Below are 511706 nucleotides of genomic sequence, written 5' to 3' on the forward strand. Positions count from 1 at the left end.
CATGACGCTCCATACTGTATAATGGCCACACATGACGCTCCATACTGTATAATGGCCACACATGACGCTTCATACTGTATAATGGCCACACATGACGCTCCATTCTGTATAATGGCCACACATGACACTCCATACTGTACAATAGCCATTGGCCACATTATTCTCCATACTGTATAATGGCCCCACATGATGCTGCGTACAGTATACTTGCCCCACGTGATGGTCCATACAGTATTATGGCGCCACATGATGCTTTGTACAGTATAATGGCCCCACACGATGCTGGGTATAGTATAATGGCCACACATAATGCTGGGTACAGTATAATGGCCCCTCACGATGCTCCATACAGTATAATGGCCCCACACAATGCTGGGTGCAGTATAATGGCAACACATGGTTACCCCACCCCCATCATTGCCTTCTCCATCACTACACACAGACACCTTTCACCGCGCTCCCTCGCAGCAGCCGGCAGCTTCCACTCCCACGGCGCTGAATGGTGTCATCCAGCTGCGCCGCTGACTGCTCATGTCGCTGTAGCTGTGATACACCACTGATAAAGACCTCAGTGTCTCCTGTGCCAGTCAGTGTCAGAGCGAGGAGCAATATCTGCTCCGATCCGACACAGCCAGCGTCCGCTCCGTACACCTCGTACACATGCGACTCCGCTCCGTACACCTCGTACACACACGACTCCGCTCCATACACCTTGCACATGCGGCTCCGCTCCGTACACACACGGCTCCGCTCCGTACACCTCATACACACACGACTGCGCTCCATACACCTTGCACATGCGGCTCCGCTCCGTACACCTCGTACACACGACTGCGCTCCATACACCTTGCACATGCGGCTCCGCTCCGTACACCTTATACACACACGGCTCCGCTCCGTACACCTCGCACACACATGGCTCCGCTCCGTACACCTTGTACACACACGGCTCCGCTCCATACACATTGCACATGCTTCTCCACTCCGTATACCTTGTACACACATGGCTCTGCTCCGCACACCTCGTACACACGCTGCTCCGCTCCGTACACCTCGTACACATGGCTCCGTACATGTCTTACACACACGACTCTGCTCCATACACCTTTCACACGCTGCTCCGATCCATACACCTTGTACACACACGGCTATGCTACATTAGTGTCAGACTGTCACAGGGGCTTTGGCTTAGCCCTTTTTATGCGTGGGGAAATAGCAGCCACAATAGCGTCGTGTCGTCACTCTCTCCCAGGGAGCTGCAGCTGCTCCTCCTCAAATGCACTGACTGGAGACAGACGTGTCAGTGAGTCATCGATCTGTGACATCGACTACTCACTCACACTGGGCGCTCTGCAATAAGATAACACAGCAGTGAGCACTGAGCAGCCGAGGCAAACAGAGGGAGGCTGTGTGTCCATCCCTCCCTGCTCAGCCCCACTCACGATTACTAGACAGGCATTATAATTAGCAGCTCCAGTCCACTCACACTGGTCTGCTGCTTACATTGCCGCCGGCACCCAGGCTGTGTTCGGCTGTTACGTACCTCAGGCTCAAACTAGAAGTGAGTCCCCTCTCTCTCCCTCTCTGAACAGTGAAGCTGGGAGACTCAGGAACATGGGGAAGGGGCGTGGCCTAACAAAAGGGGGCGTTACGGAAGCTTCTACTGCTGTCTCCCGGGATCAGAGCCTCCTGCGCTGGACAGCAGGGCAAAGAATCAAATCCGGGACAATCCCGCACAATGAGGGACGGTTGGGAGCTATGAAGTAGTGACGTTTTAAAATGCAGACTTAGATGGAATGGTCTGCGGGCTTCATGTTGCATTTGCAGAGCTCCTAAACAGTAGAAACCCCCCACAAGTGACCCCATTTTGGAAACTAGAACCCCCAAAGAGCTTATCTAGATGTGTGGTGAGCACTATGAACCCCCAACTGCTTCACAGAAGTTTATAATGTAGAGCCATGAAAATAAAAAATAATATTTTTTCCACAAAAATGATCTTTTCACCCCCAAATTTTTACTTTCACAAGGGTAACAGGAGAAATTGGACACCAAAATTTATTGGGCAATTTATCCTGAGTACGCTGACAGCCCATATGTGGGGGGGGACCACTGTTTGGGAGCATGGCAGAGCTCTAAAGGGAAGGAGTGCCGTTTTGGAATGCAGACTTTGATAGAATGGTCTGCGGGCGTTATGTTGCGTTTGCAGAGCCCCTGATGTACCTAAACAGTAGAAACCCCCCACAAGTGACCCCATTTTGGAAACTAGACCCCCCCAAGGAGCTTATCTAGATGTGTGGTGAGTACTTTGAACACCCAAGTGCTTCACAGAAGTTTATAATGCAGAGTCGTGAAAATAAAAAATATTTTTTTTCCACAAAAATGATTTTTTTAGCCCCCAATTTTTTATTTTCCCAAGGGTAACAGGAGAAATTGGACCCCAAAAATTGTTGTCCAATTTGTCCTGAGTACGCTGATACCCCATGTGTGGGGGAAACCACTGTTTGGGCACACATCGGGGCTCGGAAGGGAAGTAGTGACTTTTTAAAATGCTGACTTTGATGGAATGGTCTGCGGGCGTCATGTTGCATTTGCAGAGCTCCTGATGTACCTAAACAGTAGAAGCCCCCCACAAGTGACCCCATTTTGCAAACTAGACCCCCCAAGGAACTTATCTAGATGTGTGGTGAGCATTTTGAACAGCCAAGTGTTTAACAGAAGTTTGACGCAGAGCCGTGAAAATAAAATATCATTTTTTTTCCACAAAAATGATTTTTTTAGCCCCCAATCTTTTTTTCTATTTTCGCAAGCGTAACAGGAGAAACTGGACCCCAAAAGTTGTTGTCCAACTAGTACTTAGTACGCTGATGCCCCATATGTGGGAGTAAACCACTGGGTGCACGGGAGAGCTCAGAAGGCGGGGAGCACCATTTCACCTTTTGAGCGCAAAATTGGCTGTCTCTTTTGGAGACCCCCTGATGTACCTAAACAGTTGAAACCCCCCAATTCTAACCAACCCTAACCCCAACACACCCCTAACCCTAATCCCAACCCGATCCATAATCCTAATCACAACCCAAACCATAAGCCTAATCACAACCCTAACCCCAAAACACCCCTAACCCTAATCCCAACCCTAACCATAACCCTAATCAAAACCCTAAGCCCAACACACCCCTAATCCTAATCTCAACCCTAACCTCAAACTTAACCCTATTCCCAATACACCCCTAATCCCAACCCTAACCTTAACCCTAATCCCAAACCTAACCCTAATCTCAAACGCAACCCTAATGCCAACCCTAACACTAATGCCAACCCTAACCCTAATCCAAACCCTAATCCCAACCCTAACCCTAATCCCAACTCTAACCCTAACTTTAGCCCCAACCCTAGCCCCAACCCTAACTTTAGCCCCAACCCTAACCCTAGCCCCAACCCTAACCCTAACTTTAGCCCCAACCCTAACCCTAGCCCTAACCCTAGCACTAACCCTAGCCCTAACCCTAGCCCTAACCCTAACCCTAGCCCTAATTGGAAAATAGAAATACATACATTTTTTTTATTTTATTATTTTTTCCTAACTAAGGGGGTGATAATGGGGGGGTTCTTTGCTATTTTTTTATTTTGATCACTGTGATAGTATCTCACAGTGACCAAAATAAAAAAGAGGAAGAAATCTTTCTCTGCTGGCTGGCAGATCACGGCGGGCGCACTGCGCATGCACCCGCCATTTTCTTACGAAGCAAGAAGTCAGCGGCCAGGAGAGGAAGCAGGAGGACCCAGGGACACCGGTAAGTGTAACAGGGTCCCCGATCCCCCTATTTCTCTGTCCTCTGATGTGCGATTACACATATTTTTTTTTTTTGCAGTCGCCTGTAAACGGTTGTTTACCGGCAAACACAAAACAAGGGTCGGTAAAATCCGATCCCTATCATGTTCTTTGGGGTCTCGGCTACCCCCGACAGACCAGACCCCAAAGACCTTTCGGGTGCCGGCCGGCAGGCGCATTTTTTTTGCCGGAAGAAGATGGCGGCGCCCATGGGGAACCACGAGGAGCATCGGGGAAGAAGGGTGAGTATCAGGTGGTGATCGGTGACCCCATTTCTCTGTCCTCTGATTTGCAATCACATCGGAGGACAGAGAAATTAAATGGGAAATACCATTTTTTTTTGCGACCCCTGGTAAACGGTTAATTACCGGCAATCACAACTCGGGAGTCGTAAAAACCTACCCGAATCATGTTCTCTGGGGTCTCGGCTACCCCCAGCAACCGAGACCCCAGAGAAAATCCGACTCTGGGGGGCGCTATACACTTTTTCCACAGCGCCGTTAATTAAATGCGCTGTGGTTTAAGTACCCTTAACTGCCGCCGATAAAAGGCGTATCGGCGGTCGTTAAGGGGTTAAGATACATCCTTTGCAGGTTAATGACTTGCCTGTAAGGCCAAATTATTAACCCCAGACTGAAATGTTCCTCCCGTTTTTGAAGCGTTTTTCAACTTTTACATTGCTTTCAACCACTACAAATGCATTCACTGTGAAATGTCATTGTAACATTTAACAACCCTAGCTGGCCATGTGGTGTGTGACACATAAGGCCTCTTTCACACTTCCGTCATTGGCTGTGCGTCATAGTGCAGTGAAATGACGTGTCGATGGACGTTGTGAAAAGAGAGGAAAACGTGTGTGACGCATCCAGTATTATGACTGATGCGTCGAATGAGTTCCTGAGAGAGAGAGAGAGAGAGAGATACTTTTTCCCTGACTGGAACATCCTTCCGGGCATGCTCAGAGTGAAAAAATGGGATACGTCGCAGGATTCCTGTGTTTGACGGTCAGCGACGGATCCTGCATCATTAGGCTTCCATTATAGCCCACGACGGACAGCGCAGGACCTGCCGCTGAGCGATTTTCCGACGTGCAGAAAAAACGTTCCAGAAAAACTTGCAGGATCCTGTTTTTTCAAAACTCGACGGATTTCGACGTGAGACAAAAGACGGAAGTGTGAAAGAGTCCTAAGCAGACTCATCTTGTTTCATTTATGAAGGAGGGACTCTTAAAGTCACAGAGCCTATTTTTACTGGTGCATCAGGCGGCATTAATCTTCTTAAAGGGCCATTATTAAACAGTGGGTCTCCTAAGCTGTTGTAGCCTATGCTGTGAGTGGATGGGCTGCCAAGAATTACGAAGCACCACAATACCCCTTTCATAAGACGTCCAGGGGGGACTCCTGAAACTATGTTGCATTGAATTCAAGGCCTGCCATGCTACCAATTCATATGCACCCCAATAGGCCTTTGAACCCACATACTGGATGGGCCCAGGAAAATCCAGTTCACAATATGCTTTTGGTGCTCCGTACTAGGGTTGAGCGAAACGGGTCGATCATTTTCAAAAGTCGCCGACTTTTGGCTAAGTCGGCGTCTCATGAAACCCGATCCGACCCCTGTGCTTGTCGGCCATGCGGTACGCGACTTTCGCGCCAAAGTCGCGTTTCAATGACGCGAAAAGCGCCATTTCTCAGCCAATGAAGGTGAACGCAGAGTGTGGGCAGCGTGATGACATAGATCCTGGTCCCCACCATCTTAGAGAAGGGCATTGCAGTGATTGGCTTGCTGTCTGCGGCGTCACAGGGGCTATAAAGGGGCGTTCCCGCCGACCGCCATCTTACTGCTGCTGATCTGAGCTTAGGGACAGGTTGCTGCCGCTTCGTCAGAAGCAGGGAGAGCGTTAGGCAGGGTCCACTAACCACCAAACCGCTTGTGCTGCAGCGATTTCCACTGTCCAACACCACCTTCGGTGTGCAGGGACTGTGGAAGCTATTTTATTTTTTTTTTCCCCTCAGCGCTGTAGCTCATTGGGCTGCCCTAGAAGGCTCCGTGATAGCTGTATTGCTGTGTGTACGCCACTGTGGAAACCAACTGCTTTTTTCAAAGCACATATCCTCTTGTTCCTTCCTTTCTGCACAGCTATCTTTTTTGTTTGTCCACACTTTTTATTTAATTTGTGCATCAGTCCACTCCTATTGCTGCCTGCCATACCTGGCTTACATTACTGCAGGGAGATAGTAATTGTAGGACAGTCCCTGTTTTTTTTTTGTTTTTTTTGTGGGAGATTAAGATTGGCATTTCTGCTACAGTGCCATCCCTGTGTGTGCCATCTCTCACTGAGTGGGCCATAGAAAGCCTATTTATTTTTTCCGTGATTTGTGTTCTAAATTCTACCTCAACACAAAAACACTACATCAATCAGTGGGAGAAAAATATTGGCCTCAGTCAGGGCTTGTGTGCCACTGCTGTGTGTGCTATCTCTCATTCAGTGGGCTATAGCAAGCCTATTTTTTTTTTTTTTTTTTTTTTATATTATTTGGTTTCTAAAGTCTCCCTGAAAAAAAAAAAAATACCTAAAAAAACAGTGGGAGAGTAATATTGCCCTTTCAGCTTGTGTGCCAGTCTTGACTCCTGGGTGTGCCACCTCTCTCCCTCTCATTCAGTGGGCCATAGAAAGCCTATTTATTTTTTTTTTAAATATTATTGGGTTTCTAAAGTCTCCCTTAAAAAACAAAAAATACATAAAAAAACAGTGGGAGAGTAATATTGCCCTTTCAGCTTGTGTGCCAGGCTTGACTCCTGGGTGTGCCACCTCTCTCCCTCTCATTCAGTGGGCCATAGAAAGCCTATTTATTTTTTTTTTTAAATATTATTGGGTTTCTAAAGTCTCCCTTAAAAAACAAAAAATACATAAAAAAACAGTGGGAGAGTAATATTGCCCTTTCAGCTTGTGTGCCAGTCTTGACTCCTGGGTGTGCCACCTCTCTCCCTCTCATTCAGTGGGCCATAGAAAGCCTATTTATTTTTTTTTTAAATATTATTGGGTTTCTAAAGTCTCCCTTAAAAAACAAAAAATACATAAAAAAACAGTGGGAGAGTAATATTGCCCTTTCAGCTTGTGTGCCAGTCTTGACTCCTGGGTGTGCCACCTCTCTCTCATTCAGTGGGCCATAGAAAGCATTTTTTTTTTTTTTTCCTTGATATGTGTTCTAAAATCTACCTCAACACAAAAACACTACATCAATCAGTGGGAGAAAAATATTGGCCTCAGTCAGGGCTTGTGTGCCACTGCTGTGTGTGCTATCTCTCATTCAGTGGGCTATAGAAAGCCTATTTTTTTTTTTTTTTTTTTAATATTATTTGGTTTCTAAAGTCTCCCTGAAAAAAAAAAAATACCTAAAAAAAAAAACAGTGGGAGAGTAATATTGCCCTTTCAGCTTGTGTGCCAGTCTTGACTCCTGGGTGTGCCACCTCTCTCCCTCTCATTCAGTGGGCCATAGAAAGCCTATTTATTTATTTTTTTAAATATTATTGGGTTTCTAAAGTCTCCCTTAAAAAACAAAAAATACATAAAAAAACAGTGGGAGAGTAATATTGCCCTTTCAGCTTGTGTGCCAGGCTTGACTCCTGGGTGTGCCACCTCTCTCCCTCTCATTCAGTGGGCCATAGAAAGCCTATTTATTTATTTTTTTAAATATTATTGGGTTTCTAAAGTCTCCCTTAAAAAACAAAAAATACATAAAAAAACAGTGGGAGAGTAATATTGCCCTTTCAGCTTGTGTGCCAGTCTTGACTCCTGGGTGTGCCACCTCTCTCCCTCTCATTCAGTGGGCCATAGAAAGCCTATTTATTTTTTTAAAAAATATTATTGGGTTTCTAAAGTCTCCCTTAAAAAACAAAAAATACATAAAAAAACAGTGGGAGAGTAATATTGCCCTTTCAGCTTGTGTGCCAGTCTTGACTCCTGGGTGTGCCACCTCTCTCTCATTCAGTGGGCCATAGAAAGCATTTTTTTTTTTTTTCCTTGATTTGTGTTCTAAAATCTACCTCAACACAAAAACACTACATCAATCAGTGGGAGAAAAATATTGGCCTCAGTCAGGGCTTGTGTGCCACTGCTGTGTGTGCTATCTCTCATTCAGTGGGCTATAGAAAGCCTATTTTTTTTTTTTTTTTTTTAATATTATTTGGTTTCTAAAGTCTCCCTGAAAAAAAAAAAAATACCTAAAAAAAAAAAACAGTGGGAGAGTAATATTGCCCTTTCAGCTTGTGTGCCAGTCTTGACTCCTGGGTGTGCCACCTCTCTCCCTCTCATTCAGTGGGCCATAGAAAGCCTATTTATTTATTTTTTTAAATATTATTGGGTTTCTAAAGTCTCCCTTAAAAAACAAAAAATACATAAAAAAACAGTGGGAGAGTAATATTGCCCTTTCAGCTTGTGTGCCAGGCTTGACTCCTGGGTGTGCCACCTCTCTCCCTCTCATTCAGTGGGCCATAGAAAGCCTATTTATTTTTTTTTTTAAATATTATTGGGTTTCTAAAGTCTCCCTTAAAAAACAAAAAATACATAAAAAAACAGTGGGAGAGTAATATTGCCCTTTCAGCTTGTGTGCCAGTCTTGACTCCTGGGTGTGCCACCTCTCTCTCTCATTCAGTGGGCCATAGAAAGGCTATTTTTTTTTTTTGTTTTTTTAATATTATTTGGTTTCTAAAGTCTCCCTGAAAAAAAAAAAAAAAACATAAAAAAACAGTGGGAGAGTAATATTGCCCTTTCAGCTTGTGTGCCAGTCTTGACTCCTGGGTGTGCCACCTCTCTCCCTCTCATTCAGTGGGCCATAGAAAGCCTATTTATTTTTTTTTAAAAATATTATTGGGTTTCTAAAGTCTCCCTTAAAAAACAAAAAATACATAAAAAAACAGTGGGAGAGTAATATTGCCCTTTCAGCTTGTGTGCCAGTCTTGACTCCTGGGTGTGCCACCTCTCTCCCTCTCATTCAGTGGGCCATAGAAAGCCTATTTATTTTTTTTTTTAAATATTATTGGGTTTCTAAAGTCTCCCTTAAAAAAAAAAAAATACATAAAAAAACAGTGGGAGAGTAATATTGCCCTTTCAGCTTGTGTGCCAGTCTTGACTCCTGGGTGTGCCACCTCTCTCTCTCATTCAGTGGGCCATAGAAAGGCTATTTTTTTTGGTTTTTTTAATATTATTTGGTTTCTAAAGTCTCCCTGAAAAAAAAAAAAAAAACATAAAAAAACAGTGGGAGAGTAATATTGCCCTTTCAGCTTGTGTGCCAGTCTTGACTCCTGGGTGTGCCACCTCTCTCTCTCATTCAGTGGGCCATAGAAAGGCTATTTTTTTTTTTGGTTTTTTTAATATTATTTGGTTTCTAAAGTCTCCCTGAAAAAAAAAAAAAAAACATAAAAAAACAGTGGGAGAGTAATATTGCCCTTTCAGCTTGTGTGCCAGTCTTGACTCCTGGGTGTGCCACCTCTCTCTCTCATTCAGTGGGCCATAGAAAGCCTATTTATTTTTTAAAAAAAATATTATTGGGTTTCTAAAGTCTCCCTTAAAAAACAAAAAAAACATAAAAAAACAGTGGGAGAGTAATATTGCCCTTTCAGCTTGTGCGCCAGTCTTGACTCCTGGGCGTGCCACCTCTCTCTCTCTAATTGTGGGCCATAGAAAGCCTTTTTTTTTTTTTTTTTTTTAATATTATTTGGTTTCTAAAGTCTCCCTGAGAAAAAAAAAAAATAAATTAGGTGGGAGATTAATATTGACATTAGTGCTTGAGTGACAGTCCTGCGTGTGTGTCATCTCTGTGATTTTGTGCCACAGAAAACAGAGTGTGTAACATTGTGCCTGATTTTCCTTGTGGTCTCACCAACCTGTTAAGGGATATTGAAATCATACTGAAGTTATAGCTCACCGTGTAAGTTGTTTGACAGCAACAAATAAAGTTACTTTGGTTAAGATTTTAAAACAATGAGGAAGTCTGGTGCAAGAGGTCGTCGTGGGCGTTCATTGTCAGCTGGTAATGATGGTAGTGGTAGTGGAGCATCAGGTGGTCGTGGGGATAAAAATATTCCACCTAAGTCTGGAGCTGTGGAGCCAGTTTCGTCGTCAGGCTACACAAGGCCTCGAACGCTCTCTTTTCTGGGAGTAGGAAAACCGCTTTTAAAGGCGGAGCAGCAACAGCAAGTTTTGGCTTACATTGCAGACTCAGCCTCTAGCTCTTTTGCCTCCTCTTCCGAAACTGGTAAATGTAAAAGCAGCGCGTCGCTTGTGGATGTTCACGGTCAGGGACAAGTCGCTTCCTTGTCCTCCTCAGCAAAAACTACAACAAGAGAGAAGGATGCAGCAGGCGACACAACGGGTCACTCCATGGAGCTCTTTACACATACCGTCCCTGGCTTAGAAAGTGAAACATTTAACAGGCCATGCCCATTACAAGTATATTCTGACATGGAGTGCACTGATGCACAGCCACAGCCAGAGTACTATGCTGCTCCTTTGACTCAGACCACCACATTGCCCTCTCAGGGTACAGATCCACAATCAGACCCTGATGAGACTATGTTGCCCCGCCACGAACGCTATACCACCGACCGACACAGTGACACAGACGAAGTTGCACACGAGCTCGAAGAGGAGGTAATAGATGACCCAGTTATTGACCCCGATTGGCAGCCATTGGGGGAACAGGGTGCAGGCGGCAGTAGTTCAGAAGCGGAGGTGGAGGAGGGGCCGCAGCAGGCATCAACATCGCAACAGGTTCCATCTGCCGGGCCCGTATCTGGCCCAAAACGCGTGTCAAAGCCAAAACCTGTTGGAGGACAGCGTGGCCATCCGGTTAAAGCTCAGTCTGCAATCCCTGAAAAGGGATCCGAGTCTAGGAAGAGTGCAGTCTGGCATTTTTTTAAACAACATCCAACTGATCAGCGCAAAGTCATCTGTCAAAAATGTTCAACTAGCTTAAGCAGAGGTCAGAATCTGAAAAGTCTAAATACTAGTTGCATGCATAGACACTTAACCACCATGCATTTTCAAGCCTGGACTAACTACCAAACGTCCCTTAAGGTTGTAGCACCCTCGGCCAATGAAGCTTGTCAGCAACGCAACATCCCTTCCGTCACTGTAAGGCCACCATTTTCCGCACCACCGGCAGTATCTGTGCAGGTTTCTTTGCCAGCCAAAAGCAGTCAGGGTCAGGGAACCACCAGTTTTGTAGGAGGAAATATTGCATCTAGGGCACCGGCGGAAACAATACCGTCTCCAACCGTCTCTCAGTCTGCCATGTACACCGGCACACCCGAAAGTTCCACGATCTCCAGCTCTCCAGTCCAGCTCACCCTACATGAGACTCTGGTTAGAAAAAGGAAGTACTTATCCTCGCATCCGCGTACACAGGGTTTTAACGCCCACATAGCTAGACTAATCTCGTTAGAGATGATGCCCTACCGGTTAGTTGAAAGCGAAGCTTTCAAAGCCCTGATGGAGTACGCTGAACCACGATACGAGCTACCCAGTCGACACTTTTTTTCCAGAAAAGCCATCCCAGCCCTGCACCAGCATGTTAAACAGCGCATCGTCCATGCACTCAGGCAATCTGTGAGTACAAAGGTGCACCTGACTACAGATGCATGGACCAGTAGGCATGGCCAGGGACGTTATGTGTCCATCACGGCACACTGGGTGAATGTGGTGGATGCAGGGTCCACAGGCGACATCAATTTAGGGACAGTTGTGCCTAGCCCACGGTCTAGGAAACAGTTGGCTGTAGGCGTTCGCACCCCCTCCTCCTCCTCCTCCTCGTCCTCCTGCAGAAGCTACAGCTCTTCCACAGAACGCAGTCTGCCAACCACTCCATCGGCAGATGACACTGTTGCACACCAGTTGTCCCATTATGGGCCAGCTACTGCCAAGCGTCAGCAGGCTGTATTGGCTATGAAGTGTTTGGGCGACAACAGACACACCGCGGAAGTTCTGTCCGAGTTCTTGCAACAAGAAACGCAGTCGTGGCTGGGCACAGTAGATCTTGAGGCAGGCAAGGTAGTGAGTGATAACGGAAGGAATTTCATGGCTGCCATCTCCCTTTCCCAACTGAAACACATTCCTTGCCTGGCTCACACCTTAAACCTGGTGGTGCAGTGCTTATTGAAAACTTATCCTGGGTTCTCCGACCTGCTCCTCAAAGTGCGTGCACTTTGCTCACATATCCGACGTTCGCCTGTACACGCCAGCCGTATGCAGACCTATCAGCGGTCTTTGAACCTTCCCCAGCATCGCCTCATCATAGACGTTGCAACAAGGTGGAACTCAACACTGCACATGCTTCAGAGACTGTGCGAACAGAGGCGTGCTGTTATTTATTTGTGGGAGGATACACGGGCAGGCAGTAGGATGGCAGACATGGAGTTGTCAGGTGTGCAGTGGTCTAAGATACAAGACATGTGTCAAGTCCTTCAGTGTTTTGAGGAATGCACACGGCTGGTTAGTGCAGACAACGCCGTAATAAGCATGAGCATCCCCCTAATGCGTCTGCTGATGCAAAGTTTGACGCACATAAAGGAGCAGGCGTCTGCACCAGAGGAAGAGGAAAGCCTTGATGACAGTCAGCCATTGTCTGGTCAGGGCAGTGTACAGGACGAGGTAGCGGGCGAAGAGGAGGTGGAGGACGAGGAGGATGATGGGGATGAGTATATTTTTAATGCCGAACCTTTCCCGGGGGCACAGGAAATTGGTTGCGTGTCACGGCCGGGTTCTGGTTTTTTGAGGGACACAAGTGACGTAGATTTGCCTGCAACTGCCCCTCAACCAATCACAACCGGAGATTTGACAACTGGAACTTTGGCCCACATGGCGGATTATGCCTTACGTATCCTAAAAAGGGACACACGCATTACGAAAATGATGAACGATGACGATTACTGGTTGGCCTGCCTCCTTGATCCACGCTATAAAGGCAAATTGCAAAATATTATGCCACATGAGAACTTGGAACTAATATTAGCAACCAAACAATCAACTCTTGTTGACCGTTTGCTTCAGGCATTCCCAGCACACAGCGCACATGATCGTTCTCACACGAGCTCCAGGGGGCAGCAGACTAGGAGTGTTAGGGGTGCACACATCAGAAGTGGCGTTGGACAGAGGGGTTTTCTGACCAGGTTGTGGAGTGATTTTGCTATGACCGCAGACAGGACAGGTACTGCTGCATCAATTGAAAGTGACAGGAGACAACATTTGTCCAGTATGGTTACTAACTATTTTTCATCCCTTATCGATGTTCTCCCTCAACCGTCATTCCCATTTGATTACTGGGCCTCCAAATTAGACACCTGGCCAGAATTGGCAGAATATGCATTGCAGGAGCTTGCTTGCCCGGCAGCAAGTGTCCTATCAGAAAGAGTATTCAGTGCTGCAGGTTCAATATTAACCGAAAAAAGGACTCGTCTGGCTACCCAAAATGTTGACGATCTAACATTCATTAAAATGAACCACAACTGGATTTCGAAATCTTTTGCCCCACCTTGCCCAGCCGACACCTAGCTTTCCTATGAAAAGCTCTTGCCTGTGAATTACTTTTCTAATGTCTAATTTGCTGCAGCTGATTGTACAGCATACGACATGTTTACACCTCCCTAAATGGCAAAACTCCCCACACGGGGCCGTGGTATCGCGACTTGGCGCAAGCACCCGTGAGACTGCTGTTTGTCTGAAGAGGTGGGTGTGCTCGCTTTTGGTTGACGGCATTGCTACTGGGTCCCTCATAGTACAATGTAGTGTCTCTGGCGGTGGTGGTGCGCACCCAACGTCAGACACACCGTTGTAACATGAGGGGCCCTGGGGCGGTCCCGCCGGCCTCAAGAGAGTTCCCCCCTACCCCAGCTCAAAATGTGCTCTACCACGTGCAAAATTATGTCGCACAGCTCCACCAATCTTTAGTCTATTCGCTGACATCATTCAATGTCTGGCACTGACAATACAAATTTGTAGACATCTATGATGCAACTTAAAGTAGTCTGTGTCTGTGTCCTATATTGGCACCATTAAATAGTTACTGCCAAATTACTATGTCAGAAACTCAGTAGATGAGCCCACCCCTGTACCTAAGTATGCCACCTTTTTTTTTGTTTTGGTTGTTTTGCGAGACATTAACATCTATTTATATTTTGGGAGTACTGGGACAGACACTCCTTGCACTACTCCTCCACTCACCACCAAGCTGCCTGTGTATCCATGTAACCGCTGTAAAGCTGCCATGAGCCTATTGTTTGTTATTTTAGGCCTTTGATAGCCTGTCTGCGGTCCCTACTTTAAATACTCCTCCACTCACCACCAAGCTGCCTGTGTATCCATGTAACCGCTGTAAAGCTGCCATGAGCCTATTGTTTGTTATTTTAGGCCTTTGATAGCCTGTCTGCGGTCCCTACTTTAAATACTCCTCCACTCACCACCAAGCTGCCTGTGTATCCATGTAACCGCTGTAAAGCTGCCATGAGCCTATTGTTTGTTATTTTAGGCCTTTGATAGCCTGTCTGCGGTCCCTACTTTAAATACTCCTCCACTCACCACCAAGCTGCCTGCCCGTGTATCCATGTAACCGCTGTAAAACTGCCATGAGCCTATTGTTTGTTATTTTAGGCCTTTGATAGCCTGTCTGCGGTCCCTACTTTAAATACTCCTCCACTCATCACCAAGCTGCCTGTGTATCCATGTAACCGCTGTAAAGCTGCCATGAGCCTATTGTTTGTTATTTTAGGCCTTTGATAGCCTGTCTGCGGTCCCTACTTTAAATACTCCTCCACTCACCACCAAGCTGCCTGTGTATCCATGTAACCGCTGTAAAGCTGCCATGAGCCTATTGTTTGTTATTTTAGGCCTTTGATAGCCTGTCTGCGGTCCCTACTTTAAATACTCCTCCACTCACCACCAAGCTGCCTGTGTATCCATGTAACCGCTGTAAAGCTGCCATGAGCCTATTGTTTGTTATTTTAGGCCTCTGAAGCCTGTCTGCGGTCCCTCCTTCCACTAGTCCTCCACTGACCAGACCACTGCTGCCCGTGTACCCCTGGAACCAATTATAAAGTGCCTACAGCCAGCCCATTTTCTTATGTTAGGCCTTTGAAGCCTGTCTGCGGTCCCTACTTTAAATACTCCTCCACTGACCACCAAGCTGCCTGCCCGTGTATCCATGTAACCGCTGTAAAACTGCCATGAGCCTATTGTTTGTTATTTTAGGCCTTTGAAGCCTGTCTGCGGTCCCTCCTTCCACTAGTCCTCCACTGACCAGACCACTGCTGCCCGTGTACCCCTGGAACCAATTATAAAGTGCCTACAGCCAGCCCATTTTTTTATGTTAGGCCTTTGAAGCCTGTCTGCGGTCCCGCCTTCCACTAGTCCTCCACTGGCCAGACCACTGCTGCCCGTGTACCCCTGGAACCAATTATAAAGTGCCTACAGCCAGCCCATTTTTTTATGTTAGGCCTTTGAAGCCTGTCTGCGGTCCCTCCTTCCACTAGTCCTCCACTGACCAGACCACTGCTGCCCGTGTACCCCTGGAACCAATTATAAAGTGCCTACAGCCAGCCCATTTTCTTATGTTAGGCCTTTGAAGCCTGTCTGCGGTCCCTCCTTCCACTAGTCCTCCACTGGCCAGACCACTGCTGCCCGTGTACCCCTGGAACCAATTATAAAGTGCCTACAGCCAGCCCATTTTCTTATGTTAGGCCTTTGAAGCCTGTCTGCGGTCCCTACTTTAAATACTCCTCCACTGACCACCAAGCTGCCTGCCCGTGTATCCATGTAACCGCTGTAAAACTGCCATGAGCCTATTGTTTGTTATGTTAGGCCTTTGAAGCCTGTCTGCGGTCCCTACTTTAAATACTCCTCCACTGACCACCAAGCTGCCTGCCCGTGTATCCATGTAACCGCTGTAAAACTGCCATGAGCCTATTGTTTGTTATTTTAGGCCTTTGAAGCCTGTCTGCGGTCCCTCCTTCCACTAGTCCTCCACTGACCAGACCACTGCTGCCCGTGTACCCCTGGAACCAATTATAAAGTGCCTACAGCCAGCCCATTTTCTTATGTTAGGCCTTTGAAGCCTGTCTGCGGTCCCTACTTTAAATACTCCTCCACTGACCACCAAGCTGCCTGCCCGTGTATCCATGTAACCGCTGTAAAACTGCAATGAGCCTATTGTTTGTTATTTTAGGCCTTTGATAGCCTGTCTGCGGCCCCTACTTGCAATACTCCTCCACTGACCACAATGCTGCCTGGAGTGCCTGCCTGTGTATCCATGTAACCGATGTAAAACTGCCATGACTGCCTACTGTTTGTTATTTTAGGCCTTTGATAGCCTGTCTGCAGCCCCTACTTGCAATACTCCTCCACTGACCACACCAATGCTGCCCGTGTACCCCTGGAACCTATTTAAAAGTTCATAGAGCCTAGTTATATATTTTATTTACTATTAATAAGGCCATGATGGACTACGCTGTACCACGCTACAAGCTAACCAGTCGACACTTCTTTTGCGAGAAAAGCCATCCCAACCCTCCACCAGCATGTAGAAGACCGCATTGTCCATGCACTCTGGCAATCTGTGAGTACAAAGGTGCACCTGACAACAGACGCATGGACCTGTAGGCATGGCCACGGAAGATTACGTGTCCATTACGGCGCAATGGGTTAATGTGGTGGATGCATGGTCCACAGGGGACAGCCTACTAAGTCTGTCTGCAGTCCCTAATTCAAATTGTCCTCCACTGTCTAAATCGGAGCTTCCACCTTCTGGCTTTCGGCCTATAGTATCAGAAATTAAACTGCATTTGGCCTTCAACTTTGGTTAGGGCCTACTAACGGCTTCTGCCCCTCCCTGGTGTTGCCCTCAACTAAATAAAGCTGAGCTTCAACCTTCCGGCTCTCATTAAGTGGTTTTAAAAAAAAAAAATGGTGGTTAGGGCCTACTAACGGCTTCTGCCCCTCCCTGGTGTTGCCCTCAACTAAATAAAGCTGAGCTTCAACCTTCTGCTCCAAATTACCATTTTAAAAAATGCAATAGGCTTTTCCGGCCTACTAAAGGTGTCTGTCTGTGTGCCCCTGCCTGGTGTTGCCCTCAACTAAATAAAGCTGAGCTTCAACCTTCTGCTCCAAATTACCATTTTAAAAAATGCAATAGGCTTTTCCGGCCTACTAAAGGTGTCTGTCTGTGTGCCCCTGCCTGGTGTTGTCCTCAACTAAATAAAGCTGAGCTTCAACCTTCCGGCTCTCATTAAGTGGTTTTAAAAAAAAAAAAGGGTGGTTAGGGCCTACTAACGGCTTCTGCCCCTCCCTGGTGTTGCCCTAAACTAAATAAAGCTGAGCTTCAACCTTCTGCTCCAAATTACCATTTTAAAAAATGCAATAGGCTTTTCCGGCCTACTAAAGGTGTCTGTCTGTGTGCCCCTGCCTGGTGTTGTCCTCAACTAAATAAAGCTGAGCTTCAACCTTCCGGCTCTCATTAAGTGGTTTTAAAAAAACAAAATGGTGGTTAGGGCCTACTAACGGCTTCTGCCCCTCCCTGGTGTTGCCCTCAACTAAATAAAGCTGAGCTTCAACCTTCTGCTCCAAATTACCATTTTAAAAAATGCAATAGGCTTTTCCGGCCTACTAAAGGTGTCTGTCTGTGTGCCCCTGCCTGGTGTTGCCCTCAACTAAATAAAGCTGAGCTTCAACCTTCTGCTCCAAATTACCATTTTAAAAAATGCAATAGGCTTTTCCGGCCTACTAAAGGTGTCTGTCTGTGTGCCCCTGCCTGGTGTTGTCCTCAACTAAATAAAGCTGAGCTTCAACCTTCCGGCTCTCATTAAGTGGTTTTTAAAAAAAAAAATGGTGGTTAGGGCCTACTAACGGCTTCTGCCCCTCCCTGGTGTTGCCCTCAACTAAATAAAGCTGAGCTTCAACCTTCTGCTCCAAATTACCATTTTAAAAAATGCAATAGGCTTTTCCGGCCTACTAAAGGTGTCTGTCTGTGTGCCCCTGCCTGGTGTTGTCCTCAACTAAATAAAGCTGAGCTTCAACCTTCCGGCTCTCATTAAGTGGTTTTAAAAAAAAAAAAGGGTGGTTAGGGCCTACTAACGGCTTCTGCCCCTCCCTGGTGTTGCCCTAAACTAAATAAAGCTGAGCTTCAACCTTCTGCTCCAAATTACCATTTTAAAAAATGCAATAGGCTTTTCCGGCCTACTAAAGGTGTCTGTCTGTGTGCCCCTGCCTGGTGTTGTCCTCAACTAAATAAAGCTGAGCTTCAACCTTCCGGCTCTCATTAAGTGGTTTTAAAAAAAAAAAATGGTGGTTAGGGCCTACTAACGGCTTCTGCCCCTCCCTGGTGTTGCCCTCAACTAAATAAAGCTGAGCTTCAACCTTCTGCTCCAAATTACCATTTTAAAAAATGCAATAGGCTTTTCCGGCCTACTAAAGGTGTCTGTCTGTGTGCTCCTGCCTGGTGTTGTCCTCAACTAAATAAAGCTGAGCTTCAACCTTCCGGCTCTCATTAAGTGGTTTTAAAAAAAAAAAAGGGTGGTTAAGGCCTACTAACGGCTTCTGCCCCTCCCTGGTGTTGCCCTCAACTAAATAAAGCTGAGCTTCAACCTTCTGCTCCAAATTACCATTTTAAAAAATGCAATAGGCTTTTCCGGCCTACTAAAGGTGTCTGTCTGTGTGCCCCTGCCTGGTGTTGTCCTCAACTAAATAAAGCTGAGCTTCAACCTTCTGCTCCAAATTACCATTTTAAAAAATGCAATAGGCTTTTCCGGCCTACTAAAGGTGTCTGTCTGTGTGCCCCTGCCTGGTGTTGTCCTCAACTAAATAAAGCTGAGCTTCAACCTTCCGGCTCTCATTAAGTGGTTTTAAAAAAAAAAAAGGGTGGTTAGGGCCTACTAACGGCTTCTGCCCCTCCCTGGTGTTGCCCTAAACTAAATAAAGCTGAGCTTCAACCTTCTGCTCCAAATTACCATTTTAAAAAATGCAATAGGCTTTTCCGGCCTACTAAAGGTGTCTGTCTGTGTGCCCCTGCCTGGTGTTGTCCTCAACTAAATAAAGCTGAGCTTCAACCTTCCGGCTCTCATTAAGTGGTTTTAAAAAAAAAAAATGGTGGTTAGGGCCTACTAACGGCTTCTGCCCCTCCCTGGTGTTGCCCTCAACTAAATAAAGCTGAGCTTCAACCTTCTGCTCCAAATTACCATTTTAAAAAATGCAATAGGCTTTTCCGGCCTACTAAAGGTGTCTGTCTGTGTGCCCCTGCCTGGTGTTGTCCTCAACTAAATAAAGCTGAGCTTCAACCTTCCGGCTCTCATTAAGTGGTTTTAAAAAAAAAAAAGGGTGGTTAGGGCCTACTAACGGCTTCTGCCCCTCCCTGGTGTTGCCCTCAACTAAATAAAGCTGAGCTTCAACCTTCTGCTCCAAATTACCATTTTAAAAAATGCAATAGGCTTTTCCGGCCTACTAAAGGTGTCTGTCTGTGTGCCCCTGCCTGGTGTTGTCCTCAACTAAATAAAGCTGAGCTTCAACCTTCTGCTCCAAATTACCATTTTAAAAAATGCAATAGGCTTTTCCGGCCTACTAAAGGTGTCTGTCTGTGTGCCCCTGCCTGGTGTTGTCCTCAACTAAATAAAGCTGAGCTTCAACCTTCCGGCTCTCATTAAGTGGTTTTAAAAAAAAAAAAATGGTGGTTAGGGCCTACTAACGGCTTCTGCCCCTCCCTGGTGTTGCCCTCAACTAAATAAAGCTGAGCTTCAACCTTCTGCTCCAAATTACCATTTTAAAAAATGCAATAGGCTTTTCCGGCCTACTAAAGGTGTCTGTCTGTGTGCCCCTGCCTGGTGTTGTCCTCAACTAAATAAAGCTGAGCTTCAACCTTCCGGCTCTCATTAAGTGGTTTTAAAAAAAAAAGGGTGGTTAGGGCCTACTAACGGCTTCTGCCCCTCCCTGGTGTTGCCCTCAACTAAATAAAGCTGAGCTTCAACCTTCTGCTCCAAATTACCATTTTAAAAAATGCAATAGGCTTTTCCGGCCTACTAAAGGTGTCTGTCTGTGTGCCCCTGCCTGGTGTTGTCCTCAACTAAATAAAGCTGAGCTTCAACCTTCTGCTCCAAATTACCATTTTAAAAAATGCAATAGGCTTTTCCGGCCTACTAAAGGTGTCTGTCTGTGTGCCCCTGCCTGGTGTTGTCCTCAACTAAATAAAGCTGAGCTTCAACCTTCTGCTCCAAATTACCATTTTAAAAAATGCAATAGGCTTTTCCGGCCTACTAAAGGTGTCTGTCTGTGTGCCCCTGCCTGGTGTTGTCCTCAACTAAATAAAGCTGAGCTTCAACCTTCCGGCTCTCATTAAGTGGTTTTAAAAAAAAAAAATGGTGGTTAGGGCCTACTAACGGCTTCTGCCCCTCCCTGGTGTTGCCCTCAACTAAATAAAGCTGAGCTTCAACCTTCTGCTCCAAATTACCATTTTAAAAAATGCAATAGGCTTTTCCGGCCTACTAAAGGTGTCTGCCCCTCCCTGGTGTTGTCCTCAACTGAACAAAGCTGAGCTTCCACATTCTGGCTTTCTCCCTATACTATCAGATATTAAACTGCATTTGGCCTACTAGTGTGGTTAGGCCCTTGAAACAGTGTCTGCTGCTCTTGGGTTTGCTACTCCACTGAACAAAGCAATGCCGCCTGTTTAGTCCTGTTACCAATTTTGAACTGCATGTAGCCTACTTTATTCTTTGGCCCTATATCTGTTTCCTCCTCATCCTGCCCATTGCCCAGCCACTGCTAAATGAGTCTGCTGGTACATTGACCTAGACCACTACATTCCCCTTGTACTCTACACAGCCAGAATCTGACCCTGCTGAAAGTAAGGTTCCCCTTCCCGCATGTTATACCACCTTACACAGGGACAAAGAGGAAGGTGCAGATGAAAGTGCAGGTTCCTTCATCAGGTGGGGGGGCATACTCGTTGGCGACGTCACTGGCACAGGGCCCCTCAGAGTACGCAAAAGTGTCGCTGCTGGTGGGAGGCGCCCCCGCCATGCAAACACACCGCCGTACTTTGAGGGGCCCTGTGCCAGTGGCAATGCGAACGAGTGGGCCCCCCCCTGCTTGCTCAGGATCACAGCACTTGCAACTTTTAAATACTTACCTTTCCCTGCAACACCGCCGTGACGTAGTCCGCATTTCCTGGGCCCACGAAAAACTTGAGCCAGCCCTACTCCCCCCACAACTTTCCCCCAATTCCCTATGCCCAACTATTATTATACAGTTAATTAAGATTGGCAAGCTTCAGAAACAAGAATGGATGTTTTTGGCATTAAAATGGGCACTGTAGGTGTTTTCCTGGCCTCCACTCACTGCCGACTATGCTTCCCCATTGACTTGCATTGGGTTTCGTGTTTCGGTCGATCCCCGACTTTTAGCGATAATCGGCCGACTGCACTCGACTCGACTCTGGACAAAATCGGGTTTCCCAAAACCCTACTCGATCTTAAAAAAATGAAAGTCGCTCAACCCTACTCCGTACTCCTTTGTTTTACACATTGGCAGCAAGGCCAGCCCTGCTGCATAGTCAGTCATATGCACGCCAATAAGCCTTTGAACCCACATACTGGATGAGCCCATGAAAATCCACTTAACAATATGCATTTTGTACTCCCGTACTCCTTTGTTTACACAGTGACAGCAATGTCTGCCCTGCTGCATAGTCATATGCACCCCATTACACCTTGGAACCCACATACTGGATGGACCCATGAAAATCCAATTGTATTTTTCAATGGTATGATGGTTCCCTTCTTTACAGAATTACTTACAGGAGAATTTGGCAATTTTATTTGCCAGGTTTTTAACACTAAGGTTCAGATACGGCTTTAAAGAAGGCTAATACTTGCAATACAACTCAATTTTATTGCAAAGTACAAAATGCAAGGAATAGTATGATTGAATAGTATGAGTGCGTACACTTTTGTATATGTTAACATACAAAGGTTAAGTATATATAATGATTACATACATATAATGATTAAGTATATAAAGATTAAGTACATACAGTATACTTACATCATCACTAAGAGGCTTTTAAACTTCATCCGTCTGGAATATCGGAGAAGCAACACCAAGACTGAGAACCCCACAAGGATTTAGATCAAACCACCACAGGCAGAGTTTCAGTAAACCTTAATGTTTTGCAATGACAAACAGCTAACATATAGAGGCTTAGAACTGTTTGTGAAGTGAATAAACAAACATTTCTCAAGATTGTGTCACTATGAGCACTGTCTGTCACATCTGTAAATGTTTTACAAGAAATGCAGCTATGTAATTGTCTGAATGCATTCGGTATACAGTATTTCAATCTGGATTCCAAATCGCCATTTGTATATTTTCCATTTGTACATTTGATGCAGCCCAAGTTATGGCTCTCAAGGAGAGAAACTAATATAGTGGAGAAATAAATATTTGTAATGAACTACTGAGCCAAACTAACAACATTGCTTTATCAAATTTATATGAAGTGTTTTGTGTCCAATGTGAGCAACCAGGCAACACAAAAAGGAGCTTTTCAAGTGAGCTCTTTAAGGTACACAAATGTTATGAAGTCTTTGCCAACAAGGATGTGGTTTCACCAATGGGGGGGTACCTTCTTAAAAAATATACTATTGCCGTCACAGTCCCCTTTGCCCAAAATTCTGTGGCGTATAACAGTACAGAACACGTTCACCCAGGTCATGTAGTCAGAGGTAAGGAAGAGACATTGCAGGAAAAAGAGATAAGAAGTAGTCCAATGTAGGGGTGTGGGTCTCTGAGACTTGTAATGGAGTGACTGGCCTAACAAGCATTTGCTTGTGGGGGGTAAATTTTTAAAAAATATTTCATGTGGATCATAGACACCCTTTCCAAAAAAATGACTGTCTGTAGCAGCACGGAACACGTAAAACACTGGTGATCTAGTGGTGGAGAATGGTGGAGGGTCAGGAGGGGTTTACAGTGTGGATGTAGCAGAGCCGTGTGTGTATGAGGTGCACGGAGCGGAGCTGAATGTGTATGAGGTGAGTGGAGCAGAGCCGTGTGTGTATGAGGTGTATGGAGCAGAGCCGTGTGTGTATGAGGTGTACGGAGCAGAGCCGGGTGTTTATGAGGTGTACGGAGCAGAGCCGGGTGTGTATGAGGTGTACGGAGCGGAGCTGCGTGTGTATGAGGTGCACGGAACGGAGCCGCGTGTGTACGGGGTGTACAGAGTGGAGCCGTGTGTGTACGAGGTGTACGGAGCGGAGCCGCATGTGTACGAGGTGTACAGAGCAGAGCCGGGTGTGTATTAGGAGTACGGAGCAGAGCTGGGTGTATATTAGGTGTACAGAGCGGAGCTGCATGTGTATGAGTTGTACGGAGCAGAGCTGGGTGTGTATGAGTTGTATGGAGCGGAACCGCATGTGTACGGAGCGGAGCTGTGTGTGCAAGGTGTACGGAGCGCAGCTGCGTGTGTAGGAGTAACTATATGTGGCCATTATACGCAGTATCATGTGCAGCGATTATACAGTATTGAGCACTGTGTGTGGCCATTATACAGTATGGAGCATCATGTGTGGCCATTATACAGTATGGAGCATCATGTGGGGCCATTATACAGTATGGAGCATCATGTGTGGCCATTATACAGTATGGAGCATCATGTGTGGCCATTATACAGTATGGAGCACTATGTGTGGCCAATATAAAGTATGGAGCATCATGTGTGGCCATTATACAGTATGGAGCATCATGAACGGGCAATATACAGTATGGAGCACTATGTGTGGCCAATATACAGTATGGAGCATCATGTGTGGCCATTATACAGTATGGCGCATCATGTGTGGCCATTATACAGTATGGAGCATCATGTGTGGCCATTATACAGTATGGCGCATCATGTGTGGCCATTACACAGTATGGAGCATCATGTGGGGCCATTATACAGTATGGAGCATCATGTGGGGCCATTATACGGTATGGAGCATCATGTGGGGCCATTATACAGTGTGGAGCATCTTGTGGGGCCATTATACAGTATGCAGCATCATGTGTGGCCGTTATACAGTATGGAGCATCATGTGGGGCCATTATACAGTATTGAGCACTGTGTGTGGCCATTATACAGTATGGAGCATCATGTGTGGCCATTATACAGTATGGAGCATCATGTGGGGCCATTATACAGTATGGAGCATCATGTGGGGCCATTATACAGTATGGAGCATCATGTGTGGTCATTATAAAGTATGGAGCATCATGTGTGGCCATTATACAGTATGGAGCATCATGTGTGGCCATTATACTGTGTGGAGCAATATATGGGGCTCATTATTCTGTATGGAGCACTGTAGTGCCCAGAATACTGTATATAGGACTATACTGTCTGATTTATGACCTATTGTAGAATGTACAATAGTTATCACTCATGTAATGTATGAAGGGGACTGTATATGAGATGGGAGCCCTATAGGGGGGGCTGTACTGTATATGTGTTTGGTGGGGCGCCGTTTTGACGTTCACCTCAGGCAGCAGTGTGGCTAGGTTCACCCCTAGATACATTTATTAAAAACATACTATGGGCATCCTAGACACCCTTGCCAAAAAATTGACTGACTGTAGCAGCACAGAAGCCGATAAGCCTGGTGATCTAGTGGTGGAGAATCAGGAGACATAAAGCTAAGTCATAATTAAATAAAACAAATAAAAAATGTGAATCCACCGATGAAAGTAAATTACAAAAGGGAGTGGCAAACACAGGATCATAGATTTGAAGCCAAGCCTGAATGTGTCCAACGAGATATGTTTGTCCCTAGCAACTGCTCAGAGACAGGACTATGAATAAAAATATAATATAAAAGTCTTTGAATAATTTTCTATTGTAGAGGTATGCACTACCTCATAACAGGACTGTCCAGAGATTGGGAAAAAAGGAAAATATAAGAATAAATGGGAATAATAGACGTACATCTCTTTTTTATGACATTTCCCCCTGTGTGAGTAACATTTCTTTGGGTTTCCAATTAGTTACGGGCATAATAGTTACACCCTTGCAAAAATACAGTTGTGACTTTGGCATCACAGAATCTGTTCACTCTGGTGCTCTACTGGTTGTGGATGATGGGGATGAGGATAAGGAGGAGGATAGCAACAAGCAGACCAAATCTGGAAACGTATGCCCATGTGCGGTTGTGAAGAGGTGCATGAGAATACAGCTCCCCAAAACAGAGAATGTATTTGAGGTTATGTTTCGCTGTTTTCACTTGGTGGTGTACAGAAGTCTTTCCCAATCCAGCCCTTGTTCATTTTTATAAGAGTCAGCCTGTCAGCATTTTCAGTTGACAGGCGGATGCCCTTATGTGTTATAATTCCACCAGCGGCACTAAAAACCTGCTCTGACAGAACGCTAGCAGCAGGGAAGGCCAGGACCTCCAAGGCGTAGAGAGCCAGTTCATGCCACGTGTCCAGCTTGGATACCCAATAATTAAAAGGGACAGAGGAATCCCGGAGGACGTTTGTATGATCTGCAAGGTACTCCCTCAGCATCTTCCCAAACATTGCACTTCTTGTGACAGCACGCCTTGCCTCTGTCGAGGGACGATGGGAGGGTCTGAGAAAACTCCCAGAATTTTGCCATTGTTCCCCTGCCTGAGTTGGATTGTACTTCGGTCTCTCTCGCTTGGACTCCTTGGTTGTACAACAAACTCTGATGTCTGCTGCCAGCGTTCTCACATGGGAACTTTCTAAGTAATTCTGCTACAAGGGCCCTCTGGTACTGCAACATTTTAGTACACCTCTCTGCCTCTGGCAGAAGAGATTGAAAGTTCTTGTAGCATGGGTCTAGAAGTGTCACCAACCAGTAATAAGTGTCACCCAAAATTTGTATAATGCAAGGGTCACGTGAAATTTAGCGCAACATAAAGTCAGCCATGCGTGCCAGACTGCTAACAGGCAAGACTTCCTTGTCCTCACCAACAGGACGACTGACCACGCTGTCCTCATCCTCCTACTCCCTGTCCTCAGGCCATCCCTGCTGAACAGATGGTATGACAGCTGTGTTTGTAGTACCGTCTATAGCACATGAAAGTAGCTCTTGTTCTTCCTCCTCATTGACTACCAATCCACGTTGAGAAGAGATGAGGCTGGGCTGAGTGTAATCCCCCTGTATGGTTCCTTGCTCCATGTCCTCATTCTCTGCCTGCAATGCATCCTCTTTAATTGTGAGTAGAGAGGTTTTCAGAATGCTGAGAAGCGGGATGGTGACGCTAATTATGGCGAGTTCTAGCCCGTGGGGACATCACACACCAGTCGGTGAGCTGGATGCTGCAAATGCTGCTGAAGCATGGCAAGGGCGGCTGAAGCTGTAGCTGACTTTCTAAAATGGGCAGACAGATGGCATACTTTCACTAGCAGATCCGGCAGCTCCAGGTATCTTTTCAGAAAACGTTGAACCACGAGGTTATGCACAAGGGCCAAGCAAGGTACGTGTGTGAGCTCACCTTGCCTCAGAGCCACCACCAGGTTCTGACCATTGTGACACACGGCCATGCCTGGCTGTAGGTTCAGCGGTGTCATCCAAATATCTGACTGCTCTTTCAGTGCTGTCCACAACTCTTCTGCATTGTGCGGTTTGTCACCTATGCAGATTAGCTTCAGCACAGCCTGTTGCTGCTTGGCTGAGGCAGTGCTACAGTGCTTCCAGCTTCTGACTGATGTGTTGATTTCAGAGATGGAGAATGAGAGGAGGAGGTGCAGGAGCTATAGACTGTGGGGGCAACCCTGATTGACATAGGGTCAGCAATCCTCGGCGTGGGGAGGATGTGTTCCATCCCAAGGTCCGACTGGGTCCCGGCTTCCACTATGTTAACCCAGTGTGCCATCAGTGAGATGTACCTTCCCTGCCCACAAGCACTGGTCCACGTGTCCGTGGTTAGGTGGATTTTCCCTGTAACAGCATTGTTGAGGGCACGAGTAATGTTGTGGGACACATGCTGGTGTAATGTCGGTATGGCCCGCCGGGAGAAATAGTGGCGACTGGGGACCGAGTACCTTAGGACGGCCGCCATCAGGTTGCGGAAAGCTTCCATCTCAATGAGCCTAAAATGCAACATTTCTAGTGCAAGCAGAAGAGAAATGTTAGAATTTAGGACTGTGGCCTGTGGGGCATCGGCTGTGTATTTCCGCTTGCATTCCAAAGACTGGGGTTTAGATAACTGAAGGCTGTGCTGGGACAAGGAGGTGGACGGGCTTGCTGATGGTGCTGCTTGACTGTGGGCAACAACAGGTGCAGGGCTAGAGGCATCTTCACATGCACAGTGTACTGGGGATTGGCTTCGCCTTCTAAGCAAAACAGTGAAAGAAGTGGTGCACCTGCTGCCATGTGCCTGATCATGCTGGTGGTGGTCAAGGCTGGTTTTTTTGCTACCCCTGCTGATGCGGGCATGGCATGTGCTGCAAATGGCCTGTTTGGGGTTATCGGCCGTGTCTTTAAAAAATAACCGTACTCGGGAAAATCTAACAGTTGGAATGGCAACTTCCCTCATGTTGGTGTTACGGGGAATGGATGCATGCCTTCTGTCTGTGGCCACCACACTACTTCTTCCTGCCTTTTGTGGGGATATGCCTCCTTCCCCATGTGTGCTGCTGACCTCGCTCTGCATGTCCTCTTGCCAGGTTGGGTCAGTCACTATGTCATCCACCACCTTGTCTTCCACATCCACACCCTGCTCCTCCTGACTTTCTGGCAATTGTGTCTCATCATCGTCCACCTATTGTAACACTTTCCCACCATCGCCTTCATGTGACCATGGCTGGTCAAAGCTTTGGGCATTGCTACATGCGATCTCATCTGGCCCACTTCAAGTTGACCGGCCGAGAATCCGGAATCTTGAAATGGAAAACTGAACAGCTCTTCAGAGTGTCCAAGTGTTTGATCAGTTGGCTCATGGCACTTGGCATGGTGGGAGGAAGGAGGATCAGAGTGAGGAATATCCGGGCCACACTCACGGCAACTCAGACTTGACCGTGTGGAAGACATGCTAGTAGTGGTGGCTAAGTGACTGGAAGCATTATCCGCTATCCAACAAACAACCGTTTCACACTGCTCTGGCTTCAAAAGTGGTGTGCTGCGGTCCCCTAGAAACTATGACAGGAAGGTCGAGCGAGAAGATGTGGGTCTTTATTTTAGCCCACTTTCATCTTGGCCACGGCCTCGTCCTCTGCATGCACCAACAGCATCACGTCCACTTCCCCGCCCCTTGCCTTGCCCATTTTAAATGGACTACTGCACTATTTAGGAAGCTCAACACAAATGTATTTATTTGGAGCTAAATTATATCTGATCAGTATGACTTCAAAGCTACGATTTTTCAAACACAAACACCAGGTCTCAGCCTGACATAACAGACTGTATTAAATTTTGTTGGGGAGTTTTGTAGAATTTTTTTAAGTGCAAAATAGTGCTGTATATACGTAAGTAGAGTAACAGACTGCAAAAACAGTGGGAAACCGGCCTACAATGCCCAAACTTGGAGCACGCAGATATATGATGCCTGTCACGGAAATACCACACTGCCAAATATGTGGCCTATATTTTTATTTGGACTCCCATGACAGCACCACGAGAGAGGGGATTCTCCCTTCAGGAACAGGAAACTTACAGATACAAAAAGGGCAGCACCTCTCCCACATATCAGATAAGTTATTACATATTCAACAACAGGTGTTAAAGGCGATCGATAGACCCTCCATGACCCTTAGGCAGGCTATGTCCCTGTTAGGATCCCTGGCTTCTTGTATCCCAGCTGTCCGATTGGCTCAATTTCACACTAGACCTTTACAATCAGAGGTGCTGGTTAATGATAGAGCCTTGGAAGGGTCCTTGCTGGGTCAGATAATATTTAGTCCATTAACCCTTGCGTCTCTTAGATGGTGGCTAAATAAAGACAACTTATCTGCATGTGTTCCCTAGGTGACAGACGTGACTCGTGTAATAACCACAGACGCTAGTCCCTCAGGGTGGGGGGCCCATATGGGTGACATTGTGGTTCAGGGGCAATGGGACTCCCAGGCAACAGCTTCATCCAATCAGTGGGAGTTTATGGCAATTGAACTTTCAGTTAAAAATCTCATATATCTACAGGGTCACCATGTCAAGATCCTCTCGGACAACCAAATGGCAGTGGCTTATGTAAATCACCAAGGTGGAACGCATTCCGAGACTCTGAAGCAAGTGGCTGATCGCCTATTCCAAACAGCAGAAGAACCTTTTCAATCTTTAACTGCACTTCATATCAGAGGGAAGGAAAACATAAAGGCAGACTTTCTGAGCCACAATACCCTAAGACAAGGAGAATGGTCTCTGAACAGAGACATCTTCGATCACATTTTCCACAAATGGGGTCAACCAAAGGAGGACCTCTTTGCCACCAGAGACAACAGAAAAGTGAGAAAATTATATTCCCTAAATCCCAGGGAGAATCCTCTGGTAGTGAACGCCTTCTTGATAAGATGGGATTTTTCTTTGGCTAACGCGTTCCCACCATTAACCCTGTTGCCTCTTGTGGTGAGGAAAATCAGGGAGGATCGGGCAAGAGTCATACTAATTGCCCCGTTCTGGCCCAGGAGGGCCTGGTTCACATGGCTCAGGACTATGTCGGTAGGTGACCCCTGGGTGCTTCCAGACATTCCGGACTTGCTCTACCAGGGACTGATCAGCCATCCACAAGTGAAAGGACTCCATTTAACGGCATGGAGTTTGAAAGGTCATTGCTAAAAGACAGAGGCTTCTCCCCAAATTTAGTAGATACCCTTCTGAAGAGTAGAAACCAAATGACAACAAAAATCTACTCTAGAACTTGGAAGAAGTTCCTGGCCTCTTCAGATTTTAATGTTGAAGAAGGGGTGCCGATACGTCAGATCTTAGAATTTCTGCAGAAGGGTTTGGAGTTGAATCTTTCCACAAGTACACTAAAAGTACAGGTCTCAGCCCTGGGTGCCCTGTTCTCTTGTAACATTGCCAATAACTATTGAGTTTTTAGGTTTATTAAGGCAGCTGGTAAAGCTAGACCCATACACAAAAATAAAACCATACCATGGGATCTTAACCTAGTCCTTTCAACCTTGACAAAGGAACTGTTTGAACCCTTACATTCAGCCTCAATTAAGAAGTCCCTTACAACAGCTTTCCTGGTAGCAATAACATCTACTCGTAGAGTAGTAGACATCCAGGCACTTTCTAGACTTTCCCCTTGTACAGAGTTCTTACTGGATAGAGTAGTCCTCAAGCTGGACCCAGCCTACTTGCCAAAAGTAGCATCCCATTTCCACAGGTCACAGGAGACAGTTCTACCATTATTTCTCCCTAATCCTTCTAACCCTAAGGAAGAAAGACTCCATATATTAGACGTTAGAAGATGCCTGCTAGAATATATCTCAGTCACTGAGAAAATCTATAACTCACTGAAATCGCTAGGATCTAAACCCAACGAGATGCAAGGAATGGGTTTCTCCGTAAGCGGGTCACATATCTACGCCGTGTTTATACTTAAATGAACTCCCATGATGTAATGAGCATCATGATCATGGTGTGGTTCTTTTACTAGTGTCCTACAGCGAGTTATGTATAGAAATGGCGTGTCATAACTAAGTAAGGGGAGTATTCAGCCTCTGAGTGAGGTCACAACAGGGGGAGTGCCTTGGTTCTGGGCACAGAGATAAGTGAGTGAGCCATGAGTCTTCATGGTTCTTTTATCCTGGGTCCAGCTGCGAGACAGATCTGTAATGCATATGGATGTATGCCCATCCCCCACAGCACATGGTCTGCCATGATATGAAATAACATAACGAACTGTAAGTGTTTTTCAACTTTAATCCCATTTTATTTGTCATTGTACTGTACATACGATACTTGTCTACTTTTATAATATATTTTCATACTTTTGTAAACACTGCCTATCTTTTGGAGTAAAATATATAAAATTACTTGCTTCGTTTCTCCTTGCTCTATAGCGCACTGTGACGTCCTCTGAAGGAATTACGCTACTAATTTGGGTTGGCTCCGGACCCGTTAATAATTAAGAAATCAGAGCTGGTGGCAGCGGATTTGTCCTGTGCGTTTGGGAGACTTTGTATCGACAGACGGCGTTCATAATTATTGCTCCTGCCTGAGTGGGAGTAGTTATATCGCTCTCGCTGCAGTGTGCCCATTAGCCAGTACAAAGTAAGGCAGTCTTTCTGGTGACTAATTATCCTAGGTGCAGTACCCTGTCTGACCTGAGGGTAAGGGGGCGCCAAAGAGCTGCAGGTTCTAAACCGGAACTGGGAAGTGGGATACAGATAAATCCTCTTCAGAAAAGAACTGGGCAAACAAACAACCCCGGTTCATTGCATATTAGTGTGAGCGGTGGGGATGATAAAGGTATCCTCCCCATGATCTCTGTTTGAAGTGTGTTTTGTGTTGGCATAACAATGTGTAGACTCTGAAAATAAACATATCATCTATCTCGTCAGAACACCACAAAACACTCGTATTGTTTACGCTTTTTACTCAAAACATGTTATTTTTAAACAATCAACCATATTTCCATTATATGGCATATTTGGCCTATGAAACTGGGCCTATAATAAAGTAAAAAATACAAACAACATAAAATAAAGGGCCATCCCCAATGAACCATATAGGTTCTTGTAGGTTGGGGGTTGTGATGGCAGGAGGGCACCTTGTGGGGGTTGCATTGGTTGTTGTGCAACCTCAATTTCACCCGGTGGATTGCCATATGCTGAGCCATGATGTAGTACCATGGAATGATACTGTGGTGGAGGATAGTAGTGGCCAGTTGGGTACTGAAATGGATACTCCTGGATAGATGCATGCCCAATTGTGTCTAAAACCCCCAATATGGCCATGTCGACCATACCCATTTTGGGACCAGCCTCCAACAGTGGGTCTGATCAAGTGGCCATATTGGGCAGGTGCAGTATGGTCATAATATTGGGCCTGGACAAATAGTCCAACACCCCACTGTCGACTTGCCTCCTGATGCCTGTGGTTGTTTGCTTTCTCCTGCGCCGGCCATGGTGTGTGATGACAGGAGCCTGGGGTGATGTATCCAGAGCCAAGGTTGGGCTGCTACTGTTGCCCTGGTCCTCTGGATTTGCCTCTTGTATTGCAGATGCCGCTGGTGATGGTGGTGGTTGGGTGCAGCTTGAAGGTGCAGAAGATAGGCCAGCCACTTCTTTACCTTCCCCCACTGGATCTACAGTATATTGACCTCAGAGTCTGATGCTATCTCCCTCTCCGTAAGGTTTGACTCAGTTCTGTTTTTTAAAATAAAGAAGATTTAAATAACCTATACAGATTTGTCCGTAACAGCATATGTAAAATACTTCACTGTTTTGGCAACCAGCATTAAATGATCCCAAATAAAGTGGTACTTGGTATAAAATTAATTTTTTATTATTAACAAAATAGTTAAAAGACATACAGTAAGAAAAAAGTGCTAGATCCAAATAAAGAGGGACTTAAATGACATGGGATGTTCCAATCCAGTAGCCATATATAGAATGAACACATATGAAAAAGTGCAATGATAATTCATTTCAGAGGCCTATTCACAAAAATAGCACTAAAGCATAACATAAGGAGAAATTCCCAATCATGCCCCATTTGTTTTAACTAAATATTGGCTGCATTAGCATACTTGTCCTTGCTGGGAAAACAATCTATGGGAAATAAACCCCTAACACAAATGTCGGATCAACATGGGTTTGGTGATACCTCAAAAGAATTAAGTGTGAATGGCACATTACCTAATGTTGGCCGCGTGGAGACGACTCCCGAAGAAGCATTGTGAAACTTGCATCAAGGCAGAGGGACGCCAGGGATCTCCAGTCGGTTCACACTTTTTTGTTAAGTATATAATTCCACATGTATTAATTCATAGTTTTGATGCCTTCAGTGTGAATGTATAATTTTCATAGTCATGAAAATACAGAAAAATCTTTAAATGAGAAGGTGTGTCCAAACTTTTGGTCTGTACTGTATAGATTTATATACTGCATTTTTTGGATTATAAAACGCTCCGGATTATAAGACCCACTCCAAGTTTTAAGGAGAAAAACAGGATTTTTTTTTAAATAAAATGGTGACGCTTATAATCCATGCGTCTTATGGCTCACCGGGGTGGGGGGGTGGCTGCAGTGAAGCGGGGTCCCAGGGTCACTGCTGGAGGAGTGGGGTGATGCTGCAGGCCGCAGGGTGGGATGAGGAGGTGTTCCGATGTGCGGCGTGCCGTTGCTGGTGTCCGCTGCTGCTGCGGGTGTCCGGTGCTGCGGGGGTGTCTGGCGCTGCATGGGGTATCCGGCAATGCTGTGGGGGTGTGCAGTGCTGCTGTGGGTGTCTCTGGTGCTGCGAGGGCTCTGCTGACATTTTGTGTTTGGTTTCCTATGCGGTGGACGCGGGGAAAATGGCCGCCAGGGGGCAGCGCATGCGCAGATGGATATCTCGGCACCAAGATCTCTGGAGATGAGATCTCAGTGCTGAGTTCTCAGCTCCCGAGATCTTGTTGCCGAGATCTCCATCTGCGCATGTGACGCTCCCCCGTCGGCCATTTTCAAGGAGTTCACCGCTAAGGAAATCATGGAACTGCGGGGGCTCTGGCCTTTGACAAAATGTCAACAGAGCCCCTGCAGCACCAGAGACACCCACAGCATTGCTGGACACCCCCTCATCCCAGCCTGCGACCTGCAGCAACAGTACTGGTAAGGTATATCTGTATTATAAGACACACACCCATTTTCCTCCAAAATTTTTTGGGAAAAAAGTGCATCTTATAATCCTAAAAATGCGATAGCTTATTCTCTACTTTTCTGAACATAATTTGCCATCAAACTCAACCATACCCAAAAGGCTCACGCCGCCTTTATCTACTCCCCATTTTCTCAAGATGGTTGTACCATCATTGTAAATAAACACCTGTAATTGGTGTCACCCTCACCTCGTTGTAGATTATTAGCTCTGAAGATCAGGGTCGTCGTTATTTTTGCATTAATTGTTTGATTATCTTAAACGTATTAACTTTTGACTGTTTTATATGAACTGTCTCATAAATGTGTTTGTGATATATAAATAGAGGTTATTATTATTAGTAGATTGAAGATTGTGAAATTCAAGCTGTTAACTTTGCCATGAGTAGAAGTAAAGAATCTTTTGCATAGGCACAACTGCACAAACGAGGGTTTGCTACTGTGCTGACACAAGGTGGGGTAGGGTGAACACGACAAGCTGCTGGACTGTGAGAGAGGTGCAAGCGGAAATGTTATGGTCGGTTGAGAAAGATGGGGTGTTCTTGGTATGTAAGATCAGTCAAAAATAGTAGGCATGTCCAACTCTGTATCAGCTGACAGGCTCTTAATCACCCCAACTGTAGGAGGTAAACAAGTGGAGGTTATCCAGCCAGAGACCTGTGTTACAACACTTGCCACTGTGAGGGAGGAGGAAGAATCAGAAGATGCAGGTGATGGGGTGGATGGTGATTGGTGAGACCCGCTAGTCTGCATTTTAGCACAGTAACATTCCCAGATTAACGCATGTTGATTGAGCATGTTCCAGCTCATGCATGTAGTTCTGAAATTATTTCATTTTTTCACTCTACTAGGTTGTTTTTAAAAAAAGTTGACAGATAACATGATTTTTTAGATTTTTGCAGGTCTGAAAAAAGACCCAAGATAGCCAACTGCAGAACCATGAATGCTGCTGTCCACTGCCAGAGTTGGGCCTCAGGATTCATTGGTTGTTGTGGTTGCATAACTCTGTGTCTACATAACTTCCTCATCTTCCTCCTCTGCTGAGCTGCTCAGCTGCATGCCTCTGGGTTTACACCAAGCGTGATCTACTACCTCATTGTCATCCTCTCTGTTCTCCCACTCCTCGCCCTGAGAGTCACCCTCCTCTTCCTGCCTTGACAGCACAGTGCAGTCCGCGGGCACCTCAAATATCGGAGTCTCGACACAAATGGATCACCTTCACCCAATCAGGTTAACGTCATTGGGTTTGGTTTGTGCTTCGACAAAACTTTGTCCGACCATGGATCAAAGTGAGAAAAAATTTGACCATCAGTGCAGATGATTTCCTCCTCTTGACTCTATGAATCTTTTGAGTACAGTTCCTATGCCCATGGCATGCAATGTGTAAATAGATCTGCAGACTCAGCCATCTGTGGTTCCCAACAGTCAGTTGGGAACCACAGATGGTTGGAGAGTTGTGATGTGGGGGAAAAAAGGATAAATGGGGTGCCACCACTGAGGACTGTACTGTGTGTGATGTTAAGGTGGAAGAAGAAGAGCAGAGGCCACTTGATGCAGTGCTTGCCATCTACTGGAGCACATGTTCTTTCTGGCCCTCATCTACAAAGCATACCGTTGTACAACTGCCAAAGAAAGGGAGCGGAGTTGCCCGTCCAATAACAGAAGTTGTAAAAATGCTGCACAAATTCTGACTGAAGCAAAACAAACCGACTTCTCATCCCTCATATCATACCTGTCTCACAACCGTAAACAACTAGTCAGTGCTTTCAATTCTTTCCTGGGTCCACTAGTACCCCCTCCCTCTCTTCTCATCTCAGCTAAGTACTTTGCTTCACCACCTGTAAACTTGACACAATAATGTCCCACCTTATTCCAAACTTTACCACAGTCTTCATGACAAGACTAACCCACCTCTTCAGCCTGTCACTATCAAGTGGTGTCTTCCATCCTGATTGAAACATACCTTGATCACACCCAACCTCAAGAAGCCCACCCTTGACCCATCCTCTGTGTCTACCTATCACCCCCCACCATATCATTTCTCCCCTATGCCTCCAAACTACTGGAACAACACGTCCATTTTGAACTGTCCTCCCTCCTCTCCTTTTGCTCCCTCTTTAACAGCTTACAATCTGACTTAACACTGCACAATTCTACTGAAACTGCCCTGACTAAAGTCACCAACGATCTACTAACCACCAAATGAAAGTGACACGAGTTTGTCCTCCTCCTTCCCCTGGACCTGGCATCTGTCTTTGACACTTTCTGATCTGTTGACATTACAGACTTGGCCCTTTGTTGGATCTCTTCATACTTAACAGACAGGACATTCAGTGTCTCCCTCTCACATACCCACCTCCTCATCTCTCCCCCTGTGTGTCTATGTCCACCAAGGTTCAGTTGTAGGCCCGGGAACTATACTTAGAGGGTGCACGCTTGCGCTCTGTCCCTCTTAAAAGGACCGCTCACATCAACCTAAGGTATTCCCAATCTATAGCTGGGTGACACCTTCTATTTAAGGCTTCTCCACCATTTGCTTTAACCTGTCTGTGCCCGTCTGCTCAAACCTGTCTGTGCTCTTCTGTCCATCAGCCAGTCTAGATCGCACCTGCCAATTCCCATCTGTCTAACACCCGGTCCAGCCCACAACTGCTTGTGCTTTTCTGTTCCTCATCCGGTCCCATCTGTACCTGTGGTTCCAGAGTGCCTACAGTGCCTGCTTGCATTTTTAATTCCTCCTTTGGGTTGTAGCAGCTTACCCGCTGTAGGTGGTCAGCTGCCTCCTTTTGTAGGTCAGTCATGGAGTAGCACCTGGTGCCAACTCTTTGTACCTTCTTGGGTTGCAGTTTTCGCCTGCTGACGCTCGTCCCAGTAGGGATTTGGTAGGCCACCTGGTTCCAGGCTTTCAGAGGGATATGGAACATTTCCTTGGAGTCAACTACCTGTGATACTATCCTTAGATTTTTTTGACAATAGTAGTCTATGAAATTTATATGATACTTGTGCCACCTGACTGTGGCTGAGTATGAAAACAGGTAGAGGTGTTGCATTTGGTATCAGAGTTCCCAGCAAAGGGGCCCTACACTGATCCCTCACCCACCTCGTCTCACTGTGACATTCAATTGAAAGCTGTAAATGCTGTCCCAGACTACGATACCTCATGCCTGGCTGATTGCTGCAGTTCCAAGCTGCAATTTGCATTGTGGGTGAATTGAGGCCACTTTCCTGGTGTCTGCCCTTCATTTGATGTGTTTTGGCAGGATTTGGGGCCGTTATAAGGTTTCGTGCATGTGTTTGTTTTTGCCTCCCATTGACCTGAATGGCGTTCGGTTATGTTTGGTGAATATTCGATGAATTAATCCGTGAATATTGCAAATTCGGCAATCATAATCTGACTGGAACATTGAAATATTTGCTCATCTCTAGTTCTAATGTAACAAAGTAGGTAAAAAGCCAAGGGGAGTAAATACTTTCGCAATCCACTGTAGGAGTGAGCGCCTCTACTATGTCCTCTCAACTTTTAGTAATAAATTGTAGTCAAATATTAATTCATTAATTGGATACACTCCATTTGTGTAAAAAAAAGATTTTCCTGTGCATTTATTCTGTCATTGAAATCAGTCATTAAAAAAAATGTAAACACTTTTATTGGTTTCAGGTCATACAATGAGCACAGATTATCATCCATTTTAGAAGCATTTAATTAAAATCACATTTAGTAGAAAAAGTTAAAACATCCAATTGCTTGTTATGTTGAAATGTTACATTCTGTTCATTAATACATTCACGGAATAAAAGATCTGCTATGGCAAACAATTGACCCTCATTCACGTGACACAACAATAAATTGGAAATGTTAGTCCCCCAAATTCTTTTCTATTTCTACAAAATATTAGGTGTCTTAAGTATAGAAAGTACGGTACATTAAGAACTTGCTGCAAATCTTTTGCAAAATCAAATCAGGTAATCTGACGGTTCCATTCATTGCTCAATGTATTTTAATGAGTTGTTCCCAAAATAACAAGTTATCCCTTATCTATATAATAGGTGATAACTTACTAAGTTACTGGGGGTAGCTGCTAGGACCCCATGTGATAATGAGAATGGGTCTCTTCCGCACCCTCTTCTAAAGAGTGAAGGCACTTATCCTTTAGCTGTTGGCAAGTTATTCCCCTTGTTATTTTGGGAATAACCCTTTAATAGAACTGACTGTTAGTGTGGTTACTCCTTAGGCAATGCACTTATGCATCATAGTTTCCATTTAGATATAATCTGCATATTTTTAAGGTACTCTGCAAAAACTTTATCTTATCAACATAAAGATATTAAATGTATATAATGTTTCCATATAATATAGTCCATTTATATTAACAAGTGCAATGTGGGTTCAGTAAGGGCCCTTTCACACTGTGCTTTGTCCTACGTTCAGTGGTCCATTCGGGGATAATGTCCAAACCCACTGCAAAATGGATTTCGGGGGTATGCGTCGATTGGGCTAATGACTATAATGGTGCCGAAAGAGTCAACATGGGCTCTGATGTGCATCATTTTTGGGTGTATGCGCCTACTGGAGGTGGACACGCAGACGCAGTCTGCATACACCCAAATCCTATTTTGTGGGCGTATTCGGCATTTATTCATCAGACAACTATCTCTCCTGACTCCCGAAATTTGAACTGCCTAATCCTTACCTCTCCCACAACATTATTTGTTGGTGGAGAACCAGGAAGCCCTCATGTGCATCACAAGGTTGACCAGTCTCGCCAAAATTGGCAGGTTCGACAAACTTACATCTACAATGTTCTGGGGCCATATGATTGGCCAATCATACAGAATTATGCTGACATGAGATGCACAAAATTTATTATAAGGTGCATGCTCAATAATTATCTAGGCGCATCACTGTCTGTGCACCAGGAAATTCAATCTAGGTTTAAATCAGTAAGCAAAAAGTCACAAATTATTACAAAATTGCCAGGTGCACCATAATTTCTAACTTTTTTATGCCATTTTGTAGCATAAACTGTTTGAATTCTCTTACTCACGCTTGTTCACTGTCAGTTCAGAGCAGGTCCTGCAGAATAGTGTTCTGGAAGTTTACTCTTTATCCAGACACATTACAGTAACCCATAGAAATGTTTGAGGTTTAAATGACATAGGTTTCTCCAAAATCCTTTGTGTTTGTCCAAATGGGACATAAATTTGAGTGGGAAAAAAATCTGTGACTAATTATAATACCTGCATGAATTACAGTATATACAGATTTGTTGCACATTTTGTTACTGATGAATTGTATACCGCAGTTCAATTTCCTAACCCACTTTGCTGATACTGTAATAAGCTAAGTATTTTTTTCTGAAAGAGTCTATGGTGTGTATATATATATATATATATATATATATATATATATATATATATGCAGCGCCCCAGAGTCCTGGTCGTTGCAGTACTGTGGCTCCGCCACTATGGGGAGCTACGGTGCGTCCGATGGCACTGAAGGAGCTCATCTGATCAGGTATCACAGTCACCAATACATTTCACAGCAGGGCCTCCGGGGGGAGCTAAGGGTGCTATTCATTAGGCCACTCCCCACCATAGTGGGTAAACTGGGGGTCAGGCAGGAAGTTAGATGAGAAAGCTGACTGGGTTGGAACCAGGCAACACCTTGTGGCAGAGGGTGTTGTGAGGGGAAGATACAGTAGGGTCTCTGTCAGGGGTGGGATCCTGACAGAGGCTTGGCATTGGAAAGAACGTAACGGGTCCGCGCCAGCTCCGGGAAGCGGCGGGGCCCAAGAAAGGACTAGAAGCAAGATAGATTGTGCTGAGTGAGAAACGAGATCAAGCGATAGGAGAATTCCAGTAGGGGTCGTGCTGTAAGACCGGAGCAACACCCTACTGAGGCGCAATACCGGTGGCCGGAACGCCGAGGGAGTAGAATAATATTCAGCTTCAAGCAATACTCCAAACCGCGGCAGGACAGTCAGTTTAAGGCGGGCTGTCTAACACATATCACCTATGCAGTCTTGGGAGGCAATTGCGGGAGAGGGGCGTCTCTAGGGTCCCGGAAGAACTCCAGGCCTACCCGACAAACGGGTGCCGTCCCAACCAGAACATCGGGGAAGGACGGAGGATTAGCAGAACATCATCTAATTCGAGTTGTGAGGGAACATCAGAAACAGACACAACAGTTGTGGGGTACTTTCCGTAAGCACAGCAGGGAAGGACTACAACACATAGCGCTAAGAAGGAAGGCACCGATTTCCACCTGTGAAGTGTACTCTGGAGGTGCCATTGGACCGGCCGGACTTGCGCAGCCTGGTGAACCGTATTCTGGACTGAGGACTCAGAGATCTCCAGTAAAGAGGTAAAGAGACTGCAACCTGGTGTCCTCGTTATTTACCGCGACCTGCACCCACAACTGCACCGTTACAACACCACTTATTGCACCGGACGTCCCCCACTGACGGACAGGGCCACGGACCGGGTCTAGCCACCGTGACAACCCCAGAACTGAGACCTAGAGGCCTGGCTCCGGGCACCCCTCGGCCCTGCGGCGGTGTGGGGGCGCTCCAAATCTTGGCGTCACGAACAGGATCTACTTAAGCCTGAAGAATCAGGTCATGTGTGCCTTGGAACTGTGATTTGTTGTGCTTGGACTGTACTTTATTGCAAAGACTGTGCTGCGCCATTTACCGCCAAAAGTTCCCGCCAAAAACCGCCGCCATTGCTACGCCAGAGAAGCAGGAGGGCGTGCCATGGGAGGAGACTACCAAAGTGGCGCCAGAAATGGTGATCGCCCCCTGCGCCTCTTGTTGCAAAGCGATGACCTGCCTCAAAGCAGAGAACCGCCCCCTGACTTGCGATGGCGGGAACGAGGTGAAGAAGGAGCCCGACCTCGGAGAAATGGCGGAGTCCGATGCATGCATTGCCGCCGATCAGCAGACCATGATGAAGAACAGCGAGTGCCGGAACGGGGAAGGAGCAGTCCCGGTTTGCCCTCGTTTACCGGAGGCGGACCTGTGTCCCCTGCAGCTGGGGGATCCGAAGCTCCTGGAACAGATAGCAGAGCTGAGTCCACCAATCCCGACCTCGGAGTCAGCGGAGGAGGAACCACAGCGAGCGGAGCAGCGTTCGGGGACCGCATTGGAGGAGCCGCGGTCCGAGCAGCAGCCGACTCCAGCGTTCTTGTCAGCGGACCGGTTCGACACCAGTGGAACCACATCAGGCCCAGGTACGACAGATACCCCTGCCCCCATGCTCGATCCCGCTCCCGCGACTGATCCTCCCCGCAGCAGTAATCCTTCATTCACCATCGAGCGGGTGGTCCTCGGCCCCAGCGCGATCGGGAAGTTGTTGCCGCCGCTACCAACCAGGTGGGGGGAGCCCATAGAGATGGGCCCGGACGGAGTGATGTTCCGGTGGGACACCCCCTGGGTTGAGCAGGATGGGGTTCCGGTGGATGGTCTCACCATCGCGATACTTACCTGGGACCAGTATAATCAATGTGTGCTCCAGCACTGGAAACAGCGAGGTGAAGTTGAACAACGGGAGACGCAACGCAAGAAGTTTGTACATGGTGGGAAGGACGTGGTAAGGCGGGGAATCGTGTCGGCCTTCCACCCCAGGAAAGGATGGGGCTCTATACAAGAATCGGGTCTATTGACTGGCGTCTTTGTTGCTAGTTACGACGTGGAAACTCCCTGCTGTGATCGGGATGGCGAACCATTACGGGAAGGGGATCAGGTGACGTACACCCGTCACCAGAACGCACAAGGATGGCGTGCCCGGAATGTGCAGCGATGTGAGCCTGAGAGAGTCTCACCTGTGGCCCCAATTATGGTTGATCCAAATTTGCCAGATCTCGTTACTGTCTCCACTGTGCGCTTTGTAGTAGCTCCCAAACTTGCCCGCCGGGTTAGTCTTCAAATCCAGACACCGAGTGACCTGGTGGCCCCTGCGGGGCTTGCCGCTGGAATCCGTGCCACAGTGGCCGGGGCCCAGGGGCCAAGGCCGCCTGAATAAGAATAAACCTCGGAAACCTGAAAATGTATATAGTTACTGTTTTCCTGTTTGTTGGCTGTTGCTAAACCCGTCCAGGGTTAACTCTTTATGGATCCCTCTGCTGATCCGGGATCCCTATTGTTTGTTTGTTTTTCCCAAAAGTTTTGCACAAGTTTTAAAAACGGTGAAATCATGAACTGTGCATGATCCGAACTCCTTTGTATATAGTTTGCACCTTATTAAAGGTGCTCCCTACTGGTTTTACTTAAACAAAGACTCTTTGCGAAGATACCGTACCGGAACCTTTGCTGAGCATGGGCTGGTAGTCTGAGAAGACGAACTACCTCAGAAAGACTTGATCCTCTCTTAAAGGGGATGTTCATTTGTTGCACGTAATTGGTGATATTGCTTTAAGACCGGTAGCAATAATGTCGATGGAAGAAAATGATGATAATATTGACATGTAGAAGTTATATGTATGCCATTAGTTAATTGTAAAGGAATGCTGATAATGTTTTCTGAAAGAAGAAAAGTAAAGGGAAGTAATGAGAAAGTTTAAAGTTGTGAAAAGAAGATAGTTGATAATGTTGATAAGAAAAGGGGGGGATAGAAGGTAAACCCCGCGTTCCCCATCGAAAGTTAGTCATGTGTTACTAAGGACAGAAAGTGAACCCGTAGGGGTTAGTGAGTGAGTCCTTATGGGAGCCAAGTAGAGCCGGCTCAGTGTTCTCAAACTGAAAGAAAAGTTATGTTCTATACTGTGTATAGTAGTTGAAAAGGCAGTAGGCCCTGGCTGAACGGGGCGGTCCTGTAACAGAAAGGAGAGGCAGTAGGTCTGGTGCCGATAGGACAGGCGGTCCTGCAGATCCAAAGTAGGAGAATGAAAAAGTTAAAATACCTTATAATGTGATTATAGGAAGGTCTTTAGCGGATTAAGAGTGTATATCCTTAAAGGCAAAGTTAAATTATTGGTCAATAATGTTTGCACTTAGTAGAATACCCGGTTGGGTAAGAAAAGCTAATTATAGCATGTTGCTATGATATTTAATTGTGTTTGTAACGTTCAAGTGTCCTCACCTCCCATAAAGGGAAGCCTGTTCAAGTATACTTATTGTTATTGCACTCAACAAAATTGTATGTCTTTTTGCTAACTTGTATTGTTGTTTTTCTTCCCAGTCCCGGAGTACTGTGTTTAACCAGGGGGGAGTGCAGCGCCCCAGAGTCCTGGTCGTTGCAGTACTGTGGCTCCGCCACTATGGGGAGCTACGGTGCGTCCGATGGCACTGAAGGAGCTCATCTGATCAGGTATCACAGTCACCAATACATTTCATAGCAGGGCCTCCGGGGGGAGCTAAGGGTGCTATTCATTAGGCCACTCCCCACCATAGTGGGTAAACTGGGGGTCAGGCAGGAAGTTAGATGAGAAAGCTGACTGGGTTGGAACCAGGCAACACCTTGTGGCAGAGGGTGTTGTGAGGGGAAGATACAGTAGGGTCTCTGTCAGGGGTGGGATCCTGACAGAGGCTTGGCATTGGAAAGAACGTAACGGGTCCGCGCCAGCTCCGGGAAGCGGCGGGGCCCAAGAAAGGACTAGAAGCGAGATAGATTGTGCTGAGTGAGAAACGAGATCAAGCGATAGGAGAATTCCAGTAGGGGTCGTGCTGTAAGACCGGAGCAACACCCTACTGAGGCGCAATACCGGTGGCTGGAACGCCGAGGGAGTAGAATAATATTCAGCTTCAAGCAATACTCCAAACCGCGGCAGGACAGTCAGTTTAAGGCGGGCTGTCTAACACATATCACCTATGCAGTCTTGGGAGGCAATTGCGGGAGAGGGGCGTCTCTAGGGTCCCGGAAGAACTCCAGGCCTACCCGACAAACGGGTGCCGTCCCAACCAGAACATCGGGGAAGGACGGAGGATTAGCAGAACATCATCTAATTCGAGTTGTGAGGGAACATCAGAAACAGACACAACAGTTGTGGGGTACTTTCCGTAAGCACAGCAGGGAAGGACTACAACACATAGCGCTAAGAAGGAAGGCACCGATTTCCACCTGTGAAGTGTACTCTGGAGGTGCCATTGGACCAGCCGGACTTGCGCAGCCTGGTGAACCGTATTCTGGACTGAGGACTCAGAGATCTCCAGTAAAGAGGTAAAGAGACTGCAACCTGGTGTCCTCGTTATTTACCGCGACCTGCACCCACAACTGCACCGTTACAACACCACTTATTGCACCGGACGTCCCCCACTGACGGACAGGGCCACAGACCGGGTCTAGCCACCGTGACAACCCCAGAACTGAGACCTAGAGGCCCGGCTCCGGGCACCCCTCGGCCCTGCGGCGGTGTGGGGGCGCTCCATATATATATATATATATATATATATATATATATATATATATATATATATATACTTTTCCTAGCAGTCTTCTCCTCTGCCTAAATTCTGTATAGAGGTGGTGAATGACATTCTTAAAGACAACCTATCACTAGTGATGAGCGAGTATACTCGTTGCTCGGGTTTTCCCGAGCATGCTCGGGTGACCTCCGAGTATTTGTTATTGCTCGGAGATATAGTTTTCATTGCCTCAGTTGCATGATTTACGGCTTCCAGATGCGCTGAATACATGTGGGAATTCCCTAACAAACAGGCATTCCTCACATGTATTCAGCGTATCTGGAAGCCGTAAATCATGCAACTGAGGCGATGAAAACTATATCTCCGAGCAATAACAAATACTCGGAGGTCACCCGAGCGTGCTTGGGAAAACCCGAGCAACGAGTACACTCGCTCATCACTAGCTATCACCAAAAATTCAATTAAATTTAAAAAAATAAAAAATAAAATTATATGTGTGTGTGTTTAGTTATTTTAGATAGATTACTGCTTAAAAATGTATTTTTTGTAACTCTTTTTCAATAGAAGCACCCAGCGGCTTCTCACCGATCCCTCTGCACCATACATGCTTCTTACTCCCATGCAGAGAGACCAGAAGCGAGCTGCTCCAGGATCCATACTACTACTTTATTAGGTTTATCTCTGCTTGCCTGCTGATTCACTATCTTCCATTGTCACTCTGGTCTGTGCTCTGATCAGAGTGGAAACCCTGCAATCATAGCAAAAACCAATGTGATGCTGATTGACAGAGAAGCAGCTGACAGGCAGGGACAACTGTAATAATATACTTACCACTGGTGGAGCATCGTTGATCGATTTCCTCAGAAAGTGCAGTGGTGTCCCCGATGGCAGCGTATAGGAACTCTTCTTGGTCTCTCTCCTCGCTAAGCAGTGAGATCTTGCAAGTGGGATCTCACCCTACAGTGGGAAGGGAGCCCAAGAAGTGTTCCCATACACGGCTCCCGGGGATACCGCTGCACTTTCTGAGAAGATCGATCACCGATACTCCAACTTGAGTAAATGTATATTATTATAGTTGTCCTTGCCTATAAGCAGCTTCTTTGTCTATAACTATCACACTGGTCTTTGTTATGATTGGAGTGATTTCACTTCTAGCTGCAAGACCACGCTACTGAGAGCATTAACGTCAATTCTGTGCTGCGGAGTGAGGTAGCACCACTCGGCGTCATAGGAAATGGCGGTGACTTCTTACTTCTAGTTGGATTAGCATATCATTTGCATTTTTTCACCACATTAAGTCCTTTCCTCGCTGACTTTTTAGTGACTTATATTTAGAATTTGGTTTCTTTTTTAACTAGTAATATATTAAAATAACAAAAGGCAGAGACTTTTTTTCGGTGATAGGTCCCCTGTAAGTTTACAGTTTCTGTGCTCTGACTTTACTGCTGTCAGTTCCAGGCACTACTGACTGAATGAAGACAGATCCATGTTCAGTACCCAAATATGTAGCGTGATAAGTGCAATAAAGCTTAAATAATATAATACATTTAGAAAATATATGTTTATAATATATGTTTGTATAATTATTTTTTCTTTGCGAATGACTTAAGCATATTGTCTAAATTAAAAGCAAATACATGTGCAATACATGGCGCAAAACTACAGGGTAAAAAAGCAAGCACTTAGCGAGCATGTAAGAAGCTATTGTAAACTATATGCGCTAGAGACTGATAATGTAAAGAGTAACTCTGCTAATATAGTACTGGTGGTAACCATTCACACATTCCGAGAATTTCAGAAATGCTGTTCCCATATGTATAAGCACCCAATCGGCAGATATATTTTTCTAGAATAAAACTCTGTAGGTGCCGAACACATTCTTTACTCTAAGCTTCCCTGATAAATGTGAAAAAATAAGAAAAATAAGAAAATGCGCTCTATCCACCCTCCCTGGGAGCAGCTTTGAGACTGCAGCGCTAACATCCTGTCGACAGTACAGCAGACAACAATTGAGCTTAGCAGATCTGCCTCTTGGTACCAATCATTGATCATTTGTGACTCATCGGATTACCTTTCTTTCACCCATTATGGCATTTAGCCTGGACAAGAACAGCAACTTTTGACCATATCTGCATTGTCTGATTAGATTAGAATAATACCTAATAAAATGGCAGCAGCATGTAGGTTTTGTAGTACCTAATAAATATAGTGTTTTATACAAATGCTTACAAATTATTACACAATGCATAAAAACATATTATACAAAACTTACAAGAAACAAAATAAACATAAACCCTGCTGTAACTAAATAAGTAAAAAGCAAAAGTGCATTTAAATAACACAGGGTTTTAGTAATACTGTTTTTGATAAAAAATAGCATAGAAGACATCCCACCGTCGACAAAGTGAGCCTGATCGGAACGATCCTACACTGTCTAATATTAAAAACCCTACCATCTGTCAGAGTTGACCTCAGTGTGTGAATAAGGGCAAACAAAAGGACTGGGTCCCAACCTGTGGACACCAGTCTGGGGAAGCCTTTAAATGTAATTTCCAGCTCAGGAGAGGGAGGCCACACCACGGCTTGCACAGAATGCAAAAATACAGAGGAAAAAAGCACAAAAATTGAGCTCTTTTTAAGTTCGTATACATGCAGCACATAAACACATGGTCCCATTGGCCATAAAGCATACAAAACCTACAAGAAGCAAAATGAGCAAAAACCTTGCTGTAAAAACATATTAGCAGAGTTGGGGGGGGGGGTTTCACCAGCGGAAGAATGGGTAGATGTCCACATTCAACTATAATGGGTTTGGTATCAGAAACATTCTACCTAACAGTCTAACCTTAATCTCCAACCAGTGATAGATCTTTTAACAAAGTAGACTGTAATATAAAGGTAAAAACAATATATGAATGTACTGTGTGGTCTAATAAAATCTAAAAAACGATCAAGAAGTCGATTTGAAGCTCTGTAGAGATATATAGATCACCAGATAATAAAGGCAGTCTGTTCTTCAAAGGTTGATTACAAAAGATGAGTTGTCGATGGCATCACTTCAAAGAATGATACAAATCTAACAATAAAAAAATCATTAGAGAGAGATGGGATCCATTCATGTGTTGTCACAGTTACATATTTACAAAGTTCCAATCTGTATACCAGTTTTTTTTTAGTAGGTTTTTTTTTAGTAGATACTCTGTCTTTTGTGACTTAAAATGAGAAATAATAAAGTGCATGGCAAAAATTGAAAATACAGCTATTGTCAGGAGTATTGGCATCTATCTCAGCCCCAAAGTCTTAGGGCCAATTCAGAGAAGCTGATCAATGTTAATAAATAACCACCAATCTATAATATGTAAGCCCATCAATGGTCATTTAAAATGTGGTTTTTAGGTAGGCCAAAAATATTTTTGTGTGCTCAGAAAGAGCATTAATACAATCTTTCGGTGTACATGGAACATCATGTTCTTGGCAGCACATAAACTGTTTACATGGGGCCATACGCAGCGGAGAACAATGATTTTTAAACTTATTTAAAATCTGATGAATGAGCATATTGCTTTTACATTGACTAATTGCTTGGCTGTTTAGACAGACCGATAATGAGCGATCTTAAAAATGCTAGTTCCCAATTATCGGCCTGACTTTATGGGCCTTTACTCACGTGGTCCCACTAACAACCAATCAGAAGATCCACTGGTGTTTTGTTGCAGGCCACTTCATGCTACCTGTAACCTGACCACTCAGGTCCTGGGCACTGTCATAACCCAACCTGGGGATAGCTTGCGCACATTTGTGGGAACCCTGTAGGTGAGACATTGGAGCTGGTATGGGCACCTCCTCTCTGTGCAGTAGATCCATTTTCAGTTTTTGCCCAGAGTTTTACTCTGTATTATCATGATATATTTCTGTTACACTAAAGTTGTTTTTTTCTGATTACTAGGTTTCATATACTCCACTTCTTGTTCTTTGTTATTAATAAACCTGCAAGAGAAGAAAGAACCGTAATTAATGTTAATCTACATTTAACTTATCGCAGGATGATGAGTTAAATTGACTCTATACGATAGTTTGATGGTACATTTTGGTGTCTCAATAGAAGAACAGTAGGACCATAAAGCCTTATTTTAAAATGAATATTATTTATTTTATTCTCAACCATCTATACACATTACTCCATAATATTAAAGCATAAATGTATGCACATTTATTAAAATCAGAAATATGATATGTGCATAAGCATGTTAATATACTTATTTTACCGTAATTAAAATTTAAGATTTTTCTACAATTTGATTTACATCCACTTATGATTAATCCAATTGAATAGACATGATCTGGAAAGGTGCATGGTCCTGTCTAAAGTCAGTCGGACACAGAGGTTTTGTCAGGATTTCTGACAAAGAATGGCGAAACGCGCGTAGGGGCGGCAGGCCGCGATCCAGGTTCTTATTTCTAATGTAAGTTTTAGTTTGGCACATGTATTATTTGGGGATTATCCCTGTTTATTTGCACTATTGGCACTTTACAACGATTTTTTTTGTACTTGAGATCTCCTGCATTTGCAGATTACGTTCTACAAGGTATAATTAGAGTTCAGGAAAATTGCTCCTATACCTTTTATGGTCTGTATGCTGTCTTTCTTACATAGTCTTTATTTATGGATTATTAGCTAGATATAATTGGTTATTATATTATGTACAGCACTATTGCACTTTATATTCACTTAGTATTGAGGCTTCTCATCTGTATTGATATATGATGGTCTATAAAATAATTTAAATTTATAATTAATTGAAGTCCTTTCACTTATTGATACGATTGTTTATGGCTTTTTACCATACTTATTCATAGACTGTTATCCATACACCTGGTTTTAATTCTCCCTTTAGTCCTTTTGTTATAATTAATAAGATATTTGATTTTGTTAAAAAAAACTCTTGACCTCATTTTGTCCTTTGACACTATTAGGGGTGGTTTTGTGGTGATGATCTGGAAAGGTGCACGGTCCTGTCTAAAGTCAGTCAGACACAGAGGTTTTGTCAGGATTGGCCAATCTTCTAATTTGTTTGGGGGTCGCTCAATTGTCCCTTGACAGATTATGTTAGTCGACATAAGAATCGGGCAGTTGGAATTCAATGACTCGATCATTCGTTTGGCTATGAGTTAAGCCACTGCCAGATGATTCTCGCAGCATTTCTCTCATAGAAAACATAGGAACACTCACTCGGTGGAGCACAACATTCATGTGTATGGGGAAAGCGGGAGAGATACAGTAGCTGTCAGTTGAACAATAATTAAACTGACTGCTGACTAATTATATTGCCACCTCAATAGTGATCAATTCATGTCACAGTAAAACAAACATATGAAATTGAAGAAAATGTCCACAAACCTTCAAGAAAATAATGTGTCGAAGAACATATTTGGAGAACATTACAAACAAAAATAGCTGCACCATGGAAAGCCTTGAAGAAGAAAGCAGCCTCCATTAATTTTACATTTCTTTTGGAGTGATCAAACTATTTAATTTCTGACCATTAGAGCAGAAGAATGAGATGAACACCATACCTCAGTAATAGATACATGCCTATTTGGAGTTTGCCTAAAACTGTTTTTGATACTGTTTGATAAAACCAACATGACATATGTTTGCTTTATTGCAGATGTTATGTCTGGAGGAAACAAGTCAGCACTCACCTGGCCAAAACCATCTCTATGGCAAAGCATGGTGATGGTGTTTTGGGTATACTTTTTGTCATGGTTTCATCACTCACTGTGGCCTATGGATGTCATGAGGGACAACTCAGTCACCCTACAGGATCTGGAGTGTGCTGGACTATCAAAGTTGTGAGTGATAGCCAAGTCATCCAATCTGAGGCTGGGGAGTTCTGGGCTGTTAGCATTTTGGTTGACAGCCCTGCTGTTCAATCTGTCTCAGCCTGCGGGCTTTCCACTAGGTATTTCCCATTTGTGTTAATTTGCTAGCTATTTAGTTGAGCAGATCATTGTCAGCTGTAGCTTTGCTCAGTAATATGTGTGCTTTGCTCTGTGTCTGATTTCCTGATCTTGTTGCTGGACTTTGCATTCGTTTTCACTGTTCATGTGCTATCCCTTTTGCTCTTAACACTCTTTGAACTCAGATACCTGACCCGGGACTAGGCCTTTGACTATGTTTTTCTTATCCCCTTATCTTCTCCTAATCCTGGCATTTGACCCTGGACTGTTACTTGAACATGCCTTTGTCTAGCCCCTTTGTACTGTCAGCCGTTCTGGTATCTGACCTCGGATCTTCTGACTACCCTGTCTCACAGCTTTCTTTTGGAGCACAGTATGTGAAATTTCCACTTGCAGACCAACTAGGCATTTCATCGGAGTCTTCTCTGGGAGGCATGCACTTTCACACCTCCTATCGGTGCTTGGCAGCATCTTCAAGGCAGAGGTTAATGTGGACACCCCAGAGAAAATTCTGCTTGCAGACCAACAAGGCATTTCTTCAGATATATCACATACAGTGGGGAAAAAAAGGATTTAGTCATGCACCAATTGTGCAAGTTCTCCCACTTAAAAAGATGAGATAGGCTTGTAATTGACATCATAGGTAGACCATAACTATGAGAGTCAAAATCGGATAATAAATCCAGAAAATCACCTTGTCTGATTTGGCAAGACTTATTTTGCAAATTATGGTGAAAAATAAGCATTTGGTCACCTAAAAACATGCAAGATTTCTGGCTCTCACAGATCTGTACCTTCTTCTTTAAGAGACTCCTCTGTCCTCCACTCATTACCTGTAGCAATGGCACCTATTTGAACTTGTTATCAGTATAAAAGACACATGTCCACAACCTCAAACAGTCACACTCCAAACTCCACTATAGTGAAGGCCAAAGAGCTGTCGAAGGACACCAGAATCAAAATTGTAGCCCTGCACCAGGCTGGGAAGACTGAATCTGCAGTAGGCAAGCAGCTTGGTGTGATTAAATCAACTGTGGGAACAATAATAAGTAAAAGGAAGAAATACAAGACCACTGATAATCTCCCTTGATCTGGAGCTCCATGCAAGATCTCACCCTGTGGGGTCAAAATGATCACAAGAACAGTAAGCGAAAATTCCAAAACCACACGGGGGGACCTAGTGAATGACCTGCATAGAGCTGGGACCATCGTAACAAAGGGTACCATCAGCAACACACTACGCCACCAGAGACTCAGATCCTGCAGTGTCAGACGTGTCCCCCTGCTTAAGCCAGTACATATTAGGGCCTGTCTGAAGTTTACTAGAGAGCATTTGGATTATATAGAAGAGTATTGGGAGAATGTCCTATGGTCTGATTAAACCAAAGTAGAACTGTTTGGTAGAAACAAAATCGTTGTGTTTGGAGGAGACAGAATGCTGAGTTGCATCCAAAGAACACCATACCTACTATGAAGCATGGGGGTGGCAACATCATGCTTTGGGGCTGTTTTTCTGCAAAGGGACCAGAACAACTGATCCATGTTCATGAAGGAATTAGTTGGACCATGTATCGTGAAATTTTGAGTGCAAACCTCCTTCTACCAGCAAGGGCATTGAAGATGAAATGTGGATGGGTCTTTCAGCATGATAATGATCCCAGGCACACCGCCAGGGCAATGAAAGAGTGGTTTCGTAAGAAGCATATAAAGGTCCTGGAGTGGCCCAACCAGTCTCCAGATCTCAACCCTATAGAAAACCTTTGGAGGGAGTTAAAAGTCTGTGTTGCCCAGGGACAGGCCTAAAACATCACTGCTCTAGAGGAGATCTGCATGGAGGAATGGGCCAACATACCACCAACAGTGTGTGCCAACCTTGTGAAGACTTGCAAAAAACATTTGACATCTGTCATTGCCAACAAAGGATATATAACAAAATATTGAGATGAACTTTTGTTAATGACCAAATACTTATTTTCCACCATAATTTGCAAAATAAATCTTACCAAATCAGACAAGGTGATTTTCTGGATTTGTTTTCTCATTTTGACTCTCATAGTTGTTGTCTACTTAGGATGTCATTTGCAGGCTTCTTTCATCTTTTTAAGTGGGAGAACTTGCACAATTGGTGGCTGACTAAATTCATTTTTTTCCCCACTGTACTACTCTCCAAAAGCAACAAATGTGAATATTTCTGAAACGGAGTGATGCTGCGCAAAATGGAAATGAGCGGCAGAATAACTTTTGCAAGGTATTTAATTTAATTTTTATTAGCAACTGGCAGGTCTTCTTTAAGACTTGAAATGCTGTCTCAACAAATTGATGTGTTCAGATATAGCAAACTTATGTAAATGTGACATTTTAGAGTTTTTAGTTTTAATATATTATCTATTTTATTGCATAAAATATACCATCACCATTACATTACATATACCATCTCGGCCATTATAGGTGATTTAGTCTGATTAAGAAAAGTGTATAATCCATTTTAGGGTATGGCTGCAATATGATGATTCAGTCAGGTCTCCACCAGTTCTACTGCTTCTCCTACTCTTCACTAGGCTGTGTGTTGTGCACAGGTTTGTTTCACTATATTCTCTTTACTATCATTATACTTTCCCTAAGACATGCCTGAGGCCTGTGTACACATATTTCTCGGCCATAATGTTATATACCTCATGCTGAGCAGAGGTTACCTTAGTTTGTATGTAAAAAGATCTATTGCTGTCTTAGGATGTTTTATTCAGAAGTACAAATGCTTTTATATTATGTTTAATCTTTTCATGCCTTATTTTATATTTTTTTATCTTATACTATTCGGTTTATGCAGTCCGTAGCCACACTTTCTCTTCATTATACAGGATTTATTGTCTGACTTGATACTATACAGTATGTTTAATGCATATTATAAGCACCAAGATTTTCATGTCCCAGGTTACATTGCCTATTTTTTACATGACACAAACACAGCACAGACACTTTTACATAGCCCAGTATGGTTTATCTACCCTATGTTTATTCTTCAATTCCATAGGCGACAGCATTTTCTAAGACCTCGCATTCCTGCTTGTGGCAGAAGGTCCGCTGCCTATCACGAGGCAATATTACGATTCCAATGTGTCAGTTTAATATCTCTTTGTACCTTACTTTACTGTATCACTATTTTTTGACCATACATTTTTGCTTGTGTTACAGCTTGACAAAGGGCTTTATTAGCCCAAATGGTTACAGAAGAACGTCACTGTTATAGTTATGCACAATTATTGCATCAATTTACGTTTGTGCTGTTTGTGAGGCAGTGTCTGGTGATACATGTGAGGGTCGCTGTATGTTCCCCCAGGATGCGCACGGATGCGTATTGAGGCCATGGGAGTGCATTGCTGTCACAGGTGTTGGTGTGATTGCAATGCGGAATAAAAGTAAGTGTCAGCCTTGGGCAAACTATATGTCTAATGCAGATTTAAGAAAACCTTCTCTGGGCTTTTATGTTTTGAAAGAGACTACAGGATAGTAGTGGTGCAGTCCGTGGCAGCCCTGGTTAGGGGCGATCAGCGGTGTAAACAGGAGGCTCCTAAGGTGAGGGGCAAGCAGCAGTGTAAAAAAGAGACCCCTAAGGTAAGGGGCGATCAGAGGGTATACCAGTTGTCCTTTGCAGAGACTCGTCTCGCCAGGTATCAGCCTTATGACTTATTGCAATTAGTGGAGGAATGGCTCCAGCTTGAGACTTTGACTCTGGCCCAGATGGTAGAGAGAGTGGTGGTCGACTGACTCGTGAGAGCTCTGCTGGCTGCCCTGCAGCATTGGGTGGGGCAAGAGGACCTGGACACTCTGGACCAGCTGATAAGTTGGATTGAGCAGTATACAGCCACTTAGGATTTTGTACAGGAGCTTGTGAAAAGTCCACAAACCACTGTTGGGGCTAACAGGACCAAACCCTTGATGAGGGGGTAACTCAGAGTGAGGGTGACAAAAGGTCTGTTTCTCCTAAAGTGGCTCCAAGGAATAGCCGTGCCATATCGATTAAGTGTTGGCGATGCCGGGGACCAGAACATGTGGCTGCCAACTGCCCCCTGGTAGCTGAACTCATGGACTGCAGGTATGGTCGCTGGGTGTCTATGTATGCCCAGCCAGTCTGTTCTCCCGACAGAAAGCCCCAGCTGTGTCAGGTACTCGTGAACGGGTACCAAACAGAGGCTCTACTGGACTCGGGGAGCAGAGTGACTTTGGTCCATTGGTCCCTTGTTGCTGGGGACTACCCCAAAGGATGGGAAGTAGAGGTGATGGGTATCCACCAGGAAATCCAAGAACACCCGGCTGCAGAGGTTCATTTTTTTCCATCATGTGGGGACATTAAACATGTGGTGAAGACCCTTCCATATGGGACTGTGTTGGGAAGAGACTTGCCCCTGTTCTGGTCCCTGTGGTAGATCAGGGTCAACCCTCTCAAGGTAAATGTTGTTCTGGGCATAGAACCTGAAGATCCCAAGTCAGGGATACCTCCCATAGGGGTTGCCAACCTTGGGACAGAGTGTAACTTCGATAGGTTCCCCCTAGAAGTATTGGTAGGAGAAGCTGAGGATGTTTTTCCGGGTGCAGAACCCGAAGATCCCGAGTCAGGGATACCTGCCATAGGCGTCGCCAACCAAGGGACAGAGTGTAACCCCGATAGGTTTCCCCTAGAGGTTGTGGCAGGAGAGGTCGTGGAGACCCCACTGAACCCCGAGCTGGAAATGTCCCCTGGTAAATTGAGGACAGCTCAGTTCCAGGGTCCCACACAGAGATGCAGGTATAAAAAATGCACGTATAAGAACAGAGCCTGGAGGAATCGGGAAGGTGTGGTCATGGAGGCGACTAGGGACGTATGTATGAGGAACCCTCTGGCACCATCCAAGGATGTGGCCGGGGATCATTGTAAATTTGATAGAGCTCTCGCTAGACAGCAGCATCAGGAGGGTCAGGTTTGGGTGCGACGTGGTATGGATGTATGCCCGGAGTTACTGGGGCACACTGTGGCATTTCGGTGGGACATAGTCACCGAGGCATGGGTAAGGGTACAGAGGAAACGGTACCAAGTGACTGAAGGCAAGTACTTAGGTCACAGGATGAGCAGCAGGCTTAGTAAGCCACAAATAAACAAGGTCGAAACCACCCAAAACTGGCCCAAATCTAAGGAATGTAGGCGTGTCTTCTGCAATGGAGAACGGGGAGGTGGGTGGTCATGTAACAAAGTATGGAGGAGAAACGCAAAGGAGAGGGATGCTTTAATCAACCGATGGTTCCAGTCCCTACTTTGGTTTCTCAGTACAGTGTTGGGAGGGGGTGTCACCAGGTCATGCGGAAGCCCTGTCACGCGCCCATGTGGGGAGACAAGTGTTCAACCCCACAGGTTTGAACAGAGGGAGGGGGTATGTGAGGCAGTGACTGGTGTTACATGTGAGGGTCGCTGTGTGATCCCCCCAGTATGCGCACAGAGGCGTATTGAGGCCATGGGAGTGCATTGCAGTCACAAGTGTTGCAATGCAGAATAAAAGTAAGTGTCAGCCTTGGGCAAACTATTTGTCTAAGGCAGATTTAAGAAAACCTGCTCTGGGCTTTTGTGGTTTGAAACAGACTACAGGATAGTAGTGGTGCAGTAGTAGTCCATTAATTCCTGGCTGGGTTTTCCATGTGGCTGAAGGTCACAAGTTGCTTGTAAAAACCCCTGAAGCAAGGGTTTGGGTGTGTCAGGTTCAGTGTCGGTGTCAGTCTGGTGTTTGCAGGAGTAGAGAGCAGAAGGCTCTGCAGAGCTCCACCTGTGTGAGCCAACACAGGCAAATGGAGCAAAACAGCCAAGGCAGCTCAAAGGCTTGGCACCCACAGCGCACACAGTGGTGTAGTCACCCACTGCAACTGGTCTCGGAGGTGTACTGGCATGTTTATCAGGTGTACTGTGTATTCCTGTGAGTTGAACATTAAAGAGACATTGTACACAGCGGTGCAGTCGCCCACGGAAACTGGTCTTGGAGGTGAGCTTGCAGAAAATATGGTTCCCAGCTGAGATCCGGAGGATATTGTGTACTGTGTATTGCTGTGAGTTGAGCATTAAAGAGACTTTTGCTTTGAACTTTTCTGGGTCACTGCCTCATCACTGCATAGGGTGCTATCGCTGCACTATGTGTTATACATGTTAAATTGTGGACTATTTCTGGGCTCAAGCCAGTGGGACCCCTTGGAATTGCACTATATATACAACAGTGCTAATTGAGAAGGTGCTGCTCGTTTCTACAAGCAAATCACTGGTTGCCCAGATGTTAAACTTATTCTGTACTATGCTTTTGATTTCCCTGACACCTGTTTATATTGCAGATTGGAAACTGCAACCAGGGAAAATCTATGTAGGAAAAGAGTCAATAATTCCTTAATTGTCTTCTCCCCTATCTGTCCCTAAACAAAATCCAATAGTGACATTCGCCATCATGTGGCAGTGGGCTTCATACATTCTGATCACAACATTAACTAATTGTCATGGTTTGTCTGGGTCGGTTCTTCTAGAGTTAATTCCTGTAGCCTCACACTGATCCTGGGTGGACTTTTTATAGCCTCTATCTGGGAGTTTCCTTTGTCAGTGATACTTCTGCCCTTGGCTAAGTGTGTTGACCCCTGAGTGTGTTTTGTGCTGTGTGCTGGTTTGCCTGATTCCGTGGTTTTTGACTCGGTCTGTTTTCTGGATACTGTTTTGTGGATTCCATCTCTGTACTTTCTCTGTCCATTTGGTATTGACCTCTGCTTGGCCCCTACTATCCTTTCTGTCTAGTCCCTTGGTACCGTCACTTTATCCCGTGCTTTGACCCCGGCCTGATCTGATTTGTGTCTGTCTGTGACACTTGGTAGCTCTGTCCTTTAGTTACCTTTCTAGCAGTTTTCCTTCAGCTCCTAGCTCCCTGGAGCTTAGGCCACGCCCCCCAGCAGTCAGGTGATTCAGGTCCTGTCAGGCCTGAAGCAATCTCTCTCCAGTCTCGCTTGCCCCGCATTCCTGGGAGCCTGTGGCTCTCTGCAGGTCCTGTCTTCCCAGGAGATTGCATTGGTGAGTGTCACTTACAACTCCCGTCGTGATACTAATAGCCTCAAGTTCAGTTTCATTTTTTTTCTTAGCTACAATAGATCATTGTATAAGGTTTGGATGTGTGGTCCATATATGCAGGCTCAGACTGGCCCACGGTTTAACCTTAAAATCCTCTGGTAGGCACCTATGAAGGAGTACTAATCAGTTGTGCCATTACACTTGATTCACAATTTGCAGAAAAAGGTATAAACTAATTCATTTAACAAGCTATCTCAATTAGTATTAAATAGAAGCAAAAGTAAATTTTTGAACTAGTGTCAGGATATTTTTCCATGTAGCAAAGAGTGGGCCCCAAGAATCAATGCTACTGGTGGGCCTTTGCAACCCCAGTCCCACACTGCGTATATTTATTTTTCTACATTTATGTTGTAAAATCCAGTAGTGACCCAGCGATTCATTGCAGTCTTTACAATATACTCACCGCTTTCCTTAGTAAAAGTTGTAGCTGTAATTGACAGGAAATCATCTTCTGGGTATTTACAGTAGTCTACCAATAAAGCTGTTGGATCTTGTGTAAGCGCATCATTACTATTAGGTAATGGGTTGTACTTTCTTGTATTAAAAAATATGATCGCATCTTCTGAGCTGTGCAGTTTGTATAAGACTGAAGAACAGCGAGAAATCACTGATGAGCAGGTTGACTTAAAAAGAGGTAGGAATCCTGGTTTACACGCATCCTTAGAGGATGGAATCTTCTTTGGAGGCAATCTTGATGTTCTCACTAGGTATTGTTGGCTACTAATCGAGTCATCATTGATTTCTTTCTTAAATAGGCTGTTTGCCTGGAGTGGCTCATGGCTAGCCATTATCATATTTTTCTTATTTACTTGATTATACGTTGATTTTTCTACAGATTTCTTGATATTTTGGGCAATTTCATATGGGCGCATTATTTTACTCCTGCTATATAATACATATTCATTGCCAAACAATATATGCAATGGTGGGACATCAGTGCTTTTCTCTAGCATGTCAGCTAACCATCTATTATTTTCAAGTATAGAATATGTAGGACATTGAAAATCCAAGAGCTGTAAAGAATTTAGATGGTTAACAAGAGGAGGGACATTTGTTATATTTTGATTTGGCCTCAAAACCACTGTAGCTAAAGTATTAGCATCTGATTTGGATAACTCTAATTGGTCCTTATATTCATTAATTTTATTTAAGATATTTTGCTTTGGTGATGGTTCATATAAGACTAAACGTGTTACCAATGTAGAGTTATTTTCAAGTTTGCTCTCATCTGAAACTATTGTAGATTTTGGTATTTCAGCACATGTGTAGGACACAATATCGAAATTTCCTGTGCTGCTATTGGCACGATCTGTTTGTTCTGTTTTGACATATTCCCAATGTGATATTGTCTTTTCCTCGTCGTCTCCAGTGGCTTCTTCAGCTTTATAGACTTTCTCATACATCGTTTCTGCCGGCTTCTCTAAGTTACAAGTGATATTTTCATCATCAAGCTCTTTCTCTGTAATCCTTCCTGTGTTTTTTAACCAGTTAACCATTCCAATAGTTAAAGACAACTCTGTGTCACATAGTTTTAATAAACAATCTCTACCTTTCCATGCATTCTCAGGATTGTCATCTCCATCAAGGCCTAGTGCCGGTTGAGACGCCATATTTTCCTCAGACCCTACACAAAAGCTATATACAGATGTAGGATTGTCTTGATTGTTATCGGGGGCAGACACACAGTCCTGGACAGTCCAAAGCTTCTTTTCACATGAGTCAGAAAATAACTCATAAAGAGCATCTCCACTGTAACTATCCCTTGGAAATGGTCGAGCATTGCCAACCTCATTATTACTTTCTTCCACTGCCGGAGAATATGAGTCATAATACCCCTCATCACTTGTGGACATGGGAGATTCAGCATCATGAATATTTTCATTCAAAGACATTAGATCATTGAAAGATAGATTGGAAACTTGATCGCTTGACAAGTTGCCATTACCTTCTACCTTATTGATATCCTGACAAACTGGTAACCTTTCGATTTCAGATAGGACATTTGAACACAGACTTTTTGCAGATGCTTTCAGGTGACCACGTAGTCTGGAGAAGTCAATAGACTCAGATTTGGCTGGGGAGGCAAGTTTCTCAACTCCTCCTTGAAAACTAGCAGCTTGCGAACTTGGCTTAGATATAAAGGTGACTCGGCTGTTGTCGATATCAATAAAAGAGGCACTTTCATCTGCAAAGATTTCCCCGCAGCCAGTGAGAGAGTCAAAACTTTTTAATGACGCAACATCCTCACATAGCGCTTTAAATGAGTCAACAGCATCAATGTACATGTCGTAATCCGGGCAGTTGTGAAGAAGGAACTCATCAGAAGGCATCTCGCCAATACTTAGTTGATATTGTCTTTCACCTGCTTTACTTTCCTTCATCTTAAACACCATTGGCTGGCTCTCATCCTCTGATATGACATCTTGTTGCTTATTCTTCTTTAAATTGAATATATTTTTTAAACTCTTTTTGGACTTTGTAAGAGAAATTCTTTTTCTTGGCAGCGATTTCGCAACAGATGGTACAAAAGGCATCTGAGGCACAAAATTTCTATAGTCTATCATATTTTGTTTATATGCTGCTTGTGTGTTGGCGTCTATGTCATTTCTTTTTCCATCTTGATCTTCTACAAGGCCTGGGGAACTGAGACTGTTTGGTATCTGGTATTGTACTATTTGACTGGTAATTTTCCCTGGTTTATCCTCTCTTATAACACAGTCATATGTTTTACTTTTTCTTATAAACCTTGGACATCGGACATTTTCAGTTTCCTTTGTGTAAATACCATTAGACATTCTTTGTGTCTGTGCAGAATTTCTTTTGCTATTACATTCACTAAGGTTCTTCTCAGGCTTTACATTCTTCATTACTTTATATGTGACTGTTGGTACCTTTTCTTGAGGGTTTTGGGTAAAAGTTTTTATAAAGGTCTTGCCTCGAATTTCACAATCATTAATTTTTTTTCCAAGTTCAACATTCTTTTTTCCTTTGTACATTACAGTTGGTATCTTTTTTGTTGGGTGTTGAGCATAACTTTTTATAAAAGTCTTACCACGAATCAGTTCCATTTTCAAAATAAATATCTGAAAAAAAAGTTACATTTTTAATATTGGTATCAAAATTTTGATATTTTTAGTAGGAGTGTCTTTTTTATCACATTGATCATAAATACCCACAAAACACCATAAATTGTACAAGTTGCTGTAAAGCTGGGAATGTACAAAAGATAAATGTGGGCCGAAGCCTCCAATTTCAACAGTTTCAGTCAATGATCTTAGGGTATGTGTAAGGGGGTATCTCATATGACATAAGAGTTTAGAGATATACCGTAGGCATTGGCCATGATGGATTTCAAAGAAGTTATTTCATATGTATGGCCAGAAGAAGGGATGGCTGAAAACAGTTTGTGATCTCATGCAATAAATCTCAAGACTCTTTTACCACATACAGTAAATGTATATTTCCCCATAAAAGTACTAAAATATAACAATTACTGGATATACATTAAGCATATACCCTCCACAATGAGAGCACAAATAAAAAGCTGGTATATATATATAAATTATAGGTGTATGAGTAGAAAAGATAATAGTAATATATCCTAATATATATATATATATATATATATATATATATATATATATATATATATATAACATTTTCCTAGACAGGCTCAGACTGGCTCACAATAGGTGAATCTCCCGGTGGGCTCCTGGAGTAGGCCCCCAGCTTACCATCTTGTACATCAGCAGTGCATGGCACAGTAGAATTGATGCACTATATACAGGCAATCATCTTGCATGGGTAGGAAAATTAGTTTCTGGGTTGACTTTTCACATCGTAGAGATGACATCAAGTAGTAAGCATGATATTAAAATAAATAACTTTCGTGAACCAGAAATGCTCCAAAACAGTTTGTGCCTATTGATGTGTAAATTGTGCAACTAATGAAAATGAAAAATTCTATATATTCCAAGATTCCGGTATTTTCATGAAGAGCTTCCTGTAATAACAGTGTAATAGAAATGTGGTGGTCGGTGCTCATAGAAAGTCAGCAATTCTACTACATAGAGGCGATCTGACCATCGCCTCTATGCAGCAGAGCCAATTGAGTTGTGCCAACTTCTAATCTCTTATGGAGACTATTGAAGCATACCAAAAGTAAAAAAAAATATGTTTAAATATATATAAAAAAATAAATATATATAACTGTTCAAATCACCCTCACTTCGCCCCATTCAAAATAAAACAATAAAAATGAAATCAAACATACACATATTTGGTATTGCCAAGTTGAGAATCACCTGATTGATAAAAAAAAAGGATTCACCTGATTGCTAAATGGCATAGAGAGTAAAAAAGTCAAAACGCCATAATTGCGTTACTTTGGTCACTGCAACATTGCATTAAAATGCAATAACGGGTGATCAAAAGATCGTATCTGCACCAAAATGGTATCATTAAAAATGTCAGCTCGGCACACAATAAATAAGCTCTCCCTCAACCAGAGATCACGAAAAATGGAGACGCTACGGGTATCGGAAAATGACGCATTTTTATTTTTTTTTGCAAATTTTGGAATTTTTTTCACCACTTAGATAAAAAAGCCAAACAAAAAACAAGTATGGGGCTACGGGGCTGCACTTTTTTTTGCAATTTCACTGCAATTGGAATTATTTTCCCACTTTCTAGCACGCAACATGGTAAAACCAATGGTGTCGTTCAAAAGTACAACTCGTCCCGCATAAAATAAGCCCTCACATGGCCATATTGACGATAAAATAACAAAGTTATGGCTCTGGGAAGGAGGGGAGCGGAAAAAGAAAACGCAAAACCGAAAAAAGCACCGGTCATGAAAGGGTTAACGACTGACAATAAAAAATTCCAAACCAATGATAAATTGCATTTTACAGGAAAAAAAAGTTAAACATTTTTCCTGTATAATGACCTTCGAATAGTCTATGGATGAGAAATGCACCCAAGACGATGTAATACCCTATGAATAAGCAATATAATACAGATACATTTTGAATGTTTTTTTTGAGGGTCATGTACCAAAAATGTACTCCAGACTACAGAATAGTCTTTGTGTGATCAATATAACTATAAAATTTTGAAAACTTTTTTGGAGGGTTATATACCGACAAAATGTACCCAAGAACACGTAATACTGTATGGCTGAGAATGTAACCCAGCAACATTTTTTTACTTTTTTTTGAGTCTTGTATGTCACAAATATGTATCCCAGAACGCGGACTAGTGTATGGGTAAGAAATGTGAAGAAACTAGCAACATTTGCAAATGCTTTTTTTCTACTAGTATATACCACAAAAATGTGACATAAAGCACGTAATACTATATGGATAAGTAGTCTAATCCTCAACTATTTTTCTACATTTTTTGTACATTTTATATACCACTGTAATGCAACAATAACTGTATTACACTGTATGGATGAATCTTTGAATCCACAACAACATTTCAAACAAAAATATTTTGAAAGTGTAGTTGATGTACTTATACAGTCATGAAGGCTTGGCAGAAAGTGCAAAGCTAGATGGAAAATATTATTAGGGTCATCCATAGACCCCTGAAAGGCAATAACTGACGGGTTCATTAAAATATTGAATATTACAAACACTTTATGTGCTGCTGACATCTGGTTGTGTGGAAAAGTGTGGGCTAATCCAGGCTATGTTCATTTTTATGTGAGTGAGCCTGTCTGTATTCTCTGTTAACAGGCAAAAGTGCCTGTTTGTTATGACCCCCGGCAACACTAAAAACCTGCTCAGACAAGATGATAGCGACAGGGCAGCACAACACCTCCTAGGCATAGAAGGACAGCTCTTGACAGGTATCCAGCTTTGAGACCCAATATTTGAAAGTTGCAGCAGAATTAGGGATTACGCTGGTTTGGTCAGCCAGGTATTGCTTGACCACATTTAAAAACTTTTCCCTCCTTGTCAAAAATACCCAGTAATCAGGCCCTAGGCACTGGGCTGGTGTAATGAAATTGGCCTACACCTTTGATAGTGTATCCCCTGCCTCTGTTGTGTGTCTCCCTGGCCCCTCCTCCTTGGTTGGGCAAGGAAAGATTGCCCCCTGCCACTAGCGTAGTCTGATGGGAATGTTTTCAGCATATTTTCCACAATGGCCTTATGGTAGAACACTATTTTAGAAGACCTCTCCACCTAAGGAAGTTCTCCATTGTGTGGGTCTAGCAGAGTGAACAATCAGTACTCTTTTTTGGCCAAGATGAATGCAGCCCGAGGGACATGGGAAATGCAGTAATACATAAAGTCAGCCATAGGTGCCATGCTCCATACAGCCAACACTTCTGTGTCTCAACTATGATGACAACTCTCCATCTGCACCTCCCTCTCCTCCTCCTCATTCCCACGCTCAGGCCATCCACGTAGGAGAAACAGGATGGTGGTTGTGTTGGTACTACTGACTATTGTGCACTCCACCAGCTTCTGTTCCTCCTCTTTCTCCTCCTCGGCGTTCACTTCCTTATTGTTACCCAATCAGCACTGAGCAGATAAGATGACGCTGGGCTGGCTACAATCTCTCTGTTATGTCTTTCTCCATCCCCGCCTGGTCCGTGAGCAAAACTTCATGCTTATTTGTGAGCAGCGACTGTTTAAGTAAGCACAGACGCAGGATAGTTGTGCTGACTATGGCATCATCTTTGTGGAGTCCTCAAAGTCTTGGAGAAGCAAACAAATGTCAGACATCCATGTCCACTCTTCAGTTGTTATATGCAGATCCTGACCAGAATTCTGATGGGTGTGTTGAAGCTGGTACTCAATTACTGGCCTCTTCTGCTCACAAAGCCTTGCCAGCATGTGCAGTGTGGAGTTACAGCATGTGGTAACATCGCACACAAGTCGCAGAGCTGACACTTGTATGTGCTGCTACAGCAGTGCCAGAGCGGCGGCAGCTGTAGCCGACTTGCGGAAATGGCCGCTGACGAAGCATACCTTGACCAGAAGCTCTGTCAAATCTGGGCATGTTTTCAGAAACTGTTGAACTACCAAGTTGAGCACATGTGCCAAACATAGTACATGTGTGATCTTGCCAAGCTTCACAGCCGCCACCAGGTTACAGCCATTACCACACACGACCATGCCTGGTTAGATGCTCAGCAGCAAAAAACATAGATCTGTCTGGCCCTTTATTTCTTTAAGTAACTGCTGCAGTATGCGGTTTGTGTCCTAGACAAATTAGATTCAGCAGAGCCTGTTACCACTTCATTGAGGCATGGCTGCAGAGCTTCCAGCTTCTGGTTGATGTGGACAATGTGCTCTGAGATAGCACATTGGAGATGGAGGATGAGGAGGAATAGGAGGGGGTGCAGGACCTGCTGTAGGAGGTGGAGGTAACCCTGATAGGAGTAGGGCCAGCATTCCTCAGCATCAGAAGCATATGCGCCATGCCAGGGTGTCACTTGGCCCCAGCCGTCACAATGTTCACCCAGTGTGCCGTCAGGGAAAAGAAGCATCCCTGGCCACGAGCACTTGTCCACATGTCAGTCGTTAAGTGGACAATGCCAGTAAGTGCGTTGGTAAGGGCAAAGTTCCTGTACATGTGCTGGTACAAGGCAGGGACGCCACATCAGTACAAAAAGTGGTGGCTGGGGACCGAGGGACGCTGCTGCCATAAGTCGGCGGAAATCCTCCATATCTATCAGCCTATATGGCAACATTACCACTGCAAGCAACCTGGAAATGTGCCTGTTTAGCATTTGGACCTGTGGGTGGGTGGCTGGGTGGCTGGGAACTTTTCTTTTTTGTTTCATAGGCCTGGGGTAGGGACAACTGAATGCTGAGCTGGGGCAAGGAAGTCCCTGATGATGGTAAGTCAGAATGTGCAAGAATATGTGTAAGGCAGGAGATATCAGCACTAGTGTGTTGGAGAGGGGATTGGGAAGCACCTTGCACAGGATAAGAGGCAGTGGTGTCACTCGATGGCACCGTTCGTGGACCCAGGCGTTGTGCCCACCGAATCAGGTGCTTAGATAACATGTGCCTGATCATGCTTGGTGGTGGTTAGGTTCTTAGTGGTCAAGTCCCTGTTGATCTTTACATGGCACAGGTTGCAAATGACCACTTTGTTTGTCTGGAACTCACTTTAAAAATAATCCCAGACTGGGGAACACCTAACTCTTTGACGGAGAAATCTAGGACTGACGGTGCTCTGCAGAATAGTTTCCCACCTTCTGCCTCTGGTCACCCCACCGCCTCTGCCTGTCTGTTTTGGTGCTGCTGATCTCTCCCCCTCTACTTAGCGGCAACTGTGTCTCATCATCATCTTCCTCCTCCTTATCCCAAATTTGCCCGCGGTAATGTTCTTGTGGCCGTGTCTGCTCTACATTTTGTGCGTAACTTAACACCATGTTGTCCTGTTCTTCTTGGAGCATGCAGGTTGAGCGGCCACAATAAAGAAATGTTGTGGTAAAAATTCCTCGGACTGTGCTAGTGTGGAACAGGAACCTATGTATGGGCGTGTTTCTTGTGCTGCAACAACAGGCGTAGTTGCACCTGCACCACTTCCTCAGCATCTGCATGCACCATCATCAGCACTTCCACTTCCCCATCGCTTAAGGTACGCTTTACTCATTTTGTAATTGCTAGGTCTCTTGAAACCAAGTTTATTTTTAACAATAATTTAATAAAACAAATTGGTAACCTGCAGCAATCAAAGCTGTTTTTGTGAGTTTACTAAACCGGAATGTAACAAAAAGAACGCAAAAAGTGTATGGAAGACAATCAAATTCAATCCAGAAAATGTTTCAATGCTTTTTCTCAGTTTTAGAGATCACCAAAATGTTCACAGACCACATAACACTGTATATCTGAGAAATGGAAGCCTACAAAATTTTTAAAAGCTTTTTTGCAATTTTACAGAACACAGATATGTTCACGGACCATGTAAAACCATATACTTGTATGTGAGAAATGGAAGCCTACAAAAGTTTGAAAAGCTTTTGTTCAATTTTAGAGATCACAGAAATGTTCACAGACCACGTAACACTGTATGTCTGAGAACAGGAGGCCTACAAAATTTTTAAAAGCAGTTTTACAGATCACAAAAATGCTTACAGACCACATAACACTGTATCTCTGATAAATGACAGCCTACAACATTTTTTAAAGCTTTTGTTCACTTTTGGAGATCACAGAAATATTCACGGACAAAGTAACACTCTATGTCTGCTAAATGGAAGCTTACAAAACTTTTGAAAAGCTTTTCACTTTTAGAGATCACAGAAATATTCACAGATCACATAACACTGAATGTCTGAGAAATGGAGGCCTAAATTTTTTTTAAAAACTCCACACTACGGAATATTGGAGGCCTAATCGCAGTCTACAGACTGGATTCTGTCTCACTTCCTGCTCCTGTGAATCTCTCCCTCCTTAGGCTAAATGCAGATTGTATGTGCTGCAAACAATTAGCCCTTAGAAGGACTGTTAGTATGATGGCTCAGCGTCAGCACCAGTATCAACACTACAGCCCTCTGATTCATTGCACTGCGCACACAAGACTTAACAAGCACTCTCTCCCTCCAAAATGAAGTGTCACAGACCTGTGCAATGGCGTTAGTTTGCTGAAGCGGACGGCGCCTGTCTTTTATAACCTCTGATCATGTCACAAGGCCTGCCAATCACAGTAATGCCACAACCAAGGCGGCTGCGGCATTATACACTGTGTGCAGAATTATTAGGCAAGTTGTGTTTTGATCACATGATACTTTTTATACATGCTGTCCTACTCCAAGCTGTTCAGGCTTGAGAGCCAACTACCAATTAAGTAAATCAGGTGATGTGCATCTCTGTAATGAGGAGGGGTGTTGTCTAATGACATCAAAACCCTATATAAGTTGTGCTTAATTATTAGGCAACTTCCTTTCCTTTGGCAAAATGGGTCAAAAGAGAGATTTGAAGGGCTCTGAAAAGTCCAAAATTGTGAGATGTCTTGCTGAGGGATACAGCAGTCTTGAAATTGGCAAACTTTTGGAGCGTGATCACCGAACAATCAAGCGTTTAATGGCAAATAGCCAACAGGGTTGCAAGAAGCGTGTTGGGCAAATTAAAGGCGCAAAATAACTGCCCATGAATTGAGGAAAATCAAGCATGAAGCTGCCAAGATGCCATTTGCTACCAGTTTTGCCATATTTCAGAGCTGAAACTTTACTGGAGTAACAAAAAGCACAAGATGTGCGATACTCAGGGACATGGCCAAGGTAAGGAAGGCTGAAAAACGACCACCTTTGAACAAGAAACATAACATAAAACGTCAAGACTGGGCCAAGAAATATCTTAAGACTGACTTTTCAAAGGTTTTATGGACTGATGAAATGAGAGTGACTCTTGATGGGCCAGATGGATGGGCCAAAGGCTGGATCAGTAAAGAGCAGAGAGCTCCACTTCGACTCAGACGCCAGCAAGGTGGAGGTGGGGTACTGGTATGGGCTGGTATTATCAAAGATGAACTTGTGGGACCTTTTCGGTTTGGGGATGGAGTGAAGCTCAACTCCCAGACCTACTGCCAGTTTCTGGAAGACAACTTCTTCAAGCAGTGGTACAGGAAGAAGTTGGTATCGTTCAAGAAAAACATGATTTTCATGCAGGACAATGCTCCATCACATGCCTCCAACTACTCCACAGCGTGGCTGGCCAGTAAAGGTCTCAAAGAAGAAAAAATAATGACATGGCCCCCTTGTTCACCTGATCTGAACCCCTTAGAGAACTTGTGGTCCCTCATAAAATGTGAGATCTACAGGGAGGGAAAACAGTCCACCTCTCGGAACAGTGTCTGGGAGGCTGTGATGGCTGCTGCACGCAATGTTGATCGTAAACAGATCAAACAACTGACAGAATCTATGGATGGAAGGCTGCTGAGTGTCATCATAAAGAAAGGTGGCTATGTTGGTCACAAATTTTTTGGGGCTTTGTTTTTGCATGTCAGAAATGTTTATTTCTAAATTTTGTGAAGTTATATTGGTTTACCTGGTGAAAATAAACAAGTGAGATGGGAATATATTTGGTTTTTTATTAAGTTGCCTAATAATTCTGCACAGTAATAGTTACCTGCACAAACAGATATCCTCCTAAGATAGCCAAATCTAAAAAAAAAAAAAAAAAAAGAAACCACTCCAACTTCCAAAAATATTAAGCTTTGATATTTATAAATCTTTTGGGTTGATTGAGAACATAGTTGTTGATCAATAATAAAAATAATCCTCTGAAATACAACTTGCCTAATAATTCTGCACACAGTGTAGTGACTCACAGGCAATCCCCACAGCATGCTTATTGGCTGTGTAACAGGAGCCAAAGATGCGGGGCAGAGATCCGAGTAACGAGCACATCCGGGCACGGTGATACGCAAGTGATAACCAAAAAATACTATCTTGTCTCCAGAATGGAGAGAATTTTTATTGTATTCTTTAAAGGGATTCTGTCATCCCAAAAACTTAAATTAAACCACTGATATAGTCATTTAGGGGACCCTATAAAAATCATACCTCTAGTATAGTTTGTACTATTTTGTTTTATACAAAAAAGTTTTACTACATATGTCCCTCCGCACTTATTCCTTAGCTCTATTGACAGTGCTCGCTTCGAGCGCTACCTGAATGTAACTCTTGGCCCTCCAAATTTCCTCTGCCACTTCAGGAGCACAGAAAGTGCGCACACACAGTATCATTGCATGTGGGTATGCTCTCATTACCTCTGTCCTGTCTGCAAAGGCCACTCGCTGCTCACAGAATCACAAAGTAGTGGGCAACCAGGAGAAAGGGACAAGAGCTTGAGTGCACAGCGTATCCCTAGGCTTCTGTGGTGTCAGTGCGGTCATGTCGGGCCACCAATTCAATTCACTCAATGCTCGAAGTGTACGCCATTAATTGTGATAAGGGCAGAGGATGCTGATTGAGAGTGCGGAATGGCCTCTAATTAGTAGATGTAAAACAACACTTTCTATTTAAAAGTACAGTAGTGAGATGTGCACTACGGGTATGATTTTTACATGGACTAAGCCCTATTTATGATTGTATGAGTGGTCTAATTAGGGCTTTGGGATTGTAATGCTCATTGCCTAGGTTATCGCCCACCTCTACAGTCAATCAGCAGTGGCTGGTCTCATAGGCAAGGAGCAAAGTGCTTACAAGCTCTTTGCTATGGAGATTGCAAGTGCTGTTCTGCTGCATTTTTGGATCCAGACAGCTTTACAGCCCCTGCTCTTACAGTATCGGAAGGCGCATAGTTTGGGCCTTTGGGGTAACCTATGAGAGATTTCTCACTGTGACCAAGCTAACTCAAATGGGGTATTCCCATCTCCAAGCTTAGATATCCATAGTTACGACCACTCCTATAGCGACAGTTAGTTAGTTAGCTGTGAGTAGTCATAACCATGGACACCTAAGCTACTGCAATGCCCTGAATATGGGGTAAGCAACATAGCGAATCAGATGAACTACACTACATTTCTAATTGGAGGTATTTACTAATATTATTATTATTACACCTACTACATATTGGGATAGGATCTTGGACATGAGAAAACCCCTTTCAAGTTATACTTCTTGTAGAAACCACACTGTATATGTGAATACAAGAGTAAAGTGATTTTATAATACACATTTAGAAAAGACAAAAGCTACGTGACAGCTGTACCACAGAAATTTCAATGGACAATTAGAATGATATTTTCACTTTTTGGATAATCCTTACAGAATCTGTACCAGAATAAGTGGGAGATTACAGTAATTCATGCATTGAATACATATGCCCGCGCCCGTTTATAGGAAATTATTAGACAGATTTCCATAGGTCACCAGATTACAGGCTATGCTGTTAGTGAAAACATTGCCATACACTATTCCTGATATATTGACATCAGATCTCACCCATCATCAAGATCTATACGTCTTTCACGGAACGCCATAGTATAATGGTTCCTGCTGTATATTATATGCTCTGCAGTAATAAATGCAGAATCTCAGTAAGTGAATAGTGAATATACAGCACTCCAGGCTCTGAGCACCAGAAACAAAGCGCTGATCTCTTCATAGGGAAAAGAGAAGCATTAAATCTCACACAGAACCCACCATTGCATCATTGATCTGTGCTCGTAAATGAGAAACGTGTCCATCATGAACACACGGAAGCTGCTGAAAATGGGAGACGTTCGCTAGGGAAAGCCGTCCTTCTGCATCTCTCCTGTTTGCCTGGTTACTCATGTGAACTGTATGGATAATTATAGGCTCCCGCTGCTGTATGGCAGGGAAGGAGACGCAGGCGGCATACAGGAATGTGAGATGGAGATGGAAAGATCCTTCTGCTATTAAATACCATAGGATCATACATTAATAAGACATCCATTGCAAAACATAAAACAAACAGAATTTTTTTTTTCAATGGTTCACAACAGTATATATAGCATAAAAAGACATCGATCACATGGTTAGATTAATACAGGGTCTGGGGAAATATATTACATGGTCTTGGAAACAGATCATGATGTTTACCTGGAGGCAACAGATTCTGCTCTGTCTTCTAGATATACCCCCTCCTCCTCATCACCCAGCAAAATCTGCCTTATAAAGAATGAAGAGAGATTCTGTACTCACCGATAAGGCTGCTATATCCTGGGTTTAGAGCATTTTTTATTTTATGGATTACTGCGATTTTTCCCAAGAGGTGATGATGTGGGAAACAAGTGCTGCTTGTGGAGGCTGCTCTTCTCCTGTGCAAAATGTGGTACCCACCCTACTCCCATCTGATAATGTCTCAGCACATGTATTTCCTGTAGCCTCTGCAATGGGAGACATACTGCAAGAGATGCATGGCCGTCTCACCCAATAGTCAGTCCGCCTCAACGGTGCTATGTCACACCAGCTTAGATCATCATCACTGAGGTTATTGTAATGATGAAATATTGTGCCATATGTTTGCATGCATGAAAATGAGGGATTTTCTGCTTACATTTATTCATCTATGCAGAAAATGCCTCACTTTCTTATATACTACATAGACAAAAGAATTGGGACATATACACATTACATGTACAGGAGATTTTATGACCTCCCATTTTAAATCTGTTGGCATTAATATTGAGTTGGTTCTCTTTGTAGCTATAACAGCTTCCACTCATCAGGGAAGACTTTCTACAAGATTTTGGACCTTTTTTTTGGCAATTGTTGCCAAAAAAGAAGAGCATTTGTGAGGTCAGACACTTACACTGATGTTGGAGAGGAGGGGCCAGGCTCACAATTTTGATTCTCGTTCATTCCAAAGGTGTTGGATAGGTTTGAGGTCTGGGCTCTGTGCAGCCAATCATTTTCTTCCATACTAAGCTCATCCAACCATACCTTTCATGAACCCCCGTAGACATAGCCCATACACCCAGCCAGGACACCCATCTTCATGTACTACCAATCCTGCAACACCGTTACAACAGCATTATTTCTCCTCCACCAAACTTTACAGTTGGCACAATGCAGTCAAACAGGTAACGTCCTTCTGGAATTCACCAAACCCAGACTCATCCATCAGACTGCCATTTAGAGAATTGAGATTCATCACCATGTTTCTATTGCTCCAGAGTCTAGCTTAAAATCACTCCATCAAACATTTGATATTGTGCTTGGTGATTTAAGAGTTCATTTCTATGGACTCATCAGTGGCACGATACGATTAGAGATGAGCGAACTTGTTCGGAAATCGTTCGTCAATCTCAAATTCGGCACAAACGTAGCTCATTCGAATTCATATTCGGATTCCCAAGCATTTTCCCTCAAAGCCGGGCACAGTTTGGTAAATGATTGCATTTCCACTAATGTTTTTTGTTAGGACTTTGGCTAGGATAGTGGTGCTGTATGATGAGTGAGGGGAACGTGCTTTTTGAGGGGAGGGGGCGGGGAGAGGTCAGAGGAGCGACAGAGTGTTATTTATTTTTTTAATTAACTTAATGTGTGTAGATTTCGACATGTCCATCTATGTATAAAAAGGGGATATGATGTTTGGGTGGCACCAATTTGTCAGTGTAACTGTGCAGAGAGGCTGCTCTTACTGCTGCTGCAAGTTGTCATATAGTTAGATAGGATCCTGTCCTATGTGAAATTTACCTTCCAGCATCTAACTAGTTTGTGCGGTTAGTTTTGTGCAGTCAGAAGGTCAAATTTCCTAATCAAAATCATTTGTGCTGGTATTGTTGTGCAGGCTCCAGGCCACATTCCCTAATCAAAATAGTTTGGGATATTATTGGAGTGAAAGCACCAGGCCACATTCCCTAATCAAAATTGTTTGGGCTAATATTGCTGTGCAGGTACCAGGCCACATTTCCTAATCAAAATCATTAAGGCTAATATTGGTGTGCAGGCACCAGGCCACATATCCTTATCAAAGTTACTTGGGATCAGAATGGGGTGCAGGCAGGAGGCCACATTTCCTAATCAAAATAATTTGGGCTAATATTGTTGTGCAGGCACCAGGCCCCATTTCCTAATCAAAATTGTTTGGGCTAATATTGTTGTGCAAGAACACTATCTCAGCAAATAAATGCTCATTATTAATTTAGTGACAGGTGACTTACAGGTTTGGGCCTAGGGTTGTAAAACCGCTGGTTAAAAGAGAGGACGTGCATATCCACCATGAGTGGAAAAAAAAGAGGTTGTGGTGGAAGAGGGAATTGGTGGTTGACATGTATGTGGGTTAGCTGGTAATGTTATCGAAAGGTCTACTGAACAAACACCATCTCGTCCTATCTAAAGACAACTGACAACATCTGTTACTGGACAGGCTACTCACTCCCTTTCTTTTTAAGCTGCACAGTGGTACATCTTGTAGATGAGGGAGAAAGAGCATATGTGCAGCGCCCCAGAGTCCTGGTCGTTGCAGTAATGTGATTCTTCCACCAGGGGGAGTGATGTTACGTCTGAAGGCAATAAAGGAGATCACTTTACCAGGTATCACAAACCATACAACACACTTCACACTCCAGTCAAGCCAGGGGGAGCTGTGCTCCTATCTATTAGGGCACTCTTCACAATTAGGTAAAACTGGTGGGCTGGATAGGAAGTGAGGCAAAAGTGAGCTGGGCTTCACCCAGTGAGCTGCTATCTGGGCTCCGCTCAGGTAGTGGGTCCCTGACAGGGGTGGGATCCTGTCAGAGGCCTAGACAGAAGGCCACGGAACTGCGCCTGCCCGACGTGCGGCAGCATCCTAGGAAAGAGACATTGAAGGGATTTGCGTTGCAGAGAGTGAGAAACGAAGTCATAGCAAAAGGAGAGGAAACCAGAAGGAGTTCTGCCCTGTAATAGGCTGCCTCCTTTCTGAGGTGCAGGATCCGGTAGCCGGAACACCGAGAGAGTCATCGTCTCCAAGTCTGGCTCCAGAGACCGGCAGGACAGCTAGTTCCATATTAGTTGCTCGACCTTATACCCAGGAGGCACAGTGGCAACTGTGGAGGCCGGGGTGTGATAGAGTCTCTGTAAAAAGGCTCAGGCCATCAGTCATACGGGTTTGTCCTATCCTATCCATCAGAGGGACAGAGAGAAAGAGACATAACATCTAGAATACCGACATCAGTTGTGAGGACCTTACCGAGAAGCTCAGCAGGAAGGGACTACAACACTCAGGCACTAGGGGAAGGCTATTGAATTCTACCTGGATAAGGGGACTCTGGATTTGCCTTCAGACCGGCCGGAATCTGCCTACCCTGTGGTCTGTACCCTAGACTGTGGATGCTGAAGCCTTCAGTAAAGGTAAAGAGACTGCAACCTTGTGTCCTCGTTCTTCACTGCGCCTCACACCATTCACCATCTACACTCTGGGAAGCCCTGGGGATACACTTCACCTGTGGGAAGGTATACCATCTAGCTGCCATTACATCACCCCAGTGGACCCCTAAGCAGCGTCGGTCACCCTGACCGAGTACCACAGGTGGCGTCATGAACACTTTCCCTTTAAAGACCTTTCCCCAATTTATAACGGACATCCCTAGGGCCACGGACCGGGTCAGCCACCGTGACATCCCCATGGAGAACTGAAGGGCCCGGTACAGAGTACCCCACGGCCCCATGGGGGCGATTCATATGCTCCAGTGGATGGCAAGAGCTGTGGCCTCTCATCCTCTTCCTCCTCCTTAACATCACACACAGGATATCCTCAGAGGTGGCACCCTAATTACCCTTGTTTCTCCCGCATCACAACTCTCTTTTTTTAAGCACCTAATATTCCTCCTATTACTCCTCCTTTGCTTCCTCCTGAGTCATGACAAGCCAATTTTTTGGTAAATGAAGACTCTTATTCCGGTCTCCTTGTTGTGTGTTGCCTATAGAGGCATTGGTCTCCGAGCACCGTTATACTATTTCTACTCTGGTGAAATTGATGCCTTTTTACTGTTGTGTGCCAATAATTTTTTGAAATTTGGAGACTCCAAGTTGGGTCTCCATCTGGCGGGTTGCCCGTAGTGGAAGGGGTCTCTGAGCGCCATTATACTATTTCTACTCTGGGAAAATTGATGCCACTTTAGTGGTGTGTGCCAATAATTTTTGGAAATGTGGAGACTCCAAGTTAGATCTCTATCTGGTGGGTTGCCTGTAGTGGAAGGGGTGTCAGAGGCAAATTATACTATTTCTGCTCTGTGCAAATTCATGCCACTTTAGTGTTGTGTGGCAATAATTTTTGGAAATATTTGGACTCCAAGTTGGGTCTCCTTCATGTGTGTTGCTTGTAGCAGTAGGACTCCCAGCAAAGCAGACTTACATCGGTCCCTCACCCCACCTCGTTTTAATTTAAACCTAAATTGAAAACCATAAGTGCTAGTCCAGACCCTGATACCTCATGCATGGCCCATGGGTGACTGCTGCTGGGCCATTCTAAACTTTCTAGTGTGGTTGAATTGATCAGTCAACTACCTGTGTTACTATCCAAGGATAGTATCCTTGTGATATTTGTGCCACCTGAGTGACGCTAAGCAAAAAAGCAGTTTGAGCTGTTGCATGAGGTATCAGGGCTACCAGGAAATCAGGATTACACCGGTCCCTCACCCACCTAGTCTTAATTGAAACTTAAATTTAAAACTTTTAATGCTGGCCCAGACCCATATACCTCATGAATGGCTCATGGCTTACTACTGCTGTGCCATTATCAAATTTTTACTGTGGTTCAATTGAAGCCACTTTTCCTCTTGACTGCCCCTAATTTTTGGAAATGTTTGGACTCCAAGTTTTGTCTCCTTCATGTGTGTTGCCCGAATTTGGTAGGATTCTCAGAGCACCAGGCCAACACCTCTCATTCATCCACCTGTTACTGATTACTATTATTTTTATTTATTTATATAGCACCATTGATTCTATGGTGCTGTACATGAGAAGGGGTTACATACAAGCAGGGGCTGGCTGGCAATTTTCAGCCTGGGGGGCAATCACAAGGCAGTGGCCCTCGAGTTGCGGTGGCCCTCCTTTTCCCTGCTTATATCTGGCCACTGCATTAGGGTATGTGCACACGTCAGGATTTCTTGCAGAAATTTCCTGAAGAAAACCGGAAATTTTCTGCAAGAAATCCGCATTTTTTTTTTTTGCGTTTTTTTCCCGTTTTTTTTGCGTCTTTTTTAGCATTTTGCAAGCGTAATTAGCTTGCAGAATGCTAAAGTTTTCCAAGCGATCTGTAGCATCACTTGGAAAACTGACTGACAGGTTGGTCACACTTGTCAAACATAGTGTTTGACAAGTGTGACCAACTTTTTACTATAGATGCAGCTTATGCAGCATCAATAGTAAAAGATAGAATGTTTAAAAATAATAAAAAAAATTAAAAATGGTTATACTCACCCTCTGCAGACAGCCGATATCCTCAGCGGCGTCCGTTCCTAGATGGTGTGGTTCAGGACCTTCAATGACGTCGCGGTCACGTGAGCGGTCACATGACTGGTCTCGCGACCAATCACAAGACAACGACGTCATCGCAGGTCCTGAACCACACCATCTATAGGAACCAAAGCGGCAGCATGCAGCGGTGAGAGGCGGGAACACTCCGGGGGCCATCGAAGGTGAGTATATGACTATTTTTTACTTTAATTCTTTTTTTTTGACCAATTATATGGTGCCCAGTCCGTGGAGGAGAGTCTCCTCTCCTCCACCCTGGGTACCAACTGCATATAATCTGCTTACTTCCCGCATGGTGTGCACAGCCCTGTGCGGGAAGTAAGCAGATCAATGCACTCCTAGGTGTGCGGAATCCCCGCAATTCCGCATTTTTAATGAACATGTTTTTTTCCGCAATGCGATTTTTTTCGCGGAAAAAAATGCAACATTTGCACAAAAAATGCGGAATACACTGTAAATAATAGGAGGCATATGTTAGCGTTTTTTTCGCGTTTTTATCACGTTTTTATAGCGAAAAAAACGCGAAAAAAACGCGAAAAATACTGAACGTGTGCACATGGCCTTAAAGTAGCAGAGATAACAGGCTTTAAAAACAAGCTGGTACACAGATATGGGAACTGAACGGAGCTTGCAGCATAGATATAGGAGCAGAATCGAGCTTACTCCAGAGATATGGGAACAGAACAGAGCTTACTACAGAGATATGTGAGCAGAACAGAGCTTACTACAGAGATATGGGAGCAGAACAGAGCTTACTATAGAGATATGGGAGCAGAACCGAACTTACTAGATTCAGAGGTATGGGAGCCGAACCGAGCTTACTGCAAAGATATGGGAGCAGAACCGAGCTTACTAGAGAGATATGGGAGCAGAACCGAGCTTACTGCAAGGATATGGGAGCAGAACCGAGCTTACTGCAGAGATATGGGAGCAGAACAGGGCTTACTACAGAGATATGGCAGCAGAAACGAGCTTACTACAGAGATAAGGGAGCAGAACCAAGCTTACTACAGAGATAGGGGAACAGAACCGAGCTTACTACAGAGATATGGGAGCAGAACCGAGCTTAGTGCAGAGAAATGGGAGCAGAACCAAGCTTGCTGCAGAGATATGGGAACAGAATCGAGCTTACTACAGAGATATGGGAGCAGAACCAAACTTACTACAGAGATATGGGAGCAGAACCTAGCATACTACAGAGATAAGGGAGCAGAACCGAGCTTACTAGAGAGATAAGGGATCAGAACCGAGCTTACTACAGAGATATGGGAGCAGAACCGAGCTTACTGCAGAGATATGGGAGCAGAACCGAGCTTACTACAGAGATAAGGTAGCAGAACCGAGCTTAATATGTCTACTACATGGAACCAAGTCTGCTACATAGAAACTGGAGCAGAACTGAGATTATGACATACATACAGTACCATAATCTAGATTACTACATTGATAGAGTACCAGAACCAAGCTTACTGCTCAGATATGGTGCCATAACGGAGCTTACTTACAAACATACACACAACAATACAGCTACACAGTGCCTAGTGTTATGATCTGGTGGCTTAAGAGCAGCATGGGACGTACTCTGGAGAAGGTGGTACCTGTACTGACCGCAGACCCTGAACCTAACACCGCAACTAGAAGTAGCCGTGGAATGTACCTAGCGCTCCCTAGACATCTCGACACAGCCGGAGGACTAATTACCCCTAGAGATAGAAAAGGGAAAACTATCTTGCCTCAGAGAATATCCCCAAAGAACAGGCAGCCCCCCACAAATATTGACTGTGAGAGGAGAGGGAAAAAACATACACAGACTGAAATGAGAATTTAGCAAAGGAGGCCACTTCTAGCTAAATAGAAAGGACAGGACAGAGTACTATGCGGTCAGTATTAAAACACTAGAAAATATCCACCACAGAAAATACAAAAACTCCACAGCTAACTAAAGACATGGAGGGTATATCTGCATCTCCAGAGATACCAGCTTGGCTAAACAAATCCTTATACAGACCAAGCTGGACAAGACAAAACATGGAAAATAACTGAACAATAAAGACCACAGCATGTGGACAGCAAAATCAAGGCCAGAACTTATCTTTGTTGAAAAGAACTGCAAAGCAGAAGAGACCAGGCAGGGATGTGAATCCTCCAGGAACAATGGACAACTGGCACTGACTAAAGGGTGAAGCAAGACTAAATAGCCCTGTCCAAATTGCAAAAAGTGAAAACACCTGATAAATGCTGTGATTCAGAGACAGCAGCGCTACCACTTACAACCACCGGAGGGAGCCCAAGAGCAGAATTCACAACAGCCTAGTACTATCACCACTACACAGAGAATGCATAATATTATAATATCACCATTACCTCTACATGAAACTACACTCTATACAAAGACCAATGATGCCACCATACACTCCCTGACACAAGTTATGTCGCTTATTCATGTTATGTAAATAAAAGCTTATAACCTGACGTTAAATTCATCCATTGGTTGTATAAGTTATTCTTTTGAAAGCTGAAACCCTCCAAAATGTGGTTTAGGTTAAGAAAATAAATTGTTATTAAAGCAGAAATATTGATCAGTTAATGGACACAGAATGGTCAGATTTTGGCAAGACAAAATTTTTGTTGCCCACAGACAAATAATTAACTTAAAATACAAATATATGTTGCATAACATTGGTGAATGAAGTTGTGGTGCTCCTCTAGATTCTTTGGTTTTGTCTTCCAAGCTTCCTCTTTCATCCTACCCCAAACATGCTCAATGATGTTCATGTCTGGTGACTGGGCTGGCCAGTCCTTGAGCACCTTGATCTTTTTTGCCTGGAGGAACTTTGTTGTAGAGATGGATGTATGAGATGGAGCACCATCCTGCTGCAGAATGACCTCTTTTATGATTTGGAATATAAGAGGTAGCTAATACTTCTTGATATTTTAGGCTATTGATATTGCCTTCCACCTTGCAAATGTTTCGCACACCCCTATACTGAATGTAACCCCAGACCATGATCTTTCCACCACCAAATTTAACTGTCTTCTGGGTGTATTTTGGATCCATACTGGCTCCAGTAGGTCTCCTGCAGTGTTTGTGGCAGCTGTGGTGTAATTCTACTGAAGAGAAATCCACCTTCTGCCACTTTTCCAGTGTCCATCTATTTAGCAGGCTGTGGGAGTTTGCAGATGCCACATGGTTTTTTATTTGCCTTTTGTTTAGTGCTGGCTTCTGGGCACTGATTCGACCATGGAGGCCATTTTGAGACAGAATCCTAGAAACTGTTCTAGTTGACACAGGGACTTGAGGTGACCAGACCTGTTGGAGCTCTGCTGCTGTGGAAGAGGGGCTTGCTTTGGATTTTCTAACCAACAAACATTCCTCCTGAGCAGTTGTCTTGCGGGGTCTGCCGGACCTGGGCTAGTCAAACACATCTCCAGTCTCTTCAAATCTTTTTTTTAATTCTTTGTACTTGACGCTGAGACACATTAAAGGTGCCCGCCACCTCTGCAGTGGATCTGGTCTTCAGCCTCTTGATAATCCAGGCTTTGGTCGCAGGGTGGATTTTTGGCATGTTGTCAGAGCTTAAGTTGCAGTTCAAGTGAAGGTCTGGGGAGCGGGGTTTCTTTTTATACACACACACTAAATAACCGATCATTTACTGAGCACAGGTGAGGATGTAAACTAGGATTGGGTGCATTATATGACCAGGCGACAAAACTTTTGTCTTGCTAAAATCTGACCATTCTGTGTCCATTAACTAATCAATATTTCTGCATTGATGTCAATTTATTTTCTTAACCTAAACCACATTTTGGAAGGTTTCAGCTTTCAAAAGAATAATTTATACAACCAATGGATGAATTTAACATCAGGTTATAAGCTTTTATTTACATAACATGGATAAGCGACATTACTTCTGTCAGGGAGTGTACACCTTTCACTACTTGTATACTACAATACTGATCATTAATTTTAAAAAAGCACAATACTAAGTGCCATTGTATACAGGAACTCTGTATTTACGGTCAGTGTAAAGATACTACAGTGATCACTGGTGACATTATACACAGGAGATCTGTATAAGGTGTCAGTGTACAGGTAATACAGTGATCACCACTGCCAGTGACATTATACACAGGAGCTTTGTATATAGTATACAGTGTATAGTGTCAGTGTACAGGTAATACACTGACTCACTAGTGACGTCTCTAGCTGAAGTCCTTCATCTTTGCTTTTCATTTTCATCCAGCACAGACTGCCATCACTTCTTCCAGCCAGGACTCATCTCTGCATAAAATAACACAGTTACCTAGGCCTCCAGACCACATTCCCCACTTTTTCTTCTACACCATGTTCCAAATTATTATGCAAATTATATTTTTCTCGGATTTTCCTAAATGGTCGGTGCAAATGACAGTCAGTCTAATAAAAGTCATCACCCGTTAGATTATACATCAAATTTTATTGAAGAAACCTCCCAATGATAACAGTATAATCTCCAAAATGAATAAAAACTTAAAACGCACTGTTCCAAATTATTAGGCACAGTAGAATTTCTAAACATTTGATCTGTTTTAAAGAACTGAAAATGCTCATTTGTGGAATTTGCAGCATTAGGAGGTCACATTCACTGAACAAAAAAAAGCTATTTAACGCCAAAACATCCTAACAGGCCAAGTCACATGTTACCATAGGAACCCTTCTTTGTTATCACCTTCACAGTTCTCGCCTCCATTGAACTTGTGAGTATTTGGAGAGTTTCTGCTTGTATTTCTTTGCATGAAGTCAGAATAGCCTCCCAGAGCTGCTGTTTTGATGTGAACTGCCTCCCACCCTCATAGATCTTTTGCTTGATGATACTCCAAAGGTTCTGTATAGGGTTGAGGTCAGGGGAAGATGGTGGCAATACCATGAGTTTATCTCCTTTTATGCCCATAGCAGCCAATGACTCAGAGATATTCTTTGCAGCATGAGATGGTGCATTGACATGCATGAAGATGATTTTGCTCCTGAAGGCACAATTCTGATTTTTATACCATGGAAGAAAGTTGTCAGTCAGAAACTCTATATACTTTGCCGAGGTCATTTTCACACCTTCAGGAACCTTAAAGGGCCCTACAAGCTGTTTCCCCATGATTCTGGCCCAAAACATGACTCCTCCATCTCCTTGCTGACGTTGCAGCCTTGTTGGGACATGGTGGCCATCCACCAACCATCCACTACTCCATCCATCTGGACCACCCAGGGTTGCTCGACACTCATCAGTAAACAAGACTGTTTGGAAATCAGTCTTCATGTGTGTCTGGGCCCACTGCAACCGTTTCTGCTTGTGAACACTGTTTAGGGGTGGCCGAATAGTAGGCTTATGCACCACAGCAAGCCTTTGAAGGATCCTACACCTTGAGGTTCGAGGGACTCTAGAGGCACCAGCAGCTTCAAATAACTGTTTGCTGCTTTGTAATGGTATTTTGGCAGCTGCTCTCTTTATCCAATGAATTTGTCTGGCAGAAACCTTCCTCATTATGCCTTTATCTGCATGAACTCTGTCTGTGCTCTGTTTCAGTCACAAATCTCTTCACAGTATGATGATCACTCTTAAGTTTTCGTGAAATATCTAATGTTTTCATACCTTGACCAAGGCATTGCACTATTTAATGCTTTTCAGCAGCAGAGAGATCCTTTTTATTTCCCATATTGCTTGAAACCTGTGGTCTGCTTAATAATGTGGAACATCATTTTTAAGTAGTTTTCCTTTAATTAGAATCACCTGGAAAACTAATGATCACATGTGTTTAAGATTGATTTTAGTGATCCATTGAGCCCTGAGACACAATACCATCCACGAGTTTATTTGAAAAACAAAACAATAAAATCTTTATGACACTTAAATCCAATTTGCATAATAATTTGGAACATGGTGTACACTAGACAACCTCATAGATTGTAAGCTTGCGAGCAGGGCCCTCATTCCTTTTGGTATCTGTTGATCTATGTGTTTATTGTTGTGCTTAATGTCCATTGTCTGTACAAGTCCCCTCTAAAATGTAAAGTGTTGGCACTATAGAAATAAAATTATTATAATTATTATTATTAACCGACCATTCCAAATATAAATTATAATCCACCACTGTGCACCCACTAACTATAAATAGCCACTTTCCCCATTTAATATATAAATTAATTAGCACCTGTACTCTTTCCCCCAATTCATTACCAGTCACTTCATCCTCAACGCCCCCCACTATGTACCTACCATTCTAACCCTAACTCCGATTCATTATAGTTACATGCCCCTCCCACCCCAATCCATTGTCATGTCTTTCTCTCTCACCCTCTATTCATTATCAACTGCTCTACCTCACATTCAATACATCATTTACTCCCCCACCCTTAAAATTAATTATTTGTTCTTCCCCTAGATCATCATTTGCTCTCCCCACCCCCTCTTCAATTGATCATTTGCTCTCCTCACCCCCACCTTCAATTAAATTGCTGTCCCCTGTCCCTCACACTGAATTTATCATTTTGCAGTCCCCCCACTTTAATTTGAAGTCCCCTTACTTCATTCATTGCAGTCCCCTATCACCCCCTCACTTAATCTGCAGCGCCCCTTCATCATTTGCAGCCCCCTATCCCCCTTCCATTTCATCATGAGCAGTCCCACATCAGACACACTTCATCATGTGCAGTCCTGCAGTCCCGTTCTCCCACTTCATCATGTGCAGTCCCCTTACCCCCCACTTCATCATGTGCAGTCACCCTTACCCCCACTTCATGTGCAGTCCATCTTACACTCCACTTTATCATGTGCAGTCCCCATTACCCCCCACTTCATGTGCAGATCACCTTACCCCCCACTTCATCATGTGCAGTCCCCTTTAACCCCCACTTCATCATGTGCAGTCCCCCTTACCCCCCACTTCATCATGTGCAGTCCCCCTTACCCCCCACTTCATCATGTGCAGTTCCCCTTACCCCCCACTTCATGTGCAGCCCCACTCCCCCTTCATCATGCACAATCCCCCTTACCCCCACATCATCATGTGCAGCCCCATTCCATCATACAGCCCCACTCTCCCCACTTCATCATGTGCAGTCTCCTTTATCCACTAAACTATCATGTGCAGCCCCACTCCATCATGTACAGCCCCACTCAACCTTCATCATGTGCAGCCCCACTTACCCCCTTACTCCATCATGTGCAGTCTCCTTTAACCCCCAAATTCCACAAATTCCATCATGTGCAGTCTCCTTACACCTCCCACTTCATCACTTGGAGTTACCCACCATTAAATTTATTTTATAAAGAAAACAAAAAAGTTCTTCATACTTACCTCACCAGTCGCTCCCCTGCAGTGCCTCTCTGCTTCTAGCATCCGGGTCATGTCGGCGCGTGCGTGAGGATGCCATCGCGCATGCTCAACACCTAACCTGGAAGTATAGAGAACATGAAGGGAGCATTAGCTGTGCAGCCGTCAAGGTGACAGCCAAGCAAAGCTCCTGGCCCCAGGAGGGGGCAAAGCTCCTGTAGCCACCACCAGGCAGCCGGCCCTGAACAGCAGCTGGGGGAGCGGCCCGGGGGGCATTTGCCTCTTTGCCACCTGGGCCAGTCAGCCCCTGCATACAAGTTACAGATATCACTTACAGTAAACAAACTAACAATGACAGACTGATACAGAGGGGCTTAAGGCCCCGTCTCACATAGCGAGATCGCTAGCGAGATCGCTGCTGAGTCACAAGTTTTGTGACGCAACAGCGACCTCAGTAGCGATCTCGCTATGTGTGACACGTACCAGCGATCAGGCCCCTGCTGTGAGATCGCTGGTCGTGTCGGAATGGCCTGGACCTTTTTTTGGTCGTTGAGGTCCCGCTGACATCGCTGAATCGGTGTGTGTGACACTGATCCAGCGATGTCTTCACTGGTAACCAGGGTAAACATCGGGTTACTAAGCGCAGGGCCGCGCTTAGTAACCCGATGTTTACCCTGGTTACCAGCGTAACACTACATACTCACCATCTGATGTCCGTCAGGTCCCTTGCCGTCTGCTTCCTGCTCTGACTGCCGCCGGAAAGTGAGAGCACAGCAGTGACGTCACCGCTGCGCTCTGCTCTCACTGTACGGCGGCTCAGTCAGAGCAGGAAGCAGATGGCAAGGGACCTGACGGGCATCAGATAGTGAGTATGTACTGTTTGTTTTTTTTGGTAACCAGGGTAAACATCGGGTTACTAAGCGCGGCCCTGCGCTTAGTAACCCGATGTTTACCCTGGTTACCCGGGTGCTGCAGGGGGACTTCGGCATCGTTGAAGACAGTTTCAACGATGCCGAAGTCGTTCCCCTGATCGTTGGTCGCTGGAGAGAGCTGTCTGTGTGACAGCTCCCCAGCGACCACACAGCGAGTTACCAACGATCACGGCCAGGTCGTATCGCTGGTCGTGATCGTTGGTAAATCGCTATGTGAGACGGGGCCTTTACATTCTACAGGATTATGGGGAAGGAGACAATAGGTTGAGGTTTGCAGGAACTCCGGTGTTGGTGAGGCGGTAGCTTCGGTAGTGGTCAGGAGGCAGCGGGGTCAGTGCAGGCTGTAGGTTTTCCTGAAGAGATGGGTTTTCAGGTTTCGTCTGAAGGATCCGAATGTGGTTGATAGTCGGACGTGTTGGGGCAGAGAATTCCAGAGGATGGGGGATATTCTGGAGAAGTCTTGGAGGCGGTTGGATGAGGAGCGAATAAGTGTGGAGGAGAGAAGGAGGTCTTGGGAGGACCGGAGATTACGTGAGGGAAGATATCTGGAGATTAGATTAGAGATATATGGAGGAGACAGGTTATGGATGGCTGAGGGAATGGGAGCCAGTGAAGAGATTTGCAGAGGGGGAAAGCGGAGGAGTAGCGAGGAGAGAGATGAATTAATTGGGCAGCAGAGTTAAGGATGGACTGAGGAGGTGCAAGGGTGTTAGCAGGGAGGCCACAGATCAATGTTTCAGCTGGAAATGCTGGTACAAGCCCTGTCCATGCATCTGGTTTGCAGCTGTCCTGACGGTTTCTGCTGTGCCTCCTAGAGTCCGACACAGCCTCGGTCTTCCGGCTACTGGAATCTGCGCTCTGCAGGGAGGTAGCCCAGACACAGCTATCCTCCCCAGTTGTCACTCTCCTGTGCTTCACTCTCCTGCATGCTCACTACAAATCTGTTCTTCCTTCTCAGTTTCTCTTTCCTCAGGAGCTGCAGCAACTCTGGCTGCACGGCTCCTTCAGTCCTTCTGACACTCACTGTATGACTGCTCTCTTCTCTGTCCTTCTGACAGACTACTTCTCTCTCGGTCTCCCTGGACCGACTGACTCCTTTCCTTTCAAGCCAGAATATATTAATAGGGGAGTTCCCCTGAAAACCAGATTCAGAGCTCCCCCTTCTGGCCTGGAGTGTGAACATGTTGTGCCCTTTGTGGTTACCTGATAGAAGAGATCTTCCCTTGCTTCCAAGCGTGATATCACTCTCCCCATGAGAAAAGCAACGCCATTGTAACAACCAGGACCCTGGAGTGTTACAAATCCATGCTGTGCAATTATACTATTTTTACTCTGGGTCAATTGATGCCACTTTTCCTGGTGCCTGCCCCTAATTTGAGCTGTTTGGGAAACTTTTTGGCTCTCCTTAAGGTGTGGTCTCTGTGTTTGTTTTTGCCTGCCATTGCATTCAATGGGGTTGGGGTATGTTTGATGAACTATTTGGCAAGCTGTTGTGGATTCTGTTTGTGGGCTCCCTCTGGTGGTTACTGCTGGTACTGGGTGACTTTGGTGGGTTGCGGCCTTTGGTTTCCACCTGTCCATCAGAGGCTGGGTGTTTCCTATTTTACCTGGCCTTTCTGTCATTCCCTTGCCGGCTATCAATGTATTCAGATGTGCTCTGTTTGGTTCCTGCCTACCTGCTCCCAGATCTTTCAGGATAAGCTAAGTGCTGATTTTTAGTTGTTTGGTTTTTTGTCCAGCTTGCTTATTATGTCTCTATGCTAGCTGGTAGCTCTAGTGGACTGAGGTTCTCCCCATGTGCCATGAGTTGGCACATGGGTTCTTGTAATCTCAGGATGGTTTTTTTGATTAGGGTTTTTTGCTGACCGCTCAGTCCCCTTTTGTATCGTTCTGCTTTCTAGTTTACAGCGGGCCTCAATTTGCTAAAACTATATATATCATCTCTATGTGTGTGCCTTCCTCTCATTTCACCGTCTATACATGTGAGGGGGCAACTATATCTTTTGGGGTTCATTCCTCTGGAGGCAAGTGAGGTCTTTATTTTCTCTGCAGTACTAGTTAGCTCTTAGGCTGGTGCGTGGCGTCTAGAACCAACGTAGGCACGCTCCCTGGCTATCTCTAGTTGCGTTTGTCAGGCGTAGGGCAGCGGTCAGCCCAGGTTCCATCACCCTAGAGCTCGTCCGTTATCTATTTGTACTTTGCTTGTCCTGTGCTATCCCTAGCCATTGGGGATTCATGACAGTATAGCCGGCCCACAAAGTGTTAATTGTTTGGGCTGAAGCAGGAGAAAAAGAAGTGTTTAAGGGAAATTTTTTTTTTTTTTTCCCCTTCAGAGTTTTGCTGCCTAGCCCTTAATTGCTGTCTAGCTGCTTCTTACCTCCTCTTAACCCTTGAATGGCTCTGATCTTAGCTGTTTAACATGGATGTCCAGAGTTTGGCTTCCAGCCTGAGTAATCTCGCGGCAAAAGTTCAAAACATACAGGATTTTGTTGTTCACACTCCCATGTCTGAACCTAGAATTCCTATTCCAGAGTTCTTTTCTGGATATAGATCTACCTTCCTGAATTTCAGGAACAATTGTAAATTGTTTCTTTCTTTAAAATCTCGCTCCTCTGGAGACCCTGCTCAACAGGTCAAGATTGTAATATCTTTCCTGCGGGGCGACCCTCAGAATTGGGCATTTGCATTGGCACCAGGGGATCCTGCATTGCTCAGTGTGGATGCGTTTTTTCTGGCATTGGGATTGCTCTATGAGGAACCTAACCTAGAGATTCAGGCTGAAAAGGCTTTATTAGCCCTCTCTCAGGGGCATGATGAAGCGGAAATATATTGTCAAAAATTTCGGAAATGGTCGGTGCTTACTCAGTGGAATGAGTGCGCCCTGGCTGCAAACTTCAGAAATGGTCTTTCTGAGGCCATTAAGGATATTATGGTGGGGTTCCCTACGCCTACAGGTCTGAATGAGTCTATGGCTATGGCCATTCAGATTGATCGGCGTTTACGGGAGCGCAAACCCGTGCACCAGTTGGCGGTGTCTTCTGAACAGGCACCTGAGACTATGCAATGTGATAGAATTCAGTCCAGAAGTGAACGGCAAAATTATAGGCGGAAAAATGGATTGTGTTTTTATTGTGGTGATTCAGCTCATGTTATATCAGCATGCTCTAAACGCACAAAAAGGGTTGATAAATCTTTTGCCATTGGTACTCTGCAGCCTAAGTTCATTTTGTCTGTGACTCTGATTTTTTCACTGTCTTCCATTTCCGTCGATGCCTATGTGGATTCGGGCGCTGCCCTGAGTCTTATGGATTGGTCATTTGCTAAACGCTGCGGTTTTAGTCTGGAGCCTCTGGAAGTTCCTATTCCTCTGAAGGGAATTGACTCTACACCATTGGCTATGAATAAACCGCAGTATTGGACACAAGTGACCATGCGCATGACTCCCGTTCATCAGGAGGTGATTCGCTTCCTTGTACTGTATAATTTACATGATGTACTAGTGCTTGGTCTGCCATGGTTACAAACTCATAATCCTGTCCTGGACTGGAAAACAATGTCTGTGTTAAGCTGGGGATGTCAGGGGGTTCATGATGATGCACCTCCGATTTCAATCGCTTCATCTACTCCTTCTGAGATCCCTGCGTTTTTGTCTGACTATAGGGATGTTTTTGAGGAACCTAAACTCAATTCGCTCCCTCCTCATAGAGAGTGTGACTGTGCTATAGAATTGATTCCTGGCAGTAAGTTCCCTAAGGGTCGTTTATTTAATCTGTCACTGCCAGAGCATACTGCTATGCGGAATTATATTAAGGAGTCCTTGGAAAAGGGACATATTCGTCCATCTTCGTCCCCTCTGGGAGCAGGTTTCTTTTTCGTGGCAAAAAAAGATGGTTCCCTGAGGCCTTGTATAGATTATCGCCTTCTGAATAAGATTACAGTCAAATACCAGTATCCATTGCCATTATTAACTGATTTGTTTGCTCGCATTAAGGGGGCTAGGTGGTTCACTAAGATAGATCTTCGCGGTGCGTATAATCTGGTGCGGATAAAACAGGGTGATGAGTGGAAAACCGCATTTAATACGCCTGAGGGCCATTTTGAGTATTTGGTAATGCCTTTTGGACTCTCCAATGCTCCGTCAGTCTTTCAGTCCTTTATGCACAATATTTTCCGTGAATATCTGGATAAGTTTATGATTGTGTATTTGGATGATATTTTGGTGTTTTCTGATGACTGGGAGTCTCATGTTCTACAGGTCAGGAAGGTGTTTCAGGTTCTGCGGGCCAATTCTCTGTTTGTGAAGGGTTCAAAGTGTCTCTTCGGAGTCCAGAAGATTTCTTTTTTGGGGTACATTTTTTCTCCTTCTACTATTGAGATGGATCCCGTCAAGGTTCAGGCTATTTGTGACTGGACACAACCTACATCTGTTAAGAGCCTTCAGAAGTTCTTGGGGTTTGCTAATTTTTATCGTCGGTTCATTGCTAATTTTTCCAGTATTGTCAAACCTTTGACTGATTTGACTAAAAAGGGTGCTGATGTTGCTGATTGGTCTCCTGCGGCCGTGGAGGCCTTTCAGGAACTTAAGCGCCGGTTTTCTTCTGCTCCTGTGTTGTGTCAACCAGATGTTTCACTTCCTTTTCAGGTTGAGGTTGATGCTTCTGAGATTGGAGCGGGGGCGGTTTTGTCACAGAGAAGTTCTAATGGCTCGGTGATGAAGCCATGTGCATTCTTCTCTAGAAAATTCTCGCCCGCCGAGCGCAATTATGATGTGGGTAATCGGGAGCTTTTGGCCATTAAGTGGGCATTTGAGGAGTGGCGTCATTGGCTTGAGGGTGCTAAACATCGTGTGGTGGTATTGACTGATCACAAGAATCTCATTTACCTTGAGTCTGCCAGGCGTTTGAATCCTAGACAGGCTCGTTGGTCGTTGTTTTTTTCTCGTTTCAATTTCGTGGTTTCATACCTGCCAGGTTCAAAGAATGTGAAGGCAGATGCTCTTTCCAGGAGTTTTGTGCCTGACTCTCCTGGAGACTCTGGGCCTACTGGTATCCTTAGGGATGGGGTAATATTGTCCGCCGTATCCCCAGACTTGCGACGTGCATTGCAGGAGTTTCAGGTGGATAAACCGGATCGTTGTCCACCAGAAAGACTGTTTGTTCCGGATGATTGGACCAGTAGAGTCATCTCCGAGGTCCATTCTTCTGTGTTGGCTGGTCATCCTGGAATATTTGGTACTAGAGACTTGGTGGCCAGGTCTTTTTGGTGGCCTTCCTTGTCTAGGGATGTGTGTACCTTTGTGCAGTCTTGTGAAGTGTGTGCTCGAGCTAAGCCTTGCTGTTCTCGGGCCAGTGGGTTGTTGTTATCCTTGCCCATCCCGAAGAGGCCTTGGACGCACATTTCCATGGATTTTATTTCTGATCTTCCGGTTTCACAGAAAATGTCCGTTATCTGGGTTGTGTGTGACCGCTTTTCTAAGATGGTTCATTTGGTGCCTTTGCCTAAGTTGCCCTCCTCCTCTGAGTTGGTCCCTTTATTTTTTCAGAACGTGGTCCGTTTGCATGGGATTCCGGAGAATATCGTTTCTGACAGGGGATCCCAGTTTGTGTCTAGATTTTGGCGGACGTTTTGTGCCAAGATGGGCATTGATTTGTCTTTCTCGTCTGCATTCCATCCTCAGACGAATGGCCAGACGGAGCGAACTAATCAGACCTTGGAAACTTATTTGAGGTGTTTTGTTTCTGCTGATCAAGATGACTGGGTTGCTTTTTTGCCACTGGCCGAATTTGCTCTTAATAATCGGGCTAGTTCTGCCACGTTGGTCTCTCCTTTTTTTTGTAATTCGGGGTTTCATCCTCGTTTTTCCTCTGGTCAGGTGGAGTCTTCGGATTGTCCTGGAGTGGACGTGGTGGTGGACAGGCTACATCAGATTTGGAATCAGGTGGTGGACAATTTGAAGTTATCTCAGGAGAAGACTCAGCAGTTTGCTAATCGCCGTCGCCGCGTGGGTCCCCGACTTCTTGTTGGGGATTTGGTGTGGTTGTCTTCTCGTTTTGTCCCTATGAAGGTCTCTTCTCCTAAGTTCAAGCCTCGGTTCATCGGTCCTTATAGGATCTCGGAGATTCTTAACCCTGTATCTTTTCGTTTGGATCTCCCAGCATCGTTTGCTATTCATAATGTGTTCCATCGGTCATTGTTGCGGAGGTATGAGGTGCCCGTTGTTCCTTCGGTTGAGCCTCCTGCTCCGGTGCTGGTGGAGGGAGAATTGGAGTATGTTGTTGAGAAGATCTTGGATTCTCGTGTTTCCAGACGCAAACTCCAGTATTTGGTTAAGTGGAAGGGTTATGGTCAGGAGGATAATTCCTGGGTGGTCGCCTCCGATGTTCATGCGACTGATTTGGTCCGCGCCTTCCATAGAGCTCACCCTGATCGCCCTGGGGGTTCTCGTGAGGGTTCGGTGACCCCTCCTCAAGGGGGGGGTACTGTTGTGGATTCTGTTTGTGGGCTCCCTCTGGTGGTTACTGCTGGTACTGGGTGACTTTGGTGGGTTACGGCCTTTGGTTTCCACCTGTCCATCAGAGGCTGGGTGTTTCCTATTTTACCTGGCCTTTCTGTCATTCCCTTGCCGGCTATCAATGTATTCAGATGTGCTCTGTTTGGTTCCTGCCTACCTGCTCCCAGATCTTTCAGGATAAGCTAAGTGCTGATTTTTAGTTGTTTGGTTTTTTGTCCAGCTTGCTTATTATGTCTCTATGCTAGCTGGTAGCTCTAGTGGACTGAGGTTCTCCCCATGTGCCATGAGTTGGCACATGGGTTCTTGTAATCTCAGGATGGTTTTTTTGATTAGGGTTTTTTGCTGACCGCTCAGTCCCCTTTTGTATCGTTCTGCTTTCTAGTTTACAGCGGGCCTCAATTTGCTAAAACTATATATATCATCTCTATGTGTGTGCCTTCCTCTCATTTCACCGTCTATACATGTGAGGGGGCAACTATATCTTTTGGGGTTCATTCCTCTGGAGGCAAGTGAGGTCTTTATTTTCTCTGCAGTACTAGTTAGCTCTTAGGCTGGTGCGTGGCGTCTAGAACCAACGTAGGCACGCTCCCTGGCTATCTCTAGTTGCGTTTGTCAGGCGTAGGGCAGCGGTCAGCCCAGGTTCCATCACCCTAGAGCTCGTCCGTTATCTATTTGTACTTTGCTTGTCCTGTGCTATCCCTAGCCATTGGGGATTCATGACAGCAAGCATCGGGACATTCGCCAAACTAAACCTTGAAAGGTTCACTCATCTTTAGATAGGACTGCTGATTGGTAAACCTTTACTAATTGGCAGTTGATTAATGGCCTACTTGCACAGGCAGACAAAAGTTAAGAATGTGTATGGAATGATCTACAGGAGACCGCTCAATGCACATAGGCTGCCATTGTTCTTGGCAGCACAAATTCTTTTTACTCAAGTTGATGCCGAGAATGATGGTCTTTAGAGCTTCAAAAATGATTATTTCAAATGATGAATGGGTGTTTTCCTCGTTCATTGGGTGATTAGCAGACAGTTTACACAGCAAGATAACCATGAAATGAGTAGTTTTAAAGGGAACCTGTATGCAGGATTGTGCTCAGTAGCCTACAGACAGTGTAAAATGATACATTGGTTGATGAAATTCATCTTGTGGTTGTTATTTAATCTTTATTTTCAGTTTTGAGTTAATGATATGCCCATGCTCCGGGGTTGGCTTGTGGAGGGGGCCTTCATGTGGTGCTCTGCTTAGGTATTCATACTGATGGCTTCTGACAGGTCAGTGATCCCTCAGTGACCTGCCCCCTAGTTTAAATGATGAATATTATACAGTATATATTGGATTTAAAAAAATCCCCTTCTGCAGGCAGGCGCCGGCGGTGGCACCTGCACCGAAGCCTGAACGTATATGTAATGTGTACTAAACCAAGCAATAGATACATAGTATCATAACACACCACTCAGAGAGAAAGAGTAAAAAAGTAACAAATTTTATTAAAGTGCAGTTATTACAAAATTTATAACAGAATACAAAGTAAGAGGAAAGGATTTTTACCCAAGTATGGTGCACAAAAATAGGATAGAGGCAGTAAGTAGCTCAGGCTCAGGGATTATGTTGGCATATAAAGCCATCAACGTGGTAACATGCAAAGAAAAATAACCATATCTCTAAAGTGCAAAGTGCAAATGCATAAAGAGTTAATACAGCAGCCAACACATACCCATGTATACGCCTGTCCTCAATCACAAAGAGCCCCGACACGAGTTTTGCGTTCCGCTTTATCAAAGGGGATAAAAAATCCTCCTGCCTGCACAGTACCAACTATCGGCAATCAAGGACGAGGACATTTTTTTCTTCTCTACAGAGATGGTGCCGCCGGCGCCTGCACAGTAGCAGCTATCAGGTCACCGATAGCTGCTACTACGTAGGCGCATTCGGTGCCATTTTCAAACAGATTTTTTTAAATGAATTTCAGGAAAACCTCAAACAAATGAAACACATACATATTACACATGTGTTCAGGCATATAATATTCAGTATGTAAACTAGGGGGCAGGTTAATGAGTGACTTGTCATAAGCCATACTGATGAATATGTAAGCAGAGCACCACATTAAGACCCCCCCACAGGCTGCCCCAGAGCATGAGCATATCATTAAGTGAAAACTGAAAATAAAGCTTAAACAACAACCAGAAGACAAATTTCATCACCCCAGGTATCATTTTAATCAGTATAATGGCGCCAACCTGGCACTGTCTGTAGGTTACTGAGCACAATTCTGATGACAGGTTCCTTTTAAGAACACTCGCTCATGATTATCTTGAAATGTAACTGCAACTTAAGGCTTGCAAACAACATCTTAGCCATGGAAACCCATGACATGAAGCTCCTTGCAGGAGCACAGTCTTGGTGCTGATGTTAATTCCAGAGAATGAGTAGACAGTTAGAGACTCAGCAGAGCACTTGTGACTTTTATGCGCTATGCACCTCTACAATCTGTGACTCCGCAGACTTTGGCTGAGCTGGTCAAAACTGGTGTGAAAACGCTAAAAGTTGCAAAAGTTTTATGCTTTTTTGAGTTGCACAAACAACTGATGTGAGAATATAGCCAAAGAAATACAACCAAACATTGTCCCTAGTAACCAGGCTCCGCCACAGAAATAGACATTTGCTTTAAAGTACATTAAACTGGCAGTGCAGTCACAACATATTGAAGTCCTATCCATATGATATCAGATTTGTGGTATGCACCACACACACACACTGTATACGCCGTACGCACCACTCACACACACACACTGTATACGCCTTATGCAGCCTCTTGCGTGGTACCACCAGCGGAACAGCATCACGAACACGCCGCCGGGATCAGCCGAATGATTCACTGATCGCCAGCCATCTTTGTACAGGAGGAGCGCATGCGCAGTTTTAATGTGCCCACTGCTGTCTGCACAAATATTGCGGCTGTCTGATTTACTGCGCCTGCGCGAATTCTGCACAGACGCAGTGAATCATTCGGCTGTTCCCGGCAGCAGATGCGCGACGTGTCTACAGGCAGAGGAAGCCGGTCACATTAAAGGGGTTTTCTCACAAGCAAAAGTTAATTTTAAAAATTGTCTATGTCTGACCGTGTACGGAGCATACCACATCTCCTGGCAGGGGAGGACGCAAAACACAATACTGACATTACAGCAGTGGATCACAGAGGATTTCTTTTGTCAGGTAAAATGTTTCACTGACTGTTTTTCAACAATATTTTACCTCACAAAATGTATCCTCTGCGGCACATGGGGTAGACAGGTCTGAATGAGGACCTAACCCCGAAGTCCACGTGGCCCATACTGATCATCAGGCTCCGAATCCTTCCTGTCCGTGACTTCACTCCCATATCCCCATCCAGCAAAAGAAAAATGTGCAATAGGCACAACAAAACAATAAAAACAGTATTTAAATAGTCACTCACTTAGCTTTGGCATCTTTTGTTCCAGGGGGAAAAGAAACAATCCCTTTTTGTTTCAACAGCAACCATCTACAAGAGTCCAGGTTTCTGGATAGAGGGGTACTGCCCCTAATGTAGATAAGCTGCAAACTAGCAAGTTCATCAGCTTTTTCTCCAACTTTACTTTAATAGCAACCGGTCATCCAATCAACTGGTCAAGACTTGACCCTGGCCTTCCTCCTCTCCTCCATGAAGCCAGCCCAAGTCGTAGGGGATGGTGGTCTCTTCCACCTCCAGGGCAGGTTCGGGACCTTTACTGGACCAGGATCTACCTCTGCTGCGGCTGCATTCCCGCAGCCCACTTTGAAGTTATGATTCACTTGCATGGTAGTGCAGCGCCCCAGAGTCCTGGTTGCTGCAGTAATGTCATTCTTCCACCAGGGGGAGTGATATTACGTCTGATGGCACTAAAGGAGTTCATCTTTCCAGGTATCTCGGCATCACAACACACTTCACACTCCAGACCACCAGGGGGAGCCATGCTCCTATCTAGTAGGGCACTCCTCACAAAATGGTAAAACTGGTGGGTTGGATAGGAAGTTAGAGAGAAGTTGACTGGGCTTTGCCCAGGCAACACCTGTCAGGCAGACAGGGGGAAAGGAGGAACATCTGAGCTGCAGACAGAGGGTCCCTGTCAGGGGTTGGATTCTGGCAGAGGCCTAGCACAAGATAGAAAGCTACGGAGCTGCGCCTGCCCCACGTGCAGCAGTATCCTAAGAAAGGACACGAAGAGAAGTGTATTGTAGAGAGTGAGAAACGAAGTCACAGCACAAGGAGAAAACACCGGGAGGAGTTCTGCCCCGAGACAGGCAGCCTCCTTCTGAGGCGCGTAGCCAGTGGCCGGAACACCGAGGGAGTAATTGACTCTACGCATTACTTCAGAGACCGGCAGGACAGTCAATTCCAAGTTGGCTGCCCGACCTTAATACGTAAGAAGACACGGTGGCAAATTGTGGGGGTCGGGGCATCTCTAGGGTCCCTATAAACAAGCCTCAGGCCATCCCAGTCATATGGGTTTGTCCTATCCATACCATCTGGGGGACAGAGAGAGAGAACATCAGAAACATCCACGAAAGTTGTGAGAACTATCCCGTGGTGCTCAGCAGGGCAGTACTACAACACCCAGGCGCTAGTAGGAAGGCTACTGATTTCCACCTGGTTAAGAGAACTCTGGATATGCCTTCGGACCAGCTGGACTCTGCCTGCCCTGTGAACGGTACTCTGGACTGTGGACACTGAAGTCTTCAGTAAAAGGTAAAGAGACTGCAACCTTTGTGTCCTCGTTATTCATTGCGCCTTACATCGTCCGCCATCAACACCTACACATCTGGGAAGCCCTTGGGACATACTTCACCTGTGGCAAGGTATACCATCTAGCTGCCATTCCATCACCCCAGCGGACCCCTAAGCAGCGTCGGTCACCCTGACCGAACACCACAGTGGCGTCACGAACACCTTACAAACTACACCTTTAATTTGGACTTCCCTCACAAGGGCCACGGACCGGGTCGGGCCACCGTGACATCCCCAGAACCGAGACAGAGGGTCCCGGTACCGAGTACCCCATTGCCCTTAAAGTGGGGGCGCTCCAGTAGCAGCTCCAGTCCCGACCTTGGACTTCGGAGACAATGAAGTTAGCTAATTCACTGACCTATGAGGCAAGTCTGCAGCCTGTGTTTTCAGGATGGGTCCCCATCCTCCGGCCAGCCATTCTCCAGTCACTGGCTTCCTATCAGGTAGGTCCGGCTCTACCTCCTTAGAGCCGAATGTGCTGCCTCCTGCAATGGGTCTGAGCCCTTGTGGGGCCTCCCTGGCCCATTTTTGTTGGTCACTTCAGCCTCCCTGGCCTTCTTCTGTAGGGCCTTCGCTGGGCCCTTTGGGCAAATACCTCTCGATCCTTTCTAAGGTGTCCTCCTACCTATACAGCTGCTCCACCACTGCGGCATACCACCCCTTCTGGCACTCATATTTTACAAAGTAAAAAATCTCCCCTGGTTACAGGCTGTGCAGATATGAGGGCAGATAGTTCCTTTTTACCGCATCACGTCAGATGTAGACCCGATCAGTGGTAAACTCTTCCTCTAAGAATCCATATCCCTCCTTAATATGGAACTCCAGGACCCAGCTGTTGTGAATTTACCTTTTTGGCTCCCTCTAGTGGTTACTAGTGATTTGACTCTGGGAATGTCTGCCATCCCTTGTATGCTCACCTGGGTCGTTAGGTCAGGGGTGTTGCTATATAAGCTCCCTGGACCTTCAGTTCAATGCCTGGCAACGTTGTAATCAGAGCTAATCTGTTGTGCTCTTGTCTACTGATCCTGGTTCCTGCTAGATTAAGCTAAGTCTGCTTTCTTGCTTTTTGCTATTTGTTTTTGTTTGCATTTTTGTCCAGCTTGTACATAATCTGTATCCTTACCTTGCTGGAAGCTCTAGGGAGGCTGGAGTTCTCCCCCCGGGCCGTTAGACGGTTCGGGGGTTCTTGAATTTCCAGTGTGGATTTTTGATAGGGTTTTTGTTGACCATATAAGTTATCTTACTACATTCTGCTATTAGTAAGTGGGCCTCTCTTTGCTAGACCTAGTTCATCTCTGTGTTTGTCATTTCCTCTTACCTCACCGTTATTATTTGTGGGGGGCTTGTATCCAACTTTTGGGGTCTATTCTCTGGAGGCAAGAGAGGTCTTTGTTTTCCTCTTCTAGGGGTAGTTAGTCCTCCGGCTGGCGCGAGACATCTAGCGACCAACGTAGGCATGTTCCCCGGCTACTTCTAGTGTTGGCGTTAGGAGTAGATATATGGTCAACCCAGTTACCACTGCCCTATGAGCTGGATTTTTGTACTTCGCAGACTTACTTGTTCCTCTGAGACCCTCGCCATTGGGGTCATAACAGTTTGCCAGGCCAGTATTAAATGTTAAATGCATTGCAGAAGCGGGATTATAAGAAAGAAAATTCTGAGTTTTTTTTTTTTCTCTTTCTCATTTTTTTTTTCTTTTCCCCTTTATCTCTGAGTGGCTTGTGTTTGCTGCAGACATGAATGTCCAGACCTTGATTACAGGTGTGGACCAGCTTACTGCTTGTGTGCAGGGCATACAAGATTATGTTATCAGAAATCCTATGTCAGAACCTAAGATACCGATTCCTGAACTGTTTTCCGGAGACCGATTTAAATTTAGAAATTTCAGGAATAATTGTAAATTGTTTTTGTCCCTGAGACCCTGTTCATCTGGAGACTCCGCTCAGCAAGTGAAAATTGTTATTTATTTTTTACGGGGCGACCCTCAGGATTGGGCCTTCTCGCTGGCGCCAGGAGATCCGGCATTGGCTGATATTGATGCGTTTTTTCTGGCGCTCGGTTTGTTTTATGAGGAACCCAATCTTGAGATTCAGGCAGAAAAAGCCTTGCTGGCTATGTCTCAGGGCCAGGACGAGGCTGAAGTGTATTGCCAAAAATTTTGGAAATGGTCCGTGCTGACCCAGTGGAACGAGTGTGCATTGGCTGCAAATTTCAGAAATGGCCTTTCTGAAGCCATTAAGAATGTGATGGTGGGTTTTCCCATTCCCACAGGTCTGAATGATTCCATGGCCCTGGCAATTCAAATCGACCGGCGGTTGCGGGAGCGCAAAACCGCAAATTCCCTCATGGTGTTGTCTGAACAGGCACCTAATTTAATGCAATGTGATAGAATCCTGACTAGAAATGAGCGGAAAATTCATAGACGCCAGAATGGCTTGTGTTACTACTGTGGTGATTCTACACATGTTATCTCAGCATGCTCTAAACGTCTTACTAGGGTTGTTAGTCCTGTCGCCATTGGTAATTTGCAACCTAAATTTATTCTATCTGTAACTTTGATTTGCTCACTGTCATCGTATCCTGTCATGGCGTTTGTAGACTCAGGTGCTGCCCTGAGTCTGATGGATCTGTCATTTGCCAAGCGCTGCGGTTTTGTTCTGGAGCCATTAGAAAATCCTATCCCTCTTAGGGGTATTGATGCTACGCCTTTGGCAAAAAATAAACCGCAGTTTTGGACACAGGTTACCATGTGCATGACTCCCGAACATCGGGAGGTGATACGTTTTCTTGTTCTACATAAGATGCATGATTTGGTTGTTTTGGGTTTGCCATGGTTACAGACCCATAATCCAGTCTTGGACTGGAAGGCAATGTCGGTGTCAAGTTGGGGCTGCCATGGAATTCATGGAGATTCCCTGCCCTTGTCTATTGCTTCTTCTACGCCCTCGGAAGTTCCGGCGTATTTGTCTGATTATCAGGATGTCTTCAGCGAGTCTAAGTCCAGTGCACTGCCTCCTCATAGGGAATGTGACTGTGCAATAGATTTGATTCCTGGCAGTAAGTTTCCTAAGGGGAGACTGTTTAATTTGTCGGTACCTGAACATACCGCGATGCGTTCATATATCAAGGAGTCTCTTGAGAAGGGGCATATCCGTCCTTCTTCTTCCCCTCTTGGTGCGGGATTCTTTTTTGTGGCCAAAAAGGACGGATCTTTGAGGCCTTGTATTGACTATCGGCTTTTAAACAAGATCACTGTCAAATTTCAGTATCCTTTGCCGCTGTTGTCAGACTTGTTTGCCCGGATTAAAGGTGCCAAGTGGTTCACCAAGATAGACCTTCGTGGTGCGTACAACCTTGTGCGCATTAAGCAAGGCGATGAATGGAAAACCGCATTCAATACGCCCGAAGGTCATTTTGAGTACTTGGTGATGCCATTTGGGCTCTCTAATGCACCTTCAGTTTTTCAGTCCTTCATGCATGACATTTTCCGGAAGTATCTGGATAAATTTTTGATTGTTTATCTGGATGATATTCTGGTTTTTTCTGATGATTGGGACTCGCATGTGGAGCAGGTCAGGATGGTTTTTAAGATTTTGCGTGAAAATTCTTTGTTTGTTAAAGGCTCAAAGTGTCTCTTTGGTGTACAGAGGGTTCCCTTTTTGGGGTTCATTTTTTCCCCTTCTGCTGTGGAAATGGACCCAGTCAAGGTCCGAGCTATTCATGATTGGACTCAACCCTCGTCAGTTAAGAGTCTTCAGAAGTTCTTGGGTTTTGCTAACTTCTACCGTCGTTTTATCGCAAATTTTTCTAGCGTTGTTAAACCATTGACGGATATGACCAAGAAAGGCTCTGATGTAGCTAACTGGGCTCCTGCTGCCGTGGAGGCTTTCCAGGAGTTGAAACGCCGGTTTACTTCGGCGCCTGTTTTGTGCCAACCTGACACCTCACTTCCCTTTCAGGTGGAGGTGGATGCTTCGGAGATTGGGGCAGGGGCCGTTTTGTCACAGAGAGGCCCTGGTTGCTCTACTATGAGACCTTGTGCCTTTTTCTCCAGGAAGTTTTCGCCGGCAGAGCGAAATTATGATGTGGGCAATCGGGAGTTGTTGGCCATGAAGTGGGCATTTGAGGAGTGGCGTCATTGGCTCGAGGGTGATAAGCATCGTGTGGTGGTCTTGACTGATCACAAAAATCTGATGTATCTCGAGTCTGCTAAACGCCTGAATCCCAGACAGGCCCGCTGGTCATTGTTTTTCTCCCGTTTTGACTTTGTGGTCTCGTATTTACCAGGTTCTAAGAATGTGAAGGCCGATGCTCTGTCTAGGAGCTTTGTGCCTGATGCTCCTGGAGTCGCTGAACCTGTGGGTATTCTTAAGGAAGGAGTTATCTTGTCAGCTATTTCTCCTGATCTGCGGCGTGTGTTGCAGAGATTTCAGGCTGGTAGGCCTGACTCTTGTCCATCTGACAGATTGTTTGTGCCTGCTAAATGGACCAGCAGAGTCATTTCCGAGGTTCATTCCTCAGTGTTGGCAGGGCACCCGGGAATTTTTGGCACCAGAGATCTGGTGGCCAGGTCCTTTTGGTGGCCTTCCTTGTCAAGGGATGTGCGGTCATTTGTGCAGTCCTGTGGAACTTGTGCTCGAGCTAAGCCTTGCTGTTCTCGTGCCAGCGGGTTGCTCTTGCCCTTGCCTGTCCCGAAGAGACCTTGGACACACATCTCTATGGATTTCATTTCTGATCTTCCGGTGTCTCAGGGCATGTCTGTCATCTGGGTGATATGTGATCGTTTCTCCAAGATGGTCCATTTGGTTCCTTTGCCTAAGCTGCCCTCCTCTTCTGATCTGGTTCCTGTGTTCTTCCAGAACGTGGTTCGTTTGCACGGCATTCCTGCGAATATTGTGTCGGACAGAGGATCCCAGTTTGTTTCCAGGTTCTGGCGATCCTTTTGTGGTAGGATGGGCATTGATTTGTCGTTTTCGTCCGCTTTTCATCCCCAGACTAACGGACAAACGGAGCGAACTAATCAGACTCTGGAGGCTTATTTGAGGTGTTTTGTCTCTTCTGATCAGGATGATTGGGTGACCTTCTTGCCGTTGGCTGAATTTGCCCTTAATAATCGGGCTAGTTCCGCCACCTTGGTTTTGCCATTTTTCTGCAACTCTGGTTTCCATCCTCGTTTTTCCTCGGGCCATGTGGAGCCTTCTGACTGTCCAGGGGTGGATTCTGTGGTGGATAGGTTGCAGCGGATCTGGAGTCATGTGGTGGACAACTTGAAGTTGTCACAGTAGAAGGCTTAGCGTTTTGCCAACCGCCGCCGCGGTGTGGGTCCCCGACTTCGCGTTGGGGATTTGGTATGGCTGTCTTCTCGATTTGTTCCTATGAAGGTCTCCTCTCCCAAATTTAAGCCTCGCTTCATTGGTCCTTACAAGATATTGGAAATCCTTAATCCTGTATCCTTTCGCCTGGATCTTCCAGTGTCGTTTGCCATTCACAACGTATTTCATAGGTCCTTGTTGCGGCGGTACGTTGTGCCTGTGGTCCCTTCTGCTGAGCCTCCTGCTCCGGTGTTGGTTGAGGGCGAGTTGGAGTACGTGGTGGAGAAGATCTTAGATTCTCGTCTCTCCAGGCGGAGGCTTCAGTACCTGGTCAAGTGGAAGGGCTATGGTCAGGAGGATAATTCCTGGGTGGTCGCCTCTGATGTGCATGCGGCCGATTTGGTTCGTGCCTTTCACACCGCTCATCCTGATCGCCCTGGTGGTCTTGGTGAGGGTTCGATGACCCCTCACTAAGGGGGGGGGGTACTGTTGTGAATTTACCTTTTTGGCTCCCTCTAGTGGTTACTAGTGATTTGACTCTGGGAATGTCTGCCATCCCTTGTATGCTCACCTGGGTCGTTAGGTCAGGGGTGTTGTTATATAAGCTCCCTGGACCTTCAGTTCAATGCCTGGCAACGTTGTAATCAGAGCTAATCTGTTGTGCTCTTGTCTACTGATCCTGGTTCCTGCTAGATTAAGCTAAGTCTGCTTTCTTGCTTTTTGCTATTTGTTTTTTGATTGCATTTTTGTCCAGCTTGTACATAATCTGTATCCTTACCTTGCTGGAAGCTCTAGGGAGGCTGGAGTTCTCCCCCCGGGCCGTTAGACGGTTCGGGGGTTCTTGAATTTCCAGTGTGGATTTTTGATAGGGTTTTTGTTGACCATATAAGTTATCTTACTACATTCTGCTATTAGTAAGTGGGCCTCTCTTTGCTAGACCTAGTTCATCTCTGTGTTTGTCATTTCCTCTTACCTCACCGTTATTATTTGTGGGGGGCTTGTATCCAACTTTTGGGGTCTATTCTCTGGAGGCAAGAGAGGTCTTTGTTTTCCTCTTCTAGGGGTAGTTAGTCCTCCGGCTGGCGTGAGACATCTAGCGACCAACGTAGGCATGTTCCCCGGCTACTTCTAGTGTTGGCGTTAGGAGTAGATATATGGTCAACCCAGTTACCACTGCCCTATGAGCTGGATTTTTGTACTTCGCAGACTTACTTGTTCCTCTGAGACCCTCGCCATTGGGGTCATAACACCCAGCCCCTGGTTTGGGAATCCTGGACTGACTCCCATCTGCCCACGTGGGATCCTTCCAACAACCCACTCAGGAAGGTGTCTGTAAATTTCCTCTCCTTCTTCGGGTCCCGGGCTGGGTATTCTGCCAGCATTCACTTTGGTTTATGCTATGAGAGAGGTTCGGGATATGTAGATGAGTATTGTGCAGCGCCCCAGAGTCCTGGCTGCTGCAGTGGTATTGTTCCTCCACCAGGGGGGCAATATTACGTCTGATGGCAATAAAGGAGATGTATGGTCCAGGTATCACAGCCACACACAGCACACTACACACACCAGTCCACCAGGGGGAGCAAAGGTTCTATCTACTAGGCCACTCCTCACAGATAGGTAAAACTGGTGGGTTGGTTAGGAAGTTAGGGAGTTCCTGGCTGGAGGCTGAGAGAGAAAGGTCTCCAGACCAAGCTGGCTGGAGTGGGTTCCAGCCAGATCCAGACTGCGGTCTGTGGAAGACGAGGGTCCACGGAGCTGCGCCTGCTCCACGTGCGGCAGCATCCATAGAGAGAGACATTGAAAGGAAGTGTGTTGCAGTGAGTGAGAAACGAAGGCATAGCAACAAGTGGATACCAGAGAGGATAGTGACCGAATAGAAGCGGCATCCTTCTGGTGCGCATTCCGGTAGCCAGAATACCGAGGGAGTAAAGTGCTCTATGCCATTGCTTCAGAGACTGGCAGGACAGTCAATTCCAAGTTGGCTGCCCGACCTTAATACCTAAGAAGACAGGTGGCAACTTGTGGGGGTCTCGGCGTCTCTAGGGTCCCTATAAACAAGCCTCAGGCCATCAGTTATACGGGTTTTGTTCTATCCGACCACAGGGAACAGAGAGAGAAGAAGTAATAACAGTGAGGACTTCATTAGAGCTTAAGCAAGTGAGGACCTACTGATGTGTTACTGTGCGCATAGGAAGGCTATTGCATTTCACCTGGATAAGGAGACTCTGGATTTGCCTTCAGACCAGCCGGACTCTGCCTACCCTGTGATCCGGCACCCAGGACTGTGGACAATGAAACCTTCAGTAAAAGGTAAATAGACTGCAACCTTGTGTCCTCATTCTTTACTGCACCTCGCACCACCCTCCATCTACACTCTGGGAAGCCCTGGGGATACACTTCACCTGTGGGAAGGTATACCATCTAGCTGCCATAACATCACCCCAGCGGACCCCTAAGCAGCGTCGGTCACCCTGACTGAATACCACAGGTGGCGTCACAAACACTATCCCTTTAAAGACCTTTCCCTTTCAATATGGACGCCCCTAGGGCCACGGACCGGGTCAGCCACCGTGACATCCCCGCTGAGAACCGAAGGGCCTGGTGCCGAGTACCCCACGGCCCTACTGGGGGCGATCCAACTTGGCGTCACGAACAGGATGTACTTAAGCCTGAAGAATCGGGTCATATGTGCCTAAGGACTGTGTTAGAACTGTGATTTGCTTAAGAACTGTGTATCGCGATTACCGCAAAAAATTCCCGCCAAAATTGCCGCCATTATAGCGCCACGAGGAGCGCAGGAGAAGAAGAAGGGCGTGCCATCGTGGGTGGGTCCAGCAGAACGGCGCGAGAGATGCCCGCCCCCTGCCAAGACTGTGATGTGAGGAAGAAGGAGGTGCCAAAAACCAACATGGCGGAGGGAGGTAAGCGGACCCCGGAGCATTGGATGGAGCATGAGGACTCTCTCAGCCAGGGACTGCAAGAACTGCACCCTTCACCGACGATGAATCCGGACCTCCTGCGGAAAGAAGAGGAAGAACGCAACTGTCAGCTCGTGCACCAGGAGCTGGAAGCTGTGGCCGGATGGAAGAAGACCTTCATCGGGAGCCTCACCAGACGTCTGTCGGCAGCCTCATCTGGTCCAGAGTAAGAAAGAAGTTCCAGCGCTCCGAAGCCAGAAAGCAAGGCCCTGCCGGAAAGCGAGATGCTACAAACAGAGATGACAACGCCGCAGCACAAGGCCCTACAACCAGCGTTCCTGACCCCAGCGGAGACGGAGCAGACCGGCACCGGAGGGACCGCATCTGAAGCAGGTATGAAGAACGACCCTGCCCTGATGACCGACACCACTCCAGCGACTGCTCGTGCCACCGCTACTGACCCCGTTCCAGTGACTGATCTTGCAGCATCCGCTACCTCTGCTGCAGCAGATGCCCATACTCAAGCTACGCAGACCTCCATCGCTGCGCATGACTTAACAATCCATGAAAGACAAACCAATGGTGTTTATCCAGCACCGGGTGTAACCCTGGACCTCACCCTTCCCAGGCCAAGAAGGGTTATGTGCCAGGTAAAGCCCTGGAAACCATCCAAATAAACCTCGAAACCCTGAAGAAGGAATGTAAATAGTTCTCTTTTAAAACTTTTTCCTGTTTCTTTGCTGCTAAAACCCGTCCTGGGTTAACTCTTAAAGGGATCCCTTTGTTTACCCGGGATCCCTGTTGTTTCAAGTTTTGCACAAGTTTTCTACTTTTATCAAAGAACTGCGGAATCATGAACTGTGCATGATCACAAACTGCTCCTGTACATAGTTTGCACCTTCTTAAAGGTGCTCTCTACTGGTTTTACAAGAAAGAGCTTTTTGAAGAAACTGTTCCTGATAACAGCGTGAAAGTTCTTGCTGCTTTACTATTAATAACTGACTTGCATTTTGATTGTTTGCACTACCTCAGAAAAGACTGGAGATTTCCTCTTAAAGGGAATGTTTACTAGTTGTTGCACTTTCTCTAAGAATAATAATGTTGCCTTAAATAGTTAGATAGTGATAAAATGTTTGATAATGTTGAGAATAAAATGCTAGTGATATACTTTGAATAAAATTGACGTTAAAGTAAATGTAGCTTTTATAGGAGTAAACTGAAGAAAGATGCAGTGAGCCCATAGGGGTAGACAGATAGTCCTGCATATGTGAAAGTGAAGGAAGAATAAGGAAATGTTAATTTACACTTTAAAGTTTTATAGTACACCCTTATAGGGTATTTGCACTTGAATAAAGATAGTATACCTGTACGGGTAATTATAGTTCATAGTTAGTTAACTTAATAATTGTTATTTAAAGTCGTACGCACAATGCAAATATGTTCTTGTTTGCAACGTTCAAGTGTTCTCACCTCCCATAAAGGGAAGCATTGTTATATTAATTTGTTTTATAGCATTTCAAAAATTTTGTATGTCTTTTTGCTAATGCATTGATGTTTTCTTTTCCCAGCCCGGGAGTGCTGGATTTAAAGGGGGGGGGGGGGTTTGGGGGAGTGCAGCGCCCCAGAGTCCTGGTTGCTGCAGTAGTATTGTTCCTCCACCAGGGGGGGCAATATTATGTCTGATGGCAATAAAGGAGATCTTCTGTCCAGGTATCACAGCCACACACAGCACACTACACACACCAGTCCACCAGGGGGAGCAAAGGTTCTATCTACTAGGCCACTCCTCACAGATAGGTAAAACTGGTGGGTTGGTTAGGAAGTTAGGGAGTTCCTGGCTGGAGGCCGAGAGGGAAAGGTCTCCAGACCAAGCTGGCTGGAGTGGGTTCCAGCCAGATCCAGACTGTGGTCTGTGGAAGACGAGGGTCCACGGAGCTGCGCCTGCCCCACGTGCGGCAGCATCCATAGAGAGAGACATTGAAAGAAAGTGTGTTGCAGTGAGTGAGAAACGAAGGCATAGCAACAAGTGGATACCAGAGAGGATAGTGACCGAATAGAAGCGGCATCCTTCTGGTGCGCATTCCGGTAGCCAGAATACCGAGGGAGCAAAGTGCTCTACGCCATTTGTTCAGAGACTGGCAGGACAGTCAATTCCAAGTTGGCTGCCCGACCTTAATACCTAAGAAGACAGGTGACAACTTGTGAGGGTCGGGGCGTCTCTAGGGTCCCTATAAACAAGCCTCAGGCCATCAGTCATACGGGTTTTGTTCTATCCGACCACGAGGAACAGAGAGAAGAAGTAATAACAGTGAGGACTTCATTAGAGCTTAAGCAAGTGAGGACCTACTGTATTGCTGTGCGCATAGGAAGGCTATTGCGTTCCACCTGGATAAGGAGACTCTGGATTTGCCTTCAGACCAGCCAGACTCTGCCTACCCTGTGATCCGGCACCCAGGACTGTGGACACTGAAGCCTTCAGTAAAAGGTAAAGAGACTGCAACCTTGTGTCCTCATTCTTTACTGAGCCTCGCACCATCCTCCATCTACACTCTGGGAAGCCCTGGGGATACACTTCACCTGTGGGAAGGTATACCATCTAGCTGCCATAACATCACCCCAGCGGACCCCTAAGCAGCGTCGGTCACCCTGACCGAATACCACATGTGGCGTCACGAACACTATCCCTTTAAAGACCTTTCCCTTTCAATACGGACGCCCCTAGGGCCACGGACCGGGTCAGCCACCGTGACATCCCCGCTGAGAACCGAAGGACCCAGTGCCGAGTACCCCGCGGCCCTACTGGGGGCGATCCATATTGCGTCAGCACCAATGGTGGTTTGCATTGAGAAGGGGGGTCAGGATCTCTAGGCGCATGCTGCACTGACACCCACCGCGGCTTGGGCTTGGAGAGGATGTCCATGACCAGCGGATCTCTCATTGGAATGGGCTTAACCCACCTTGGATCAGCTTGTCCAGCTTCCTCCTCTGCTTCCATTCCAGGTCCTGATACGCTGTCACCCTTGGAGGCCTTTGACTCCTCCATTAAGACCGACTCCTGGACAAGTGGCATATCTAGGGGGGGGCAGCCGGGGCATGTGCCCCGGGCGCAGTCAGGCCGCCTAATTCGGCGGTCCGCAGTGTCTCCCCCGGCGGCTGCATTCTGCCGCCCCCGGTCTGGGAGTCAGCTGTTCTCTGTGCCGACTGTCAAGCTGACAGCCGCCACAGAGAAGCTGTAGAGTGCCGGCTCCCAATGTATGCAGAGGTGGAGGGGAGCCCCTGCAGGGTGGCTGCGGCAGGCAGGGAGAAATCCCTGCAGCTCCGCTGCCCAGCGATCTGTCTTCCTGCTTCCTCTCACACAGATGTGCTGCTGGATGACGTCATCATTCAGCAGCCGGCTGTGTTAGAGGAAGGCAATGGAGATGCTGTGGCAGAGCGCGAGGAGAGGTGAGAGGTGTGTGTGAATGTGTGTGTATGTGAGTGTGTGTGAATGTGTGTATGTGTGTATATGTGAATGTGTGTGTATGTGAGTGTGTGTGAATGTGTGTATGTGTGTGTGAATGTGTGTGTGAATGTGTGTGTGTGTGAATGTGTATGTGTGTGTGTGTATGTGAGTGTGTATATGTGTGTGTGTGTATGTGTGTGTGAATGTGTGTATGTGTGTGTGTGAATGTGTGTGTGGCTCAGTATTGGGTGTGTGTGTGTGTGTGTGTATCGCGCTGCAGGGGAATGTGCAGAGAAGTGAATGGTGTGTGTGTGGGGGGAGGGGAGGGCAATGATGGGGCTGACGGGGGGCATATGTCCTTGGGGGGGTGTTGTGAATTCTGCTCTTGGGCTCCCTCCGGTGGTTATAAGTGGTAGTGCTGCTGTCTCTGGATCGCAGCATTCATCAGGTGTGTCAAGTTTTTGCAATCCTGACTTGGCTATTTAGCCTTGCTTGACCCTTTAGTCAGTGCCAGTTGTCCATTGTTCCTGGAGGATTCACATCCTTGCCTGCTCTCTCCTGCTTTGCTGTTCCTTTCAACAAAGATAAGTTCTGGCCTTGATTTTTGCTGTCCACATGCTGTGGCCTTATTGTTCAGTTCTTTTCCATGTTTTTGTCTTGTCCAGCTTGGTCTAAATAAGGATTTGTTTAGCCAAGCTGGTATCTCTGGAGATGCAGATATACCCTCCATATCTTTAGTTAGCTGTGGAGATTTTTGTATTTTCTGTGGTGGATATGTTCTAGTGTTTTAATACTGACCGCATAGTACTCTGTCCTATCCTTTCTATTTAGCTAGAAGTGGCCTCCTTTGCTAAATTCTGATTTCAGTCTGTGTATGTTTTTTCCCTCTCCTCTCACAGTCAATATTTGTGGGGGGCTGGCTATCCTTTGGGAATTTTCTCTGAGGCAAGATAGTTTTCCTTTTCTATCTCTAGGGGTAATTAGTCCTCCGGCTGTGTCGAGATGTCTAGGGAGTGATAGTTACATTCCACGGCTACTTCTAGTTGCGGTGTTAAGTTCAGGGTCTGCGGTCAGTACAGGTACCACCTTCTCCAGAGTAAGTCTCATGCTGCTCTTAGGCCTCCAGATCATAACAGTACAACTGGCCAACAATGAGTTAACCGCATCTCAGAAGAAGGGAAGGAAAGTGCTGAGCCATTTTTTTTCTGTAGTCTGTTGTGTTTTTTTTTTCCCTCTTTACCTCTGGGTGGCTCAGGAGTTCGGCGCTGGTATGGATGTTCAGGGATTGGCTTCTCGTGTGGATCAACTTGCTGCTAGAGTACAGGGTATTTCCGATTATATCGTTCAGACTCCGGTTTTAGAGCCTAGAATTCCAACTCCTGATTTGTTTCTTGGGGACAGGTCCAAATTTTTGAGCTTTAAAAATAACTGTAAACTGATTTTTGCTCTGAAACCCCGTTCCTCTGGTGATCCCATCCAGCAGGTTAAAATTGTTATATCTCTGCTGCGTGGTGACCCCCAGGATTGGGCATTTGCCCTGGAACCTGGGAATCCGGCGTTGCTTAATGTAGACACCTTTTTTCAGGCGCTTGGGTTATTGTATGATGAACCTAATTCAGTGGATCATACTGAGAAGACCTTGTTGGCCCTGTGTCAGGGTCAAGAAGCGGCAGAATCATATTGCCAGAAATTTAGAAAATGGTCTGTACTGACTAAATGGAATGAGGATGCCTTGGCGGCAATTTTCAGAAAGGGTCTTTCTGAATCTGTTAAAGATGTTATGGTGGTCTGAGTGATTCTATGTCTCTGGCCATTCAGATTGATCGGCGCTTGCGCGAGCGCAGAGTTGTGCACACTATGGCATTGTCTTCCGAGCGGAGTCCTGAGCCTATGCAGTGTGATAGGATTGTGTGTAGAGCTGAACGACAAGGATTCAGACGTCAGAATAGGTTGTGTTTTTACTGCGGCGATTCTGCTCATGTTATTTCTGATTGCCCTAAGCGTACCAAGAGAATCGCTAGTTCTGTTACCATCAGTACTGTACAACCTAAATTTCTGTTATCTGTGACCCTGATCTGCTCATTATCGTCATTTTCTGTCATGGCATTTGTGGATTCAGGCGCCGCTCTAAACCTAATGGACTTAGAATTTGCCAGACGTTGTGGTTTCCCCTTGCAGCCTTTGCAGAGTCCTATTCCTTTGAGGGGCATTGATGCTACACCGTTGGCTAAAAATAAACCTCAGTTTTGGACACAGCTGACCATGTGCATGGCGCCAGCCCATCAGGAAGATTGTCGTTTTCTGGTGTTGCATAATTTGCATGATGCTATTGTGCTGGGTTTCCCATGGTTACAGGTGCATAATCCGGTGTTAGATTGGAAATCTATGTCTGTGACTAGTTGGGGTTGTCAGGGGGTTCATGGTGACGTTCCTTTGATGTCAATTGCCTCCTCCCCCTCTTCTGAAATTCCTGAGTTTTTGTCAGATTTCCAGGATGTATTCAATGAGCCCAAGTCCAGTTCCCTTCCACCGCATAGGGACTGTGATTGTGCTATTGACTTGATTCCAGGCTGTAAGTTCCCTAAGGGCCGACTGTTCAACCTGTCTGTGCCAGAACATACCGCCATGCGGAGCTATGTTAAGGAGTCCTTGGAGAAGGGGCATATTCGGCCATCTTCTTCACCGTTGGGAGCAGGGTTTTTTTTGTTGCCAAAAAAGATGGCTCCTTGAGACCCTGTATTGATTATCGCCTCTTGAATAAGATCACGGTCAAATTCCAATACCCTTTGCCTTTGCTTTCTGATCTGTTTGCTAGGATTAAGGGGGCTAGTTGGTTTACTAAGTTTGACCTTCGAGGGGCATATAATCTTGTTCGTATTAAGCAGGATGACGAATGGAAAACTGCGTTTAATACGCCCGAAGGTCATTTTGAATACCTTGTGATGCCATTCGGACTCTCTAATGCTCCATCTGTGTTTCAGTCCTTCATGCATGATATATTTCGGAATTATCTTGATAAATTCATGATTGTATATTTGGATGATATTTTGATTTTTTCAGATGATTGGGAGTCTCATGTGAAACAGGTCAGGATGGTATTTCAGATCCTTCGTGATAATGCCTTGTTTGTGAAGGGGTCTAAGTGCCTCTTTGGAGTAAAGAAGATTTCTTTTTTGGGCTTCATTTTTTCTCCCTCATCTATAGAAATGGATCCGGTTAAGGTTCAGGCCATTCATGATTGGATCCAGCCCACATCCGTGAAGAGCCTTCAGAAATTTTTGGGCTTTGCTAATTTTTATCGCCGTTTCATTGCCAACTTCTCCAGTGTGGTTAAATCCCTGACCGATTTGACGAAGAAAGGCGCTGATGTGACGAATTGGCCCTCTGCGGCTGTTTCTGCCTTTCAGGAGCTTAAACGCCGATTTACTTCTGCCCCTGTGTTGCGTCAGCCGGATGTTTCTCTTCCTTTTCAGGTTGAGGTTGACGCTTCTGAGATTGGGGCAGGGGCCGTTTTGTCTCAGAGGAATTCTGATGGTTCCTTGATGAAACCGTGTGCCTTCTTTTCCCGTAAGTTTTCGCCTGCTGAATGCAATTATGATGTCGGCAATCGGGAGTTGTTGGCTATGAAGTGGGCGTTTGAGGAATGGCGACATTGGCTTGAGGGAGCCAAGCACCGTATTGTGGTCTTGACCGATCATAAAAATCTGATTTACCTCGAGTCTGCCAAACGGCTGAATCCTAGACAGGCCCGATGGTCCCTGTTTTTCTCCCGTTTTGATTTTGTGGTCTCGTATCTTCCGGGTTCTAAGAATGTTAAGGCTGATGCCCTCTCTAGGAGCTTTTTGCCTGATTCTCCTGGGGTCCTTGAGCCGGTCGGTATTCTGAAAGAAGGGGTGATTCTTTCTGCCATCTCCCCTGATTTACGACGGGTTCTTCAGGAATTTCAGGCTGATAAACCTGACCGCTGTCCAGTGGGGAAACTGTTTGTTCCTGACAGATGGACTAGTAAAGTGATTTCGGAGGTTCATTGTTCTGTGTTGGCTGGTCATCGTGGGATTTTTGGTACCAGAGATTTGGTTGGTAGGTCCTTTTGGTGGCCTTCTTTGTCACGGGATGTGCGTTCTTTTGTGCAGTCCTGTGGCACTTGTGCGCGGGCCAAGCCTTGCTGTTCCCGCGCTAGTGGGTTGCTTTTGCTTTTCACAGTAAAAGAATAAATGCTTGGGAAAATTGAACTATTCTCACAGAAAACAACCCAAAAGCTAGTATACAAATATTAAAAATTAACCTTTATTTCAAATATTAAAAATGTGCACTTGACAAAACCATCACCAGTAGATGCAAGCGTACTACAGGAAAGGCCGGAACAGTGCCAAGCCCTATACTCTCTAGGTGCCCCCTACCTGCCTGCGGAGGTTGGCACCCTATTAACCTACGCCGTGGCGCCCCCGCTCCTCGTCGGCTCTCCCTACTATCCCTGTCAGACCCTAACGGGATAGGGGACGAAATGCTCACATATGCAATGTATGAAAATGGATAGCTTGAAGGGACAAAAATATCAGTAAAAATATCTAGCTAGGACTAAAATTCTCAACTAGCTTGGTAAGCTGTGTCCCTTTACTCTGTAGTTCATCTTGTCCTAACATATCCATTCATGGCAGATAGGAATGCCTAATTAGAGATAAGGTAAACCACATATATATGATATTGGTCCGTTCTGCTCTTATAAATATAATAGGGTCTCAAGATGCCAATACCCTAATAGGGAGATGTATCTGCTGTGACATCAGGCATATCCCATACCACACTTCAGCCTTTAAATACCACACTGCAATATTTCAATTTATGATAGGGGCCTAAAACAGCCAATGGTATATTTATATATTTTTTGTTATTATTACCCTAATACAGACCAAAACAAACCTACACCACATTATATCTTATATTTATCATGCAGAGAATCATTCCCTTTTAGACTCAACGCGTTTCTCCCCTTCTAATTCAAAGGGGTTCATCAGGAGTACATCCAGATAACAAAAAGGGTTACTTAGCTTATATATAGCATGTTAGCAGTTCAGATAGCTGCACCACCGGGCCGGTCCCCTATCCATGTAGCGCTACATGGATAGGGGACCGGCCCGGTGGTGCAGCTATCTGAACTGCTAACATGCTATATATAAGCTAAGTAACCCTTTTTGTTATCTGGATGTACTCCTGATGAACCCCTTTGAATTAGAAGGGGAGAAACGCGTTGAGTCTAAAAGGGAATGATTCTCTGCATGATAAATATAAGATATAATGTGGTGTAGGTTTGTTTTGGTCTGTATTAGGGTAATAATAACAAAAAATATATAAATATACCATTGGCTGTTTTAGGCCCCTATCATAAATTGAAATATTGCAGTGTGGTATTTAAAGGCTGAAGTGTGGTATGGGATATGCCTGATGTCACAGCAGATACATCTCCCTATTAGGGTATTGGCATCTTGAGACCCTATTATATTTATAAGAGCAGAACGGACCAATATCATATATATGTGGTTTACCTTATCTCTAATTAGGCATTCCTATCTGCCATGAATGGATATGTTAGGACAAGATGAACTACAGAGTAAAGGGACACAGCTTACCAAGCTAGTTGAGAATTTTAGTCCTAGCTAGATATTTTTACTGATATTTTTGTCCCTTCAAGCTATCCATTTTCATACATTGCATATGTGAGCATTTCGTCCCCTATCCCGTTAGGGTCTGACAGGGATAGTAGGGAGAGCCGACGAGGAGCGGGGGCGCCACGGCGTAGGTTAATAGGGTGCCAACCTCCGCAGGCAGGTAGGGGGCACCTAGAGAGTATAGGGCTTGGCACTGTTCCGGCCTTTCCTGTAGTACGCTTGCATCTACTGGTGATGGTTTTGTCAAGTGCACATTTTTAATATTTGAAATAAAGGTTAATTTTTAATATTTGTATACTAGCTTTTGGGTTGTTTTCTGTGAGAATGGGTTGCTTTTGCCTTTGCCGGTCCCTGAGAGGCCTTGGACGCATATTTCTATGGATTTTATTTCGGATCTTCCGGTTTCCCAGAGGATGTCGGTTATCTGGGTGGTTTGTGACCGGTTTTCTAAGATGGTTCATTTGGTACCTTTGCCTAAGTTGCCTTCCTCTTCTGATTTGGTTCCGTTGTTTTTTCAGCATGTGGTTCGTTTGCATGGCATTCCGGAGAATATTGTGTCCGATAGAGGTTCCCAGTTTGTTTCTAGGTTTTGGCGGGCCTTTTGTGCTAGGCTGGGCATTGATTTGTCTTTTTCTTCCGCGTTTCATCCTCAGACAAATGGCCAAACCGAGCGAACTAACCAGACTTTGGAAACTTATTTGAGATGCTTTGTGTCTGCTGATCAGGATGATTGGGTGGCTTTCTTGCCATTGGCCAAGTTTGCCCTTAATAATCGGGTCAGTTCTGCTACCTTGGTTTCACCCTTCTTTTGTAACTCTGGTTTTCATCCTCGTTTTTCTTCGGGGCAGGTTGAGCCTTTTGATTGTCCTGGGGTGGACTCTGTGGTTGACAGGTTGCAGCAAATTTGGGCTCATGTTGTTGACAATTTGGTGTTGTCTCAGGAGGGGGCTCAGCGTTTTGCTAACCGTCGTCGGTGTGTTGGTTCCCGGCTTCGGGTTGGGGATTTGGTCTGGTTGTCTTCCAGTCATGTTCCTATGAAGGTTTCTTCCCCTAAGTTTAAGCCTCGGTTTATTGGCCCTTATAGGATTTCTGAGATTATCAATCCAGTGTCTTTTCGTTTGGCCCTTCCAGCCTCTTTTTCCATCCATAATGTTTTTCATAGATCTTTGTTGCGGAAATATGTGGTGCCCGTTGTTCCCTCTGTTGATCCTCCTGCCCAGGTGTTGATTGATGGGGAGTTGGGGTATGTGGTTGAGAAGATTTTGGATTCTCGTTTTTCGAGGCGGAAGCTTCAGTATCTTGTCAAATGGAAGGGTTATGGCCAGGAGGATAATTTTTGGGTTGTTGCCTCCGATGTTCATGCTGAGGATTTGGTTCGTGCCTTTCATTTGGCTCGTCCGGATCGGCCTGGGGGCTCTGGTGAGGGTTCGGTGACCCCTCCTCAAGGGGGGGTACTGTTGTGAATTCTGCTCTTGGGCTCCCTCCGGTGGTTATAAGTGGTAGTGCTGCTGTCTCTGGATCGCAGCATTCATCAGGTGTGTCAAGTTTTTGCAATCCTGACTGGGCTATTTAGCCTTGCTTGACCCTTTAGTCAGTGCCAGTTGTCCATTGTTCCTGGAGGATTCACATCCTTGCCTGCTCTCTCCTGCTTTGCTGTTCCTTTCAACAAAGATAAGTTCTGGCCTTGATTTTTGCTGTCCACATGCTGTGGCCTTATTGTTCAGTTCTTTTCCATGTTTTTGTCTTGTCCAGCTTGGTCTGAATAAGGATTTGTTTAGCCAAGCTGGTATCTCTGGAGATGCAGATATACCCTCCATATCTTTAGTTAGCTGTGGAGATTTTTGTATTTTCTGTGGTGGATATGTTCTAGTGTTTTAATACTGACCGCATAGTACTCTGTCCTATCCTTTCTATTTAGCTAGAAGTGGCCTCCTTTGCTAAATTCTGATTTCAGTCTGTGTATGTTTTTTCCCTCTCCTCTCACAGTCAATATTTGTGGGGGGCTGGTTATCCTTTGGGAATTTTCTCTGAGGCAAGATAGTTTTCCTTTTCTATCTCTAGGGGTAATTAGTCCTCCGGCTGTGTCAAGATGTCTAGGGAGTGATAGTTACATTCCACGGCTACTTCTAGTTGCGGTGTTAAGTTCAGGGTCTGCGGTCAGTACAGGTACCACCTTCTCCAGAGTACGTCTCATGCTGCTCTTAGGCCACCAGATCATAACATGGGGGGCGCCAAAATGAATCCTTGCCCCGGGTGGCAGAAAAGCTAGATACACCTCTGTCCTGGACATCCTGTGCCGGAGCTGTAGCATCATTCGCTGCGGCGAGGACCGTTAACACACCCCCTGAGGATTCCTCTGCTCCTGCTGCAGAGACCTCTCCTGATGGTATCTGGCTCCAGCACATTATTTGCAGCTGGTGCATCAACAGTCCCACATTCAGCTGTGGCAACACCGACCATTGAAGCAGTACCGGTGGTGGCAGCACTGGTTCTGGAACATTTCTTTGAGAGAGGAATACCCCCTCTGTAATTGTTCTTCATCCCAGGATGTAGGATTAGATTCCGAGGTTGCTGTTTGGGTTTTTCTTATGCTCCATATCTCTCCTCTAATTTCTCTCATCTACTGCGGTAAGTTACCCTGGGGTAAGGGATTCGATTCCAGGGTAGCAGCAAAGGCTTCTTTATGCTCCTTAGTTCTGCTCTAATTTCTCATATTTCCTGCTGTAATTGACGGGCCCAGTCTGATTCATCATCAAGTGCAGCGCCCCAGAGTCCTGGTCATTGCAGTAATGTCGCTCTTCCACCAGGGGGAGTGATATTACGTCTGATGGTACTGAAGGAGTTCATCTTTCCAGGTATCACAAAACAGACACCACACTTCACACTCCAGTCCACCAGGGGGAGCCTTGTTTCTATCTATTAAGACACTCCTCACATTAGGGTAAAACTGGTGGGTTGGATAGAAAGTCAGAGAGAAGCAGACTGGGCTTCGCCCAGGTAAAATCTAGTCAGTGAGAAGCTGACTGGGCTCGGCCCAGGCAACACCTGTCAGGCAGACAGGGGGAAAGGAGGAACATCTGAGCTGCAGACAGAGGGTCCCTGTCAGGGGTGGGATCCTGACAGAGGCCTAGCACGAGACAGAAAGACACGGAGCTGCGCCTGCCCCACGTGCGGCAGCATCCTAAGAAAGGACAAGAAAGAAATTGTGTTGCAGGGAGTAAGAAACAAAGTCACAGCACAAGGAGACAACACCAGAAGGAGTTCTGTCCTGTAAGAGGCTGCCTCCTTCTGAGGCGTGTAGCCGGTGGCCGGAACACCGAGGGGGTAATTGACTCCACGCTTTACTTCAAAGACCGGCAGGACAGTCAATTCCAAGTTGTCTGCCCGACCTTAAAACCTAAGAAGACACAGTGGCAAATTGTGGGGTTCGGGGCGTCTCTAGGGTCCCTATAAACAAGCCTCAGGCCATCAGTCATATGGGTATGTCCTATCCATACCACCTGGGGGACAGAGAGGAAGAAATAACATCTAGAACATCTACAAAGGTTGTGAGGACTATCCCGTGGTGCTCAGCAGGGAGGTACTACAACACACAGGCGCTAGTAGGAAGGCTACTGATTTCCACCTGGATAAGAGAACTCTGGATTTTGCCTTCGGACCGGCCGGACTCTGCCTGCCCTGTGATCTGTACTCTGGACTGTGGACGCTGAAGTCTTCAGTAAAAGGTAAAGAGACTGCAACCTTGTGTCCTCGTTATTCACTGCGCTTTACTTCGTCCACCATCCCCACCTACATTTCTGGGAAGCCCTGGGGGTACACTTCACCTGTGGGAAGGTATACCATCTAGCTGCCATTCCATCACCCCAGCGGACCCCTAAGCAGCGTCGGTCGCCCTGACCGAGTACAACAGGTGGCGTCACGAACACTAGACAAACTTCACCTTTAATTGGATGCCCCCCCAAAGGGCCACGGACCGGGTCAAGCCACCGTGACATCCCCCAAACCGTAGGACCCAGTGCCGAGTACCCCATTGCCCTGCTCTGGGGGCGATCCACAAGCATCCCCAATGCAGTTACTTCTTGGCTTCATACCATATCAGCCACAGTCGTGGCCTGTTGTTCTTGGACTCTAGCTTCTGCTCCAACCTCAAGGAAGCCCATGTTGGGATTATATAGCAGGCATTCTTTCAGGGCTTGTCTCAGGTAAGTGTCTCTCAGGCCTGCAACCAACTGATTTCGCAATACTTCTTCCAAGGCACCATGGAGATTCTTGTGCTTTGAGGTGGCCTGTGGGGGGGCTTCATGTGGTGCTCTGCTTAGGTTTTCATAAAGCAGCCTAGTGACATGTCACTGATCCATAAGTGACCTCCTCCCTAGTTTACATAATGAATATATGTACAGTATATACTGCAAAAAAAAAATCCTGGCACCTGTGCTGCAGCATAATTGCATGTTTAAAGTGTAGTTAATAAATGTGCTTGAGGTTTTCCTGAGGCACGAGAATCTCATTAACTCAAAACTGAAAATAAAGATTAAACAACAACTACAAGATGGATTTAATCAACAAAGGTATAATTTTAATCAATATAACGGTGCTGACCTGACTCTGTCTGTAGGTTACTGTGCCCAATCCTGCTGAAAGGTTCCCTTTAAATAGAGCTTATTGCTGGGATTTATCCTTTTATGCACTTTTTGCAGCTGTTCCCACATTTATTTTGCAGTTTCACATTTATATGCAATACAGACCAAAAGTTTGGACACAACTTCTCATTTGAAGATTTTTCTGTATTTTCATGACTAAGAACATTGTTCATTCACACTGAAGGCATCAAAACTATGAATTAACACATGGAATTATATACTTAACAAAAAAAGTGTGAAACAACTGAAATTATGTCTTATATTCTAGGTTCTTCAAAGTTTGCTTTGATGACTGCTTTGCACACTCTTGGCATTCTCTTGATGAATTTGATCATCATCTATACTGAGGGAGTAAGTGCTTTGTGCCTTCTCTACCCAGTCTTGGTAGTGGGTCAGGTCTAGACTCCTGTGTGTATTTCCACATACCTTCTCTTATCAGCAACAACTTTACATTGAATTTCTATGATTGGTAGTTCTGGTTAATTAGATTTGGCACTGTGAACTCCACAGAGTTGCTGCTGGTGGCCATATTTGCTTCTTCTTTTTCTTAGTACACTGTTTTTCTCTATTATGGGTTGTACAATGGGTCTTTGGGTTATTGGGTCCCTGGATCTTTGAGCCCTTAACCTGTTGGCAGCAGACTAATCTCTGTATGTTTCAGGCCTTCAACAGTGAATGCATATTTATTCAGGAACAAACATTACACAGTTACATCTGGTAGTTCCTTATAGCTTAGGATCTTAGCATCTTGGCTGTCTGCTTGCAAAGGGAAAGTAAAACTGTGATCCAACTATACACACAGTGAACAGGAACTTCCTGTTGTTCTTTTTTTTTTAACAGTGCATTGTTGCCAATATAACACTATTGCTGGAGGCAGAAATTTGTGCACTAATAAACAGTAGTATATAGCAGTTGTTGCAATATATACAATAATAAGCATTATTCCAAAAATTATACTTGTCAAAAGGGAGTTGATAACGTTACACAAAAGGAAAAACCTAGTGGTTGGTACCTTAGACTGTTTTTTTAGGGGTAAAACAACATAAAGTTTAAATAGACAATCTGCAAATCACTTTATCTATCATATCAAGTTGTCTGAAAGCACAGTGGTTGTATGAAGACATCTAATATATAAAGCTGAATGTGTGTATGTATGTATGTGTGTGTGTATGTCCGGGATTGGCATCTCAACCGTCGCAGCTACAGCCACAAAATTTTGCACAGTCACACGTCTGGACCCCGAGAGCGTCATAGGCTATGTTGTGAGGTGAAATTTTAACCCCGCGCTTTCCAATTCACCAAACAATTTTGCCCCTATCTACATAATGGGCAAAAAATGAAAGGAAAAGTGTTGGAGGCAAATTAACAGCTGCCAGATGTGAACAAGGGGGACTTAAAGAATGAGAGCGATGGCGCCAAAGAGTATATACTGTACAGTTGCTAAGGTGGGGCCCCGACATGGGATAATCACCACACCACCACGGGGATATAAACACGCACACAAAATGCGCCACACACTACCACGTGCTCGAACACATATACCACCCTCAGCGCACATTTCACCACACATACACCGACCTCGCCACATAAAAGTCGAAACACAAAAGTCGCCGCTCAAAACTCACCACGCGCAAAACTCTCCACATGCAAAACTCGCCACACGTGCAAAACTCGCCACACGCAAAACTTGCACATGCGGAAAAATTGCTACATGCACAAAAGTTGCAACACATGCAAAAGTTGCCTCACACAAAACTTGCACATACTCAAAAGGCACCACACATAAAACTCGCCACGCGCAAAACTCGCCATGCGCAAAACTTGCTGCACACAACTTGCTACACTAACCTGTCACATGCAACTCGACACACAAAAAGTTGCTACACGCATGTCGCCACACAAAACTCATCTCACAAAAGTTGCTACATGCATGTCGCCACACGCAACTCAACACACACAACTTGACACACGAAACTCACCCTAAAACACACACAAGTCTGGTATTATCCTTCAAAAATAAAAATCTGATTAATAAGCAGACAAACTACAAGAGCAACAAATGTACCATATAGGAATCCGGCAGCTGTCAGTCACATGACCAGTTTATTATGTGTATGTGTAAGCTAATATATACTGCCAGGGGGTGGGCTTCCTGTAGGCTGGGGATTTATCAGGCTGCCAATTTAGCTTACAAATACTGAGGTAAAAATACTGACCAAATAACGTGTGAACGAGGTCTAATACAGGAGGAGATGACATACAGATATATACTATATACAGGAGGAGATGACATACAGGTATATACTATATGGAGGAGATGACACACAGGTATATACTATATACAGGAGGAGATGACACACAGATATATACTATATACAGGAGAGATGACACAGGTATATACTATATACAGGGGAGATGACACACAGGCATATACTATATATAGGAGAGATGACACACAGGTATAAAGTATATACAGGAGGAGATGACATACAGGTATATACTATATACAGGAGGAGATGACACACAGGTATATACTATTTACAGGGGAGATGACACACAGGTATATACTATATACAGGAGGAGATGACACACAGATATATACTATATACAGGAGAGATGACACACAGGTATATACTATATAGAGGAGGAGATGACATACAGGTACATACTACATACAGGAGGAGATGACATACAGGTATATACTATATACAGGAGGAGATGACACACAGGTATATACTATATACAGGAGCAGATTACCTACAGGTATATAGTATATACAGGAGGAGATGACATACAGGTATATGCTATGTATAGGAGGAGATGACATACAGGTATATACTATATACAGGAGGAGATGACACACAGATATATACTATATATAGGTGAGATGACACTCAGGTATATACTATATACAGGAGATTACATCCAGGTATATCTAATATATAAAGCTAAATGTGTGTATGTATGTATGTGTGTATGTCCGGGATTGGCATCTGCACTGTCGCAGCTACAGCCACAAAATATGGCACAGTCACACGTCTGGACCCCGAGAGCGTCATAGGCTATGTTGTGAGGTGAAATTTTAACCCCGCGCGTTCCAATTCACCAAACAATTTTGCCCCTATCTACATAATGGGGAAAAAGTGAAGGGAAAAGTGTTGGAGGAAAATTGACAGCTGCCAGATGTGAACAATGGGGACTTAAAGAATGAGAGCGATGGCGCCAAAGAGTATATACCATACAGTTGCTAAGGTGGGGCCCCGACATGGGATACTCACCACACACGGGGATATGAACACACACAAAATGCGCCACACACTACCACGTGCTTGAACACATATACCACCCTCAGCACACATTTCACCACACACACACCAACCTCGCCACATAAAAGTCGAAACACAAAAGTCACCACTCAAAACTCACCACGCGCAAAACTCACTACATGCAAAACTCGCCATATGCAAAACTAGGCTCACGCAAAACTCGCCACACGTGCAAAACTCACCTCATGGAAAACTCACCTCATGCAAAACTTGCACACACAGAAAAATTGCCACATGTACAAAAGTTGCACCACATGCAAAAGTTGCCTCACACAAAACTTGCACATACTCAAAACGCACCACACATAAAACTCGCCACGCGCAAAACTCGCCATGCACAAATCTTGCTGCACACAACTTGCTACACTAACCTGTTACATGCAACTCGACACACAAAAAGTTGCTACACGCATGTCACCACACAAAACTCATCTCACAAAAGTCGCTACATGCATGTCGCCACACGCAACTCAACACACACAACTTGACATATGAAACTCGCCCTAAAACACACAGAAGTCTGGTATTATCCTTCAAAAATAAAAATCTGATTAATAAGCAGACAAACTACAAAAGCAACAAATGTACCATATAGGAAATACGGCAGCTGTCAGTCACATGACCTGTATATTATGTGTATGTGTGAGCTAATATATACTGCCAGGGGGAGGGCTTCCTGTTGGCTGGGGATTTATCAGGCTGCCAATAGCAACCAATCACAGCTCAGCTTCTATTTTGCTACAGTTAATTAATCTGAGCTCTGATTGGTTAATATAGGCAACAAACACATTCTCAGTATAACAAAGCTAATATATGTTAAGAAATGCTTCTATTAGCTTAGTTTTTGCCTTTTAATAATTACATTTCTATCTATTTGTTTTGTGGTTTTTGTGTGCAGAATACATTTTTGTTAACACATTCTATTTTGCTAACAGCAGTCATTAACCCGGGCGAAGCCGGGTAGTACAGCTAGTTCTTTATATTTTTGATTTCCAGGGAACCATGATTTAATGACTAAAAAACCTTTTGCTCATACATAAGGTACATAGTCATATATATGAGGAAAAATAGCAATATATTGTAGTCCTGAACATATCCTGATGAGGTCTCTGAAAAAAGCTCTTCTTTCTGAATTATGTCATGCAATATTGGGTTATAACACACGTGTGCCCAACTGATCAAGGTGACTATAAATTCCCAAAATAGCCTTGTAAAACCTTAATGCATGAGCATAAACAGATTTATAAGGTTTAAAGCTTTTTTTTATGCAGTACAATTAGTCATCTGGATGTGTGGGTGGGGATTATACTATTAATATGCCTGACATAATGCATTTCGGTGTACCTGCTTTCTCAGTTTGGCTCACATATATTCAGTGCAGCTGCCAATTCTGCTGTTTAAAATTAGCAAGAAGTGATTTATTTAATCGTATAAACATATATTTTAACATAATATAAGAATAAATAACAAACAATAAACAGTGATTGAAAAGAACAAAGGAACAGAAATAGGAGTTGGATATCAAGGTTTTCTATGTATGCAATAACATTGTCATTTCCAGTATAGAAATCATTCTTGTCACCAGTAAAAGATCTGAGGGGACATTCCTCGACATTGTGCTGAATTGTTTGACGGTCAGCTCCACAATCACAGGCAGGAGAGTCAGATTTTCCCCACTTATGCACAAGATCTGCACATAAAAATATTTAGAATTGAGAGTCCTCAGTGGTTGATACGTTTTAATGGCTAACTGAAAAGATGGTAACAAATTGCAAGCTTTCGAGACTACTCAGGTCTCTTCATCAGGCATAGACTAAAAGAAATTCTGAAGAATCACATATTTATGCACAACACAGCACAGAAAAACGCCATAGATAAGACAGGTGACATGAAGCAGAATTACCATTACGTGAGTGACAAACAGTTATGTCCATAAATATTGGAAGAGTTCATACATAAGGAATGTTTTATTGTCCTCTGATTGGGGTCTGGTTCTGTTATGATGACCTCACATGGTCTGAGGAGCAAATTCCTTAGTTAATGTAAAAAGACATAAATCTATGCGACACATTCATTCCTGCACTGAGAGTGTCAAAGGTCATCATCAGCTTATATTCACATACTCTTCTGTCTCTCTGAGATTTGAAGTTACCTTTTAACCCCTTTACCCCCAAGGGTGGTTTGCACGTTAATGACCGGGCCGATTTTTACAATTCTGACCACTGTCCCTTTATGAGGTTATAACTCTGGAACGCTTCAACGTATCCCGATGATTCTGACCTTGTTTTCTTGTGACATATTGTACATCATGATAGTGCTAAAATTTATTTGATATTACTTGTGTTTATTTGTGAAAAAATGGAAATTTGGCAAAAATTTTGAAAATTTCACAATTTTTCAAATTTGAATTTTCATGCCCTTAAATGATAGAGATATGTTACACAAAATACTTAATAAGTAACATTTTATATATCGCCCCCAATTTTTTATTTTCCCAAGAGTAACAGGAGAAATTGGACCACAAATGTTGTTGTGTTGTTGTACAATTTGTCCTGAATACGCTGATACCCCACATGTGGGGGTAAACCACTGTTTGGGCACATGGCAGTGCTCGGAAGGGAAGGAGCACTGTTTGACTTTTTCAACGCAGAATTGGCTGGAATTGAAATCAGACGCCATGTCGCATTTGGAGAGCACCTGATGTGCCTAAACAGTGGAAACTCCCCACAAGTGACCCCATTTTGGAAAGTAGACCACCTAAGGAACTTATCTAGATGTGTGGTGTGCACTTTGATCCCCCAATTGTTTCACTAAAGTTTATAATATAGAGCCGTGAAAATTAAATAATAATTTTTTTCCCACAAAAATAATTTTTTTAGCCCCAAAGTTTTTATTTTTCCAAGGGTGGCAGGAGAAATTGGACAGCAAAAGTTGTTGTCCAGTTTGTCCTGAGTATGCTGACACTCCATATGTGGGGGTAAACCACTATTTGGGCTCACAGCAGAGCTCGGAAGGGAAGGAGCACCGTTTTACTTTTTTAAAGCAGAATTGGATGGAATTGAGATCGGACGTCATGTTGCGTTTGCTGAGCCACTGATGTACCTAAACAGTGGAAACCCCCCAATTCTAACTCCAACACTAACCCCAATACACCCCTAACCCTAATCCCAACCCTAACCACACCCCTAACCTTAATCCCAACCCTAACCACAACCCTAACCCCAACACACCCCTAACCCTAATACTAACCCACTCCTTACCCCAACACACCCCTAACCCTAATCCCAACCCTAACCATAACCCTAACCACACCCCTAACCCTGACACACCCCTAACCCAACCGTTAACGTAATCCAAACCCTAACCCCAACTCTAGCCCCAACCCTAACTTTAGCCCCAACCCTAACTTTAGCCCCAACCCTAACCCTAACCCTAATGGGAAAATGGAAATAAATACTTTTTTTATTTTATTATTTTCCTTAACTAAGGCGGTAATAAAGGGGGTTTTATTTACTATTTATAGCGGGTTTTTATAGCGGGTTTTTATGTTTTCCAGCTGTCACACACTAAAAGACGCTTTTTATTGCAAAAAATGTGAGGTCCTGTTTTTTGCGGGATGAGTTGACGTTTTTATTGGTACCATCTTTGGGCACATGACATTTTTTGATCGCTTTTTATTCCAATTTTTGTTAGGCAGAGTGAACAAAAACCAGCAATTCGTGAATTTCTTTTGGGAGAGGTGTTTATACCATTCCGCGTTTGGTAACATTGATAAAGCAGTTTTATTCTTTGGGTCAGTACGATTACAGCGATACTTTATTTATATTTTTTTTATGTTTTGGCGCTTTTATACAATAAAAACTATTTTATAGAAAAAATAATTATTTTTGCATCGCTTTATTCTGAGGGCTATAACTTTTTTATTTTTTCGTTGATGATGTTGTGTCATGGCTCATTTTTTGTGGGACAAGATGACGTTTTCAGCGGTATCATGTTTATTTATATCTGTCTTTTTGATCGCGTGTTATTCCACTTTTTGTTCGGCGGCATGATGATAAAGCATAGTTTTTTGCCACTTTTTTTTTTTTTTATTTTTTTTTTATTTTTAGGTGTTCACTGAAGGGTAATTGCGGTTCGGATGGGTGGATGTCTTGATTTCAGTCGCTGTATTTGAACATCTTGGATATTTTGATGTATTGGTAGCTTTTCATTATTCACTACTTTGTTGTATTCTTTAAGTAAGAGCTTTTGTCTTCTCAGATTTGCAGGTGCAATATGGCTCAAATCTGAGAAGCAAAAAGTGAACTAAAGTGGCATGTAAAAGTTTGGGCACCCCTGGTCAAAATTACTGTTATTGGGAACAGGTAAGCAAGTAGATGATGAAATGATCTCTAAAAGGCCTTAAGTTAAAGGGAACCTATTACCAGGTTTGTCCCTTATTACAGAAGACCACCACCTTTCAGCCCTCATATGCAGCATTATAATATGCAATATATATGCCCCCGATCCAGCCTGCAACAAAAGAAATACCCCTTTTATTATACTCACCAGCAGGGTGGTCGAGACACAGATTTTCAATGATGTTTAGATCAAAGGACTGTGGGGACCATTTTAAAACCTTCAGCTTGAGTCTTTTGAGTAGTCTATTGTGGGTTTTGACGTGTCTTTAGGCTCATTATCCATTTTGTAGAAGCCATCTGTGGAGACACGAGGGTCAGCGGTTGCTCTAGACTGCATGGACCAGGGATCATAATACTACTATGGGCATAATACTACTCAGACAACACGGGGTAAAACAGTGTGGCAATACTTTATTGAACCACAAAACAGGCAAATAACACATAGAACAGTCCCTTTCAAAATACCCAAGATGGTACAGAATTACAGAGTCTCCCACTTTTGCTGACTCGCTGGAATTAAAGGGAATCTGTCACCCCCAAAATCGATGATGAGATAAGCTCACCGTCATCAGGGGCTTATCTACAGCATTCTGTAATGCTGTAGATAAGCCCCCGATGTTACCTGAAAGAGTAGGAAAAGAGATTAGATTATACTCACCCAGGGGTGGTCCCACTGCGGTCCGGTCCAATGGGTGTCTCAGGTCCGCTCAGGCGCCTCCTATCTTCATTCCATGACGTCCTCTTCTGGTCTTCACGCCGCGGCTCCGGCGCAGGCGTACTTTGTCTGCCCTGTTGAGGGCAGAGCATAGTACTGCAGTGCGCAGGCGCAGGGCCTCTCTGACCTTTCTGGCGCCTGCGCACTGCAGTACTTTGCTCTGCCCTCAACAGGGCAGACAAAGGACACCTGCGCCGGAGCCGCAGCGTGAAGACCAGAAGAGGACGTCATGGAATGAAGATGGGAGACGCCGGAGCGGACCTGAGACGTCCATCAGAGCGGGACCGCCCCTGGGTGAGTATAATCTAATGTCTTTTTTTCCTCTTTCAGGTAACATCGGCGGCTTATCTACAGCATTACAGAATGCTGTAGATAAGCCCCTGATGACGGTGAGCTTACCTCACCATCGATTTTGGGGGTGACAGGTTCCCTTTAAAACCAGCTATGACTTCCACAACCGACTACCCACACTTGTGGCACACACAGAGAGGAGTCTGGCTTTCAGAAGCATATCTATGGGGCTCAAGTGACCGGTGGGTCCAAATCCTGTCTACTCCAAACATAACCAGGAGTTCAGGTGACTGGTGAGTCCAAACCCCAAATGTATGGGTTCAATAAGGATCAATGGAACAGATGTGTATTATTTCAGCTGTGGGTTGTGGTCCCCTAAACTAGCATCCTGTAGAATGTCAAAACTGTGTCCCTCGTGATGAAGCCATGATGTTCTGGCAGCTGTCTTGTAGAGTGTTCCTGACTGTGGTTTGGTAAAGAATCTTTGGTTCTTTGGAACTATGGCTCTCTTGGATATGTTGTTACAGAGGCAATATCCCCTTAATCATAACATGTCATAGCAATATGGTCATCAGGTCAGGTTTTTTGTTTGGGACAGCCGTCGAGGAGCGGGGGCGCCATTCTCATCATTTTCCAAATTAGGGTGCCAACCTCCGCTGTGAGGTAGGGACAGGGTAGGGTCAGGATAAGCATTGGTCCCTTACCTTGATTTGGACCATTCCTGTTCCCTCCTCTGAGGTCTCATATTTGATAATTATAAATAAGGATTTTTCTTACCCTATCCCTACAGGGGCAATAAGGGATAGAAGGGACAGTTGACAGTGAACGGGGATTCCATTGCACAGGATTAAGAGTGCCAACCTCCGCAGTCAGGTAGGGTTTGTTGAGGCTTAGAGTAGGGCCAGGCACCATCCTCGGCCTTTTATATTTTAATATTTTTTTTATTTCTTGGTGATGGTATTGAGTTGTGTGTGCACCAGTATTTTATATTAATAAAGTTAACATAATTTTATTGAGCAATTGCGTTTTTTTCTGTGAGCTAGACAAACATCATGTCCCTTTAACAGCTCACCTGCTGTCCATTCTCTACACAGGCCGATCTTCGGTTCTGCTCCAGACGGACTCCTCAGGTCCCTTGGGGAATAACCGAGACACAGTCCAAGCTTAACTTCAAACACAATAGTTTACTTTTGTTTTCTCGCAGCTCATCCAGTTCCATTATCACAGTTACATTAGGTTTTACAGCATATGTCACTCATCTTTCCCTTTCTTCCTTTCCTCCTCACACAATTCCAGCTTGGGTCCTACCGTCTCATACGGCATTTCAGTGTCCTCCCTGTCCAGATTCCTTGCCTCATATGGGGGATCCCTCAACAGCTCCTTCGCCCCAGCTCCAAGGACATCAGCCCACGCAATCATCTGCAACATGGGGAGTGACCTGCCCGTCTTTCCTGCCGTTTCCACTGTTAAATATAGCCTTTGTCCAGTAGCTTCTGATGCTGACATGTTTCTTAACAGGCTGGTAATGAAGGTGCTGGATGGCTGGGCATTAAACTTAAGCACCAACATTGCGGGGTATTTATCCAGCTCCTGGGCATATAAGCCTTTCTGCACTTTACGGGTGCCCAGGCTCTTCTGACTACAACCAGGGAGCTCTCTTCCTCTAACCAAAGTGACCCGTCTTGCCGTTAACTATTTACACCACTGTTAAAGCTTAATCCTATATTATGCTCACTATCTCCGTCTAATGGTCCAGTACTCATTCTACACTTTCCCTGTACATACTATGCAACACCTTAGGAATATATATATATACTAGCTGAAGAGCCCAGCGTTGCCTGGGCATAGTAAATATCTGTGGTTAGTTATAGCACCTCACTTCTCTTATTTTCCCATCACGCCTCTCATTTTCCCCATCACATCTTTCATTTCCCCCTCACATCTCTCATTTTCTCCCTCACACTTCTCATTTTCCCCCTCACTCCTCTTATTTTCCCCCTATATGTCATCTCCTCCTATATATAGTATATACCTGTATGTAATCTCCTCCTGTATATAGTATATACCTGTGTGTCATCTCACCTATATATAGTATATATCTGTGTGTCATCTCCTCCTGTATATAGTATATACCTGTATGTCATCTCTTCCTATACATAGCATATACCTGTATGTCATCTCCTCCTGTATATACTATATACCTGTAGGTAATCTGCTCCTGTATATAGTATATACCTGTGTGTCATCTCCTCCTGTATATAGTATATACCTGTATGTCATCTCCTGCTGTATGTAGTATGTACCTGTATGTCATCTCCTCCTGTATATAGTATATACCTGTGTGTCATCTCTCCTGTATATAGTATATATCTGTGTGTCATCTCCTGCAGCTTATGCAGCATCTATAGTAAAAGAGAGAATGTTTAAAAATAATTAAAAAATTAAAAAATGCTTATACTTACCCAGACGATCTCCTCAGCGACGTCCGTTCCTCTTCCTATAGCTGGTGTGTGCGCGCAGGACCTTCCATGACGTCGCGGTCACGTGAGCGGTCACATGACCGCTCACGACCAATCACAAGACAGTGACGTCCTTCACCGCACACCAGCTACGAAACCGAAGCGGCAGCATGTAGCGGAGAGGCGGGAAGACATTGAGGGTGAGTATAGGACTATTTTTTATTTTAATTCTTATTTTTTGACCAATTATATGGTGCCCAGTCCGTGGAGGAGAGTCTCCTCTCCTCCACCCTGGGTACCAACCGCACACAATCTGCTTACTTCCTGCATGGTGTGCACAGCCCCGTGCGGGAAGTAAGCAGATCAATGGACTCCTAGGTGTGCGGAATCCCCTGCAATTCCGCATTTTAATGAACATGTTGCTTTTTTTTCCGCGATGCGATTTTTTCGCGGAAAAAAAGGCTACATTTGCACAAAAAATGCGGAATACACTGAAAATAATGGGAGGCATATGTTAGCTTTTTTTCGCGTTTTTATCATGTTTTTATAGCGAAAAACGCGAAAAAAACGCGAAAAATACTGAACGTGTGCACATGGCCTTACAGTGCAGAGAGGCTGCTCCTGCTGTAAGTAGTCAGATAGGGCGTTTATTGTCAGCTAGTTCAGCTAGATAGGATACTGTGTGTTATACTATTGTAGGAACTCAAGGATTCTGATAGCAATGGGGCAATGAACAGATAGAGACGGTTTTTTTTAGTGCAAATAGTGTATTTGTACAACAGCAATAACACCCAAAACAATATACTGATAACCCACAGTGTCCTGGAATGAAACAAGTCCTTGAAACATATACAGCAAATCGGCAGAGTTCTTAAGGTAGAGTCCTCAGTAAGGTGCTCAAAAGGTGAGTGTGACAGGTGACGTGGTGCAGATCCAAACACTGTCGGTGCAGAAAGAGTCAAATCCAGGAATGAAGTAAACACAGGGAAGTCCAGAACAAGTCCACAAGTTCATCCCAGGTGTGGCATGAACACGGGTAAGTCCAGAAACTAGTTCACAAGTTGATCCCAGATGTGGCATAAACACGGGTAAGTTCAGACACTAGTTCACAAGTTGATCCCATATGTGGCATGAACACGGGTAAGTTCAGAAACAGGTTCACATAAGTATTTTACTGGTGTTGTTTCCAACAGCTCCCATCGGGGGGAGTAAATGAAGGATTAAGTAGCAACACACAGCAGGGGCGGACACAGACAGCTTGGGGCCCCTGTGCAGGAAATGTGTCTGGGCCCCCCTCCTTTTAAGGCAACAAAGCTATATATATATATATATATATATATATATATATATATATATATATATATATATATATATATATATATATATATATATATATATACACTCACTGGCCACTTTATTAGGTACACCTGTCCAACTTCTTGTTAACACTTAATTTCTAATCAGCCAATCACATGGCGGCAACTCAGTGCATTTAGGCATGTAGACATGGTCAAGACAATCTCCTGCAGTTCAAACTGAGCATCAGTATGGGGAAGAAAGGTGATTTGAGTGCCTTTGAACGTGGCATGGTTGTTGGTGCCAGAAGGGCTGGTCTGAGTATTTCAGAAACTGCTGATCTACTGGAATTTTCACGCACAACCATCTCTAGGGTTTACAGAGAATGGTCCGAAAAAGAAAAAAAATCCAGTGAGCGGCAGTTCTGTGGGCGGAAATGCCTTGTTGATGCCAGAGGTCAGAGGAGAATGGGCAGACTGGTTCGAGCTGATAGAAAGGCAACAGTGACTCAAATCGCCACCCGTTACAACCAAGGTAGGCCTAAGAGCATCTCTGAACGCACAGTGCGTCGAACTTTGAGGCAGATGGGCTACAGCAGCAGAAGACCACACCGGGTACCACTCCTTTCAGCTAAGAACAGGAAACTGAGGCTACAATTTGTACAAGCTCATCGAAATTGGACAGTAGAAGATTGGAAAAACGTTGCTTGGTCTGATGAGTCTCGATTTCTGCTGCGACATTCGGATGGTAGGGTCAGAATTTGGCGTAAACAACATGAAAGCATGGATCCATCCTGCCTTGTATGGAGCATCTTTGGGATGTGCAGCCGACAAATCAGCGGCAACTGTGTGATGCCATCATGTCAATATGGACCAAAATCTCTGAGGAATGCTTCCAGCACCTTGTTGAATCTATGCCACGAAGAATTGAGGCAGTTCTGAAGGCAAAAGGGGGTCCAACACGTTACTAGCATGGTGTACCTAATAAAGTGGCCGGTGAGTGTATATATATATATATATATGTCACACACACTAAGGGACTGTGCTATACATAAGTGAGTACACTTTATAGTAAGGGACTGTGTTAGACATAATAGTCGACAATAACGTTTCCTCCACCTTTCCCTGTTCCTAAATCCATTATAAATCCCCCTTCCTTCCATCCCAATCCCCCACACCTCCTCCCCCCAGCATCCCATTATTGCCCTCTCCCCCACCTCCATGATTGCCCTCTTCACGACCTCCATTATTGCTTTCTCCCCACCACCCAATTATTGCCCATTCCACCAGCTCCATCATTGCCTCCTCCCCATCACCCCATCATTGTCCTTTCCACTGCCACCATCATTGCCTTCTCCCCCACCACCCCATCATTACCCATTCCACCACCTCCATCATTTCCTCCTCCCCCTCCACCCCATTATTGCCCATTCACCACCTCCATCATTTCCTCCTCCCCACCACCCATCATTGCCCTCTTCATCAATCCAATCCTTGCTTTCCGCCCCATCATCCCCATCATTGCTCTCTCTGTCAACCCAATCATTGCCTTCTGCCCCATCACTGCCCTCTCTGTCATCCCAATCATTGCCTTCTGCCCCATCACCCCCATCATTGCCCTCTCTGTCAACCCAATCAATGCTTTCTTCCCCATCATTGCCCTCTCTGTCAACCCAATCATTGCCTTCTGCCCCATCACCACCTCATTGCCCTCTCCTCCACCTACACACACAGCACAATTCACCTCTCTGCATATACACACATACACAGCACCATTCACTTCTCTGCATACACACACACACACTGCACCATTCACCTCTCTGCATACACACACACACAGCACCATTCACCTCTCTGCATACACACACAGCACCATTCACCTCTCTGCCTACACACACACACACACACACAGAGACACACAGCACCATTCACCTCTCTGCACACACACACACACACAGCACCATTCACCTCTCTGCATACACACACACACACACAGAGACACACAGCACCATTCACCTCTCTGCATACACATACACACACACAGCACCATTCACCTCTCTGCCTACACACACACACACACACACACACACACACAGACACACAGCACCATTCACCTCTCTGCATACACACACACACACAGCACCATTCACCTCTCTGCATACACACACACACACACACACAGAGACACACAGCACCATTCACCTCTCTGCATACACACACACACACAGCACAATTCACCTCTCTGCATACACACACACACAGCACCATTCACCTCTCTGCATACACAGACACACCTCACCTCACCTCTGCACAAGGTATTCTGAAGTGCACCATCGCTGGAAGCTTCCTGTCTCACACAGCTGCGGCGCTGAATGATGATGTCATTCAGCCACTGCTGTGTGAGCCATAACAGCTCCAGATCCAGGCTGGCGGGCATGCTGGGACTTCTGCTCCCTCGGGTATATGGTGCCAGTATATGCTCTGTCCCCCCAGTTATACAGCAGATGTCTTGTCCTCGTTGCTTCATATCTGAACACCCCCCACCTCAGGGACGGACACTCGCTCTTTACATGCACCGGACTGCGCGGCTGGCACCAGGGGGCCCCGGTTGTGCTTGTGGTTGCCATGGTGTCGGGAGCAGCCGTGCAAAAGGGCCTCTGAATTTCCCGGGATCTTGTGGCCCTGCCCTCCACAATGCGTGGAGGATTGTAGAAGGATAGTTCAGTCAGCACTCGCACTGCAGCAAGAAAAGGTGAGAAGTGAGAGCGAGACAGATCCATCCCCTGCAGCTCTGCTCCCATTCTCTGTTGCAAGTAGCAGAGCTGCAGGGATTGCTCTCTGCCCGCCACACATGAGGGCGATCTGGCTAGGGGCCCCCGGAGCCTTGGGGCCGGATAAACTGGCCAGATAGCCCTCATTAATAGCTGCCCTGCAGGGGCCCCCCGGAGCCTCTGGGCCCCGGTGCAGTTGCACCGGTTGAACCGGCGGTATGTCCGCCCATGACACACAGTCCAGAAACAAAGTCCATAAACATAGTTCAAAAACACAGTTCTTACCAGGAGGAATGAACCAAGGGTTAAGTTCCAAGTCAGCAGTCTAATGATAACATAGAGAGTGTAGCTTACATATGCAGGGAATGTCCAGAGCCAGAGGTAGACACACTCAGAACCAGCAGCTGAGCTGAAGGAGAACAGAATCAGAATACTCCAGCAAAGAGGCTGACACCTGACCCGGGTATTAAACAAACGAACAGGAAGTAGGGCAGACAAAAACAGCAAACTCCATCTTAACAAAGGGCAAAATCATTCACAAGGTGACTTGGAAAACCTGGAATACTGACACTGTGCGACCTTCGAACATCTAATTTGTTTGTGCTAATAGTGTGATACAGGCACCAGGCCACATTTCCTAATCTAACTTGTTTGTGCTAATATTGTGGTGGAATTATGAGGCCACATTTCCTAATCTAAATTGTTTTGGCTAATACTGTGGTGCAGGCACCAGGCCACATTACCTAATCTAAATCATTTGTGTGAATACTGTTGTGTAGGCACCAGGCCACATTTCCTAATCTAAATCATTTGTGCTAATATTGTGATGCAAGCAGGAGGCCACATTTTCTAGTCTAACTCGTTTGTGCTAATATTGTGGTGCATATTTTAGAAAAAGTTTCTGAGTTAGCTGTTGACCAAAATACACCTACATGAGTGCCAAGTGTCTCTATATTACAGTTGACGGATTTGGTTATTCTACTTGTGCACTACTATATTTCCAGAAGTGCCTTGTTTTCTTCTCATGCTATATTGTGGTCTAGGCAGGAGGCCACACTTGCTAATCTTATGCGTTTGTGCTAATACTGTGGTGCAGGCAGGAGGGCACATTTCTTAATCTGACTAGTTTCTGCTAATATTGTGGTGCAGACAGGAGTCAACATTTCCAAATTTACATCGCTTGTGCTAATATTGTGGTGCAGGCAGGAGGCCACATCTCCTAATATAAATACTTTGTGCTAATATTGTGGTGTAAGCAGGAAGTTATATTTCCTAATGTAACTCGTTTGTGCTAATATTGCGGTGTAGGCATGAGGCCATGTTTCTTAATCTAAATCGCTTGTGCTAATACCACGATGCAGACAGGAAGTCACGTTTCAGAATCTAAATCCTTTCTGCTAATCGTGTGGTCCAAACACCAGCCTACATTTTTGAATCTGAAACCTTTCTGTAAATAGTGTGGTCCAGAAATGCAATCTTCGCAAAAAAAACAAAACGTATTGTTAATTTAGTGACAGGTGACTAACAGGTCTGGACCTAGGGTTGTGAAATAGCTGGTTAAAGGAGGGGAAGGGTGCATCCAACATGATAGGAAAGAAGCCAGGTCATGGTGGAAGGGGGAGTAGGCTCGCTGTTCAACGTGTACATGGGTTGAGTGGTAATGTTACTGAAAGCTCTACTGAACAAACACTATCTTGTTCTATCCAAAGTCAACTGACATCATCTGTTACTGGATGGGCTACTCGACTTCCTGTTTTTGGGAACTGCACAGCAGTACGCCTTGTAGATGAAGGCCGGGGGTGGAGAAGATCCTGATGAGATGCATATACTTTAGGAGCACACAGACTGTACTGTGCTGTCAGGACATGAAAAGGAGGAGGGTGACTCTCAGAGTGAGGAGAGGGAGAACAAAGAGGATGAAGATGAGGTTGTAGATCCCACTTGGTATGAAACCAGAGGCATGCAGCTGAGCAGCTCAGCAGAGGAGGTGGAGGAGGAGGCTGATGATGAGGTTATTTTGTGACTTGCAGCACAGACACAGAGTTATGCAACCACGACAAGCACTGCATCCTCAGTCACAACTCTGGCTGTGGCCAGCAGTGGTCAGGGGTCTGCAGATCACAGGGGCAGCAAGTGTTACTTAGCCTGGGCCTTTATCACATTATCTGCCAACTTTGCAAAAAATGGCTCAGTAGAGGTAAAAATTGCAATAATTTGACTGCTACTTGCATGAACCAGCACATGTATGATCAACATGCGTTAGCCTGGGAATCTCACTGTGCTACAATGTGAACTAGTGGGCCCTGTCAACCACCATCAAATGCATCTGCTGCTTCTTCCTCCTCCATCACCATGGCAAGTATTCTCACACAAGTCTCCAGCCGCAGAAACTCAACTTGTTTACCCCCTACAGTTGAGGTGAGTGAGAGCCCTTCAGCTGTTACAGTACTGGACATGCCTGCTGTTTTTATTTCACCAAGCACAACACATATTTCTCAATCCACCATAACATCTCTGCCTGACCCTCACTCACAGTCCAGCAGTGTGTCCTGTTCATCCCACTCTCCCTTCTCTCAGCACAGCAGCCAGCTCTCAGTCCCGCAGTTGTGGTCACGTAAAAGAATGGTTCCTCCTACACATGTTAAAGATAAGAGCTTGAACTCCACCACCTCCAATCTGCTGGCAACAGAAATGCTGCCTTTCTGCCTGGTGGATACAGACGGTTTCCGAAAGCTGATTTCAGTCACAGTCCCCCAGTACCAGTTGCCCAGTCATCATTACTTCTCTAAGAAAGCTGTGCCTGTGCTACACAAACATGTCACAGACAACATCACCCGTTCCCTGAAAAAAAACTATGTCTCCCAGGGGGCATTTCATCACTGACATCTGGACAAGCAAACATTGCCAGGGGCGTTAAATTTCGCTGTCTGGGCACTGGGTGACTCTGGGGCTTTACGGGCAGGCAGTCAAGCGACTGCTTCACAAGTCTTGGAATCCCCAAGGCTTATGGCACCAACCTCTGTATCTTAACAATTCTGTCTCTGATTCTGCCACCTCAACCTTCTCTCGGGCCTTCACCTGCACTTTCAATCTCTCTCTAAATGAGACACACATTCCAACAGTGCAGAGAGAATCACCCCAACCTCTGTATTACGGAGCCAGAGCTCACTGCAATCAGGTGGAATTTAAATTAATAAGCCTTGAAAATCACAGTCACACAGCTCAAGAATTGTGGACAGCTAACCAGGCCGAGTTTGAGAAATGTCTATCTCCACTGAACCTGGAGCCAGGGAAGGCTGTGTGCGATAATGCGAAGCTGGTGGCGGTCCGACGGCAGGGGTAACTTCACACATGTGCCTTGCATGGCTCATGTCCTCAACCTGGTGGTACAGCAATTTCTCCGCCACTATTCTGGCTTGGATGCATTGCTGCAGAAAGCACGGTCGCTCTGTACTTACTTTCCCGGGCATGGCAAGTCATCAACGCAAATCATTAGCAGCAGCAGTGTAAGTGGCAGAAGCAATTTCTGTATGTTGTTTCACATATTTTAGACTAGCCTGTGCACAAGCAGTATGGAACACAACAACTGGAGAGGATGGTGCAGTATCTCGAGCTCAATATCAATGCCATCAGGAGGAATTTAGACTCTTTTGCATTTTGGTTTTAATAGAAGAGTGGTCTGAGCTCGCCTGTCATGCCTTGAAGGTTCTGTCATGCTCGGCAGCGACCATTCTCTCAAAATGTGTCTTCAGCACTGCTGGTGGTGTCCTGATGGATTACCGAATCCTGCTGTCCCCTGAAAGTGTAGACTGCCTATCTTTCATCAAGATGAACAAGTCATGGATCTCCAAGGACTGTTGCACCCCAATCACAAACTGAGCAGACTAGGTGATGGTGTCATTTTTGAGTGTGCTACATTGATATCGCATTACTGCAGTCTGTGACACCTTTGTCATGGCTTCTGTGCCTGCTGTAGCTACTGCTGCTGATGTTACAAAAAATGTTTTGAAATGTGGAGACTCCAAGTTGGGTCTCCATCTGGTGGGTTGCCTGTATGTATTGGAAAGGGTATCAGAGCCCCATTAAACTATTTCTACTCTTGGGAAATCGATGCCACTTTAGTGGTGTGTGACAATAATTTTTGGAAATGTTTGGACTCCAAGTTGGGTCTCCTTCATGTGTGTTGTCTGTAACAGTAGTGCTCCCTCCCTATCGGCAGGCCTGCACATACTTTCAGTCAAGTACCTGTGTTACTATCCTTACATTTTTCTAACATTAGTGGTCTGCCAAGCTGATATTTGTGCCACCTGAGTGTGGCTGAGCAAAAAAAACAAAAACAATTTGTGCATGAGGTATAAGGGCTCCCAGCAAAGCAGGCTTACCCCAGTCCTTCACCCACGTAGTCTTAATTTAAACTTAAATTCAAAGCTCTAAAACTCTACACCCTCTCAGCGGCTCCTCTTTCTATCACTATGGACCCTTGGATCTACAGCTTGGGTCCCTCACTAGTCCCACAGTCTCAGTTCTCTTTAGGACCGTACCTTCGGCGTTTATCAAGATCAGGGTTTCTCGTGAGATGTCATCCTATCCAAGTACCCCTTTAAGGTAGAAGGTCATTCTGTCTTTTCTGTCAGTTCCTACTCACGTTACCTCATTGTCCCGTCATCTCCTTTGCTGTAGTGTATCCAAACGGCAGCACTGCGCACTTGTCACTTCTTCAGACTCTAGCTCCTCTCTCACTAACTTCAGGAATCAGGTCACTTACCCTAGCACTAATCCTTCCCACTATGGGCTGGTCCCAACATTAACTCTCTCCCTGACCCTGCAGTCTGTTGCTGGGGAAAAGTACCCTTTCACCTACATTCTATGCAGACACTACCTTATGTCCTAAGTCATAACCTACAGTATGTCTTTCATGCTTCACATCAGTATATTTGATAATACTTTGCGTTATCACATGACATAGGCAAATATCTTACACTTCAAATGACACAAGATGTACTCAAGGCACAGGACATTATTCAGATTATACATCACATTATACACAGCACTGAAGTCTTCAAGGAGGAACAGGGCAACATGTGTTTACACATGTTTCTTGGCACAGTGATGTTTAGCATACACTCACCGGCCACTTTATTAGGTACACCATGCTAGTAACGGGTTGGACCCCTTTTGCCTTCAGAACTGCCTCAATTCTTCGTGGCATAGATTCAACAAGGTGCTGGAAGCATTCCTCAGAGATTTTGGTCCATATTGACATGATGGCATCACACAGTTGCCGCAGATTTGTCGGCTGCACATCCCAAAGATGCTCCATACAAGGCAGGATGGATCCATGCTTTCATGTTGTTTACGCCAAATTCTGACCCTACCATCCGAATGTCGCAGCAGAAATCGAGACTCATCAGACCAAGCAACGTTTTTCCAATCTTCTACTGTCCAATTTCGATGAGCTTGTGCAAATTGTAGCCTCAGTTTCCTGTTCTTAGCTGAAAGGAGTGGTACCCGGTGTGGTCTTCTGCTGCTGTAGCCCATCTGCCTCAAAGTTCGACGCACTGTGCGTTCAGAGATGCTCTTAGGCCTACCTTGGTTGTAACGGGTGGCGATTGGAGTCACTGTTGCCTTTCTATCAGCTCGAACCAGTCTGCCCATTCTCCTCTGACCTCTGGCATCAACAAGGCATTTCCGCCCACAGAACTGCCGCTCACTGGATTTTTTTTCTTTTTCGGGCCACTCTCTGTAAACCCTAGAGATGGTTGTGCGTGAAAATCCCAGTAGATCAGCAGTTTCTGAAATACTCAGACCAGCCCTTCTGGCACCAACAACCATGCCACGTTCAAAGGCACTCAAATCACCTTTCTTCCCCATACTGATGCTCGGTTTGAACTGCAGGAGATTGTCTTGACCATGTCTACATGCCTAAATGCACTGAGTTGCTGCCATGTGATTGGCTGATTAGAAATTAAGTGTTAACAAGAAGTTGGACAGGTGTACCTAATAAAGTGGCCAGTGAGTGTATAGGTATGGTGATGCTTAGCATATAGGTATGGTGATGTTTAGCATATACGTACGGTGATGTTTAGCATATAGGCACGGAGATGTTTAGCACATAGGCACGGAGATGTTTAACATATAGGTACAGTGATGTTTAGCATATAGGCACGGTAATGTTTAGCATATAGGCATGTTGGATGTTTAGCACATCGGCGCGGACACGTTTAGCACATGAGTAAGCTGGGTGTTTAGTACATTGGTAATGAATATTTGATAACACTTTATTTGTAATATTTGCTAAATCTAACAAGAACGAAATCAACACTTGTTTTTTATTTGTTTGCCAGATGTCTCTGTCTCAAACCACCACATTAAATATGGATTTTATTTATCTTAATTTTTATTAGAGTGACTTGCTAAGTGGAAGAACCTGGCATGCTAAAAACCTGCTGTTTCTCTTATCAGCACTGATATTGTAAATGTGTTTTTCTTTGCCATTACAGTGAATTGCAATTGGATTTTGGCAGTGAAGTGCAAACATGATGTACTGTATGTTAAATGGATTTGTGCTGTATGTGACAAATCTTGAGATTATTAGTGAATGAACAATATGCAGAGGTGCTGAAAGCTTCTAAGCACTAGGACTCGAAATCTCATATCCTTCTATATAGTTCTCCTAGTTATTGCCTATCTCCCAGAAACAGTTCAATGGAGTGACGTCTAAAGAGTTAAATGAGTTCTAGGAGATTATCTCTGACAATGGTCTTGAATGTTCTGTGCAGAACAGACAGTTATTGTGACTTTCTTGAAGACAGACTATAAAGAGCTGTTATACCTGATTTCATATTGTTATTTCCATTAGCTGCAAAATTATTCTTACTATAGAATATACTAATCCTTTGCTTGGATGATCCAATATTTTTCCATTTTTTTTTATTATGCAAAGACATATATTACTATATACACTACTCCAAAAAATAAAGAGAACACTAAAATCCCACATCCTAGATATCACTGAATGAAATATTCCAGTTGTAATTCTTTATTCATTACATAGTGGAATGTGTTGAGAACAATAAAACCTAAAAATGATCAACGTAAATCACAACTAATATCCCACGGAGGTCTGGAGTTGGAATGATGCTCAAAATCAAAGTGGAAAATAAAGTTACAGGCTAATCCAACTTCAGCGGAAACGTCTCAAGACAAGGAAATGATGCTTAGTTGTGTGTGTGGCCTCCACATGCCTGAATGACCTCCCTACAATGCCTGGGCATGCTCCTGATGAGGCGTCGGATAGTCTCCTGAGGGATCTCCAACCAGACCTGGACTAAAGCGTCCGCCAACTCCTGGACAGTCTGTGGTGCAACGTGATGGTGGATGGTGCCAGACATGATTTTCCAGATGTGTTCAATTGGATTCAGGTCTGGGGAACGGGTGGGCCAGTCCATAGCTTCAATGCCTTCATCTTGTAGGAACTGCTGACACACTCCAGCCACATGAGGTCTGGCATTGTCCTGCATTAGGAGGAACGCAGGGCCAACCGCACCAGCATATGGTCTCACAAAGGGTCTGAGGATCTCATCTCAGTACCTAATGGCAATCAGGCTACCTCTGGCGAGCACATGGAGGGCTGTGTGGCCCTCCCAAATGCTACCCCACACCATTACTGACCCACTGCCAAACCGGTCATGCTGAAGGATGTGGCAGACAACATATCGCTCTCCACGGCGTCTCCAGACTCTGTCACGTCTGTCACATGTGCTCAGTGTGAACCTGCTGTCTTCTATGAAGAGCACAGGGAACCAGTGGTGAATTTGCCAATCCTGGTGTACTGTGGCAAATGCCAAGCGGACTGCATGGTGTTGGGCTGTGAGCACAACCCTCATATGTGGACGTCGGGCACTTAGACCATCCTCATGGAGTCGGTTTCTAACCATTTGTGGAGACACATGCACATTTGTCCAAAGATGAGTAAAGAACCAGCGCTCCATCCGGGTGTAGTGTTCCAAAGAAGAAATTTATTAAGCCATGTCACAGCAACGTTTCGACCAAAAGGTCTTTCTCAAGCATAACAAACCATGTCAGGGGTCAGCTTAAATAGCGTCAATGCCACATAGTGCACCAATCGCAGTCAAGCCACCTCCCAAATGTTGTTGGATTGGAGGAACAATTAAAAACTCAGCTGACAGCACAGGATTGGGGCCCCTTGGAGGCTAAGATGGATGAGAATCTATCTAAATTTAGGAATGATATTGAAATCACCAAGAGAACTAAGTGGTTTCGGGATGCTGATGATTACAAACTGGGTCATGTATTCTCCTGGCAGTCAGGTCCCAACCAACATTTCAATAATGGAAAAAAGAGATTCATGACATCAAGGAGATGGAAGAAACCACAGGACAGGAAACAATCAAACTTTGGCTTCACTACGGCTGATTCTGAATCTACAGATGACTCCAGCATAGGAGGGGCCAAGAAGGATCATCGTCATTTTTTGGAGAAAGAAAGAATAGACAAAACAACCCCAGGAGGCGCAGCCAGAGGGTGGCAGTAAACACAGGAAGTGGCAACACATCACGGGGACAACAGGTGGGGCGGAATACCATAATGTGGACGAGGAACATGAAGGACAATTAGCAACTAGTAAGGAGTTGGTTGTTAATATTTCATCTGTTGCTCTATCGGATATTGAACTCAAAGTTTTGTCTAAGGGTCTCTCCTTTTGTCCATCAAATAACCCAGATTGGTTTGGTCTGGAGGTTGATTTGCAAGCTTTTTTTAGGAGACTGAGGCTGTCATCTTATTTTTCTGACAAGGTGGATAGTTGTAATAGAAATGGTGAGAGTTCAACACAGGGCTTTACTTTACGTGAAGTAGGTTTATATAATAAGAGTACGTTTCAACCACTGAATAAGAATCATTTTGTAGAGTCCTATATTGAATTGGTGCAAAAGGATGTTGATAAAATAAGAAATGACTTTAGACCTACAACAGTTCACAACCTAACATATATGGAGAGACAAACTTTGGATGCTTTGGCTGGGAGTTCACCAATAACCATCAAACCGGCCGATAAAGGCGGGGCGGTGGTAGTGATGGACAGCTCAAAGTATAGGTCTGAGATATTGCGACAATTGGATGATGATTCTATATATAAAAAACTGTCTTGTAATCTAACTCTAAGGTTCCAGAGAGAGTTACAGCTTGTGGTCAGTGACTCCCTGGCGATGGGACTCATTGACCACAAGCTGTCTGAATTTTTGATAGTTGATTCCCCTGTTACACCAGTTATATATGTGTTGCCTAAAATACACAAGAGTTTGAGTGATCCCCCGGGTCGCCTGATAGTTTCGGGGCGCGGCTCTCTATTTAATAAGACAGCCATTTTTTTGGATCGTGTACTGCGGCCTTTTGCAACCTCGGCACGGTCGTATATAAGGGACACAAATGACTTTCTTGATAAGATTGAGGATGTAAATATCTCTGAGACAACTGTCCTAGCATCCTTTGATGTTGTGTCTTTGTACACTTCTATTGAGCACGAGAAAGGTTTGAATGTGGTCTCGTGCATGCTATCAGGCTCTGACGTGGCCCCGGAGTGTGTACGGCTTGTCCTCACACTGCTGGAATTCGTCCTCAGGAGGAATTTTTTCCTTTTTGGGGACAATTATTTCTTGCATTTAAGGGGCACCGCCATGGGGTCCAATGTGGCCCCAACTTATGCTAACATCTACATGGCGGTGCTCGAGGACAGGTTCGTGTACAATTCCAGCCTCTGGTGCCACGTCAGAGCCTGGTGGCAATATATAGATGACATTTTTGTAATATGGGAAGGTAGTCTGGAGGAGCTGCATGATTTCCAGTCTTTCTTGAATCAGATATACCCAGAGCTACAATTTACTCTAAAGGTACCTTCACACTAAGCGACTAAGCGACGCGACGATGTTTACCCTGGTTACCAGTGAAGACATCGCTGGATCGGTGTCATAAACACCGATCCAGCGATGTCTACGGGAGATCCAGCGACGAAATAAAGTTCTGGACTTTCTTCTCCGACCAACGATGGCACAGCAGGATCCTGATCGCTGCTGCCTGTCAAACACAACGATATCGCTAGCCAGGACGCTGCAACGTCACGGATCGCTAGCGATATCGTTTAGTGTGAAGGTACCTTAACGCACTCAATGACACAAATACAGTTCCTTGATACCCTGGTGTATAAAGATGGGGATATGTTAAGAACTGATATCTTTGTTAAAGAAACAGATAGGAACAGTTTGTTGATGTTTGATAGTAACCATCCAAGGAGAATGGTGAATTCTTTGCCGTGGAGTCAACTGTTGAGGGTTCGGAGGATAGTATCCGATGAGGGGAAGGTTGATCAACGTTTGGAGGAGATGTGCTCTACTCTAAGTTCTTGGCGAGGGGGTATCCTGGTAAGGAGGTGGTAAGATATAAAGAAAAGACTTTGAGTTGCTCTCGTGAGAGCATCCGTAACAAAACACGTGCTAAACGGACTTGTGATTGTATTCCATTTGTGACAACATACAATCCAGCGAGTAACCAAATTGGTAGAGTGATAAGGAAACACTGGGCTCTTTTACAACGAGGTCTGCCATCGATTCCTAGTTTTGGGGCATATCCATTGATGTCCTTCAGAAGGGGACGAAATCTGAGGGACAGATTAGTTCGCTCTGATATTGGAATATCAAAAATCTCAATACAAAAGACTCTGAGCACAGTTAGATATGGTAATTTTCCATGTCTGGGCTGTGCGTGTTGTAACAACATGTTGAAAGGGGAATTTTTTTGCCATCCCCATACTGGTAAGAAGATTTTCCTAAAAGAGAGGTATACTTGTGCGTCGAGTTACGTTGTGTACATGATTGTGTGCCCTTGTGGGCTCACCTATGTGGGTGAGACGACCATGGAGGTTAGGGCTCGCATCAGTAAGCATAAGAGTACCGTGAGGACGGGGCTTACTGAGCTACCAGTACCAAAACACTTCCTTGAACACAAGCATTCAGTGAATCAGTTGAGATTTAGGGTTATTAACAGTGTTCCGGTGTTCCGGTTCTTAGGAGGGGAGGTGACAGACTGCAGCTGCTGAAGAAAAAGGAACTAAAGTGGATTTATATGTTGGGATCCTTGCAACCGAGGGGTCTCAACCTAGATTTTAATTTGCAGACCTGTGTGGTATAGTTTCATCACATTGATGGGATCTAGGTAATGCACATCGGTATTATTGTTTTTAATTTTTTCTACTCCGCGGTTTAGTACTTGTATACTCACCCTAATTTTGTTTTATAGGGTGTTATATGTATACAGATGACTGGGGGACTGGATTCACTGAAGATGATGGGTGTCGGGGTCAGATTGTTATTGAGTCATATGTGATTAAAAAATTATCTTCGGATCCGCTCCCTATATACTCCGATTCCCCCATAATATGATAAGATATGGGCTATATGCTCTGACTTTCGGTTTTTGATGTGTGGTTGTGGTGTGCTTTGATCTCCGTAGTATAGCGCCCTATTGTAGAATAATAATAGTACCGTGGTTTCTGTTTATTGGTATCACCTAGGTAACCCTTCCTGGCCGCGGTCATGTGATGCTGCCGCTGTGTGTGAGGGCGGGTGCTCCTGCCGGCTGGGTTTCGCTGCTTATAGGCGGCGTTCTCTCCCAGCTGGATGTGTGCGTGCGCACTCTTGTGGTGACGTCTGCATGACTGGAAGCGGATGTGAGATTGCGTTTAATGATGTAGTCAGAGTGTTTCTGTTTATTGGTATCACCTAGGTAACCCTTCCTGGCCGCGGTCATGTGATGCTGCCACTGTGTGTGTGGGCGGGTGCTCCTGCCGGCTGGGTTTCACTGCTTGAAGGCGGTGTTCTCTCCCGGCTGGTTGTGCGCATGCGCACTCTTGCGGGGACGTCTACATGACTGGAGGCAGATGTGAGACTGCGTTGGATGACGTAGCCGGAGTGCAGGGATATGACGTGAGTGGTGAGTTATGAGATGCTGTGGTTCATTGGTAGGGATGTGAACCTTTTGTTGAAATGTGACTTTTGATAGGTATCAGGTACATTTAGGCGCCGTTTTCGGAGGTACCCAATTGGTTTAATCCATCATATAAGATAGTACATGGCTTTCTCTGGATTGGGCTATTGTTCTCATGGTAACGACTGACACATTATGTTGATTGGCTAGTAGAAATGTAAACAACCTATGAAACTTTAAGTATATATATATGTTTTCTACACTTTGTATGTGGTGATTATATCTGCGGTGGTGGATTTTTATTATATGTATATTTGATGTTTGTTTTTGTATTTTAATTGTGATATACTGTATGGTGGGAGGTGACTTGATTGCGATTGGTGCACTATGTGGCATTGACGCTATTTAAGCTGACCCCTGACATGGTTTGTTATGCTTGAGAAAGACCTTTTGGTCGAAACGTTGCTGTGACTTGGCTTAATAAATTTCTTCTTTGGAATACAACACCCGGATGGAGTGCTGGTTCTTTTTTCATCTTTGGACTATGTGGAATATCCAGCAAGGTTCTCTGGATTTGGACCGGGCGCCCCAATAAGTGAGTGCTGTCAGTCTTTTTCTTTTTCTTGACATGCACATTTGTGGCCTGCTGGAGGTCATTTTGCAGGGCTCTGGCAGTGCTCCTGTCCCTCCTTTCACAAAGGCTGAGGTAGCAGTCCTGCTGCTGGGTTGTTGCCCTCCTACGGCCCCCTCCACATCTCCTGGTGTACTGGCCTTTCTCCTGGTAGTGCCTCCAGCCTCTGGACACTACTCTGACAGACACAGCAAACTTTCTTGATGTGCCATCCTGGATGAGCTGCACTACCTGAGCCACTTGTGTGGGTTGTAGAGTCCGTCTCATGCTACCATTAGTGTGAAAGCACAACCAACATTCAAAAGTGACCAAAACATCAGCCAGAAAGCTTTGGTACTGAAATATGGTCTGTGGTCCCCACTTGCAGAACCAATCCTTTATTGAGTGTGTCTTGATAATTGCAAATAATTTCCATCTGTTGTCTATTCCATTTGCACAACAGCATGTGAAATTGATTGTCAAACAGTGATGCTTCCTAAGTGGACAGTTTCATTTTGCAGAAGTTTGATTTACTTGGAGCTATATTCTGTTGTTTAAGTGTTCCCTTTATTTTTTTGAGCAGTGTACTATAATTGGTAGATGGGTTGGTGCCTCATAACAATCAATATAAAATATTTTTTAGTATAAATTTAATTTTGGTTAACTACGAAAACACCTTTTGTTGTGCCCTAATAATGTATAGACACATAATGGGGACTAACTATCATCAGCTCTTACTCCCACTCATCCTAATTATGTTGTAAATGGTTAGCCATTCATTGAATACCTTGTATGACTAGCTGCAACATCACTCAGTAATAAAAAGTGATTTTTGAGGCTGCCTACATTAAAAAAAATGGGAGCCTCAGGAGAAAACTCATTTAAAAAGGATCTGTCGCTTAAATAATTGAGCTAAATATCTAGTAAAAATCCCTAAACTCCCCTGATTGTGCAGCTCTCTTCCATTTTGCGTTGTATCACTCCATTGTAGAGATATTCAATTTTCTTGTTTCAGGTGTGCAGTATGTGAAATTTCCACTTGCAGTTCAAGTTGGTATTACTTTAGAGTCTTTTCTGGGAGATGCTGTCATGCCTCAGGATTCAATCCACTAGTACTGGTGAGATCCATGGTCAGTGTCCGTGTGTGCGTATATGACATCTGTGTGCAATACGTGTGTCATCCGTGTGTCCGTGGTTGCTATCCATATGTCTGTTTGTTCGTGTGTTACATCCGTGTGCCATCCATGTGTCTCTGTGATAAGTGCCAGAGCCAGGGAAGAAGCGGTACAGTTCACGCTGTTCCCTGGCGCCAGCCAACTGATCTCAGGAGATAATGATGGAAGTTGTATTCAGCACCTGCTGTGTACCTCCTGTGTAAAATAAATAATGAAATTAAAAAAACGACGTGGGCTCCCACGCAATTTTCATAACCAGCAAGCAGAGAGAAAGCCCACTGCTAGGGGCTGATGTTAATAACCTCGGACAAAAGGGTAATACTTGATAAGGTTCTCAGGCTATTAAAGGGAACCTGTCAGCAGGATTTTGCACAGTAACCTACAGACAGTGTCAGGTTGGCGCCGTTATGCTGATTAAAATTATACTTTGGTTGATGAAATCCATCTTTTGGTTGTTTTTTAATCTTTATTTTCAGTTTTGTGTTAATGCCCATGCTGCATGGCGGCCTGTGGGGGGAAGGTCTTCATGTGGTGCTCTGATTAGGTATTCATAATGCAGAGTTCTGACAGGTCACTGATCCCTCAGTGACCTGCCCCCTACTTTGAATAATGAATACCTAACATACTGAAAAAAAAAACAAAAAACGTTTCTGCAGGCAGGTGCCAGCCGTGGCACCTGCACTGCAGCATAAACGTGTAAAGAGTGTACTGGGATCGTGTAATACTCCACTCCCTTCCCTTGTGTTGATACGGTTCTAATTATTGTGAAGTATGTGTTCGATGTTTCCCCCTACTGTGAGTGTTTAACAATGCTGCTGTGAACCTAATGTAATGTATATATTTGCTTTTTGTGTGATATTTGTGTGTACCTGTTAAATAGGGAAAGCATAGTACTCGTTTCCGGCCACTAGATAGGGCATTATAATAGAAGTAATATAGTACAGTGAAACCAGTTACAGAACAATTAAATACAGGAGGGGTCAGCTGCAGCTAAGTGAGGGAGAACTTCCTCATTTGAGTTAGAAGGGCCAGGGTGCCCGGACAATCCACATAGGCTTAAGTGCATGGAATGTTAGCAGAGACCACATAATGTTCTATCAAGGGGGAAGCCCAGCCATCCGCAGCACCAGGCCTGAACAGCAGTGGGCCAGTACAGCAGCAGTAAATGAGACTTGAGACAGAAGCAGTGACACTACGGGGACTCAAATGGCTCCATGATGTGACATCTTATGGCATGAGCTGATGCCCTCAGATCCAGTTCGGAATAGCTGAGGGAACCCTCAGATGCAGTGAGTAATCACCAGGAATATGCTGTGCCATCACACAGTACAGTACAGATGGGCAGGTCGCTCGACAAGTGGCAAATGACTTCGGAGGCTGATACTCTCCCGTCTGGGGCAAAACAGGCTTGAAAAGGACGGAGGACAGAGAGGACGCTGAGGAACCGTGTGGTACGGTTCGACCTGGGTATGGGCTGTGTGACAGAAAAGGAGGTGCAGGGAAAGAGGAAGCGATATGCAATGTGAAACCTGTTGTAAACGCTGTAAAGAATATGGATGTGATGCGTAAAGAAAATAGTAAAGTTGTTTATATGAAAGTTGAAATGGACTGTGTCTCAATATGTGGAAGCGTGGGAGCCTACAGCAGAGCAGAGGGGACCCCGACAGTGCAGAAAGTGTGACCTAAAGTATGAGAGCCATGACTGGGCTGTTAACTTGCAGGGTTATAGTCTGTTCAGAAATGACTGAACGGATAAGCGAGGGGGAGGGGTGTGTCTGTATGTAAAATCATCCTTAAAACCCATCCGGTGTGATAATATAGGTGAATTTAATGAAAATGTAGTGTCCCTGTGGGTGGAGACAAGGGGAGGGGGAAAAATAATAAATTACTGATAGGGGTTTGTTATAAATCTCCAAAAATAATGGAAGCAATGGAGAATATCCTCGTAAAGCAAATAGATGAAGCTGCGACTCAAGGAGAAGTCATTATTATGGGGGACTTCAACTACCCTGAAATAGATTGGGGAACAGAAACCTGCAGTTCCAGTAAAGGTAATCGGTTTTTGACAACTATGAGAGACAATTACCTTTCACAACTGGTTCAGGACCCAACAAGGAGGGGGGCACTGCTAGACCTAATATTAACCAACAGGCCAGACCGCATATCAAATATAAGGGTTGGGGGTCACTTGGGGAATAGTGATCACAAAATAACAAGTTTTCATGTCTCCTTTAATAAGATGTGTAGTAGAGGGGTGACAAGGACACTAAACTTCAGGAGGGCAAATTTCCAACGGATGAGAGAGGATCTTGGTGCAATTAACTGGGACGATATCCTGAGGCATAAAAGTACACAAAGAAAATGGGAGACATTTATTAGCATCCTGGATAGGACCTGTGCACAGTATATACCGTATGGGAATAAACATACTAGAAATAGGAGGAAACCAATATGGCTAAATAGAGCTGTAAGGGGCGCAATAAGGGACAAAAAGAAAGCATTTAGAGAATTAAAGGAAGTAGGTAGTGAGGAGGCATTAAATAAATACAGAAAATTAAATAAATTCTGTAAAAAGCAAATCAAGGCAGCAAAGATTGAGACAGAGAGACTCATTGCCAGAGAGAGCAAAAATAATCCCAAAATATTCTTTAACTACATAAATAGTAAGAAACTAAAAAATGATAGTGTTGGCCCCCTTAAAAATAGTCTGGGTGAAATGGTGGATGAGGATGAGGAAAAAGCCAATATGCTAAATTACTTTTTTTCATCAGTATTTACAAAAGAAAATCCCATGGCAGCCAATATGACTAGTGATAAAAATTCCCAATTAAAGGTTATTGACTTAGCTGTGGTATAATCCTCAAAAAAAAATTCTACAGAAGCACTGGCAAATTTTGTGTATGGACCCAGACATAAAGGATACTGTCAGCCTTACACCCCAAATTACATTCTGAAAAGGAAAATCCATAAAAGACAGACTTGTCCATAGCCACTACCAAGGTCCGAAAAGTTACTTGTGGCTTGGTACGCAACCAGTAGGCTGCTATAAATGCGGCAAATGTAAAGCGTGTGCCTCTTTACAGAAAAGTAAGACATTTGTCAGCAACAATACAGGCAGGATATATCAGATTAGGCATTTTATCAACTGCCAAACAAAGGGCATAGTGTACAAAGCTACATGTGAGTGCGGCATTGAATATGTGGGGAAGACGAAGAGAAATTTCTGTAGAAGAATAGGAGAACATATACGTGACATCAAGAATAAGAGGGATACAGCTATATCTAATCACATCAATAGGCAACATGAGGGTAATGAAAAGAAGATCAAATTTATTGGCATTGACAGGGTCTAACCCCCTACGAGAGGAGGCAATTGGGATCAAATCATCTTACAGAGAGAATGTAAATGGATTTTCTGGTTAAATACGGTTCATCCATTCGGTCTTAATGACCAGCTCTCCTTTGCTTCCTTCCTCTGATGTAGGGTGAGCCAGGGTGTGTAGTTAGGTACAGCCGCCGACGAGTGGGGGCGCCGCTGCGTAGGTCTTAGGGTGCCAACCTCCGCGTTAGGCAGGGGACAGCAAGAATAGGGCACCCTAGATCGTTAATAGGCTTTCCTTTATGGTCCTTTTTTCTTATCCTTTCCTGTAATTTCTAGCCGTTGATCTCTTGGGGTTTTCCTCATCGTTGTCCGTAATACACACAACATTTATGTCAATATAATCTGGCTAAAAATCTAACGTTTTATGTGGGTATATCTTTCTGTATTTTTCAATACTGTCAGTTTTAGTCTCCGTTTTTGAGCTTATTGAGATGTCTTACTAAAAGATTGTGAACCTGCACAGAATAGTGGTAAAAAGTGGGGACATATGGATATATTTGCTTTTGATTTAGTAGCAATAAAGCCATGCGCCCAATGTGGGGAGAGACGCACTAAACTATAGGTCAGAATTCTGGATAACTGATAATGTGTCTCTGAATCCCCTCTTACTAGTCCATTGTAGAGCGCAGGCGCAGTGTAAGCCACGGCGCTCCAGTGGAGGTTTAGCATACGGCAGGCCGAGGCTTCGGTCAGCTGATGTGCTACCATTAGCTCACTTCCGGTCACGTGGATGACGGAGCGTGTCACCCGGACCGGATGTAGGCACGCCAGGCGCGATTTCAAAAAGAGCAAACTTACCGCGCACAGATATGGCAGCGTCGGCTGGACGCTAGGTATGAGCTAACCCCAACGCTATCCCCTGATGAGAAGTATCGAAACGCGTCGGGAAGAGGAGGGGAGGAGGTCCACCGCAAGGAGGAGAGCTGAAAGAAAGTGACTGATACAGCTCCGGGTGAGACCGTTCCTTGTATATGTCCCAGCCTTATTTATGGGTATATGATGACGCTATGCAGTATTTAACTCCTGTGGGCTAGACGCTATGTGATATGGCAGGAGAATATTCATTGTATTAACCCCAGTGTTGTTTCCCATTAAGGGGCCCTATGAAGGATTTAGTACCGATACCCCTATAGAGGTGTTAATGAACCTGGGAGCGTATACTGGCGCATTTAAGTACATTACATATGCTAGGCTGTGGTTCAAGTGGTGAACATACATATACCTGGCTACAGTATGAGTACTTTGGTGGATGGAATGCTATGACTTTTGAGGCAATACTATAGCCTTTGTCCGAGAGCGCCACCCACGCTGTGTTTGTTTGTTTATCTTTTTTGCACTTTTATTAAATATAGTATTTTATGTGAATCCAGTAAAAGTTATATTTTAATCCTATTATTTGTATACCAATTAAAGGTTACCTGCTTAACCCAGCAGGAAGTACGGCGGCGTCTAAAAATCACTAAAATTGACAAATCTCCGGGCTTTTTATTTTATTAAAATGCTTTATTCTGGCTGTGTCTTTATTTCACATGTAACAACTATACAATTAGTATTGGATAAGTGTCTTATTGACACCTCTCCATTACTAAGCCAGGCTTGATGTCACCTTGCAATACAAAGGTGACATTAACCCCAAAACTATTACCACACTTGCCACCGCTACAGGGCAAGTGGGTTAGTACGTGGCTAAGTGCCAGAATTGGTGCATCTTAGAGATGCACCTTTTCTGGGGCGGCTGAGTGCTGATGTTTTTAGCCGGGGGACCAATATCCATGGCCCCTTCCTAGGCTATTAATATCAGCCCGCAACTGTCTGCATAGCCTTTGCTGGTTATTAATTATGGGGGAACCCCAAAGGCTAAGTATACAGCTGTGAGCTGATATTAATAGCCTGGGAAGCTCCATGGGTATTACCCCCTTCCCAGGCTATAAACATCTGCCCCCAGTCACTGGCTTGCTCTGCTGGTTTTGAAAATTGTGCGGGAGCCCACACCATTTTTTTCCGTAAAATAATCTTTCATTAATTAAATACATGTCCAGTAATTTGCACACACACTGTACCATATTATGAGTGTCAGGTCTGAGCATTCCTACATGAACAGTTTCTTGGAAAATGGATTGGTCATTGTGGGCCAGTTGAATGGCCACCAAGGTCTCCCGATCTGAACCCCTTAGACTTTTATCTTTGGTGTCATCTGAAGGCAATTGTCTATGCTGTGAAGATACGAGATGTGCAGCATCTGAAACAACAGATACTGGAAGCCTGAGCTAGCATTTCTTCTGCGGTGTTGCTATTAGTGTGTCAAGAGTGGGAGAAGAGGATTGCATTGACAATCCAACACAATGGGCAACACTTTGAACACATTTTATAAGTGGTCATAAACTTGTAAATAACTCATGAAAGAACAAAGTTACGATAAAACTAAGCACACTATTGTTTTTTCTTGTGAAATTCTCAATACGTTTGAGGTGTCACATGACCTTCTTTCCATTGGAAAAAATAAAGTTGTATCCAAAATGGCTGAATTCAAAATGACCACCATGGTCACCCATCTTGAAAAGATTTCCCCCTCCCATATACTAATGTGCCACAAACAGGAAGTTGATATCACCAATCATTCCCATTTTATTTAGGTATATCCACATAAATCACTCACTCTATCTATCTATCTATCTATCTATCTATCTATCTATCTAATGTGAGATAGTGCTCCCTGAGTGTGTTGGGGGACACTCGCTTGGCAATGGGATTAAAGCACTCAGGCATGGTTTGTGAAAAAACAGTCTATTCCGGTTTATTTAGACTCATAAACTGTGTCACAAACAGTTCATTATATATATATCAATGGAACACAATAATCACCGACAGTCTGTTCCAATGGCAGATACTTCTCTGCCCGTAACCCCCTTTATCTGGAGTTACCTTACAGGAGCTCCTGCTCCACACACTGACTCCTGTCAATCCTGGTTCCCAGGGAAGCTGCCTAACTGGGATCACCGTCCTTGTGACCAGGGTACTTCAGATAGTCCAGACCCACAGAAGGAAAGGTAGCTTCCCCAACGCAGTGCCGTCACAGACTCTGCACATACGGCCTCTCCATGTGTTGTTCAGGAAGACCCAGGCCCAGGAACTTCCAACACACAGGCCTTCAGTCCATGGTCTCACCATGTGCTTCCAGGAATCCAGTCCACTCCAGGACATTCCAACACACAGGCCATCCAGGACTTTACACACTGACCATTCAGGTCCATAAACTCTGAACATGTGACCCAAACCCTGGTCACATTATGTATCTTTAGCCACCCCCATAGGTGGGAGATGTATGTGTGGTTAGTCTGTCCTGCCCAGCTCTCCATCTAACCCTGTGCCCCCTTATAACAAAACAAACACTTGTGGAACTACAAGTCCCAGAACAACAACATTTCGGGCTTACAGCGCAGAAGACAACCTCTGTCTCTGCGACACATACTGGCCATTCACAATGACGCCAGTCACTGTGTCACAATATATATACCGTATAAAACAAAAGTTTGGAAACACCGTCTCATTTAAAGAATTTTCTGTATTTTCATGACTATGAAAATTGTAAATTCACACTGAAGGCATCAAAACTATGAATTAACACATGTGGAATTATATACTTAACAAAAAAGTGTGAAATAACTGAAAATATGTCTTATATTCTAGGTTCTTCAAAATAGCCACCTTTTGCTTTGATGACTGCTTTGCACACTCTTTGCATTCTCTTGATGAGCTTCAAGAGGTGGTCACCAGAAATGGATTTCACTTCACAGGTGTGCCCTGTCAGGTTTAAAAAAAGTGGGATTTCTTGCCTTATAAATGGGGTTGGGACCATCAGTTGTGTTGAGCAGAAGTCTGGTGGATACACAGCTGATAGTCCTACTGAATTGACTGTTAGATTTTGTAATATGGCAAAAAAAAACAGCTAAGTAAAGAAAAACGAGTGACCATCATTACTTTAAGAAATGAAGGTCAGTCAGTCTGAAAAATTGGGAAAACTTTGAAAGTGTCCTCAAGTGCAGTTGCAAAAACCATCAAGCGCTACAAAGAAACTGGCTCACATGAGGACCGCCTCAGGAAAGGAAGACCAAGAGTCACCTCTGCTTCTGAAGATAAGTTTATCCGAGTCACCAGCCTCAGAAATCGCAGGTTAAAAGCAGCTCAGATTAGAGACCAGGTCAATGCCACACAGAGTTCTAGCAGCAGACACATCTCTACAACAACTGTTAAGAGGAGACTTTGTGCAGCAGGCCTTCATGGTAAAATAGATGCTAGGAAACCACTGCTAAGGACAGGCAACAAGCAGAAGAGACTTGTTTGGGCTAAAGAACACAAGGAATGGACATTAGACCAGTGGAAATCTGTGCTTTGGTCTGATGAGTCCAAATTTGAGATCTTTGGTTCCAACCATCGTGTGTTTGTGCAACGCAGAAAAGGTGAACGGATGGACTCTACATGCTTGGTTCCCACCGTGAAGCATGGAGGAGGAGGTGTGATGGTGTGGGGGTGCTTTGCTGGTGACACTGTTGGGGATTTATTCAAAATTGAAGGCATACTGAACCAGCATGGCTACCACAGCATCTTGCAGCGGCCTGCTATTCCATCCTGTTTGCATTTAGTTGGACCATCATTTATTTTTCAACAGGACAATGACCCCAAACACACCTCCAGGCTGTGTAAGGGCTATTTGACCAAGAGGAAGAGTGATGGGGTGCTATGCCAGATGACCTGGCCTCCACAGTCACCCGACCTGAACCAAATCGAGATGGTTTGGGGTGAGTTGGACCGCAGAGTGAAGGCAAGAGGGCCAACAACTGCTAAGCATCTCTGGGAACTCCTTCAAGATTGTTGGAGGACCATTTCCGTTGACTACCTCTTGAAGCTCATCATCAAGAGAATGCTAAGAGTGTGCAAAGCAGTCATCAAAACAAAAGGTGGTTACTTTGAAGAACCTAGAATATAACACATTTTCAGTTGTTTCACACTTTTTTAAGTATATAATTCTACATGTCTTAATTCATAGTTTTGATGACTTCAGTGCAAATTTACAATTTTCATAGTCATGAAAATACAGAAAAATCTTTAAATGAGAAGGTGTGTCCAAACTTTTGGTCTGTACTGTACATATGTTTGTGTTTTGAAGAATATTTAGTTTGAAAACGATGTGTAAATGACATAGAGAATTGCTGTATGTAAAAGCTCATGCTAAAATCGCATTGCAATCAGATAGCAATCACACTGCATTTTGACGTAAATCAGATGCTAAGTGTGAAAAATCGGATTGTACTCGCATAGAAAACACATGACACTGACATGAAAATTGCATTGCAGTCGTCCGACTCTCCTGCTTCAAAATCGGACCGATTTTTAAATCACTAGTGTGTCTCCAGACTTATACAAGCGATCAGCCTACAAAAAAATCATAGTCCCATAGTGGGACAAGGTAAAATGGTTTAAAAAAAGTTTTAAAAAGTTTTTTAAAAATTGTAAAAATATCACTTCAAATATATGTATATATTGTATCCATAAAGAAATGTTTTTTAAGAAAAAATATATAAACAAAAAAAGTACACGTTTGGTAACGCCCTGTCTGCCATAACCCGACCTATGAAACTGCCTTACTAGTTAGCCCCTTTAGTGAACGCCATAAAAAATAAATAAATAACAAGGCAAAAAACAGTGCTTTATCATCATACCGCTGGATAAAAAGTGGAATAGAATGCGATTAAAAAGACAAACATAAATAAACTTGGTATCCCTGAAAACATTATCTTGTCCCGCAAAAAACAAGCCTTCATACAGCTCCATCAGCTGAAAAATAAAAACAAAGTTATACCTTTCAGAATAAAGAGATGCAAAAATAATTATTTTCTCTATAAAATAGTTTTTATTGTGTAAAAGTGCCATAACATAAAAAACTATATTACTGTGGTATCTCTGTAATCATACTGACCCAAAGAATAAAGCTGTCTTATCAATTTTACCACAAGCGGAATAACATAAAACCTTGCTCCAAAAAAATTCCTGAATTGATGATTTTGGTTCATTCAGCCTCACAAAAATTGGAATAAAAAGCGATCAAAAAATCTTGTGTCTGAAAATGCTACCAATAAGAACATCAACTTGTCTCGCAAACAAAAAGCCCTCACATGACTCTGTCAGCCAAAATATGGAAAAATTATAACTTTCATAACTAGTTTTTAGTGTGTGACAGCAGCCAAACATAAAAACCCGACATAAATCTGGTATCGCTGTAATCAAACCGATCCAAAGAATAAAGTCACCATATCACTTATACCGCACGAGTAATGGTGTAAAAAGAAAATAAAAACAATTCTTCACTTCTGTTTTGTTCATTCTGCCTCCCAAATATTGCAGTAATGCTTGGCGCACATTTATCCTGTGCTCTGAGTTGAGTGCTTACACTGGGGCTTCCTTCTAAATCTATGAAATACGTGATTCAGACAGAACCTCAGGCAGAAGATTCCCTACAATGAGGCAGATGGAGGCACTGTGAACGCCTATAATTCGGTGATGTCCATCTTTTTCGGTTTGCATAAAAGTGGAAATTGAAGGACACCATTGAGCAGAGGCCAGACGGAGTCCAGAGTAATTCTGCTGCCTCATTATAGTGAATGGATCCCTCGGGGTTTCATCTTAATCACATCACTCAGAGATTTAGATGCAAACCCCAAAGTAAATGCTCAGCGTAGGCTGTGGGGTAGGCCGTGGGGTACTCGGTATCGGGTCTGGTACTTAAAGGGGATGTGTCACGGCGGCAGTGACCCGGTCCGTGGCCCTGGGCACCCAAGTAAAAGGGACAGTCTTTAAAGGGATTTGAATAAAGTTTGTAGAAATATGAAATGTTCTTGACGCCACCTGTAGTACTCGGTCAGGGGTGACTGATGCTGCTTAAAGGGGTCTTCTGGGGGTGATAGTACTGCAGCAAAGATGGTATCACTTCCCACAGGTGAAGCTGGGTCCCCAGGGCTCCCGGTGTGTTTGGGCAAAGATGGTGTGGTGCCAGAAACAAAACGGAGGACACAGGGCTGCAGTCTGTTTACCTGGTTTACTGTTGGTAGGCAGTCTCAGTCCAGGGTACCAGCAACATGTGACGGTGGAGTCCAGGCAGCCTGGAAACTAATTGAACCCCATTGGTCAGGTCAGATTGGGAGCCTTCCACTATGTGCTGAATATTAGTCCCTTGCTGCCTGTGGATTCCTGACAAGGTCCTCTTTTCTCCTGTCCTGGGACAGTACCTGCATGGTAGGCCACTCGAGTCGTTTCCTTGGGGTCTCTATCCACGGTGACTCCGGGCTCTAGATGTTGCTGTACCTCAGGTGTAATGTGGACAAGTCACTTCCAATTTCCTGCCCTCCAGTTCTGCCGTGGGACTTGTAGTTCCACGCAGCCTCGGGCTCCTGGTGCCCGGTTTCTGTGCTCTAGCTTAGAGGGAGCCCACTCGCAGCTCTTCTCTAGCTTCTGACTTATCCTGTGCTCCTTCTCTGTTCTTTGTCTGCACCAGACTAACTAACGCCTCCTCTAGACCAGAATGTATATTATCTAGGGAAGCTCCCCTGAAAACCGGGTACAGAGCTCCCCCCTTCTGGCCTGGAGTCAGAAAGTGTTGCATGTAAGATTACCTTATTTGAACAAGAACACCACACCAATTGCAGGTGAAAAAGAGGCGTAGGCAAATTTATAAAAAATTTATATATACTTTATTAAACATGAATAAAAAACAAGACTAGGAAATTCATTAAAATACTGAAGGCATACAGAACAGGAAATAAATATAGCTGCAAAAATTGCACATGCCCCTATCTGAGGAAGCCATGATGGCGAAACGGCGCTGTCGGGGTTACTGACAGACATCCAGAGCAGGATACACATTTATGTGAGTAATACTGATTTTCAGCTGGTAGTCTTATGCCTACACCAGCGGATTTGCCTGCATGCCGTATTTTGTACATGATATAATACCATTCCGGATTATGTGAGCCTTATAGGATTCTAGTTGGTATAGGATTATTTTTCCATCAATTCTGCAGTATATATATATATGGACTATCCTCTTAATTAAATTATAGCCCACTGCTAGAGGTTGGAATCTTATCTATCCAGTGGTATGCCCTACATTTATAGACCAGTTAGTGCCATAATGTGGGTTGTTTAATACTTATTGTGGATAGTATTAAGATGGTGCAATTTTTGCAGCTATATTTATTTCCTGTTCTGTATGCCTTCAGTATTTTAATGAATTTCCTAGTCTTGTTGTTTATTCTTGTTTTTTATTCATGTTTAATAAAGTATATATACATTTTTTATAAATTTGCCTATGCCTCTTTTTCACCTGCAATTGGTGTGGTGTTCTTGTTCAAATATTGCTTTTGGAGGTGGCTAGTCCACAGGTGGATTTTTGTAATGTATGTAAGATTACCTGTCAAAAGGATCCTCCTCGTTTCCAGGCATGGCATCACCCTCCCTGAGAGGAAGGCAATACCACTGTAGTACCCAAACTCCTGGGGTGCCACATTATGCACATCTGTGAAGCACCTGGGGGTTCAAGGTGCTCACCACACATCTAAATACATTCCTTGAGGGGTCTAGTTACCAAAAACTGGGTCCCTTGTTGGGGTTTTTCACTGTTTAGGAACATTTGGTTTATCTGGGAGGGTAGTTTGAATGATTTACAAAAATTCATGGCTGAGTTGAATGATAAGAAGATGAATATAACACCTACAAACACGGCAGGCAACTTGACCTTTTAGACATCATGATCAGCTCTTTGGACAATGGTAGAATTATCACAGATGTACATCGAAAATCCACAGCAGGCAATTCTCTCCTCCATGCAGGATCTTCCCATCTTCAGTCTACAATACGAGACATTCCTACAGGTCAGTTTACGAGAATCAAAAGAATTTGTTCAACAGATGGAGCCTTTGAAGCACAATCTCAGGATTTAACTACAAGATTCCAAGCAAGAGGCTGCAGCAATAGGATTATCAAAAAAGGTTACAGAAAGGTCAAAAATCTGCCTATGAATTCTCAACAGCAAAACCAAGGATACAACTCAGGTACGCTTTATCACCACATTCAGTAACCAGTGGAATGAGACAAGACAAATCATCCAAAAGAATTGGGGCATCCTCATGAGTGATCCTTTGCTTAAGAAAAATTTGCTTCAAGAACCTCCCATGATGGCAAGGAGAAATAAGAATTTACGAGACTTATTGGTATATAGCCACTATATCCCTCCTCCAACTATTTTTTTAGACTAAATGTCCATCATGGAAAAGTTTCCCTTGTGGATCATGCAAAGCATGTCCAAATTTGCAGTGCACAAGCAAATTTAATAATGTAGGCCATTCCAAGATTTACATTATCAGACATCACATATTCTGTACCACAAAAATTGACATCTACCATGCAGAGTATCCATGTGGATTGGTATACACCGGCATGACCACAAGGGAACTAATAGTTAGAATTCAAGAGCATGTTAGGGACATAGAGAATTAAGGATTCACCATTGAATCACTCTGTTTAACTTGTGGGCGTCTTGTGGGGAAAATCTGTTACAGTACCACTCTCATATTGTGTTACTATTGGACTATTGATTTATCTGTAAGGTCTTTCTACCTGTTCAAGCCTTGATAAAGCAGTATGTAGCCAATTATCCATGATCCATGTGGGTTGTCCTTATAGTACTGTATTATTTATCTTACTTTTGCACATCTTAGCATTTATAATGTCATCTTTGAGTCTTATTAATATCACATATTATGTTTATTTTACACTTAATCTTACCTTGGATAATTTTAATCTCTTTTTTAAAATTATTAGACTCTCTTTTTACAGCTTGTATCACCACAGTTTTAAGTATTCACTCCTTCCCCCCTATTCCTTTCTTTTTTCTTTTATCCATTTTGGGGTCTCATAAATATAGGCCCTTGTAGCACCTTCTCATCTCTAATTCTCGTATATTTCTTTCAGCATTTATTGTCATAAAATGTTTTACTTACCTTGATTCCCAAGATGCCTTTTGCACTTGTCATACACTTTAGACATAAAGTCGTTAGTCAATTTCAGTACACCGCTTAGACACAGGTGCATTGTATAAGGCATTAGTATACTATTGCTTCCCTATTATTTGTTCCATTATCCCCCCTTTTATTCACTCCACTGTTCTCCGTGTGCGTGTTCCATGTCTCGCTCCCGTCCCGTCCACGACGCTTCCAGCACCGTGCTGGTGAGATATGGTCCAAAGGATGGTTAGTGAATCATGCATGCGCCGCCACCCCGGTCTTCAATGGTATGACCTTATCTTTCCTTGCGCTCCAAGCCTCATTTTAGGACGCCACAGTCCTTCACATCCAACCACGCAAGTGCAGTAATGACAACTTCTACAAAATGCATTCTCTGCGCCTCATACCTCATTTTCAACACTGCGATCTTATGCGGCTTCATGTCTATGCACTGCAGTGCCATAATCTATCTTTATGCAATTTGAGTTACACTCCATAGTTTTTTTTACCTATACCTTTATACCTTTAGCACTTTTCAATTACACTTGTATATAGGAGATAGTAGGACAGCCCCCCTACTCCGCCCTCTTAAGGTTATTCTCTCCCCTTTCATATAGAACTATGCAACGAGGGTTCACACTCCAACTTTTATTTTTCACTACTCAAATTTCCATTGGTCATTTCAATATGACACTCCCCCAACTGTATTGTTAACATATCACCATTAAATGGGGCAATGTAAGTAGGTTTTTCATTGGTCCAGTTTCTATTTTTCATTTAACACTTGAAATCTAGTTGGTCAATGCATTTGTGATATGGTATAATTCATTGGTGCATTCCTCCCCCTCATTATGTCCACCACGATTATTGGTTTTCCCTCATTCCCTTCTACTATATACAGTGGGTAAAAAAAGTATTTAGTCAGTCACCAATTGTGCAAGATCTCACACTTAAAAAGATGAGAGAAGCCTGTAATTGACATCATAGGTAGACCACAACTATGAGAGTCAAAATGAGAAAAAAATTCCAGAAAATCACCTTGTCTGATTTGGCAAGATTTATTTAGCAAATTATGGTGGAAAATAAGTATTTGGTCACCTAAAAACATGCAAGATTTCTGGCTCTCACAGACCTGTAACTTCTTGTTTAAGAGGCTCCTCTGTCCTCCACTCATTACCTGTGGTAATGGCACCTGTTTGAACTTGTTATCAGTATAAAAGACACCTGTCCACAACCTCAAACAGTCACACTCCAAACTCCACTATGGTGAAGACCAAAGAGCTGTCGAAGGACACCAGAAACAAAATTGTAGCCCTGCACCAGGCTGGGAAGACTGAATCTGCAATAGGCAAGCAGCTTGGTGTGATGAAATCAACTGTGGGAGCAATAATAAGAAAATGGAAGACATACAAGACCACTGAAAATCTCCCTCGATCTGGGGCTCCATGCAAGATCTCACCCCGTGGGGTTAAAATGATCCCAAGAACGGTGAGCAAAAATCCCAGAACTACACGGGGGACCTAGTGAATGACCTGTATAGAGCTGGGACCACCATAAAAAAGGCTACCATCAGTAACACACTACGCCGCCAGGGACTCAGATCCTGCAGTGCCAGATGTGTCCCCCTGTTTAAGCCAGTACATGTCTGGGCCCATCTGAAGTTTGCTAGAGAGCATACGAATTATCCAGAAGAGTATTGGGAGAATGTCATATGGTTTCATGAAGGAGAACTGTTTGGTAGAAACAAAACTCGTCGTGTTTGGAGGAGACAGAATGGTGACTTGCATCCAGAGAGCACCATACCTACTGTGAAGCATGGAGGTGGCATGCTTTGGGGCTGTTTCTCTGCAAAGGGACCAGGACAACTGATCCGTGTACATGAAAGAATGAATGGGGTCATGTATCATGAGATTTTGAGTGCAAACATCCTTCCATCAGCAAGGGCATTGAAGATGAAACATGGATGGGTCTTTCATGATAATGATCCCAAGCTCACCACCAGGGCAACGAAGGAGTGGCTTCGTAAGAAGCATATGAAGGTACCAGAGTGGCCTAGGCAGTCTCCAGATCTCAACCCCATAGAAAACCTTCAAAGGGAGTTGAAAGTCTGTGTTGCCCAGCGAAAGGTCCAAAACATCACTGCTCTAGAGGAGATCTGCATGGAGGAATGGGCCAACATACCACCAACAGTGTGTGCCAACCTTGTGAAGACTTACAGAAAACGTTTGACCTATGTGTAAGTATTCAACAAATTGTATGGTGCAATTTCTCCTGTTACCCTTATGAAAATGCAAAGTTTGGGACTAAAAAACATTTTTGTGGTGAAAATGTGATTTAGGCACATCAGGGGCTCTCCAAACGTGACATGGCATCTGCCAATTGTTCCAGCAAATTGTGCATTCAAAAACTCAAATGGTGCTCCTTCCCTTCCAAGCTCTGCCGTGCACCCAAACAGTGGTTTTTCCCCACATATGGGGTATTGGCATGCTCTGGAGAAATTGCACAACAAATTTTGGGATCAAATTTTCCTGGTACCCTAGTGAAAATAAAAAAATGGATTTAAAGTAATTTTTTTGTGAAAAAAAGTTAAATGTTCATTTTTTTTCCATATTCCAAAAATTCCTGTGAAGCACCTGAAGGGTTAATAAACTTCTTGAATGTGGTTTTGAGCAGCTTGAGGGGTGAAGTTTTTAGAATGGTGTCACTTTTGGGTATTTTCATGATATAGACCCCTCAAAATCGCTCCAAATATGAGGTGATCCCTAAATAAATGGTTTTGTTAATTTTATTGGAAAAATGAGAAATCGCTTGTCAACTTTTAACCCTTATAACTTCCTAACAAAAAAAATTGTTTCAAAAATTGTACTGATGTAAAGTAGACATGTGGGAAATGTTATTTATTAACTATTTTGTGTGACACATCACTCTGATTTAAGGGCATTAGAAACCAAATTTTTGCCAAATTTCTGTTGTTTTTTTTTTCACAAATGAATGCAAGTTATAGCGAAGAAATGTTACCCCTATCATGAAGTACAGTATATCAGAAGAATACAATCTCAGAATCAGTGGGATTTGTGGAAGCGTTCCAGAGTTATGACCTCATAAATTGACTCGGGTCAGAATTGCAAAAATTGATCTGGTCATTAACATGCAAACCACCTTTGGGGATAAAGGGGTTAAAATTCTAATTCTACAGATTCCCTGAATTTTACAAAACAATCTCAATTCTGCAAAGCCTCTAATTGCTCAGAAAATATATTTATAACACTTTTAGGTTTCAGAATTGTTCTTTAGTAGCATAATTAGAACAGAGTAGTAAGAGAACTTGTCATGTTTTTTAAAAAAGTGTCTGATCTGAAGGCAGGATGTTGTAGAGCAAGAGGAGCTGATCAGACTGAAATACATTTTTGTTCTCTAAAAAGTTTTGATAAACCTAGCATTTTATTCATTAAAATCCTTAGTGTCTGCATGCATAATAGTCCAGTGGGCGTTTCTATTCAGTGACTTACATTTTTCTTGTATGACTGTGCATGCAGAGATAGCTGTCAATCACAGAGTAGACCGCCTACTGGAAAGCGATGTATACAGATGCCAGTAATTTCAATGAGTAAAATACAAGTTATACTGCACTACAAACCTATGTATCATTCTGCTCAACTTCTCCTTCTCAGTACCATGATGTCCACGGGATTTGGATGTTTCTCCCCCAGCAGTTCGCCCCCAGCAGTTCACCCCCAGCAGTTCACCTCCAGCAGTTCACCCCCGGGTACATTTCACCCTTGTACTCTGTTTTACCCCAGAATTTTGTGTCTGGATGTTTCGCTAGTTTGTCCTTGTGGTTCATGAATTCCCGTCCGTCATCAATCCACATGTCACAAAAGTACTGTACAGAGTGGTGCACTTTTGTGACATGTTAAATCAACTGTTTTCATCTGACGTCACGGGGAACCGCTAGACTGCACTCCGTGACCCAAGGAGTTGCAGCTGCAACAGGTAAGTATCATCCTGTGGGCCAAATGCTGGGGACGAAATGTGCGTGGGCGAAATGTACCCGGGGCGAACTGCTGGGAGCGAAACATCCTATAACCCAGAGGTCCCCAACGTTTCTGACCTTGAGAGCCACATTCAGCTCTGAGAGAGGGTCGCGAGCCACATCCAGCCTTGAGAGAGGGTCGCGAGCCACAATCAGCTCCCACCCCCCTCACAATAATGGTAACCAAAGATTTTCCACAAAAATCAATCACCCCAAAGCAGTATACAAAGATCCATGGGTTCCTACAATACCCCCATTCAGTATCCTCCTATAAAGCGCTCTCAAGACACTGTCACATCCAGCTTCAAACACCTCCTCTTAAATCATCTCAAAACCCTTAAGACCAGTATATGTGCATCCAGATCTGCTCTTTTGTGCAGGGCTGCTCACAAGATTCACCATTTTCAGATGTGCTCTTCATACCTGTTTGCAACAACTGGAGCTAATGCACCAAGCTAACAGACAGCCGCGAGCCACAATTCATGGGACCGCGAGCCACATGTGGCTCCCGAGTTACAGGTTGGGGACCCCTGCTATAACCGATGTCCACAGATCTAACTGCATGTGCAACATGACAGGTTCCCTTTAATCTAATCTCCTTGTTTGCAGTGTGAGAAAAATGTAAAAAACTGTTGTCAAGGTGTAATGTACTGAAGTTTATCACAGATCCATCAGTTCACTGACTCGGCAGGTACTGCTCCTCCCTACCACTAAAATTTTGGATTATTATTCACAAATGGAGACACAGATGGAGACTAGCACTCCCATTTTTAATGTTCTTCAGCACTGCAGTAGTGGACCACAATCAAAGGTAGTCTTTTTCCTTTCCCTATGTGTAATGGGTTGTGCGCTCTGACTTCCTAGGCTACTTTTATAGCATGATCTAACTGTGATAGTCCCCCAGAATGACTGCAATAGCATCTGATGTCGTTAGGCCGCTCTCTGGCTGCTGCAGTCTTCAGCAGTATGTCAAATGATGCCAGGCAATTTTTTTTTTTTGCAATCCTCGCGAATCAAATTTAAAATTGTTGGATTTCTTGGAGACCGGAGAATTTCATGAAATTCAGCTCATAGTTCATCTGCAGCAGATCGATCTGCATATATCTAATGCATGTTTATTTCAATGAAGAAAAGTGAATAAGCTAAAAATCGTTGGCCGCAGATCCTGAAAAAACGAAATCTTCTGAAATATTGAAATCCAACATGCCAGTAGATTTTTCCACTGACTGTAGATATTGGGTAATGTCAGGATGTCCACATAGTAGATTGATCCATGAAGAGATCATATTTTTCCACCATTCCGGCCATTTTATCATCTTATCCTAATAAAAAAGTTTCTTACTCAAAATATAGCAAAAAAACAAAACAACAAACGTCAAGAACTGTTGCAATGAATCAGGTTCTGTGATATCCAACTCCAAATGTATCCACTATTTCAAGTGTAGAAAGAAAAACGGAGTTGCCTTGATGTTTTGTTGCTAATATACCAATGGTCCCTTTCCAGTAGTAACACATTCACCCATCCAATATTAGGACTATTATAGTACTAATTATAGTGGTGCTTTAAAGATTGTGAACCCTTCTTCAATTTGCATATTCCTTAGTAAATTTGCCCAGAAAATACATTAGGAAGTCCTAAAAATTGATAAAGAAAACCAAATGAGTCAACAATATTAGACTGTGTCATTTTTTCATGGCGGAAAATGATTAATTATCAGTCACATGTCTGAGTAGCTAATGTATTTGCAACTTTCTTTCAGTATCTTTTGTGACTCCCTTATGCAGCAATAGCTGTAGTTAAATATTACTGGTAATAAGATCAGTCCTACACATCAGCTTGAAGGAATTTTAGCCCATTCCTCCCTACAAAACAGCTTCAACTCTGTAATGTTGTTGAGTTTTTTTTCCCATGAACAACTTTTTCAGATCCTTGCACATCATTTCTATAGGATTAATGCCCTGACTTTGACTTTGCCATGCCAAGCTTTAACTTTATTCTTGTTTAAGGTGAACGGGTCACCCAGCATAAAAAAATTGTGCTGTCCAATTCGAAGGGTGTCTCTGTATCACACTCGACACCTCCTTGCTGCCTACTACACTGTTTATTTTTTTAGCTGAACTTTTTACGAACAGAGTTGTTATCGGTGACTACAAGTTGGCCTATAGGGAGTATAGGGTAGTCTGAGACACACAACCTGTCTTATCATTGGTTCAGTATGCTACTCTCTTCTGTAACTCTGCTATTTCCGATTGGCTGTTATATATCACAGGCTCATCAGGAAGATAGTGCAGAATTTGTCACTAAATCACCAGTAATAAAAAGATGAACAATGGGCCATTTTCAAACATATAAGTACATTTAGCGAATTGAGCTTTGGTAGCCTGGGTAGTCAATTTGGCATACAGAAGAACAAGGAAAATAATATACGGTACATAATTCTCTTTCCTCTGATGGTCAACATCTATATGATAACAGCTTTAAAAATAAAAAAAATATGTGTTAATTAACTTTATAAATTGGTTTCTTATTTACCAAAACTACCTTCAGTTGATCAGAATTCTGTAATATTCCTATAACATGAAAATATGTTTGTGTAACAACTGAGAGAATTTATCAAAGCCTGTACTTTTGTTGCTTAAAAAATTGCACATTTTGGGGCCTCCTATGGCAAATATGTCATAAGTTATGGCAAAAATGTAATTCAATTATAGGTATGGGATGTATAGTAGGTATAGTGATGGGAGGTATGTATCACAGAGGTGGTTGTCCTCAGTGATGTAAACCTGGATTTTTGCTCTACTATAAGAAGTACTGAGAGGCTTGTTTTGTGCATGTGGGCCAAGTTTTATGGGCAGCCTGAGAGGTGGGTGGATCTGGTTGCCCACATACTCACCAGGTGTGGTTCACAAGGTAAAATGGTGTCATTTGTTTGACACATATTTCTGTATCTGGAGGTGACAAGACCTCCTCTGTGATGTCTCCAGACTGAGCCGGTATGCTGGATGTTATACAGCCTGTGTGTCCTAGCCTTTCGCTAAAGTGATTTTGTTAACAACTGTTTACTTTGTTTTGCCTGCACTGAAAGGCCATTTATTTTTCTTTGCTTCTGGCATGGTTTATAAAGCATCAATAAACCAGCATGGATATTTAGATGGGAACAATATCTGTAATACCTCACCCCACACCCAAGTGAGTAGCATTCTCACAATTTGCTTACTCATAGCTGTAGTAGATTTAGTATTCTGGTGCATGGGCAACAAAAAGATGTAGCCCAAAATTTGGCAGACTTTAACGGTAGGTTAAGTTTAGTATAAGAACTTAGTAAATATCTCCCCAAGTGTTCTCTTATATCATTATGTTCTTTTCTTATTGGAAAGTACATAGACAATTATTGAATGTTCTTTTAGAGGCGCCATGATGATATCACACCAAAGAACAAATATTATGTTCCTTGTATGCCAGAATCTATTATCATTCATTGCCCAGTTAGTCCTTAGAGGAAAGCTAAATGTAATATTGATTATATTGAATGGAGCCGATATATGCTGCTTTCTGCTACAATTAAGAGAGACGATATGATGGCTTGTGTGACATGGTGCACATGGAATGTTCTGTTTTATTGCACATGTGTGTAATCAGCGAGCAATCCCATCTGTTTCTTTATTATTATAGTGGAGAAACTAGAGACTCAACTTTCAGAGGACGGACAATGCTTCAGACACACAACTCGGAGATGTTTCATCACATATCCCTGGAAGATACTATATTCTAGGACATTTATAGGAGAAAAGAAAAATTGGAAATGACGCTGCCTTGAAAAAACAACCTCATATACAACAGTGTTTGTTAGAGCATGAAAAGAACTAAGGAATGAGATTTTTGGGAAACATTTAGCCTAACAGGACGGCTTGACGGCTTGAAGAACCATGAACACATCAGAATGCAGCCTGACAAAATTGCTCAATGCTTCAATCATGCTGCAAAGAGAGATGCATCAGAATGACACCTTTAAAATTGACCCACCATCACAATACATGATACGGGAGTGGATAATTTACCCATCTCCCTCACAAATGAACTTGTTTCTTATACCAACAGTCTTTTGCTGTGTCATAGCACTCTTCTTCACTCCTTTTATAATATTCTCCATTTGCTCCAACATCAACATGCGTCATGAAACAAGATTTCTACTACTTGGAAATATACTGCTCTTTGACTTGATATACCTCATCCTGTATACTGCTACGGCAGTATGTAACATGATGAACTGGAAGATCTCAAGGCATATTTGCACTCTGATTCTCTTTTTGCTGGCTGTTGCCTACTGGGGTGGTGTCCTCACCACAGCTTCAATGGTGGTGGACACTTACTTGGCAGTTCTATGGCCTCTTCATTATATGTCGTTGCTTCCTGCACAAAGAACTAAGAAATTGTTAATACTGCTTTGGTTCTCATCCTTTTTCTTTCCAGCAGTGGTCTTTTTAGCCTTGTATTTTACTCAAAAACTTGGACCATGTCCTCTCGAGCTGTGTTCCCTACCAGTGATTCTACTCATGGCTTTACACGGAGATGACGCTCTAAAACTGAGTTATATCCTGTTTGTCATTATTTTTCTTTTATGCTTCTCTTTAATCTTCTGCTGTTATATTGTTTTATACTATAAAACAAGGGAAACTGGAATCTGGAAAAGTGTGTATTCAAGAGCAAGCGTAACTTTTTTTTTGCACCACACCATACTGTTCTTCTATCTGAGCCCACTTCTCCTGCTGTTGTCAGATGTGTTGCTCTATATGGGTAAGGTAATTGGTTTAAGAACAGGATTATGGATAACACTGACAATCTGCAATGTATTAATTATCTTGCCAAAAGCTGCATCGCCATGTTTGTATGGGCTTCGGTATAGGGAAATATATAAGTCAATGAAGATCTTTTACAGATTGAGAAAACACCGACATGTTGCACCGATTATATATGAAAGGTGAGATATTTGGTCATTTTGGACAACAGAAGTTTGCAGAAACAAGTGACTTCCAATATCCACATTTAAGCAGTTTCCTCACAATTATGGCCAATTACATAAGAGCTTGGCGAATGAATGAATGAAGCACAAAAACCTGAGGACCACCAATAATTAGCACTTGTGAGTATGTTAGAAAATATAATATCTACAGTTTGGATATCTACCATCACAGTCTTTGTGCTGAAGGATCAGTACTAATATTTTCCTCTGTGTGTGGTCAGATGAAGAATCAGACTTTTATTGGTTTTGGACTGAGCAGCAGAATAACTTTTTTATAAAGATAATTGAATTCACACAATGTTTGCCTTGTTGGTGTGTTTTTAGTAAACCTTCAAAGTCGCAGAAGTGAAGTAACATCATGAACAAACTTTTTGTATGTCTTCTTTTGATTGAATTATCCATAAGAAGTCATCGTATTATAGACTATAGATAACTGCATAATACTCTTTATGTATATTGGTCTACAAGAAAAAAAAATGAAGAAATAAAAAATGTACATAAATTATTCTGTTTTAAAGAATCAATCATGTCAATGTTTATCCCGGCTTGGTTCTTACCATCTCATTGTGTATATAGATATATTTTCTGTATGTATTGGATTGATTATTTTACCATGCTACCATCTATTGCAGATATGTTGTAAAGCTAATGTTAGAGGAAGAGTTATATTGTAATTATTACAATGGCATTGCGCCTGTATAAAGCACAGAGAAACAGGTTATATATTGTTCAACAACATGGCAAAATAATATACGGTACATTGTTATTTTTTCATCATATTATTATTCCTATAGGTTCTGAAATAATTTCCTTGTCTACAGCTTCTACTACGCAGAATAATTTGCTTTTCATAGACGCAGACCACCCACAAACACGTATTTGTGTAGTCAGACTCTATAGTCTTACTCCCTTACACCTGTCCTGTACTCCAAATGTATGTTAGTAAAGAAAGTAAAGTATTAATACTGCAAGATCAGATTACACAAAGTTGGTGATCTGTTGCTGTGGGGAATACAATTTCTGCATAGGCAGTGTATTAAAACATATGCACATTTTTAGATGCACTTGGAATAATAAACAATTATTAGGATAAATGATCATTATGTAAAACATTTCTTTGCACTGACTATCTGGACTTTTATTTAGAAAAAAGTACAACACTGATTGTATGAGGGACATATGCATATATAAGATATTGTATTTTATTCCTTCTTACCTTTTTAATACTGAACAATCAAATGGAATAACATTTCCAGCAGAGCATTGCTGTATGCTATCTAAAGTTCCCATTGCACTATATGAAGGGCTGTGGGAGCCATTATACTGTGTGGGGGATATTATACTGTTTGGAGGATTGTATAGAGGCCATTATACTGTGTAGAGGGGAGTGGGGACCATTATGTTGTGTGGGGGCAATTATACTGTGTGGAGGGCTGTGTGGGTGCCATACTCTGTGGAGGGTTGTATAGGGGCCATTATACTGTGTAGAGGGGAATGGTGACCATTATACTACGTGGGTGCCTTCTACTGTGTAGAGGACTGTGTGAGAGCCATTATTCTGTGTGTGGGCCAATATTTTGTGTGGAGAGCTATATGTGGGATATTTTACTGTGAGGATGGCGCTATAGGGACCATTATATTTTTGTGGAGGCCATTATACTGTGTGAAGGGTTTTGTGGAGGTCATTATACTATGTGGAGAACTGTGTGGGGACCATTATTCTGTTAGGTTGCCATTATGTTGTGTGGAGGGCTGTGAGGAAGCCATTATACAAGATAGAGGCCATTATTCTCTGTGGAGGGATGTGCGGGGGCCATTATACTGTCTAGATAGCTATGCAGGTAATTATGCTATGTGCAGAGCTGTGGGGCCTCATACTGTGCTGTGGTACTGTGGAGCCATCACACTGTGTGGTGGGACTGTGGGGGCCCACCATACTTTTCTGTGGGACTGTGTGGGCTATCATACTGTGTTGTAGAATTTTGGGGCCATCATACTGTGTTGTGTAACTGTTGGGGCCATCAGATTGTGTTTTGGGACTGTGGAAAATATTAAACTATTTTGGTGGACTGTGTTTGCCATTACACTGTTTTGGGACTGTGAGGAGAGATCTTATTGTTTTGTGGGACTGTGGGGCCCTATAATGTGTTGTGACACTGTGGGGTTCGTAATTCTGTGTTGTGAGACCGTGGGCCTCCATACTGTGTTGTTTGACTGAAATGACACTATGTTGGGGGCACTCTGGGGGAATCATACTGTGTTTAGAGTTCTGTGGGGGCATCATAATGCATGTGGAGAGTACTGTGGAGGAATTCACTGTGGGGATATCATACTGCATTTAGGGAGACATTTTTGCTGGCATCACACCCTATGGGGGTCAAGAAAGGATTATTGTAGAGGGCCATAACATTAAGGGGCTTCAATAGGGGAAAATTACTTTGTAAGTACCACAATACTTGTCTCATTCTTTGTCTTTAAAAGTTTGAAAATATGCCCTTCTGTGACTATGTCTATGTGCCATGATCACACCCACTCCACCAAATTTTCTTTTGAAGGAGGGGGGAGCAAATAGGATTTCTGCTATGGGGCCATATGCATAATATTTACTTCGGGGCGGTGGACATTTGCTGGTTGACCCAACGAGAGAGAGTAGAATTTGTTTTTTATAACAAACTTTAACCAGGGTAGAAATTTATTTGAAAGGAAACAATCTCTTTAAGTTTAAAGTAGAAAATACAAGCTACATACTACATATTGTTAAATAGAACCTAGTGTATCTTCTTTCAAAATTAATGTAAAAAAGGTATATAATCCTAATTAATTAAATAAGCATTTATAAGTCCTATTGTAATGAATCTCCACCCAGCATGGCTGACAGTTGCAGCTTGTACTGAGCATTGCAAGATCTCACAGCAGGGAGGAGGAACTTTGAGGCATTGTTAGTCAGACAAGTTGGTTATACTGTAGATTTCGGTTAAGTTTTCAAAAAGGCTTTATACAGTCATATCTTATCAAGTCTAAGAGATCTATTTGGTAATGTATGACTGAATTGGATGAGCAGTCATTTCATTATCTTTAGATAATGGAGGATTCAATTATAGCTTCATTTAACTTTTATAGATCTAGATAAGGCAGGTTGGTAACAACATACACTGATAAGGCTGCATTTACATCTTCTCTGTTACTGCATGATACACCATTGCTTCCTGGAGATTTCAAACACAATATAGAACAAACACCCCGCAACACTGTCAATGAAAGTAGGAAGTCTGTGTTTCAAATATAGATGTCCTAGTAAAGTTTAAAAATAAAATGAAAACTAGGTACAAAGGTACAACATATATACAATATTATAGACAGTTAAAATGAAAATAGGTAACAAAATAATACCATAAATGCATAACAAACACAATAGAATAAAACTTAGGTACAACATTTAAAAGAAACAGAAAACACAATTCAATGCATCGGACATTCCCTGCATACATTTGCGGATAAATGCAAATAATAAATATTTTGTGGTGCAGAAAGTGTCTGAGACTAGGAGGCTGCCTATAACACAAAATGGAAATATAGAGTTTAATAAGTTATGATTATTTTTAACAAAAAGTTAACTATTCAGCATCAATATTAACAGTATGATATACGCACTGCCGAAATGCACCACATATGTGTGTATGTGATGTGTGTATACATGTGTGTATGTGCTGAGTGTATAGATGCATTTGTGAAGTGCGTATATACATATTTTCACTGCGTGTGTGTGTGTGTACATGCATGTATTCACTATGTATATACATGTGTGCAACATAGCGAATGTATGTGCTGTGTATACATGTGTGTATATGCTGTGTATGCATATGTGTGTATGTGCTGTGTGTATATGTATCGCCCCGTCAGGGCAGCGGGGTACTCGGTACCGGGTCCTTCGGTTCACAGGGGGGATGTCACGGTGGCTGACCCGGTCCGTGGCCCTGGGACGTCCGTGTAAATTTACATTGTGGATCCACTTCTAGGAACAGTGCATTACTTTACTAACTATGAAATGCAAGTACCCTCTACGGGTATACTATCTATTAAGTGCAAAGGCAAACGTTCTATCTTTATTCAAGTGCAAAACAACATCTGATTACTTTTATTCTTCTTCAAGTGCAGTCTATCAACCCCCACGGGCTCGCTGCATTTTCCTCCAATTTATTCAAAAGTGCTCTATGATATCAGCTACATACTATCGGCTATGTAAAACACAATTCTAAATTTAAGTCTAATCTTGCAAAGTGCAATAATTCACATTCCCTTTAAGGGCGAACTCAAGTCTCTTTTCTGAGGTAGTGCAAAATATCAATACTCAAGTCAGTTAATAGCGTTGTAACTGCAGGAACGATGTGAGGGACCCGTCATTAACCCCCATGTTGGAGCCGGCTGGACCCGCGGGGAGGTGGCGCTGCTACGGGGCGTATCAACAGTCCCTTCATCACCGGGGCAGGGTCGGCGTTCTTACCTGCCGCAGTGGTGTCTTCGGCGCCGGTCGGTGCTGTTGGTGGCGGAGTCTGGAAGCGGTACTGGAAGCGGTACTGGTGGATCTTCCGCAGGCGCCGTCCAACACGTGGCCTTGGCGCCCAGCTGCACCCGCAGGAGCTGGTCTATGAGCTCCTCCACTCCGGCCTGCAAGATGTCAGGGCCAACGGCTGATGCCTGGCCGCGGTGTCTCTCCAGGTGGCTGGGGGAGTTCTCTGCTTCCACCCCACGTTCTGGTTCCAGGCGGCTGGCCATGGCGTCCTCCTCGTGGCTTGCTCCTTCCTGGTCTATTTCCCGCTCTCTCCTCCGGGGGCGATTTCTTTTTCTTTGTCTCCTCCCGCCATTTAGGATCAGGAGGCGGATCTCGGCTGCTGACGGACACATCCTCAAGGTACAGAGGTATTTGGACTGGGCAGCTATTATTTTTCGCGCTCTCAGTTAGTTCACGCCCACGATGACACACCCTTCTTCTTCAGCGCTCCTCGTGGCGCTGTAATGGAGGCGGTTTTGGCGGCAATTTTTGGCAGTCTTTAGCAATACACAGTCTTTCAACAAATCACAGCTCAAGCACAATTCTGGCACAGTTTCTAGACGCACATGACCCGATTTGCAGGCTTGAGTAGATCCTGTTCGTGATGCCAAAATTGGATCGCCCCGTCAGGGCAGCAGGGTACTCGGTACCGGGTCCTTCGGTTCACAGGGGGGATGTCATGGTGGCTGACCCGGTCCGTGGCCCTGGGACGTCCGTGTAAAAGGGAAAGGTCTTTAAGGAGAATGTTCATGATGCCACCTGTGGTATTTGGTCAGTGTGACCGACATTGCTTTAAGGGGTCCACTGGGGTGATGTTATGGCAGCTAGATGGTATACCTTCCCACAGGTGAAGTGTATCCCCAGGGCTTCCCAAAGTGTAGATGGTGGATGGTGTGAGGCGCAGTGAAGAATGAGGACACAAGGTTGCAGTCTCTTTACCTTTACTGAAGACTTCGACATCCACAGTCCTGAGCACCACACCACAAGGTAGACAGAGTCCGGCCGGTTTGGAGGCAAGTCCAGAGTCCCCTTGTCCAGGTGGAAATCAGTAGCCTTCCTCTAGCACCGTGGTGTTGTAGTTCCTTACTGCCTAAGGCTTCACATAAGGTCTCACAGATGTAATCTCTCTCTCTCTCTGTCCCCCATACAGTTGTGGCCAAAAGTATTGACACCCCTACAATTCTGTCAGATAATACTCAGTTTCTTCCTGAAAAATGATTGCAATCACAAATTCTTTGGTATTATTATCTTCATTTAATTTGTCTTAAATGAAAAAACACAAAAGAGAATGAAGCAAAAAGCAAAACATTGATCATTTCACACAAAAGTCCAAAAATGGGCCATACAAAAGTATTGGCACCCTCAGCCTAATACTTGGTTGCAAAACCTTTAGCCAGAATAACTGCAACCAACCACTTCCGGTAACCATCAATGAGTTTCTTACAATGCTCTGCTGGAATTTTAGACCATTCTTCTTTGGCAAACTGCTCCAGGTCCCTGATATTTGAAGGGTGCTGTCATGGTTCCCAATGGCAAGGGAACGTCAGAGAACTTAAATAACAGACTAGCTCTTGGGTGATGGAATCTCGAGCTGACCGTGAGCTAATCCTACCACACAACTAACAGTGGCCGGGTGACGTGCCTACGTTTTATCCCTAGACGCCCAGCGCCAGCCGGAGAACTAACTAACCCTAATAGAGGAAAAAACAGACCTGGCTTACCTCTAGGGAAATTCCCCCAAAAAGGAGACAGAAGCCCCCCACATATATTGACGGTGAGTTCAGAGGAAAAGACATACGCAGTATGAAGGTAGGTTCAGCAAAGCGAGGTCCGCTTACTAGATAGTAAGAAGATACAAAAGGGAACTTCACGGTCAGCTGAAAACCCTATTAAAATACCATCCAGAAATTACTTTAAGACTCATGTGTCAACTCATGACACCGGAGTGGTAATTTCGGTCCACAAGAGCTTCCAGCTACAGAAACATAACATAACTGTGAACTGGAACAAAAATGCAAACAAACTTAGGACTAAGAGTCCAACTTAGCTGATAGTAGTCTAGAAGCAGGAACATGCAACAGAAAGGCTCTGGTTACATTGATGGCCGGCACTAGAATAACTGAGCAGCAAGGCTAAATAGGATACTCAAACATCCTGATGAAAACAGGTGAACAGAGAAAGTGAAGCACACAAGTCCAGTACACCCAGCGACCACCGGGGGAGCCCAAAAACCAAATTCACAACAGTACCCCCCCCCTCAAGGAGGGGGCACCGAACCCTCACAAGAACCACCAGGGCGATCAGGATGAGCCCTATGAAAGGCACGGACCAAATCAGAGGCATGAACATCAGAGGCAGTCACCCAAGAATTATCCTCCTGACCGTAGCCCTTCCACTTGACCAGATACTGAAGTTTCCGTCTGGAAACACGGGAGTCCAGGATCTTCTCCACAACGTACTCCAATTCACCCTCAACCAACACCGGAGCGGGAGGCTCAACGGAAGGTACAACCGGTACCTCATACCTGCGCAATAATGACCGATGGAAAACATTATGGATAGAAAAAGATGCCGGGAGGTCCAATCGAAAGGACACAGGGTTAAGAATCTCCAAAATCTTATACGGGCCGATGAACCGAGGCTTAAACTTAGGAGAAGAAACCCTCATAGGGACAAAACGAGAAGACAACCACACCAAGTCCCCAACACGAAGACGAGGACCAACACGACGACGGCGGTTGGCAAAATGCCGAGTCTTCTCCTGGGACAACTCCAAATTGTCCACCACCTGTCCCCAAATCCGATGCAACCTATCCACCACAGTATCCACTCCAGGACAATCCGAAGACTCCACCTGACCAGAAGAAAAGCGAGGATGAAACCCCGAATTGCAAAAAAAAGGAGAAACCAAAGTGGCAGAACTAGCCCGATTATTGAGGGCAAACTCCGCCAACGGCAAAAAGGCAACCCAGTCATCCTGATCCGCAGACACAAAACACCTCAAATAAGTCTCCAAGGTCTGATTAGTTCGCTCAGTCTGGCCATTAGTCTGAGGATGGAACGCAGACGAAAAAGACAAATCAATGCCCATCCTAGCACAGAACGCCCGCCAAAATCTAGACACGAACTGGGTCCCCCTGTCAGAAACGATATTCTCCGGAATACCATGCAAGAGAACCACATTTTGAAAAAACAGAGGAACCAACTCGGAAGAGGACGGCAACTTAGGCAAGGGCACCAAATGAACCATCTTTGAAAAACGGTCACACACCACCCAGATGACAGACATTTTCTGAGAAACAGGGAGATCAGAAATAAAATCCATAGAGATGTGAGTCCAAGGCCTCTTTGGAATAGGCAAAGATAACAACAATCCGCTAGCCCGAGAACAACAAGGTTTGGCCCGAGCACAAACATCACAAGACTGCACAAAAACTCGTACATCTCGAGACAGAGAAGGCCACCAGAAGGACCTAGCCACCAAATCCCTGGTACCAAAGATTCCGGGATGACCTGCCAATGCAGAAGAATGAACCTCCGAGATGACTCTACTGGTCCAATCATCAGGAACAAACAGTCTACCAGGCGGGCAACGATCCGGTCTATCCGCCTGAAACTCCTGCAAAGCCCGTCGCAGGTCTGGGGAAACAGCAGATAATATCACCCCATCCTTAAGGATACCTGTAGGTTCAGAATCACCAGGGAAATCAGGCTCAAAACTCCTAGAAAGGGCATCCGCCTTCACATTTTTAGAACCTGGTAAGTATGAGACCACAAAATTAAACCGAGAGAAAAACAACGACCAGCGCGCCTGTCTAGGATTCAGGCGCCTGGCAGACTCAAGATAAATCAAATTCTTGTGATCGGTCAATACCACCACCTGATGTCTAGCCCCCTCAAGCCAATGACGCCACTCCTCAAAAGCCCAAAAATTTCTGAAGGCTCTTAAGCGAAGAAGGTTGCGTCCAATCACAAATAGCCCGAACCTTGACAGGATCCATCTCAATGGAAGAGGGGGAAAAAATGTACCCCAAAAAAGAAATCTTTTGAACCCCAAAAATACACTTAGAACCCTTCACACACAAGGAATTAGCCCGCAAAACCTGAAAAACCCTCCTGACCTGTTGGACATGAGAATCCCAGTCATCCGAAAAAATCAAAACATCATCCAGATACACGATCATGAATTTATCCAAATATTCCCGGAAAATGTCATGCATAAAGGACTGAAAGACTGAAGGGGCATTTGAAAGACCAAAAGGCATTACTAAATACTCAAAATGGCCCTCGGGCGTATTAAATGCGGTCTTCCACTCATCCCCCTGCTTAATTCGCACCAAATTATACGCCCCACAGAGATCAATCTTAGAGAACCACTTAGCCCCTTTTATTCGAGCAAACAAATCAGTCAGCAGTGGCAGAGGATACTGATATCTGACTGTAATTTTATTCAAGAGTCGATAATCAATACACGGCCTCAAAGAGCCATCTTTTTTAGATACAAAGAAAAAACCGGCTCCTAAGGGAGATGAAGAAGGATGAATATGTCCCTTTTCCAGGGACTCCTTAATATATTCTCGCATAGCAGCATGTTCAGGTACAGACAGATTAAATAAACGACCCTTTGGAAATTTACTGCCCGGAATCAGATCTATGGTACAATCGCAATCTCTGTGAGGAGGTAGTGAACCAAGCTTAGGCTCCTCAAAAACATCACGATAATCAGATAAAAATTCCGGAATCTCAGAGGGAATAGATGACGAAATGGAAACCAAAGGTACGTCCCCATGAGCCCCCTGACATCCCCAGCTTAACACAGACATTGCTTTCCAGTCAAGAACTGGGTTATGAGATTGTAACCATGGCAATCCGAGCACCAAAACATCATGTAGATTGTACAACACAAGGAAGCGAATCGTCTCCTGATGGTCTGGATTCATACGCATAGTCACTTGTGTCCAGTATTGTGGTTTATTACTAGCCAATGGTGTAGAGTCAATACCCTTCAGAGGTATAGGAACTTCCAGAGGCTCTAGATCAAACCCACAGCGCCTGGCAAAGGACCAATCCATGAGACTCAAAGCGGCGCCAGAGTCGACATAGGCATCCGCGGTAATTGACGATAATGAACAAATCAAGGTCACAGACAAAATAAACTTAGACTGTAAAGTGCCAATTGAAATAGACTTATCAACCTTTTTTGTACGTTTAGAGCATGCTGATATAACATGAGTTGAATCACCACAATAGAAGCACAACCCATTTTTTCGCCTAAAATTCTGCCGTTCGCTTCTGGACAGAATTCTATCACATTGCATATTTTCTGGAGCCTTCTCAGAAGACACCGCCAAATGGTGCACAGGTTTGCGCTCCCGCAAACGCCGATCAATCTGAATAGCCATTGTCATGGACTCATTCAGACCTGTAGGTGCAGGGAACCCCACCATAACATCTTTAATGGCATCAGAGAGACCCTCTCTGAAATTCGCCGCCAGGGCGCACTCATTCCACTGAGTAAGCACAGACCATTTACGAAATTTTTGGCAGTATATTTCAACTTCATCTTGCCCTTGAGATAGGGCCATCAAGATCTTTTCAGCCTGAATCTCTAAATTAGGTTCCTCATAAAGCAACCCCAAAGCCAGAAAAAATGCATCCACATTGAGCAACGCAGGATCCCCGGGTGCCAATGCAAATGCCCAGTCTTGAGGGTCACCCCGCAGCAAGGAAATCACTATCCCAACCTGCTGTTCGGGATCTCCAGCGGAGCGAGATCTCAGGGAAAGAAATAATTTACAATTATATTTGAAATTCAGGAAACGAGATCTATCCCCGGAGAAAAATTCTGGTATAGGAATTCTAGGTTCAGATATAGGGGCATGCATAACAAAATCCTGTAAATTTTGAACCTTCGTAGCAAGATTATTCAAACCTGTAGCCAAACTCTGAGGATCCATTTTAATCAGGTGAGATCAGAGCCATTCAAGGATTAGAAGGAGAGAGAGAGGCAAAGGCTGCAATTAGAGCAGAAATGCAACTGAGTCAACAATAGAGCAAGCTCAGAAGAAAAAAAAAAAAAAAAAAAATCTGCAGACTTCTTTTTCTCTCCTTTCTTCTGCCAACGGTTTTAACCCTGGGCCGGCCATACTGTCATGGTTCCCAATGGCAAGGGAACGTCAGAGAACTTAAATAACAGACTAGCTCTTGGGTGATGGAATCTCGAGCTGACCGTGAGCTAATCCTACCACACAACTAACAGTGGCCGGGTGACGTGCCTACGTTTTATCCCTAGACGCCCAGCGCCAGCCGGAGAACTAACTAACCCTAATAGAGGAAAAAACAGACCTGGCTTACCTCTAGGGAAATTCCCCCAAAAAGGAGACAGAAGCCCCCCACATATATTGACGGTGAGTTCAGAGGAAAAGACATACGCAGTATGAAGGTAGGTTCAGCAAAGCGAGGTCCGCTTACTAGATAGTAAGAAGATACAAAAGGGAACTTCACGGTCAGCTGAAAACCCTATTAAAATACCATCCAGAAATTACTTTAAGACTCATGTGTCAACTCATGACACCGGAGTGGTAATTTCGGTCCACAAGAGCTTCCAGCTACAGAAACATAACATAACTGTGAACTGGAACAAAAATGCAAACAAACTTAGGACTAAGAGTCCAACTTAGCTGATAGTAGTCTAGAAGCAGGAACATGCAACAGAAAGGCTCTGGTTACATTGATGGCCGGCACTAGAATAACTGAGCAGCAAGGCTAAATAGGATACTCCCACATCCTGATGAAAACAGGTGAACAGAGAAAGTGAAGCACACAAGTCCAGTACACCCAGCGACCACCGGGGGAGCCCAAAAACCAAATTCACAACAGGGTGCCTTCTCCAAACTGCCATTTTTAGATCTCTCCACAGGTGTTCTATGGGATTCAGGTCTGGACTCATTGCTGGCCACCTTAGAAGTCTCCAGTGCTTTCTCTCAAACCATTTTCTAGTGCTTTTTGAAGTGTGTTTTGGGTCATTGTCCTGCTGGAAGACCCATGACCTGTGAAGGAGACCCAGCTTTCTCACACTGGGCCCTACATTATGCTGCAAAATTTGTTGGTAGTCTTCAGACTTCATAATGCCATGCACACGGTCAAACAGTCCAGTGCCAGAGGCAGCAAAGCAACCCCAAAACATCAGGGAACCTCCGCCATGTTTGACTGTAGGGACCGTGTTCTTTTCTTTGAATGCCTCTTTTTTTCTCCTGTAAACTCTATGTTGACTTTGCCCAAAAAGCTCTACTTTTGTCTCATCTGACCAGAGAACATTCTTCCAAAACGTTTTAGGCTTTTTCAGGTAAGTTTTGGCAAACTCCAGCCTGGCTTTTTTATGTCTCGGGGTAAGAAGTGGGGTCTTCCTGGGTCTCCTACCATACAGTCCCTTTTCATTCAGACGCCGACGGATAGTACGGGTTGACACTGTTGTACCCTCGGACTGCAGGGCAGCTTGAACTTGTTTGGATGATTTTTCCATCCTGAGAGTCAGAGCGATTTTTCAATACATTGACCTCCCTTGTGAGGCCGTCTGCTTGGCACTTCCGCTGCTGGATTTCTTACTCCCTGGAGACCACTTCTTTGGTCAGTTTCTCCAGCTCACTCTCTTTCATTATGATCAGATCGGGAGAGTGCGATTCTACATTCTGTAGAGCGGGGAGCTCATTTTTTTGGCCGTCCATGTATTTTTGGAGCTGGGCCTTAGCCTCCTGCTTGATCTTGAGCTCTCGGAGAACTTTATCCTGCTCCCCTACCAGGCAGGGACGCTCGTCCTCTCTCCAGAAAAGCTCCTGCTGATGCTTCTCATGGGCCTCTCTGATATAATCATTCTTCTCCTCCAGGTCTGCAGACAATTCCTGGAGGGCTTGTTCACTTTGTGTCCTCGCTTTTCGCATTGAACTTACTTTTAACTCCAAAGACGCGATTTCCTCAAATTTCTATTCTTCTAGACCCTTTAATTCAGCCTGTAAATCTGCCACTTTTTGTTTCTCACGGGAAAACTCTTTGGCAAGGTCCTGGAACTCCTGTGCTTTGTTGCAGCAGGTCATTTCCAGTTGAGACACGTGTTCTACATCTTCCTGCTGAACAGAACGCAGCTTCTCCTCGGTGGAGCGAATGGTATGAAGCAGCTTCTGCTCCTGCGCTTCCTACTCTCCGAGCTGAGTCTTGACTGCCGAGAGCTCGGACTCCAGGTGACACACCTGATCCAGCTGCGTGGAGTTGGCGACTTCCATACTCGACACCTTCAACCTCTCATTTGCTAGCTGTTGACAGACCTCATTGTGCTCTTTCTCCAAGCTTTGGACGTGTGCTTCCACCTGGCGGAAACTGTCGGCTTGCTCTTTCTATGCGCACATTTCCTTTGTCGGTTAGTCAATTTGATCCTCTTGTTGTCGGGTGGCAGCGGTTGATTCAGACAGCTTCCCCTGCAGCTAAAAAACTAAACCTGCCACCATAATGGATAAGCAACAGAATATATTGTTTAAAATATATATTTTACCAAATTCAATATTTTTTTACAAAAGTGATTGTAATCCTGCCTCCTATCTAAAACAGATCAAATATGGTTCCTAAATAACGAGTGACTTAGGTAATGTCCCTCATACCACTACTATAAGAATCATAAATAATATCCAAGACATAATATCCTCTGGAAAATCCAAAGCAAAGTGCTTGTGTGCATGTAAACATTACCAAGCATATAGGTATAACAAAGTGCTTATCTAAACATAATTACCGCAATGGGAAAAACACAAAGGACCTGCCTTCTACCCCAATGCGTGTTTCGATAAGTTCTTCTTCTGGGCGCGTATGTGTATATATACTGTGTGTATATACACTGCTCAAAAAATAAGGGGAACACTAAAATACACATCATAGATATCACTGAATGACATATTCCAGTCGCAAATCTCTATTCATTACATAGTGGAATGTGTTAAGATCAATAAAAAGTAAAAATGATCAATGTAAATCAAAAGTAATATCCCATGGAAGTCTGGATTTGGAATGATACTCAAAATCAAAGTGAAAAATCAAATTACAGGCTGATCCAACTCCAGTGGAAATGCCTCAAGACAAGGAAATGATGCTCAGTAGTGTGCATAGTCTCCACGTGCCAGTATTACGTCTCTACAACACCTCTGCATTCTCTTGATGAGGCGGTGGATGTTCTCCTGAAGGATCTTCTCCCAGACGTGGATTAAAGCATCAGTCAATGGGCAGGCTAGTCCATAGCATCAATGCCTTCATTATGCAGGAACCGCTGACACACTTCAGTCATATGAGGCCTACCAATCTCATGCATCAGAAGGAACCCAGGGCCCACTGCACCTTCATATGGTCTCACAATGGGTCTGAGGATCTGATCCTGATACCTAATGACAGTCAGGCTACCTCTGGCAAGCACACGGAGGGCTGTGCAGCCCTCCAAAGGAATGCCTCCGCACACTATTACTGACCCACTGCCAAACCGGTCTTGCTGGAGGATTTTGCAGGAAACAGAACATTCTCCACGGCATCTCCAGACTCTGTCACATCTGTCACATGTGCTCAGTGTGAACCTGCTCTCATCCGTGAATAGCACATGGCGCTAATGCCAAATCTGCATATCTTTCTGTTCTCTGGCAAATGCCGATAGCCCTGCACGTGTATTGGGCTGTAAGCACAACACCCATTTGGGACTTTCAGCACTCATACCACCCTTATGGAGTCTGTTTGTGACAGTTTGATCAGACCCATGGACGCTAGTGGCTTGCTGGAGATCATTTTGCAGAGCTCTGGCACTGCTCCCCTTGTTCCTCCTTGCACAAAGGAGTAGATAGGCGTCCTGATGCTTGGTTGTTGTGTTTCCCTCCTTTGGCCCCCTCCATGTCTCATGGTGTACTGGCCTGTGTCCTGGTATCTGCTCCATGCTCTGAACAATGTGCCGACAGACGCAGCTACCCTTCTTGCCACAGCTCGCATTGATGTGCAAGCTGTGGATGAGCTGCACTACCTGAGCAACTTCTGTGGGTTGTACCGCCTCATGCTACTGTTCAGTACCTCTAGGGTTGAGAGCAATGATTAACTGCAAAAGTAACAAAAACAACAGCCAAAAAGGTCACCCCCTGCAGAACCACACCCTTATAGGGGTTGTCTTGCTAGTTTCCCATCATTTCTACCTGTTGTCTTTCCATTTGCATACCAGCAGGAGAAATTGATTCACAATCAGTGTTGCTTCATAAATGGACCGGTTGATTTCACAGAAGTGTGACTGACTTGGAGTTTCATTATGTTGATTAAGTGTTCCATTTATTTTTTGAGCAGTGTACATGTGTGAACTATGTACAGTTGTTCTCAAAAGTTTACGTACCTCGGCAGAATTTTTGCTTTCTTGGCCTTTTTTCAGAGAATATGAATGATAACACCAAAACTTTTTCTCCACTCATGGTTAGTGGTTGTCAAACTACTGTGTTTTCTCTTTTTAAATCATAATGACAACCCAAAACATCCAAATGACCCTGATCAAAAGTTCACATACCCTATTTCTTAAAGCCGTGTATTGCCCCCTCTAGCATCAATGACAGTTAAAGTCTTTTGTGGCAGTTGTGGATGAAGTTCTTTATTTTCTCAGATGGTAATGCTGCCCACTCTTCTTGGCAAAAAGCCTCCAGTTCCTGTAAATTCCTAGGCTGTCTAGCATGAACTGCGCACTTGAGATCTCCCCAGAGTGGCTCAATGATATTGAGGTAAGGAGACTGAGATGGCTACTCCAGAACCTTCACTTTGTTCTGCTGCAGCCAATGACAGGTCGACTTGGCCTTGTGTTTTGGATCATTGTCATGTTGGAACGTCCAAGTGCGTCCCATGTGCAGCTTCCGGGCTGATGAGTGCAAATTTGCCTCCATTATTTGCTGATAACGTGCTGCATTCATCTTTCCTTCAAATTTGACAGTTTCCTGGAATTGGAGTGCTGGGGTTATTGGCTGTTGGGAGGAGTTGAAGAAGGGTCCAGGTGGAAGTGGATCCTTGGAGAAAGTCTGGATAGGATGGTGTGTCTGTTGTTGGTGACTCTGAGACACGTTGTTTGGCTTGACATCAGCCAACTTGGTGAGGACAACCTAGTACACAGCCTCTTGGGCTAGGCCACATGAAGCCTCTTCTCTAAGGACTTAGTGAATTTCTGCTTTGGAGAGAATGATATTCCCTAAGGCTGGTTTCACACTTGCGTTTTGATCTGCAGCGTTTTTTAAAAAACCGCATGTGGTGAAAAAACGCATGTAAACGCGGCAAAACGCCGCGATTTTTAGACGCATGCGTTTTTGCATGCAGAAAAAAATGCGGCGTTTTGCGGCGTTTACATGCGTTTTTTTCTGCGTTTGCGTTTTTTAAACGCATGCTGAGAAGTGTGTGACAGCTGCCAATCATCAAAATCAACTAGAAAACCCACTAAAAACAGAAATAGCTAGAGTTAGGGTTAGGGTTAGGATCCCTAGTAACCCTAGGGATCCTGTTATGATCCTTAGTGGCTGAGGATCACGAATAGACCAGCAAGTGAATAAACTAAGGACAAGCTCTAGGGAGATGGTAACTGGACTGATCGCAAATCTGAACCTATCCAACACAACTAGAGGTAGCTGGTGAACGTGCCTAAAAAATTCCTAGACGTCCCGAGCCAGCCTGAGGAACTAGCTACCCCTAAAGAGAAAGAAAGACCTCGCTTGCCTCCAGAGAAATAATCCCCAAAGATATAGAAGCCCCCAACAAATATTAACGGTGAAGTAAGAAGAAGGCACATACGTAGGGATGAAATCAGATTCAGCAAAAGAGGCCCACTAGTACTAGAAAGCAGAAAATAGAGCAGGGGTCTATGCGATCAATAAAAAACCCTTACAAAATATCCATCCTGAGATTTCAAGAACCCACGCACCAACTAATGGTGTGTGGGGAGAAACTCAGTCCACTAGAGCATCCAGCAAGCGAGGGAATCACATTTTAGCAAGCTGGACAAGAAAACATGATAAACACTGCTGATCAAAAAATGAGCAAGGAAAACTTAGCTTGTCCTGGATGGACTGGGAGCAAGGTAGTCAGAAGGAATCTGAGTAGCACTGATTACATCGACAGCCGGCAACAAGTGGAAGTAAAACAGAGCTATATAGGAACCTCCCAGAGGATAACGAACCAGCTGATAGCCAGAGACCAGCAGGATAACAAACAAAGCCACCAGGGGGAGCCCAAAGCAAAAGTCACACCATACCACCAGTGACCACAAGAGGGAGCCTGAAAACAGAGTTCACAACAGGATCCTAACCCTAACCCTACCCCTACCCCTAACCCTACCCCTACCCCTAACCCTAACCCTACCCCTAACCCTAACCCTACCCCTACCCCTACCCCTACCCCTACCCCTACCCCTAACCCTAACCCTAGGGATCCTAACCCTAACCCTAACCCTAACCCTAGGGATCCTAACCCTAACCCTAAGGGTTAGGATCGTAACCCTAACCCTAAGGGTTAGGGTTAGGATCCCTAGGGTTAGGGTTAGGATCCCTAGGGTTACTAGGGATCCTAACCTTAGGGTTAGGGTTAGGGTTAGGATCCCTAGTAACCCTAGGGTTAGGGTTTTCTTGTTTTTTCTTGTGTTTAGGGTTAGGGTTAGGGTTTTCTTGTTTTTTCTTGTGTTTAGGGTTAGGGTTAGGGTTAGGGTTTTCTTGTTTTTCCTTGTGTTTTGTGTTTTTCTAAAAAAACGCATGCGTTTTTAATGCAAGCAAACGCATGTGCTTAAAAATGCATGCGTTTACATAGACAACAATGCATTTTTTGCCGCGATTCCGCAAATAAACGCATGCTTTTTTTTGCGGCAAAAAAAACGCCGCTAGAAATTACTACATGTTGCATTTCTGCAAATGAACGCACGCGTCAAAAAACGCATGTGTTGCCGAAAACGCGTCAAAACTCACGCTAAAAAACGCATGCGTTTTTTAATGTTAAGTATAGAAAAAAAACGCATGCGTTTTTTAGCGCTAAAACGCTGCAGATCAAAACGCAAGTGTGAAACCAGCCTAAGAGCTTCAAGACAACATTTCTATCTCTAAGGACTTAGGGATGCCCTGTGTTGGAGAGATCGGCATTTCCTAAGAGCTTCAAGATGGCATTTCAGATTATTCAGGACCAGCAAAGACCCCTCTACTACAGTTTCAGGACGTACTGGTACCATCTCACATCTGAATATATATGAGCAACATTGAGCATCTATAAAGCCTTGTAGTGGTCCAGTTATTTAAGAGAAAAGGCCTCATCTGAAAGAGACACCTTGAAAACTGCTCAGAGTAAGCGATTACAAAAATACTGGCACAATACTGTTGTTTTATTGATTCATGCCTAGAAAAGGTTAATCGTGTTGTATTTTGCTCGCATATAATTGTTAATTCTGTTAAGTTTACCTGCGTATACTCTTAGTCGGTGTTATTGAGATTAACTGCGGTCAATGTATTTGTTACTTATACACTGTTTACCTACCATCCTTTCCTTTTTTTGATAAACTGATGAGTAAATATTCATATTATATTATCTAATCTTTGTGAGTGTTTGCTGATTGTTGCTGTACCCCTCACCCTGTGGTCACCCTGTGGTCACCCTTCGTCCACGTTTCATTAGTATCACAGCTTGCTATGTGCAGGACTTTGTAACTGCATATTGGTCAGAGCGGCCATATTTACTGCTGTTCACTGCTGAGGGGTATAAGGTAGACCTGCAGTATATTACGTTTTAATGTTATGGCTGAGTGATATATAATGTGTGAAGGCTGGTGAGGAATGCTTTATAGTCTGGTGCTGTGTGCCTGTATTTATGTGACTGAAATTGTAGTTTTTCAACATAACTGTAATATATATATATAATACAAGAGAACGGAGTAACAAAATCCCAAAACTCATGTTAAAAGTAGTATAAATTTTATTCAACCAATACTTACAACTCAAATAACAATACAAAACAGGCACATAGCCAAAAATAAGGTGTGGAGGAAACTAATGGTATGCATGAGGAATAGGAGGGAACAATCAAAAAATTAGCACCCTGGGTTGCTGAGCAAACATGTGCTAATCGTATTATGGGTGTGTGCCACAATCACACAGTCCCACATGACTCCATACAGAGTCCATTGTACCATCAGGACTATTGTACTTAAAAATCCAATATCTCAAACTCGTATGTGAAGGCACAATTGTTAATACAAGTGAATCAGCTTACCCATAATGGTGGATGGTTCCCTCCGGTTCCACAGGCGGCCCCCTGACGCACGTTTCGCGGTCTGCTTTCTCAAAAGGGGTATGTCTATTGGTCACTCATATGGGTTTAAATGGGGAAGAAACCGGAAGTGTATTTGGCATGTCAGCGCGTGCGCACTTGAGATCAGGCTCCTGTCTCCATAGCAGCCGTCATTGCCGTGTGCGCATAGGGCGGAAGTCCGCCTATCGACGTCATGTTTATATGCGCACACAGCTGTGTCAGATAGCCCCACAGGAGAGAGGAGAGATGTGGATCCGAAGCGCGCATGCGCACAGCCAGTGGCCATCTTGCCGAAGACCATACAAACCGCCATATTGCCAGGGAGATTTTTACAAGAGCGATATAAAGTAAAAACGCTATTATAAGGTAAGGTAATGAATTATACATAACAGCAAGTTACTACATCACACTATTGAACCACAATTAGTAAACAAATAATAAAAGAATCCCCCAGCTCATATACATAATCAGCGATCCTACTCTCATGACCGCAACAATAGTACTATCAACAAAATACGTGCCAAAATAACAAGGTGTTACACTGTAATATCTGATAGCGAAAGGGCAATACAGATTTGTGCAAATAAGACGTATATCTAAAAAAGTATACAGCATACATGATTAATAAAACATTTTCCCCCCATGGTGCTTATCCGTATACTACAACAACTAAAGTGTACAGATGCAATATATGTGTAAGAAAGTGCAAAAGTGCATAATATATAAAACATTTTTTCTAAAGGCAAAAATACACATAACACAAATGATAGTACAATATTAAAATATTGAAAAGAGGTCCATTTCATCCATAGGAGACATGTAGGATGTCAATCTCTGTAGTCCGGCGGTTGAAGACAAGACTAAAGGCCCGATATCATTAACCCCATATAGTCAGGATAGCTAAAAAGAAAGAACAATAAACATTAAAAACAAATTAAAACCAAAGAGGGAGGAGAAATATACAGGGGAAGAGGAGAAGTCATCATAAGTCAAAAAATGAGGACGAAAAGTCCCCACCAATATCGCAAAAAAATATATATATATATATATAGAGGACCAAGGAAGTGGTGGAACATAGTGGGAAGCCCCCCACCTACCACCCATCACAAGAAAGGAACAAAACTGAGTTGTTCATTTAATCCTTTGGGGGATACAGTATCAAGGGTGACAATCCACCTACACTCACGTTGTGCAAGTAATTGTTTTAGATTGCCACCCCTGATACCCCCATGGACTCTATCAATCCCTCGTACTTTTAAACCGCTAGGATCGGATCCGTGATGTGTATAGAAATGCCTTGGTATGGTCTTGAGTGTAGACACGTCCAAAACCTCTTTTGAAGCCACTATATCCCGAACGTGTTCGCGCGTCCTAACTTTCAATTCCCTAGAAGTGAGACCGACATAAATGAGGGAGCAGGGACAAGTGGCATAATACACCACGTATGTTGAGTTGCAGGAAATATACTCCCTAATCTTATATTCCCTGCTCCCATCAGATGACTTGAAGGTCCCACTTCTAAGGATGTTAGGACACGCGACACAGGATCCACACGGGAAGCAGCCTACTCTAGGGTTAGTTCTAGTGAGGAAGGTGTTATGCTTGGCCACATAATGACTGGCGACCAAGTTATCCTTCAAATTCTTCCCTCTACGTTGTACCATACAAGGGGAGGACGGCAGATGTTTTGCCAAGGCATTATCAGTGAGTAAAACAGACCAATGCTTGGTCATAATTTCACGGATCCGATCCCAGCGGCAATTAGCCGTAGAAACAAATCTGGTCACACTATCTCTTGAGGTGTCAACTTTCTTTAGTGATGGTAGCAGTAGGTCCTCCCTACGGGCCTGTTTGGCTCGTCTGTACCCAGCCCTAATGCACCGATTGCTGTACCCCCTGGCTCTAAACCTATTCATAAGGGTCATGGACTGTCCCTCGAAGCGGGCTTCTGTTGAGCAGATACGCCTATTCCTCAAGAACTGGCCAACTGGGATGGCCTTAATAGTTGAATAATTGTGTGCCGAGGAGGCATGCAGTAATGCATTAACTGCTGTCTCTTTGCGATAGAGATCTGTCTCAATAGATCCATCCTCGGCAACACAAATGGTAATATCCAAAAAATTAATCCGACTGTAATCATAAACATATGTAAATTTCAAATTAAAACAATTAGTGTTGAGGTACTGCATAAATTGGGTCAGGCTGGTCTCGTCACCGTTCCAGATCATAAGCACATCATCGATGTACCGAAACCAGCCCACCACTTGGTCCGCGGCATGTGCTCCGTCTCCCTGGAAGATGGTACGTTCCCAGTAGCCCAAAAATAAATTAGCATAAGACGGAGCACATGCCGCCCCCATGGCAGTACCCTGTATTTGTAAATAAAATTTATCTTTAAATACAAAAAAATTGTGCGTCAAAACAAATTCCAACAATTCCAAAATAAATTCAGAAAAATGTCCATCCCAGTTGGCTGTCTCGAGGAAGAAGCGTGCCGCCAACAGACCATCACAGTGCCTGATTGAAGTGTACAATGATTCTATATCAATCGTAACCAGGAGCATGCCCGCCTCAAGAGACAGGCCATTGACCCTTGTAAGTACATCAGTAGTATCCCTGACATAGGAGGGGAGTGTTTCTACAAGTGGTTTGAGATAGAAATCAATAAACTTACACACATTGTCACTCAACCCCCCTATGCCAGAGACTATAGGTCTGCCAGGGGGGTTAACAGCATCTTTGTGCACTTTGGGCAATAGGTAGAAAGTAGCAATTTTTGGTGATTTAGGTAAAAGACCATCCAAAACTTTTTTGGGAATCAACCCTGACTCATATGCATATGATAAGATGGATTCCAACTCCCTGGTGAAGCCCTGTAAGGGATTAGTCGTCAAGATCTGATATGTAGTTTTATTTCTCAGTTGACGGAACGCCTCTCTTTCGTATTTATCGGTAGGCCAGATGACCACATTCCCTCCCTTGTCCGCCGGTTTATATACCACTGAGTCCAAAGATTGTAGGTCCCTCAGGGCCTTCCTCTGTACACTTGTAAGATTGTCATTACATATGTATTTTGGTATTTTTTTAAGATCCTCTGTAACCAATCGACAAAAGATCTCTACCTGAGGGCAAAGGGACAAGGGAGGGAATGTGAGAGATCTGGGTACAACCGATGCAGGAAAATTACCTAAAGGTTCGGGTTCTTGTTCCCTCAATAGATCCTCCAGTGCATTTAACGCTTGACGTTCCACATCCGTAAGTGGGCCTAGGTCCGGCTCTCTCTTGCTATATAATTTCTTAAGTATCAGCTTACGACAAAAGAGATGTACATCTTTTAAGACTGTGAAGAAATCAAAATTATTGCAAGGTACAAAATTCAGACCCAGTTTTAACAATTCAATCTGTGTTTTAGAAAGAGCATGGGAGGATAGATTGATTACCTCCAAATTGGTATTTTTCACTTTACAATCATATTGCATTGGAGATGTAAATTTTCTTTTATGATTGTATCGTCCTTTTGCTGCTCTTCCAGGTTGAATTTTTCTATTTGTTGCTCTATCAGTGGATCTTGATTGATCAGATGCAGCACTCGATTCTTCAACCGAGGTCAGGGATGTGATGGAACCGGACCTAGGTTGTGATGGAGGGCGTGCCTTTTTGGAATGATTTCTCCACCGATAGACTTTATTGTCTTGATAATCAGTGTTATCCCTTTGTAGTTTTTTAGTCTTGACTGCACCTATTTCTTGCTCCCATTTAGTGAAATCCTTATCTAGATCACCATTGAGTTTCACCAGGGCTTCTGGTGTCAAATCTTCTTTGATTAATATCTGTAGAGTATCAATCTCTTTCTCAATATCATTCAATTTGGTTTCATCCAATCCCATTAACAGTTCTATGAAACCTCTAGAACATTGGGTGGCCAGCTCCTCCCACTTCCCTTTAAAGACCTCATCTTCAATTACAAATGACGGGAAGATTTGGATGCGCAAACCCCTGGGTATTAGATTACGGGCCAGATACTGACCCAAAGAGGCCCTGTTCCACCACAACCTCGTCCTCCTGTATAAGAGCGACTTTAAACGACTAATCCTCTCCCCTGAGTCTCCTCCGTCTAGTTAACCCCTGGCCACAAAACTATTGTAGGTTTTTTGAGTTTTCTGTTGAATGTAATATATATATGTAGAGTTTTAAAAAATATATCTGCATTTACTGCATAATACATATAATTTGTAATACCGTATATATATATATTATATGTATATAATTTGTATATTTAGATGACAAATTATTAGTATTATACAGTATATGCAGATTTTTTTTCAATCCTACATGCATCTGTGCTGTATCACACCCTCTCATTATATTTAATGGACGCAGCATATACTTTTTATTTCACATAAAAGCCACGTGAAGTATTGCCACACTCACACGTAGAAATTAGCCATATTTGTTATGCAATCAGTAATCCTGGTGTAAAAACTGAACAAGCACTAAAAAAACCACTCCATGCTATCCTGATGTGACAGTCAATATTCCTTCTTTTGCGACATTCACATATTGTAGCAACAGAGGGGGATTTTTGGACAATTGTGTAAAAACGGTGCATTTTTGCCTTGATTGTGAAAAAAAAGGAAACTTGACAGCATTGAGTCAATGCATCTTAAGGAACGGTTCATCACTCTTGGAAATTACATTCAATGAGACCATTTGTAACTTGTACTCAGGAGATAAAGAGAAAGAAATGACAGTGAATGACGGAACAAATGCAAAAGATGAGACCTTTAAACATGTTCGTTCTAAATTTTTCAAGCTAGATCAGCACTGTTATCAACCTCACATTACGCGCTTGATGTTTTGTTTTATTTTTTTTAACTTGGGACAATATACAAAAAAACCTTTGCTTCCTTTCCATACACTATACCAAGTATCAGATTCACTGTGGATTTCCACCTGGGGGCAGCAGATTCAGCTGGTTCCCCTTCAATTTCCTGCACAGCAGCATATGTGCTGAGTACATACTTTTATTCCTATTGTTCATTCATAAAAACTGCCCTAATTGTCAGATCCCACAGCAAAACTCAACTGACATTGCTATCAGCAATTTGGCATTCTGGGACCCTTGAAATTCTGCGTAGTACTGAGATTGGATTCCAGTATACATTACCAAACATTCTGCTTTTTATTAGGTGCCACTGCTTAATCACCCCAGGAACATCCACATTAAACAGCGCGCGCCTCTGCATGTGTGGCACTCCAGGAGTTCGGGTACCACAGTGGTGCTGCCTTCCTCTCGGGGAGGGTAATGCCATGGCTGGAGACAGGAGGGATCCTTTTGGCAGGTAATCTTACATGCAACACTTTCTGACTCCAGGCCAGAAGGGGGAGCTCTAAACCTGGTTTAAGGGGAACTTCCCTAGATAGATATACATTCTGGTCTGGAGGAGGAGTCAGACAGTTGGTAGCAGACGGTGAAGGAGCACAGAAGGACCTAAGAGCTAGAGGAGGACTGCGACTGGGCCTCTCTAAGCAGAGTGCAGAAACGGCATCGGGAGCTGGAGGCTGTGTGGAACTGCAAGTCCTACAGCAGAACTGGAGGGCAGGAAGCTAAAAGTGACTTGTCCACATAATACCTGAGGTTCATCAACAATTAGAGCCCGGAGTCACCGTGTACAGAGACCCCAAGGGAACGGCTCGAGTTGCCTACTGTGCAGGTACTGTCCCAGGACAGAGAGTAACCGAGGACCTTGTTAGGACACTACAGGCAGCAAGGGACTAGTAATTAGCGCAAAGCGGAAGGCTCCCAAACTGACCTGGCAAAGGGATTTCATCTTGTCTTCAGGCAGCCTGGACTCCATCAACACCTGTTGCCGGTACCCTGGACTGAGGCTGATTACAACATCAGTAAACCAGGTAAAGACTGCAACTCTGTGTCCTCCATTTATTTGCCGGCATTCTTCATCCCTGCAAACACAGCAGGAGCCCTGGGGACCTCGCTTCACCTGTGGGAAGCGTCACCATCTTTGCTGCAGTAACATCGCCCCAGAGGACCCCTTTAAGCAGCTTCTGTCCCCTCTGACCGAGGACCACAGGTGGCATCACAGACATAAACTTTATTCCTACAACTCCCTAAAAAAACCTTTCCCCTTTTACTTGGGTGCCCAGGGCCACGTACTGGGTCCCTGCCACCGTGACCACCCCTTTAATTGTAACCGGACCTAGTCCCGAGTACCCCAGGCCTTGGCAGGCGACTCACAAGCAGTACTAGTCTAGTGCTCCCATGGGGCCGTGGGGTACTCGGTACCGGGTCCTGTGGTTCACAGGGGGATGTCAAGGTGGCTGACCCGGTCTGTGGCCCTGGGACGTCCGTGTAAAAGGGAAAGGTCTTTAAAGGGAATGTTCATGATGCCACCTGTGGTATTCGGTCAGGGTGACCGACGCTGCTTTAAGGGGTCCACTGGGGTAATGTTATGGCAGGTAGATGGTATACCTTCCCACAGGTGAAGTGTATCCCCAGGGCTTCCCGGTGTGTAGATGGTGGATGGCGAGAGGCGCAGAGAAGAACGAGGACACAAGGTTGCAGTCTCTTTACCTTTACTGAAGACTTCAACATCCACAGTCCAGGGCACCAGATCACAGGGCAGGCAGAGTCTGGCCGGTTTGGAGGCAAGTCCAGAGTTCCCTTTGTCCAGGTGGAAATCAGTAGCCTTCCCTTGCGCTGCAGTGGTGTAGTCCCTTACTGCCTATGGCTTCACATAAGGTCCTCACAGATCTAGTGTCTTTCTCTCTGTCCCCCATATAGGATAGGACAAACCCGTATGACTGGTGGCTTGAGGCTGTTTATAGGGACTCTAGCAAGCCCCGGCCTCCATAGGTTGCCACTGTGCCTCCTGGGTGTAGGGCGGACAGGTAACTTGCAATTAGCTGTCCTGCCGGTCTCTGGAGCAAAGCATAAAGGTCGTTACTCCCTCGATGTTCTGGCTACCGGGATTCTGTGCCTCAGATGGAGGCAGCCTGTGCAGGGCTGGTCCCCTTCTGGTATCCTCTCCTTTGCTACGACTTCCTTCACGCTCGCTGCAATACAGTTCTACCTTCGATGTCTCTTCCCAGGAGCTGCAGCTCTGAGGGCATGCACAGCTCTGTGTCCTTTCTCCTTCATTCACTGACAGGATCCCACCCCTGTCAGGGACCAACTAACTGAGCTGAGCTCAGCCAGCAACTGACTAACTTTCCCTACAGGCGACCATTTTTACCTATGTGGGGAGTGACCTAATAAATAGGAGCAGGAGCTCCTCCTGGTGGCCTGGAGTGTGAAATGTGTTGCATGTTTGTGATACCTGGATGCAGTTATACTTCTTTGCCTCCAAACGTAGCATCACTCTCCCCGATAGGAAAGCAATACCACTGTGACGATTAGGACCCTGGGGTGCCGCACTAGGAAAAAAATTACCAGCATGAGGCAAACGTTCTAACTTCTATAGCGACACCATCGTGCCTGAGTTTTCGTTAGAATCATTTGCGGATATTAATCATTCGGGAGTGTGAAGGACTTACTACTTACAGGGAACCTGTCATTACTCATTAGATTTATGCTGCCTGGCCTGCGGGCAGCATGAATCAGAGTCTGGCTGGACAATTGCGGCCATGTATGTTTTACGCTGAAACGTTGCGGCGTTTCAGAGAACACAATTGGGAAAGTCGCCTGGTCACTATAAGGAGAGACCTTGAGGTCCCCGGCCAACTTTTCCCCACCCTTCTATAAGTGATTGACAAGTCTCTCCATTAATGTATGTAAGGAAAGATCTGTCAGTCAACTGGAGAGGGGCCGGGAGAATCTGGCTGGGCATCACACCAGACTTGCCTCTTCCAATAGTCTCAATCCGGCTTTTCTAAATTTTCAGAGTAAAATGTACAGGGCTACAATCGCACATCAAGGCTCTGATTCATGCTGCCTGTGGTTCAGACAGCGTGCACCTAATGACAGATTCCCTTTAAGGCCAGGGTCACATGACCGTATGTTCTCCATCCAAGAAAAATAGTCTGATTATGCTAATCACCCTCTGATTACATTCGAGTGCAGTCCGATTATTTTCACAGATCCATAAACTTAAATGACCAAGTCCGAGCCGATTATCAGAGGCAAACTGTGCATGCTGCGATGTTTTTCCGCGGAATAAATCGGACTTGTGCACGGCCTCATATTTTAATCGCATTCAGACCAAAACTACAGGCTTGTGCACGAGCCCAAAGACTAAGGGTACGTCTCACAGTGGCACTTTTGTCGCTACGACGGCACGATCCGTGACGTTCCAGCGATATCCATACGATATCGCTGTGTCTGACACGCAGCAGCGATCAGGGACCCTGCTGAGAATCGTACGTCGTAGCAGATCGTTTGGAACTTTATTTCATTGCTGGATCTCCCGCTGTCATCGCTGGATCGGTGTGTGTGACACCGATCCAGCGATGCGTTCGCTTGTAACCAGGGTAAACATCGGGTTACTAAGCGCAGGGCCGCGCTTAGTAACCCGATGTTTACCCTGGTTACCATCGTAAATGTAAAAAAAAAAAACCGTACATACTCACATTCCGGTGTCCGTCAGGTCCCTAGCCGTCTGCTTCCCGCACTGACTGACTGCCGGCCGGAAAGTAAAAGCAGAGCACAGCGGTGACGTCACCGCTGTGCTCTGCTTTCACTTTCCGGCCGGCACTCAGTCAGTGCGGGAAGCACTATAAATCCAATCTACCTTGATGAAATTGTGTGATGCTGCATTTTTGACTCAGCAAAAATCTGCAGCGTCAAAAGCGCACCAAAACTCCTTTTGGGAAACATATCCTAAGGGTATGTGCACACACTACGTATTTGTTGCAGACATTTCTGCATCAAAAATGTCTCTGGACAGGAAAAATGATGCTTTAAAAATACAATTTTGCTTGCGTTTTTTAATGCATTTTCTCCAATGATTAGATTGGGTAAAAACTCTCGGCAGAAATTCTGAAAAAATTTACATACTGACGATCTGACACTGCTGCAATTCTGCACGGTGAAAGAATAAGCAACATGTGCATGAGAAAATAATGCAATGTGTGCGTACCATAGGAATGCATCTACATTTCAATTCTTTTGTACATTGTGTCAGTAGAAATTATAGTGAAAACATTTTTTCCTTTTTTCCTTATGCACAGTATATATAGTTAGTCTTCATCATGATAACAGAAAAGTGAAGTCTCCAGACTGTGAATGCTATTCTGCAGCAGATAAGCGGGAGCCTCCACATGACCAAATGCGATGATTCACAACAGAACAAGCTAGAACATGGAAGTGGATAATTGATGGTAAACCGATGGAATTCTCTGCGCCTCTTATTCCGATGGGAAGGTGCTGCTGATTGTGTATAGAAGTCACCATATCTTGGAAATCAGTGCTTTCTAGCTGCCATGTTTCTTTGACAATTATGTAATATGTGTTTTATATATAGAGAAAGTTGTAAGATTCTTGTGCTTGTAACATACATATTGTAATGTATTCCAAAATTTGGTGATGGGATAAAACTTTACTCCTTTGCAAAATGATCCAACATACAGACTTGTGCAGCTTGAATTAATCATTTTACTTTATTGCCAGCTGAAGATACTACTGATATTATGTGCAGGACAAATAACACAGTTGTTCTGTTTGGCTTTTTTCCATAGGGTTATCAGATCACATATGGATCACCATGGATCCCGGTTCCCAATAAGTTTCTGTTGCATGATAATTGTATTAGGCTGGAGTCACACTAAACATATGGAAAATTGGTCTGAGTCTCCCTGCCGAGAGTCGCATGAGTGTTCTCTGTATGGTCAGCCTTGTAATATGTTTGCAATGAGATGATGCGATTTTCTCCCACCCATGTATCCATATGACATGCCTATGGCTTTACATTTCTCTCTGACTTTCCCCATTGAATTAAATAACTCAATGGGCGGAATTGAATAAAAACATAATCAAGGAGCCTATGTATTGGCACCTCAACAAGTTCCCTCCTCCAGTCTTTCAAATAGAGGCCCTGTTGGTGTATTCGTTTTGCAGGTTTGTGTCAAACATTTGTGACAGGCTAACATTCAACACAACTGAGCAGGTTCTTTTCCATTGGGTCTTGTCTCAATGTTTTGGGGAGCCTTACCCAGTGATTGTTGATCCGAAGAGGCGGAGACGAATGTGGGTACATCCTGTTTTGAGTCGATGGCTGGCGAAAGGACACTGACTGTTTGGTTCTCTATGCACCCATCCTTACAACTTCTATCAGTACCGTGTATGGGCGTTGCTGCATTTGACCTCCTTTCGGAGGCTGTGCGACCTGGCATAACCTTCAAGGACACAAAGATGCGCAAATGTATTTCGGCAGAGGAGCGCCTTTTACATACATTACAGTATGTATTCACTATATATTTGTGTGATCTTAAATGTCTTTGGCTTTTTCCAACCCGCTCTGGCCTTCCTTTTTGTCTAAATATTGTCTGTATGTTTCCCTCATCTTAACTTTAATTGCTTCATCACATTTTGTCATTTTCACTCCCTGATGTTTGCCATAATGATCTGTTCCTTAGCATGTAAGAGTGTTGTCTCTTGTTGAGCCAGGGCTTAGTCTCTATGTAGCTTACTTTTATGATGGCCTACACTGTTAAGATTATGCGTGGAGATGTCAATTTCTAAATTTCTGTTTGTTTCTTATTAATTTTAGATTTCTATCTACCGGTCTCTTCTCTTATGCGGCACTTCATCTAGAGTATTTGATTGGGAGATCCACCTTCATAATTCTGTAATGCCTGAGCCCAAAAAAACAGGACTGGCTGCGGATAGCCCGTGGCTTTGATGAAATGTGTGGGTTCCCCAACTGCATAGGGTCCCTGGATGGGAAGCACATCAGTGTTTGTAAGCCGCCAAACTCAGGGTCCCAATTTTACAATGAAAATATTTTTTTCTGTAGTGCTGTTAACCCTGGTCGACAGCACATACAGGTTTATAATTGTTGATATTGGGGCCTATGGAAGAACTGGAGACTCCAGAGTCTTCAATTCTTCCGTAATGGGTTGGCGGCTGCGAAATAATGATTTGGACATCCCACATCTCCCACCAGGGTAAAGTTTGGAGGTGGTTCCTTATGTCATGGTTGCTGAAGAGGTCTTTCAATTGAACTGCAATATCATGAGGCCATATCCATGGAGAGCCTTGGACCACCTGCACCGAATATTTAATTATGATGATTGGTGAAGTGCGCCTTCGGAATTCTCTGTGCAAAATGGTGGGTCCTGATGTCAGCCATACAACTAAGCAAAGCAAATGTAATTGTTGTAATTAAAGCTTGTGTCATACTTCACAACTTCACGAGGATCCATGACTGTCCTTCAAATTATTCTGATGATGGAGTCTTTGGAAATAATGGCATGGCCACAACACATGTTCATAATCCACGTCGTCAGCCCTCTGGCCTTAAAGTGTACAAACATTGGCATCTATTGGCTACCGCACATCCTGACATCTCTGAATTTCACAAACCCTTTATACCATGCTTCAGACGAGCACCCAACTTAAGAGATGCCCTGGTAACGGCAGGCATCGGGTCTAGCAATCCAACACAGCATCAGAGGTTGCTACAGAAACCAAAAACTGGCACATTTCCGTGCCTCCACTGCACACAGTGTAGTAATGTTCTTAAGGGTAACAGGTTCCAACACCCACAATCAAGTAAGAGTTTTAAGATCCAGGAATTCTTTACATGCAATAAATCATTTGTAATCTATCTCATCAAATGCCCGTGCAGTCTCCTTTATGTAGGAGAAACCATACAGCCAATACATGATAGAATATCCAAACACAAGTTGACAATTTGGTGCAAAAACCTCCTTCTACCCATTCCCCATCACTTCATTTCACACTCTTACGGGATCGTGCTACTGAAGTTCCAAGTGATAGAACAAGTACCACCGTCCAGACGGGGTGGTGACAGGATTGCTATGCTTAAGTGACGTGAAGCATACTGGATCCACACTCTGGAGACCTTACCCCAAATGGCTTAAATAGGGAATATAATTTAATGTCATTCATCTGATTATATTCTTTTGCGCATTATTTCTATTTTTTCAATTTTTTCTCCATTTATTCTTATCGTCATTATTATTTATTTGCTCATTTCTTTGCCTGTAAACAACTGTTGAAGTGTATATGTGATATGTTTAATATCATTATAACAATGATGTGACAAGTGGGCAACAATATTACCTCGTCCTCTATGACGTACTGTATTTCATAAATATAAAGAAACCCGGCACTCAACTTATAGTGAATCTTGTTAGATTTATTTAAAGCAAGAATCTTGCTTTAAATAAATCTAACAAGATTCACTATAAGTTGAGTGCCGGGTTTCTTTATATTTACATATGGTGTGGGATCCTACCCGGGCACCCTCACGGGATAGTGCATACGGTCTCCTCCTTTACATATATACCCTTACGTATAGCACATCCCACGGTCATGACTTCCACAGTCTTCTCTTATAACGCAGAGGAGACTTCCCAAATCATTGCACAATCCACCATCTCTAGTGACTTTCTTAAAATCCCCCCCAGGGAAACCAGGGGTAGAGATTTGGAGAGGGAAAAACGTCACTTTATTAACATAGAGTTGCATTGCGCAACATTAACAGAGTATTTACGGGTCCAGCGTATACCACGTGGATTGCGAGTCCCTTTACGCCCTACTCTCTTTAGTGACTCCACGGAGTATTGCTGTAAATTTGAAAAAATCCTCAATAAGTGCTCTTTCGATCTGATTACCTTAACTATAGAACACCTTCATAAAGAGATCGAATCCAGTGCAGCCCGGATCCAAAGCATCGAGACACAACTGGCCGCAGCCAGCACCACAGAAGAATTGAGTGCTCTGAAAACTCAAATTCAAACTGTTCTGGACTTACATTGTAAGGATACGGAAGACAAGAAAAGAAATAAGTTTGCACGGGACACAGAGGACTACGACTTGGATAGAGTCTATAAATGGCGCAGCAAACCCTCTACCAGGTGGGCCCCAAACAGAAATGCTTCCAGATCTTCAGTAGACTTCTCCACTTCAGGGTCAGAACCAGAGAGGAGAGAACCAGCACCCATGAGTCATTTTTTATCGAGAGGCCGCAGACAACCCAGGCGAAGAGGACGAGGCGAGGCCAAGGACACAGGCAGAGACAGCATACAACAACGCGTGACCCGCTCCCAGGTAATTGGCCTTTAGTTGTCAATATTTCTTCCAGGACTCTAGGGATAGCCGAACATAATGTCCTACAAAAGGGCTTATCATACTGCCCTTCGTACAGGTGCAGGACATTTGAACTCGAAATGGACTTACTAAAATTTTTTCGTCGTCTTAGATTGAAAGCGTATTTCTCAGAGGTACCACCACATGACACACCGCCCGTACCCACAAGGTCAGATTCTAAACTTTTAACCGCAGCGAGCCTGGGCTTAAGAACCAAAAGCTCTTTTAGACCTCCACGTGGCTCCCACACTCTTGAATCATTTATTGATCTTGTGTATAAATCTTTTCATGAGTTATGCTCAAACATCAACAGTGGTCAACTACACTTTGCCCCTAATCTCACAGCCCTCGACCAACAGGCTTTGAGATCTTTACAAGATGACCCCAATCTTGTCATAAAACCTGCGGATAAAGGGGGAGCCATCGTGGTCATGGATAAAATAGATTACATCAAGGAGATATCGAGACAATTGAAAGATGCCACTATATACAAGGCACTATTAAGAGATCCCACTAGCGAGACTAGGGCACTAATATCAGAAATTCTACAAAAGTATACAGATCTGGGAGTTTTAGACTCCAAAACATGTGAATTTCTCACTCAACAACATCCCATTACTCCGGTTTTCTATACACTCCCCAAAATTCATAAATGTTTACAAAGTCCACCAGGGAGACCTATAGTGGCCTCAACGGAATCCATTCTATCTACCTTATCCGTCTACCTTGAGAAGGTTCTCACACCCTTGACTAAAAATGCACCCTCATTCATTCTTGACACAGGCGACTTTTTATCTCATATTAAACAACTAGGTATTATACCTAAAGAAGCCCTCCTAGTATCTTTTGACGTAAAAGACTTATATACCTCAATCCCACATGAGGAAGGCTTAGACACAATACGTCGTCTCCTTATCTCTACAGACATGGCTAGTGAACAGATTAATCTCTGTGTTGACCTGCTGAAACTCGTACTTTCACGCAACTTTTTCATATTTCAAGATAAATACTATCTACAGCTACGGGGGACCGCGATGGGGTCCAACGTCGCGCCCCCGTACGCTAACAGCTACATGGCGGATTTTGAAGCTACACTTATCTATTCACATCCTCTCTTCCGTAACCACATTCGGTCATGGAAACGCTTCATTGACGACATTTTCTGTGTCTGGGTGGGTCCACTTGAGTCTCTACAGACCTTCCATCAGTTCCTAGATACTTCTTGGCCGGGTTTATCCTTCACCATGACCCACGACCCAAATAGATTGAGTTTCCTTGACACTTGGGTCATTAAAGAAAATGATGGATCGCTCTCCACAGACCTCTTCACCAAGGAAACAGACAGGAACAGCCTCCTCCACTTTGACAGCTTTCACCCTAAATCAATGAAAAATTCGATACCAAAATCTCAGGTCCAAAGGATCAATCGCATTGTATCTAACGACAATACACGCACTATTAGGGTAGAGGAGCTTCATGCTAAATTCCGTCAACGTGGCTACCCGAACTCAGTCCTTCCCTACACCATTCCAACCAACCCTAGCAACAGGGACAAGGGGTCCAACAGAATCCCGTTTGTACACACCTACCACCCCTACGCCTACATACTTCATAAAACCATCCGTAAACATTGGCATCTGCTCCATGAAGCATACCCTAGGGTCACAGAGTTCGGTACACCGTTTCTTCCCTGCTTCAAAAGAGCACCAAATATCAGAGATAAACTCGTTAAAGCAGATATACCTCCCCAAAAAACCACCCCACAACAACGGTTTTTACAAAATCCTAAATTCGGTACATTCCCTTGCCTCCACTGCAACCAGTGCAGCAATGTCATCAGAGGAGATTCATTTCACCATCCTCACTCAGGCCAACGTCTAAAGATCCGGGGTTACTATACTTGTGACACTGCCTTTGTCGTCTATCTCATCAAATGCCCCTGTGGCTTGTTGTATATCGGAGAGACAACACAGCCTGTTAGGGACCGGATAAGTAAACACAAGTCAACAGTTCGTTGCAAGAACCTGCTTCTCCCCATACCCGAACACTATATTACACATAATCATAACATTTCTCAACTGAGATTCCAAATTATTGAGCATGTACCAGAATCACGGAGAGGTGGTAACCGAATCCAAAGACTGAAACAACGTGAGGCATACTGGATTCACACGTTAGGGACCCTTCATCCAAGGGGTCTCAATAGAGAATATGACCTGTTGTCATTCTTATGAAATATGGGTATAATCTCCCCTTTTTTACTGCAAGGTTTATGCCATCTTGCCCCAAATGTTTACTTTATGGGTTTATAGATTCATTGTTTATTTAGGCGTGTACATATGTATATATGTCATATAATGTGTACTAACTCTGCCTCTCCCTTTACAGAGTCACCGGTATTGATCTTCACTACCTAGGATCCACGTTAATCACTCACGGCCCCTTCCTACACCTTTGGGACCTACATTTGACCGTTCTGAGCCACCATAGTCCTGTGGAACGCATAATGAGGTCACTGGAACGCACACAGTGCGCACGCCCAGCCTCCCTCACTCACTCCATGCTAGGACTGCTCCAATCACGGACCTAAGCCACGCCCACTCTCTTACAACAGTCTCGGCGCGCTCACAGTCCGGACAGACAAGCGGTGGATACCGCGTCGCCAGGACTCGCACGCCCTCCGTTCTTCCTCCTCTCAGGTCTGTACCCTCACACCCAGGCACCGCACGCTATGTACAGCAGTGGCACTAATTGTATACTCCCCCCATCCAGGCTACTGAGGACTCCATTAATCTTTATTACAGCCGGACCCAGTGAGCCTGCGCACATTACCATCCTCTGGTATGCTTACATATATTACCCACAAAGGTTTTTTCTGTACCTCACTGCCTCTTATTTACTGGCGCTGTTTCACTTTCCCTATAGACAAACAGCACTGGCAGATCTTTCCTGCCCTATTCTCTACAGCTCCGACAGGCAGCACGGTATGTCCTATAGTCCACTTAGCGACTTTACACATCTGTTTTTTGTTACTATAACAGGTACAATAGCACATTCTGTGTATGGGAGGTCTTACACCCTGAGTCAGAGATCTGTATTTATTGTGTAATGGTCTGGTTCACCTCTGTAATACTACACCATATATTCATTCATATGACCGTTCCATTGCATTCTTTGTTTGTGTATATACTTTATTTTTTCCTTTCTGAGTGATGTTAACTCATTATATTATTTCTCAATTTTTTGTATATAGTTGACTGAAGAAGGCCAATATAGGCCGAAACGTTTCTTGCTTTAAATAAATCTAACAAGATTCAAAAAATCTTGCTTTAAATAAATCTAACAAGATTCACTATAAGTTGAGTGCCGGGTTTCTTTATATTTACATATGGTGTGGGATCCTACCCGGGCACCCTCACGGGATAGTGCATACGGTCTCCTCCTGTACTGTATTTCATGACTAATACTTTTCTCTTTTTGCTTTTAGAGCCACTTATATTGAATGTGCCTAACTTTGGGACACCCACTCTGGATCTCACTTGACACAACTCCTGTCTACCCAAATCTGCTGCACATTGTCACGATCTTACTCACAGAACTGCTACACATCCCCTTATGGGATACTGTTAACATAGCCACCTGTTCTCCATACACGCCTACTCTCCGCCTTCTGCCCTCCTCCTACCGATGACACGCACATGCCGATGGTGGAACGCAAGCACATCTACGTCCGGAATGCATGACCATCTTGTTCCTGTTTCGTCACTTACGGTCTCCTAATTTTCAATCAATTGGACACTCACTGACGTCTAGATCCCGCCCCCTATCTTTTTATACCAGCACGCTTCACCCACACACTGTGACAAGCGGTGGATACCGCGTCCCACATGGATACACACGCGCCTTCCTGGTACACTAAGGTAATATTACATTAAAACATCATTATCTGGCGGTTCTCATATTTATACTAAATTTGTATTTGGCTCCGTAGATTATCCATATAAGCCTACTGGCTTGATTGAAACTACCATCTACACCATTACTCAAACGGGTATGTTTATCTTTACACATTCATCCTTTTATGTGCCTATCTTCCAAATATTTTATTTACAAAAATATATTATCCATAGATGCTGACACATCTGGGTTACTTACCATAACCACAAGAAACTCTCAGTACAGTAGTCTGGTATGTCACCACTTACTTTATTTCTCCTCACCACCTTTATATCACGGATATCACCACCCATGTCTTTTTCAGATTATATTTATATGAACGAATTTATTGGACTGTACTATTATGACTTGAGGCTCAGCATGCTTATATAGATATATTATACCATATTGACCAATCCTTCCCTTTGTATATACTTGTGTTTGCTTATTTCTATTTTATTCTTTATTATTTTGTTCTTTGGTTTCTTTTCAATTTTTGTATATATTTGCCTTTTTGTAGCAACTGATGAAGGTCATAGTTACCGAAATGTTTTGCTGTACTACAATACTGGACTGAACAAAAGTTCTTCTTCACAACATTAAGTTGAGTGCCGAGTTTACATTATATTGAACTTGAAAACCAGACTTGGATTGTTAGGTTCGGTGCATGAATCTATCACAGTTTGTACGGCACCTCTGGTACGCAGCCTCACCTAGCAGGGAATTGTGTGCATATATACCGCGCAAGACTTCGACCATATGCCTCCTCACCATCATCGTTTACAGTGCGCGATAGATAGTCCAAAACACCAATGTCTACTTGGCACCTGTTACCGGTGATGGGAAGCTCCCTCCTGCGTCGGCCCCAACGTGGTATGGCCGCAGCCTGTGGTGAGGTATCCAGGGGTAGCGTAGGACTACTGCTATGTCCACGTTTATCCTATTCTCAATTGGACTCCTGTCTTGCAGAAGGTCGTGGTGTTGGTTGGTTTGTTGCTGCTGGTGCAGAAGAAGGTCCAGCCACATCTTCAACTTTGTCAACAGGGTCCAATTTGACCTCGGAATCAGATGCTGTTTCTCGTTCAGTAATGTTAGAGTCAGTTCTGTTATTTGTTAAAATTAAAATTAAGAATAACAATTAATTGATGTACCTGAAGGCCAAGTATCAAATTTTCTGTCAAACATGCACTTACGAACGTAGATCCAGAATGAGAGCAAGGAAATTCAATCAGTCATAATATATATATATTTGTGCTTTTTAGTGGCTGCTGCATCACTCTTAGCTGATCACGGCAGCTGGGGCACCGTCTTTTGACATCAGAGACTGCAAAGTGACACAACAAACTACTAAAAGTATGATCACCTTGTTTGCGTTTAGAAAGATAAGTTACAGTGTAAAGTTGCATTCAACTTGCCAAGTGTAAAAGGAAAAACATGCCGGATATGCCAAAGAACATCACGTAGCATAATGTTATCTTATTTTTTGGAGGGGCTTTTTACTTAATTACTATTGTGAAGTTTTTACTTTACTTACTAATTTGCTGCTGGACCTCATGTGTACTTTTGTAAGGAGGTTGCTTTCCCTGCTCCTTGCCTGGAACCACATAGTCAGACAGCTGGGTTGTTGGGGGGAAGACTTTCTGCCCTGGACAGAGGGGACGAGGTGACTGCTGGGAAGAGAGAGGTGTGGTCAGAAAAAAGCGGGAGAGCAGAGAGAAGGCAGCGCGCCAAAGAGAGGGCAGGCTGCAGCGCCGCGCTCCCCTAAAAGTAGTGCTCCCCATGAGGGCACTGAGGCTGGGATGCCCGCCAGAGTGAAGGCTGGATGTGGGGGTGTAGATTTGGAAGCCTCCAGAATCAGAGACAGTGACTGTGCAGCCCTGGTGACCGCAGTGACAAGCAAAGAATCCCTGGTGACCGCAGTGACAAGCAAAGAATCCCTGAGTGTGATAAGTAACTACCCAGTGTGTGTGTGACAGCGTTACTACAGAGAGACTGTCAGCCTGGTGCACAGAGGCTCTTGCAGCAGCGACGGAGACTGTGCTATTTCCTGGTTCCAGTTTAACTTTGAGAAGACCAGGCTGCAAAAGTTTAACCCCGGAGTCTTCAGGAGTCTCCAGTTCTCAGAAGGCAGGAAAGACTTCAGACTTTTCAAGTGCTGCTGGTGACTGTACCCACATTGGAATAAGGACCCTTCAGTCAGGACCTCCCTGGACTGATAAGTTACAAGAACACTCGTTAACCCTTTCGTTTCCGTTTAACTGTTTACTATTGATTTACCTCTATTAACCCCCTGTTTACTCCCTGCGAGGAGAATCTACTCCTGTTAATAAATTCCCCTCAACAGTTGGTCTGTCTGTTCCATGATGACATACGCAACCCTGCACTCTATTACACTTTCCTCATAATTAGGGAACATCTGGCAGCATATGCGTCTCCAAGCTGCATCCTTTCTATTGCGGTCCGCATAATTGGCGGTCGCCTTGGTCCCATATTGCAGGCCTCTCCTGCACAAGAACAACCAGCATTTCCACATTAATATGTCTAGCCATGTTGCTGGTATCCATGGAGGCGTGTTCCTGGCTTTTTTAAAAGGTTGCCAGGAAAATTTGCATGCTAAGCTTCCTATTCTTGGCTGATGCACTTTCCTGTCAGCAGGAAAATGTGTGCGTATTTGTCGCAAGCTACACTAATGGTCCATGTGGCGTCCGAGTTTTTCTCGAAAACCATAGGCTTGCATTGGCGAGTCTTGGATGATAAACAGGTACAATCGCAGCATGTTGAATACGTCTGAGAAAAAATACGGTGATGTGAGCCCAGGGCCGTATTTAGAGTTTCTGCTGCCCTAGGCACTTTTAGTGCTGCCTCCCCTTTTGGTGAGTATGACACTATCGGCAGTGACTTTGGCAAGAATCGCTGATGTGAAAGTCGCCTTTTGCAGCAGATCGGGCAGTTTTTCTGCATCTGCCGTGTAATGGATCACTTACGGCAACACTGCGTTCGGCCTCATTCATTCCTCATGGGATTTGTGGCACTTGCTGTGATCTGGCAAATGCGGTACCATACCTCCCAACTTTTGAAGGGAAAGAGGTATAAAGTTTGCGGTGCGCGTAGTGCGCTGCGGCAAATTTTAGGCAACGCCTCTGACCTAATTTCACAACCAGTCACACCCATATCCACGTCCCAACCACACCCATTTAGCACTGCTGATCACACTGTGTCATATACATTAATTATAAGCAAAAATAAATATGGCCACACAGTGCCCCATATTGTATAATGGCCACACATGATGCTCAATACTGTATAACGGCCACCACACATGATGCTCCATACTGTATAATGGCCACACACAGTTCTCCATACTGTATAATGGCCACACATGATGCTCCACACTGTATAATGGTCACACATGATGCTCCATACTGTATAATGACCCCACATGATGCTCAATACTGTATAATGGCTCATCTCCCCCCATCCTGTATGCATAGCTCATCTCCCTCCCATCCCATATGCATGGCTCATATTCCCCCCTCCTCCTGTATGCATGGCTCATATTCCCCCCCTCCTGTTTGCATGGCTCATAATCCCCCCTCCTGTATGCATGGCTCATAATTCTCCCCCACCTCCTGTATGCATGACTCAAATCCCGCCCCCTCCTGTATGCACGGCTCATATCCCCCCCCTCCTGTATGCATGGCTGGCTCATATTTCCCCCCTCCTGTATGCATGGCTCATATCCCGCCCCCCTCCTGTATGCATGGTTCATAATCCCCCCCTGTATGCATGGCTCATAATTCCCCCCACCTCCTGTATGCATGGCTCATATTCCACCCCCCACCTCCTGTATGCATGGCTCATATTCCACCCCCCCTCCTGTATGCATGGCTCATATTCCCCCCCTCTTGTATGCATGGCTCATATTCCACCCCCCCTCCTGTATGCATGGCTCATATTCCCCCTCTGTATGCATGGCTCATAATCCCCCCCTGTATGCATGGCTCATAATTCCCCCCCACCTCTTGTATGCATGGCTCATATTCCACCACCCCCCCTGTATGCATGGCTCCTAATCCCCCCCCTGTATGCATGGCTCCTAATCCCCCCCCCTGTATGCATGGCTCATAATTCCCCCCCACCTCTTGTATGCATGGCTCATATTCCACCCCCCCCTCCTGTATGCATGGCTCATAATCCCCCCTGTATGCATGGCTCATCTCTCCACGCCCCCCGCTCCCATCTTGCATGGCGCGGCTTACCGTCCTTCTTCATTCCCCCTGTCCCTCATACTCACCTCTCCCACACCGCGCGGCCACGCCGACATCCCTCTGGCTCTGTCCCGACTCCCGGCGCAGCACCTTCTTCCTGCGTGAGCGGTCATGTGGTATTTGTCCCCCATATATTGGGTATTGGCGTAGTCGGGAGAAATTGCACAACAAACTTTGGAGTCCATATTCTCCTGTTACCCTTGTGAAAATAAAAATGTGAGTCTAAAGTAACATTTTTGTGAAAAAAGTTAAATGTTAAATTTTTCCTTCCAGATTCCATTAATACCTGTGAAGCACCTGATGGGTTAATAAACTTCTTGAATGTGGTTGTGAGTACGTTGAGGTGTGCAATTTTTATAATAGTGTAAAATTTTGGAATTTTCTATCATATAGGCTCCTCAAGTAACTACAAATGTGATGTGGTCCCTAAAAAATGGTTTTGTAAATTTTGTTGGAAAAATTAGAAATCGCTGGTCAAATTTAACCCTTCTAACTTCCTAACAAAAAAATTAATGTTTGAAAAATTGTGGTGATGTAAAGTAGACATGTGGGAAATGTTATTTATTAACTATTTTGTGAGACATAACTCTCTGGTTTAAGGGTATAAAAATTAAAAGTTTGAAAATTGCAAAATTTTCAACATTTTCTCCAAATTTCCATTTTTTTCTCAAACAAACGCAAGTCATATCAAACAAATTTTACCACTATCATGAAGTACAATATGTTACAAGAAAACAGTCTCAGAATGAGTGGGATCCGTTAAAGTGTTCCCGTTAAAGTGACACTGGTCAAAATTGTAAAATTTGGCCTGGTCATGAAGGTGAACAGAGGCTTGAGGATTGAAGGGGTTATAAACAATGTACATTTCATACATGGCCAAACTGGTGAACAGGGGATAACATGTTATACATTCTCCTTCTCCATCTTCCACACAATACACTGGCTCCATTCCCAGAGTTACAGTTTGCATTTCGTTCTCGGCAACAGGTACCACGTGGCATGGGAAGAGGTTGGATTTGCCTGCATTATCTTAGGTGTAGGGTTCTATGGGTCTACGTGTATCGCTATTGCCCTAGTACCAGGAGTCTTTCCCTATGTTTCAGTACCATACGTTTCCCAGACTGATAACCTTTCCTTTCTGGAGGGGTCCCCACTGGTGTGAGATTACCTGCTGCCTCTGTAACTAGCGTCTTTCAATGCTGAGCCTTGTAATTCCGCAACTGATGAACCTGTCTTCTGCCTTTCACCTCCTCTCCAACATTCAGACTACTCAAAACTGACTAAGCACTTCCTATATCCCTAAAACCTTTCCACTGGTTCCCCTGTTCCCCTGTAGGGCCGCCCTTCTCCACTCCCTGGGGACGGCCTTGTAGTTAACCCTGCAGGAACCTAAAACACCCACCAGCCATAGGGATAAAATATTTTTTATAATATGCATACATTTTAATCACACAATATGGCTTTTTAGCACACTTGAGGTAAACAGGACTCCTTGTCCACCCTCTTACATAACTATCTCTGTAGACGATCCCATAGTCATTGAATGGATCATCAGTGCGCTCGCTCATTGATTTAAACTTCAAAATAATGCAGATCAATGAAGATTAATGAGGGACTGACATCACCATTTTTGTAAAAAATGATGTTCCCTGCAGTGGGACCCATAGAAATCAGACATTTATCATCTATCCCATGTATAGAGGCTAAATGACCATTGTTGCACAATCTTATGTAATTGAGAAAATGCTCTGGTTTCATGTTCTTTCTCATATGTTCTTAACTGTTGTTTCCATTGCTACTTCCCAAGTGACAACAGGAAGGAGTTTCTACTGTCACCTGCGTCTATAGATGAGGAACACTTGAAAAAAATGAAAACCTTTTCATGTTTTTATTTTCACCATACTTATACAGGGGTTGGACAAAATAATGGAAACATCAACAAAAGTTAGTTTAATATGGTGTAGGTCCACCTTTTGTGGCGATTACAGCCTCAATTCTCCGAGGTATGGATTCATACAAGGTGTGAATTGTTTCCAAAGGAATTTTAGCCCATTTTGCAGTTAAAACACCCTCCAGTTCTTTGAGCTACGATAGCGGAGGAAATCGACGTCTAACTTGAATCTCTAAAATTGACCAGAAATGCTCAATAATGTTGAGGTCTGGGGATTGTGGGGGCCAGATGAGATGCTCAACTTCATTAGAATGTTCCTCGTGCCATGCTTTAACAATTCTAGCTGTATGAATTGGTGCATTATCATCCTGAAAGATGGCGTTCCCCTCCGGGAACAGTGCTTGAACCATTGGGTGCACTTGGTTGCCCAAAATGCCTAAATAATCTTGGCTGTTAATTCTTCCATGAAGGGATATGATTGGTCAGGCGGATCTCCATGAAATAGCACCCCAGATCATCACAGAACCTCCACGATGTTTTACGGTTGGGAGAAGGCAGTCTGGATGGAATGCTTCTTTCGGCTGTCTCCAAACGTACACTCGGCCGGAGGTCGGAAAAAGGGTAAACGATGATGCGTCTAAGAATATAACATGTTTCCACTGCTCGAGGGACCAATTCTGGAGGTTTCTACACCACTCTAAATGCTTGGAAACATTTGTCATTGAGAGCAGCGGTTTTCTAATTGCAGCTCTTCCGTGGAATCCAGATTTGTGCAGCTCCAGACAAACAGTTTTCGTGGAAACTGGGTTCTGTAGGTGTTCATTGAGCTCAGCAGTGATTTTCGGAGCCGTGGTCTTGCGATCCTCTCTCACAATTCACTTTAGAGTCCGACGGTCTCTCTCAGTCAACTTTGACTTTCGGCTGGACCTGTGCTTTGCTGCGGACGTTTTTCCTTCTCTTTCAAATGCAGTCATTACTTTGGGGACAGTACCTCTTGACACGCCAAGCATTCGGGCAGTTTCTGTTACACTAGCGCCTGCCATATGAGCACCAACAATTTGGCCTCTTTGAAAATCCGAGAGGTCTGCCATTGGTGTCAGGTTCTCATCAATGTTCTTACAATTATGCAAAACAAACAGTTAATTTACATACACATATCACATAACACAAATAATCAACTACAAAACATTACCATATGTCAGGGTTTGCATGTTTATAACATGTTCAAAGATTATGATGCCAAAACGTTAGGTGTTTCAATTTTTTTGTCCAACCCCTGTATATGTGCAGCTTTGTTTTTAGCTCTGCTTTTATATACTTTCTGTCTTTCAAGTTACTCTATGTTGGCTTAATTTGTATGGTTTCTTTCATTTTTCAGAGCTTCTGTTTTCTACCTTCCCGCTTATGGAGCTGGTAGTCAATTTGCCAAACAACCACACAGAGCCACATGGCTGCATCCCCTGCGCTTTAAGATAGGACGTGATCATCAGCCTGTTTACACTGCAAGATGAGCTTTTTTAACAACATTCGTTAATGGTTATCTTGCAGTGTAAAGGCAGGTGCAAAATAGAAGCACAGTGAGCAGGCGATCTCTATAAATCCCATCCACTTTGCTGGAACTGTAAGGCTTCTTTCGCACTTACGTCGGTACGGGGCCGTCGCAATGCATTGGCCCGACGTACCGACGCACGTTGTGAAAATTGTGCGCAACGTGGGCAGCGGATGCAGTTTTTCAACGCATCCGCTGCCCAGTCTATGTCTCGGGGAGGAGGGGGCGGAGTTCCGGCTGCGCATGCGCGGTCTGAAATGGCGGACGCGACGTACAAAAAAACATTGAACTTTTTTTGTGACGATGGTCTGCCAAAACACAACGGATCAGGTGCACGACGGACGCTACGTGTGGCCATCCGTCGCAATCCGTCGGCAATACAAGTCTATGGGCAAAAAACGCATCCTGCGGGCACATTTGCAGGATCCGTTTTTTGTCCAAAACGACGGATTGCGACCGATGCCACACGACGCAAGTGTGAAAGTAGCCTAAGATGCTTGCTGTAAAATATGCAAAGTTAAAAATGCAGCAAAAGCTCATCATGAGCATGTAGACAAAGATGCTGTGTTTTTTCTGCATAAAACTACACAACGAGGAGAAAAAAAAACTCATGGTTGGAACTTCATCTTAAAAAGATTCTTTATGAAAACGAATTATAATGGCCCACAATGACATCATCTGCTTTGGATGAATGGATATAAACATCAAAGACTTTCAACTGTGAAAAAAAGGAATAAAAAAAAAGCCCCAAAAATAATGAATCAAAATAATTTAGTACAACAGTCATTCCCCAACTGAAAACCAGCCGTCACCACCAGACAATAAATCTCAGATCAATTTACAACTGTATTCATTATTATAAATGCTAATGGAGCGCATATGAGCGATTCTCATTCAGTTTGTAAATGATGTCATCTTCCCTTAGTTTTTGTTTCCAAGTAGCACAATTCATGATGGGAGTGAGAAAAGAGATGTAAATTTCAGTCTAGCCTCAATAGTTGCCAGTGAACTGGCCGAGCACTCTCACTTTATTCAGAGCAGACAATGGTACATCTTGGAGCATGCCTAGTAGACATTCCCCCAGCCTGCGGACTGTGAACAAACCTGTTTGTACTGTCGTACAGTCGAGCAGCGCACAGATAAACCCTAATTGTTATTCAGCTCCTTAACATAAGCTTCTGGCATAGCTTACAATCTTCGCTGGTGCTAAGACTGTCGAAAATAGCAACAAGAATGCCTGCCACCTAAGAGACCGCGGTGGGACGAGAATAATTACATCCTGTAATCTGCAGTTTGGGACATTTTTATAAAGTTTCCGAAATGTTCAGCGTAATGTACTTTCTTCGCAGCTTCTTCAAGGTAAGCTCAATCCACTTCTAGCTATGTAAAGAATGTTTCTTCCCCGCAAGTGAATGTCAAGGCTCTGTCCGGTGGAACGCAGAAAAATGTTCTCCTGGGGTTAATGCTTAATAATTGGTGTAATCTATTCACTGGGGCTTAGTTTTTGTGCTCGAAAAGTTTAATCTGTTCCATTCAATATCCCTATTTCCATCCAAGAACTTACCTTTTTATATATTTACATTGTTTATTTGTCTTAATTCAGTTGTAATAGGAATCCTATAGATTTTAGAGATGTCTATGGTGCCGAACTATGTAGGGAACACGTGCGGGACACCACATTGCCTCTGGCACTACCTCTATCACACACAATCAAAACGATCATTTATTCCAAGGGAGGAGTAGAAGGGCGACAATTTGTAGGTTTAATTTAAGCTTAGGGTAAATCCAAAAATAGTCTGATATTTTACTGCACCCTGAATTAAAGAAAGGGAGGCGTGGGGCTACAGTGTGTGCAGAATAGTTTTACTACAATACAATATTGTAATATCAGTCAGGCAGATGTTATATTTATTTCCGAAGTGTTACACCTATGTAAACTTCTACGTACAATGCCGGAAGAGTCCCTATGGGACATTTTGAATTATGCCTATAGTGCCGACATGGAAAGTTGTGCTCACATGAATCTCTGCCACTGTGGCTCACAATCTAAGTTTACATATGCAAGAATTTGTACCAATATTATAGGAGGACAACTGACAACTGGAACATTTTTGGCATACGGGAGCAAATTGGAGGGAACCCACACGAGAAAGCACGAGATCTCGCTGGTTAGATGTAAACTCAGAACTTCAGTGTCACATTGTAAAGTCTTTTCGCTTATGCAGGATATTGATTGCTCCTATATTATGTATTTATTAGCTGGAAGTCTCCATCTAGCAGCTCTCCCACTGATATACACCTACAGCTGACAGCCAGTGAATGTCAGTCCATACTGGGAACCATAGATATGCAACATTAGGAGGCCTTTGGGGTAATCACTCACTTTAGATGAGCATTTTTTAAAAAAACAAGACATGCTTTACATACTGAAACATCTGAATATATATATATATATATATATATATATATATATATATATATTCACCAGGATAGTCACCCTTTGAGCCATAGTAGCCATTATACTATGCACTTAGAGGTTAGGTGGCCCTATTATGCCTTTGTGCAGAGGCGGACATACCATTGGTGCAAACTGTGCTTCCGCACAGGGGCCCAAGAGGAAAGGGGGCATCTACCATCTACAAAACAGGTAGAGGTGTGCATTATGATGAGCTACGGGAACGCAAAGGGCCCATGTACTGTTCTTGCCCAGGGGCCCTTTTCTGTCATTGTTCACGAGTGCGTTCATGTGTGAGCATGTTCCATTATTGCTTCTAGACTAGAATATTCCTGTAATGTGGTGCCATACAGAGCATGATATTGAGTGCATGGAGCACTTGAACCCTCTACAAATTGTCAGTAAAAAAACCAAAAAAAAAGTCAAAACTCTGGATTATTAATATTTGTTAAAACATGATTGGAATTCTTGACATGCAGCAATGGTGAAGTCTCCATCATAATGTTTATTAGCTTACTCACGTTACTAGTGTTTGCTTGTAATTAGCTGTATAATGGACAATAAAAGCGCTGTGATTCATAGCTCCTCATAAGAGATTCTGGACCGGCCTTTAAAGCGTTGTTGCTGGTCATCTATAATAACAATATATACATGTATAGTTCTGTTTATGAGCAAAAGTAGTAAAACTCGACAAAATACCAGTTGATGCTGTGTAAACAGAAAAGTCTTATTACGTCTCTGGCAGATCTAATGATAGGGTTTGTCTGAGCTGCTGCCAGGTCTCATTTTACTGAACATTTGGTGACATGTGAGGCTGTAGTTATGCCGGGACAACAGCTCCCAGGTTACTTCTTTGTATGTTTGTTTTCCTTTTCCGAGTTCTGCTGCATACACCTATATCAAGAGCAGTAATGTTACATAAACTATTTGTGAGTTTATTGCTTCGTTGCTTCCTGTTTAACAGAAAATAAACTATGGGATATGTGATCGATGCTTGTATCCCATCTACACGGAAGAGCTGTAAATACATTGCGCACCCGTTTTACACAGCCGCATTTCTCGAGATCCCAGAGAACACTGTATGTTTCCAACTAAAGCTGGCCATAGAGTTAAAGGCTATATACAGTACTCCTTTGCATACATTTTTGTTAAATATTAATTTGCTTTCTTAATTCAAAATTAAAAAAGTTTGAAATAATGTTCCTTAAAGCGATTTAAATTGGAGTTTGTATCTTTTTCCTATGCCGCTAAGAATTTACAGGCAGGTATTGCTAACTACTAGTGAAAAGCGAGTATACTCGTTGCTTGAGTTTTCCCGAGCACGCTCGGGTTGTCTCCGAGTATTTGTAAGTGTTCGGAGATTTAGTTTTCATTGCCGCAGCTGAATGATTTACAGCTACTAGCCAGCTTGATTACATGTGGAGATTCCCTAGCAACCAGGCATGTACTCAGCCTGGCTAATAGCTGTAAATCTTTCAGCTTAGGTGATGAAAACTAAATCTCCCAACACTAACAAATACTCAGAGACCACCCTAGCATGCTCAGGAAAACCCGAGCAATGAGTATACTCGCTCATCACTACTAACTACCTATTGATCTCTGCCGGCTCAGAAAGTCATGGACTGCTCCTGCCGGTGATTCTTCTGCTTCCCGTGACTCTCTTATGCTCTGCTCAGTCAATGGGTCATCAGTCACTCGTCACTGCCAATGGAATAATAATATAATAATAATAATTTTATTTCTATAGCGCCAACAATTCTGCAGCACTTTACAATTAAGCGGAGACATGTCCAGGCAATAAAAGCAGCACCGGGTGACATACAGTTCAACAGTTAAAGGAGGAGTGAGGGCCCTGCCCGCATGCTTACAAGCTATAAAGAAGTAGGGGGGCACAGTAGGTAAAAAGTGTTTGCTATGTGCAGTCCAGACATCATTATAATAAATAGGACATTTCAAAGAAACTGCATGAGCTGGTCATCAGTCAAAATCTGTCTAAGTATAGTTACCAAGTACTGTTGGGTGCATGGATGATGTGGAGGCGGATGAGTAGAAGGTACTAGATTCTGAGTAAAATTTATAAAGAGAAGCAGGGAAGAGTTAGATTAGCGAAGCCACGTGATAGGCTTATCTAGACAAATGTGTTTTTAAAGCATGATTAAAAATGTGCTGGCTAGGTACTGAATCGTCTGGAGTAGTACATTCCAGAAAAATGGCGCAGCATGAGCGAAGTCTTGGAGATGGAGATGTGAAGTCTGGGTTATGGAGAATGTTAATTTTAGATCAATTACAGAATGGAGACCATGGGTAGAGTGATAAACAGAGATAAGGGAGTAGATATAGGGTTGTGTAAAACTGTAGAGAGCTTTGTGGGTGAGAGAGATAAGTTTGTATTGTATTCTGTAGCAAATGGGTAGCCAGTGCAATAACTGGCACAGCATGGAGGCATCAATGTACAGGCTGGACAGAAATGTGGCCCTTAGTGCTGCATTCCAGATGGATTGGAGAGGAGAAAGTTTGGTTGCAGAGAGACCGATCAGTAGAGAGTTGCAGTAGTCCGGATGAAAATGAATGAGTCGTACTGATTGATATCCAAACCCCACTGCCTTACTGCGGGAAGCTGGCTGTCAATCAGCATGACACCGGCAGTGAAATCCCGCTGACAGAGCAGAGCAGTAGAGAAAGAACTGCCCTATAGATGTGAGGTAAATGGAAGCAGGACAATTGCCGCCTAAGACAAAACAGATTGTCACCGGCAAAACAAGCAGGTAGTCTGCAATTACCTGCTGGTAAGTTGTTAGACCGTAGCAAAAGAATAACCAAAGTCCCAGAAAACCACTTTGAACATTTTCTACCATTTGTTGCTGCAGAGGGTCTGTAAGTCTGTTATCTAGATGAGTGCTACAATGTTACAAATATATCAGAGCTACTGCACAGATCTGATGGCCCTTAGCTCTCGTTAATTTTGTTCTTCTTTTTTTAGGCTCACTCAGACGTCAGTGATTGTTGATCTACGTTGATCAACTTGACCGATGTTGTATGGTCAATGTGTTACTTTTGTACACCACCGTTTCATCAGTTTTACTTGTATAGAAAAAAAAGCTGATGGAGTTTTCTCATGCTTCTAACAGTCAGTGAAAAATGGACACTACTCAGATGGCATCCAAAAAATACATGAACATGTGAACACCTAAATAGCCTATAATAGGTACGAGCTCTTTCTGAATATACAGTAGACAACAAGGAAAGCACAAAATAAGGAAATAAGGGCAGGATAGAAGCTGTGCTGAAGCTGTAATGAAAACAACAGAAGCACCCAGCTTATACACAGAGCTCACATCCAGCCTATATCACTGGGAGGGACACTCCCACAAGAGAAAATCTGAATCTTGTATCAGGCTGCAAACTGCATAGCAAGGAGTTGAAAATTGAATGAAGATTGAATTTAGTGTCATTTTGTTAACTAAAAGCAACCACTAACCAACAGTATTGAAAAATAGTATTTTCCATGTCAGAAGTATCCATGACCTTTGAAGAGGCCCTTTCAACGCTGCTGTCTTGTCTATGTTAGAAAACATGTGCATTCTTTGTAAACTACAGTAACAGTACTCTAGCTGTGTATTAGTAACTCTCTGTTATGTTCCCGCGCAGTCTTATACTGTCCTATCATAGCTAACTGGTAGAATGTGTAACGAGACTCCATAGGAAATGCCTGGTTGTCAATTTATTTATTGATTTCCAGGAGAAATATCGTCAATGTTTTAGATCAGATGTAAAAATTACATGAGTTGACATGTAAATGGAATAAATGGCGCTATAAAAATGTATAATAATAATAAGTATCAACAGTACCTGAAATCTGGTTTACCTTCATGAAAGTACTTGTGTGATGATTTCCCAGGCCCCATGGATATTAAATGATCTTGCATTTCTATGGTTACTCTAATTCAAATAACATAAATGAGAGAATCCGTGTGCCATACAGTGCCCCCTCATGCTGTGCACTAATCATAATACAGTGAATGAGTTTTGTATCACTATCACTACCTAACAGCGATTGCTCCCTGTCTATGGCCGGCGTCACACTAGCGAGTTTTACGGCCGTATTAGCGCAGAAAATACGTCCAGAAAATACGCATTACACACGGCCCAATGATTCTCTATGGGGCAGCTCCTATCTGCCGTATATTACGCATCCGTAATATACGGTATGTTACGGGCGTAGAAAATCGCAGTATGCTGCGTTTGTCAGCGTATTGCGCAAAAAATCCGCCAATGAAAGTCTAAGGGGGCGAGAAAATTACAGATTACACGGACCATGTGTGTGACTTGCGAGAAATACGCAGCGGTGTTCTATAGAAAAGCCGGTAATTCAGTGCGGTGTACAGTAAAATCACACTGACAGAATAGAATAGAATAGGTAGAATAAATGTGTACACATAGAATAGGTATATATATATATATACATATATATGTCAGTGAGACACATATATATATATATATTTATATTTAATTCACCGCTAGATAGCGGAAAAGCCGGTAATTCAATTGCCGGCTTTTCCTATCTCCTTCACAAGCCGACAGGATATGAGACATGGTTTACATACAGTAAACCATCTCATATCCCTTCTTTTATTACATATTCCTCTTTACTAATGTAACAAGTGTCTCTGTGTAAAATTTGGGGGCTCTAGCTATTAAATGAAAGGGTTAAATCCCGGAAAAAATTGGCGTGGGCATCCGCGCAATATTCTCCGCCAGAGTGGTAAAGCCAGTGACTGAGAGCAGATACAGTATTAATAGCCTAGAGGGGGACTAAGGTTATTGCCCCCCCGGCTAAAAACATCTGCCCCCAGCCACCCCAGAAAAGGCACATCTGTAAGATGCGCCTATTCTGGCACTTAGCCTCTCTTCCCACTCCCGTGTAGCAGTGGGATAAGGGGTAATGAAGGGTTAATGTCACCTTGCTATTGTAAGGTGACATTAAGCCAGGTTAATAATGGAGAGGCGTCAATTATGACACCTATCCATTATTAATCCAATAGTATGAAATGGTTAATAAAACACACACACATTATTAAAAAGTATCCCCATATCCCACCGCTACACGGGAGTGGGAAGAGAGAGGCTAAGTGCCAGAATAGGCGCATCTTCCAGATGTGCCTTTTCTGGGGTGGCTGGGGGCAGATGTTTTTAGCCAGGGGAGGGCCAATAACCATGGTCCCTCTCACCCTCAGTCACTGGCTTTCCCACTCTGGCGGAGAAATTTGTGCGGTAGCCCATGGGATTTAACCCTTTAATTTAATAGCTAGAGCCCCCAAATTTTACACAGAGACACTTCTTACATTAGTAAAGAGGAATATGTAATAAAATAAGGGATATGAGATGGTTTACTGTATGTAAACCATGTCTCATATCCTTTCGGGTTTGTGAAGGAGATAGGAAAAGCCGGCAATTGAATTACCGGCTATCTAGAGCTGAATTAAATATAAATATAAATTTTGTATGCCAGACTTGATGAAGTTTATGTATGCTGCAGTAAGATGCACCAAATTCAGTCAGAGGCATGTACTTCTTAATAAATTCCTGTTGCTACTTTTTTGCATACATTACAATAAATTTGTTGTCTTCAGTTTACCACATACCTCCCAGCAAAGCTCTGCCTACTTTTTAAAAATTAGGCAGTGTTAACTAAGACTGTCGTAAAAATGCCAAAAGTCCAAAACATTTTTCAGTTGCACAAAAATGTATCATGTTTCAAGCAGTTTTATGTAAGAAACTGGCAAAAATGGCTTTATAAATTGGTTCCTACATATTTTTGCCGATACCAACACCAAAAGAAAAACCTAGGGGGATAAGAAAAAAGGGTGTCCGTGTCCTTGCCACGTGACTATGGTTTACCCATTTCATCAGCTTGAGGTGTAATTTTGCTCAGAGTCCAAGTTGCCTACTACTCATGTCTTCTATTTGGTTATGTCCTGTCATTATTTTTGTATTTTTACTTCATAATAATTAACCTTGGGCTCACCCCCTTTCTTATGAATATATAGTTATATCGGTCTTGTTCTTTTTTTAAATGGGCTATATTTTGTGCCTTCTTTAGTTACACCTTAATCATCTACATGGTTTCATACCCTTATGTGGAGACACGGGGGTCAGTGGGTGCTCTAGTCCACTAGCCAAAACTGCATGGATCAGGGATCATTGAACGCCTTTTACCGTGGGCATAACACTACTCAGACAACACGGGGGGTAAAATAGTGTTGAGATACTTTATTGAACCACAAAAAAGGTAAATAACACATATAACAGTCCCAGTAAAATAACCAAGATCGTGCAAAATTACAAAGTCTCACCCTTCTGCTGACTTACAAGGATTAGAGCAGCTGTGACTTCAGAGCTTCCAGGGCCGACTACCCCACCTGTGGAAAGCACAAAAAGGAGTTAGTGACAAGTTTAGGAAGCTGACAGTCTGCTGAGGTACAAGTCCAGGTAACGGAAGGATCACAACCTGGCTTCTCCGAACATCTCCATGGAGCCAGCTGACCGGTGGGTCCCATTCCTGGCTTTCCCAAATGTATTCATGGGGCTCAGGTGATGGATGGGTCCAAATCCTGACTACCCCAAAAGTATCCATGACTCAGTAATGATCAATGGAGCAAATCTGTATTCTTTCAGCAAGGGCCATGGTCCCCTAAGTTGGCATCCTGTAGAACAGGGGTGGGCAATTAATTTTGCCATGGGGCCGCATGAGAAATTGGGATGGTTTTAGAGGGCCGGACTAATATAATTACCGTATTTTTCGGACCATAAGGCGCACCCCAAATTTGGTGTGAAAATTGCAGAAAAAAGATTTTTTATAAGATGGGGGTCCGTCTTATTGTCCGAATTTACAGTATCTTACCTGAGGGCTGGCGGTGGCAGAGCAGGGTCACAAGAGGCATGGTGTCGGCAGAGGTGGGGTGATGCGGTGTGGCGTGCACCTGAGCAGGGTCCCACCCTGCTTAGGTGGGTGACGCCACGGCCTGGTGTCCATGGGGGGGTTGCAGCAGTGGTGTGGCGACGGCAGAGGTGCGGTATGGCGTGAGCAGGGTCCCTTCCACCGGTGAGGTGACGCAGCGGCCCGGAATGCAATGTGAGTAGCAGAGCCGGGTTGAATATCGGTGGCGGCGGCCATCTTCCCGAGGCCGCGCGTGCGCAGATGGAGTGCTCTGCTTCACGGGGCTTCAGGAAAATGGCCGTGGGAGGCCGCGCGTGCGCATATGGAGATCGCGGCGGCCATTTTCCTGAAGCCGAGATCTAAATCTGCAAACTCGGCTTCAGGAAAATGGCCGCAGCGATCTCCATCTGCACACGCGCGGCCTCCTGCAGCCTTTTTCATGAAGCCCCGTGAAGCAGAGCACTCCATCTGCGCACGCGCGGCCTCGGGAAGATGGCCGCCGCCACCGATAAACCAATGATCAACCCGGCTCTGCTGCTCACATTGCACGTGACGTTCAGAGCTCGGGGCCTTCACTCCAGCCGCCAACGGTCCTCCTCAGAAGCGTCTGGCGGCTGGCCGAGCGGTGCCGGGGGCGGCTGTCAGAAGTGACAGCTAGCTGGCAGGCCGTTTAAAATAATCAGGCGGGCCGGATGCATCTTGCCCAGGTCTGCTGTAGAATGTTAAATCTGTGTCCCTCATGATGGGAGACATGATGTCTTGACTGCTGTCTTATAAAGAGTATCTGGTTCTTTGGATCTCTGGAACTTTTGGCTGTCTGGATGTCTATGACAGAGGTGCATCTCCTCTATTTATAGTTAACACCTGTCCTTCAAGCCAGCATCCAGAGGCAAAGAGAAAGATGTGATGAGGTTAACTCGCATTTATAGTTTATCCTTCAATGTTTACAAGTCAGTAAACTGGCTGGCCTGGACAATGTGTAATCAACATATCAGGAAACATCATTGTTCAATTAACCTGCGTCTCTGTCATCAAGGATCACAGTATTACATCAATATTACAAGCTTATACAAATAAAAGTCTGTGTTTTCTTGAGCAACCAAAGAACAAACGCATGAATTTAAAAGTCAACATATAGATAACAGTCTATTACACCTGGCTTACTGAAAACAGATGTCTGGTTAATTAAGACCAAATGCTGTGTCATCACACCTTACATCTGTCTTCTCTTTGTATTCACACTGTTTTTCATTCATCTCAAAATTTACATACACATTGGAGCACTTGTTGTTTTCACTCATCTCTGTCCTGCTTGATGCTCCACTCCCCTCTGATTCTCAGCGGCCAGTGAGCTATGGTTGCCATGATCACACGTCCTTCCTGCGTCGCCCTCCCCTCCCACCTTCTGACGCATCATTTACTGCATTTGCACTTTACTTCTTTACATTGCATATTTTATGCTTATTGTAGCATTTATATACAACCCTTTTGGCTGCTGCTATTCTCTATTTGGCTTATTCAGTCTTACATATTTCTATGGTTCAGCATACTTTGCTGCACATGCACTTTACTGGTCTGCATTTCTGATATTGGTTACTCTTAATGCATAATGATTGTATGATTTATACATTGAATTTATCATTAGGTGTTACCAGTATGCTGTCTTTATGAATTCATTATTCTTATCATAGCTTTTTTTTGCTTTACATGCACTTTTTTATTACCTTTCCAAAAACATTTAGTGTTAATATTATACTGTAAATATCTTCTATTTGTAGGTGGTGATTGTTACTGCACAGGATTCTCTGTCCATATCTCCCTTTTTATCTCTTTTTACTGGTTGTAACTATTTCGCAATAACGATTTGTTAAATTTCTTACTACTTGGGCTTTCCTACTTTTTGCTTTCCTGTATCTGCCTAGTAAGTCATTACAGACACATGCCCAGACAGGTTAGCTGTCAGTGTAAAACAGACAGCCTATAATGCTTTGGAATACTATAAATACTGGTTCAAGCCACTTGGTAGGACAAAAAGGTAAACTAAAATTCAATCAAATTTCATAAAAAAAACACCACCCATGCCCAAAAAAAAACAAACACTTTTTCTCATTCAAAATTATTTACAATTTTAAGTCTATTTATTTTAGCTACTTGAGAGGAGAAATAAAAAAGTTATGACTCTCGGTAATATTGTTTTTCCTTTCTGTTCTCCCCCACACTTAAAGGGAACCTGTCACCCCCAAAATCAAAGATGAGGTAAGCCCACCAGCATCAGGGGCTTATCTACGGCATTCTGTAATGCTGTAGATAAGCCCCCCGATGTATCCTGAAAGATGAGAGAAAGAGGTTAGATTATACTCACCCAGGGGCGTTCCCACTGCGGTCCGGTCCAATGGGCGTCGCAGTCCGGTCCAGGGCCTCCCAGCTTCTTACAATGATGTCCTCTTCTTGTAGTCAAGCTGTGGCTCTGTGCAGGCGTACTTTGTCTGCCCTGTTGAGGGCAGAGCAAAGTACTGCAGTGCGCAGGCGCCGGGAAAGGTCAGAGAGGCCCGGCGCCTGCGCACTGCAGTACTTTGGTCTGCCCTCAACAGGGCAGACAAAGTACACCTGCACCGGATCTGCAGCGTGAATACAAGAAGAGGACGTCATCGTAAGAAGATGGGAGGCCCCGGACCGGACCGCGACGCCCATTGGACCAGAACCGGACCGGGACCGCCCCTGGGTGAGTATTATCCAACCTCTTTTGCTCATCTTTCAGGATACATCGGGGGCTTATCTACAGCATTATAGAATGCTGTAGATAAGCCCCTGATGCTGGTGGCCTTAGCCCACCTTCGATTTTGGGGGTGACAGGTTCCCTTTAATAAAAGCTAAACAGTAAATTGTAGGGTGTTATTAAAAAATCTAACTTCTCCAGTAAAAAGAAAAAAATTTTGTGGCTCTTGGAACTTGAAGATGAAAAAAATGAAAAAAAAAAAGACTTGGTCATTAACTATCAAACAGTTTTGTTATCAAACAGGCCTGGTCATTAAAAGGTTAAATGTATTGCCAATGTTTTATGTTTTTCATTCAAGGAGTGCTATTAAGTAGCACAATAACTGACATTTTACCCCTTAACGACCGCCGATACGCCTTTTAACGGCGGTCATTAAGGGTACTTAAACCACAGCGCCGTTAATTAACGGCACTGTGGAAAAAGTGAATAGCGCCCCCCAGAGTCCGATTTTCTCTGGGGTCTTGGCTGCTGGGGAACATGATTCGGGTCGGTTTTTACTGACCCCGCTTTTGCAATCGCTGGTAATTAACTGTTTACCGGCGGTCGCAAAAAAAATAAAAATCCGGTTTTGCATTTATTTTCTCTCCCCTCTGATGTGATCGTACATTAGAGGGGAGAGAAATAGGGTCCCCCGAGCCCCCCACGGTACCTTATGTACCGGAAAATCTGTCCCCCGGTCCCCTGGCCACCCTCAGTCTCCTCCGGCATTAAGAAAATGGCGGGGGCATGTGCAGATGCGCCCGCCAAAATCTATCTTCCGCAGGATTTGGGAGTAGATTGGGGTCGGTTTTTACTGACCCCAGGGGCAATCGCAATCCCAGGGGTCTTTACAGATTCCCGGGGATGCGATCGCCCCATATAACATATATATATAAAATAAAGGTTTGTTTGGCATTTTCTCTCCCCTCTGATGTGATTGCACATCAGAGGGGAGAGAAATAGGGTCCTCCGAGCCCCCCACGGTACCTATGTCTTGTAGTTGTTCTGGGAGAGAAGAGAGAGAGACTACAGTTGAAGTGCTGCCCTGTCAGTGATAAAAAAAACCCTTTTTTTATATATATAATTTTTTTTAATAATTTTTTTTATAATTTTTTAGGGTTAGGGTTAGGGTTACGCATATTAGAGTTAGGGTTACGCATATTAGTGTTAGGATACGCATATTAGGGTTAGGGTTACGCATATTAGGGTTAGGGTTATGCATATTAGGGTTAGGGTTACACATTAGGGTTAGGGTTACACATATTAGGGTTAGGGTTACACATATTAGGGTTAGCAGAGGAAATAAATAAAATGGCCCGCAGAACTTTCAGTGCAGAGCAAGCTTACAGCCTGCTTTGCTCTGGCAGCTCCGGCAGTGAAACAGAATCTGCCTCTGAAGCTGAGCAGCTTTCAGACAGTGATGATGACTCTTCCTCCACGGGATCCTCAGCCTGATGGTAGCAGAGTCGGTCGTCATTGCTGAAGCTTCAGAGGCAGGACCAAGTACCGCAGTCCCCCCACCGCTGTGGTATAATGACACCTCATTTTCCCCTCAAATTCCCCCTTTTTCTGCAGTCCCTGGAATAAGAGTAGATGTTGCCAATTTTACCCCCATTGATTTTTTCAAAATTTTCATTAGCCCCGAAGTCCTGCAATTAATCGTCCACCAAAAAAACCTATATATATATAGGTTTTTTCCCAAAACCCACTGCCTTTCATTCCCATTCCTGGATCCCCACAAATGTCCCCGAAATAAAAAAATTCTTAGGCCTCACCCTGAATATGGGTTTAGTAAAAAAAACCACACTCCGCTCTTACTGGGCAACAAAAGCTGTCCACAGCACCCCTGTATTTGCAGCTGTCATGTCCCGAGTCCGTTACGAAGACCTGATGAGATTCCTCCACTTCAGTGACAATTCCAAAGCCCCCCCAAGAAGTGACCCCAACTACGATCATCTAAATAAACTGAGACCCCTAATTTCCCTCCTAAAAACTTCATTTCTAAATTCCTATACCCCAGAGCAAAATGTGGCAGTCGACGAGTCCTTGATGAGCTATAAGGGCCGTCTGTCATTCCGCCAATTTATTCCCTCCAAGAGAGCCAAATACGGCATAAAATTATACAAAACTTGCGAGAGCTCATCAGGGTACACGTCTATCTTCCTAATTTATGAAGGTAGGGACGACCAAATAAACCCCCCAAACTGCCCACAGACAATTGGTATCCCAGGCAAAATTGTCTGGGAGCTAATGACGCCCTTTCTCCATCAAGGGTACCACGTGTATACTGACAACTACTACACGAGCATCCCCCTATATGTGGGACAGTCAGGAAAAACAGAGTGGGGTTTCCGTCACCATTGGTGTCCAGACGTTTGGAGAGGAGGGCGTCATTCTCACTCGCAAGTGACCAACTTCTTGCAGTGAAGTGGAAAGACAGGAATGATGTCTACATGCTTACCACACTGCATGCGGACACCACTGTGACGGTCAGAGAGAGGGGTGCCACCCGGGACAAGGAAAAAACAGTCTGCGTCACAGACTATAACAAATATATGGGTAGCGTAGACTTGTCAGACCAGGTTCTGCAACCATACCTGGTCAAGAGGAAGACCAGGGCCTGGTACAAAAAGGTGGCAATCTACCTTATTCAAACTACCACATATAACAGCTTTGTCCTGTTTTTAAAGTCCCAAGGACCACTTATGTTCCTGCACTTTCAGGAATAAATTGTAGAGAGCCTCATATTTGAGTAAATGGCACCGGGGGAAGCCTTCGACTCTGAGGATTCCCGGAGACTTGCAGAACGCCTTTTTCCTCACCCTGTCCCTGTCACACCCCAGGTAGGACCTGTTGAAGTGCATTAAGCACGAAACAGCTGTCGTCCGAGTGTTCACCACCCTCCCTGCAGCACATTAAGTTATGTCCGAATAAAGACTTGGAATAAAGACTTGGATTTACTACCGGTGAGTGCGCTTCATCTTTTTTCTTTTTTGGATATCATTTATGGACTATTATACAGCAGCACCCCGGTAAATTTGTTCCATATTTCAGGCTAAAGCGGCAATTGGCAATAACATAGGGAGACTCAAGGGTCTAACTTATAACAGCAGTGCGGAAGTGTTTTTTTTCCTTTTTCATTTTTGGTGTGACATCACACTGTTTACCACGCCCCTTCCCAACGCCGCCACCGCTTCTGGCCGGGGCACGCCAGAAGTTGGCGGTTTTCCACCAGACTCCCGCGTCCCTCCAGCAAACCTGACTCGCGCGGAGCGAGTCCAGCTCCCCTGATCCCACGACCTTGCAGCATTAAGCCGGACTCCCAGCACCAAGAGAATCCGCAGTTCACCTTACTGGCACCTAGTAAGTACACTAGTCTAACTATTGGTAGTCATTTATCTGCCTATTGTCGCGCTCTAGCACAACGCTCAGGGGAACTGCAGTCCCCACATACCAGCGCAGGTGATATACTATTGTTTCTCTATTGGTATAATTGGCTCTTGACTATATTCCTACACATTCCCTGGCTTTGTGCAAATGTATCTAGAAGAATTGATGCTGTTTTGAAGATAAAGTGTGGTGATACAAATATCGGTGTACCCACACTTCGTTTCTGTTCATTCACTTTGCATTTTGTTAATTTATAAAAATAAACTTTGAACATTTCTACTTTTATATAGCATTTTTCCTCACCAGTCTAAAACTTTTGCGCAGTACATATACTGTATATGTCAACCCCCACATTTCCTTGATTTTAATAAATAATTGTAATTTCAAAGGAAACAAATGCAATACAATAACGCAACATGCTACCAAAACTTTTGACAGGCTGATATTCACATCATAACCATTGGGCGGCCACATATAGACCCATTATTATTATTTATTATTATAGCGCCATTTATTCCATAGCGTTTTACATGTGAGAAGGGGTATACATAATAAAAAAGAAGCACAATAATCTTAATCAATACAAGTCACGACTGGTACAGGAGGAGAGAGTACCCTGCCCGCGATGGCTCACAATCTACAAGGGATGGGTGAGAATACAGTAGGTGAGGATAAAGCTGGTCGTGCAGCCGTTTGGTCTCTCGGTGGTTACTGCAGGTTGTAGGCTTGTCGGAAGAGGTAGGTCTTCAGGTTCTCTTTGAACGTTTCCACGGTAGGTGAGAGTCTGATGTGTTGGGGTAGAGAGTTCCAGAGTATGGGGGGATGCACGGGAGAAATCTTGTATGCGATTGTGGGAAGAGGAGATAAGAGGGGAGTAGAGAAGGAGATCTTGTGAGGATCGGAGGTTACATGCAGGTAAGTACCGGGAGACGAGGTCACAGATGTATGGAGGAGACAGGTTGTGGATGGCTTTGTATGTCATGGTTAGGGTTTTGAAATGGAGTCATTGGGTAATGGGGAGCCAGTGTAGGGATTGACAGAGGGGAGAGGCTGGGGAATAGCGGGGGGACAGGTGGATTAGTCGGGCAGCAGAGTTTAGAATAGATTGGAGGGGTGCAAATAGAATAGACCTCTAGTGGCAGAGTATCACAAAATTGTATTGATTTGAAAACCTGGTCATATTGGAGCGCCCCACTAGGACATTGGGGTACTCGGGCCGGGTCCGGTGGTGGTTAAAGGGGTGGTCACGGCGGCAGCAACCCGGTCCGTGGCCCTGGGCGTCCAAGTAAAAGGGAAGGTCTTTAAATGGGTTATTTGAATAAAGAGTGTTCGTGACACCACCTGTGGTACTCGGTCAGGGACGACCGACGCTGCTTAAAGGGGGTCCACTGGGAATGATGGTACTGCAGCAGGGATGGTATGGCTTCCCAAAGGTGAAGCTGAATCCCCAGGGCTCCTGGTGTAATAGGCAAAGATGGTGTGGTGCCAGAAAGAATCAGAGGACACAAGGTTGCAGTCTCTTAACCTTTTACTGGTGGTTTTCAGCCACAATGCAAGGTACCGGTAACAGGTGATGGTGAGGTGCGGTTGGCTTGGAAGCAATTATGGATCCCCCTTTCAGGTGAGGTTGGAAGCCTTCCTTCTTGCGCTGTAAGGCGAGTCCCTTTATGCCTATGACTCCACACAAGGTCCTCTCTCTCTGTTCTAACACAGTACCCGTATGGCAGGCAATGCAAGCCTTTTTACAGGTGTCTCTAATTATGACTCTGGGCTCTATATGTTGCTGTGCCTTCAGGTGTGGGTGCGGACAGACAACCTGAAATGTTCTGCCCTCCAGTTTCTGCTGTGGGGCATACAGTCTCACACAGCCTCAGACTCCCGGTGTCCAGTTCCTGCGCTTCAGCGTAGAGGGAGCTCAGTCGCAGCTCCCCTCCAGCTCTTTACTTCTCCTATGCTTCTTCTCCTCTCACACGTCCTACAGACATAACTCTGTCTAACTCCTCCACTCTGGTCAGGAGCTGCAGAACCATGTGCCTGCACGTCTCCAGCTCTCCTGCTCTCTCTCCACTCTCCTCCAACAGACTGTCTGCCACCAACTACTCTAACTCCTCCTCCAAGCCAGAACATATATCTCGGGAAGCTCCCCTGAAACCGGGTTCAGAACTCCTCCCTTCTGGCCTGGAATCAGAACATGTTGCATGCATGTGCTACCTGTTAAAGGGAACCTCCTTGTTTCCAGGCCTGGCATCACCCTCCCCGAAAGGAAGGCAACACCACTGTAACAACAGGCTTCATGGGGTGTTACAATATGAAACCACACATCTTGCAATATGTTGAGCAAAGTGAAAATGTAAGGATGAACACATCTATACAATAATTTTTCCATTCCTCCTTTTTTTTCTTTCCTGTTTTCCATAGCTGCATTTTGCATTATTACAGTCCCCTTGATTAGTTAGAGGGTAGTGACGTTGCCATCTGATAGTAGTCATGTTGACTTCATACAAACCCATGCAGATTAGGTTGGGTACGTGACCTTCGTTGGCTGCTGGGCAATCTTCTACTCATTACCTAGCTATCTTGTGAGTGCTTCTATATTATTGAGCCGGAAGATGGTTTTGTGCCTTCTTCTGAAAGGCATAACCCTGCCCTCTACAGAGTATGAAACGGTAGGAAATACAACATGAGCTTTGTGGCTGTAGGTGAATCATTCTTATTTCCATGATGTTCACAGTTCTGATCTGATTCACAGCTGATTCCTGCATGCAATAAATCTCTGTGTATAAACATTCGTGATAAGTGGCAGTTAGAAGACCTAATTATCTTGAAGTCTTGGATGACGTAATGCCATACGGTGCTGTAGAGACACTACACAGATCACTTTCTTGTTGGTAGACACATCCTCCCAAGTTTAGTTTTCCTCCATGAAATTGTAATGTCTCAATTGTGATCCATTCTGAGCTGCCACATTATGTCCACCCAAGTGGTCATGCAATAACCCGGGCTGTAGTATTTTGGCTATTTTAATGAATGTAAACCAAAAACAATCCAATATTACCCATACACAAACCACAGAAGCCAAGCATTGAGTTGACAGCTTGCAGACCCAGAAACATTCTTTGGTCTCATCTTGGCCCCTGTGCTAGAACAATATAGGGGACTTTTGCAGTCATCATACTGCATAATTCAACCTGCTTTGGAGGTGGTAGTGAGACCCCTTACCTCTAGGACCCTTGTGTGGCTGCACAGGTTGCATCAATGCTAAGTCTGCCCTTGTAAGGCTCGAAACACGTAGACCCGGTGTCCACTATGGATTTTTCCATTATAACCTACATTTGTGATAATAACCTGTGTTTGGCCTTGCGCATTTACAAACACCATTCTCCTTCTCTACAGAATGTGTATTCTGGAAAGCAACTAGACCGAATTTCCAAATCTAAATACATGGCACAACACTTTGCACTGTGATTGTATTATCTGTATCACATAGGAAAATGAGGCATGAATATACTAGACACATTATTAGTAGAAAGTATGCACTGTGTCATTCTTATCCCAATCAATATTGCTTAACGTCCTAAAGACATACAAAAAATTACCCACCCGCCAGTATGAATGCATCCATATTGCACCCATTCTCACCTAATGGTCAGAGCAGACACCATGTATATTATTGTAAGTCCAGTCCTGTCCGTTCTCGCATTATCTTCTGACTCACATATTGTACATTTCTGCTTATTACTGTTGTTAATTCTATCTACCTTGGCTCGTCCATTTAATCACAAAGTAATTTCACATTGTATTGCTAGATATGGAACTGATGTCTCGTCCTAGATAATGTGACTTCCCATTTGGTTAACATCCGAGTAGGCAGCTTCTGCGCAGCCTCGATGTTTTGCTCGTGTCCAGAAAAATTTTCTCAGGCACTACAGTCTTTACACAAATATCAAAGCGTATTAATATTGATTGATGACATTTACAGGGTTGTCAGGCTAAGGGCTTGTGCACACAACCGGTTTTCTCATACAAGTGCTATCCTTGGTTCTTACAGATAGACTTTTATCTATGATAGCCTGTTGGGCTGTACACATATCCGATTTCTCCCACGGAAAAAATTAGAGACATGCCCAATTTTAACCTGGGTATTGGATAATAACCAACAATGCAAATCTATGTGTCTGTGAAAAAAATTGGACAGCACTTGGATGACATCTGAAAGCGGCATGATTATCACGAATTGACAGAATGAAGAAGGTGGAGAAACTTTTTTGTCCCTCTATGTTCAAGAGAAACTGGTGATACTCTGATCAAACTCTGATCAAATGTTTCATCCATAAAAAAGTAACATTTTTCAGCCGTTTTGTCATCTGTATGCAATCCGTACTTCAGCCATGTTTCCGTTTTTTACATCCGTATGACATCTGTTATTTACAAGAACAATTTAATAAATAATAAAACATCACACACAGTTTCCTAACTTAATAATTGTAATGAATCCTTGAAAAATGCTTGACAAAGAGATGGTAACTCGAATGTGATCCGTTTTTTTTGCACATCCACTGATTTTTAATTGGCGAGTCTGATCTGGAATACGGATGAAAGTAGCGCATAAGATTTTTTTTCACGCAGAACATCGGTCTGTGTATTAAAAATGTCCATGTGAACTTCCGCATTGACTTGCATTGGTCAGTTTGGTATATGATCAACACATAGACCCTGTGAATGAGTTCACATGAGCATAAGTTCATCTAATTTTCATCCAGAAAAAACAATGGTTATTTTGATCTGAAGTGTCATCCAAATGCTACTGTTTCTGTATGTCTGTTTCTTACATCAAGATCAATTAGTTTCCTCAGTTAAGAATTGCAATGTATCCGTAAAAATCAGATATTATATTGCTTATCTGAATGGGATCCTATTTTTTGTGTACCCATAGATTTGAAACACAGAAAAGAATAGGGCACGCTGCAGTTTTTTCACGTGGACATTCGGTTCATGGGAAATAACGCTTATCTTAATGACCTAATAGAATAAAAGTGATCTGTGTATGTGAACGAACCATGGGAGCGTGAACACACCATGATTTAGTAGCACATTACTACTTATAGAAAGATTTTGAGTTGGGTACCTTCTTTTATGAGGTCCTCACAGTAGTTTTGATGAGATAATGCCTTTATAAGGTAACCTCCTTTTTTATTATTTTATTTCTAAGTCCTCAATTCTTTCCTAGATAATTTCTTAAATTATCTCTGTAGAAGACAAAGATTTGTTGTTGTTTTTTCATTAAGAGCTTCATGTTCTCTGCATTGATATAGATATAAAACATCTTGGCTACCTAATAGTTCATAGCTCAATATATAACAGTATGCACTGATCTCCTCAGCCCCATCTAGTGGTGGCAGCAGACATACAGCAAGGCATTTATTAACAAACTAGATGGTGGCCCGGTTCTAACACATCGGGTATTCTAGAATATGTATGTATAGTATAGAGCACAGCGATGTAGTATATTGCCCAGCCACGTAATATATACCACAGCCACGTAGTATATAACAGAGCCTACGCAGTATCTAACAGAGCCCACGTAGTATATAGCAATGTGGGCACCATATCCCTGTTAAAAAAAATAATAAAAAAAAAAAATAGTTATATACTCACCTTCCATCGGCCCCTGGATCCAGTCCAGGCCTTTACCGATGGTCCTCGCGATGCTCCGGTCCCAAGAGTGCATTGTGGTCTCGTGACCGCAATGCATGGTGTCGGACCTGTTGAAGCGCAGGAGCGCGAAACAGCTGTCGTCCCTCCACTGCATCTCCCTGCCATGCTCTGTTTTTTATCGTAAAGCCACTTTAATAAAGACCAGACTTGAACACACGGATGGTGAGTGCTCTCTCTTTTCTTCTATGGATTCATAAGTATAAAAGTTGTTAGGGTGTAAAGATAGCCGTTTAGAAAAGACATTTTAGGTATCAAACCACCCTTTTATGAAACCAAGCCACTGCCTCCCCAGGTTGTTTCCTCGCCAGCACCACGCTCTTTAGCCTGATTGATCACTCATTGTCTGCGTGATATCAAGCGCCAGGCAAGGAAATCAGACATTGAGTGATTAATCAAGCTAAAGAAGCAGGAAAACAACATCAGGAAGCTGAGACTTGGGAAGTGCTAGCACTTAACGCCTCATTTGCAGAACACTGAAAATACTGACTTCTCGGGTTTGCAGCAACAGATAGAATATTTTAAGATATTTAATTAGCCTTCAAGGATCTGACAGCCCATATATGTGGTTTGGGGAATCTGATTTTACAGACATATTCCCTTTAAAGCCATTTCCTGTGGTGTCCTCTCATCCATACAACATATCTGATTTTTTATTTTTAGTTCATTACTTGTATTATCTCCATATTCGTCTTACTTTCACGGGTTCCTTTCCATATTGTAATTACCTATTCACTTGAAACTTTCTAACGAGCTATTTGTTTTTATGACATACTTAGTCCTATTATATCTCTCCAGCTCATATGAGTAATCCTTATACTTTGTAACAACCCGATTGTCTCCTGTATCCCGGTCGCCTCCCTCTCCACCTTACTCAGTCTCCTTTGTTTCATTCGCTCCATATACCCATTTCCTCATTAGTAAATGCTAATAGAGTATTTGAAAGGACTTGGTAAACCAGCTCTCCCGAGTTACTGGGGTGTCTCCCAAAACCATCCACCCAGTCATGTCTCAATTACTCCCTCATTGAAGGTGGAGACCTGATGGAAACTATACAGAGACAGAGAGGAAACTGTTTTGTGTCTTTAGAGTTTGGTTTAGTCATAAGAAATGTCATACACCTGATAGAAACAGCGTAATATTACTACTCAATTAGGGGGATTTTGTGGACCCTCCTATTTTCCAACTGAGGAACATGGTAACGTAACATTTATTGCCTCCATTGTAATCCTTGTGTTCACATTTCGGCACTCATGATTAATTGTTTAGTCTACTTCTGTGGGTTATCGACATTTTGCTCTATCCGCAAAGTCACCTGGGGGTGAAGCTAAAATGCATGTGTGACCTCTAGAGAACGTGAATCACTGATCTGTACAACTGCATTGTTATGGGCATAAATATATGGCTTTATATTGTATATGTAGAGATTTACCGAGTTTCTATAAAACTTTACCTTAGAGGATTTATCGTCCTGCTGCACTTCTATAGAGGTGTCTAGTTAATTATTGACCTTTTTAGTTATTTTTATAATTCCTATTGCTTATTATGATATTTTTCATTTTATAATTCCTATTTTGATGATGCAGCTTTTTATTTCTTATTTATTCCTATTATATAAAAGTTATTGCATTTTAATATAATAGTATAATAAGTATTTTGGTATAGTTAGTGATTTATGGGATTTGTGCTTTTATAGACTGTCGGAAAAAAGAGTTTATATTTTGTATGTAAGAAGCTGTTAAGTCTACACTAAAGTTGGGCTGAATAGCGATTTTTGGTTACAGGACACTAGCAGTAAAACTGGACGATCCATGCCATAAATCTTGGAAAACATTAAAGGGATTTTCCCACTATTATTGTCTAATCAATGGGGTCCCACTGGTCGATCCCCCACCATTCTTATAAATGGGGTCCTGTTTCCTTCTTTTAAATGAATTGGTGGTCATGCATGCAGCACTCCATTTACTATCTATAGTACTGATGGAAATCGCTGAATACAGGTCATTGCCGAATCTATCAGTCCCATAAGCAATGAACAGAATGACAGTCGCCATGTCAAGATTTCCCCCTCCAGCTGTAAGGGTTCAAGCCGAAAGGACCACGGCCTCTGCAGTCAAATCCGAGTATTGAACTGGTACCCCAACAAAAAGCCAACGCAAGCAAACAACTCAAAACGTTTTCTTTATAACGTCCATTAGGAGGCATTCAGCTTGAAAATTATTTTAACCAGAATTTTTTCCAGTCTCTGTCAATTTTGGTTGTAAACATCATATTACGTTTTTCTCTGGGTGCTCCTGAGCTCATGTCACCTCCGCACTAATCTCTACCTCAGCCCCTCATGCCCACAGTCGCTTTCTCCTTACAGTATGGTTCTCTCCTTCACCCTGCAACCTTCACCCCCATGATTTGGCTCTCTGCTACTCCAGGTGATGGACACTTATCACTCTCCATCGATAAGTCTGCTCACTCAGACTTTGGCTGCTACACCAAATTCATGTGGTCCCCCACCTACCCCAAGCTTCTACCTCCTATTTGGGAATACTCTCAAAGAAGACCCATTTTTCAATTATGGGTTGCTCATCTACTATGATGGAGATTAATGAAGGCAATCTCCTCTCTGTAACTCTTGTTCACTCTCCATGAGCTCTCAGATTGACCCAGAAACAGGTCCCCAAAGACCTACGCTCATACTCCATCCATACATAAATCAACTTACCCCCTAAGTAACTGGGCCGCTGCAGAGTTGGCACGACTCAGCAGATACTAAAGTGTGGTTGTATAAATGCTGTGTGAACACTACCTTAGGCTCTGATCACTCAATGGTTACGGCTTTTGTTCTCAATCAGTTACCTCAGTGGGACGATGAGTCCAGGACCTATTGATTTCTAATGGGATACTCAGGCTTACTTGGATGTTCTAAATGGCCAGCATGAACAACTATTGTTGTTTCGAAGCACTGTAGTTTTTAGATTTGAGCAATCCAAGGACAACATTTTCATGGAAAAACCAAAGAAATGACCCGGAGAATAAGTTGGTATACGTGCATTAGCCTGATTACATAAGAGTATGTTCGCACTGTGGCCATTTCACAGACAATACCAAAGAAGAAAAACAAATTTGCTTTTTCTTGGGTGTCAAAATTATCATGGAGTTTGTATATTTTCTTTATGTTTGCATGTGTTTTTCCATGCAGATAACTCTAGCTTAAAAAAAACCTTGACACTGTATGAATTAAGTCTTAAAGGAGCTATCCGATGCCGCTCACTTGATGACGCTTGAACCCCTCACTTGCCAGGATGTGAACATTAACCCTGTACATTAGAATAGGACATGTTCAGAATACATCGTGCACGTGTCTCAGCAGGTGTATCAGATCGTGGCGTCAGTTCACGCACAGCATTAAAATTATGCTATTGATTCAGACAAAAAAATCTGCACCAAATAATATCCGCAGTGAAAGACCATATCATATCAGCAAAAGATACTGATAGGGAACGCTGTGAATAGGAAAATACCTGACTCGGCTACGGATTTTTTTGGCTATGAGGAAGCAGGTTTATAAAAACTCTATTTAGTAACATTGTAATGTATATTGCTACTGAATTTCCGTGTGAATTCTAGCATCTAAATTCTGCAACAGACACTCAATGTGTGAGCTTACCCTTACACTTTTCCTCTCTAAGGATGTTCATGTGTGTATTTTTTTTATTTTTATTTTTTGCTAGAGATTTTTTTTTGGGGGGGGGTTCTGCATTTTTTCTAAAAAGAGCAGGAACATATTTTCCATTCATTTCTGTACATCAACATAGAAAAAAAAGCCTAGGTAGGCACTAGTGATGAGCAGGTATTATCCGATCACGCTCGTGTGTTAACGGAGTGACTTTGGGGTGCTCAAAAAATATGTTCGAGTCCCTGTGGCTGCATGTCTCACGTCTGCATGTCTCGCAGCTGCATGTCTCGCGGCTGCATGTCTCGCGGCTGCATGTCTCACGGCTGCATGTCTCACGGCTGCATGTCTCACGGCTGCATGTCTCACGGCTGCATGTCTCACAGCTGCATGTCTCATAGCTATTAGACAGCCGCAACACATGCAGGGATTACTTGTTTGTTAGGCAATCCCTGATCTGTTTTGCAGTTGTCGAACAGAAAGGAAACATGCAGCAGCGGGGACTACAACATATTAGTAGAGCACACCAAAGTCCCTCGGTTAGCACACGAGCATGATTGAATAACAGCTTACCCTGAGCATGTTTGCTCATCACCAATAGGCACCAGACTCTTGATGCAGATCTTACCCTTAGGGCTCTTTTCCATTTGCGAGAAACACGTCTGTGTCTCGTATGTGAAAACCAAGCTTTGGCGCTGGCACTCCAGAGCGGAGCGTGCGGCCGCATAGCAACACATGGGGCTGCACACTCCACTCCCAAGTGCCGGCGCCAGAGCTTGGTTTTCACATGGAGACATGTTTCTCGCAAATGGAAAAGAGCCCTTAGGCCAGGGTCACACTTGTGAGTGCAATGCAAGAAATAGAAATACATGCAGCTGCACACTCCAGTCCTGAGTGACGGCGGCAGTGCCGGGTATTGATGCTTGAGTTTCCCTGGCCTAAAAAAATACATTTCCTTAGGTCTCTGTCGAGTTTGCTCATAAGGCCGGGGTCACACTTGCAGGTGCAATGCGAGAAACTCAAACATCAATACCCGGCACTGCCGCCAACACTCGGGACCAGATTGTGCGGCTGCAAGCATTTCTATGTAGCCGCAAGCTCCGGTCCTGGATGCCAGCGGCAGTGCCGGGTATTGATGAGAGAGACTCGCGCGAGTTTCTCGCATTGCACATGCAAGTGTGAGCACGGCCTAAGAGTTTTTTCAATCTGATTTGCGAACATTACACACTTAATTCATTGTCAGAAGAGTGTGCATATGGGGGTATTGCCCTCCGGTTCAGGGTATATATGGGTAGTGAATAGGGAGATTACTCATGTGAACAGCATATACGCCTCAATGACTATGTGAAGACTAATATTGTGCTGCTCTGAAACCTTTCATTTATCAGACGACACCCAATGGGAACTGCAAACTCTTTGGCAATGATAATATATAATTTGATAGAAGTAATGTAACTCTTGCCAATAAGGATTTCCGCTGCCCACGTGAATTTAATGCTATGTAGCTAGTACTATCTTGTAAGATCTTACTGCAAATAATCACAGCAAAAAATAGAACATAATTAGTATGCACGTTTTACAGGTGGCATATATAATTCTGTGTAGTTAGTCAGGAACAGAGTAATAAACTACTGAAGTAAGAGCTTGTTCAGACATCTGTGTTGCACTTTCATGTTCTATTTGTGTTTTTCATGGATTCAACACCTACCTATTATCGTCTATGGAGCTGCTCACATGTCCGTATTTTTTCATGGAGTGTGTGTCCATGCAAAACTCATGGAGACATGTCCTTTTTTTCTCGCAACAAGGACAAAAAGGGCCAATACAAGTCTATGAGTCTGTGAAGAACACGTACAGTACATGGATGAACAGTCAGAGAAGACCCCCTGGCAATAGCATCTAAGCACCTTGGATGAGAGAAGTAATAGTTCAACTAAACAAAAGTTCTGGACAAACGCCTCCTAATAAATTTGATGTATTGTTTGAGAGTCTCTCGTTTCACAGGGTCCCAATTCCTTGTTCTAAGGGTAGGTTCACACAACATTTAGAAAAAAAATCTAAATAAAGTAAGGAAGGGTGCAGCGCCGACTTCAAGCAGGTGAAGGATTCCTCCAGCTCTTCGTTCCAATCAAAGGGGGTTTTCCTCCCCTTGGTCTTCTTTGGTTGGCCCACCAGCAGATTTTGCAAGGGTGCGGCCTTCTTGGTGAAATCCTTAATGAATCTCCGGTAGTAACCTACCAACCCGAGGAACTGCCGGACTTCGTGGAGGTCACTAGGCTTTGGCCAGTCCTGGATCACTGTGACCTTGTCGGGGTCTGGGGCCACTCCTTCAGCGCTCACCACATGGCCCAGGTACTGCACTTTAGGTTTCAGCAGATGACACTTGGACGGTTTCACTTTTAGGCCGAATTTGGACAAGGCTTCAAACACCTCGGCCAGGTGCTTCAGATGGTCTTCGTAGGTTTTAGAGAAGACTATGACGTCATCCAGATATAGCAGCACGGTTTCAAAGTTCAGGTGTCCCAGGCAGCTCTCCATCATCCTCTGGAACGTTCCGGGAGCATTGCACAATCCGAAGGGCATGTAGTTGAACTCACAGAGGCCCATTGGCGTCGTGAAGGCCGTCTTTTCCTTGTCCGCCTCCGCCACAGGAACCTGCCAGTACCCACTGGTGAGATCTAAGGTAGGGAAATAGTTAGCAGATTTTAAAGCAGCCAGAGACTCCTCTATCCTGGGCAGTGGGTATGCGTCCTTATGTGTAATGCGATTCAACTGCCTGTAATCAACGCACATCCTCATTGTACCATCTTTCTTTTTAACAAGGACTAACGGAGCCGCCCAGGGGCTACAGCTGTCTCTCACCACCCCAGCCTCCTTCATTTCCCGCAACATGTCCTTGGCACACTGGTAATGAGCTGGGGGTACAGGGCGATATCTCTCTTTTATGGGTCGATGATCTCCCGTGGGGATGTGATGTTGGATCCCTTTCACCTGCCCAAAATCTGAGGGGTGTTTGCTGAATACCTGTTCGTACTCGTGTACCACCCTGTAAGCCCCCTGTATTTGATGAGATGGGGTAGAGTCAGTGCCCACATGCAATTCCCGACACCAATCTTTCGAGTGCTCTGCAGAACCTTTGTTCTCCGCCACGTTTGACGGGCCCAAGGGTTCAGGTGTCTGTATTACACTATTATTGACAGTGAACAGTTTGGCGAGCGTAGTATACTTGGTTAGGTGGACCTCTTCCTCCCCACAATTGAGGACACGTACAGGCACTCTCCCCTGTCGGACGTCTACCACCCCCCGGGCTGTCAGAACAGTAGGCCTATTGTCTGAATATACAGGTTCTACCAAGGCCTGGTAGTCCTTACCCCTGAGGCCTATGGCTGCTCGACACCATATTAACATTTCACTCTTGGGAGGTATCGCGATGGGGTTTGAATCACTTACAGTGACACGACCAATCTCACCACCAGTCAGCTCTACCTGCTGTCTCTGCATCAGAGCTCTGATTTCCTTCTGCAGGGCACGTTGCTCACTGTGGCCAGCGTTTTCTGCCACCTGTTGCAACAAAACAATCACTTCTGCAAGACAATTTTCTATAACATTAGTACCAAGAGTCATCATGGGATTACATTCTCGACGATCAATATCTACAATCACAATCCCTTGGGCTTTCAATTCCACCCGCCCCACTTTGATGGTGACCTCCTTATACCCCACTTGTGGCAATGGCTGACCATTACTGGCGATTATGGTGAAATCATCATCAGGGCCACGAGTAATATCAGCGTCCTCCCAATACCGTTTGTAGAGCACGTAAGGTATAGTCGTCACCTGAGACCCGGTGTCCAGCAAAGCATTCAAGGGGATTCCATCAATCACTACAGGGAGAACTGGTCGTCCTCCAATATACTTGGTTCTCCAATGCTGCGGGCCTGACCGTCCTACTCCTGGGGGTTGGCCCTTTGCCCCAGGGGTTGCTCGTTTAAAGGACAGTACCTTGCAAGATGGCCCACCTGGTGACAGCGGCGGCAGATGGGTCGTCCATCCTGGTGGAAGCGATCGTCGGGCCGGCTCCTGGTCGGCGGAGTCCTCCTCTGTCGCATCCAAGGGACATCCTCCGGGCTGGAAGCCAACTGGATCTTCTCTTTGGGGGCCTCCTGTAGGGACTGCACCGTCCGGGCCAGGGCAGCAACGCTCTTGGTTAGCTCTTGCATCTGGAGACGAAGTCCTGCAGGGGAGTCGTCCTCGAAGCTCTGGGCGTCGGCCTCCGCGGCAACTGGGGTATCCGATGCCATCTCCTGGTGGTATGTGAGAGCGGGGCGCCTGGGTGGTACTGCGCGGCTGGGCTGTCGCTCCTGCAATGCCTGGATAGCTTTATCTTTAAACTGCGCAAAAGTCAAGTCTGGATTTTGCATGGCCAGAAAGTGCAATTGGCCCCGCTGGTGACTGCACAGGAGCCCCTCAATGAACCGCTCCTTCAGGATTTTATCTTCATCCTGCATGCTGCCGGGGTCACTCTGCTTAATGGCCCGCATTGCTTCCTGGAGATTAAGGGCATAGTCCCGCAAGCTATCCTGTGACTTTTGTTTGCATCCATAAAAAGTCAGTTTAATCTCTGTAGCAGTGCGAGTGTCAAAGGTGGCTTTAAGCTTGGCAAAAATCTGTTGTGCAGTTCCTTTATCCTCAGCGGGCCAGGATTTCAATTCCCTCAGAGCCGCCCCAAAGAGTTGGCCGGTTATCATATGGACCTTCTGGGGCTCGGTTAGGGGATAGAACTCGAGCAGGCTGCAGAGCCCTTCTTTAAAGTCAGTGAACGTATGCGCCTCCCCAGAGTATCGTGGGAGCCAGGCCGCTCCGGGCAGGTAGGGCATGGAGAAGGGCATTATGGCTTTTGCATTAGCGGCAGTGTCCGACTGGCTGATGGGGGCAGCGGGTTCTGCGGCAGTCAGTGGTGGTATTAGGGCCGCGGCTTCGCCCGCTGCGGGGACCGGAGCTGCCCCTGCGTCCGCGGCTGCGACCGCCACCTCCTCTCCTCCCGACTCGGACATGGCCGTCCCTTCCTCCCACTAACCTGCTGGAGGTTGGAGTTCCTCTTCCGGGATTGGCGCCTCACCGCGCTTTCCGTTCCGCGCTTCTTTTGGCTGATCCCGCCCACGTAGCTAAGGCTCCTCCCTCCGCGCGCGGCAATGGCGAATTTTGGCGGCAAATGGCACAGCACAGTCTTTTCAATAAAGTACAGTCCAAGCACAATAACTCACAGTTCCAAGGCACACATGACCTGATTCTTCAGGCTTAAGTAAATCCTGTTCGTGACGCCAAGTTGGAGCGCCCCCACACCGCCGCAGGGCCGAGGGGTACCCGGAGCCGGGCCTCTAGGTCTCAGTCCTGGGGTTGTCACGGTGGCTAGACCCGGTCCGTGGCCCTGTCTGTCAATGGGGGTCGTCCGGTGCAATAAGTGGTGTGGTAACGGTGCAGGTCGCGGTAAATAACGAGGACACCAGTTTGCAGTCTCTTTACCTCTTTACTGAAGATGTTGGAGACCTCAGTCCAGAGTGCTGTTAACTGGGTTTTCAGAGACCGGCCGGTCCAACGACACATCAGGAGTTCTCCTCACAGGTGGGAATCAGTATCTACCTTCTAGCGCTGTGTGTTGTAGTTCTTCCCTGCTGAGCTCCCGGGATAGTCCTCACAACTGTTTCTTTCTGTCTCTACTGTTCGTTCTCCGTCCTCCAGGTGATATGGTAGGACGCACCCGTATGACGGGGTAGGCCTGGAGTTCTTCCGGGACTCTAGAGTCGCCCCTCTCCCACAGCTGCCTCCGTTGTCTGCTTAGGTGTTAAGTGAGACAGCCAACCTGTAATTAGCTGTCCTGCCGTGGTTTGCAATGTACTTAAAGTCTCTTACTTGCTCGGCGTTCCGGCCACCGATTGTTTGCGCCTCAGCAAGGTGCTGCTTCTTTCAACAAAACCCCTGCTGGTATTCTCCTTGTCTGTATTCCCGTTGTTTGCTGGTTAGTTCTGCTCTGAGGAGTCTGCCAGGATCCCCATCCCTGACAGGTCCTCTCACTAGCTCTTCCCAGCTACTTCTCCCTGTCTTCCTGTCCAACCCCCAGTTTTACCAGAGTTGTGAGGAGTGGCCTACTAGATAGGACCACCCCCCCTGGTGGCCGGAGTGTGAAGTGTGGTGAGAATGTACCTGGTCAGAGAAACTCCTTAGTGCAATCAGACGTACCATAGCTCCCCATAGTGGTGGAGCCACAGTACTGCAACAACCAGGACTCTGGGGCGCTGCACGGGGAAAAAAGAAAAATCAAAAAGTCATGATTAAGAGCGTTTGTGCTTGAAACGCGTAGATCAGACGTCTGGATGCCTACTGCCATGATTTTAATATTTTCCAGTTTTTAATGTTTACCGTAATAAATGTGAAGTTTTAGATTTTTTCTTCTGATATAGTGGCTGCTGGATGAATACCATTTTCTGCAGTACAAAAACATTATTCATAGTTGCATCCAGAAAAGTGGGACCATTTTTTCTCAGTTGTCATCCAAGTAAAATGTGTTTTTTTTACTCAGCAGCTATTAATCATGTAAAAGACCATTTACAGTTTCCTATATTACAGAACGGCAATATATTCTATACTGTGGCTCCAGATGGCATACAATTATTTTCACGCACCTACAGACTTGAATGGTTGAGCCTCATGCAATTTCTGGAGGGAAATCGTGCATCCTGAAAAATTTTTCGCATGCAGATTCAGTTAGTGAAAAAATTGTTCATTTGCACTGCCCTATTGAATAACATTGGTCCGAATGCGATCCGTGTTTTTAATGGATAGCACTCGGGCCAAATGTGTGCACTAAATCCTACCCTCTTTTGGAAAGTGACAGAAAGTCACAAAACGTTTGCATAAGGCTGGGGTTACCCGGCAATATGTGTTGACAGAAATTCTCTGACAAGTCGGGAAACCAAAAACATTTGTGCCATTTGCCCGTGACTTTCTGTCATGAGATTATATTAGGGTTCATTTTGTTACTAGAGATAAAATATCTAACAGAGTTGGAGATATTTGTGACTCTGTGTCCAGGTTCAGTAGGTTGCCTTACACCATGATAGGAAATCACCATGTCCCATGTCACAATGTGACACTGTGATTTCAATGTTGTGCAACACATTGCCTTGTAGCCTTAAACTAATTATAGCTTACACCAAAATTGGCGCCCACTTTAGCAGTTTAAGAGATCATGCTCATGGTCGTATCTTAGAATCCTAGAATATTAGAGTTAAAAGGGACCTCCAGGATCGTCGTGTCCAACCCCCTGCTCAATGCAGGAGTCACTAAACCATCTCAGATGTCTGTCCAGCCTCTGTTTGAAGACTTTCATTGAAGGAGAACTCGCCACTTCTCATAGCAGCCTGTTCCACTCATTGATTACCCTCACTGTCAAAAAGTTTTTTCTAATATCAAATCTTGTCTCCTCCCGTTCAGTTTCATCCCATTGGATCATCATGGCTCTGTTGAACCTTTGAGTTAAAGGGAATCTGTCACCAGGTTTTAAACGAACAGCAACATAATGTATGAAAAAGACTCTGATTCCAGCCATGTATCACTTAGTTTACTGGGTGCAGCAGTTGTGACACAATCAATGTTTTTAGATGTAGAAGGAAGGAGAGCTCAAAAGCTGCACCCGATCACACCAAGATCTCTATGTACATTGTATTGCGACAGTGAACTGCTAATTAGAGAAGGGGATGTGTCTGGACCGAGGCTCATGTGATCTGTAGTCCAGGCAGTCATGATCTCCTTCAGATAAAACAATCATTGTATTGAAACAACAGCACACAGCCTAGTAAGTGACCCCAGTGTGCTGTCCATGTATTGCCCGATCAAAAATCAGACAGTACAAACCCAATTCATTTACTCTTCTGCATGACCCATAGGGGCGCACTCAGACTTCTGTACGAATCAGTCTAAGATCGGACCGCAATGGATGGACTGACCACAGGGCTCCCGACCCGAACGTGATAGCTTCATATATTTCTATGCAACTTTTACGCTTGTGTCAGGTGACTTGTGGCCAGTGCGTGCCACAAATCGGACTGATTTGTACAGATATATGAATGTGCCCTATGATTGTAATGAACAGGACAAGCTTTGTAATTTATTTATTTTTTCATACATAAAAATTGCTGCTGAAACAATGATGGTAAAAACCAACACTAAGCAAATGCTGATAAAAATCGGATGAAAGAATAGATGAACCACAGTCTGTGTTTTTACGTTTGAGGAAAATCAGGAGCGTCTGAACCTGGCATATGGCCACGTTTACACGTTTAGTATTTGGTCAGTATTTTACCTCAGTTTTTGTAAGCCAAAACCAGGAGTGGAACAATCAGAGGAAAAGTATAATAGAAACACGTCACCGCTTCTGTATTTATCACCCACTCCTGGTTTTGGCTTACAAATATTGATGTAAAATACAAACCAAATACTGCTAGTGTGATGGCAGCCTAATAGTGTGAACATGGCCTAAGTCTCAAATCCATCCATCCGTACAAGTCCTGTATCCATATATTGCCCTCCTAGGCTGCCGTCACACTAGCAGTATTTGGTCAGTATTTTACATCAGTATTTGTAAGCCAAAACCAGGAGTGGGTGATAAATACAGAAGTGGTGCATATGTTTCTATTATACTTTTCTTCTAATTGTTCCACTCCTGGTTTTGGCTTACAAATACTGAGGTAAAACACTGACCAAATACTGCTAGTGTGACGGCAGCCTTACAAAATGTGCTCAGTAAAGCAGCTATTCTAATGGCTTGCATCAATTCTGAACAGAATAATTATTTTTTATTTTAAAAAGTAGATCTTTAGATAGAGGATTAACAAAAATACATGCAATTACCAGAGCAGAAGCTAGCATTCCATCAAGGACTCCCCATACACAACTGTGTAAGCCGTGTTTAGATCAAAACAAAGTATAAATCTAGAGATTCCTGAAGATGAAGAGCTGAAGGCCTGAGGCATTTCATCTTATATTTCAGCTATACAGAGCTTTTTGTTGATTTTTTTGAATGAACAGCTTTTCTGGCTAATCACAAAGCCCTACATGAAGGCTGAGCCTGTCCTTGTAAATCCTCTCACACTGGGGCAGCTTTACTTTGTTGCTATGCTACTATTGTCCACTACGGAAATGTCCTCATCTCCTCCCCATCGCCATTTATTTCTGCCATTCAGACATAAAAGACAACATTTGTCTTGTGTGGCCGTCACTTTTACATGTTTAATTGGGTTTGGTGCACGCTGTGGTCTAAAATATCTATATAAAGGGCACTATTTCTAATGGGTTTCAAGAGCTCAACAAATCACAGCAGTTGGCGCTAATAAAGGTAGACAATGAAGGAACAGATAATCAGCTCTGTCGCTACGGCCTGGTGATAAGTCCCATTGACGGCTATGAGATTTAACAGGTGAAAACCGTCATATCCACTAAACTCCTTGTGCGGCCACAGGTATTTACGGGCACAGAGAGAGCTACTTAACGAAAAATGACTTGATATATTATAATGAAAGGGTTTATCAGCTTTTACCACAGAAGACAACATAATCTTAATTTACGGTGACTTAGCAGGTATCACTTTGAGGTGGTGACAATTAGCACTAAGGTGTTAGTAGTGAAAAAGCAGTCAGCCTAAGGCCTCGCTCACACTAGCGAATAAATCGGACAAGTGCAATTCAATAAAAAATCGGATTGCACTCGGCCCAGTGTTATTCTTTGGTGCAGCTCACATCTGCGATTATTTTCTCATGCTGATTCGACATGCAAAAACAATTGCAACGTGCTGACAATGACTGCGACACTCGGATCACACACACCCACACAAGTCTATGGGTGCATGTGAAACATTGCACTGCACTTGAATATCACCTGGCAATGGAGTAGATGGAGAAATTAATTTCTCTGTCTCCTCAGCACCTGCACTATGATTCTCACATGCGAGAGGATCGGAGCACAGAACATTCGGCTCACACTCGCAGCAGAGCAGGAGCCGAGAGTCATTGTATATCGCATCGGATGCTAAACGCGAGTGTGACTCTGGCCTAAGGCTATATACCCACGATGAGTTTTTAGTGCGTTTTTGATGTTGCACGTATTATTTAAGTTGGGTTAATTGCGTTTTTATTGCGTTTTTGTATGCGTTTTTAGTCTCTTGGTGTGTCATGCTTTAAATAAAGCTGCTTTGTTTTTGATACTTTCTGTTTTTGCTTTGACAAAACTTTATTGATGTACTTTGGTGTATTTCCGTGCCTAAAACGCATGTGCAATTTTTTTATTCCTACTGATTTTCCACATCTAATGTAAGTCTGTGAGGAAAATCAGCACAGAAAATTCAGCGTACCAGCAAGAGAAATTGACGTGCTTCTGTAATAGAGTGCAGGGTTGCGTATGTCACCACGGAACAGACAGACCAACTGTTGAAGGGGATTTATTAACAGGGGTAAAATTCTCCTCACAGGGAGTAAACAGGGGGTTAATAGAGTCAAACAGTAAACAGTTAAGCGGAATCAAAAGGGTTAACGAGTATTCTTGTAACTTATCAGCCCAGGGAGGTCCTGACTGGAGGGTCCTTTTTCCCAATGTGGATACAGTCACCAGCAGGGCTTGAGATCCTGAAGTCTCTTCTGTGTCTCCTGGAAAGTCCGGGGTTAAGCCTCTGCAGCCTGTTCTTCTCAAAGTGAAACTGGAACCAGGAAATAGCACAGTCTCTCCGTCACTGCTGCAGGAGTCTCCGTAAGCCTGGCAGCTTCTCTGTAGTAACGATGTCACACACACACTGGGCAGTTACTTATCCCACTCAGGGATCTTTGCTTGTCACCAGGGCTGCACTGAGTCACTGTCTCTGCACTGTCAGGGGAAGAGTCTTCTCAGATTATGGAGGCTTCCAAGTCCCCACTCTCACTCCAGCCTTGGTGCCCTCACGGGGAGCACTCTGTCATGGGGAGCGCGGCGCTGCAGCCTGCTTTCTCTCTGGCACGCTGTCCCCTCTCTCGCGCGCTCTCTCTCCCGCACTTTTCTGACCACTCCCCTCTCTTTTCCCAGCAGCCACCACGTCCCCCCTGTCCAGGGCAGAAAGTCTTCCCCCCAACAACCCAGCTGTCTGACTAAGTGGTTCAAGGCAAGGAGCAGGGAAAGCAACCTCCTTACACTTCTGGTATGAAACACGAACGGTCAGTTTATGCAGTGATAAAAGAAAACACAGAGGGCATGAAGATTTCTATAAATCCCATCCCGCATATTGCACTGTACTGGAATGACATCCTAGTGCAGTCCGATGTTACACATGCGACCATAGACTTGTATGGGTGTGAGTGAGACGAGTCTCGCTGCCAATTACGGCATACTGCGATTGTTCTCTGATTCCAAATCGTCGTGAGAAAATACAACGTGACCCAGGACCGGAGATTATGTATGTGCTATACATACTCCTGGCCAGTGGACAAGGCCTTGCTCCCCATACACTTGCAGTGACCGATTCCGAGCCCTGTCTAGTGATCCAGTGGGCAAGGTGGGCTAGAGGGCGCTGACTTGCTCCAGACAAGTGTATGGAGAGCGAGGCTGCATTAACCGGAGTATGTACACTGCTCAAAAAAATAAAGGGAACACTAAAATCCCACATCCTAGATATCACTGAATGAAATATTTCAGTTGCAAATCTTTATTCATTACATAGTGGAATGTGTTGAGAACAATAAAACATAAATATGATCAATGTAAATCAAAATGAATATCCCATGGAGGTCTGGATTTGGAATAATACTCCAAATCAAAGTGGAAAATCAATTTACAGGCTGAACTACCTTCAGTGGAAATGCCTCAAGACAAGAAAATGATGCTCAGTAGTGTGTGTGGCCTCCATGTGCCTGTATGACCTCCCTACAACGCCTGGTCATGCTACTGATGAGTCGGCCGATGGTCTCCTGAGGGATCTCCTCCCAAACCTGGACTAAAGTATCCGCCAACTCCTGGACAGTCTGTGGTGCAACGTGACGTTGGTGGATGGTGCGAGACATGATGTCCCAGATGTGTTCAATCAGATTTGGGTCTGGGGAATGGGCAGGCCAGTCCATAGCTTCAATGCCTTCATCTTGCTGGAACTGCTGACACACTCCAGCCACATGAGGTCTGGCATTGTCCTGCATTAGGAGGAACCCAGGGCCAACTGCACCAGCATATGGTCTCACAATGGGTCTGAGGATCTCATCTCGGTACCTAATGGCAGTCAGGCTACCTCTGGAGAGCACATGGAGGGCTGTGCGGCCCTCCAAAGAAATGTCACCCCACACCAGTACTGATCCACTGCCAAATCGGTCATGCTGAAGGATGTTGCAGGCAGCAGATCGCTCTTCACGGCATCTCCCGGGGTTGTTGAGTCTGTCTCATGCTACCTCGAGTGTGAAAGCACAACCAACATTCAAAAGTGACCAAAATATCAGCCAGAAAGCATTGGTACTGAGATGTGGTCTGTGGTCCCCACCTGCAGAACCACTCCTTTATTGAGTGTGTCTTGATAATTGCCAATAATTTCCATCTGTTGTCTATTCCCTTTGCACAACAGCATGTGAAATTGATTGTCAATCAGTGTTGCTTCCTAAGTGGACAGTTTGATTTCACAGAAGTTTGATTTACTTGAAGTTATATTCTATTGTGTAAGTGTTCCCTTTATTTTTTTGAGCAGTGTATAATGCATAGCCTGTTGTTCAAATCCAATGTGGACCAAACAGAAAACTTTTTTTTTTTTTTTTTTTTTTAAAGCACTAAAAAATAATAGCTTCAATAATTTTATATTTTGGTAGAATGAACTTTGTTTTGGACTTTTTATTATTTCTTTATTTTTATTGGAGGTAAAGAGGGTGATTTCAATGTTAACAATTTTTATTTATTATATATTTTTTAAACATTTTCTTAATTTTCCTTGATTTTTTTTAAGGGAATTGAACAAGTCATTGTCTAATTGCTTACACTACATACTTTAATACTTCTGTATGGCATTTTGTAAAGGTGTTGCAAGTCTGCTGGGGAGTTCAACCTGTGATTGAGCATTACAAGAGGACAAATATGGCAAACACAGGGCTATTGGTTGTATCACGTGGAGGCCAATGGGTGCCAGTGCTCATTTTTCATTTAAATGTCACTATCACAGACTAAGGCATTTAAGTGGTTAAACTGGAGCGATTGGAACTCACTGGTGCCTCTGCATGTACAGACAGATGCCGGCATGGTACCAGCTGCAATCTGACAGGTGTGAAGCAGAACTGAGCTCGTCAGCGGATTCATACATTACTTATCGTCTTATGATAAAAATGTATGTCATAAGTCGTTAAAATGTTAAACAGTAAAATATGGACAGCGCACATGAGTGTGTTGTTTTTGGTTTTTTTATTGACTTGCACTACTGATCTTGATCAGCAACATAGATCAGAGTAGGATTTGTCTCAGGTTTCTTTGTTTTTCCACAACAAAAAAAGCTGCATAGAAATAGATGAAGCTGTCATTCTCCGGACGGGAGAGCCGACGGCCAGTTCCAATCTCTATATATTTATACGGCCGTCTGACTGCAACTTTACATTAATGTGTTGTGTCAGGTTTCTAGAAAGGTAGTGGAATCCCGATGTCATGTCAATCGTGTCCATCGCTTCCTATGACTGTTAGATCAAAGCTTCATCTGCATCTACCAGTGTTGGGGCTTCCAGATTGTCCCCAACAGCAGGTACAGCTATTCAGCTGTTCAGTGGGGAGAGGGTATATGCTGCTACCAGACTCCTTTAAGAGTAGCTTATTTTCCAAGCGAGCAAATGATTTGTCATATTGAATTTCAACATACCCAATGCATTGTACCTGTGGCAAATAAAACACACGCAGAGGAGCATGAAAAAAAACAGTTAGATGTAACCTTTCTTAACCCCTTCAAGACGCAGCCCTTTTTCGTTTTTGCATTTTCGTTTTTCACTCACAGCAAGCCAGCATCAGTAACCATAGAGGTCTCAAGGAGACCTCTGGTTACTATGCCGACGCATCGCTGACCCCCGATCATGTGACGGGGTCGACGATGCGCGCATTTCCGGCCTCGAGTCCGGAAGCGGTAGTTAAATGCCGCTGTCAGCTGGTTAATAGCGGCGGGTGAATCGCGATTTCACCCGCCGCTATTGTGCGCACATGTCAGCAGTACAAAACAGCTGACATGTCGCGACTTTGATGTGGACTCACCGCCGAAAGTCGGGGCATGCTGTGAAAGGAGTAAAGAAGCACTCCCATCAAAAAACATTTTCTTTTCATCATCATATTATATAGTATTCACTGTGTACTTACAATTGCTCATTTTGCCTTTCTACCCCTCTAATTTGTCTCTTTTCCATTAGGTCTATGATATCACGTGATTAAAAACTGACTAGCTGAATCCTTCAGCTCTCTGTAGAAACAGGAGGTCAATTTTCCCTGCATGAGTCATGAGTCACTGCAATAGTCAGCGGCAGGGGGAAGGAGGGAGCAGCTGCATCTGGAGTTGAAGAGGGAGATGATAAATGCCAGGAAAAGAGACTCCCTGTTTCTACAAAGAGAAGATAAAAGACAAAAATTAACTGGGTAGAAAGGCAAAATGAGCAATTGTAAGGCCTCTTTCACACTTCCGTCTTTTCAGATCCGTTGCAATGCGTCGTTTTGGGAAAAAACGGATCCTGCAAATGTGCCCGCAGGATCCGTTTTTTTCCCATAGACTTGTATTAGCGACGGATCGTGATGGATGGCCACATGTCGCATGTTTTGGCGGATCGTCGTCTGGAAAAACGTTCAATGTAACGTTTTTTGTCTGCGTCGGGAAAACGTGTCGCGACGGATCCTGCGGCATACGTCGTTGACTAGAATGGAAGCCTATAGAAGCAGGATCCCTCGCTGACCGTCACACACTGGGATCCAGTGTTTCCACTCTGAGCATGCCCGGAAGGACTCTCTCTCTCTCGCTCTCGCTCTCTCTCTCGCTCTCGTCCCCGGACATTTATTTTCCGAGAATTTGTGGACAACGCATCCGTCATTACACTGGATGCGTCGCACACGTTTTTCACTATTTTCATGACGTCCGTCGATCCATCATTTTGCTACACTATGACGGACGCAAAAAAAACGGAAGTGTGAAAGAGGCCTAAGTACACAGTGCTATATAATATGATGATTGCAATATATTAAGATGAATACAACTTTCATGGGAGTTCTTCTTTAAATTATCACACAAGTAAAATATCACGATGAAGAAAGTTAGCACATTGACACAACAAAAGCCATTGACTTCATACAGTTAAGTGCTGAGTTACACTTTTCTACATCAGGATATCTTTCTGCATCATGATATCTTTGTCATTAAAGGGACTCTGTCACCTGAATTTGGAGGGAACAATTTTCAGCCATAGGGGCTGGGTTTTCGGGTGTTTGATTCACCCTTTCCTTACCCACTGGCTGCATGCTGGCTGCAATATTGGATTGAAGTTCATTCTCTGTCCTCCGTAGTACATGCCTGCACAAGGCAATCTTGCCTTACGCAGGCGTGTACTATGGAGGACAGAGAATGAACTTCAATCCAATATTGCAGCCAGCATGCAGCCAGCGGGTAAGGAAAGGGTGAATCAAACACCCGAAAACCCCGGCCCTATGGCTGAAAATTGTTCCCTCCAAATTCAGGTGACAGAGTCCCTTTAAAGGATGGCCGGTTTGGACTCGCTAAATAAAAACGTGTCTTATTCCAATAAGAAATATTTTGGGCTGATTTCCACTGTATTAACCTGATACAAGATGAATTATTTTTCACTAAAGAAGCCAGTTAAAGGTTTCGGCTTGTCACAATACGGAAAGATTTGTAACCCCACTAATGGCCAAGGAATTTACACTTGAGTGAATGTAGATACCTTTAAATGATGAATAAATAGCAGAGTATTAAAATGTTAGCTCAATAGACAAAATAGCATTATTCCACCTAAGGTTTTCCCTTCTTATTCTCTTAATGAGCTATTCATAGTCTCATAAATAAAATTATGATACACATTTCTGTTTTGAACAAGACTCGAGGATTAGCCTGATTCTGCTGTTTCTCTAGTAATCTCTATTGGGTTGGGTCCCTGATTTCCATGATTTATAAAGGGAGTTGTGCAGACTACGAATATACAAAGTAATAACACTGTTTGTGACACAGGGCTGTTCTGTATTACATTTACTCATTACCACCCTCTTAAGTAATCTTTAATTGTGGTAAAATACACCCAGTAATTCGCACTTCATCTATGGCCCTACATGTCTCTGGTTCTCCCTCTATAGATTGTTTGTGGCCTCATTCAGCCGTCCATATTTCTTGTACAGTATGTGTGCTATCCATGTTTTTCACATAACGCTATAAACATGTCCTTGTATTTTGCTAATTGTGTGTACGCCAAAAAAATCACAGAGACACATCCAATTTCGATCCCAGTCATGAATCAAAATTTCCTATGCAAATCTAAGGCTGGGTATACACATGACTGAAGGCCAAACGATGCTTTGGCCGATTGTTCAACCGACAGCCATCTCAGCCGACACTGCCACACACAGAGCGCTTGCTCGGCGAAGCGCTCCAGGCTTCTATGAGAAAGCCTCCGGCTGACATCTTATTTCAGGGAGAATAATACAATTGGCAGTCCAAAATCAGACATGCAGGATCGGCTGGCGCCCCCATACACATTTGACCATTGGCCGAATCTGTTGACATAGGCAGGTTCAACTTTAGCCTAATGTGCATAGGGAATTAAAGCATGGGTGGGGAACTTTTTTCTGCCAAGGGCCTTTTGGATATTTATACCATCCTTCCGGGGCTGTACAGATCGCGTGATAACGCTTACACACAAGGTACGTCATGACGCTGGCACTGGTGTCAGGACATAATCTTTCCCTTCAAGAGACACAGCATTCACTAGGGAATCATGCTCTGCATGCTCACAGAGCAAGAAATTAAAGGGCTGATGGCCGTCAAACATACCTGCCGGCCCAAGCACTGCGGTCCCCAGGAATCTGGGTGGAGAAAGGGTTATTGAGGGCCGTAAATGGCCCACGGGCCTGAGGTTCACCACCCCTGGCTTAAAGGATCTGTGAAAATCATGGATAGCAAATGGGTGCCATCAATCTATTCGATATTAACATTGCAATTAGTAGGAGAAGCTTTGCAATTATTTATTTTTTGGCATAGGACAAAATCACTCATGGTAAAAACGAATACACTGAGCAAACACTGAAAATCTGATCTAAAACACTGATGATGGTTGGTTCAGGCAAGAACATTGCTTGCTTCTGAGAAATGCGTCAATTGCTGCATCTTACTAAAACATGCTGTTATGGAAAATAAATGTTCTAACCAATTTTTAAAAAAATTCATTAGTCAGAAGAGAATAGGATGTTTTTTCCATGCACATACCAATTCTTAATACAATGTAATCTTTAATATTCAAATTCCCTGGGGTTGCGTAACATTGTTATGTCATGCAATCCCTGCAGCCAATCCTCTCTGGCTTTACTATCCCCTCCTTCGGACATGTCACATACATCCGGAGGAAGCGAGAGAGCAGCCTCAGGGATCGCGTGACATAACTGTGTCACAAGATCCACGGGAGAGCCAGTGCTATTACCTCTGGCACAGGAGATTAGTATACATTTCACAAGGGGAAAACAAAAGGATTGAGAAGGGGTTGTCTGAGTAGTGGACAAAAGCTTTAAGAACTGTGTATAAAATTATACAACTTTTGACATGCCATACTCAGAAATTTCAATCTACTGTTAAGTCACCTACCAATTGCTTAAATGGAGTGTGCAGCTGAGCGCTTTGCTTCTTCATTTCTGATCAAGCAGTTTATGAATCAAGAAAATGTTAAAAACTTTTTTTTTAGGACAATTTTTCTAATCGGAGACAATGATATATAATTAAAGCAAATACTCAACTCTAAACCAATATTAATCCTTAAACAGTGTGGTGTATCAGTTCTGTATGTGTGCACATCTGGCCATTGCTACAGCTGGTAACAGCTAATCGGTGGATCGCCAGTTGTCGGACCTCCACCAATCTGGTATTGGTGATCTATTTTGAGGACAGATAACAAATTAATTACTCCAATAATTGAATTGAATGCAAATGTTTCTTCTCGTGCTATCCAAAATTATTCAAAATTGTGACCTTTGTTTGACAGAATGGTCTGCGTGTGGTTAACAGATGGAGAACAGATGAGTGATAGTAGAAGGCGCAGGAAAAGCAACAACATCGTCTTTAAATTTGACTGCGGCATACCAGCACCTAGTATCAATTATTTGTTCACCACACATAATCCATTTTGTCAGATGAAGGTCAGAGATTGTGGAATGAAACGTCACAAATTTGTATATTTTGAAATGCACAAAATTAAACATTCACATTCATTTCACTTTTTCGAGTGCCAAGTTATTCCTCTGTGATTTGTATGGAGTGAACCCCTACTCCAGTCCCCCCGAAGCAGGAGTGCCGTGTATCTGTCAATCCTATTGTAAGGATAGTTCATCAATATCAGACCAGTGGAAAACCCCATGAAGGTTTGTGGTAGAAAACTGAACTCCAACCGCTATTATTAATTTTGGAACATTACAAATTACAATTTGTTTAAGTTGATGATGACTTTAGGTCATATTCTATAGTATTTAAGATATTATATACCATATAAATATATGCATGTGGCAGTGTGTATGTCAGAAGTTAGGGCCCATTCGGACATCAGTGATTTTCTCGTCCAATTTTATCCAGAATTCTGTTATGACCTGGTGGGTACGGAGCGGTGCTGAGATGACCTGGTGGGCAAAACCAATCATGGACTCACTACGGAGCAGCACTGAAATGACCTGGTGGGTAAAACAAAAATAGGACTAGCTCTGAGGAGGTGGTAACTTTACTGACCGCAATCCCTACTCCTAACACCAACACTAGAAATAGCCGTGGAGCGTACCTAACTCTGCCTAGATGCCTCTGCACAGCCTAAGAACTAGCTACCCCTAAATATGGAAACGGAAAGCTATCTCGCCTCAGAGAAACCCCCAAAGGAAGATAGCCCCCCACAAATATTGACGGTGAGTGGAGAGGGAAATGACAAACTCAGAAATGAAACTAGATTTTTTAGCAAAGGAGGCCACTACTATCTAAATAGACAGAGATAGGATAGGTTGCTGTGCGGTCAGTATAAAAACTAAAAGTCCACGCAGAGTTTACAAAAATAACCACCACACCGACTCACGGTGTGGAGGGGCAAATCTGCGACCCCAGAGCTACCAACTAGCCGGAATATTTCATAATGACGAGCTGGACAAAAGAGACATAAATTGAACTGAACAGAAGGTCATAAGCAGGAAACACCCAAAAAGTAGCAGACTTATCTTAAGCTGAAAATGGACTGGCCAACAGAGAACTTCCAGGAAAGGACTGAATCCACAGGAAATACATTGACAGCTGGCATCCACTAAAGCCAAAAGCCCACTTAAATAACAAGGCCAGGAAACCGATTAGTGAACGCAGCTGCTAAGTTCCACTTGAAACCACCAGAGGGAGCCCAAGAGCAGAACTCCCAAAAATACCATTCGCAAGCACAGGATGGAGCCCAAGAACGGAATTCACAACAGTACCCCCCCCCTTGAGGAGGGGTCACCGAACCCTCACCAGAGCCCCCAGGCCGATCGGGACGAGCCAAATGAAAAGCACGTACCAAATCGGCAGCATGGACATCGGAGGCAAAAACCCAAGAGTTATCCTCCTGGCCATAACCCTTCCACTTGACCAAATACTGAAGTTTCCGCCTTGAAAGACGAGAATCCAAAATCTTCTGCACCACATATTCCAGCTCCCCCTCAACCAACACCGGAGCAGGAGGGTCAACAGAGGGAACCATGGGCACCACATATCTCCGCAACAAAGATCTATGGAACACATTATGAATGGAAAACGAAGCTGGAAGGGCCAAACGAAAAGACACTGGATTGATAATTTCCAAAATCCTATAAGGACCAATAAAACGAGGTTTGAACTTAGGGGAAGAGACCTTCATAGGAACATGACGAGAAGACAACCAGACCAAATCCCCAACCCGAAGCCGGGGACCAACGCACCGACGGCGGTTAGCAAAACGTTGAGCCTTTTCCTGAGACAATGTTAAATTGTCCACCACATGAGTCCAAATCCGCTGCAACCTGTCCACCACAGAATCCACCCCAGGACAGTCCGAAGCCTCAACCTGCCCTGAAGAAAAACGAGGATGAAAACCGAAATTGCAAAAAAAAGGCGAAACCAAAGTAGCCGAACTAGCCCGATTATTAAGGGCAAACTCGGCCAACGGCAAGAAGGTAACCCAATCATCCTGATCAGCAGACACAAAGCATCTCAAGTAGGTTTCCAAGGTCTGATTGGTTCGCTCCGTCTGTCCATTTGTCTGAGGGTGAAATGCCGAAGAAAAAGACAAATTAATGCCCATTCTACCACAAAAGGACCGCCAAAACCTAGAAACAAACTGGGTACCTCTGTCAGACACAATATTCTCCGGAATACCATGCAAACGAACCACATGCTGGAAAAACAAAGGAACCAAATCAGAGGAGGAAGGCAACTTAGGCAAAGGTACCAAATGGACCATTTTAGAAAACCGGTCACAAACCACCCAGATGACAGACATCTTCTGAGACACAGGAAGATCTGAAATAAAATCCATGGAAATATGCGTCCAGGGCCTCTCAGGGATAGGCAAGGGCAAAAGCAACCCACTAGCACGAGAACAGCAGGGCTTAGCCCGAGCACAAATTCCACAGGACTGCACGAAGGAACGCACATCCCGTGACAAAGAAGGCCACCAAAAGGACCTGGCAACCAAATCTCTGGTTCCAAAGATCCCAGGATGACCAGCCAACACCGAACAATGGATCTCAGAAATCACCTTATTAGTCCATCTATCAGGAACAAACAATTTCCCCACAGGACAGCGGTCGGGTCTATCAGCCTGAAACTCCTGAAGCACCCGCCGCAAATCAGGGGAGATAGCAGAAAGAATCACCCCCTCTTTGAGAATACCAGCCGGCTCACGGACTCCAGGAGAATCAGGCAAAAAACTCCTAGACAAGGCATCAGCTTTCACATTCTTAGATCCCGGAAGATACGAGACCACAAAATCAAAACGGGAGAAAAACAAAGACCACCGAGCCTGTCTAGGATTCAAGCGCTTGGCCGACTCAAGGTAAATCAGATTCTTATGGTCGGTCAAGACCACAACACGATGCTTGGCTCCCTCAAGCCAATGTCGCCACTCCTCGAATGCCCACTTCATAGCCAACAACTCCCGATTGCCGACATCATAATTACGCTCAGTAGGCGAAAACTTTCTGGAGAAGAAAGCACACGGCTTCAACACAGAGCCATCAGAGCTTCTCTGAGACAGAACAGCTCCTGCCCCAATCTCAGAAGCGTCAACCTCAACCTGAAAAGGGAGAGAAACATCTGCCTGACGCAACACAGGGGCAGAAGTAAAACGACGCTTAAGCTCCTGAAAGGCCTCCACAGCCTCAGAGGACCAATTCACCACATCTGCACCTTTCTTGGTCAAATCGGTCAGAGGTTTAACCACAGTAGAAAAATTAGCAATGAAGCGACGATAAAAATTAGCAAAGCCCAAAAATTTCTGAAGGCTCTTCACAGATGTGGGCTGAGTCCAATCATAAATAGCCTGGACCTTAACAGGGTCCATTTCAATAGCCGAGGGAGAAAAAATGAACCCCAGAAAAGAAACCTTAACTCCAAAAAGGCAGTTAGACCCCTTCACAAACAGTGTATTAGCACGAAGAATCTGAAATACCATCCTGACCTGCTTCACATGAGTCTCCCAATCATCGGAAAAAAACAAAATATCATCCAAATATACAATCATAAATTTATCCAAATACTCCCGGAAAATATCATGCATAAAGGACTGAAACACAGATGGAGCATTAGAGAGCCCGAAAGGCATCACAAGATATTCAAAATGGCCTTCAGGCGTATTAAATGCTGGTTTCCATTCATCACCCTGTTTGATGCGAACCAGATTATACGCCCCTCGAAGGTCAATCTTGGTAAACCAGCTAGCCCCTTTGATCCGAGCAAACAAACCAGAAAGCAAAGGCAAAGGGTACTGGAATTTGACCGTGATCTTATTGAGAAGGCGATAATCTATACAGGGCCTCAAGGAGCCATCCTTCTTGGCAACAAAAAAGAACCCCGCTCCCAACGGTGACGAAGACGGGCGAATATGCCCCTTCTCCAAGGACTCTTTTACATAAGTCCGCATAGTGGTATGCTCTGGCACAGACAGATTGAAAAGTCGACCCTTAGGGAACTTACAGCCAGGAATCAAATTAATAGTGCAATCACAGTCCCTATGAGGAGGCAGAGGACTGGATTTAGGCTCCTCAAATATATCCTGGAAATCTGACAAAAACTCAGGAACCTCAGAAGAAGGGGACGAGGAAATTGATATCAGAGGAATGTCATTATGTATCCCCTGACAACCCCAACTAGTCACGGACATGGATTTCCAATCCAGCACTGGATTATGTACCTGTAACCATGGAAACCCCAGCACAACCACATCATGCAAATTATGCAACACCAAAAAGCGAATATTTTCCTGATGTGCTGGAGCCATGTTCATGGCTAACTGTGTCCAGTACTGAGGTTTATTCTTGGCCAATGGCGTAGCATCAATCCCCCTCAAGGGAATAGGACTCTGCAACGGCTCCAAGGAAAAACCACAACGCTTGGCAAATTCCAGGTCCATTAAGTTCAGGGCAGCGCCAGAATCCACAAATGCCATTACAGAAAAGGACGACAATGAGCAAATCAGGGTAACAGACAAGAGAAATTTAGGCTGTAAAGTACTGATGGTAACCGATCTAGCAACCCTCTTAGTTCGCTTCGGGCAGTCAGAGATAGCATGAGTAGCGTCACCACAGTAAAAACACAGCCCCTTCTGACGTCTGAACTCCTGCCGTTCTGCTCTCGTCAAAACTCTATCGCATTGCATAGGCTCAGAACTCTGCCCAGAGGACACCGCCATATGGTGCACCTCCTTACGTTCACGTAAGCGCCGATCAATCTGAATGGCCGAGACATTGATTCGTTCAAACCAGCAGGCGTGGGAAACCCCACCATAACATCTTTAAGAGCTTCAGAAAGACCCTTTCTGAAAATAGCCGCCAGGGCATCCTCATTCCATTTTGTAAGCACAGACCACTTTCTAAATTTCTGACAATATATCTCTACTGCTTCCTGACCCTGACACAGAGCCAGCAAAATTTTTTCTGCCTGATCCACAGAATTGGGTTCGTCATAAAGCAGTCCAAGTGCTTGAAAAAACGAATCTATATTGAGCAATGCAGGATTCCCTGGCTCAAGGGAGAATGCCCAGTCCTGCGGGTCGCCACGCAACAGAGAAATAACAATCTTCACCTGCTGAATGGGGTCACCAGAGGAACGGGGTCTCAGAGCAAAAAATAATCTGCAATTATTTTTAAAATTCAAAAACCTAGATCTATCCCCAGAAAAAAATCAGGAATAGGAATTCTATGCTCAGAAACAGGAGTTTGAACAACATAGTCTTGGATACTCTGTACCCTTGCAGCGAGATGATCAACACGCGCAGACAAACCTTGAACCTCCATATCAGCACCAAGCTCCTGCACCATCCAAAAATCAAGGGGAAAAAAAAAAGGACAAAACAAGCAACAACAAAAAAAAAAAAAAATGACTCAGAACTTTCTCTTCCCTCTTTTGAGATGCATTTAACACATTGTGGGCCAGCTGTACTGTTATGACCTGGTGGGTACAGAGCGGTGCTGAGATGACCTGGTGGGCAAAACCAATCATGGACTCACTACGGAGCAGCACTGAAATGACCTGGTGGGTAAAACAAAAATAGGACTAGCTCTGAGGAGGTGGTAACTTTACTGACCGCAATCCCTACTCCTAACACCAACACTAGAAATAGCCGTGGAGCGTACCTAACTCTGCCTAGACGCCTCTGCACAGCCTAAGAACTAGCTACCCCTAAAGATGGAAACGGAAAGCTATCTCGCCTCAGAGAAACTCCCAAAGGAAGATAGCCCCCCACAAATATTGACGGTGAGTGGAGAGGGAAATGACAAACTCAGAAATGAAACTAGATTTTTTAGCAAAGGAGGCCACTACTATCTAAATAGACAGAGATAGGATAGGTTTCTGTTCGGTCAGTATAAAAACTAAAAGTCCACGCAGAGTTTACAAAAATAACCACCACACCGACTCACGGTGTGGAGGGGCAAATCTGCGACCCCAGAGCTACTTTCTAGCCGGAATATTTCATAATGACGAGCTGGACAAAAGAGACATAAATTGAACTGAACAGAAGGTCATAAGCAGGAAACACCCAAAAAGTAGCAGACTTATCTTAAGCTGAAAATGGACTGGCCAACAGAGAACTTCCAGGAAAGGACTGAATCCACAGGAAATACATTGACAGCTGGCATCCACTAAAGCCAAAAGCCCAGTTAAATAACAAGGCCAGGAAACCGATTAGTGAACACAGCTGCTAAGTTCCACTTGAAACCACCAGAGGGAGCCCAAGAGTAGAACTCCCAAAAATATCATTCGCAAGCACAGGATGGAGCCCAAGAACGGAATTCACAACAGAATTCATTAATGTTTGGTTAGTGTGTCAGTTTTTACCATGAGAGTTTGGTCCAAGTTTTTTAGGATGAGACACAAAAACAATGCTTCTCTATCTTTTCTCTGACATCCGAGTGTTGTCTGATTTTTATCACGTACTCATAGATATGCATTGCCGATTTTAATCAAAACGCTCAGATTAAAATCGGATATGTCTCCTCAATTTTGTGTGGTCTTTGTTCCAGAGCTCAGCTTTTATTTCTGCACTAAAATTGGTACAAATCCACTTGTAGGACCTGGTCCAGCGGCCAGGTCAGTAGTTTGTGGCCACTGAATGGGAACCCTGAGTAGTGCCTCTTCCTTCACGGTATCTGCAGTCCTTCTTCTGATTAGCCAGCCTGGCAAGGCATCACATGTGCGGTATTCTGTCAGGCCACCTAATCAAAAGAGGAGCAGGTGCCGAAAAGTAGGAGGTGGTTCTCAGGACTCTTGTCCAGTGGCCATGTCAGTAATCTGTGGAGCACTGGGTCCTGTGAAACGATTCATGCCATTTCATTTTTGCACTGAAATTGGTTGTTATGGACAGGTTCGGACCTGCCCAAAGGGGAATCCACAGGTGATCCCCTGTGGAGATCTAGGCCACCAACCGTACTGTATGGGCAGTACTTGTCATAATTTACTTGATTCTCTCTGTACAGAAAAAAGCAGGATCCCATCATTCATTAACCAAACTACCCAGTTCATTATTATATAGGTAAATGTGTGAACAAGGGTCATGTCATATTTGCATGCAGGGGAAAAGTGGGCCCCCAAAGTCAATGTTACTGGTGGGCCCTTGGCACCCCAGTCCGACACTGGTTATGGACGAGCCTCATATTGTTCAGCACAAGTTGAAAGAATTAGGTCCATTGACTGGAAAGTCTAGTAGAGCGGGCTCATGTACTTTCTGAAGTTATTTATCATTTAGAGCAGTACTGATAGTATTATTGATATATTACATTAGTAGTAGTGAGATATTATGCTTCATCACACGTTTTTAGGGAAAAAAATATTAAAATCTGTAGTAATGGTACAAAGGACTGGCACATTACTTATTTCTTCCAAAGACCATACTAAGGACCAGGAGGCATTCATTACGGGTGGAAGAAAGGCAATTCCGGCAGCTAAATAGGAAAGGGTTCTTTACAGTTATAGATCAGTCAGACTGTGGAATGCCGACCACAAGAGGTAGTAATGGAAGACACTATAACACCTTTTAAAAAAGGTCTGTATGATTTCCTCAATACACATAACATAGGGGGCTATAGATAATTTAATCACAAAATGTATAATTGGTGGAGAAAGGTTAAAGTTAATGGACTGAGGTCTTTTTTCAACCTATATAACCTTGCAACGATGATTTATAAGAAGTGATTCGGTTGTGTTGCATATCTAATGCACAGTAAGTATGGCTTTGCAGTTTGTGGAGTTGCATGACAAGTTGCTCCTAAATGTAGCTAATCCCATAAAAGCAAACCCTCCACAGCACTCTAGCCATTTCTCTGGGTGTTTTATGGCTGTCACATCTGAGTCTCAGAAGACAATCAATAAAATGTTCAGATTCATTTTGGCACACTGTAATACCAGCGTAGCATAGCTCTAGTCACTATTGCAAATCACCCTGGAAACTCAAATTTTAATGGCTGTGAATTGGTCAAAGAAACCTCTAGATAGTGAATAGCAGCTTCATCGGGTAGATCAGCGCCATTACATCACTTGTCATTTACATTTCATCTACTCAATAGACAGATAGTGAAAAGCAACGACCCCTGAGCTAATCCCGGCTTCATTTGTGATTTGATTAAAGGAATTAAATAGTATATAAATATATACTTGACAGTCAAAGGAAAATGCAAAAACTGTATAAATTGTTGTCATGATTTTAAGGGGTTCTGCCTTACTTTATAACTTATTGCGTATGTACTAAAAGTGGAGATTTAAAAATAAAATCCTGCACTCGCCCTCTGGGATGAATTGGTTTTCATTTATAAAAGAAACAAGACAAAAGAAGAATCGACACCTTCAGAATGTAGTGTTGGAGAAGGATGTTATCAATACCATGAATGGCAAAAACAAATAAATCAATTCTGGAACAAACCAAGACAGAATTGTCACCTCGAAGCAAGAATCATGAAGATAGAAATCACATCATAACATCGTGGTCGGAAGAATAGAAGGAACAAGACCGAAGAGGAAGACCAACAACCCAATGGCTTGATACTATCATGATAACGTCAGAGAAGACCCTGATGGGCCTATCTAGGCTTGCACAAGATTGATCTTTCTACAGATCGTTCATCCATCAATTCGCTATGGCTCGAGATGTAGCTGAAGGCCGTTAAAATAAAAAAATAAATAAATTCACCCTCTGAACCAACATCTATTCCTCTACGTTGGTTTCTATGTCCCCCACCTGTCTCCTGGCATCAGTCAACATTATTTATGCCAGGATACAGGTTGGAGGACACAGAAACCAGGGAGGAGGAGAGGGACTTAGTCAGATTGTTGAGTGCAGGTTTTTTATTTTTAATTCCTCACTTCAAGGTCATACAAAATAAGTAGGGCTTCCCTTTTAATAATGCATTTTACATGTTGAGAATCTGGGAATTTCAAGTTGTGACTAAAGAGATCAACGGGAAAAAGTATGTAAATTAGTTTTTTTCCTTCGAGATGAGAGATATCACACATTGGCCAAACCAGACAGTTTTACTTTCTTCTAAAGAAAAGTTAATTTGTAAATTTGGCAATTAATACCAAAAATCCTTGATTTGTAATTCTGCCGAAAGGCAGGATTATTGCTGAAAAATCCACAAATTTTGACGGTATCTGTTTCTTGTCTATTGTATCTGGGGCCCCAATGATGTGACACTCGGGACCATAGCGTTCAGCTGCATAGAAATACATGCAGTCGTATGCTCCGGTCCCGAGTGCCGGCACCGGTGCCGGGTATTGAGGCGAGAGACTCGCGCAAGTTTCTCGCATTGCACTTGAAAGTGTGACCCCGGCCTAAGAAAAATGAAGTCATCTTCAAGTTCTCATCTACTTTTCTTTATTACATGCATGGTCAAAGGCAGATGTTATAGGGAGCATTTGGGCTAGACATTTTGCCATCAGGTATGACCAAGTAGCCCTAGCGATTGTCCTGCTTAGTCAGGGGCTGATGTTTGCCATAATAAACATCATAGTTTCCAAAATGGGAGGAAATGAAGATGTGTTTGCAAAACAATTCTACGCTCAGGTTATAAAGTATATGTGCGGCGCGCCCCCACACCGCCGCAGGGCCGAGGGGTACCCGGAGCCGGGCCTCTGGGATCTCAGTCCCGGGGTTGTCACGGTGGCTAGACCCGGTCCGTGGCCCTGTCCGTCAGTGGGGGACATCCGGTGAAATAAGTGGTGATAACGGTGGTGTAGCGGTGCAGTTGTGGGGTGCAGGTCGCGGTAAATAACGAGGACACCGGGTTGCAGTCTCTTTACCTCTTTACTGGAGATCTCTGAGTCTTCAGTCCAGAATACGGTTCACCAGGCTGTGCAAGTCCGGCCGGTCCAATGGCACCTCCAGAGTTGTCTTCACAGGTGGAAATCAGTGCCTTCCTTCTTAGCTCTGTGTGTTGTAGTCCTTCCCTGCTGTGCTCACGGAAAGTACCCCACAACTGTTGTGTCTGTTTCTTAAGTTCCCTCACAACTCAATTAGATGTTCCTCTCTTATTCCATCCCTCCCTGTTATTCAGGTTGGAACGGCACCCGTTTGTCAGGTAGGCCTGGAGTTCTTCCGGGACCCTAGTGACGCCCCTCTCCCGCAATTGCCCCCCAAGACTTCATAGGTGATATGTGGTAGACAGCCCGCCTGAGACTGACTGTCCTGCCGCTGTTTGGAGTATGGCTTAAAGCTGTATATTATTCCACTCCCTCGGCGTTCCGGCCACCGGTAATGCGCCTCAGCAAGGTGCTGCCTCTTTCAACAAAACCCCTGCTGGTATTCTCCGTCTGCTTGATCTCGTTTCTCACTCAGCACAATCTATCTCGCTTCTAGTCCTTTCTTGGGCACCGCCGCTATGCTGAGCAGGCACGGTCCCGTTACGTTCTTTCCAATGCCAAGCCTCTGCCAGGATCCCACCCCTGGCAGAGACCCTACTGTCTCTTCCTCCACAACACCCTCTCTCACTAGGTGTTGCTTCGTTCAATCCAGTCAGCGTTCTCTCTAACTTCATGCCTGACCCCCAGTTTACCCACTATGGTGGGGAGTGGCCTAATGAATAGCACCCTTAGCTCCCCCCGGAGGCCCTGCTGTGAAACATATTGGTGTCTGTGATACCTGATCAGAGGAACTCCTTCAGTGCCATCGAACGCACCATGGCTCCCCTTAGTGGCGAAGCCACAGCACTGCAATGACCAGGACTCTGGGGCGCTGCACTCCCCCCTGGTTAAACACAGTACTCCGGGACTGGGAAGAAAAACAACAATACAGATTAGCAAAAAGACATACAATTTTGTTGAGTGCAAAACGATAAGTATACTTGAACAGGCTTCCCTTTATGGGAGGTGAGGACACTTTAACGTTACAAACATAGTCAACATTGTAAATTTCAGGCTATACATAACTCCTGCTACCCAACCGGGTATTCTACTCAGTGCAAATGCTGGAACAATAAATTAACATTGCCTTTAAGAAACATACACTCTTAGTTTATCAAAGGCCTTCCTATAATCACATTACAGGGCAAAGTAACTCTTCATTCTCCTACTTTTGAACCTGCAGGACCGCCTGTCCCTATGGCACCAGACCTACTGCCTCTCCTTTCTTTTACAGGACCGCCCCGTTCAGCCAGGGCCTACTGCCTTTCTCTACTATACATAGTATAGACATAACATTCCTTTCAGTTTGAGAACATGGAGCCCACTCTGCCTGGCTCCTATAAGGACTCACTCACTAACCCCTACGGGTCTACTTTCTGTCCTTAGTAACGAACTAACTTTCTATGGGGACGCAGGGTTTACCTTCTATCCTCACCTTCATTATTACTTTCTTACGTTTCTATCCATGCAGAACTCTAGTCTACCTCAACAGGCTTTCTGCATCTTTCCTTTTGAAGAACATTATTCAAGCTTCACATTTCAAACATATTAAACACATATAACTTTTCATGTAAAACGGTTACATTTCTTGCAAAGCATCATCATGACATTACTGTTCCAAAACAGTATCACTTTCAGGTTCAATTCTAACCTCCCCTTTAAGAGGAGATCAAGTCTTTCTGAGGTAGCTCTTCTTCTCAGCCTACCAGTCCATGCAAAGGCTCCGGAATGGTATCTTCGCAAAATGTCTTTAAACAAAACCAGTAGGAAGCACCTTTAAGAAGGTGCAAACTATTTACAGGAAAGTTTGAATCATGCACAGTCCATGATTACTGCAGTTCGTGTAACTTTGTGCAAAACTTCTGGAAAACGACAATAGTGACCCCGGGTCAACAAAGGGGTCACCTTTTAAAGTTTACCCTGAACGGGTTTAGCAGCAACAGGAACAAAAGAACAAACAGTAACTATTTTACAAATAAGAAAGTACAGTAGAATCTTACTGTGGTGAAGCGGAAGGTGGCCTCTTATCCGGTCTCACCAGGCCAACAGATCGCACCGGTGAGCCAGGACGCCGTTCCGGTCCCAGCAGTGATAAAATCCCTCGCCGGGAGGTCCTCCTTACTGGCAGACGCACACGTCCCTCCGGGGCACGGCAAGGCTGGGCTTCTCGGGGTTCCGCGGGGCCGGGCTCTGCTGCTTTCCCCACCGAATCAGCTCCTTCTGGTGTTCCGGCAGCAGCCTGGAGGGCAATGCATCGCTGCACGCCCCGCGCCATCCAGCCAGCCTCTCCCGTAGCCCTCCTCCAACGAGTGTAGGTGACGGCATCACCTGGCTCCAGATCGCGAGCGATCCTCCCGCTGCAAGGCTCCACCTCCTCCCGGTCTACGCTGACCTGTATCGGCTCCCCGATCTCTTTGATTACTCCCCTTCCGCACTGGGGATTAAAGGCCACCACCACACCCCAGTGTGATGGCGGGATCTCCGGAGCACTAACTAGGTCGACCGGTTCTGTAGGATGGGGCCGGCTCCGCCATGCTGCTATCAGACGCCGTAAGTGCTCAGCATCCGGCATGATTTTCAGGCCCGGTGCGGGTAGCGTACCTTCCGCCGCGGCCGGGTAAGCAGCAACAGGAGACAACTTGATCTCGGTGGGCTGGCCCACCCGGGTGAGGGCACGGGCATCAGCCTTAGGCGGCGGGCCAGCTGTCGGGCCTCGGCTGCAGCCACACATTCTTCGGACAGTGGCACAGGGGGTCGGCCCAACAGTGGCTCGGTGAGGGTCAGACCCCGCAGCGTTGGCGTTTCAGAGCCTGTCCCAGCTTGTGCGGCCTCGGACTGGGCCGGGTCAGCTCCGCGCTGTGCTCCTGGTGCCGCCATTTCTTGTTCTTTTCCCGCGTCTTCTTCCCGCGGTCTCTTCCGTGGGCGGCCCCGTCCCCATGGTCTCCACCCTCCGGCCAGGATCAGGAGGCGGACCTCAGCTGTTGACGGGCACGTCCTCAACACACAGAAATATTTAGACTGGGCGGCCATTGCTGTTCGCGCTCTCCAACTTGTCTACGCCCACTCCACGCCCCTCTTCTCTTCCTGCGCTGCAATGGCGGCGGATTTTGGCGGCAAATGGCACAACACACAGTCTTTTCAATAAAGTACGGTTCAAGTACGACAAATCACAGTCTCTAGGCACACATGACCTGATTCTTCAGGCTTAAGTAGATCCTGTTCGTGACGCCAAGTTTGCGGCGCGCCCCCACACCGCCGCAGGGCCGAGGGGTACCCGGAGCCGGGCCTCTGGGATCTCAGTCCCGGGGTTGTCACGGTGGCTAGACCCGGTCCGTGGCCCTGTCCGTCAGTGGGGGACGTCCGGTGAAATAAGTGGTGATAACGGTGGTGTAGCGGTGCAGTTGTGGGGTGCAGGTCGCAGTAAATAACGAGGACACCGGGTTGCAGTCTCTTTACCTCTTTACTGGAGATCTCTGAGTCTTCAGTCCAGAATACGGTTCACCAGGCTGCGCAAGTCCGGCCGGTCCAATGGCACCTCCAGAGTTCTCTTCACAGGTGGAAATCAGTGCCTTCCTTCTTAGCGCTGTGTGTTGTAGTCCTTCCCTGCTGTGCTCACGGAAAGTACCCCACAACTGTTGTGTCTGTTTCTTAAGTTCCCTCACAACTCGATTAGATGTTCCTCTCTTATTCCATCCCTCCCTGTTATTCAGGTTGGAACGGCACCCGTTTGTCAAGTAGGCCTGGAGTTCTTCCGGGACCCTAGTGACGCCCCTCTCCCGCAATTGCCCCCCAAGACTTCATAGGTGATATGTGGTAGACAGCCCGCCTGAGACTGACTGTCCTGCCGCTGTTTGGAGTATGGCTTAAAGCTGTATATTATTCCACTCCCTCTGCGTTCCGGCCACCGGTAATGCGCCTCAGCAAGGTGCTGCCTCTTTCAACAAAACCCCTGCTGGTATTCTCCGTCTGCTTGATCTCGTTTCTCACTCAGCACAATCTATCTCGCTTCTAGTCCTTTCTTGGGCACCGCCGCTATGCTGAGCAGGCACGGTCCCGTTACGTTCTTTCCAATGCCAAGCCTCTGCCAGGATCCCACCCCTGGCAGAGACCCTACTGTCTCTTCCTCCACAACACCCTCTCTCACTAGGTGTTGCTTCGTTCAATCCAGTCAGCGTTCTCTCTAACTTCCTGCCTGACCCCCAGTTTACCCACTATGGTGGGGAGTGGCCTAATGAATAGCACCCTTAGCTCCCCCCGGAGGCCCTGCTGTGAAACATATTGGTGTCTGTGATACCTGATCAGAGGAACTCCTTCAGTGCCATCGAACGCACCATGGCTCCCCTTAGTGGCGAAGCCACAGCACTGCAACGACCAGGACTCTGGGGCGCTGCACATGGACATCACTTTATGGGTTATGACCCAGACTTTAAGAATCCTCTGCTCTTTTTTTAAGGATAAAAGGCATATGACCTCTTGGGGTGAATCAGATTATAATAGAATGACATTTGTTAGGTAATAACTGGTGGGACCAGTTTTTTCTGATTTTTGAGAAACATAACTAATTGTTATATCATAAAAGAGAAATCACAGACCATGGTAAACACTTAGCTGTGACACATGCCAAAGACACTATTGTAATGTCAATAACGTGAGAACAATTAGCTGCCACATCAGCCGTGTTTTGTAGAGATACATTTCTGCCTGACTATTCTTAACATGTTTTTAAAAGGAGAAATGGGTATAAAGGGCACCATACACATTAAAGTTGGCCGAATCAGATGATGGGGTAGATAACGACCTGGCAGTCTGAATTGAAATTCCCACCATTTTGTTTTCCAGGTAGATAAAATTCTGCTAAAGAAATTGTGATGTGCTCAGGATCCCTCTGTCCCTCTTTAAGGGGTACACACCTTTGGCCTAACCTTAGAATAGACTAGCATTTTTGTTTGGTGAGAGTCCGACTCTAGGCGTCTCATTCACCAATAATCTGTTTGAAAAGTCCTACTGCTGCAAGTCATATAATGGCCAGAGTTAGTGTTATTCTTCATGTGCACAAATAAGACATATGACTGTCAATTAGAGGTACGCTTTAGGTAACGGACTCAGGAAACAACACAAGCATAAATTGTAAATCAAACAGAAGTACCGTATATACTCGAGTATAAGCCGACCCGAGTATAAGCCGACCCCCCTAATTTTGCCACAAAAAACTGGGAAAACTTATTGACTCGAGTATAAGCCTAGGGTGGAAAATGCAGCAGCTACCGGTGAATTTCAAAAATAAAAATAGATGCTCCATACCATTGATTATTGCCCCATATATTATCCATATATAGCTGTGCCATATACACTCACCGGCCACTTTATTAGGTACACCTGTCCAACTTCTTGTTAACACTTAATTTCTAATCAGCCAATCACATGGCGGCAACTCAGTGCATTTAGGCATGTAGACATGGTCAAGACAATCTCCTGCAGTTCAAACCGAGCATCAGTATGGGGAAGAAAGGTGATTTGAGTGCCTTTGAACGTGGCATGGTTGTTGGTGCCAGAAGGGCTGGTCTGAGTATTTCAGAAACTGCTGATCTACTGGGATTTTCACGCACAACCATCTCTAGGGTTTACAGAGAATGGTCCGAAAAAGAAAAAAAATCCAGTGAGCGGCAGTTCTGTGGGCGGAAATGCCTTGTTGATGCCAGAGGTCAGAGGAGAATGGGCAGACTGGTTCGAGCTGATAGAAAGGCAACAGTGACTCAAATCGCCACCCGTTACAACCAAGGTAGGCCTAAGAGCATCTCTGAACGCACAGTGCGTCGAACTTTGAGGCAGATGGGCTACAGCAGCAGAAGACCACACCGGGTACCACTCCTTTCAGCTAAGAACAGGAAACTGAGGCTACAATTTGTACAAGCTCATCGAAATTGGACAGTAGAAGATTGGAAAAACGTTGCTTGGTCTGATGAGTCTCGATTTCTGCTGCGACATTCGGATGGTAGGGTCAGAATTTGGCGTAAACAACATGAAAGCATGGATCCATCCTGCCTTGTATGGAGCATCTTTGGGATGTGCAGCCGACAAATCTGCGGCAACTGTGTGATGCCATCATGTCAATATGGACCAAAATCTCTGAGGAATGCTTCCAGCACCTTGTTGAATCTATGCCACGAAGAATTGAGGCAGTTCTGAAGGCAAAAGGGGGTCCAACCCGTTACTAGCATGGTGTACCTAATAAAGTGGCCGGTGAGTGTAGAATGCTCTGCACCGTTCATTATGGCCCCATAGATGCTCCTTATAAAGCTGTGCCATATATGCTCTGCACCGTTCATTATGGCCCCATAGATGCTCCTTATAAAGCTGTGCCATATATGCTCTGCACCGTTCATTATTGCCTCATAGCTGTACCATAGAAGGCTGCGCCATATAGTGCTCTGCACCGTTCATTAATGCCCCATAGCTATGCCATATAGTGCTCTGCACTGTTCATTATTGTCCCATAGCTGTGCCATATAGTACTCTGCACCGTTCATTATTGCCCCATAGCTGTGCCATATAGTGCTCTGCACCGTTCAGAATTGCCCCATAGCTGTGCCATATAGTGCTCTGCACCGTTCAGAATTGCCCCATAGCTGTGCCATATAGTGCTCTGCACCGTTCATTATTGCCCCATAGCTCTGCCATATAGTGCTCTGCACCGTTGCCCCATAGATGCTCCACATAAATCTGTGCCACTGCTGCTGCTGCTGCAATAAAAATAATAAAACACATACTCACCTCTCTTGCTTGCAGCTCCTCAGCGTCCCGTCCCGGCATCTCTCTGCACTGACTGATCAGGCAGAGGGCGGCGCGCACACTATATGCGTCATCGCGCCCTCTGACCTGCACAGTCAGTGCGGAAAGATGCCGGGAAGATGGAGACAGCGCCCGGCGTGTGGAACACGGACAGGTGAATATGACATACTTACCTGCTCCCGGCGTCCCGCTCCTTCCCCCGGACAGCTGGTCTTCGGTGCCGCAGCTCTTCCTCTGTCAGCGGTCACCGGCACCGCTGATTAGAGAAATGAATAGGCGGCTCCGCCCCTATGGGAGTGGAGTCCATATTCATTTCTCTAATGAGCGGTCCCACATGACCGCTGACAGAGGAAGAGCTGCGGCACCCGGAGACCGTGGGACGGACAGGGGGAGCACCAGGAGCCCCGGAAGCAGGTAAGTATGCCTCAGCGCCCTCTCCCCCTCACCCGCCGACCGTGACTCGAGTATAAGCCGAGAGGGGCACTTTCAGCCCAAAAATTTGGGCTGAAAATCTCGGCTTATACAGTAGCTTTCCTTATTAAATGTCATAAGCACCCCAAAATGAGGTAGTAAAGATGTCAGCTCAGCTCAAGAAAACCATCTCCATGGATGGAAAAATTAAAAAGTAACATATCTCAAAAAATGGTGACACAGACAAACATTTTTTCAACATGTTTCTAAATTTTTTTAAACCACGGAAATAAAAATAAAAAAACTTTATGATTGATATCATTGTCCTACTGACTTGGAGAATTAAATTGTAATGTTTTTTTTACAACCCAATGAACACCATAGAAACAAAACCCAAAAAACAATGCCCATCATTTCACTCACTATACATTTTTCACTATTTTTCAGCACATTATATAATAAAATAATTGGTGTCATTCAAAAGTACAACTTGTCCTGCAAAAACAATCCCACATACGGCTATTCCAACAGAAGAATAAAAAAAGTTATGCCTCTTGGAACAAGGGGAGGAAAAAATGAAAAATATCTGGGTTCTTAAAAGGTTAAGCAAGCCTGTCGACATACTTACACTTAGAAAAAAGCTATTAATGATACATGAAACATGTTTTTTTACACTAGAAATGAAGCACTTGTTAAGGATCTTGAATGTAAAACTAGTTGGTAGTGATTTAGGTGAACATTGCCTCCTGCAGACTGTCTATGTGGCTCTCACTCAAGTCTCCTGCAAGAAAAGGTCAATAAGACGTTCTTGTGTTTTACATTCTTTTTCCTGCTCAGATTACATATTTATTTTCTGCTTCATGTAATCTATGTGGTGAAGAATAGCTTTCAGTTGTAGGTCTAAACTGCGGATTAAATCCGCATACCTTAATTTTCTCAGTCTGAAAACTCCCAGCCCCGGTTCTTTTTTTTTAGACAACAGTGTTTATTCTGCTGTTAATACACTGTAAATGTTTTACATATTTTTATACATTTACAATAGTCTGGTTATTTTATATGTTTTCATTCTATGCACGAAAAGCAGAGTAATTCTGTCTGCACAATCATCCTGTGCTGTTACAGGTAAGAAGAAGTCATCAAGTTTGTGTATGCATAATATATACAGAAATACACAACTCGCACAAAGTCAAGTTGCACTTATTTCCTACTGTGTTTTCATCAATCTATTTCCTGTTACATCAAAAATTGTCATTTATTATAATCTGTGCTGTTTATCAGTGCTACTTGTGTTTAATCAATGTAGTACTAAACTGATAAAAGGAGTGCCGTATTTTTCGGACTATAAGATGCACTTTTTCCCAAAAAAATTTGGGGAAAAATGGGGGTGCATCTTATAGTCCAAATGTACTTACCAGGTGTGTTGCGGCATCAGGAGTCAAGCGATTCTGCCGGCCCTAGGCTGAGAAGAAAGGGTGTTCGGTAGTCTGACGCTTCAGGGTGATGCTCTGACTCCCATCCCAGGCTGGTTAGGTGGTGCAGGGGCTCTGCCGACATCTTATGAGCCCCCGCACCGCCGCACCAGCCTGGGATGGGATTTCCCTGAGGCCACCGCATTGCAGCAATGGATGTGTGGGGGCTCTGGGCTTTCACAAAATGTCAGAGGAGCCCTGCACCACCGAACCTGCCATACCAGCCTGGTATGTGAGTTAGATAATTGCCCGACCACTGAACACCTTCTGTGACCCCGCTCCACCAGCACTGCCAATCCTACCCCCAGTAAGCTGAATTCGGACTGTAAGATGGAACCCTATTTGATGCATTAATTTTTCCCTATTTTCCTACTGAAAATTTGGGGTGCGTCTTATGGTCCGGTGAGTCTTATAGTCCGGAAAATACGGTAAATACTAAGAGGCCCTTTATAACACCTTCCTGCCATCAGCACCTACAGGTTTCTAATGATCAGCCAGGGAACTTGTAGTAGGAGCACTGTTAAACAATGATAAGGGTTTGTTGAGTTTTTCATATTTCAAAAAATTCAGCACTCAATTAGCTAAATGTAGGTTATTTGCGTTTTTCATTGCGTTACTGAGTGTGGTTTTTACATGTTTTTATCACATTAATTCTTCTTTTTGCTTTATCATGTCTCATATAAAACTACTTTATTGTGGATACTTGTTGTTACTTAACCTTATTAATACAGTCATGTGCGCATTCCATGTGTTTTTAGTGGATTAACACTGTGGAAATGTACTGAAAACACATACGGTATGTGTTTTTTAACTGCAGATTTTCTTTATCTCATTCAAGTCTATGGGGAAAAACCACAAATAAAACAAATGTTTACCATAAGAGAAATTGACAAGTTGCGGATTTAAAACATGCACTACCGGTCAGGTTATGATGCGTAAAGAAAACACAGTGTTCATGAGATTTCTATAAATCCCATTCACTTTGCCGAAACTGTAAGACGCTGTAGTTTTTGACAAGTGAAAATACGCAGCGTCGAAAACACCAAATAGTCATCGTGTGCACCTGTTGTTATTATTTGGGTACTCTATGGCTTTATCACTTGGGCAATATTGTCGTGTCATGTCTTGTATATTGATGTTATCTGAATACTGAATTGAGCACAAGTTTTACAGCATCCTGGTTCGATATTCATATTGGTACTCTGTGGCATCCACCCAAGGATCTAATGAACTTCCAACCTTCCTTGGCCAACACTCAAATGATAGCATCCTTGGGGCCTCTGGTGTTTAAGAGATACACATGATGGCTAAGCCTCATGCAACTTTATAACATCATGAGAGCCTTCACATGTAAATGATTTTGGTCTAAGGGCCTCCATACTGATTAGACTAAAGTTGGTTGAACCTGCCGATATTGATGGTTTCAGCCAACGGCCTAATGTGTATGAAAGTGTGCCAGCCGACTGATGGACGGCAGAGATGTTAATCGCACATGTATGATTTCAGACTGACGATTGCATTGTTCTCCCTGATATAAGCCGCCAGCTGAAGGGTGCTCCTATGTAAGGTAATGTCAGCTTAGGTGGCTCTTGGCCAAATGATCGTCCAAAGCATTGATCGGCTGACAGCCATCTAATGTGTATGGCCAGAGTAAGAAAAGATTTCACTAGGAAGTGTCCTTTTTAGCGATACATGGAGAAACTGTAGATAAGTGTAACGGATGTGTAGGAGCTCCATGGTTGCACTATGAGTATATCTCTAATACACCATGCTATAAATTATACAACTATTTTTCCATACTGACTCTCATGAAATCTCTTAAACAACCATTGTGTTTCCCCTGTAAAATCATAGCTACATGTCTTTTACTCCGATCTCCATCACACCTCGCCTTCCGATTATATTCAATAATTTTATTCTACAGCCCTTGCAATTATCATTGACATTCCCGAAATTACTACCCAATTCTTTACTATAATTTATTCCTAGGTACTATCTTATTCATGTTTGTCCCGTGACCTTTATTGTTATATTAGCAGTTGCAACCTTATGTATTTGGGTCATTTTCTCTGCTGTTTACTGTTCATTAAATAATTATAAAAACAAAATTGTAGATACATGGGTGTAGGGTATTGGCCCACAAAGTTCTAAGATTGACATCCAATGTCTGATATCAGACACTCCTCTAATAGGCACAGGTTCTTGGTGTCACAGGTATAGCAGAAGACAATCCCATTAGGAGCCAATCATTTTTGCGTCCCTATAGATGATTTCTTATGAGTTTAGTCACAAATAACACATGGGTGGGCAGTAGGGTGACCGGATCTTATATGGGTTTGAAAAAATGTGGGAATTTTGTCTGTCTGGACCCCACAAAACGATTCCCCTTTCCGGATATTGAGATAGCCAAAATTTGAGCTCGATCAAACGACGTTAACCCGTGCCGCTCGTCGCTCAAAGTTTGAAAAAATCCGAATTTTTGCCCAAAAAGCTGACATATGAAGCCATAACTCCAGAATGGTAAATAATAAAAACATGCTTAATATCTCAAAAGAAAGCTAATGTTGTTCTTCAAAATTTATATTTTATACATAATTGTTATTTTAAGTCAAACTGAGTTAAAACATCTTTTAGCCCCAAGAACGTGACCTGGTACCACTAGGAGCATACTTCGTATATTTTGTTATTAAGTGATACATTTTTTTTTTTTTTTGGTATATTTTTGAGTTTAAAGTAGAAATATAATAAAAAAACAAGTAATACTGATAAGTCTAATGACTTTTTTTATTTTAAAATATAAAAATGAGGTATTTAATACATACAAAACAGACAGAAAAGATACAGACGTAGTACCTACATGAGTTGATAATTTTACATAGTTATCTAATCTATTCTAGAGGTTTTGTTAAAGTAGTTTTTGAAACGTCAGAATATAATGCTCGGCATTTGCTTACAACTTGCAGGACATATTGCTTTTGTTCTTCATTTTTTGTCAGAAGGTCGTTAAAGTCGGTTATTAATTTAACACCACGCTCAGCCATATCATTAACTACTTTTAATGTTTTGACAATTTTCAATCCTTCTTGGAAGTCATTATTTTGAGGCCAGGTGTTTGGATTTTGTCTTAGGAAATCCGTTTTTATATTAAATCAGTCAAAGAATGTAAATGTTTCTTTGGTAAGTAAATTTAACAATCCTCCATCAACGACCTCTTTTACTTTTTCTTTCTTAACTTTTGGATTTACAACCCTAGCGTGCTCTGATGGTTCATTTGTGCTACTGAGCAATTTATTAGCCATTAACAACTTTTCATCGTCTGTAATGTTGGGATCAAAAAACGATAATCCCACCAACTCTGCATTCAAATACCACAAATGGTTCGAAAATTTGGTCAGGGCTATTTCTGCAATGTCGTTGTCACATTCTTTATAGTCTAACAGACTATGCAAAATACCTAAATCTTGCTTTGGCGCAAGATGAGCTTTTAGAGCATTGAACCAAGCTTTACAATAAATTTTAACTAGGAAAACAGAAATGGCACGCACAGAACTTTCTTCTTCTTTAGACATCTTAAATTGACGACGAAAAATGAACATTTTTAAGCAGTAAATAGCCTTTGCCATCCACCTAGCATGATGAATGGCTCCTGGAGTTCTAAAACCCACAACATTGCCGTCTAGTGATCCAACAAATACGAGAACCAACTGCAACAGCTCCTTGTAGTCATCTCTGGGGTGGCTCTCAGTTAATTTGGTCTCGAATTCAGCAGTAACATTTGCAATTACTTCTGTAGTTAGCTGCTTTTGTATTAGCTTGTCACTGATACCTGTGTCGTATTTTCCTTTGTCTATCTTGGGCCACGCAGTGAGGAATCTTTTGAAAATGTCTGCATGAGGTCCAGTGGTTGATCCCATTTTTGTGTCGAATACGCCTCTTAACACAATTTCCAAGATATGGTGACGGCAAGCTAGGTGTAGCAATTCTCTTCCTAACATTTGCTCCAATAGGACGCATGCTCCTTTGAGTCTTCCCGTGTTCGATGCTGCAGTGTTGAAGCACATCGCCTTGACGGTGTTGGGAAGACCCCATTCCTGTAGGCATTCATATACGGCTACGGCTTGCTCCTCTCCAGAGCTGCTTGCTGTTACAGGAACTCCCAGCAGCTGTTCCTTTTCGCCATATGAAATAGCAATAGCTATTCGCTCACATTGCTCATTTTTTAAAACACCCGGTAAAAGTTTACCGTCCCAATGGACAACCACGGGCTCTTTTTCAGGAATGTTTACTTTATCTAACATGTTTTTAGTATATTGTTCTCTGAATGTTTGCCTTCTAGCATGTAATAAAGTTTTCGAGACTTTGTACTCAAGAGGGTCAAGGTATTATATTATAAATTAATATATTTATATATATATATATATTAATATATTAATATAATATTAATTTATTATAAAATAAAGCACTTAAGACTTGACGATTTGAGGGTAGTTTACAACCGGTGATCTGGTGAATGGGATAGCCCACAAGAAATAATTTATCCTTGTTCCGGCTTTGTACACCTGATGTGAATGCCATTTCAGAGTCCAATAGGTAAATAACAGTTAACTACAAAAACGAAAAAATATATATTAACTTAAATTTCAATAAAATATTTTCAAATATCTTTTAAAATAATACTATAATAGCTATAAAAACAATAACACACACTTGGAAAATTGTAAGCAGCATGTGCTTGTTTTTATGAGGAGCGCAGTCAGATTAGATTAGATAACTATGTAAAATTATCAACTCATGTAGGTACTACGTCTGTAACTTTTCTGTGTCTGTTTTGTATGTATTAAATACCTCATTTTTATATTTTAAAATAAAAAAAGTCATTAGACTTATCAGTATTACTTGTTTTTTTATTATATTTCTACTTTAAACTCAAAAATATACCAAAAAAAAAAAAAATGTATCACTTAATAACAAAATATACGAAGTATGCTCCTAGTGGTACCAGGTCACGTTCTTGGGGCTAAAAGATGTTTTAACTCAGTTTGACTTAAAATAACAATTATGTATAAAATATAAATTTTGAAGAACAACATTAGCTTTCTTTTGAGATATTAAGCGTGTTTTTATTATTTACCATTCTGGAGTTATGGCTTCATATGTCAGCTTTTTGGGCAAAAATTCAGATTTTTTCAAACTTTGAGCGATGAGCGGCACGGGTTAACGTCGTTTGATCGAGCTCAAATTTTGGCTATCTCAATATCCGGAAAGGGGAATCGTTTTGTGGGGTCCAGACGGACAAAATTCCAACATCGATTTTTTGTGGTCACCCTAGTGGGCAGTGATAACAAATTTACTGTGATTATGCTAACATTCTGTAGTGATAAAATGTGCGCCCTCAGGATCATTTCCACTGGTCAATGAAAGAACGCTAACCCGACTCTGGTAGAATATTACTGATCACGGAAAGTAAGTTATAGGAACCCAAAATAAACGTCTACAATGAAATCTATTAGGCTAAGTTCATACTAGATGTTTTTTTCAGAGTTTTTTTGCCTTGCTTTTTCTTCCATGTTTAGTGTATGTTCATGTTTAGATATGTCTCGTGGCATGCTGATAAAATTTAATGTTGAAAAAAAAAAGTCCTATTCCATAGAATCTGGTTTTGGCACAAAAAATGCAGCAAAACCTGATACCTTTTTCAGCTTTTTTTCACCACCCATTGAAGTCAATAAGTGAAAAATGTTGAAAAAATGCTGAAAGAAGTGACATGCTCTATGTCCAAAAAAAAAACCATGCAATGCACAAAATACTGATCACAAAAAAAGAATGTATGTGCATGAGATTTCTAAAATCTCATGGGCTTTGCTGTACTGTAAAACACAGCTGAAAATTGACATAAAAAAGCAGCAAAGATGCCTAGTGTGAACTTGGCCTTACAGTCAAAGATGTCTCTTCACTAGATATCTCTGCTGTGAAATCTGAATGATGTATTACATCTGTGTCACCAATTAGAGGGAACCCGACAACTAGGTTTATTTGAGTCTAACATCAAATGTCTTCCTCTGTCTCAGTCTTGTTTCTGAAGCTATTTTCTGATTAAGCACTGGCTCGTCATTCATATCCTTTTAATTGCAAGTTCCATAGCCATGATCACTTATTCACCAAGGGTGTTCCCCGTTCCTCCCCGGGGCCTGATCCATGGAATGTAAGTTCAGGCGCCGACATACTCAGGAGTGCACTCAGTCTGCAGTTCATTTTATGACGTGATTCTGTCTCTTCACCGCCACCAGTGATAAATCAAACATTGTAGCCACATTAATAGCCTCACACATGACCTCATTGGGCTCAAAGATATCATATTTCACAATTGTTTCCATGTTGAGCTTGGACACACAAGTAATAGTGGCTGCAAAGCGGAATAAAATATTTTAGTTTGTTTTTTAATTTGCCTCTCTGTTGCTGAGATATTAGCAAGCAAAGTATTTGGCACCTAATGAGTTAACTTTAGTTAAGTCCAAGTGGGTGTTACCAGATAGCTTTCACTGGAAGCCTACCCTGCCTCTCCCTAAATGACTTGCTATCTGATAACACCAACTTGGACTTAAGAAAAGTTCACTCATTAGGTGTCAAATACATTGATTGCTAATATCTCCACAACAGAGAGGCGAAGCAAAAAAAATAACAACCTCTTTATTCCGCTCTGCAGCTACTATCACATCCTGGGTTCAGCGCAACATGGAAAACTTGGTGAAAGGTTCCTCTTTAGGATTACGATGTTTTAAGTATTGGGTTTGGATGGATGATGGACTTGGATTTGGCAAATAACAAGAAAAGGAGTTTTACCGTATATTCCAATGCGTAGTGCTTTATTATAACATTTGGTGACTAAGGATAATGGTAAAAAGCTGGCTTTATTGGTTCCAGAAGCAGTGTCAGAATGGGGTGGCAAGGGCCCATCAGTAATATTGACTTTGGTGGGGCCATCTTTTCACCTGCATACAAATACTACACTACCCTTGTTCACAAATTTGCCTATATCTCTATGTAATAATGAACAGGGTAGTTTGGATAATGAATGATGAGATGCTGCTTTTTTCTGTACAGAGTGTAAAGGGGCCCACTGGGGGATTCCCCTTCTCCCCTATGGGCCAGTCCAAGCCTGTTCAAAAGTGCCCCACAAGTAAAGGAAGATCTTTAGGCCTGATTGAACCCATAAGGATAATTATGTTCTCACAACGATTTTATCATAAGTATCCCACTAGATGGAGACTAAAAAACTATGATTTACAAAAACATTAATGCTGCACAGAGGCCTAATGTCAAACACATAAAACACTGTAAAGGCAGGGCTGCATTTACAGCTTATGCTGGGATATGCACTAAGCCTTAGTAAGCCCCCATTAAAGCTAGGGCTCCACAGAGACAAGTGTTACACGATACTTTAATAACCGTGTCTCGTTGTGATATTTCATCCAATGATTTCAGATGGTGCCGTACTGCGATTGAAACACTCACCCAAAAATATTTCCAAATATGTTGGATTTTCTGACGTTGGTCACAAGTCGCACTCGACTCACTTACCATGGACTTCTATGTATGTCACATTACACTGGGACTTGAGGGCGACTTACCTGCATTGGCTGCAGCTTCTTGAGCTCATGCTGACATCAGTGGATCTTGTGACAGAAATATATGAAACTGTCACGCTTGGGTCGGGAGACCGGTGGCCAGTCCATGCCTCACGGTCCATGATTGGACTGAGATCCACGAACGTCTGCATGAGCCCTTAGGACAACTTACACTTGCCAATTAGTGTGATGAATTGCAGATATCGGGCAATAATTAATTAAAGATCAACAGGAAAACTATCATTTATCAATTTTCCTAAATTATACAACGCTATAAAGTAATATAGTAATAAAATTGATAATTGTATATGGCGCTCATAGTGACATTTTCACTTGGTATAGCTGCCTAATGCACAGCTAGATCCGGGGGAACAATGGTGTGGACTTGCTTCCCTAAAATCATTTGCTTTCTTGGGTAATTCATGGCGTACTGTACTGTACCACAATATGGAATCTGTATATATAGATTCAGCCCAAATAATAACTGCAGTGACTAAGTAATGACACAATATGGTGCCTGGATAAGACCTTTATACAGTAAATGAATATTACTGTTGTGAATTCTGCTTTTGGGCTCCCTCCGGTGGTTGTAGGTGGTAATGCAGTTGCCCCTGAGTTGCAGTCCTGGTCAGGTGTATCTGCTGATTGCTGTTCTGACTGGGGTACTTAGGCGTGCAGGATTCTTTAGTCCTTGCCAGTTGTCCATGGTTGTTGGGAGGTTTTGGTCCTGGTTTGGTTCCTTCTGCCTTCTGCCAAATCAGCAAAGATAAGTGTCTGGTTTTGTTTCTGTGGCACACATGCTGTGTGCTTAATAATTCTGTGCTATTCAGTGTTTTTTTGTCCAGCTTAGATTGTGTCAGTATTTTCTCAGTCTTGTTGGATTCTCTGGAGTGGCAGATATACATTCCATGTCTTTAGTTAGATTGTGGAACTTTTTGTATTATCTGCTGTGGATATTTTTGGAAGGGTTTTAATACTGACCGTTTAGTATTCTGTCCTATCTTTCCCTATTTAGCTAGAGTGGCCTCTTTTGCTGAATCCTGTTTTCTGCCTGCATGTGTCTTTCCTCTCCTACTCACAGTCAATATTCGTGGGGGGCTGCCTATCCTTTGGGGTTCTGCTCTGAGGCAAGGTAGTATTCCTATTTCTATCTATAGGGGTATTTAGTCCTCCGGCTGTGTCGAGGTGTCTAGGGTTTGTTAGGCACACCCCACGGCTACTTCTAGTTGCGTTGTTAGTTCAGGTTTTGCGGTCAGTACAGTTTCCACCTACTCCAGAGAAAGTTCATGCGGCTCCAAAGTCACCGGATCATAACAGTACAACTGGCCCACTATGAGTTAAATGCATCTCAGAAGAAGGGAAAAAAGGTGTTGTGTCATTTTTTTTTCTGCAGTTTGCTTTGCCTTTTCTTCCCTCTTTTTCTCTGGGTGGCTAAGGAGTCTTGTGTTAGCATGGATGTTCAGGAATTAGCTTCTCGTGTAGACCAGCTTGCTGCTAGGGTACAGGGAATTTCTGATTATATTGTTCAGACTCCTGTTTTAGAGCCGAAGATTCCTACTCCTGATTTGTTTTTTGGTGACAGGTCCAAATTTTTGAGTTTTAAAAACAACTGTAAACTGTTTTTTGCTTTGAGACCTCGATCCTCTGGGGATTCTATTCAGCAGGTTAAAATTGTCATTTCCCTGCTGCTTGGTGATACACAGGATTGGGCATTTTCCTTGGAATCTGGGAATCCGGCTTTGCTTAATGTAGATTCCTTTTTTCAGGCTTTAGGACTATTATATGATGAACCTAATTCTGTGGATCAAGCGGAGAAGACCTTGTTGGCCCTATCTCAGGGTCAAGAGGCGGCAGAATTGTATTGTCAGAAATTTAGAAAATGGTCTGTGTTGACTAAATGGAATGATGATGCTTTGGCTGCAATTTTCAGAAAGGGTCTTTCTGAATCCGTTAAAGATGTTATGGTGGGGTTTCCCACACCTGTCGGTCTGAGTGATTCTATGTCTTTGGCCATTCAGATTGATCGGCGCTTGTGGGAGCGCAGAACTGTGCGCGCTGTGGCGTTGTCCTCAGAGTAGAGTCCTGAGCCAATGCAGTGTGATAGGATTCTGTCTAGGACAGAACGACAAGGACTCAGACGTCAGAATAGGTTGTGTTATTATTGTGGCGACGCTTCTCATGTCATTTCAGTCTGCCCTAAAGGGACAAAGAGGATAGCTAGTTCATTTACCATCAGTACTGTACAACCTAAATTTCTGTTATCGGTGTCCTTGATCTGCTCATTGTCATCATTTTCTGTCTTGGCGTTTGTGGATTCAGGCGCCGCTTTGAACTTAATGGACCTTGAGTTTGCCAGGCGTTGTGGTTTCCCCTTGCAGCCCTTGCAGAACCTTATTCCTTTAAGGGGCATTGATGCTACACCTTTGGCTAAAAATAAGCCCCAGTTTTGGACACAGGTGACCATGCGCATGGCGCCAGCCCATCAGGAAGATTGTCGATTTCTGGTATTGCATAATTTACATGATGCTATCGTGTTGGGTTTTCCGTGGTTGCAGGTACATAATCCTGTGTTGGATTGGAAGTCTATGTCTGTGACTAGTTGGGGTTGTCAGGGGGTTCATAATGATGTTCCTTTAACCCCTTCACCACCAAGGGTGGTTTGCACGTTAATGACCGGGCCAATTTTTACAATTCTGACCACTGTCCCTTTATGAGGTTATAACTCTGGAACGCTTCAACGGATCTTGGCGATTCTGACATTGTTTTCTCGTGACATATTGTACTTCATGTTAGTGGTAAAATTTCTTCGATATAACTTGCGTTTATTTGTGAAAAAAACGAATATTTGGCGAAAATTTTGAAAATTTCGCAATTTTCCAACTTTGAATTTTTATGCCCTTAAATCACAGACATATGTCACACAAAATACTTAATAAATAACATTTCCCACATGTCTACTTTACATCAGCACAATTTTGGAACCAAAATTTTTTTTTGTGACGGAGTTATAAGGGTTAAAAGTTGACCAGCAATTTCTCATTTTTACAACACCATTTTTTTTTAGGGACCACATCTCATTTGAAGTCATTTTGACGGGTCTATATGATAGAAAATACCCAAGTGTGACACCATTCTAAAAACTGCACCCCTCAAGGTACTCAAAACCACTTTCAAGAAGTTTATTAACCCTTCAGGTGTTTCACAGGAATTTTTGGAATGTTTAAATAAAAATGAACATTTAACTTTTTTTCACACAAAATTTATTTCAGCTCCAATTTGTTTTATTTTACCAAGGGTAACAGGAGAAAATAGACCCCAAAAGTTGTTGTACAATTTGTCCTGAGTACGCTGATACCCCATATGTGGGGGTAAACCACAGTTTGGGCGCATGGCAGAGCTTGGAAGCAAAGGAGCGCCATTTGACTTTTCAATGCAAAATTGACTGGAATTGAGATGGGACGCCATGTTGCATTTGGAGAGCCCCTGATGTGCCTAAACATTGAAACCCCTAACAAGTGACACCATTTTGGAAAGTAGACCCCCTAAGGAACTTATCTAGATGTGTGGTGAGCACTTTGACCCAACAAGTGCTTTACAGAAGTTTATAATGCAGAGCCGTAAAAATAAAAAATCATATTTTTTCACAAAAATGATCTTTTCACCCCCAATTTTTTATTTTCCCAAGGGTGAGAGAAGAAATTGGACCCCAAAAATTGTTGTGCAATTTGTCCTGAGTACGCTGATACCCCATATGTGGGTGTAAACCATTGTTTGGGCGCAGGGCAGAGCTCGGAAGGGAAGGAGCGCCATTTGACTTTTCAATGCAAAATTGACTGGAATTGAGATGGGACGCCATGTTGCATTTAGAGAGCCCTTGATGTGCCTAAACATTGAAACCCCTAACAAGTGACACCATTTTGGAAAGTAGACCCCCTAAGGAACTTATCTAGATGTGTGGTGAGCACTTTGACCCAACAAGTGCTTTACAGAAGTTTATAATGCAGAGCCGTAAAAATAAAAAATCATATTTTTTCACAAAAATGATCTTTTCACCCCCAATTTTTTATTTTCCCAAGGGTAAGAGAAGAAATTGGACCCCAAAAATTGTTGTGCAATTTGTCCTGAGTACACTGATACCCCATATGTGGGTGTAAACCATTGTTTGGGCGCAGGGCAGAGCTCAGAAGGGAAGGAGCGCCATTTGACTTTTCAATGCAAAATTGACTGGAATTGAGATGGGACGCCATGTTGCGTTTGGAGAGCCCCTAATGTGCCTAAACATTGAAACCCCCCACGAGTGACACCATTTTGGAAAGTAGACCCCTTAAGGAACTTATCTAGATGTGTGTTGAGCACTTTGACCCAACAAGTGCTTCACAGAAGTTTATAATGCAGAGCCGTAAAAATAAAAAATCATATTTTTTCACAAAAATGATCTTTTCACCCCCATTTTTTTATTTCCCCAAGGGTAAGAGAAGAAATTAGACCACAAAAGTTGTTGTGCAATTTGTCCTGAGTACGACGATACCCCATATGTGGGTGTAAACCATTGTTTGGGCGCATAGCAGAGCTCAGAAGGGAAGAAGCGCTATTTTACTTTTCAATGCAAAATTGACTGGAATTAAGATGGGATGCCATGTTGCGTTTGGAGAGCCCCTGATGTGCCTAAACATTAAACCCCCCCACAAGTGACACCATTTTGGAAAGTAGACCCCCTAAGGAACTTATCTAGATGTGTTTTGAGAGCTTTGAACCCCCAAGTGTTTCACTACAGTTTATAACGCAGAGCCGTGAAAATAAAAATTATTATTTTTTTTCACAAAAATGATTTTTTAGCCCCCAGTTTTGTATTTTCACAAGGGTATCAGGATAAATTGGACCTCAAAAGTTGTTGTCCAATTTGTCTGGAGTACGCTGATACCCCATTTGTGGGGGGGGACCACTGTTTGGGCGCATGACAGAGCTCGGAAGGGAAGGAGCGCCATTTGGAATGCAGACTTAAATGGATTGGTCTGCAGGCGTCACGTTGCATTTGCAGAGCCCCTGATGTACCCAAACAGTACAAACCCCCCACAAGTGACCCCATATTGGAAACTAGACCCCCCAAGGAACTTATCTAGATGTGTTGTGAGAACTTTGAACCCCCAAGTGTTTCACTACAGTTTATAACGCAGAGCCGTGAAAATAAAAATTATTATTTTTTTTCACAAAAATGATTTTTTAGCCCCCAGTTTTGTATTTTCACAAGGGTATCAGGATAAATTGGACCTCAAAAGTTGTTGTCCAATTTGTCTGGAGTACGCTGATACCCCATTTGTGGGGGGGGACCACTGTTTGGGCGCATGACAGAGCTCGGAAGGGAAGGAGCGCCATTTGGAATGCAGACTTAAATGGATTGGTCTGCAGGCGTCACGTTGCATTTGCAGAGCCCCTGATGTACCCAAACAGTACATACCCCCCACAAGTGACCCCATATTGGAAACTAGACCCCCCAAGGAACTTATCTAGATGTGTTGTGAGAACTTTGAACCCCCAAGTGTTTCACTACAGTTTATAACGCAGAGCCGTGAAAATAAAAATTAATTTTTTTTTTCACAAAAATGATTTTTTAGCCCCCAGTTTTGTATTTTCACAAGGGTATCAGGATAAATTGGACCTCAAAAGTTGTTGTCCAATTTGTCTGGAGTACGCTGATACCCCATTTGTGGGGGGGGACCACTGTTTGGGCGCATGACAGAGCTCGGAAGGGAAGGAGCTCCATTTGGAATGCAGACTTAAATGGATTGGTCTGCAGGCGTCACGTTGCATTTGCAGAGCCCCTGATGTACCCAAACAGTACAAACCCCCCACAAGTGACCCCATATTGGAAACTAGACCCCCCCAAGGAACTTATCTAGATGTGTTGTGAGAACTTTGAACCCCCAAGTGTTTCACTACAGTTTATAACGCAGAGCCGTGAAAATAAAAATTATTTTTTTTTTTTCACAAAAATGATTTTTAGCCCCCAGTTTTGTATTTTCACAAGGGTATCAGGATAAATTGGACCCTAAACGTTGTTGTCCAATTTGTCCTGAGTACGCTGATACCCCCTATGTGGGGGGGAACCACTGTTTGGGCGCATGACAGAGCTCGGAAGGGAAGGAGCGCCATTTGGAATGCAGACTTAAATGGATTGGTCTGCAGGCGTCACGTTGCATTTGCAGAGCCCCTGATGTACCCAAATAGTACAAACCCCCCACAAGTGACCCCATATTGGAAACTAGACCTCCCAAGGAACTTATCTAGATGTGTTGTGAGAACTTTGAACCCCCAAGTGTTTCACTACAGTTTACAACGCAGAGCCGTGAAAATAAAACATATTTTTTTTCCCACAAAAATGATTTTTAGCCCCCCAAATTTTTATTTTCCCAAGGATAACAAGAGAACTTGGACCCCAGAAGTTGTTGTTCAATTTGTCCCTAGTACGCTGATACCCCATATGTTGGGGTAAACCCCTTTTTGGACTCACGGGAGAGCTCGGAAGGGAAGGAGCACTGTTTTACTTTTTCAACGCAGAATTGGCTGGAATTGAGATTGGACGCCATGTCGCGTTTGGAGAGCCCCTGATGTGCCTGAAAAGTGGAAACTCCCCTATTCTACCTGAAACCCTACCCCTAACCTCACCCCTAACCGTTTACTGAACATTTTCTGACAGTCATAAGTGCCACGTATATAAGTGCCACGTATATAAGTGCCACGTATTTAAGAGCCACGTATTTAAGAGCCATGTATTTAAGTGCCACGTATTTAAGTGCCACGTATTTCAGTGCCACGATATTTCAGTGCCACGATATTTCAGTGCCACGATATTTCAGTGCCACGTATTTCAGTGCCACGTATTTCAGTGCCACGTATTTCAGTGCCACGTATTTCAGGCACTGAAAAATACGTGGCACGTAAATACTTCAGTGCCACGATATTTCAGTGCCACGATATTTCAGTGCCACGATATTTCAGTGCCACGTATTTCAGTGCCACGTATTTCAGTGCCACGTATTTCAGGCACTGAAAAATACGTGGCACGTAAATACGTGGCACTGAAATACGTGGCACTGAAATACGTGGCACTTAAATACGTGGCACTTAAATACGTGGCACTTAAATACGTGGCCACTGAAATATCGTGGCACTTATATACGTATATACGTATATAAACGTATATTTCAGTGCCACGTATTTCAGGTTAGGGGTAGGGTTAGGGGTAGGGTTAGGGTTTTTTGTTTTTTTCTTGTTTTCTTGTGTTTTTCTATAAAAACGCATGCGTTTTACCGCGTTTACATGCATTTTTTCACACATGTGGTTTTTTTAAAAAACGCATGCAGATAAAAACGCAAGTGTGAAACCAGACTAAAAGACGCTTTTTATAGCAAAAAAGTTTTTGCGTCTCCACATTTTGAGACCTATAATTTTTCCACATTTTGGTCCACAGAGTCATGTGAGGTCTTGTTTTTTGCGGGACGAGTTGACGTTTTTATTGGTAACATTTTCGGACACGTGACCATTTTTTATCACTTTTTATTCCGATTTTTGTGAGGCAGAATAACCAAAAACCAGCTATTCATGAATTTCTTTTGGGAGAGGCGTTTATACCGTTCTGCGCTTGGTAAAATTGATAAAGCAGTTTTATTCGTCGGGTCAGTACGATTACAGCGATACCTCATTTATATCATTTTTTTATGTTTTGACGCTTTTATACGATAAAAACTATTTTATAGACAAAATAATTATTTTGGCATCGCTTTATTCTGAGGACTATAACTTTTTTATTTTTTTGCTGATGATGCTGTATGGCGGCTCGTTTTTTGTGGGACAAGATGACGTTTTCAGCGGTAACATGGTTATTTATATCCGTCTTTTTGATCGCGTGTTATTCCACTTTTTGTTCGGCGGTATGGTAATAAAGCGTTGTTTTTTGCCTCGTTTTTTTTTTTTTTTCTTACGGTGTTTACTGAAGGGGTTAACTAGTGGGCCAGTTTTATAGGTTGGGTCGTTACGGACGCGGCGATACTAAATATGTGTACTTTTATTGTTTTTGTTTGGTTTTTTTAGATAAAGAAATGTATTTATGGGAATAAAATTTTTTTTTTTTTTAATTATTATTTATTTAGGAATTTTTTTTTTTTTCTTTTACACATGTGGAAATTTTTTTTTTTACTTTTTTACTTTGTCCCAGGGGGGGACATCACAGATCGCAGATCTGATAGTGTGCACAGCACTCTATCAGATCTGCGATCATACTTTCATCGGAGCAGGCTGCAGCTTTCATCTGCAGCCTGCTCCGACCCGGAAGTGCTCCCTGCAGGACCCGGATACAGCCCCTCGGCCATTTTGGATCCGGGGCCTGCAGGGAGAAGACGTTCGGTACGAGGTGAGTACATCACCTTGTACCGATCGTCTCAGGGAAGCACGCAGGGAGCCCCCTCCCTGCGCGATGCTTCCCTGTACCGCCGGTACACCGCGATCATGTTTGATCGCGGTGTGCCGGGGGTTAATGTGCCGGGGGCGGTCCGTGACCGCTCCTGGCACATAGTGCCGGATGTCAGCTGCGATATGCAGCCGACACCCGGCCGCGATCGGCCGCGCTCCCCCCGTGAGCGCGGCCGATCGCGTATGACGTACTATCCCGTCGGCGGTCATGGGGGCCCACCCCACCTCGACGGGATAGTACGTCAAATGTCGGGAAGGGGTTAATGTCCATCTCTTCTTCCTCTTCCGAAATTCCAGAGTTTTTGTCTGATTTTCAGGATGTATTCGATGAGACCAAGTCCAGTTATCTTCCACCGCACAGGGACTGTGATTGTGCTATTGATTTGATTCCAGGCTTGATTCCTAAGGGCCGACTCTTCAACCTGTCTGTGCCTGAACATACCGCTATGCGGAGTTATGTTAAGGAGTCTTTGGAGAAAGGGCATATTCGGCCATCTTCTTCACCGATGGGAGTGGGATTTTTTTTTGTTGCTAAGAAGGATGGCTCCTTGAGACCCTGTATTGATTATCGCCTCTTGAATAAGATCACGGTCAAGTTTCAATACCCTTTACCTTTGCTTTCCGATTTGTTTGCTAGGATTAAGGGGGCTAGTTGGTTTACGAAGATTGACCTTCGGGGGGCGTATAATCTTGTTCGTATTAAGCAGGGTGATGAATGGAAAACTGCGTTCAATACGCCCGAAGGCCATTTTGAATACCTTGTGATGCCGTTCAGGCTCACTAATGCTCCATCTGTTTTTCAATCTTTCATGCATGATATCTTCCGGACTTATATTGATAGTATATCCATATTTTTTATTTTTATTCTTTCTTTTTTACATGAATATGGATCCCAGGGCCTGAAGGAGAGTCTCCTCTCCTCCAGACCCTGGAAACCATACACTGGGAACTTCCGATTCCGATTTCCGATATCACAAAAATATCGGAACTCGGTATCGGAATTCCGATACAGCAAATATCGGCCGATACCCGATACTTGCGGTATCGGAATGCTCAACACTAGTGGTGACGTGTTTCTAATAGGGTTCAGTCATATCTAAGTACAAAAAAATTGCTTCGATGTTCATCCCAAAAAGTAGGACGAGTGTCATGCATATGTCATTCCATATGTCATGTGAGTGCTATGCGAGGGTGCGATTTTGTTTCTGGCTAGCATCCGTATCCAATGCACTTGTAACATGAAGTTTTACGTTCTGTAATTCTCTATGTAATTTAAAGCTAGTTTGCTAACAAATAAAGCAATGATGAAAGATAATAGATACATAATAGATAATAAATAGATGTGTCTGTCAGACATACCCATTCCTAACCCAGTAAATAAAAAGAAAAAAAAATACATACACAACAAAATCCTTTAATTTAAGAAATACTCTCTGAATCTTTCCCTGGTTCACCAATTTATTTGTTAAAAAAAAACCCAGGCAGGTCTGCATAGTCCAGAAATGCAAACCTGAAAAACATAAAAAGAGAGAAATAAAAACAAGATACTGTCCCTTGTTCACCAATTCACCAAAAAAAGAAAGCAAAGTTCCCACGCAAGTCCGACATAGTACAGAACTTTCCACAACGTTCCGCGATTCCATTGATGAAAGCGTATGGTGACTCATTATGAGGCGCCATAGGCTTTGAGCAGCAGCCACTCCAGGCTCACACTTCGCTCTGCGAGACCCGGCTACTCTGATGAGTAGTAACTTTACTGAGGTAACCGCTCTTCAGAGCTGCCGGGTCTCGCAGAGCACAGCGTGAGCCACAAGTGGCTGTTGCTAACGCCTATGGAGCCTCAGAATGACACTCCATAGGCTTTGATCAACAGAATCAGGAAACGTCGTGGGAAGCACTGGACTGCGCCAGACCTGCGTGGAAGCCTTTTTTTATGTCTTTCAGGTATCCATTTGTGGACTTCATCATATTCTCCAGACTACGTCGGACCTGCATAGGTTTTTTTGGTGAACTATGGAAAGTGTCAGGAGTGTTTTGTTAAATAAAGTATTTTTGTGTGTGTTTTACTTTTTATTACTATTACCCTATTTTTCGGACCATAAGACGCACTTTTTTCCCAAAATTTTTTGGGGGAAAATGGGGGTGCGTCTTATGGTCAGAATATACTTACAAATCCTGTGCCGGTGGTCCCGGTGGTGGCAGTCCCAATGCAGCCGCCCTTCCCAGGCTGGTGTGGCTGTGGTGCCGCGGTGGCGGTGCTCTGTGGTGCAGCACTGGTGGGGCTCTGTGGTGTGGCGGTGGGGCTCTGTGCTGCGTGGGGGGCTCCGCCGGCATTTCGTCAAAGCCCGGAGGCCCCCGCAGCTCGATTGCTGCGATGCAGTGGCCCCGGGAAAATGGCTGCCAGGGGAGGCGCATGCTCAGATTCAGATCTCGGCAATGATACACTATATAAATAAAAATTATTATTATTTAAATAAATCACCTTTATTTTTAGTTCAGTTGGTGACAAATTAGTGACACAAGGTACTCATTCTTTGCACCTGTGGAATGTCAACTTTTGCTGCAGCCAATATTGCTGTATTTTCTGCGCCAAGCTATTAGGGTATGTGCAGACGATCAGTAAATGCTGCGGGTTGGAAGCTGCGTACTTGCGCAACGTCCAACCCGCCGCATCCAGATGTTACAGCAAAGTGGATTTCAAGAAATCCCATGCCCACTATGCGTCTAGAGACGCCCGTGACTCACCCGCAGAGACTGACTTGCGGCGCGTCGTTTCAGACTGCAGCATGTCAATTTCTCTTGTGTAGACACAAATCTTCGCAAGAGAAATGTCACCAGTAGAACATATTGGACACGGTGCATCCACATAGTTCAGTGAAAATGTGCTGTGTCTAAAGCCCCCGTCTCACTAAGCGAGATCGCTAGCGAGATCGCTGCTGAGTCACATGTTTTGTGACGCAACAGCGACCTCAGTAGCGATCTCGCTATGTGTGACACGTAGCAGCGACCAGGCCCCTGCTGTGAGATCGCTGGTCGTGTCGGAATGGCCTGGACCTTTTTTTGATCGTTGAAGTCCCGCTGGGTAGCACACATCGCTGTGTTTGACACCTTACCAACGACCTCGTTGACGACTCAGACACTGAATTGTCATAATAGCTCCCATGTGACATCGTTGTACAGGTCGCTACAGGTCGCTGGTGAGATGTCAAACAGTGAGATCGCAGCAGCGATCGTTGGAAGATCTCACTGTTTGACATCTCACCAGCGACCACATAGCGACGCAGCAACGATCCCTGACAGGTCGTATCGTTGTCGGGATCGCTTTAGCGTCGCTAAGTGAGACGGGGCCTTAAAGTACTGCCACTTCCGGATGGTGTGTGTTAGGTGTCGAGTTCCCGCCATTGCACAGGGGGAATCTCGAACCATGTCCTCTGCGGTTTCCCATTCTTCCTCAGCCGAAGAGGAGCTTGCTCAGCAGAGACTTTGGTTCCAGCATCTTGCTCAAGCTGATGTTGAGAGTCTGGTTACTGCTGCCATCCCAGGTCCAGCTATTGTAACCAGCATTAGTCAGCGGCGAGCAGATGCTCCTGGGACTAAGTCCTGCTTTTTGCCTACTGAGCATGCCCGTGAGACGACCACTCATTCGTGGTCGGAGGTCACATGCCCAGGTCCTCAAGCGGCTCTGTTGGTCCACTGGCAAGGTCCAGGAAGGCTGCGACTATAAAAAAGGTTCTCATGGCCGCTCGGCAATGCGCTAGTATAATCTGAAATTGTGCTGTGTGTGAATGCGTGTATGTTACTGGTGAAAGCTCCTAATTATCCCCTTCCCTAGCTTTGTTGTCTGAGTTTGGGTGAGCTAATACAGCACCAGTTAGTGCATACCAGCACAGTGCACGAGAAACCAGTGCCTACCAGAGGCGTTTGCCAGTGCGACGCCGTGTGCCATCTGGGTGCTTAAATTCCCTAGCCAGGCTGGATAGTAGCGTACCCCAGTGTGACACTGCGTGCACTCAGTACGCTAAATCTTTAGTTTAGTTTTCTCTAGGCATAGCAGGTGCAACGCCGTGCATTTAGTGGGTCTAGAGAGACTCTAACCCTGCGTCTTTGGGCAGAGTCCTGTGACCAAAACACTAAAGGTACCGTCACACTAAGCGACGCTGCAGCGATAGCGACAGCAATGCCGATCGCTGCAGCGTCGCTGTGTGGTCGCTGGAGAGCTGTCACACAGACCGCTCTCCAGCGACCAGCGATGCCGAGGTCCCCGGGTAACCAGGGTAAACATCGGGTTGCTAAGCGCAGGGCCGCGCTTAGTAACCCGATGTTTACCCTGGTTACCAGCGTAAAAGTTAAAAAAACAAACAGTACATGCTCACCTGCGCGTCCCCCAGCCTCTGCATCCTGACGCTGACTGAGCTCCGGCCCTAACAGCAGAGCGGTGACGTCACCGCTGTTGCTTTCACTTTCAGTTTAGGGCCGGCGCTTTAGTGTCAGGAAGCAGAGGCTGGGGGACGCGCAGGTGAGTATGTACTGTTTGTTTTTTTAACTTTTACGCTGGTAACCAGGGTAAACATCGGGTTACTAAGCGCGGCCCTGCGCTTAGTAACCCGATGTTTACCCTGGTTACCAGTGTAAAATATCGCTGGTATCGTCGCTTTTGCTGTCAAACACGGCGATACACGGCGACCTAGCGACCAAATAATGTGCAGACCTTCTAGCAGCGACCAGCAATTTCACAGCGGGATCCAGATCGCTGCTGCGTGTCAAATACAGCGATATCGCCATCCAGGTCGCTGCAACGTCACGGATTGCTGGCGATATCGCCTAGTGTGACGGTACCTTAATGCTCATTCTGCAGTGCTCTGTGAGCCTTAACAGTGTACGGCATTCATACTCTGCGGTACTGTGGCTCTGTGAGACAACAGAGTCTGTCTCTCTGTACATACCGGGTGACGTTAACCCGCGTGTGTTCGTTGCTATACAGCCATATAGTGTCCGCTATTACTAAGCAGTAGTTAACACCTCTGCACGGTGGACCCCGGGCTGCGAACGCACCTGATTACTATCCTTATATTATTTGGTGTGTTAAGCCAGCCCTAACAGTGTGCACCCGGCCTTCGCATTTAAACACCACACCACTTTCCGTCGCTACACTACTGGACTACTGGATGTAGAACCGGCGGTGCCATGACAGGAGGCAATAATGAAAGGGGGACCCGCCGTGTACTGTTTGCATGCCGCCACTGACTCCTGCACAGTCATGGTGCAAGAGCAACACCATTGTTAGGGGTCAGGCAGCGCTCGCTCTGGCCAAGGAAACGCTGGTTAGGATTTTTTCTTATTATTTCTGGATAACAAATCAATAGACATTTAAAAAATGTATGAAGTGGTGCATCATTTAGTTCTTCAGCTGTTGAGCACTTCACCATTAGTCTCTCTGTTCCTGTGATGTATCTGGTGAGACAGCACATTATGAGATACCTGCCAGCACTACTGTCACATACGATCAATGTACTACAAGATGATGTAGCCACCAGCCATGTAAAAGCCATCATGATGACACAAGATGATGTAGCCACCAGCCATCATCAAGCTGTCTTCACCTCCGCTGCATTGTTAGGTTGATGTTCGTATCTGAGGTGCGTTGTGTCTTTAGAACTGTACATTCCTCTTCTCAGATTACAGAATTTGGGTTTACCTGTTCCTATTTTACCAACTATACATAAATCTGCATAATTAGACCAGCTATGACCATAATAAGAACATAGATTTAGTATATCAGTTTTATATATTTCTGAAAAATAAACAACAGGACCAGAATTCACCAATGTAAATCCATTTGACCTGGTATTTCTGGTGTAAGAAATGTCACACAAGCATTATAACCATATTCACACAAAATCTTTTTCAGGCTGGTGAACCTACCAAGTTTTTCCAGAGGAAGATGCTTCAGCAAACACTAACATTTTTTTTCCCTAAAGTGTCTTTTCTAGCACTTTTGGCTGTTTTCTGGCATTTTTGGCCTTTGGAAGTTTTTTCAGAGTTGCCTAGCTTTTTTTTTTTCTGGTTAAATTTTTTGGTGTTTTTGAAGTATATGTCAAATTATATTTGTAAGTAAAATTATTAAAAAAAATAGCTTATTAGTCTGTCACGATGTAATGCATTTTTCTGAGGCGTTACTGAATTAACACCTAGCCCGTGGGCCTCTTTCCGACAGTCTGACACACGTGCTCTGGAGGTTCTTGTCATATAAAGTTGTTCTAGATTTTCTACTAAATGACATTTGTACCTCACAGGTGTTTAGATACAGGAATGTGCATTTTATGCATCAGCTCGGAGGTTAATCAAGCGCTCAAGTGACTCATGTAATAAACCAGTTCCAAATATTACTGCCATTGTAGTCTTTGAGGAGGGTTGAAGTAACAAGTGCAAGAGGAGAGCCAGTAATACATTAGGCACTGCTACAAAACCATGCCTCCAAAGTCTGTTAAAATAAAGATTAAGTGGAAAACCCCTTTAAAACAGTTTTTTTTTGTGCACTGTAACTTGCTATGCGCTCCTTTTAAGTGGATGGTTGTTCTTCATCAGTATTCTATTAGACTATGATCACATTAATATATGTATTAAAAATTGGTCCGATTGTCAACCAGAAAAGTGGGACAATTTTTTTCTCACTTGTCATCCATTCGCAATCTACTTTTCTACTTTGCAGCTATTTATCATTTAGAAAAAAAAAGGGGTAACCAGGGGCAAAAAATTATATATATAGTACAACATCTGGAAAAATGTGCATAGGTAGTAAGACATAAAGATAATTAGTACCCAGAATAAATGTTTGCCATGGATTCAAGGTGTGACCGGTTATCAAGAAAGCAGACAAGGGGGAGGAATAAATCCAAACGATAACCTATAGTCTAAGATAAAATTGCTTTATTTGTAGAAGGCAAGGAGACAGTGGTGACAACAGAATCACCCAACAAGAAATAAAAGGGCACTGAGAACTGGACCCGCCATACTGTATAATGTATGAACTATAGAAAGTAATACAAAAAACAAAAGAGTATCGCTAACAAAACTAAGATAGGCATAAGATGTACCCACAAGGGTATACAGATAGAAGTGAGTACATAAATAGTATCACATCATGCATTGGACAGTGCCAGACCGGTTTCTAATAGAGAAAAATCCGCACACGATTCCGCAACGTGGGCACATAGCCTTTAGCTTTTTTGCTGCATATTTCACCGATCCAAATGAAAGGGGAAAAATCTACAACAAGAACGCAAGTAAAAAAACTCCAGCAAAAACTCTGCCAACATGTACAATTCTGCAGCTGCATTTTTCCGGCCAAGAGCTGTAGAAATGGTGCAGAAATTTCTGCACCAAATACTTAACGTGTACATACCCTTACAGTTTCCTATGCTACAGAATTGTAATCTATCTGTAAAAATCGGATGCTTTACTCTGGCTCCATATGGCATCGGATTTTTTTCTCACATCCATCCAATTTTGGAGTGAAATTGCTGCACTTTTTTTATATACAATTTCTGTCACTGAAAAAAATCAGTCATCAGCACCACCCCATTGAATAACATTGGTCCGTGTGCTATCTGATAAAAAATCGGATAGCACTTGTCCGATTAATACGGTGGTGTGAGCGATCCATTTAGATACAGCTCTGGCAAAAATTAAGAGACCACGTCCACATCAAAACCCTGTCATGGGCAGCCCAATCTCCAGACCTGAACCCCATTGCAAACCTCTGGAATGTAATCAAGAGGATGATGGATAGTCACAAGCCATCAAACAAAGAACTGCCTAAATGTTTGCGCCAGAAGCAGTGTGAAAGATTGGTGGAAAGCATGCCAAGACGCATGAAAGCTGTGATTAAAAATCATGGTTATTCCACAAAATATTGATTGCTGAACTCTTCCTGAGTTAAAACATTAGTATTCTTGTTTCTAAATGATTATGGACTTGTTTTCTTTGCATTATTTGAGGTCTGAAAGCCCTTTTTTGTTTTTATTTTTGACCATTTTTCTTTGCCAGAAAAAAATACAAAACTTATTGTTTGGAAATTCGGAGACGTGTTGTCAGAAGTTTATAGAATAAAAGAAAAATTTACATTTTACTCAAAAATATACCTATAAAGAAAAAAATCAGACAATCTGAACATTTTGCAGTGGTCTCTTAATTTTTACCAGAGTTGTATATCTTCAGGCCAGACCTATAATTGATGCATTGGGCATCATATCAATTATATATTATTTTCAAAAGGCAATATCAATAAGAAATGGCTGATTCCTTGTCTATTCAGCAGAAATAAACAATTCTTAAATTGAATAAGTCAAATGAGTTACGCCACCTACTCAATATCCGCCTCTCGAAAATGATGCATGACAGAGCGCATGTTGACTCTGTTGGCCCCATTATAGTATATGGCCCCTTCGGCACATAAGCCCAAATAACGTTTTGGGGGTCCAGATGTAAGTCCCGATGGGACCAGCAAACGTGTGATAGAGTGCAGTGTGAAAGGGTCCTAAATCAAGGTGGTTTGAAAATTTTATTTTGATTTTTTTCAGAATTTACAAATCATTAATATGTCTTTCAATCCTGTGATGTTCATAATTCTAAGGTTAAGTTCCCACAATGAGTTTTTGGTGCATTTTTTACGCTGTTTAATTTTTCAAAAAATGCAAGTAACCTATTTTACTTAAAATCTGCAACATCAAAAACTCACCAAATACTCATCGTGAGAATGTAGCCTCAGTCTTTTCCTTCCTTGTGTTGCAATTTCAGAGCTGAGTGCATGAACCTATATATCAAAGAGCTCAACGCCTCTCTCTCCCTTTATCTTACATTAATCTCAGGTTTGCTTTAATTAGAAATGCTTTTTGTTGCTGATGGATTTTAGGACAAGAGTACCTGCTCTATGTAGGTCAATTATGCCCATAAAATGCAATTAATATGTCTGTAACGATGAAGGCACAACATGTGAGTCACATCACAAATGTCTGTGGCCTCTGAGCTTCTATTATTAAAGGAGTTGTCCACTACTATGACAACCCCTTCTTGATCCAAATGTTTGGCCCCCATAGAATAATGAAGCCTATACTCATCTCCTGTGCCAGCTCAATTCCCGCGGTGTTGGCATTCGCGGTCTCGCGGCTCCGGTGCTGTTGTTGTGACACATGATGCTGGCACCCAATCCGCTCTGACGTCATTATTCCTGCCTTTGGAAAAATTGAACATGAAGAGGAGGCTCAGGCTGCGGCTGATCTCGGACTTCCTCTTCATGCTCAATTCGACAGATGGCGGTGACAGTGACGCCAGCTCTGATTGGGTGCCGGCATCACATGTCACAACAACCACACGGGAGCACCAAGACCGTGAGTGCCAGCAGCATGGGAGGTGAGTATAAGCTTAATTATTTTCTGGGGGCCAAGCGAGGGGTATGAGAAGAAGTTCTCCAAGTAGTGGACAACTTCTTTAATTTTTATAACTTGAATTTTGCAGCAAGCATTTATCGACAAGCATGTATCTTTTAATTGTTATTGTTTATTTTTAACGCATCATTTATTTCATGGTGATGTACATGTAAAGAGTGGTTATGTACAAAATACGTATATCAATTACAATGAATAAACTAACAGTGGCAGACTGGTACAGAAGGGAGAGGACCCTACAGCATTGGTGGGATTCAGCCGATTCCCAACGGTTCGGGGAAACCTATTGGCAAAATTACAGCCGGATCCCCTTACAAGCAGGAAGCAGTGCACCAATCTGGTTCCGGGGGCCACCCCGCTAGTTTCAACTGAATGTGCATCCGATGACGCTCCCGTTACTTGTAGTTTGTGGTGGTGGAAAATGGGTGTGGTCTAAGAATGGGTGTGGTTTAAAATGGGCTTGGTTTCTTAGCAAAACAGGGGAAATATGAAACCCACCCCTGCCCTGTAGGATAATGAGGAAGGAGATGGTGAGTTGGAGGTGCACGGTTATTGCAGGCTGTAGAGTTTCCGGAAGAGATGAGTTTTCAGGTTGTGGCTGAAGGTTCCAAATGTGGGAGACAATTGAATGTGTAGAGGCACTGAATTCCAGAGGATGGGGATATTCGGGAAAAAATCTTGGAGGCAATTCGGTAAGGAATGTTCAAGGGTAGAAGATGGAGAAGGATGTCTTGTGAGGACAAAAGATTGTGGGGAAGCATTTGGAGATTAGTTTGGGAGTTTATGGAGAAGACAGATTATGTATAGCCTTGTAGGTCAGTTTAAACTGGATTCTGTGAGAAATTTGAAGCCAGTGAAGGGATTGGCAGAAGGGAGAGACATGGGATTAGCAATTAGCAAGGGAAGAGGTAAATTAATCAGACAGCGGAGTCAAGGATGGGCTGGAGAGGTACTATACTGTTAGCTAGAAGGCCACAGAGGAGGATATTGCAATAGTCCAGGCAGGAGATGATAAGGGCAGGCACTATCAGTTTATTATATTCGGGATTGAGGAAAGGACAAATTCTAGAAATATTTTTGAGCTGGAGGCAGCTGAATGTGGAGCTTGGAGGTTGATGTGTTCTTTGAAAGACAGGGGAGAGTCAACAGTTATTCCAAGGCAGTGAAAATGTGATACAGATCTCATATAATTACAGTCCACAGCTAGAAATCTACAATGTTTTGGCACTATCTGTTTATTCCACATGTATCTTATATTTCATCTCATTGACCAAGGTTTCCTGTCTTGTCCCAAAACAGTATAAGAATTGCTCATAGGAATCCTCCTTTTGGGGAGCTTTACAACGTACAAACATTTATGCAGGTTCACCTAACGTTCATGTACTTCCATAATTTTAACTTTTTTTTTCAATTTAATTTAGAGAAAACTGGATTAAGTCAGTATTTATGCCCGGAGTCTGCTGCATTTGATGCTGTTAGTTCTTTCCATCTGCTCAGACCATGTGCAGCCTGAGCTATGACTGCCAACACAGTCCTGGTAGCTAAAAGATTATTCATCACAATGCTCTGCAGTTTTAGCCCATATGTCCATGTCTGGAGCACTCATGTGTCTCATTCTTTGCATCACAACTACTACTCAAAGTCTCCAGACTGACCTTTTAGAGGATATAATAGATTTTAAATGACTAATTAACACAACCCAATTTGATATATTTTTCTCCTGTGGTAATAAACACATTGCTGATGCCGTATAACTACCTTGTTGCGCTGAGTCTTACCATGGTGGATGACCTGTGATATGAAACTGTCTTCCACAACCTCACCTTCATACCAAAGTTTGTCTGTTCTTCACACAATTAAGGTCTCTTACACACCTATTTCTGTTTCAGTTAATGACCGTGTCTCAACCTACTTATGACAATGATGATCATTATCACCTGTTTGCTATAATTCATTACTTATACACCAGACTATAATCCTTCTAATTTTCTAACTATGTGCAAGTGTATTGAGAAGAATTGATGCTTTGATACTATTTTGAAGGCAAAGGATGGTCCCACCAAATATTAAAGGGAATCTGTCAGTAGGTTTTGCTATGTAATATGAGAGCAACATGATGTAGAGTCAGAGTCCCTGATTCCATCGATGTGTCACTTACTGGACTGCTTGATGCAGTTTGGATCTAATCATAGTGTTCTTTGCTGCAGATCTATCAGTTCTCTGAATGCTGAGCCCTGTATATCCCCACCTACAGCACTGATAGGCAGATTCCTGTGCAAGCTGCCAATAAGTGGTGGGGGCGTGTTCACACAGATTAGCTGGACTGTCTTGCATGTGACACCTAGTCTGGCACAGATAATGTCCTGGTGATAAAACAATGATTGTATTAAAACTACACCAAGCTGCTGAGCAAGTGATACATCACTGCAAAGAGGAGCCTCAGGCCCCTACATTATGCTGCTCTCAGATTACATAGCAAAAACCTGCTGAGAGATTCCCTTTAATTTGGCTTAGTTTTTTCTTTTGTTCATTCACTTTGCATTTTGTCAATTGATTAAAAATAAATTATTTACATTTCTATTTTTTATACCATTCTTACTTTGTATCATTTTCTCCACACGTGCCTAAAACTTTTGCACATTACTATTTTTCCAATCAATGGGATCCCTGATCCTAAGAGCCCGTCTTGAATGTAGCAAAGGTGCGCATGTACGGTCTCCTCCTATGCATTATCTAAAGACTGCAGGGAATAGTAAAGCGCTGTAGTCACTTTCCCATAGACAATAAACGTCTACGGGGTCTCGGCAGCCATATGCCCAGCAATATGCACTCCTGAAAACTTGCGATTTTGGGAATATCCCCTTAATTCGTATGGGAGATGAAGGCTAGGCTGTATATCTCTATATCATAGGAGACTAATTGCTGGAAAAATTATTGCTGGCTACAGGTACGTAACTATAGTGGGTACAGGGTCTGCAGTTGTACCTATGCCCTGGACCCTAAGGGGGCTCAAAAGGTGTTTTTGGTCCATATGAGAATACTAATAAATACTTGTGATAGTTGGGAGCCTTGTTAAGAGATATTGAAATGGGGCCCACGAGCTTCAACTTGTGCCACTGGTTGGCTTAGGGTACGTGTCCACGTTCAGGATGGCCGGCGGTTTGGACGGAGCCGCAAACCCGCTCCGCCCTAAGCTCCACCCCCTTCTGTAGATGCGATGATGCCGGATGTGTTCATTGCACACATCCGGCATCATCGCACCCCACACATAGGACCCTGTGTTTTACCTTGCGGCGGCGCAGCGTCGCCGCAAGGTAAACGGACATGCTGCAATCTTAAAAGACGCGCAGCATGTCCGGAATCGCAGGGCCGCTGGGTGCGTGTTACCACGCATAGCGGAGACGGGATTTGATAAAATCCCCTCCACTATGCTGTAACATCTGGACGCTGCGTGTTTGACGCTGCGGCTCTGCACAGTGTCAAACACGCAGCGTTTCCTGAACGTGGAAACATACCCTATGATAGAAAAGTGTCAGAAGACATAGACCTCGATTCAGATGATCAGTCACCTGATTAAAAGTGGCTAGTTTTGCTCTTATTTTATTTGCGCTGTTCTGCTACTTATTCTGGGGTTTTTTTGGTTTTTTTCCTTTCTTAATCAGCCATTCGGTTCCAGAGTTATGGTCCTATTTATTTAGTGCTAATTTTTGTGGTGTTTATTAAAGGACATTGCTCACGGGATCCTCTGGGGGTGTCTTTGGGCTGCTCTGCATTATTTTCTTGTTGGCTCGCTCCTCATTGGTCAAAAACATAAAAATCTGCCCTACAATAAAAAGGACAATATCTCTGAAACCCAATGGCGGATTTAAAAAAAAATTAAAAACAGGATACTCGGGGAACCAGAGGGAATAAAATAAAAACAAAAAGCTGACCACTTTCGACCTGGTGACCGGTCCCCTCTAAGACCAGAGTTTTGTACTCCGATCTTAATGAGGGGTGTGCAAGAATAAGATGCACAAATTCTTTATGAAGAGCACGCCACTTAATGAATTCGGCACAGCTTCTAAGCAGTGTTCACCTCCTTGTGCCTCTTCAGAAATATTACTCTATTCAGGGTCTGGAGTAACATTTCTGGAGTAAAGTATTTCGCCCACCCTTCAATTTGATAAGTGCCTCATCCTGGCCTGGCGCCTCCACAGCTTTGCCCATTTTGTTGACGCTGCTTTAAACTGGTGGATAACGCCGAATGTCGCACAATTTTTGAGAATTGGACCTGGACCATGGGCTAATGGCTGATTGTGTGTTTTAGATCTTACATTTTTACATTCCATGTAGTGGGAATGTGAGTGTTTGCATCCGGAGCAATAACAAATGAAAAGCCCTCCATTAATATGAGATGCCGAGAGCTATTTGTCTGGAAATGTGATGTACGTTGTGGACAGTTTGTATACGATTCTCCCTGCGGAGACACACCAGCGTGACTTTCCTATGTATAACAAGTTTAGCTTGCATGTATACAAAATGTGGGTGTCACAAGCGACGAGTGGTTTGCTTTTAGCAATATTAAACAGCCAGTTATAACTGTGCTTAAAACTCGCCAAACCGGTACTGTAGACGTCTCCATAATGACGGAGTACAGCGCCGTGTACAATAGCTGTCTCGTGTTTCTCCATACATTAGAGAGTAGAGGCGGCACCAAGGAGCGCACAACTTTCTCAGGTAAAGCATTTTATATTTCTCCCCAGTTTGTAGATTTCTTTTCTTATGCTCTGTACCAGCTCTAATCTCTTCCCCTGGTTTGATAACCTGGATGCGGTCCATACACCGGGCAACGTAAACATGGCGCATCCTTCCCTTTCATTCTAGTATTAGTAGTGATAGGCACATAGTAGTACGGCGATTATCTTGTGGCTTTTCCACAATGCTTATATTTGTACTGGGATTTAGAAACTTATTATGAAAGAATAATGGATTTGTGATACCGGGGGAACAATAATGTACTCCAGATTTAGGGACGATCTTATGATATGTAATGTGCTGGAATAACATGGTCATTTTACGGTCTATACCCCAGTCCTGTGGATTAAAGTTATAGTGCAAATGCAGAAATTCAGGCTGGTACAGCCCAATGTGAGCCATCACTGTCATTTTGATGAACTACAACATTGCAACGTGACTTCAGCTGTGCTAAATAAGACGTGTGGTTACTATAAGTGCCTAGCTGTAGGACAGTCACCATGTTCTGATCCTAGGAGCCATAACTGCATGGGGATGGCTGTTTCTACATATATGAATCTATATAGACTGCTATACAGGGGCATCACTAATAGGTGCAGGGGTTGCCATCGCACTCGGGCCCTGGAGTCTACGGGAGCCCAAAAGGTCCGTTTGGCCCATAGGAAAAGCCTATTACTATTAAAGACCTGCAATAGTTGGGGGCCCTCTTTGCAATTTGGCATTGGGGGCACAGGAGCTTCAAGTTACGCCATCTCTATATATTAATCACATAATGAGACGAAACATAGACAAGAGGCAGGTAAAATGTTACAGCAATGGTAGCACATTACAGGAGATTCGTTATAGGAGTCCTTGGTCATTATTTGCCAGTAGAGATCATAGAATCATAGAATGTTAGAGTTGGAAGAATCCTCCTGGGTCATCTGGTCCAACCCCCTGCTCAAAGCAGGATTCACTAAACCATCCCAGACAGAAGTCTGTCCAGCCTCTGCTTGAAGACTTCCATTGAAGGAGAACTCACCACCTCTTATGGCAGCCTGTTCCACTCATTGATCACCCTCACTGTCAAAAAGTTATCTAATCTCTATCTTCTCCCTTTCAGTTTCATAAATGAGAGAACCTGAACTTTAAACTTAAGGGTTTTGTATGAGAGAGAGGGAGGAGAGATAAAGAGCCAGAGATTTTCAAGCTTCAAAGTTGAGGTCCACATTGATTTCCTTGGTTTCAGGTTCAGGTTTAAGTTTGGGTACAGTTCTGATACCCAAACTGAACTTTGGACTAACGTTTGGTCGAACCCGATGAACCCAAACTTCCACGGGTCCGCTCATCCCTAGTTGCCAGGCCTTACTACATTTTGGACTATATGATAATTGCATAAAAATTGAGAATTCGGCTATTTCTATTTCCTCCATGAATGATACATGATGTGGAGCTAATAAATGCGAATTCTGTTCCTCTTCATTTGGTAACACATAATGAGTCACTATGGGCTGGAGTCTTATGAGAAATCTTCCACGAATTACATATATATATATATATTACTGTGTTCACGCCAGTACTGTGTCACCTCTGTTTAATATGAAGACACCAACAATTAAGAAATAATTGAGAAGATATTTCACAAAACACATTCAGATACGAGTCACCGATGTTGTCAAATTTAGAAAACTTTTCTACGGACAACTACAAATATTGATAAAGACCAATGGATTTGACAAGTGTATTATTAACTAACAGAGGCCTAATATAAATCTCCTGGGCTCTGGTCTGTAGCAGGACCCCAACTAATATGTGCTATTTGAAAAATTGGTGTTTTCTGTGGCTTCTGTCCGAGATGATTATGTAATTAAAGGTTATTTCCAGGTTAAAAATATAGATGGGCTTTCAATATCAGACTGGTGGGGGTCAGGCTCCCAGTATCCCCATCAATCAGTTGTTTTCACCTCTATTGGGGATCAGTGAAAGGAGGTGGAACAGTACAGCTCCTTTGACTGGCAGCTTGAAGAGGTTCTCCAGGCTTAACATATTGATGACCTATCCTTATTAATTAAAAATACCAGATCGGTCAAGGTTTTAAATCCCCACTCTACTGGAGCTGCAGTACCCTAGAATGGCCACTACACAGTGAATGAAGCTGTGCTGAAAGTAGCTGATCGATGGGGGGTGCAAGACCTCAACTGACGAGATATTGATGGTGCGTAAGGATAGGTTATCAAAATCTTACATCTGGAAAACCTCTTTAAGCTGTCAGTACTAAATTGATAATGAATGTCATACTTCAGTTAAATTATTATCAATATAATTTTCCTCTCTGAAGTCACAATTTGCATATTTAATTTCCCAGCGAAGCATTGACCAGCCTTAAAGCCTCCTCACCCTGACATGTGACTCTCCATAAGGAGAAACGCTATCCCTTAGACCCCAGTCAGAGGCCTCTAACCCAGCCAAATCGGATCTCCTGCTTTGCACTGAGGAGGGGCAAATATCCCTAAACAAGTGTCTGCAAATTGGGATTCTGGTTTGGCTTTTATTCTAAGTCATGTAACAAGGCTCGTTAGAAGGTCAATACTGATTTGTAGGATTTCTCCTTCCAACAGGTAGTACTAGAGTTCAAGTCCTCTTTCTCTCTGAAGACATCATTTGCATATATCATTTTCAGTCATCCTATTTGGAAAGTTATTTTAATTCAAATGACAGACTGACTCCAGCCCACATTCTTGTCGCTTCATAAATATTCCGTTTTCTTACAGGAAACAGAACAAGATAGTGATTGTCTATATATACTGTATGCCAACTGTCCCAAGGTTGTCAGGGCTGTCCCAGGCTTTTGGAAATTGACCCGTCAGATTTGAGGTTCACCCATGAATGGCAGTATTAGGGGTGGCCCCGTGTGAGGCCGGGACAGGACTACAGCACCCCTAATTTGCCAACACTTTACAATATGCAGTGTATGACCATCTCCATTCATCAGTATAATCGTCGTCGGTCCTCCAGAGCAGCAGAGCCACAGAATCCAGAGAATTACTAGATATCATCATGTCTAGTACATTGCATTTTAATAAAGTACTGCATTATAGAAGGTTGTGTAAGTTCCCTGTGTACAAGGAGTCAGCGATACAGAACTACAGCTTACAAGAAAGGTGTCATTAGATGAGATGCGGGCTGGCATGTTCCTGGTACAAGTTCAGACAGAGACTCTGGGATTCCTCACTGAAGAATCTCCGGGGATAAGTCTAAATGTTCAGTAACTGGAGATTATGTGATAAAAGGTAACTGGTGCTGCTCGTCTTATTGGTTATTCAATCATTAAATGACTATCAGAATCATAGAATCATAGAATGTCGGAAGGGACCTCCTGGGTCATCGTGTCCAACCCCCTGCTCAAAGCAGGATTCACTAAACCATCCCAGACAGATGTCTGTCCAGCCTCTGTCTGAAGACTTCCATTGAAGGAGAACTCGCCACCTCTCGTGGCAGCCTGTTACACTCACTGATCACCCTGTCAAAAAGTTTTTTCTAATATCTAATTATCTAATTATCTTTCTATGGAGCAAGGTCAGAAATAATGGGGTCAAATAACACAGAATAGGAATTGGGATAATGCAAACAGAGTGCACATGGATGACAAATGAAAAAAAAGTGTTTTCTGGATGAAAATTTTAAGATTTTTTTTATATATGCTTGTGTGACCCCTGCCTGAGCCACTGGTTTATAGTCAACTGGACAGAAACGTCCTGCAAAATATAGTACACCTTGTAAAATTATAAAAAGCTATTTAAAGGGAATCTTTCAGTAGGCTTTTGCCACCTAATCTGAGCACAGTATAATGTAGAGACAAAGACCCTGATTCCAATGATGTGTCACTTACTGGGCTTTTCGCTGTAGTTTTGTTAAAATCAGTGTTTGAGTAGCATGCAATTATCACTAGAGGATGTGTAAACCTGCTGCTATGTAGTCCTCCATATTCATAAGCTCTGTATAACCCTGCCCCCATCGCTGATTAGCAGCTGTCTGCTAAAACGCACAGAAAGCTGCCAATCAGTGGTGTGGGCGGACTTATACAGGCCTCAGCATTTGAGAACTACTAGGTCTGCAGCAGATAAAACAGGGATTTTATCTAAACTGCAAAAAGTCGCTCAGTAAGTGATACATTGCTGGAATCAGGGTCTATGCCTCTACGTTATGCTGCTCTTAAAAGTAGTAGCAAAAACCTGGTGATAGATTCCCTTTAACCAATTCACGCCACGGCCCTTTTTCGTTTTTGCATTTTTGTTTTTCGCTCCCCTCCTTCCCAGAGCCATAACTTTTTTATTTTTCCATCAATATGGCCATGTGAGGGCTTATTTTTTGCGGGACGAGTTGTACTTTTGAACGAAACCATTGGTTTTACCATGTCTTGTACTTGAAAATGGGAACAAAAATTCCAAATGTGGTGAAATTGCAAAAAAGTGCAATCCCACACTTGTTTTTTGTTTGGCTTTTTTGCTAGGTTCACTAACTGCTAAAACTGGGCTGCCATTATGATTCTCCAGGTCATTACGAGTTCATAGACACCTAACATGTCTAGGTTATTTTTTATCTAAGTGGTGAGGTTAATAAGTGGCTCAAGAATTGGTGTAGGAAGGAGGGGTTTGGGTTCCTGCAGAACTGGGCCGACTTCTCAGTTGGCTACAGGCTCTACACTAGGGACAGGCTGCACCTCAATGGGGAAGGGGCAGCTGTGCTGGGGGAGAAAATGGTTAGAAGGTTGGAGGAGTGTTTAAACTAGGGATTGGGGGGGAGGGTATTCATTTTATAGGAGGGGAAGATAGTGCAGATAGAGACCTGGGCACAAATAAGGAAGTTGGGGGTGGCGGTGGCATGGGGGGTGGGGTTAGAACAGTTAATAATTTAAGAAAGAATAGAGGTCCAGAGAGGAACATCAAGTGCATGTATACTAATGCCAGAAGCCTCGCCAACAAAATGGATGAATTAGAACTAATGTTGTTGGAGCATAATTATGACATGGTGGGGATATCTGAGACGTGGCTGGATGAGAGCCATGACTGGGCTGTTAACTTGCAGGGCTATAGCCTGTTCAGACATGACCGTACAGATAAGCGAGGGGGAGGGGTGTGTCTATATGTAAAATCTTCCTTAAAACCCATCCTGCGTGATAATATAGGTGAATTTAATGAAAATGTAGAGTCCCTGTGGGTGGAGATAAGGGTAGGGGGAAAAAATAATAAATTACTGATAGGGATTTGTTATAAATCTCCAAAAATAATGGAAGCAATGGAGAATATCCTCGTAAAGCAAATAGATGAAGCTGCGACTCAAGGAGAAGTCATTATTATGGGGGACTTCAACTACCCTGAAATAGATTGGGGAACAGAAACCTGCAGTTCCAGCAAAGGTAATCGGTTTTTGACAACTATGAGAGACAATTACCTTTCACAACTGGTTCAGGACCCAACAAGGAGGGGGGCACTGCTAGACCTAATATTAACCAACAGGCCAGACCGCATATCAAATATAAGGGTTGGGGGTCACTTGGGGAATAGTGATCACAAAATAATAAGTTTTCATGTCTCCTTTAATAAGATGTGTAGTAGAGGGGTGACAAGGACACTAAACTTCCGGAGGGCAAATTTCCAACGGATGAGAGAGGATCTTGGTGCAATTAACTGGGACGATATCCTGAGACACAAAAATACACAAAGAAAATGGGAGACGTTTATTAGCATCCTGGATAGGACCTGTGCACAGTATATACCGTATGGGAATAAACATACTAGAAATAGGAGGAAACCAATATGGCTAAATAGAGCTGTAAGGGGCGCAATAAGGGACAAAAAGAAAGCATTTAGAGAATTAAAGGAAGTAGGTAGTGAGGAGGCATTAAATAAATACAGAAAATTAAATAAATTCTGTAAAAAGCAAATCAAGGCAGCAAAGATTGAGACAGAGAGACTCATTGCCAGAGAGAGTAAAAATAACCCCAAACTATTCTTTAACTATATAAATAGTAAGAAACTAAAAAATGACAGTGTTGGCCCCCTTAAAAATAATCTGGGGGAAATGGTGGATGAGGATGAGGAAAAAGCCAATATGCTAAATGACTTTTTTTCATCAGTATTTACAAAAGAAAATCCCATGGCAGCCAATATGACTAGTGATAATAATTCCCAATTTAATGTTACCTGCTTAACCCAGCAGGAAGTACGGCGGCGTCTAAAAATCACAAAATTTGACAAATCTCCGGGCCCGGATGGGATACACCCCCGAGTACTGCAGGAACTAAGTACAGTCATTGATAGACCATTATTTTTAATCTTTAAAGAGTCCATAATAACAGGGTCTGTACCACAGGACTGGCGTATAGCAAATGTGGTGCCAATATTCAAAAAAGGGGCAAAAACTGAACTCGGTAATTATAGGCCAGTAAGCTTAACCTCTACTGTGGGTAAAATCCTGGAGGGCATTCTAAGGGATACTATACTGGAATATCTGAAGAGGAATAACCTTATGACCCAGTATCAGCACGGGTTTATTAGGGACCATTCATGTCAGACTAATTTGATCAGCTTCTATGAAGAGGTAAGTTCCGGACTGGACCAAGGGAACCCAGTGGACGTAGTGTATATGGACTTTTCCAAAGCTTTTGATATGGTGCCACACAAAAGGTTGTTACATAAAATGAGAGTAATGGGGATAGGGGAAAATATGTGTAAGTGGGTTGAGAGCTGGCTCAGGGATAGGAAACAAAGGGTGGTTATTAATGGAGCACACTCGGACTGGGTTGCGGTTAGCAGTGGGGTACCACAGGGGTCAGTATTGGGCCCTCTTCTTTTTAACATATTTATTAATGACCTTGTAGGGGGCATTCAGAGTAGAATTTCAATATTTGCAGATGACACTAAACTCTGCAGGGTAATCAATACAGGGGAGGACAATTTTATATTACAGGGTGATTTATGGAAACTAGAAGCTTGGGCTGATAAATGGCAAATGAGCTTTAATGGGGATAAATGTAAGGTCATGCACTTGGGTAGAAGTAATAAGATGTATAACTATGTGCTTAATTCTAAAACTCTGGGCAAAACCGTCAATGAAAAAGACCTGGGTATATGGGTGGATGACAAACTCATATTCAGTGGCCAGTGTCAGGCAGCTGCTACAAAGGCAAATAAAATAATGGGATGTATTAAAAGAGGCATAGATGCTCATGAGGAGAACATAATTTTACCTCTATACAAGTCACTAGTTCGACCACACTTAGAATACTGTGCACAGTTCTGGTCTCCGGTGTATAAGAAAGACATAGCTGAACTGGAGCGGGTGCAGAGAAGAGCGACCAGGGTTATTAGAGGACTGGGGGGTCTGCAATACCAAGATAGGTTATTACACTTGGGGCTATTTAGTTTGGAAAAACGAAGACTAAGGGGTGATCTTATTTTAATGTATAAATATATGAGGGGACAGTACAAAGACCTTTCTGATGATCTTTTTAATCATAGACCGGTGACAGGGACAAGGGGGCATCCTCTACGTCTGGAGGAAAGAAGGTTTAAGCATAATAACAGACGCGGATTCTTTACTGTAAGAGCAGTGAGACTATGGAACTCTCTGCCGTATGATGTTGTAATGAGTGATTCATTACTTAAATTTAAGAGGGGACTGGATACCTTTCTGGAAAAGTATAATGTTACAGGGTATATACACTAGATTCCTTGATAAGGCGTTGATCCAGGGAACTAGTCTGATTGCCGTATGTGGAGTCGGGAAGGAATATTTTTCCCCATGGTCCCATGGTGGAGTTACTCTTTGCCACATGGGTTTTTTTTGCCTTCCTCTGGATCAACATGTTAGGGCATGTTAGGTTAGGCTATGGGTTGAACTAGATGGACTTACAGTCTTCCTTCAACCTTAATAACTATGTAACTATGTAAAAAAAATGCAAAACTTTGCGGCTGGAAGCGGTAGTTAAATGCCGCTGTCAGCGATTGACAGCGGCATTTAACAGGTTAATAGCGTCGGGTGAATCGCGATTTCACACACCGCTATTGCGCACACATGTCAGCTGTACAAAACAGCTGACATGTCGCGACTTTGATGTGGGCTCACCGCCGGAGCCCACATCAAAGGGGGAGACACAACATGCGCAGCACTAGTACGGTGCATGTCGTGAAGGGGTTAAACATGGGAGCATATTGGTGAAATTTGACACTGTCTGTCTAGCAGTATGAGAAACACATTTCTATCAGAAGTAGTCGCGGGAAATCCTCTCCACATAGTTCTGATGTAAGACTCAAACAATGTCTGCAAATCTTTCTTAGTGTATACATTTTTTTACTACAGGCCTAAGAACTAACATTCATGTAGTTCCTAACTTCCTGGCTCTTGTGGCCAGCGCTGATCTCTGCCAACACAGAGCAATCACAGACCACTCCTGCTGGTGCTCCTTTACGCTATCGTCACGCCAACAGAGCAGAGGCTTCTCTTTCGCTCTGCTCTGTTGACGGGGCATGACTGCCGATGACATGCTGATTGACAGCTAGCTCCCCGCTGCCTAACTGTGGGGAGCCGCCTGTCAATCAGCATGACATCGGCAGTCACAGCCTGTTGTCAAAGCAGCCCGAAAGAGGAAGAGCTGCAGTAAAAAAAAAGTAGTCATGGACAACTCCTTTCAATATGATATTTGAAAATGTAATATTAGTCCTTGAGTTGTCATCTTTTATTCACACAGTTCTTCTTTACTACTTTTTCAACATGACTCCCAGTTTTCCCACACTCCCCTCATGTAATATAAGAGAACTCTATGTACAGTATAACAACAAGAAGTATTTAAAAAAATGGGGAAACAGCTAAAACTAAAAAAAAAAGCCAGAACAGAACTTGTTAAAACTTAATAGAAATTTGCAACTTGATCAGACAAAATGTTTTTATATTTTTCTTACGTTTGGGGGTAAATATCAGAACTATGGAATGACATTGTTTTCTTAGTAACTGGGATATTTGAGTGATGATGAATTAAAAGGCGAAGTGGTGACTTGCTTTCTAAGATCTTCGTTGTTATGTCCCATTGACTTGTATGAAGAGGAGAGAACAATTGATCCTTACATTGGATTACTGAAAGTGTTTAGATTGTAAATTCTCGAGAACAATCAGGCCCATTACATAACCAGAAGTGGTTACAACCTGGTGGATTGCATTAGGTTTGATGAGTCTGGCCTCTCTCTGTGTCTACACAGGTAATAATAACTCAGCTGATCAATGATCGAAACATTTTTCATACGGTCAGTGTCCAAATTACTTGTCTTCTACATGAGGTTCCAGCAATTCCGATAACAGAACATTGTTATTGGGTTCCATGAGTATGACCACGATTATTTTGTATAGCTTTATTATGAATATGCTAATATTGAATGACAGAAGTAGAAAGAGGCCCCAAAGGTCAGAAAATTCCCCTATTCTTGCCATGGTTTACTACTAATGGCAGAAAATCCTGCTGTTTGTGCCGACTTTATGCCTGGTTAATTGGTCAAAGACTATTGAGCCAATTCCCAAGGCAATTTCTACAAATGCAGATTCTCTGGAGAGGGGAAGGGCCTTCAGGTCAGGGCCTTTTTAGCAACCCGGTAGTAAAGGAAATGGGACTAAAGTGGGTTGTGACCCCTAAACAAAAGGTCCACATGATGATTTCAGCCAAAAAAAAGCCACCATGTGATTGAATGGAATGGGCATATCTTTTTTGCAACATCTAGCTATCTAGCTATGTAACAGGTGCTTAAGATTAAAGTGTCTGCTTTATCATGGGGGGATACATAGGCAACAGGTTAGAAGGTCTTTTTGTTGGGAACACAGAAATCAAAAAGATCTGTAATATACGGTAATCTTTTATTTCAACTGACCATTATATATCCAGATTTTGATGTTTGTATTATTGCTACCACTCCCAATATCATCACAGTTTGGAGGATCAACGTTGGGGTGGAAATATACAGAAGATGAGCATGATACCACTGTGAATTGTTTTTCAATATGGAGCACTTCTTGCACATCACAAATCTCTGAATTATTCTGTCTCTTTCTTCTGGGTGGGTGTAATCCAGGTTCACTTTGCATTGCCAGTGAATATAGATTATACATCACTCCTTCCCAGTGGTCAGAGGAGGCTGAGTGCAGTGAAGGAAGTGGTGGGTTTACTCCGTGAGCGATCTCAATGAGTTGAATAGAGGCTATATACAGAGTGAATACAGATTACCCTCCGCAGTAAATAAAGTACGTGAATTAATTTATCTATGATCCAGGCATGAAATCTTACAATGTATAACAGCGATCTATATCAAAAAAGACAAAAAAGCCAAGTGCTCATAGGGCATCATCCTGTTATAAGAGTGATTGGAGAACGACTCACCTGGTGAGGTTGTACCAGGGTACAACAACTGAATTCACAGTGATGCTGAATGGGGAGCTGCAGCTGCCAACAGAACCTTATAGAAAGAAGTATCCTATGAGAAAACCATATCCCAGGTACAAAAGATGAACTGTTTTGAGGGTGCTGCAGGTGAGAATATTAAAGGGGTCTTCCCCACAAAGTTCATTTTCATCATTAGATGTTTGAATAATAAGAAGGTCAACAATTGGATGTGAACAAGAATGTTCCTGTGCTGAGATAATCTTATAAATGTGCCCCTGCTGTGTACTGTGTAATGGCTGTGTCTGTGCAGGAACATGGTCTGGTCATACCACAGCTCCTGGGCAGGGAAGGAAACAAAAGAGAGTACACAGACAGGCCAGACGCATCTGCGATCCCATGCTGTCTCAACCGCTTTTTATTAACTACCGACTTAATATTCTCAACTGCAGCACCCTGAAAACAGGCAGTTTTTTTCCACTTGGGATAACGATATATAATATGTAGGTTTATGAAGAATGAATGTAATATTTTCTATTAAATAGCAAATAGGTGCATTAGTTTGAAAGAGTGGCAGCGTCTAAAAAAGATATTGCCAATCAAAGCAAGTGTTATGTTGTCTTCTTTTTTGACATTCTGACAAAGAGCTGGGACGCTTTATATAAAAAATATGTTTAGCTTAAAGAGGTTTTCAAGTTAAATACATTTATCACCGATCTATCTATTACATATATGATAAACATGGGGTCACCATCAAGCATGACAACCGGTGTTTCAATTTCACATTCCTCCTTTCTTCAGCTAGGACTGACTTTAGAAGTGTGGTCTTCTGATTCATTCAATGCCTATGGGACTGTAGGGGACTGAACTTGGTTATCTTCATCAGTCCCTTAGACACTGAACGGAGCGGCAGTGGTCATGTGTGACCATGCCACTTTATTCAATCCTGACCAAACGATGAAGAAGGTGAGAAAAGGACCTTCATTCTTGTGATTGATTGGTGTTCAATTCCCATATTTTTCCTTACTTCCTGTGAATAGGAAATGTCTTTTGTTGAAAAAATATCCCTTATTATTGAAAAATATATTTTATTTCTTCCTCATCTTACACCTCTTTATCATTACAGACCCCAGAAATAAATGAAGACACTGAAAATAAAGTAGAATTTAATGACGACAGAAGTGCCGACCAGTGTACGCTTGACTTTGGGTCTTACAGTCCGGACCAAGATGAAGATTATTTTGAAACTAGATCCTACTTCAGCGACAGTCCCTCTGAATTAAAAAGTGAAGTATTTGAGAGCATTTCCGACATTGAATCTATTGCTAGTGATGCGACAGATGAACTAAACAGGACAGATTGCATTTTATTAGACAAGGAGGAATCTGAGTATTCAAATTTTACTAAACTTCAAGGTGGCTTTTATTCAAAGAGTTTGTACCTCCCAAAAGAGATCAAATGTAGCCAAGAAGATCAGACGGAGGACTCTTCCGGTTTACAAACACAGTGCCCATCTCCTCTGAAAAACCTCTCATCTGAGCTCAGTGAAGAACAAACTGTGGAGAGAAAAAATAAGGATCTTTTTACTCCAAGTGCAAATTTAAGAGATGATACAGAGAATAATAATGTAGCTTTCAATGGGTTGCAGCACAATGTGACAGTAATAGAGGAAGGCCCTAGTGGTTCGGTGGTGTCTACAGAGATACAGACAAATACAAAAAGGAGAGTTAATGTAATTTCTCAGTCAGAAGGTTGTCTAACTTGTGCACGATCAGACACAACTATCGTTGCCTCTCACCAAAGTTTGCCTAATATTCATTTTAGAATTCATAGCCTTAATAACACTGCAGTAGAGTGTGGTGCAAACAGGGGAGAGATAAGTACGGAAAAGCCATTCTCTGAAAAAAGTCATAATCTGGACAAACCTTCACCCTGCGTAGATCAGGTCTATGGAGATTTAATGAGGACTCCATCAGAAAAACCAACTCAAGTTGACGAGTCTAGTCTTTACCAAGAAAACTGGAGGCACAGTTCCCATCAACACTGGGAACCAACCAGAGCACTTAATGGATATAACGCAGGGCAAAACCAACATAATCATTCTCTTGCTAATTATAATTCAGGCATAGGGTGTGGATCTTTAGAACCTGACATATGTAAAGATAGAGAAAATAGATTCTTGGTTATATTAAACTCCACAAAAGCAAATAAGAGCAATTGTAAAGAAAAATCATCTGCAAAGCCAAATGTGCCTGACTGCAACATAGATGAGGCAAAAAACTGTACGGTAGGTAATAATGACACTGCACAAAACCACATGACTATCAAAGAAGAGTCCCATCAGGAGTCAGATGCTGTCAATGATTCTTCTAACAAATCCGGTCTTATTATCATATCCATACAAAGGACAGATGCTCAGGCAAAAAGGAGCAAACCCAATGACATCCATCTTGTAGGAGAACATAGTATGCAGCCTGGTTCTGGGCCATCGCACAATTCACAAGAAAACAGTGAAATACTCAGGTCCTACAGTGAAGATTTAGTCAAAGAAAAACTTGTCAATAAAGATGTAGTCATCATAGATAGTATTGATAAAGAGGAGAAACATTCCACTGAAGCAAAGCTAGATATGAAACCTTCTCTTGAAATGGATGCTGATTTTATGGCTATTGAAAGAAGACAAGTTCAACAAAGTCCTCAAATGCCAAAGGACAAAGTAGTAGATCACCCTGATCCCAAAAGAGCCAATCAAGAAGAAATTATTAGTCTGGATCCAGACTATATGATTTTAGCTAATGTATGTGATTTAGATGAAGAATCCATTATGGAACAAACTGATTTGTTAAATTCTGTCAAAATACTGAATGATGACCAGAGTGACGAAAGCACAGATAGCTCAGAGCATCTAGCATTCAGTTTCTCAGATGATGATGACGACGACATAGAATATGACAGTTTACAAAATCTAGAAGGTAAAAACGAGGACATGATAGGTCATATATATGACTCGGCTTTTGAAAGAAACACAATAAACATGGACTTGGATGTAATGGTTGAAAATGATGAAAGCAATGACTGGAGCAGCAACAGCTGCACTGAAAACGAACACTGTGGAGATATTATTGGCACTAACCAAGTGGTGGAAGAATGTAAAAATGTGGATTCAAATGACAGATCTTCAGGATTGCCACCAATTTTAGAGGTTCCTCTAGAAAGCAATAAACCAGCCAAGTCAGAAAGTGACACAAAAGTAGAAGATAAGGCTGAAAGGACAGTGAATAATATAGAAAGCAAGCATTTACACTCTCTTACACCTCCGCTTATAGCCAGTAGACAGATAGTCAATCTATGTAGAGATGAACACTCTTCAGATCTCTCTGATGATGACTTATATGAGAACAGCTTTCTCTACAACAGGAGTATGAGAAAAGCTTCAGGATCAGGGAGGATTGACCTGGAAAATTTTACCCGACTCAGAAATGATGTTTCAACTGTTAAGATGCCAGAGCCACCCGAACCAACCTACAGCCAAGATCTTCCGAAGCTCCAATTAGACAATAATGATATAAAAAATAGTAATAAAAGCACAGAAGGCAAACGGTTAAAAGAGAGACTATCTTGGGCTCATAAGTCATTCTCAAGCCTTTTTGATTTTAAAAATCTAGAAAAAGAGAATACAGCTCAAAACATGGATTCTATCACTAAAGATGAAAGGAAAAAGCTCAGACCTCATCAAATGTCATGGAGAGCCTTACGAAAGAACAAGGAAAGAGACTCAATCAAAAGACTCAGTGTATTAACATTATCCACACAAGATATCAACTCAAGCAAACCAAGGAAGGAATCGAAAGAAAAGATTGATACATACGGTGACAACCATTCATCAGTGGTCCCAGATTTACTCAGTGGTTCCAGCTACACGGAATTCAATGACAACTACCAAATGTCTATTTCACCAGAATCTGCACATGAGAATGTTGATATAAGAAGGTCTGCTAAGTGTGGAGCCACTGCAAATGCAAGGAATTCATTTGACCAGTCTATGACCTGTACAATATATAATCCAAGTGAACCTTCAATGATGAGACAATCGTCAAGTCTGTCCTATGGAAATATCTACTCCAATGCTGTCCTTAACTCAATGCCTTGTCGACCAATGAGTCCAAAACCCCAAAGTCAATGGCCTAATTATCAGCGTAAAAGCCTTCGAAATTCCAGGGCCAGTGCCACCTCCATGACTTCTTTAGGAACCTCTTCTCCACTGGATGCTTATTTGGACTCAGCTGAGGCATCCATGGTATTTAAACCATGGATGGTGAATTCTCTAGAGAATGAAGCCCTGAAGGAGGACAGCGGGATCAGCAGTCAGTCCCAAGCCAGTATATACACAACGTCTTCAACTAGCGACATACTGAAGGAAGATGTAAGTACAATATTGCTTTTTTTCAAGTATCACTATATTTTTCATGATAGAATTTAGAATTACACAATATACTGCTCATGGTACAAAAGGGGTTGTCTCATTATGAGTTTTCAGAAATGTGCCGCTCCTCTGCCTCCCACCTTTTGCTTGCTAAGGGGCGATGCCCTCCTGATGGTTGACAGTTCGGCCCAGTGGTATGGTCATGCTGCTGTCCTGAACTGAGCACTTTCCCATGCTAAAAACAGAAGTGCAGGGAAACTCAAGCTGAAAATTTCTAGTGATCCATCCAGCTTCAGATAAATACTTGTAAGCTCTAAAGTAAAGAGTTTGCAAGCGAGCCCTCCTTGCTTAGGAAACCAACCATCTCTGATATGATACAGAGGTAGCCAGTTTTCTAGACAACAAGCAGTACAATGAACAGTTAAAAATCCGTCCTTACTTGAGAATTGAGAGTATTTAAAAGTGAGGTACAATTCAAAGTTGCTTATTTTTTACAAATACTTTGAAATTTTACCTATTTAACAAGATGAGGAAACCTCTTTAAAGTATTCTAAGTCCTCAGAAAATCATGTCAAATCATAAACACCTAATGGCACGAACAGAAAGAATAATCTCAAAGGAACACAGATATCTGGTAACATTTTACACTATTAAAGAAAGGAAATTGTATTTTTCATTTACCAGATATAATGTTTGCTTTTCCAACTACTTAAAGGTAATTTTTAAAATAAACGCTTCTATAGGGCAGCACTGTTGATTTTCAGCGCCGGGGTCTTGGGTTCAAGTCCCACCAAGAACAATATCTGCAAGAAGTTTGCATGTTCTCCCCGTTTTTCCATGGGTTTACTCCTGGTTCCCCGGTTTCCTTGCACACTGCAAAGACACACTGATAGGGAATCTAGACTGTGAGCCGAATTGAGCACAGTGATGTCTGTAAAGCACTGCTGAATATGATGGCACTATATAAGCATGATAAATAATAAATTCGTTGTTGAATTCTGAAAAGGTTGGTCTTTGGGAAGTCAGCACTTTAACTGCCAGTAGATGGCGAAAGAGGCCAAAACTACAAAAATGGCGAGGAAAGAATTGCCGAAGTTTTCAAGTGCTAGCAGCTGAGACCTTTGTGCTATTGCACTCACACTTGCTGGTCACTAATGAAACTGCCTCTTGCTAAAGGTCATAAATGTATTATTTTGGGTGAACTCTTCTCGTGCCTGTTATCGCTAAATTTTAAAATTCAAAACATTCTGATGTAAGAAAATATTTTCATTGACTTCCTTCCTTATCAGAATTCATTTTGGCAGTTAAAAAGTGAACGTATAGATCACATTTTGATTACTCTCCATAAATACCTGTCAATTAAACCTCGCAGCGGTTTTCCCACAAAGTATATTTTAATGAATATCTATTAATTGGAATAAATTAATTTCCACAATTGAATGTGTTAAAAAAAAGTTCCTGTGCTGAGATAATCTTATAAATGAGCCCCTGCTCTGTATTGTGTAATTGCCGTGTCTGACCGTGCAGGGAGATGGTCTGATCATACCACAGCTTTTAGGCAGGGAAGGAAGCAAATAGAGGATATAGACAGGACCACTCGAGATCACAGATACTGCTTTTTGTTAGGTAAAATATTTCCTAGCCTGTTGAAAAACAAGCAGCAAATTTTTTACCTCACAGAAAGAATCAGCTGTGATCCCGTGCTGTCCTATCTGTATCCTCTCTTTTGCTTTCCCCCCTGCCCAGGAGCTGTGATATGATCAGACCATGTTCCTGCACGGTCAGACACAGACATTACACAGTACACAGCAGGGGCACAATCATAAGCACTGGTCTATGAGCCTGAGTAGGATAGCCGGGTAGACCCCTCCACTCAAATGGGGGACAAGGCATTCCCATTCTCATTCTTGGTAGTCCTCTCAATTGTAAGGGTTGTCTAAGATTGATTCTTATCATGTATGTACAGGATAACTATGGGTTTCACCACTGGGATGCCCACCGATTTGAAGAAGGAAGAGGTGGCATGCATGTTACCGCTTCAATCATTGTCTATAGGAATGTCAAGGATAAGAGAATATACCACTACATTGAAATGGGGGAGATGGACCCCCTTATGATTGGTAGTGTAAGAGCACCTTAAAGGCTTGTGCAGACGACTCTATTATTGGTCCCAGTGCGATCTGACAAGACATCAGTTCACACCCAGACCGATGTTATTGTATGGGGCCATGCACATGTAAGCTTTTTTTTCTCAGGCAGAACCGATTCTGAGTAAAAATCACAGCATTCCCGAGTTTGAGACAATATTCAGATCGCACTTTGCCATGAAAGTCAATGAGTGCATGGAAAACATCAGACTGCACTCGGTTGGCATCTGAGAACAGTTCACTTTTCATGGACTGACACAATAGAGAAGATGGAGACATCCGAGAGAATCGGAGCACAGGTTGATCAGAGAGTGCTTTGCATAATTGTCCTGATTCTCTCGGGTGAGACAATATACGGTTGTCTGCACCAAGCCTTAGGGTATGTTTCCACGTTCAGGATTGCATCGGGATTTGGTCAGGATTTTATGCAGGTAAAATCCTGACCAAATCTGCACCTGAGGTCACTGGCAGGTCACCTGCGTTGTCCTTGCGTTTTTTCTGCAATGTAAGGACATGCTGCGTTCTTAAAAGACGCGCCGCATGAGAGTTTTCTCGGGTGTGCCGCATGCGTTTTTTACTGCATAGTGGAGACAGGATTTCATGAAATCCCCTCCACTATGCTGTAACATCTGGACGCTGCATTTTTGACGCTGCGGCTCAACGCTGCGTCAAAAACGCAGCGTTTCCTGAACGTGGAAACATACCCTAACACTGTTTCATTTGTATATCAATTAAAAAGGCCCTGTCAATTGTCATAAGTGTTTACCTGGTCTAACTAACGCTGTTCTCCTTAATCTGACAGTACTGTGTTTCTTTTTCCTGCGCTTCACCGTTCCCTGAGATATGGTTCCCTCTTTCCAATATGTAAATCTAGTCTTGTTTGTCAAGAGGGAGAGGTGTTCGTGAACATATGGACAGGAAAGAGTTGACCACCCTCACTTGGCTAAAAAAAAGACTAGATTTAAACACTGGGAAGAAGTGACCACACTTCAGGAATGGACAGGTGCAAGAACAAAAAAAAAACACAACTCCAAATTTAGGAAAACAGTTGTATTTATGGTTAGTGACAGGCCATCTTTAATTATTTGGATATGGGAATTTTCAGATCGGTATTGTCTTACATACCTTTCACTTAAACTGATACAAACAGGATACTAAACAACAAAACCAACCAACAACTATAAAGGTACCGAGGGAGAAAGTCCTTCAGAAGAAGAAGACCTCTGAGTTTCTGGTGTTCACATTTCCAAACATGGACACGAGTAAAACCTGCACATTACCCATGCTGACATCAGTGGAGCACGGGAAAGACTCAGAGAACAGAAATACTAGACTGCTGTTCAGGAGCCTCAGCTGTGATGACCTATGGGTAAATCAGAGAAAGCAGGAGATGCAAGTAGACAAGCCAGAAAGCACAATTCAAGGAGACAGTCACATAAACAATCAGTCACAAGTAAGAATGGCGTCCATCCTGCCGCTCTATCCTCTGCTGTCTTTGGGCTCCTTTTTCTTCTTTTCTAATCTTTCACGTGAATCTTTGCTATGGATGAGGGATCCACAATGGATTTAGTTACATGTCCTTGGCCAGACATAGTAAGACAATCCTATCTCCCGACAATTTATTATGCTGACTTATGTAACAGTTTGCTCTCCAAACAAAAAAACAATATTTGCACTTCTCCCAATTGTTAGCACTTGGTATTTTTGAGTCTGAAACCAATTACATCACTTCTCCAACTTTGGGCTTTTCATTATGCTGAATTTTAGTGAAATGCCATTTATGGCATCTCACTAAGTCATTTTCATCTTTCTTGAAAAGAACTTCTTGTGCAATCATCAGTAGTGTATCAAGTTACATCTTATTTTAGAGATGAACCTTGAATCCACGCTTATGAAATTGGTGGTGGTATTATACAGCTTTATGGTAGCCATAAAGGTGCAGCTTGTAGGCCATTTCCATAGATAACATGGCGATTCTCATGTTCTCTACTAATTCTGGTGTCCAACTCAAGGATGGATTTTTATTCTGCTATAATTGAATTTTTACCCCTTAATGACCGCCAATACGTCTTTTAACTGACCTGAGATATAAGATAATAGCCTCCCCATACAGGTGACAATCCAGCAGCTGCCGGCTGTACACTGTAGCTGACAACTTGCTGCATCAGCCACGATCAGTGTTTGCACCATCCAAATCTGTTTAACCCCTTAGATGCTGCTGTCAATAGTGACTACATCATATAAATGGTTAACAGAGTGTAGGGGCTTTCTCTTTTTCCCAATTGGTGCCCTCAGATCATGATTGTGTGGTCCTGATGTTTGCCATGGCAATTTATGACCAAATAGCGGCCTCAGAGTCTGACGGCTGTTGTAACCTGTTCAGAAGTTAGAGGCATTTAGGTGGTAAAAATACACATTTTCATTTCTGTCATGCCACTTTCCATTAATTCCTGAAAATCACCTGAAGGGTTAATAAACTACCTGACTGCAGTTTTCAATATGTCAGGGGGTGTCGTTTTAAAAATGCTATGACTTTTGGGGGGTTCCCAATATATAGGACCCCTAAAGTCACTTCAAACATGGATAGGTCCCTAAAAAAATAAATTTTGTAAATTTCCTTGAAAAAAATGAAAAATTACTGCTACATTTTTAAACCTCCTAAAATGCAAACAAAATAAAATAACATTTTACAAATGATGCTGATGTAAAGCAGACATGGGGGAAATGTTATTTATTAATATTTTGCTGTGGTATGACTATCTGAATTAAAGGGATAATCATTCAAAGTTTGAAAATTGCAAATTTTTTAACATTTTTCTCAAATTTCTGATATTTTTTATAAGTAAACACAAAGCATATTGACCTAGATTTACCATTATCATAAAGTATCATGAGTCACGAAAAAACAGTCTCAAAATCACTGGGTTTTGTTGAAGCGTTCCAGAGTTATTATCACATAAAGTGACACTGGTCAGACTTAAAAAACTTGACCCCGTCACTAAGGGGTTAAGGAAGACCTGCAACTTCTAGGGCTGAGTTGAGAAGTTCTATAATATGACGTTCTGAAGCTTTCCAACATATCCCATAATAACCACACAAATCACCTACTATAGGCAAATTAAGATAAGTGGACTATGATGGTGAAGCAGCCAATAGTTTGCCATCAGTTCATCTCACCTTTTTAATGAAATTGGGGTTCACCTTACAACATGTTCTTAAACATCTGTCAGAAAACATATCTAGAAATGATGATTAGTGTTCAATGATTCCCTTTAATACAAGATTACAGTAGGTAAATATCAGAGAGGAACTAAGAAGAGACAGAGGTGTATGGAGTGATTGTCCACTACTTGGACAACCCCTTCTTAAATACAACAGGGCCCCATGTAAAATACAACTACCTACTGGACCAACAATGTTCAAGCAATGTCGGCTCTATGTCACCCGGTGATGCTGGGCATGGAGCCCTGTTGCATTTAAGAAGGAGTTATCCAAGTAATAATTATATCCCCTTCAGTTTTTCAATTTGATTAGGTTTGCAAAATTAAATGCTCTAAAATAAAAGTTGACTACATCTCAGCTGCTTAGATCTCATTGATTGGATGATCTAGTCCTGTATTTACTTAACTTAACTGCTCTCAATTAAGTTATTGATGTTTGTTTGAGGAGTGTTCTGCCTTGCTAAACGCAATAGGGGAGCAAATCTTCAAGATCCGCTGCTGGCAGCTGCCTTTTCAATTTTTGATCAATGACATCCCTGATGTGCTCAATGGGAGACAAATTTGTTTGTCTATTGTTTCATCCAAGAAAAAAGTTGCTGAAGAGGATAGTCCTCCATTCCAACCTCCATTGATCCATTTCTCTGAACTATTTATGGAAGCCATGTGGAAGACCATGAAGGCCTTTATGAGAGAATATGACATCAATAATACTCCTTAGATTATGGTGTATGGTGGCAAAATGTATGGTAGCCGGATGTCTCGTCTTCGATGTACACTAAAAGATCAGTGATATATTGGTTTTGTTGTGGAACCATTAGTACGAGCATTGCTCCAAAGTATTTTTTGAAAATGACAACCTCAGGCTATGAAAAGCCTGCATGGTCTAAACATGCTATTATGGCCTACAGCACCTTAGGACTATCTCCCATTGAGCACATCAGGAGTATAAAAGGTTGACAATTGCAAAGGGAGCTGCTAGCAGCAGATTTTGTTGATATGCATGGCCAAGTGCATAACATACCTCAGACACCCATTAATCACTTTATTGATAAAAGTGCTGATATTTCTGTGTGTGGTGCTCATTTTCAATACTGAATAAATTGAGGCTTCAAAAGTAAAAAACATGTGGTGGTAAGGAAGCACCATGGAAGCACCAAATTGCAGCAAATGGAGCTCAGATTGGACGTGATACATCGGGTAGCTTAGGGCAGTTTTCTGGTGTACAACTGCTTGAAATGTTGCTAAACTGTTTGCTCAGTTACTAATCTGGAGTCCCTTTGTTTACTCTGGCGCACGTCCAGCGGAAACATGCTCCAAATTCATTAAGAGACACATCCAGCACTTCAAGGCTCTTCAATTTGCTGGTCTTGTTGAATAGGGGCTCATGAGTTCATAGAACATAGACATGAGATGAACAAAGACTGATTATATTTTTTCCCCAATTATTTTACCACTTAATGAAACTCTCCCATCAAAATTTGTATCATCTTAAAATATTGGAATCATATTATATAGCACTGTGTACTTACAATTGCACGTTTTGCCTTTCTACCCAGTTAATGCTTCTCTTTTCTATTAGATCTATGACTTCACATGATTAGAAACTGACTAGCTGAATCCTTCTAAGCTCTATGTAGAAACAGGAGGTCAATTTTTCCTACATAACTCATAAGTCACTGCAAAAAATCCCTGGCAGGGGGGATGAGGGAGAAACTGGGTCAGGAGTAGAAGAGGGGGATAATAAATACAGGGACAAGAGACTGCCTGTTTCTACATAAAGCAGAGAAAATAGAAGAATTAACTGGGTAGAAAGGCAAAATGAGCAATTGTAACTACACAGTGCTATAGAATATGACTGCAATATATTAAGAGGATGAAAAATTTGCAGGTAATAGGAATGCTTCTTTAGGGTGAGTTTTTTCAGTTTCTTTACCTTCATCATTTGCCATTCTGCCACTACACAGTGACACACGTATAGGAGATAAACATACTAATATTGTATCTTAAAATGGTGGCAAAATAATAAATTACGTCCAATTATTTCTAAATCAACAAATGTTTCAAATAATTGATTTTATATGACTAAAATGGGGCCATGTAGAAATCAATATGAGGAGGAAAGCGTCAATGCATTTTGCCAACTAAATAAACTGAGCTGACCGCAGTGTGCAGAACCATGTGCCACAACACATATGGCAAAAATTAGATAAAATTTGACTGTTTCCTCTTTGGGCTCAGTAATCACTGGGGTCTGCTGGAGTAGGACTGAAAATAGAGGCCTGCTCATTTGGTCTTTGTCCAGGCTTAGCCAGCAACTCTCAGAAATGATTTGGCAGTGGATTAATTTGATGAACAAAGTATAAGACTAGGGACCTGACATTGACAGACATGCCTCGGCTTGGGGTGCCATCAGCAATGCCTTGATAAATACCACCATGATACACAATCAATATGAAAGCTCAGAATGTACGGTATGTTCCCAAGACGATGCCTAACAATCTTGATAAAATCATGAGTACAAATAACTGAATAAGTTGGAGAATGCCAGAAGTACTGTAGCTATCACAAATATTCCCTGTTGGCTGCCTTTCTGGCTACTATTGAGGCTAGGTTCTGAGGATGAGTATTTGGTGAGTTTTTTTATTTTGCAGATTTGTTCCCACATTTCTGAAAAAGGGAAAAATAGATCACTTTTCTTTTTCTTATGTGTGTTTTTATTGCACATTTGACGCTGCTGTTTTTGTCTCTTTTTAGTATGTCATGTTTTAAATAAAGCTGCTTTGACAAAACTTTATTGATACAATCATGTGCGGATTAAATTTGTTTTTTTGGAGCAGCTGAAACGAACTAAAAACACTTATGCATTTTTCATTTTTGGGTTTTCCGCATCTAATGCAATTCTGTGGAGAAAATCAGCACATAAAACTCAGCGTATCCACAAGAGAGAATGACATGTTGCGAATTTGAAACACACACCGCATGTCAGTTTACGCTGAGTAAAGAAAAGTCACAGTGGGCATGAGGGTTATATAAATCTCATCCACTTTACTGGAACGGTAAGACGCTGTTTTTTTTTGGCACAGCAAAAATATACCGCATCCAAAACTCATCATGGGAACTTAGGCTGGTTTCACATTTGCGTTTAAAAACGCAGCGTTTTAAAAAAAAAAACGCATGTGGTGAAAAAACGCATGTAAACGCGTGCAAACGCTGCGTTTTTTAGACGCATGCGTTTTTGCATGCAGAAAAAAAAGCGGCGTTTTGCCGCGTTTACATGCGTTTTTTCCTGCGTTTGCATTTTTGAAACGCATGCTGAGAAGTGTGTGACAGCTGCCAATCATCAAAATCAACAAGAAAACCCACTATAAATAGAAATAGCTAGGGTTAGGGGTAGGGTTAGGGGTAGGGTTAGGGTTAGTATCCCTAGGGTTAGGGGTAGGGTTAGGGGTAGGGTTAGAATCCCTAGGGTTAGGGGTAGGGGTAGGGTTAGGGGTAGGGTTGGGATCCCTAGGGTTAGGGGTAGGGTTAGGGGTAGGGTTAGGGGTAGGGTTAGGATACCTAGGGTTAGGGGTAGGGTTAGGGGTAGGGTTAGGGGTTAGGGTTAGGATACCTAGGGTTAGGGGTAGGGTTAGGGGTAGGGTTAGGGTTTGGATCCCTTTATCACCTTGATGGTGGGGGGTGGCTTATAAGTGTGTATTCTTGTTTTTTTCTATAAAAACGCATGCGTTTTGAACGCAAATAAACGCATGTGCTTAAAAACGCATGCGTTTACATAGACAGCAATACGTTTTTTGCAGCGAAAAAACGCATGCTTTTTTTGCGGTAAAAAAACGCCGCTAAAAATTACTACAGGTTGCATTTCTGCAACAAAACGCAAGCATAAAAAACGCATGCGTTGTCAAAACGCGGCAAAACTCATGCAAAAAAACGCATGCATTTTTAATGTTAAGTATAGAAAAAACGCATGCGTTTTTTAGCGCTAAAACGCAGCGGCAAAAAACGCAAGTGTGAAACCAGCCTTAGATGATTCATTTTTTTGCATCAAACTCAGCAAAAATCTCATCATGGGAATTAAACCTAACTTATGGAGTCACACACCTCAATTATAAGTTTATAAAAGACAGAGGAGTTGCTAACAGGGCGTGAATTCTGGGCATTGAGAACAGAAAGGATGCCAACTAACCACACGGTCGTCAGGCTTAAGCGATTTAGGACTTGGGCACATAAGTGAATTTTTTCTTTTCTCATGAAATAATGTCTGGCCACCGATCTAAAGGCAGTGCATAGTCACATAGACATTGGAACAGTTCAATTTGTTTGAAACCACTAACATGCAATGAAATAGAAAAATTCTCCAAGGAAAATCTTCTCCAATTGAAGGAAATTGCCTATTTTGTCCGTCTGGCCATGGCTACTGTACCTCAACCCAACCTGGCATCCACTATGCTGTTGGCTTGCGTTAGATACACAACAATTCATCATGTCTTCTACACTTGTGTGGACTTGGCACCTTCCTATGTAACAATAAGCCATGTTAAAACCATTTTAACGCTATGTCCTGTATAACTTCCACCTTTTTTCTATGTTGTCCACGTGATACCTAACTGTGGCTGTAACTAATTTACTAACTTCTTATACAGTTTGTTTTGCTACTATCAGCATCAAATGTCTTGGAGAAATACACTCTTGATAGGCAAAGAAGAAATCAACAATGACAAAAATGACTTATTATTCTTCATCTGTCTAGGCAAGGATGAGTAGGAGCGGATCTGCAGCACCTTACGAGATATTTCGAATTCGACCTTTGAAGATACATTCATTTTCCCAAAGCACTCCAACCAGGCTGGATCTTGTTGGCCGTGTAAGGCGCATCACATTTCCTGGTACGTACATCATTTAATAATTAGGAAATGGGGTACTAATCATGGTTCTGTGTATGGTTTACTTGACGCACTGTTGACACTGTTCCCAGAAGGCTATGCCGGACCGGTGTAAAATGAACCTAATGGCTGATTCATGCTGCCCGAACAGAAAACATATATTTATTAGCCAGCCAGGGACCATGGGGCTCAAGTGACTAGTCCAAAAAAATCACTCGCCAACTGCTTTTACTTACTCACTTTGAATGACAGGTCGTTATTGTACAAAAGTGTAGAGAGATGTGTCGATCAAGGAGAGTGAAGTGTGGAAAAGATGTCAAGGTGCAGTATCTTGGACTGGTCACCTGAGCCAAATTGTCCCCGGTCTTCTTTTAAACGTGTTTTTCTGGAATGACAGAGTCATGCAGATTCATGGCTCAGGCAGTATGTCAGGTTCACCTAAAGAGGGTCACCTTTCTGCCGCTATTGTTTATGAGGAACTCTGTTAATGTTAATAATGTTAATGGATTCACTTTCAAGGAGATGTATCTCTTGAAGAACATATGTCCATTTGTCCTTTTTGGACACTGCGGACTATGTTCTTGAGTCCATATGTCTCCTTGTACTCCATTGCTCCGTCTGGAGAGTATTTCAGGGATTCAATTGTAACACGTAACCGAAGGGCCAAACAAATATGTCCCCTACACAAAAAATGAATAATTACATATATAAACTCTCCCAGAAAATATGAGGTAAAAAAGCTCTGTCCTACCCATGTACAGATTGCATGGGAAGACTTCATGTGTGTTTTATACAAACAAAATAAATATATAGGGAAAAAATGAAAAATAGAATGTGCCCGTTTTTTGACATTTGTGATTCTCTCATGGTCTTAGTAGGCCATGAGTCCTAAGAAAATCTTTTCCATTTCTCTTCGTCAGACATTAGGACTCATTCTCATGTACATATTGTATCTTTGTTTATCATGGGTAGAACACATACCCGTCATATTACATGGGGCTGTTCATACGGCCAATTTGTCACGGATCAAAATCAGCCACAGAAATCTATAAGTCTGAAAATCCCAGAAAGCACATGGATGTTATATATGTAATCCGTGCTCTGTCCATTTTTGTCCTTTCAATGGGTAGGAGACTTTTTGCAATTTTGCTTATTTATTTTGCATATGAGAAAATCATTGAAGAAACACTAATGGTAAAAACAGACTCACCGATTAAACCCTCATTGAAAATCTGCTCCAAAAAACTGATAGAAATCAATACTTTTTTTCCCACTTGCTAGAATAAAATGGACGTCTGAATGGGGCCTTACAGTGAAACCATCATTAGGATCACATAGTGAATTCATTTGTACATGACAAGGACATAATAAAAATGATTTCAAAAATATATTCCAAGCAGAAAAAAGGTGCCTATAATGGGATTATTGCCAAAAAGTCCCAGTAAAAATTGCCTGCTCCGATCACTATTGAACCTGTAGATGTTTCCATGCATTAATGTAAATTATATTTCAAATTTACTTTAAGCTAAACTTAAAAAAATAACATTTTTTTGGTTAATTGCTCCAAGGATAACATATCTCACATTCAGTACAGGCTACTTATAAGAGGACGTTGAATATCTGCAGTAACGCAGAGCATAACCTGATAATTGGGGGTGGGGGACTTTCGCATCTTGCTTCTGTTTACTGCCTGTAAGTGAGAATAGAAGGCTGTTTTACAGGAGAAGCACTTCACATACCGCATCACTGACATTCATCTCAGTCACAGCCTTTTGGCATGTGGAAGATAAACTGCGGAGTGGGAGGAGATCTCATCAAGGACACTCATTCCAGTGCACAGCGGGAGGATAAGCACTTGTAATTCTACTGTTTGTATTCGTTAAAAAAGAAACAATAATATATGAATATATACAGTACAAAGAAAAAAAATACATGTGGAATCATCGTCAATGTTTTTTTTCTTAAAGAGGTTGTCCACTACTCTATCATTGATGCCCTATCCTTAGGATCAGCTATGAGCGAATGTGCTCGAATAACGTCTTATCAGACCATGCTCGGGTATTATCCGAGTATTTTGGGCGTGCTCGTGTATTATGTTCGAGTCCCCGCAGCTGCATGATTTGCAGCTGTTAGACAGCCTGAACACATGCAGAGATTGCCTGTCTGTTAGGGAATCCCCACATGTGTTCAGGCTGTCTAACAGCAGCAAATCATGCAGCCACGGGGACTTGAAAATAATATACGAGCACGCCAAGATACTCTGATAATACCCGAGCATGGTCTGATAAGGGTACCGTCACACAGTGCCATTTTCATCGCTACGACGGTACGATTCGTGACGTTGCAGCGTCGTATGATTATCGCTCCAGCGTCGTATACTGCGGTCACACGTTGCAATACACGGCGCTGGAGCGATAATTTCATGACATATTTGCGATGTAGAAGCCGTTGGTTACTGTGCGCACATCGTATACAACCTGTGTCACACGATGCAATCATGCCGCCACAGCGGGACACTAGACGACGAAAGAAAGTTTCAAACGATCTGCTACGACGTACGATTCTCAGCGGGGATCCGGATCGCAGTAGCGTGTCAGACACAACGATATCGTAACGATATCGCTAGAACGTCACGAATCGTGCCGTCGTAGCGATGAAAATGGCACTGTGTGACGGTACCCTAAGACGTTATTCGAGCACATTCGCTCATAGCTGATCCTAAGGATAGGGCATCAATGATAGAGTAGTGGACAACCTCTTTAAGAAAAAAAACATTGACGATGATTCTCTGATAATACCCGAGCATGCTCAGATAAGACGTTATCCGAGCACGTTCGCTTAGCACTACTTAGGATAGGTCATCAATGTCTGATCGGTCAGGGTCCGCCACCCGGCATCCCCACCGCTAAGCCATTGATTTGAATCGGAGGCAGATGTGGAGCAGCTCTGCAATTTAGCATTTCCAGTCAGCCGTTTGCCGACACCGAGAACAGCTGATCAGTGGGGGTGCTGGGTTGTCGGACACCTACCAGTCAGACATTGATGACCTATCCTAAGTAAAGTAGTGGACAACCTCTTTAAGAAATATTTTAGGCTAGGGCTATGCGACAATATATGTGTTGTGTCACATTCAGATTGTGATGTTGCATTTCGCTATCGCATCTGATGATTTTTTATAGTGTTGCATTGTGATCTGTGACCTCCCACGACTTTCCAAATATGCTTGGAAGACTCGCTTGCAATAGACTTCATTGAAAGTCTCATGCGACCCCAACCTGTATGTGACTTGTTTGCAATCACAATTGTAATAAATATAGTAAAATTGGAGAAATGTTCTTGGTGTTGTGACTTGTCTAAGTATTACTGTTGAATGCTGCATCTTGGCACAGGCTGTATCGTTGTGGTCAGAATGGGACTTTGATCTATGAGTTACTTTTTAGCCTCAGCCATTTTGATTTCAGTGGTGAAAATGTAGGGAACAAAAGTAGTTTATTTAAAGCCAACCCCAAGAAAAGATCAGGCTCTGATCACACTAGCATCATGGCTTCCATTCTAACAGAGCCATGACTGAGATGACAGATCCGTTTTGAAACTTTTCACAGTTAGCGTTCATGTACAGCATAATGTGGTCACTTGTCTGATTTTGTACAGCAAGAATAATGCTGCAGACTGCACTATTATTTTCATAAAAATACTGGAAACCATAAAAGAAAAAGAATAACTGTCAATAGGTATTTGCTACCTTATCTGAGAGCAGCATAATGTAGAAAAAGAGCCCCTGATTCCAACTATGTGTCACTTAGTTTACTGGAGACAGCAGTTGTGGCACAATCAGAGTTCTTAGATGTAACATGACGCTAACCTCACCCACACCACAGCTTTCTGTGTACGTTGTCTATTGACAGTGAGCTGCTTATCAGAATAGGGAGTGGAGTCGGACTAGCAGTCGTGTGCTTATCAGACCAGGCAATGATAATCTCCTTTATTATAAGTAAACAACAGCACACAGCTTAATAAATAACACATCACTGAATTCTGGGTTTCAGCCTCTGTTTCCTGCTCTCTTCAGATTGCATAGCAAAAACCTGCTGACATATTCCCTTTAAAGAGCATAATACTTAAGTATATTCAGGCAATGCTCCATATGAAAGTATGTAAATTAACCAAATCAACAAAAGCAGATATCCACCTGTTTCTGAGGTTTTTTTGCACCTCAGCATACCAACATTTTAAAGGGGGTCTGTCAGTAGGATCAACCCTCCTAAGATGTCTATAAAGGCATGTATATCATAGGAAGCTGAATAAAATGATGTCTTGATATCTGAAATCCAATGTCTTGTTATTCCCAATAAATTCATATTTTTCTATGAAAATGAGCTCTTAAGAGCTATGGGCTGGATATAGGTCTCTGTGAGAATCTGATATGTAATGACTGACACTTTGCTCTCCTAATCACACACAGCTCTGCTGTGAGATCAGAACTAACAGTACAACAGAAGTGAACTTTATCTCATCGCAAACACATTTGCAGCAGCAGTTATGCTCTCACATGGCTATCAGCTCTGCTGTTCTGCTCATCCCCACACTGACTGTCCGTCAATTGGAAGCTGAAGCATTATGAGAGGACACCTGCAAAAGTGTTTGTAACGCCCCTTTTCATTTATAATAAGCCGTGGAGGCAGATTCTCTGGGAGATCTGTGTCCGGCCCATAGATCTTAACAGCTCATTTACGAATAAGTAAAAATGTGGATTTCTGAGGAAAAAGACATCAGATCGCAGATATCAAGGTACCATTTTATTCAGCTTCCTGACCTAAATATAGATGGCTTAGGAGGGTTGATCCTACTGACAGATTCCCTTTAATATGTACCCAATTCACAAAATATACTTTTTACATTTTTTTTTTACAAACATCCCAGTTATTTGGGCTTTTTATGTTATACCTGGTGAATGAGACATTAGGACTATGTTCACATTTTACAATTGTACACAGATTTTTATCCCAAGGCACGCGTGAAATTGGAGGCCTACAGGAGACCTCCAAAGACGTTTATAGGCGCCTTGTTAGAACTCTGCATAACTTTATTGTTTTTGTAATCTCACTGTAGACTACAAAATGACCTGCGTACAATAACTGCATCAAAATGCAAGATGTGAACAAGACCGCGTGCTTCGACACTCATAAAGTAATTAGACAGTAATTGATTTGTAAGTTGGGCGAGAGGATAATTCTCCGTAGTTGGGTTTTCTAAATGAATCACATAGGAAGACAAATCCGATGACATCCCGCTGGTTACATCAATGGGAGGCAGCTCTGGAGCTCCACTGGACAATGCAGGGTTTCTCCGAGAGGATTCCCTGAAAACAATAGGACGATTCACATGTATTCTTCAAACTTCAGCCCTTCCAAGTCCTTGATATTAGAAGCAGTTGCTAAGAAACCCTTAGGGCACTGAGCCATAGATAACTAGGGTGTTGGATGAAGCTCGTGATTCCTGGAGCCCCCCTAGAGGCCCCCTATGATGTCAGGTTGCATTCTACAAGGGAAGCCAGGCTGCTCAGCATTGAGCCAGCACTGCCAGGTACAAGAGCCTGCAAGAAGCAACAAGAGGCTCCTGATCAAGCCTGTGAGTCCGGATGAGGACTCAACCGCCATGCCCAAGTGATCCAATGAACCCGCACAGTAGTTCTGGGAGCTCTGGGCTTTCCTCTGGCTCTGATTCTGACAGCAGTAGCTGCCTTGGTTGGGGTGGTGCTGGCATGAGAGGGCTGCTGTCTAGATATTGGAGCCTGGAAAGCCTGCAGTCTGCTTCTGGTAAGGAGAATTGCTTCTGTATCTAGCCTGGGATTTAGTTATTTGGGGCAGTGCATGGACTGGAAAATAAAAGGTGGATTATGGATGATGATTATTATGTACATTCAGCCGGTAATAGCGGCTACATCAGGATGAGCGCTTTTCCTCTGCATGCAGAACATAATATTAACAGGTGGCAGAGAATAACTGCTATGAAAGTGAATGTGAAGTGCTGTGTGCCGTGGTTAGGTGGGATAAATCAGTGCAGAATATAAGATTCGGAGCAGAGGAGATGCCACGGAAAGAATGTGCCCATCCTTAAAAAAAAAGTTTACAACTTGCAGATAATTTTTGTTACCTTGCTTGTTGGGGTATAAGTGGAACATTTCACAATACAAGCGGCACTACAGACTCGTAGAGAAGGAGAGGAATATTTGTAATGCGGGAATGATATTGTTCATAAGATTACTTATCTCTAGTTAAGTATAAGTAGAACAGTATTATTAATATGGGGTTATTATTGCTAAAATTATGAATCTCTTTAGTAGGAAAATTATTAATTGCTCTATATTAAGGAATTACTCATAAATCTGTAACGTATGAGTGTTTGTTGTAAAAGCGAGTCTTTACGCTTTACCTTTTGTTCTGTATTTCTTTTTTTAAGTGCATATTATGTTTTTTTATTTGAAGGAATGCAACATGTACCTCTTTTGTGGATGATTAGATAAAAATGACCTATCGTATTATCATTAATATGGCTTCACTTAGCAAGAGGACGGATCTGATTATTGATGGTACCATAGTTTCTAGTAGAAAAATAGATTTTTTTATTGACCGGATTAGGATTTTTTTTTATCACATCCCAAAGTAATGAGATGATTATGACTTGTGTAGTATATTGTATAGCTGTTATATCAGACTCACTCTCCAGTAATAGCAATGTGATCACATCAGGGTTTCCAATTTCTGATTACCATGTTCATCTCTCATGAGACTTGAAGCTCATTCACCTGACTTAAATTTCAGTCCTAGTGCTGTGTGTGAAAAAACGGACAGCACTCATAGCAATGTCATACAAAGGAGCAGCGTAGATGAATGATTTTTTTAACTGAGCCATTCGGCAGCATTATTTTTTCTGTAAATCAGATGAGACTCCATTCAAGTCTATGGATTTGTGAAAAAAATCAGATGGCTTATAGACCCACAGTATGGAATCCGATTTTTATGGATATACAGTATTGCAATTCTGTAACATAGGAAACTGTAAATTGTCCTGTAAATGATTCATAGCTGCTGCTGTCAAAAAACGGATGACAAGTGAGAAAAAAAATTACCTGAACGATTTTATTTTTACTTTTTTTTTAAATTACCTTTTTCATGTTTGCCTATTTATATACCTTTTTATTAACTCCCATTATCTTCTGTGTACATATGTACAGTCCGGAATCGATCAGTAATGGCTTATCTAGCAATTGCACAATGTTTGTGTTATTATAAATCTGGTCCTCTTTAGCAACATGGCAGTTCTGATTAAAGAGATACAAAAGCTATGGAAAATGTCTGACTTCCCACCAAATTCCAGCGGTTTGTAGTCTGCAGTAAAAAAAAAAAGCATGGTGTCCATTCTGAAGTTCACAAGGTAACAGCAGGATAACTCCTGCGGCCGTGCTGGGTATTGTTATTTAGTTAATTGCCCACATTAATAATCAATAATTAATGCAATGAATTATGGTATTTATTGTCCTCAGGTCTCTAGGATTTTACATGTATTTTTTATTAAATAAATATGATATTTGACTTCTAATTTAATTTTTTGGAAGTATTGTAAAGATAGATATTCAATAGCAATGAATACTGTACCATCTAAGCTGTACACATGGGAAACAATGGCTTTAAAATACCAGACATTAAAGAGGTTGTTCACTCCTTTTTCATTGATGACCAATCCTTAGCATAGGTCATCAATGTGGGATTGGTCGTGGTCCAACACCCTGCAACCCCGCCAATCAGCTGTTTTTGGTGGCGGCGGCCATCGGCTGGAAACTCTCGAATGCGGGACTGCTCCGTCTTCTGATAGTGGCCAAGGCAGGGTACTGCACATCCACCTCCTATTCAAATCAATGGAGGGCGCATGTGCAGTACCCTGCCGCGGCCACTACCAGAAGATGGAGCAACTCCACAATCAAGCAGCTCCGGCCGACGGCCGACACTGAGAACAGCTGATTGGCGAGGGTGTAGAGTCTTGGAAGCCAACAGATCAGACACTGATGACCTATCCTACGGAGAGATCATCAATGAAAAAGGAGTGGACAACCTCTTTGCAGAGAGGCATATCTATAATTGAGTTTGTTTTTTTCCAGATTTCCAGATTGCACAGGATATGTGCCTAGGATATGTGCAAACAGCATCTTTTTTAGGCAGATGTCTCCTGGAAAACGCTTGAAAAAGTGATAGAAAAATCTAAAAAATAATTAAAATATGATCTGCGATGTAAAAACAACTTGCTGTGCGTATGTTAAGTCTTTAAAGGGACTCTGTCACCTGAATTTGGAGGGAACAATTTTCAGTCATATGGGCGGGGTTTTCGGGTGTTTGATTCACCCTTTCCTTACCCGCTGGCTGCATGCTGGCTGCAATATTGGATTGAAGTTCATTCTCTGTCCTCCGTAGTACATGCCTGCACAAGGCAATCTTTTGCTTCAGGAACTATGCAGTTATGTCTATGAGAGACAGTGTGCACATACCCTAAGAGGGTCCACTGGAAGGAAGTCGGCTTTACTGGCATTCATGGCTATGTTCACACTGAGTTTTTTTGTCTTTTTGGTCTGTGAAAATCCTGGACAGCACATTGATGGCATCCGTGTGCAGTCCATGTGCTGTCCGTGATTAACATGGCAATGGATAGGAGAAGCTCTGAATGAGGCCTTACAGCTGATTCCTTCAGGGAGTTTTTCTTCCACCAGGCATTTTTCAAACCTCTTCAGTTAAAACAAAATCTCTTCATATGAACAGTATAAAGTGGATCATCGGTCAAAATAAATAAGGGCTCATTCAGACGTCCGTGCAAATCTGTCCGCGATCGGATCACAATGCGCGGACTGGCTGCTCAGGGTCGGGAGACCTGCGGACGGTCCATACATTAACTGTTCATGCTCAGATTCATTTTGCACAGATGTCTGAATGTTTTTGAGCCATTTTTTGAAGAGATTTTTAGATTGGATACTGTTCAAAAAAACCCGAAAAAACTCCATGTGACCGTAGCAAAATACATTATAAAATGTTATAAGGGAGGAGCTGCTCAGTATCAATGGAGTTATGTCATTTCGATTTGGTGGTAAAACAGCAAAGACAAGCCAGTTATACATTCGTAGTGAGGATGTAAAGCTTGAGGCAGAAATAACATTCCTGGTGAGCATCTAAGGAAAATGTAATTAAGAGATTAAAACTGATATGGCGGGAACTTGTAAGACAAGCAGATCTTTTGTCCCTAAGAATAGGAAACTGCACACAACATAATTTTAGCTTTTGTATTATTTGATCTGTAGGTAGGAAACTGGTCTGGAATAGACAGGTTCCTTCCCAGTGTGGATGGACAGCAATAGATGCGCTCATAGATCAGAGAATGAGGGAGATTTACCAAATTATTTGTGCATAAAACCTGAAAAGAAAATTGCATCACAATTTGCTCTATTTGGCTCCTAATGCCTCATCAAGGTAGACAAAAGTCTAAAGATGCAGCAAATTTATCTTCCCGTATTAGTCACTGCGGTAAATTCCAGTTATCTAGCCTAAATTTGCAATGTTTGAATATTGGAGAAGATTAGTGCATTTGACCCAATGTGTCTATAACAAAGGACCAAAAGAAGGAAAATGTTACGTAAAGTTTATTATAAACTTAAAAAATTAATTTAGAATTCAAAAGAATGTGTTGTATTTATGGGAAATGTTACAACTACTTTTTACTACTGCTGTTACATATCCATCCATTGGGCCACTATCAATCTCAAGAATGGGGGAAGAATAGGCCCACCATTATCTGCTAGTAAGCTGGCTAGAAATTACATCTCCAGTTTTCTCTGTGTAATGTGAGATGTTCCAAAGTGTTTTGGATCCAGTCCTGCTGGTAGTTGAAGGCGTTGTAACAAATGTTTAGTGGACAAAAGTGCAGAACAATTTGTGGGACTCCAGTCCAGGTGAGTGGTGCTTGGCGGTTAGACGTCAGTTCTGCAAATCTCTTGCCTTTCAGCGTTCCCAATGCGGCTTTTGATTAACTAGAGATGGCGTGACGTCATCTGTGCGTCATGCCACACACACGATGTTGCACCAGCCCTGACAAATCGAATGCTGCCCCAGGGATGCCGGAAGGTAAGAGATTTACAGGTCTCCCATCTAACTGCCAGGTACCACTCACCTGGATGCTGTATGCGAGTCCCGCGAACTGATCTGCTCATCTCTATTGGCCATGACTTTGTAGCACTCACTAATATTCAGTAGAAGTATTTCAGATTCTCCCTCTGTACTTGTCAGTTTTGTCTTCCTCACACCCATTCGGTTTTATAAATGGCTGCTGATGGAGGAGCATGTGACCAGACCTGTCCATTATCCTACTGAAGCACATTTTTCTCACATGCCAACTTTTAATGGGAAGATTCTGATATCCCAGTCAGGCACATGGGGCAACATATTGTGCCATATGTGCCATGTACATTAGGCCTTAGCGTGATGAAAATATTAAAGGTTCACTACAGCAGTTCCTCACCCACCCCCTTCCGTTACCAATTTTAAATGTGTGCACAATAATACTTACACATCGTTGTCTTCTGCAATGTCCAGCTCTGCTTCGGTCATCTCCTGCATGATGTCACCACAAGTGTCACCAGCCGGCTCTCACAGTGTCTTCTTTGTGAACTGGAAGTCACTTTCTCAATATAAGTCTACGAGACTCGGAACAAGGCTCTGATGGGCTTACATTAAGAAGGGAACTAACGGTTTCCAGTGAGAACCAGCCCATCAGACCTGCGGCCACATCATGCAGGAGAGGACCGGAACAGCGATGGAAACGGCAGAAGACATCAACCGGTGAGACTTTTAATGCACACATTACACACACAATACTGATTGTTATCGAAGGGGGCAATTAAAAAAAGCACTGAAGTGGCACTTTAATTGAGATGATCTTTATATAGGAGCATTAATCAAAATGCAACAAATGTATGTATCTGAATGCTCTTCACATTGTGGGTATTACCAGTAATCATTCTCACATTTCTCACGATGTATCTATGGAGGCAAATTTATTCAGGTGTTTACACCAGCTTTCTGGCGTAAAACATCTTAATAAGTCGCAATATTGTTGTTCAACTTGGACGTTGCGCTGAAATATTGTGACATTTGCTATGCCAATATGGTCAAAACAAGGGCGGTACATGATGAGGACAGGGCTGCACCCGCCCATCAAATTCATGAGAAGTTTCACAACTTTAGTGCTGTAGCTTACTACAGAAATGGAGTCCAGTCACTGGTGTACTTTTCTGGATTCGGAGCACGCCAGGTAAAAGATTTGCCTAATTAAGCGTCGTGTGTGGCTTAATGAATTAGGTGCTCTGTACTCCAGCGAGCCCCCTCATTAAGATTGGTGTACACAATGCCATGCTTAATGAATTGGCCCCTTAGTGTCTAATTATCCTGCCAAGATTGGAAGAATCAGATAACATAGTAGTGAACAGGATAGTACAATGTTGTCAATGTAGAAACCACCAACAAAGCACTGGGCTTTGGTTGAAGACGTTTCCTTGAAATGTATGCATGCTGAGGATCAGCAGTGCCAACACAATGGAAGATATGGAAATCACGTCTTCTTGAATTATAAACACGTCGATGATTGATGTGCGGGTGTAGCCTGCAACCTGGAGAAGGATGAAAGGAGAAGTGTGTGCATGAGAAAGATCATTCCACTGTAGGGTATAGGCAAGGGAGAAATGTTCTGATTAGGTCACACCAAGGAAATGTTTTATCAGAAGATGAGAGTAGGTCTTGTGTGGGAAAGGCAGATCACAAGCTGATATAAATGGTGATAATACAGTGGAAAATGGAAGCTTAGATAATTATTACATTAAATGGGAATGATACTTTCAACAAACTTTGCATAAATCAATAGTATTTTTGCTAAATAGGTTCAAAACCTATGCTGATTATTTTTTTCATATACCTTTAAAATGGTCAAAGCTCTGCTTTTTCTGCTACATTGCTTAAAGCATACCTGACTTTTTATACAAAACAAGTAGAAAAGCTTCATTCCTTTTGTTGTACGTATAAGTCTAACATGACGGGTAACTATCCCTATTCACACACTCTTTTATTTCCCATCCATTTCTTTTAATTAAACAGTTTCATTTTTATCTTTATTCTACCAGCACTTTATGTGTTAGAACCGCTTTTCCCTCACTGAACTAAAAACGCATCTTTTTGATTAACCTGTATGCATTTGGAGAGACAGAAGAGCAAGAGCAGAGAGCAAAAACACCGACTCTCACTTTCTATAATATGTCCTTGTGTCTTTGCTGCTAGATACAGATTACAGTTGACAAAAAGCAATGGATAGTAAGTTAGACAGGGGAATACACCTCGTGGCCTGCACTTAGGAATTATTTTCCGGCTAAGAATTTAATTTTAGGCAAATGAAATACTTTTAAATCATTTAATCGGCCAATATGAACCTAAGTTTACTGGAATGACCAATTCAAAACACTTTATAATGTTCAAACATAACATCCTGGCTGCTTGTTACTGTCACAGAAGGGAATTTAGGAGCCTACTGCATATTATTTATACATTTAACTCATTGACAATATCCTCTCTTAGTGGTGACACATTATCAGGATCTCACACCTTTATTATTCAAGTATAAGTAGTTTAAAAAAAAACTATAAAATTGTGAAGATTTTAGTTTGTAAGCCTATTCTATATATAGCAATGGCAGGAGCTTGGTAAGAACTCCTGAGTTGGGAGACTCATTACAGAATATCTGAAAAAAATCTATTTTTTGCAAGTGTTTTAGTAAATACAGTATACAGATCTGGCCCTAGACTCAGCCTTTTTCTCCTATGACCGAATGAAGTGGGAGGAAGGTATTGAAACCTGCAGGAGCCATTTTGTGCATTAATAATTGCTCATCCTAGAGGCCCCTCCTGTTTCTGCTATGGTATGGTTGAGTTTGTCTTAGAGCGGTTATCCGGTGGAACCAAGTTATCACCAGGACAGATGATGATCTGTGGATCCTAGCACTGGGACCCACACTAATGGTCATGACTGGGATTTTTTTTCCCCCATTACAAATTGGCTTGGCTGATTGGACACCCAACTACCAGTCCATTCTTCATCCATCTGGCTGGCTGAAATGGCCAAGCACATCACTCGGCAGCCCCATAGGGAATGAATGACGCAGTGGTTAAGCATGCGCATTGTTTTTCCATTATAACAGGGATAAATGTTCCCGGTTCTGCCAATTGGTGCAGGTCCCCACGTTTGGACACCGACTTTTCATCAAGTTATCTCCTATCCTATGGTTGTATGCGACGGCCTAGTTATGAAGGCCGGTAACACCAGGAGACAGCTAAGTAGGAGGAAGGAAGCTTTAGCGAGTGAGACAACTGAAGCATTGGCCTTACTGTGGACTTTACCCTTGAAGCATGGAGGCGGTAATCACTTTGCTTCAGAGAGAAATCTGATTGGGCCATTGTACCTACTTACAACCCAATAATGTTTGGTCGAAATTTTGAGACTTTCTGTCCCAATTTTCAGTAAAACATCCCTCTTTTCTGGGATCCATGTATGTCTCCATCTCTTGAGAATTTTCAGTGGGTCTTCCCATTGCCCCAAATGCCCTATGCATATTTTTCTCACTTATAATACAGTTGTAAGAGGGTTTCTGTAGTGTAATGTCAGACTAAGACCCACTTTTGCACCAAAAAATAATCTTGGTCTTGGACTTTGGGGCCATTAATGGCTTTTGTTCCATAATCTATTGATGCTGGGAGCTGACTGCAGAAGGATTGGGTCAGAACCATCCTCAAGGCTAGTGGCTGGCATCAATGGCTGGCATCATTTTCATCGAATTTAGCAGAATATCTGCTACTGTGTGTTTTATATGATTGAAATTAGAATGACTGAAGAGATAATGGAAATGACTCATAGAAGTGGGTGCTCTGCTGGGAAGACGAGTCTCATGGTTGTTCGATTTAATAAAAGACGTGGCTATATCTGGAAAAATACACGTTGTCATGGAAATTACTTGGGACCTCATTTTACTGGTAATATTCCATCATGCATCAGCAGATCTGTCGCTATGTTAAAGATACACGCACCACAAAGTCATTTTGATTTTTTTTCTATCAGGATCCTCTCTGGAATTTCAGGATATAACATTCTGTTAAGTGCTGTATGCACTCAGCTGATTTTATATTTCTATCATTTATTTCTAGCTGGTATGTCTCTTATAGCTGAGACTAAAAAGTCTTCTTGACGCAATCTAATTTTTAATAAAAAAAAAATTTGAAAAATACCTCATGAGTTTTTAAATATTTCCATGTCCCAACAAGAAATCTGTAGGAATAATCTCAGAAAAAAACCACCATTCCCTGAACAAGCTGTGATTTGAAATGAAAGTGACAAATGCCATACAAAGATCAAAAGGAAAACACTTTGAGGCCTCTCAATGAGACAGGTATATTTGGGTAGTGCCATGCGCCTCGCCATAAATCTTACTTCAGTCAGTGACTGGCGTGAGATTTACGGTGTAAGGAACAACACTGTTCCCTATGAAATTCACAAGCTGGGTTTGCTATGCCTCGATATCCCCCCATTCCACTTCAGCATTGCCCACTTTGTCATAGTTGGGCAAAAATGGCATGAAAACGCCTAAATAATAATTTTTTTATACACTGACAATTTAGTCTGCAGTTTTTTACTATTACTATTTCTGATCTTCTTAGCTGAATCTCTCTATGTTATCAGGCTGCATTCCAACACCTCCTGCTGCCTGGTACTTGTGAGATCATCCAAAAATATTTGCATTTTCCATTTTTTTCTATTTACTTATCTTTTCTGCAAGTCGCCCAAACAAATCTCCAAGAAAGACATCTTTATAATTCAATTTATTTTTGAGACAAACACAACTAGACAATTTTGTCACACGTACAGAGGAGGTATGGACACAGCCATCAATGACAACAGATATGATAAAGTATTACCGAAACTTGGTGTCAGAATCATACCATTGGTCACTGGCATCTAAACAATAGCAATGGCACTGGATTATGATAATATAAGAGACAAAAACACCATATGGCTACGTGCATATAAGTTTTTCAAGAAGTTGTTAGAGTAGAAACTATGAGGCAACCATGGTTGCCAATTGTCCAGAAATTCCAAGATAGTCTGTAAAAATAGGACACTTAACAGATTATTGTGACTAATTATCATCATTTTACAGTTCACAGTGAATGCAGCTGATGTCTCATACAGAGCTGTCATCAGGAATTTCAGGGCCCCATACTAGCAAAATTTTCAGGCCCCCTTGAGACTCCATCCAGGGTCCACCCCAGCCCTGTCTCCACCCCTCAAACCTTCCACAGTCCCTCGCCCGCTGTTAGAGAAGTTCCACTTCTGCACCGCATCCAATCACACATTAACAGTTCCCATCGAACGCCATATCACATACGTAGCCAGCAGCTTATATTTTGGCCAAAAGATTTTTACAGTCTTCCACCACAACTATGTAGACTCTTTTGGCATGGCCCTACTCTACTCTAACCTATTTAACATTTCTTAAAATATCTAATACTCTTTTTAGGTATATTTTTATTTATTTTTCTTTAAGGCAATGTGTCACATCCATATTTTAAAATGACCAATAATACCATATCCAAGGAACAAATACTGTCACACCATGACCAGACTACATATTACCAGCACATAGTAACTTCTACACTATGCCAAATAAAGAAAAATAGCTACAGTCTCAGCCTGCACACTAACAAGACCCCCACTGAAAACAGTATCCTCAAAAATAAAATCTTTCACAGCAGTAATCCTACTCCTTCATATGTCCTTCCATCCTTGCCCCATATGTCTCCATCCTACCCCCCATATATCCTCCCATCCTGGCCCCATATGTCTCCATCCGGCCCATCCCATATGTCCTCCAATTTTGGCCCCATATGTCTCCATTCTGCCCCCCCAATATGTCTCCATCCTGCCCCACCCCATGTGTCTCCATCCTGCCCCACACTATATGTCTCCATCCTGTCCCATATGTCTCCATCCTGCACCCCATATGTCTCCATTCTACCCCTCATATGTCTCCATCCTGCCCCCATATATGTCCTATCATCCTCCCCCCATATGTGTCCTTTCATCCTGGTCCCATATGTCTCCATCATGCCCCCATATACTCTCATCCTGTCCCCCCATGTCTCCATCCTGCCCCATATATGCCCTCTCATCCTGGCCCCATATGTCTCAATCCTGCCCCATATGCTCATATGAAAGGTCCCCATACATGTCCTCTGATCCTGGCCCCATATGTCTCCATCCTGCCTCCATATATATCCTCTCATCCTGGCCCAAAATGTCTCAATCCTTCCCCAATATATATCCTCTCATCCTGGCCCAATATGTCTCAATCCAGCCCCCATATATGTCCTCTCATCCTGGCCCAATATGTCTCAATCCTGCCCCCATATATGTCCTCTCATCCTGGCCCCCATATATCTCCACCCTGCCCCCCATATGCGCTCTCGTCTTGCCCCCCCATATCTCCATCCTGGCCCCCATATATGTCCTCTCATCCAGGCCCAATATGTCTCCATCCTGCCCTCCATATGTACTCCCATCATGGCCCCATGTTTCCATCCTGCACCCATATATGTCCTCTCGTTCTGCCCCTAAAGGTCTCCATTCTACCCCAATATGTTTCCATCCAGCCCCCTTATGTGTTCATCTTGCCCCCGAATATGTCCTCTCATCCTGCCCCTATATATGTCCCCTCACCCTTCCCCCCATATGTCTCGCCATATTGCGGATTTCAGTAAAATAAAAATGTTCCTTACCTGGCCGTGGACCAGCGGCATCCTCTCCCTCAACCATTTGAGACGCGGACGTGATGTCGCATGACAGTGATTTCATACGCCGGTGACGTGTGTGTAGAAATCAGCTACCGGCCTCTGACTGACTCGCGGCTCCTATTGTAGTGCAGGAAGTGGTCCTGCATGGGAATAGATTTCAAGAACACACGTTCAGTTATTAGTGGATGACCAAATCCTGACTCTGAGGCCTGGTGAGGAGGGGGGCACAGACCTGGCTCCCCTCCACACCAGGCCCCATAGGCCAGAAAGGGCAGTAATGCCCTGATGGTGGCCCTGGTCTCATACCAGAATTATGGATTTTAAACATTGATCATGTTTAATCATAATGATTTATTATTGTTTTCCAATGTGTCTGTAAAAAATATTGTCTATCCGTGATTTTTTGATAAGCTAAAAAATACACAGTATGTGTTGGAAATATGGAAAATATCTTGTGAGGACAGAGACTGAAATGAGAGACGATAATCTTTGTAAGGTGCTACAGAATACGTTGAGGCTTTGTCATCAATGTGAAATAAATAAAGAACAACGGCAAGGAAATTTGTCCTTAGTTCCACTATGTCCGGTAAGAAGAGCTCCTAACACAGATTTAACATTACAGCCTTACGTTACAGTGTCATAGTCCATTATCTCTCCTTCCCTCGTACGCTTTGGAATAATACGCTCCGTGCATTTAGGTCATCTCATGTCCTGTGCTATATGCAACTGGATGAGAATGATAAAATACCTTTTGATTTGTTTGGGAAAATAGTAGCTTGGGAAACTAATGTATAAGACAACAATATCATATAACACCTTTATCACAATGCATAAAAGTTCACTGTCTTATGTAACTTGCTTACAAACAAATTGATAATGACCAAAATATGTTAAAATCATGGCCCAGGAGCTGTACTCATGTGATTACCACGAGAACACTGCTGTGACTGACAGTCGAGCTTTTGCTGTAACAGCCAGAAATGGGGATGATTCTTATTGTGGGTATATATCCCCTTAGATGGCATAAACAATAGAGACTGCAGCATCTAAATGGTTAAACAGAAAAAAGATGGCATGCCCTGTAACCCCATCATCGCAGTCGCTTTCTTTCTAAAGATCCTATTCGGACCTGTTTCTGGAGCACCCTCAAGAGCTGTGGAGTACTCAGTACCAGACCGGTTCTTAAAGGGGATGTGTCACGGCAGCAGTGACCCGGTCCGTGGCCCTGGCCATCCAATAAAAGTGAAATAAAGGGGAAATAAAGTTTATGGGATTGGTGTTTGTGACGCCACCTGTGGTACTTGGCAATAAAAATGTTGGCTGACACTGCTTGAAGAATACACTTGGGCTGATGGTGATGCAGCAGAGTTGGTACAGCTCTCCACAGGTAAAGCTTTAGTCCCAGGGCACTTAGGTTGTGATGCTGATGATAGATGTGGTGCAGGGGGGATGGCGCCGTAAATAAATGTGAGGACACAGCGTGGTGCAGTTTCCAATGCTTTACTCACAGTTCTTAGTTGTCCCAGTCGGGGTGCTGTGTCCTCCAGGTTTGTGGTCCAGCCAGCCCTCAAGCAATTTGGATGCACTTTCCAGAACCCTCTTTCTATGTTCCTTTCTCTGGCCATCTCTCTGCGCTGGCTTCGCCTCTCCTGCCCTACGCCTGCCACACAGTGTCCCAAGCCAGCAGCCTCGGATCTTGTCGGGCGGCGAGCTCTAAGTCCCCCTGGATCCTATATGGCTGACTTTTCAGCAAATGTGTGCAGATGTCACTGTGCTTCCTGCAAAAGCCACAGTCTCCAGTTATTTAGCTGAGTCCTTAGTTTCTCCACTAGAATGGGGCCAGTCCCCTTGCCTGTGACCTGGTCCCTCCGCCTGACTGGTCAGCCTGAATACGAGCACCACGGGTGGACTTCTCACTACCTGTGCCTCTAGGACCCCTTCTGTCCTTCTGGGGGCTTCCTTCTGCTTCTCCTTCTCACTTCTCTGTTCTCTTTGTCAGGAGTTGCAGATCCTCACGTCTGCTCAGCTCCCCTCCTCTCACAATTAGTGATGTATCGTTCGCGAACGATCCGACACAAAGAGCCGGCTCCCTGCTGTAAAGGATGGGAGCCGGCACCCCAGTGAGAGCCACTAAAATCCCTGAATGGCTCTCGCTGGGCATAAAATCTCAGACTTCGGCAGGCGTAACTCTGCCCACCTGAGCAAACTCCACCCACTCTTCAATTTAATTGGTTCCTAGTGGGCGGAGTTTCCACGGTAGGTGGGTGGCGTTTCGGACGCCTGATCAGGTATTCAATAGTGATCCATTTAGGAACCAAAAAGAGACGCCTCTTTTTGGTGAGCGGAGCCATGAGAGCCAGATCACCAAAAAGAGCCGGACTGCCCATCACTACTCACAATCTAACTAACTTTCCCTCCTAGTTAGCTCCTCCCCTACTCTACCTACCCCACCCACTCCTCCAATACCCTTTCCTACCCAGCCTGGGATGAGGCCTTCCTCCCATAGGGTACGCTCAGGTACCCTGACTGAAATGTCTAGTGTTGGATGCAGGTATAGGGTTCTGTGCCGTGCCCCCTCCTTACCTGAGAGTGGAATACCACACCTCTGGATGAGGTGCAGTACTCTGTGGTGACTGGACACCAGGGGTGCCACATTTCAATAGTCACATGCTACAGATCAACTACGTTAAGTCGGATACTGATCATATTCTCTTTCATCTGTAGTTTTTTCTGGGTGGATTTTAGGGAGTAAAGGTCATATGGAGGGCTGTATAACTGCTGAATCAGACTGCCCAGGGTTTGCCTGTATTACTGATTTTCTATTTCTTTATGATTGTACTGCACCAAAAATATTGTGCATTTGTACAAACAGCTATACTCTTAGGTTGATAAGAAAATGTACCAGCAGAAAATGAAATGAAAGTTTTTACTATCGACATAAAATTTATAAATTGCTTTTGCAATTTCTATTGTTACTTTCCAAATAAATAAAAACTGTTTTAAAGAATTTCAGTTGTCACAGGGAACTTTAAACTCTAAAGCCAACTCATTCAATTGACACTTCTTGTCTACTACAATTGATTAGTCAGCTTTGCTGTATGACCTGGAGCAGAATCAGTAGAGTCATCTCATTTTTATTAGAAAATAGGATATGTAATTACAGCTTTCTTGTACTGCTGAAGGTCTAGATTAGGCATCTACACTGCACACCATGGGTGGACATAGATGGATGAGGGCCCCAATGCAATAATAGTCTATGGGCCCTTTTCATTCCAATAATGTATCTGTAGCAGAAGGTTCTTGCTGCTGTTAAAGTGGTAGTCTGCCCCCGTACCCCTTAGGCCCCTGTGCAGCTGCACAGGCTGCACCAATAATATGTCCGTCCCAGCTACATACACAGATTGGCTGTGTGTATGCAGCGCCCCAGAGTATGGTTGTTGCAGTACTGTCGCTCCGCCGCTAAGGGGAGTGATGGTACGTCTGATGGCACTAAAGGAGTTCACCTGACCAGGTATCACAGTCACACATTACACTTCACACTCCGGCCACCAGGGGGAGCGGTTCTATGTACTTGTTCATTGGAAGTTCTCATAGACTTGTGTGTAAATATATGTATACCGCCCTTATTGCATGTATGGGGACATGACACTTATGCAGATGTCTCCCTCCTACAACATTTCTCAAGCTTTTACAAAGCACATGACACGCATAGCATCTTTCTCTTGGTTCATATGAACTTGATGCAAGTGAGTGCACAAAACCAGCTTTTGTGCCCCTCCTGGCACTCAGAAGTGAACAGCGCCATTGTTGTGCCCTGATCGGCTGTGTGGAGAACATATGTGACAGTCCTGTCCTCCAAGACACAAAACCAGCTGACAAAGTAAGAAGTTTATGTGCTGCGTGTAAGCAGAACGCAGTTTGATTTGTGAATGAAGAGGTTTCCTCAAATGGATTTAGCTGAGCAAACAAAGCGATGAAGAAGACAGGGGAGAAATAATTAGCCTCATTTTACCATGGAGCTCTGCTGTCCAAGAGGCTTATGGAAAGGGCAGGGTACGTATTACACATTGATCCTTCCCCAAGGATCCTTTCATACACTGTAATGCACATGTAATGGTGTCTGGAGATTTTATATAAATAATACCAGAAATCATCAGAGGGTTCTCAGCATCTTTTCCACTTGGTGCCCCACTGCTTTCCTTATAAACTGTGGAAAGCCATTTACAAATGGCCAGTGTCAGAAATAGGACCACAAGGGAAATTACTGGAGAAATCTGTGCTGCAGATATACAGATAAAACACAAGTCCACTTTTAATTGCATCTGCTGTTATCATTGCCCTGACAGACTAAAGGGCTAAAGGATAGCCATTTATCCAGGGCAAAGATTGGCAAACCGGTCGATCATTCCCGATCCTTGATTAGTGTCGCCAGACTTTGCAATCAAGCAACAAACAAGAGAATACTCATTTGTCGTTTATCGCACACGTTTGTGTAGGTGCAAAAATTATAGTTTGACAATAATGTGAAGGGTTTCATATGATCGACTACAAACTTCCTACAAAACTCTTGCGATAATGGGAACATGCAAAATGTTCTTAAACAGCTGCCAATAGACTTCTATATCATAGTAACATAGTTAGGAAGGCTGAAAAAAGACATTTGTCCATCCAGTTCAGCCTATATTCCGTAAGAATAAATCCCCAGATCTACGTCCTTCTAAAGAACCTAATAACTGTAAGATACAATATTGTTATGTCCCAGAAAGACATCCAGGCCTCTCTTGAACCCCTCGACTGAGTTCGCCATCACCACCTCCTCAGGCAAGGAATTCCAGATTCTCACTGCCCTAACAGTAAAGAATCCTCTTCTATGTTGGTGGAAAAACCTTCTCCAGATGCAGAGAATGCCCCGTTGTGACCGTCACCTTTCTTGCTATAAACAGATCCTTGGAGAGATATTGGTATTTTCCCCTTATATACTTATACATGGTTATTAGATCGTCCCTCAGTCGTCTTTTTTCTAGACTAAATAATCCTAATTTTGCTAATCTCTCTGGGTATTGTAGTTCCCCCATCCCCTTTATTAATTTTGTTGCCCTCTTTGTACTAGCTCTAGTTCCATTATATCCTTCCTGAGCACCGATGCTCAAAACTGTACACAGTACTCCATGTGCGGTCTAACCAGGGATTTGTACAGAGGCAGTATAATGCTCTCATCATGTGTATCCAGACTTCTTTTAATGTACCCCATGATCCTGTTTTCCTTGGCAGCTGCTGCCTGGCACTGGCTGCTCCAGGTAAGTTTATCAATAACTAGGATCCCCAAGTCCTTCTCCATGTCAGATTTACCCAGTGATTTCCAGTTCAGTGTGTAATGGTGATATTGATTCCTTCTTCCCGTGTGTATAACCTTACATTTATCATTGTTAAACCACATCTGCCACCTCTCGGCCCAAGTTTCCAACTTATCTATAGCAGAATACTATCTTCTCTTGTATTGACTGCTTTACATAGTTTTGTATCATCTGCAAATATTGATATTTTACTGTGTAAACCTTCTACCAGATCGTTAATAAATATGTTGAAGACAATAGGTCCCAACACTGACCCTTGCAGTACCCCACACAGCGACCCAGTTAGAGAATATACCATTTATAACCACCCTCTGCTTTCTATCACTAAGCCAGTTACTTACCCATTTACACACATTTTCCCCCAGACCAAGCATTCTCATTTTGTGTACCAACCTCTTGTGTAGCACGGTATCAAATGTCCAATGACTCACCTTGGTCCAGTCTATAGCTTAACTCTTCATAAAAGCTGATTAGATTGGTTTGACAGGAGTGATTCCTCATAAACCCATGCTGATAATGAGTTAAACAGTTATTCTCATTGAGATAATCCAGAATAACATCCTTCAGAAACCCTTCAAATATTTAACCAACAATAGAGGTTAGACTTACTGGCCTATAATTTCCAGGTTTGCTTTTAGAGCCCTTTTTGAATATTGATACCACATTTGCTATGCGCCAGTCCTGTGGAACAGACCCCGTCACTATAGAGTCCCTAAATATAAGAAATAATGGTTTGTCTATTACATTACTTAGTTCTCTTAGTATTCGTGGGTGTATGCCATCCGGACCCGGAGATTTATTTATTTTAATCTTATTTAGCCGGTTTCGCACCTCTTCTTGGGTTAGATGGGTGACCCTTAATATAGGGTTTTCTTTGTCTCTCGGCATTTCACCTAGCATTTTATTTTCCACCGTGAATACCGTGGAGAAGAAGGTGTTTAATATATTAGCTTTTTCCTCGTCATCTACAACCATTCTTTCCTCACAATTTTTAAGGGACCTACACTGATAGGGGGCCTACACTTTCACTTATGATTCTTTTACTATTGATATAGTTGAAGAACAGTTTGGGATTAGTTTTACTCTCCTCAGCAATGTGCTTCTCTGTTTCCTTTTTGGCAGCTTTAATTAGTTTTTTAGATAAAGTATTTTTCTCCCTGTAGTTTTTTAGAGCTTCAATGGTGCCATCCTGCTTTAGTAGTTTAAATGCTTTCTTTTTACTGTTAATTGCCCCTCTTACTTCATTGGTTAGCCACATTGGGTTTTTCCTATTTCTTGTCCTTTTATTCCCACAAGGTATAAACCGCTTACAGTGCCTGTTTAGGATGTTCTTAAACATTTCCCATTTATTATCTGTATTCTTATTTCTGAGGACATTGTCCCAGTCAACCAGATTAAGCTAGGTCCACATTGCGTTAGGGCAATCCGTTTAACGGATCCGTTTCTAAGCGGCACTAACGCGATGTAACGGATCCGTTAATGCACCCATAGACTTCAATTAGCGTAACGCATCCTAACGCATTGTCAAAATCGGCATGCGTTAGCGATGGTCCATTACTTTGTGACGCACCTTCGAACGCAGACTACCGCGTTTCCGGGTACGTTACGGCAAACGCACAGCAAACGGAAGCTTTCGTTGTGCATAGACCGCTATTGCTAACGCATGCCGATGCAATGCAACCATGCGTTAACGCATGCGTCAGCGCGATCGCAAAAATAAAGACAATTTTTGGACACATCGTTAGCGCATCCGTTTAACGGAAGCCCTAACGTGATGTGAACCTAGCCTTAACGGTATCTCTAAGCTGGTCAAACTTTGCCTTCCTAAAGTTCAGTGTTTTTGTGACTCCCTAACAATCTTAAAGGCCCTGAGAATGAATCTCACATTGTTGTCATTGTACGTTCCTGCATGCTCCCTCACTATCTTATTCACGGGAATGTTTGAGTCTGCAGATTCAATCGTCAGACATCATTAATTTTGTTTAATTCATTTCACTGTATTTTGGATGAATGCAATTCCATTTTATATCTTCTCTATTTTCAATCAAAAGGATAGAGAATTTGTTACTGTCAAATCATTCTCAATAAGGGTATTTGCATTTTTGTGTACATGGTGCAGGGACACAAACGATTTATTTTCTCCCTGGATTACAGTACAAGCATTGTAGATGACATTTTATGAAACCTCATCAACACACCGCAGACATACTCTACAGAGAAAAATGCCTGTCACCGAGAAATGGAGATCTACAGTATTTCATGTTCATTTATGCTGCAGATTATCAGGTAAATTTCACTTTGCACAGTAAAAATATGCAAGAAAAATTTGCAGATTTTGCTTCAAAAAGTCGGTAATAGATCACTCCATCCCAGCAACATAACTTGTAACATGCACAGTCTGCAACAAGGTCTCCAACTACCGCAGATTGCTGTCCAATCCATAGGCGGCATGAATCAAACTCTGGTTGTGTGACCTCAGCCAGGTACGTTTGTTTACGGCAGAGAAAAATATGCCATAAAAACCACTGGTGACCAAGACTGCTCTGTAGACTGGTTGGACAGTGGCTTCTCCCTGCCCACTTGCCTGGATTGAAAGGTGTCTCACCAAACACACACATAGGCAGAGACCTATCAATCAAGGGAAGCCGGCGGGAAGAATCTGCCATGGACCCACCCATTTGACTACTCCGCAGAATGGATCGGTCTCCGGCAGCTTTAATGTATGTTCTACACTGAAACACCGCAGAGCCAAACATACCTGGCTGAGATCATACAGCCAGTGCCTGATACATGCTGCCTATGGATTCCCTATCGACACCCCTGGTAAACATACTCTAACTTTCTTGTACATGGCCGTATTATGGATCTGTGTCATCTACATGCATCGTACTGCACTAATATAAATGTATGTGTTCATACTGTGCTACGGCATTTTATAAAAAGGCAAATCACATTGGATTTTTTTTAGAAGAGATCTTAGAAAGAGAAAAAAATGTGTCTCATTGCTTGTTATCTACCAGAGATATTCTCTACACTGTTGTCTTTGGTGAGTAATGGCGACAACATATTTCACTTTATGGATAACATGGGAATGTACAGTAGGAACTCCATTTAACACCATGTAGCGTCTCTGCACACATCTTTGTCATGTACGTGAGATCCAACACTGTTAACGAGTGATATAACATATCTGAAACTAGACATAGACATATGTGATTAAAGAATAATTTTAGACCTTGTTCACAAATAGAATAAATGCTCTGGGTGTTTTTTTTTGCAGGCAGCCATACCACATTACACAATGGTTATTTTACTTACCCTTATATAGCGTCTTTACTTTCCACAGCGCTATACATATACATACCATCACTGTCCCCAATGGGGTTCACAGTCTAAATTCCTTATCAGTATGTCTTTGGAGTGTGGGAGGGACCCGGAGGAAACCCACACAAACCCTGGGAGAACATACATACTCCTTGTAGATGTTGTCTTTGATTTGAAATCAGGACCCCAGCACTGCAAGGCTGCAGTGCTAACCACTGAGCCAGCATGCTTCCCAAAGTAATAACAATTTTCTCTGATTATTGTGTTTTTTGCTGTGTTTATTTCATGCATTATTGGTGTAGATTTGAAGCAGCATTTTTAAATTTCTAATACAGAAAAACTTTACTTCCGCACTTAAAAAACCCAACTATTTTTTTTACATGAGTTTTTTTTTCATGAATTTTTTTTGAATGCTGTTTTTTTTCTGGCTTACCATACAAGATTATACAGTAGATAAAAAAAGGCACCAAAAATCACAGTTAGACAGCGTCTTTAGACTCACAGTGAGCAGGAGATTTTGTGAAATCACATCTGTCTTTGCTTGGACAGTTAAATGCAGCACATTTTCTGCACAAAAAAAACAGCTGAAAAAACTGCAATATGTGGAAACACGGCTTAAACCATAACTTTGTAACTAATAAAGTGCTAGAGACCCTCCGACATCTTAATATGGTCGTTGTGAAAGCATAACGCGCTTTCTTAGCTCGATTTTATCCAGTCGCCAGTCCAGAGGTGTATCTAGCGTTCCTGGCACCCGGGGCAAGAATTCATTCTGGCGCCCCCCCAAGGACATATGCCCCCCGTCAGCCCCATCATTGTCCTCTCCTCCTCCACCATCCCCATCATTGCTCTCTCCCCGTCAGCCCCATCATTGCCCTCTCCTCCCCCCACACACACACACCATTCACTTCTCTGCACATTCCCCTGCAGCGCGATACACACACACACACACACACACCCAATACTGAGCCACACACACACATACACACACACATTCACACACACACATTCACATACACACACACACACACTCACATACACACATTCACACACACATTCACACACACATACATACACACACACATTCACACACACACACACACACACTCACACACATACACACACACACATTCACACACACACACACACACACACACATTCACACACACTTACACACACATACACACTCACACACACATACACACTCACACACACACATACACACATTCACATACACACACACACTACACACACTCACATACACACACATTCACACACACCTCTCACCTCTCCTCGCGCTCTGCCGCAGCAGCTCCATCGCCTTCCTCTGACACAGCCGGCCGCTGAATGATGATGTCATCCAGCGGCGCGTCTGTGTGTGAGGAAGCAGGAAGACAGATCGCTGGGCAGCGGAGCTGCAGGGATTTCTCCCTGCCTGCCGCAGCCACCCTGCAGGGGCTCCCCTCCACCTCTGCATACATTGGGAGCCGGCACTCTACAGCTTCTCTGTGCCGGCTGTCAGCTTGACAGAGAACAGCTGACTCCCAGACCGGGGGCGGCAGAATGCAGCCGCTGGGGGAGACACTGCGGACCGCCGAATTAGGTGGCCCGACTGTGCCCCCCTGCCGGCTACGCCTGGGGCACATGCCCCGGCTGCCCCCCCCTAGATACGCCACTGCCCCAGTCTAATGTCTAAGGTCTTTCCATTCTTTTCCATTCCTCTGTGGACCAGACATACAGAAATAGCCCTCCACCCTGCAGTCAGTGTCTCCTAGATCCGCCTTGGGGAACGTTTATAAGGGTATGTGTCCACTTTCAGGATGGCCGGCGGTTTGGACTGAGCGGCAAACCCGCTCCGCCCTAAGCCCCGCCCCCTTCTGTGACGCGATGATGCCGGATGTGTTCATTGCACACATCCAGCATCATCGCACCCCACACCTAGGGCCCTGTGATATACCTTGCGGCGGCGCAGCGGCGCCGCCAGGTACACGGACATGCTGCGATCTTAAAAGATGCGCCGCATGTCCGGAATCGCAGGGCCGACGGATGCGTGTTACCACGCATAGTGGAGACGGGATTTGATAAAATCCCCTCCACTATGCTGTAATATCTGGACGCTGCGTGTTTGACGCTGCGGCTCTGCGCAGCGTCAAACATGCAGCGTTTCCTGAACATGGACACATACCCTTAGAGGTTGAGGATTATATGAAGCTGGTAAATCACATGCTCCTCCATCTTAGCTATCTGCGGCCTTGTACACACTTATGCCAACATGAAGGTAACATGGGAATAGAAAAACTCAATCTTCATGCTAAAAAAGAGAAGATTCCTAATGTCATTTCTGAGTGGAAAGTTGTAGCCTGGGAGTATTATTCATGATGCCAGCGTGTCTGCCAGGTATTAATGTGAGATTTCTTGTAGCGTGTCATGTTTTGACATTATTGGGTCAGCGGCGGTAGATGCCAGTGTGGTCTGACGGCTCCTAATCAGGGAATGTGCGCTGGGATGTGTGTGTGAGGCAGAATGATTAAATGATGGAAAATATGCAGCCTTGGTGCTGTGTATTGTGAAGGAAGTATACAATGTACAGTAGATGCCGTCCGGGGCTCCCACATTCCTAGGATGGGGTATGGAGGCCACTTGTGTATTGTTCTCCTCACACAGGCTCCATAATGGACGCCCTCAGTCCTCCATCTCTATATGCTCTGTGCCTCATTTGCTGGCCTTTGTATGAACTTTTTCTTCAAGTGCTTGTTTACATAGACTTGAGCCAAACTCTCACACCGTAATTACAACGAGAGACATTTACTACAGCCCGAAGACATCGGCGCTGCTTTCTGTTCCAAAAGAATAATGAGCATATTCCAGATATCCCAGAGCAGTGGCGAGGAGTGACAGCGACAATGCAATGCGCGTTCAGAAATAACATGATTTGGGCATATGCCACTTGCTTGGTCTTGTTTCTGGTGCATATAAGTGGCACATATGTTACTGGGTGCCTAAATGTAAAAAAAACCCGGGAATAGCAAAATTTTGGATGTTTTGATCATGGAACAGTCAGGTCCTGAGATCAGCACTTATTTCAGAAATGAATGGGAAAGAAGCAATCAGGCTGCCCTCTATGTCCCTTCACAGAGCTGAAAATGGCCTAGCAGGCACGGCGCTCAGCTGAGCTCTTCTTCCCTTTTGTCTTAGCAAGTGGGAGGGGGTCTCGGGACTTAGGGCCTGATTTATCATGACCGGTATTGTTCATGCCGGTCTTGAAGAAGACATGCGCCGCTGTAAGACGCTACTGCTCTTCATGAATCAGGAGTAGCGGACAAATGGCGTACACCTCTTTGTGCCCCTCACAACAAATCCTACTCCAGTCCCTGCTGGAGTAAAATTTATGGTGTAGCAAATTTGACAAGAGGTGGTTGTCCTCTCCCAGCTCCGCTCACTTTATTGGTACTGGGGGAAAATGGCATAAGAACCACAAAAGTTGCATCATTTTAGTTCTGCCTCTAGTTGCTCCAAAATTATGCTATTTTCAAAGCCTTAGAATAATGGTGAAAGCTTGGATGAATCGGAACTCTAATGATTAAAAGTTCTAGCATGTTTCTGTGATATGACAAGGTTTTTATTTTTACTTATTAAAATTCAGTTAACCTTTATATATAGAGTCGTGGGTGATAGCTGCCTACAGAATGATTTTTATTGACACCAGCATACACACAGAAAAATTAGCAACGTTTCAGCCAAAAAGTGCCTTAATCAAGCCAAGAAAAAAAAGTGTCAATACAAATAATCTTTGTGATGATAATTGAGATGGGCAGTGTAGCTAAAATTCTGTTTTGCAGTTTATATTAGTGCAATCTTCCTCTAGAGATGTATAATTGTGTAACAGATCATGAAAATATATTTACTGGCGTATGAAGTCATGCAGTTTTGATTCTGGAGTGTGAGTTAATTAGTTATGAATGTGCACCAGATTTTTTAAAATAAATATTTGCATAATTTTCTGCACTAGGAAACTGCTTGCAATACATGCTACATTTTATTTATTTCCCATTTTTTAAAATATTTTAAGTGCTATGACATTCTATATATAGGACATGCACCAAGTTCATCCATCCAATAATGTGCACACATACTGTACTTTAGCGGGGAAGGTGCTAAGACTAACAATTTAAATGCGATATCTAAAACAGCAGATGAAGTAAGAGGCACCAAAGTAATTAAGAAGAGCACGTCTCGTAATATATGTTAGTTTGCCTGTCCATGTGCCAGAAAATTATACTAAACCGGTTGAGACAAAGGCAGGCGCACCCAATCGGGTAAATTCTGACCAATTTTCTTGTTAATTAAAAATTTTTAGGAGAAGCACAAAACAGCAAAAGTCTGAAATATTTGGGCAAAAATAATATAATATCCAAAAATATTTCTAACATATTACATCAAGAGAGCGCCATATAGCCATTGATATTGTACAAAATTATATACAAGGTGGTCCACAGTCCCTGGATTGCACAGGAATTGTAAGTGAAAACTACATTAAAGCACCACTCCAGCATTTTTTCTATTTCAGCGCTGGACTGTTGCCAGTAATCTTAGTTCCCTGACCCTACTATTATACCCACCAGCCGCTGTCTTCAGCTGTTCCCAGCTCCTCTGGTTTTGTGCCACCATCTTGGGACCGCAACCTCTGACTGAGCTTAAGGCCGTCCTCACACTCAGCGTATGTAAATACGGTCCGTTTTTTACAGCCGTAATACGCAGAAAAGTCCCCAAAATAGTGATCCGTATGTCATCCGTAGGCAGGGTGTGTCAGCGTATTTTGCGCATGGCATCCTCCGTATGTAATCCGTATGGCATCCGTACTGCGATATTTTCTCGCAGGCTTGCAAAACCGACATCTAATGGATTTATGTGCTCAAATGTTCGTTAAAACATATATACAGTATATATATATGTCATTGAGACACATATATATATATTCTGTATTTATATTTAATTCAGCGCGATATATGTGAAAAGCCGGTAATTCAATTGCCGGCTTTTCATTTCTCCTTCACAAACCCGACAGGATATGAGACATGGTTTACATACAGTAAACCATCTCATATCCCTTTTTTTTTGCATATTCCACACTACTAATGTTAGTAGTGTGTATGTGCAAAATTTGGGCGCTGTAGCTTGTAAAATAAAGGGTTAAATCGCGGAAAAAATTGGCGTGGGCTCCCGCACAAATTTCTCCGCCAGAGTGGTAAAGCCAGTGACTGAGGGCAGATATTCATAGCCTAAAGAGGGTCCATGGTTATTGGCCCCCCCTGGCTACAAACATCTGCCCCCAGCCACCCCAGAAAAGGCACATCTGGAAGATGCGCCTATTCTGGCACTTGGCCACTCTCTTCCCACTCCCGTGTAGCAGTGGGATATGGGGCAATGAAGGGTTAATGTCACCTTGCTATTGTAAGGTGACATTAAGCCAGATTAATAATGGAGAGGCGTCAATTATGACACCTATCCATAATTAATCCAATAGTACTAAATGGTTAATAAAACACACACATTATTACAAAGTATTTTAATGAAATAAAGACACAGGGTGTTGTAATATTTTATTAGACTCTTAATCCACCTGAAGACCCTCGTTCTGTAACAAAGTAAAAAAAAAAAGCAACAATATCTCATACCTTCCGTTGTTATGTCCCACGATGTAAATCTATCTGAAGGGGTTAAATCATTTTACAGCCAGGAGCTGTGCTAATGCACTCGCTCTTGCCTGTAAACCCCTGGGTACTGAAAGGAAAGCTGGGTGACCTGTAGTTACCTTGAGTTGCGGTGAGGCGCCCTCTGCTGGATGTCCTCATATGAACTCGAGCGTGGGAACTTTTCCAAGGCTCCAGTTCATGAGGACATCCAGCAGAGGGCGCATCACCGCAACTCAAGGTAACTACAGATCACCCAGCTTTTCTTTCAGTACCCTGGGTTTACAGGCACGAGCGAGTGCATTAGCACAGCTCCTGGCTGTAAAATGATTTAACCCCTTCAGATGGATTTACATCGTGGGACATAACGATGGCAGGTATGGAATATTGTTGTTTGTTTTTTTTACTTTGTTTCAGGACGATGGTCTTCAGGTGGATTAAGAGTCAAATAAAATATTACAACAACATGTGTCTTTATTTCATTAAAATACTTTGTAATAGTGTGTGTGTGTTTTATTAACCATTTAGTACTATTGGATTAATAATGGATAGGTGTCATAATTGATGCCTCTCCATTATTAATCTGGCTTAATGTCACCTTACAATAGCAAGGTGACATTAACCCTTCATTACCCCATATCCCACTGCCACACGGGAGTGGGAAGAGAGTGGCCAAGTGCCAGAATAGGCGCATCTTACAGATGTGCCTTTTCTGGGGTGGCTGGGGGCAGATGTTTGTAGCCAGGGGGGCCAATAACCATGGACCCTCTCTAGGCTATTAATATCTGCCCTCAGTCACTGGCTTTACCACTCTGGCGGAGAAAATTGCGCGGGAGCCCACGCCAATTTTTTCCGCAATTTAACCCTTTATTTTAGCAGCTACAGCGCCCAAATTTTGCACATACACACTACTAACATTAGTAGTGTGGAATATACAAAAAAAAAGGGATATGAGATGGTTTACTGTATGTAAACCATGTCTCATATCCTGTCGGGTTTGGGAAGGAGAAATGAAAAGCCGGCAATTGAATTACCAGCTTTTCTCTCTAACACCGCTGCATCTTTTCTCGCAGGTCACACTGCTGGTCCATGTGTAATCCGTATTTTTCTCGGCCCCATAGACTTTCATTGGCGATTTTTTTGCGCAATACGGTGACAAACGCAGCATGCTGCGATTTTCTACGGCCGTACAAGACCGTATAATACGGATCAGTAAAATACGGCTGATTGGAGCTGGGACATAGGGAATCATTGGGCCGTGTGCAATGCGTATTTTACGGATGTAGTTTATGCGCTCATACGTCCGTAAAACTCGCTAGTGTGAGGCCGGCCTAAGTCAGAGGTAACAGCCACAAGCTCTCAGTGTAACTCTGCGAGTCCTCGATTTGGTCTCGTTCTGGCTCTCATAGGCTTACATTAAGTTGTGACTTCTGGCTTGCCCAGCAAACACTGGAGAGATCCATCAGGTCGCAACCTGCAGAAGACCGACCGGAGCAGCGCTGATAACAGATGAAAACGGCATGGTGAGTATAGTACTAGAGACAGGGAACTTACATTAGTGACACCACTCCAGCGATAAAATAAAAATAACACTGGACTGGTGTTTTAATGAATTTAAATGGAGTCTGTATATTTCCCATATAAGGGACTTCTTCTAGGTACTTCAGTTTCCCAACAGGTTGAATTTTTAGGAAGTTCACCGTCAATTTTAGAATGCTACTGAAACTCATCACGATCAACCACCGTGCTGCACTGCCCTACATCTTACTCTCCAGTACGCTACTGCCTTACTCTATTTCTGCCAACCTACCTGTGCTGTTTGTCCTGCCAATGATCTATGTGTGACACCCTCCATGCTCGAAAAAGGCTATGGTGGAGTTGAAACGTCTCATCACTTTTCAGATCACAATTGTTTTTTCACCCATGTTTGAGTCCTGCTTCCCCTTCTTTTCTACTATTACATTGTTTGGGAGTCACTGGGACATTAATCCCCAGGGGCAAGCATGCTATTTCTATTCTGAAATTCTGGAGTACTGTAGCTCGCCTTACTTTTCTAACATCAGCCATGATCCAAACCTTCCACCTTTATCTCCAAGTCTCTTCTAAAGCTGCACTACTTCTCTGGCAGACAACATTATCCACAGTTTTACGTGTGCCTAAGAACACGTCTCTTTAGGCAGGTGTAGAACCTTCCCTATAACGCTTCTTCATTTATCCCGTCTACATTATTCCTCATAATAATCTGATCCCTCTATCCAATATTGACACCCACACTTTTTGTGCCCTAATGCACTTGAATTCATACCTAAGCAGATAATGGCTGATTACTGGCTTATTCAGCTGTATATGTAGTACTTAGTGTTTTTTAAAAGATGGCAGATCCATACAAGACATGGGCTACATTTTGAGTCATCCTTTTTTCCTCATAGATTATAAGATCTTGTACCCATGGTCCTCACACCTACTGTGTGACTTGTTAATCCGTTTATTGCCCTTTAATGTCCCATGTTTCATACATGTGGTCCCTGTGAAATGTGCTGCAGAATATGTACATAAAGATTACATGCCTCCCAGCGATCTAGGATCCAGCAAGACAGTCCTGGATTTGGGAAGCTATCTTGTTGTGGCGGGAGGTCAGGAGAGGAGCATGTCCACTTTAATCTGTAAATGCCTCATTAGGATGCAGATTCAGTTAAATAAATTGGTGGAGCAGGAAGCTGCCCGGCTCCCTGCACCACGATGCACCTGTACCATCGGAGGCTCAATGGGGTAGAGTGGAGAGGAGCTCTAGTGGGAGAAAGGGGTACCGTGCAGCATAATATTGTGTTTGTGGAAGTGCTGTGGTGTGATCATCATGTGGGTGGTACTATGGAGGCATCATACTGTGTGGGAGGGCACTGTGGACATCCTATTGTGTATGGAGGCACTGTGGGGCATCATTGTGTGGAGGCACTGTGGGGCATCATTGTGTGGAGGCACTGTGGGGGCATCATTGTGTGGCGGCACTGTGGGGGCATCATTATGGGGAGGCACTGTGGGGGCATCATTATGGGGAGGCACTGTGGGGCATCATTGTGTGGAGGCACTGTGGGGGCATCATTGTGTGGAGTGTTGTGGATTCTGTTTGTGGGCTCCCTCTGGTGGTTACTGCTGGTACTGGGTGACTTTGGTGGGTTGCGGCCTTTGGTTTCCACCTGTCCATCAGAGGCTGGGTGGTTCCTATTTTACCTGGCCTTTCTGTCATTCCCTTGCCGGCTATCAATGTATTCAGATGTGCTCTGTTTGGTTCCTGCCTACCTGCTCCCAGATCTTTCAGGATAAGCTAAGTGCTGATTTTCAGTTGTTGGTTTTTTTGTCCAGCTTGCTTATTATGTCTCTATGCTAGCTGGTAGCTCTAGTGGACTGAGGTTCTCCCCATGTGCCATGAGTTGGCACATGGGTTCTTGTAATCTCAGGATGGTTTTTTTGATTAGGGTTTTTTGCTGACCGCTCAGACCCCTTTTGTATCGTTCTGCTTTCTAGTTTACAGCGGGCCTCAATCTGCTGAACCTATATATATCATCTCTATGTGTGTGCCTTCCTCTCATTTCACCGTCAATACATGTGGGGGGCAACTATACCTTTTTGGGGTTCATTCCTCTGGAGGCAAGTGAGGTCTTTATTTTCTCTGCAGTACTAGTTAGCTCTTAGGCTGGTGCGTGGCGTCTAGAACCAACGTAGGCACGCTCCCTGGCTATCTCTAGTTGCGTTTGTCAGGCGTAGGGCAGCGGTCAGCCCAGGTTCCATCACCCTAGAGCTCGTCCGATATTTTGTATTTTGCTTGTCCCTTGCTATCCCTAGCCATTGGGATTCATGACAGTATAGCCGGCCCACAAAGTGTTAATTGTTTGGGCTGAAGCAGGAGAAAAAGAAGTGTTTAAGGGGAATTTTTTTTTTTTTTTTTTCCTTCAGAGTTTTGCTGCCTAGCCCTTAATTGCTGTCTAGCTGCTTCTTACCTCCTCTTAACCCTTGAATGGCTCTGATATTAGCTGTTTAACATGGATGTCCAGAGTTTGGCTTCCAGCCTGAGTAATCTCGCGGCAAAAGTTCAAAACATACAGGATTTTGTTGTTCACACTTCCATGTCTGAACCTAGAATTCCTATTCCAGAGTTCTTTTCTGGAGATAGATCTACCTTCCTGAATTTCAGGAACAATTGTAAATTGTTTCTTTCTTTAAAATCTCGCTCCTCTGGAGACCCTGCTCAACAGGTTAAGATTGTAATATCTTTCCTGCGGGGCGACCCTCAGAATTGGGCATTTGCATTGGCACCAGGGGATCCTGCATTGCTCAATGTGGATGCGTTTTTTCTGGCATTGGGATTGCTCTATGAGGAACCCAACCTGGAGATTCAGGCTGAAAAGGCTTTATTAGCCCTCTCTCAGGGGCATGATGAAGCGGAAATATATTGTCAAAAATTTCGGAAATGGTCGGTGCTTACTCAGTGGAATGAGTGCGCCCTGGCTGCAAACTTCAGAAATGGTCTTTCCGAGGCCATTAAGGATATTATGGTGGGGTTCCCTACGCCTACAGGTCTGAATGAGTCGATGGCTATGGCCATTCAGATTGATCGGCGTTTACGGGAGCGCAAACCCGTGCACCACTTGGCGGTGTCTTCTGAACAGGCACCTGAGACTATGCAATGTGATAGAATTCAGTCCAGAAATGAACGGCAAAATTATAGGCGGAAAAATGGATTGTGTTCTTATTGTGGTGATTCAGCTCATGTTATATCAGCATGCTCTAAACGCACAAAAAGGGTTGATAAATCTTTTGCCATTGGTACTCTGCAGCCTAAGTTCATTTTGTCTGTGACTCTGATTTTTTCACTGTCTTCCATTTCCGTCGATGCCTATGTGGATTCAGGCGCTGCCCTGAGTCTTATGGATTGGTCATTTGCTAAACGCTGCGGTTTTAGTCTGGAGCCTCTGGAAGTTCCTATCCCTCTGAAGGGAATTGACTCTACACCATTGGCTATGAATAAGCCGCAGTATTGGACACAAGTGACCATGCGCATGACTCCCGTTCATCAGGAGGTGATTCGCTTCCTTGTACTGTATAATTTACATGATGTACTAGTGCTTGGTCTGCCATGGTTACAAACTCATAATCCTGTCCTGGACTGGAAAACAATGTCTGTGTTAAGCTGGGGATGTCAGGGGGTTCATGATGATGCACCTCCGATTTCAATCGCTTCATCTACTCCTTCTGAGATCCCTGCGTTTTTGTCTGACTATAGGGATGTTTTTGAGGAGCCTAAGCTCAATTCGCTCCCTCCTCATAGAGAGTGTGACTGTGCTATAGAATTGATTCCTGGCAGTAAGTTCCCTAAGGGTCGTTTATTTAATCTGTCACTGCCAGAGCATACTGCTATGCGGAATTATATTAAGGAGTCCTTGGAAAAGGGACATATTCGTCCATCTTCGTCCCATCTGGGAGCAGGTTTTTTTTTCGTGGCCAAAAAAGATGGTTCCCTGAGGCCTTGTATAGATTATCGCCTTCTGAATAAGATTACAGTCAAATATCAGTATCCACTGCCATTATTGACTGATTTGTTTGCTCGCATTAAGGGGGCTAGGTGGTTCACTAAGATAGATCTTCGCGGTGCGTATAATCAGGTGCGGATAAAACAGGGTGACGAGTGGAAAACCGCATTTAATACGCCTGAGGGCCATTTTGAGTATTTGGTAATGCCTTTTGGACTCTCCAATGCTCCGTCAGTCTTTCAGTCCTTTATGCACAATATTTTCCGTGAATATCTGGATAAGTTTATGATTGTGTATTTGGATGATATTTTGGTGTTTTCTGATGACTGGGAGTCTCATGTTTTACAGGTCAGGAAGGTGTTTCAGGTTCTGCGGGCCAATTCTCTGTTTGTGAAGGGCTCAAAGTGTCTCTTCGGAGTCCAGAAGATTTCTTTTTTGGGGTACATTTTTTCTCCTTCTACTATTGAGATGGATCCCGTCAAGGTTCAGGCGATTTGTGACTGGACACAACCTACATCTGTTAAGAGCCTTCAGAAGTTCTTGGGGTTTGCTAATTTTTATCGTCGGTTCATTGCTAATTTTTCCAGTATTGTTAAACCTTTGACTGATTTGACTAAAAAGGGTGCTGATGTTGCTGATTGGTCTCCTGCGGCCGTGGAGGCCTTTTGGGAACTTAAGCGCCGGTTTTCTTCTGCTCCTGTGTTGTGTCAACCAGATGTTTCACTTCCTTTTCAGGTTGAGGTTGATGCTTCCGAGATTGGAGCGGGGGCGGTTTTGTCACAGAGAAGTTCTAATGGCTCGGTGATGAAGCCATGTGCATTCTTCTCTAGAAAATTCTCGCCCGCCGAGCGCAATTATGATGTGGGTAATCGGGAGCTTTTGGCCATGAAGTGGGCATTTGAGGAGTGGCGTCATTGGCTTGAGGGTGCTAAACATCGTGTGGTGGTCTTCACTGATCACAAGAATCTCATTTACCTTGAGTCTGCCAGGCGTTTGAATCCTAGACAGGCTCGTTGGTCGTTGTTTTTTTCTCGTTTCAATTTCGTGGTTTCATACCTGCCAGGTTCTAAGAATGTGAAGGCAGATGCTCTTTCCAGGAGTTTTGTGCCTGACTCTCCTGGAGACTCTGGGCCTACTGGTATCCTTAGGGATGGGGTAATATTGTCCGCCGTATCCCCAGACTTGCGACGTGCATTGCAGGAGTTTCAGGTGGATAAACCGGATCGTTGTCCGCCAGAAAGACTGTTTGTTCCGGATGATTGGACCAGTAGAGTCATCTCCGAGGTCCATTCTTCTGTGTTGGCTGGTCATCCTGGAATATTTGGTACTAGAGACTTGGTGGCCAGGTCTTTTTGGTGGCCTTCCTTGTCTAGGGATGTGCGTACCTTTGTGCAGTCTTGTGAAGTGTGTGCTCGAGCTAAGCCTTGCTGTTCTCGGGCCAGTGGGTTGTTGTTATCCTTGCCCATCCCGAAGAGGCCTTGGACGCACATTTCCATGGATTTTATTTCTGATCTCCCGGTTTCACAGAAAATGTCCGTTATCTGGGTTGTGTGTGACCGCTTTTCTAAGATGGTTCATTTGGTGCCCTTGCCTAAGTTGCCTTCCTCCTCTGAGTTGGTCCCTTTATTTTTTCAGAACGTGGTTCGTTTGCATGGGATTCCGGAGAATATCGTTTCTGACAGGGGATCCCAGTTTGTGTCTAGATTTTGGCGGACGTTTTGTGCCAAGATGGGCATTGATTTGTCTTTCTCGTCTGCATTCCATCCTCAGACGAATGGCCAGACGGAGCGAACTAATCAGACCTTGGAAACTTATTTGAGGTGTTTTGTTTCTGCTGATCAAGATGACTGGGTTGCTTTTTTGCCACTGGCCGAATTTGCTCTTAATAATCGGGCTAGTTCTGCCACGTTGGTCTCTCCTTTTTTTTGTAATTCGGGGTTTCATCCTCGTTTTTCCTCTGGTCAGGTGGAGTCTTCGGATTGTCCTGGAGTGGACGTGGTGGTGGACAGGCTACATCAGATTTGGAATCAGGTGGTGGACAATTTGAAGTTATCTCAGGAGAAGACTCAGCAGTTTGCTAATCGCCATCGCCGCGTGGGTCCCCGACTTCTTGTTGGGGATTTGGTGTGGTTGTCTTCTCGTTTTGTCCCTATGAAGGTCTCTTCTCCTAAGTTCAAGCCTCGGTTCATCGGTCCTTATAGGATCTCGGAGATTCTTAACCCTGTATCTTTTCGTTTGGATCTCCCAGCATCGTTTGCTATTCATAATGTGTTCCATCGGTCGTTGTTGCGGAGGTATGAGGTGCCCGTTGTTCCTTCGGTTGAGCCTCCTGCTCCGGTGCTGGTGGAGGGAGAATTGGAGTATGTTGTTGAGAAGATCTTGGATTCTCGTGTTTCCAGACGCAAACTCCAGTATTTGGTTAAGTGGAAGGGTTATGGTCAGGAGGATAATTCCTGGGTGGTCGCCTCCGATGTTCATGCGGCTGATTTGGTCCGCGCCTTCCATAGAGCTCACCCTGATCGCCCTGGGGGTTCTCGTGAGGGTTCGGTGACCCCTCCTCAAGGGGGGGGTACTGTTGTGGATTCTGTTTGTGGGCTCCCTCTGGTGGTTACTGCTGGTACTGGGTGACTTTGGTGGGTTGCGGCCTTTGGTTTCCACCTGTCCATCAGAGGCTGGGTGGTTCCTATTTTACCTGGCCTTTCTGTCATTCCCTTGCCGGCTATCAATGTATTCAGATGTGCTCTGTTTGGTTCCTGCCTACCTGCTCCCAGATCTTTCAGGATAAGCTAAGTGCTGATTTTCAGTTGTTGGGTTTTTTGTCCAGCTTGCTTATTATGTCTCTATGCTAGCTGGTAGCTCTAGTGGACTGAGGTTCTCCCCATGTGCCATGAGTTGGCACATGGGTTCTTGTAATCTCAGGATGTTTTTTTTGATTAGGGTTTTTTGCTGACCGCTCAGACCCCTTTTGTATCGTTCTGCTTTCTAGTTTACAGCGGGCCTCAATTTGCTGAACCTATATATATCATCTCTATGTGTGTGCCTTCCTCTCATTTCACCGTCAATACATGTGGGGGGCAACTATACCTTTTTGGGGTTCATTCCTCTGGAGGCAAGTGAGGTCTTTATTTTCTCTGCAGTACTAGTTAGCTCTTAGGCTGGTGCGTGGCGTCTAGAACCAACGTAGGCACGCTCCCTGGCTATCTCTAGTTGCGTTTGTCAGGCGTAGGGCAGCGGTCAGCCCAGGTTCCATCACCCTAGAGCTCGTCCGATATTTTGTATTACTTTGCTTGTCCCTTGCTATCCCTAGCCATTGGGATTCATGACAGTGGAGGCACTGTGGGGGCATCATTATGGGGAGGCACTGTGGGTTCATCATTATGGGGAGGCACTGTGGGGCATCATTGTGTGGAGGCACTGTGGGGGCATCATTGTGTGGAGGCACTGTGGGGCTTTCACAGTATGTAACAGAGATGCTATGTTAGCATCATGTTGGGGGTTATTGTGGTGGTATCATACTGTGTGTTAGGTCATATCAAATAGTGTTGTAATACTAAGGGAAATTCACTAGAGGCACTAATTCTGCATGGATTAACACTATACGTCTCTCTTTTCTGTCCTCCCGACCTGGGAGGTTTGTTCTTATTATTAGTATTGGTCCTAAGGTATATGAGATGGAAAAATGAACCAGTGAGCTCCCATTAGGAACAAGACCTGATTTCTATACAATGCTGCCGAATATGTTGGTGCTATAAAAGCAGCAGGAAATAAATATCTCCCCGTCAGGAAGCCCCTTGGTGGGACCAGGAATTATGTTTTCAGGAGCGACTTTTGCTGCTGTGCGTGGGCTGCGATAGTCAATAATTCACATTTTACAGTTCTCTACCTACAGCCTAGGAAATTGGTTCAGGGAAGAGGCTCTCTGACCACAGGGGAGGTCTTTATTTGGAACAGATTGGACTTTTTCACAGTGAGTTCTCCTAAGAGGAAGCTTCCAGCATAGCCGCGCTTTGTTCCTGCTCCTTAATTACCATTTTCTAAGTGTAATGATTCAAGGAGCGTAAACCTCAGGACAATCCATGTATCTCACACCTGCTAACTGCTTCCACATAATCCTCCTGCATTGTCCTTACACGGGTGAAGGGAGAGACAGAGGGGTAGAATAAGGCTGCCAATGGAAGGAAAACAGCGTTAAATCCATCCAGACTCGCATGTATCTGACCGATGGTGAACATAATGGTCATTTGCCGTAGACATGTAATGCTGGAGGATTAAACCAATTGACGGTCACCATGGTTACGATCTCCTCAGATACAACTCTGTTAAGACAATTGTGTATAATCTGCTATTGTGCGCGGGGCTGAACCTTCCCTGTCACATTACATAAACGCTACTTGTATTTTCGGCTCTTGTACATATTTATTGCTCTCATTAAATGCTATGGGGATAGACGATCGCATTATCATTTGTATTTGCCAATTGAGATATCACAGATGAACGCCACATCTGACTGAAACTCCTTTTTAGTGCACAGACTAAGGCTGCCCGAACATACAAGGAAAAATAGAATTTTTGAATGATGGTCGGACAAAATGGTCAACATTGACATGAAAGCTGACGGCAGACTATTGTTTGTGATAATGTGACCTGTTGGGTTTACATTTTCTGTCGAGGCCTGTATGGCACAATGGACCAAATACAGCCAGTTATTTGCCACTTAGTGCAAATAGCATGGTTTACGTTTTCTTTATCTATTGCCATAACTAGCCATGTTAGTCTTTCATGTCCATGGTCAGTTTGCTCGGAAGAATGATCTGACTTATGCCATATTCACACATCTGTGTGTCACAGTCCGAGAATAGACCGCCATTCACGGGGTCTACCAACAAGAACCTAACAGCCCCATGTATATGGCAATGCCTTTGATACGCCACATAGGGATGTGCATAGAAATCCCAAATGAACATAGCCTATACGTCTGATGAAGGGTCTTCACTCATCGCCCAAAATGTTAATGTAATACTGTACCTACCACCTTGTAACCTGTGGACATAATATACTGACAATAAATCCTATTTGAAGCATCTCCAAGTGCCCTTAGGTGTGCAGTTCCTTCACTCTGTCCACTGTTAGTCTACAGGAGCTCAGTGGTTGGCTCCAGAAGAACTAGCACCCTTCTGAAGATAACTCTATTTCAATGGGTGTGCCACCTACATGTTTCATTATTCCATTAAATAACCCAACCGGTTCCTATGTTGACCCCCTCCCCCATCTAGCCATTTGGATGACATGGTTGCTGTTCACCACGGCGCCTAAGGGATAAAAATGCTGTGATCAGATATAGATCCAATCAAAGAGGCACCATCAGACAGTGTAAAACAGACAGCACCTGCTGGGTATGGAGCGGACCGTGTGCCCACGTCCTACAAATCCTCCCGACTTCTGCCATACTGTACATACACAGTGGCATGTAAAAGTTTGGCCACCCCTTGTCAAAATTACTGTTATTGTGAAGACTTAAGCAAGTTGAAGAAGAAATGATCTCTAAAAGGCCTAAAAGTAAAGATGACACATTTCCTTTGTATTTTAGGCAAAAAATATACATATGTTCATATTTTACATTTTAAAAAATACAGAAAGGAAAATGGTCTGATGCAAAAGTTTGGGCACCCTGCTAGTTTCGTACCTAGTAGCACCTCCTTTTGAAAGTATCACAGCTTGTAAACACTTACTGTAGTGTTGTGATCCTAGTGGTAGAGGATCTCTGAAGTTCCAGCTAAGTCCGCAAACACAAAATCTAGCTCATAGGGAGGTGGTAACTAGGCTGACCGAATATCTAATCCTAACACAACAACTAACAGTAGCCGGGGAACGTGCCTACGTTGATTCTAGACGTCTCGCACCAGCCGGAGAACTAACTAACCCTTTCAGAGAAAATAAGACCTCACTTGCCTCCAGAGAAGGGACCCCAAAAGGTATGATACAAGCCCCCAACAAATAATAACGGTGAGGTAAGAAGAAAAGACAAACGTAAGTATGAACTAGATTTAGCAAAGTGAGGCCCACTAATTAATAGCAGAAAATAGAAAGAGGACTTATACGGTCAGCAAAAACCCTACCAAAATATCCACGCTGAATATCCAAGAACCCCCGCACCGACTAACGGTGTGGGGGGAGAATATCAGCCCCCTAGAGCTTCCAGCAAAAATCAAGAATCACATTGTAACAAGCTGGAACAAAATAGCAGAAATGCGGATTAACAAAATAAGGAAGCAGGACTTAGCTTATCTTGCAAAAAGCAGGAGACCAGGAGACAGGAGCCAAAAGACATAGACTGATTACATCGATTCCAGGCACTAGACTGAATTTCCAGGAAGTCTAAATAGGAACACCCAAGGCCTAACGACCCAGGTGGGGACAAACCTGGAGAAAGGCAATCCAAGTGTAATACCGCTAGTGATCACAAGAGGGAGCCAAGAAATACAATTCATTACACTGTAGCCAGCCAAGAGTTTTTCAATTCTTGTTTGAGGGATTTTCATCCATTTTTACTCTTGAAATTCATCCAGTTTTGTGAGATTCCAGAGTTGTCTTGCATGCACTGAGGTCTAGCCACAGATTTTCAATGATGTTCACATCAGGGGACTGTGAGGGCCACTGTAAAACCTTCAGCTTGTGGCTTTTGAGGTTGTCTATTGTGAATTTTGACGTGTGTTTAGAATCATTCTCCATTTGCAGAAGCCATCCTCTTTTCATCTTCAGATTTTTTCTGATGGTGTTATGTTTGCAGTAAGAATTTGTTGAAATTTCATTGAATCCATTCTTCCCTCTACCCGTGAAATTGTTTCCCATGCTATTGGGTGCAACACAACTGCAAAGCATAATTGATCCATCTCCATGCTTAATGGTTGGCGAGATGTTCTTTTCCTAAAATTCTGTCCCCTTTTTGTGCCCTTTTTTCTCCACACATACCTTTAAGGCCAAAGAGTTCTATTTTAACGTCATCAGTCCACAGGACTTTTTTTCAAAATGCATCAAGCTTGTTTAGATGTTCTTTTGCATACTTCTGACACTGAATTTTATGGTAAGGACGCAGGAGAGGTTTACTTCTTATGACTCTTTCATGAAGGTCATTTTAGTGCACATGTCTCTGAAAAGTAGAAAAATGTACCACAACTCCAGAGTTTGCTAAATCTTTCTGAAGGTCTATTGCAGTCAAGTGGGGGTTTTGATCTGCCTCTCTAGCAATCCTACAAGTAGCTCTCACAGAAATTTTTCTTGGCCTTCCAGACCTTATCATGACCTCCAATATTCCTGTTAATTGCCATTTACATTTCAAACTGAAGAAAGGGCAACTTCAAAAGACTTTGCTATCTTCTTATAGCCTTCTCCTGCCTTGTGGGCCTCCACCATTTTAATTTTCAGAGTGCTAGGCAGCTGCTTAGAAGAATCCATGGCTGCTGTTTTTTGGCACGATGTTTGAGTCTGGCCATTGCTAATGATGATATTGAACAAGCCATAACTCTAGCAAACTAATTAAGGTCTGAAACCTTTGCCAAAGTTATCTGAGCACACAAATGTCCAAGGGTGCCCAAACTTTTGCATCAGCCCATTTTTTTTTTAATATTGAAATGTAAAAAATGACAATATATTTTTGTTTGCCTAAAATAGAAAGGAAATGTGTCATCTTTAACTTTAGGCCTTTTAGAGATCACTTCACATTCAACTTGCTTAACTGTTCACAATAACAGTAATTTAGAGCAGGAGTGCCCAAACATTTACATACCACTGTATTGCACGTCTAGAGAAGTGGGTGGTGCCAGGCAGGCGGTGGGTGGTGCCAGGCATTCCCAAGACACAGAACCAAAAGCAGTTGTGTGGCTTCTATGCGACTGAATGGCCATATACTTATCCTTTATGTATGACCAGTTTAAAGCAAGATCTACAGCCATGAAGAAACGTACAATGTTGAATTCACATATAACTTGTTTTTTGGGAGAGAATTTATGGTGACATTCTTATAAAGCCAGTCCATAGACTAACCATGGAATGTAGCCACCAATACCAGGAGTTTAGGAGTTACCTGCATAATATTCTGTCTTCTGTCACTAAATTCAAAGTACACAGTATGCAGCAAACTCCTAAGCTCCCTCTAGTGGCAGTTGCATGAGGCAAGAAATATATAATTCAGTTTTCATCACTCTGTCATAGAAATGGAGAGCACCATGGTATAGGTGAAGAGACCTTGATTCCAGCGATGTGCCACTTACTGGGCTGAGATTCGCTCTTTCAATGCAGTGTTTTATCAGCAGAAGATTATCATTATAGGACAAGATTTCTCATACCTCCTAGTCCTAACTTGCCCCCCAATATTGAAATTGGCTAACTTTCTATTTGCCAATCAGTGGCATGGGCGGGGTTACACAGAGTTCAGCCTTCTGAGCTCTGCTGCAGATGCAGCAGAGAAAACTGTGATCCTATCACAACTGCTGCACCCAGTACACTAAGTGATATATCGCTGGAATCAGGGTCTCTGTCCCTACGTCATGCTGCTGTCAGACTACAGAGCAAAGACCTCTTTGCTTATTAATGGTTTTGGTATCTTTTTCCAATGGTGATCGAGGCTAGCTAGTGGCTAGCTAGGCTAGTGGAGAAATGGTAAAGGTGTTCCTTCACACATCCAGTATCTGTGTACCTGATCCCAGTGGTTAGTGAATCTGCTCTACTACCTTTCGTTCTTGGTATCAGTGGGGTATAGAGTGACCGGTCCCTGAAGACACTGATGAACATTATTGCACTTTATTCCACATTTGTTTTTCTGTGTGTTGATCTTTACCTTGTTAGTTGCACAAGATTTTTTTTTATTTCCATTTACTTTTTGCAGCCTTCTGAAGGTGGTAAAACAACTGTAGAAAATATAAAGCTTCTCGTTGCCTTGTACGTTTTAATATGAGAACCTAATTGCAGCTAATGGAAGAGTATCGTTAATAGGATGATAATATAGAAACGTGGATATTAATGTTAATCTGTGCTCGGATTATTATCCTGTTAGAATATGCGACACATTTCAATGTTCTGATCCAGTTTACACCATATGACAATCCTTCTTTCTGCACAGTAATTACGGATGGATCGCTGGACAGACCGTCCCTCGCTGATGACATGGGGAGTGACGAAGACTTGTATGATGACCTGCAGTTTTCCAGTCATCGTTATGGAGGAGGCGGAGAACAGCTAGCCATAAATGAGGTACCTCAATGCCTATATTTCAGAAATGATGAAAATATCTAAAAATACATTATACCGGAAGTCTATATATTATAAACTGTGTTCATTAGGATTCCTGGAGCAGTCAAAGAATGTTATCTGATGGGGAATAGAAGGGTTGGTGCTGCTTACCTGGGGTCCTGCCGCTTCCTTCCTTGGGCTTCTCGGCCCAAGTAACAAGAGCTGGATCTCTGCTAGTTATCCCTGCACTGAGATAAGTGTGAAGAAGAGATACTGGAGAAATGAACTATGCAACTAAATAGTTCTCTGTATGATTAGGCAGAGTGATTCGGGGGTGCTCTGCCTTAGAGATTGCTCAAATACAGTGGCATCTAAAAGTTTGGGCACCCCTGCTCAAAAGTACTGTTATTGTGAGCAGTTAAGCAAGTTGAAGATGAAATGAGCTCTAAAAGGCCTAAAGTTAAAGATGACATATTTCCTTTATATCTTAGGAACAAAAAAATGTATATTTTTTCACCTGTTATATTTAAAAAATTACAAAAAGGAAAATGGATTGATGACAATTCGGCATGAGAAATCAATCACGGCATGCTGCGGTTGCATCTGATGGTCGGATCACGTGCACCCATTCAAGTCTATGGGTACTTGTGAAAGATCTGATGTCATCCGAGTGCAGTCCTATTACTGCAGGCTCAGACAATGGAGAAGATGGCAAAATTAAGCTCTCCATCTTCTCCACACCTGGGATAATATTCTCTCTTGTGAGGGAATTGGATCATACTAAGGTGACGCTCAGATCAGACTTTTACATTTGCATAATCGGTCTGATTTTCTCGCATGAGAGAATCGATGGCCTTGTGACCCCAGCCTTAGGAAGAGAGCAAACAGCATGGGAGCAGCATCTGAGATGTATGGCCTCACTGATGCACCGCTTAGTAGCAATGGTTCCAACAATGTCTTTAGATGGCCACACTGCCTAGCACCCTAATTCACTGCACATACTACAGAAACCCAAAATGAGCTTGACAGCCATGCCGAGGTGGCAGTGTAGATCTGAAAACGGGGAGAAAGTTCTGGGGCTGGGGTCGGACATCTGTAGATTCTCTCATGTGAGAGAATTGGATCGATGATGTAAATGACACTCGGATCCAACTGTGATCGGAGTTTGAGTTAAGTGTCAGCATAGTGTGATCTGATCCTCTCGGACGAGAGAATTGTGGCACAGGTGAGAAGATAGAGAACAAGATTTCTTATTCTTCTCCATATTGTAAGTCCGCGTAAATCGGACTGCACTCAAATGTCATCTGAGTGCAGTGCAATGTTTTCCACACACCTATAGACTTGAATGGGTGAATGTGATCCCATTTGTGCAGCTATTCGCAGCATGCTGCAATTTTTTTCTTATGCTGAATCGGCATGAGAGAAAAAAGTCACCCCATAGTATAACATTGGTCTGAGTACTATACAATAAAACATCAGATGGCGCTCATCCGATGTATACACTCGTGTGATCGAGCCACGAATGCAAACATTAACCTCCAAAAAGTGCTAATTTTGGACCTCGAAGAGACCTGGTTCACATTCAGTGCATTTATACAACAATGTGATCATGTGGAGCCGGTAACATTTTCGATAACATTTTCCATTTTGCAACAACCATATATTAGTTTACCATTTACCCTTTCTAGTGTGTCCTTGAATTACTGATGAATAACAACCATGTATGGCCATTACCATAAGTAGCTGGGTTCCTACAGGCTTAATCTTTGCTTTGTGTTAATAGTTTTATTATCAACTTTGTTTTCTTTGTTATCGATGAATGTTATGAATACGTCTGATGATCGGTGTCACAATGTGAACTTTACGGACAGTAAATATTATTCTAGCCTTGTATCCAGGGCTGTCTGCTCAGTAGGGTACTACGACATAAGGGACTGATGAAAAAGAGCATGTCTGCTGGATCAGGATTTATAGGATTTGTTTTTGTTCTGTTACCATAGAGACAGATGTGTTTGTGTTTTTAAATCAAGACTATTGGTAGTTACTTTATTTTTTTTTTATTTTCATTTTACATGCAAATATTAGGGTACATAAACTTTCAAGCATTCCTATAATTCCAGTTAAATTTCAAGGGAACCTGTCATTAGAGTCATAGTGTCCGATCCACACTGCTTCAATTCGCAGAAAAGCCGTTTTTCTGTTCCACTAATGGCTCTATCCAATGATGAACACAAACATAACTATAAGAGGCCTGTCCTATGAATCTAGGCTTACCTTTATTTTCAGCTACCAACCGATAGGCTCCCCCCTCTCTAGTGATCCAGCAGCTCCATAAGTTGTGATGGGAAGGCAGTACCTATGGTGATTTCCAACATTTGGGAGCACTGCCCTCAGTTTTCTGCCTGCCCTTAATGACTGACCAGAGGACTCTAATTAGTGTCCCAAGAGTTTCTCATTTTTTCGCCCTGAGAGTCAATGCTGAGATTAAAGAAGCACTTGCATCAGAGTTTTTATCCTCTTAATATTTTGTGTACTTACAATTGTTCATTTTGCCTTTCTACCCAGTTAATTTTTCTCTTTTTCCATTAGTTCTATAACATATAGTGATAGATACCAGTTCTGCAGAACATGTATGAGATTACAGCATAGTTACAGATGGTGACTTACAGCTGACCAGTAGCGTAGCTACAGGGGGGCAGAGGGTGTGGGCACCCCAGGCCTGGTTCTCTGAGGGTGCCCACCCGGAGCTACGCTACTGTAACTGTACAGTTACATTCTGTGGCAGAGTAGGGAGAATCGATCTCCCTGCTCTGCCGCCCGGCCACTATGGGGCCCCTGAGCAGATGGGGGGCCCGGTGCCAGCAGTGGGCCCCCCGCCGTCATCGGAAGATCAGCTGTACCGGCATTTAGGCGATACAGCTGATCGCAATGATGGGAGAAGGAGCGCTGCACTCCTTCTCCCATCATCCCCCTGTCAGTGTCGGCGTCTGACATCGCCGACATTGACAGCGGGCGTGATGACGTCACTGCCCGGCGCCCGCTATCAGATCAGCGGGAGCAGCACAGGAACCAGGAAGAAGAGAGGTGAGTATTTATTTATTTATTTAATAGGTGCTGCTGCCTTATTACAGGGCCTACTTATGGGGGGGCTGCCTTATTACAGGGCCTGACTGTGGGGGCTGCCTTATTACAGGGTCTGACTATATTGGTCCTGCCTTATTACAGGGTCTGACTATATTGGTCCTGCCTCATTACAGGGTCTGACTATGGGGGTGCTGCCTTATTACAGGGTCTGACTATGGGGGTGCTGCCTTATTACAGGGGCTGCCTATGAGGGTGCTGCCTTATTACAGGGTCTGACTATGCGGGTGCTACCTTATTACAGGGTCTGACTATGGGGGTGCTGCCTTATTACAAGGGCTGCCTATGGGGGTTCTGCCTCATTACAGGGTCTGACTATATTGGTCCTGCCTCATTACAGGGTCTGACTATGGGGGTGCTGCCTTATTACAGGGTCTGACTATGGGGATGCTACCTTATTACAGGGTCTGACTATGGGGGTGCTGCCTTATTACAGGGGCTGCCTATGGGGGTGCTGCCTCATTACAGGGTCTGACTATGGGGGTGCTGCCTTATTACAGGGGCTGTCTATGGGGGTGCTGCCTCATTACAGGGTCTGACTATAGGGGTGCTGCCTTATTACAGGGTCTGACTATATTGGTGCTGCCTCATTACAGGGTCTGCCTATGGGGGGCTGCCTTATTACAGGGTCTGACTGTGGGGGCTGCCTTATTACAGGGTCTGACTATGAGGGTGCTGCCTTATTACAGGATCTGCCTATGAGGGGGCTGCCTTATTACAGGGTCTGACTATATTGGTGCTGCTCATTACAGGGTCTGACTATGGGGGTGCTGCCTTATTACAGGGTCTGACTATGGGGGTGCTGCCTTTTTACAGGGTCTGACTATGGGGGTGCTGCCTTATTACAGGGGCTGCCTATGGGGGTGCTGCCTCATTACAGGGTCTGACTATGTGGGTGCTGCCTTATTACAGGGTCTGACTGTGGGGGCTGCCTTATTACAGGGTCTGACTGTGGGGGCTGTCTTATTACAGGGTCTGACTATATTTGTCCTGCCTCATTACAGGGTCTGACTATGGGGATACTGCCTCATTACAGGGTCTGACTATGGGGATGCTGCCTTATTACAGGGTCTGACTATGGGGGTGCTGCCTTATTACAGGGGCTGCCTTTTACAGGGTCTGACTATGGGGGTGCTGCCTTATTACAGGGTCTGACTATGGGGGTGCTGCCTTATTACAGGGTCTGACTATGGGGGTGCTGCCTTATTACAGGGTCTGACTATGAGGGTGCTGCCTCATTACAGGGGCTGCCTATGGGGGGGGCTGCCTTATTACAGGGTCTGACTATGGGGGTGCTGCCTTATTACAGGGGCTGTCTATGGGGGCTGCCTTATTACAGGGTCTGAATATGGGGGCTGCCTTATTACAGGGTCTGACTATGGGGGTGCTGCCTTATTACAGGGTCTGCCGCCTTATTACAGGGTCTGCCTATAGGGGTGCTGCCTTATTACAGAGTCTGACTATGGGGGTGCTGCCTTATTACAGGGTCTGCTGCCTTATTACAGGGTCTGCCTATGGGTGTGCTACCTTATACTACAGAGTCTGCCTATGGGGGTGCTGCCTTATTACAGGGTCTGACTATGGGGGTACTGCCTTATTACAGGGTCTGCCTATATGGGGGTGCTGCCTTATTACAGTGTCTGCCTATGGGGGCTGCCGTATGCTATAGAGTCTGCCTATGGGGAGTGCATTATACTATATTGTGGACTATTTGGTGCATTATGCTACTGTATATGGAGGCTATCTAGGGGGCCATCATATAGTATGGAAATTACAGTGTGGGGGTCATTATACATTGTTGGAGCCATCAAACAGTTTGGGAGCTACTAATGAGTCAGTATACTGTGTATAAGAGAGCATCATGCTGTGTATAGGGGAGCTGTACAGGGGGAGACTCGGGACTTTAATAAATGTAAAGTGGGCACTTATTGTTATAGGGGAACTCAGGTTAATGTGGCTATCAAAGGGGCACACAGGGCATTATTACTTTCTAGAGGCAAAATATGGGTACTGTTTTCTAGGTCACTTGCACCCGGCATTACTATATTATAGAGAGGTGCTCAGTATTGGGGTATTAGGTGCAGTAATAGGGGCACATACGGCAGCAGCCGCTCAGTATTGGGGTATTAGGTGCAGTAATAGGGGCACATACGGCAGCAGCCGCTCAGTATTGGGGTATCGGGTGCAGTAATAGGGTCACATACGGCAGCAGAGGCTCAGTATTGGGGTATCAGGAGCAGTAATAGGGACACATACAGTAGCAGCAGCTCAGTATTGGGGTATCAGGTGCAGTAATAGGGGCACATATGGCAGCAGAGGCTCAGTATTGGGGTATTAGGTGCAGTAATAGGATCACATACGGCAGCAGCGGCTCAGTATTGTGGTATCAGATACAGTAATAGAGACACATAGGGCAGCAGAGGCTCAGTATTGGGGTATCAGATACAGTAATAGGGACACATACGGCAGCAGCGGCTCAGTATTGTGGTATCAGATACAGTAATAGGGTCACATACGGCAGCAGCGGCTCAGTATTGGAGTATTAGGTGCAGTAATAGGGTCATATACGGCAGCAGAGGCTCAGTATTGGGGTATTAGGTGCAGTAATAGGGTCACATACGGCAGAAGCAGCTCAGTATTGGGGTATCAGGTGCAGTAATAGGGACACACACGGCAGCAGCGGCTCAGTATTGAGGTATAAGGAGCAGTAATAGGGACACATACGGCAGCAGCAACTCAGTATTTGGGGTATGAGCAGGATGAGGAGTTTGTGCAGGTTGGGAATAGATGGTGATGGGGCTGGAATATGAGAAGTGAAATGTGTCTTTGTTGTATTCTCTGCAGCCGAATCCTGGTTGGAAGAAGTTGTCATGTCGCTCTGGGCCAGATGGAAAAGACGGGAAAAATGACCGATTCCATCAGAAAGGACGTTAGCGGTAAGACACTATCTGTAACTGTACAGTGATCTGTTATATGTTCTGTAGGGCTGGTATCTACCACTGACCATATGGCGGTAATATCCATATTGGTCTTTATATAGAGATTATCTTCAGTAACAGCGCGATCATCTGCTGAAGTTCTCCTCCAGTATTAGGGCGCGTCACGGAGTTGTAATCAAGGTTACCTGGTTAGGGGCCCACTCAGAAGCTTCGCCCCCCCTGGACCAAAACCCTAGCTACGCCTCTGCAGCTGACGTTCTTTCTGATTGAGTCATTCACTTTTCCCGTCTTTTCAATCTGGCCCAGACTGACATGACCACTTCTCCAGCCAGGACTTGGCTGAAGACATTACAGCAAAAACATGTATAACTATTCACCTTTCAGGCACCGTCCTCACATATCTCCAACCTGCAAAAACTGCATATTCTGCTGATATCTCAATGCTGAGCTGCTGATGCCATATGTGTCCCTATTACTGCACCTACTGTGTGGTGCTGTGTGCTCTCCTACTGGAGCCCTAGACTCCCCTCTCATTGCATTACCCTCCACACGCACAGTATGATGACCATACCTTTCCCCCAGCACTTAGGCCTCTTTCACACTTCCGTCTTTTGTCTCACGTCGAAATCCATCGATTTTTGAAAATGCAGGATCCTGCAAAAAAATTTGCAGGATCCTGTTTTTTCCCATAGACTTGCACTGGATCCATCGGAAAATAGCGGTCCGTCGTGGAGAGAAAACGTTCAGAGGAACGTTTTTTTCTACACATCGGAAAATCGTTCAGCGACGGGTCCTGCGCTGTCCGTCGTCGGCTATAATGGAAGCCTGTGGACGCAGGATCTGTCCCTGACCGTCACACACAGGAACTGTCACACACAGGAATCCAGCGACGTATAACGTTTTTTCCCTCTGAGCATGCCCGGAAGGATTTTCAAGGCAGGAGAAAAAATCTCTCTCTTCCCTGGAGAAGTATGGTGACCCCAACACAGTATGATCCCCTAACTGCAACCCCACCCAGCCCTCTGTGCAGTATAATGGGCCTAAATACAGTATAATAGCCCCATACCTCTCCACACTGCATTATGGCCCTCCACACAGTATGATGGACCCCACACATACCTTAACACTGTATAATTGCTTGCATACAGTATAAAGACTGCCACATAGCCCTCCAACTATTATGACAGCCACTACATAGCCTACTATACAGTATAATGCAACCCATAGTCCTCCATATAGTATAATACATAGCTTCATCCAGGAGGCAAATGCGTAACCATGTGCAAAAACAAACTGGGGGAGGAGACATAAACTCTTCTGGCTGTACTGGCCAACACCAGGATCTCCGACACACTTTAGGGCCTCCTGCCCTCAGTAAGGCAGAACAGTTCCTCAGCAGTTCCTTTTTGTGCAACAGGCACAACTGTGTCTAACAGAGCGAAATCCTGTTCAGGTATCCGTTTCTTCTTCTCCCTCCTCAGGAGGCTGGTGGGACTTCCTCCACCTGCTTCCTGGAGCTCAATTCCCAGATGCCTGAGCTGTAAGTGGCCTTGGTTTGGGTAGTGCCAGAGCCCCCGACATGTAGAAATGGGTGACAGCCCCCTGTGTCACCTTCACCATCAACTACTCTAGCATAGAAGGAGGGGGACCCCAAGGGCAGTGCAATCTCCCTGGGGTGGTAGCTCCGTGTCCAGCCGCCTCTCCCAGTACCGTTCATTTCACAAGAAGAATTCCTCTTGCTCCCTTCCTTCTTGGATCTCACCCACCACATACCAGCGATGTTGCCCCTCCATTTTGAGGAATGTGACCCTGGTTCCAGCCGTCGGCTCTTGCAGCCTTCGAGTCAAGTGTTCTGTCTCTACAAGATGTGATGACGGGTCCCAAACTCATCTATGGACCCCCATCTCCATTTCTGGTTGTACGTAACAACGTCCCCTCGGGATAACAAGTCTCAGGACCTTGCAATTAGCGGGTCCCCTAGCATATCTGCAGCCCTGGTGTTGGCTCGCTTCCTTCTCTCTTCTGACCAGCCTAAGCCCCCTGTCCACTCACCAGTTGCTGGATCCTGGCTCTCCCGTCCGCAGTCCACAAGAACCCCAGCAGTGAAGACTGCAGCCATTGTTCAGGCCTTGGTGGTTTTTGGAAAGCGGCCTGTTTCGAACCACAGGCTCCTGCCACCTCCACTGTCGCGCCGGATTGGTCTGGCTATGTTATTCCTCAGGTCGCTCCCTCGGGAGCAGGATTCTGCCTTCTTTGTCGCTTAGTCACCCACTAAGCACATTACACTGTATGGATTACTAGTTCAATTCAGAAAGATTTTTTTAATGTTTTTTGGAGGTTAATGCCACCATAATGTAACACTATCCACAATACACTGCAAGGATGACTAATTGAATCCAGAAAAAAAATTTAGAAGAGATTTTTGGAGGTTTATATACCACTGTAATATAACACTAACAATGTTACACTGTATGTATGACTAATTGTATTCAGAAAAAAAAAGTGAACAATTTTTTGGAGGTTAATATTACCATAATGTAACACTAACCATGTTACACTGTACGGATATCTAATTTAACGAAGAAAAAAAAAAAAGACCTTTTTGGATGTTTATATACCTCTGTAATGTAATACTAACAATGTTGCACTGTATGGATGACTAATTGAATCCAGAAAAAATGTTGGCCTTTTTTTGGAGGTTTATATACCACTGTAATGTAGTACTAACCATGTTACACTGTATGGATGACTAACTGAATCAAGAAAAAATATTTTAATGTTTTTTGGAAGTTATTACCAGCATAATATAACACTTAGCATGTTACAATCTATGGTTGACTAATTGAATCCAGAAAAAAAAATTCACAGATTTTTTGGAGGTTTATGCCATTGTAACGTAACAGTAACTATGTTACACTGTATGGATGACTAATAATAAATAATAAAATTAAAACTTTGTTTTGGAGGTTAATACCACTGTAATGTAGCACTAAGCACGTTACGCCGTATGGATTACTAATTCACTCCAGAAAGATTTTTTCAACGTTTCTTTTCAGGTTAATACCACTGTCATCTAAAACTAAGCATGTTACACTGTATGGATTACTAATTCACTCCAGAAAGATTTTTTTGATTTTTTTTGGAGGTTAATACCACCGTAATGTAACACTAAGCTTGTTACACTGTATGGATTACTAATTCAAACCAGAAAGATTTTTTTTAACAGTTTTTGGAGAGTAATACCACTGTAATGTAACACTAAGGACGTTACACTGTATAGATTACTAATTCAATGCAGAAAGATGTTTTAAAGGGTTTTTGGAGAGTAATACCACTGTAATGTAACTAAGCACGTTACTCTGTATGGATTACTAATTCAATCCAGAAAGATTTTTTTGAATGTTTTTTTGGAGGGTAATACCATCACAATGTAACACTAAGCACATTACACTATATGGATGACAATATAGTCATTTTTTTCACCCCCCAAAAAAATTTGATCACGTGTTGCAGCTATATCTTTAACAGACTGCAAAGCCCTACGTAGAGGCTGTATTCTGCCACTCTCCTTTTTCCTGCAACTGTCCCTAGGCTAAATGAAGAATCTATCTAATACAAACAGCAAAGCACAGGATTAGAGCTTAGAAGGGCTGTTAGTATGATGGTTCAGCATAATCACCAGTATCAACACTAGAGGACTCTGATTAATTAAACTGTGCACACACAGGCCTGGATAACTGCTCTCTCCCTCCAATCACAACTGTCCCTGTGCTGTGCAATGGCATCAGTGTGCTGAGCATGGCGGCGTCTGTCCTTTTATTACCTCTAATGAGGTAATGCGGCCAGCCAATCACAGTAATGCCACTACCATAATGGCTAGGGCATTACAGTGACTGGCAGGCAATCCCTGCATGCTTATTGGTTGAGAAAAGGCCGGAGCAAGCCGTACCCCCTCCCCCTACGGCGTAGGCGAAGGCCTGCATGACAATGGGGGGGGGAGTGGGGTAGGTAAGGGGTTAATGAGAGGGGAGGGAAGGTCTTTTGGCCTGAGGGTTTATGGGAGTTTGGGGGGTGGGTTTAGTCACTTCCCGCACTTTTGGATCGAGAGCAGACATACCTGTGATGTCTGGCGTGGATTCGATCCTTGAGGCCCTCAGGGCGGCTGCAGCATCGCATCCCCCCGGCTGGTTACAGGCGCAGGTGGCCCGCATCATGTCGGACGGTGCGGGGCCGTCCGGCGCTGCAGCGCCGCTGGAGCGGCGTTCTCGGAGGACGCGGCCCCCCGAGCGCCTTTCCCCAGACTCCGGTCCTCGAGCCCCCAGAAGGCGCAGGAGCCCCTCGCGGGACCCTCCAGGCCGGGCACCGGTAAGTTCAGCGGTGGCTCGGTCCCGGCCTGGGAGGAATCCATCTGCCGGTCGGGGCTCAGCGGCGGTTGGCAGGCCTGCACCCCGCAGTGCAGCGGGGGCGGGGCTTCGGCGCGCCGGACAGCGTGCGGGGCCTGTCGGATCGGGAGGCCGCAGCGGTGAGGCTCCAGCCGCGCGGCCTGCCTCGGCCACATCTGGGAGTGTGGCGGCTTCGGTCGGCGACATCAGGGCGGGCGGCCCATGGCAGGACGGATCCGGGCTGGCTCCATCTTCAGCGGCGGGGACCTCTCCTGCCTCAGGTCGGCAGGACGGCGTGCTGGCGTTGGCGGCAGGCGCTGGAGCGGATGTGAGCTGGTGTGCTGCCAGCTCATCCACGCAGGCACCATTCTACTCTGGCAGACAGAGTCTGGCACCTTTATCTGCGGTGCCTGTATCTGGACAGGGCACCCATGAAGACCCCCTGGGATCTCATCAGCGGTCGGATTCGGGCGGATCGTTCGTGGACGCGGCGAGCCGGGGACGTTTGGATGCCAGCACTTCAGCTGGGGGGACTACAGATCCCTTGCAGCCCGGTGAGTATATGTCTGTGTCGGGTCTGTGTACTCCTAATTTGGCATCGCCAGCTTTTACGGGTAGTCAGGGGGTTGGTAGTGTTGAGAGGGTGGCAGGCGATGCCGGTTCAGCGGGGGTTCGTGAGCTTTTGGGTAGCGTGCAGGGTTTGTTATCTAGATTAGAGAAGAGTATGTCCGCTCAGAGACATTTAGGGGCTTGGTCGAGCCCGCAGGTGGGGGCTTTTGGGGCAGTTGGGGCTCCAGTGGTGGCGCCTGCGCCGATATCGGTTTCAGTGCAGACGGAGAAGGAAAAAGAGTGTAGGGTGCATTTAGATGACAGGGCTCACGGCGAAGTTTATGTGTGTTTTGAGGGCCCCCTAGGGGCGCATCTTAAGAAGGAAGTTAAGGAAAAGATTGCGAAGGACGAGTATGTTGAAATATTTTCGTTACTTCCGTTAGAGAAATTTAATTTAGATAAGAAAAAGAAAGATGAGGGTAAGAAGGAAGATGAGGAAAAGCGGCGGTGGCGCTTGATTCCTCAGACGTTTGCTAACTGGCTGCAGGCCTTTGCCATTTTGGCTAGTGTGATTGAAGAGAAGGCACCCGAGAATCGCTCAGGTCTGTTCTGTTACTTGGATTCTATCCATGAAGCTTATAGGGTGTATGGTGGTCAGGCGTGGCTCAGGTATGACGAGCAGTTCAGACAGAGAAAAGCGGTTCGGCCGGCACTTCGCTGGGATCAAAAAGATATTGGGCTTTGGTTGCGGGTGATGGCGCAGTACAAGTTCGGCCATCCCTTTCAAGGAGGGGCCGGTGGGTCCGGCCAGGGTTTTCAGTCCGGTGCCTCAGGGTCCTCTGGTTCCGCTAGCCAGGCAGGGGCTCAAAAGTTGGGTGTTTGCTGGCAGTTTAATGAAGGCCAGTGTAGATTCGGGGTCAACTGTAAGTTTAAACACTTGTGTTCCCACTGTAGCGGCTCCACACACGGGGCGGCGAAATGTTTCAAGAAGGGTAGAGGAAAGTCAGGAGCCGGTAATACCCATGGGGGTGACACCGGTGATGTGGGAAAAGATGGTCCCTTATCTAAGTAGATATCCAGATAGGGAAAAAGCGGTGTTACTGTTGTCAGGTTTTCAAGAAGGTTTTGTAATTCCGGCCCCTTCGTTTGAGGTCCCTTGTGTTAGGAAGAATTTGCGGTCGGCTTTGTTGCATGCTGATGTGGTTTCTGAAAAGTTGCGAAAGGAGGTTGCTTTGGGGCGGATGGCGGGCCCGTTTGAGTTACCGCCTTTTGGGGATTTGGTGGTTTCCCCTTTAGGAGTTGTGCCTAAAAAAGAGGAAGGGAAATTTCGTTTGATTCAGCATCTGTCGTATCCTAGAGGTATGTCGGTTAATGACGGTATTGACCCCGGGCTTTGCTCGGTGGTTTACGCGTCTTTCGATTTGGCGGTTGAATGGGTTCAGAAAGCCGGAAGAGGGGCTCTGCTAGCTAAGACAGATATTGAATCTGCTTTTCGTTTATTGCCGGTTCATCCAGATAGCGTTCGGCTGCTTGGTTGTTTTTGGGAGGACCGCTTTTTTGTTGATAGGTGTTTACCCATGGGGTGTTCGCTTTCTTGTGCGTTGTTTGAGGCATTTAGCTCCTTTTTGGAGTGGGTGGTTCGTGACGTTTCGGGTTGTGATTCTGTCATTCATTATTTGGATGATTTTTTGTGCGTCGGCCCGGCTGGGTCTGACTGTTGTAGGAAGATTTTGAGAGCAATAGAACTCGTGGCGCATCGTTTTGGAGTGCCGTTGGCTCCGGGTAAAACAGAGGGCCCGAGTACGTGCTTGTCTTTTCTTGGTATTGTAATTGATACCATTCAGTGGGAATTCAGGTTGCCTATTGACAAAGTTGTGGCTTTGCGTGCGGAGGTGCTGCGGGCTTGTCGTTTGCGGAAGTTGTCATTGAGGGAGTTGCAGTCGCTCCTTGGAAAGCTGAATTTCGCCTGTCGAGTTATGCCTATGGGCAGAGTATTTTCTAGGCGGTTGGCTATGGCTACGGCAGGAGTTCGTGCTCCTCATCATTTTGTGCGGTTGTCGGCTGACCATAAGGATGATCTGACGGTGTGGAGTAGTTTTTTGCAGAACTACAATGGCCGGTCGTTGTTTCAGGAGGGAGTGGTTGACAGTGAGTCGTTGGAGTTGTTTACTGATGCGGCCGGGGGGTCAGGTTTCGGTGCGTATTTTCAGGGGCAATGGTGCGCAGCACAGTGGCCGGCTTCGTGGATTTCTGCTGGTTTGGTTCGGAATATCGCACTTTTGGAAATTTTTCCTATTTTGGTGGCGGTGCATTTGTGGCAACAGGTTTTTCGGAACAGGCGTGTTCGTTTTTATTGTGACAACATGGGGGTGGTTTGTGCGATAAATAATTTGTCGGCTTCGTCGCCCCCTGTGGTGCGTGTGTTGAGACAGCTGGTTTTATCGTGTTTGAAATTGAACGCGCACGTAACGGCGACACATGTTCCTGGGGCTCATAATTCCATTGCCGACTCTCTCTCTCGTTCACAGTTCGAACGTTTTCGGTCACTGGTTCCAGATGCGGAGGTCGTGGGGTTGGAATGCCCTGCAGAACTTTGGCTTGTGGTGTTCGAGACGCGGAGGCATTGATCAAGTCGTCGTTGGCTCCCAGAACATGGGAGGCTTACAAGGCTATTTGGCTGGAGTGGGTGGAATTGTTGCGGGCTGTCGGTTGTGGGCCAAGCGAGCAGGAGCAGACTGGGGTGTTGTTGTCTTGGTTGAGTCGTGGAGCTGCAGAGGGTTGGTCCCCTGCTAAGGTGTCTCGTGTTATGTCGGGTTTGGCATTTGGTTTTAAATTATGTGGTCAATCGGATTTAACTAAGGTTTTTCTGGTAAAACAAGCGGTGAAGGGTTTTCGGCGGCGGCCGCGGCGCATTGATGCCAGACGTCCCGTGTCTTTCAGCTTGTTGGAAAGGTTGGGCGGGGTTTTGCCTTCGGTTTGTGTGTCGGGTTTTGAATTGCGTTTATTTCGGCTAGCTTTTTCTTTAGCCTTTTTTGGGGCATTCCGGGTTGGGGAGTTGGTTTCACCTAGTAAGAATGTTATGGGAGGTTTATTGGCTCGCGATGTGTTTTTATCGGCAGGGTCGGTCGAGTTGTGGCTTCGGCGGTCTAAGTCCGATCAGGAAGGTAGGGGTAGCAGGATTGTGTTAGGTGCTGTTCCAGGCTCGGTTATGTGCCCTGTTGCCTGTTTAGCAAATTTTTGGGAATTGCGGCCTAGTCGTGATCGGTCGTTGTTATGCCACATGGACGGTTCCTTGTTGTCCCGGTATCAATTTACGGCGATTTTTAGAAAGGCAATTGGGTTGCTGGGTCTGGAGGTAAGCGGTTTCGCTCCTCACTCTTTCAGGATTGGGGCGGCGACGGAAGCGGCGTTGGGGGGCCTTGGGGTTCCGATAATTCAGCGCATTGGTAGGTGGCGCTCTGATAGATTTCGGAGCTATGTGCGCCCATAAATGGAGGTGCGTTTTTGGAAAGTGGGTTGCTGGATGGCTGTTGTTTTGGTCGTGTTGTTTTGATTTTCGCTTTGTGTTTTTCAGGTTACTCGCCTTTGTTGGTGTGGATTTTCGGCCATTCATACGTCCATTGGGGAGCGCAGCGGGCTGACGTGCGGAACGACGGGCGGCAACTGGGTTTCGGTCGCGAGGTGGCGGTAATCCGTTGGTTGGGTTTTAGGGGATTGACGTGGCGTAGAGTTTTGAAAGAAATTAACGATAGTGTTCGGCTGGACAGGGCTCCAGATGTTTTAGTATTGCACGTCGGGGGTAATGATTTGGGTGCCCGACCATTTAGGGACTTGATAAAGGATATCAAACAGGATTGTCTGCGTTTGTGGGTATTGTACCCCGGTTTGACCATTATTTGGTCAGATATCGTGCCGCACAAGCGGTGGAGGAACACGAGGTCTTTGGACAAGTTGAATAAAGCCCGGATAAAGGTTAATCGGGCGGTATCAGGTTTTGTGGTCAGGAATGGAGGTGTGGTGGTTCGGCATTTCGAGCTGGAGAAAGGGGAAGGGGCCTTTTGGTTGGCCGATGGGGTCCATTTGAATGCGGTGGGCATGGATTTTTGGGCCCTCGCTATTCAGGAGGGCATTGAACGGGCTATATTTTTTCGGAGTGGTGGGGTCTCGGGCCTTTGAGGTGTTCAAAGGGCCTCTCGTTGTGGCGGCTGGGGGGAGTCCTGGGAGTTGGTAATAAATTGGTTTGGGGATCCATTTTGGCTTATGGCTCCTCTGTTTTGGTGTTGGTGTCTTTTGAATCTGGTGAATGGTGGTTGGGGAGTTCCGGCAGGGGTGGCCGGATCTCCTGGGATTTTTTACCGTGAACAGGGAACCCTTGGGTGGGTTTTTGGTGCTCCCGAGCCAGGGTTTTGAACGGCTGGGAGTAAAGTTGGTGTTATGTACGTTCACGGTATGGGTTGTCAATCACCAGATTCTTGGGGCTCCGAGGACTCCTTCTAGCCTTTAAATATGTTATGATTGCTTTGTATTAATGTATTTATTGTTTATGTTTAATAAAAAAGGCTACTGTGGCCTATATCATTCCAAAGAATTAATGATGTCATGTCTTTATTGTTTATAGGAATGATAGATGGGGGTCACGGTGGGAGAAGAGGTGTGTGTGGTGGTGGGTCTTTTTCCTAGAAGACTACCCCGTCGACAATACCAGGGTCAAGAAAAGGCCGGAGCAAGCCGTACCCCCTCCCCGTACGGCGTAGGCGAAGGCCTGCATGACAATGGGGGGGAGTGGGGTAGGTAAGGGGTTAATGAGAGGGGAGGGAAGGTCTTTTGGCCTGAGGGTTTATGGGAGTTTGGGGGGTGGGTTTAGTCACTTCCCGCACTTTTGGATCGAGAGCAGTCCCGCCCTCCCGCCCTATTGCTGTTTTTTCTATATAAAAAAAAAAAAAAGAGATGGTTGTGTCATGTTTTTGATCATTCAATGGCAAGGTTGTTTTACTTTGGGTCATTGTGGCCGTGGCGGCTGGGGGTAGTCCTGGGAGTTGGTAATAAATTGGTTTGGGGATCCATTTTGGCTTATGGCTCCTCTGTTTTGGTGTTGGTGTCTTTTGAATCTGGTGAATGGTGGTTGGGGAGTTCCGGCAGGGGTGGCCGGATCTCCTGGGATTTTTTACCGTGAACAGGGAACCCTTGGGTGGGTTTTTGGTGCTCCCGAGCCAGGGTTTTGAACGGCTGGGAGTAAAGTTGGTGTTATGTACGTTCACGGTATGGGTTGTCAATCACCAGATTCTTGGGGCTCCGAGGACTCCTTCTAGCCTTTAAAAATGTTATGATTGCTTTGTATTAATGTATTTATTGTTTATGTTTAATAAAAAAGGCTACTGTGGCCTATATCATTCCAAAGAATGAATGATGTCATGTCTTTATTGTTTATAGGAATGATAGATGGGGGTCACGGTGGGAGAAGAGGTGTGGGTGGGGGTGGGTCTTTTTCCTAGAAGACTACCCCGTCGACAATACCAGGGTCATGTAACAGGCGCCAAACATGCGAGGCAGGGATTCGAGCTTCAAATCCGAGCACCGGCTAATGCTCGTCGAGTATATCCCAGCACCCAGATACTCAAGCGATATCCGAGTATCACTGAGCACATTCGCTCATCCCCAAACACCACACAAAATTGCAGAGACATGTCCAATTGCAATGCAAGGCTATGGGTCAGTGAAAAAATTTGACACCATTCAGATATCATCCATGTGCTGTCCAGAGAAACTTTAGTTTTCTTATCAATGAAAAAACTGATGAACCAACCAATCCGACCACGGACACGCAGCAGCTAACAACACCGCTGTCCGTGGAGAGACAAGGGAGGTGATCCAGGTGCTACTCCAGGACTGACCTTGGGTAGATGGCGGCTGACCCCTAGATGCAGATAGCTGGAATGGCCCAGCCCAGGGGAATGTCCAACAGATGCAGGCAGGTAGAGAAGATGACAGGAACCGCAGGTGCAGACAGGACAGTTTGACGGAAAGATGAGCACTAGCGGGTGCTGCTGGCTCGGCTGCGGTTGAGGTGAGCACTGGCAGGTGCAGGTGGCTCAGCTGCCGTTGTGGTGAGCACTGGCAGGTGCAACTGGCTCTGCTGCCATTGAAGGAAGCACTAGCGGGTGCAGCAGACTCGGCTACCGTTGAAGGAAGCACTGGCGGGTGCAGCAGACTGAGATGCTAGTACTTGGACCTGAGAACTGACAAGTGTGTTAGGAGCAAACTCACAACATTCCACAGGCACTTCCATGTTGAATGAGGTGGTTTTAATAGTCCTAAAGCTATTGGCTGGGGACACTTTAGAGGAACACGCGTGGCCCCATTAAGAAAGAGGAAGTGTGTGCGCGCTCGCGCTCTAAGCACAGTACCTGGAGACCTGCTAAAAGTGCGTGCACCCCGGGCAGCAGCAGACCTGGAAGAAGCAGGACGGGAGCTGTCACTGCATGGAGAGAGGGACTGCAGGCAGAGATGCGAGCACTACAAAAGATCACAGTGGTATAGCAGGGAGGGAGAAAGACAGAGGCGCCAACTTCTTAGGGGCACAAGATTTCTTCTCCCCCACTGTCAAATATCTGTTTCTGAGGAATCCACTGAACAACAAGGTCAGATTCCTCCACTGTGAGTGCCTAGTTCTCTCTATGGATGGCGAGTAGACTGAGTGAGGTAGTAGCTGCCTTGCCATATATGTTGGTCACTTTCGCTAGCGCCTATGAAGAACACAGTTGAGATGACTGTGTCACAGGCATTGAATGTTCATGAGCTCTTCCCATTCAATATTGATTATATTGAGCATTGTCCTCTCGATCGCTGTATATGTACAATAACAAAGTCATCTTAAGTGCTGAGCGCTCTGCATAGCCAGCAAATTGCATAACAGAGGCTGAGTCTAGTATAATAAAGTATATAATCATGTACAGAGAGCTGCAGTGCTTTGCTTATTGCGCAGAAGGACCAAGATTACTATTTTGTTGCCAGATTTCAAAATAAACTTCAATAATTTTATTGAAACATTTTGCAAAAAATATAAGCAGGCAATTTAAAATAATTTTGAATATACTAACATTAAATGTATGTTATTTTAATTTTATCAGTTGTTTTTTAAAATACATTTTATATGATTGGTGGATAAGGGGTTCAATACTGGACCGGAGGAAGGAACTCAGAGAAGGGGGCACAAAATGTTTGTCTTGCCCCGGGCGCTGCCAACCCAATAGAGAGTGACTGAGTTACAGGGGTTATTAAGGACTTTTGTTTATTACAGTCGCAAGAACAAACAGGCAGGTAGTTGCTAACCTGTGCATGGTGCCAATATCTGATGGCACAGAGCGGTCGTAGACAGCTACTGCCGGCGATTCAGTGTCTTCATCATGTCGTCGGAGCAGGGGCTTCTCTTCCGCTCGGTTGACGGGGCATCACTGCCAACGTCATGCTCATTGACTGCAGGGAGCCGACTATAAATCAGCATGGCATCAGCAGTCACACCAATCAAAATGGCAGCCCGGAAGAAGAAGAGCTGCTCTGTTGATGTGGTGCAGCTGAATCGCTGGCAGGAGCGGTCAGTGAATAGTCAGGTAGTTGCTTCTGATAGCAACTACCTGCTTGTTAATTTTTAGGCACATAGTAAAAAAATAAAACAGTCCTGGACAACCCCTTTAAGTGCAGCCTAAAACAAGTGAGTAAATTTAACGCATGTTGGTTTCATTGGGTCAAGGGCCACATCTAAGGCCCCCATAATCTCTATAGTTGACCTACGATTTATACTTTTCTTCAGTCCTGCTTCTGATATTAGCCTTACACAAACCAATACATCTCCCCCGGCCCATGAGAACGAGGCCTATGTCATGTTTGACATTTCTGGGGCTGCTCAGAAGATCAGAGAGGTTACATTAATCCCATTGCCTTGTGAGAGCCCCACTGAAGCTGAGTGCTACCCCCAGCGCAGGCTGCCCTGTTAGTAATGCCTCCGAGTACTCTCAATAGAAGCAGATGCTTCCTAAAAATCTATCACAGCCATTTGTGAGGTGCTTTAAATATGTCGATTTCTACCTTCCCTGCCTTCCCCCGACTGTGCGTTTCCTAGCGACCATAGTCTGCAAAGAGATGATTCGCTGAACAAAAAGCCAATAATTCAGCCACGACCGCTGTTATAGAATGTACAGGGAATCAAATACCTCCATAACCCTGCTAGGACTGGGAAATATCTATGCTGCCTCCATTGAAGCAGATTGCCGTTTCCGCATCGTAGATTTTTAATGGATGGAAATCTGTGGGATTAGGTGGTGAATGCTGCAGGAAGGTAATCATTGTGCTGCATGCAGCGTGCCTCTCTGAACGCTATGCACAGCAGATAGATCCCCGCTGCTGACAGCCGCAGCACAGACCTTTTGTTTCTGGCTACGAAGCATTGACAGCTTCACCGTTTGCTCAGCTCAGGCCAAGACATGGCAAGAGGATCCGAACGAGCCAGACAGAAATGGAGCACACTTCACACCATCCTTCGCTGCAACATGAACCCCGAGACCCAACGCGTCGTAGTCTTTGTGATCCTGCTCTTTCTCATCTTCATTAACGTTGTGTTAATGTTTCTGCTGGCCTTCTCGTGAGTCCACCACCTGGGATTGTCTCTCGGTTCCTAATCACGAGGGTCATCTTGAAATTGCCGGATTCCAAGAAAACCTCTCTTGGTCACCTTGACAATGTTTCTGGTTCCAAATAATTACAGTCAACACTTGTGCCTTGAAGACTTACCGTTCACAAGATGGAGAGACTTCATCACATAACTGCTGGGAGCCCTGGTCCCCCTTTTTCTTTTTTACATTGACATGCTAGAATACCTTATTAAGAAGGTTTTTGAAAATTTTCAGCTACTTGCAACCAATTTTTGCAGATGTTTTGCCTTGGATTACTTACAAAATGCTTCTCTGGACATTGCTCTGGTGGGTTACGGAGTGTCAGCCATAGATTCTCTTCAGGTATTACATGCATATGGAGGACAGGAACCCATGCTTAACGAGAGCTCTCATTCTCAGTCATCCCCTCTTTGTTCTTGTATTGTGGCTGTGATACACTGCTATGTTCTGTCTCAGTATTGCATGGTGACACACGACTATAGGAAACAAATAAATCTTCTGTAATCGCCTTTTCTGGATTCCATGGATCGCCCATGAAATACTTAGTATTTTATTTCATTGATTCCGACACTGTGCACTTTGTATCAAGCACATCCATGTTTTTATGTACTCAGAAAATGCAGTCAGGAAAATCTTGTGAGTAATATGAAGCGTAATCTGGTGTGGGATTGCAGCCAAGAAGCCTTATGTCTGCGTCGTATATTACTGGGAACATGATGCTTGTAGTGTTAGGTAAGTGGCACATAGAGGTCAGGCTCTCGGAGAATATAAAGCAAATATTTGGGGCTTTTTGGAGCAAGGCTTATACCGGTAGATTTGTTCTTAGACTGATGCTAGAGGAGGCATTTTATTATTCATTTCATCATACAGCTATGTGGACGCATGAATTCATAGAGATAATACAGTATTTTATGTTATTCGTAGACGGAATTGTCAGTATTCCTTCACTTCCGACACCCTCAGAGGTAAAGACAAAGCAAGCCAAATTTGATACATACCATAGGATGCCTCGAATGATCTTCTATTAAAATGTTTTTTTCTAGCATCATTTTAATACCAAAATTGCCTTCAAATTTGGGGCTGTGTGTATCACATGGAGGCCCCAGTGAGCACTAATGACATTTCTGTGATCTTAGAAGAGTGTAGACCATGTAGAAGTCCAGTGTTTAGCCTAGTTATGTGTCTGTTGTTCCTGTGCTGAATTGTACGTTTTATGTTGCTTTTCGTTTCCTTGTTTTAGACCTCGGTATGCACTTTCAAAAAAATAAATATCTTTTTTTTTTCTAAACTGGCTTCTGTATTATTGTACAGTATGTAGAGTGAATACAAGATGCAAGGGTAAAACGTTGGGAAAAGCTTGAATGGTTTCATTTTGTGCTAGTGCTATAATATCGCTGACATTGAGGGTAGAGTCGCACTCACTTTTTCTCCCTGAAGTTCTTATGAGGGCCTAGAAAATAGCCATAATCATGTACACCACTCCCATTTGTAATACTTTTTAGCCAATCAGCAGAACTGAGAGGACACACCTCCTTGCAAGACCAATCAACTACTTAGAAAAAGGAAGTGATGCGTGTTGAGGAGGAGGGACTTTGTTTAAAATTTTTAGTGGGCCTTTTAGGACTACTGAAAGGGTTCCTTTCCCCAATTTGAGGCTGCCCCTTTTTTTCAAATTGGTGATGAATATTCTTTAATGGTTACAATTTCGACAAAATTGTACTAACATTCTAATCTCAGGAATAAGCTGTTAAGGTAAAAGGATCGCTTTGAAAAGTGGGTTTAGATAGCAAAGACATGGCTTTTAGGCACAGGTAATGCTATTAATTCATGAACATCTGATGCCAAAATTTTGTGAGGCATCTGAAGGACTTGATAGAGGTACAAGGGCTTTGTTAAACAAAATGACACACAATGATACTGTATGATGGGATACATGGGCTTGATATGATTGAAATTATTTCACTAAAAATCTAGGACCTTTAACTCTTTCTGATGTGCTGCTGAATATACTAGAGGAAGGTAACATTTTTATTTAGTTTTCAATTGCATATAATTTTGCTAATCTAAAATGTCCGGACAAAAAAATTACAAAAAGGACACATTTTAAATCAAGATGGATAGGTAGATGGTTTCCTTAATTTTCCAATTGCCTTACAAAAATCCTGGGGGTTGCAAACCTATAGTTTTGCAATACTCTGTCACAAGATGTTTATGCTGTCGTATATATTTCTGTGTGGTCACCCAGTGGTTGTGATGAGAATTGCAGCCTGTGAAGGTTTTTCTAAAATGGATGGTTGGATAGATAGATAGATAGATAGATAGATAGATAGATAGATAGATAGATAGATAGATAGATAGATAGATAGATAGATAGATAGTTGATGCCAGAGAGACAAATAAATGATCTATTATCCCTTCCTCTGGGATTATCCTCTGAAGATTTCCGCACATCTGGAGACGGTTTGTTCAAAGAGTGATTAGTAGGAGAATGAAGGAATTGATGAAGAAATCACCCAGCCCCCACCTTGTAACTCAACATAATGGTGCTAGTGAGCAGAGGATTAGGTTGTGGTATATTGTGGATCAGCAGATCTGGAAAAACAGCAGAACATAAGTAACGTTACTTCACATGAATGAAGACAAGGTGCATTCTGCTCATATCTTAAGATTTCACAATCCGTGTAAATGCTGAAAATTTAAGGCATCTGGTCAATTCATATATAAGAAAAAAAATAAAATCTCAAGTCGGCAAACATAAGAGCATGGAGCTTTCAGCTCTTGCATAAAATGATAAGATTCTCTATTTAGGCTACAATCAAATAACGGTGTCAGTGAAGCCTCTGTGTCTGAACCTTATACACCTGAAATGCATTTATGCATTTGGGGCAATGCAGCAGCATCCGTGCAGAAAAACTATGGCCCAGAAGAGGCTTTTTTTTAAACAATTTGCCATCTGTGTAAATCTATGTCAGACTATAAGATCTTCTGATATATAAATGTATATAAAACTGACTTGTAAGAACACAGAATCTCCAGAAAATCAAACTAAAGATGCTAGAATAAGAAAAGCGGCTATCGGTATCATTTCTCGCCTTTTCTCAGTTTTCTCATCCTACTTTTGTAGAATTCAAGATGAAAATACAGTTTTCTGAGATGTACCAGACTATTGCATTTTTTGGTTTGACGCCTGCCAGTTTAAAGAAACACTCCTCCCATCAAAAGTTTTATCCTCTTAATATATTGCAATCATCATATTATATAGCGCTGTGTACTTACAATTGCTCATTTTGCCTTTCTACCCAGATAATTCTTATCTTTACCATTAGGTCTATGACATCACGTGATTAAAAATTGACTAGATGACTCCTTCTAAGCTCTATGTAGAAACAGGAGGTCTCCTTTCCCTGCATGAGTCATCATTGCAAAAGTCCCTGGCAGGGGAGGAGTGGAGCAGCTGGGTCAGGAATGGAAGAGGGGGATGATTCATGCAGGAAAAAGAGAAGAATTAACTGTGTAGAAAGGCAAAATGAGCAATTATAAGTACACAGCGCTGTATAAGTTTAACTTCTACGGTGGGCAAAATCTTTGAGGTTTTCAAGATCTGACATCCTGGAGTATAGTAAAAACAACCTCATAACTGAGCATGGGTTTATTAGGGTTTGGTCCTGTCAAACTAATCTGATCAGCTTCTATGAGAAGGTAAATTATAGACTGAACCAAGCTAAGGTTATAGATGTCATCTATCTGGACTTTTCAAAAGCATTCGACATAGCACCCCTTAAGAGGTTGGCACATAAAACGAAAACCATGGGACGAGGGAAAAATATGAGTTATAGTTAGGTTACCAACTGGCTCAGCAACAGGAAACAAAGGGGGGTTATTAGTGGACCACACTCTAGGTCTCAGGTAACAGTGGGAACCACATGACCGCGTATCGCCAGTACTGGATCCTTTCCGTAGGTAACCTTCCGCCCCGACTACCCTGCTCCCCTTAGGCTACGTTCACATTTGCGGTCAGCGCCGCAGCGTCGGGCGCCGCAGCGTCGCCGCATGCGTCATGCGCCCCTATATTTAACATGGGGGCGCATCGACATGCGTTGTGCTGCGTTTTGCGCCGCATGGCCGCAAGCGTTGGACGCAAGAAACGCTTCAAGTTGCATTTTTTTTGCGTCCAACTTTCGGCCAAAAAGGACGCATGCGGCGCAAAACGCAGCGTTTTAGCGTGCGTTTTGCCGCGTTTTTGTTTGCGTTGTGCGCTGCGGCGCCGACGCTGCGGCGCACAACGCAAATGTGAACGTAGCCTTAAACAATTCCGTTTACCCACCCTAGAAATTCACACGAACACATTAATTTCTTTTTGGATAATTTGTCCACAGCAGCCATTTTATTAACAAACAAATACATGAATAACAACATGTAAACATTGTAAATGTAAAAAACCTTGAGGGGAGGGTTCTTGGAGCTAAAAAATCTGGCTCATAATAAGCAGAAAGCCTACCACAAAAATTTTAACCAAAAACACCTATTTATTTACCCTCAGCCGTGACCACCAGCTCGAGGGCACCATGTAACCCTTTTCGGGCAAACCAACCCCAAAGCTCCCAAGGTAAAACTCCCCATCCAGAGCACATAACAAAAGCCAGATCAACCCTAAAAGCATCATCACCAACTCCAAGAACCCCACCCCCCCGCCAACCCGCCACTGTGACAATAATAACGAAAAATTCTTTCCCTTTATTGATCGAAACAGAAACAAAAATTCAAACCAAAATAAACTTAACCACACCGCAGCCCTGAACTAAAATATGCTTGCCTTGGATTACCACCAACAAAGGGAGGGTGGGAGGGACTCTCTTCGCCTGTCACTGCCAAACTGATCCCATTCCCGCACTTTTCCCCAAGCCCTTTTCCTAAACTACTAATTCCGGGACAACCTATTCATATTTTAAAAAATACTACACTCCTCCCCATGGCAACGCAGTCATGTGTGGGCTTCCTTTTAGCTGCGCCCCATACAGCCCCCCTCTGGAGTATCGGGTCCTCTTTTTCACAGTATATTGACTTCTGAACTTGTCGAGGGCTTTCAGAGTAAAATGTTAATATTTCGAGATAATGCTAAACTCTAACAGGTAAGGCTATGGTCATAGTGTTTTAGCCTGCATTCAGTGGCTCCATCGAGGCTTATGTCCAAGGCCCCACAAAACAGGATTTGGGTGTTTGTACTGACAGGGACATTGACTATAATGATGCAGACAGTGTGCTCTGTCGGATATCATTTGGATCTATGTGTGCCTAATTGAGGTGGGCTGCAAGACAAAGCTGACTACGTCAACACTATGATAACCCCACGCACAGTGTAATGACTCCCCATTCCCCACAAATAGTATGAGCCTCAAATAGTACATTCCCCGCACATTAGAATACCCCGCACATTATTTTCCTCCACACACAGTATAATGCCCCCCAAAGTACATTCCCCTGCCCCCCCCATTTCCACCTAAACAGTACATTCCCCAATACAAATTTTAATGCCCACCATAGTAAAGTCACTAAGCAAAATATAAAGCCCCCCACAGTACATTCCCTCACACACAGTATATTGCCCCCACAGTATATTCTCCCACATGCAATATGATTCCATCATGGTAAATTCCCCCACACACAGTATAATGCCCCCACAGTCTCCTACACAGAATGTGATGCTTCAATAGTTCATCCTCTCACACAGTATGATGCCCCATGGTCCCCTACATACAATATTATGCACATTAAGATGTCCATACAAGACATTCACCCACACAGTATCATACCCCATACAGTGTGAGTGTGAGGGTGCCGACTACAATGCCTTGTGACACACAATATGATGCCTCAACTGCCCCTTGGCGATGGCACTGTATGATGCCCTCATAGTTCACCCCACACACAGTATGATTCTGCAGCGCCCCAGAGTCCTGGTCGTTGCAGTACTGATGCTCCGCCGCTAAGGGGGGGGGCTATGGTACGTCTGATGGCACTGAAGGAGTTCACCTGACCAGGTATCACAGACACCAATGCACTTCACGGTCTGGCCTCCAGGGGGAGCTAAGGGTGCTATGTATTAGGCCACTCCTCACAATCTGGTAAAACTGGGGGTCAGATAGGAAGTTAGTCAGAAGCTGACTGGGTTGGAACCAGGCAACATCCTGTGGCAGAGGGTGTTGCAGGGGAAGATTCAGGGGGGTCTCTGTCAGGGGTGGGATCCTGACAGAGGCCTAGCGAACAGAAAGAACGTTACGGGACCGCGCCTGCACTTCATTGCGGCGGTACCCCAAGAAAGGACAAGAAGCGAGGTTTATTGTGCTGAGTGAGAAACGAGATCAACGCAACAAGGAGAAACACCAGTAGGAGTCGTGCTGTAAGACGAGGCAACATCCTACTGAGGCGCGTAGCCGGTGGCCGGAAACGCCGAGGAAGTATTGAGCTCCAGGCCTTACTTCAAACCTATGGCAGGACAGTCAGTTCTAGGCGGGCTGTCTCACCCAAAATCACCTAAGCAGACACAGGGGGCAACATTTGGAGAGGGGCGACTCTAGGGTCCCGGAAGACCTCCGAGCCTACCCGTCATACGGGTGCGTCCTAGCCATATCATCTGGGGGACGAAGAAGAACATCATAATCGAGTTGTGAGGGAACTTCAGAAACAGACACAACAGTTGTGAGGACTATCCCGTAAGCACAGCAGGGAAGGACTACAACACACAAGCGCTAGAAGGTAGGCACAGATTTCCACCTGCAAAGGGAACTCTGGAGGTGCCATCGGACCGGCTGGACTCAGGTAGCCCGGTTAACCGTATTCTGGACTGAGGATCCTGAAGCCTTCAGTAAAGAGGTAAAGAGACTGCAACCTGGTGTCCTCGTTATTCACCGCGACCTGCACCACACCACGACATCATCACATTCTCAACTTTCACTGGACGCCCCTCAGCAGGGTCACGGACCGGGCCTAGCCACCGTGACAACCCCAGACCTGAGACACAGAGGCCCGGTACCGGGTGCCCCTCGGCCCTGCGGCAGTGGGGGCGCTCCAACTTGGCGTCACAAACAGGATCTACTTAAGCCTGAAGAATCAGGTCATGTGTGCCTTGGAACTGTGATTTATTGTACTTGGACTGTGACTTATTGCAAAGACTGTGCATTGCCACTTGCCGCCAAAAGTTCCCGCCAAAACCGCCGCCATTGCGGCACCATGTGGCGTGCCGGAAGAGCGGGGCGTGTCGTCGTGGGAGTAGCTTGGAAGAATGGCGCGAAAGTTGAGCCAGCCCCCCACAAGTACTACTATGTTCGGGAGATATGCCCTTCAACGAGGGAGGTCCGCCTCCTAGTCTGGGACGGCGGCGGGAAGGGGAACTGCCCTCCGGATGGGGGAAGGCTGGAAGCCCTGGACGACGCGGGGCAGAGCCAGATTGGCAAGATGACGAGCGAAGGTCGCCCAGAAGAGGGGGAGAAGGCCCGCACCAGTCCCAGCCAATGGGAGCTGAGCAAACTCTCACCAGGCTGCGAGGACCGGGAAATTCTCGGGACGGAAGTGGAGGAGCTATGCCGTCAGCTTCGGAGTCTGTGTCGGCGAAAAGCCACCACCAGTGAGGAGCCGCGCCACCCCCAAGCGCTGGTACCGCAATCTGAGGACAAGAGGGCTGACGCCGGGGATACCGCGGAGGCAGATGGCGCCATTAACCCGGCCCGGGCGGCCGAAGAGCCCCTGCTTGTGGACATAGACTCCCCTCCACCCAGACCACCCAGACGGGTGTGTAGCCGCCTTGAATGCGAGCGGCCGTGGGAGACGCTAAAGACCGCCGATGCCCCCTTACAGCCCGCTGCACAGCCCGTGAACCTCCAGGGTGAGTGGATGACCTTCAAGTGGACCTGCGCTACCACCAACTTGATCGGGTTCCCTGGAGAGGCTCAGCCCGAGGGGGAGAGCATCGAGGTTATCCACCAACGGGAATATCGCCAGCAGCTACGCCGACAGGAGGAAGAGTGGGCCCGTAAGAAGGAACTCCGCCAACGGGCCGAGCGGGAAAAGGACCTCCAGGCCAAAATCCAGGTTAGGCGGGCGGCTGAGGAGGACTGGGGCCCGCAGCGCCATGGAGTCATCAGCACCTTCCGGCTGCAGGGAGGTTGGGGCTTCATCAAAGAGCCCGGTCTCGCTTTGGAGGTATTCGTGAACCGGTGGGATGTGGAGGCGCACCTCATCGAGGGACACCCGGGGCGGGATCTTTATCCGGGGGACCGCGTTCGGTGCACCCACCACTGGGGAGACAAGGGGTGGTATGCTTTGCACGTGCGCAAGTACAAGCCAGAAGTGACTGTGCCACCTTCCTGTGATTCCCCGGGACCAGCGGTCATTGCTCCAATCTCCTTGTGTGCCAAATGCCTGCGGACCATCACCCCGAGGAGAACCGTGAGTACACAGACCCCCATTAAGGGTGCGGATGCACTCTATGTGGTAGCCGGTGGTGGGCAGTACCCACGGAAGCCACCCCCAGACTTAGAGGGATAAACCTCGATACCACGGAAATGTATATAGTTGATTGTTTATCCTTTTGTTCTGTTGCTACAACCCGACTAGGGTTAACTCTTAAAGGGATCCCTTAGTTTACCCGGGATCCCTACTTTTGTTTTTGCTTTCGTTTCTTGTTCATCATTGTTGAAAAGAACTGCTGGATCATGAACACTGCATGATTACAAACTTATTGTAAATAGTTTGCACCTTCTTAAAGGTCCCCTCTACTGGTTTTACAAAGAAAAGGACTCTTTGCGAAGAAACTGTTCTTGGAAACAGCACCGGAGTCCTTGCTGTATACGAACTTGCAGCTTGAGAAGTTGCACTACCTCCAAGAGACTTGGTCCCCTCTTAAAGGGGACGTTCACCAATAGCACTTAAAGTCGAATAATGCTTACATGTAGAAGTTATACTGTATGTAGTTAGCTAGTTAATTGTAAGAAATGTTTAATAATGTGTTAGAGAATGAGGACAGGAAGTGAACCCGTACGGGGTTAGTCGGTGAGTCCTCCTAGGAGCCGTACAGAGATGGCTCAGCGATCCTAAACTGAGAGAAGGTTGATAAGTTCTATACTGTGTATAGTAGCAGAAAGGCAGTAGGCCCGGATGAGGAATGGGGCGGTCCTGCAACAGAGCGAGAGGCAGTAGGCCTGGGGCAGATAGACAGGCGGTCCTGCAGATGTAAAGGTGGAAAATGAAGAAAAGTTGATTAGCCTTATAGTGTTTTATAAGAAGGTCTTTAGTGGCTTCAGCGTATACGTCCTTAAAGGCAATGTTAAATTATTGTTCAGAAATTGCACTAAGTAGAATACCCGGTTGGGTAAGAGAAGTTATTTATAGTATGTTATTTAAAATATTTAACCATGTTTGTAACGTTCAAGTGTCCTCACCTCCCATAAAGGGAAGCTCTGTTCAAATTTACTTGTTATTGCATTTCAAAAATTGTATGTCTTTTTGCTGACATGTATTGTTGTTTTCTTCCCAGTCCAGGAGTACTGGATTTAACCGGGGGGGAGTGCAGCGCCCCAGAGTCCTGGTCGTTGCAGTACTGATGCTCCGCCACTAAGGGGGGGCTATGGTACGTCTGATGGCACTGAAGGAGTTCACCTGACCAGGTATCACAGACACCAATACACTTCACGGTCTGGCCTCCAGGGGGAGCTAAGGGTGCTCCTCACAATCTGGTAAAACTGGGGGTCAGATAGGAAGTTAGTCAGAAGCTGACTGGGTTGGAACCAGGCAACATCCTGTGGCAGAGGGTGTTGCAGGGGAAGATTCAGGGGGTCCCTGTCAGGGGTGGGATCCTGACAGAGGCCTAGCGAACAGAAAGAACGTTACGGGACCGCGCCTGCACTTCATTGCGGCGGTACCCCAAGAAAGGACAAGAAGCGAGGTTTATTGTGCTGAGTGAGAAACGAGATCAACGCAACAAGGAGAAACACCAGTAGGAGTCGTGCTGTAAGACGAGGCAACATCCTACTGAGGCGCGTAGCCGGTGGCCGGAAACGCCGAGGAAGTATTGAGCTCCAGGCCTTACTTCAAACCTACGGCAGGACAGTCAGTTCTAGGCGGGCTGTCTCACCCAAAATCACCTAAGCAGACACAGGGGGCAACATTTGGAGAGGGGCGACTCTAGGGTCCCGGAAGACCTCCGAGCCTACCCGTCATACGGGTGCGTCCTAGCCATATCATCTGGGGGATGAAGAAGAACATCATAATCGAGTTGTGAGGGAACTTCAGAAACAGACACAACAGTTGTGAGGACTATCCCGTAAGCACAGCAGGGAAGGACTACAACACACAAGCGCTAGAAGGTAGGCACAGATTTCCACCTGCAAAGGGAACTCTGGAGGTGCCATCGGACCGGCTGGACTCAGGTAGCCCGGTTAACCGTATTCTGGACTGAGGATCCTGAAGCCTTCAGTAAAGAGGTAAAGAGACTGCAACCTGGTGTCCTCGTTATTCACCGCGACCTGCACCACACCACGACATCATCACATTCTCAACTTTCACTGGACGCCCCTCAGCAGGGTCACGGACCGGGCCTAGCCACCGTGACAACCCCAGACCTGAGACACAGAGGCCCGGTACCGGGTGCCCCTCGGCCCTGCAGCAGTGGGGGCGCTCCAATTCCACCCACACAGCATGATACCCACACATCCCCAACACAGTATGATGCCCCCAAATAGTATATTGCCTCCCACATCCCTCTTCAGTTTGATGCACACATTGTCCCCCATTACAGTTCCCCCGCAAACAATATGATGCCCCCACAGTCCACTTCACATGCAGTATGCTACACCACAGTCCTCCCACCACACAGTAAGATGCACCCACACAGTATGATGCCGCACAGTAAATTCCCTCATACTGTATAATTTCCCCACACAAGTGTCATATTTGCCTGTCACATGCTTACTCATGGTTACTGGTCTCTGCTGCCAGTCTAAGTAGTGACTGGGAACCCTGCCAAGCCAGGCCCTTCAGGTAATGTGACATTCTCAAGTCATGAAGCCCCAAGATCTTCGCAGGATCATCAGCCTCCAGATAGACAGAATGGTGAACAAAGCACCTGTCGGCTTCCTGCTCCATCATGGTAACACAAGCCCCATATAACATCCCCAATAAAAACGCATGACACAGGAATTTTTGTTTGGAATAAAAATGGCCGTGGCGTTTATTTTGGGTTACATAAAAATTTATTTTAATCCAAGAAATAATCATCACCGTTGAGATTTTATAAAATTGGCTTAAATCCACACACATAACCCAGTCCACCCAAAATCAACGGGCGACTTTCCCACAAATAAACGACACGACGAAGAAATATACAGTAAAAACATAACTTCAGGGAGGGAGGGCGGGATCTTTAATCTTCTTCAGGAGACTGGCGACGAGCCGTTAAAACATCTGATTTTTATAGATAAAATCCTTCCCGCACTTTTTGTTTAAACCAATCAAAATGCGCAAAAAGTGCGGGAACAACAACCAGATTAAACCAGTTTGAACCTGCTCGTGCTTAGCACAGCTTACCAAAATATAACTTAATAGGAGTCAGCAGGTGTAAAAACACAGGTGAAATTCGCACAAAAAACTCGATAAATCCGCAGGTAAAACGCAGGGCGTTTTACCTGCGGATTTTTCTAAATCTGCGCAGAAAAATCCGCACACGAATCCGCAACGTCTGCACATAGCCTAATAATGTCTTCCATCCCGACTCCTTTCTGTAATAATATTCCCCATCCTGGGCCCCTTCCAGATATAATGCCCCCATCCTGGCCCCCTCCGGTGATATATGTTCCTCATCCTGGTATAATGCCCCCATCCTGGGCCCCTTCCAGTAATATATGTCCCCTATCCTGATATGTTTGCCATTGGAGTGCCCCCATGGGGCCGTGGGGTACTCGGTACCGGGTCCTTCGGTTGACAGGGAGATGTCACGGTGGCTGACCCGGTCCGTGGCCCTGGGACGTCCGTGTAAAAGGGAAAGGTCTTTAAAGGGATAAAGTTTGTGTTCGTGACGCCACCTGTGGTATTCGGTCAGGGTGACCGACGCTGCTTTAAGGGGTCCGCTGGGGTGATGTTATGGCAGCTAGATGGTATACCTTCCCACAGATGAAGTGTATCCCCAGGGCTTCCCGGTGTGTAGATGGTGGATGGTGAGAGGCGCAGAGAAGAACGAGGACACAAGGTTGCAGTCTCTTTACTTTTCCTGAAGACTTCAGCATCCACAGTCCAGGGCACCAGATCACAGGGCAGGCAGAGTCCGGCCGGTTTGGAGGCAAATCCGGAGTCCCCTTATCCAGGTGGAAATCAGCAGCCTTCCCTTGCGCTGCAGAGTTGTAGTTCCTTACTGCCTAAGGCTACTTTCACATTAGCATCGTGCACTGCGCGTCGCAATGCGACGTTGCGGCGCACCGATGCATACTGGGGAAGCGCCGCACAATGGGGGCAGTGGATGCTGTTTTTCAACGCATCCGCTGCCCTATTGTGAGGTGCGGGGAGGAGGGGGCGGAGTACCCGCACCAAAAAACGTTACATGCAACGTTTTTTGATGGCGACGGTCCGACGCAACACGACGCAACCATCGCACGACGGTTGCGACGTGCGGCAATGTGTCGCACTGCATCGCTAATGCAAGTCAATGGAGGAAAACGCATCCTGCAAGCACTTTTGCAGGATGCGTTTTTTCGACAAAACAACGCATAGCGACGTGCAGTGCACGACGCTAGTGTGAAAGTAGCCTAAGACTTCACATAAGGTCCTCACAGATGTAATGTCTCTCTCTCTGTCCCCCATATAGGATAGGACAAATCCTTATGACTGGTGGCTTGAGGCGGTTTATAGGGACTCTATCATGCCCCAGCCTCTAAGGAGTGCCACCGTGCCTCCTGGGTGTAGGGCGGACAGGTTAAATGAAATTAGCTGTCCCGCCGGTCTCTGGAGCAAGGCATAAAGAACATTACTCCATCGGTGTTCCAGCTACCGGGCTTCTGCGCCTCAGAAGGAGGCAGCCTGTGTAGGGCTGGTCCCCTTCTGATATCCTCCCTTTGCTATGACTTCTTTGCACGCTCGCTGCAATACAATTCGGTCTTCGAGGTCTCTTTCTAGGAGCTGCAGCTCTGAGGGCATGCACAGCTCCGTGTCCTTCTCCCTCGATCTCTGACAGGATCCCACCCCTGCCAGGGACCAACTACCTGAGCGAAGCTCAGCCATCAACTAACTTTCCCTACAGGTCACCAGTTTTACCAATGTGGGGAGTGACCTAATAAATAGAAGCAAGAGCTCCCCCTGGTGGCCTGGAGTGTGAAATGTGTTAGTAGTGTAGCAGAGGGAGCTCTCGTCAAACTCAATTTGACAGGTGGACACGCCCCTATCAAGCTGTATCAAAGTGTGTAACCCCTCCCCCCTGCCAGCTGGCCTCCTTGTCTTCTAACAGCAGCTGTGTGGCAGCTCCCCCTCCCTTTTTTATATAATTTAATTTGTTAATAGAGTGAATATTATCTCCGTAATTGTTTTATATTAGAGTTTTATATCTATAGGGGATAACGCGCGCATTATGTATGCGGGCGTGTTACAACATGACTGTTATCCCCGTAATTGTTTTATATTAGAGTTTTATATTTATATATATGTATGCGGGCATGTTACAACATGAATATTATCCCCGGGGCATGTTACAACATGCCCCTGGGCATGTTACAACATGAGTGTTACCCCCGTAATTGATTTATATTAGAGTTTTATATTTATAGGTGCTTTATAATGGGCGCATTATGTGTGCGACCATATTACAACAATCGCAGGTATGAATCGTGGTGTTTTATACGTTTATAAAAAAGCAAAAGTCGGGGTATTGTAAAAAAAGTAAAAAGATGTTTATTGTAAATAAACACAGCTCAAATACATTTCAATGATTCTTGCAGAGTATAAAAGCAATAGCATTCAATAGCACGTTGGTTATACAGCAACAAATTTCTTACAAAAATAAATAGTATCGCATGAATATACATCATTACGTTTCTTACAAAAATAAAAAGCATCGCTACGACATTCTTTACATTGTGAGCCACATGGTTTGTAGCAGCGGTAGAGACCTTCTTTTAGGTAGCAGAGTTCCACGGCTGGTGCCTAATGGCGGGGAATGTAAAGATTGGATTGTACGAGGTGCCGGGGCTAGTTTCTGCGGCGTAGATACAGCGTGTGTCTCGCTGCTGGAAATTTTTAGTTCGTCTAAAAGCTTCCTAGTAGTGGGATTACCAACAACTGTAGACGGTATATTTAGCTCGGCCATAGCACGCATAAATGCTTCCCAACCCGGCGGTAAATTTCTGCCGGTCAGAGCGTGACTCTGCGTAGTACTACGTACCAACAGGGCCGGTTTTAGGCAAAGTGGGGCCCTAGGCAAAGTTTAAAATGGGGCCCCAAATGCTAACATATTGCACGTCACACAGAAGCATTTCGGTTGTATTTACCTGCGCTGATCTCAGGCCGCTAAACGAGTGTGATCGACAATACTGAAGTCGTTGGACGCTTGTTTCCCGGCCTCTTTCCACCATCTGAGAAAGAATGATGGGACAGAACCATCACTAATAGATCACTAACAGATCACCATACAGTATCATGTTATCAGCAGCACATCTACAGTTTACATAGGGTGATGTGCTGCTGAGAACAATGATTTTTATTCCGGCATAAACAATCCAATCACCCAATGAATATGCAGCATTTTACTTGTTTAGTAAAATACACCCCATAGTCCTCCATATAATATAATGTGCTCCACAGTCCTCCATATAGTATAATACACTCTTCATAGTCCTCCATATATTAAAATGCACACGCCATAGTCCTCCATATAGTATACAGCAGAGCCCACAGTAGTATACAGCAGAGCCCACAGGGATATACAGCAGAGCCCACAGGGGTATACAGCAGAGCCCACAGGGGTATACAGCAGAGCCCACAGGGGTATACAGCAGAGCCCCCAGGGGTATACAGCAGAGCCCCCAGGGGTATACAGCAGAGCCCCCAGTAGTATACAGCACAGCCCCCAGTAATATACAGCAGAGCCCCCAGTAATATACAGCAGAGCCCCCAGGGGTATACAGCAGAGCCCCCAGGGGTATACAGCAGAGCCCCCAGTAGTATACAGCACAGCCCCCAGTAATATACAGCAGAGCCCCCAGTAATATACAGCAGAGCCCCCAGGGGTATACAGCAGAGCCCCCAGGGGTATACAGCAGAGCCCCAGGGGTATACAGCAGAGCCCCCAGGGGTATACAGCAGAGCCCCCAGGGGTATACAGCACAGCCCCCAGTGGTATACAGCAGAGCCCCCAGGGGTATACAGCAGAGCCCCCAGGGGTATACAGCAGAGCCCCCAGGGGTATACAGCAGAGCCCCCAGTAGTATACAGCACAGCCCCCAGTGGTGTACAGCAGTGCCCCCAGGGGTATACAGCAGAGCCCCCAGTAGTATACAGCACAGCCCCCAGTGGTGTACAGCAGTGCCCCCAGGGGTATACAGCAGAGCCCCCAGTAGTATACAGCACAGCCCCCAGTGGTGTACACCACAGCTCACATCCCCCCCTCTCCTCTCCTCTCCCCTCCTCCCCTCTCCTCTCCCCGTCCAGTAAAAAGAAAAAAAAAAAACACAAGCTCCTCACCTCTCCACACGTGCCCGCGCTGCTCCTGTGTCGGCGGCTGCAGCTGCTCTGCCTGGGACACAGTGAGTGCGCGCGCACCCGCTGTGTCAGAGGCAGAGCGGGGAATGATGGGAGAGGGGGCGTCAGGTGACGCTCTCTCCTCCATCATTGCTTTGAACTGTACCGGCAGATGCCGGTACAGTTCAATGCGGCCGGCGGGGGAGTCAGCGCTGGCGGCAGGCGGGCCCCCTGCCTCACAGGGGCCCGGGGCCCCATAGCGGCTGCGTGATTTGCCGCTAGCTGGGGGCCCCTGGGGGAGTGGGGGCCCCAGGCAGCTGCCTGGTCTGCCTGCCCCTAACGCCGGCCCTGAGTACCAAATCCAGTAAGTTAGACCCCGGTATTACGGATCCTTTGAAAATAAATTCAGCTTTATTATTCCAGTCTGTAACATTTTTATTCTGTAGTAACCTGTTTAGTAAAAATTCAGCATTCTTTTTATATCTTTGGTTTATGTGGCTGACAATTTCAGCGATCTCTCGATTTTTATCAGAGTCGGTATTTGACAATTGTTGCTGACCAGGATCAGGAGGGCTAACGAGATTTAAAGCCGCTACTTCTTTTGAGCTCTGCCGCGTATGCACCAAGTATCTTTGTAGCGCCGCGCTATACATCTTAATTTTCACATCATCTGGAATGTCACGACGTTGTAAAATGTCGCTAATTTCGCCATCAAGGCGTTGAATAACGCTGTCACGTATGTTAGCTGTAGCGCCGGGTCTTAGTTTGTCTAGCTCCTGTTTGGGGACTAGATACATTTTCTCTGTATGCTCCATTATCTTCCCGCGAGCAGGCTTGTTATTATAGGGATTGCAAAAGCTAAAAGAGGGCCGATAAACCCGCCGGCCTGCTTTAGTAGCCGCTTCTTTTTCTTTATGGGCTGCGATCTGTCGCTCAGGGTTCTTATAGCTTTACGCCACTTCTTTAATATGCCTTTTTGCCGCTCTTTCAGCGGAATCCTGCCTTTTAAGATGTTTAAAGCAATCTCGCCTATAGCTGTAATTAAATCATTGCTCGCATTGCGCAAAATAGACTTTCGGACAGCCGGGGTTGCCTTCACCAGAGTTTTTAAGAGAGCCCAGTTACGCCGGAGTCTCTCAGACATCTTTACAGCACAACGCACACAGCGTGGAATGTCTGATACCCGGGTAAAATTCACTTTTTAGAAGTGATTTTCTTTTGAACATAAACCGCGGGCAACGCTGGTGGAAACAAGCCGTTCCTTAAGCGGTGTTCCTCAGGGGTATTAGCTCTCAAATCCACAAGCAAATACCCATAAGGTCCCCGCGTGGCATCCTCAAAAGCTTCTAGGAAAAAACTTGTTTTTCCGGGATACATCTGGCGCGCTAGAGTTAAAATTTGTAATTTATCTCGGGGGTTTTTAAAAAGCACCATGTATTTTGTGTTTAAATTTATCGTACGGCTTTTCTTACCCTGGCAAAATATGTTTTGAACCAGGTAGAAAATGCTGAGATTTCTGTGGTGCACATACTTGGTAAAGGCTTTTTCTATCTCACAATTTTCACTAGCACTCTCCATGAGGTCATCAACAATAGCCAAATTCACCTTCTCCGGCGGGAATAATTCGTCATCTACGAATGTACGCGGCAGACCCTCCACAAATCTGGCGTGGGGAAAAGAGAGAGAGATTTCATCATATAGTTTCTGCCAACACGAATAAAACCAAACAATATTATCAGGTTTCTGAGAAAAATTAGTTTCAATATTATACAGTAACTGTTTTACAAAATAGCTCTTTCCAGAATTAGACGGTCCCGCTAGAATGCATGAGAATGGGTGTTGCAAGCGGGTATCCATCAGCGCAATACTCTGCTAATACCCAAAAGGCAGGGTTGTGAAACCGTCAATTAGTCGCCGCTTTGTATAAACGCACTTTTGTGTTTTGCGTAACGGCCTCGTTTCAATCTCCCAGCACTTTTTATTTCTTACAATGGACGGCTGTTGTACGACAATACGTTTCTGCGTATCTGCGTCAGAATTGCTCGGGTAGTCCAGAACTAGATCTTTTAGACTGTTGAAATTAATAGATTGAGAGTTACCAACATTTAGTGTTATACCCTTAACTTTTAAGACAGTTTTACCCGTGTTGAGTTTGTACCCGTAAGTTTTGGGGCCCGCGGATACAAATTCTGTGATGTGTGTACCATCGGGTATTTCACTGGTCAGCTCCCCCAGGTAATCGCCTAAAGGCGGTTGCCACTCACCGGCTCTCTGTACAAAAATAACAGAATCTGTGTCGTGATAAAGGCACCTCTCCTGCAGCCGGTCCAGCAGCGAATAGAGCTCTAGCCCGGCATACGCGGTTGTAAAACAGGCATACCTCCGCTATTTTTAATGATGGTTACGACTAGCTTTAACGAGTTGGATGCCAGACATTCAGCGTTACTTTGAAGCGTACGGGCAACGGCGTTTAAAAAAGATTCGGCATTAAAATCTTCCCTGGTCTGTTTTGTTGCGAAAATAGGATCTAGAGTATCGCCACCTTCAAGCCTTAACTGTACAAAGTCACCAGGTTCAATGTCCCCGATGATTCTATCCAGTAATGACTGAATGCCGTCATGAACAATATTCACACCCTCTACAAATGATCGTACACGCTCCAAATTTACAAACCTAAAATGATTTGTATGTATATGCCCGCTGAAATTGCGGAGAGGTCTATGATGGTGATAGATGCGCTGTAAAAATACTGTATGATCGTTGTACAACGCATCACCACCAGCGGTTGTGTCAACGTCTGAGGTATGTGAATTTTGTGTAGATGCGGGCAAGGCATCTGCAGAGTGGCCACGACTATGTGAATGCGGGTCTCCCGCGTGTGGTTGCAATTGTGGCGTCTGTAGAGGTATTGCAGGACACATACCGCCACGCCGCCTCCTAGCGCATAGCGAGCGTCTGGCGCTGACCAACAATTTTAGAGCCCTCTTTATAACTCTAGCCCTATTATAGCCTGGTGTTGCCGATTTAGCTGGTTTATGCATACCGTGCCCGACCATATTCAGGCATAATGGGGTAGCGGCAGCTGCTGTCTCGCCATCCAGCTGCAGACTCCGGAGTGCATATAGTTCGATCTTATTAGCGTGTGTCGGGGTTTGTGTTGATAATAATTTTTCAAAAGTATCACAAAAAAACATTATGTTGGGACCCCAGAGTTTGTAGCGTAAGTAGCGCGTGAACAGCTCCTGAAACACAGACATTTCAGCGAGCCCCCAACTGCTGGATTCATGCGGCAGATTTGTAGCTGGCGCTTGAATCCTCGTCTTTTTACACAACTTAGCACTCGCTGGTAATGCCCTCTTTAACCCCTTCTTAGCATTAACAGAGTTAGATACACAAGCATGAGATGTACTACCCAAATTAGAGGCGCCTGTGGGGACAGCTCCAGAGGTGTTAGCAGGGGCAGTTAGATATGCCGCTGGCGGATGCATAGTGTGTGACATACGTATAATGATCGGTTCCGCGGCTGATCGCTTACCATCAGCGAGCTGATCAATCTCACGATCAAGTTCTTCACGAGACAGCGTTGCTGCGGCACCCGCGGCGCTTGTTGTGTTTACTGGATCTGTAATATGTTTTGTTTTTCGGTTATGTTTTCGGGGTACCTCTACCACTTCTGGATATAGTAGCGTGGGGTCATTCACACGGGTGATCGATGGTTGTATTGACGGCCACACTGGTACTGCGCCATTCTCGGTGAGCTGTAGCGGCTGTAGAGGTGTTGGGTGTATTTTTCTCATGACTTTGCTTTTAGCTGCAGGAAAGATTATACACGCGTCAGATATGCGTCAGATATGCGTCAGATATGTGTCAGACATGTGTCAGATATGTGTCAGATATGTGCCAGATATGTGCCAGATATGTGTGTGGTCAGGAGCTCATTGGAGAAGCATGGGCATCATTAACTGTACAGAGAGTGTACACGTATATCAAAGCATACACTTACGGTCTAGCGATATGGGGTGGATGCCTGCCGTGGCGGCTTCTGGAGCTTCTGTGGGGTTCTCCGCTAGCAGGTGTATATTCTCCTTTGTGAAAACCCTTCTAGGCTTCAGTTTACAAGCTATAAACAAAGATATAGGCCTTAGTAGTGTCGCGGGGGCTTTTCTCAGAGCGGTTGTGCAAAAACACGTTTCATACGATCGCTACCTTTTCCTTTCTTGCTCGCAGCTCCTCGCGGCTTTTTAGGGGCTCTAGAAACAGGACTGTTTCTCGGTGTAGGGGCCTGGTACGTCGGGTCTTCAACGAGCATCTGATTGTGTTCCGGGGTATCTGGTTCTGGAATCAGGTCGACATCTGTAGAGAATGAATATATATTTACACGACTAAATACTTGAAAGAGATTCATGTCGCCATCTGTGAAGAATGAATATATATTTACACGGCTAAATACTTAAAAGATATATGCACACAACCCACCTATGATGTCCGGGGCAGAATCCCGTGCATCAGCCTCATCAGCGATATTAAACGACCAGGCACCAGCCTCATCGGCGATATTAAACGACCAGGCATCAGCCTCATCAGCGATATTAAACGCAGCTCCGGCTGTATCGCACCCCAGGCTCGGTACGTTGTCCAGAGTTGGCACGCTGTAGGTGTTAAATTCAGCATCCGGAAGGTTCCTGATAAATTCATCTTAATCAAGAAAGAATATAAATATAATATACATAACAGCGCTTACATAGAATGGTACACTAGCAGTTGCATTTATATAAAGCTTGAAACATACCTAATACCGAATCCTCAAATTGATCGGGAAAATCCAAAAAATTTTGGGAATCCATCTAAACATAAATTACTCGTGTAAATTTTTGCACCGTCTATATTAATTTCACACCGCAAATATTATTTATACTAAACAATATAGGTAATAAGTACACGCTGAATACACTAGTTAGCCTGTATTAACGGCTATTAACTACTGCATTACACAAATCATGTCATAATAATAAATATATTTAACTACGCGTCTCTAAAACATAATTAAGCATTTGCGAATAATAAGACAACTGTCTTATATACTTACATTTCCGAATAGGTCAGAGATTAGACAGCGACTGACTTCTGGCGAGTGTACAGACACAGACAGCGGTATTTATTCTGCTGGTCAGAAAGCAAAGCGGGTGTTAACGCCCAGAAACACAACCCGGTTACGCCCCTATCGCAAGTCTTTATACCGGCGATAAATACAGATTTTAACTATATAACAAATATATATATATATATATATATATATATATATATATATGTACTATATATGAATTAGCGCTGACAAAAATACACGGTATGAGGTGCCGCGCTAGTAAATAAAAGTTAAAATATCTTTATTGACATATTATTTTAAAAATTACATATCTTTAAAAGACGGGGGTGCTGGAAAAATAGGCCCGCCAATGGCTCTTTAGAAGCCCCCGTGTCAGACTTATATCTGATTGAAGGATGTAACTAAAATAGGTAGTCAGAAGTATAAATATATACACGACAGCGCCATCACATCAAAAGGGCTTCGGTATTGATGTTAATAGATTCTATAATGGCACAAATGTGGGTATAATAATTGCTGGTATGCAAAGGCTAGTAAATACTGAAGTTAAAGAGTTGGCCACTAGATGGCAGTGTGATACCGCAGGTATAACTAAAAATAATCAATCAGAGGTATAAATAATACTATATATGAATTAGAAAGATTCAGTTTTTAACTATTATTATTATTTATACATCAACATTAATCCCTCGGTGCTGTCCATGAGAAAGGTGCTGCATACGTGGGGTTATAAATATCGTTTACAGTAACCATGTTTACAGCGACAGGTTGGTACAGAGTGGACCCTGTCCTTGCGGCCTTACTTTCTACGGGCCTATATAACAATTACATACTGTACATGGATTATAATGCCGGAGCGCAGATAAAGCGGTTGACACTTACCTTTTAAAAGAGCAGTTATTCAGAGGCGTTGAAGCGCTGTCTTCAGTGTCTTCACTGTCGCTCTCTGGCCCAGTATTTAAAGAAAAAACAAACAAAGGCTGTTTTCAAGCAGGCAGTATCGGATTACACTAGTGACTCGCACCTGCTGTGTAAAAACTAAGGGACTCATCTTGGACTGTAATGACTAGCAGCTGATGTGTAGAAAAAAAAAAAAAATCTAAGCGAGTTATCTTGGCCTGTGATATTTGGGATAAATACACCGTTTGATACGAAATTTTATACACCTGAAGAGGCCTGCGCCTGGTGATTAGGCACAGTCATTTATTCAGTCATGGATTCTAATACCCGGGATCGCCTATTAGAAAAGCAGTATTTTACACCGAACAATTCGGGATCATTCGGGGGAATTGACAAATTATTTAGAGCGACGAGAGACCGCGGAATAAAGAAATCTGACGTGTCTGAGTGGCTGACCAGACAAGACTCTTATTCCCTGCACAAACCCGTCAGAAAAATTTTTCTTACAAATAAAATTTATGTCTCAAATATTGACTCGCAATGGCAGGCTGATCTCGTAAGTTTAATCGACTATTCGAGGGAGAATGATAACGTTAAATACATCCTGACGGTGATTGATACTTTATCGAGATACGCGTGGTGTGTTGCTTTGTCGTCCAAAACGGGTTCCAGCGTGGCTAGGTCGTTCGAATTAATATTTCAAAATGATAAGCGCATACCGAAGAAATTGCAGACGGATCGCGGCAAAGAATTTATAAATTCGTCAGTCAAGCGGCTGTGTAATTTACACAATATCCACCACTTTTTTACCAACAACGCCGTGAAAGCTGCTATGGTAGAGCGCTTTAATCGCACGTTAAAAACGCGTATGTGGCGCTATCTCACGAAGCATAATACCTTTAGGTATATTGATATTTTACCGGATTTGGTGCATATCTACAACCACACGTATCATTCTACCATACGCTGTAGTCCCGCTGAAGTGACAGAGAAAAACGCTATGCAAATCTGGCGCAATATTTACAGTTCTACTATTGCTAATAAACCGATTAAACCGACTTTAAAGGTCGGTGATCATGTGAGAATATCCCGCTATAAAAATACGTTCTGTAAGGGGTATGAGAAAACGTACAGCGAAGAGATTTTTTTAATTACCGGGGTCTCCGTTAAATTTCATAAACCTCTTTATAAAATTAGTGATTTAGCCGGCGACCCTGTAGAGGGGTCATTTTATAAGGAAGAACTGCAAAAAATACCCGCGGATGAGAATCGCGTCTACAGAGTGGAAAAGATTTTGAGAAAAAAACGTGTCGGGGGTGTAAGTCACTGCCTCGTCAAATGGCTGGGGTACCCCGAAAAATTCAATAGTTGGATCCCGGCTTCGGAGTTGACAGATATATAGCTATGGAATCGCGCTCCTTTTTTGTGACTCTTCCCAGTAATTCGTCAATTAATATCTACCCCGATAACACCATATCGAATTACAACACCAAGCTAGCGAGGGCCGTTCATCTTTCAGAAGCTTATGAAGTGGCGTTAACGGAAATACAGTACCCCCATACGTGGAACACGTTTGAGGCTTTTGAAGGGAACTTCTACGCCGCGAAACACGGCGATCCGTTAGAACATTATCACATAAAATCAGGATTTTACTCGAACATTCATAAGCTGGTTGCCACGGTCAATACCCGAATAGAAGGGCTGAATTTATCCGCGCCGGCCTACAGAATACGGTATGATGAGCTACGCCGAGAGGTGATCCTGCCCGACCCGGCCCCTATACAATTTGCTCTGGGTACTAAGCTAAAATTTATTTTCGGCCTACAGACCGTCGAGGACTCCCCCGTTGCTTTAATGCCGTGGAATCGTCGCTTTTACCCCGATTCAAAGGCCGGTTTTTATTCGCTTTTTGTATACACCGATATAATTCAGCACCAGCTTGTAGGCGACAGTTACGTTCAACTGTTACGAACCGTAGAAGTTAGCGGCGATGATAATGATATCGTCACGGTGCGCTACACGCGCCCCGATTACATACCGCTGTGCAAACAGCACTTTGACTCCATAAACATTACAGTCATGTCGGACCAGGCTACGCCTGTTAAATTCAGATACGGGAAGTGTATAGTGCGATTACATTTCAGACCGCGACAGTATTGACACGATAAAATGGTGTCTCAAAGGCTGTATGGAGACCCCGCTGTTTATGCCCGCTACTATACTGCCCAGTCGGGGCACGGGCTAGAGGGATTCCGCGGGAGTGAGTACATGTACGGCTCCGGCCTGGCCGGGATATTTAAAGGCTTATTTCGTCGCGCCGTGCCGCTTTTCAGAAGAGGCCTAGAATTAGTAAAACCGCACATAAAGACGGCTGTCCGGAACATCGCGACGGACGCCGTCACAACCGCCTCAACGGCCCTCATGAAGCGGTTAAATACACAACCGCAGCAAGACGGATCTGGATTAGTTTATGTCGCTAAAAAAGCGCAAAAAAGAAAGAGGCGCGCTTGCCCGCCTTTACCGCCGATGCTCATGAATAAAATTACCGCCAAGAGACGTCGCCGCCAGAAACGGGTGAGACGCTCTGCGGACGACATCTTCTAATCGGTTATCATGGCTTTCCTGCATGACGCTTCTGTAGAGTGCGCAAAATCTGAGCTGGATATTTTTGACGTGCCCCCGACACAAACAAGTATAGAGAAATCTCTATTTGTGGAAGTACAGCCGGTTGCGGCTCTGTCGGACAATGCGCCGTTGGAGTTTTTCATATCCGGGAGCGGCGATTATTATTATGATCTGAACAATACTCTGTTGTACGTAAGCTGCCGCATCGTGAAGCAAGATAATACGGCTATCGCCGATGATGCCCGTGTTGCCCTCATAAATTATCCTCTAGCCACACTTTTTAACCAGGTCGATATTACTCTGGGAGACAGGCTTATCTCGCAATCGGACAATCTCTACAGCTATAGAGCGTACATAGAGACCCTTTTAAATTACAGCTCGCAGACGCTGGCGTCGCAATTTACAGCCGGTTTGTTCTATAAAGACACTGCGGGCCATCATGATGATCGGCGCTTGGATGGCGCAAATGCGGGATTTATCAAAAGAGCCCATGCAGCTTCTCGCTCAAGGCCCATCGACCTCTTGGGCCCCATCTTTGGCGATATATTTAATCAGCCAAAGCTAATATTGAACGGTCTTGACCTTAAGGTTAAGCTAACAAGAAATAAGGATGCTTTCTGCCTCATGTCCGCAGAAGTCGAGCCGCTGAAGGTGCAAATCTCGCAAGCGGCTCTCTACGTGAAAAGAGTGCAGGTGTCACCGGCTGTCCGAATCGGCCACAGCCAGGCCCTCCTATCCGCAACCGCCAAGTACGCTATTGACCGAACATGTCTGAAAGTGTACAGCATAGCCGCGGGGACACGGATCACGAACCACGAGAACCTCTTCCTAGGTCAGATACCAAAGACCGTTATAATCGCTTTTGTGGATAATGAATCGTTCAGTGGCGTTTACGCAAAAAATCCAATGAACTTCCATCACTATCATATCAATCACGCCGCTTTATATCTGGACGGCCAGCAGATACCCGCGAGGCCTTATAACCCTAATTTTAATGATGGTTTAGCCATCAGAGAGTATATGGCGCTTGCCCATATATCCGGCAAGCAAAAGGCTGATTGTGCCATGGCGATAGATCGTGAAGAATTTATGGACGGATTCACTCTATTTGCTTTTGATTTATCGCCTGATCAAGAGCCTGGAGGACATTTCTCGCTCGTTAAAACGGGTAACCTACGTGCTGAAGTCCGCTTTGCGCTAGCGACACCCCACGCGATAAATATGATTGTTTTTGCGGTCAATCACACCATTCTGGAAATTAATAATAGGCGAGAGATCTTGTACGATTTTAATTAGCGATGGACAGTCTGCAGCTTACAACGATGCTGAAGTCGAATAATTTTACAGCCCGCATATTCGTCGGTGTGTTTCCGTGTGATTTGCTTCCGGAAGAAAGGGTGACTCAGAGACCCGCGGCATATATCGTGAATACAGACCCGGCGAATCAACCCGGGCGACACTGGGTATTAATCGTACTCTGCGATGATAAGACGGGTGTGTTTTTTGATAGTTACGGCCTCAGCCCTGAAAATATTATCTTCCCACGCGAATTTGTGACATTCCTGAATAAGAATTGTGACGCTTATTGTTACCAGAACGCGCAAATCCAAGACCTGTATACACAAACGTGCGGCCACTACTGCGTATATGTTTTACATCATTTAGCGCGCGGATTACCATTCAAGAATGTTTTACAACATTTCACGAATTCTGTACGAAGAAATGAAAGAATCGTAACAACTTTTATTTCGGCAACGTTTTCAAATTTAACACGTTCTAATTGTAATTATCAATTTACACAACACTGCACTTGTCTTCGGTGATCTAACTAGTTGTTTAAATTCTTAGAGGACGTTCAAGGTGACAGATGCTTTGTGTGACAGCTGCTAGCAAATTCTGTGTTTTCGCAGCTAGTGAGAATTCTAGCACAACTTACTTCACACAGTAAACTATTTTTAGCCATCCTCTGCTTGCGCCGTTATTTGGGGTACCTGAGAAACAGCTGCGGGAGCCCCACAAACAATGGTTTGAATCATACGCTGTCATTTTCCAAGCACCGTGATCGCAGCTGTTAAGGTAATTAATTAGGAGACACTATTCCTTACTTAAATGCAGGCAGAAGTGTGTCCGTTAACTAGACAGTCCGAGTTTCTGCAGTTAGAATGTGTTCAGTGATAATGAGCCACAACTTATAGCGGATAAATAATCACATTATTTTGTAAGAGTTTGTTGCTGTATAACCAATGTGCTATTGAATGCTATTGCTTTTATACTCTGCAAGAATCATTGAAATGTATTTGAGCTGTGTTTATTTACAATAAACATCTTTTTACTTTTTTTACAATACCCCGACTTTTGCTTTTTTATAAACGTATAAAACACCACGATTCATACCTGCGATTGTTGTAATATGGTCGCACACATAATGCGGCCATTATAAAGCACCTATAAATATAAAACTCTAATATAAATCAATTACGGGGGTAACACTCATGTTGTAACATGCCCAGGGGCATGTTGTAACATGCCCCGGGGATAATATTCATGTTGTAACATGCCCGCATACATATATATAAATATAAAACTCTAATATAAAACAATTACGGGGATAACAGTCATGTTGTAACACGCCCGCATACATAATGCGCGCGTTATCCCCTATAGATATAAAACTCTAATATAAAACAATTACGGAGATAATATTCACTCTATTAACAAATTAAATTATATAAAAAAGGGAGGGGGAGCTGCCACACAGCTGCTGTTAGAAGACAAGGAGGCCAGCTGGCAGGGGGGAGGGGTTACACACTTTGATACAGCTTGATAGGGGCGTGTCCACCTGTCAAATTGAGTTTGACGAGAGCTCCCTCTGCTACACTACTTGTGTTGCATGTTTGTGATACCTGGATGCAGTTGTCCTTCTTTGCCTCCAAACGTAACATCACTCTCCCCTAGAGGAAAATAACATTACTGCAACGACCAGGACCCTGGGGCGCTGCACCATCATGGGCTTATTCCAGTAATAATATCCCCGTTCTGCGGTTCTTCTCCAACAAATATAAAAAAAACCAACTCTACTCACCTTCCCCTGCTCCCACGATGTGTAGCTCTCACTTCCACAGCCAGCGCAGAAACTGGCAGCTGACTTCAGCTTGCAAGTGATAGGCAGCACATGACGTCACTGCCATGCACCACCAGTGTTTTGCACTCCGATGTCAGCTGCCAGCCTATTATTGGCCGGCAGTGTGTATTGTAGTACAAGGATCTGGCGAGTCTCTGAAATAGTTGTTGGCGTCGGTGGGACCCTCCCATACAGGACCGGTCGTTATGCCCTTGACTAATCACACTCTGATGAGACTCAGTGTTTGATCACAGTGTCAGCATAGTGTGATACAATTCTTTCGGATGGTGAGAACATAGAGAAAAAAAATTCTTCATCTTCTTCATTGTATCAGTCTGTGGAAATCGGACTGCACTCAGATGTCATCCGAGTGCAGCCCGATGGTTTCCATGGACTCATTGACTTGTATGGTCAAGTGCGATCCAAATATTGGATCAACTGCATGCAGCGATTTTCTTCCTAGGACAGACACTGTCCAAGGAAAAGATAGGACATGTGCACAGCCCTATTGGATAACATTGGTCCAAGTGCAATCCGATGTTTTGTCGAATCGCACTTGGACTGATAATACTGTACGACCCTTTACAGAAATGATGTCACCACTACCTTATCAGGTATCTCACAGTCATGAGACGAATCCTGGGTTTTATTTATTTGTATATGAAGTATTCGACTTTTCTTTAAGAACTTTTACCTTAACACAGGACAATTATTTATATCTTGATGTCATTAGATATAAAATAGTCTAAAAAAGAGCGCTGTGATGTTAGAATCGTCAGTTACTAACACACCCATACACATGAGATTTATATTGACCAAACCCTTTGATTTTAGGGCAGTTGTTCATGTGCCAATCCAATTTGAAAGATGTCAGGGTAAAGAATGAGTGACATATTGGATCTTTATAATATAGAGAAGCAGGTTTTTGCTATGTAATCACAAAACAGCATGGTGTAGGGACAGAAACCCTGATTCCAGCGATGTGTCACTTACTAGGCTGTGTATTGCCGTTTCCATAAAATCAATGTTTTATCCAGTAAAGTTTACCACCAAAAGAGTAGTTGTCTGGTCCAATGAAGTCCTCCTGCTCTGTGTAATCACACCCCCGCCACTAATTAACATCTTTCTGCCTATGCACAGTGTACACAAAAGCTGTCAATCAGTGGTGTGGGTGGGTTATACACAGCTCAGCTGTTTTGACCTGCAATGTTCAGACCAGTGTGCTCACACAGTATGCTACTGTCACTTACTAGCACAAAACCTAGACCCCCTATCAGAAGAAGACTTTTACATCCTTTGTAACACGTCTACTACAGAAAGGAGCTCTGTATGGTGCAAGCTGTACACACGTGAAAATGATGTTATCCCAATAACCTCTAACATTGAGTGAATACATTTCTCTACAGCTGATAAGTGATGGCAGCGTGGTCTACGCAGAAGCTCTGTGGGACCATGTCACTATGGACGATCAAGAACTGGGCTTCAAGGCCGGCAGTGTCATTGAAGTAATGGACGCTACCAACAAAGAGTGGTGGTGGGGTCGCATCCTGGACAGTGAAGGGTGGTTTCCAGCAAGTTTTGTACGAGTAAGTATGAAGTGTATTGTCGTCACCATAAAGTTGTGTAGTATTTATCCGACCCTAATGTATGACACTCAGCAGTGCCCGGTACAATACGTCCACTCCATCATGTTATGCTCAGTACTAACAATCCATAGAGAATGAAAAATTGATGTCCACTGTGGACTTGTTTCTAGGGTCCGCCATGTTCCTTGTCATAGCTTGTGTGGACACTCCATCCAATGATTCACAACTGGCTCATTACCCAATTACAACATCTTAACAATACAGAACATACACAAAATGATGGACGAGTTCAGTGAGCACCTGGACATCAAACTACCTAAGCAAATGTTTGGAGAAATGTCATGTTCTTGGTGATGTTCTCCATTGTTGCCTCCTTATTCCTGGGAAATTTCAGTCAGTTGTGCTACCACATACTGTGAGAAGAGGTTGCCTCGATGACCCCTGACTATTTGTGACATGTCTGTACAATGTATGCTCCATGAAGTAGCAATCAGGATAACCTCTCCACATAAAGCTATGTTTAGGCTTGAGTTTTTGAGGTGTTGAAGAATGACAATTTTTTCAAGCGTGAATCTCTTCAGGAAATGCTCTTTTTTGGCCCATTCTCCATGCAGTTTTTCTTTTCCTGAGAGGCCATTTTGAAGGATTTTATTTTTCCTGAAAGGGGTATTTTTTTGCAGCATTTTTGATTGGATAATGTCTAATTTGGAGTGGATTCCATCAGTACCTGCCTAAAAGAAGTGACATGGATTTTTATCCTATCATCATCTACTTTCCAAAGTGAGGGTAACAAATGCAGTGTTGCTTCATCCATATATTATGCATCCTACCGAGGTACCGTGAGAAAGCCAAAATATTTCTATCACCTTTGACCCTTTTAGATGCTAATAAACAAAATAAAGTAGCTACCCCAATAGCTAGTGGCTTCTCAGACAGAACATGTACACATTACAGTCTATAAGGCTGATCACGTGTCCGTGTTTTTTATCACCCAAGAGTACATAAAAAAACAAAGATATGTGCACATTCAAACATATGGATCCGTGAAGATAAAAGTTGACAATACAGGATACCATCCATGTGTCGTCCTAATCCTGTCTGTTTATTAATGTTTATAAAGCTGATTTATGCTGACTAAACCGCAGGCAGCATGAATCACAGCCGGCCTGCACGATTGTTCTCTGGAGTTTCAGAGTTAGAAGATCCGGCCGGATACCACAGCCAGAGATTAGATTTAGTGATGAGCGAACGTGCTCGGATAACATCTTATCAGATCATGCTCAGGTGTTATCCGAGTATCTTGGGCGTGCTCATATATTATGTTCGAGTCTTTGCGGCTGCATGATTTGCGGCTGTTAGACAGACTGAACACATGTGGGGATTCCCTAACAAACAGGCAAAGCCCGCATGTATTCAGGCGGTCTAACAGCTGCAAATTATGCAGCCGCAAGGACTCGAACACAATATACAAGCACGTCCAAGAGACTTGTATAATAACCGAGCATGGTCTGATAAGATGTTATCCAAGCACATTCGCTCATCAGTAATTAGATTAGTCCGTCTACACCCCTGGCCGGCTATTCCCAGCTGTGCTCAAAGAGATCGACAGGTCTCTGTAATGACCTTGAGTCACAGGAATGGAGAATTGTAAATGAAATGGTAAATGCAGGTACACACAAGTAGGTTTGTGGTTTTTATTATGTCAAACCTCAAACCTACTTGTGTGGACCTGGATTTACCATTTCATTTACCACAATTCTCCATTCCTGTGATTTCTTCGGTCTGAAGACCCGTGGACCTGCAGCAGCTGGGTTTCTTTTCCATAGCATTATTATATAAATTTTAGCATAACCTTTTATACTATCTAAGTGTCAAGCGGACAAGACCCTATTGAGCTTCTTTCTGCTCCATAGTTTTCTAATGACCTGGAGTGGCGCCGTGAGAAGCTGGTCGGAGGGAGGTGCCGGACTAGTCTTGTCTCTGGCTGTGGTCCCTGGCTGGACCTTCAAACTATATTTTTCTCTGAAATGCAGGAGTATTTCAGAGAAATCTACAGTATATAGCTGGCTGTAATTGTGCAGCCAGGCTCTGATACATGCTGCCTATGGTTAGGGAGGCCTCAATCAGCTGACTCTTTCATGGGTAGGAGAAGCTTAGATTTTATTTTTTTTACTCTTTGCATATGAGAAAAATGGATGACACATGGACCAATAATGGATGAAAAACATATAAAGAAGCACTGATTTAAAACAATCTGTTTTTCTCGTAAGCAAAAAAAAATGTCTGAAGGGTTGGTCTGCTAAACGATCTTGTGGGCTCTGCAGCGTCTGGACCCTCTTATCAGGCCAAACGTGGGTCCAGCAGAGAGTCCCCCGCTTTGCTGGTCAGTCAGTACAACTTTGTGATCCAGAATTTTAGCATTTGAGTTTATGAGTGACTCATGAATGAGCGTCATCCATAGTCTGAGGGACGTAGAGAAGGTTGGCATTAGCCATGCTCTATTTCACAGCCATATTTTTAGTTTTTTGTTTCCCACTATGTCCAGTATATAAGGCCGAGAACGCAAACTCTGGTGTAACACGCCATCTGGTGAGCAGATGTGTTCATGGGTGGTGGACATAGTCTGCCTCCCTATACTGCAGTGCTTAGTAATAGTACTGATCATTATGGTGTGGAAGTAATATTCACTATTTGGTGCAATGCATTTACTACCATCCTCATATCCACGCAGCTTCGTGTGAACCAGGATGAGCCTCTAGAAGACTATACCAGTAGACCCGGAGACAAAAACCTGGACGCCAAGACTCTCCTGAGGCGTCATGGCTTTGGGCAGACGAACAAGGATCAAATGAGGACCAACGTCATCAATGAGATCTTGAATACAGAGAAGGATTACATCAAGCATTTGAAGGATATATGTGAGGTAAAGGAGAATTTAGTGATCTACCAACAAAACTAATTTGGGCAAAAGCAATATAGTGTAAGGACCTACTTCTGGTAAAAGCAAAGATGCTGCCATAATTTAAGAATATTGGTGTAAAATTGTGCCTGAAATTACAGAACTCCCAGCTGCAATACCACTTTCCACCACAGAATATGGCATGGACTTTCCACAGACCTCAATATAACAGCGCCCCCACAGGATAAGTTTGAAATAATGCACCAGGCCTACATGGGGGAGCACAATATATCATTATAATGTTGAAATATACATTGTTATTGAGTTTATGGTGTTATTTCGAGTTATTTTCATATTTAAAATCTAAGTTTCAATAAAAAGAAAAGATGACATTAAAGTGATTGTCCACCTTTGGGGACATTTTTTTTTTACTTTAATGCATGTATTTCGGGATAAAAATAATTTGCGTGTTATTAAATATGTTGTATTGTTTGGCGTTTACATGCTTTTTATTTCCCTTCATATTCAACTTTTTTGTGGTCTTTAGTCATAAATTATCTGAGATGAGCAAACAAAAAGACAGGTAACAGATACAGGCTCTCCGTCAGACCATCATAGTGGGCTTACTGATGGATATTCAGTTGACTCACTGGGTTCCTCCTCTAATTGTGGCTACTTTGCTGATTCTGGAACAGTTTTTCTTTTTCTTCTAGGTTGTTACGTTCCAAAGTTATGTTCCGTGGTAATAATGTTGCACATTTTCTGTTCAGCCAACTGGGCGTATACCACAGACCCTCACTGTCCAGCATTCTTTATCACAGCTGAGAGAATGCTGGACAAAGTTCGCTTTCTTCTTTCTCCCTCCATGTGAATTTTTTTATATTATTTTTAAATTCTTTAAATAAAGCGTCAACTTTTACTGCCCATCCAGTAGCTGTACCTAGTACTTCTGTCATTGCTCAAGATATCACAACTCCCCCTGCTCCGCTTCTCATCACAATGCTTTCTGCACATGTTCATTAGATGCTTTACTACAAAACATAGGGTCTCAGTCAGTCTATTGCTGCTAATGTACATGTGCAATTTTTCAAAGAACAGGAAGTGTGGGCCTAGAAGAGCCCCAATGACCAGTATGAAAACTCCTATTTTTTTAAATACATATTGTGATATGAAAAATGTAAAAAAGTAAATGTAAAAATATATATATTTAATATAAAAACTTGATTTAGGCAATAATTTTTTTAATGTTATTTCCTTTAACTGATCTGTGGTTTACCAATTTACATGTTCCCAGGGTTACATCAAGCAGTGTCGTAAAAGGGCCGACATGTTCACAGAAGAACAGCTTTGGACAATTTTTGGAAATATCGAGGACATTTACAAGTTCCAAAAGAAATTCCTGAAAACATTGGAGAAGAGAATCATCAAAGACGCTCCTCATCTGAGCGAGATCGGCTCCTGCTTCCTTCAGTTTGTAAGTTACGTATCACTGACCGGTTACTGATCCCAGCGACCCATAATGGCCACTGATTCATTATCTTACATTTCACTCATTTTTCTTTCATAGCAAAATGACTTTCAGATCTACTCCGAATACTGCAACAACCACCCGAACGCCTGCACAGAACTCTCCAAGCTGAGCAAGGTCAAAAAGTATGGCTACTTCTTTGAGACTTGTCGCCTGGTGCAGAAGATGATTGACATTTCTCTTGATGGTTTCTTGCTGACACCGGTGCAGAAAATTTGCAAATATCCCTTACAGCTTGCTGAGCTGCTGAAATATACCAACCCCCAACACAGGTAGGAACCAGCTTCTCAGGGGAGCGCATGGGCCCAAATTACTACTTTTATCTATCAAGGTGCAAGAATAAATCCACTAAGATACACAGGGATGGATCTATTCAGATCTATTCATACAGTAACAACAGTTTTGATCTTAAAGGAGTATTCTCATCGCCAAGATCCTATCCCAATATGTAGTAGATGTCATAATAATAAAGTTAGCAAATACCTCCAATTAGAAATGTAGTATAGTTCTTCTGATTAGCTATATCCTTTACCCCACGTGCAGGACATTGCAGTAGCTTAGGTATCCATGGTTACAACCACTTGCAACTAGCTAACTCACTATATGAGTGGTCGAAACCGTGAATACGCAAGCTACTGCAATGCCTGCACATGAGGTAAGAGACATAGCAAATCAGAAGAACTATGCTATATTTCTAATTGGAGGAATTTGCTAATATCATTATTATCACACCTATTACATATTCATATTGGGATCTCTGAGATGGGAATATACCTTTAAAAGCGATCACAGGATTTCACAATATAGACTGTATATATTATGAAATAGATCTCTCGGATCTGATGAGGCTGGTGCACTTACTTTGAAAATCCTTGTATTGTTAAATCAAGTGACAGATCAGTGACAGAGGAGTTTTCTGACTTTTTTTTACACAAAGTTGCATGGTAAAATTGTACTTCACTATCAAAAAGACTTTATATCCGCTAAATTATGACATAATCTGGGTTGTATTGCTCTTCTGTGCTGGAAACAAGTGAAAGTTACTTGTTTTTCTGGATTATCAGATGCTGGATTAGTAAGATTCATTGTATAATGGAAAGTTATGTAATTAATGTAATGTAAAGTGACGTTGTCTCTGCAATGTTTTTAGCTGAAATGATGCAGAATTCTGTGCAGCCGCAATGAGTCAGTGGGACAAGGCAGAGGCGTTCCGTAAAGGAGTAGTACGGGGGCGGCACACAAAATTTCGGGCACCCAGCCCATTGGTCATTCTGATCTAGGACAGCAGTTCCAGCCTTCAGGGAATATTCACTGAGCCAGCACTGGTGAGAGACCGCTCAGCCAGGGCCGGACTGGCCATCTGGCAATTCTGGCAAATGTCAGAAGGGCCTGTCTAGTTGTGGGCTCTTTTCTGCTACGTTGTTAACAGAATAGGTGTTCTCAAGACACCCATATTGTTAAGAGTTGTGATGGAGCACAAAGTCGCTGACTCAGTCACTTACCCCACCAGGCCACCAGGATCATTAGAAATATTAGTCTTGTAGTAAATCTTGCTTTTATCTATCCAGGGTAATATTAGCAATATACCCCATCTAGTGCTTGGGAATGGGGACAGCATGGGCCTGTGTGATTTCAAATGCCAGAGCTGAATTTCAGTCCCAGTCCGTACCTGCGCTCAGCTCACTGCTGGCTGCACTAAAAATGACTTTGTCATCTGCTGTTGCGCTCTGCATAGGCAGCAACAAAAGTGCCAAAGCATTCAGTATAATGATTATACTGAGAACTTTGTCATCTGGATTGCTGCCTATGCAGAGAGCAGCAGAAAGACATGATAAAGTTGTCTTAACTGCTGTGCAGCTGCAGTAACAGAGATCCTGTATTACCGGCTGCCCAGCTCTTAGTGAGTAAAGACACTGGCCCCGATTCATCAATATCAACATTTTTCACGTTGGTCTCGATGAAGGGGTGGGATGCTGCGCCTCAGTACCTGCCTTCCCACAGATCATACTGCAGGCAGGGTTGTCTCGATGGAGGGGTGGGATGGAGCGCCTCAGTATCTGCCTTCCCACAGATCATACTGCAGGCAGGGTGGTCTCGATGGAGGGGTGGGATGGAGCGCCTCAGTACCTGCCTTCCCACAGATCATACTGCAGGCAGGGTGGTCTCGATGGAGGGGTGGGATGGAGCGCCTCAGTATCTGCCTTCCCACAGATCATACTGCAGGCAGGGTGGTCTCGATGGAGGGGTGGGATGGATCGCCTCAGTATCTGCCTTCCCACAGATCATACTGCAGGCAGGGTGGTCTCGATGGAGGGGTGGGATGGAGCGCCTCAGTACCTGCCTTCCCACAGATCATACTGCAGGCAGGGTGGTCTCGATGGAGGGGTGGGATGGAGCGCCTCAGTACCTGCCTTCCCACAGATCATACTGCAGGCAGGGTGGTCTCGATGGAGGGGTGGGATGGAGCGCCTCGGTTTTGATGAATTGGGCACTAAGACTGTCATATTGAGTGCGGCCATGGGCGCTATTATCAGGGCACATCGCGGGCTATATTCAGGCGGGATATAAAGTCATGTTCGAGTGATTGCTGAGCTCGGCGTATCAATCTGTGCTGATCAGAGATGTGGGTGCGGAGGTGTTCTGCCAGAGCCGAGGACAACGTTCTGTCTTTTCTAAGAGACTGACAAATGGAATTCACGTTCAAAAAGGATCTGTTGCATTAAAAGGGTTTTCCCATCTAAAAGATCCTATCCCAATATGTAGTAGGTGTAATTATAATAATAATATTAGCAATTACCTCCTGTTAGAAAGGTAGTATAGTTCTTCTGATTCGCTATGTCGCTTGCCCTATGTACAGAGCATTGCAGTAGATTAGGTATCCTTGGTTACAACCACTATCTGTCACTATATGAGTGGTTATAACCATGGATTCCTAAACTGCTACAATGCCCTGTACATGGGATAAGTGATATAGTTTACCAGAAGGACTATACCACATTTCTAAATGAAGGTATTTGCTAATATTATTATTATTATTACTACACCTACTAATATTGAGATAGGATTTTGGAGATGGAAATACCCCTTTAATGATGGAAATGAAATCAGAGGGGCCCCACTGATTATTATGAGGTCTGTGTAGGACCAATTTTGTGTGAATTTTTAGAAGGGGAAAAAAAAGTTCCTGCATGCTGAATATTTTCTTCTAAAAACTGGCACAAAATGGAACCCAAAGGGATCCCATGATAATCAGTGGGGTTCCCCTTCTTACGTTTGCATAACTGATGCATTTGGAACCTTTTTTACATGAATTCCTCTAAAGGAAACAGAGAAATGGAATATATGTAAATGTGAACTATGGGAAGTCTTACTTTAATTACAGGTGCAGGGAATAAGGGGCTCAAATACTGGAGTGGTGGAAGGGACTCATAATACCTATTTTACCCGGGGCGCTGATAATCCATCCTGCGCTGGGTGCACATACGTGGGGGGCTGGGAGGAAGAGTCATCCGATGGGGATGTAGACCTAATAGTAGGATGATGCGTCTGTATGAATAAGTAGAGCGTAAATGGTTTGTAGAAAACACAACGGTTCAGCCTCCATTGTTGCTGATTATATCTAATGCATTTTCTGTCCATTCAGGGATTTTGCAGATGTAGAAGCCGCATTAAACGCCATGAAAAATGTCGCTAAGCTGATCAACGAGCGAAAGAGGAGACTGGAAAACATTGACAAGATCGCCCACTGGCAGAGCGCTATAGAGGACTGGGAGGTAGATGTTTATTCTTTGCTCGTATGGCACCAACTTATTCTGCAGCCTTTATGTACATCGTCATCACTGTCCCCATTGGGGCTCACAATGTCAGTTCCCTATCAGCACGGCTTTTGGAGGATCCCTACCACTGTTTCACAGATTGATGGCGAGGATCCACTTGCCAGAATAGATTGTTAGGGCAATTGCCTTAAGGGGCTGTCCATCTTTTTTTTTTACTCAGAGCAATGTATTTGAGTCAAAAAATGATTTTTGTAGTTGTTTTTTATAAAAAATGTTGATCTATTTATCCTCTATAGCGTTTGTGTTGCACTGTCTACTGCTGACTACAGGATGAGTTAACTGAACGTCGGTCAGTGAGCGCGGTACGATGGTCTGAGAGGGGGAGTTTGTAACTCTTTTATCTATATTTTCTGAGCTCCTCTCAACTGAAGAGTGACCACAGACCACCTCAAAGTTGGATGTGCAGGGAAATAAAGAGTCTATGTGAGGCTAAACTGTGCTAAATGTATATTGGAACTGAATGACGGAAATGAATTTAGCCCCAAATGAATGCATTTAAAGGGAACCTGTCAGCAGGATTGTGCATAGTAACCTACAGACAGTGTCAGTTTGGTGCAGTTAATAAATATGCTTGATTTTGTCTTGAGGAGTATAAAAAAAATCAATTTTAAAATGCCTACTGCGCAGGCACGGCGGGCGCCATTTTTAAATGGATTTTTTTTATATACTCCTCGGGGAAAACATCAAGCATATTTATTAACTGCACATTGAACATGCGATTATGCTGCAGCGCAGGTGCCACAGCCGACGCCTGTCTGCAGAAGGTTTTTTTTTTAATGTACAGATATTTATTATGCAAACAAGGGATCAGTGACCTGTCAGCAGTCTGCATTATGAATAACTAATCAGAGCACCACATGAAGACCACCATAGGCCGCCCCAGAGCACGAGCATATCATTAACTCAGAACTGAAAATAAAGATTAAACAACAACCAGAAGATGGATTTCATCACCCAGGTATCATTGTAATCAGTATAATGGCGCCGACCTGACACTGTCTGTAGGTTACTGAGCACAATCCTGCAGACAGGTTCCCTTTAAGCAACAAAAAAAATCCTAAAGGTGGACAACTTTTAAGAATCAATTGACGGTGAGCGTTTGCAACCCTTTGCCTTTGGTCACATCATGGATCTATGTTTCAATTTGTTTGAATAAACTCAGAATTTTTATGGAGCTGGAATCTTTTCTTTCTTGTATCTGTACCATCTCTCCCTTACACAGAGGCGCTCATTTGGCCTAGCCCTCCTGTGTTCTCTATGAGAAAACTGCTGGCTGACATATTGGCTTATCTCCTGGAGAACATCGGACATGCATGATTGACATCTCCCTGAACATCAGTCGGACGGCGCCCCTGTACACATTAGATTTTCGTCCAAACACTTTGATATCTTAGGGTTCAGCCGAGATTATTTAAAAGCGAACCTGTGAGCAGGATGTTGCTAAGTAAAGTACAAACACTGTCAGGTTGGCGCGGTTACACTGAGGGTGAAGAAATCGTCTTGTGGTTCTTGTGTAATCAGTGTTAGAAATTTGCAGTCTTATCTTCCTGCTCTAAGCCAGGGAAACCAAGGAAAGACCTGCCCACAGGTTGCCCTGAAGCACAAGGATGTTCCTCATCATAGAGACAGAGAATGAGAGAGGCAGACAGAGAGAGAGAGACACACAGAAAGAAAGACAGACACCGAAAGACGGACAGATAGTGTCTATCTCTGTGTGTCTCCCTCTCTATCTCTCTCTCACTGTCTCTCTCTCTGGCTGGCTGTCTCTATGAGGAGGAACATGTTTGTGCTTCGGGGCGGCCTGTGGTTAGGTTTTTCCTTGGTTTCCCTGGCTTAGAACAGGAAGATAAGACTCTGCCTACAGTCCTGCCCTGGAGCACGGGCATATCATTAACTGAGCATTTCTAACACTGATTACACAAGAACCACAAGACCGATTTCTTCACCACAGGTATTATTTTAATCAGTATAACAGCGGCAACATGACAATGTCTCTAGTTCACTTAGCAAAATCTTGCTGACAGGTTTTCTTTAATCTCCTAATTGATTCTCTCTTCAGTCCCCTTCATCTAATCTTTCAGTTTTGTGCTGAATTATAAGACTTTCTGTATTATTAAAAGCGAAATTATTGAAGTTTAAAAAATGTGCATATGTTAACATATTTAATTTACCCCATTTGTTAACAGGGAGACGATATCCTGACGAGAAGTTCAGAACTTATCTATTCAGGTGAATTAACGAAATTTTCACAGCTTCAATCAAAGGGGCAGCAGCGGATAGTGTTTCTCTTCGATCATCAGATTGTGTACTGTAAAAAGGTATTGCCGCCTCCATACTATTTACTCTTCATATGTTGTGATCTGCATTAGTAAAGGTGGCCATAGAGAACAATCTGACGTGTGTGAATATTGCCAGCCAATATCGGGAGACCTATACACCAAAAATGTGATCTGGGAAAAAGTAACCAAACTCTCTGTCCTACAAGATAAACCAAGCCGGCCCTATAGTGCCCCCCATTGCCGATAGCTACCCAATAAGTCAGTGTGCCTTCCCACATGGCCTGATGTCTTTTAGAAATGAGCGGATTGGTCTGTGGAGCATCAAGCTCAAGTCGAGTTTTCAGAAATTCTCAGTCTCATGCGAGTTCAAATATTTTGAGATTCCATTCGCAGTTCGCAAAAAAAACAACTTGCCGCCACCATTTCCCACACTGCCGAAGCATCAACAGATTCTCGCACCTTGTACAGTGGTGGTCAGTACCATCACCGACTTCAACACTATTTAGAAAAATATTTCATCACTTTTATTGATAATATATTAAAAATAAAATTTAGATGACTATTTTTGGCCTTATGAATTACATTTTTACAGAACTGTTTTCTTTTTAATATATTATTAATAAAAGTGATGTTTTATATATAAAAATATTCTTCTAAATAGTGTTGAAGTCGTGATACTTTTGTCTCTCTTACACTAGATATTGCTAAATTGCTGAAATTTGCCATCACAGATTAGTATTTCCCAGCAGACCACTCAATTTGAGTGTTTTTCCATCTCCAGAGTCACTGGGTAAATCTCTCTTATGGTCAGCAAAGTTCTCTCTCTCTCCTATTTAGTGTAAACTCTTATGGTCAGCGGATTCCTCTCTCTCCTATAGAATGTAAGCTCTTATGGTCAGTGGGGTCCTCTCTCTCCTATAGAATGTAAGCTCTTATGGTCAGTGGGGTCCTCTCTCTCCTATAGAATGTAATCTCTTATGGTCAGCGGGGTCCTCTCTCTCCTATTGAGTGTAAGCTCTTATGGTCATCGGAGTCCTCTCTCTCTCCTATAGAGTGTAAGCTCTTATGGTCAGCGGGGTCCTCTCTCTCCTATAGAATGTAAGCTCTTATGGTCAGTGGGGTCCTCCACTGTCTCCTATAGAGTAAAAGCTCTTATGGTCAGTAGGGTCCTCTCTCTCCTATAGAATGTAATCTCTTATGGTCAGCGGGGTCCTCTCTCTCCTATAGAGTGTAATCTCTTATGGTCAGCGGGGTCCTCTCTCTCCTATAAAGTGTAAGCTCTTATGGTCAGCGGGGTCCTCTCTCTCCTATAGAGTGTAAGCTCTTATGGTTAGCAGGGTCCTCTCTCTCCTATAGAGTGTAATCTCTTATGGTCAACGGGGTCCTCTCTCCTATAGAGTGTAAGCTCTTATGGTCAGCGGGGTCCTCTCTCTCCTATAGAGTGTAAGCTCTTATGGTCAGTGGGGTCCTCTCTCTCCTATAGAGTGTAAGCTCTTATGGTCAGCGGGGTCCTCTCTCTCCTATAGAATGTAAGCTCTTATGATCAGCAGGGTCCTCTCTCTCCTATAGAGTGTAATCTCTTATGGTCAGCGGGGTCCTCTCTCTCCTATAGAGTGTAATCTCTTATGGTCAGCGGGGTCCTCTCTCTCCTATAGAGTGTAATCTCTTATGGTCAGCGGGGTCCTCTCTCTCCTATAGAGTGTAAGCTCTTATGGTCAGCGGGGTCCTCTCTCTCCTATAGAGTGTAAGCTCTTATGATCAGCGGGGTCCTCTCTCTCCTATAGAGTGTACGGTCTTATGGTCAGTGGAGTTCTCTCTCTCCTATAGAATGTAAGCTCTTATGGTCAGCAGGGTTCTCTCTCTCCTATAGAATGTAAGCTCTTATGGTCAGCAGGGTTCTCTCTCTCCTATAGAGTATAAGCTCTTGTGGTTAGCGGGGTCCTCTCTCCTATAGAGTGTACGGTCTTATGGTCAGCGGGGTTCTCTCTCTCCTATAGAGTATAAGCTCTTGTGGTTAGCGGGGTTCTCTCTCTCTTCTGTAGACTTTTAGTTCTTATGGTCAATAAGGACGTCTTTCTCTCCCTTTCTCTCTTCTCCCCATGTGTATTTTCTGAATAATTACAGGCTTTCCAGTATTGAGCCTTGCGCAAATTTATACATAGGAAATCTATTTTGGGGGAAAATATGGCAAAGTTGGTGAATTTGAATTCCAAAATATCGGCTCATCTGTAGTGTCTTTGCCTCATTCTGATGATCATTCTGATGACCTTAATGCGGGCCTTTATGACCCTTACTAACAGTATCATAGGGTCCTGTGGTGCTGTCATCTTGCCAGGACTTGCTGGTGTATAGTAGATGCTAAAGTGTGGCTGAATTAACACTAAATGATATCTAAGTCATGTGGCAAGACTCATGAAAGGGTCGGCATTGACTTGTAGGGCGGCTACTTCCAATATGTGGCAGTAGAGATGCAGCTTTCTTCCTTTTGGAGGAAATGTTTTAGCAAATATTGAGTATGAAATAATTATTTTATTAAAACGCTTACGTTGTGCTGTTCCTCCTGAAAATGTATTAAACGATTGACAGCTGTGACCATGTCCTTGCCATGAATGTGTCTGTACACAAGCTGACACTGTCGACACTGTTTGAACAGACTCAGAGATTGCAGGGACACATCCCACTGACTAGGGGAATAGAAAACCTGAGAAAAAGATAATACAGAAATGTCAGTGATGTTTTGGCCGTGGGCTCAGCGTTATATACTCTCCTCCAATTCTCAGGATATCCTACGCCGGGACATCTTGTATTACAAAGGCAAGATCAATATGGATGAGATGGAAATCCTTAACTTAGAGGACGGCAAAGACAAGGACTTTAACATTACTGTGAAGAATGCCTTCAAGCTGCAGAGTAAAGTCTCGGACGAGGTTCATCTGTTTCTGGCCAAAAAACCGGAGCAGAAACAGCGCTGGTTGCAGGCATTTGAGGAGGAAAGAAGACAGGTGCTACAAGATGAGCAGACAGGTACATCAGCAATGGAGGGTTACATGTGCCATGTCCATTACACACACAACTTCCAATGATTGTTTTAGCACCCGGAGCTTATCATTGCTGGACATGCCCCCTTCTGTGATAAGCAGCTCACTGTCTATGGACATTGTATATACAGTGCCTGGTGTGGGTGGGGTTAGCTTCCTCAGCTCTGCTTCAAGCTTAATCTAAGAACTCTGATTGTGTCAGAATGGCTGCACCCAGTAATCTAAGTGATGCATTGTTAGATTCAGCTTCTCTTTACCAACATCAGGCTGCTCTCAGATGACGTAGCAAAAACCTGATGCCAGATTCCCTTTAATGAACATTGATCAACTGTATAAAAGACCACTGACGCTAATTCACTATCTTGTATGCACAATCCGATGAGCAATACCGGGTACAGATGATCGGCAATATGATCCTTCTGTTCCCATACAATATCATGTTATTGGCAGCACATCACCTGTTTACACAGAGCAATGTGCTGCCGAGAACATTGATTTTATTTTGCCAGCATAAGTGATCCGATCAGTCCACAAATGAGCAGGTGGTTGCTGACATGTTTACAGGGTCTAATAATTAGGAATGAGTATTACTACGAATGCCCGTTCACCAGGTATCTACTTGTGTAAATGCACCTTTAGATAGCAGGCACTAATAGGTGGGGCCATCATGGGGCTATAAATATACAGCAGAGCGGGGTAACCTGAGTACCAAGCCATCAGCACTGGACACTGGACAGTACCATGCCAAGGATTTGCACAATTCAGTTTTTCGGATGTTAGGTGACACTAAAGCCTTTTCCAATGCTTTCATTTGTTATGGAGACCTTTAGTTACTGAATACCAAATAAAGGACAGAATCTAAATATCCTTGATAGGGGTAATGCCCCCCTCCCCCCCCAAAAAAAAAAAATGTTTTATTCTAGAAGTTTTCATAGTCCTTGATGGGTGAGTTACACCATCACACATTACAGGGCTATTCCCTGTCTTTTTATACCAGAGCCCTTTACCTTATAAGCACGATAGAAGAGTGTTTGTGCATGTTCGGCCTCCTCTGCTAGACTGCAGCAGTGGTCGGTAAACTAGACAACAAGTAGTAAATATTTGAAAAAAATCTAAATATTATGATTACTAAGAGAACAGTGTCAAGTTTCAATAAATAAAGTAAAAGGAGAAAATTGAATGTTGTTGCACGCACTTTCTGATTATACCCGTCTTTGAAGATGGGAATAAGCCTGTAAGTGTCGTGTTGCCATTTTTCACATCCATAGACTGAATACAGTTTGGACCTATGTTTATTAGATAATGTTATTGGTAAATTAAGATATTTTCTCTTTTGGCCCAGAGCCGATATGACTCACAATTCCAGAGCGCCATTGAAGTTAACTTACATCTGCTTCTAGGTTTTAACATCAGTGAAATCCAACGAAAGCAGGCGATGATGAATGCCAATAAACCGCGTCCCTCGGGGAAGCCAAAAGGTGAGTGGCTGCGTGCGGATGGTGAGATGATAAAATATTGAAAGCCTCATGCTGGGAGAAAACTGAGAGCACACATTTATTTAACATTTATTTCTAACAATTATTCTAAAATCAAGGGTGTAAGATAAATTAGCCTCGTTATCGGTGTCACTAATTAATGACCACTGTACCGTATTTGAGAATTTAGCAAATTGCCCCCCACTAATTCTAACCCGAAGGATATTAGGCTGGCCGTAGAGATGACATAACTGCCAGGGAGACCATAGAAAAAGGACCTGACATGAGGTCCAAAGTTGCCAAGTGTTGCTCTTATTTTATTCCCATCCTTCGTTTGAGCATTTAGTTGATTTTTTTTTTTCACATCCGCCATATGGTTTCAGCTATATGGGCCTTTATGTTCAGTATCCCCATTATCCTAGTATTTTTATGGTCTTTACCAAGAGGGAGTGGCTCACAGGATAATAATGCAGAGTAGCATAAAGTCACACCCCTGAGGAATCTTTTGGGTATTGCCCATTTGATAAAGACCATAAAAATAAACACTAATAGAAACAGCCATATCTCTGAAACCATATCACAGATTTAAAGAATGGGGAAAAAAATACAGCACTGAAGGGCTCAGTGGGAATAAAATATGAGCTAAAACCCTCCTTAATAGTTCTTTACAAATGTTATTTGCCCTCTGAGAAAACTTCAAGACTATGCGCGTCGATTCATTAAAATATAGAAGGATAACTTCAGCACTGAAAAAATGAAGAAAAATGTATATTTGCTCAATTATGTTCATTAATCGCCGACCAGTGATGAAACAAAACCAACGTTTCGGCCACCTTGGCCTTCATCACGGTTATCTTAATTAAGAAATGGTCGGTACCAACATGCTGTGGGACTGTGAGAAGCAGAGCAATGAGCCTCACCGCATGTTAGTACCGACCACTTCATAATTAAATAACCATAATTCAATGCACAGCTGAAAACACATGCTCCACCAATCTCAATAGGCGATGTCACCGTTCCCTTTCCCTTCACAATGTCCTTTGCACACGCTCATTAGATGCTTCATTCAGAGTCTTACTATTGTGGCTAATGTGCATGTGTTATTTCCTGAAACAATGGGAAAATAGAGAGTCTTAAAAAGCCCCAGTGGCCAGTGTGAAAATTTCACGATTTCTATTTTTTATTTTTGCTCAGATTGTAAAAAAAAAACATAATAAATTTAGAAAACAAAAACCATTTGCACAAAAATCTGATTTAAACAATAGCTAATTTTCTGACGGTAGCTTCCCTTTAATATCTCCAGAAAAGATTTACAGATAAGTCTAGCTCTCCTAGTGGCGTCTGGCTGAATGTTAAAATTTATCTTATTACTATTTAATTAAAGCTCTCTATCAGAAAAATAGAGCACCTTCCAATATTGAGAAATCTTTAAAAAAAATAATCCCCACAGAATGTTGGACCTAAAAGCAACATACTGTTAAAATCTGAACGTTCTCTTCAAAGTTTCCTCCTTGCATTGCTGTAGGAGAAATGTCATTGATGTCAGTAGCAGATGACCTCATGGGTGGAGCGTGGCTGCGGAGCCAATTAATATGCCAGCAGCATTTCTCATAGAACCTCTTTCATTTCACTTTCCAGCCGTTAATAGGACGTACTACGATTTCTGGATGAGACAGAAGCATCCAACATTGCCTGCCAACCTCCCACAGCAACAAGTCTTCATGCTCGCTGAACCCAAGCGCAAACCCTCCAACTTCTGGCAGAACATCAGCCGTCTGACTCCCTTCCGAAAATAAAGGACCTTTTTGTGATCTGCTCTTGCATCCTGTACAAAGAAAGCACTTTACCCACAGTTGACAAAGTGCCCGTGCCTGGGACTCCTCTTTTATCCTTCTTCAGGGCATGGCGCTAGCTGGTACATTACTCCATATTTATTTTTTAGACAGAATCGGACATATTTTACATGTTCTCTGTTGCTGCCTCCGATCACCCGGGAAGTGTTGTAGTTTTTTGTTCTGTAATGTAATGAAGTGTACTGTTATTTTTACCATGTTTACCAGATGAATATTTGATGAATTCACACGATATCTACTCATTGACTGCTCAGAGCTCAGATGATGTAGTTGACAAGGAGTTAAAAAATGTGCATAACCCAACGGGATATTAAACATTTTGAGGTGAGGAGAATGATGTTGAGGAGAACTGATATCAAGGAGGACTATATTTTCTCTGAGAACCATTCCGGAACCTGACTCGATAGGCTCCATGCTCACTGTCAGGAGGACCACCAGGACCTCTGTAGTTACAGTTCTACACGGGACGGTTTCGCTTCTTGGCTAGGCTGACTATGCAGGTAATGACCCTGTTCCATTGAACCCAATCATTTCTCCCCGAGTTGCAAATATTTTCATGTATCTTTTCTAACAAATACCCCAATAATATACTACAAAAAAAAAAAAATGACCAGCTCCTCCAAATAGAATAAAGCAAGTGTGAAGTGGTTCAAGCTGCCATGAGTGCATAATGTACATACAAAAGAATACAGCAGCACTCAATGCACTAAGATGTATGCAAACATTGATTATGTGAAATATGAACTGCATTGCTGCTATATGGAATATACTTATAAAAATGAAGGCACTTAGCGAATAAATTGATTAATTCATAAGAGTTCACCAGTGTCAACAAGGCATCCATCTTCGATCGGACCCTAACCTAATGTTTATCAAATGGGCCTCTCCTACAAATTTAAAAGGCAGGTAGGATCCACCACTAACGGGCTCAGGCTAGGGCCACATCAGCTTTTTCCTCTGATCCAAGAAAATAGGTCCAATTATGCTATTCTCTCTCTGATCACATTCTGATCAGAGTGTGATGTGATTTTCTCGGATGTGGAGAAAAAAAGCGCCTCCATCTTCTCCATCTGAGTGCAGTCCAATGTTTTCCACACACCCACAGTCATGAATGGCCGAGTGCCAGTCGATATCAAAGGCAAATCATGTATGCTGCAATTTTTTTTCCTCGGACCGAATCGATGTAAGGAAAAAATTGGGTATGTGCACAGCCTCATTGAATAACATGGAGAATGAGTGCTATTCAATTATTACGGTCGTGGGCACGAGTCCCTAGGCTGATGGGAGGAGCGCATAATCAGTAAAGGAGCACCATAGAGTGCTGCTGTATGCTTTTTTTTTGTATATTAAACATCCCAATAGTAATTTTTAAAAAATGAAAATTCCATGACCATCGTTTCTCAGTGTGTTACTGTGGCTAAAAGGATTTCTCTCAGTCCTGCACTAATTTGATACCAAGTGATCAATTTTAAAGTATGAGCACAAGGCTAGTTTCAATACATTTTTTTTCAGGCAAAAAAGTTAAAAACATTCATCCTAGCAAGTAGAGTAAGCCAGGGAACACCTAAGGATAGATTCATACGCAGATTTGGTTAATGAAAAAAAAATCGCTCATCTGCACTGCCCCACTGAATAACGTTGGTCTGGGCGCGGTCTAATGTTTTCACCTACCGCACTTTGACCTAAATACAGCCATGTGAATGAGCCCTTCAAGTGTGTAATGTTATGCTGTAATATAATGTCCAGCGAGGGCGGTAAGCTCAGGCATCCTCTCAATCCTGAGAATGAAGGAACCAGAAAAGGATGAAAACCTGCAGCACCTCTTCATTCTCAGGACTAGTAGGAATCCTAGAAGTAGGACCTACACATTCCTAAACGGATGGTACAGTCTAGAGATATTCTTTGAGGTAAACCCTATAAAGAAACCTTCAAGTTTTTTTACACCAATAACAAATGGTGAAGAGGGAGAAAGAGAGGTGGCAGGAGCCATATTATAGTAAGTCTACTTACATTGACATGTAAATAAGTAGCTTCATCCTAAAGGTGCCCATTATTAGCCAAACCGCTATCTCTCCTCATTCTCCAACACACAAATGTGCTTTCCATGAGCAGAAGGGAGTTAGCTGCTCCCAAACAATTCTCTCAAGGGAGAGGTTCGAGGCCGTCAAACATATTGGATGGTCCAGTTACATTTTTCGGATGTAAATATAGTGGGTTCCGGGTTTTCAGTCACTCTGGAGCCCTAGACACTAGAGGATCCCAAAAACTATATTTGACCAATATGAAAACACCAATACTATTAAAAACCTGTAATAGTTGAAGGACAGTGTTGAAGCTTGTTGGCCACAAAAAATAATCTGCATGTTTCGTCATTGCTTTAAATAAGTTGTCCACTACTTGGACAACGTCTTCTCATACCCCATGCTTGGCCCCAATAAAATGAAAACGCTTATACTCATCTCCCGTGCTGGCACCGTTCTCGCGGTATTGGCACTCGTGCTCTCCGGGGCCGTTGTGTTGTTGTGACATGAGACCCGGTGCTTAATCAGCGCTGGCATCACTGTCGCCGCCTCCTGTCACATTGAACATGAAGAGCAAGTGAGGGATCAGCTGCAGCCCGGACTTCCTCTTCACGTTCGATTTGTCCGATATCAGGGACAGTGACGCCAGCACTGATTGGGCGCCAGGGTCACATGTCATAACAACCACACTAGAGCCCTGGGACCTCGAGTACTGACACCGCTGTAATGGTTATTTTATCGAGGTCAAACATTTTGATCAAGAAGGGGATGTCCTAGTAGTGGACAACCCTTTCAAAGTATACTAGGACCTTAATTGCTGAGTGCAGTGATGTTGTTGAACAGTCTTCCTTCATTCTCACCCCCGGTACCTAATAGCCTCTTTGAGTCGCAAGGTTGTAATGCCTCTATATGTCTCAGTTTGTGCACTGTATACTATATCTTTATACACCTCTTTAATGTATACTGATATGACATGAAGAAACCCTGCCTAGTCCTTAATGGCCTGTCGAGTGCACATGAAGATTTCCTCTCCGATACCCAAAGTGTCTTTTATGCTTCAATCTAGAAATAAGAAAACTGCTCCGAGGTGTCTCCAAATAATTTGGGGTAAAATGTTTACAATAATGTCTGACAGTAATGGAAATAATGAGCCAACAGACTATAAAAGCCTACTCGGTGCTGGACACATTCCGCTTCTTCCACCCTCCTCACTGAGTATACAGCTGCTTCGTCTGAGCCATGATGCTATTACGGTTAGGGTATCATGGTCCTCTTGGTAATTGAAGGCCTTTGAATAAATCATGGAAATCCGAGGAGACCTCAACTATGGAGTTTGATTTTCTCCTTGAGGCACAAGCTCTCAGTGATGACATCACAACTCATTTATATTGATATTACTAATTTAAAGACCATCACTGGATCCTCAGCACACATACAGCATATAATGTCCCATCATTCCTGCAGCTGTTCCCTCTTGATTACATTTTCTTGTTATTGAAACGCATGAACAGTTGTGTAGTCTTCTAAGGATTTCTCGTGTCTCCTGGAGAAACTTTTGTATATAATAGTGTTAGCCACTACAGCTAGCCCCCTCACTTGAGGATGCCAATTCCCAGTTGGTATCGTGCCCATTTTATTAGATGGCCCTCACCATAACTACCCAAGTAGGGCACATGAACGTCGTATCGCAGGTGGTTAAGAGAGTTTCAACGTCAAGCAGCTACTGAAAAGGCAACACAATTTTATCGTTGCCTCCAACTCTATGTACGCCTCTGGGAATTCTTGTGTCGCCTAAGGAGGCACTTTCTTTCAGTACATGGAATTTTCTGTGACATTGTATTGAAATGGTGGTCAAGAATGGAAGAAAATTGTCAATTAGGCAATATGATGTCAAGCGGATCATGTAGACTTATGTCATTTCTGCAGGTAGCCTATGCAGTTGTTTAAGAGGAATGAGGCTTTAATCATGCACTGAAAGGCATTTGTGTGTGGATACATATGACATACATGTTACATATATGTGGATATGCACTTGGCATATTCTATCAAAACGAAGTACAAATTTATGTGCCTAATCTAAAACTGCTGCTCCAGTGACATCCTCGTACTCATCAGAAATGCAGCCATCTTGGTATTTTTTTTCCAGCAAAAAAGGTGATTAAAAAAATTCCCTCACCATGTATTCTGGTTTATAAAAATCTTTGCCATCTTTTCTACATAATATCATTGACTTTATTTATGAGAAGTAACATTTATGGTGTATTTTAACACATCTGTATTCATATCTAGATGGATGGTATTAATTTCATGCATTTTTTTTTAATATGTATATTTGTTCTTTACATAAATGAAATAAATTGCCTTACATAGTGAAAACCTGCAAAGCCATACACAAAAACTGGTGTGCGCCATTCATTCTATGAACTTGTATATGATCAGGGCAAAATTTAAGGGAGAGAACAGAGTACATTCACTCTGGGGGCCGCCATTCCGTGAGTTGCTGAGCAGTCGGGAATAAGTCAATGAAAATCAATGTGGGGAGGTGACGATGGTGGGACGCTATACACAAATGTTACTATGGATGAGAGCGATTTTCTGGTAATTTAAAAATTTTAGCCACGAGGAGAAAATAGTATAAAATAACATAAACTAAACTGACTCCTTTAATCCACCGCTGGCTGTAGTGTTGCCGATGTGGTGATCCTTGACAGTCGCGAGAAATTGGCTGCAGTTACTGTATGTGTGTATGGACAAGAAGCCAGAGACTGAAGGGCAACCGGAAAGTCAAACTTGAGTATGGGTTACTTTATTTATACCATTTCGTTCTCAGTACTTTGGTCTGCCCTCAGCAAGGCAGAGGGAAGTGAGAAGGGGGACACTGTGGATGACGTAGGATTCGTCATCCACACGAAGCAGAGGAAGCACCCGACCAAGAATAGCAACGTTCTTTGGACCGGACTGCCCTGTAGGTATTTTAAAAGATTTTTTTTTGCTTTGCAGGGCAACTTGAAGTCATATGTACAGCATTATAGAATGTTATCACTTGGAGCTGAAAGGTGGTACCAGTAAGTTATATAAGAAAAAAACTGGTGACAGTTTCACTTTAAAGGCGTCATCCAGGGCTTATGAGTCACCCGCCAGGGCCTAGGGGTACTCGGTACCAGGTCCGATCGTCGTTAAAGGAGAGGTCACGGTGGCGGCAACCTGGTCCGTGGCCCTGGGCGCCCAAGTAAAAGGGGAACAGTTTTTAAAGGAAGTTGTAAAATAATAAAGGTTTGTGACGCTACCTGTACTCGGTCAGGGGTGACCGACGCTGCTTTAAGGGGTCCTCTGGGGGTGATGGTACGGCAACAAGATGGTATCGCTTCCCACAGGTGAAGCTGGGTCCCCAAGGCTCCCGGTGTGCTGGGCAGGGATGGTGTGGTAGATGCTGGCAAATAAATGGAGGACACAGGGTTGTAATGTCTTTACCTGGGTTACTGGTTGAATCAGGCCACAGTCCAGGGTACCAGCAACAGGTGGTAAAGTGGTCCGGCCGGCCTAGAGGCAATGGTGGATCCCTCTCCCAGGTGAGGTCCGTAAGCCTTCCTGCTCGCGCTTGTATGCGAGGACCTTGCTGCCTGTGGCTCCCTGACAAAGTCCTCTCTCCTGTCCTGAGACAGTTACCCGTATGGTGGGCAGTGCAAGCCTTTTTATAGGGTCTCTATCACGACCTCTTCATGTACTGCTGCACCTTCAGGTGTGGGCAAATTATATAAAGTCCTTTACCCTTCGGTTCTGCTGTGCGACCTAGAGTTCAACACAACCTCAGGCTCCCGGTGTCCGATTCCTGCGCTTTGGCTCAGAAGGTGCCCGGTCACAGTTCCCCTCTAAGCCCTTTCCTTCTCCTTTGCTCCTTTCCTCAGATGCTCACTACATTCCAACCCTTTAGGTTATTTTCCATTCCTGGAACTGCAGCTCACACGTGGCTGCACGGCCCCACTGACTGTTCTCAGTCCTCTCTCCTCCACTGTCTCTGAACAACTGTCTAACTCCTCCTCCAGACCAGAATACATATATCTGGGGGAAGCTCCCCTGAATCCAGGTTCAGAGCTCCCCCTTCTGGCCTGGACTCAGAATGTGTTGAATGTAGGTGCTTTACCTGGTAAAGGGAATCCTCCTTCCCTCCAAGCATGACATCAACCCCCCCCCCGAAGGGAAGGCAACATCACTGTAACAACCGGTTACCTGGGGTGTGACACTTACATATTGATGAACTATTTCTGAAATACACGGTTTACATAAACGTAGCCTCTGCCAAAACTTGTAACAGCTGATTGGTGGAGATACACCCAAATGAACTGATATTGATGATTGTGGAGACACGGGGGGTTAGCTGGTGCCCTAGTCCACAAACCTAAACTGCATGAACCAGGAATCATCGCACAGAATGCCTGCTCTCAATTTAGCATGGGCATAAGGGTAAGAGTGAGGGTAAACCAGACAAATAACATGTAGAACAATCCCAGCACAATACCCAAGATGGTACAAAATTATAGCCTCACCTTTCCGCTGACTCGCCGTGGTTAGAACAACTGTGACTCCTGAGCTTCCAGGGCCAACTATCCCCACATGTAATACGCACAGAGAGGAGGTAGTGACAAGCTTAGGAAGCTGACAGTACATTGAGATAAAAGGCCAGGTGACCAGAGGGTCACATCCTGGCTTCTCAGAACATCTCCATGGAAACAGGTGACCGGTGGGTCCCAATCCTGGCTTTTCCAAAGGTATCCATGGGCTCAGGTGACTGGCGGATCCAAATCCTGACCTCACCAAACATATCCATGGTTCAGTTATGCTCAATGGAGAAGCTGGCATCCTGCAGAATGTCAAACCAGTGCCCCTCGAGATGGAGCCATGACCTCTTGGCTGATGTCTTTTAGAGTGTTCCTGGCTGTGGATTTGTACTGGATCTCTGGATATATGTTGATATAGAGGTGCATATCCTCATTTTATACTGTAGTTCACAACTGTTCTTCAAGCCACTGGACCCACGCAATGGTCAATGGTCATTCAACATATAAAACAAACAACCATTGTTCAATGACCCTAAATCACTGTCTTGCTAAGGTAGCAGACAATAAGTTGTAGGAGCTGATAGAAGAGGAAAACATTAGCCATTCAAAAATATCAAAAATCAACATTTGAGACTCATACAAAAAACAGTGTATGGTTCTTGACCAACTGAAGAACAAACGCATAAATTCAAAAGTAAACATACATAACAGTCTATTCCTCCTGACTTACTGAAAATAGACGTCTGGTTAATTAACCCCTTAACGACCGCCGATACGCCTTTTAACGGCGGCCGCTAAGGGTACTTAAACCACAGCTGTGGAAAAAGTGAATAGCGCCCCCCAGAGTCGGATTTTCTCTGGGGTCTCGGTTGCCGAGGGTAGCCGAGACCCCAGAGAACATGATTCGGGGGGTTTAACCGACCCCCGAGTTGCGATCGCCGGTAATTAACCGTTTACCGGCGGTCGCAACAAAAAAAAAAAAAACGCGATGTGGTCGCACATCGGAGGACAGAGAAATAGTGTCCCCGATGGCCCCCAATAGCCCCCCAATACTCACCTATCTCCCCCGGTGCTCCTCGTGGCTCCCGATGGGCGCTGCCATCTTTTTTCCGGGAAAAAATGGCGGGCGCATGCGCAGTGCGCCCGCCGCCCGGCACCCGGAAGATCTTTGGGGTCTCGGCTGCCGGGGGTAGCCGAGACCCCAAAGAACATGATCGGGGTCGGTTTTTACAGACCCCTGTTGGCTGTTTTGCGATCGCCGGTAATTAGCTGTTTACCGGCGACCGAAAAAAAAAAAAAGCGATCTCTAATTCTCTGTCCTCTGATGTGATCGCACATCAGAGGACAGAGAAATAGGGGGATTCGGGGACCCTATTATACTCACCCGGTGTCCCCGGGTCCTCCTGCGTCTCCTCTTGCCGGCCGGCTTCTTCCTCTGCAAAGAAAATGGCGGGCGCATGTGCAGTGCGCCCGCCATCTGCTGCCATATGCCGGCCGGCAGGAGAGACGAGTTGGGGCTAAAATTAGGGTTAGGGTTAGGGCTAGGGTTAGGGCTAGGGTTAGGGTTAGGGTTAGGGCTAGGGTTAGGGCTAGGGTTAGGGTTAGGGTTAGGGCTAGGGTTAGGGTTAGGGCTAGGGTTAGGGTTAGGGCTTGGGTTGGGGCTAAATTTAGGGTTAGGGCTAGGGTTAGGGTTAGGCTACTTTCACACTAGCGTTTTTTGGCTTCCGTCGCAATGCGTCGTTGGAGAAAAAACGCATCCTGCAAAAGTGCTTGCAGGATGCGTTTTTTTCTCCATTGACTTGCATTAGCGACACATTGCGACGGATTGCCACACGTCGCATCCGTCGTGCGACGGATGCGTCGTGCTTTGGCGGACCGTCGGCACAAAAAAACCGCTACATGTAACTTTTTTTGTGCGACGTGTCTGCCATTTCCGACCGCGCATGCGCGGCCGGAACTCCGCCCCCGCCTCCCCGCACCTCACAATGGGGCAGCGGATGCGTTGAAAAAACAGCATCCTCTGCACCCGTTGTGCAGCGCTTACAACGCTAGCGTCGGTACGTCGGCCCGACACACTGCGATGGGCCGAGTACGACGCTAGTGTGAAAGTAGCCTTAGGCTTCTTTCACACTTGCGTCGGTACGGGGCGGTCGCAATGCGTCAGCCCGACGTACCGACGCACGTTGTGAAAATTGTGCACAACGTGGGCAGTGGATGCAGTTTTTCAACGCATCCGCTGCCCAGTCTATGTCTTGGGGAGGAGGGGGCAGAGTTACGGCCACGCATGCGCGGAAATGGCGGATGCGACGTACAAAAAAAAGGTTACATTGAACTTTTTTTGTGACGACGGTCTGCCAAAACACAACGGATCCAGTGCACGATGGACGCGACGTGTGGCCATCCGTCGGTAATACAAGTCTATGGGCAAAAAAGGCATCCTGTGGGCACATTTGCAGGATCCGTTTTTTGTCCAAAACGACGGATTGTGACGGATGCCACACGACGCAAGTGTGAAAGTAGCCTTAGGGATAGGGTTGGGGCTAAAGTTAGGGCTAGGGTTAAATTTAGGGTTAGGATTGGGGCTAAAGTTAGGGTTAGGGCTAGGGTTGGGGCTAAAATTAGGGTTAGGGTTAGGGTTGGGGCTAAAGTTAGGTATAGAGTTGGGATTAGGGTTAGTGTTTGGATTAGGGTTGGTATTAGGGTTACGGTTGGGATTAGTGTTACGTTTGGGATTAGGGTTGGGATTAGGGTTAGGGTTGGGATTAGGGTTAAGGTTAGGGTTGGGATTAGGGTTAGGGGTGTATTGGGATTAGGGTTAGCTTTGAGGTTAGGGTTGAGATTAGTGTTAGGGGTGTGTTGGATTTAGAGTTTTGATTAGGGTTATGGTTAGAGTTGAGATTAGGGCTGTTTTGGGGTTAGGGTTGTGATTATCGTTAGGCTTGTGATTAGGATTATGGATCGGGTTGAGATTAGGGTTAGGGGTGTGTTGGAGTTAGGGTTGGAGTTAGAATTGGGGGGTTTCCACTGTTTAGGTACATCAGGGGTCTCCAAACACGACAGACAATTTTGCGCTAAAAAAGTCAAATGGTGCTCCCTCCCTTCTGAGCTCTGCCGTGCGCCCAAACAGTGGTTTACCCCCACATATGGGGCATCAGCGTACTCGGGATAAATTGGACAACAACTTTTGGGGTCCAATTTCTCCTGTTACCCTTGTGAAAATAAAAACTTGGGGGCTAAAAATCTTTTGTGGGAAAAAAAATATTTTTTTATTTTCACTACTCTGCATTATAAACTTCTGTTAAGCACTTGAGCATTCAAAGTTCTCACCACATATCTAGATAAGTTCCTTAGGGGGTCTAGTTTCCAAAATTTGGTCACTTGTGGGGGGTTTCTACTGTTTAGGTACATCAGGGGCTCTGCAAACGCAACATAACACCCACAGACAATTCTATCAAAGTCTGAATTCCAAAATGGTGCTCCTTCTCTTCCGAGCTCTGCCGTGTGCCCAAACAGTGGTTTACCCCCACATATTGGGTACCAGCATACTCAGGACAAATTGGACAACAACTTTTGGGGTCCAATTTCTCTTGTTACCCTTGTGAAAATAAAAGTGTGGGGGCTAAAAATCTTTTTTGTGGGAAAAAAATATATTTTTTATTTTCACTACTCTGCATTATAAACTTCTGTGAAGCACTTGGGCATTCAAAGTTCTCACCACATATCTAGATAAGTTCCTTGGGGGGTCTATTTTCCAAAATGGGGTCACTTGTTGGGGGTTTCTACTGTTTAGGTACATTAGGGGTCTGCAAACGCAACATAACGCCAGCAGACAATTCTATCAAAGTCTGCATTCCAAACGGCTCTCCTTCCCTTCCGAGCTCAGCCATGCGCACCAAACAGTGGTTTACCCCCACATATGGGGTACCAGCATACTCAGGACAAATTGGACAACAACTTTTGGGGTCCAATTTCTCTTGTTACCCTTGTGAAAATAAAAGCTTGGGGGCTAAAAATCTTTTTTGTGGGAAAAAAAATATTTTTTTATTTTCACGACTCTGCATTATAAACTTCTGTGATGCACTTGGGCATTCAAAGTTCTCACTACACATCTAGATAAGTTCCATGGGGGGTCTAGTTTCCAAAATGGGGTCTGTTGTGAACTGTGTTTCTTGGCTCCCTCTTGTGGTCACTGGCGGTATTACACTTGGATCATCTTTCTCCAGGTTGGTACCCACCTGGTTCGTTAGGCCTTGGGTGTTCCTATTTAGACTTCCTGGAAACTCAGTCTAGTGCCTGGAATCGATGTAGTCAGTCTATGTCTGTTTGCTCCTGACTCCTGGTCTCCTGTTCTTTGCAAGATAAGCTAAGTCCTGCTTTCTTATTTTTGTTTATTCGCTTTGCTTCTATTTTGTTCCAGCTTGTTCATAATGTGATTCCTGATTTTTGCTGGAAGCTCTAGGGGGCTGATATTCTCCCCCCACACCGTTAGTCGGTGCGGGGGTTCTTGGATTTTCAGCGTGGATATTTTTGTAGGGTTTGTGTCCAGATTCTGGCGATCTTTTTGTGCTAAGATGGGCATTGATTTGTCGTTTTCATCTGCCTTTCATCCTCAGACTAATGGCCAAATGGAGTGAACCAATCAGACGCTGGAGGCTTATTTGAGATGTTTTGTTTCTGCGGATCAGGATGATTGGGTGACCTTCTTGCCATTGGCTGAGTTTGCCCTCAATAATCGGGCTAGTTCCGCTACTTTGGTTTCGCCATTTTTCTGCAACTCTGGTTTTCATCCTCGTTTTTCCTCGGGTCATGTTGAACCTTCTGACTGTCCTGGGGTGGATTCCGTGGTGGATAGGTTGCAGCGGATTTGGAATCATGTGGTGGACAACTTGAAGTTGTCACAGGAGAAGGCTCAGCGTTTTGCCAACCGCCGCCGCGGTGTGGGTCCCCGACTTCGTGTTGGGGATTTGGTTTGGTTATCTTCTCGGTATGTCCCTCTGAAGGTTTCCTCTCCTAAGTTTAAGCCTTGCTTTATTGGTCCTTATAAAATTTTGGAAGTCCTTAATCCGGTGTCTTTTCGTTTGGATCTTCCGGTGTCATTTGCCATTCACAATGTGTTCCATAGGTCTCTGTTACGGCGGTACGTTGTGCCTGTGGTTCCTGCTGTTGACCCTCCGGCTCCGGTCTTGGTTGAGGGCGAGTTGGAGTACGTGGTGGAGAAGATCTTGGATTCTCGTCTCTCTAGACAGAGGCTTCAGTATCTGGTCAAATGGAAGGGCTATGGTCAGGAGGATAATTCCTGGGTGGTCGCCTCTGATGTTCATGCGGCCGATTTGGTGCGTGCCTTTCACGCTGCTCATCCTGATCGCCCTGGTGGTCTTGGTGAGGGTTCGGTGACCCCTCCTTAAAGGGGGGGTACTGTTGTGAACTGTGTTTCTTGGCTCCCTCTTGTGGTCACTGGCGGTATTACACTTGGATCATCTTTCTCCAGGTTGGTACCCACCTGGTTCGTTAGGCCTTGGGTGTTCCTATTTAGACTTCCTGGAAACTCAGTCTAGTGCCTGGAATCGATGTAGTCAGTCTATGTCTGTTTGCTCCTGACTCCTGGTATCCTGTTCTTTGCAAGATAAGCTAAGTCCTGTGTTGTGAATCTGCTTTTGGGCTCCTTCTGGTGGTGGCTAGTGGTACTGGTGACTCGGGTGTGTTTTCTTTCTCAGTTCACCTGTTTTCATCAGTAGTGGGGAGTTCCTATTTATTCCTGCTCTTCAGTCATTGCCTTGCCGGCCATCAATGTAACCAGAGCCTTTCTGTTGCATGTTCCTGCTCCTAGACTACTGATCAGCTAAGTTGGACTCTTAGTCCTAAGTTTGTTTGCATTTTTTTGTTCCAGTTTACAGTTATATCATTCTCTGTAGCTGGAAGCTCTTGTGGGCTGAAATTACCACTCCGGTGTCATGAGTTGACACATGAGTCTTAAAGTAATTTCAGGATGGTATTTTAAAAGGGTTTTCAGCTGACCGTGCAGTTCCCTTTTGTATCTTTCTACTATCTAGTAAGCGGACCTCGCTTTGCTGAACCTACCTTCATACTGCGTATGTCTTTTCCTCTGAACTCACCGTCAATATATGTGGGGGGCTTCTGTCTCCTTTTCGGGGGAATTTCCCTAGAGGTAAGCCAGGTCTGTTTTTTCCTCTACTAGGGTTAGTTAGTCCTCCGGCTGGCGAGAGACGTCTAGGGATAAAACTTAGGCACGCCCCCCAGCCACTATTAGTTGTGTGGTAGGTTTAGCTCACGGTCAGCTCGAGATTCCATCACCCAAGAGCTCGTCCGTTATTTATGTGTCCTGACGTTCCCCTGCCATTGGGAACCATGACAGTCCTGCTTTCTTATTTTTGTTTATTCGCTTTGCTTCTATTTTGTTCCAGCTTGTTCATAATGTGATTCCTGATTTTTGCTGGAAGCTCTAGGGGGCTGATATTCTCCCCCCACACCGTTAGTCGGTGCGGGGGTTCTTGGATTTTCAGCGTGGATATTTTTGTAGGGTTTTTGCTGACCGTATAAGTCTCCTTCCTATTTTCTGCTATTAATTAGTGGGCCTCTCTTTGCTAAATCTAGTTCATTCTTACGTTTGTCTTTTCTTCTTACCTCACCGTTATTATTTGTTGGGGGCTTGTATTATAACTTTGGGGTCCTTTCTCTTGAGGCAAGTGAGGTCTTATTTTCTCTGAAAGGGTTAGTTAGTTCTCCGGCTGGTGCGAGACGTCTAGAATCAACGTAGGTACGTTCCCCGGCTACTTCTAGTTGTTGTGCTAGGATTAGATATACGGTCAGCCAAGTTACCACCTCCCTATGAGCTGGTTTTTGTGTTTGCGGACTTAGCTGGAACTTCTGAGATCCTCTACCACTAGGATCATAACAGGGGTCACTTTTGGGGGGTTTCTACTGTTTGGGCACATCAGGGGCTCTCCAAACGCGACATGGCGTCCGATCTCAATTCCAGTCAATTTTGCATTGAAAAGTCAAATGGCGCTCCTTTGTTTCCGAGCTCAGCCATGCGCCCAAACAGTGGTTTACCCCCACATATGGGGTGTCGGCGTACTCAGGACAAATTGTACAACAACTTCTGGGGTCCATTTCCTCCTGTTACTCTTGGTAAAATAAAAATTTGGAGGCAAAAAGATAATTTTTGTGGAAAAAATGCGATTTTTTTATTTTCACGGCTCTACGTTATAAACTTCTGTGAAGCACCTGGGGGTTTTAAAGTGCTCACCACACATCTAGATAAGTTCCTTAAGGGGTCTAGTTTCCAAAATGGTGTCATTTGTGGGGGGTTTCGACTGTTTAGGCACATCAGGGGCTCTCCAAACGTGACATGGCGTCCGATCTCAATTCCAGCCAATTCTACATTGAAAAAGTAAAACGACACTCCTTCTCTTCCAAGCTCTGCGGTGCGCCCAAACAGTGGTTTACCCCCACATATGGGGTATCGACGTACTCAGGAGAAATTGCACAACAACTTTTGTGGTCTAATTTCTCCTGTTACCCTTGTGAAAATAAAAATTTTGGGGCAAAAAAATCATTTTTGTAGAAAAAATGCGATTTTTTATTTTCACGGCTCTACGTTATAAACTACTGTGAAGCACTTGGGGGTTCAAAGTGCTCACCACACATCTAGATAAGTTCCTTAAGGGGTCTAGTTTCCAAAATGGTATCACTTGTGGGGGGTTTCCACTGTTTAGGCACATCAGGGGCTCTCCAAACGCGACATGGCATCCGATCTCAATTCCAGCCAATTCTGCATTGAAAAAGTCAAATGGTGCTCCTTCACTTCCAAGCTCTGCGGTGCGCCCAAACAGTGGTTTACCCCCACATATGGGGTATCGACGTACTCAGGAGAAATTGCACAACAACTTTTGTGGTCTAATTTCTCCTGTTACCCTTGTGAAAATAAGAATTTGTGGGCGAAAAAATCATTTTTGTGAAAACAAATGCGATTTTTTATTTTCACGGCTCTACGTTATAAACTTCTGTGAAGCACTTGGGGGTTCAAAGTGCTCACCACACATCTAGATAAGTTCCTTAAGGGGTCTAGTTTCCAAAATGCTGTCACTTGTGGGGGATTTCCACTGTTTAGGCACATTAGGGGCTCTCCAAACGCGACATGGCGTCCGATCTCAATTCCAGCCAATTCTGCATTGAAACAGTCAAACGGCACTCCTTCACTTCCAAGCTCTGCGGTGCGCCCAAACAGTGGTTTTCTGTTGTGAATTCCGTTCTCGGGCTCCCTCCTGTGGTCATGAGTGGTACTTTGTGAGTTCTGTTCATGGGCTCCCTCTGGTGGCTTTGAGTGTTACGGCTGGTCTGTAGCTGGACTCCAGCTGCCTTGTTTCCTGCTAGGCTTGCTGCCTATTTAACTCCATCTGGACCTTTACTTGTTGCCTGCTGTCGTTGTATTCAGTACTGGTTCAGATCTCTCTGGGACTTCCCTTGTGACCTGTCTCCTCGTGGTGAAGCTAAGTTTATACTAGTCCATTTTTGCTCATTGTTTTTTTGAAAATGTTTCTCAGTATATGATGAGTTCAGTCCAGCTTGCTTATATGCTATTTGATTCCTAGCTGGAAAGCTCTGGGGTGCAGAGTTGCGCCCCTCACATCGTGAGTCGGTGTGGGGGTCTTTTTGTATTCTCTGCGTGGATAATTTTTGTAGTATTTTTTACTGACCGCACAGATTCCTTGCTATCTTCTGACTATTTAGTTATTAGCAGGCCTCATTTGCTAAAACCTGTTTTCATTTCTATGTTTGTGCTTTCCCCTTAACTCACCGTTATTATCTGTGGGGGGCTGCCTACACTTTAGGGAAAATTTCTCTGAGGCAAGTGAGGCTTTGTTTCTCTCTAGGGGTAGCTAGTTTCTCAGGCTGTGTAGAGGCGTCTAGGCCAAGTCAGGAACGCTCCATGGCTGCCTATAGTGTGTGTTGATAGGATCAGGATTGCGGTCAGTAAAGTTCCCACATTCCCAGAGCTTGTTCTTATTTTTGGTTTACCCATCAGGTCAGTTCATGTGTTCCTTACCACCAGGATCATAACAGTTTACCTCCACATATGGGGTATCGGCGTACTCAGGAGAAATTGCACAACAAAATTTGTGGTTAAATTTCTGTTTTTACACTTGTGAAAATAAAAAAAAATGGTTCTGAAGTAAAATGTTTGCAAACAAAAGTTAAATGTTCATTTTTTTCTTCCACATTGTTTCAGTTCCTGTGAAGTACGTAAAGGGTTAATAAACTTCTTGAATGTGGTTTTGAGCAGCTTGAGGGGTGCAGTTTTTAGAATGGTGTCACACTTGGTTATTTTCTATCATATAGACCCCTCAAAATGACTTCAAAGGTGATGTGGTCCCTAAAAAAAACATGGTGTTGTAAAAATGAGAAATTGCTGGTCAACTTTTAACCCTTATAACTCCCTAACAAAAAAAAAATTTGTTTCCAAAATTGTGCTGATGTAAAGTGGACATGTGGGAAATGTTATTTATTAACTATTTTTCGTGACATATCTCTCTGATTTAAGGGCATAAAAATACGAAGTTTGAAAATTGCAAAATTTTAAAAATTTTCGCCATATTTCCGTTTTTTTCATAAATAATCGCAAGTAATATCGAAGAAATGTTACCACTAACTTGAAGTACAATATGTCACGAAAAAACAATCTCAGAATCAGTGGGATCCGATAAAGCGTTCCAGAGTTATAACCTCATAAAGTGACAGTGGTCAGAATTGTAAAAATTGGCTCGGTCATTAAGTACCAAATTGGCTCTGTCACTAAGGGGTTAAGATAAAATGCTGTGTCATCACAATGATCTATTCTAATGTTGGTCAAATATCACAGAGGCTAAAAGGTTACTTTTTTTCTTTTTTTAAACAGATTTTTATCTCAATTTTGACATTGCCGTTTTGTCTCCTTTTGGCTTGTCTTGTGGTTGTTGTTTAATCTTTATATTCAGTTTTGAGTTAATGATATGCTAATGCTTCAGGGCGGACTGTGGGGGGGTCTTCATGTGGTGCTCTGATTATTCATACTGATGGCTTATGACCGGTCACTGATCCCTTAGTGACCTATCCCCTATTTTACATACTCATTACATGTATTCAAAAATAAAAATCACCTTAAGCAGGCAGGCACTGCAGCATGAGCCGCATGTATAATGTGCATTAAATTGTTTTTTTTAGCCATATACATTGATTATGAAAAAAAATTAATTCTCAAAATGGTGCCAGCGCCAATTTGCTAGAGGAAACAAAAATTGTCTCCACCAAGATGGCACCGGCAGCGCCTGTCCAGTAGCATCTACCAAATATATGTTTTTTCATAATCAATGTATATGACTAAATAAAACAATTTAATGCATATTACAAATGAGATCATGCTGTAGCATCTAATAATCAGTGTGTAAAATAGGGGGAAGGTCACTTTTCCCATTCCCCACGACAGCACCATTGGATAGAGATACTTAGGGAGGGACCACCGCTTGTAATACTTTCCTCCTGAAAGTATTATTCCCGGCACCTAAATCCAACCTGTAGTGCTAGAAAAAAATGGAGGGTGAAGACCATATGGCAGTACTACAGATTTTTTTCATAGAAGTGTTCGCCCCCTCTGCCCAGGATGTAGAGACAGCTCTTGCAGAGTGTCCTTTTCTATTATCGGATGGGGGGGGGGACACCTCCAGAATTGTAGGCCAAAGCAATTCCTGTCCTGACCCATCTGGCTATGGACCTTTTGGACACTGCCTGTACTCTCCTGGGGCCCTGAAAGAGAGCGAACAGGGAGATAGACTTTCTGAATTCCCTGGTTGAGTATAAGTATTGTAAGAAACATATCCTACCATTAATGGTGTGAAACTCTCTTTCCCCCTAATTTTAGGGTTATCCCAGGACAGCAAAACTATCTCTTGGGATCTTTGAAAGGTTGTTGCCACCTTTGGGAGAAAAGCTGGGTCAGGGCTAAGTATAACCCCATCTGATAAGATCCGAGTGAAGGGCTGGTTGACTTAAGGCCCCGTCTCACACAGCGACGCTGCAGCGATACAGACAACGATGCTGATCGCTGCAGCGTCGCTGTGTGGTCGCTGTGTGGTCGCTGGGGAGCTGTCACACAGACAGCTCTCTCCAGCGACCAACGATCAGGGGAACGACTTCGGCATCGTTGAAACTGTCTTCAACGATGCCGAAGTCCCCCTGCAGCACCCGGGTAACCAGGGTAAACATCGGGTCACTAAGCGCAGGGCCGCGCTTAGTAACCCGATGTTTACCCTGGTTACCAAAAAAAACAAACACTACATACTCACCATCTGTTGCCCGTCAGGTCCCTTGCCGTCTGCTTCCTGCTCTGACTGAGCCGCCGTACAGTGAGAGCAGAGCGCAGCGGTGACGTCACTGCTGTGCTCTCACTTTACGGCGGCTCAGTCAGAGCAGGAAGCAGACGCCAAGGGACCTGACGGGCAACAGATGGTGAGTATGTATTGTTTTTTTTTTTTTTACATTTACGCTGGTAACCAGGGTAAACATCGGGTTACTAAGTGCGGCCCTGCGCTTAGTAACCCGATGTTTACCCTGGTTACCAGTGAAGACATCGCTGGATCGGTGTCACACACACCGATTCAGCGATGTCAGCGGGACCTCAACGACCAAAAAAAGGTCCAGGCCATTCCGACACGACCAACGATTATAGTGCCTGCAGGTTCCCGACTCTTCTAGTTGATAAGAGCCACCAGAAGGCACGTTTTCAGGGTCAGAATTTTAATTGAGCAGTCTGACAGGGGCTCAAATGGAGATGTGACTAAAACTTTAAACATTAGGTTTAGATCCCACAGGGGCGGCAGGAATATCCCAGAGTGACTGACTGCCTAAAAATTTTTTATTATTAGAGGGTGATTGGCAATTTTTTGGTTGAAGAGGGCTCCCAGTGCTGCAGTGTGGACTTAAAGGGTACTCTTTTTTCAAGTCCATCTCCCACTCCTTCTGTAAAAATTCTAGAATAGGAATCCACGGGACCTGGCTGTTTTTTAATCTCCCCCTGCAAAAGTTAGGAATTTTCCCCTTATTCTAGAGTAGATGTCTGATGTAATTTTTTTCCTACACTACATTACGCTGGAAATTAACCCCTCTGAGCATCCTCTTGCTGCTAGAAGCTTCCGCTCAAGCGCCATGCCGTCAAATGGAGGTCCGTGACTTTGGGATGTAATATGTGCCCATGGGATAGGAGATCTGGGATTTCTGGTAGTACCCATGGTGCATCCACTGCCAGGCGGTGTAGCCAGATGAACCAGGTTCTTCTAAGCCACAAGGGAGCTATTAATATGGCTTCGGTTTGATCCAACCAAATTTTCCTGAGAACTATCAGGATCAAGGAGATTGGGGGGAAAACCATAAACTAGTTCTTTTGGCCATTCATAGAGAAGGGCGTCGACGCTGTAGAGGTCTTTTGGATCCAGGGAGAAGAACTTTCGAGATTTTCTGTTTCATTTGTTTGCGAACAAATCCATCTGAAGTTCGCCCCAGCGTCTGGGTATTTTTTTTTTTTTTTTTCAATATCCCGGTTTTACGGACCACTCATCCTGATCTACTATATGACAACTGAGATAGTCTGCCCCGGTGTTCTCCTCCCCTTTTAGATAACTTGCTGATAGTGACCTTGAGTTTTCTTTTGCTAAAGTCATTATATTGCCTGCTTCTGTCATGAGACTCCTTGACCTTGTGCCTAGCCGCTAGTTCTTTCCTGTTGGATCATGCGTCTAGTAACTCCTGAGACCATCCTCCTTGGAGAATTCTTCCCTCTGTGTGTGCTTCCCAGCCAAAAGGGCTTGCATCCGTGGTGATTATTTTGTTTTTTTGTTTCATTTCCCAAGGAATTGCACCTGACAAGTTTATCTTCTGATGTCACCACCTTAAGGATTGTTGCATCATTTCTGAAACAATAATTCTCTTGTCCAGATTTCCTATGCTTTTTTCCCCTTCTTTCAGAAGTTCCCACTGAAGGACTCTGAAGTGGAATCTTGCCCAGGTTACAGCTGGGATGCAAGATGTTTAGGATTCCCAGAATTGACATAGCCCTTCTTAGGGTAGTCACTGGATTTTTGACCAACTCGGAAGACGACCTGCACACTTTTTCTATCTTTTCTTCTGGGCAAAAAGACGTTTGCCATTTTGCATCCAACAAAATTCCTAAGAAAAATAGTTTTTGTTTTAATTTTATCTGTGATTTTTCCCGAGTTTGTAATCCATCATAGGGATTGCAGTATCTCCCTTACATGTTCCACCGCTTGTATTCGGTTTCTGACTTCCCCATAATGAGGAAGTCTTGTAAATACAGGATGAACAAAATGTCCTCTTATACGTGCTGACATTTCTGCCACTATCTTTGTGAAGACCCTTGGGGCAATAGATAGGCCAAAGGGGAGGACCTGGAATTGTAGGTGGGTTAACAGTCTTTGTATGTTGACTGCCACCAGATTTTTTTATGGCTTTGGAAAATGGGCACATGATGATAGGAGTCTCGGAGATCTATAGTGGCCATGAAACATCCTGGTTGAGGTGCCCACCTTAATCCCTTTCAGAGATTTCTTGATTTCTACCCTAATCATGTATCTAATAGTATTCATGAGGAAAGGGGATTCTTCTGTCAGCGTTTTCTTGATGCACTTTTTACACAGCCTTTTTGTGTAGGTGGCCCCTAATCTACTCCTACATAAAGCATATTCCCGGTGCTTGGCTTTGCATTTTTTCTAGACCAGTCCTATAAAACATCGAAAGAAAAACACAGGCATTTATAGAAAGGTTTTTCTCCAAGGATTCACCGTGACTCACCCCACCTGACGCAGGACTACCGTAGTCATAGGGGATGCCTCTGTAGGTTTTCCAGGTGTATTGACATCCTCCATCTGGAATACCTCCCCCAGCATGGTTCAGAGGTGGGGGGAGATTTTTATCCTGTAGCCCCCTGGGTCCGCCCCCAGGTTGAGCTAGGTGTAGGGATTGGATCTGAAGACACCCAGCTCCATTTCAGGGACACTATGCCATACCAGGCCATGCCCCCGGAAAGCATCACTATGCTGGCTTCTCAGCAATGTACCGCACCACCAGATGTGACGTCAGCCACTAGGTTCCAGGGAAGCACCGCACCATACCAGGCCGTGTCCCCAGAACTGATGCCAGTCCTACTTCCGCTGACTCCTAGGGAAATGTCCACGGACACCGGCTTCTACACCCACCAGGGACACCACTACTCCACTCCCTGGAACCAGGTAATGTTCATAAGGTCTCCCTTAAGGACAGGAAACCACTGATACGTACTGGAGAGTTCCATCTTTTTAAGCTATAGGGTTTCCAGTCCTTGGGGCAAATCCACTCTGTGGCTGGCGTCAGATGAGCGTATGGCACGATATGCGAGCAGGAGCGAAGTGTCATGCGTCTGTGCTCCGAGAGTCTCGCACCACTGCGGAGGAGGAGAAATTAATTTCTCCATCTCCTCCATTGCCGGGGTCAGCGTATAACGCACATCACTCAAATGATATCCGAGTGATGTGCGTTGTCTCACTTGCACCCATAGACTCGGCCGAGTGTCGATGACAATCACAGCATGCTGCGATTTCACTCGCACACTGAAAACGGCCGAGAGAAGAAGAAGAAAAAAAAACAGTGATGTGGGCTGCCCCATAGATGAATACTGATTCGAGTGCTATGCGATTTTCTATTGCATAGCACTTGTCCGTATTCAACGGTAGTGTGGCTCCGGCCTACTGGTGCGGTCGTGTGGAATGGGGGGGGAAAAAAAAAAAAAATAAAAATAATAAAAAAAAAAAAAATGGTATGCAATTAGTTTTGAGAACCACTGGCTACATTACTATCCCAGGAATCATACTATATTTGGTCAGTTAACAAACATAATAGATTGGTTAGTAGACATGCACAGCTCTCATTTTCTAATAATGCTTTATCCGTGGACTTTTTATGGTTGGCTCATTACTAGAGCAGCATCGAACACCCTTTGCCTCAAGTTAACAGCACAAGTATAAAGTATCCTGTACTAAATATTTCAAGGTGCCACAGCCATGGAGATACAACTTTTGACCTGCGAGGGGTAGATCAAGCAGTTCTTTTGACAACTATATTTCTTTTACCATACAATGCCATGAAATTTAGCAATCACATCTATAATATATACAGACCACACTATAAATATATATTATATTGATAAAAAAAAAGGACAAATTAGCAACACAAAAGTCAATCTTTATTCAAAACAGTATTAATACATAACAATCCTCGTTACAATAAACGTGCTTTTAGAGAAAGTTGAAAATCTGAGCGCATCTAACCACATTATACAAAACAAAAAAAAAGTATGCATAATTAAACCAGCTCAGAATGGCCACATCATCCGCCCACTATGAAAGACAGTACAGAATGGAAGAATGGTGATATTTGGAAGACAACATTCATTTTACATAAAAAAAAATAAAAAAGCCAACAAAACACAAACATATGGAAATAACCCAAGTATGGAGGGGGGGGGGGGGGGGGAACAAAACATGACTTTCATGCTTGAACTCTTTATGGACAGGTTGTTCACAAAAACTGAAATGCTAAGAAATTGGATATTTATTTTGCTACAGTAACAAGTGCTTGAATGAGTTTCCTTAACCCACTATGTCCCCATCATGTGATGTAAGCTAACTTTAAAATGCTAACTAGTTATGAGCAAGCACACTCCTGTGCTAACCGAGTGTCTTCAGCGTGCTCGAATAATATGTTCAAGTCCCCATGGCTCCATGGTCTCACGGCTGTTTGACAGCCATAACACAGGCAGAGATTACCTGTATGATAGGCAATCCCCATGCGTTGCAGCTGTCAAACAGCAGTAAGACCATGCAGGTGCGGGAATTCGAGCATATTATTCGAGCAAGCCGAAGACACTCCCCGTTAGTACACGAGCGTACTCTGATAACTTATCCCAGCACGTTCGCTCAATGGTAACCTCCAAATATATCTACTCTCCCATAGAAGGATATAATTTCAGAAGGAAATATTCTATTCCACGAGGTGGGCCACAATCACCTTTTGATGAAAAGAAATTAAAATCTCCAAAATGTGAAGTGCAAGGTGCCTAAAGGGAATGCAGAAAAGGACACTAACTGCCCCTTTGTCTAAATACTTTTTTGCATTGAAATGCCATTGGCAGAACATTGTACATAGTAGTAGGGAGGATACTCAATACTGTATTGTAATGTATTCATTAGGGCACATGTATAGAAAAGACATGTTCACTTGCTTTTCCTCTGTATAGGGCCTACGGTGACCTGGAGTATACTACTAGTTGCCATGAGGAGAGCATCACTGAACCCCATTTAAAAAAAGTGATTAATGAACATTACTCACATTGGATATGTAATTTTCACATGAAGGATCAACTTTTCCCAAGATGCCTTCCAATAAGAGAAGTGTTATGAATGTAAGAACACATTGGGCACCATCACCAGAATCTGCTTGTACTCGTCTTTATATACTAACTAGGGGCTGTCACCCATGTCTTGGTGCAGATAACACTTGAAGTTGGATGAACATTTTAGAAAATTTACAAGACGTTAAATCAGAGCAATTAAACTTTGTTAGTGTTACTATTTTTTGTAATATACTCCATTACCTTAAGTTTGCCTCCTCCTCTCAAACTCCGTGCTGAAATTGCCCAGTTCAGGCGGTTTTAGAAGCTGCTTTGACCTGCTGCCCTAGTAATAATCCATACTCAAACATTTACACACACTATCCTGTCTGTGCATGGGGGAGAGGAGCAGAGAAGATCTACACAAGGAGAGCGCTTGTAAATAGTGTTTGAGCACAGTTCGTTCCTAGCGCAGCAGTTCAAAGCAGCTTGTAAAAGATTATTGGGCTGTTAAAACAGCATGGTTTTATTAGAGAAAGAAGAAAAATAAATTGAGTATATTAAAAAGATTCACAACTTTGCAGAGGCAGATATAGAATGTGAAAAAGTTACTCTTTATTACAGATTTATACCACCCACTTTGCAATGTGATTCAAACACTCTAAAACAGACAAAAGCTTAGGGTGTCATGAAGGACTAACTGTATTTATACATATGTTTCCTGTTTCTAAAGTACCATACTTCCAAGGATTCAGTTGGCACTAAGCTGTGACCTAGCCAAGTCACAACTGGGGTGTAGAGATTTATTAACACTGGTTTAAAAGTAACCAATGGATATTTTCATTTTTGATTGGTTGCTCCATTTTTTACTTTGCAACAGTTTTATTAAATCTTCCAAAATCTGTGTGGACTGCTAATTAGTCCTTATGGACAGATTGTATGTGTATATATACACAAGTACTTCTGTGATGATAGAAGCTAGGTATCTGCCCAACTTCAACCATGAATATTTAGGAGTCGAATAATAGCTTTCTGTAACACAACATTTTATTTAGATTTTCTAACCCTTTCATTGCAGAATGTATTTATGTTGGAAATGAGAATGGTCACTATTTTATTTTTATTTTTTTTAATGTGGAATGCCAACATAAAACTTCTGCACAACAAGAGCAATTATAGAAAAAAATAAAGCAAATAAAATAACAGTGTGGTCACTGTATTGTACAAGTGGAAAGCTCATATCTACCTTTCCCAATGTTCTCACGTTTCGTGATGCACAGGGTTTTCTGTTTGCTTTCTTTCCATTTTCTATCAAGTCAATCGAGACCTTTCCATTTCTGAGGAATGCTTGAAGTGTTAATCTTGTAAACTGCAATAAGTGCAGAGCGAATACTATAAAGCGGCCACCTCAGGCATGGTGAGATCTGTACCCAATAATGAGATATAGTGATGGTGTTGAGAGTTACTACCTGTGGTCTGTGCGCCAAGTTATCTTCCCCAATCACACAGCCGCTCACATGGTCACATCATATGAATCCGCTATTCCTATTAAACACGCTATCAAAAAATAAACTGAAAAAAAAAACAAAAAAAAAAAACTTATTCCTAGTGAGAAATTGGGCATAATCTGAATTTCACTAATTACTTCTTATGATGTCATAGATCAAATGGCACCATTTTACTAGTAACAACCTTCCAAAAACAAACAAAAAAAAAAAAAATGTAGAGCAACACTCAAAAAACACACTGGGGTGATTAGTCTTGCCTAAATTTTCTAAGGCCTTACAATTAGCAAAAAGCCTTCAGATTTCTTCTCGACTCCTTTGGATTTTGCATATGATGCCATTTTTTATTTGCATATGTCACTCCAATAACCAAGCTTCATTTCGTGTTTAAACATGCATTCAACTAGATATGGATCATTGAAACAACTTTATGCTCCCTTTTTATCATTAGAATTAGCTAAAAAAATTGCAAGACTGTCCACAAAACAGGATTTTATATTAAAGACAACCACTAGAGTCCCAAGATGTTAAGATATGCAATAATGGAAATCTTCGGATCCTGAATTAGTGTTAGGCAAAGTGTTGAAAGAATTCAGAAGGAAGAAACTTCTCGCTGGAGGTGTAACACTTCAGCACCATCTAATAAGCATCTGACTTGCTTGCATATCTTCCATCTTTAAACCTGACAAAAAAAATAAAATAAAATAAGAACCATAATATGAAATTAATCAGTTGTCAGACATAACCACAGGTCTCCTTTGTATGTTGCATATGACATAATAAAAGGGATTTATTTTAGAATATGAGAACATTACTTTCCATTTGCCCATTTTGTTCATGGACAACTCCTTACCAATGGTGACCATCAGTCAGTGGTTAAGCAGACATCTCATGACTATAGATTCTTTGCTTTTGGATGAAAAATTAATCTGGGTTAGTCTACAGTTATGTTTCATTTTAAAGGGATTATCTAAGAATTTTTTTTCTAAAGGTTTAACATCCAATTAATGTTTGATAGTGATGGCCTGATCGACTGAAGCAGCAGAACAACAAGGCTGCAGCACTTGCCAAAGTCAGGGAGACCCTACACTGTTGCCGCAACGGAGCAGCAATCCGTGACCTGTCCGTGAGCTTCAGGGTTTAGACCCCACTGATCACATATTGGGGGCCTATCCAGACCATTAATAAATAGTACTGGAAAGCTCTTACAATGCAGATGTCCACTATGACAAACCTGTTTAAAGAGAACCGGTCAGCAGGACCAGGCATGATAAACTAAAGATATGGGCAAAGTCGCTGTTCTGCCAAAAATTCATGTAGAAATCCGCAGCCTGCTTATTGTGTGAGGCTGTCACCTCTCACCTAACAAACATATTCAACCTTTCTCTCACTTCCGGTATTTTTCCCTCCTCATTTAAGCATGCCATCATACATCCATTACTTAAAAAACCCTCCCTTGACCAAAACTGTGCCGCTAATTATAGACCTGTCTCTAATCTTCCCTTCATCTCTAAACTCCTCGAACGCCTGGTCCACTCCCGTCTTACCCGCTATCTCTCAGATAACTCTCTTCTCGACCCTCTTCAATCTGGTTTCCGCTCTTTACACTCTACTGAAACTGCCCTCACTAAAGTCTCTAATGACCTACTAACAGCTAAATCTAATGGTCACTACTCCATGCTAATTCTCTTGGATCTCTCTGTAGCATTCGATACTGTGGATCATCAGCTCCTCCTCACTATGCTCCGCTCCATCGGCATCAAGGACACCGTTATCTCTTGGTTCTCCTCCTATCTCTCTGACCGATCCTTCACTGTATGTTTTGCTGGTTCCTCCTCCTCTCACCTTCCCCTTACTGCTGGGGTTCCTCAAGGATCAGTCCTAGGCCCCCTCCTCTTCTTTGTATACCGCCCCTATTGGACAAACAATCACTAGATTTGGTTTCCAGTACCATCTCTATGCTGACGACACCCACTTATACACCTCTTCTCCTGTTATCACGCCTGCCTTTTTAGAAAACACCAGTGATTGTCTTACCGCTGTCTCTAACATCATGTCCTCCCTCTATCTGAAACTGAACCTGTCAAAAACTGAACTCCTCGTGTTCTCTCCCTCTATTAACCTACCTTTGCCTGACATTGCCATCTCCATGTGCGGTTCCATCATTACTCCAAAGCAACATGCCCGCTGCCTTGGGGTCATCCTCGATTCCGAGCTTTCATTCACCCCCCACATCCGATCACTGGCTCACTCTTATCTGCATCTCAAAAACATTTCTAGAATTCGCCCTTTTCTTACTTTCGACTCTGCAAAAACTCTTACTGTCTCACTTATTCATTCTCGTCTGGACTATTGTAACTCTCTACTAATCGGCCTCCCTCTGGCCAAACTCTCCCCGCTCCAATCTGTCCTGAATGCTGCAGCCAGGATCATATTCCTCACCAACCGTTACACCGATGCCTCTACCTTGTGCCAGTCATTACACTGGCTACCCATCTACTACCCTCATCCACAAAGCACTCCATGGCTCAGCACCACCCTACATCTCCTCTCTGGTCTTAGTCTACCACCCTACCCGTGCCCTCCGCTCCGCTAATGACCTCAGGTTAGCATCCTCAATAATCAGAGCCTCCCACTCCCGTCTCCAAGACTTTACACGTGCTGCGCCGATTCTTTGGAATGCTCTACCTAGGTTAATACAATTAATCCCCAATCCCCACAGTTTTAAGTGTGCCATAAAAACTCATTTGTTCAGATTGGCCTACCGCCTCAACGCATTAGGCCACACAGGGATAGTTAGGTTATCATAAAAAAAAAACAACAAACAAACAAAAACATAATCAGGTTCCTCGCATCATGTTCTCATACACTTTATGAAGTTAATAGCCTCTGTGTCTGTACTGCTACATACTTAGGCAGTTAACTGGTTCATGCAGCTTTACATGAACACCCGAGCCTTACACTATGGCTGGTCCGAATAACTAAAGCAATTGTTACCATCCACCTCTCGTGTCTCCCCTTTTCCTCATAGTTTGTAAGCTTGCGAGCAGGGCCCTCATTCCTACTGGTATCTGTTTTGAACTGTGATTTCTGTTATGCTGTAATGTCTATTGTCTGTACAAGTCCCCTCTATAATTTGTAAAGCGCTGCGGAATATGTTGGCGCTATATAAATAAAATTATTATTATGTAATCACCAATAGACGTTTTGCTGCAACAAGCGGTTCGTGCAGGGAGGCGGCCTGTGAGTAGGGTCTTATCTCTGCCACGGCCCCTCAGCTTCCTCTGGTGTGAGGATCTACATATAGTAAACTATTCCGCGCAGTCCTAGCTGAAGGGTGACTGATGTGCAGATTGATTTGGTTGCAGGATTCGGTAAAATGGCGCTGTGTCAGCACATGTGCATATTGAGATCTCGGCTCGTCATTGAGCAGAGATCTGCGCATGCGCCGCTATTTTACTGACACCTACAACCAGATCGATTTGCGCAGAATTTGTAACAATATGTAGATTCTTACCCCAGAGGCAGCTGCAGGGCCGTGGCAGAGATGAAGACCCTACTCACAGGCCCACCCTGATGCAGCAACAGCTTATTGCACCAAAACTTCTACTGGCGATTACAGAATAACCAGGCTGCAGATTTCTACACTGAAGGTACCGATAAAAATCAGCAGAACTGCAACTTTATGCACATATGTTTACCTTATCATGCCTGATCCTGCTGACAGGTTCTCTAAGGGTACCGTCACACAGTACCATTTACATCGCTACGACGGCACGATCCGTGACGTCGCAGCGATCGTATGATTATCGCTCCAGCGTCGTAGACTGCGGTCACACTGTGCAATCACGGCGCTGGAGCGATGCCGAAGTCCCCGGGTAACCAGGGTAAACATCGGGTAACTAAGCGCAGGGCCGCGCTTAGTAACCCGATGTTTACAGTGGTTACCAGCGTAAAAGTAAAAAAAAAACAAACCGTACATACTCACTATCTGATGCCCGTCAGGTCCCTTGCCGTCTGCTTTCCTCTCTGACTGTCTGCCGGCCGGAAAGTGAGAGCAGATCACAGCGGTGACGTCGCCGCTGTGATCTGCTCTCACTGTACGGCCGGATTCAGTCAGAGCAGGAAGCAGACGGCAAGGGACCTGACGGACATCAGATGGTGAGTATGTACGGTTTGTTTTTTTTTACTTTTACGCTGGTAACCACGGTAAACATCGGGTTACTAAGCGCGGCCCTGCGCTTAGTAACCCGATGTTTACCCTGGTTACCAGCGAACACATCGCTGGATCGCTGTCACACACAACGATCCAGCGATGTCAGCGGGTGATCAAGCGACGAAAGAAAGTTTGAAACGATGTGCTACGACGTACGATTCTCAGCAGGGTGCCTGATCACAGTAGCGTGTCAGACACTGCGAGATCGTAACGATATCGCTACAACGTCACGAATCGTGCCGTCGTAGCGATAAAAATGCCACTGTGTGACGGTACCCTAAGTCATAGCACCAGCGATGTCCAAATTAAGCTACACTAATGTGTGTGTGATCACATCCATTATACATTTATAAAAATGCCAAATGTGTGAGAAAAATAAAAAAAATATAATAAATATTATATTATTATTATTATTATTATTAATAACAACTTTAGGAGTAGTAGTAACTCTCCAAAAGTGTCACAAGTCCACTCCAGCCTCATCCAAGAGCAGGGCCCCTGACCATGAAACCAGCAACACCAATATAAATGCCTGGCCCTGTATAAAGCCTCAGTATAACACATTGTACAGCATAAGAGCCATTAAACCAAGTGCAAACCACATACAGCACTCAGTGGGGCAGCACATGACTGCATCAGGACTTGGGAAAACCTGCATTTATTAACAGCCCATAAAAGATACAAGAACAATAAATAACAGCAGTACAAACACATAAAACAAAAAAACAACTAATGATTGTGATAGGAAGCAGCTGTGCATTGTAAAGTTACCAAGCAGAAATAAGAAAAACCTGGCAGGCAAGGCTTAACCCTGTAGGCTATGTTGTCTTTTTGCTGTGATTTTTCTACAGGCAAAACCTGCTCTCTGGCCAGTAAAGAAGCGGTTTACAAAAAGTAGGTTCTGCTGTGTTTTATTGCTCCTCGTGCGTGCTGATAAAAACAACAAAACAAAAAAAAACAAACAAACAATGCAACTTCTCTAGATTTTTGAACCAAAAACACAGCAAAAACTGTTACCTGCACTTACAAAGGGGGTTTAGATTAAAGGGCCACTGTCACCCCCTCCTGCCGTTATAAACTAAAAGAGCCACCTTGTGCAGCAGTAATGCTGCATTCTAACAAAGTGGCTCTTTTAGTTTTTGGTTCAAGTATTCCCAAAATAAAGCGTTTTGAAACTTAGCCAAAATACCTGTCTTTAGCCAGGGAGGCGGGTCCTCACTCCCCAGCTTCAACCGCTACTCTGCCGTCACTCCAATCTTCAGGGGCTTTCGGCACCGCCCCCTCCGCGCTTTTTTCTCTTCAAAACCGGCACCTGCGCTGTATTTAAGCTCTGGCCGTGTGACGTCCCAGCCAGGCTTGCAGACTGCGCCTGTGCGGGCAGTGCGGCCACCCACCTTGGGAATCCCAGCCCCGCAGTGTGTTATGCATTATGCACAGTGCGAGGCTAGGATTCCTGGGCATGCGCACTGCGTGTGTCAGCCTGTCACCCAGGTCCCCCGCCTTACAGCGTCTGTATACTGTACTGTATACTGTATGAGGAGGCACGATCAGCTGAATACAGTATACAGACGCTGTAAGGCGGGGGACCTGGGTGACAGGCTGACACACGCAGTGCGCATGCCCAGGAATCCTAACCCCGCACTGTGCATAATGCATAACACACTGCGGGAATTTTTCTTTTTGATCACTGTTATAGACCCTATTTTTGCTAGGTGCAGATTTCCCTTCCCCCCCCCCCCCCATGTCAGGAGAGAAATTACTTTTATTTGGCGGTCGTTAAACATAGATAAATGGATGAGTGAAAGAGGCCTCATACAGGAAAGTCTGAGAACAGGAGACGTGGCATTACACACTTACTCGGGTCGACTAATCACCATTGTGTTGGGACATAACTATAGGTTGGCGTCCCTGGAGGCCGATATGCAGGCATTGTAACTTGGTGAGGGGTTACTGGAGTTGGTGAATGGGCGGTCAACAATGTACCTAGGAAACAAGATTTAGAGATACATTTCAGTGTAACATTCAACAAACAATGTGTGGCTGAAAGTATCCGAATCATTTCATGTAAAAGTGCAACAAAATCTGGGGGATGGGGGAGGGATAGGCGTAAAAAAATAGAAATGTAAAGTAGCGTACAATAGTGGCCAACACTTACACCCCTGAATAATAAGTGGTATCAACAATGTCAACCCCCCCTTAGACAGTATATATGGGCACGTAAATAAGCAAGAGACATTTTAGCAATACGCAAATTAGGGGCCTTTAATAAAACTCTGCCTCCTCTGCCTACCAAAACATATAAGCATAAGCAACCTATGTAGTATTCTAACAAAGTATATGAACCACAGACGTTAGTTTAGACACAGCTGTCAAGCAGCATTACCTACGGTGTTAAGATCCAGGAACCCACCACACCCGACGCGCGTTTCACACTGAAATGCTTTGTCCAGTGGGTTCCTGGATCTTAACACCATAGGCAATGCTGCTTGACAGCTGTGTCTAAACTAATATGTCTGTGGTTCATATACTTAGTTAGAATACTACATGGGTTGTTTATTCTTATATGTTTTGGTATACCACTCAGGTGTTGAATATACAACATATTTGCATAATAATGCCTGCTAATTTTTTTTTTTTTTAAAGAGACAATGTCCTAATAACATTATGATAAGCTGTATAACAGGCTGTCTTATTTACCGTCTAGTATTCACTGCTATATTCTACCTTTTATTATACCATTCACCTAGGACTGATACTCTACCAAAAAAGGTGTGTAATCCTGGATAGGACATGTACACCCCGAATAGTATCTGTATTACCCTGTTTTTCATGTGCTTTTATGATTTTTATAGAAATAATTTTTAAATGTATACCTTAAAGATTTTTTTGTGGTTCTAAAGAAAGATTTGTTCTCTTATTATTTATTACTTTAATCCCTTCATGACCGGAGCTTTATTCGGTTTTGTGTTTTCGTTTTTCGCTCCCCTCCTTCCCAGAGCCATAACTTTTTTATTTTTCCGTCAATATGGCCATGTGAGGGCTTATTTTTTGTGGGACGAGTTGTACTTTGAATGACATCATTGGTTTTACCATGTCATGTACTAGAAAATAGGAAAAAAAATTCCAAGTGCGGTGAAATTGCAAAAAAAAGTGCAATCCCACACTTGTTTTTGTTTGCCTTTTTTGCGAGGTTCACTAAATGCTACAACTGACCTGCCATTGTGATTCTCCAGGTCATTAAGAGTTCATAGACACCAAACTTTTCTAGATTCTTTTTTATCTAAGTGGTGAACAAAATTCCAAAGTTTGCTGAAAAAAAAAAAGAAAAAAAAAAAAGAAAAAAAATCTGCACCATATTCCGATACCCGTAGCGTCTTCATTTTTCATGATCCGGGGTCGAGTGAGGGCTTATTTTTTGCGTGCCGAGCTGACGTTTTTAACTATACCAATTTTGTGCAGATACGTTCTTCTGATCACCCGTTATTGCACTTTAATGCAATGTCGCGGTGACCACAAAAACCCCCATAATTCTGGATTTTTATTTTTTTTTCGCTATGCCGTTTAGCGATCAGATTAATCCTTATTTTTATTGATAGATCGGGCGATTCTGAATTTGGCGAAACCAAGTATCTGTAGGTTTGATTTTATTTTTATTGCTTTATTTTGAATGGGGCGAAAGGGGGGTGATTTGAACTTACTTTTTTTTATTTTTAAAAACATTATTCTTTAGCTTTTGGCATGCTTCAATAGTCTCCATGGGAGGCTAGAAGCTGCCATAGTTCGATCGGCTCTGCTACATAGAAGCGAAGCTCAGATCGCTCCTATGTAGTAGAATTACACCACTGCTATGAGCGCTGACCACAGGGTGGCGCTCATAGCAATCCGGCATCAACAACCATAGAGGTCTCAAGGAGACCTCTGGTTGTCATGCCGACGAGCTGATTACCCTCCATCACATGACGGGGGTCAGCGGTGCACGTATTTCCGGTCCGATGGCCAGAAGCGCGATTTAAATGCCGCTGTCAGAGTTTGACAGAGGCATTTAATTAGTTAATAGTGGCGGGTGGATTGCGATTCCACCCACGCCTATTGCGGGCACATGTCAGCTGTTGTCAATGAATAGCATAATTCAAAAACTACAACTTGTTTTTTGCAGAACAACCCCTCGCTCAAAATCTTAAAATCTGTTGGTCATTAAATATTTAAAAATATTCTAACGATACACAGATGGCACATATCCACTGATTAGATTTCTGAAGACTCTGCCTTTTATAACGAACAACGAATGTCAGTACCGAGTCCTCCTTTACATACTATAGGTACAGTAAATATTATAATTACAGCTCATACCTGCAGACATTGCCATTGTGGTCCCAGCTACCATGCCCATAGCCACACCACTGCCCCGAGGAGGGATTGCTGCGGGGTACATCGTTGCCGGCATTCCATTGGGCTGCACAACGGTAGTGTGATGGATTACATGTGGAGGGGCTGCAAACAGAGGCTGTGTATAGTAGGTTCCCTGCTGTAGTGCAAACAATAAAGAAATACAAATCAGCTTGCTCTCTCTGTATTCTACAGTTGCAGGCAGCAGGATATAGGACTTGTCAGCCCAGTGATCCAGGTTGTCCCTGACAAGAGTACGGACATCTTATGCTATCATTTTTACATACGGTCATTTTTAAAAGGAGTTACTGCACATTTATTCTTCAGTAGCACAACGCAAATGTGCCAGATTTTCAGAATTGTACTATATCCATGGCCCTGGTTAGAGTTTTAATTAGGACAAAACTCCTTCAGTCTTCTGATTTCTTACTGATTGTAATTGGAAGAACTTGAAAATGGAAAAATCAAGGCTGTACACAGAACCTGAGCGATGTCAGACTAAAATTAATGTGAGATGTCATAAGACACGTAGCCGGGCCTACCAAAGCCAGACCTACTTCTCTGCAACATGAGTTAGAGGAGAGCGCCACCAAGGAGCAGGTGTATAGCAGCTATTAATGCACCTAAATGTGGTCAGCCTTGGAAAAGGCCCTTCTATAAGAAACATCCCATAACACTGGGCTGCTCCAAGAGTCTCCAAGCTGGAACCTCCCCTGACCCCAGAAGATAAAACTGTAATTCGGGAGACATTGGAGCAAGTGTCCAACATCATTCCAGGCTGCCACCATTAGAAGACAATGGTCGCCTTGTAGCACTACTGCTATCCAGCTGGCGCAGGACATTATTACAGATATATACTACATGTCAAAGGCTGATAAAGAACAAATAAAGATGACACAACAGTGAGAATATTACCCTACCCGACCTTTACCTGTGCATATGGATTCTGATGTGGATAGGCACTTCTTACTGGGTATACTGCAGTCTGGTAAGGGTTAGGGGAAGAAGAATAGGGTGGCACAGCTCCGCTGGTGGGGGAACATGACACTTTGTATGGCGTACCTGGTGTATATCCTGCAAGAGTAGAAAAATGGGTAAGGACACATGCTAGTGAATACATAAATGTGCGGGGGTCATAAGGTGTAATCAAATCGTCAGGATCCAGCAAAGTAAATGCGAAAACATAGAAATTGTTAACAACTCACATTTACATAAATCATCTCCTGCAGGAAGACTGATGGTGGTCCACAAGGCCCCACAATAGCCACCTTATACAGGGCCACAAATAAAATATCACCGTGCCCTATAAACATCATAGCTGGACCTGGCAGCCATCCTCGCTGGGTTACCAATACTAGAAATTGCGGACATAGAGCACGAATACATAGAGAACCATCAGCTCCTTCCTAGTATAGCGAGTGCCACCCTCACAGCGTCACCCGCTGGCCATGGAGCGTCACCCGCTGGCCATGGAGCGTCACCCGCTGGCCATGGAGCGTCACCCGCTGGCCATGGAGCGTCACCCGCTGGCCATGCCACTGGATGATAAATAGAGGAACAAGTTTTTCTCTACATGGAATAAATCACTGCGTCCTGTGCACAATAAGGACCACGGTCACAGAGCAGCTGGGAAACCTGGGACAAAATGTCAGCAATTCGGTTTGTGTCATTTCTAGCTAGATGAAGCAATATCTGGTGTTTTCAAAAGTCACAACACCCATGCAGACATCCACAATGTAAGCCACCCAGTGTGAGTCTGCCTCCTGCACTGTCATCAGCAGAGACACTTGGAAAGATGTGCTGTACATGAACAGTAACAAATAGAGACCTAGCAGAAAGCCATCATATTGCTAGGACCCTTATAAGTTAATCTATTTTTTTCCTGGCATATATTACCTCTGATATTCTCACTAAACAAATCATACGGCTATAGCATTTAATTTTCAGAAACTCCATCACTCACAAATGCACAGTCTCAGTGTGGCCTATATAATGCAGCTCTATACTGCAGAGTCTCAGTGTGGCCTATATAATGCAGCTCCATACTGCAGAGTCTCAGTGTGGTCTATATAATGCAGCTCTATACTGCAGTCTCAGTGTGGCCTATATAATGCAGCTCTATACTGCAGAGTCTCAGTGTGGCTTATATAATGCAGCTCTATAGTGCAATCTCAGTGTGGCCTATATAATGCAGCTCCATATTGCAGAGTCTCAGTGTGGCCTATATAATGCAGCTCTATACTGCAGAGTCTCAGTGTGGCTTATATAATGCAGCTCTATAGTGCAATCTCAGTGTGGCCTATATAATGCAGCTCCATACTGCAGAGTCTCAGTGTGGCCTATATAATGCAGCTCTATAGTGCAATCTCAGTGTGGCCTATATAATGCAGCTCCATACTGCAGAGTCTCAGTGTGGCCTATATAATGCAGCTCTATAGTGCAGTCTCAGTGTGGCCTATATAATGCAGCTCTATACTGCAGAGTCTCAGTGTGGCCTATATAATACAGCTCTATACTGCAGAGTCTCAGTGTGGCCTATATAATGCAGCTCTATACTGCAGAGTCTCAGTGTGGCCTATATAATGCAGCTCTATACTGCAGTGTCTCAGTGTGGCCTATATAGTACGGCTCTATACTGCAGAGTCTCAGTGTGGCCTATATAATGCAGCTCTATACTGCAATCTCAGTGTAGTCTATATAATGCAGCTCTATACTGCAATCTCAGTGTAGTCTATATAATGCAGCTCAGTACTGCAATCTCAGTGTAGTCTATATAATGCAGCTCTATAGTGCATTCTCAGTGTGGCCTATACAGTACTTGTTGCATGGAACCAAAAATGACATCACCCTTTGCAGGTAATCCTATGGATACATTTAGCATATTTAGCGTACACACCATAACATGTTCATGTCATGTATGCTAAATATAGGTTCTGCTCACATAACGATAAAAGCCTTAGTCAATGTAATCATATGACTCGCATCTTGAGGATATTTAGATCATTGGAAAACCACTTAGACTTATACAGACACTAACTTTACTTCTTTACTGCAAGGAGAAACCAATAAAAATGACATGCAACCCATAAATAGTGAAATCAATTTCATAAATGTAATACACAGAGTCAAGACTAAACAATAAAAAGTTCAAGGATAAGCAGTACACAAGAATTATACATAAAAGCACACATGATGTGGAGCTGAAAGAGTAAATCAGGAACCACAATTCATTAGACTAATGTACAGTTACTTTAACCCCTTCGTGCTGCAGCCCATTTTCGTTTTTTGCTCCGCTTCTTCCCAACGTTATAACTTTTTTATTTTTCTGTCAATATGGCCGCGTGAGGGCTTGTTTTTTTGCGGGACAAGTTGTACCTTTTTTTTTTTTTTTACCATGGTCACCAAATGCTAAACCTGATAATTCTCCAGGTCATCCCGAGCTCAAACATGTATAGGTTTTTTTATTTAAGTTGTGAAAAAAAAAATCCAAAGTTAGTTTAAAAAATAAATAAATAAATAAAAAAAAAAAAGCCATTTTTCTGATACCTGTAGCGTCTCCATTTTTCATGATCCTGGGTTGGGTGAGGGCTTAATTTTTGCGTGCCGAGCTGAAATTTTTAATGATACCATTTTGGTGCAGAAAACATCTTTTGATCGCCCATTATTGCATTGTAATGAAATGTCGCAGCGACAAAAAAAAAAAAAAAGGCATTGTGGCGTTTTGACTTTCCTCACTACACCATTTAGCGATCAGGTTAATTTTTTTTTATTGATATATCGGGCGATCCTGAAGTCAAGGATACTAAATATGTGTATGTTTGATTTTTTTATTTTATTTTGAATGGTACGAAGGGGGGTGTGATTTGAAGGTTTATATTTTTTTTTATATTTAAAAAATATTTTACTTTTGGCATGCTTCAATAGTCTCCATGGGAGACAAGAAGCTGCTATAACCGATCGGCTCTGCTACATACATGCGATGATCAGAACATCGACGCTCATGGCAATCCGGCATTGACAACCATAGAGGTCTGCAGGAGACCTATAGTTGCCATGCCAACCCATTGGTGCCATGCCAACCCATTGGTGACCCGCGATCACGTGACGGGGTCACCGATGGGCGATTTCCGACCCGATAGCCATAAGCGTGCATTAAATGCTGCTGTCAGAGTTTGACAGTGGCATTTAATGGGTTAATAGCCACGGGAGGATCGTGAATCCAACCACAGCTGTTCTGGGCACATGTCAGCTGTTCAAAACAGCTGACATGTGCCGGGAAAGATGTGGGCTCAGCGTCGGAGCCCACATCAAAGGGAGAGAAGCAACATGCGCGATACTAGTACGCATGTCGCAAAGGGGTTGAGAATATTGTACAGTTGAAAAGTGTTCAGATTAAAAGTGACTAGTTCCCTTAATAAAGCCACCAGAAAAACGCGCGTCGAGGCTTCCATGCTGTTGGGTCTGCATTTCCTCAATATGTTTTGTTGAATTTCACGTCATTTGTGTTACCGATCCCTCCTGATGTGTTTTATTGGGGGCGATTTTGGTTATACACTCCTTTGACTTTTTCATCATTATTTACCTCCTTTACCCATGAGCACGTCACTTTATTCTAGATTACCTCATTGTTCTTATATTTACACATCGGGACAATTATTTTACTAAATAATCTGCATATTTAACTAAATAGTCTGCATATCCAATCTATCTTATGAAAATTCCTGACCTCCCCCCATTCTGTTGCCCTTTTCCGGTTTGTGCGGCATCACTCCATTGCAGAGATTCACATTTGTGGCTTTTAGAGCGCTGCATGTGAAATTTCTGCTTGCAGTCCAGAGTGGCGTTTCTTCAGAGTCTTTGCTGGGGCGCGAGCCTTTACCCTAACCTCCCAGAGGCGGCCAATCACAGCTCAGCAGCTGATCTAATAGTCTCAGACATGGCAGAGATATAACGGGCAGCCTCTGAGAAGGAGGAGGAGTGAAAAGGTACAACCCCAGAGAAGACTTTGCTTGCAGTCCAGTGTGGCATTTCTTCAGAGATTTTACATTTTATGATCCAAAAGCAACAAATGTAATATCTCTGCAATACATTGACGCAGGGCAAAAGAGAAGAAGAAGAGAGCATTATAATCAGGGAAGCTGAGGGACTTTCATAAGGTTTTTAACTCCGTTACTCGTAACTAAAAGCAGCAAAGCTTGAATCCACAACATTTGCAAATAGGCCTGAACTACATGAGCATCATTTTTTTCATTATAAAATGTCTAAACCTTAAGGCTGAGTTCACACTGGGCGTTTTTGCTGCTTTTTTTAAGCTAATTTTAGCTGCTTTTTACAGTACCAGAAAATCCTATGAGATTTCAGAAATCTCATGCACACGCATTGTCACCAGTATTTTGTGTTTTGCATGTTTTTTTGGACACAGAGCATGTCACTTTTCAGCATTTTTCACGCAGGGACTTGAATGGGTGGTGGAATAAAACACAAAAAAAATGCACCAAAAACACAGGTATCATGTTTTTCTGCATTTGTCTTGCCAAAACCTGATTGTAAGGAAAAGGAATTGTTTTTCCAACACTAAACTTTATCAGCTTGCACAAGAGACAAATCTAGCATGTCAAAAATGCTGCGGAAAAACTGCTTTTTTTCGTCAGCTTCTTTCCTGCCATCAGGTTTTGCTGCAGAAAAAAAAATAACGCCTAGTGTGAACTTAAACTTAATCTGTAACTTTTCCGTAAAAAGGAGCTTGGGTTCTGCACAGATGCAGACACCACATACATACCACCATCAGGCTTCTATATTTTAGTCTACACAAACTTTCAGGTACTTATTTTGCTTTTAATGCCTTACTTAAATAGAAAGAGCAGAGAATAACTAGCCTTAAAGAAAAGCAAAGCAGGTACCTGAATTAATTGCACCGTTTCTCGCAGCAGAGAACGTGTGCCCGAACATGTACATTTGCACACCGGAAGTCGAATATGATGGTTGTTCTACCTCTGAAAACAAAAGTTGAATTTTAGTTCAGTTTTACGGTCAATGCAGATATAAATTGGTGGCACCCACCGAGACAATAGGGCTCAGGTCACAGAAGGCCTATATATTTAACCAATATTCTTAATATTTATAACCCACAAATCACAAAAATGTTAGGTGAGCCAATAAGACATAATAGATCATTTTATATTGACTCGATATAAAATCCCACAAATCCTCGATCACCGACAAGACTCAGCTTTGATTTTTGGCACACATTGCACTCTTCATGGCAGCATGGTTCTCAGCCATGGTAATTAAAAGGCCAGAACTTAAAGCAAATTTGTCACCTAATCTGAGAGCAGCACAATGTAGACAGAGACTCAGATACAAGCGATGTGTCACTTACTACTTGCTGTAGTGGGGATAGAACTGATTTTATCCACATAAGATTGCTACTAGAGGACCGTAAGCCTGCCATGTAATCCTCCATATTCATGAGATCTGTATAATCCCGCCCCCACCACCAACTGGCAAGTTTCTGCCTATGCACAGTGTACACAGAAAACTGCCAATCAGTGGTGTGGGCGGAGGTTATACATAAAACAGTGATTTTATCAAAAACTACAACAAGCATCCCCAGTAAGTGACCAATTGCTGGAATAGGGGGTTTCTGCCCCTACGTCAAGCTGCACTCAGATGGAACAGTAAAAACCTGGTGACAAATTCACTACAACTTCTGCAATATGTCACCGTCCTTCATCCTTACTTTCCACATAAAGCAGTGGCCCGAGTACCTTTTAACTATACACGAGTATCATCAAGATATTAAATTTGTTTCCATGTATAACTGTAGCCACATAGTTTATGTCCCCATCAGATTGGCAACTCTTCTTCCACATGCCCAAGGACGACCATGCTCAGTAAGAAGAGAGGCAAAGCTGCCCAGGAGAGCAGGAGAAGTGAAAAAAACACATCCACTTTGAAGGGGCTTCAAGGATCAGTGAGGGAGAGAGTGAGATAAGACCCTGCTAACCCCTTACTGTATGTATGTATGTATGTATGTATGTATGTATGTATGCATGTATATTAATTAACTATTATTAGAGGTAGAGTTCTCAGGATACAACTACTGGGTTTTTCTGTTAATTTCAGCAAAGTGGGAAGGCGTCTTGTTGGATGTGGAATATGAGTACTGCTGCTAACCGATGCTCCAGATACTACACACAGAGGGGTCAGCACGCTTTAATCGGCATCTCAGGACATCACTGCCACCCAGAAAGGAGCTCCTAGAGAAGGTCCAGTGCTCCTAGTCTCATGTGGGTTTGTGAATCATCATGGTAGCTTATAGCCCCTTGAGTAACGGTTGTTATGCAAGACATTATTACAATGTAAGATACCGTTCAAGATGGGTCAATGTTTACAAATTGCTCCACGCTAACATTAAAGTGAAGGAAGTGTGCCATAGTAGCAGCTGTGGAAGTGACTGGACCGATAATGGTCGTATGACCCTACCCATTACACAAGCGTATATAAAAAAAAATATATATATATATATATATATATATATATATATATATATATATATATATATATATATATATATATATATATATATATATATATATATATATATATATATATATATATTCCAAGTTGACTGTATTGTGAAAGTTCTGCTCGCCATCGGTGGGTCTACATAGCAGCTCCCATAGTGATAGAATGTCAAGGTGTCAGCTGTACAGCAGATAACAATACAGCCCCTGGCAAAAATTATGGAATCACCGGCCTTGGAGGACGTTCATTCAGTGGTTTAATTTTGTAGAAAAAAAAAAAAAAAAAAGAAAAAAAAAAAAAGCAGATCACAGACATGGCACAAAACTAAAGTCATTTCAAATGGCAACTTTCTGGCTTTAAGAAACACTAAGGCTGGGGTTCACATTTCTTTATTGGCGTCCGTTAGACGGACTACGGTACATCGTGGCATAACACGGTGTAACGTAGTCCGTTAACGCTGCCATTAAGTTCTATGTCGGAAGCATCGCTAGCGCACGCCCACAATGGGCGTGCGCTAGCCATGTGCCGTCATTCAGTGAGGGACCCTGGAACGCGGGCTGCAGCGTTTCCAGGTCCGTCACTGCTAGCGCAGATAGAGCATCTGCTAGCTCTATCTGCGCTAGCGATGTGACACATCGGCACTTCCGTTAACAGCAGCCGTTAACGAATGTGTTGAACGGGCTGCTGTTAACGCAGTGTGAACCTAGCCTAAGGCTACTTTCACACATCAGTTTTTTGCCTTCAGGTATAATCCGTCTATTTTTGAAGAAAACGGATCCGGTGCAAATTGTGGAAAACTGATGCGCCGGATCCGTTTTTTTTTTTTTGCTGGATCCGTTTTTGTTTACCGGGCACAGTTTCCACCCATTCGTTCCTCATTTGTTTTGTTGTACATTTCCTGTTTTGGAAACATATTGCTTTAAGTTTCTGGTCTTGATGCTTTGATGTCTTCCTTGGTCTACCAGTATGTTTGCCTTTAACAACCTTCCCATGTTGTTTGTATTTGGTCCAGATTTTAGACACAGCTGACTGAACAACCAACATCTTTTGCAACATTGCATGATGATTAAGGCCTCTTTCACACTTCCGTTTTTTGCCATCCGTCGCAATCTGTCATTTTGGTAAAAAAAGGATCCTGCAAAACTTCTATTGACGACGGATAGCGATGGATGGCCACACGTCGCTTCCGTTGTCCAACGGATGCATCGTGTTTTTGCGGACCGTCGTGACGAAAAAACGTCCGTCGGATCCGCCTTTTCCGACAGCGCATGTGTGGCCGATACTCCGCCCCCTCCCCCCCCCGAACTTCAGAATGGGCAGCGGATGCGTCGGAAAACTGCATCCGCTGCCCACGTTGTGCACTATTTTGCACAATGTCCGTCGGTACGTCAGGCTGACGGTTTGCGACGGCCCCGTACTGACGGAAATGTGAAAGAAGCCTTACCCTCTTAAGAGTTTGATAATCCTCTCCTTTGTTTCAATTGACATCTCTCGTGTTGGAGCCATGATTCATGTCAGTCCACTTGGTGCAACAGCTCTCCAAGATGTGATCCCTCCTTTTTAGATGCAGACTAACGAGCAGATCTAATTTGATGCAGGTGTTAGTTTTGGGTATGAAAATTTACAGGGCGATTCCATAATTTTTTTCCTCAGAATTGATTGATTCCATAATTTTTACTCTATGCTTGGTTAAAAAAAAAGTAACCATTACTGACTACCACATTTTTTGTTCTGGATTTCTTTTAGTGTTTCTTAGAGCCAGAAAGTTGCCATTTGAAATGACTTTAGCTTTGTGCCATGTCTGCGATCTGCTTTTTTTTCTACAAAATTAAACAACTGAATGAACATCCTTCAAGGCCGGTGATTCCATAATTTTTGCAGGGGTTGTATTATTATTTTTTTTTTTTTCCAAAAAAAACAATAACCCCATTACAGATATGTGATAAAATACAGTCACCAAGCTTGGCTCCTACTACCTTTATGCAGATTGTATAACAAAAATTGTCAGCCCAAATATCTCCAGTCTGCATCACTTTCCCAACACCGGTAACAGGTCTGGTCAGCAAGCAATTACTAAACATCAGTCCCTGAAATGGATGGTGGGGAGCGTTCTGATAATGTGTTCATGGAAGGGAGATTTTATTTAGCCATTAGGTCGTGTATATATACGCTGCACGTGTGGCTTTATTTCCACCAAGCTGGATAGGACACAGCTACTTAGCGAAAAGAAGACTTACTTACCAGATGGGAAGGCAGGATTTGTCCCAGGATACATATTAGGAGAGTAGGCAGGAGCAGCGGCAGCATACCCCATTGGAAAACCTGCTAAATAAGCACAAAAAAAAAAAATTAAGTTACAACTAAAAAAAAAACAAAAAAACTTAAGCCACGCATTTTTATATACCGTATTTACTCAAGTATAAGTCGACCAGAGAATAAGCCGACCAGAGAATAAAGGCCCCGTCACACATAGCGATTTACCAACGATCACGACCAGCGATACGACCTGGCCGTGATCGTTGGTAAGTCGCTGTGTGGTCGCTGGGGAGCTGTCACACAGACCGCTCTCAAGCGACCAACGATCAGGGGAACGACTTCGGCATCGTTGAAACTGTCTTCAATGATGCCGAAGTCCCCCTGCAGCACCCGGGTAACCAGGGTAAACATCGGGTTACTAAGCGCAGGTCCGCGCTTAGTAACCCGATGTTTACCCTGGTTACCAAAAAAAACAAACAGTACATACTCGCCTTTCGGTGTCCGTCAGGTCCCTTGCCGTCTGCTTCCTGCTCTGACTGAGTGCCGCCGTACAGTGAGAGCAGAGTGCAGCGGTGACGTCACTGCTGTGCTGTGCTCTCACTGTACGGCGGCACTCAGTCAGAGCAGGAAGCGGACGGCAAGGGACCTGACGGACATCAGATGGTGAGTATGTCTGTTTGGTTTTTTTTACATTTACGCTGGTAACCAGGGTAAACATCGGGTTACTAAGTGCGGCCCTGCGCTTAGTAACCCGATGTTTACCCTGGTTACCAGTGAAGACATCGCTGGATCGGTGTCACACACACCGATTCAGCGATGTCAGCGGGACCTCAACGACCAAAAAAAGGTCCAGGCCATTCCGACACGACCAGCGATCTCGCAGCAGGGGCCGGGTCGCTGGTACGTGTCACACATAGCGAGATCGCTACTGAGGTCGCTGTTGCGTCACAAAACTTGTGACTCAGCAGCGATCTCGCTATGTGTGACGGGGCCTTTAGCCGAGGCACCTAATTTTGCCACGAAAAACTGGGTAAGCTTATTGACTCGAGTATAATCCGGGTATGCATTGTCCCCTCATTCCTACCCTGGTATGCATGGCCTCCTCATCCTGTCCTAGTATGCATGGCTCCTTATCCCCTATCCTTGTATGCATGGCTCCTTATCCCCTATCCTTGTATGCATGGCCCCTTAACCCCCATCCTTGTATGCATGGTTCCTGTATAAAAAAAATAAATAAATGCTGTGTAAAGCCGGTTTCACACTAGCATTTGTGTACGTAGCATAGGGCTGCGTACTTCTTACCTTCAGATCCGTCCTGCGTACCTTTCTTTAACATTGGTTATGCAGGGACATGTGTGCTCATGCATTGTATGCGGATGCGTCCCCGTGCGGCGTTTTGATGTGCCCGAAACGCAACATGTCCCTGCGTACACAATGTTAACGATGGGTACACAGGACGGATGCGTATCTGAAGGCAAGAAGTACACAGCCCTATGCTGCATACACAAACTCTAGTGTGAAACCGGCCTAAAATAGGTGTGTTGTTGGTGCAAATTTTACCCCACTCATTAGTATGGGCAAAACACAGAGCAAAAACACTGAAAGAAACCAATATCTATCAATATAAATGAGCAGGTGCAAATTTGTGCCAAAATTTGCAACATTTCCTGGTGAAAAATGTAAGAAGTCTGACTAAAACTTGTTGTCCATGCCCATCCTGGCCCACCAAGCTCAAGTTTTCAACTTTTGGCAATTCTAATGCAAAAATGAATTTTGTGTAATTTACGTCTTTGTTTATGCCAAACACTGCAGTAAATTGCTTGATTAACGTGCGCCCATCATACTTACCGGGGTAACCAATACTTTTAGCATTTGCATAAGGAACCCCTGAAGACCCAGGGCTATAAACAGGGTTCATGATCGCAGACCTAAAAGAGCAAATCAGGCAGAAAATAAGAACAGAAGGCAATATTTTCCAATTGTGGCCTCACTTCTAGATCTACCAGTATCACAAAAAACAGGATTGGTGGTACTAGAAGAGTGAAAAAAGTACAAAGATTTTTTATTTATTTTTTTAATTTATTTATTTATTTATTTTTACAGAGGATAGCCTGTTGGCATCTTAATCCTATGATAAAAGTCAATGTAGCACATCACATCTGTCCACTAATCCGGTAGTCCAGCCGACTTCACACCAGCTGTAGAAAGGCTACTTAAGACCAATTTCAGATGGGAGCAATATAGCCAAAAGTGCCAGCATGACTGGAGGTATAAAGGCTCAATGACAAGGGCCAATTACTAAAGCACCCACCCACAGCGCTTTAAAAGGAACCTGTCACCAGGTAAGAGATACGGCCATCACCGTTCAGGGCTGATATACACAATTCTATAATGCTGTGTATCTTCCCCCGAACCGACCTGCAAAAGAAGAAAAATATATCATACTCACCCGCGGGGCAGTCTGGTCTGATGGGTGTCGTTCTTCTTGTTCCGGGGCCCCCTTCTTGCGATGCCACCCTCCTGCTTGCTTCGTGTGGATGACGCGTCTCCTCGGTACCACTATCTTGCGCAGGCGTACTTCTCCGCCCTGTTGAGGGCAGAGCAAAAGTACTGCAGTGCGCAGGTGCCAGGAAAGGTCAGAGAGGCCCAGCGCATGCGCACTGCAGCACTTTGCTCTATCCTCGACAGGGCAGAAAAGTACGCCTGCGCCGGAGCGCTGTGCTGAGGAGACTGTGTGGATGACGAAGGGACGCGTCATCCACATGAAGCAAGCAGGAAGACAGTAATCGTAAGATGGCAGGCACTGGACCAAGAGACCAGAGGCGTCCATTGGACCGGACCGTCCACCACAGGTGAGTATAGTAAGTTATTTTTCTTCTCTTGCAGGTCGGGCTGAATGTAGATATACAGCATTATAGTATGCTGTATATCAGCCCTGAAAGGTGATGGCTGTATCCCTTAACCGGCCAAACCTGCTGACAGGTTTTCTTTAAAGATATCATCTTTATCACTGTGTCTCCAATGGGGTTCACAATCTAAATTCCCGATCAGTATGTCTGGAGTGTGGGCGGAAACCCACACAAACACGGGGAGAACATACAAAACTCCGTGAAGATGGTGTACTTGGTGGGCTTATAAATGTGTGTCCAGGGTCCACCCTTGGCATACACACATTTAAAGGGATCTGTTAGAAGAATCAAACTTCCTTAGCCGTCTACATGAGCACACAGGTCGAAGGAAGCAGAATAAAAGGATACCTTGACATCTGCAATATGTTATTTTACTCTAGAGAAATCCACATTTTTCTTATATGTAATTCAGCTGTTAAGATCTATGGGCCGGGCATAGATCTCCCCGAGCATCTGCCTCCAGAGATTATTTAAAATAAACCAGTGTGATGGCCGCTCTCTGCAGAGCTGTGTGTAATGGAGGAGAAGAGAGAATCAATGCATACAGAATGTGCACACCTGATTACTAAAATTGTATTTCATACCTTTTATAACATCAAAGCACAAAAAAAAAACATTAAGAACATCTAAAAGTGAAGTAGCATCCCCTCTGTGTCCATAGAAGCCGTTAAGCCAACTACAGACATAACATGCATGTGTGATGTATAATGACAATCACTCGTGATACCAAAAAAGTTCTGTCAATAGTATAGCAGACAGACAAACGGGGTTATCAAAAAACATAAATCAAGGTCATTAACCAGCAAGAAATCTCTAGCTATAACTATGTGTGATATAAAACAATAACAGAGCATGCAACAATATAAGATCAAATGTGAGCGTCCCCAGAGATGATGATGTGACCCAAGCCTGGCACACCCTGTACGACCCAATGCATCCCAAGCTATGGCGTAAAGAGGGCAAGGACTGAGGTCTGTAGTGCTGAGCACAATGGTGGTTACTTGCACCACCACAGTAGGTGGTTATATGGGGACTATAGACCCATAAAGCCTGCAAGGAGAAGGGTGTTCAGGCATCCGGCAAAAAAGTCTCCATGGAATGGAAAGGACTTGTGAAAATCCAGACCATGATTGTCGTGCAGATAAAGAGGTATCAGGAAGGGGAGGTGTTGGAGACGCAGCTTCGGCAGGGTAAAGTGCAGACTGATGTAAGCAGAGCATATAAATAGTGTCACAGGAATAATTGTACTCCCTTTCAATTCAAAATAAATGCTTATGGACTCCTTTCTCTTCTGCCCCCTGGTGGCGGAGGCAGTGTGATGGCTTGGGCATGCATGGCTGCCAGTGGCACTGGGTCACTAGTGTTTATTGATGATGTGACACAGGACAGAAGCAGCCGAATGAATTCTGAGGTATTCAGAGCCATACTGTGTGCTCAGATCCAGCCAAACTGATCGGTCGTCGTTTCATACTACAGATGGACAATGACCCAAAACATAAAGCCAAAGCAACCCAGGAGTTTATTAAAGCAAAGAAGTGGAAGATTCTTGAATGGCCAAGTCAGTCACCGGATCTCAACCCAATTGAGCATGCATTTCACTTGTTAAAGACTAAACTTCAGACAGAAAGGCCCACAAACAAACAGCAACTGAAAACCACCACAGTGAAGACCTGACAGAGCATCAAAAAGGAGGAAACACAGCGTCTGGTGATGTCCATGAGTTCAAGACTTCAGGCAGTCATTGCCAACAAAGGATTTTCAACCAAGTACTAAAAATGAACATTATTTAAAATTATTGAATCTGTCGAATTACTTTTGGTCCCTTTAAAAACAGGGTCGCACATGTTAAGGAGCTGAAACTCCTAAACCCTTCATCCAATTTTAATGTGGATACCCTCAAATGAAAGCTGAAAGTCTGAACTTCAACTGCATCTTGTTTAAAATTCATTGTGGTAATGTCTATAACCAAAATTAGAAAAATGTTGTCTCTGTCCAAATATATACATGGACCTAACTGTACCTGGCACATCTGCAGGTTCCACAGCTTCCACCTTGCAGTCAGGGTTGTAAAATTGTTGCAAACCTGCAGAGGTATAGCTGCTAATGTGTTTCTTAGGCCTCTTTCACACTTCCGTCTTTTGTCTCACGTCGAAATCCGTTGATTTTTTAAAATGCAGGATCCTGCATTTTCCCATAGAGTTGTATTAGCAACGGATTGTGATGGATGGCCATCCGTTTCATCTGTCGTGCACTGGATCCGTCGGAAAATAGCGGTCCGTCGTGGAGAGAAGACGTTCAGAGGAACGTTTTTTTCTGCACGTCGGAAAATCAGTCAGCGACGCATCCTGCGCGGTCCTTCGTCGGCTATAATGGAAACCTATGGACGCAGGATCCGTCACTCACCGTCACACACAGGAATTCTCTTGCTCTCTCGTACCAAGTCCCATATCTACACCGGAAAAGCTCAGCCGACGCATCCGTCAAGCGCCTGTATTTTGCTTGAACAGTCTCTGTGCCGATGTCCTTTTAAATTGACTGCCAGCACAGAACGACTGTTCAAACCAAGCACGAGCACTTGGAGCCTCATGGTGGAGCCAATCATTTAAGTGCACCCTCACACCTGCTTGTTTTGTTTTCCCTTAATCTTCACCAAGTCCATTCTTCCATTGACAGCTCTGGCTTCATAGAACCAGAGAAGAATGGGGATAGATTGAAATCAAGCAGGTGAGAAATATATTTAAACGATTGGCCCCGCCATGATGCACAGATTGCCGTACTTGGTTTGAACAGTCATTTTGTGACGATAGTCCCTTTAATAGAATTTTTTGCACTTATACACTTGTATGGGTGACTGTAATCCAATACTGGGAAAATAATAGTGCTTCTAGCAGACGGAGCATCCATATGACAAACTGTTTTCCAATCAGCCCAATAAAATTAAATTGGTCATTTTACAAGGTTACTTACAAGGTTTGAGAAGTGCTCGACGTGATCCGGAAGAGTCGGAGATTTTCCAGATGTAAGCTATGAAGAGAAGAGAAAACCTTATATGCCAGTAGTAGGTTTCTAGATACATCGGCCACAAGTCTCCGATTCGGCCCGGAGCAAAACTAGGTAAGGAAATCCAAGAAAAGTGAAGCGCATTAAAGGGAACCTGTTGTGTCATTTTAAGCATCACTGTCCCCAGTGCATGATTAGTGAAGCACGTGCATCACTAACACTTTCTTTTTTCAGTAGTGTAGTACCCAGCGTCACTGACTGTCAGCGCACTGAAGGTATGTGTAGTACCCAGCGTCACTGACTGTCAGTGCACTGAAGGTATGTGTAGTACCCAGCGTCACTGACTGTCAGCGCACTGAAGGTATGTGTAGTACCCAGCGTCACTGACTGTCAGCGCACTGAAGGTATGTGTAGTACCCAGCGTCACTGACCGTCAGCGCACTGAAGGTATGTGTAGTACCCAGCGTCACTGACTGTCAGCGCACTGAAGGTATGTGTAGTACCCAGCGTCACTGACCGTCAGCGCACTGAAGGTATGTGTAGTACCCAGCGTCACTGACCGTCAACGCACTGAAGGTATGTGTAGTACCCAGCGTCACTGACCGTCAGCGCACTGAAGGTATGTGTAGTACCCAGCTTCAAGGTACGTGCACACGAGCGGGGAGCTGCTTGTCACAGCACAAGCGCGGCTCCCCGACCGACACTACACAAGCGCTGGGTTTCAAAGCGGATTCAAGCGATGTCAGCGCAACCCTGGGATCATAACTCAAATTGCGTGGGCAGAAACAACCATGACTAAACAAAATTAAGTACACCCCCATGGCTAAATGAGTACGATCTAACTATATAAAGTGCTTTGTGCACAAGATTACAGCACCGATTTTTATAAAAAACAAAAAAACCGTGTTAGTGATGCACATTGCATCACTAACAACGCACTGCGAACAGTTTAGATGCTAAAAATGACATGACCGGTTCCCTTTAAGCATTTATAGGATCCCAATTGTTGGGCACACACACACAATGTGAATTCAAGGAGAAAAAATGGTGGCTCTTGCATTGCAAAGAGTAAAGTGCCATTGAAAAATGCAGCCAAAGACTGATATGTTGCCTAGTAAAATCCACAGTGCGGCAGTAAGAGCGGGTACAGTCACAGCACGCAGGCTCCGAGCAGTGGTCAGAAGGCTCCTGCAAAACTACAGATTCCATGGAGGCCGTGACAGCCAGTTTCTGCACCACTGTCCAAGACAGCGCCATGTCCCCCTATAAAGACCCTGTCAGCATGATCAGTCTGGCCGGCAGATGATGGTTGGGGGGCTGGCTCCTGCATGTGACATGCCAGCCCCTCACCGGTCACGTACAGGGCACAGGCTGGCCACGGCTTATATAAGAGATGGGGCAGCTAGGCCGCATCCCCGGAGCCGTGATACCTCTGCAGGTGGAGGACACAGCGCTGCGGCCACTGAGCGGACCCCGCTCCTCCCATAACAGCGGAGCCGCTCCCCGGCCGCCCTCCCCTCCTCACTTCCCAGCTGTCGCGGTCACCTCTGGCTCAGGACGCCGCAGTCTCCACAGGATCCGCGTCCGGATTTTTCCTTTCTTTGGGGACACTGCGCAGTAACAACCTACGGGCCCCTGACGTCACTTCCGGATGGGGGGCTCTGCATCTCCCGCCCCGTGGTCTGGGTATAAGGAGGCGGGGTGAGAAGAGGGCTGGTCACGTGGGGTGTAATGTTAGAGTCGGACCGGTCACTAAAGGCGAATGTGCCGCTTGTGTGCAGCGCGTAGTGTCTGTGGAGGGTGTGTGTAATTACGGTAGTGTCTGTGGAGGGTGTGTGTAATTACGGTAGTGTCTGTGGAGGGTGTGTGTAATTACCGTAGTGTCTGTGGAGGGTGTGTGTAATTACCGTAGTGTCTGTGGAGGGTGTGTGTAAGGAATGATGTGTCTGCTGTCTGTGGCATCGGTGTACAGGGCGGCAGCGTTTCCTGTCTGTGTATTGCCTGTGACGTGGTGTACTCTGCTCATGTGCTGTGTGTAGTGCCTGTGATGTGGTGTACTCTGCACATGTGGTGTGTGTAGTGCCTGTGACGTGGTGTACTCTGCACATGTGGTGTGTGTAGTGCCTGTGAAATGGTGTACTCTGCACATGTGGTGTGTGTAGTGCCTGTGACGTGGTGTACTCTGCACATGTGGTGTGTGTATTGCCTGTGACGTGGTGTACTCTGCACATGTGGTGTGTGTAGTGCCTGTGACGTGGTGTACTCTGCACATGTGGTGTGTGTATTGCCTGTGACGTGGTGTACTCTGCACATGTGGTGTGTGTATTGCCTGTGACGTGGTGTACTCTGCTCGTGTGTGTGTGTGTGTAGTGCCTGTGACGTGGTGTACTCTGCTCATGTGGTGTGTGTAGTGCCTGTGACGTGGTGTACTCTGCTCGTGTGTGTGTGTGTGTAGTGCCTGTGACGTGGTGTACTCTGCACATGTGGTGTGTGTAGTGCCTGTGATGTGGTGTACTCTGCACATGTGGTGTGTGTAGTGCCTGTGACGTGGTGTACTCTGCTCATGTGGTGTGTGTAGTGCCTGTGACGTGGTGTACTCTGCTCGTGTGTGTGTGTAGTACCTGTGACGTGGTGTACTCTGCACATGTGGTGTGTGTAGTGCCTGTGACGTGGTGTACTCTGCACATGTGGTGTGTGTAGTGCCTGTGACGTGGTGTACTCTGCACATGTGGTGTGTGTAGTGCCTGTGACGTGGTGTACTCTGCTCATGTGGTGTGTGTAGTGCCTGTGACGTGGTGTACTCTGCTCGTGTGTGTGTGTAGTACCTGTGACGTGGTGTACTCTGCACATGTGGTGTGTGTAGTGCCTGTGACGTGGTGTACTCTGCTCGTGTGTGTGTGTGTGTAGTGCCTGTGACGTGGTGTACTCTGCACATGTGGTGTGTGTAGTGCCTGTGACGTGGTGTACTCTGCACGTGTGTGTGTGTAGTGCCTCTGACGTGGTGTACTCTGCTCATGTGGTGTGTGTGCAGTGCCTGTGACGTGGTGTACTCTGCACGTGTGTGTGTGTAGTGCCTGTGATGTGGTGTACTCTGCACATGTGGTGTGTGTATTGCCTGTGACGTGGTGTACTCTGCACATGTGGTGTGTGTAGTGCCTGTGACGTGGTGTACTCTGCACGTGTGTGTGTGTAGTGCCTCTGACGTGGTGTACTCTGCTCATGTGGTGTGTGTGCAGTGCCTGTGACGTGGTGTACTCTGCACGTGTGTGTGTGTAGTGCCTGTGACGTGGTGTACTCTGCACATGTGTGTGTAGTGCCTGTGATGTGGTGTACTCTGCACATGTGGTGTGTGTGTATTGCCTGTGACGTGGTGTACTCTGCTCATGTGGTGTGTGTAGTGCCTGTGACGTGGTGTACTCTGCACATGTGGTGTGTGTGTAGTGCCTGTGACGTGGTGTACTCTGCACATCTGGTGTGTGTGTAGTGCCTGTGACGTGGTGTACTCTGTACATGTGGTGTGTGTAGTGCCTGTGACGTGGTGTACTCTGCTCATGTGGTGTGTGTAGTGCCTGTGATGTGGTGTACTCTGCTCATGTGGTGTGTGTGTAGTGCCTGTGACGTGCTGTACTCTGCTCATTTGGTGTGTGTAGTGCTTGTGACGTGGTGTACTCTGCACATGTGGTGTGTGTGTGTAGTGCCTGTGACGTGGTGTACTCTGCACATGTGTGTCTAGTGCCTGTGACGTGGTGTCCTCTGCACATGTGGTGTTTGTATAGTGCCTGTGACGTGGTGTACTCTGCACATGTGTGTGTGTGTGGTGCATGTGACGTGGTGTACTCTGCACATGTGGTGTGTGTAGTGCCTGTGACGTGGTGTACTCTGCACGTGTGTGTGTGTGTGTAGTGCCTCTGACGTGGTGTACTCTGCTCATGTGGTGTGTGTGCAGTGCCTGTGACGTGGTGTACTCTGCACGTGTGTGTGTGTAGTGCCTGTGACGTGGTGTACTCTGCACATGTGTGTGTAGTGCCTGTGACGTGCTGTACTCTGCACATGTGTGTGTGTAGTGCCTGTGATGTGGTGTACTCTGCACATGTGGTGTGTGTGTATTGCCTGTGACGTGGTGTACTCTGCTCATGTGGTGTGTGTAGTGCCTGTGACGTGGTGTACTCTGCACATGTGGTGTGTGTGTAGTGCATGTGACGTGGTGTACTCTGCACATGTGGTGTGTGTAGTGCCTGTGACGTGGTGTACTCTGCACGTGTGTGTGTGTAGTGCCTCTGACGTGGTGTACTCTGCTCATGTGGTGTGTGTGCAGTGCCTGTGACGTGGTGTACTCTGCACGTGTGTGTGTGTAGTGCCTGTGACGTGGTGTACTCTGCACATGTGTGTGTAGTGCCTGTGACGTGCTGTACTCTGCACATGTGTGTGTGTAGTGCCTGTGATGTGGTGTACTCTGCACATGTGGTGTGTGTGTATTGCCTGTGACGTGGTGTACTCTGCTCATGTGGTGTGTGTAGTGCCTGTGACGTGGTGTACTCTGCACATGTGGTGTGTGTGTAGTGCCTGTGACGTGGTGTACTCTGCACATGTGGTGTGTGTGTAGTGCCTGTGACGTGGTGTACTCTGTACATGTGGTGTGTGTAGTGCCTGTGACGTGGTGTACTCTGCTCATGTGGTGTGTGTAGTGCCTGTGATGTGTACTCTGCTCATGTGGTGTGTGTGTAGTGCCTGTGACGTGCTGTACTCTGCTCATTTGGTGTGTGTAGTGCTTGTGACGTGGTGTACTCTGCACATGTGGTGTGTGTGTAGTGCCTGTGACGTGGTGTACTCTGCACATGTGTGTCTAGTGCCTGTGACGTGGTGTCCTCTGCACATGTGGTGTTTGTGTAGTGCCTGTGACGTGGTGTACTCTGCACATGTGTGTGTGTGTGGTGCATGTGACGTGGTGTACTCTGCACATGTGGTGTGTGTAGTGCCTGTGATGTGGTGTACTCTGCACATGTGGTGTGTGTGTAGTGCCTGTGACGTGGTGTACTCTGCACGTGTGTAGTGCCTGTGACGTGGTGTACTCTGCACATGTGGTGTGTGTAGTGCCTGTGACGTGGTGTACTCTGCTCATGTGTGTGTAGTGCCTGTGACGTGGTGTATGTAGTGCCTGTGACGTGGTGTACTCTGCTCATGTGTGTGTAGTGCCTGTGGCGTGCTGTACTCTGCACATGTGGTGTATGTAGTGCCTGTGACGTGTACTCTGCACATCTGGTGTGTGTGTGTAGTGCCTGTGATGTGGTGTATTCTGCTCATGTGGTGTGTGTCGTGCCTGTTACATGGTGTACTCTGCTCATGTGTATGTAGTGCCTGTGATGTGGTGTACTCTGCTCATGTGGTATAAGTTGTAAAGCGCTGCGGAATATGTTGGCGCTATATAAATAAAATTATTATTATTTATTATTATTATTATGTGGTGTGTGTGTGTAGTGCCTGTGGCATGGTGTACTCTTCATATGTGGTGTATGTAGTGCCTGTGACGTGATGTGGTGTACTCTGTACGTGTGTGTGTGTGTAGTGCCTGTGACGTGGTGTACTCTGCTCATGTGTATGTAGTGCCTGTGGCATGGTGTACTCTGCATATGTGGTGTGTGTAGTGCCTGTGACGTGGTGTACTCTGCACGTGTGTGTGTGTAGTGCCTGTGACGTGGTGTACTCTGCACATGTGTGTGTAGTGCCTGTGACGTGCTGTACTCTGCACATGTGTGTGTGTAGTGCCTGTGATGTGGTGTACTCTGCACATGTGGTGTGTGTGTATTGCCTGTGACGTGGTGTACTCTGCTCATGTGGTGTGTGTAGTGCCTGTGACGTGGTGTACTCTGCACATGTGGTGTGTGTGTAGTGCATGTGACGTGGTGTACTCTGCACATGTGGTGTGTGTAGTGCCTGTGACGTGGTGTACTCTGCACGTGTGTGTGTGTAGTGCCTCTGACGTGGTGTACTCTGCTCATGTGGTGTGTGTGCAGTGCCTGTGACGTGGTGTACTCTGCACGTGTGTGTGTGTAGTGCCTGTGACGTGGTGTACTCTGCACATGTGTGTGTAGTGCCTGTGACGTGCTGTACTCTGCACATGTGTGTGTGTAGTGCCTGTGATGTGGTGTACTCTGCACATGTGGTGTGTGTGTATTGCCTGTGACGTGGTGTACTCTGCTCATGTGGTGTGTGTAGTGCCTGTGACGTGGTGTACTCTGCACATGTGGTGTGTGTGTAGTGCCTGTGACGTGGTGTACTCTGCACATGTGGTGTGTGTGTAGTGCCTGTGACGTGGTGTACTCTGTACATGTGGTGTGTGTAGTGCCTGTGACGTGGTGTACTCTGCTCATGTGGTGTGTGTAGTGCCTGTGATGTGTACTCTGCTCATGTGGTGTGTGTGTAGTGCCTGTGACGTGCTGTACTCTGCTCATTTGGTGTGTGTAGTGCTTGTGACGTGGTGTACTCTGCACATGTGGTGTGTGTGTAGTGCCTGTGACGTGGTGTACTCTGCACATGTGTGTCTAGTGCCTGTGACGTGGTGTCCTCTGCACATGTGGTGTTTGTGTAGTGCCTGTGACGTGGTGTACTCTGCACATGTGTGTGTGTGTGGTGCATGTGACGTGGTGTACTCTGCACATGTGGTGTGTGTAGTGCCTGTGATGTGGTGTACTCTGCACATGTGGTGTGTGTGTAGTGCCTGTGACGTGGTGTACTCTGCACGTGTGTAGTGCCTGTGACGTGGTGTACTCTGCACATGTGGTGTGTGTAGTGCCTGTGACGTGGTGTACTCTGCTCATGTGTGTGTAGTGCCTGTGACGTGGTGTATGTAGTGCCTGTGACGTGGTGTACTCTGCTCATGTGTGTGTAGTGCCTGTGGCGTGCTGTACTCTGCACATGTGGTGTATGTAGTGCCTGTGACGTGTACTCTGCACATCTGGTGTGTGTGTGTAGTGCCTGTGATGTGGTGTATTCTGCTCATGTGGTGTGTGTCGTGCCTGTTACATGGTGTACTCTGCTCATGTGTATGTAGTGCCTGTGATGTGGTGTACTCTGCTCATGTGGTATAAGTTGTAAAGCGCTGCGGAATATGTTGGCGCTATATAAATAAAATTATTATTATTTATTATTATTATTATGTGGTGTGTGTGTGTAGTGCCTGTGGCATGGTGTACTCTTCATATGTGGTGTATGTAGTGCCTGTGACGTGATGTGGTGTACTCTGTACGTGTGTGTGTGTGTAGTGCCTGTGACGTGGTGTACTCTGCTCATGTGTATGTAGTGCCTGTGGCATGGTGTACTCTGCATATGTGGTGTGTGTAGTGCCTGTGACGTGGTGTACTCTGCTTGTGTGTGTGTGTATTGTCTGTGATGTGGTGTACTCTGCTCATGTGGTGTATGTAAAAAAAAAAAAAAACCTACAGCTCTGGCAAAAATTAAGAGACCACTGCAAAATTTTCACTTTGTCTGATTTTTCTCTTTATAGGTATATTTTTGAGTAAGATGTAAATTGCTCTTTTACTCTATAAACTACTGACAACATGTCTCCGAATTTCCAAGCACTAAATATTTTATTTATTTTCAGAAAATGAGAAATGATCAAAATAACAAAAAAATGCATTGCTTGCAGACCTCTAATAATGCTAACAAAACAAGTTCATAATCATTTAGAAAGAACATTTCTAATGTTTTAACTCGGGAAGAGTTCATAAATCAATATTTTGTGGAATAACCATGATTTTTAATCACAGCTTTCATGCGTCTTAGCATGCTTTCCACCAATCTTTCACACTGCTTTTGGGTGACCTTATGCCACTCCTGGTACAAAAATGTAAGCAGTTCTTTGTTTTATGGCTTGTGACTATACATCTTCCTCTTGATTACATTCCAGATGTTTTCACTTGGGTTCAGGTCTGGAGATTGGGCTGGCCATGACAGGGATTTGATGTGGTGGTCCTTCATCCACATATTGATTGACCTAGCTGTGTGGGATGGCGCATTGTCCTGCTGGAAAAAACAGTCCTCAGAGTTGGGGAACATTGCCTGAGCAGAAGGAATCAGCTGTTTCTCCTGTCACCTTCCACGACAGTCACCTTGGAGGATGTTTCCCCGCCCTAATGGGGGACAGGAAACACAAAGAGGGTAAATAACTCTCCACTTCCTGCTATCTCCAGTGTTTTTCCTGTCCCCCAGTGGGGCATGAAGAGGTTCTCAGGTGCTGCAGCGGCCGGCGAGCGGAGCCCTAGAAGAGCGTTACCTTAGAAGCCAGGCAGTCCGAGGTCGGGGGGTTTGCTTCTCTCCTCTAGGTGGCTGCTCCCGTCTCCATGTTCATGCGACTCGGGACCCCCTTCCCACCCCTCCCGCGCCTCCTCGGGAGGTAAAGCGGGGCGGTGATGTGCTCCCGGGGTCCTCCCTGAGCTCCCCGGCATCCTCCTCTCCAGAGCTGGATCCGGAGCCCACGCGCATCAGAAGTGACGTTGGTGCGCGCATTGGAAGTGATGGTGGCGTGCACGTCCGGTTTCACATCTCGATGGCCCATACTGAAACAGCGAGCGCTGCTTGCGGCCAGGGCTCAGATATGTTCACCGCTACTAGAGTCGTTCCTGGGATCCTCCCTGCGGACCATGGGAGAAGGAGCACACAACTGACGCTGGACCTCGATGTCTTCATATCCTGGTCGGGAGCCTCCAGGTAAGACACAGAGTCTGTCTTGTGTGACTGGTGACACTCTGACCATGGACGGTGACAAACCTAAAGCTGCATTTGCAGATCCCAGCGTTCACCCTCCTACCGTGAGTAGCGGGGCCGGTCCTTCACTGTCCGGGCTTGATACCTATGGATCACTTAGTATACCTTCTCTCTCTTTTAGGGAGAAAAGGTCCCTTCCCCAAAGAACAACCCCAGCCACAGTGTGGTGTTTGTGGTTCCAGGCTCCCATCAGCTTACAAGAAGACCTTATGCCATCTCTGCACAGACGACATTTTACGTGCCGAGCAGCCCTATCTCCTGGACAGTATTAAAACTCTCATCAAGCAGGAGGTGCAAACCTCCATGGCAGCTCTTTCCCAGCCCCCAGTGCCACATCCCCTTCCCCCTAAAAAGAGGAAATTGGCACCGGCTGAGACTGACTCTGACTCGGGTGAAATTCATACCTCAGGGTCAGAAGATATTTGGGAAAATGAGGGCTCCACATCTGTTGTGAATTTGGTTTTTGGGCTCCCCCGGTGGTCACTGGTGGTACTGGACTTGTGTGCTTCACTTTCTCTGTTCACCTGTTTCCATCAGGATATGGGAGTATCCTATTTAGCCTTGCTGCTCAGTTATTCTAGTGCCGGCCATCAATGTAACCAGAGCCTTTCTGTTGCATGTTCCTGCTTCTAGACTACTATCAGCTAAGTTGGACTCTTAGTCCTAAGTTTGTTTTGCATTTTTGTTCCAGTTCACAGTTATGTTATTTTTCTGTAGCTGGAAGCTCTTGTGGGCCGAAATTGCCACTCCGGTGTCATGAGTTGACACATGAGTCTTAAAGTAATTTCGGGATGGTATTTTAATAGGGTTTTCAGCTGACCGTGAAGTTCCCTATTGTATCTTCTTGCTATCTAGTAAGCGGACCTCGCTTTGCTGAACCTACCTTCATACTGCGTATGTCTTTTCCTCTGAACTCACCGTCAATATATGTGGGGGGCTTCTGTCTCCTTTTTGGGGGAATTTCCCTAGAGGTAAGCCAGGTCTGTCTTTTCCTCTATTAGGGTTAGTTAGTCCTCCGGCTGGCGCTAGGCGTCTAGGGATAAAACGTAGGTACGCCACCCAGCCACTGTTAGTTGTGTGGTAGGTTTAGCTCACGGTCAGCTCGAGATTCCATCACCCAAGAGCTGTTCTGTTATTTATGTTCTCTGACGTTCCCTTGCCATTGGGAACCATGACACACATCCAACCATACGCCTGATAATAAGAAATACTATTTCTCTTCTGAGGATATGGAAGAGCTGGTTTCCATAGTAAGGAACACCATGGGGGTGGAGGAAGTAGAGGTGAAACACTCAATTCAGGATGAGATGTTTGGGGGGCTGAAACCAAGGGGTAAAAAAGGGTTTCTGGTTCATGAAAATGTCCAAAACCTTATATTTCAGGAATGGTATTCCCCAGAGAAGGGACTTAGCGTACCCTCGGAATTAAGGAATCGCTTTCCCCTTGAAGGCGACAATTCTATTTGGGAAATCCCTAGAGTAGATGTCCAGGTCTCTAAAATAACCAAGAAAACGTCCCTCCCCTTTGAGGATTCTTCCCAATTAAAAGATCCTATGGAAAGCCACCTGAAAAAATCCTGGGAGTCCTCTGCGAACCTGATCAAAACAAATATAGCTTCTACTTGCGTCGCCAGATCCCTTTTTCTCTGGCTTCGCAAATTGGAAGAACACCTCTCTCAAGGGACCTCTAGAGAAGAGATCCTTCACTCCCTTCTCCGAAAGGTGACGGGCTTTTTAGCCGATAACTCAGGAGAGTCGGTCCAGGTGGCAGCAAAATCCTTGGTCCTCTCTAATTCTGCTAGGAGAGCCCTTTGGCTAAAATCTTGGGGGGGGACATCACCTCTAAGACTAAACTCTGTGGCATTCCCTTCCTGGGACACCACGTGTTTGGTCCAGTCTTGGATGATATCCTTGAAAAAGCTTCGGATAAGAAGAAATCGCTTCCCGAGCAAAAATTTACTAGGAAGCACTTTTTTCGTCCCCATCGTGAACAGTCCTCCCAGAAGGAATTCAGGGGAAAGTGTAAAACCGGACGGTGAAGCTACCCGAAGGGGGGTAGAGGCAGGAACATCCTTGTCCCTCAGCAACAACAGACCCCGGACAAACAGTGACTCTCCGGTGGGGGGCCGACTCTCGGATTTCCTTGCCCAATGGCAGTCCATATCCACAAACCAGTGGATCCTTCACACCATAGAATTTGGGCTGAAGTTGGAGTGCGAGAGTCCCCTTCCCCCCAATGTCTGAGGATTACCCCGTTACAGACTCCAGACATTCAAAATTCCTTCCTCCTACAAATACAAGATCTCTTGCGAGAAAAAGTAATTTCTCAGGTACCCCATGAGGAGATAGGCAGAGGCCATTAGTCTCGCCTATTCCTCATAAGAAAACCCTCTGGAAAATGCAGAGTCATCATAAATTTAAAACCCCTAAACCAATTCATCAAATACCGGAGGTTCAAGATGGAGTCGATCAAGACGGCAATTCCTCTGATTGGACAAGACTGTGTTATGGCTACGATAGACCTGAGGGACGCTTACTACCATGTTCCGATCACAGGAAGTTCCTCAGGTTTGCAGTCTCCCACAACCAAGGGATCACCCATTTCCAATTCAACACGCTTCGATTCGGCGTCTCCTCAGCACCGAGAGTGTTTTCAAAGATCATGAGGGAAGCAGTTATCTTTATCCGTCTCCATGCGTAGTTCCATATTTGGACGACTTCCTCATAGTCGCTCCATGGACATTTCGGCTGAATCAGGACATGTCAAACTGGAGATCCTCGAATCCCTAGGCTGGATCCCAAATCTTCAGAAATCAGACCTCCACCCTTCCCCAAGGAAGAAATTTCTGGGGATTGTACTAGACTCGGAAAAAAGGACATTCTTCCTTCCCGAGGATCGTCAGCACGACCTTTGCCAGAAGATCTCCAAATTCAAACAACTGAGGTCACCAACCTTGAGAGAGTCCTTGTCCATTCTGGGATCCCTGACTTCATGTATTCAGGCAGTATCCTGGGCTCAGGCGCACACTCGAACCCTCCAATCCCACGTCCTTCTATACTCGCGAAGGTATCACAATGTGCTGTCCAGGAAAATTCCGCTTCCCGGACATGTGAAGTCAGCTCTCTCCTGATGGTTGAATTGCCAAAACCTACGGCGAGGGGTGAGCTGGGATCAGCTCCCCCTAAAAATACTTTGTACAGATGCTAGCCGAAGAGGTTAAGGAGCTGTGGTGGAGGAAACATATTTTCAGGGACTATGGTCCCTGGACATAAGATCCAGATCTTCGAACCTGAGAGAACTAAAGGCAGTAGAGGAAGCACTGATAGCCACTTTACCTCTAATCCAAAATCATCATGTTCGAGTCTACTCAGACAACGTAACGACGGTAGCCTACCTTCGACACCAAGGGGGTACAAAGTATGCCAGCTTAAAACTAATCGCGGAAAGGATATTTTTCTGGGCAGAGAAACACCTGTTGTCCATCTCGGCAATACATCTCAAGGGTTCAGACAACGCTCAGGTGGACTTCCTGAGCAGGAGGGATGTCCATCCGGGAGAATGATGCCTGAACCAAGTGATCTTCCTATCCCTGACCGTGAGATGGGGGGTGCCCAGAGGTCGATTTGTTTGCAAATGCTCAGAATGCAAAAACAATAATCTTTTTCTCCCTCAGTCCTGCTTATGGAGCTCGGGGGGAAGATGCTTTCACCCATCCATGGAATTTCAATTTGGCCTACGCCTTCCCACCTATCCCTATGTTGGCGAAAACGCTACAGAAAATCCGGTTGGACCAGGTCACAGCGATCCTAATTGCTCCAATGTGGCCACGGCGCAGCTGGTACAGCACGTTGAGGGACATGGCATTAGAAGGTCCCTTATTTCTACCCCAGACGACCGACCTTTGTCAGGGCCCCCTACGTTACCCAGACGTAAACAGACTGAACCTAGCGGCTTGGCTACTGAAGCCAGCATGCTAAATCCAGGGTAATCCAGACTCTTCAAAAAAGCAGAAAACCAGTGACGAATGCCATCTATGGCAAAGTGTGGAAAAAAATTTCTTCCTGGTGTCTTCCCAATGTCCCTGATCCCTTCCATCCCAACATAGCTCAGGTCCTGGACTTCCTCCAGAAGGGGTTGGAGCTAGGTCTTTCCCCAAGCACTCTGAAGGTTCAGATTTCTGCCCTTAGTTCCTTTTTTGACCAGGACCTGGCCGGGCACCGCTGGATCAAACGATTCATGACCTCCGCAAGCAGAATACGTCCTAGACTCCCTATCCAGCTTCCCCCTGGGATCTAAATTTAGTACTCAACAGTCTAACCCAGGTTCCCTTCAAACCCTTGTCCTCAATATCTTTCAAAACCCTAACACTCAAGGCGGTTTTTCTGGTGGCAATTACCACGGCTAGACGCATAGGATAATTGCAGGCCTTGTCAATACAAGAACCCTACCTATCTATAAACTCTGATGGTATAGTTTTGCGTTTGGACCCCTCCTTTATGCCCAAGATTGCCTCAGACTTCCATAAGTGTCAAGATATTGTGTTGCCCTCATTTTGCCCAAATCCTTCTAATGCGAAGGAAGAAAATTTCAACACTGGATGTTCGCAGAGTGGTCCTCCATTACCTGGAACAATCCAAGGCTTGGAGGATTGACCAGAATCTTTTTATCCAGTTTTCAGGCCAAAATAAAGGAAAGAAGGCAGCTAAAAGCACAATTGCACACTGGATCAAACAAGCCATTTGTCTAGCATATTCGATAAAAGATCTTCCTCCTCCTGCTTCACTGAAGGCTCACTCTACCAGGTCGGTCTCTACATCATGGGCAGCAAGAGGGAACGCTTCATCTGAGCAGATATGCAGAGCCGCTACATGGTCTTCTGTGCATACCTTCACCAGACATTATAGACTGAGTTTCGACAGGGATCTAACATTCGGCAGACGAGTTCTGCAAGCTGTGTTCCCTCCCTAAAGAAATCAGTGTTGGTATTACTCCAGTGGGACTGTCCTGGAAGGTGACTGGAGAAAATAGAATTAGTCTTACCGGTAATTCGGTTTCTAGGAACCTTCCACGACAGCACTAATTTCCCTCCCTATCTGATACTCCTATTGGATGATTCCTGCACTTTGGTGGTATCTATTTATGCTTGTGTGTCAAGAAAATACACTGGAGATGGCAGGAAGGGGAGGCTATTTAACCTTCTTGTGCTTCCTGTCCCCCGTTAGGGCGGGGAGACACCCTCCAAGGTGACTGTAGTGGAAGGTTCCTAGAAACCGAATTACCGGTAAGACTAATTCTATTTTTTCCAGGATAACCTTGTATGCGGCTTGATGCATACGTTCTTCACAAGGATTAGCCTGCCCAGTTCTAGCCTCGCTGAAGCATTCCCAGATCATCACCGATACTCCACCAAATTTCACAGTGGGTGCAAGACACTGTGGCTTGTACACCTCTCCAGGTCTCACCATTAGACCAGGTGTTGGGCAAAGCTGAAAATTAGACTCATCAGAGAGCTCCAGTCCTCTATGGTCCATTCCTTATGGTCTTTGGCAAACTTCAGCCTGGCTCTCCTTTGCTTCTCATTGATGAAAGGCTTTTTTCTAGCTTTACATGACTTGAGCCCTGCCTCTAGGAGCCTGTTACGAACTGTTCTTGCTGTGCACTTCACCCCAGCTGCCATTTGCCATTCCTTTTGTAGGTCACTTGATGTCATCCTGCGGCTGCTGAGTGACATTTGAATAAGATGACGGTCATCCCGGTCAGTGGAGAGTCGTTTTAACCCTCTGCCAGTCTGTAGCTTTGTTGGCCTCAATGTCTGCTGCTTGACCTTGTTGTAATGGACTGCCATCTTAGAAATTTTAAGGATAGAAGCAACATGACGCTCACTGTGTCCCTCTACTAGTAAAGTCAGAATTGAGCCTTTCTTTTCCTCACTCAAGACATTTATTTTCAACTCCTTAGGCATGGTTAAAAGTTATTTTTTCATTGCTATAACTTGGGATATTACTAGCACTTGTTTTGCCATCCAGCTTGTCCTATTGCAAGAGGATTGTGAACACCACAGCAGAATTTTTTATACTTTCCTTCGTTAAATAAGATTTGATTCAGGTGATCACCTAATCAGAAGCACATTAAGTAGAATGAGGTGTACTCATAATGGCAGGTCAGTTTAAGCATTTAGTGAACATGGTAAAAAACAAAACAAAAAACAATTGTGGAATTGCACTTTTTTTGCAATTTCACCACACTTGGTACTTTTTACCCGTTTCCAGTACATGAAATGTTAAAATAAATAGTGTCGTTCAAAAGTACAACTTGTCCTGCAAAAACAAGCCCTCACATGGCCATATTGACCTGTCACGATAATATGAATATGCCATGTTTTGAGTATATACCTAAAAGGTCCATGGCTTGCAGACACACGCTGTGGGCTTTTCCGCCCCCCCCCCCTCTTCACTCTGCCCAGAAAGCTCTTCTGCTCTCTTAGCCTGCAGGCAACTCCCTTCCCCCTGCTATATAGTAGTAATGGGAGACCAGTGTGCCAGCAAGAGGAATTTTTATGGCTCTGTGCTGCGAAAGCCCATCTCTCCCTAAACCCCTCATCCCCCCTCGCTACTAATACTAGCTCAAATTGGTACAACCATTCCCAAACTGCATCGGACTATTGTTCTTTTAAAGTTATGTATACTGGCACCGATCAGGGCTAGAGATATAAGGATTATCTATTCCGGATGTCCACCGAGAGATCTATAGCTCACTGAAATCGCTAGGAAGTAAACCCAACGAGTTGCAAGGAGCGGATTTCTCCATAAGCGGGTCATATATCTACACCATGTTTTTACTTAAAAGAACCCCCCTGATGTGGTGAACAGCCTGATCATTGTGTTGTGCATATACGAGGTTCATATAGCGAGTTATGTATAGAAATGGTTTGTCATAACATTAAGAAAGGGGAGGATTCAGCCTCTGAGTGAGGTCACCACAGGGGGAGTGCCTTGGTTTTGGGCTGGGAGATAAGTGAGTGAGACATCAGTCTTCACTAGTCTTTGTCCTGGGTCTAGCTGCAAGATAGATGAGTGATGCATCTAGATGTGTGCCCCTCCCCCACAGCACACGGTCAGCCATGAGATGAAATGATATGAATGAAATGTAAGTGTTTTTTCAACTTTAATCCCATTTTATTTGTAATTTACTGTACATACAATACTTATCTACTTTTATAATATCTTTTTATACTTCTGTAAACACTGACTACCTATTTGGAGTAAAATATATAAAATTACTAGCCTTGTCTTTCCTTGCTCTATAACGAACTGTCACGTCCTCTGAAGTGAATTACGCTACTAATCTGTGTTGACTCCAGACCCGTTATTAAGTAAGAAATCGGAGCTGGTGGCAGCGGATTTGGCCTGTGGCTTTGTAGCGACGGTGGCATTGATAATTATTGTTCCCTTCTGAGTGGGAGTAGTTATATCGCCCTCGCTGCAGTGTGCCCATTAGTCAATACAAAGTAAGGCAGCCTTTCTGGTGACTAATTATCCTAGGTGCAGTACCCGGTCTGACCTGAGGGGAAGGGGGTCACCAGAGAGGTGCAAGTTCCAAACCAGAACTGCGAAGTAGGATATAGATAAATCCCGTTCAGAAAGGAACCAGGGGCAACCAAACAACCCCGGTTCATGACAAATTGGTGTGAGTGCTGGGGAAGATAAGGGTATCCTCCCTGTGAACCGTGACATGACCAAAAAATAAAAAAAAGTTATGGCTCTGGGAAGAAGGGGAGAAAAAAAACAAATTCAAAAACTGAAATACCCCTGGTCATTAAGGAGTTAAAGACCGTTTTTTCCTGCAAAAACGAGGTACCGCCATGGGTGCAGCGTGTGCGCCATCCTACGCAAACCTCTTTCTTGAGTTTTAGGAGAGGGATGGTGCCAACGCTGCCTCCCAGGTACAATGTTGGTACTGTTATATTGATGATGTACTGGTCATCTGGCAGTGGTCTGCTGATTACCTATGTGATTTCATGATTCAACTTAACCAGAATATTTATAAAATCAAACTTACATAGAAGTTCCATACAAAAAAACAGATTGAATTTTTAGACATCCATATTGTTGTGTCCAGTGATGATAAAGTTCAAACCGATGTATTTAGGAAAGAGACATCGGTTAATGCACTTTTGCATGCCTCATCGGCCCGTTAACCATACAGGCGATCTCTATAGGTCAGTTCTAACAGATCAAGTGCCTGTGCTCTACAGATGAGCATTTTGAGAAACAGGCTAATGACCTTCGGGATAGGTTCAGTGCACGGGGATACAGCAGACATTGCATAAAACGGGGATATCAGCAGGTGAAAGCTTCCGACCTTGGCCAGCTCTTGTTCAGCCATAGGAGGGGATCAGAGGAGTCCCACCAAATTAGATTTATCTCCACCTATAATAATCGGTGGGGCACCATTAGAAAAAATCTTGAATAAACATTGGTCTATCTTGAAGACGGAACCTGTCATTGGCAATTTAGTTCCCGAGAGATCACTTCTAACAGCAAGGAGGAGTAACAAATTAAAAAACGTATTAGTTAAAAGCCACTATGTGGTCCAATCCTCCCTTACCTTTTATACAGGGAAACCACGCCAGGAATGCTATCCATGCGGTTCTTGTTTGGAATGTCAGAACATGGAATGGATACATTTTGCTCATGTGATGGAAAACAAACCTTTCACATTAGAGAATATATTTCATGTAGTAGCAATTTCGTAGTGTACTATGCCACATGCCCCTGTGGCTTAATTTATGTAGGCCTTACGTCATGGGAATTTTAGATACGTATGAGGGAACATGTTAAGGACATCAAGGCGGCCCTCACTGTTGATGACATAGCTTCCCTTAAAAGGTTCCCCGCCACTTCAAGCTGCGACATGCCAGTAACCCTGACATTTTAAAAATTTGTGGAATCGAATGGATCCATGGTGGCATGTTTGGAACAACCTCTTTACTGTGTTCCTTGAAAAAACTGTATGCAAGTGAATCTAGGAGAACTAATGCTGTTTTGAAGTTAAAGGGCGGTCACACCAAATATTGATTTTATTTAGATTTCTCTCGTGCATTCAATTTGCATCTTATTAATTGAGAAGAATAAACTATTAACACTCCTATTTCTGAAAACAATCTTTGGTTGCAGCTTATTTTTCCCCATCTGCCTAAACCTTTTGCACAGTGCTTCATATAAGGCTCTATATGGAGTTTTCAAGTCATGAAACCCAAGCAGGCATACACTTTGCATGGATTCAAGCGAAATAATGCTCCAAACTCGGTCATGAAATGGTAAAAAGGGATACATGGATAATTCCACTGTGCCGAGAAGATATGCCATGGAAATTAAGTTGAACAAAGAGTTGTTTTATTAGATACTCCTATAAACAAGAGTGCTCAAGAAGGATATAATGGAACTAGAGAGAGTACAAAGGAGGGCAACAAAATTAATAAAGGGGATGGGAGAACTACAATACCCAGATAGATTAGCGAAATTAGGATTATTTAGTCTAGAAAAAAGACGACTGAGGGGCGATCTAATAATCATGTATAAGTATATAAGGGGACAATACAAATATCTCGCTGAGGATCTGTTTATACCAAGGAAGGTGACGGGCACAAGGGGGCATTCTTTGCGTCTGGAGAGAAGGTTTTTCCACCAAAATAGAAGAGGATTCTTTACTGTTAGGGCAGTGAGAATCTAGAATTGCTTGCCTGAGGAGGTGGTGATGGCGAACTCAGTTGAGGGGTTCAAGAGAGGCCTGGATGTCTTCCTGGAGCAGAACAATATTGTATCATACAATTATTAGGTTCTGTAGAAGGACGTAGATCTGGGGATTTATTATGATGGAATATAGGCTGAACTGGATGGACAAATGTCTTTTTTCGGCCTTACTTACTAACTATGTAACAACAGGCTTAATTTAGGCGCTTCCCAAAACCATACAAAATCCAAATAGAAAACAGAAGCAAATGCCAGAAGGTAAAATACAACAATTTTATTATCACAAAAAACTAAAATGGTACACAACCAAGTAAAAGATGGAGATGCAGTACAAATAAGACTACCCAATCACATAGTACACCCACAGGAAATAGATATCAAAAAATGAGCAACTTGTTCCTCAGATACTCTCTACATATCCAATCATGGCCTTTTTATGATAAATAGATTAAGCTACATTTCAAGCTAAAATAATATCTAATGATATATGCATATTTTTGCCAAAAGGATAATCAATATATAGTACACATAAAGTGCTAGGTCATCTAAGTGCTCATAATAGACTGTCAGTATATTACATCTCAATTCCACATGGATAACTTTAGTGATGTTCACCGCTATTTACTCAATGTAAATCCCAATTAATCAAATCCAAGTAAAGTGCATAGTGCTTTAGATATACAATACATAGGTCCCATCATATAAAGAAAATGCCACATTGACATGAGTCATGAGTGTAACAGTGTACTTAGGCACCTTGAACGCCCTTTGAAGTCAAAGTATGGGGGCATGTATTTATATGCAGATAGTGGTATATCACCTACTTGTGCTATCCCAATGCCCTAAGGGTTAATGCCTCTAGCACACCAATGTGCTAGTTACCATAGGTATCCTATGAGATGACATATACATATAAATGAAAATAGTGGTGTACGACCTGATTAGGCTGTCCGGATCCCCGACGCACGTTTCACGTGCAGCTTCTTCAATGGGGGTTTCACATGAACCACTATCTGCATATAAATTGAGTAAATAGCAGTGAACATCAGTGTGTACTATATATTGATTATCCTTTTGGCAAAAATATGCACATATCATTAGATATTATTTTAGCTTGAAATGTAGCTTAATCTATTTATCATAAAAAGGCCATGATTGGATATGTAGAGAGTATCTGAGGAACAAGTTGCTCATTTTTTTATATCTATTACCTGTGGGTGTACTATGTGATTGGGTAGTCTTATTTGTACTGCATCTCCATCTTTTACTTGGTTGTGTACCATTTTAGTTTTTTGTGATAATAAAATTGTTGTATTTTACCTTCTGGCATTTGCTTCTGTTTTCTATTTGGATTTTGAGTTGTTTTATTAATCTAGGGCCTAGCAGCAGTTATTCCCTGTGATGGTGTGATATGCTATGTGGGTATCATTTTTGTGTATACTTCTGTTTTACTGATTATCATGGTGTTACTGTATCTTGTAGGATGAGTTGTTATTTGCCATCTGATATTCTCCCCACAGTTCTGTATTGTTATCTCTCCACAGGGTCAGTGAATAATGTTGTTTGCTAATATGCTAATGACATGTTGACCTAGCTTGTTGAAACAATGAGCCCCTGAGACCTTCCCCCTCCTGGCCTGTGAATGAGGGGGGAGACTTGTAAATATCAGGGAGGTGAGACACAGAGACCAGTCTTGTGTGGAACCTGGATGTGAAGAGCATATCAGAGAGAAAGAAGGGAATATGGACTGTTATCTTCTGTGCTGAATTGTTGGACTTTTATTCGGTAACTGAACTGCATTCGTGTTCTGGAATATTTAATCCTTTGTGTGATGGATCGTATATATGGACCTTTCGTGTTTTGCCTAAATAAAGGTCTTGGGATTGTTCACTATTCTCTTGCTCTGTTGATTGTGTGATACCGGAGAAGGAACCCGTGACATTCCCATCTTGGCCAAGAAAGGCAGAAATCTAAATAACCCCTCAAATCCTCACATGTTGCCATCTGGAAATCTAAGATTTAATTTATGCTCCATATAAGTAGTAATAAGTTTTAGTTTAGGATTCTCATTCATATAAAGCACTCTTTCTGCCAATATACAAGTAGCTAAAATACTTGACTGCAGAATTGTAGAAGCTGCTCCTTATTTAGTTCCCGTTTTCATTCCCAAACCACCCCAGCCACCTTTTCCCCCTCGGATTTCCCAAATAAACAGACGTAATACCGTTTTTGGATTTAATTTGGCCACATTTGCCTTTAGTATAACAAAACATAACTGATAATAAATAACTTGAGCTAAGACGTTCTTGGAGCTCCAAGAATCGGGCGGAGACAAAATCGAATAACAGTCCAGCATTAGCCCAAGGCGCGACCACAGTCTTGGGGGTACTTCTACTGCTGAAAAACCACTCCGAACCACCGACTCCCATGGATCCCACCATAAAGAACCCCAAACTCCACCAGGCAATTACCCAAATTCTAAAACTGATAGGAGGTTACCATCTTTTCGATGCACAACGACCCACTACAATTTTTCCACCAAATACAATAATCGCCTGCCAACATGACCCACAACAAAGCACGCCACGTGTGGAGCAGGGTGAG

The 511706-nt window shown here is 44.0% G+C and overlaps 6 protein-coding genes across 10 annotated transcripts; 3 read left to right on the forward strand and 3 right to left on the reverse strand.

The window, feature by feature from the left end:
• Positions 1-47209: 47209 nt before the first annotated feature.
• AMER3 (APC membrane recruitment protein 3) lies at positions 47210-70963 on the reverse strand. The gene is made up of 3 exons (XM_077291095.1): positions 70738-70963; positions 57502-60181; positions 47210-48007 (listed from the first exon to the last, which is right to left on the reverse strand). Exons 2-3 carry the CDS (start codon positions 60164-60166, stop codon positions 47970-47972), a joined length of 2703 nt encoding a protein of 900 aa, XP_077147210.1. The 5' UTR covers positions 60167-60181; positions 70738-70963; the 3' UTR covers positions 47210-47969.
• A 97024-nt stretch (positions 70964-167987) lies between these two features.
• LOC143810095 (putative G-protein coupled receptor 148) lies at positions 167988-169407 on the forward strand. The gene has a single exon (XM_077292991.1). The coding sequence runs from the start codon at positions 167995-167997 to the stop codon at positions 169000-169002; it is 1008 nt and encodes a 335-aa protein (XP_077149106.1). The 5' UTR covers positions 167988-167994; the 3' UTR covers positions 169003-169407.
• A 43856-nt stretch (positions 169408-213263) lies between these two features.
• On the forward strand, positions 213264-317737 carry LOC143804021 (uncharacterized). The gene is made up of 3 exons (XM_077281768.1): positions 213264-214199; positions 316573-317628; positions 317714-317737. The coding sequence occupies exons 1-3, from the start codon at positions 214161-214163 to the stop codon at positions 317735-317737; spliced, it is 1119 nt and encodes a 372-aa protein (XP_077137883.1). The 5' UTR covers positions 213264-214160.
• ARHGEF4 (Rho guanine nucleotide exchange factor 4) lies at positions 317717-446218 on the forward strand. 2 transcript variants are annotated; one of them, XM_077291096.1, is made up of 13 exons: positions 317717-319869; positions 323167-323469; positions 329985-330120; positions 376044-376174; positions 424695-424874; positions 427606-427797; positions 429068-429247; positions 429341-429573; positions 432945-433074; positions 435324-435455; positions 438197-438440; positions 439855-439932; positions 441568-446218. In XM_077291096.1, exons 1-13 carry the CDS (start codon positions 317764-317766, stop codon positions 441723-441725), a joined length of 4203 nt encoding a protein of 1400 aa, XP_077147211.1. In that variant the 5' UTR covers positions 317717-317763; the 3' UTR covers positions 441726-446218. The 2 variants fall into 2 exon arrangements, with proteins under 2 accessions (XP_077147211.1, XP_077147213.1); XM_077291098.1 differs by lacking the exons at positions 317717-319869; positions 323167-323469; positions 329985-330120 and adding an exon at positions 335399-335933.
• LOC143808999 (uncharacterized) lies at positions 415704-416382 on the reverse strand. Its single transcript, XM_077292179.1, has 3 exons — positions 416328-416382; positions 416015-416233; positions 415704-415891 (listed from the first exon to the last, which is right to left on the reverse strand). The coding sequence occupies exons 1-3, from the start codon at positions 416380-416382 to the stop codon at positions 415704-415706; spliced, it is 462 nt and encodes a 153-aa protein (XP_077148294.1).
• Positions 446219-463620: 17402 nt separating the features above from the next.
• On the reverse strand, positions 463621-492580 carry FAM168B (family with sequence similarity 168 member B). Of its 4 annotated transcripts, none has more exons than XM_077291099.1 (9): positions 492133-492382; positions 490555-490611; positions 486527-486606; positions 484664-484747; positions 480796-480888; positions 475827-475969; positions 474860-475034; positions 472367-472492; positions 463621-466975 (listed from the first exon to the last, which is right to left on the reverse strand). In XM_077291099.1, the coding sequence occupies exons 3-8, from the start codon at positions 486594-486596 to the stop codon at positions 472380-472382; spliced, it is 678 nt and encodes a 225-aa protein (XP_077147214.1). In that variant the 5' UTR covers positions 486597-486606; positions 490555-490611; positions 492133-492382; the 3' UTR covers positions 463621-466975; positions 472367-472379. The 4 variants fall into 4 exon arrangements, with proteins under 4 accessions (XP_077147214.1, XP_077147215.1, XP_077147216.1 ...); XM_077291100.1 differs by having other exon boundaries at positions 484664-484744; positions 492133-492271; XM_077291101.1 differs by lacking the exon at positions 480796-480888 and having other exon boundaries at positions 492133-492580.
• Between the last annotated feature and the right edge of the window lie 19126 nt (positions 492581-511706).

The sequence above is a fragment of the Ranitomeya variabilis genome, chromosome 2 (genome assembly GCF_051348905.1).
Source record: "Ranitomeya variabilis isolate aRanVar5 chromosome 2, aRanVar5.hap1, whole genome shotgun sequence".
Taxonomy (NCBI): domain Eukaryota; kingdom Metazoa; phylum Chordata; class Amphibia; order Anura; family Dendrobatidae; genus Ranitomeya; species Ranitomeya variabilis.

Bases quoted from the DNA above. Each gene is read 5' to 3' on its own strand.
- ARHGEF4 (XM_077291096.1), top strand. From the start codon at position 317,764: ATGACTATCAAAGAAGAGTCCCATCAGGAGTCAGATGCTGTCAATGAT. The intron at 323,470-329,984 runs GTAAGAATGGCG...TCATCTGTCTAG, and splicing joins ACATAAACAATCAGTCACAA to GCAAGGATGAGTAGGAGCGG. The intron at 435,456-438,196 runs GTATTGCCGCCT...TCCAATTCTCAG, and splicing joins AGATTGTGTACTGTAAAAAG to GATATCCTACGCCGGGACAT.
- LOC143810095 (XM_077292991.1), top strand. From the start codon at position 167,995: ATGCTGCAAAGAGAGATGCATCAGAATGACACCTTTAAAATTGACCCA.
- FAM168B (XM_077291099.1), bottom strand. From the start codon at position 486,596: ATGAACCCTGTTTATAGCCCTGGGTCTTCAGGGGTTCCTTATGCAAAT. The intron at 484,748-486,526 runs GTAAGTATGATG...GTGCTTATTTAG, and splicing joins TAAAAGTATTGGTTACCCCG to CAGGTTTTCCAATGGGGTAT. The intron at 472,493-474,859 runs GTATGAGCTGTA...CTTGTTTCCTAG, and splicing joins CACAATGGCAATGTCTGCAG to GTACATTGTTGACCGCCCAT.
- LOC143804021 (XM_077281768.1), top strand. From the start codon at position 214,161: ATGTTCAGCGTAATGTACTTTCTTCGCAGCTTCTTCAAG. The intron at 214,200-316,572 runs GTAAGCTCAATC...TTATCATTACAG, and splicing joins TTCTTCGCAGCTTCTTCAAG to ACCCCAGAAATAAATGAAGA. The intron at 317,629-317,713 runs GTTATATTAAAC...ACTGCAACATAG, and splicing joins ATAGAGAAAATAGATTCTTG to ATGAGGCAAAAAACTGTACG.
- AMER3 (XM_077291095.1), bottom strand. From the start codon at position 60,166: ATGGAACTGATTCGTGGTAAGACTTTTATAAAAAGTTATGCTCAACAC. The intron at 48,008-57,501 runs GTGAGTATATTG...CTTCTCTTGCAG, and splicing joins AACTTTTACTAAGGAAAGCG to GTTTATTAATAACAAAGAAC.
- LOC143808999 (XM_077292179.1), bottom strand. From the start codon at position 416,382: ATGGATTCCCAAAATTTTTTGGATTTTCCCGATCAATTTGAGGATTCG. The intron at 416,234-416,327 runs GTATGTTTCAAG...TTCTTGATTAAG, and splicing joins ATTTGAGGATTCGGTATTAG to ATGAATTTATCAGGAACCTT. The intron at 415,892-416,014 runs GTGGGTTGTGTG...CATTCTCTACAG, and splicing joins TTCTGCCCCGGACATCATAG to ATGTCGACCTGATTCCAGAA.